Source organism: Sus scrofa, chromosome 7 (genome assembly GCF_054392235.1).
Source record: "Sus scrofa isolate SSC_HxYL_T2T_F1_AM1 chromosome 7, Sscrofa_HxYL_maternal_Yorkshire_Landrace_v2.0, whole genome shotgun sequence".
Lineage (NCBI taxonomy): Eukaryota > Metazoa > Chordata > Mammalia > Artiodactyla > Suidae > Sus > Sus scrofa.
Window position 1 is genome coordinate 28,465,627 of NC_139389.1, and position 576,390 is coordinate 29,042,016.

A 576,390-nucleotide genomic window follows, 5' to 3' on the forward strand; every position below is an offset into this window, starting at 1 on the left:
AAAGTTCCTGCTTTTGAACTGTCTGGGTTGCTGACGGGGGTGGGAGGTGGATTTAGTGTTCACAAGAAGTGAAAGGAAAAGAGGACGACATCAAGCTTCTGGTGGAACCCTGAAGAGACCGAGTGGGGAGAACTAAACTCTCCGTTGATGCCTTGTTCCTGACCTCACGCTTTTTGTGGGAAAGTAGGCGGGGGGGCATGAGACTGGGACTTGAGAAAAAGAAGAGGAAATGAAAACAGAGTCTGAGGAGTGGTGAGGTAGAAGGGGAACCAAGAGTGTGGTGGGGCAGAGGCTAAGTTTAAAGACAATGTCAGGAAGGTGTACAGCCCACTTCTCGACTTATCTCTGCCCTTGGGACCTGCTCAGGCCCACAGAACCGCAAAGAGTATTCACGCTTCTCTAAAAGCTTGTTCCTCCTTCTCAGGGGCTTCCCAATGCGTGATGCTGCTGATGGTGGTACCAGCATCATCATAGTTGCCCGTGGAGAGCCAGGGACATAGAAAGTTCTCTCTGGTATGAACTGACCTCTTTGCTTCCAACAGCACATCAGAGAGAGGCTTTCTTTATGCCCCTTGACTTTCCTTTCATTTTATATCCTCTCAGAAGGATAAATCCGTCAATCATTCACACTTCAGTCACGGGGACTTTTGACCTTACGAGGATCCATCTCTGAGCTGAGCCCTGGTGATGTGACCAAACGAGAAGGAGATGATAGCCCATTGTAGATGTAGAAATACACAAGAGTGGCCCCCTTGGAGAGGTTGTTTGTGAACTGGTTACTCCTCACCTCCCCAAGTTCTTACCATTGTGGTGGCCATAGCTCATCTCTGGACCACTCCTCTTTTTTATTTGTCCCTCTGTAACCTCATCGATTCTCATGGTTCACATCAGATTTAAATATCACCCGTGAGGACTATGTTTTCCTGGTGACTCCCAAATTTGTGCTCTAAATGGCACTCCAAGAAAGTGAAAAGACAAGCAATGGAATGGGAGAAAATATTTGAAAATCATATATCAGATGAAGGACTTGTATCCAGAATATATAAAGAATTCTTATAACTCAATAACAACCATTTAAAAACAGGCAAAATATTTGAACAGATGTTTCATGAAAGATACATGAATAGCCAATAAACACATGAGAATAGGCTGTTTGGGAGTCACTGAGCTTCTTGAATCCTTAGGTTTACATCTTTTTCAAACCTGGGAAGTTCTCAGTCGTCATTTCTTTGAGTACATTTTCCTGTCCCTCCTTCTTTCCTCTCTCCTGCTGGGACTCTGAAGACATGAATGCCGGAGCTTTTGTTAGAGTCCCATAAATCTCTGAACCTCTGTTCACTTTTTAGTCTATTTTTTTCTCAGTTGCCAGGCTTGAGTAATTTCTATTCATCTACCTTTAAATTGACGGAATCTTTCCACTGTCGTCTCCAATTTGCTGTTAAGCCTATCCACTGAGTTTTAAATTTTGACTATTTTGTTTTTAAGTTCTAAAGTTTCCCACCCTCCACCCTAGATTATTTTAGAACAAATCCTAGACATTATATCATTTCTGTCATAATACTATAGTATCTCTAAAGGAGAAGGACTCAAAAAACAAAATCACAATGTCATTACATTGTCTAAAAATTCATAGTAACTCCTTAATATCCCAAGATATGCAGCCAATGTTAAAATTTCCCAAATTTTCTAATAAGTATAACACAGTTTGTTTGAATTAGGGTCAAAATAAGATCCACTCATTGCATTTGGTTGATATTTCTCTTTAGTCTGTCTTCTAAGAACTGTTTTTTTTTTTTTTTTTTGCCATGTCCACAGTATGTGGAAGTTTGGAAGTCCTAAGCCAGGGATGGAACCCATACCACAGCAGTGACCCAAGCCACTGCAGTGGCAATGCTGGATTCTTAACCTGCTGTGCCACAAGAGAACTCCTAAGAAGGACTGTTTTTAAGAAGAATTTTAGTTTTACAGAAAAATCGAGACGATAGTGTAGAGCCATGGATCCTATACCCAGTATTCCCTATTATTATTATTATTATCATTTTTGTCTTTTTGTCTTTTCTAGGGCTGCACCTGTAGCATATGGAGATTCCCAGGCTAGGTGTCTAATCGGAGCTGTAGCCGCTGGCCTACACCACAGCCACAGCAACACGGGATCCGAACCTCGTCTTCGACCTACACCACAGGTCATGGCAACGTTGGATCCTTAACTCACTGAACAAGGCCAGGGATCAAACCTGCAACCTCATGGTTCCTAATCATATTTGTTAACCACTGAGCCACAACGGGAACTCCCAGTATTCCCTACTATTAACATCTTATGAGTATAGTGCATTTGTTGTAATTAATAAATCAATATTGATAAAATTATCATTAAAGTTCACATTTTATTCAGATTTTCTTTGTTTGTACTTACTGCTCTTTATCTGTGAGAGGGTCTTATCCAAGATACCACATCACATGTAATTATTGTGTATCCTTGGGCCCTCGGTTGTGAGAGTTTCTCAGAATTTTCTTGTTTTTGATGACCTTGAGAGTTTTGAGGAGTACTGGTTAGGTATTTTGTAGGGTACCTCTCTTTTAAAATTTGTTTGGTGTTTTTCTCATGGTTAGACTGGGAGCTTAAGTCTCTTTTAGTCTTTCTTTCCTTGGCATTTATTTGTTGGAGAAATGGCTTGTGTCCTATAGAATTTTCCATTTTCTAAAGTTTGCTAATTACAACCCTGTGTCATTTACCACATTCTTCTGCCTCCCTTACTTTTTTTTAACCTGTAAATTGGTAGTTAGATTTAAAGACTTGATATGATTGAGAATCTATTTTTTTGGCAAGGGTACATCATAGATAGTGTTATGCTGTGTTTTTCCATCGTGTAGGTAGAAAAATTGCAGGCGAGAGGGTAACTTGCAAAGACAGGAGGTGTTGAGCACAGGGTGGGATGCTTTAAGTTGAGATTATGCAGCGATTATAATAAGTCCAGGTAAAGACAAGACCAAAGTATGACTGTGGAGCGGGGGCTGCAGTACAGAGAGGACATCACTGGCGATGAGATCAAGTGTCAGGGTGTGCGACCGGGGTGATGGGTGGATTGCCTTTGTTGATGATGAGTGGGATGAAGAGAAGATGGTGACCCAAGGGCTGAACTCTTCAATGACTCGGGGAGGAAAGAGGGTGACTGGAAGGCTAGTAAATGCTGGCAACGGGAGCAGCTGAAGGTGGTACAGGATGGCTGCAGCAGAGGGTCCTGAGATGTGCAGTGTGGGCAGAGGGAGGTCAGGCTGCAGTATGTGACGACAAAGGTAGTTGGCTGGAGGTGGTGAGACCACACAGCTGCCCTGGTCTGCTCACAATCCACCCTCCTTGGGTGTTTGGTGTAGTAGGTAATGTTAGGTTTGCCAAGGGAGGAACACGCAAGGCCAAGTTAATAAAGCAAAGGAGATTTATTAAGGCATCAGGGGGACATGGGCTGAGCTCAGGATGGCACCAGCTCTGACTCTGAGGGGGTGCTAGGCTTACAAAAGAGCTGTGGAGGGAATCTGTGGCTGGAGTTCATGGCAGGAACGATGAAGAAGAAGGCAAGGAAGGTCAAGGGAGAGGTAGGGGGTGGAGTCCCATGACAGAGGGCAGCTAATCCTTGTAGGAGGTTCATCTATGCAGGCAGTTGTTTTCCGCAGGCCATTGCTTCTTGCTGCCAAACTTGAGCCTCCACATTCTGGGAGAGGGTGTCCCCATCAGGTCTCCAAGATGAACATACACATTTGGGGGTTGGGGAGGTCTGGCTACATCCTCCTGGGAACCTATCAGGTAAATTCTCCAGTCCCAGCTCTGTACTGATGGTGGCGAGGCTGGGACTGACACCCTGGGCCCTAGCCTGGCACAGTCGTGGGTCAAGTGGTGAAGTGATGCCCATCCATGGCCCGACCTCCTCATGGGGTCTGACCTGGCTCTGGGTGTTAGGAGAACTGTCTGCATTAAAGGATCTCTGGTCTCCTATGCGCTACTGTCCAGAGCTTCCCAGTCTAGGTGGGAGACCCTGACAGGCGTAAGTAGAACCATAAACCTGATGGGAGGTGTCGTGAACAGTCCCCGTGGAAGCCCTGGGAAGAAGCCTGGCAGTTCTCTATTCCCACGGCTCCGACCATCACCTGGTCCTGTCCCCACACAACCATGTCTCCAGCCCAGACCTCAAGACCAACACGTCCACCTGTGTCTTCCACTCCCCACCGGCACGTCTAACAGGAAAGTCAATAGAAATGTGTCTAAACCCAAACTCTTGCTCCCTTGCTCCAGCCGCCCCTTCCTCTCTACCCCCAATTCCTGACAAAGCTGTTACCCGTCGCTTAGTCTAGGTATCTGGCAAGCATTCCTTTTTTTCTCACGCTTAATACCCATTTCGCCAGCCAATCCAGGCACACCTGCCTTCCAAGCAAAGTCCCCACCGACCCCTTTTGCTCTTCACTTTGAACATCCCATGTCAGGTCTAAGCCCTGGGCCCAGAGAGGACGGAGAGCGGCTCTGTCCCTCCCTGGTCTAAATGGGTGTGGCCCCCGGGCTGGTCTCCTGCTTCCATCCTCTGAGTTTCTTCTCCAAATGGTGACTGAGTGATGGTATCAAAGAGGAAGGCTTGTTGTTCCTGTGGTAAGAAATGCCAGGAAACAAACGCGTTGATAGATGAAATGATAAGAGATCTGAGATTTGTTTCACAATAATCCAGTAGGGGGGGAAGTGTGTGTGGCGAGGGAGTAAATATGGTTGAAGCCGGGGGATGGGTAAGTGCATATTTATTTTTAATTTTTAATTTTAATTTTTGTTCTTTTTAGGGCCGCACTTGTGACCTATGGAGGTTCCCAAGCTAGGGGTCAAATTGGAGCTACAGCTGCTGGCCTACACTACAGCCACAGCAACCGGGCTCCGAGCCATGCCTGCGACCTACACCCACAGCTCATAGCAACACAGGGGGTGAACCTGCGTCCTCATGGATACTGATCGGATTCGTTTCCTCAGAGCCACGATGGGAACTCCATGTGGGTATTTATTGTACAGTCATTCATTACACTATTCTGTCCACTTTTTTGGGTAATTTTTCCCAGTTTTGACTGCCCTGTGGCATATGGAGCTCCCAGCCCAGGGATCAGATTTGAGCGGCATTTGCGACCTAAGCCGCAGCAAGGCAGCACCAGATCCTCAACTGGCTGTGCCAGGCTGGGGCTCCAACCTGCATCCCTGCCCTCCCAAGAGGCCACCAGTCCCCCTGTGCCACAGCAGGAGCTCCACTATTCAGTCTACTTTTTATATGCTTAAAACATTTTATAATAAAGGTAAAATAAAGCAGTCCAATGCAATGATATAAATCTGGTTAAGAACTTCGAAAGGCTCTCCATCTCTCTGAGAAGAGAAACCCAAAGCCGTGAAATGTAGAAGTAATAGCTGGGTTACCTGGGAAGGTGTTTGTGGTAGAGACGCTCAGGGTGGGAATTCTCCCATTAAGCTCTCTCTCCGGGTCCTTTTGTCCTTTGCTGCGTTACTCTTTGCCCTGTCTTCTTCGTCCTTTCTCTCTTTCCCCTGCCCTGCTTTGTACCCTGGGAGACTGACCTCCTGGGATGGATCAAGGTGGGGGCGGGAGTGGGGTGGGGAGAACCTGCTGGCGGCTTCTTATTGGGTTTGGCCACTAGGGGGAGACCTGCTGTAAGGAGAGAGAGGATGGGGTGTTTCACATTCCCTCTCCTTCAGAGTCTGGGCTCCTCCCCTTGTCCCTTCTGGGTGTGTGTGTGTGTGTGTGTGTGTTGGTGTGGAGATGGGGGTACAGGCTCCGACAGTCTCAGAATCCCCTGCTCTTCCCTTCATCCAGTTCTCACCCATATAAATGCCCCTTCTTTACAGCTCTGTCCTTGAACAACCTCATTGGAATTCTGGGAGCTCCTGGGACCCTCCATCCCTCATCCCTCCTTCTTCTCTTTTCCTGGTCTTCACAGGGGCTGGCCCAGGACTGAGCTTCATCCGGGGGCGTAGTGGGAGTGCATTCCCTCCTCACTCAGGACTGTGCTCTTTCTCAGCAGAACGAGAGGGTCGAGTCCTCAGCCTGCTCCTCCCTTCCTGGGATGCAGCCTTTAACTCCTCTCTCCACCTTTGAACCCCTGGTCCAAGGACTCTGAGTCAATGCCTCCTTAACCCCGAAAGATGTCTCCTCGGAGAGGTCAGGCTCTGACCAGCCATTTGCAGCTTCGTTCAGGGGTGCAGAATTTCCCTGGGAAGCCAGAGCTGAAACGGAGGGCGCTTCTCTGCCCAGGGCCTCCCTTGGGTGTATTTCATCTTCCATGTACCTGAGGGTTCTCTCGTTTTGTGATTTTCTCCATTTCGCCGTTTGTCCTGTCAGGTGGCCGGGTTGTGAGGCTGCCTGGGGCAAGAGGCTTTTTTTGTCTTCCCCAGATGCTTGCAGCCCTCTGGCAATAAACACCCAGTGAACCTGTGAGAGTAGGGGGTGTGTCCTATAACCTTTTCCTAGGGAGCCCGGGAGGGGTGAAGTGGGAGGGGCAGGTGGAGAAACAAAGCTTCTGATTTGGGGGAAATGGCAGAGCCAAGGCTGGGCCTTTTCCAAAGACAAGTGTGTGTGTGTGTGTGTGTGTGTGTGTGTTTGTGTGTGTGTGTTTGGGATGGGTTGGGAGGTGAGATGGGTCCATGAAGTGGGAGATCTTCACATTCTTGGGCTTCAGGGGAGCAGTGTCGTTGGGGAGCATTGTGAGATAGACCAGTGAGTGGGGACTTAGCTGACATTGTTCCAACACTCTCTTGTGGAAACTCAATTTTATTCTTAAACCGAATATTACTTAATTTAAATAAATAAATAAATAAATAAATAAAGTGATAACTAAAATGAATAAGAGCTAATTCTTCAGTAAGTCAGTAAGTGCTGAAGTCGCACCACCCTGGGACATTCCCCAGGTGCCCTTTCCTGGCCCAACAGCCCTCTCAGCCTTCCAGGGTCTTCTCATCTGACTCTGCCGTCGCAGATGCAGCTTGTCTGCTCTTCAACTTCAAGTCTCAGGGATCCTTTAGCGTGTGATCCTTTGTGTCTGGTTTCTACTCCGTCCCCTTTTCTAAGATTCCTTGTCCTTATCTCCCTTCCCTCCCTGGCTGTCTCCACCAGGCAAGAGCAATTTCAGGCCACCGCGATGGCCACGAGGGGGCAGCAGAAGCCAATGGAACTCAGGCTGACGCAGTGGAGCCGCTGCTCCCTTGGCCCTGGGGTTACTCTTCCCACTGAGGTAGCACCTTCTTTCGAGGGGGTGCCAGGCAGCTGGCACAGTGTGGTCCTACTGCTTCGTCCTCTGAGATTTGCTGCTTCAGAGAGGATTTCTAGAGTGGAAGTTTGGAGCTGAGTTCTCCAAACTCTTTGGGTCATGCACTCTTTTCTGGTAGTTTATTGTGAACATGCAGCAATCAATTATGCACAAAGAAACACAAATAACACATTAAAATAGATAAGATTAAAGCTTTTAAAATATTTTTTCTGCCTCCCCTCCTGCCCCCAGATCCCTGGAGCACCCCTGGATCTGGTTCACACCTAACTGGTGGCCCCTGTTTAGAGCTTGGGTGAGCTTTAAGGGGTAGGGTGGGGGACTGGTGCTTGTGGGTTTGACAGGTGAAGGCATCCCTGCAGCAGGTGCCCTCATGTTATTATCGCCCAGCTGTACAGTGAAGAAAGTAAGACTTTCCTGTGAGGGCTCTAATAAAGCAGGTCCTGTTCAGAGTGAGATGGCACTGAGTGAAGGGGGTTCCTGTCGTGGCTCAGTGGGTTAAGAACCCGGCATAGTGTCTCTGAGGATGCAGGGTTCAATCCCTGGCCTCCCTCCCTGGGTTAAGGATCCGATGTTGCCATGAGCTGCAGTGTAGTTTGCAGATGTGGCTCGGATCCGGTGTGGTGTTTCTGTGGATGTGATGCAGGCTGGTAGCTGCAGCTCTCATTTGACCCCCAGCCTAGGACCTTCCACATGTGTGGCCTTAAAAAAAAAAGGCATTGTGAGGAAGACTAGAATTAGATAGGTTAAAAAAAAAAAAAAAAAGACACTGTGTGAAGGTGGGCATGAGTATTTGGGGACAGTGTTTAGAGAGCAGGGCTCAGCCTCAAGGCTTCAGGCTGGAGCTCTGCCTGTGGACACACGTCTCCCTGACAGGAAGGAACAGGGTGGGCCTCCTGGGCCCTGTTAGAATCGGCCTCTCAGGGCTGGTCAGGGCCTTTCCTGCCTTTTCCTGCCCAGGCCTCTGTCCTCTGATTCTCTCAGGGACAGAGGCCAAAGTGCCAGAACTCCAGGACTCCAGGCCTTTCCCATGCCCTGGCACTCAAAGCCCTCTCGCTAGAAGGACTTCCTGCTTAACCCTCGAGCATGGGTGGGCCTGACCTACCTGGGATTGGGAGATGAGGCAATTCTTCCCGGGTTGCTGTCTGGGTCACCCATGGGGGCAGAACGAATACTTACTGCAAATCTGACACGGACGTCTCGGTGACTGAGGAAGGTGCCCGAGACACGCAGGGCAGGTGTGTCCATTCTGGGGTCCTGTCCCTTATATGCCAGGGGAGTGCCGGGAGGGTCCCACGCCTTCCACCCTCCCTCCCTTCCTTCCTTCTCTTCCCTTTCTTCCAGTATCTTCTTTTGTTTCCTTTCCTTTTAATCTTATTGTCTTCTGTTTATTTATCGGTGTAATAAAATTTATTACATTTTCCGTAGGAATGGCCTTCTCCCTGGTCTCACTCCCTTATCTTTTTTTTTTTTTTTTTTTGCTATTTCTTTCGGCAGCTCCCATGACATATGGAGGTTCCCAGGCTAGGGGTCCAATCGGAACTGTAGCCAGTGGCCTACACCAGAGCCACAGCAACGCGGGATCCAAGCCGCGTCTGCAACCAACACCACAGCTCATGGCAACACTGGATCCTTAACCCACTGAGCAAGGCCAGGGATCGAACCCGCAACCTCGTGGTTCCTAGTTGGATTTGTTAACCACTGAGCCACAACAGGAACTCCTCACTCCCTTATCTTGGTCCGTCTCAGGGCCTGGGTGGGAGTGATGCCCCCTCCCGTCCCCTGGAATCTCAGACTTTGGAAGCAGAGTGCATTGGCTACTTGGGGGGTGGTGGGGTAGGTGCCGTGTGCTCTGCAGCTGACCTCTGGGTGGGCCTGTGAGCACTGACTCCTGGGATTGAGTGAGGGTCCTGAGGGAGTGCCAGAGCCACCTTTGGTTGGATGTTTTAGTTTTGAAAATGAGAGCCTATTCTGGGAGGGACATAAGTGAGGTTCAGAGGAAGGGCATGGCCCCAACCGTGCCCTTGGGGTCCCACCCAGCACATTCCAGTGCAGGGCTTTACCCACCAGCCAAGGTCACTGTGGTGAGAGAAGGAAGAAAAAAAATTTTTTTCTTTTCTTTCTTTCTTTCTTTTTTTCCAGGGCTGCACCTGTGGCATATGGAGGTTCCCAGGCTAGGGGTCAAATTGGAGCTACAGCTGCCGGCCTACACCGTAGCCACAGCCACACAGGGTCTGAGCTGCCTCTGAGACCTACACCTCAGCTCACAGCAACGCCAGATCCTTAACCCACTGAGTGAGGCCGGGAATTGAACCTGCATCCTCATGGATACTAGTGGGATTCATTTCTGCTGTGCCACAACAGAAACCCCAAGAAAAAAAATTTTTTTTTTTTTTGCTTTTTTTAAGGCTGCACCCACCACATATGGAGGTTCCCAGGCTCGGGGTCAAATCAGAGCTATAGCTACAGGCCTACACCACAGCCACAGCAACGCAGGATCTGAGCCACGTCTGTGACCTGCACTACAGCTCATGGGAACACCAGATCCTTAACCCACTGAGTGAGGCTGAGGATCAAACCGGCAACCTCATGGTTCCTAGTTGGATTCATTTCCACTGTGCCTCAGTGGGAGCTCCCCAAGAAAAAAATTTTAAGTCAAAACCAAACCCATCAGTGTGTGTGTGTGTGTGTGTGTGTGTGTGTGTATTTAAGTAAGCAAGAAGAAAACACTTTTTAGATTTTTTTTCTTTCTAGGGTCGCACCTGTAGCATATGGATGTTCCCAGGCTAGAGGTTGAATCAGAGCTGCAGCTGCTGGTCTACACCACAGCCACAGCAATGCCAGATCTGAGCTGCCTCTGGGACCTTCACTGCAGCTTTCGGCATAGGATCCTTAACCCACTGAGTGAGGCCAGGGATTGAACCAGAATCCTCATGGATACTAGCCAGGTTCTTAACCCGCTGAGCCACAGTAGTACCTCGTCTTTTAATTTTTCCTGCAGTGGAAGAGAACCCAGAGAACCCTTCACCTTAACAGTGTCAGGATAACAGTGTCAGGTTGGCCCTTTTAAGAAAAAGGGTTTAATCCTTTCTATCGACTGTCACGTTTTAAAAATTATAACTCACTCTACTCTCACATTTGTTTTCTGACTTAAGTATTTATCTGAAATTGTTTCAAAATGTGGTGGAGTTCCTGTTGTGATCCTTGTTTCAACGGGATCGGTGGCATCTTGGGAGCACTGGGACACAGGCTTGATCCCCGGGCCAGGCACAGTGGATGAATGATCCAGAGGTGCTGCAGGTGGGGCTTAGGTTGCAACTGCGGCTGGGGTCTGAGCCCTGGCCCAGGCACTCCATACGCCTCAGGGCGGCCAATAATAAGTAAATGAAAAAGTAACTAATAAATAAATAAACAAACAGGACATGACATAACTAAAAGATGAAAGATATTATATGTGTGGTAAAGAGCAAAGTAAACTATTAACCCCATTAGCATTAGGATGACTTATACTTTGGCGAGTGAACAGTCTTTGTTGTTAAAGCAGCCTGAACACGGCCCTGCCTCCGGGGGAGGGCGGTGAAGTTTGCCGTTTCTGTCCATCTTGCCAGTGTGCTCCTGTCCCCTGGAAAGTAATAACCCTGTCCTTTGTCACTGCCAGCCCTCTCTCCCTCCCAGTATGGACTCTAAGGGCGGGTACTCGGGGTGAGATAAGCTTTCTGGCCAGACCTTCTCAGGGCATTTCAGAGTCCAAGGTCCCTTGTTGCTGGTCCTGGAAGCTCCTGCGGCCTGGGCTGGGGCTCTGTCCCTGTGCCATCCCCCAACCCCCATGGGATCATTTCCGTAGTGAGCCCCTGGTGCCGACAGACCCAGGCACCGGGCCGAGTATCAGTCTTGGCTGTGCCACACAGGCCCCACTTCCAAGGTTAGAAAGGAGCCAGCCTGGAGTTCCCACTGTGGCTCAGCTGGTTAAGAACCTGACTAGTATCCATGAAGTTGTGGGTTTGATCCCTGGTCCCGCTCAGTGGGTTGAGGATCTGGCATTGCCACGAGCTGTGGTGTTGGTCTGGGACATGGCTCAGATCTGGCATTGCTGTAGCTGTGGTGAAGGCAGGCAGCTGCAGCTCCAGTTTGACCCCTAGCCTGGGAACCTCCATATGCTGCAGGTGCGGTCTTAAAAAGAAACAACCAAAAGACACAGAGAACAAAAGACAGCCAGCCTGGAGAGTAGCACTTGTTCCAATTGTGGCTATTGAGTCCCTGCCTCTCTCTGCCCCCTCAGGGTTGTGTCAGCATTCCCAGACCTACCCTCCTTTTGCTGCTCTGATCAGACTGGTTCCTTCTTGATAACGGGGGTGAGTGTCCAGAGGGCAGGGCAGAGTGTGCTTTGTATGCCTTTTGCAAGTTTCAGTTTCAAAGAGCAGAAGGGGCCAGAGAAGGCGGATTCAACCGTTGGGGATCGTTTTGATGGGGGTGCCCATGGTCTGGCCTCTGCAGACCCCCCTGTAACCTGTGCCAGGCTCTGCCACTCTGCTGGGAGCTGCCTGCTTCTCAGCCACGAGGGACTCAGATCTGGAGCTGGAATTAGAGTTTGGGGCTCAGGCAATTAGCTTCAAGTGCAAAGTCTGAGGGCAGATCTGGGGCCTGCTGGGCTCCCTGAACCTTTTCCTGCTGCTGAGTTGAGAGACGCTTCAGAAGTCCCAGGCTTTCAAAGCAGGTGAGTTGGTTTTGAAGACGCGTGTGGGCCAAGAAGGGAAAGCAGGGAGCAGCTGGCCGGGAGGAGGAGGCTGAGCGAGTGGTGGGGCTGTGGGCCGGGCTGAGTGGGACTGGATAAGCTCTAAGAAGCCCAGGACAACCACAGCGAGGGTCGCACCTTCACTCGTTTATTTTAATGTTGTATCTGCAGCACCGACAGGCCCTGTTCCAAGTACAGGTAGTGACTCTACAAATTTATATTCAAGTGATTCTTGGTTAAAACCTTGGGGCACAGGAATTCCCTTTGTGGCTCTGTGGTTAACAAACCCGACTAGGATCCATGAGGATGGCGGGTTCAATCCCTGGCCTCACTCGGTGGGTTAATGATCCGGCATTGCTGTGAGCTGTGGTGTAGGTCACAGATACAGCTCGAATCTGGCATTGCTATGGCTGTGGTATAGACGGGCAGCTGCAGCTTCGATTGGAACCTTAGCCTGGGAACTGCCGTATACCTCAGGTGCAACCAAAAAATTAAAAACAACAACAACTAAAAAACCCCAAACAACCTTGAGGTGGAAGTGCCTTTCATATCTTTATTTTGCAGATGAGGAAACACACAGAGAAGGCCAAGGAACCTGACTAAGGTCATCACACAGAGAGTGGGCCAGCCCTGGGGAGAGGTCAGCAGTCAGCCCCCAGAATCTGGCCTTCCCAGGACCCTAAGCTGTGTCCTTCTCAACCCTGAACAGTAAGTGTTTGGGGATATTTTGTCTCTAAGCGCCAAGCTCTAATTCATTTTAGGAGTTCCCGTCATGGCGCAGTGGTTAATGAATCCGACTAGGAACCATGAGGTTGCGGGTTCGGTCCCTGTCCTTGTTCAGTGGGTTAACGATCCGGTGTTGCCTTGAGCTGTGGTGTAGGTTGCAGACGCGGCTCGGATCCTGCATTGCTGTGGCTCTGGCGTAGGCTGGTAGCTGCAGCTCCGATTAGACCCCTAGCCTGGGAAACTCCATATGCCGCGGGAGTGGCCCAAGAAATGGCAAAAAGACAAAAACAAACAAACAAACAAACCAAAAAACCTCTAATTCATTTTATCTCCTTGGCTGCTGTTTCCACTGGGCATTTCTGCTCCAGTGCAATCTTCTCCAAAGACAGTGAGGATGAGGGTTCGCCTGTTGGTGGGGATTGACCGGACACCTGGGTACCGGGCCACATCCCTGGTCCCTCGCAGGCAGGGCTGGGTGGGATTAAAATTCAGGGGAACCGAACAAGCAACTCGGGCAGCACAGCTGTGCCTGTGATGGGACCCAGGTTCTCCTTGAGGAGGATGTGCTTGGTCTCAGGCTTCTCAGTGATTCTTGGTCCCCTGGGGGCCACAGAACCACAGCAAGTAGGAGCGGACCTGCCCTTCATGGTGAGGGGCCTGAGTCTGGGCCGGTTGTCCTGGGGGGTCACTGGCAGTTGTGCCTAATGCAGAGATGGGGGATGGTTTCCTCCCGGGGCCCGGGGTGCTGAGGAAGGAAGTGCCTGGTTTTCTGGGCAGAGCGGGCTGTGCGGCAGGTGGGCTGGGCTGGGAAGGGAAGGAGTGTGCTTTTCCCCAGCCAACCTAGTGGTTGTCTAGCCCCACAGAGGCTTCCCCGGGGTGGGAGGAGCCCAGCTCGGTGCTTTCTTGGGGTCAGGGTGGTGGGGGCCTCACCCCGCAGTGGGGAGGCTGTGGTCCTGCTGGGGACAGTCGCCAGCCCTGGGCCCCGAGCTCCGGGTGGCCCTGCCTCCTGCCTTGTCTCTCTCTCAGCTCGGAGGAAATGGAGGATCTGTCCTGCTGCCCTGTGCTCTGCCGGCTCACCCCGCTGCTGCTCCTCATCCAGCTGCTCACTGGGGGCTCCCTAGGTGAGTGGTCCCCATCCCTCTTGCTGTGTCCTCTGGGGTGGGTGGCTCCCTGGGGGCTGGAGCCGGGCTGGTTCTCTCCATCGCCAGGGGGTGACCATTTTTCTCTGGAAAAATGACGATGCTCCCCAACTATTCATTATAATTAGACATTTAGGAAGAGTCTCTAAGCCATGATATGAGGGTAAGGACCCTGACAGTTGTCACATGAGGGATTTATGCAAGTTAACTGTCAGAAATGTGACAATACCTCTTCCCCCTAGTTTTTACTTCTCAGCTTTAGTGGTATTGAAGCTCTTACTCCTGCATTAATTCATTTCGTTCCCCATATATTTACAGGGTGTGGACTATGTGTCAGGTGCTCTTCTTGAATTCAGCAGACAGAATCCCTGGCTTTATAGACCTTCCAGTCTCACGGGAGGCACCGAGTAGTAAATGTGAGAGCAGGTGTAGGGGACAGTTTGCTGTAAGAGATGGGAGGTGGGGCAGTGAGGCAGGGCAGGCGGGCAGGCAGGGCTGTGGAGGTGGGACGCGGGCAGGCCGCGGTGTTCAGGGAGGCGGTCAGTGAAGACAGTGTGATGGGAACCAAGTCCTGGAGGGGCGGGGTTGGTGAGGCCGTGAGGCTCCCCTTGGGAGGATGGTTTCTTTTTTCCTTTTCTTTTGGCTTTTTAGGGCTGCACCGGCAGCATATGGAGGTTCCCAGGCTAGGGGTCAAATCGGATCTATAGCTGCCGGCCTACACCACGGCCACAGCCATGCAGGATCTGAGCCATGTGTGCAACCTACACCACTGCTCATGGCAACACCAGATCCTTAACCCACTGAGCGAGGCCAGGAATGGAACCCGCAACGTCATGGTTCCTAGTCGGATTTTGTTTCCCCTGAGCCACGACAGGAACTCCCAGGATGATGGTTTCTGCAGGAGAGAGCAGCCAGTGCGAAGCTGCCCGTGTGCCCGGGATGGTCGAGGAACCGTGGAGGCACATGTGGGCTGCCGCAGAGTGATCGAGAGGGAGAGAAGGAGGAGCTGGGGTCAGAGAGGCCCTGGGGTCACCCCGTCCCCAGAGTGGGCCTGTGGTCCACGGGGCAACCGAGGGGCCATGGCGAGGCTTTGAGCAGAGTAGGGACAAGATTGACAGGTGAGAAGAGCCTGCAGTTGTGGGAGTGGGGAGACCCAGGGGAGACTCCAGGGGAGAGAGGATGGCGGCTCAGGCCACATTTGAGCAGCTGGGGAGGGGAGAAGTTGGTCTTTAGAGTCCGGTGGGGCTGTCCTGCAGAAGTCATGTCGTGTGCCATCCACCAGGCCTGAGAAAGTCACAGGCTCTGAGAAGGTAGTGTTGGGGTCAATCCTCTTTTTTTTTTTTTTTTTTAAAAGAAGCGGAGATATGGGCAGTTGTAGGCCATCAGAGTGAAGGCCGGTTTTTAATGGAAATAGTACTTGGGTCTAGTTTTAACTTTTTTCTTTTTTCTTTTTTCGGGCCACACCTGTGGCACATGGACGTTCCCAGGCTAGGGGTCAGATTGGTACAGCAGCTGCCGGCCTACCTCACAGCCACAGCAAAGTAGCATCTGAGCCATGTCTGTGTACACCACAGCTCATGGCAACTCCAGATCCTTAACCCACTGAGCGAGATCAGGGATTGAACACCCATCCTCATGGATACTAGTCGGGTTAGGAACCCGCTGAGCCACAAGGGGAACTGTGGATCTAGTTTTTAGTCCACACATAATTTAGCCAAGGAGATAGATATGAGCACAGACAATAAAGTTGAGGGTGGCAGTGGGGAGTCCCTGGATGTGGCTGAATGATCAGGGAGTTCTGATCCGGGCCCCAGGTGTGCTCTTTGGTCAGGGTTCAGTCTTGTCCAAGAAGGACCAGGATAGAGCTGCGGTTCTCAACGTGTGGTTTCCGGAGCATCAGTATCAGCCTTTCAGGGACCTCTTTAAAAACGCACATCCTTTGGTCCGCCCAGACCACGAGAATCGGAAGTTCTGAGGCTTGGGCCCAGCAGCATGTGTTTCATAAGCCCCCTTGCTGATTCTGCTGCACGCTGACGGTTGCAGCCCCCCGAGTTAGAGTCCTCTGTGAAAAGATGTGACGAAGGAGCACAGATAGATGAGGGATTCTCTTTGTGGTCATCTGTGGGTGACAGCATTGCAGTCAGAAGATCTTGCTCAGATTCAGAATCATCACAGCTCCACCCATCAGGTCAGAGTTCATCTCGTCCAACACCTGTCGCCCGCCTGCCTGGGCCTTCCCACCAGATGGCGTGTGCTCCCTTCGCTCAGTCTGTGTTTCTGTTTCTCACTCCCATGTCTGTGTCCACAGAGGAGTTCTCGGTGCTTGGGCCCTCGGGTCCCATCGTGGCAGTTCTCGGTGGGGATGCCGTGCTGTCCTGTCGTGTGTTCCCGGCCATGAATGCCGAGGACATGGAGCTGAGGTGGTTCCGTTCCAAGTTTTCGGAAGCCGTGTTCATCTATCAAAACCGACAGGAACAGAAGGAAGAGCAGTTGGCTGGTTATGCAGGGCGGGCCTCGCTGGTGAGGGACTTCCTCTCCCAGGGGGAGGCTGCTGTGCGCATCGGCCAGGTCCAGGTTTCTGACAATGGGCTGTACACCTGCTTCTTCAGAAAGGGAGTCTTCTATGAAGAGGCCAGTTTGGAGCTGAAGGTGGCAGGTTGGTGACTTGATTTATATTTTTGAGTCCTGGTTTATTGGGCTTGGGAGGAACCTGAGGGACTATGTAAATCAGCCCCTTATGTTATAGATGAGGAGCAGGAGGCCCATCCATTCATTTCATTATTCGATAGAAATTTTGTAGAAATCGTACTCTATGCCACATCCTATTCTGGGCACGAATGATATATCAGCGATCCAAACAAAATTTCCTGCTCTGTGGAGTTTATATTCCTTTTTCGGTCTTTTTAGGACCTCAGCCACGGCATATGGAGGCTCCCAGGCTGGGGGTGGAATTGGAGCTGTAGCTGCAGGCCTACGCCACAGCCACAGCCATGCGGGATCCGAGCCATGTCTGCGACCTACACCACAGCTTACGGCAACGCTGAATCCTTAACCCACCTGCGAGGCCAGGGATGGAACCTGCGTCCTCATGGATACTGGTCAGATTTGTTTCCTCTGACCCGAGGACAGGTACTCCAGAGTTTATATTCTAGGGGCAATACAAAAATACATAGACACATAGGTTATAGAGGATGTTAGGAGGTCACAAGTACTTAGGATGAAAGTCCAAGTAAAACAGTGAGAGGGGACCAGGATGGAGGTGGGGAGGGCTCCACTCTTACATGTTATATGTCAGTAAGGTTGGGCCTCACTGACAATTTGAGCAGAAGCTCCAAGGAAGTAGGGCTTTAGCCCAATGGATGTTTGTGGGACCAGAGTTCCCAGATGATGAAACACCTGGTGTGAAAGCCTGAGGTAGGAATGTGGCCGGTATGTTCTGAGCACACGAGGAGGCCATCAAGATGAATGAAGGGGAGGGTGGTGACAATAGCGGAATAAAAAGATGTTCCTAGTACAGGGTGAGCAGCGGAGCGGTTGATTAACGCTGCCCGTGGCGATCAGGAAAAGTGCATAAGTAATACGCACTCAAGTGGGTACTGGAGTTCCTCAGACAAGGTTCCAAAGCGCCCTTGAGGTTGATGGACCAGGATGTGAGAAGGCAAGGGTGACATAGAACATGATGAATGTGGTTCTTAGCGGTTAACCAAATAGTCCTTGGGGTCCGAGTGTGCAGGTAGTGGAAGTTGGGGGGAGGCGGAGAGAGGGGGACGGCAGATGCCAGATCCTAGACAGCTTTGCGTGCTGTGCTATGGACTGTTGCTGCAGTGCTGAGGACAGTTTAAGCAGGGCAGTGCCTTGAACATTTTCCCATGCCAGTCCTGGGAGGATGGATGGGAGGTGAGCCAGGGTGGAGGCATGGGGGCAGTTATGAGGTGGATGGAAAGAGGAGTGAGGGTTTGGGGCTATTTTCATGTCAATCCATCGGAGACGGGGCAGAATCAAGTATTCAGTTCTTGAAGGTTGACTTTGCCGTGTATGTGAGGAATCCTGGTGGGGGTGAACCTGTGGATCAGAGGAAGGGGGTTCCGGGGTCGGGCTGTCCATTGATCCACTGTTGGTGGTGATTTAGAAAGAGGGCCAGTGGGTGTGGAAGCAGATGCCCTTGGAGAGTGTGTGAAGAGAGCAGAGTCAAGGCTCAATAGATCTTGGGACCACCTTCCTCCTCCTGTCTACCCTGGGTGGCAGCCTTTCCACCTGCACTACTGGGGAGAAGGGCCCCAGCCCAGGAACTCCTGTAGTTCCCGCTGCTCCTTCCTTCTGTTCCCCGAGGCAGGGCCGCTGTCTTGCTCCCTGCAGGGAGGAGCCTGGCCCCACACCCGAGCTCCCTGATGCAAGGAGAATGACCCCCCAGTGGTGTGTACATGCAGCTACTGCTGGGGTCCCCAGGACTCAGGCGGCTGCCCTGGGCTCCACATCTTCCCTCCTGCAGGTGTGGGCTCTGCCCCTGAGGTGCGCATCACAGGGCCCGAGGAGGACGGGATCCGCGTGCTGTGCACGGCCTCGGGGTGGTTCCCGAAGCCCCAGGTGCAGTGGAGGGACGGGAGCGGAGAGAAGTTCCTGGCGTTCTCCGAGGCCCACACCCAGGACGCGGAGGGGCTGTTCAGCGTGGAGGCCGCCCTGGTGGTGCAAGACCGCTCCGTGGGCAACGTGACCTGCTCTGTCCTCAACCCTGTCCTGGGCCAGGAGAAGGCCATGGCCATTTTCATTCCAGGTCAGTGCTGCTGCCCGCTCCCAGCAAGGCCACAGGAGGGGCCGGGCCTTCCTGAGTGTACCGGGCTGGGCTGCCCTGGGCCGTGGCCCTGATGGGGTCTCTGGCTGGGCTGTAGAGCCCTTCTTCCCCCAGGCCTCTCCCTGGAAGGTGGCTTTCTTGGTGAGCCTGACTGTGCTGATGCTCCTCGTCCTTGGGGCTGGATGTTACATCAGGAGAGAACATTCCATCAAGTTGCGGGAGATGGAAGAAAAGAGGCATCTGTGGCAGGCTAAGGAGGAGGCCCGGCAGACAAAGGAGAAGGCGCTACAGGACAGAGGTGAGGCTGGACAGCAGCCAAGGCTGGCGAGGGTGGCAGCCTGTGCTAGAGGGACAGGAAGACCACAGGGCCGAGTCCAGGGCTCCAGGGAAATCCAGGGCCCTTGGCCCAGGGCAGGTGTCTGGGGAGATCCGGGGAGCCGTGGAGGCTCGGATGGGTGGAGTTGGAACTTCACCCAGGTTACATACCGAGTGGTGTTTTGTTGTTGCTGTTGTTTTGGCCATGCCTGTGGCATGCAGACGTTTCCAGGCCAGGGACTGCACCCGCACCTCAGCAGCAACTCGAGCTGCTGCAGTGACAGCACTGGATCCTTAACTTGCTGAGCTACCAGGGAACTCCCAGAGAGGTTGTTTTTTTGTGGATTCGTTTCTTAGGGATGGGAACTCATTTTTTTTTTTTTTCACTTTCTTTCAGCTGAACTCCAGGCACAGCTCAGTAAGTTCTGCTTTTCCTTCTGCGCTCTGTGCATCCCCTTTGAAGGAGACTTTCTGGTTCTTAGCTCACCTGTTTCCTGTGTGTTCCTTTCAGACTGGAGGAAAGACGTGTACCTGGCTGGTGAGTGAGTCTCCAGATGGCCCTGGGTTTCCTGTCCTACCTGTGCCAAGGCGTCCCCCTCTTTGTGTCTGTCTAGACACCCACACACTTCCCTGGGGTGGAAGTGGAGGCTGGGGGAGGCAGAACCCAGCACCACGGGCTCTCCTGGATCTGGGCTGCTGTTTCCCACCCAGTGCTTGGGAGCCTGGATGTGACGGTGACTCCCGGGTCCGCATGCATGTTGGGTCTTGTTCCAACTCTGACGGACCCACCTTCTTGATAGTTTTCTAGCCTTGTGTGCATCTGGTTTTCAGCCAGCACCTGGAAGCCAGAAGCCAGCTTCTCTGAGACTTCAGTCTTCAAGGGGCTCTCTACATAAAGAGGGCGATTACGTTTAGGAGCGCCCCCTCCTGCCCGTAGCCCAAAAGCCCATCCAGGGAGAGTCTGTTTTCTCCCGTTCCTGAGGGTGAGGATTGAAGAGTGCTGGAGGGGCTGACCGGGCTGACCATACATGGGGAGGCCGTGGGATGGGCGTCGATTCCCCAGAATAGTCTCTTCTTTCTCCCACGAAATCGAATGAGCCACTTTTAGCCCAGAGCTCACCTCACCTCTCTGTCCTTACGTAATTCCCAGTTCAAGTTATTTCCCAAATGTATCTTTGCCAGAACAAGGCTAGATAAGAGAATTCTTTCTTAAAAGAATGGAGTCATTTATGTTTTCTCCCTTTGGATCCTTTGTGGCAAAAGCGAATGCAGATAGCATCAGAATTTTTGAGGTTTATGAGGCACAGAGCAGCTAAGTGACTTGCCAAGTGTCCCACGGGGCAGTGGGACAGTGGTGGCCCTCAGTCTGTAATGCTGGCCTCCCGATTGTGGTCTAGGGAAGTTCCCAGAACACCTGGTGTCTGTACGTGGCAGGAGTCCCCTCCCCTCTGGCCTCTTCCCCACTGGCATAGCCTCCCCTGCAGAGCAGGCTGCTGTGGCTGAGGTCTCACCAGGGTGTGTTCCCTTTCAGGCTGGAAGAAGGCCCAGCTGTATGCAGGTAAGTGGCTGTGAGTTCCTGGGGCCTCCACTCCCCAGGCTGGACTCTGCCCCCTTCTCCACCAGGGTGGGGTGGGTGTTCCTGGTCTCCCTGCCACTTTTGTAGCCTCCATCTGGAGACTGCAGGGCCTCCTCCTTGGGAACCCACCTCTGCCTCCATTCTGGCCCATCCTCCACTGTTAGGGTGAGCGACCGCCTCCCGAAGCACCTGATCCAGTGGGGCTTCTCGCTGGTGCAGTGACAGTGGGGAGGGGCATTGTGAGGAGGGCAGGCAGCAGGGAACGACTGTGTGGATCAGGACTCACTGACCTCCAGAAGATTTCGGGGATGGTGCTCGCCTGCTTAGGACTCGGGTCTTCCCAAGGGGACCCTGGGCTCTTGATCCCTCTTGCTCTCAAGTTCCTCCACTTTTTGGGTCTGGTTTTGGTGTTCCCATTTCTTCTTGGTCCTCTGGGATATTGGCCCTCTCTCTGCTTCCTCATGTCCAGGCTGAGTTTCTTCCTGCAAGCCTCCTGGGTTGCTGAGAAAGTAAGTTTCTCTAGAGCAGGTATCCTGAGTGTGTGGTCCAGAACCTCTGGGATGTTTATGGACTCCTGGGGTGAGGGTCTGTGAAAGATTGGAAATTATATGTCATCTCCTGTGTATATGTTTGTGTGACAGGAGCAAAGACAGAACAACCGTCATCTCTCCATTTCAGAGAATTCTGTGTTTGCTAATGGGCTTCTTAGGGGCAGCGTGTGAAGACTGGGCAAAAAGAAACGTAGAGGAGTCAACATTGTTTTCCCCAGAAAGGGTGAGGCGCAAACCAGGGAAGACAGACCAGGAGGAGGAAGAGAGGAGGCGATGAGGAGGAAGTCAGGGGTCTGAGATGTGTCTTACAGAGATTCGGGGTGGCTTGAAGTGGTGGAAGAGAAACCGCAAGAAACAGCCATGGTGGATGGAGTTAGGGAGCACCCAGAGGGTGTGCAAGTTATCTGGATGCGGGAAGTGTAATCAACTCCTTGATATCTCTTTGAGAAATTTCAGTTCAGACACAGCTATTTTTAAACCATTTTGCAGTAACCCTTTTTTTTTTTGGTCTTTTTATAATGATTTTAATTTTTTCCATTATAGCTGATTTACTGTGTTCTGCCAAATTTCTACTGCACAGCAAGGTGACCCAGGCACACATACATGTATACATTCTTTTTCCTGCATTATCATGCTGCATCACAAGTGACCAGACGTAGTTCCCAGGGCTGTACAGCAGGATCTCATTTCTTACGCATTCCAAAGGCAATAGTTTGCATCTATTAACCTCATAATCCCAGTCCCTCCCAGTCCCTCCCAGTCCCTCCCCTCTCCCTCTTGGCAACCCCAAGTCTGTTGTCCATGTCCATAGTTTTCTTTTCTGTGGAAAGATTCATTTGTGCCATATATGAGATTCCAGATATAAGTGAAATCATGTGGTAGTTGTCTTTCTCTTTCTGGTTTACTTCCCTGAGTATGAGAGTCTCTATTTCCATCACGTTGTTGCAAATGGCATTATTTTGTTCTTTTTTATGGCTGAGTAGTATTCCATTGTGTATATATACACTATATCTTTTTAGTCCCGTCATCGGTGGATGGTCATTTAAGGTGTTTCCACGCCTTGGCTATTGTGACTAGTGCTGCAGTGAACATGCAGGTGCATGTGTCTTTTTCAAGGCAAGTTTTGTCTGGATATATAGCCAAGAGTGGGATTGCTGGGTCATGTGGTAGTTCTATGTATAGTTTTCCAAGGTCCCTCCGTACTGTTTTTGGTAGTGGTTGTACCAATTTACATCCCCACCAACAGGGCAGGAGGGTTGCAATAACCATTTAACTGATTTTGCCTCTGATAATGAGACCATCCCCACCTTCGTGTAGTGGTTGGGGCAGGAGTGTGGTCTGGTGTGTCCCAGGGCAGTGTAGGCTTGTCCAGAGGACCTTCCGCTGTGGGGTGAGTTAAAACTCTGTACCCTTTGAGCCTGTGTCACATACCCTCTTCCTGCTTAGAATGTTATTGTTTAATAATATAGACTGTGAGAGACAGAGAGGGATAAACCAAGGGGTGAAAAGCCTGGTAGTGGATTTGAGAGGAGGTGAGGGTCGCACCTTAGGGACTCTTACTGATGATCTTGAGGATTTCCATATTAAGCATGAGGATCAGATAGTTTTCTTTTACCATCTCCCCATATCTGCTACATTACAGAGCATATGCTTTCATATATACCTTGTCTGCCCTTGTATTTTGTAAGGAGAAACCCCAGTACGCTAGAATCAACTCTTTCCTATTGACAGGTTCATAGAATGAGGGGGACAAATATCTCATCTCTTTTTACTCATAATATTGGAAAGGCAGGAATTCCCTTGTGGTGCAGTGGGTTAGGGATCCAGCATTGTCCCTGCAGCGGCTCAGGTCCCTGCTGTGGCAGGGATTTAATCCTTGGCCCAGGTGAGGGCAAAAAACATGGAGAAACCGTTTGTCCTTTAGAGATTTGCTGTGGAAATTAAGTGAAGAATTGTATCCCACTCAAGATATTGTGGAATCTCACAATTAAATGCCCACTCTCTTTTCTCCTCCTTCCCCTTCTACTTCTTTCATAATCTCTCTCATTTGTGATAGAGAAATTTATAGCTGGGTATTAAGTAGCGTCTTTGTGAAGAACGAGTAAATTAAAGTTAATTTTTTCCTCAAAGGGTCTCATGGTCCATGTTATGTGATCTTATTTCCATCAAGCAAATCAGCAGCAATGGAAAGGCCAGCTTCTGCATGACCTTTCATTAAGTGGGAATGGTCGTAACAAATTTACACCCTAATGTGCAAGACAATACCATTTACGTATTTCTATAAATGTTCTAATTTTATTCCCAATTGTCCACTCTGGTGGAGGCAACAGCGCTATAAGTGCGGGCCTTTCAGGGTGCCATGACTTATATAAGCCTTGCTTTGCTTCCTTTCTTCTTCCCAAAAGCGAGTATGGAGGTTGGAAGAGATTCTGCGGCCTTGGGTCAGTGAGGGAAAAGGGTGCTGTGCTCTCCTCCTAGTCGTATCGGGTCATCACCCTGGGGAGACTAACCTGATCTGATTCTCTTTTTTAATTGAATTTTTCTTTTATTTTAGCTTTGCATGCTTTAGTGACGAATCCTTCAGAAAAAAGAACCACTCTTTAGGAGTTAGAATTACTACTATTTTTATTATTGTGCATTTCCTAAGGAGATGGGCAAGCTACTTTTGTTTCTGACTGTCAGAATTTTATGAATTGCCAGTTTGAAATATTCTGGGGAAAATAATGTCCCAAATTCAGCAATGTGCCTCATATATATATGCATATGTATGTGTATATATATGTATTTTTTTTGTAATTTTATTTGTTTATTTATTTATGTTTTTATTAAAGTATAGTTGATTTACAATTTTTCTCCAATCTCTGTTACATGGTGAAGTGACCCAGTCCCACTCATTTCCCTGTGCTGTACAGTAGGATCTCATTGCCCATCCATTCCAAATATAACAGTTTGCATCCAATCCCCCACCGCAAATGTCCAACCATTCCATTCCCTCCCACTTCCCACCTGTGAACCCCAACTCTGCTCTCCTTGGCCATGATCTGCTTCTGGTGTTTTTTTTTTTTTTTTTTTTAGTAGGATATCAGTTCCATATTTTAGATCCCACAAATAAGTGGTATCATATGGTATCTGTCTTTTTCTTTCTTGCTTTGGAACTAGAGATTCTGAAGTAAGCCAGGAAGAAAAAGACTGATGTGGTTCTTAAGATCCCTGGTTTGGGGTCTGCTGAGGAGCGGCAGGTCCTGTGTAGCTATTTGGGCACTGTTGTTTCCTCTCTACCCTTGACCCCATCTCAGAGTCCTTAATCACACCTGTAAAGTTCCCTTTGACACAACATATGCACATGTTCTGTGGTTTGGGACACGGACATCTTTAGGGGCCTCCACAGGGAGGGTCTCCTGGAAGCTTACAATCTTTCTGGGCAATTATAAGGGGATGCAGATGACCAGATTGAATATTTGGGGTTCTCCCTTACATTTAGGGATGTTTTTGCTCCACTGCCCTGTGAAAAGGGGAAGAGAATTCACTGGTGCCTTTCCTCTCACCGAATGTATGTCTTCCCTTGAAAAATCTCTCTCCTTTCCTTGAAATCTCTCCGTTGCTTCCTAACTGGGTAGGTTTTCACTGATGTTGCATCTTGAATTCTCTGCACTAATGGTTCATAGTCATCCTCTGAGTTAAATCAGTCAAGTTGTGTTCTCTCAACTGCTGGCCTAATGGTAACCTGCACATTTGGCTCAATTAGTTTTTAATCATTCAATGGAAGCCTTGGAAATTTTGACCTCTTCAGTTCTTTAAAATCCTGGCTTTCAGGATGGATCTGTGGCTAGGGACTTGAGAAAGCACTATTTTGCAGTGAAATCTGGGCAATAACCTTTATGTTCAAACTGATATCAAGCCTCTTAATTGTTCAGTATTAAAGTCTAAAAGCTAAAGGCTTAGCTTTCATGAGAGGCAGCAGTATGACGGGTGTGTGTGTGTGTGTGTGTGTGTGTGTGTGTGTGTGTGTGAGAAAAGAAATCTGCATCAGTTGAATGTTTCCAAAATCTTTTCCCCCATAACTCTCCTGTTTGTATGTTTCAGAAGACTAAGCAGAAGACTGATATGTGTAGTCTCTGCAAATCTCTGAGGTGAAACCTGTGGTTCTCTTGTAGATTGGAGGACGGAGAAGTTCCAGCCCCGTGAGTGACTTTGTGCTCATTCTGGGTGTTCCTGCTGCAGCCCCCCCGTGGCCTCTCCTTCAGTTCTCAGTGGTGATATGGAGGCTGGCACCATCAACGGTGGTGGGGTGGGGTGTGGGGTCATAGTCACACAATTGGGGCTGGAGGGTGTGGCTGATGTTGACTGCTATAGACATTCTTCAGCTTTTGGAGACTGGGCTGGTCCTCACGGGTCTTGTGACATATTTAAACCTAAAATTGGTTTTGTGGTTCCTTTTATTTTGGCCTTTTAGGGCCACATTTGTGGCATCTGGAAGTTCCCAGGGTGGGGGTTAAATTGGAGCCTCAGCTGCTGGCCTAAGCCACAGCCAAGCCATGTCTGGAACCTACATCACAGCTCACGGCAATGCCATCCTTATTCCACTGAGCAAGTCCAGGGATTGAACCTGCATCCTCATGGATACTAGTCAGGTTTGTAACCTGCTGAGCCACAACAGGTACTCATTTTTTTTGGTCCTTTTTGCTTGGAGGCCATGGGGTTGAATCACATGTTTCTAATCTCGGGGGGCTTAGCCTTCCCCCCACGCAGCTGAGAGTCAGGGTTGGGGGTGGTTGTGTGTTCTTGTTATGGGGCAGGGGAGGGCCTTGCATGATGCAGCTTTCTCTGCAGGGCCTGTCACTCTGGATCCAGGATCTGCCGCTTCAAGCCTTGTAGTCACCCATGAAAAGACGAGTGTGACCAGGAAGAACACTGGTGTGAACCCAGGAGACATGGACAGTGTGTTGGGCTTTGAGGACATCTCATCAGGGCGCTGGTACTGGGAGGTGGAGATCAAGGATGGAGATGGATGCGAGTGGGCTCTGGGGGTCTGTAGGAAAGATGTGAAACGGGAAGGTTGGTGTAGAGAATGCCCAGAAAAGGGGTTCTGGCTTGTGGGGAAGTTTAGTGATAAATATTTTGTCTATACTGCACAAGACACTGAGCTATCCCTTCGCCAGGTTCTCCACAGGGTGGGGGTGTTCCTAGACCACGAGGAAGGGGATGTCTCCTTCTATAACATGACTGATGGCTCCCACATCTTCTCCTTCACTGGGGTTTCCTTCTCTGGGGCTCTCTGTCCCTACTTCAAACTTAGGGCAGGAGATGTGTCTATGACCACCTGCTCCAAGGTGGGAGGGTCTGAGGGGCTCCCTGTGCCCCTTAACAATTCTTACCTGGAGGGGTCTGTGAGCCTCCCAGGGGAGGAGATCAGCTCAGGCTCTGGTGCTGATGCTCCCCCAGGGGCTGAGTCTCCATTACTCCCCTGCAACCCCGAGGCTGTGTCCCCATAGGTCCCATCACTGTCCCAGACCCCTTGCTGTGGCTCTTCCTGGAGCTGCAGACTCCAGGTGACAAAGGCCTCTGAGGTGAGTTCTGGATGGCTGGAGTCTTGGCTTCTTGATCTGGAAGCAGATTCCTGGGTGTGTGTTTATGAGAATAGTCAGTTCGTGCTTTATGCTCAGCCAGCAGATTATAAAAGTTGACTCTTTGTGCTGGTTTGGGGATAGGCTACATCTGACTGTGGGAAGTTGTATTTCCTTTGGTAATGAAAAATATGTCATTTGGACATGAAAGGTGATGAGGGCTTGAACCACTCAGCAGAAGAAAATGGAGTTCACTTGTTCTAATTTGAGTTTTTGCAGAAGAACCCAGAGGATACTGGTTGGTCCCCAGCTCTATGCTGAGGGATCTGAACTGTCACATCAGGAAAGCCGGCCATCCAGAATTTTCCAGGGAAATGTGTGGCTGATGGACTTTCAAGGCGTCTAATATTTTATGTATTTCTTATTCTGAGATGGAGAAAACACCCACATGTCCCAAAGAACAGTAAATTTCTGTAACCTGTGAAGAATTTGTGTTGTGCTCATTTCAGGAAGTAAGGAAAAGGATCTGGGTTTTAAATATCTGTCAACAGCAGGTGCAAAAAAGAGAATTGCTATCTGAATTAAGAGTAAATGAAGAAGAGACTTTGCAGAGGCAGTGTGAATTGCAGAAACCTTGAAGCACAGCACAGAGCCAGTTATCAATGTGTCGCCTCTCAGTTCTTCTAAGTCCAGTGGTAAAGGTTAGTGGAAAACCTTAGCAAACCAAAGGAAGCAGGACTACTGAGGACTCAGACTTTTGGGAATGAGGACGTGGTCACTGCACCAGGTGGAGAACTCTGACCTGTGGGTCTGGGTGCGAAGACAGGGAATGGGAAGTGGAGGAGGCAGTCATGGACGTTGACTCTGATTTGCGATCCATTCCAGAAAGAGGATGTTGATAGCTTTGCTTATTTTCTCTGTCTTAATGTGTGTGTGTTGTTTGTATTTATTATCCATTTTCTCCCTCTTTCTTCTTCTTTTGGAAGAAAGATGACTTTCTTTCAAGTTGTTAGACTTTTATTCAAGTTGCTGGAGGTTATGTGTATTATGCTATAGTCTTCAGGTCACAGAATAGTCAAGGACATTGGGACTGCATTTGAGGAGTAAATAGGAGAGTGGCATTGGATGCATTGTCTGGGACTGTCTGTCTCCTCATTTTGGGCAAGGGGCAAGAACTTCATTTGTATGGGTAGCTCTGTCTTGGTGGGTGAGAAGGCAGGGTTGTGGTGTGGTGTTAGTGGAAGTGCAAATGTGTGTAAAATGGTGTGTGTGGAAGCTGAGTGACCCAAGGTGTGGACTGTGCTTATTATCGGGTGTCTTGCCTCTTGGTCCCAAAGTCACCCTGTATTTGCCCTGCTTTGTGATACCGGAGCTGAACCCCAAACCTCTTGGTTCTGCCTGGCATGGTGTCAGTCTCTGGAAGGGACCCTGTACCCCATAGCAGAGGATGGGCTTCTCTTGCCGGTCTGGAGCTTTTCTTTTGATCCTATGATGTGATAGTGTCCTGCAGTTCACTATCTGTCACTTTTGCTGAATGTGCCTGGCATTGCAGCAGGCTGTCCCAGAGGCTTGCTTTCCATGGAATCTTTTTGTTTCTTCTTTCTTCTTTCCTTTCTCCCTTCCCTTCCCTTCTTTCCTTCTTTCCTTCTTCCCTTCTTCCCTTCTTCCCTTCTTTCTTTTTCTTTCTTTCTTTCTTTCTTTCTTTCTTTCTTTCTTTCTTTCTTTCTTTCTTTCTTTCTTTCTTTCTTTCTTTCTTTCTTTCTTTCTTTCTTTCTTTCTTTCTTTCCTTTTTAGGGCCACATTAGGGGCACATGGAGCTTTCCAGGCTAGGGGTCCAATCAGAGCTGTAGCTGCTGCCCTACACCACAGCCACAGCAACTCAGAGCCGCATCTGCAACCCACACCACAGCTTACGCCAGTGCCAGATCCTTGGCCCACTGAGCAAGGCCAGGGATCAAACCTGCATCCTCATGGATGCTCGTCAGATTTGTTAATGGCTGAGCCATGACAGGACCTCCCTTCCCAGGGAATCTTTCAGAGCTCCATTGGGACGTTTCCTGCCCATCAGCTTGGCCTGTGGCTCGTTGGTGACCTTCTTCACCTGCCAGGAGATCACAGTCCCCCTTTCCCCATAAGCTCTGAATGAAGTTTCTTTCCCAAATGTCTGTCTTCCTTGGGTTTCTGCCTGTGCCCTAGAGGGAGTCTGCTCTCCATAGCTGCTATTTCTGGCTTTCTTTTCTGCTTTGTGAGTTAACTTTTGCTAGTTTATAGTTCTTTATCTCAGTTTATCTCGTTCAGCTGACTGATGTGCTTTCTGTCTCCTGACTGGACTCTGACTGATGCAAACATCTGAACTGCAGTGTGGCTTGGAGGATGACACTGCACGGCCCCCACTGCACATTTATTTTTTCTTGAAAATGTGTATCAACTTTTATTTTTATTTTTTCTTACTCAATGAATTTATTACATTTGTAGCTGTACAATGATCATCACAATCCAATTTTATAGGATTTCCATCCCACAACCCCAGAGCATCCCCCTACCCCCAGACTGTCTCCTTTGGAGACCAGAAGTTTTTCAAAGTCTGTGAGTCAGTATCTGTTCTGCAAAGAAGTTCATTCTGTCCTTTTTTCAGATTCCACAGAGGCATTGACAAATTTATCAAAATTGTTCCTCCCGGAATAAGTCAAACGAATATACTCTTGGGGTCCTTGTGTGGATGTAAGCATTCTGTATGTTAATATAGTTTCAGTTATATTTATCCCTCCTTCCATTTATTTTGAACCTTCCTGACACTATACTACTTTTGGACAAGCTATGGGCATATTTCCTTTGATGCAGTGCAAAAAGGAAGATATTCATATGCTGTGAATTATCCACACAACAGGGGAGTAGTCTTTAGACACGTGGACCAGCTGTCTAAGTAATTCCAGAAGGAATGATTAAAGTCTTCAGTGTGGTAGAGCTTTGTCGGAATTGACTGACGTTAAGTGTTGTGGCTGTGTACGTTTCGTGCTGTTTCCTTGAAGTTTTATTGGTCAAAGTTGCAGATGCTTTTCTGTACCTTTTATTATTGTTTAGGAAAACATTCAATTATACAGAAAGTACTACTCACTCTCTGGTTGTATTTGCTATTTAAAAAAAACCCACGTCTTTATTTATTTGTTCTTATTCTCATTATTATTTTTTGGGCTGTGCCCGCAGCATGCGGAAGTTCCTGGGTAGGGATCTAACCCGTGCTACAGCTATAACCAGAGCCACAGCAGTGAGAATGCTGGATCCTCAACTGCTGGAGCCACGAGCGAACTCCAAAAAAATGCGTCTTTTAGTACCTCCTCAACTATTATCCAAGCAGTTGTTTCCTGTATTGCTAAGAAACATCGTTCAAGGCCCGGGAATAGGTGAAACGTTGGGAGTCATTTCTTTTTTGTGTCATCCTAGGGCATTAAGACTCATACAAACCTTTGTTATTATCTAGGGGAGAACATCAGTGTTGCCTTTGGCTTTCAAGTTTAACCATTGGCTCCTTTCCTGTGATGTATAGTTGTCTGTTCAGCAGAGAAGATCACTCTAAATGTTACAGTGTAATTGTCCATTAACCACTTGCCCCTCCTCAACTTGGAATACTTATTTCAAACTGCCTTTTCTGGTGGATGATCAATGCCACGTTTTCAAAATGCTGTCTGAACCTAACTTTACATTGTACCAATGCCATGATTGATTAATTCATTGAATAAATTCGTAGATTTATACATGGTCGAGAGACATGTTTATGACTTTGTGGAAATTTTACAATACCTTTTACTTTAAAAAACATGGGTTTTATTAAAAAAACTATTAAATTTAAGTATAGAATTTTTTATACTTGGTAAAAGATGAATACATTATGAAAATCCCATGTGGGGCGTTCTCGTCATGGCTCGGCAGTAATGAACACAACTAGTATCCATTAGGACTCAGGTTTGATCCCTCGTCTCGCTCAAGCTGGTTAAAAATCTGGTATTGCCTTGGGCTGTGGAGTAGGTCGCAGACGTGGCAGCTACAGCTTCAACTGGATCCCTAGCCTGGAGACTTCCATATGCTGCACCTTTGGCCTTAAAAAGAAAAAAAAAAAAAAAACCCGATGTGATAAGTGTAGAAAATAGGAGGTAATGAAATGAAATATGAGTTATAACTTAGTAACTTCCCCCCGCAGATTGGAAGAGAAGCCTGCAGAGAGGATAATACTTTTCCTGGATTACCCAAAAGTGTTGGGGTTTAGATCTTTATCTGAAATAGAAAGCTGCTTATACTCGTGGATCCCTTTCTCATTTTATTAGCTTGCTCATCCATACAGCTGAGTACCCTCCACCATCCATTTAATCAACAAGTCCTTGGCCAGCATTTCCACTGCCTCGATCTGTGAAATTTGACAGTTGTCCCTCACCTTCTACACTCATCTTTCTTTTTTTCTTTTTTCTTTTTGTGGTTTGTCTTTTGAGGTCCACACCCACGGCATATGGAGGGTGCCAGGCTAGGGGTCTCATCAGAGCTGTAGCTGCTGGCCTACACCACAGCCACAGGAATGCCAGATCCTTAACCCACTGAGGGAGGCCAGGGATCGAACCTGCAACCTCATGGTTACTTGTTGGGTTTGTTAACCACTGAGCCACAACGGGAACTCCCTACACTCATCTTTCTGACTGGTCTCGGGAGGGTGTCTGTGATGGAGTGTGGAATTTAGCCAGGGGGACAGGAGCCCCCAGAAGGAAGGTCAGGGGAGGTTTGGGAGAGTCAGGGTGTTTCCTCCTGAGGCCTCCTCCCCAAATGGCTTTTGTTTCCCCTCATTGGGACCCCCGTGTCCTCCCACCACACAAAATTTTGTGGAGAAGATTCCATGTCGCTTGGGTTAGTCCTAGACGAGACATCTTTCCCTGGGCACTGGGGGAGTTCTCTGGCTTAGCTTTCACTTCCACTGGTTCCATCTTCTTGATTCTCTTCTTTCTTTCTTTTCCTTCCCCTAATTTCCAACCCCTCTTGTACCACATGGCCTTTCCAATGAGGGTGGAGTGATGCTGTACTAATCCTGGGGTGATCAAGGTGATCACCCATGTTCCAGCTAAAACCATCGTCTCAGGTACCACCAGAGGTGTGAATCCCACATTTGGGAATGACCGGGAATGCTGCCACTCAGCACTTTACAAAGCTCCTCTGAGAGGAGCACTGTGATAAAGGGCACACGACCCATCTGATCCTCTGTGCACCTAAGCCTGATTAGGCCAGGCTAGCAGAAAGCTAGGGCCCCTGCCACTTCCTCTCATTCTGTCTGAAGACTGCTCCTGCAGTGTGCATCAGGCACAAAGGATGACCTGACTGAGCTTGCTGCTGGGCTTAGTGTAGGGATTTCCAAAGGTACCTTTCTCGATCTGTTAAGTGGTGTGTCTCTTTCTGAGGAGCCACTAGGGTAGGGTCTCTTTGGCCTCAGTGTTAGGAAGAAGTGGTATAATACGATAGGAATTTAAAGAAGTTCAACTATAAATTTTCTGCAGAAGAACAAAGAACCAAGCCAAACAAGGCGGCAATGTAAATAGAAAACAATTTCACTTGACTGAGAAGCTGACAGTATTGAATATAGTTCCCCGTGCTCCACAGTAGGTCCCTGTTTATTTTATACACGGTACTGTGTATATGTTAATCCCAAACTCCTAATTTACCCTCCCCCCATCCCGTCTGGTAACCGTAAATTGTTTTCTATGTCAGTGAGTCAGTTTCTGTTTTGTAAGTTCACTTGTATCATATTTTTAAGAGTCCACAGATAAAGGACACCATATGATTATTTCACATTTTCATTATTTTTAATTTTCCTGATTTCCTCTCTTCAGTTTAATTTTATATTGTTTTGAAAACACTTTTTTTTTTTCTTTTTAGGGCTGAATCTGCGGCATACGGGAAGTTCCTGGGCTAGAGGTTGAATTGGAGCTGTATCTGCTGGCCTAAGCCACAGCCACAGCAATGCCAGATCAGAGTTGCATCTGTGACCTATGCTGCAGCTCACGGCAACACCGGATCTTTAACCCACTGAGCAAGGCCAGGATTGAATCCACATCCTCATGGACACTATGTCAAGTTCTTAACCTGCTGAGCCTCAGCGGGAACTCCAGCCACAATGGGAATTCCTGAAAACATTTTTAATGAGCTATTCATAATTGTTATTTAGAATAAGGTAGCAATAAATCAATGTGTAGACATACAACCAACCACATGTGAGTGAAATATCTCATCTAGCTGAGGAATCAGGCTTTGCTGATCAGGCCCTTCTCCTTGTCATGGTCTCCTTTTTGGCTTCTGCAGTGTCAACCCTTCCACTCACCTGTCTCAATCATTTCTTTTTCCTTGCAGTCTCTCCTTATACTGGCTTTTAATATGTTTCTGTTTCTTAGGATTAAGTCTTAGATTCTCTTTTCTTTTCTTCCTAGATATTATTTCCCATCCATATCCTAGAAGCCAGCTCTCACCCACATACTCATAACTTCCACCTTTATACCTCCTGTTCACTTCCTTTCTTGAACTGTAGAACTCAATTTTCGTTTAACTTCTAGACACCCAAGGCATCACGTGGCCCAAGGTATTGTTTTTGTTTTTTCATTAGAAGAGGAGGTAAGTTAACTGGTAAATAACTTCCAAGTTACATTTTATTTATTTAATTAATTAATTATTTTTTTTTTGTCTTTTTTTTTGCCATTTCTTGGGCAGCTCTCACGGCACATGGAGGTTCACAGGCTAGGGGTCGAATCGGAGCTGTAGCCACCGGCCTACACCAGAGCCACAGCAAGGCGGATGCTTAACCCACTGAGCAAGGCCAGGGATTGAACCCACAACCTCATGGTTCCTAGTCGGATTCGTTAACCACTGTGCCCTGACGGGAACTCCCCTCCAAGTTACATTTTAAAATTTAATATTGCCTTTTCATCCCACAAGTAGTTTGCACTCGACTTGTTCAAAACATAGCATATTACTCTCTCTCCTGATTCCAGAATACTACTCCCCCACCCCAGAATTTCCCCTGAATTCTCTTTTGATTCACATCCTAAACCAGCACCTCAGGTGTCCATGTCAGAAACCTGGAAAACATCCTTATCCTGAATAGCCACAGTCTTGAGAATGAACAAATTTGGAAGTATCACCCTCTTATTTCAACCCATACTACAATGCTACCATCATCAAAACTGTATGATACCAGCATAAAAACAGACTCATAGATCAATGGAGCAGAATAGAGAGCCCAGAAATGATTCTACACTCATATGTTTGGCTCCCTCTAAACCTTATTTTCCCCATCTGTAAAATGGTGATAAGAATACCAGCCTTATAGGGGTGAGGGAATGACACTGGTTGGCAAAGGTCCTGGCACCATGCTTCACACATGGAAGGCAGACAATTGCCCGTAGGAGGTTGTGCCTGGTGAGCTAGATGAAGAAGGGAGGGATATTTGAGGTGAAGTAAATGGAACATGAAACGAAACAGAGGCACGAGAGAGCAAGGCCTGCTTAGTAAACATTACATGTTTTGCAGGGATGGGACTGTTGGGTGCTGGGATGGAGTTAACGAAAGATGAGGCTAATGTAATGCAGTGCCAGGTCATATAGGGCTTGTGTGCTGGCCCAAAGAGCTCTGACTTTATGCGTAAGGGGAGCTACTTGGAGGCTTTGAGTAGCTTAATAACACTACATTTTAGGGTACTGTGGGTGCAGCCCTAAAAAGAAAAAAAAAATTGCTAAACTAGATATTTGAGAGACAATAAGGCTGGAACTTTTCCTTAGCTCTCTCACAGCTTTTCAGAGATTCTATATTAAAAGTGATTTAGAGATGGTAGCATTACCTAAAGTAGAAAAACAGCTGGGTCTTGTACCTATGCTGAGAAAAGGAATGTTTATTGCTGTGTGATGCATAACAAGCTAAAATGAATATTTTTATAAATACAAAAAGCATGACTGGAGTTCCCATCGTGGCTCAGTGGTTAATGAATCTGACTAGGAACCATGAGGTTGCAAGTTCAATCCCTGGCCTTGCTCAATGGGTTAATGATCTGGTGTTGCCGTGAACTGTGGTGTAGGTTACAGATGCAGCTCAGATCTGGCATTGCTGTGGCTCTGGTGTAGGCCGGCATCTACAGCTCTGATTAGACCCCTGGCCTGTGAACCTCCGTACCTGTGGGAGCGGCCCTAGAAAAGGCAAAAAAAAAAAAAAAAAAAAAAGGACAAAAAAACCCCCCAAAAGAGCATGATTACTTATTTCATTGAAATCCAAATTCTCATTTTTTTCTTTTTGTCTGTGCCTGTGGCATGTGGAGTTTCCCAGGCCAGGGATCGAACCTGCACCACAGCAATGACCTGAGCCACTACAGTAACAATGCTGGATCCTTAACCCACTGAGACACCAGGGAACTCCCCAAGTTCTTACAGTTATATTTTATTGTTCATCTTTTAATTGATCTTGAGTGTTTGCTTCTATCATGTTTCAATGCCCCTTTTCTTATTTAATACAGAAGAAATGGGACCGTTAGTTACTGAAATTGGATAGAAAATATAATTTAAGTTAGTAATGAGAGTTAAGGGTTTCCCCAAATTGAGAATGGGCCAAAAGTTTAATGAGGTTTCCACATGTAAGTGATACCAAATGATGTTGGTGTCTCACTGTTTGACTGACTTTGCTTAGCATGCTAATATCTAGGGAACTCCCCTATGTCGGATTCTTGACATGCTGAGCTCCCTGTTCTGACAGAAACTCGAAGAAGAGTATCTTTTCCAAGTGAAAACAAGCATTTTAGTGGGCTTTGGTCAGAAGCCACTGAATATGGTTGTTAATGTTATGCTTCTTGGGAGGAAGGCATCTTTATATTTGTATCAGTGGTATTACAGGCGTCTATAGATGAGAGATTTTTGAGGGAGGTAAACCTATTTCATTTATTCTTTTCTCTCAGCCTCTAAAGGATTTGTAATCTTTAAAAATCTGTTAAGGGGTTCCAATTGTGGCTCATCAGTAATGAACCCGACTAGTATTCATGAGGACTTGGGTTCGATCCCTGGCCTTGCTCAGTGGGTTACGGATCCAGTGTTGCCGTGAGCTGTGGTGTAGGTCACAGATGTAGCTTGGATATGTGGCGTAGGCTGACAGCTGTAGCTCCGATTGCACCCCTAGCCTGGGAACTTCCATATGCCACAGGGGTGGCCCTAAAATAAAAAGTAAATCTGTTAAAATCTATTTTTAAAGTTTGCCTTCTTAACTTTAATATATCCTCTCTGTTCTAAATGCCTTCTACTTTCTCTTATTCTTTTTCTGTTCTGTCCTTGGGAGCTGCTCAGGCCCACACAGCCACAAAGAGTATTCACACTTCTCTAAAAGCTTGTTCCTCCTTCTCAGGAGCTTCCCAATGCATGATGCTGCTGATGGTGGTACCAGCATCATCATAGTTGCCCGCGGAGAGTCAGGGACATAGAAAGTTCTCTCTGGTATGAACTGACCTCTTTGCTTCCAACAGCACATCAGAGAGAGGCTTTCTTTATGCCCCTTGACTTTCCTTTCAATTTATATCCTCTCAGAAGGATAAACCCGTCAATCATTCACACTTCAGTCATGGGGACTTTTGACCTTATGAGGATCCATCTCTGAGCTGAGCCCTGGTGATGTGACCAAACACACAGGAGATGATAGCCCATTGTAGACGTAGAAATACACAAGAGTGGCCCCCTTGGAGAGGTTGTTTGTGAACTGGTTACTCCTCACCTCCCCAAGTTCTTACCATTGTGGTGGCCATGGCTCATCTCTGGACCACTCCTCTTTTTTATTTGTCCCTCTGTAACCTCATCCAGTCTCACGGTTCACATCAGATTTAAATATCACCCGTGAGGACTATCTTTTCCTGGTGACTCCCAAATTTGTGCTCTAAATGGCACTCCAAGAAAGTGAAAACACAAGCAACGGAATGGGAGAAAATATTTGAAAATCATATATCAGATGAAGGACTTGTATCCAGAATATATAAAGAATTCTTATAACTCAATAACAACCATTTAAAAACAGGCAAAATATTTGAACAGATGTTTTACAAAAGATACACGAATAGCTGGGACTGACTGCCTGGGCTTCAACCTGGCACAGTCGTCGGTCAAGTGATGCCCATCCATGGCCCGCCTTCCTCATGGGGTCTGACCTGGCTCTGGGTGTTAGGAGAATTGTCTGCATTAAAGGATCTCTGGTCTCCTATGCGCTACTGTCCAGAGCTTCCCAGTCTAGGTGGGAGATCCTGACAGGCGTAAGTAGAACCATAAACCTGATGGGAGCTGTCGTGAACAGTCCCCGTGGAAGCCCTGGGAAGAAGCCCGGCAGTTCTCTATTCCCACGGCTCCGACCATCACCTGGTCCTGTCCCCACACAACCATGTCTCCAGCCCAGACCTCAAGACCAACACGTCCACCTGCGTCTTCCACTCCCCACTGGCACGTCTAACAGGAAAGTCAACAGAAATGTGTCTAAACCCAAACTCTTGCTCCCTTGCTCCAGCCGCCTCTCCCTCTCTACCCCCAATTCCTGACAAAGCTGTTATCCGTCGCTTAGTCTAGATATCTGGCAAGCATTCCTTTTTTTCTCACGCTTAATACCCATTTCGCCAGCCAATCCAGGCACACCTGCCTTCCAAGCAAAGTCCCCACCGACCCCTTTTGTTCTTCACTTTGAACATCCCATGTCAGGTCTAAGCCCTGGGCCCAGAGAGGACGGAGAGCGGCTGTGTCCCTCCCTGGTCTAAATGGGTGTGGCCTCCGGGCTGGTCTCTTGCTTCCATCCTCTGAGTTTCTTCTCCAAATGGTGACTGAGTGATGGTATCAAAGAGGAAGGCTTGTTGTTCCTGTGGTAAGAAATGCCAGGAAACAAACGCGTTGATAGATGAAATGATAAGAGATCTGAGATTTGTTTCACAATAATCCAGTAGGGGGGGAAGTGTGTGTGGCGAGGGAGTAAATATGGTTGAAGCCGGGGGATGGGTAAGTGCATATTTATTTTTAATTTTTAATTTTTTAATTTTAATTTTTGTTCTTTTTAGGGCCGCACTTGTGACCTATGGAGGTTCCCAGGCTAGGGGTCAAATTGGAGCTACAGCTGCTGGCCTACACTACAGCCACAGCAACCCGGGCTCCGAGCCATGCCTGCGACCTACACCCACAGCTCATAGCAACACAGGGGGTGAACCTGCGTCCTCATGGATACTGATCGGATTCGTTTCCTCAGAGCCACGATGGGAACTCCATGTGGGTATTTATTGTACAGTCATTCATTACACTATTCTGTCCACTTTTTTGGGTAATTTTTCCCAGTTTTGACTGCCCTGTGGCATATGGAGCTCCCAGCCCAGGGATCAGATTTGAGCGGCATTTGCAACCTAAGCTGCAGCAAGGCAGCGCCAGATCCTCAACTGGCTGTGCCAGGCTGGGGCTCCAACCTGCATCCCTGCCCTCCCAAGAGGCCACCAGTCCCCCTGTGCCACAGCAGGAGCTCCACTATTCAGTCTACTTTTTATATGCTTAAAACATTTTATAATAAAGGTAAAATAAAGCAGTCCAATGCAATGATATAAATCTGGTTAAGAACTTCGAAAGGCTCTCCATCTCTCTGAGAAGAGAAACCCAAAGCCGTGAAATGTAGAAGTAATAGCTGGGTTACCTGGGAAGGTGTTTGTGGTAGAGACGCTCAGGGTGGGAATTCTCCCATTAAGCTCTCTCTCCGGGTCCTTTTGTCCTTTGCTGCGTTACTCTTTGCCCTGTCTTCTTCGTCCTTTCTCTCTTTCCCCTGCCCTGCTTTGTACCCTGGGAGACTGACCTCCTGGGATGGATCAAGGTGGGGGCGGGAGTGGGGTGGGGAGAACCTGCTGGCGGCTTCTTATTAGGTTTGGCCACTAGGGGGAGACCTGCTGTAAGGAGAGAGAGGATGGGGTGTTTCACATTCCCTCCCCTTCAGAGTCTGGGCTCCTCCTTTTGTCCCTTCTGGGATATGTGTGTGTGTGTGTGTGTGTGTGTGTGTGTGTGTGTGTGTGTGTGTGTGTGTGTGTGTGTGTGTTGGTGTGGAGATGGGGGTACAGGCTGCCACAGCCTCAGAATTCCTTCATCCAGTTCTCACCCATATAAATGCCCCTTCTTTATAGCTCTGTCCTTGAATCACCTCATTGGAATTCTGCTTCCTCCTGGGACCCTCCATCCCTCATCCCTCCTTCTTCTCTTTTCCTGGTCCTCACAGGGGCTGGCCCAGGACTGAGCTTCAGCTGGGACGTTGGGGGGTGCATTCCCTCCTCACTCAGGACTGTGTGGTCTTTCTCAGTAGAACAGGAGGGCCGAGTCCTCAGCCTGCTCCCCCCTTCCTGGGATGCAGCCTTTAACTCCTCCCTCCACCTTTGAACCCCTGGTCCAAGGTCTCTGAGTCAATGCCTCCTCAGCCCGAAAGATGTCTCCTCGGAGAAGTCAGGCTCTGACCAGCCATTTGCAGCTTCGTTCATGGGGTACAGAATTTCCCTGGGAAGCCAGAGCTGAAACAGAGGGCAATTCTCTGCCCAGGGCCTCCCTTGGGTGTATCTCATCTTCCATGTACCTGAGGGTTCTCTCGTTTTGTGATTTTCTCCATTTCGCCGTTTGTCCTGTCAGGTGGCCGGGTTGTGAGGCTGCCTGGGGCAAGAGGCTTTTTTTGTCTTCCCCAGATGCTTGCAGCCCTCTGGCAATAAACCCCCAGTCAACCAGTGAGTGTATGGGGTGTGTCCTATAACCTTTTCCTAGGGAGCCCGGGAGGGGTGAAATGGTAGGGGCAGGTGGAGGAACAAAGCTTCTGATTTGGGGGAAAAGGCAGAGCCAAGGCTGGGCCTTTTGCAAAGACAGGTGTATGTGGGTGTGGGTGTGTGTGTGTGTGTTTGGGATGGGTTGGGAGGTGAGATGGGTCCATGAAGTGGGAGATCCCCACTTTCTTCAGCTTCAGGGGCGCGATGACATTGGGGACCATTGTGAGACCAATAAGTGGGGACTTACTATTTATGTATGTATGTAAGTATGTATTTATTTATTTTTGCTTTTTTTTTTTGCCTTTTCTAGGGCTGCTCCCACAGCATATGGAGGTTCCCAGGCTAGGGGTTGAATCAGAGCTGTAGCCGCCGGCCTATGCCACAGCCACAGCAACACCAGATCTGAGCTGTGTCTGCAACCTATACCACAGCTCTCGGCAACGCTGGATCCTCAACCCACTGAGCAAGGGCAGGATTAAACCCTCAACCTCATGGTCCTTAATTGGATTTGTTAACCACTGCACCACGACGAGAACTCCTGTATTTATTTATTTTTAATGAGTGGGGACTTCGCTGACATTGTCCCAACACTCTCTTGTGGAAACACAATTTTGTCCTTAAAATGAATACTATTTTATTTAAATAAACAAATAAATAAAGTGATAATTAAAATGAATAAGAGCTAATTCTTCAGCAAGTCAGTAAGTGCTGAAGTCGCACCACCCTGGGACATTCCCCAGGTGCCCTTTCCTGGCCCAACAGCCCCCTCAGCCTTCCAGGGTCTTCTCATCTGACTGCCGTCTCAGATGCAGCTTGTCTGCTCTTCAACTTCAAGTCTCAGGGATCCTTTAGCGTGTGATCCTTTGTGTCTGGTTTCTGCTCCGTCCCCTTTTCTAAGATTCCTTGTCCTTATCTCCCTTCCCTCCCTGGCTGTCTCCACCAGGCAAGAGCACTTTCAGGCCACCGTGCTGGCCACGAGGGGGCAGCAGAAGCCAATGGAACCCAGGCTGACGCAGTGGAGCCGCTGCTCCCTTGGCCCTGGGGTTACTCTTCCCACTGAGGTAGCACCTTCTTTCGAGGGGGTGCCAGGCAGCTGGCACAGGCTGGTCCTAGTGCTTCGTCCTCTGAGATCTGCTGCTTCAGAGAGGATTTCTAGAGTGGAAGTTTGGAGCTGAGTTCTCCAAACTCTTTGGGTCATGCACTCTTTTCTGGTAGTTTATTGTGAACATGCAGCAATCAATTATGCACAAAGAAACACAAATAACACATTAAAATAGATAAGATTAAAGCTTTTAAAATATTTTTTCTGCCTCCCCTCCTGCCTCCAGATCCCTGGAGCACCCCTGGATCTGGTTCACACCTAGCTGGTGGCCCCTGTTTAGAGCTTGGGTGAGCTTTAAGGGGTGGGGTGGGGGACTGGTGCTTGTGGGTTTGACAGGTGAAGGCATCCCTGCAGCAGGTGCCCTCATGTTATTATCGCCCAGCTGTACAGTGAAGAAAGTAAGACTTTCCTGTGAGGGCTCTAATAAAGCAGGTCCTGTTCAGAGTGAGATGGCTGAGTGAAGGGGGTTCCTGTCGTGGCTCAGTGGGTTAAGAACCCGGCATAGTGTCTCTGAGGATGCAGGGTTCAATCCCTGGCCTCCCTCCCTGGGTTAAGGATCCGATGTTGCTGTGAGCTGCAGTGTAGTTTGCAGATGTGGCTCGGATCCGGTGTGGTGTTTCTGTGGATGTGATGCAGGCTGGTAGCTGCAGCTCTCATTTGACCCCCAGCCCAGGACCTTCCACATGTGTGGCCTTAAAAAAAAAAGGCATTGTGAGGAAGACTAGAATTAGATAGGTTAAAAAAAAAAAAAAAAGACACTGTGTGAAGGTGGGCATGAGTATTTGGGGACAGTGTTTAGAGAGCAGGGCTCAGCCTCAAGGCTTCAGGCTGGAGCTCTGCCTGTGGACACACGTCTCCCTGACAGGAAGGAACAGGGTGGGCCTCCTGGGCCCTGTTAGAATCAGCCTCTCAGGGCTGGTCAGGGCCTTTCCTGCCTTTTCCTGCCCAGGCCTCTGTCCTCTGATTCTCTCAGGGACAGAGGCCAAAGTGCCAGAACTCCAGGACTCCAGGCCTTTCCCATGCCCTGGCACTCAAAGCCCTCTCGCTAGAAGGACTTCCTGCTTAACCCTCGAGCATGGGTGGGCCTGACCTACCTGGGATTGGGAGATGAGGCAATTCTTCCCGGGTTGCTGTCTGGGTCACCCATGGGGGCAGAACGAATACTTACTGCAAATCTGACACGGACGTCTCGGTGACTGAGGAAGGTGCCCGAGACACGCAGGGCAGGTGTGTCCATTCTGGGGTCCTGTCCCTTATATGCCAGGGGAGTGCCGGGAAGGTCCCACGCCTTCCACCCTCCCTCCCTTCCTTCCTTCTCTTTCCTTTCTTCCAGTATCTTCTTTTGTTTCCTTTCCTTTTAATCTTATTGTCTTCTGTTTATTTATCGGTGTAATAAAATTTATTACATTTTCCGTAGGAATGGCCTTCTCCCTGCTCTCACTCCATTAACTTCTTTTTTTTCTTTCTTTCTTTTTTTTTTGCCTTTTCTAGGGCCGATCCCATGACATATGGAAGTTCCCAGGCTCGGGGTCCAATCAGAACTGTAGCCACTGGCCTACACCAGAGCCACAGCAATGCCAGATCCGAGCCACGTCAGCAACCTACACCACAGCTCACGGCAACACCGGATCCTTAACCCACTGAGCAAGGCCAGGGATCGAACCCGCAACCTTGTGGTTCCTAGTTGGATTTGTTAACCACTGAGCCACAACAGGAACTCCTCACTCCCTTATCTTGGTCCGTCTCAGGGCCTGGGTGGGAGTGATGCCCCCTCCCGTCCCCTGGAATCTCAGACTTTGGAAGCAGAGTACATTGGCTACTTGGGGGGTGGTGGGGTAGGTGCCGTGTGCTCTGCAGCTGACCTCTGGGTGGGCCTGGGAGCACTGACTCCTGGGATTGAGTGAGGGTCCTGAGGGAGTGCCAGAGCCACCTTTGGTTGGATGTTTTAGTTTTGAAAATGAGAGCCTATTCTGGGAGGGACATAAGTGAGGTTCAGAGGAAGGGCATGGCCCCAACCGTGCCCTTGGGGTCCCACCCAGCACATTCCAGTGCAGGGCTTTACCCACCAGCCAAAGTCACTGTGGTGAGAAGGAAGAAATTTTCTTCCTGTCTTTCTTTTTTTTTTGGGGGGGGGGCTGCACCTGTGGCATATGGAGGTTCCCAGGCTAGGGGTCAAATCGGAGGTACAGCTGCTGGCCTACACCACAGCCACAGCTATGCAGGATCTGAGCCGAGTCTTCCACCTACACCTCAGCTCACAGCAACGCCAGATCCTTAGCCCATTGAGTGAGGCCGGGAATTGAACCTGCATCCTCATGGATACTGGTGGGATATATTTCTGCTGTGCCACAACAGAAACCCCAAGAAAAAAAAATTTTTTTTTTTTTGGTTTCTTTTAGGGCTGCACCCACCCGAAATGGTGGTTCCCAGGCTCGGGGTCAAATCAGAGCTACAGCTGCCGACCTACACCACAGCCACAGCAACGCAGGATTTGAGCCACGTCTGTGACCTGCACTACAGCTCACAACAACACCAGATCCTTAACCCACTGAGTGAGGCTGAGGATCGAACCCACAACCTCATGGTTCCTAGTTGGATTCCTTTCCACTGTGCCTCAGTGGGAACTCCCCAAGAAAAAAATTTTAAGTCAAAACCAATCCTATCACAGTGTGTGTGTGTGTGTGTGTGTGTGTGTGTGTGTGTGTGTGTATTTAAGTAAGCAAGAAGAAAACACTTTTTAGATTTTTTTTCTTTCTAGGGTCGCACCTGTAGCATATGGATGTTCCCAGGCTAGAGGTTGAATCAGAGCTGCAGCTGCTGGTCTACACCACAGCCACAGCAATGCCAGATCTGAGCTGCCTCTGGGACCTTCACTGCAGCTTTCGGCATAGGATCCTTAACCCACTGAGTGAGGCCAGGGATTGAACCAGAATCCTCATGGATACTAGCCAGGTTCTTAACCCGCTGAGCCACAGTAGTACCTCGTCTTTTAATTTTTCCTGCAGTGGAAGAGAACCCAGAGAACCCTTCACCTTAACAGTGTCAGGATAACAGTGTCAGGTTGGCCCTTTTAAGAAAAAGGGTTTAATCCTTTCTATCGACTGTCACGTTTTAAAAATTATAACTCACTCTACTCTCACATTTGTTTTCTGACTTAAGTATTTATCTGAAATTGTTTCAAAATGTGGTGGAGTTCCTGTTGTGATCCTTGTTTCAACGGGATCGGTGGCATCTTGGGAGCACTGGGACACAGGCTTGATCCCCGGGCCAGGCACAGTGGATGAATGATCCAGAGGTGCTGCAGGTGGGGCTTAGGTTGCAACTGCGGCTGGGGTCTGAGCCCTGGCCCAGGCACTCCATAAGCCTCAGGGCGGCCAATAATAAGTAAATGAAAAAGTAACTAATAAATAAATAAACAAACAGGACTTGACATAACTAAAAGATGAAAGATATTATATATGTGTGGTAAAGAGCAAAGTAAACTATTAACCCCATTAGCATTAGGATGACTTATACTTTGGCGAGTGAACAGTCTTTGTTGTTAAAGCAGCCTGAACACGGCCCTGCCTCCGGGGGAGGGCGGTGAAGTTTGCCGTTTCTGTCCATCTTGCCAGTGTGCTCCTGTCCCCTGGAAAGTAATAACCCTGTCCTTTGTCACTGCCAGCCCTCTCTCCCTCCCAGTATGGACTCTAAGGGCGGGTACTCGGGGTGAGATAAGCTTTCTGGCCAGACCTTCTCAGGGCATTTCAGAGTCCAAGGTCCCTTGTTGCTGGTCCTGGAAGCTCCTGCGGCCTGGGCTGGGGCTCTGTCCCTGTGCCATCCCCCAACCCCCATGGGATCATTTCCGTAGTGAGCCCCTGGTGCCGACAGACCCAGGCACCGGGCCGAGTATCAGTCTTGGGTGTGCCACACAGGCCCCACTTCCAAGGTTAGAAAGGAGCCAGCCTGGAGTTCCCACTGTGGCTCAGCTGGTTAAGAACCTGACTAGTATCCATGAAGTTGTGGGTTTGATCCCTGGTCCCGCTCAGTGGGTTGAGGATCTGGCATTGCCACGAGCTGTGGTGTTGGTCTGGGACATGGCTCAGATCTGGCGTTGCTGTAGCTGTGGTGAAGGCAGGCAGCTGCAGCTCCAGTTTGACCCCTAGCCTGGGAACCTCCATATGCTGCAGGTGCGGTCTTAAAAAGAAACAACCAAAAGACACAGAGAACAAAAGACAGCCAGCCTGGAGAGTAGCACTTGTTCCAATTGTGGCTATTGAGTCCCTGCCTCTCTCTGCCCCCTCAGGGTTGTGTCAGCATTCCCAGACCTACCCTCCTTTTGCTGCTCTGATCAGACTGGTTCCTTCTTGATAACGGGGGTGAGTGTCCAGAGGGCAGGGCAGAGTGTGCTTTGTATGCCTTTTGCAAGTTTCAGTTTCAAAGAGCAGAAGGGGCCAGAGAAGGCGGATTCAACCGTTGGGGATCGTTTTGATGGGGGTGCCCATGGTCTGGCCTCTGCAGACCCCCCTGTAACCTGTGCCAGGCTCTGCCACTCTGCTGGGAGCTGCCTGCTTCTCAGCCACGAGGGACTCAGATCTGGAGCTGGAATTAGAGTTTGGGGCTCAGGCAATTAGCTTCAAGTGCAAAGTCTGAGGGCAGATCTGGGGCCTGCTGGGCTCCCTGAACCTTTTCCTGCTGCTGAGTTGAGAGACGCTTCAGAAGTCCCAGGCTTTCAAAGCAGGTGAGTTGGTTTTGAAGACGCGTGTGGGCCAAGAAGGGAAAGCAGGGAGCAGCTGGCCGGGAGGAGGAGGCTGAGCGAGTGGTGGGGCTGTGGGCCGGGCTGAGTGGGACTGGATAAGCTCTAAGAAGCCCAGGACAACCACAGCGAGGGTCGCACCTTCACTCGTTTATTTTAATGTTGTATCTGCAGCACCGACAGGCCCTGTTCCAAGTACAGGTAGTGACTCTACAAATTTATATTCAAGTGATTCTTGGTTAAAACCTTGGGGCACAGGAATTCCCTTTGTGGCTCTGTGGTTAACAAACCCGACTAGGATCCATGAGGATGGCGGGTTCAATCCCTGGCCTCACTCGGTGGGTTAATGATCCGGCATTGCTGTGAGCTGTGGTGTAGGTCACAGATACAGCTCGAATCTGGCATTGCTATGGCTGTGGTATAGACGGGCAGCTGCAGCTTCGATTGGAACCTTAGCCTGGGAACTGCCGTATACCTCAGGTGCAACCAAAAAATTAAAAACAACAACAACTAAAAAACCCCAAACAACCTTGAGGTGGAAGTGCCTTTCATATCTTTATTTTGCAGATGAGGAAACACACAGAGAAGGCCAAGGAACCTGACTAAGGTCATCACACAGAGAGTGGGCCAGCCCTGGGGAGAGGTCAGCAGTCAGCCCCCAGAATCTGGCCTTCCCAGGACCCTAAGCTGTGTCCTTCTCAACCCTGAACAGTAAGTGTTTGGGGATATTTTGTCTCTAAGCGCCAAGCTCTAATTCATTTTAGGAGTTCCCGTCATGGCGCAGTGGTTAATGAATCCGACTAGGAACCATGAGGTTGCGGGTTCGGTCCCTGTCCTTGTTCAGTGGGTTAACGATCCGGTGTTGCCTTGAGCTGTGGTGTAGGTTGCAGACGCGGCTCGGATCCTGCATTGCTGTGGCTCTGGCGTAGGCTGGTAGCTGCAGCTCCGATTAGACCCCTAGCCTGGGAAACTCCATATGCCGCGGGAGTGGCCCAAGAAATGGCAAAAAGACAAAAACAAACAAACAAACAAACCAAAAAACCTCTAATTCATTTTATCTCCTTGGCTGCTGTTTCCACTGGGCATTTCTGCTCCAGTGCAATCTTCTCCAAAGACAGTGAGGATGAGGGTTCGCCTGTTGGTGGGGATTGACCGGACACCTGGGTACCGGGCCACATCCCTGGTCCCTCGCAGGCAGGGCTGGGTGGGATTAAAATTCAGGGGAACCGAACAAGCAACTCGGGCAGCACAGCTGTGCCTGTGATGGGACCCAGGTTCTCCTTGAGGAGGATGTGCTTGGTCTCAGGCTTCTCAGTGATTCTTGGTCCCCTGGGGGCCACAGAACCACAGCAAGTAGGAGCGGACCTGCCCTTCATGGTGAGGGGCCTGAGTCTGGGCCGGTTGTCCTGGGGGGTCACTGGCAGTTGTGCCTAATGCAGAGATGGGGGATGGTTTCCTCCCGGGGCCCGGGGTGCTGAGGAAGGAAGTGCCTGGTTTTCTGGGCAGAGCGGGCTGTGCGGCAGGTGGGCTGGGCTGGGAAGGGAAGGAGTGTGCTTTTCCCCAGCCAACCTAGTGGTTGTCTAGCCCCACAGAGGCTTCCCCGGGGTGGGAGGAGCCCAGCTCGGTGCTTTCTTGGGGTCAGGGTGGTGGGGGCCTCACCCCGCAGTGGGGAGGCTGTGGTCCTGCTGGGGACAGTCGCCAGCCCTGGGCCCCGAGCTCCGGGTGGCCCTGCCTCCTGCCTTGTCTCTCTCTCAGCTCGGAGGAAATGGAGGATCTGTCCTGCTGCCCTGTGCTCTGCCGGCTCACCCCGCTGCTGCTCCTCATCCAGCTGCTCACTGGGGGCTCCCTAGGTGAGTGGTCCCCATCCCTCTTGCTGTGTCCTCTGGGGTGGGTGGCTCCCTGGGGGCTGGAGCCGGGCTGGTTCTCTCCATCGCCAGGGGGTGACCATTTTTCTCTGGAAAAATGACGATGCTCCCCAACTATTCATTATAATTAGACATTTAGGAAGAGTCTCTAAGCCATGATATGAGGGTAAGGACCCTGACAGTTGTCACATGAGGGATTTATGCAAGTTAACTGTCAGAAATGTGACAATACCTCTTCCCCCTAGTTTTTACTTCTCAGCTTTAGTGGTATTGAAGCTCTTACTCCTGCATTAATTCATTTCGTTCCCCATATATTTACAGGGTGTGGACTATGTGTCAGGTGCTCTTCTTGAATTCAGCAGACAGAATCCCTGGCTTTATAGACCTTCCAGTCTCACGGGAGGCACCGAGTAGTAAATGTGAGAGCAGGTGTAGGGGACAGTTTGCTGTAAGAGATGGGAGGTGGGGCAGTGAGGCAGGGCAGGCGGGCAGGCAGGGCTGTGGAGGTGGGACGCGGGCAGGCTGCAGTGTTCAGGGAGGCAGTCAGTGAAGACAGTGTGATGGGAACCAAGTCCTGGAGGGGCAGGGTTGGTGAGGCCGTGAGGCTCCCCTTGGGAGGATGGTTTCTTTTTTCCTTTTCTTTTGGCTTTTTAGGGCTGCACCGGCAGCATATGGAGGTTCCCAGGCTAGGGGTCAAATCGGATCTATAGCTGCCGGCCTACACCACGGCCACAGCCACGCAGGATCTGAGCCATGTGTGCAACCTACACCACTGCTCATGGCAACACCAGATCCTTAACCCACTGAGCGAGGCCAGGGATGGAACCCGCAACGTCATGGTTCCTAGTCGGATTTTGTTTCCCCTGAGCCACGACAGGAACTCCCAGGATGATGGTTTCTGCAGGAGAGAGCAGCCAGTGCGAAGCTGCCCGTGTGCCCGGGATGGCCGAGGAACCGTGGAGGCACATGTGGGCTGCCGCAGAGTGATCGAGAGGGAGAGAAGGAGGAGCTGGGGTCAGAGAGGCCCTGGGGTCACCCCGTCCCCAGAGTGGGCCTGTGGTCCACTGGGCAACCGAGGGGCCATGGCGAGGCTTTGAGCAGAGTAGGGACAAGATTGACAGGTGAGAAGAGCCTGCAGTTGTGGGAGTGGGGAGACCCAGGGGAGACTCCAGGGGAGAGAGGCTGGCGGCTCAGGCCACATTTGAGCAGCTGGGGAGGGGAGAAGTTGGTCTTTAGAGTCCGGTGGGGCTGTCCTGCAGAAGTCATGTCGTGTGCCATCCACCAGGCCTGAGAAAGTCACAGGCTCTGAGAAGGTAGTGTTGGGGTCAATCCTCTTTTTTTTTTTTTTTTTTTAAAAGAAGCGGAGATATGGGCAGTTGTAGGCCATCAGAGTGAAGGCCAGTTTTTAATGGAAATAGTACTTGGGTCTAGTTTTAACTTTTTTCTTTTTTCTTTTTTCAGGCCACACCTGTGGCACATGGACGTTCCCAGGCTAGGGGTCAGATTGGTACAGCAGCTGCCGGCCTACCTCACAGCCACAGCAAAGTAGCATCTGAGCCATGTCTGTGTACACCACAGCTCATGGCAACTCCAGATCCTTAACCCACTGAGTGAGACCAGGGATTGAACACGCATACTAGTCGGGTTAGGAACCCGCTGAGCCACAAGGGGAACTGTGGATCTAGTTTTTAGTCCACACATAATTTAGCCAAGGAGATAGATATGAGCACAGACAATAAAGTTGAGGGTGGCAGTGGGGAGTCCCTGGATGTGGCTGAATGATCAGGGAGTTCTGATCCGGGCCCCAGGTGTGCTCTTTGGTCAGGGTTCAGTCTTGTCCAAGAAGGACCAGGATAGAGCTGCGGTTCTCAACGTGTGGTTTCCGGAGCATCAGTATCAGCCTTTCAGGGACCTCTTTAAAAATGCACATCCTTTGGTCTTCCCAGACCATGAGAATCGGAAGTTCTGAGGCTTGGGCCCAGCAGCATGTGTTTCATAAGCCCCCTTGCTGATTCTGCTGCACGCTGACGGTTGCAGCCCCCCGAGTTAGAGTCCTCTGTGAAAAGATGTGACGAAGGAGCACAGATAGATGAGGGATTCTCTTTGTGATCATCTGTGGGTGACAGCATTGCAGTCAGAAGATCTTGCTCAGATTCAGAATCATCACAGCTCCACCCATCAGGTCAGGGTTCATCTCGTCCAACACCTGTCGCCCGCCTGCCTGGGCCTTCCCACCAGATGGCGTGTGCTCCCTTCGCTCAGTCTGTGTTTCTGTTTCTCACTCCCATGTCTGTGTCCACAGAGGAGTTCTCGGTGCTTGGGCCCTCGGGTCCCATCGTGGCAGTTCTCGGTGGGGATGCCGTGCTGTCCTGTCGTGTGTTCCCGGCCATGAATGCCGAGGACATGGAGCTGAGGTGGTTCCGTTCCAAGTTTTCAGAAGCCGTGTTCATCTATCAAAACCGAGAGGAACAGAGTGAACAACAGATGGGTTGTTACGCCGGGCGGGCCTCGCTGGTGAGGGACCTCCTCTCCCAGGGAGAGGCTGCCATACTCATCCGCCAGGTCCAGGTTTCTGACAATGGGCTGTACACCTGCTTCTTCCGAAAGGGGGACTTCCATAAAGAGGCCAGTTTGGAGCTGAAGCTGGCAGGTTGGTGACATGGAAACTAGGTCAGAGTCCTGGAGTGTGGGGGTGGGAGGCACCTAAAGGTGGAACTCAGCCCTTCATTTATTACAAGAGGAATGGAGGCTCTTTGGTCCATTCCTTCATAAAATGCAAATATATGGGGCCCCTACTACGTGTCTGTTCCTTTTCAAAACACCTGGGATACATCAGAAACCTAACAAAGATACTGTTCTCATGAATTTATCGTCCCTCCTGCAGGTGTGGGTTCTGCCCCTGAGGTGCGCATCACAGGGCCCGAGGAGGACGGGGTCCGCGTGCTGTGCACGGTCTCGGGGTGGTTCCCGAAGCCCCAGGTGCAGTGGAGGGGGGTGAGCGGAGAGAAGTTCCTGGCGTTCTCCGAGGCCCACACCCAGGACGCGGAGGGGCTGTTCAGCGTGGAGGCCGCCCTAGTGGTGCGAGACCGCTCCGTGGGCAACGTGACCTGCTCCGTCCTCAACCCTGTCCTGGGCCAGGAGAAGGCCATGGCCATTTTCATCCCAGGTCAGTGCTGCTGCCCGCTTCCAGTGGGCCTTCCTGAGTGTACTGGGCTGGGCAGCCCTGGGCCGTGGCTCTGACGGGGTCTCTGGCTGGGCTGTAGAGCCCTTCTTCCCCCAGGCCTCTCCCTGGAAGGTGGCTTTCTTGGTGAGCCTGACTGTGCTGATGCTCCTCGTCCTTGGGGCTGGATGTTACATCAGGAGAGAACATTCCATCAAGTTGCGGGAGATGGAAGAAAAGAGGCATCTGTGGCAGGCTAAGGAGGAGGCCCGGCAGACAAAGGAGAAGGCGCTACAGGACAGAGGTGAGGCTGGACAGCAGCCAAGGCTGGCGAGGGTGGCAGCCTGTGCTAGAGGGACAGGAAGACCACAGGGCCGAGTCCAGGGCTCCAGGGAAATCCAGGGCCCTTGGCCCAGGGCAGGTGTCTGGGGAGATCCGGGGAGCCGTGGAGGCTCGGATGGGTGGAGTTGGAACTTCACCCAGGTTACATACCGAGCGGTGTTTTGTTGTTGCTGTTGTTGTTTTGTCTTTTTGGCCATGCCTGTGGCATGCAGACGTTTCCAGGCCAGGGACTGCACCCACACCACAGCAGCAACTCGAGCTGCTGCAGTGACAGCACTGGATCCTTAACTTGCTGAGCTACCAGGGAACTCCCAGAGAGGTTGTTTTTTTGTGGATTCGTTTCTTAGGGATGGGAACTCATTTTTTTTTTTTTTTCACTTTCTTTCAGCTGAACTCCAGGCACAGCTCAGTAAGTTCTGCTTTTCCTTCTGTGCTCTGTGCATCCCCTTTGAAGGAGACTTTCTGGTTCTTAGCTCACCTGTTTCCTGTGTGTTCCTTTCAGACTGGAGGAAAGACGTGTACCTGGCTGGTGAGTGAGTCTCCAGATGGCCCTGGGTTTCCTGTCCTACCTGCGCCAAGGCGTCCCCCTCTTTGTGTCTGTCTAGACACCCACACACTTCCCTGGGGTGGAAGTGGAGGCTGGGGAAGGCAGAACCCAGCACCACGGGCTCTCCTGGATCTGGGCTGCTGTTTCCCACCCAGTGCTTGGGAGCCTGGATGTGACGGTGACTCCCGGGTCCGCATGCATGTTGGGTCTTGTTCCAACTCTGACGGACCCACCTTCTTGATAGTTTTCTAGCCTTGTGTGCATCTGGTTTTCAGCCAGCACCTGGAAGCCAGAAGCCAGCTTCTCTGAGACTTCAGTCTTCAAGGGGCTCTCTACATAAAGAGGGCGATTACGTTTAGGAGCGCCCCCTCCTGCCCGTAGCCCAAAAGCCCATCCAGGGAGAGTCTGTTTTCTCTCGTTCCTGAGGGTGAGGATTGAAGAGTGCTGGAGGGGCTGACCGGGCTGACCATACATGGGGAGGCCATGGGATGGGCGTTGATTCCCCAGAATAGTCTCTTCTTTCTCCCACGAAATCGAATGAGCCACTTTTAGCCCAGAGCTCACCTCACCTCTCTGTCCTTACGTAATTCCCAGTTCAAGTTATTTCCCAAATGTATCTTTGCCAGAACAAGGCTAGATAAGAGAATTCTTTCTTAAAAGAATGGAGTCATTTATGTTTTCTCCCTTTGGATCCTTTGTGGCAAAAGCGAATGCAGATAGCATCAGAATTTTTGAGGTTTATGAGGCACAGAGCAGCTAAGTGACTTGCCAAGTGTCCCACGGGGCAGTGGGACAGTGGTGGCCCTCAGTCTGTAATGCTGGCCTCCCGATTGTGGTCTAGGGAAGTTCCCAGAACACCTGGTGTCTGTACGTGGCAGGAGTCCCCTCCCCTCTGGCCTCTTCCCCACTGGCATAGCCTCCCCTGCAGAGCAGGCTGCTGTGGCTGAGGTCTCACCAGGGTGTGTTCCCTTTCAGGCTGGAAGAAGGCCCAGCTGTATGCAGGTAAGTGGCTGTGAGTTCCTGGGGCCTCCACTCCCCAGGCTGGACTCTGCCCCCTTCTCCACCAGGGTGGGGTGGGTGTTCCTGGTCTCCCTGCCACTTTTGTAGCCTCCATCTGGAGACTGCAGGGCCTCCTCCTTGGGAACCCACCTCTGCCTCCATTCTGGCCCATCCTCCACTGTTAGGGTGAGCGACCGCCTCCCGAAGCACCTGATCCAGTGGGGCTTCTCGCTGGTGCAGTGACAGTGGGGAGGGGCATTGTGAGGAGGGCAGGCAGCAGGGAACGACTGTGTGGATCAGGACTCACTGACCTCCAGAAGATTTCGGGGATGGTGCTCGCCTGCTTAGGACTCGGGTCTTCCCAAGGGGACCCTGGGCTCTTGATCCCTCTTGCTCTCAAGTTCCTCCACTTTTTGGGTCTGGTTTTGGTGTTCCCATTTCTTCTTGGTCCTCTGGGATATTGGCCCTCTCTCTGCTTCCTCATGTCCAGGCTGAGTTTCTTCCTGCAAGCCTCCTGGGTTGCTGAGAAAGTAAGTTTCTCTAGAGCAGGTATCCTGAGTGTGTGGTCCAGAACCTCTGGGATGTTTATGGACTCCTGGGGTGAGGGTCTGTGAAAGATTGGAAATTATATGTCATCTCCTGTGTATATGTTTGTGTGACAGGAGCAAAGACAGAACAACCGTCATCTCTCCATTTCAGAGAATTCTGTGTTTGCTAATGGGCTTCTTAGGGGCAGCGTGTGAAGACTGGGCAAAAAGAAACGTAGAGGAGTCAACATTGTTTTCCCCAGAAAGGGTGAGGCGCAAACCAGGGAAGACAGACCAGGAGGAGGAAGAGAGGAGGCGATGAGGAGGAAGTCAGGGGTCTGAGATGTGTCTTACAGAGATTCGGGGTGGCTTGAAGTGGTGGAAGAGAAACCGCAAGAAACAGCCATGGTGGATGGAGTTAGGGAGCACCCAGAGGGTGTGCAAGTTATCTGGATGCGGGAAGTGTAATCAACTCCTTGATATCTCTTTGAGAAATTTCAGTTCAGACACAGCTATTTTTAAACCATTTTGCAGTAACCCTTTTTTTTTTTGGTCTTTTTATAATGATTTTAATTTTTTCCATTATAGCTGATTTACTGTGTTCTGCCAAATTTCTACTGCACAGCAAGGTGACCCAGGCACACATACATGTATACATTCTTTTTCCTGCATTATCATGCTGCATCACAAGTGACCAGACGTAGTTCCCAGGGCTGTACAGCAGGATCTCATTTCTTACGCATTCCAAAGGCAATAGTTTGCATCTATTAACCTCATAATCCCAGTCCCTCCCAGTCCCTCCCAGTCCCTCCCCTCTCCCTCTTGGCAACCCCAAGTCTGTTGTCCATGTCCATAGTTTTCTTTTCTGTGGAAAGATTCATTTGTGCCATATATGAGATTCCAGATATAAGTGAAATCATGTGGTAGTTGTCTTTCTCTTTCTGGTTTACTTCCCTGAGTATGAGAGTCTCTATTTCCATCATGTTGCTGCAAATGGCATTATTTTGTTCTTTTTTATGGCTGAGTAGTATTCCATTGTGTATATATACACTATATCTTCTTAGTCCCGTCATCGGTGGATGGTCATTTAAGGTGTTTCCACGCCTTGGCTATTGTGACTAGTGCTGCAGTGAACATGCAGGTGCATGTGTCTTTTTCAAGGCAAGTTTTGTCTGGATATATGCCCAAGAGTGGGATTGCTGGGTCATGTGGTAGTTCTATGTATAGTTTTCCAAGGTCCCTCCGTACTGTTTTTGGTAGTGGTTGTACCAATTTACATCCCCACCAACAGGGCAGGAGGGTTGCAATAACCATTTAACTGATTTTGCCTCTGATAATGAGACCATCCCCACCTTCGTGTAGTGGTCGGGGCAGGAGTGTGGTCTGGTGTGTCCCAGGGCAGTGTAGGCTTGTCCAGAGGACCTTCCGCTGTGGGGTGAGTTAAAACTCTGTACCTTTTGAGCCTGTGTCACATGCCCTCTTCCTACTTAGAATGTTATTGTCTAAGAATTTAGACTGAGCGACGGGGATAAACCAAGGGGTGAAAAGCCTGGTACTGGATTTGAGAGGGGGTGAGGATTGCACCTTAGGGCTTCTTACTGATGCTCCTGAGGATTTCCATATTAAGCATGAGGATCAGATAGTTTTCTTTTACCATCTCCCCTTACCTGTTACATTACAGAGCATATGCTTTCATGTATACCTTGTCTGCCCTTGTATTTTGTAAGGAGAAACCCCAGTATGCTAGAATCAACTCTTTCCCATTGACAGGTTCATAGAATGAGGGGGACAAATATCTCATCTCTTTTTACTCATAATATTGGAAAGGCAGGAATTCCCTTGTGGTGCAGTGGGTCAGGGATCCAGCATTGTCCCTGCAGCGGCTCAGGTCCCTGCTGTGGCAGGGATTTGATCCTTGGCCCAGGTGAGGGCAAAAAACATGGAGAAACCGTTTGTCCTTTAGTGATTTGCTGTGGAAATTAAGTGAAGAATTGTATCCCACTCAAGATATTGTGGAATCTCACAATTAAATGCCCACTCTCTTTTCTCCTCCTCCCCCTTCTTCTTCTTTCATAATCTCTCTCATTTGTGATAGAGAAATTTATAGCTGGGTATTAAGTAGCGTCTTTGTGAAGAACAAGTAAATTAAAGTTAATTTTTTCCTCAAAGGGTCTCATGGTCCATGTTATGTGATCTTATTTCCATCAAGCAAATCAGCAGCGATGGAAAGGCCAGCTTCTGCATGACCTTTCATTAAGTGGGAATGGTCGTAACAAATTTACACCCTAATGTGCAAGACAATACCATTTACGTATTTCTATAAATGTTCTAATTTTATTCCCAACTGTGCACTCTGGTGGAGGCAACAGCGCTATAAGTGCGGGCCTTTCAGGGTGCCATGACTTATATAAGCCTTGCTTTGCTTCCTTTCTTCTTCCCAAAAGCGAGTATGGAGGTTGGAAGAGATTCTGCGGCCTTGGGTCAGTGAGGGAAAAGGGTGCTCTGCTCTCCTCCTAGTCGTATCGGGTCATCACCCTGGGGAGACTAACCTGATCTGATTCTCTTTTTTAATTGAATTTTTCTTTTATTTTAGCTTTGCATGCTTTAGTGATGAATCCTTCAGAAGAAAGAACCACTCTTTAGGAGTTAGAATTACTACTATTTTTATTATTGTGCATTTCCTAAGGAGATGGGCAAGCTACTTTTGTTTCTGACTGTCAGAATTTTATGAATTGCCAGTTTGAAATATTCCGGGGAAAATAACATCTCACATTCTGCAATGGGCCTCATATATATATGTATATGTATGTGTATATATATGTATTTTTTTGTAATTTTGTTTATTTATTTATGTTTTTATTAAAGTATAGTTGATTTACAATTTTTCTTCAATCTCTGTTACATGGTGAAGTGACCCAGTCCCACTCATTTCCCTGTGCTGTACAGTAGGATCTCATTGCCCATCCATTCCAAATATAACAGTTTGCATCCAATCCCCCACCGCAAATGTCCAACCATTCCACTCCCTCCCACTTCCCACCTGTGAACCCCAAGTCTTCTCTCCTTGGCCATGATCTGCTTCTGGTGTTTTTTTTTTTTTTTTTTTTCAGTAGGATATCAGTTCCATATTTTAGATCCCACAAATAAGCGGTATCATATGGTATTTGTCTTTTTCTTTCTTGCTTTGGAACTAGAGATTCTGAAGTAAGCCAGGAAGAAAAAGACCCATGTGGTTCTTAAGATCCCTGGTTTGGGGTCTGCTGAGGAGCGGCAGGTCCTGTGTAGCTATTTGGGCACTGTTGTTTCCTCTCTACCCTTGACCCCATCTCAGAGTCCTTAATCACACCTGTAAAGTTCCCTTTGACACAACATATGCACATGTTCTGTGGTTTGGAACACGGACATCTTTAGGGGCCTCCACAGGGAGGTTCTCCTGGAAGCTTACAATCTTTCTGGGCAATTATAAGGGGATGCAGATGACCAGATTGAATATTTGGGGTTCTCCCTTACATTTAGGGATGTTTTTGCTCCACTGCCCTGTGAAAAGGGGGAAGAGAATTCACTGGTGCCTTTCCCCTCACCGAATGTATGTCTTCCCTTGAAAAATCTCTCTCCTTTCCTTGAAATCTCTCTGTTGCTTCCTAACTGGGTAGGTTTTCACTGATGTTGCATCTTGAATTCTCTGCACTAATGGTTCATAGTCATCCTCTGAGTTAAATCAGTCAAGTTGTGTTCTCTCAACTGCTGGCCTAGTGGTAACCTGCACATTTAGCTCAATTAGTTTTTGATCATTCAATGGAAGCCTTGGAAATTTTGACCTCTTCAGTTCTTTAAAATTCTGGCTTTCAGGATGGGTCTGTGGCTAGGGACTTGAGAAAGCACTATTTTGCAGTGAAATCTGGGCAGTAACCTTTATGTTCAAACTGATATCAAGCCTCTTAATTGTTCAGTATTAAAGTCTAAAGCTAAAGGCTTAGCTTTCATGAGAAGCAGCAGTATGATGGTTGTGTGTGTGTGTGTGTGTGTGTGTGTGTGTGTGTGTGTGTATGTGTGTGAGAAAAGAAATCTGCATCAGTTGAATGTTTCCAAAATCTTTTCCCCCATAACTCTCTTGTTTGTATGTTTCAGAAGACTAAGCAGAAGACTGATATGTGTAGTCTCTGCAAATCTCTGAGGTGAAACCTGTGGTTCTCTTGTAGATTGGAGGACGGAGAAGTTCCAGCCCCGTGAGTGACTTTGTGCTCATTCTGGGTGTTCCTGCTGCAGCCCCCGTGGCCTCTCCTTTAGTTCTCAGTGGTGATATGGAGGCTGGCACCATCAACGGTGGTGGGGTGGGGTGTGGGGTCATAGTCACACAATTGGGGCTGGAGGGTGTGGCTGATGTTGGCTGCTAAAGACATTCTTCAGCTTTTGGAGACTGGGCTGGTCCTCACGGGTCTTGTGACATATTTAAACCTAAAATTGGTTTTGTGGTTCCTTTTATTTTGGCCTTTTAGGGCCACATTTGTGGCATCTGGAAGTTCCCAGGGTGGGGGTTAAATTGGAGCCTCAGCTGCTGGCCTAAGCCACAGCCAAGCCATGTCTGGAACCTACATCACAGCTCACGGCAATGCCATCCTTATTCCACTGAGCAAGTCCAGGGATTGAACCTGCATCCTCATGGATACTAGTCAGGTTTGTAACCTGCTGAGCCACAACAGGTACTCATTTTTTTTGGTCCTTTTTGCTTGGAGGCCATGGGGTTGAATCACATGTTTCTAATCTCGGGGGGCTTAGCCTTCCCCCCACGCAGCTGAGAGTCAGGGATGGGCGTGGTTGTGTGTTCTTGTTATGGGGCAGGGGAGGGCCTTGCATGATGCAGCTTTCTCTGCAGAGCCTGTCACTCTGGATCCAGGATCTGCCGCTTCAAGCCTTGTAGTCACCCATGAAAAGACGAGTGTGACCAGGAAGAACACTGGTGTGAACCCAGGAGACATGGACAGTGTGTTGGGCTTTGAGGACATCTCATCAGGGCGCTGGTACTGGGAGGTGGAGATCAAGGATGGAGATGGATGCGAGTGGGCTCTGGGGGTCTGTAGGAAAGATGTGAAACGGGAAGGTTGGTGTAAAGAATGCCCAGAAAAGGGGTTCTGGCTTGTGGGGAAGTTTAGTGATAAATATTTTGTCCATACTGCACAATACACTGAGCTATCCCTTCGCCAGGTTCTCCACAGGGTGGGGGTGTTCCTAGACCATGAGGAAGGGGATGTCTCCTTCTATAACATGACTGATGGCTCCCACATCTTCTCCTTCACTGGGGTTTCCTTCTCTGGGGCTCTCTGTCCCTACTTCAAACTTAGGGCAGGAGATGTGTCTCTGACCATCTGCTCCAAGGTGGGAGGGTCTGAGGGGCTCCCTGTGCCCCTTAATGATTCTTGCCTGGAGGGGCCTGTGAGCCTCCCAGGGGAGGAGATCAGCTCAGGCTCTGGTGCTGATGCTCCCCCAGGGGCTGAGTCTCCATTACTCCCCTGCAACCCCGAGGCTGTGTCCCCATAGGTCCCATCACTGTCCCAGACCCCTCGCTGTGGCTCTTCCTGGAGCTGCAGACTCCAGGTGACAAAGGCCTCTGAGGTGATTTCTGGATGGCTGGAGTCTTGGCTTCTTGATCTGGAAGCAGATTCCTGGGTGTGTGTTTATGAGAATAGTCAGTTCGTGCTTTATGCTCAGCCAGCAGATTATAAAAGTTGACTCTTTGAGCTGGTTTGGGGATAGGCAACATCTGACTGTGGGAAGTTGTATTTCCTTTGGTAATGAAAAATATGTCATTTGGACATGAAAGGTGATGAGGGCTTGAACCACTCAGCAGAAGAAAATGGAGTTCACTTGTTCTAATTTGAGTTTTTGCAGAAGAACCCAGAGGATACTGGTTGGTCCCCAGCTCTATGCTGAGGGATCTGAACTGTCACATCAGGAAAGCCGGCCATCCAGAATTTTCCAGGGAAATGTGTGGCTGATGGACTTTCAAGGCGTCTAATATTTTATGTATTTCTTATTCTGAGATGGAGAAAACACCCACACATCCCAAAGAACAGTGAATTTCGGTAACCTGTGAAGAACTTGTGTTGTGCTCATTTCAGGAAGTAAGGAAAAGGATCTGGGTTTTAAATATCTGTCAACAGCAGGTGCAAAAAAGAGAATTGCTATCTGAATTAAGAGTAAATGAAGAAGAGACTTTGCAGAGGCAGTGTGAATTGCAGAAACCTTGAAGCACAGCACAGAGCCAGTTATCAATGTGTCGCCTCTCAGTTCTTCTAAGTCCAGTGGTAAAGGTTAGTGGAAAACCTTAGCAAACCAAAGGAAGCAGGACTACTGAGGACTCAGACCTTTGGGAATGAAGACGTGGTCACTGCACCAGGTGGAGAACTCTGACCTGTGGGTCTGGGTGCGAAGACAGGGAATGGGAAGTGGAGGAGGCAGTCATGGACGTTGACTCTGATTTGCGATCCATTCCAGAAAGAGGATGTTGATAGCTTTGCTTATTTTCTCTGTCTTAATGTGTGTGTGTTGTTTGTATTTACTATCCATTTTCTCCCTCTTTCTTCTTCTTTTAGAAGAAAGAAGACTTTCCTTCAAGTTGTTAGACTTTTATTCAAGTTGTTGGAGGTTATGTGTATTATGCTACAGTCTTCAGGTCACAGAATAGTCAAGGACATTGGGACTGCATTTGAGGAGTAAATAGGAGAGTGGCATTGGATGCATTGTCTGGGACTGTCTGTCTCCTCATTTTGGGCAAGGGGCAAGAACTTCATTTGTATGGGTAGCTCTGTCTTGGTGGGTGAGAAGGCAGGGTTGTGGTGTGGTGTTAGTGGAAGTGCAAATGTGTGTAAAATGGTGTGTGTGGAAGCTGAGTGACCCAAGGTGTGGACTGTGCTTATTATCGGGTGTCTTGCCTCTTGGTCCCAAAGTCACCCTGTATTTGCCCTGCTTTGTGATACCGGAGCTGAACCCCATAACCTCTTGGTTCTGCCTGGCACGGTGTCAGTCTCTGGAAGGGACCCTGTACCCCATAGCAGAGGATGGGCTTCTCTTGCCGGTCTGGAGCTTTTCTTTTGATCCTATGATGTGATAGTGTCCTGCAGTTCACTATCTGTCACTTTTGCTGAATGTGCCTGGCATTGCAGCAGGCTGTCCCAGAGGCTTGCTTCCCATGGAATCTTTTTGTTTCTTCTTTCTTCTTTCCTTTCTCCCTTTCCTTCTTTCCTTCTTTCCTTCTTTTCTTCTTTCCTTCCTTCCTTCCTTCCTTCCTTCCTTCCTTCCTTCCTTCCTTCCTTCCTTCCTTCCCTCTTTCTTTCTTTCTTTCTTTCTTTCTTTCTTTCTTTCTTTCTTTCTTTCTTTCTTTCTTTCTTTCTTTCTTTCTTTCTTTCTTTCTTTCTTTCCTTTTTAGGGCCACATTAGGGGCACATGGAGCTTTCCAGGCTAGGGGTCCAATCAGAGCTGTAGCTGCTGCCCTACACCACAGCCACAGCAACTCAGAGCCGCATCTGCAACCCACACCACAGCTTACGCCAGTGCCAGATCCTTGGCCCACTGAGCAAGGCCAGGGATCAAACCTGCATCCTCATGGATGCTCGTCAGATTTGTTAATGGCTGAGCCGTGACAGGACCTCCCTTCCCAGGGAATCTTTCAGAGCTCCAGTGGGACGTTTCCTGCCCATCAGCTTGGCCTGTGGCTCGTTGGTGACCTTCTTTGCCTGCCAGGAGACCACAGTCCCCCTTTCCCCATAAGCTCTGAATGAAGTTTCTTTCCCAAATGTCTGTCTTCCTTGGGTTTCTGCCTGTGCCCTAGAGGGAGTCTGCTCCCCATAGCTGCTATTTCTGGCTTTCTTTTCTGCTTTGTGAGTTAACTTTTGCTAGTTTATAGTTCTTTATCTCAGTTTATCTCGTTCAGCTGACTGATGTGCTTTCTGTCTCCTGACTGGACTCTGACTGATGCAAACATCTGAACTGCAGTGTGGCTTGGAGGATGACACTGCACGGCCCCCACTGCACATTTATTTTTTCTTGAAAATGTGTATCAACTTTTATTTTTATTTTTTCTTACTCAATGAATTTATTACATTTGTAGCTGTACAATGATCATCACAATCCAATTTTATAGGATTTCCATCCCACAACCCCAGAGCATCCCCCCACCCCCAGACTGTCTCCTTTGGAGACCAGAAGCTTTTCAAAGTCTGTGAGTCAGTATCTGTTCTGCAAAGAAGTTCATTCTGTCCTTTTTTCAGATTCCACAGAGGCATTGACAAATTTATTGAAATTGTTCCCCCCGGAATAAGTCAAACGAATATACTCTTGGAGTCCTTGTGTGGATGTAAGCATTCTGTATGTTAATATAGTTTCAGTTATATTTATCCCTCCTTCCATTTATTTTGAACCTTCCTGACACTATACTACTTTTGGACAAGCTATGGGCATATTTCCTTTGATGCAGTGCGAAAAGGAAGATATTCATATGCTGTGAATTATCCACACAACAGGGAAGTAATCTTTAGACACGTGGACCAGCTGTCTAAGTAATTCCAGAAGGAATGATTAAAGTCTTCAGTGTGGTAGAGCTTTGTCGGAATTGCCTGACGTAAGTGTCATGGCTGTGTACGTTTTGTGCTGTTTCCTTGAAATTTTATTGGTCAAAGTTGCAGATGCTTTTCTGTGCCTTTTATTATTGTTTAGGAAAACATTGAATTATACAGAAAGTACTACTCACTCTCTGGTTGTATTTGCTATTCAAAAAAACCCCACATCTTTTATTTATTTGTTCTTATTCTCATTATTATTTTTTGGGCTGTGCCCGCAGCATGCGGAAGTTCCTGGGTAGGGATCTAACCCGTGCTACAGCTATAACCAGAGCCACAGCAGTGAGAATGCTGGATCCTCAACTGCTGGAGCCACGAGCGAACTCCAAAAAAATGCGTCTTTTAGTACCTCCTCAACTATTATCCAAGCAGTTGTTTCCTGTATTGCTAAGAAACATTGTTCAAGGCCCGGGAATAGGTGAAACGTTGGGAGTCATTTCTTTTTTGTGTCATCCTAGGGCATTAAGACTCATACAAACCTTTGTTATTATCTAGGGGAGAACATCAGTGTTGCCTTTGGCTTTCAAGTTTAACCATTGGCTCCTTTCCTGTGATGTATAGTTGTCTGTTCAGCAGAGAAGATCACTCTAAATGTTACAGTGTAATTGTCCATTAACCACTTGCCCCTCCTCAACTTGGAATACTTATTTCAAACTGCCTTTTCTGGTGGATGATCAATGCCACGTTTTCAAAATGCTGTCTGAACCTAACTTTACATTGTACCAATGCCATGATTGATTAATTCATTGAATAAATTCGTAGATTTATACATGGTCGAGAGACATGTTTATGACTTTGTGGAAATTTTACAATACCTTTTACTTTAAAAAACATGGGTTTTATTAAAAAAACTATTAAATTTAAGTATAGAATTTTTTATACTTGGTAAAAGATGAATACATTATGAAAATCCCATGTGGGGCGTTCTCGTCATGGCTCGGCAGTAATGAACACAACTAGTATCCATTAGGACTCAGGTTTGATCCCTCGTCTCGCTCAAGCTGGTTAAAAATCTGGTATTGCCTTGGGCTGTGGAGTAGGTCGCAGACGTGGCAGCTACAGCTTCAACTGGATCCCTAGCCTGGAGACTTCCATATGCTGCACCTTTGGCCTTAAAAAGAAAAAAAAAAAAAACCCGATGTGATAAGTGTAGAAAATAGGAGGTAATGAAATGAAATATGAGTTATAACTTAGTAACTTCCCCCCGCAGATTGGAAGAGAAGCCTGCAGAGAGGATAATACTTTTCCTGGATTACCCAAAAGTGTTGGGGTTTGGATCTTTATCTGAAATAGAAAGCTGCTTATACTCGTGGATCCCTTTCTCATTTTATTAGCTTGCTCATCCATACAGCTGAGTACCCTCCACCATCCATTTAATCAACAAGTCCTTGGCCAGCATTTCCACTGCCTCGATCTGTGAAATTTGACAGTTGTCCCTCACCTTCTACACTCATCTTTCGTTTTTTCTTTTTTCTTTTTGTGGTTTGTCTTTTGAGGGCCACACCCACGGCATATGGAGGGTGCCAGGCTAGGGGTCTCATCAGAGCTGTAGCTGCTGGCCTACACCACAGCCACAGGAATGCCAGATCCTTAACCCACTGAGGGAGGCCAGGGATCGAACCTGCAACCTCATGGTTACTTGTCGGGTTTGTTAACCACTGAGCCACAACGGGAACTCCCTACACTCATCTTTCTGACTCTGGTCTCGGGAGGGTGTCTGTGATGGAGTGTGGAATTTAGCCAGGGGGACAGGAGCCCCCAGAAGGAAGGTCAGGGGAGGTTTGGGAGAGTCAGGGTGTTTCCTCCTGAGGCCTCCTCCCCAAATGGCTTTTGTTTCCCCTCATTGGGACCCCCGTGTCCTCCCACCACACAAAATTTTGTGGAGAAGATTCCATGTCGCTTGGGTTAGTCCTAGACGAGACATCTTTCCCTGGGCACTGGGGGAGTTCTCTGGCTTAGCTTTCACTTCCACTGGTTCCATCTTCTTGATTCTCTTCTTTCTTTCTTTTCCTTCCCCTAATTTCCAACCCCTCTTGTACCACATGGCCTTTCCAATGAGGGTGGGGTGATGCTGTACTAATCCTGGGGTGATCAAGGTGATCACCCATGTTCCAGCTAAAACCATTGTCTCAGGTACCACCAGAGGTGTGAATCCCACATTTGGGAATGACGGGGAATACTGCCACTCAGCACTTTACAAAGCTCCTCTGAGAGGAGCACTGTGATAAAGGGCACACGACCCATCTGATCCTCTGTGCACCTAAGCCTGATTAGGCCAGGCTAGCAGAAAGCTAGGGCCCCTGCCACTTCCTCTCATTCTGTCTGAAGACTGCTCCTGCAGTGTGCATCAGGCACAAAGGATGACCTGACTGAGCTTGCTGCTGGGCTTAGTGTAGGGGTTTCCAAGTTACCTTTCTCGATCTGTTAAGTGGTGTGTCTCTTTTTGAGGAGCCACTAGGGTAGGGTCTCTTTGGCCTCAGTGTTAGGAAGAAGTGGTATAATACGATAGGAATTTAAAGAAGTTCAACTATAAATTTTCTGCAGAAGAACAAAGAACCAAGCCAAACAAGGCGGCAATGTAAATAGAAAACAATTTCACTTGACTGAGAAGCTGACAGTATTGAATATAGTTCCCCGTGCTCCACAGTAGGTCCCTGTTTATTTTATACACGGTACTGTGTATATGTTAATCCCAAACTCCTAATTTACCCTCCCCCCATCCCGTCTGGTAACCGTAAATTGTTTTCTATGTCAGTGAGTCAGTTTCTGTTTTGTAAGTTCACTTGTATCATATTTTTGAGAGTCCACAGATAAAGGACACCATATGATTATTTCACATTTTCATTATTTTTAATTTTCCTGATTTCCTCTCTTCAGTTTAATTTTATATTGTTTTGAAAACACTTTTTTTTTTTCTTTTTAGGGCTGAATCTGCGGCATACGGGAAGTTCCTGGGCTAGAGGTTGAATTGGAGCTGTATCTGCTGGCCTAAGCCACAGCCACAGCAATGCCAGATCAGAGTTGCATCTGTGACCTATGCTGCAGCTCACGGCAACACCGGATCTTTAACCCACTGAGCAAGGCCAGGATTGAATCCACATCCTCATGGACACTATGTCAAGTTCTTAACCTGCTGAGCCTCAGCGGGAACTCCAGCCACAATGGGAATTCCTGAAAACATTTTTAATGAGCTATTCATAATTGTTATTTAGAATAAGGTAGCAATAAATCAATGTGTAGACATACAACCAACCACATGTGAGTGAAATATCTCATCTAGCTGAGGAATCAGGCTTTGCTGATCAGGCCCTTCTCCTTGTCATGGTCTCCTTTTTGGCTTCTGCAGTGTCAACCCTTCCACTCACCTGTCTCAATCATTTCTTTTTCCTTGCAGTCTCTCCTTATACTGGCTTTTAATATGTTTCTGTTTCTTAGGATTAAGTCTTAGATTCTCTTTTCTTTTCTTCCTAGATATTATTTCCCATCCATATCCTAGAAGCCAGCTCTCACCCACATACTCATAACTTCCACCTTTATACCTCCTGTTCACTTCCTTTCTTGAACTGTAGAACTCGATTTTCGTTTAACTTCTAGACACCCAAGGCATCACGTGGCCCAAGGTATTGTTTTTGTTTTTTCATTAGAAGAGGAGGTAAGTTAACTGGTAAATAACTTCCAAGTTACATTTTATTTATTTAATTAATTAATTATTTTTTTTTTGTCTTTTTTTTTGCCATTTCTTGGGCAGCTCTCACGGCACATGGAGGTTCACAGGCTAGGGGTCGAATCGGAGCTGTAGCCACCGGCCTACACCAGAGCCACAGCAAGGCGGATGCTTAACCCACTGAGCAAGGCCAGGGATTGAACCCACAACCTCATGGTTCCTAGTCGGATTCGTTAACCACTGTGCCATGACGGGAACTCCCCTCCAAGTTACATTTTAAAATTTAATATTGCCTTTTCATTCCACAAGTAGTTTGCACTCGACTTGTTCAAAACATAGCATATTACTCTCTCTCCTGATTCCAGAATACTACTCCCCCACCCCAGAATTTCCCCTGAATTCTCTTTTGATTCACTTCCTAAACCAGCACCTCAGGTGTCCATGTCAGAAACCTGGAAAACATCCTTATCCTGAATAGCCACAGTCTTGAGAATGAACAAATTTGGAAGTATCACCCTCTTATTTCAACCCATACTACAATGCTACCATCATCAAAACTGTATGATACCAGCATAAAAACAGACTCATAGATCAATGGAGCAGAATAGAGAGCCCAGAAATGATTCTACACTCATATGTTTGGCTCCCTCTAAACCTTATTTTCCCCATCTGTAAAATGGTGATAAGAATACCAGCCTTATAGGGGTGAGGGAATGACACTGGTTGGCAAAGGTCCTGGCACCATGCTTCACACATGGAAGGCAGACAATTGCCCGTAGGAGGTTGTGCCTGGTGAGCTAGATGAAGAAGGGAGGGATATTTGAGGTGAAGTAAATGGAACATGAAACGAAACAGAGGCACGAGAGAGCAAGGCCTGCTTAGTAAACATTACATGTTTTGCAGGGATGGGACTGTTGGGTGCTGGGATGGAGTTAACGAAAGATGAGGCTAATGTAATGCAGTGCCAGGTCATAAAGGGCTTGTGTGCTGGCCCAAAGAGCTCTGACTTTATGCGTAAGGGGAGCTACTTGGAGGCTTTGAGTAGCTTAATAACACTACATTTTAGGTTTTAGGTTACTCTACCATGTGGAAGTTGAAGATAGAGGCCAATAAGAGACTAAGTCATCCAGTTGAAAACTCTAGAAATCCTGTTCTCAGGCAAGGGTAGAATGAATGGGTTGTGGATGAGGGATAGAAATTACAGGGCTTGGGGCCTGTAGAATGCTAGTGGACATGTAGAAGGAATCTGGGGTACTTCCCAGTCACACGGCAGGGGGCATATGGTAGGGAGACACAGAGTTCAGGGAAAGGAGTTCACTTTTTTTGCAGCTTAGACCGAATCAGTTAATGAGTCAAAGGTTTTGCAAGGCTAGTTGTCAAGTTGTATTAAAGGGCCTAAGCCATGGGTGGAGGACATGGCTCAGGCAGAACTTTCACTCTCTGCTGATCCTTTGTTCTGCCTGATCTAGTCTGTTGAACCTTTGTAATTAATTTTTCAGTTTGATTACTGTGTTTTCTGGCTCATTAATTCTGTTTAGTATCTGAAAATATTTCCACATTTTGATTGAAAGTGTGAGGAAATAAGGCAGGGAGGGGAGAAGGCAGTGAGGGAAAACTGTAGGAGAGACGTTGGTGAGGGGGAGAGGGAGAGGAGAACAGAGTGAGTTAGAAACCGAGTGTCTAAGATACTGAGGGCTAGTGGTGAGGGGAGTAGCTGGAGAGAGGGACAATGAAGGGAGAGGAATTGAGGAGGAAACTGAGAAAAGAAGATGATGAGTGGAACTGATGGGAGAAGATGTTGAGGGGGAAAGTGAGGGGAGAAGACAGTGAGGGAGAAATTCTGTCAAAGGCAGGCAGGGAGTGGGAAACTGAGGATAGAAGACAATGATGGGGAAGTTGTGAGGCGAGAAGGTGGTGAGAAAGTGGTTGTGAGAGGAAAAGTCGTTCGGAGGAAAATGAAAAGAGAAGGTGAGGGAAAAATGTGAGGGGGAAACTGTGAGAGGAAAACCCAGTGGCTATGAGGGAGGAATTGTGAGAGGAGAAGGCAGAGAGGGGTAAACTGAGGGGAGAAGGTGGTGAGGGGAATATGTGAGGAGGACACTGAGGGAATACTGCAGTAAGGGGGAAAGAGTGAGGAATGAAAGGCCTGAGGGGAAAGGGTGAGGAGGGAAGGGGCTAGGGGAGGAATTGTGAGAAGAGAAGGCAGTGAGGGAGAAAATGAGGAAAGAAGGTCGTGAGTGGAAATGGTGAGGGGAGAAGGTAGTTGGAGGAAACTGAGGGGAGAAAGTGGTCTGGGGGGAAAATGTGGAGAGAGAAAGTAGTACAAGGAAAAAAAGTAGGTGTTGTGGGGGACGACAGGCGGAGAGCCTTTGAGGGGGAAACTGGATAAAAGGTGGTGAAGGGAAACTAGGAAGGGTGAGGTGGTGAGGGGGAAATCAAGTAGAGACGGTGGTGAGGGGAAACTGTTAGGGACCTGTCGTCGGATGGGGGTGGGGGGCAGTAAAGCCAGTCTGCTGACTCTACCCTGTTGTAGTGAAGGGAAGTGCAGCGTTCACTGTAAGGCGCAGTGCAAGGATTCCAGGACAGCTAGTGGTCAAAGAGGGCCAGCTCTGGAGTTCCCAGGCGGCCTAGCGGTTGAGGATCCCTGCCTTGTCACTGCTCTAGCTGGGGCTGCAGAACTCTCAGAAGGGTTTCTTGAGCAAACCGCTTTATTTTTGGTCTCTTTTTGCCATTTTCTTGGGCCGCTCCTGCGGCATATGGAGGTTCCCAGGCTAGGGGTCTAATCGGAACTGTAGCCCGCCTGCCTAAGCCAGAGCCATAGCAACGCGGGAACCGAGCCGCGTCTGCGACCTACACCACAGCTCACGGCAACGCTGGATCCTTAACCCACTGAGCAAGGCCAGGGATCGAACCCTCAACCTAGTCAGATTCCTTGGCCACTGAGCCAGGACAGGAACTCGTTGAGCACTGAGCCAGGACAGGAACTCCTAGAGCAAAGCACTTTTAAAGGCAAACGGAGGGCGGGGACGTGCGACGGCGGCTGCCCGAGTCTCTGATTGGTTGATGGTGAGGTGAGGGGGCGGGGTCAGAGGAGTTGAGCCTTATCAATCCTTAGGAGCCAGGAGCTCAGGGGGCTGCCAGCCCTGGTCCATGTGAAGTAGTTAATGTCTTCCTTTTGGTGGGGCCTTAGCCTCTGTTGGACAAACAACTAAAGAATATCCGACAGGGACGCCTGAGGGCAGTGGGCAGGGATGGAGAGATCTGTCAGGGAGCGAGAGCCCCACAGTGTCCCATTCGTTTTGAAACTGAGGCAGAAGTCTGTGAGGGAGAAACTGAGGAGAGAAGGTGGTGAAGGGAAACCTTGAGGCGGAACTGAGGGGAGGGGCAAACTGTGTGAAATGAAGGGGCTTGAGGAGAAATGGTGAGGCGAGAAGGCTGTGATGCGAAACTGCGAGCGGAGCCTGCCCTGAGCCCGAGGCTGTGAGGGGAGAAGGCGTTCCGGCGCGAACTGAGGGGATGAAATTGCGAGGAGAGGGTGGTGTCGGGAAGGGACACTGTGCGGAGACAGGCCGGGGAGAGCGTGAGGAGACGGGCGTGAACGTCGGAAACCGAGAGGACCTAGCGAGGTCGGCGGCGAGCGGGAGCACCGGCCGCGGGGAACCCGGCCTGAGCGCTGCCGGGAGCTGCCTCAGCCTGAGGTGCAAGGGCGGAGCCGCCGGCCCCCGCGCTGCTCGCGGCTCCGCCTTGAGGTGAGGAGGAGGCCGTCCGCGTCTTGAAGATTAGATTTGCCACAGAAAGGAGCCTTGGCTTGGCAAAGGAATTAATTCTCTGAAGGATCCGCTTCCGGAAAAGGGATTTCTCTCCCTCTTCCAAAGCAGTAAGTTCGTTTCCCACCGCTTTCCACCTCTTGTATAAAGCGGTATGTCGCAGTTGGCTGAAACCTGAGCGGATGCAACGCGCTTTGCCCTTTGCTTCTCCAGCAGGAGGAAGAGGATCCGTTTGGGGGGTTTTCCTTCTTCCCTTCCTTTCTTCTTAAAACCTGTTTATTTTGCATTAAGACCCACAAGTAGTGGCAAAAATAGTGTAGCCAGAACAAAGAGGCAGCCAACGAAAGGCAAGCAAGCAAGCAAGCAAGCAAGCAAGCAATCAAGTCCCCAGCCCCCCCCACCCCCAAAGTGTTCTTCACCCATCTTTCCCCAATGATAACATTTTACATAATCATACATTTTTCAAAACCAGGAAACTCACGTTGGTGTAATATTATTATTAACCTTATTTAGATTTCACCAGTTTTTACATAGTTTTTTTCGGGAATCTGTAGTACTATGAAATTTCATATCACGTATGCAGTTTCCACCGATGTCAGAATACAAAATGGTTTTATCACCAAAAAGAATCTCACTCATGCTGTGTCTTTTTAGTTAGGCTTCCCCCCAGCTTTAACCCTCGCCAGCCACCGACCGTTCTCCATCACTATAGTTATGGCATTTCAAGAGTGTTACAAATATGTAACCATATGAGAGTCAAAGATCCTAACACCCTGGAGGTCCATCTAAGTTATTGTGTGGGTCAGGATTTTGTTCCTTTTTGATGGCTTATGATATTTCATGATACGGATATGGATATGCCACATTTTGTTACCCATTTGCTCCCTGAAAGACATTTGGAGTGTTTCTTGCTTTAGTCTGTTACAAAAGAAATTTATGAATAGTCCAGTACAGTTTTTTCTCTGTGCATGTGGACGTGTTTTATTTCTCTAGGATAAAATTCCAGGAGTATGAGGATAGCTAGGTTATATGGTCAGTGCATGTTTTACTTCATAAGAAATTGACAGACTCTTTCCCAGAGTTGCTGTGTTATTTTAGATTCCCCTAGCCATGTATATATAAAAGATTCACTTGCTAATGGTTGTAACCCTTGGTATTATCAGTACTTTTACATTGTAGTTGGCTTGTAGATCTCTATAGTGTTACCTAATTATATTTAGAATTGCGTGTTTTTAGTGTCTGATGGTGATATATATCTTTTCATCTCTTTCCTCTTTGGTGAAATGTTGGTTCAGGTCTCCTGCCCATTTTCTATTTGGATTGTTTTGTTTTCTTGATGCTGAGTTTAGGGAGTTCCTGATTACATTCTGGAGAAAAGCCGTTTGTTGAATATGTGTTTCACAGATGTTTCTTCCCGTCTATTGGGTGTACGTTCATCCTCTACAGGGAGTTTTGAAAATCAAAGTCTTAAATTTTGATAGAGTCCCGTTTATCTAATTTTCCTTTTGTGGATTGTGCTTTTCGTATTACATTGACGTCACAATACTTCTCTCCTATTTTTGTCTTAAAAGTTTTGAGTTTATATTTTATGTTTAGATTTATGATTAATTTTGACTTCATGTTTAAAAATATAGTGTGAGATTTAGGTTGAGGTTAAAGTGCTTTTTGTTTGTTGGGTGGAAGTCCAGTTGTTTGTCATACTCTTTATTGAAAATGCTGTTTTCAAAGGATACCAAAATCGCCGCTGAATTGGTCTTGCACCTTTGTGAAAAATCAGTTGGGAATACTTGTGTGGGTCTTTTTCCGTATGGTCACAGTCCATTGATAGATGAATCTATTTCTCTTCCTATATATGAGTCTTAACACAGTAGTTATACAATAAATCTTAACATTTCATTATTATTATTTTTCACTTTTGTTTTAGTTATTCCATTTTAGGACCAGCTTGTCTGTATCTACAAAAGAAAGCTTTTTTTTTTTTTTTTTCTTTTTGCCATTTCTTGGGCCGTTCCCACGGCATATGGAGGTTCCCAGGCTTGGGGTCCAATTGGAGCTGTAGCCACCGGCCTACACCAGAGCCACAGCAATGCGGGATCCGAGCCGAGTCTGCAACCTACACCACAGCTCATGGCAAAGCCGGATCGTTAACCCACTGAGCAAGGGCAGGGACCAAACCCATAACCTCATGGTTCCTAGTCGGATTCGTCAACCACTGCGCCACGACGGGAACTCCAAAAGAAAGCTTTGATAGGAATATGTTAAAACTCTGGATCAATTTGGGGAGAATCGGTATCTTTATTGAGTCTTCCAGTTAACTAAGACTGCATGTATCTCTTTTTTTATATTTAGATCTTTTTTTCTTATATTTCATCAACATTTTGTAATTTTCAGCATGCAGATTCTGTATGTATTGTTTTTTTCATTTTTAAAAGTTTTATTGATGTATGGTTGATTATTTTGTTTGATAATATGTGTTAATTGTCTTTGCAAGTGGTTGCAAATAGTATTGTTCTTTAATTTTTGTTTCCTATTATTTATTGCTAGCATACATAAATATGATTGAGTTGTATTGTGACCTTGCTAAACTCACTTTAATAGTTCCAGAAATGTTTTTGTAGTTTCTTGGGATATTTTCTCTGGATATAAACTTTTGACTTGGTAGTTCTTGTCTTTTGGCACTTGAGAAATACTATGCCATTGTTTTCCAGCCTAATGGTTTTTTTTGTTGAGAAATCTGCTGTCATTTGAATAGTTGTTCTATTTTTTTCTTTTTTAATTTCATTTTTTATTATTTTTATTTTTTATTGCTTGTTCTTTTAAAAATGTTTGTTTTTCTCTGTCTGGATGTTTTCAGTCTTTTTTCTTTATCTTTAGTGCTCAGAAATTTGATTATGATATGACTGGGTATGAGTTTCTTTGGGTTTATTGTGTTAGAGGTTGCCTTAGTTTCTTGAATTGTAGGTTTTTCTGTTTTTCACTACATTTGGGAAGCCTTAAGTCATCATTTCTTCCATTTTTTTTCAGCACTGTTTGTCCTGTTCTTTTTGAGATTCTGATGACAAGAATGTTAGTTGTTTTGTTATTTCCCACAGGTGTCCGTGGGTCTGTTCATTTGTTTCTTTGAATCTGTTTTCTCTCAGTTTGGATTGGAGAATTTACAGATTCTTGTGTGATCTCAGTTCTGTTGGTAACCCCATCCAGTGATTTTTCATTTTGGTTATTTTTTTTTAGTTATAAAATTTCCATTTTCTTCTTCAGTTCCCAACCCCACAGATGACTTAATTTTGCATCTACAGCTCAGACATCTTTGAGGTTCTTACCTCTTTATCAATTGCCTGTTTGATGTTTTCTTTTGAATACTGCAAAGACACATCAAACTCAATATATATAAAATGGAAAGACCTCCTAAATGTCTCCATTTCTACCTCCATTTTGCTCTCTCACCACCAGGATACCTTCACCTTTCAATGATTGCAGTACCATCTGACTTGGTCTTCTCCTACCACCTTGGCTCTTCTTCAAACTCTCCTCCACTTGCAGCTAGAGTGATTTTTGGTTCAAAATGTAAATCTAATCATGTCTCATGAAGAACCTTTTGGTGGTTTTCAATTGGCCAAAGACAAAATTTAACATGTCTTAAAATGTTCTACATAGTGTGACTTCTGGCCTGCTTCTCCAACTTTGTTTTGAACTATGTTTCCTATTGCTCTTTGCTTTTCTTTTTGGTTTTGTTTGTTTTTTTTTTTGATTTTGTTTTTGTCTGTCTTTTAAGGGCCGCACCTGGGGCATATGGAAGTTCCCAGGCTAGGGGTCAAATTGGAGCTGCCGGCCTACCAACAGTCATAGCAACTGGGGATCTGAGCAGCATCTGCGACCTACACCACAGCTCATGGCAATGCCGGCTCCTTAATCCAGTGATCAAGGCCATGGATCGAACCTGTTTCCTCTTAGATACTAGTTGGGTTCATTACCGCCGAGCCACAACAGGAACTCCCTCAATTCAAGCAATATTTTCTTTCCTTTTTTTCTTTTAAATAAGTCTCTTAAAAATTTCTTTTATTGAAGTGTAGTTGATTTACAATGTTATGTTAGTTTCTGGTGTACAGCAAAGTGATTCAGTTATATTATATATATATATATATACATACACACACACACACACACACACACATACTTTTTCATATTCTTTTCCATTACAGTTAATTACAAGATAATGGATATATAGTTCTCTGTGCTATACAGTAGGACTTTGTTGTTTATTTTATATATAGTAGTTTGTGTCCACTAATCCCGAACTCCTAATTTATCCTTCTCCTCCCCCAGCCCCTTCCCCTTTTGATAATCATAAATTTGTTTTCTATCTGTAAGTCTGTTTCTAGTTTGTAAATAAATTCATTTGTATCATATTGTAGATTCCACAGGTAAGTGATATCATGTGCTATTTGTCTTTTTCTGTCAAGCAGTACTTTCTTTCTTTTTAAGTTTTATTGAAGCATAGTTTAGTTGATTTATAAGGTTGTGATTATGCCTGCTGTACAACAAAGTGATTCCGTCATACATATTCACATATCCATTCTCTTTCAGATTCTTTTCCCACATGGATTATCACAGAATAAAGTAGTATGTTCTTAATATTAAGCTGTCCCTGACTTGGTTGATTAGGTAGAAATCTTCCTATTACAGGTCATTTTAGAATGAAACTAGTTGGAGTTCCTGTCGTCATGGCTCACGAATCTGACCAGGAACCATGAGGTTTTGGGTTTGATCCCTGGTCTCGCTCAGTGGGTTAAGGATCCAGTGTTGCCGTGAGCTGTGGTGTAGGTTGCAGATGTGGCTGGGATCTGATGCTGCTGTGGCTCTGGTGTAGGCTGGCGGCTACAGCTGCGATTAGACCCCTAGCCTGGGAACCTCCATAGGCTGTGGGTGTGGCCCTAGAAAAGAAAAAAAAAAAAAAAGAATGAAACTTGTTATATTTGCAATTTTATGTGTTTATTATTGGATTAACATCTTTCCTTTTGAATAAGTTCCATTAGGCATGGACTGTATTTAATTGTGCTTACCATTGCATTTTCAGCACCTAAGGCATTGCCTGGCATATAACCCTAGGCTCTTGATAAATATTTGGCCAATGACTCAGTCAAAAGGAGGAGTAAAGTCTGCAGTTGGAAATATTGGCCTGGATCACACAGAAGCTAAAAAAAAAATGAACTCTATGAGTTGCCGTCATGGCTCAGCAGAAACGAATCTGACAAGAATCCATGAGCATGCAGGTCTGATCCCTGGCCTCACTCACTCGGTTAAGGATCTGGCGTTGATGTGAGCTGTGGTGTAGGTCTCAGATGCGGCTCGGATCCCAAGTTGCTGTGACTGTGGCATAGGCCGGCAGCTACAGCTCTGATTTGACCTCTAGCCCGGGAACCTGCATATGCCGTGGGTGTGGTCTCAAAATACACACACACACACACACACAGAGCTCTAATTTGGTGCTATGGTTATTATAAAAATTGTCTCAAATATAAGTATTGTAGGGATAGTGTGAAGCCATTATTGATTACATTCCCAAAGTTAGCGTATAGCTTGTCTTTCTCCCTCTGGATTGCTCTTCTATGGATGATGCCTTCATCTTATCAGCTAGCCAGTGGCAAAACTTTGGGGTCATCTTTGAGTTTCTCCATATCATATGCATTCAGTTAGTGGTCAAAGTAGGTTCATTTCTCTTTCAAGATGATTGTCACATCTGTTTCTTTCATTTTGGTCTCATCGCCTCCAAATTAATTTAGGCTCTTGTCTTTTTGTGGCTGTATCACTGATCTCTCTGCCTCCTTTCTCTTTCTGAAAGACATCTCAGCTTATATTTCTATTGCCTATGAAACAAATTAAATAAAAGCTCAAGTCCTTCCACAACCCTGTCTTTTTTTTTTTTTTGACCACCCCTGTGGCATGCAGAAGTTCCTTGGCTAGAGACTGACCTCGAGCCACAGCAGGAACAATGCCAAATCCTTAACCGCCAGGCCACCGGGGAACTCCCAGAACCCTGTTTTGAAATTTCAACCTTATTTTCTTCTAATACCCTCAGTGCTTGCCAAATTTCAATTATTCAGATCCCACTATTTTTCATAATTTTTGCCATATCTAAGACAACCTGTATTATTTTTTATGCAATATTTTTCTTTAAATCTTCAAACTTTTTAACTTAGTCTCATTCTAATTTACAATTTCTTCAAAATCATGGGCTTGATGAGGCTGAATATACTTCTTTTATAATTCATTTAATAACAAATATTACATGTTACTGTTAAAATATTTACCCGAGTATCACCTGATATCATCTTATACATTAGTGGTGGTTTGTGGACTATACTTTGGGGAACTTTGCTGTACCCAAATTTCCTGCTCTACTCCCTGCCTATAGAATATATTTTTCATGTCTGATTTTTGTCCCCTCTCTTCTTTTCCCAGTCAATTTAGTAAACATTGTTGTAGGCACTGAGGATTAAGATAATGGTAAGATACAGATTTTTCCTTCAAGGAGTTTATACTCTGTTAGAGGAATCCACAGCCTCAAAGAATATGCAAGTCCTGGAGGATGGGATTAATATGGTGGAATAGAAGGACTGGAGCTCAACTTCTCTCCTAAAAACAACAAAATTTGGAGTTCCTGTCGTGGCGCAGTGGTTAACGAATCTGACTAGGAACCATGAGGTTGCGGGTTCGATCCCTGGCCTTGCTCAGTGGGTTGGGCAGCCAGTGTTGCTGTGAGCTGTGGTGTAGGTCTCAGATGCGGCTCGGATCTCAAGTTGCTGTGGCTGTGGCTGTGGCCTATGGCTACAGCTCCAATTAGACCCCCTAGCCTGGGAATCTCCATGTGCTGCAGAAGCGGCTCTAGAAAAGGCAAAAAGACAAAACAACAAAAAAATTTACAACTAAGTGCTGAGCAGTCTTCAACCAAATGGACCAGAAACCTTCAAAAAGATATCCTACTGCAGAAGACAAAGAGGAGGTCACATCAAGAGGTAGGAGGGGCGTTTCGTGATATAACCAACCCCATACCTCCCGCGTGGGAAGCCCCACAGATTGGAAAGTCATGTTCACAGAGTGAGCGTTCTGAGCCCCACATGGAACTCCCACGTGTGGGGATCTGGCACTGGGAGAAAGAGCCCCTGGAGTATTGGCATTGAAGGTGAGTGGGGCTTGTGTGGAGGAGCTCCATGGGACTGGGAGAAATGGAGACCCCATTCTTAAAAGGCACACACGGACTTTCATGTGCACTGGGTCCCAGTGCAAAGCAAAATCTCCATAGGAATCTGGGTCAATCCTGAATGCAGTTCTTGGGGGACCACCTGGGAAAGCAGGGGTGAATGTGGCTTCTTGTGGGGAAAGGACATTGGCAGCAAAGCCTTGGGAATATTCATCAGTGTGCCTTTCTCTGGAGGTGGCCATTTTGGGAAAATCTGCCCCCCCCCCCAGCACTGAGAAGCCCCAAGCCAAACAACAATCCAGGTGGGATGACAGCCCTGCCCCTCAGTAAACAGGCTGCCCAAAGACTCCCCAGGCACACACCCACTTCTAATCTCATCCAGAGACAAAGCCCCACCCACCAGAGGGATAGGAATCAGCTCCACCTACCAGTGGGCAAACATTGGTCCCTGCCACAAGGAAGCATACAGCAAGCCACCCCCCCAATACTAACTTCAGCTATAAGGGTGGTGGACAACAGAATTAAGAGAGGCTACATCTCTATTATCTGTAAAAAAAGGTCACCTCACCAAAAAATTACAAAAATGAAAAGGCAGAGAACTATAACTCAGATGAGGGAGAAAGGAAAAACCCCCAGAAAATCAGCTAAGTGATGAGGAGATTCTCAGCCTCCAGGAAAAAGCCTTTAGACTGTTGATGCTGAAGATGATGCAAGATATTTGAAATAAACTGGAGGCAAAGATGGATAACTTACAGGAAACACTGAGCAAAGAGATACAAGATATAAAACTTAAACAAGAGGAGATGCAAAATACAATAGCTGAAATAAAAGATTCATTAGAAGCCACCACCAGCAGAACACAGGAGGCAGAAGAACGAATAAGTGAGGTGGAGGACAGATTAGTGGAAATCATGGATGCGGAACAGAAAAGAGAAAAAAGATTGAAAACAAATGAAGAGAGTCTCAGAGAACCCTGGGACAATGTTAAATGCACCAACATCCATATTAGAGGGGTGCCAGAAGGAGAAGGGGACAGAAAAAACATTCCAAGAGATAATAGCTGAAAACTTCCCTAACATGGGAAAGGAACCACTCATTCAAATCCAGGAAACACAACGAGTACCATATAAAATACACCCAAGGAGGAATACACGGAGACACATATTAATCAAACTGACCAAAATTAAAGACAAAGAGAAAATCTTGAAAGCAGCTAGGGAAAAGAAACACATAACATACAAGGGAACCCCAATAAGGTTATCTGCAGATTTTTCAGCAGAAACTCTGCAGGACAGAAGGGAGTGGCATGATATACTTCACGTGATGAAAGGAAAAAGCCTACTGTATGCAACTGTATGCCAGTAAAACGGAAAACCCTGAACAAATGGACAAATTCTTAGAAAAGTGCAATCTTCCAAGACTAAACCAAGATGAAATAGAAGAGATGAATGGACCAATCAAAAGAACTGAAATTAAAACAGTGATTTAAAAACTTCCAACAAACAAAAGTCCAGGACCAGATGGCTTCACAGGCAAATTCTGTCAAGCATTTAGAGAAGAGCTAACACCTCTCCTTCTGAAACTATTTCAAAAAATTGCAGAGGAAGGGATACTCCCAAACTCATTCTATGAGACCACCATCACCCTGATACGAAAACCAGACAAAGATACCACAAAAAAAGAAAACTACAGGGAATTTCACTGATGAGCATAGATGCAAACATTCTCAACAAAATACTAGCAAACTGCCTCCAACAATACATTCAAAGGATTATACATCATGATCCAGTGGGATTTATTCCAGGGATGCAAGGGTTCTTCAATATCTGCAAATCCATCAGTGTGATACACCACATTAACAAACTGAAGAATAAAAACCATATGATCCTCTCGATAGATGCAGAAAAAGCCTTTGACAAAATCCAACACCCATTTCTGATAAAAAACGCTGCAGAAAGTGGGTACGGAGGGAACCTACCTCACCATAATAAAGGCCATATGTGACAAACCACAGCGAACATCATTCTCAATGGTGAAAAGGTGAAAGAATTCCCGCTGAGGTCAGGAACAAGACAAAGATGTCTGCTCTTGCCAGTACTATTCAACATAGTTTTGGAAGTCCTAGCCACAGTGATATGAGAAGTAAAAGAGATACAAGGAATCCACATTGGAAAGGAAGAAGTAAAACTATCCCTATTTGCAGATGACATGATACTATACCTAGAGAATCCTAAAGACGCTACCAGAAAACTGTTAGAGCTCATCCATGAATGTGGCAAGGTCTCAGGACACAAAATTAATGTACAGAAATTGACTGTGTTTCTATACACTAACAATGAAAGATCAGAAAGAGAAATTAGGGAAGCAATCTCGTTTACCATCGCATCCATAGGAATAAAATACCTAGGAGAAAACCTACCTAAAGAGACAAAAGACCTGTTCTCTGAAAAGTGTAAGACACTGATGAAAGAAATCAAAGACGACACAAATAGATGGAAAGATATACCGTGCATGTGGATTGGAAGAGTTAATATTATCAAAATGACTCTACGACCCAAGGCAATCTACAGATTCAATGCAATCCCTATGCAATGACCAAGGACATTTTTCACAGAACTCGAACCAAATGTTTTAAAGTTTGTTTGGAAGCACAAAAGACCCAGAATAGCCAAAGACATGCTGAAAAAAGACAAATGAAGCTGGAGGCCTCAGGCTCCCTGACTTCAGACTATACTACAAAGCAACAATTCTCAAAACCGTATGGTATTGGCACAAAGACAGAACTATAGATCAGTGGAACAGGATAGAAAGCCCAGAGTTAAACCCATGCACCTATGCAACTACAGCCAACTCATCTATGACTAAGGAGGCAAGAATATTCAATGGGGAAAAGACAGCCCATTCAATAAGTGGTGCTTGGAAAACTGGACAGCCACATGGAAAAGAATGGAATCAGAACACTCCCTAACACCATACACAAAAATCAACTCCAAATGGATTAAAGACCTAGATAATCTAAGACCAGACACTATAAAACTCACAGAGGAAAACAGGGCAAACACTCTCTGACATAAATGACAGCACCATCTTCTCAGATCCACCTCATAAAGTGATGACAGTAAAAATAAAAATAAACAAATGGGACCTAATTAAACTTCAAAGTTTCTGCACAGCAAAGGAAACCCTAAACAAAACGAAAAGACAGCCCACAGAATGGGAGAAAATCTTTGCAAATGAAGCGACTGACAAGAGATTCATCTCCAAAATTTATAAACACCTTCTGCAGCTCCATACCAAAAAAACAAACACCCCCATCAAAAAATGGGCAGAAGATCTAAACAGACAATCCTCCAAAGAAGACATACAGATGGCCAAAAAACACATGAAAAGATGTTCAGCATCACTCATTATTAGAGAAATACAAACCAACACCACCATGAGGTACCATCTTACACCAGCCAGAATGGCCACCATCAAAAAGTCTACAAACAGTAAGTGCGGTAGAGGGTGTGGAGAAAAAGGAACCCTATTCCACTGTTGATGGGATTGTAACTTGGCGGGACCACTGTGGAAAGCAGTATGGAGATTCCTCAGAAAACCAAAAATAGAACTACCGTTTGATCCAGCAATCCCACTCCTGGGCATCTATCCAGAGAAAACCATGACTCTCCAAGACACATGTACTCCGATGTTCATTGCAGCACTCTTTTCAATAGCCAAGACATGGAAACAACGTAAATGTCCATCGACTGAGGAGTGGATCAAGAAGGCATGGTACATATACACAATGGACTATTACTCATCCATCAAAAGGAACGAAATACCAGCATTTTTAGCAACATGGGTGGACCTAGAAATGACCATGCTAAGTGAAATCAGTCATATAGTGAGACACCAACATCAAATGCTTTCACTGACACGTGGAATCTGAAAAAAGGACAGAATGAACTTCTTTGCTGAACAGATACTGACTCACAGACTTTGAAAAACTTATGGTTTCTGAAAGGAGATGGTTTGGAGGGGGTGGGGGTATGCACTAGGGTTGTGGGATGGAAATGCTATAAAATTGGGTTGTGATGATCATTGTACAAGTATAAATGTAGTAAATTCATTGAGTAATAAAAATAATAATAAAAAAGAATATACAAGTCCTTTTTTTTTTGATGCCCAGGTCAAATTCTACTGCCTGTGAACGTCCTTCATGTATTATCCGTATCCAAAGAGATTTTTCTGTTGAATTTATCCTATTGCATTTACTGCTCTGAATCATTTTTTGATATTTATATTTTTAACATTGTTTTAGTGTTCTCATTTACATTTATCTTCTTGATGCAGATATTCTTGCATTCCTCTATGGATACTGCACTTAGTAGGGACTAAATAAATAATTGGTGGGTAGGAAGATATCACACTTCCTTGAGAAAAAAACGTGCATTTCTTTAGTCAGAGTTTTATTTCAGAAAAATTATGTCTTCCTGGCCATGATTCATCATGGACATACATTTTGAAAAATTTACATTTGGAAGGTGAAGGTTGAGACTGAGAGATCTAAAAAGTTGAACTTTCTGAAGGATCTTTTGCCAGGTTGCAAGCACAGGAGCAGAAGCTTTGTGGCTAAAGGAAAAGTAAGGAGTCCATTATTTTAATCGATACTGGAGAAGGCTGGGAGATAGTTTTGAAATTGATGTGTTGGAGTGAAACTTGTTTCTTTTTGTCAGTTTATAAAATCTGGTGCTGTTTTCCTTCAAAGTGATCTTTTTTTGCTGTCCTTCCTGACATCTTCTTTTTGGTTTATACCCTTGTTCTCTTTACTCCTTTTTATTTTATTCCCTTTTGCAATAGAATCTTCTTTGATATCCTTGCTCTCTTTTTTGTCCTCATCTCCCTTCATGTCCTTGTCCTCTGTCTTGTCCTCATCTCCTTTTATGTCCTTGTCCTCTGTCTTGTCCTCATCTCCTTTTATGTGTTTGTCCTCTGTCTTGTCCTCATCATCCTTCTTGTCCTGGTCCTCTTTTATATCTTCATCTTCCTTCTTGTCCTGGTCCTCTTTTTTGTCCTCATCTTCCTTTAGGTCTTTGTCTTCTGTCTTGTCCTCATCTCCTTTCATGTCCTTGTCCTCTGTCTTCTCCTCATCTTCCTTCATGTCCTTGTTCTTGTTTTCATCTTTATTGCCCTTCTTGTCCTGGTCCTGCTCCTTATCTTCATCTCCCTTCTTTTCTTTATTCTCCCTGTCTTCATCTCCCTCCTTTTTCCTGTTCCCCCTTTGCTCCTCATTTTCACCTTCCTTTTTGTCACCGTCTTCTTTCTTTGATTGGCCCTTTTCTGTTTTCTTTTCCTTGTCCATGTCCTCCCTAGTACCTTGCCTTTTGCCATGTTTTTCTCTCTTCTCTTTTTTACTCTGAGTTTTCTCAGGGAGCTCTTCAACTTTCACTCCAGTTTTCTGTTTTTGTCCCATTTCATAGACCTCCTCAGGGCCACTTACTGTTCCTTTAGACTGGTACTTAAGACTGTATTGGCTATTTTGTGGTGGGTCTGCCTGAATTCTCAGTTGAAGATCCTGTTTTAGGGTGGTTTTTCTTGTTTCTCTAGTGCCATGTTTTATCTCTGTTTTTGAACCTTCTCTCAAATTACCTGAAAATAAAACAGAGCATATAATAACAGTTCATATCCTCAGTAATTTTTATCTATTTTCATTTTTTTTTGTTGCAGACACTTTTACTTTGCATTAAGCTTGAATCAATAAGTGTGTCTTCCCAATAATGTAAAATTTGTGAAGCTGTACGTGCACAAAGAATTAGATAAGGGGTCCTTTGAAACACAGACTCTTCAGGAATTGAATTGAGAAAAAGGAAAAATATAACACAAAGGAATTGTTAATTGATCGGTAGAGTATGGCTAGAGAGTACGATTAAAGTGAATAGAGAAAAGTTCCCGTTGTGGCTCAGGGGTAATGAACCCGACCATGTCCATGAGGATGCAGGTTTGAACCCTGGGTTTGCCCAATCAGCTTTGCCATGAGTTGGCGTGTAGGGTGCAGATGTGGCTCAGATTCTGAGTTACTGTGGTTGTGGCATAGGCCGGCAGCTACAGCTCTGATTTGACCCCTAGCCTGGGAACTTCCATATGCCGTGGGTACAGCCCTACAAAGACAACAACAACAAAAAATTAAAATTAATAGAGATATGAACTGAAAAGAAGAACTTTTTTTCTGAGAAAATTATATTATTATATAATGGTTATGATTCCATAAGGAAGCTCCATCTCCCTTTGAGTGATAAAAATTGCTAAACTAGGAGTTCCTGTTGTGGTGCAGTCGAAACGAATCCGATTAGAAACCATGAGGTCGTGTGTTTGATCCCTGGCTTTGCTCAGTGGGTTAAGGATCCTGTGTTGCCGTGAACTGTGGTTTAGGTCACAGATGTGGCTTGGATCCTGTGTTGCTGTGACTGTGGTGTAGGCCAGCAGTTTCAGCTCCAATTTGACCCCTAGCCTGGGAACCCCCATATACTGTGGGTGCAGCCCTAAAAAGCTAAAAAAAAATTGCTAAACTAGATATTTGAGAGACAATGAGGCTGGAACTTTTCCTTAGCTCTCTCACAGCTTTTCAGAGATTCTGCATTAATAGCGATTTAGAGATGGTAGCATTAGTTAAAGTAGAAAACCAGCTGGTTCTTGTAGTACCTATGCTAAAAAAGGAATATTTTTTGCTGTGTGATGCATAACAAGCTAAAATTAATATTTTTATAAATACATAAAGCATGATTACTTATTTCATTGAAATCCAAAATTTTTTTTCTTTTTGGCTGTGCCTGTGGCATGTGGAATTTCCCAGGCCAGGGATCGAACCTGCACCACAGCAGTGACCTGAGCCACTACAGTAACAATGCTGGATCCTTAACCCACTGAGATACCAGGGAACTCCCCAAGTTCTTAGAGTTATATTTTATTGTTCATCTTTTAATTGAGCTTGAGTGTTTGCTTCTACCATGTTTAAATGCCCCTTTTCTTATTTAATACAGAAGAAATGGGACCGTTAGTTACTGAAATTGGATAGAAAATATAATTTAAGTTAGTAATGAGAGTTAGGGGTCTCCCCAAATTGAGAATGGGCCAAAAGTTTAATGAGGTTTCCACATGTAAGTGATACCAAATGATGTTGGTGTCTCACTGTTTGACTGACTTTGCTTAGCATGCTAATATCTAGGGAACTCCCCTATGTCAGATTCTTGACATGCTGAGCCACAACAGGAACTCGATGAAGAGTATCTTTTCCAAGTGAAAACAAGCATTTTAGTGGGCCTTGGTCAGAAGCCACTGAATATGGTTGCTAATGTTATGCTTCTTGGGAGGAAGGCACCTTTATATTTGTATCAGTGGTATTACAGGCGTCTATAGATGAGAGATTTTTGAGGGAGGTAAACCTATTTCATTTATTCTTTTCTCTCAGCCTCTAAAGGATTTGTAATCTTTAAAAATCTGTTAAGGAGTTCCCATTGTGGCTCATCAGTAATGAACCTGACTAGTATTCATGAGGACTTGGGTTCGATCCCTGGCCTTGCTCAGTGGGTTACGGATCCAGTGTTGCCGTGAGCTGTGGTGTAGGTCACAGATGTAGCTTGGATTTGGCATTGCTGTATATGTGGCGTAGGCTGACAGCTGTAGCTCCGATTGCACCCCTAGCCTGGGAACTTCCATATGCCACAGGGGTGGCCCTAAAATAAAAAGTAAATCTGTTAAAATCTATTTTTAAAGTTTGCCTTCTTAACTTTAATATATCCTCTCTGTTCTAAATGCCTTCTACTTTCTCTTATTCTTTTTCTGTTCTCCTGGAGTCATTATTAGTATTTTTCATCGTTTTTGGTGATCACTTCAGATAACCAGTTCCAGGATATCATTTCTCTAATCGTCTCTCTTTCAGTAAACTGACTTCCCTCAATGTAGAAATCAACAGTGAGCTATGATTTATGTTGAATAAGTACATTAGCTCATATCCATGCCTGGGTAGAGTTGGAAATAGCATGAAAAGTATTTCCCACATCACTTAGGATATCTGTGGATACTAGAATTGTTAGAAACAGAAGGAACTTAGCAGTGGGCATGAAAGGTACTGCTAGAAAATAAGCCCACACCATAGGTTAGATTGCTTTTTACTTTGTGTGGTTCCTACTCATAGAGTTTGCAGAGGATTATCAAAAAAGAGACCTTCAGAGAAGACCAAACCCTCCATTTTTTCCAGGAGCAATAAAACAAGACAGAGATTAGTTTCCCATTCTTTCTTGTCAGGTTCACAAGTGTGGTGGATAGAGTATGCAATGCTCATTTCAGAGCCTTTTAAAAAAATGTTATTAGCCTACAGCATTGAAACCTTTAAGAAAATTATTATAATGTCACATATTCTATATACTAATAATATAATGTCATAGAATAATATATACTAGTTCTTTTGTTTTCTCTTATTTGTCCTCACCTTAAAAAGTATGGACTGCTTTTTTTTTTTTTTGAAATTTTCTTTTTTTTACAGAATAAAACACATACATTTAAACACAATTACATTCACACAGATTATTATATCATGGATCTTAAGAAACAGATTAAGTGACTCCCTCTGGAGAAGTGGAATGGAAAATATGCTGAGACAGATAGGAAATTTATTCTATACTTTATTCCATTTTGTATGGCTTTCATCCTTACTATTTAGTATTATCTATTACATTTCAATTTTTCTTTAAAAATTAGCATTATATTAAAATTGTTATATTATGCAACTAAAATTTATAAAGAAGAATGTTTTATATAGCATAATAAAAAATAACTGGTAAGAATAACAAAAATAATACACCCTCTGAAAATAAGTAAAATATAAAATGCATAAATTGGTTAAAAAACAGTGTAACTATATAAATATGTCCTCACAATTTGTTACATCTTATTGATTCTTCAATATAGGCATTACACCATTCTAGGTAATGTGATAAGCAAGATATTATAGACCTTACATTGTACCGTGGAGAGAAATGGTTATTAGTAATACAATTGTAGAACTGTATTATTTAATTGTACAGTTGCATTATTTAATTATAATTGTCATAAATTCATTGATGGAGAGAAAATCAGAATCAGATCTAAGAAGACTTCAGCATTCCAAGGATGTTAAATGACCCCCTTCATGGTGGATTATGCACTTTTTTACTATGAGATATATTTCTTCTCCAGAGATTCCTTGTTTGTGTATCAATTGTAGATTTTTGGTTTGCAGTTATTCTGAAGTTTTGATATGAGTCTATATGTCTATGAGATTGTTTTAAGTTGTTGTTCTCTTAATTGCAAGTTCATTTCCAGTGTCCCGCATTTGTACCCACCTTTTCTCATGGTTTCTGATTTTGGTGGTATAATTGTGCATGGATGATTTCGTATCTTTACTGTATATATAACTTCACTGGTGAGCCTTGTCATTTGTGGAATTGTTATTTCCTGTTGCTGTCTTTTCTGCCTAGAGAAGTTCCTTTAGTATTTGTTGTAAGGCTGGTTTAGTGTTGCTGAATCCTCTCAACTTTTGCTTATCTGTGAAGGTTTTGATTTCTCCTTCAAATCTGAATGAGAGCCTTGCTGGATACAGCAATCTTGGTTGGAGGTTTTTTCCTTTCATCACGTGAAGTATATCATGCCACTCCCTTCTGGCCTGCAGAGTTTCTGCTGAAAAATCTGCAGATAACCTTATTGGGGTTCCCTTGTATGTTATGTGTTTCTTTTCCCTAGCTGCTTTCAAGATTTTCTCTTTGTCTTTAATTTTGGTCAGTTTGATTAATATGTGTCTCCGTGTATTCCTCCTTGGGTGTATTTTATATGGTACTCGTTGTGTTTCCTGGATTTGAATGAGTGGTTCCTTTCCCACGTTAGGGAAGTTTTCAGCTATTATCTCTTGGAATGTTTTTTCTGCCCCCGTCTCTCTCTCTCTTCTCCTTCTGGCACCCCTCTAATATGGATGTTGGTGCATTTAACATTGTCCCAGGGTTCTCTGAGACTCTCTTCATTTGTTTTCAATCTTTTTTCTCTTTTCTGTTCTGCATCCATGATTTCCACTAATCTTTCCTCCACCTCACTTATTCGTTCTTCTGCCTCCTGTGTTCTGCTGGTGGTGGCTTCTAATGAATCTTTTATTTCAGCTATTGTATTTTGCATCTCCTCTTGTTTAAGTTTTATATCTTGTATCTCTTTGCTCAGTGTTTCCTGTAAGTTATCCATCTTTGCCTCCAGTTTATTTCAAATATCTTGCATCATCTTCAGCATCAACAGTCTAAAGGCTTTTTCCTGGAGGCTGAGAATCTCCTCATCACTTAGCTGATTTTCTGGGGGTTTTTCCTTTCTCCCTCATCTGAGTTATAGTTCTCTGCCTTTTCATTTTTATAGGTTTTTGGTGTGGTGACCTTTTTTTACAGATAATAGAGTTGTAACCTCTCTTACTTCTGGTGTCCACCCCCCTTGTGGCTGAATTCGGTATGGGGCTTGCTGTATGCTTCCTTATGGCAGAGAATGATGCCTGCCCACTGGTAGGTGGAGCTGATTCCTATCCCTCTGGTGGGTGGGGCTTTGTCTCTGGATGAGATTAGAGGTGGCTGTGTGCCTGGGGGGTCTTTGGGCAGCCTATTTACTGATGGGTGGGGCTATCATCCCACCTGGATTTTTGTTTGGCCTGGGGCTTCTCAGTGCTGACTGATGGGTGGGGCCAGATTTTCCCAAAATGGTCACCTCCAGAGAAAGGCACACTGATGAATATTCTCAAGAGCTTTGCCTTCAACGTCCTTCCCTCACAACAAGGCACATTCACCCCTGTTTTCCTAGGATGTCCTCCAAGAACTGCAGTCAGGTTTGACCCAGAGTCCTATGGAGACTTTGCTTTGCACTGGGACCCAGTGCACATGAAAGTCCGTGTGTGCCTTTTAAGAATGGGGTCTCCGTTTCTCCCAGTCATGTGGATCTCCTGCACACAAGCCCCACTGGCCTTCAATGCCAGATGGTCCAGGGGCTCTTTCTCCCAGTGCCAGATCCCCGCCCGTGAGGGTTTGATGTGGGGCTCAGAACTCTCATTCCTGTAGGTGAGTCTGTGAACCAGTTAGTTTTCAGTCTGTGGGGCTTCCCACCTGGGAGGTATGGGGTTGGTTATATCACGAAATCGCCCCTCCTACCTCTTGATGTGTCCTCCTCTTTTTCTTCTGGAGTAGGGTATCTTTTTTAAAGTTTCCAGTCTATTTGGGTGGAGATTGCTCAGGCTTTAGTTATGAATTTTGTTGTTTTTAGGAGAGAAGTTGAACTCCAGTCCTTCTATTCCACCATTTTAATCCTGTCTATCTCGGATTGCTTCCTTGTTGATAAACATTTAGGTATTTACCAGAAGAGTTTTCCTCTTTTTCTTGTTTCAGTTAATCAAGGGGGTTTGTTTTTCCTGGGACACCACTCACAACTTGACAATGAACAAAGGGTGGGAAGTATAGTATCAATTATTTTTAGTTTCTTCTAGGAGCTATGAAAGCATAACAAAATTGTAGTTTAGGGAAAAATAATGTGTATATGGATATGATTTTACTACAGTTTTTTGTAAAATAAAACATAAGCATGACTTGGTCATAGGCTATTGAATATAGTTCTAAAGAAGTACTTCTTAGGAAAGATGCTCTAGCCCTCTTTGTCTGTGTCTGTGGAGCAATAGCCCTGATCAAGGTAGAGTTTTAGGAGGAGGTGGAGGGCATAAGAGGTTTTTGTCATCCTATTTTTTCTCAGCCCCTATGAGAAAAGGAAACCTATTAAAAACTGTTAAAAAATCTCTCCTTTTGAAAAATCTGCTGCAATGAATTTTATGCACCCTCTTTAGTTTCTAATACTTTTACTCTCCTCTGTTCCTCATTAAACTCAAGAGGTAAAGTTTTTAGTTTTTGCCTAAAACTCACTAGAAGCAGTTCTAGATTATTTACTTACCTTTTACTCTTAGGTAGATGAATTATGTTTTCAGACTTAATCAAGAATTTAAGGGGTAATTTGGGTAAGTAGCTAAAAGTGAAAATAGTGAGTGCAGAAAATATTCCTAGTTCTCCTGAGAAATAAGTTTTTATAGATCCTGGAACTGAGAATTAAAGAACTTACCAGTGGGCACTGGAGGTTCTGTGGAAGGAAAACCCAAAACAATAGATTACTTTTTTTTGTTGAACAATCTAGTTTATTCAGAGTGTTTGCTGTCAGCTTCAGATGTATGACTTTTAGGGAGATCTGACCTTTCCAAATCACTGAGTTGTGCTGCACTGTGATGGGGAATTAAGAAAGCCTCTGTGTGGTGTTTCTATAACCTTGTTGCGGACAACCAACTAAAAGAGTGTGAGGTAAAGTCCTTCTAGTGTGTTCTTTTCCCCCTGAGTGTAGAGGTAAAACTCTTTGGAAGTTGTTTTGGGGTCATCCCTTTAAGTATCCTCTTCCTCTAGTTTCTGTTATCTGTCTTTCCTTTTCCCTTTCCTCCATCTTTTCTTCCTGACAATTGTGTCCTTTAAAAACATTATCATTAACTTAACTGGATGGTAAATGAAGAGAGAGAGGGATAAGTAGGAGCATCAGTCTTTTTCATTATTAGAAATGATATTTTCTTGCAGGAATTGGGAAGTGCAAATAATTTATGTGTGTAGTTACTACTAGATCTCACTAAAAATGGATCTAAGATACTAAGATACTATCTTAGTATGCCATGGTCAGAAACAGTGAATATGGTCTTAGTACTATCCTTGTCAAGAGGGAAATTCCATTCCTTCCATGTCTGTGTCTTTTGGTGCCACAGTCCCTTTCCATACAGCACTTTAGGAAGAGGAAATAAAAGAGGATGTGCTCCTTCTTGCTACTAGAATTGGGAACCTATCAGAAACTGTTAAAAACTCTAAATTTGCTGCCTTAAATTTCATGAATCCTCTTTCATTTTTAAATTTCTTTACCTCTCTCCCCCTACACCTCTTTTTACTATAAATTCTGGTGCTAAATTTATTCATTTCTGCTAATGACTTATTTTAACAAACCACAAGTGATCGCTTCTCTACTCTTTTTTTTTTTTTTTTTTTTGTCTTTTTGCCTTTTCTAGGCCCGCTTCTGCAGCATATGGAGGTTCCCAGGCTAGGGGTCGAATCGGAGCTGTAGCCGCTGGCCTACACCAGGGCCACAGCAACGTGGGATCCGAGCCGTGTCTGCAACCTACACCACAGCTCACGGCAACACCGGATCCTTAACCCACTAAGCAAGGCCAGGGATCGAACCTGCAACCTCATGGTTCTTAGATTCATTAACCACTGCGCCACGATGGGAACTCCTGCTTCCCTACTCTTTAGGGAATGTCTCTCCTAGTAGAATTCATTAGTAATACTAAGGAGTTGGGGGGGAAAGGCAATAAACCTCACGATCCAACAGAGTTGGAGGTGAAAACAATGAGTGTAGAAGAATGGCTGGGAGAGCTATGGACAATGAAATTGAAAACAGGCAATTAACTTACCAGAGGACACCAAGGACATTAGGGGAGAAACAAAAATATAGACCAAAATGACTTAAATAATTTCTCGGGTCAAGTATCTAGTTTGTTCTCATAGAGCAGTATCAGAAATGAGACTGTTAGGCAGCACCTATGCCTTTATTTCTTTTCAGTCACAGTAGGATGGTACAATGGATTGAGTGTTTGTGACCTCTCTAATTCATTGAAACCTAATCCCCAGTGTGATGGTATTTGGAAGTGGGGCCTTTGGGAAATTAATTATTAGGTCATGAAGATGAAGTCCTCATGAATGATATTAGTGCCCTTATAAAAAGGGACCCCAGGGAACTCTCTTGTCCTCTTTTCTCATGCGGCAAGGAGGCCCTGGAAGAGGGCCCTCATTGGAACCTGACCATGCTAATACCCTGATACTGGACTTCTAGGATTTAGAACTGTGAGAATAAATTTCTATTGTTTGTAAGTGGCGTAGTCTGTGGTACTTTTGTTGTGGCAGATAGAATGTGAGAGCAGGATTCCTTTGTCTGTTCTCACATCCCCTTCTGTGTGGTGGAGAAGGAGGCCCATTTTTTTTCCTTTTATTCTTTTTTTTAAATTCTTTCTTTTTATTCTTTATTTTTTCTTTTATTCACTCAATTCACAGGGCTAAAATTGCTCAGAGATATTTAACATGTCTTTTCTACTTTCTCTTATCTTTCTCCTTGTTCCTTTCCCCCTATTTCCTTGCCATTTCTATCTCTCCTTTTTTTTTTGTTTTATTAGTATAATCTGATTTACTGCTGTTGACAAGCCATTTAAACTTTCACTGTCTCAGACACCAACATTTATTCTTTCTGTTAATCTGTGAGGTTTGCCTTTTATATAATATTGTTAAATAACTTAACCATATATTGATAAGGAGATAAAATGTAAGCTTAACATTATTTAGTGTTAGAAATGGTGGTTCTTGGGAGTTCTTGTGGCTCAGTGGTAACAAACTTGACTAGTATCCACAAGGATGCCAGTTTGATTCTCTGGCCTTGCTCAGTGGGTTAAGGATCTGGTGTTGCCATGAGCTGTGATGTAGGTCACAGATGTGCCTCATATCCCAATTTGCCATGGCTGTGGCATAGGCTGGCAGCTGCAGCTCTGATTCAACCCCTAGCCTGGGAACTTCCATATGCTGCAAGGACTGCCCTAAAAGAAAGAAAAAAAAAAAAAAAAAAAAGAAGAAGAAGAAGAAAAAAAAAGAAATGATGATTCTCTCAGGAACTTTTAAAGGCAACAATAATATAATAGTTTAGGAGAAAAAGAAATTCAGTCTGCGTGTTTTATATATGCTATGAGAATTTAAAACCATTTGATCAACTTGTCTCTTATGCATCTTCTTTGTGTTTTTTTTGTCTTTTTTTTTTTAGGGCCCCACTCTTGGCATATGGAGGTTCCCAGGCTAGGGGTGGAATTGGAGCTGTAGCTGCCAGCCTACACCACAGCCACAGCAATGCTAGATCTGAGCTGAATCTGCGACCTACACCACAACTCATGGCGATGCTGGATCTTTAACCCACTGAGCGAGGCCAGGGATTGAACTCGCAACCTCATGGTTTGTTCCCTTGCGCCAGGATGGGAACTCTGTCTTCTCTGTTTTCTTAACTCCTCCATTTTCCCCTCATCCTATTCCAATTTTCCTGTTTCTCTTATAAGTTCTGGTGCAAATATGTTAGTTTCTACTGATAGGAGATAATTTACCTTTTATTTACTCTTTTGGATAAGTGAGGGATTTTCTTTTAGAAAACATGAACAAACTAAGGGAATGTTGGATAAATATGCCAGTCTCAAGGTAAAAGTGAATCATATAGGAAAAGTTTCCTAGGAGTTCCCATTGTGGCACAGCAGAAATGAATCTGACTAGGAACCATGAAGTTGCAGGTTCGATCCCTAGCCTCGCTCAGCAGGTCAAGGATCTGGCATTGCTGTGAGCTGTTGTGTAGGTCGCAGACATGGCTCAGATCTGATGGTGTTGCTTTGGCTGTGGTGTAGGCCGGTGGCTACAGCTCCGATTAGACCCATAGCCTGGGAACCTCCATATGCCACGGATGTGGCCCTGAAAAGACCAAAAAAAAAAAAAAAAAAAAAAAAAAACTTTCCCAGAACCTGCAGAGTATCTTTTGGTAGTGGTGCTGACAATTAGGAAGAAAGGATACCAGTGGATATTACAAATACTGAAAAAGGAGTCTAGAACAATATTAAAGAATTTCCCCTTAGAAATAAGTAGTTCCAACTCTAATGACTTTGAGAGAAAGCATTAAAAATGAGATTTTTAGAGGATACCAAACACTTCTATATTTTTAGTCATAGATGTGATATGATGAAAGATTAGTATCCCTTTTGTATGAATCATATCCTCTCACTGTAGCTCTGGTGAGATGTGGGAGGCCCATTCAATATGGAGCATTGATATCCTTCAGTGTATTGATTTGCTGTGATGTCATTGTACTTAAAAAATAATTTTCTCCATTTTCAGCAACATGGATGGAACTAGAGATTCTCATACTAAGTGAAGTTAAGTCAGAAAGAAAAAGACAAATACCATGATATCACTTATATGGGGGATCTAAAATATGGCACAAATATACCTATCTACAGAACAGAAACAAACTCATGGACATAGGGAACAGACTTGTGGTTGCCGAGGGGGAGGGAGTGGGATGGGCTTGGGAGTTTGGGGATAGTGGTTGCATTTGGAGTGGATAAGCAATGAGGTCCTGCTGTATATAGCTGAGGGAACTATATCCAATCACTTGTAATGGAACATGATGGAAAATATTATAAGAAAAAGAATGTGTGTGTGTGTATAAATAAATAACTGGGTCATTGTGCTGTACAGCAGAAATTGACAAAAGATTGTAAATCAATCATAATTAAAAAATTAAAAAAAAATCGAAACAAATTAACTTGTGTGGAAGGAATGTAAAGAAAACATCAGGTAGTTTGGCCAGAGCATTATTAGAGCAGCCCATTGAATTTAGTAAAATTTTTGATGTGCTATTTCAAGCAGTTCCTTTTTTTAAATTTGCATTTTAGGGCACACCTGCCACATATGGAAGTTTCCAGGCTTAGAGTTGAATCTGGGCTGTAGCTGCTGGCCTATGCCAGATCTGAGCCTATGTCTGCAACCTATACCACAGCTCATAGCAACACCAGATCCCCGGCTGAATGAGGTCAGGGATTGAACCTGAATCCTCATGGATACTAGTTGGATTTCTTTCCGCTGCACCACAACTGGAACTCCCTCAAGCAGTTTTTAAAATTAAAATATATTTGTAGTAGGAGTTCCCACTGTGGTGCAGTGAGATTGGTGGCATTTGTGCAGTGCCAGGAGGCTGGTTCATTCCCTGGCTTGGCACAGTGGGGTTAAAGGATGTGCCATTGCTGCAGCTGCGACATAGGTCGAAACTGCAGCTGGATCTGATCCCTGGCCTGGGAACTTCATATGCCCTGATGGCTAAAAAAGAACAACAACAACAAAAAAAACAACCTGGAGAAAATACATCAAAATTTTGATATTTTAAAATTCTGGGTTGACTGTATGAATGCCTGTTATAGTTCTCTCTCTACTTTATTATATACTTGAATTATTAAAGACAACCCTAAAGCTTTTGAGTTAAAAAATTAAACTTTTTTTCTGTTTTTCTTCCTGTATACAAGCACACTTGTTTTAGAATTTCTGCATGTTTTTTGTTTAGTTTGTTTTAGAGAACAATTTTAGAATTCACCAGGAGTTTGTAAATATTTGGCTGAAATAAACCAAAGAAATAATTTAGATTATATTTCTGTATCCATTACTGAGTCACTATTTAGATCATAAATTATTTTCCTAAGAAACAACAAACTTCTTAGTTATATTGAAATGTCATAGGATCAGTATTCCCATTTTAAGAATGGCTTTTTTTTTTTGATTTTATAAATTTTATGAATTGGGTCTGTCGTCAGGGGCACATTCTAGTTTTTTCACTTCTTCGTTCAGTCCAGAATAAATATTTATAAATTTAAGTCCTTCCTTTCCTTTCTTTGCTCTGATACATTTGTCTCTCTTATTTTATTCTTCGCTATATCCTCATTCTTATTTAAATCACTGAATACTGTTTTTCAAGATGAATACCATTTTTTTGGTGATGAACAAATAATTTTATCTGAATGTTTCCCCTTCATATTTAAAGGACTAATTAAAAAAAAAAGTGGTGCTAATTTCACAGCAAGAGAAAGGAAGAACTATGAACTCTTCTCTTCTGCATAAGTGATAATACTAATCTCTTATGTTGTTCAAGACCAAGGTATTTTTACACTGTGACAACAGAAAGGGAAATTATTAGTTGTTACTATGAACTTTTCTGAAATTAAGTTTCATTTTAATCTTTTATTCTTATATATGGTATATATTTAATGTTGATAATCTTCTTAAGAATGTCAGTGGTCTGGATCCAGGGCCACCAAATTCTCTGTGATGTGTGCACAGGGGTTTTAGTTCCAATATATTCGTAGAACATAGGTCTCAGAAGGAGACTACTGCTCCTCCTCACTCCTCAGTATTGCCTTTCTCCTCTCATCATCTTTCTGGAAATTACAACCCTGAAAGCATTGTAACAGTTGTCTTACTTTAAACCAAAGTTCCCTAAATTCATCAGTTAATTTTTTTCAGTTATCTTACTTTCAAGTTAATTTCTTTCCTTACTTCCTTTCTTTTTTTTTTTACATGTAATTAAAACATATTAAATAACAGGAGATATTCTTTTATTTCTTATACTTTCATTTAGTGATTTATACATCCCTCCCCCCCACCCCCACCCCAGTTCCTCAGTGAACTGTGGGACTTCTGGGTAAAATGAAGGGAAGAGAGACTGAGGTATATGAGTCTGAATTGAAATAGAGAGGTGGAATTGAAAATAGGTATTTTGTGAAAAGTTCCCTAGATTCTGCAGAAGTTTGCCATATGCTAGAATTAGGAAATGCAAAGAAACTTACTTGTGGGTATTGAAGTTGCTCCTAAAACACAAAACCAAAAATTATATAAACAAAATCCAAAATATACTTAAAAATATATAGTTTCTATTCATAATCTTCCAAAGATAATGTTAAAAAATGAGACATTTGCAGAGCACTACACTAACTCTGCTTGTATTTCTTCCTTTTTTGGGGTCTTTTTTGTCTTTTAACGGCCACACCCACGGCATTTGGAGGTTCCCAGGCTAGGGGTCACATTGGAGCTGTAGCCGCTGGCCTATGCCACAGCCACAGCAACGTGGGATCTCGAGCCACATCTGCAACCTACACCATCGCTCATGGCGATGCCGGATTCTTAACCCACTGAGTGAGGCCAGGGACCGAACCCACGTCCTCATGGATGCTTCGTGTTGGCTAACCCCTGAGCCACGACTGGAACTCCACCCTGCTTGTATTTCTAAAGCAATCTGGCAACTTTATGTGTCTGGAGGAAGATAAGAAAGATAGTGCCTACTCCACATTTCTTCATGTATTTTCACTGTTTTTCAACATTTGAACTTTCTTACTGCCTTTTAATTCTTTCAGTTTTCCTCATGTAATCTGCTCCTGCACTCTTTCTTATCCTCAGGAATTTTTTTGTCCTTTATTATTAAATTTTTGTTTTTGTATTTGTGTCACAGAGTGGTAAGTCAGTATATTGCTGAAAAATTGGCTTAACATTTTTTTTCTGACAATATTTTCCACATACCATATGGAATGTCTTTTTTTCCCTATTAACAAAGAATGTATACTTAAAAAATTAACAGTACTCTATCATGTTTCAGAGCAATTAGCTTTGTAAAGGCTAGAAATGGCAGCCCTTATATATTATGGAAGACAGAAAAATACCATGGGAAGAAAACAGCAAAGGAGCCAGTGAATAACATTGCTTCTCCCCAAAGAAAAACACTACTGCCAGAGGTCACTTTGGCACATGTTGAATATAATTTATATTGATACTCTTCTGTTCTTCCTTCCTTCATTCCATCAATGGTTTATTCAACAAACATTTATTAACCATCAATTGTGTTCAGAAATCATGCCTGGCACAAGAGAGTAACAGATTCTCATTCCAATTGAGAATAACAGATTTTGACTTCCAGGAGCTTCTAGATAGAGGCATCAGGCATAAATTTTAGGATGTGCAGAGATGTTTTACTTCTATTTAGAATAAAATTAAAATTCAAAATGAAATGTTTCATTGAATCTGTAAATGCACATTTTCATACCTTTACTATTCAGTTGAATAGAAAAACATCAATAGGAAAACTAGAAGTATTTCAAAGGCATGAAAATGATAGAAGTCTGGTCTTAGTTTAGAAATGGCCGTACACAGGCAGCTAAATTTCCATTATGAAATCAGATCCAAAATTATCTCATAAAACAAAATCGAATTTGCCTAGCACTCCTCAGTAGGGAGTTGAAATTCAGGCCCTCCTAAATTTAAGCATCATTTAAATTTTCTTCCATCTATTTGTTTTTTCATTAATTCATCTTTTCCTTTATTCTTTAAAAAACTTATTTAAGTGGGAAATGTGCTTTGTTTATTATTTTCAGACTATTATAGATAACAATGGGAGAATTAAAATCTTAAATTATATATTCAGTTTTCTTTTCACACAGAAAACTAGAACTTATAACCTGAAAATAACTTTTTTCAACTCTTGTTATACTTACAAAGAAAAAAGTTTACTGTTCTTTTTCCCCCTGGCACTTGGAGAATGGTTTCTTATGATAGTCTTCCAAGGGGAGTTTTTGCATACCTCTGCTGAACTTGTTAAAATATTTGGCTTATGTTTGCTAGGATATCTCAGTTTAATTTTACCCCTTACCTGCAAACACCAAAACCTGGTTCTATGTCAAAACCCACCCCCTTGGAGTTCCCTTGTGGTAGAGAGGGTTAAGGATCCAGTGTTGTCACTGCAGTGGCTTAAGTTGCTGCTGTGGCTCTGGTTTGGTCCCTGGCTGGAGCCAAAACAAAGCAAAAACACCCCACGCTCTTTCTAATGAGAGAGGCTTTAAATGTGGTCATCCAGTCACACAAGTGGCTGCCCTTACTTGAGTCTGAGCCCTGGTTAAAGTGATTGCCTGTGGAGTTTAACTGGATTAGGAGGGAAGGGAGTAAAGAACTGATAGTGGGAAATGAAAGAGGAGAAATTAGACAAGTCAAGAAATTAAGAGTGTCAGTGAGGTCAGTTAACATGTGCTGTGGGATGAAGCCTGTGGCAAAGCTCTTGGTGGGAGATAATGAGACTGTAAATCAGTGGGAGATGATTTTGTCAGTTTGATTATTTAAACTTTGTTGTTTCCATTTTCTTATCCAATGTATTTTTTTCTACTTTTTCCCTTCCCATTGAATTTATTTAAAAGAAGTCTCATTTCTTTCCAATCGTGTCCTGTCAATTTGTAAAAACCTGGGGTTTCTTCAAGTATTGTACATTTATTCACTTGTTTCTCTGTTGTCCAGCCTTGCAGGTACACTTATGGGTACTAAGTTATTTAACAAATTATTTTCTCATTTTATATGCTTTTATTTCTCTATTTTCGTCTTTCTGCTTCAGTTCATTTAACTTAAAACTTTAGTGTGTTCCCTCCCATTTGATATGGAATTTATGATAATATCCTTTTCAGAGTATTTTTTAACAGTTAGGTGGCATTTATGGAGTTCCTGTCGTGGTGCAGTGGTTAATGAATCCAAGTAGGAACCATGAGGTTGCGGGTTTGATCCCTGGCCTTGCTCAGTGGGTTAAGGATCCCGTTGCTGCGAGCTGTGGTGTAGGTTGCAGACGTGGCTCAGATCCCGTGTGGCGGTGGCTCTGGATAATAGGCTGGCAGCTACAGCTCCGATTAGACCCCTAGCCTGGGAATCTCCTTGTGCCGCGGGAGCAGCCCAAGAAATGGCAGAAAGACAAACACACAAACAAACAAAAAACCAGTTAAGTTAAATGCTTAAGGAAATTAAGCATTTAATTTCCAGGAATTCAGTAAAATTCTTAGCTTGTCCCCCTGAAAATGACAACCAGCAAAGTTAAAAATATTACCATGTACATGGTAACAATCTGTTATATATTTGATGTAATTTTATTTTAATTACAGATGTGACAGTATTACTTACTAGGAAGTGGCGTAGCTTTTGCTGAAATACAAGAAATATATGTTTTTTAGTATGGGTGTGGCACATTTTCCCCTGTTAATATTCCACTGGGGAATCTTATAAACAATGACTAAGAAGCACAAGAACTTCTGTTACAGTTATTTTGATGCTAGAATCCTTGGAAGCATGATCACTTATGAAGTATGTCAGATCTTCAGTTCTGATATTTTCAGAGCCTAGCAAATACCTGCTTCATTCCATTCTCTTCTTTTATAGTTTTCCCATTTTTCACTCTAATTTTTCTTACCTATGGTCTTCTTTGTCAGTTGCTATCCACTTATTTGAAAAAGAAAATTGTGATTTAACTATGATTTTTTGGTTCCGCTTTTTATTCTATTTGTTACTCAGTGGGGTTTTTGGTTTACAAGTTCATTGGCAAATGTTTCTTTCTCTCTCTCTCTCTCTCTCTCTTTTTTTTTTTTTTGCTTTTTAGGGCCGCACCTGCAGCAGATGGAAGTTCCCAGGTTAGGGGTCCAATTGGGGCTGTAGCCGCCAGCCTACGCCACAGCCACAGCAACGTGGGATCTGAGCCATGCCTGTGACCTACACCACAGCTCACGGCAACGCCAGATCCTTAACCCACTGAGCGAGGCTAGGGATCGAACCCTCAATCCTCATGGATACTAGTTGGGTTTGTTAACCACTGAGCCACGATGGGGAACTCCTGGCAAATGTTTCTTAATTAGCATGAAGACTTAACTTAAAAAGGTTAGGAACTTCATGAAAAATTGAAAATAAATTACCACCAAAGGATCAATTACAGAATTTTATTTAGCCTAATAAATTTAATAATTTAAAAATAGAGGAATTGCCCTTGTGGCTTAGTGGTAACGAATCTGACTAGTATCAATAAGGATGCAGGTTTGATCCCTGGCCCTGCACAGTGGATTAAGGATCTGGCATTGCTGTGAGCTGTGGTATAGGTCTCAGATGGGGTACAGGTGGGGCTTTGCTGTAGCTGTGGCTGTGGTGTAGGCTGGCAGCTGCAGCTCTGATTCAGCCCCTAAACTGAGAACTTCCATATACCGTGGGGGAGGCCCTAAAAAAAAAAGGCAAAAAAAAAAAGAAAATCAACTTATTAATTTATTTAGCAAATATTAATGTAGAGAAAAATTTATCGTGAATAACGTTAGTGTATTACATTAATGTATTAACACACTATCAAATTTAGGCTTCTAGACTTTTCCTAAATATTAGTTAACTATAATATGCAACTTAGTTGTAAATAAATTACTATGAATTCTATATTTCCTTTGATACATATTATTCCTTTTTTTTTTGGCCATACCTGTGGCATGTGGAAGTTCCTGGGCCAGGGATCCAACCTGTACCACAGCAGTGACCCCAGCTGCTGCGTGACAGTGCTGGATCCTTAACCCACTTCTCCACAAGGGAACTCCAAGATACATATTCTACTTGTAGTTTAAAAAAATTTAAAACAATTTTGTAATGATTTTTATTTTTTCCATTATAGCTGGCTTACAGTGTTCTGTCAATTTTCTACTGTACAGCAAGGTGACCCAGTTACACATACATGTATACTTGTAATTTAAAATTTTTGTCAATACTAACCTCCCCCCATCCTGTCCCTCCCTACCCTATACCTGGCATATAGCTCCCCAAACCCTTCCTGAGCCTTAAGAGCTATGGGAACATCTGTTGTTATAATGTTTGGTCTCTTATTCTCAGTTCTTGAAAATGCTTTGGAGGCATAAAGGTGAAATGAGTGTCTTGTTATTCATAACAAACCCCTTTCCCCCATATCTGGGTTTCTCTCAATGAGGTAACTTTTGGAGATCATCTAAGGATGAGGGCTGGTTGCTGGAGGAACCAACCTTGAATAGAAGGTTGGAACTTTCAGTCCCACACCTTGATTCAGGGGAGGGGAGTAGGGCTAGAGGTTGAATCATTCACCAGTACCCTTTCAATTTTGATATCCTGAGGGAAATATATAGATATGGACAATTCTTTCATTCGCTTTCTGTATTGTCTAGGATTCTGACTTACTTTGGGGAGCTAGGCATAAGGTTTTTAAATTTCCTCATGATTTTTCTCCTTATTCTCACCCATTTCTTTTATTTCTCTGTTTTCCTTTCCCAGCTTCAAAAATTCTTTTAATGTTTCTTTCTTTCTTTCTTCTTCTTCTTTTTTTTTTTTTGTCCTTTTGCCTCTTCTAGGGACGCTTCCCTTGGCATATGGAGGTTCCCAGGCTAGGGGTCTAATTGGAGCTGTAGCCACAGGCCTAAGCCAGAGCCACAGCAACGCTGGATGAAAGCTGTGTCTGTGACCTATCCCACAGCTCGCAGCAATGGGATCCTTAACCCACTGAGCAAGGCCAGGGATTGAACCTGCAACCTCATGGTTTCTAGTCGGATTCGTTAACCACTGCGCCACGAGGGAACTCCATAATGTTTCTTCATCCCTCTTTCCGAGAACATTATTTTGTATTTTGGCAAGTCAGCTGACTTGATACAACTGAAGTTCTTAGCTCTTCTTTCTACAAATCAGTGAGTCTTAAATTCGAAGTGATTATCAGGAACTTAGTAAAAGTCTTATTAACTGGTGCTCAATTGACAATGACAACCTTCCAAGTTAGTAGGAGTCCTCCATGCTATAATAGTCATTAAGTAGTAGAGTTAGAAATTAAATAATGTGGTTACCAATACGTGGTGCAGTTTTTGTTGAAATATAAGTACGAACAAATAATTACTTGTTAACCTGTTATTGAACAACACATTTTCCTTTTTTAAATCTTCCAATGAAAATCTTATAAAATGACACCCAAACAGCACAAACACTTCTGCAGTGGTTATTGTATTGCTGTAATTCCTGATCAAAAGATCCTTCATTAGTGTGTGTCAATCTTAGTGTCAAAATTGGAGAGAACTGTGATGAGATTTTAGTCTCATCACCCATCTGCTGTGGTAGCTCCTCTGTACTATCCCTTTTAAGTGAGAAACTTATGACTGGGCTTTTTTTTAATTGAAGGTGAACCCATTACTTTCCCTAATCATTTATATTTATCTTTGAACAACTCACATTCATTCTTTCTTAATAGCTTCTCATGTGTTCTTTCTCTTTTTTTTCTTTTTTTTTTTTTTTTTTTTTTTTTTTTATTAATTTTATTTTTTTTATTTTCCCACTGTACAGCAAGGGGGTCAGGTTATCCTTACATGTATACATTACAATTACAGTTTTTCCCCCACCATTTCTTCTGTTGCAACATGAGTATCAAGACATAGTTCTCAATGCTATTCAGCGGGATCTCCTTGTAAATCTATTCTAGGTTGTGACTGATAAGCCCAAGCTCCCGATCCCTCCCACTCCCTCCCCCTCCCATCAGGCAACCACAAGTCTCTTCTCCAAGTCCATGATTTTCTTTTCTGAGGAGATGTTCATTTGTGCTGGATATTAGATTCCAGTTATAAGTGATATCATATGGTATTTGTCTTTGTCTTTCTGGCTCATTTCACTCAGTATGAGATTCTCTAGTTCCATCCATGTTGCTGCAAATGGCATGATGTCATCCTTTTTTATGGCTGAGTAGTATTCCATCGTGTATATATACCACATCTTCCGAATCCAATCCTCTGTCGATGGACATTTGGATTGTTTCCATGTCCTGGCTATTGTGAATAGTGCTGCAATGAACATGCGGGTGCATGTGTCTCTTTTAAGTAGAGCTTTGTCCGGATAGATGCCCAGGAGTGGGATTGCAGGGTCATATGGAAGGTCTATGTATAGATTTCTAAGGTATCTCCAAACTGTTCTCCATAGTGGCTGTACCAGTTTACATTCCCACCAACAGTGCAGGAGGGTTCCCTTTTCTCCACAGCCCCTCCAGCACTTGTTATTTGTGGATTTATTAATGGTGGCCATTCTGACTGGTGTGAGGTGGTATCTCATGGTAGTTTTGATTTGCATTTCTCTTATAATCAGCGATGTGGAGCATTTTTTCATGTGTTTGTTGGCCATCTGTATATCTTCCTTGGAGAAATGTCTATTCAGGTCTTTTGCCCATTTTTCCATTGATTTATTGGTTTTTTTGCTGTTGAGTTGTATAAGTTGCTTATATATTCTAGAGATTAAGCCCTTGTCAGTTGCATCATTTGAAACTATTTTCTCCCATTCTGTAAGTTGTCTTTTTGTTTTCTTTTGGGTTTCCTTTGCTGTGCAAAAGCTTTTCAGTTTGATGAGGTCCCATGGGTTTATTTTTGCTCTAATTTCTATTGCTTTGGGAGACTGACCTGAGAAAATATTCATGATGTTGATGTCAGAGAGTGTTTTGCCTATGTTTTCTTCTAGGAGTTTGATGGTGTCCTGTCGTATATTTAAGTCTTTCAGCCATTTGGAGTTTATTTTTGTGCATGGTGTGAGGGTGTGTTCTAGTTTCATTGCTTTGCATGCAGCTGTCCAGGTTTCCCAGCAATGCTTGCTGAATAGACTTTCTTTTTCCCATTTTATGTTCTTGCCTCCCTTGTCAAAGATTAATTGACCATAGGTGTCAGGGTTAATTTCCGGATTCTCTATTCTGTTCCATTGGTCTGTCTGTCTGTTTTGATACCAGTACCACACTGTTTTGATGACTGTGGCTTTGTAGTATTTCTTGAAGTCTGGGAGAGTTATGCCTCCTGCTTGGTTTTTGTTTCTCAGGATTGCTTTGGCGATTCTGGGTCTTTTGTTGTTCCATATAAATGTTTGGATTGTTTGTTCTAGTTCTGTGAACAATGTCATGGGTAATTTGATAGGGATTGCATTGAATCTGTAGATTGCTTTGGGTAGGATGGCCATTTTCACAATATTGATTTTTCCAATCCAGGAACATGGAATATCTTTCCATTTCTTTACATCTTCTTTGGTTTCTTTGATTAAGGTTTTATAGTTCTCGGCATATAGGTCCTTTACCTCTTTGGTCAGGTGTATTCCGAGGTATTTGATTTTGTGAGGTACAATTTTAAAAGGTATCGTATTTTTGTATTCCTTTTCTAATGTTTCATTGCTGGTATACAGAAATGCAACTGACTTCTGAATGTTAATCTTATATCCTGCCACTTTGCTGAATTTATTAATCAGTTCAAGGAGTTTTGGGGTTGAGTCCTTAGGGTTTTCTAGGTATAGAATCATGTCATCTGCATACAGTGACAGTTTGATCTCTTCTCTTCCTATATGGATGCCTTTGATTTCTTTTGTTTGTCTAATTGCTGTGGCTAAGACTTCCAAAACGATGTTGAAGAGCAGTGGTGAGAGTGGGCATCCCTGTCTTGTTCCAGATTTGAGTGAGAAGGCTTTCAGTTTTTCCCCATTGAGGATTATATTTGCTGTGGGTTTATCATAAATGGCTTTGATTATATTCAGGAATGTTCCCTCTATACCCACTTTGGCGAGGGTCTTGATCATGAATGGATGTTGAACTTTGTCAAATGCTTTTTCTGCATCTATTGAGATGATCATATGATTTTTGACTTTTTTTTTGTTAATGTGGTGTATGATGTTGATTGATTTGCGTATGTTGAACCATCCTTGTGAACCTGGGATGAACCCAACCTGGTCATGGTGTATAATTTTTTTGATATGTTGTTGGATTCGGTTGGTTAAGATTTTGTTGAGAAGTTTTGCATCTATATTCATCAATGATATTGGGCGATAGTTTTCTTTTTTGGTGGTATCTCTGCCTGGTTTTGGAATGAGGGTGATGGTGGCCTCATAGAATGTCTTTGGGAGTATTCCTTCTTCTTCAACCTTTTGAAAGAGTTTAAGGAGGATGGGCACCAATTCCTCTTTATATGTTTGATAGAATTCACCTGTGAAGCCATCTGGTCCTGGGCTTTTATTTGTAGGGAGTGATTTTATGACCTCTTCAATTTCATTTCTAGTGATCGGTCTGTTCAGTTGGTCTGTTTCTGCTTGATTCAGTTTTGGCAGGCTGTAAGATTCTAGAAAATTGTCCATTTCTTCCAGATTGTCAAACTTATTGCCATATAGTTGTTCATAGTATTCTCTTATGGTTTTTTGTATTTCTGCTGTATCCGTTGTGATTTCTCCTTTTTCATTTATAATTTTGGTGATTTGGGTTCTTTCTCTCCTCTTTTTAGTGAGTCTGGCCAGGGGTTTATCAATTTTGTTCACCTTTTCAAAGAACCAGCTCTTGGTTTTATTAATTTTCTCTATTGTTTTTTGAGTCTCTATTTTATTGATTTCTTCTTTGATCTTTATAATTTCCTTCCTTCTGCTGACTTTAGGACTTTTTTGTTCTTCTTTTTCTAATTCATTTAGGTGGAGGGTTAAGTTGTCAATTTGGGATCTTTCTTCTTTTTTGAGAAAGGCCTGGATTGCTATAAATTTCCCTCTGAGCACTGTTTTCGCAGCATCCCATAGATTTTGAGAGGTTGTGTCTTCATTATCATTTGTTTCAAGGTAGTTTTTAATTTCCTTCTTGATTTCCTCATTGACCCATTGGTTTTTTAGTAGCATGTTGTTTAGTCTCCATGGAGTAGGTTTTTTCTCTTTGCTTTTCCCATGGTTGATTTCTAATTTCATGGCATTGTGGTCAGAGAAGATACTTGAGATAATTTCTATGCTCCTAAATTTATTGAGATTCGCTTTGTGTCCCAATATGTGGTCGATTCTTGAGAATGTTCCATGAGCATTTGAGAAGAATGTGTATTCTGCTTTTTTTGGATGTAGTGTCCTGAAGATATCAATTAAGTCTAACTTTTCTATTGTTTCCTTTAGGATCTCTGTTGCTTTATTGGTTTTCTGTCTGGAGGATCTGTCCATTGATGTGAGGGGGGTATTTAGGTCTCCTACTATGATTGTATTCTCATCAATATCTCCCTTTATGTCTGTTAATATTTGTTGTATATATCTGGGTGCTCCTATGTTTGGGGCATATATGTTGATGATAGTAACATCCTCTCCTTGGATGGATCCCTTAATCATTAAATAGTGTCCTTCTTTGTCTTTCTTTATGTCTTTTGTTTTAAAGTCTATTTTGTCTGATATGAGCATTGCAACTCCTGCTTTTCTGTCATGTCTATTGGCATGAAATACTTTTCCCCAGCCTTTCACTTTCAATCTATATGTATCTTTTGTCCTAAGGTGAGTTTCTTGTAGGCAGCATATTGAAGGTTTTTGCCTTTTTATCCACTCAGCCACTCTGTGTCTTTTGATTGGGGCATTCAGTCCATTGACATTTAAGGTGATAATTGATAGATGATTATTTATTGCCATTTGATCCTCGTGTTCCAGTTGATTCTATGGTTCTCCATTCTTCTTTTTTTTTTTTTTTTGGTTGGATGGTCTCCTGTTATTATCTGCTTGAGTGTATTTTTTTTTTTCATTTTTTGCAAATGCATTATTTGGTTTTGGCTTGTGGTTGCCCTGTTTTTTAAGTATGCTAACTCCTTCCCATAATTGTGTGTTTTAGCCTGATGGTCCTGTAAGTTCAAACACTTCATTATTATATTAAAATTAAGAAGAGAGACATACATACAAACAAAAAGGATTATTTACCTCCTAACATCCCTTGCCCACATTTTATGGTTTTGATGACTCTTTTATTTTTTTCTTTTTAATTTTATTTTGTTTGAAGCATGTTCATGATTAAATCTGTATGCTGGCTTATTTGAGTGACTGCTCTCTGATTACGGTTTCCTCAGTCCTAGTTCTTCCTCTTCTTCTTCTTCTTTTTTTTTTTTCTTTTCTTTTTTCTTCCCTTTCCTTCCTTTCTTTTTGGTTTAGAGAAGCCCTTTCAATATTTCCTTTAACCTGGGTTTTGTGTTGCTGTATTCTTTAAGTTTTTGTTTGTTGGGAAAAATTTTTATTTCCCCTTCTATTTTAAATGATATTCTTGCTGGATAAAGTATTCTAGGTTGCATATTTTTTCCTTTTAGCACTTTAAATATCTCTTGCCATTCCCTCCTGGCCTGTAGTGTTTCTGTAGAGAAATCAGCTGATATTCTTATGGGGGTTCCCTTGTAGGTAACATTCTGTTTTTCTCTTGCTGCCTTTAGGATCCTCTCTTTATCACTAACTTTTGCCATTTTTATTATGATGTGTCTTGGTGTGGGTCTGTTTGGGTTCAGTTTGTTTGGGGCCCTCTGTGCTTCTTGTATCTTGAACCCAGTATCCTTTAGATTTGGGAAGTTTCCAGCGATAATTTCTTCAAATATATTTTCCATTCCCTTATCTTTTTCTACTCCTTCTGGAATTCCTATTATGCGTAGATTGGCCCGCTTTATATTATCCCATAGGTCTCTTATATTGCTTTCCAGTTTTTTGATTCGGTTTTCTGTCTGTTGACCAGATTGAGTGATTTCCATTATTCTATCTTCCACATCACTGATTCGTTCTTCTGAATTATTCATTCTGGTTTTTACTGCCCCTAGTTCAGTTTGCATCTCTGCAAATGAATGTTCTAGTTTTTCTTGGCTCCTCCTTATATTTTCTAGCTCCTTTCTGAGGGTATCTGCATTACTGTTCATATCTTCTCTTAATTCCTTCAGTATTTTCAGTATTTCTCTTTTGAATTCTAGGTCTGTCAGACTGCCGAGATCTGTTTCATTGTTGACTGTTTTAGGTGAGTTCTCCTGTTGGTTTGACTGGGGGTGGTTTCTCAGCTTCTTCATCTTGCTTGTTGTCTTCTTTCTCCTGAGGGAGTTGTACTCTTCGTTATCGGGTAGTGTTTGCCTTGTCACTGCCGTGGAATATTTCCTGAGGGCTGTCGTTGTTGGTCAATCTTTTTTGAGGCAGTGTGGCTTTTCTGGAGTGTTGATGGAACTAACAGTGTTTCTTTGAAGCAAAGGAGAGCTTCCTGAGGGCAGACAGGACTGGGAGGTCCACCCCACGATGGTAGCAGATTTCACTTGGTTCTCAGCACCCCCTGGGGTCTTGGGCAGGTAGCAGGGCCCTTGGAGACTCAAGAGGCTCCTCCCCAGGGCAGCCCGACTCAGAAAGACCGTCGGAGATCTTTTCCCGACTCGGCCAGGCTTGTTGCAGCTTTTCTGGGCTGCAGGGGGTCCTGCCTGGAGCTGGCAGTCCTATGCAGCTGGTCCACTAGGTCTCAGCACCCCTTGGGGTCTTGGGCGGGTAGCAGGGCCCTTGGAGACTCAAGAGGCTCCTCCCCAGGGCAGCCCGACTCAGAAAGACCGTCTGAGATCTTTTCCCAAGTCGGCCAGGCTTGTTGCAGCTTTTCTGGGCTGCAGGGGGTCCTGCCTGGAGCTGGCAGTCCTATGCAGCTGGTCCACTAGGTCTCAGCATTCCCTGGGGGCTTGGGCAGGTAGCAGGGCCCTTGGAGACTCAAGAGGCTCCTCCCCAGGGCAGCCCGACTCAGAAAGACCGTCTGAGATCTTTTCCCAAGTCGGCCAGGCTTGTTGCAGCTTTTCTGGGCTGCAGGGGGTCCTGCCTGGAGCTGGCAGTCCTATGCAGCTGGTCCACTAGGTCTCAGCACCCCTTGGGGTCTTGGGCGGGTAGCAGGGCCCTTGGAGACTCAAGAGGCTCCTCCCCAGGGCAGCCCGACTCAGAAAGACCGTCGGAGATCTTTTCCTAAGTCGGCCAGGCTTGTTGCAGCTTTTCTGGGCTGCAGGGGGTCCTGCCTGGAGCTGGCAGTCCTATGCAGCTGGTCCACTAGGTCTCAGCACCCCTTGGGGTCTTGGGCGGGTAGCAGGGCCCTTGGAGACTCAAGAGGCTCCTCCCCAGGGCAGCCCGACTCAGAAAGACCGTCGGAGATCTTTTCCTAAGTCGGCCAGGCTTGTTGCAGCTTTTCTGGGCTGCAGGGGGTCCTGCCTGGAGCTGGCAGTCCTATGCAGCTGGTCCACTAGGTCTTAGCACCCCCTGGGGTCTTGGGCGGGTAGCAAGGCCCTTGGAGACCCAAGAGGCTCCTCCCCGGGGCAGTCCGTCTCAGAAAAACCGTCGGAGAATTAGGTCGATCTATTCACGGCCTGGCTAGGCTTGTTCTAGCTTTTCTGGGCTGCAGGCCTTTTCTAGGGGGCTGGTGGTGTTTGGTGCTGCTCTGTGGAAGTGTAGCCCCTCCAAAGGGCAAGCAGGCCTGTGCAGGGAGAGCCCCTGCGGTGGTAGGCTTCAGGCAATTGTTGAGGCCAGCCCTCCTGGATGGCAGGCAGCCCCAGGTTCCGCGAGAGCTTAGGGGGTGGCGGGGGTGGGGGGAGGGAATGCACTGGGAAGCACAGCTTTCTGCTAGCTAGCGGGCCTGTAAGCTTGCTGTGGCGTGGGGGGTATTCTATGGGGACCCACCCCTTCTTTTCTCCGCTCCCCAGCACGGGCGCAGACCAGGCTCTTCTCCCAGGTTCCCTCTGAGGCGGCTTTCCACTTCCCCGCCCCTAGAGTATTGCTCCCTTCCTCTGCGACAGCTTTGTTTTCTAGTCTCCCAGGCAGTCTCTGCCCATCAAATGGTTTAGAGACCTCCCAAGCAGTTTCCGCTCTTCCCCGCCCCCCTAGCCCGGGGACTAATCTCTGGAGCCGAGGTCTCGGTGCCCAGCCCCCACCCAGGCGTCCCCCGGCCCTTTCTTGGGGACTAACCTTCGGAGGTGAGGTCTCGGTGCCCAGCCCCCACCCAGGCGTCCCCCGGCCCCCTCTCGGGGACCAACCTTCAGAGGCGAGGTCTCGGTGCCCAGCCCCCACCCAGGCGTCCCCCGGCCCTTTCCCGGGGACTAACCTCTGGAGCCGAGGATTCGGTGCCCAGCCCCCACCCAGGCGTCTCAATTTTTGGTGACTGTGCCCGTAGTTCAGATGGTCCGTTGGGTTCTTGATCGGCTTTTCCGTACTCCGACTTACTGCTACACTCTTCTCTGCATCTGGGGATTCCTCCGGTTCATTTGATCTTTCGCCCGGTAGGAGACTTTCCAGGGTGCAGGATCTCTTTCTCCTCCGCAGTTCCCTTTCGGGAGCGCCCGTCCCGCTCGGATTCACCTTCTCTCACTCTCCTCTTTTCTCCCGTTCTGCCCAATAATGTCACGAACTTCTTGCCATTATTGGAGTTTAGGTTCCTCTGCCAGCGATTGGTTGCTGTTCTGTGCGAGTCATTTCTTCTGTAGATGTGCTTTTTTTGTTGTGTTTGTGGGAGAGGGCGAGCGTGTCCCCCTACTCCTCCGCCATCTTGTCCTCTCTCTCTCTTTTTTTTCAATGTTGACTCTCTCCTATGTAGATTCCAGTCTTCTGAGGAACATGCCCTCTTAGTTATTCAATGCATTTAAATTTTTTAGCAAATTGTTAGTAATCCTAAAAAATTTCACCAGTGTTGGGTGAATACACAGAAATAATATGAGGTTTTCAAATTTGGGTGTTAATTGCCAGAGTAATAAAAAATTCTTAAAATTTTTTTTTTTTAATTTTTGGCTTTTTGTCTTTATAGGGCTACACTGGCGGCATATGGAGGTTCTCAGGCTAGGGGTCTAATTGGAGCTGTAGCTGCTGGCCTATGCCACAGCCACAGCAACGCCAGATCTGAGCTGAGTCTGCAACCTACACCACAGCTCCTTAACCCACTGAGTGAGGCCAGGGATCAAACCCATGACTTTATGGTTCCCAGTTGGATTCGTTTCCGCTGCGCCACGACTGGAACTCAAATAAAAAATTCTTGATGAATTTATCCCCAAACCACTTATATTGAGAAATAGAAAAAAACTTAAGGGTGAGTTTTTCAGCTCTCCCTAACCTGTAAACAAACATAAATGAGTGCAGTTTAACTTGCAGTTTGCCCTAATATGCTTCTTTGAGTTGTTTCAACATCTAATTTTCTTAGAGCACAAAAACTTCCATAGCAGTACGAAGGCCCATTTAAGAATCATATACTGTTTTGTAGTTTGTACAGTTTTAAAATCCAAATTTTCTACTAATTAGAAAACTTTTGGGTATGGAGGGAAAAGGCAAAAGGAGATTTAATAACATTAATTTTAGCAAAGTTGGTCATAGAAGCAACCACATTGAGCTAGAGTGAAATCACCTTGGACTGGAGACATGGAAAAGGAACTTACCTCTGGTTCTCCCACCTCTTTCTATAATAAAAGAGAAATAACTGAAGACTAAAATTCTTGGATATAATTTTTTCTTGAGTACTAAATAATTACAATAGCTAGTGACATCTGACTGATTTACATGTGCCCAGGCACTGTTTCAAATGATTTAACTATTTTAATTCCCACTGAAATCCCATGAGGTGGCTGTAGTTGTTATCTTCTACCATTTTCATTTTACCAGTGGAAGAACAGGGTAGAGATAGGTTAAGTAAAAAGCCCAAGATCAGACATCCCTTAAATGGTGGAGTCTGGATTTACAGTTAAGTATTAAAACCTCAGAGTTCATACTCTGTGGTCTTTAATGTACACATCATTTTGGGTCTTTAAAGTTGCATGTTGGCTGCTTTGGCACTATAATCCAAGATGGCAAAATCTCTTTAAACATTAATTCCCTCACTTTTTCATACATGATCTTCTTATCTTTTTCTTTATTTTCTGTTAACTTTCTGAGGCAGAAAAGATTTATTAACTTAGGTGCAATCACTGATCAAATAGTGGTGATCTGGAATCCATGTTTGTTTAACTTCACATTATAGCTTTCATATGCCCTGTAGAAGTGAGATAAGATTTCCTCTTCCAGTTATAAAATAAGTGCTCTGTAAGTGTCTACCATATTTTAGGCCTCCCTTGAAGACTGAATAAGTGTAGTGAAGGTTAACATGACTATTGTTCATGTACTGAAGTAGGAAGTACTCACTAGGAGGCTACAGGATATTGAGGAGGAAGCGCTTCTTCCTTTACACCCACACCTATTTCTCTCAGACTCCCTAAGAAGTTAAGACCTTCTAGGAAGTGTGAAGGAGCATGAACAGATAAGTTAAATACCTAATTGTGAAAGTTAAAACTACCAGGTTAATGGAAGAAAATGGCAGAACATCTTCAAGACCTTGCATGTGGGAAAGGGCTACTTTTCATCTCCAAAGCACAAACCATAATGTAAAAAAACTGCCATATATGAGCACACATAAATTAACTATTTCTTTCCAACAAGAGCACCATAGAATATCATACTTAACGGATTTGGAGAACATTGTTTCAAAATCTAAAAGTCACAAAGAATAAGTATTGGAATATAAAACATGTTATAGGCTGATGTTTGTGCCCCCTCCCCTCAAATTCATATTTTGAAGCCCAGGCCATTAAGGTGATAATTAGGATGTAGGGAGGTAATTAGGTTTAGATTAAGTCAAGAGCGTGGAGCTCTCATGAGAGGACTAGTGCCCTTATAAGAAGAGACACCAGAGAGTGAGTGAGTGCCATCTCTCTCTCTTCCACATAAGGACACAGCAAGAAGGTGGCTATCTGCAAACCAGGAAGAGGACCTTATCCAAAAACTTCACCATGCTGGCACCCTAATCTTAGACTTTCAGCCTCCAGAACAATGAGAAATAAACATTTGTTGTTTAAGCCACCCGGTCTGTGGTATTCCATTATAGTAGCCTGCAGGGATAGTAAAATATAAAAATTAAGAGCTATGTATTTGTGGAGTTTTCCTGAGGTGCAGTGGGTTAAGGATCTGATGTTATCACTGCAGTGGTTTGGGTTGCTGCTGTGACTGTGGTGCAGGTTTGATCCCTGGCCCATGAACGTCTACAGCAATGGGTATGCAAAAAGTGCTGTATATTTACATTATTTTTACTCTTTTATCTGTTATTTTTATTTCCTCTTTCCTTCAGTCTTTTTATAGTACCTCTATAAGAAGGTTTTTTTTTTAAAATTTATTTTCCTTTTCCTTTTAGGGCTACACCTGCGGCATATAGAAGTTCCAAGCTAGGGGTCGAATTGGAGCTACAGCAACGCCAGATCTGAGCCTACACCTCAGCTTGCGGCAACACTGGATCCTTTAACCCACTGAGCAAGGCCAGGGATCACATCTGCATCTTCGTGGATACTAGTTGGATTCTTAACCTGCTGAGCCACAGCAGGAACTTCTGTAAGAAGGTACTGAATGGAGAAGTGAAGAACCTCTGAGAAATGAAACCTTGAAATTTGTAATTTTCAGCATAGGGCAAGAGATGCAAGTGATCTAGTCACTGTCTGGTTTGAGTAGCCTCAACTGCCACAAGGCCTTTGGATAGGATGGAAATAGGAATTTCTCATTCTTCCCCACATGGTGATCAGAGGGAGATGGCACTGGGAAGACATTTCGTTTATATGATTTTGTGAATGTTTCTTTGTCCCTGCCAGACCTTGAACCAGTATTGTCTAATCTTTTCATGTGTATGATGCCTATTGTCAATAAATCTGATGTGCTTTTGGCCAAATGGTCTAAACCTCCTTCAGTATTTTGTTTCTTTTTTACTGAGGGGAATCATAATTTCTCATAGCTATGGCAGTCCTCTAGGTTTATAAATGGAACTTCTGAAATTGGCTTTCTTGAGTTTAGAATAACTGACAATTTTTAGCTGTTTATCATCAATTATTACAAAATCTAAGCTCATGTGATCCATTACTAAATTTTAAAAAATACCTTTTCCTATTAGTACAACTCCTTTTGTTGGTATGAATTAGGTCAATGCTAATTCTATTTACTGCTTCCATTCATTAAGATACAATATGGTGAGTTTACTATTTTTTTTTTTTCAGGGCTGCAGGTGCAGCTTATGGAAGTTCCCATGCTAGGGGTAGAATAGGAGCTGCAGCTGCTGGCCTTTGCCACATCCACAGTAATGCCAGGTCAGAGCTGTGTCTGTGATTTAGACCACAGCTCACAGCAACGCTGGATCCTTAACCCACTGAGCAGGGCCAGGGATCAGACTCACATCTTCATGGATCTTAGTGGGATTCATTACTGCTGAGCCACAATGGGAACTCCTAGTCAGTTTGATTCTTTTGCACTTTGCTGTTTCTGTTTCCCCACCTAACTTTTATTTTTTAGGATTCCTCTTTTCATCCTATTGTAATATTAATCTTACTCAATTCTATTCTATTAATTTTTATACCTTAGGAGAAAATATAGTCCATTCTTTTATTCCCTTTACTTGCTCAGACTATCAACTAAATTTTTTGATCCTGTGTGTAAGATTTAGAAGATTTATGAAGGTATTAAAAAATTATCCTTCTCCCTTATACCTTTCTATTTTTTTCTCAGCTTCAACTTATTTTATCCTTAGTAAAAACCTTCTTTTTTGGTCATTGCTAAGTTAGTTGACTTCACTGAATGATAATGGAATTCTGTGTTTACTCTTTTTATAAATCATTTGGATTTAAGATAATTGTCAGTAATATTAGAAAATTCTTGACTTTTTCTCCACTGAAAATAACAACCATAGAACTTAATAATAGTTCTGTGCATGCAGCAATGTATTATGTCAGTAGAATTATAAGATATTGTACTTTCTAGGAGATAGTAAGGCCTTTGCTAAAATAAAAACAATTATTATGATTACTTTTTCTATTAAATATACAACATATTTACCTTGTAAATATTCCTTGGGGGAGTCTTATAAAATAATATTCCAAAAGCACAAACAGTTTTGCATCAATTAACTTGATGCTGTGATTCCTAGCAAGGTGGTCCTTTATGAGACATAAGAAACACAGCCTCAGGTCTGGAGGGTACCTTAATTCTTATTTTTTTTGTCTTTTTAAAATTGAAATACAGTTGATTTACAATATTATATTGGTTTTAGGTGTACAACATAGTGATTCAGTATTTTTAGAGATTATACTCCATTTAAAGTTATCGCAAAGTAATGGCTCCATTTCCCTGTGCTGTACAATATATGATTGTAGCTTATTTTATACATAGTAGTTTGTGTCTCTTTAATCTCCTATCTTACCCTTTCCCCCTCCCCATGATAACCACTGGTTTGTTCTCTGTATCTATGAGTCTGTTTCTGTTTTGTCATATTCATTCGTTTTATTTTTTAGATTCAATATATGGGTGATAACATAGAGTATTTGGGAGTTCCCTGGTGGTTTTGCAGGTTAAGGATCTGGTGATACCATTGCTGTGGCACAGATTTAGTCCTCGGCCTGGAAACTTTGCATGCTGTGGCATAGCCACAAAAACCGTAGAGTGTTTGTCTTTCTCTGTCGGACTTAGTTTACTAAGCACAATACTGTCTAGGTCCATCTATGTTGTTACAAAAGGCAGAATTTCACTCTTTTTTTAATAGATGAGTAATATTCCATTGTACATATATACCACATATTTACCCATTCATTCTCCCCCCTTTTTTCTTTTTTAGGGCCATACCTGCGGCATATGGAAGTTCCTAGGCTAGGGGTTGAATAGGACCCCTGCTAGCCTTCACCACAGCCACAGCAATGCAGTTGAATAGGAGGTGTGGCTGCAACCTACACCACAGCTCATGACAGTGCCCAATCCTTAACCCACTGAGTGAGGCCAGGGATTGAACCTGCATCCTCGTGGATGCTAGAATGGTTTGTTACTGCTGAGCCATGATGGGAACTCCCATCCATTCATCTCTTGATGAGCACTTAAGTAACTGCTGTATCTTGTCTACTGTAAATAATGCTGTGTACATTGGGGTACATGTATCTTTTCACTTAATTCTTCGTTTTTAGACAAAGGGGACCATAGTCTATTTGCCCACCTGCTGTGGGTCTATAAAATCCGTAACAACTAAGAAATTTATGCTTGAGGCTTTTCATTAAAGAGTAGCTCATTCCCTTGTGCATTCTTTATATATTTAAAACTTTATATAGCTCGGAATATATGCAGTTTATATACATACATGTAATAAAAGAGTACTTTTTTTTACAAAGGAGTTAATCCTTTTCCTTCAGTCTCCCCATGTGCCCTGAGAGCTTGCAAGCCTCAAAAACTCTGCTCTTTTTTATTTCTTTTGATTTTTTTTCATTTCCCACTTTCTTCCTCATCTTCTTTTTCAGATACCTTCCATTTATTTGATTAACAATGTATTATTAATCTTAGAGTCTTTTGCAATGCTTTCTAAATAATTATTTTTGTTCCTCAGTTAATTTTTCTGGTTCAAAAATTCAGCAGGAGGAGATGGAATCAAGGTAGCAGAGGAGTAAGATATGGTGCTCACATTCTCCCACAAACACATCAAAAAAACCCATTTACATTTAGAATGATTTGCACAGAACATCTGCTGAAAGCTGGAAGGAGACCTTAAACCTTCAAAAAGGGCAAGAAATCCTCCACATAACTGGGTAGAACAAATGGGGAAAAAAAGAGAGAGTGAGAAAAGGCATCAGGATGGGATTAGCACTCCTGACAGGGAACTGAGAAAGAGAAAGGGAAGCCACATGCTGGTAACTGATGGGGAGATCAACTGAGATGGAGAGACATCAAAGCTGCAGAGAAAAGTGCAGCAGCTGGACTGAGGAGGGCAAAGCAGAGAGAGAGAGATGCAAAGACCATCGGTACCATTGCCCCCAGATACCACAGCCTGAGATGCTTGGGCAGGGACTGGGTACTGAGACTCGGGCTCCAGAGGTCAGTTCCAGGGAGAGGAATAGGGCTGGTGGTGTGCAGAGCGCCTGAGAGACCGAAGGAGCAATGCCACAAGGGCTGGGTAGTGGAGTGCTACAGCCCAGAGAACTCATAAGGAGGTCTGGGCTCCCAGGAGAAGCAAGGCACCATTGTTGGGGAGGGTAAGAGGAAGAGGGATTGTTTACCATAGGGATATCTTTCTTTGTCCACGTGTGTACTGTGGGGCAGTGCTGCTGGTGGTGAGGTGCCCCTTGTATGGCCTATGGGTGACAGCACCTCTTTTGTGGCTGTGGGTGGCGGTGCCTCCTGTGCAGACTAAGCATGACATGGTGCTTCTTGCTTGGTCTACAGGTGGCGGGGGGGGGGAGAACCACCACAGTTATGTCTATCTCCAGAGGTGGGCATGGCCTGTCTGTGAATAGGCACTACCTGCACCCCCAGTCACCTCAGAGGTCCACACAGAGGAGGGCACTGTAACCTACCACCACTCATTGTTGCTCTCTCTCCCCTAGGAATGCACATACCCTGTTGCTGCCACTCCAAATGCTTCAGACACCACATATCTGCCTGAGTCTCACTGCCACTTCCCAGGGCCCTGTAACTAGGAGCAGCCTGTGCCACCTTCCCACGGGTATTTGCTACTGTCATGGGTCCAGCAACCAGGTACTGGCTACTAGCCTTGTTCATTGCCTCCATCTCCTTGGAAGCACGTGCAGCACCCTATCAAGGGGATACAAGCCTGCGGAGGAAAGAGACAGCAAATATCCAAACTCCCATGGCAAAAATAAATAGTAAGCCCTCACAAAATAGCCAGGGGTGCTCTTACATATAAATATCCCTTCAAGACTATAGTAGTTGTTTTTCCTAAATTCACATAATAAGAAAAATATAAGCAAAATGAAGAAGCTCAGGAACCATTCCTAGTTAAAGAACAGGAGAATTCCCCTGAAGGAACACACAATGAAACAGACCTCTGCAGTCTAACAGACACCAAGTTCAAAAAGGATATAGTGAAAATACCGAAAGAATTAAGGGTAAATATGAAGGAATTAAAAGGGAATATGAACTCTAATGCAGCTTACTTTAGAAAGGAACTAGAAAATATAAGGAGGAGTCAAGAAAAATTAGAAAATTCATTTGCAGAGATGCAGGCTGAGTTAAAAGCACTATAGAGCAGAATGAATAATGCAGAGGAATAGGATAGAAGGTAGAATAATGGAAATCACCCAATCAGGATAGCAGACAGAAAACCGAATGATGAGTTCCCGTCATGGCGCAGTGGTTAACGAATCCGACTAGGAACCATGAGGTTGTGGGTTTGGTCCCTGCCCTTGCTCAGTGGGTTAACGATCCGGCATTGCCGTGAGCTGTGGTGTAGGTTGCGGACGCGGCTTGGATCCCGCGTTGCTGTGGCTCTGGTGTAGGCCGGTGGCTACAGCTCCGATTCAACCCCTAGCCTGGGAACCTCCATATGCCGTGGGAGCGGCCCAAGAAATAGCAACAACAACAACAAAAAAAAAAAAAAAAAAAAGACGAAAAAAAAGACAAAAAAAAAAAAAAAAGAAAACCGAATGAAACATGAAAGCAATATAAGAGATCTATGGGATAATATAAAGCAGGCTAGTCTACACATAATAGGAATTCCAGAAGAAGAAAAAGAAAAGGGGATTGAAAATATATTTGAAGAAATTATGGCTGAAAACTATCCAAATCTAAAGGAAACGATATCAAGATACAGGAAGCACAGAGGGCCCCAAATTTGTTGAACTGAAACAGGCCTACACCAAACAAATTATAATAAAAATGGGGGATTCCAAAGGCAGCAAGAGAAAAAGATACTTAATTATAAGGAACCCTCATAAGGCTATCTGCTGATTTCTCTATAGAAACACGACAGGCCAGAAGAGAGTGGCAAGATACAGTCAAAATTCTAAAAGGGAAAAATTTGCAGCCTATAGCACTCTACCCAGTTAAAATATCATTTAAAATAGGAGAAATAAAGAATTTCTCCATCAAACAAAAACTAAAAGAGTACAGCAATACTAAACTTATTCTAAAAGAAATACTGAAAGGGCTTCTCTAAATAAAAAAGAAAAAATAGGATGGAGAAACTCACAATCAGAAAATAATCAAATAAGCCAGTATACAGAACTAAAAGGAGGTAAAAAAACCTTTTGTAAAAGTGACAATAAACACAAGGAATAGCAAAAGGATAAACATGAAGATGTTAAAAAGAACTTCAAAATCATAAAATTTGGGGAAAGAAAATAAAATCTAGGCTCCTTTTTTTTCTGGAATGTGTTTGAGCCAATGTAACTATCAGGCTAAAGCAAGCAGATATAGGAAGGGGTTAACTTACTCGAAAAACAGGGCAACCACAAATCAAAACCAAAAAATATATCCGCAAAACCTAAAAACAAGAGGACACAAGCATAAAATAAAAGGAAATTACCCAACCAAAAAAGAAAGGAACAAAAGAGAAACAGAATCAACTGGAAAACAAAGTTTAAAATGGCAATAGATACATATTTATCAGTAATTACCTTAAATGTCAGTAGATTGAATGACCCAATCAGAAGACACAGAGTGGCAGCCTGGATAAAAAAACAAGAGCCTACAATATGTTCTCTGTAAGAGACTCGCCTTAGGGCAAAGGACACATATAAATTGAGAGTGACAGGCTGGAAAAAATATTTCATGTGAATGGAAAAGACAGAAAGCAGGAGTTGCAATACTCATATCAGACAAAATAGACTTTAAAATGAAGGCCATAAAGACAGACAAAGAAGGACACTATTTAATGATAAAAGGATTGATTCAAGAAAAGGATATTATACATGTAAATATATATGTCCCTAATATAGGAGCATCCAGATACATACAACAAATACTAACAGACATAAAAGGAAAGCTGATGGGAATACAATAATGGACAGATCCTCTAGACAGGAAATCAATAAGGCAACAGAGATCCTAAATGATACAATAGAAAAGTTAGACTTCATTGATATTTTTAGGACATTACATCCAAAAAAATCAGAATATACTTTTCAAGTGCACATGGAATATTCTCAAGGATTGACCACATACTGGGCACAAAACTAATCTCAACAAATATGAGTATAGAAATTATTTCAAGTATTTTCTCTGACCACAATGGCATGAAACTAGAAATCAACCACAGGCAAATAAATGAGAAAAAACTGACTAACATGGAGACTAACCAATGTGCTGCTAAAAAACCAATGGGTCAATGAGGAAATCAAGAAGGAAATTAAAAAATACCTCAAGACGCATGATAATGAAGACACAACCATTCAAAATCTATGGGATACTGCAAAAGCGGTTCTTATAGGAAAGTTCATAGTGATACAGGCCTTCCTCAGAAAGGAAGAAAAATCTCAAATCAACACTTTAACCCACCACCTAAAAGAATTTGAAAAAGAAAACAAACACCTAAATTCAGCAGAAGGATGGAAATCATAAAGATCAGAAGGGAAATCAATCAAATAGAGATTCGAAAAACAATAGAAAAAAATCAATAAAACCAAGAGCTGGTTCTTTGAGAGGGTAAACAAAATTGACAAACCTCTGGCCAGACTCACCAATAAGATCAAAGAACTCAAACAAAATAAGAAATGAAAAAGGAGAAATCTTAACAGATACTGCAGAAATACAAAAAACTGAAAGAATACTTTGAGCAATTATATGCCAACAAATTTGACAACCCAGAAGAAATGGGTAACTTTCTAGAGACTTATAGCCTGCCAAAACTGAATAAAAAAGAAATAGGTCAATTGAACAATCACTAGAAATGAAATTGAATATGTAATAAAAACACTGCCTACAAACAAAAGTCCAGGACAAGATGGTTTCATAGGTGAATTCTACCAAACATACAAAGAAGAACTTATACCTATCGTTAAACTTTTCCAAAAGTTTGAGGAAGGAACACTCCCAAAGATATTCTATGAAGCCACCATCACCTGATACCAAAACCAGCAAAGATACTACCAAAAAAGAAAATTCTGGGCAAATATCTTTGATGAATATAGACACAAAAATTCTCAACCAAATTTTAGCCAACCAAATCCAACAATGTGTAAAAAAGATCATACACCATGGGCAAGTGGGATTCATCCCAAGTTCACAAGGAAGTTTCAAAATATGCAAATCAATGTTATATACCACATTAATAAAAGAAAAGTCAAAAACCACATGATCATCTCAATAGATGCAGAAAAAGCATTTGACAAAATCCAACATCCATTCATGATAAAAACTCTTACCAAAGTGGGTATAGAGGGAACATACCTTAACATAATAGAAGCCCTTTATAACAAACCCACAGCCAATACAATACACAACAGAGAAAAGCTGAAAGCCTTCCTGCTAAAATCTGGAATAAGATAAGGATGCCCACTCTCACCACTTTTATTCAATGTAGTATTGGAAGTCCTAGCCACAGCAAGCAGACAAACAAAAGAAAAGGTATCCAAATTGGAAGAGAAGAAGTAAAATTGTTACTCTATGCAGGGGACATGATACTATATATAGAAAACCCAAAGGACCCCAAACAAAACTACTTGAACTAATCAATGAATTCAACAAAGTGGCAAGATACAAGATTAATATTTAGAAATTGGCTGCATTTCTGTATACTAACAATGAAATATTAGAAAAGGAATATAAAAATACAAATACCTTTTAAAATCACCCCCCAAAAATTAAATGCTTAGGAATAACCCCGATGAAGGAGGTGAAAGACTTATGTGCTGAGAAATCCAAAACAGTAATCAAAGAAATTAAAGAGGATCCAAAGAAATGGAAAGATATTCCATGCTCCTGGATTGGAAGAATTAATATTGTTAAAATGGCCATACTACCCAATGCAGTCTAAAGATTCATTGTGATCTTTATCAAATTCCCCATGATGCTTTCATAGAACTAGAACAAACAATCTAAAAAATTATATGGACCCATAAAAGACCCAGAATTGCAAAAGCAATTATGAGGAACAAAAACCAAGCAGGAGGCATAACTCTCCCAGACTTCAGACAATATTACAGAGCCACAGTAATCAAGACAGTGTGGTACTGGTACCAGAACAGACCTACAGACCAATGGAACCGAATAGAGAACCCAGAAATAAACCCACACACCCATGGTCAATTAATCTTCAACAAAGGAGGCAAGAATAAAAAAAATGGGAAAAAGACAGTCTTTTTGGCAGGTGGTGCTGGCAAAATCGGACAGCTGCATGTAAATCAGTGAAAGTAGAACACACTCTCAAACTATGAAGAAAAATACACTCAAAATGGCTTAAAAACTTAAACATAAGAGAAGACACCATCAAACTCCCAGAAGAGAACACAGGCAAAACATTCTCTGACATCAACCTTGACAAATGTTTTTTTTGGGCCAGTCTCCCAAGGCAACAGATATAAAAACAAAAATAAACCATGGGACCTAATCAAATTTACAAGCTTTTGCATGGCAAAGGAAACCATTTAAAAAAAAGGCAACCTACAGAATGGGATAAAATAATTTCAAATGATGTAACCACCAAGGGTTTAATCTCTAAAATATACAAAAAAATTATACAACTCAACAGCAAAAAAACCAGCAACCCAATTGAAAAATGGGCAGAAGACCTGAATAGACATTTCTCCAAAGAAGATATTCAGATGGCCAACAGGCACACGAATAAATGCTCACATCTCTAATTATTAGAGAAATGCAAATCAAAACTATTATGAGGTACCATCTCCTACCTGTCACAGTAGCCATCATTAAGTCAACAAATAACAAATGCCAGAGCGGATGTGGAGAAAAGGGAACCCTCCTACACTGTTGGTAGGGATGTAAATAGGTACAGCCACTATGGAAAATAGTATGGAGCTTCCTTAGAAAACTAAATATAGAACTATCATATGACCTAGCCATCCCACTTCTGGGTATATATCCATACAAAACTTTCACTGAAAAGGTTACATTCACCCCTATGTTCATTGCAGCACAATTCACAATATCCAAGACTTGGAAACAACCTAAATGTCCATTGACAGAATGGATTAAGAAGGTATGGTACATGTACATAATGGAACACTACTCAGCCACAAAAAATAGCAAAATAAGGCCTTTTGCAGCAACATGGATGGAACTAGAGACTCTCATACTAAGTGAAGTAAGTCATAAAGAGAAAGACAAATACCATATGATATCACCTACATCTGGAATATAATGTATGGTACAAACAAACCTATCTACAGAACAGAAACAAACTCATGGACTTGGAGAACAGACTTGTGGTTGCCATGGGAGATGGGATGGGAGTGGGATGGACTGATTGAGGTTATTAGATGCAAACTATAATATTTGGAGTGGATAAGCAATGAGTTCCTGCTGTATAGCATAGGGAATGATATCTAATCACTTGTGCTGGAACATAATGGAGGATAATGTGAGAAAAAGAGTGTACATATAACTGGGTCACTTTACATCAGAAATTGACAGAACATTGTAAATCAACTATAATAAAAAATAAAAAAATTAGCCATTTCTAAACCTGCTTAGTTTAGAAACCATAATAAAGCCTCTTGACTGTGTATTCCCTTCATTCCCTCTACCTTGTGACTCACCCTTGCGATTACCCATGTGGCCCTGCCTAATATGACATATCTTGGGACCTGTAACAAACTATGTTTTCAATGTAGTTGTAAACTTATCTGTTGGCCTTACCCTACATAAATAACAATAAAACAGCTTAAAACACTGTTTCTGCATGCTTATATTGGTTCTTTAGCCTAACCATTTGAGATCAGATTTGCTTTCCAAAATTATGTACACTTTTTACCTAAATGTAGGCTTTTCCTTTTGGAAATAGCTTTCTGAAAATATGATTTCTTTATTTTGTTTTACATAGCATCTACTAACTTTCTATTCTCTAAGATGAAGTCTTCCTGTTCATCCATTAGGTACCTCACTTTTTTTACATTCATGTAATAGGCAAAATTCTGTGATGACCCCTAATCAGTCACCCCTCATTAAATGCCCTCCCCTCACGTGAGGGAAGAACTTTAATTTGCTGCCAGATAAAGAATATGGCCAAGGTCATAGGATAGTAACTCCTACGAAAATGTTACACTGTACAAGCCTCAGTTTTAGCAGACAGGAATGCGAGTTTCTGTTACTGGCTTTGAAGAAGGAAGCGTCCTAGTTGAGAGACTACCTGTTGAGAGACCACTGCAGGGGCAATGGGGCAAGCAACTTAAGGGTCTCTGGGATCTGAGTGTTCCCAGGTGACATCCATTAAGACATAAGGACCTCAGAAAATAGTATAGGGGATATATAGGATATGATGAAATAATATAACAAACAAAGTTTTAGTCATAGGAGGGTGGAGGAGACAATGGTGCAAAAATATTAAAGGAAATTTTGAAGAGAATAAAAAGAAAAAATATTTTTGAAGAAAACATAGAAATGCAGGAAGGGATCAAGACAAAAGGGAATATGTGGGTAAACATAAGTAAACATTTACTGAGGTAAAATTTCACATTCTTTTATATTTATATAATATTTTGTAAGTTTGTGACTTTTGTTATTTTTCTGTCACTTTTGTGAACTTCAGGAGGGAAGAGAATAAAGAACACCATTTCAGTGTATCTAATATGGATTCTTATACTCTCTACATGGGAATTTTTACAATCAGAAATAGTAATATCTACAAAGTTCAAAACCTTCATAATTAGCTGACCAAACCACCATAGATTAGACACAGAAAGAGAGCACTGCAAAAGAACCAACTTACTGGGTTGTCGTGAGATGGGTCCTACAAAAAAAAAAAAAAAAAAAGACACAAACATATTAGCTTAACTTCATAATAATAAAACTATTTTCTCTAAATCTGTGAAAAAAATTAACAAAGCTAGGAATGAGGATGACCAGAGAATGCAAAAGTCCCATTAAATGGTTATGAGAAAACATATGATTTGAGCTTCAAAAGAGAATTGAAGTCACAATTGAAAGAGAAAAAAAAAAGATTTGAAAGCCTTTTGAAGATTACTTTTATTACAAAATATCTTTCTAAAACCAAGATATATAATGCAAAGTTTATATAAATTATTTTAGTTTAATTTTTATCATGTTGAAGTACATTTTTATTTTATTAAAATTTTTAAAATTTATTTTTATTTTTTGTCTTTTAGGGCTGCACCTGCCATATATGGGAGTTCCTCGGAGCCATGGCAGCCAGCCTCCATCAAGCCTCAGCAATGCCAGATATGAGCTGCATCCATGACCTACACTGCAGGTTGCAGCAATGCCAGGTTGTAAATCAACTGAGTGAGGCCAGGGATTAAACCCAAATCTTCATGGTACTAGTTGGGTTCTTATCCTTTTTTCCCCCTGAAACTCTTGCTAGTTGGATCTCCTGGATTGTTCCTCCAATTCACCTCATTATTTTTCTTTTACTTTCTTGAAGAGTCTTCCTAATTTATGTTCCAGCCCTTTAATAAAAACTCTATAATTTTGGCTATCTTGTTTTTATTTCCTTTCATTCTTTTTAATTATTTTATTTTTATTTAAAAATGTATGTATGTATGTATGTATGTATGTATGTATGTATGTATTTTGCTGCATCTATGGCATGTGGAAGTTCCTGGGCCAGGGTCTGAATTCACACCACAATTGTAACCAGAGCCACAGAAGTGACAATACTGGAGGATCCTTAACCTGCTGAGCCACAAGGGAACACCCCAAATTTTTACATATTTTTTTTGGTGCAGTATAGTTGATTTACAATGTTGTGTTAATTTCTACTATACAGCAAAATGATTCAGTTACATATATATATATTCTTTTCCATTATTGTCTATCTCAAGATATTGAGAATATAATTCTCTGTGCTATACAGTAGGACCTTGTTGTTGGTCCAATCTATATGTAATAGTTTGCATCTGATAATCCCAAACTCCTAGTCATCCTTCTCTCATCCCCTGTCCCTTGGTAACCACAAGTCTGTTCTCTATGTTATTTTTAATTTCTGAAAGTATTTTTTATTCTTTGAGATTTTTTTTACTATTGTAGAACATTTTTATTTCATAGGTATTTCTTCTTTATTCTCTTATCTATGAATATTTACTATAAAATTCTTCTATTCTTGCATTATCTCTGTTTCTTCAGAGTTCTTTCTACTGCCATTTGTCTGTTTTGTCAGTGCCTCATATTGGGAATTTTCTCAAATGTCAGGTCACCAATGACTTTCACTTAAACTAAGCATGTAGAATACAAATGTTCATTGGAAGTGTATACTGGGAGGAATGGACATCATTGGTGGCTTTTGTCATAAGGGAGATTTGTGAGCAAGTTTTTTTTTGGGATTAATTTTTTTTATTAAAGTGTAGTTGATTTACAATGAAGTGCCAGTTTCTGCTGTACAGCAAAGTGACTCAACCATATGTATATATACATTGCCTTTCTTTTTTTTGTTTTGTTTTCTTTCCTTCTTTCTTTCTTTCTTTCTTTTTTTTTTTTCTTTTTTTTTTTTTTTGTCTTTTTGCCTTTTCTTGAGCTGCTCCTGCAGCATATGGAGGTTCCCAGGGTAGGGGTCCAGTCGGAGTTATAGCCACCGGCCTACACCAGAGCCACAGCAAAGCGGGATCCGAGCCGCATCTGCGACCCACGCCACAGCTCACGGCAACGCCAGATCCTTAACCCACTGAGCAGGGCCAGGGATCGAACTTGCAACCTCATGGTTCCTGGTCGGATTTGTTAACCACTGCGCCACGACGGGAACTCCTACATTACCTTTCTTATATTATTTTCCATTGTGGTATGAGGGTTCCATTTAAATATTTTAAAAGATAAAAATGCTTAAAAATAAAACTATTTTAAGGTATATGTAGGCTTTTTCTTCGAGGAGTTTGGTTTTTCTGTAAAATTTTCTCTGAATTTCTTCCTGGTAAGCAAGTATGTGCCTGTTTGCCATTATACCAAGAACTATGTAGAATGAGTCTAGGAGTTTTTGTGTTTATTACATAGCCTTTTATTTAATTGCATGATTTCAGTACCATTTCCTCTGACTTCACTATGTATTGTGTCCAGCAGTTTAGACCTTCTCTTTCAGCCTCTCTAGCCATTAAACCCTTAGGCTTCTTCTACGGTGGCATATTTGATTGGCTATGAGGGTTGCAGTAGGCCATTCCAGGTTCAGATAAAAGCTTTTAATTGGTCATCCTTTTTTTGGTCTCACTGTTCACATCTGCCTTCAATTCTTGAATCTCTCTAGAATTCTCCATTTGAATTGATATTCTTCTTTCCTTTCTCCATTCTTTGCCTCGGGCTTCCTCTCTCTGGTAAGTTAGTCATCTGCTTTCAAAATTTTCTCAGCACAAAAATTGCTCTCATTTCTTTTCTTTCTTTTCTTTGTCTTTTGTATGTATGCTTTTTCCTTTTCTTTATTTTCATTTCAGTGAAATTTTAGCAAGGAGTTGAGATAAATGCCTTGTAAAATTGAACTCACTCTCTTACCCAAGGTGAACTCATTTTGAGGCTCATTTTTAAACATGAGAGACATGGAACTGGAAACAGCCAGAAGGGTAAAAAACTTCCATACCATTAACACTAAATCAATCACAAATAAGAAACAAACAAAAGAGAAACTTACTGCTGGGGTCTGATACCTCTTCTGATATATAAACACAGATAAACATATGTGTCATTTGCTTAAGGGAAAGAAACTCTAGTTTTCTTTAGTATTACTTTGTTGTGTGGCGTATAGAAGTGAATATATTATTAGATAGATCAAAAACTTATAAAGAATTAATAAACTGAAGTCCATCAGGATTAAGGAACAGTTGAGGAACTTGCTAAAGATTCTGAGCCTTTCATAGAATACAAACTGAAATATCTTACTATGGTTTCTTTCATAGAAGCAGCCCAATGTTACATTTTCCTCTGGTATTCATTTTGGTGGGGATTAATCTTAAAGGTAGACTATTTTGGGACTCTTAAGTTATCTCTGTCTGCTGTTCTTAGTCTCTATGGTGGAAATAGCATAGGTTTGGGAAATCTTTGCAGCCATTCTGTCTTCCTTTTCTTCTCTTTTCACTTCAGGGACAATTGAGATTTATGTAAATTTGCTGAGAAATAAGAAAATAACTTCTATTTTTGATGAGGTTTTGCCTCAAAAGTCCCAAAGCTTTTTATTTGTTTATATTTTCAATTAAGAACAAGGCTTCTATTTACTAAAAAAGTAGGAAACATCAGAAAAATGTACTATCAGTATTGCATCAGAAAAGTCAATCTCAGAAGAACTTTTTTTTTTTTTGTCTTTTTGCTATTTTTTGGGCCGCTCCTGCGGCATATGGAGGTTCCCAGGCTAGGGGTTGAATCAGAGCTGCAGCCACCAGCCTATGCCAGAGCCACAGCAACGCCGGATCGTTAACCCACTGAGCAAGGGCAGGGATCGAACCCGCAACCTCATGGTTCCTAGTCGGATTTGTTAACCACTGAGCCACGACGGGAACTCCAATCTCAGAAGAATTAATCGGTTTGTGCATCTTCTGTTGCTGTGGGATATGGAGGTTCCCAGGCTAGGAGTCTAATCGGAGCTACAGCTGCCAGCTTGCACCAGAGCTACAGCAATGTCAGATCTGAGCCATGTCTGCGATCTACACCACAGATCATGGCAACATCGTTAACCCACCGAGCAAGGCCAGGGATCGAACCTGCAACCTCATGGTTCCTAGTTGGATTCGTTAACCACTGAGCCATGATGGGAACTCCAAGACTTCTTGAGTTTTTTAGATTGAAGACAATAACATCCATAAATACTTTTCTAGACTCTGATTGAAAATTTTCATTGTAGGTATGAGGTATCTTGCTGTATTCACATTTCATCATAGTCTTACCTTCCCCCTATTTGTTAGGCAGCCCACATCAGAGCATCTCAACCACATATGGATGGTAGAAAAATAGATGTTGTTAACCAGTCTACTTAAATGCTCCTTCCCATTGTTAGTAAGCTAGTGGCATGTTAACTCCTGGGCAAGGGAAAGAGGGAATGAGATATTGAAATGCCAAGATTTTAGTAATATCCACAGTTATTAATACTATTGTCTGTCCCTATCATGGACAAAGAAAACTAGAGAGGTTAAGTAGATAAAGAATTGCTAATAATTTGTGTATTTTTAAAATCCTCTTTCTAAACCACCTACCTAAAATAAATAAATGAATATGGTTTGCCTTGGATAAGAAGTTTTTTTTATTGCCTATGCTTTTGTTTTCTAAGCCCATAATTCTCCTTAAGAGTCAACTGGGGAGCTGCCTGGTGGCCTAGTGGTTAAGGATTTAGCATCGTTAGCACAGGTTCAGTCCCTGGACTGGGAACTTCTAAATGCCACAGGTGTGGCCAAAAGACAAAAAATGAAACAAAAAAACACCCCAAAACAAAACAAAACAAAAACAAAACAAAAACCAAAGAGTGAACTGGGATTTGAATCCAGCCTCTGAGATGTTCAAACCCTACACTATATTGTTTTTCCACTTCTCTCTCTCTCTTCTAATTTTGTCTCATACTCTCCTTGCCTATTCACCACCCCACCTTCACTCCATCCAGACTGAATATGTTGTTGAAAAGGTAGTATAAGTAATCCTGAGAAATAGTCTTAGTATGCTCATTGTTCCCTAGGCATGATACCTGCTTAGTGCTAAGGGACTCCATGTGCTGAATTTTAATTAGCGCACTCTTTTCTATGGCTCTTCAACAATCTTTAGCAAATGTTTGTTGTATTTGAGTATAAAAGTATCATATAATGCATTGTGATTCCCTGTCCTTATCTTTGTTGCTGCTGGGTCTATAGAGATCTTCAGGGAGAAAGAGTAGGAACACCACTTTCCTATGACAGAGGTGACATATTAGTACTAGGGGTGAGAACTTTTCTCTCCTGAGGCCTGGGGAAACTATCAGGATTTCCTGGTTCTTTGCAGGAACTCAGAATGTGAAAACTTGTGAAGCCCATTGGGAAAGGCTGTTCTTTTATAATCATTTGTGTTGCTAGAGAGTGTACTTGATCCTGCCTATCTTACTGGGCCAAATTGGACTCAGTTTTTGTAGTTAGGAAAGATCTGGTTAGGGAGAGATATGAAAGCAAAGATCCTTCTTTCCTGTGTCAAAGTATAAGAACAAGAATTTTCCACTTTTTGCTAAGACTTATGAGTGGGCCCTCCCATGACTTCTGTGGCATAGTGATTACCAATTTTGAGAAATCCTGAGTCTAAGAGTTAATCTTATGGCTTAGGGCAAATTAGCCTGAATGAACAGATATTTCACTTAAAAGCCTGAAGGAGGAAAACCAAATTGAATATCTAAAACATGTCTTCTAGTGAAGTAGATCTCATAAAAAGCTCAAGTAAGAACATTAAGAAAAAAATTAGAGGACTCAAAATCAACCTAACAAGAACAAAAAAAGAGGATATTTGAATTTATCTTGGGTTTGGCGATGACTTTTTGGTTCAACATGCCAAAGATACAACTATGAAAAAAATAATTGATAAGCCTGACTTAATTAAAATAAAAAATTTCTGTTCTGTGAAAGACACTGTTAAAAAACTGAGAGGCAATCCATAGATTGGGAGAAAATATTTGCAGAAGTTATCTGATAAAGTTATGTTAGCCAAAATATGCAAAGAATTCTTGAAACTCAAAAATAAAAAAATGAACAACCCAATTAGAAAATGGGCAAAAGAACTGAAATTACCTCTCACCAAAGAAGATAAAGAAGTGGCAAATAAGCATATCAAAGATGCTCCATACCACATGCCATCAGGGAGATGCAAGTTGAATTAACAATAAGATACCACTATATACCTTTTAGAATGGCCCAGAACTCCTACATCATCAAATGCTGGCAAGGATGTGAAGCAACAGGAACACTCATTCTTGTAGGAATGTAAAGGGTACAACCACTTTGGAAGACAGATTGGAGGTTTCTTACAAAGCTAAACATGCCCTTACTGTATGGTTCAGCAGTCATGCTCCTTGGTATTTATCCATAGGGGTTGAAAACTTGTGTCCACACAAAAATATACACATGGATGTTTATAACAGCTTTATTCATATTTGCCAAAACTTGGAAGCAAACAAGATGTCCTTCAATAGGAGTTCCTGTCATGGCTCAGTGGTTAATGAATCCAACTAGTATCCATTGAGGATGCAGGTTCGATCCCTGGCAATACTCAGTGGGTTAGGAATCCTGCGTTGCCGTGAGCTGTGGTGTGGGTTGCAGATGTGGCTCGGATCCTTTGTTGCTGTGGCTATGGTGTAGGTCAGCAGCTGCAGCTCCAATTTGACCCCTGGCCTGGGACCCTCTATGTGCTGTGGGTGCAGAGCTAAAAAGACAAAAAAAAAAAAAAGATGTCCTTCAGTAGGTGAATGGATAAATAAACTAGTACATTCAAACAATGGAATATTATTCAGCACTAAAAAGATATGAGCTATGACCTCAATTCTCTCTCTCTCTCTCTTTTTTTTTTGTCTTTTTGCCTTTTCTAGGGCCGCTTCTGTGGCATATGGAGGTTCCCAGGCTAGGGGTCTAATTGGAGCTGTAGCCACCAGCCTATGCCACAGCCACAGCAACTCAGGATCCAAGCCGTGTCTGTGACCTACACCACAGCTCATGGCAACACTGGATCCTTATCCCATTGAGCAAGGTCAGGGATCGAACCTGCAACCTCATAGTTCCTAGTCAGATTCGTTAACCACTGAGCCACAACGGGAACTCCCTGACCTCAATTCTCTAATGGATAAAGAGAAGAGCAGTTTGGGCCCAGAGTTAGCAGAAGAAAGGATATAACAAAGATTGGAGCAGAAATAAGTGAACTATAAAACAAAACACAATGGAAAAGGTGAATAAAACTAAATGTTGGTTTTTTGAAAACATAAACAAAACTGATAAACCTTTAGCTAGTCTATCCAAGGAAAAAGAGAGAGGGCCCAAATCAACAAAGTTATAAACCAAAAAGAAAACAGTAGATCTAATATCACAGAAGTATAGTGGATTATAAGAGAAAGACAAATACCATATGATACAACTTATAAGTGTAATTTAAAATATGGCACAAATGAACATATTTAGGAAACAGAAATAGACTGGCAGATATAGAGAAGAGGCTGTGGTTGCCAAGTCTGAATTATGTAAATAATTCAGCCATATAAAGAATAAAATCTTGCCATTTGCACAATCATGGATGGACATATGGATATTGAGTGCATTGTGCTGAGTGAAATAAGTCAAATGGAGAAAGACAAATATGTATGATCTCATTTATATTTGAAATCTAAAAAAAAAAAATCCCCAAACTCATTGACAGTACATTAGATTTGTGTAATGGAGGGGTGGGGGAATTGGATAAAGATGCTCAAAAGATATAAACTTCTAGTTATAAGATAAATAACTACTGAGAATATAATCACATATGACATGATGGCTGTAATTGACACTGCAGTGTGGTATATTTGAAAGTTATTAAGAAATATCTATATTTTTATCACAAAGAAAAGACATTTTTTTTTGGTATTTGTATGAGACAAAAGATGTTAAGTAAACTTACCGTGGTTTCCATTTCACTCATGCATACTGAGTCAAGTCGTTATGTTGCACACCTTAAAGGATTTTATACTGTATGCCAATTATATCTCAATAAAAGTGGAAAAACTTGGGCTGTCAAGTCATGAAAAGACAGGTAGGAAAATTTAAATGCAGGAATAAGTAAAAGAAAGAAGCCAATTTGAAAAGACTATATACTATGTGATTCCAAGCACATGATATTCTTGAAAAGGAGACAGTAAAAATATTAGTGGTTGTCAAGGGTTGTGGGGAGGGATGAATAGGTAGAGTACAGAGGATTTCTAGGACAGTGAAATTATTTTATGTGATTCTATAGTGGTTGATATATGCCACGGATTTGTCAAAACCCTTGGAACATACAACACCAAGAGTGAACCTTAATGTAAACTATGGACTATGGGTGATAATAATAAGTCAGTGTAGGTTCACTATAACACATGTACCATTATGATGTGGGATGTCAATAGGTGGGAGGCTTCGCAATTGTGAGAGCAGGGGATACATTGGAACCCTATACTTTTCAATTTTTCTATAAACTTAAAATTGCTCTAAAATATGTCTATTTTGAAAAGATTCAGTGGGAAAGCTGAAAAAGAGAATGATTATTATAAATGAATTAATGCTATGGAAGAGTGAATGGAAGAAATAGCTCTCAATAGAGAGATAAAACACTAAGAAACACAAGGCAAAAGAAATTTGGAGGTTAAATCCAGGTTATCTAACAAGAGACTACTAGGAAACCTAGCAATATGTTAATGGAATAGATTAAGTAGTAAATTAATGTTTCCTTAGTTGAGGACAAACCCAAGATTATAGATTGAAAGGGCTGACTGAATGCCAGACATTTCTTGGTAAAATTCTTGAATCCCAGAGATAAAAGCATAACTTTAAATGGTCCTAATGAAAATGAATAGGGTATGTGTGATATTCAGAAAGTCAAAGCAGCATCTGATTTTCATCAGCAACACCAGAATAATGTAATACAATGTAAAAATTCATTTGTCAGATTGAATAAAATCATGTTCCAACAGACACTATTCCAAAGGGTATATAAATTTTATATACTCTTTAAGGAAAATGTTGAAAACTGACAATTTTAATAAAGTTCTCATGATAAGGGAAGAGGAAAGAACAAAGACTAAATGAATCAAATGCTCTCTTCATCAACCTTATTTAATTGACAGATTTCTATTCTTTGGTATAATATACTGAGTGATGCTCATAAGACTAGTAGGCTACTATATGGTTTGTCCATTAACTGCAACTCTGACCACTCTGACCACTTAAGTTACAAGCTTACCATAAGAGCTGTGTTGTTCTCAGAACATTTTGTGCCAGTTGTCCTTGTTTTGAAATTATGAAATTTAAGAAAACCAAAATAATATAATGCAAAAGGTATTTCTATAAAAATGAACTTGGAGGGAGTTCCCGTCGTGGCTCAGTGGTTAACAAATCCAACTAGGAACCATGAGGTTGCGGGTTTGATCCCTGGCCTTGCTCAGGGGTTTAAAGATCCGGCATTGCCATGAGTTGTGGTGTAGGTTGCAGATGTGGCTCGGATCCAGTGTTGCTGTGGCTCTGGTGTAGGCCAGTCAGTGGCTACAGCTCCCATTGGACCCCTAGCCTGGGAACCTCCATGTGCTGTGGTAGCGGCCCTAGAAACTAAGGCAAAAAGACAAACAAACAAACAAACAAACAAAAAACCTAGGAAAATAATTGCCTATTAAGAATTTTATACCTAGTAAAAATGCTCTACAAAAATGGAGGTGAAATAAAGAATTTTTCAGGGAGCTCCCTGATAGTTTAGTGGTTAGGATTCAGAGCTTTTACTACTGTGGCCTGAGTTCAATCCCTGGTCTGAGAACTGAGATCCCACTTCAAGCCACTGCATGCCACAGCCAGAAAAAAAAAAAAGAACTTTTCAGATTGAGAAAAAAAGGAGAAAGAGAATTTGTTTCCAACAGTCTGAACTAAGGAAAATACTTAAAGGTATTCTTTAGACAAAAAGAAAATTATTATTCTGTATAGATGTTGAGAAATTCAGGGAAGAATGAAAAACAATGGAAGGGTAAATACGTAGGTAAATCTAAATAACAATGCAGTTAAAGCAGCATTGAGTGGGACATTTATAACCTTAAACACTTATATTAAAAAAGAATAAAGTAAAAAAATGATTTGCTTCCAATTTATAAAACTAGCAAATAAACCCAAAGTAATCAGAAAGAGTAACAAAAGAGCAGCAATTAATGAAACAGAAAACCATTGTAATCAAAACCTATTTAAAAATATTAAATTGATAAATCTGTAAAATTAGATTATTAAGAAAAAGAGAAGAGGGAGTTCCTGCTGTGGTGCAGTGGGTCAAGGGTCTGACATTGCCACAGCCGTGGTGTAGGTTGTGGTTTGGATTTGTTCCCTGCAACTCTGACCACTTCCATATGCTGCGGGTACGGCCAAAAACAAACGAACAACAACAACAACAAAAAAAAAAAAAAAAAAAAAAAGACAGAAGAGAAGAGGGACACAAGGAAATCAGGATTGAGAAAGGAGTAGTCACTACAGATTGTACAAACTGGAGGGAAGTATTATGAACAATTTTAGGCCAATAAACTGGACAACTAAAACAAAATGGACATATTCCTTGAAAGACACAAATTCTTAAAACTGAATCAAACAAATATAAAAAAACCTAAAAACTTATTTCATACCATAAGCAAATGGAATAAATAAATTTGAAAGAGAAATAAAAAACTGAATTTATGTTCCATAGTAGTAGGGGAGTTCCTTTAGAAAGCCCAGAAGCTATCAAGGATAAGGTAGACACATTTGTTTAAATGCAATAAAATTTTGCAAAATACCTTTATTTCATTTCATTTAATACATTTTATTTGTTGAGCATCTACTACATGTTAAACATTTTTCTAAGCACTAGAGATTCAGCAGTGGAAAAAAAACAAAACAGTCTCTGTCTTCTTAGATCTTACATTGTAATGGGGGCAGAAACTCAGTAAACAAATGTATCATGTGAGGTAGTGGTAGATGCTAGGGAGAAAAATTAGAACAAAGGGATAGACTATGGGGAGTACTGTTTTAGTTAAGGTAGTGAATTTTACCAACATCTTAAGGAATTGAGGAAGTAAATTGTGAGATATTGGAGGGAGATTGTTCCAGACAAGTAGGTATGTACATGGCTGGTGTGAAGAAAAACAAGGCCACCAGTGTGGCTACAGTAACAAGAAAGAGAGTGGGAGACGAGGGTGGAAGGGAAGCTGGAGCATGAATATTGTAAGGTCTCGAAGTCTGTAGGGATTTTAGATTTTTGCACTGAGGAGATTGGGAAGCCTTTGGAGGATCTTGAACAGAGAAGTAACAAGATCTAATTTACGTTTTAAAAGTATGATTTTGACCACAGTAGAGTAAATAGGCTAGGAGTTGGGAGTGGGCTCAAGAAGCTTCATTTGGAGCGTATCATAGTGCAAATGAGATGTGGTGAAGGCTTAGATTACCTGATGAAGGAGGTGAGAAATAGTCAGATTTGGGATATAACTTCAGAGGACAGGTTGAATGAATTGGATATAGAGAAAGAACAAGTAGAGTGGGAAAACTTTTTTCAGCACAAATGGCAGATAAAACATTAAATATTAATATACAAAAAGCACCTACAAATCGAATAAGAAAAGAACAAACCACAATTTTAAAAATGAGTAATTTACAGAGGAGGAAGTACAAAAGATAAGCCTATGAAAAACGCTCAATCTCACTAAAAGTCAGGAAAATGCATTAAAGCAAGAGATACCACTTTTCTCACTAGACAAAATTTAAAGTTAGCTACTGTTTCCAACACTGGTTAGAGAGTTTGGGGAAAACAGAACTCTCACACATTCCTGAACAGAATGTGTATTATTGTAAATTTGAGGGAAAGTGATGAGGTAATATCTAAATCCACTTTGGGAAATCTATCCTAGAGAAATAAAATCTTCATCATGTACAAAAATACTTACTGCAGCCCCATTTGGCCAAAGGCAAAAAGCTAGAAACAAGCCAAATATCCATCTTTAAGGTAATGAGTAAGTGGTAATTCATCCACAATGCTGTATGCTATAGTCCTTTAGAATGATGTCAGTTGATCTGGAGTTATGTACAAAGCACTGTTAGGTACAGAAATCAAGCTGCAGAAGAATACATATAGTTTGACTCCATTTGCATATATGTTTATATGAGCCTGGATTAAGGTATGGAGAGATTCATAGGAGGTTAACACTGATAACATTGTGAGTTTTTAATTTTTGAAGATAAATTTAAAAATATTTACATAAAATATTTTTGAGGCTTGGGTTAGAGTGTGTATAATCTGCAGTGTAGTTTGACCTCTCAGTCTTGGCAGATGCTCAGGCTTCTGGATGATGATAGGTAAGAATATCTTTACTCCTTAAATACTAGAAAAATAGGCTTCTATTTTTTCAAAACTTAGATGGAACCTCCCAGGTAGACAATTGGGACAATGTTTGTTTGTCCTTCTCTTAACTGCTTTAAAGGGCGAGAGTAATAGAATTTGATCAAATATAAAATTAAATATTTGGATTAATTTTTCAGTTCATCCATTTATCCCTTTGGATTCTGTTTTAAAATTCTATACTTTCCCTGTCTCATCAGCTCCCTATATTTACTCCCTTGATATGCCAGTTAGATTTCAGAACAATGGGAAATTATATATATATAATATATATACACACACACACACATATATACATGTAATTATATAAATTATATATATGCACATACACACATACATGCATATATATATGTATTTTGCTTTTTAGGGCTGCACCAGCAGCATATGGAAGTTCCCAGGCTATAGGCTGAATCAGAGCTACAGCTACCTTCCTATACAGCCACAGCAACTCAGGATCCAAGCCGCATCTGTGACTTACACCTAAGCTCATGGAAACACTGGATCCCTGACTCACTGAGCAAGGCCAGGGATACTAGTTGGATTCGTTTCTTCTGTGCCACAACAGGAGCTCCTGGGGAATTATATTTTTAATGCAGTTCTAAACCAGGAAATCTTTAATTGGGATTTCTTATTCAGCTTAGTTATTTCTAAACTCACTTTCCTGCTTTTCTTTGCTTATGTTCTTCTCCTAACTATAAAATGACTAAAGGTAAGGCTTCCCTATTTTTTTTCTTTCCATCTTTATTGAGGTATAACTGACAAATAAAAATTATATATTGAAGGTATATACTTGATTTCATCCCAATTTTATTGAGATATAATTGACATATAATATTGTGTAAGTTTAAGGTATAAAACATTGTGTAAGTTTAATTTGTATGTATTATGAATTGATTGCCACAATAAATTTAGTTAACATTCATCATCTCACACAGTTAAAATTTTTCTTTTTCCTTTTGATAAGAACTTCTAAGATGAGAACTCTTAGCAACCGACTTGTTTTGATGTATGTTTCTGCTTGTTCTTGTGAATAGGGCACTTGACATTTGTGTTAGCTTGTTTGTAAAGTAAAATTTAGTACTATTTTCTAAGTCCTACATTACCACTTTTATATCTAAATGATCTTGGAGGCACATATATTTATTTCACTAATACTTGCATAGTTTTGCTAAACATTCTGCTATTTCGATAGCTTACTCTTTCCCCTTTTTCTGAGGTACATTAAGACTTCCATACCTGTATCTTTAAGAGAGGATTAACAGTTGTTTTAACTGGCCTGTTTTTTTTGGTGGCCTTTACAGAGTAGTTTACACACTTTTCAAAGTTGGAATTTCCTATTGTTTGCCTTATTTGCCTTCAGAGAAACCCAATGGGGATTAAAAAATGTTTTGACTGCAAGTTAGAAGTTATGGAGAAGATACAGGGAGGCTTCTATGAATTCATCTCTTCTGAATCCTTCCTTCAGAGGGATATACTCTTAGATAATGGAGTCAGCTGAGCTAGATTGTTAAGGTCTGTCTACTGTTTTTTCAGTTGTTGCCTCGGCAGGGTCACTGCTTCTTAAATCCTAGAGAAGCTACATTTGTTGGAGCCTTCTAAATCCTTCTAGCTAGCTGCTAGATGAACCAGAGAGAACTATAGAAAAATGACATAGGATCATGAAAACCTAAATATTTCTACCTATATGAAAAGTCTTCCTGTCACATTTCCCCATAATAATAAGCATAATATATGCAAGAGACATCAACTAAGGTTGGTAAAAATCTCTAAATGTTTATATTCCAGAGACATATATTTAACTTACAATATAAAAATTTCATGTTCAATATTTTCCCTCACTCCTCCCTTCCATTTGTTTTCAATTCAGTCTTGCAAATAAATCCATGTGGTTTATCAAAGGTCTTAGAGTTTTGAAACTTCTTTTTTTTTTTTAATTTTCCCACTGTACAGCAAGGGGGTCAGGTTATCCTTACATGTATACATTACAATTACATTTTTCCCCCACCCTTTCTTCTGTTGCAACATGAGTATCTAGACATAGTTCTCAATGCTATTCAGCAGGATCTCCTTGTAAATCTATTCTAAGTTGTGTCTGATAAGCCCAAGCTCCCAATCCCTCCCACTCCCTCCCCCTCCCATCAGGCAAAATTAGGCTTCTACACCTGTTGCAGGGCCCTGAGCACATGGTAGAGATCCACACAGTGGTTTGGGTTGTGCTAGAAGCTGTGGAGCTTCTCTCTTTAGCTTGTGGTTAAATAGCATGAACCATTTATGAAGTATTTTATACTTTAGATAGGGACTAAAGGGTGATTGCTCTCTCTCTCTCTTTGGTCAAACCTCTTTAAAGAATCCTAGCATGTTAGTTTGAAGAGTTTCCTTGGAAGACATCTAGTTAGTCCAAAATAATTATATACTCTTAATTATAGACTCATATTTGGAAGAAACCATAGATAATCCATTCCAACCATTCAGCTGATTCCTTAGCATCTCCTCTGCTTCATTCCCACTGAATGATTATGCACTTTTCAACTCTTGCTCAGACTCTTTTAGGCATCTCATTTCTTCATATTTTTTCTTAAAAATCTGTTAACTTGAACTTCCATTCACTGGTCTTATTTCTTTGGGGTTATACAAAATATTCTAATCCATGATGAACCTATATATTTGAAAATAATTCTCCTTGTCTCCTTGTGTGTCCCTTCTACCACCCCAGGTGAAGCGGTGAAACTTTCTGCTCATTTGAAATTGAGTCCCCTTACCATCATAGTCTTTCTCTTCTGAAGGCACTCTAGTTAATCCACATCCTGCGACAGAGCTGAATGTAATATTCAGAGTATAGGCTAAGCACAGACCATGGTAGTATGAAAATAAAATTCCTAAAAACCATATTTTTAGATCAGACTAAAATTGACTTTATTGTAAAGCATATCCTGCAGCTAATTATTTGTGTCTCTCTATTCTGTTTTCATAAGTTCCTTCTCCTAGCTATCTTTTTTTTTTTGAAAGTTCCTTTTACAGAGTTTATCAGCTATGACCAAAATAGCAACTACAATGGTCTCTTTCAGTCCTTATTCTCCTTGAAGTCTCAGCTTTCCTTTAATCATCCTTTCTTAATTATCATAACATTCATTATACAGATTCTCCTTGTATCTTTCCATACTTCAGTTAACTTCCTTCTTTACCATGTTACATGTAATGGACTCAGTTCTTAGACCTCTGCTTTTGCTAGCTTTGTACTTTTTTTCTTTGGAGAGGTCATTTACTCTTATGGATTCAATTGCGACCTCTATTGGACTGACTCCAGACTCCTCAAATGACAAGTATTATTGTTTGTCCCCTTGAACACAATCATTTATTACTCCCTTTCTGTTCTAAAGATTAGCTCATTTGTCATTGATAAGTCTGTCACCCTGTTTCAATAGTTATGGAGTCATGGATTATTTTTTCTTTACTCATATGTAGTCAATCTTTATGAAGTAGTGATTCTTTTTTGAGAAAATATACCTCTTCTCTTTATTCTCTTTCCATCACCTAACTACTCTTAAGCACCTCGTAACTAGATTTACTATGTATAATGTTTCTCCTCTTCAATATATTTTTCACAATCATAACATCAACATTTAAAAAATGCAAACTTAGTCACTTCATTCTCCTTCTCAACCACCTCGAAAGGCTTCCAGTTGCCTGACGAGTAAAATATAAATTTCTGATTTGTTTTTAAAATCCCTTCATAATCTTCTTGTAATCCTCCTTTTCAAATTATACCACCAAATGCTTCTCATGAGCTTGCTGCAACAATAAAATTGCCTGCTTTCCCTGGAACATGACATGATAATCTTTAATTCTTTTGCTTTTCTTCTACTCTTTCTACTTAGCATATGGACATCTCATCTATCTTTTGAGACACATCATAAGCCACTGCACCCTTCCCCATGAAGGTCTCCCCTTTACTTTCTTATCCTAAGAAATTGCTAACTTGTATTATATTGCCCATCTAAACTACATTTTGATGCTTAAATTTTACTTTTAAAAAACTGTCATGTTTATACATATTATATCACTATATGTGTTACAAGCTATTTGATTTATAGGGACTCATATTTTTCTGTATACGCCTTATCACTAGAGCAGTGCCTTGCAAACATTAAACCCTCAAGGAGGAGTTATTGGTTGGTTGATTGTTTGGGCTGTCACAAAGATAAAATACTCGTAAAGGGAATTATTATACTTTTAAAAATCAGCATGTTTTATTTCAGAAAGTATCCAGTCTTTCTTGATCAAGTAATGTAAGTACCAAATTATAAAACAGTTGGAAGCTGAGGTTTGTGGCCAAAAGGTCTAAAGATGGTGAAACTTCCATAGAGCAGAAACTCTTTATGGAGATTAAAGGGATTCTACAATTATGATACAATTAGGTAATGGCTAGGTTATGACATATTTGGAGAATGGAATCATAATAATCAGTTGTCTTATAGGCTTTCTTTTTATTTACCTTTATCTTTTTTTGTTGTACTTTACAAGTAAAGGAAGATTTACTTGCTTTTGTGCCTTAATAAACTTTCTGCTCTTTTACCCTTGATTTTTGATTCATTCTTTCTTTTGACTTTGTTCTCTCCTCCATCATCTTCCTTGTTTTCAGCATCATTTTCTTCTGTATCTTTATTCTTTCCTACATCTCCCTTTTCATTGTCTTGCTTTTCTTGATCCTTAGAATTCTTCTTTACTTGGGACCCCTGTCCTTGTGGTATTCCAGTCTCACTCTTCTTTACCTGGGATCCCTGTCCTTGCGGTGTTCCAGTCTGTCTCTTCTTTTTCTGGGACCCCTGTCCTTGTGGTGTTCCAGTCTCACTCTTTTTTACCTGGGACGCCTGTCCTTGTGGTATTCCAGTCTCACTCTTTTTTACCTGGGACCCCTGTCCTTGTGGTGTTCCAGTCTCACTCTTCTTTACCTGGGACCCCTGTCCTTGTGGTGTTCCAGTCTCACTCTTCTTTTTCTGGGACCTCTGTCCTTGTGGTATTCCAGTCTCACTCTTCTTTTCCTTGGACCCCTGTCCTTGTGGTATTCCAGTCTCACTCTTCTTTACCTGGGACCCCTGTCCTTGTGGTGTTCCAGTCTCACTCTTCTTTACCTGGGACCCCTGTCCTTGTGGTGTTCCAGTCTCACTCTTCTTTACCTGGGACCCCTGTCCTTGTGGTGTTCCAGTCTTACTCTTCTTTACTTGGGATCCCTGTCTTTGTGGTAATTTAACCTCACTCTTCTTTCCTTGGGCTTCCTGCCCTTGTGGTATTTCAACCTCACTCTCTTCTTTTTGGGCTTCCTGCCCTTGTGGTATTTCAACCTCTATCTTCTCTACTTGGGCTTCCTCTTCTTTTGGCATGCTCGTGACACTTACATTTACTTGGGATTTCTGTTTTTTCATTATCCCAGCATCACTGTCCTCTACCTTGACCTCCATTTTTATCTTACCTTTCTCCAAGTCAGTGTCTTCTGATTTGCTTTTTGATTCTATTTTTTGCATTGATGGCAAAGAATTGTCAGTATCCAATGGTGCTCTCTTGTTTTCTTCTTGGCTACTCCGAAACTTTGTAGTGCCTTCACTTTTTAGAATCTGGTATTTGGGATCTGATTTTTTTGCAAGTTCTCCATCCATGTAACCTGGAAATATAACTGAGCACACAACAAAAGTGCATGATTTAGATAGCAAGTAATTTCTCTTTATTCTTACTTTTTCCCCCCTGATACTGGTTTCTCTTTTTTTTGTCTTAAAAACTGAAAAATTGGAGATAACTTGAGATTTTCCTGAAAATATAAAATGGTGGAACTCTACATATAAACTTGTATAAGTATTGATAACATTCCAGGCTTCTTTCAATAAATTAAAAGATTGATGAAAGAAAAGGTAAAATGAACTGCCATTTGTTCAGTATATTATGACTAATGAAGAATGCTTAATAGCTAAAAGAGGATGTATTCTGAAAAGAAATAGAATTCAATTTCAGAAAAATTATGGAAATAATGGTTTCTTAAAATAGAAAAAACTAAAATTATGTTTTCCTAATTGAATAAAAGCATAACTTATTGTGGAAAAGTAATACTAGTATTAGCTGATAATTATTACATGCTTACCATAAACGAGGCAGTAACTGTTCTGAGCACTTTATGTCTTAACTCATTTAATTCTCACAAAAATCATATAGGGTAGGTACTATTATTTATTTTATAGATAAATAAACTGAGGCACAAAAAGGTTAGTAGCCTGTTGCTTAGACTCTATGCAGTCAATTTTTTTTAAAAACTTCTTTTCCAGTGATTGATTTCTAGTTTCATGGCATTGTGGTCAGAGAAGATGCTTGAAGTAATTTCTATATTCTTAAATTTGTTTAGGTTATTTTTGTGTCCCAGTACACAAAAAGTTTAAATGAATGTGAATATGATCATGAGCTGTAATTTGAACATGAGTAGTCAGCTCAGTTTTAACCAGTACCCTGGACTGCTTCTTGTGATATCTGCTAACACACTATGCAGAAATTTCAGGTTCCTTTTGTCATGTATAGATAAATTAACTCTGCTGTATCTCAACTTCTGTGTGATTGAATAAACTAGAATTTGTTAGCTTCTGCTATTTTTTTAAAAAATGATTTGATCTTCTCAATTAAGAAAAAATGACATCTATGCTACCAAGGGAAATTGTGTGAAGTAATTGCTTCTATAGCTCTATGCAGAGATATGCCTTACTTTGAGAAAACCTAATATTTAATATTTACTGGAGTAGAAAGAACACTGAATTTAAAAGTTAAATCAGAACACATGGATTTAGTATCTCTGTTAGCTGGGTTTATTTGGGTAAATCAGTCAATTCCCAAAGACTCAACTTTCTTCATTTTTAGTCTGCTCTGCCCACTTGTAGAGTTATTTAAGGATTCTAGACAATGTTTAAGGTGCATAGCCTTTAGAGGCAGACTGGTTTAAATCTAGCTCCATACCTAGCTTGCTGGGTGATCTTGGGCAAGCTTCACTTTTTTATCTGCAAAATGGGAGCAATAGCAATAGCTACTTCACAGAAATATAAGGGCGATTAAATAATATCTAAGGGCATGGAACACAGTATGTAGTCAATAAATGTTGGCTGTTGTTACTATCAAATGATATAGTATAGGCAAAAACTCTCTCTGATCTATCAAGACAAGACATTCTTAGTTCCAACCAAATAATTTAGGGAAATGGTTACTTGCATTACAGAAAGATTTATTGCTTAAAATATAATTATTTATCTTTTTATTTTAACATAGAAAGCTTTTTAGGGTTTGCTGTTTGAAAAATTGACATATACATAACTGAATTTTACTAATTGTAAAAAGTGAGACACATCTGTAAATCAAAAGAGATGTTAAAAAAAAAAAGAAATGTTGTAGTCCAGTTTTTCTGTTTGGTATTTTAAACTTTTAACCAAAATAAAAATTACATTAGGAACTTTGCAGTACCACTTTCTGAACCCTTTCATATATTTTTTCTCCCTAGTGCTGTTCAATAAGATATGGGTACTGATATTTTATTCTAGACAAACCTATTTCCAGTTTTCTAGTGAAAATCAGTGGTAATGCATCCAGGCATTTTTGCATTGACAAATTCCAGAATATTTTGATGTTTGACTGTATTACCAGTAGACACTTATTGACTGTATTACCAGTAGACACTTATGTTTGGGGACGTGATATGGTAAAGAGCATGTTTTTTCCACTTAAGCTTCTAATCTAAAATACCTCCAGTCACTTCCAATAATATTTCCATACTCTGGATTGTTTCACTTGCCTTGCTAAATGTTTTCTATTTTAAACTTAATTATCAGAAATTAGGTTTTCTAGGGTCTATTTTTTAGAAAACTAGTATCCCATAAAGTGAGATTCACATCTTTCATTGCAGAAATAAGCCACAAGTCATTATTCTACCACATTCTAAGTTCTTCTCTCCCTTCTCTCAAATTTCTAGATAATGCATAAATCTTTTCTTTCCCTTGAACGTTATAATCTCCATAATATAAAATTTTTTATAAGCCCTAGTTGAAAGTCCATTTATTGCAGGCAGTAGTCTGTGTAACAAAATTATAATACAATCAAAATTTAATTAAGGCCTTGGTGATCACTGTATTCAGGCTGATTAAAAAATTTAAATTGGATTACTTTTTACTAAAGCAAAAATATATCATGAAATAACTATCACATTAATAATTCTAAATATATTATATTAAAAATAATGTACAAAATAGACCATGGCTTGATTAATCTTATTAGGTTCTCAATCCCATGACTGTCAGAGAGTACACAATCAGATGTAGACTCTAAAAGACCTGTTAAAAGGTCTGTTAAGCATTAGAGATATGAATCATTATAGTTCTTGGGCTTTGAGTTAACATTTTAAAAGGTCATATATTTATTTGCTGAATGTGGAGGTGAGAAAACAAGAAACTTGGTTTGAGATGATGAGGTTTGATGAGCTGATCTGTTTTAAATCTTTTTTTGAACAATGAATTAAACTTTAACTTCCTATATATTTGAAATATTGTCAATAAGATCATATCTTTCACAAGAAAAAAATTTAAAAGATTAAGCTGATTTTTTTCCTGGAAGCTAAGAAAAATTCATTAAAAATGAATTCATCTGTAATCCCTTCCCATAGACTTTATTTTTATAACACACATGGTCTTATCACCTTCCTCATGTGGGGAGGGCGTTTGAGGGAGGCAGACACATCATGACTGCTCTGAATGCATATAGTTTCTTGTTTTCTGGATCAAAAGAAAATAATTGTCCCTTTCAATTCTACCTCCTCCCCCACTCACAAACCCATCCTCTTAAGTGTTAACTGAGAGATAACAGTGAGGCTTATTATATGATCAGTGACATATTTTATGTTTGTCAGTGTTTATAATGTTTGAGATGCTTGAAATGTATCTTATTACATTTAAGTATTGCTTTTTATGATTATATATTTACAGCTTAAGAATATTCTATTTTGTTTTATATGATTTCCTTGAAGAACTGAAGCATTAACTAAATAATTCTGATACAGAGAAATCTGAAATAAAAAAGTTAAAAGCCAAGCCGATTTAAATGATGTCTTCTCTTTTTAAAAGGATTCTTTATATACATTTAATTATATAGCTTTTTAAGCAGATGTATATTTGTATTTACAAACTTTTGATTTATAGATAAAGTTTCAGGTCTAATCACAAAAAGATGTCATTTGTATAGGAGCAATGTGTTGACGTGGAAAGGGGTGTACTTTTTTTTTTAAGGGACATACCTGTGGCATATGGCGGTTCCCATTGAATTGGAGCTGCAGCTGCTGGCCTGTGCCACAGCCACAGCCACAGCAACTCGTTGCATCTGTGACCTATACCACAGCTCACAGCAACGTGGGATCTTTAATCCACTGAGCAAGGCCAGGAATCAAACCCTTGTTCTCAGGAATACTAGTCAGGTTTGTTACTGCTGAGCCACAACGGGAACTCCAGGGTGTGTACTTTGGAGACAGAAGTCCTGACACTGCTGTTTACCAACTCTTTAAATTTGGGCATGTTTGGACCAGTTTCCTGATTCATAAAGTGAGGGATAATAATAGCTACCAGGCAGGGCTATAGTCAGAAAAGAGAACTGTTTTTGAAAATGCCTAGCACAGTGTACAATGTATAGAAGGTGCTCAGTGCCTAATAATCCCTCCAAGGTAAATTATTTAGAAGGCAACAGGATGTGTGTAAGTTTTTTTTCTTAGCTAGTTTTCTTTTTACTATTAGTGAGATTCACTTGACCTTCACTTATAACTAAGAAAAAGTTCTAAATTACCAGCAAAGAACTAACAGAATTCAGAAATCAATCTTTCTTTCATTATGTTTTGCTGGGAGTCAGTAAGGAAATTCTTTTTCAGAGCCTAGAAGATAGCCAGAGAATATGATACTCTTTAGTACGAACTTGATCTCTTCTATAGCAATCTCTACAAAAAATAGTTTAAAAAATCGGAGGATTCTGGAGAACAGGACGTTTAAAATCTTCTTGGAAGCACAGATTATTTTGGGAGTAGAAGCAACCATACCAGAAAATAACTATACATAAAATATTAGAGTTGAGAATAGATAATGAACTTACCCATAGGACATAGTGCTAAAAAGAAAACACAAAAGAATGATCAATGGGAATTTTGTAACTCAGGAATGCAATTCCTAATGATACCCTTTGTTGGTAAATGCAGAAATAGGACCTCCAGGGAGTATAAAACCCTAGAGAAAAAAAATGTATGTATGACTGGGTCACTATGCTGTAGAGCAGAAATTGGCACAACACTGTAAATCAACTAACCTTTAATAATAAAAAAATAACCCTCTGTTTCATCCTCAGGAGTGCTACTGGGAAAGCTCCGTATCTGACTCCACAGAGAAGCTTATCTTTAGGAAGCCATTTAGTGAATGGGATTGAATCATTGGGTAAGTAATATTTATTTTACCAAAATGCAAACTATTACATTTTCTATCTTACATTGTTCTCTCCCAAGTCATTTTTTTTACCCATTCGGCTTCAGTTCAGTTTGAAAAATGTGATTTGTTGGTTAGTTATCAAAATCACCATCTTGTTCTGACATCTATTCTTTATGTCAATCATAGGGGATTTTCCTTTTTAGTAAAAATTATCTATTGCCAGAACTTGGCACAAGGAAAATGGCTCTTTTGTGATAGACTATCTAGGAATATATGCTGCCAATAATATTTGGTAATAAATAACAAGAACCAAATACAAGACCATTTTATTTAGTTACAAACAGAAAATAGAGAAAAGGAAACAGAAATATGAGAAATACTTATTTAAGAAATATTGACTACTTATTTAAGAAATATTGACTACTCCAAGGTAGGAGATGTTGAAATACAAAAATATTTGCAAACAAAAACTTGAAGGATCTAGACACAGAAATGGGTAAGGTACAGAAATGATCCAAACTTACTGATTTTTCCAGAACTGTCCACTGAAAGAGACAAAGATAAACACAACAGTAGGTATTGGGTTTTCCCTTTTTATCCAAACTTCAGGCCTCTGCACTGGTTGAATCTGTGTCATAAACAATTTTTAAGTTCCACTCATTTAAATACGGGCAATCTCCATTCCTTTTCCTTTTCTCTTGTTCTGTTGTGATTAGCTACTTTATTTAAAAAAATTCTTAACTGAAATATAACATTATGTAAATTTTCAATATACATGTTAATTTGATACATTTATATATTGTAATATGACATTGTAGTGATTATTAACACCTCTATCACATTACATAGTGATCCTTTCTTTTTAGTAGTTAGAATTCTGAATTATGTTCTAGTCTCAGCAAATTTGACAATTATATTTTTGTCTATATTATACTGTGTATCAGATCTCCGAGGCTTATTTACTGCTTGTTACAAGTTTGTACCCTTAAACATCTGTCCTATACCCACACCCCCAATTCCCTAGTAACCACCATTTTATTTCTGTTTTTACCAGTTTGGCTTTTTAGATTCCATGTATAGATGACATCATACAATAGTTTTATTCCTCTGTCTTATTTATCCACATAGCATAATATGCTATGGTCCATTCATGTTGTTGCAAACGGTGAGATGTCCTTCTTTCTCATGGCTGTGAATAATATTTCATTGTATACATACAGTCATCCCTCAGTATCTGCAGGGGATACTTCATTCCCCTTCTGCATCCCCCTCCCCCAAATCTACAGAGCTCAAATTTCTTATATAAAATGATGTAGTATTTGTGTATAACTTACAAATATCCTCCTAGATACTTTAAACCATCTGTAGATTACTTACAATACCTAATACTATGTAAATGCTATGTAAGTAGTTGCTGGTGTGCAGCAAATTCAAGTCTTTTGGGAAGTTGCTTTTTTTTTTTTTTCTGAATATTTTCTATTCATAGTTAGTTGAATCCATAAATGCTGTACTCATGGATTCAAAGAGATGACTGTATACCACATCTTCTTTATCCACTTATCATGATGGACACTTAGGTTTCTTGCACATCTTGGATACTGTGAATGATGCTCAGTAAACCTGAGAGAACATTTATCTCTTTGCCGTCCTGTTTCATTATCTTTGGGTACATACCAGAAGAAGAGGAATTGCTGGATCATATGGTAGATTTATCTTTAACTTTTTGAGGAATCTCCTTGTTGTTTTCCATAGTAGTTGAACCAGTTTACATTCCCATCAACAGTGCACAACGGCTCCCTTTTCTCCATATCCTTGCCAACACTTGTTAACTCACATTCTTGATTATAGCCATTCTATCTCGTGTGAGGTGATATACATTGCTGAAGAGACTTTTTCCCATTGGCTATTCTTGGCTCACTTGTCAAATATTAATTGACTGTGGAGGGGTTTAGTTTCTGGGCTCTCTATTTCTGTTTCATTGGTCTATGTGTCTGCTTTTATGCCACTACCATACTATTTTAATTACTATAGCTTTGTAGTATAGTTTGAAATCAGGAAGTGTGAAATCTCTGGCTTGTTTTTTTTTTCCCCTCAGGACTGCTTTGGCTATTTGAGGCCTTTATACTTCTGTACCAATTTTAAGATTGTTTTTTCCTATTTCTGTGGAGAATGTGAAGTATGCCAGTTTAATGAGTATTGTGTTGAATCCTCATGTATAGAAGGCTTTGGGTAGTATGAACTTTCAGCAGTATTCATTCTTCTGATCCATGAACACAGGATATGTTTCCATTTCTATCTTCGATTTCTTTCAGCTAAGTCTTATAGTTTCTGTTGTACAGATCTTTCACTTCCTTGGCTACATTTATTCCTAGGTATTTTATTGTTTTTGATGCTATTGTGAATGGAAAGTTTTCCTATTCTTTTTCAGATATTTCATTGTTAGTGTGTAGAAATGCAATTGATTCCTGTATTTTTTATCCTGTATTTTATATCCTGCAGTTTTACTAATATTGTCCATTAGTTCCAAAAGTTTTTTTTTGTTGACAAACTGAAAAGCTTTTGCACAGCAAAGGAAACCAAAAAGAAAACAAAAAGACAACTTACAGAATGGGAGAAAATAGTTTCAAATGATGCAACTGACAAGGGCTTAATCTCTAGAATATATAAACAACTTATACAACCCAACAGCAAAAAAACCAATCAATCAATGGAAAAATGGGCAAAAGACCTGAATAGACATTTCTCCAAAGAAGATATACAGATGGCCAACAAACACATGAAAAAATGCTCAACATTGCTGATTATAAGAGAATGCAAATCAAAACTACCATGAGATACCACCTCACACCAGTCAGAATGGCCATCATTAATAAATCCACAAATAACAAGTGCTAGAGGGGCTGTGGAGAAAAGGGAACCCTCCTGCACTGCTGGTGGGAATGTAAACTGGTACAGCCACTATGGAGAACAGTTTGGAGATACCTTAGAAATCTATACATAGAACTTCCATATGACCCTGCAATCCCACTCTTGGGCATCTATCCGGACAAAGCTCTACTTAAAAGAGACACTTGCACCCGCATGTTCATTGCAGCACTATTCACAATAGCCAGGACATGGAAACAATCCAAATGTCCATCGACAGATGATTGGATTCGGAAGAGGTGGTATATATACACAATGGAATACTACTCAGCCATAAAAAAGGATGACATAATGCCATTTGCAGCAACATGGATGGAACTAGAGAATCTCATACTGAGTGAAATGAGCCAGAAAGACAAAGGCAAATACCATATGATATCACTTATAACTGGAATCTAATATCCAGCACAAATGAACATCTCCTCAGAAAAGAAAATCATGGACTTGGAGAAGAGACTTGTGGTTGCCTGATGGGAGGGGGAGGGAGTGGGAGGGATCGGGAGCTTGGGCTTATCAGACACAACCTAGAATAGATTTTTCAGGAGATCCCGCTGAATAGCATTGAGAACTATGTCTAGATACTCATGTTGCAACAGAAGAAAGGCTGGGGGAAAAACTGTAATTGCAATGTATACATGTAAGGATAACCTGACCCCCTTGCTGTACAGTGGGAAAATGAAAAAAAGAAAAAAAAAAGTTTTTTTGTTGAGTCTTTGGGATTTTCTATATACAAAATCACATCGGCTGCAAATAGTGACAATTTTACATCGTTCTTTCTGATTTGGATGTCTTTTATTTCTTTGTCTTGCCTAATTGCTCTATCCAGGACTTCCAATGCTATATTGAGTAAGAGTGATCTGAGAGGGCATCTTCATCTGGTTTCTGATCCTAGAGGAAAAGCTTCCAATTTTTCTCCTTGAGTATAGTCTTACCTGTGGGTTTGTTATATATACATTTTATTATGCTGAGGTATACTCCTTCTATACTCAATCTGTCCAGGATTTTTATCATGAAAGGATGATGTATTTTGTCAAATGTTTTCCCTAGATTTATTGAAATGATCAAATGATTTTTGTTTTTCATTGTATTAACGTTATGTGTTACCTTTATTGATTTACATATGTTGAACTGCCATGATGCTAATGTCACTGTGATTAGATACTTTAAATTGCCTTTACTTTTTATTAATCATTAACAATTTTGTCTAGAGTTTCAAGATTACAGTTCATGAGATGGGGATGTATAATGGTCTTACTTAGAAGATGTGGGCTAACTTTATTCACAGACACTGTTTTATAAAATACTTAAGAACTATTTTCTGCTAGGTACTGAAATGTGGGTTATCTCTTATATTGATGTTTCTTGGTACACCTAACTTTAAAATGCACAAAATAATAAGAAAGCATGAAATTTTTAGAAACATGATACTTGGTAAAGTTAATGGTTACCCCAGATTAAAATGGGTATTTAAATTCTGGAGCAGAGCAGGTGCTAGCAAAGTACAGCCCAGGGAATAAATAAAGGATGGATCATGCATTTTTAAATGGTTAAAAAAATAAGAATAATATTTTGTAATATGTGAGATTATATGAAATTCAAATTTCAGTGTCTACAAATAATGTCTTATCAGGACACACCAATCTGTTTCTTTTACATGTTAGGTGTGATTGCTTTTGTGTTACAACAGCAGATCTGAGTAGTTGTGACAGAGACCTTATGGCTTGCAAAACTTAAAATATTTATTATCTGTCCTCTACAGAAAAGTTTGCCCACCTCTACCCTAGAGGAAACTAAAATACTCAAAATAGATTATAAACTTACTAGTAGGTACTTGATGTATTTCTGAAAATCAAAACAAGAAGATATATATATATATATATATATATATATATATATATATATATATATATACACATACACACACACACACACACACACACACATATATATATATTTTGGTCTTTTCTAGGGCCACACCTCCTGCATATGGAGGTTCCCAGGCTAGGGGTCTAATTGGAGCTGTAGCTGCCGGCTATGCCAGAGCCACAGCAATGCAGGATCTGAGCCGTGTCTGTGATCTGCACCACAGCTCATGGCAATGTCGGATCCTTAACCCACTGAGTGAGGCCAGGGATCAAACCTGCTACCTTATGGTTCCTAGTCGGATTCATTAATCACTGAGCCATGATAGGAACCCCCAAGAAATTATATTAATGGTAGTATTTTTGGATCAAAACCACAGTTCTTTCCTACTTCCATTTCTCTAATTCTTTCTTTTGTGGTACCATCAAGACCCCAAAAGAATACAGTGCTATAGTGGGACAGCAGATCCCTCAGTGTTTTATAAGAACCTGATACTTCTCACTACTTTTATGACTCACTGTGACCCAAGTTACTGTCAACGCTTTCTTTGATCTGGCTGCTTTAACCCTTGTCTTTCACTAAGTTCCCAATATAGTAGCCACAGGGTTCCTTCTAAGTTTCAGTCAGAACAGGTCATGGTGGTTAAGATCCACCAGTGACTCCCCATCTGTGTTTAAGCCAAAGTAATAGTCATTACAGTTCCTTTCAAAGGACGGATCTAGAACATCTGTCCCCTCTTAGCTCTCTGATAGCTTCTCTTTATCTCATTCTGCTCCAACTGCACTTGCTTTCTTGCTTTTCTTCAAATAGTATGGAAAAGTTCCTACCCCCAGAATGGTTTGCTCATTGTCTTCTCTGCCTGAAGTACTCCCTTTAGATATCTGCATGGCTAATTCTCTCACCTCTTTCATATTCTATCAAGTAGTTCTATCAATTGCTGAGAATAGGGTGTTGAATTTCCCAGCGCTAATTGTGAGTTTACTATTTCTCTTTTCATTCCTATCAGCTTACTTCCCTATAGTTTTCAAAACTCTGTTTGATGCATGCACTTCTGGGATTTCTATGTCTTCTTGGTATATTCATATTTAAAAAATCATTATTTAATGTCTCTCTTTGTCCCTGGTAAATTTTTGCTTTAAAGTCTACTTTGTGTGATATTAATTTAGCCACTCCTGTTTTTAAAAAATTAATATTTTCATGGTATATACTTGATATTTCTTTTATTTTTATTGTTAAATTTGAAGTAAGTTTTTTATAAACAACACATGGTTGGGTTATTTTAAAAAAATTTACCCTGTTAATTTTTTTAAAAGATATATTTTTTAGAGCAGTTTTAGGTTCATAGCAATACTAAGAAGTGGGTAAAAGATTTCCCACATACCCTCTGCCTCCACATATGCACAACTTTCCTCAATAATCCCCCACAAGCATGGTACATTTGTTAAAATGATGAACTTAGTTTAACACATCATACTCATCCAAAGTCCATGATTTACATAATGATTCACTCTTGGTATTATACTTTCTGTGGGTTTGGTAAAATGTTTAATGACATATATCTATCATTATAGTATCATGCACATTATTTCACTGTCCTTAAAAATTAGCCAATCCTGCTTTTTTCAGCATTTATAAAATATCTTGCTGGGATTTTGATTGGAATTTCATTGCATTTAAAGATTAATTTGGGAAGAACCGGCATCTTGACTATATTGGGTCTTTCCATCTGTGAGTGTGGACTATCTTTCCATTTATTTAGTTCTTTGATTTTGTTCATCAGAGTTTTGTAGTCTTTGCTTTTTAATTGATGCATTTAGGCCAACTTTTTTTTTGAAAATGAAAACAAGTACATTTTTTAAAATTTTGCTTGAGTGTTATGAAAGGTGAGTCCCAATTCTATTCTCTCAAGGAGGGAATGTCGGAAAAGGTTTCCAGAGTAAACCTCCTAACTTACTCTCTGAGCAGCAATGGTGGTTCAAGTTTAGAGATAATAACCTTTATGAAGGAGAGGACAAAGATCAATTTCTCCTTTTATATTCAACTCTAGTTCCTTTTCTTTGTTTAACATTGTGCAGTCTGTCCCTCCTTATACTTTCACCTATATTCATTTATTTATTTTTCCACCTTTTATCTTTTGAAATTTTGTTTTGTGAGTTTATAGCCTCAGATTAAAGTATAAATTTCTTAGTGTTTTACTTCCATGGTCTTTCCAGTGATGTAATTTGTCATTACTGTTTCCCTCTGTTTCTCTTCTGTTACTTAATTCTCTAACCAAATGAACAACTTTTTTTCTTTGTCCTTGACATGTGGTCTCCTGTTTCTATGGGCCTTTAATTTATTAAAAACAAAACCGAAAAAAAAAAAAAACCCAAAGCAAAAACCCCAATCTCCCCAAAAGCCCAACAACCCCCTCCTGCCACATACACGAATCCCAAAACTATTTCTAACTTAAAATAATACCAGGAAATGTAGAAGAAAAGAGGGGGAAAATACTATGGCTTTCAGGGTTCAGACTGGTCAGATGTCAAAATTATGAGTGCAAATAAAGGAACCCAGATGTTGCAGATGATTATAAGAAACCAAGAAAGAAAGACAATTGGAACTTACCGGCTGCTACTGGACTAATAACTGAAAAAGAAAATAAAGCATATTATTATTTTTAAAAATTATGTACACGGATCCCATTGAAAAATCCACTTGAAACATCAGAAAACAGACTTTTGGGGAACATTATGTCCTATATGAATATGCTCTCCCTTATGGATTCAATATTAACACCACTTAAATAACTCAATATCAAGGCCATTTTGGAAGCCCTACTTAATAGATATGAGTGAAATTCACTTTCTAATGAAATAATTTTTGTTTGGTTTTGTTTTTTGGTTTTTTTTTTTTTTTTTTTTTTTTGCTATTTTTTTAGGGCTGCACCCATGGCATATGGAGATTCCCAGGTTAGGGTCGAATCAGAGCTGTAGCTGCTGGCCTATACCACAGCCACAGCAATGCAGGATCTGAGCTGGGTCTGCAACCTACAACCATAGCTCACGGCAGTGCTGGATCCTCAACCCACTGAGCAAGGAGGCCAGGGATCAAACTTCCGTCCTCATGGATGATAGTCAGACTTGTTAACTGCTGAGCCACGATGAGAACTCCTAATTTTTGTTTTTAACATTCTTAACCAGGGCAAAGATCACAATATTTCAGGAGACTGGTTACCAGTTTGATTTTACTGCTTTAAATTCCCTCTTGATTTTTTTTCTGTCTTTTAGCATTCTCTCTCCCTTTCAAACCACCATGTTAACTCTCATCATACTCCTTTTGCAGTACTGAAAGTTTATTTACAATTTTCAATTAAAAAACTTGTGTCATGATAATTTTTCAATGTTTATTTCTTTCTAATAATCCCTGGGGTTTAATCAGAATTTTAAATCAGCTTTAAGAAATAACATATATAAAACATGTAATCATATAAGACAAGGATTCTTACTTGCATGTCTCTCAGGAGTATTAGAATAGGGCAAAGCAAGGATCAGTTATAATGACAAGTGAGAAATCTCAAGAGCTTCAGTTTTCTGATCTTTTATAGTCCTAAATCTTTCATATCTTTAGAGTGGGCAAAATGGAGATGAGTTTAGCCCCTCTTCCTGCTCAGTATTTATGAAAATTTAAAAACTTCAAGAGCTTGCTGTATTTATTTAAATTTTGCTCCTTTTATGTCTCTCCCTATTTCAGTCTATAATCTCGTAATGTGTATCTTCTGTTCTTCACTTTCCCTTATATAATTCTTCTAGGTCTGTCACTTAGTTTACTTATTCCTTGACATATTTTAAAAACATCTGAGCTAAAGTCTTTATTACTTTAGGACATTTGTTCTATCAAAAATAAGGCGACATTATGTTCATTCTCTCTCTTTTTTTTTTTGGCCACACCTGTGGCATATGAAAGTTCCCAGGCCAGAGATCAAATCTGAGCTGCAGTTGACCTGTGCGACAGCTGCAGGCAATGCCGGATCCTTAACCCACTGCACCACAGTGGGAACTCCTGTGTGCTCTCTTTATTCTTTGCATCAATAGATTTTTCATTTAACATCAATAATTTTGAGAAATGCATAAAAATTTAAAAGCAAAAGAGATGGGGAAATATGCCACTTAAATTTGCATTGGCAGAAGTGATTACAGCCAGTCAAAGCATGGGACTGGAACCTTGTGGGAGGCCAAAGCACAATAGGGTTGCCAACTAGACAGCATGTTGGTGGGTTTGGAAAAGAACTAATTAATCAACCTAACTAGAATTAAAGTTTCCAAAAACTCAGTTACTAATCATATTCTCTATAGTGGAAGAGGAAAAGAATTCCAGAGATCACTCTCCCTCCTAAGAAGGAGACTGTAATGAAACATCATAGTCAACCCCTCTGCTGTTTTTGCCCAGTAATCTAAGGTTGAAGGACAAAGGTGGAAGCATCACCATACCCACAACTTCATATAAACTGCAAGTAATAGGAGTGCTTGGGGGATAGCATGCAGTAATTATTATTACTATGATACAGAATTTGTTAATATTTAGATATTAGTTCCCAGTTAGTATAAAGTATTAATTTCACACAATTATTATATATAAGCATTATTAATGAGTTATAAGTTAATGGTGACTATAAAGACATTACAATAAATTAAAGATTTATTCTTTGCTCATAGGTCATTTAGAAAAGAGTTGAAATATAGTCATTAGATAAAAATGACTGGCCTTGTATATGGAGTGACTATGAAAAGCATCTGAAAAATGGGCAGCTGGTGAATTTATACATAAAATCTCATCCCAAAGTCATACTTCCATCTAGTGAAGGTTTGTCTTAATGCTGTTGTTCTGGGAAATAGTAAAAATAGACAAACATTTTTATCATTGGATAAAAATATGCAGCTTTCTCACAACACCTGAAGTGACTGCACTTGGCTAATGTCAGCCTAGAAGATGTGCTGTATGACTGCCAAATAAAGAACTAAACACTAGAGATGCTTCAGAATCCTGTATCAAAAATGTAAAAATAGATCACTCTGAGGGTGTTACATTGAAATAATAACACAGTCTCTGACTAAAATAGTGAGGATATTGTCCTATAGTAATTGGAACATGAAAATTTTAAGTCTATTTTAAGAGACATAGGTAAGGATGGGGAGCATATCATACATACACATGTTTCTTAGAAAATTGGAAAAAAAGAATTTCACATTCATTGGTAATTTTTGAAAAAAATGTTTCTCTTGAAAATCTCACTGAAAAGCATGTTAAAAAGACTCTTGATTTATAGGAGGAGAAAGGTAACAGATATTGCCAGATTTGAACTAAGCTCTCATGACTTTTCTTGCCTTCTCTCTTTTGGCTGAGAGAACTGATTTCCTGCTGTCCCTCTCCATCCTCAGATTTACCCCATGGCTTGATTTTTGTTGATAAAATGTTTAAACTTTCACAAGCACTTGTTTCCTCTTGTCTATTTTTTTCTTTAAGTAGGGGTTTATACTTTCCATTAATTTATAAATAAATTACTTGTTCCAGTAATGTGGAATAAGGAGAATGAGAACACCATATTTGCAAGGAAATGACTAATTACAATATCAAATAAAGATAATACAACTTAAATTTTAAGGTACATTAAATAATTTACCCACAGCCACATGTCTGGTAAGTGTTTTAATTGAGATTTGAACCTAGGTCTGTCTGATTCCTTTCTTAACCACTGCAGAATATTACCTTAATGTTTCGTTTTACCAGTTAACATCATGAAAATGGTTTTATTCCATATATAGACTCATTCCTTGGAGTATACGTATGGAAACAGAATTGTGAGTTTAAAGGATACTATATTCTATGTATCTTGCAACACACTGCACATTTGCTTTCTAAAAGGTTTATATTAATTAAGTGGAATCAATGATATATCAATGTATAATTTTTACCAAAGCATTGCCAACATAGCTTATTATATTTATAGTTTTGAAAAATACTATTTCAGCATCTTTATTTTCTATACTTTATTTCATTTTTACCAGTCACCGGGCATACTATAGTTTCTAAATTCATCAGTAACTTAAGGGTACTAGATAATGGGGAGACAAAAGGGGTTGGAAAATGTGAATGTTAAATCCTTTAAAATTTTCTAAAAGACATTGGAATTAAGAAATAGATGAATATCAGGAGTCCCGTCATGGCACAGTGGTTAAGAAATCCGACTAGCAACCATGAGGTTGCAGGTTCGATCCCTGGCCTTGCCCAGTGGGTTAAAGATCTAGCATTGTTGGAGTTCCTGTCATGGCGCAGTGGTTAACGAATCCGACGAGGAACCATGAGGTTGCGGGTTTGGTCCCTGTGCTTGCTCAGTGGGTTAACGATCCGGTGTTGCCGTGAGCTGTGGTGTAGGTTGCAGATGCGGCTCGGATCCCGCATTGCTGTGGCTCTGGCGTAGGCCAGTGGCTACAGCTCTGATTCGACCCCTAGCCTGGGAACCTCCATATGCGGGAGCGGCCCGAAGAAATAGCAAAAAGACAAAAAAAAAAAAAAAAAAAAAAGATCTAGCATTGCTGTGAGCTGTAGTGTAGGTCGCAGATGTGGCTCAGATCCCACGTTGCTGTGGCTCTGGTGTAGGCTGGCGGCTACAGCTCTGATTAGACCCCTAGCCTGGGAACCTCCATATGCTGTGAGAAGTGGCCCTAGAAAAGGAAAAAAAAAAAAAAGAGAAAAGAAATAGATGAATATCAACTTACCAATAGGTACTGGAGTAACTGGCAAAACAACATGAAATAAAAATATATTAGCACGATTTTAGAATCAAGAATATTGTTTCCTTCCTTGCTCTTTCTAAGGCAACAGACATGTTTAGAAAACACCAAACCTCCCCCAGAAAGACATACATAATGGAATAAGAGGAATTAGCATTCCTTTGGTGGTAAAGGGATGGTCCTTGTCTGATGCAACTGGCTTCATTGTATTTCAATGTAGAAGAAAGGCAGAGTAGGCTGGTACATATGTGCTTATGTCATGTTTTTCTTTCTCATGTAGTTTAGAAGATTTAAATCATGCAGAGAACTTTCAAAAATTTCAATGCTAATTGCAGTTATTCCTTTTCCTTTTCCCACACTGAACATATCATACTGATTTTTCCTCTACTCCTTATTGGTATCTCCATATTTATTATGTCCCACCCTATGTATCTTTCCTTTTTATATTATGAAAAGTTTTATTTGTTAGTAAAATATGTTTGAGATTTTTTAGGAAACAAAATGTTTTTTATACTTAGTCTCTTAGTCAAATATTTATTCTTTTCATTGAGAAATTAATAATGCAGCAGGTTGCCAAGTAAGAGGAAGAAGGAATATTTATAAATAGAAGCATTAAATGCAATTGGTTAGATTTGGAAAAAATTTTTAGTCTGGGATCCCAATTTGTACCATATTTATGAAAAGAAAAGGAACTTACTGATGGGTACTGCTACATGTGCTAAAATCCAAACACAAATTATTAGTATGGGTTGATGATAACGGACTTGACATTGAAATAGAATAGAATTCTAGATATTGTTTCCAGACAGGAATTTCTGGAATGAAAAAGGAAGAGCAAGCTCCAAGTCTTTTGCTTGAGTTACTTTAGTCTCCCTTCTACAGTAACACAGTCATTTTGAAAGGGTAGGAAGGGGTGAGTTATTTTCCTTTTATCATCTGGTATCTCTTGGAAATTAAAATACCACAGAGCTGTAAAAGCCTCATTTCCTTGAAATGTTGCTCCCATTTTCCTTCTATTCCTTTCTCCTATTGTTTACTCTTTCATGAGTTTTCCCACATTCCTCTGTCATTTCTGATTTATATTTAGTTGAAAACGTATTGTTTTCTTGAAAAGTCAGTAGAGCTAATCCCAAGATTTTCATGACAGTCTTAATTATTTCTGTTTACTAGTTTCATTTTCCAGATATTATTCAGTGATCCAAGTGGGAAGAAGCTGGTCTTTGCTATGCAAAGATCAATGAACATGAGCATTTCCAGCTGTCAGAAATGAAGATAGACTTCATTTTTCCTGCCTCCCTCCTCAGGCAAAAATATATGATTTCTATCACATCCTTGTCATAAGTTTTTTAAGTATGCAAAGTCTAGTTTGCTTTTAGTAGGACATTTCAACTTACTAGGAAAAAATTAACCATGTTTATTTTTTCCACCTATCTTTGTAATCTGTGCTTTGTATAAAATCATAAATATTCTGGCAGGATTCTGAGGTGAAGGTATGAGAAATATAAATATCATTTTTTCCTTTGAAATGGAAACAACCACATTTAGGAATAAGCCCACCCTGAATGCATAAGAAATATCAGATAGAAAGGGAAGTTCTTACAATTGCAGGTGTCTGTCATTAATGTGGATGCAGAAAACATAGATGTCATTGCCACTGTTCAGTAAATAAAGATGAAAATATACTCTATTTCTAAATACTACTAAAACATATTTGTCAGATGCAGCAGCTCCATTTCTAGAAGAATAACAAAAATGAATTGTTCTTTTTTCTTCCTATTTTCCTCAACTTTTCTGGGTGAGGAACGTGTTAAGAATGTTCATGTTTATATATAAACTCGGAGGGCGGTATCATCTGTTTTTGGGTCCCTGCTGTATTCTCAGTGCCAGGCACATGGTAGACCCTCAATAATTATATATTTTTTGGAATGAGTAAGATCTCAATGAATTTAACTTTGCCAATTCAGTTTTATTTCTGTCATCTTCTACTTTTAAATTTCCTATTAAAAGAATTTATAAACTCTAATAATAAAAACATTAACAGGTGACAATTTATAAAAAATACTCAAAATCATTATTTCTAATTCCAGGTCACCTTTAACCAGTTAATTATTTAATTTGTCATCTGTGGGTTTTTTACTTTCAAAATATTCATAAGTAACTTTAGAGGAAGTTAATCAGTAGAAATAGAGAAATTGAAAAACCTGAATATCAAGGTCTTACATATACAGAAAAGGATATACTCAATATAGGAATCAACCCCAGAATTGATAAATAGATATATAACTTACTTGGTTCTTCTTGCCTTACTGTCAAAAAGAAATAAGATAAGTAAATGAATAAGAGGTGAAGAACAGAGTTACTTTTCAAACTTTTTATGCTGAAAATTAAAAAAAAAAACAAGGCTTCGAGAGACTACCAAACTATCTAGAATCAGTTAAATATAGTGGGAAAATAAATATCTTCAAATTATTCTGCTCAAGTCCCTTTTAATTTGGTTGGCTTTTGGAAAGAAGGGATAAGAGTGGAATCATTGAAAGAAGCTATTTCTTCTAATTTCTCTCTGCTAATTCAACATTTCAAAAAGCATCAACTGGTAAGCTTCTTATGTCAGTTACACTTTATTGCCACCTTCTTTTTATTCCTCTTTTTTTCCCATCACTTCTTTTGAATGATTGTATTGATTTGTTATGATAATTACTATAATTCCTATTTGCTAATTACTGTTTTTTAGAAAAGTTTCTCTTTTCCCATAACACAAATTATCCTGGGGCTGGTGATCATACTTCTCACCGTTTGAATGGGGTGGAGGCACTACTTGACTTTAGATTCAGATAAATCAATCTAAATTTGTACTCTAGCCTCTGATGCTTATAATTGTGGAATCATGGGCAAGTTACTTAGTCTCACTAGTTCCTTCTTTATAACAGGAATAGTAATACTTATCTGATATAATGAATATGCATATATAAAGCCCTGAGTACAGTGCCTGATAAACTGTAAGTACTTAATAAATACTGTTTATTATTATAGTACCACATTAAATACCAGTTAGTTTCAATTATAGCCTCCAAATGGATATTGATAGTTGAAAAGAGAGTAAGCTACTGAAAATAAGAATAGAGTAACAAGCTGAAAGGAGAGAAATGCTGATAAAAAAATAAACTATAGGGGCAGAAGTAGAAACCTTAAGCCTCGGCACATTCACACTAAAAAATAGTCACAAAAAACCAATGATAACAATAGAATTGAGAGAAACATGGGACTTACTTTTAGGTTTCTCAGGTCTTGCTTTAATAGAAAGGTAAAGGAATAAGTTAGTGTGATTGTCTGATGGAATAGAAACACATTTTCACTGATGTCGTTTCAAGGATGAACATCACAGACTGAATAGTTGTGAAAAGAAGGGAGATTAAACAAGGACCACTTTGCCTTGGGAATGTTATGGAAGAAATGGTCCACAGCCGGTGATGGAATTCACTCTTTCTTTTCCCATCTAAGTCTCTGATTGTGTGAAATCAGGAAATGTGTCACATCCCTGCCTATTTCAGTTGAGCTACTTTCTTAGTCTTCCTTTGCTGTTTTTCTCTCCCAGTCCGCACTCACATCCTTGATCTCTGTAATCCTCACCACTGTTCCTCATTTGGTTTGCCCTCCTTGTCGCTTCCTTCTCTGAGAGCAGGTTCTATGTTCTCTTCACCAATCCCTACACTTAGCATGGTCTCTGTGAGAGTAGGCATTTAACAAATGCCTGCTGAATCAATGAAGAAATTCTCCCTACTACGAGCAGCATCAGAATAATTCTTTCTCTCTATTCTCCTCATGCACCCAATCTCCCCATTGCTTCGGCCCCAAACCTAGAAATAACCCTTGAGCCTTATTTCCCCCTTAAACTCATATTTCATCCAACAGTGGGCCCTGCCCTAAACTTAAATGGAATCTGAAAACTTCTCCCCATCTCTAGTCTGACCACTTCTTGCCACGTTTACCTGTGACTGGTATTTCTACAATTCTAGTCCTCCTAACTGGTCTTCCTGCTTTTTCTCTTGAGTCCGCTACTCTTGTTATTCCAGGGAATCCTCCATATCACAGCCAGAGTGATCTTTTAACATTATAAAGCAGAGCTTATGACTCTAGAAGTTTTTTATTCTAGAATAAAATCTGCCATTTTTCAAGGACTTGCAAGGCCCCACATACTCTGGGACCTGTCCCTCTGACCTCATCATCTACATTCTGCCTCCTTTTCATTCTAGCTGGGCTACAATGTGCACCCTGCACCACCACCCTCATGCCCACAGGTAGGTGCTTTGTACTTGTTCCTTGTGCTTGGAACACTCTTTCTTCCTTTTCCATACTACATTTCTCTAGCCTAATCTGTTCCCTTACTTTATCTTTCTTTATGGTATTTATCTACCTGATATCTATTATATGTTTATTTGCTATTATTTTACTGATTTAACCTAAAATGTAAACTCCTTGAGTGTAAGGGCTTTATCTTTTTCACTGCTATATTCTCAGTGCCTAGGATAATACCTGGCCTGAAACAAGCACCCAGTATATATTTAAAGAAGTGCATTAATATCTTTGAAGATTTAAAATACTTATTTTGGTCCTCAGACTGCTGTGGTTATATTTCTCTGGGTTGGAATTCTCCAGGTGGTGGGGGCTTACAAAGTCTCACCCACATGTTACTGGACTTCCTCATATATTTCATATTTTGAAGGTAGTCACTTATTCCATGGGAATTATCTTTGTGGATGTTTTATCCTGCAAATACTTTGTATTGTGGATCCCTTCCTGTGGGCAGTTTTGTGGTTGCTCTTGCCCATAGCTACCTGGGTATACCATCACCAAACCGAATTCAGTCATTTGGGCTTAGGATTCCTACACTGCATGGATAGCACACTTTTAGCTGGGTTATGTACCCTGGGTAGTTTTAAGTCCAGACCTGTGCAGGTGGCTTGTTTTCATGTCTATGACAGATGGGTAAAGTTATCTGGCTCTTTCCCTTGGATAAACAGTGTTTTCTACTTCCCTCTTCATTCAGGGAGGCCCAATTCAAGTTCTCACCATGTTGGGTCCTGCGGTTTTGGCTGCCAATACTAGCAGGTGTTGAAACTCTATCTCTGTTTCTACTATGCTATCTGCGTTCCTCAATCCCCTCACCTTTCCTGCTGAGGGCTTCACCTTACCTTCTCTTCATGATGTATTCCTATTCAGTTTCCACTCCGTGGAAGTTATTCCAACACCCTCCCTCTGTTTTTATGCTTAAGCTTGGCTGTATATTTTTATCTAAAAAATTAGCTGCCAAGACCAAGTCAGCCAAAAAGAAGGTGGCATATTCCTTATTTCCTTTGGCATAACTTTTCTTCTTCCAAATCCCTTAGGCCTTGGATATTGACATCTCTTTCCTGCCCATCCTTGATCTCCACTGAAAAGGACATTATTCATTCCATTTAGTTTGTGGATTATATTTTCTGGATGCACGACCACTAATCCCTTCTGCTGACCTCAGGTGGGCATTGGTCCCTGTTTCCAATTACGATGCCTGTGCCTGAACATGGGTATATGAGGTTTCCAACCTCATTCTTGGGCCTGTACTATTGACTCTGTACAGTCTATAGTATCGTCTGCATGGTAAGAATTTTTAACTAATCAACCTCCTTGCACAGGATTTGAAAAGGATTTGTAGATGGGAACTTCAGAAGGACACTAGCTCATTCTCTGTTAACAGTTCTAATTCTCCCTCCTCAAATACCAATCCTTGTGTTTTAACCTTATTAAAATTGTTATTATAATAAAAATACATTCAGAATGTGTTTAGATGGAGCTGTATGTGTGTGTGTTGGGGGGGGTATAAAAGCCTGTTTATAATCTGTCAAAATGGTCTAGATGTCTACAGTGTTTTAAAAATTGAGAGATTTTACCTAAAATATGGATTAAGTGAGTTGCTTTGACAGCTATAGATCTTCAGTTTTTCATGGTAAAACTGGCTGGAGCTGAGTAGCAGCTACATTCTTTAGACTGTTATGTGACCTTCCCATTCTCCACGATTCCTCACTTATTAACATTACTTGCCTGGGCTTCGTTGGCATCTGAATTTTTAACCTTGGCAGGAACTTGGGTTTTAACATTAGTGTGATTTAATTTCAATCTGAGGAACCCCAGGGGATATTGGGATTGCATAAAGATCACTTACAATATAGATTTGAGAACCAAATTTGAATTATGGAATATTAGAATGTAGTGTACAGTGTGGCTTCATGAATTCTACATTAAATATCACCATTATCAGTGCTTGATCTGATTTAAATATTGAATCACTGTTGGTGTCTGTTACCTGAGAAACTGAGCTAAGAACTGAAATAATGGGAACTCCTATAATTATGAATAAAAAATATTGTTTTTCAGTCCTGATCTGGAGGACTTTGGGTAATGTGGAAGCAAATGAGTATGAGAAAAATGATTCTCAATCTTTTTTGCTGTTAAAATAGAAACATCTAAGCTCAGAAAAAGGTCTCACATATGAGAGGTTGAGAAGTAAACAACTTACTTGAGGTTCTTTGTGAAATCACTAAAAAAAAAAAAAAGAAATTCATGTAATTTTTCTTAAGTAGGAAAAACATTGTATTAGGTAATATATTCTGCCTGTCTGAGAGGGAAGAACTTGCTTGGGACTAGAAAGAAAGCATCCCAAATGGCCCTAAAGTGAGGTTGCAATGCAAACATAGATATAAGAAGTGATGGTGTAATGAAGAAGTCCAAGCAGGGTTTCCTTAAAAGCCTTTTTCATTTATTGGACTTGAACAACTTTGGGTATAGTAGCAGGTAAAGACCACTAGATTTTTCTGTTTCCTTTGAATAGCAATGTATTTTTTGAGGAAACACTCAAGTCTGTCTCCATTTAAACATCATTTTGGACTTCCTTTCTCTCTCAGCAATTCTGCCTACTTCTGTTTTTTCATAATATTCAGTTTTTTTGTTGACAAATGCTTTTTTTACTCCTTCTCATCAGTATTGTCTTAAATTATTTATAATGTAGAGGAAGCTGAGTAATAAGGAAGCAAGAGAGCAAAGAGAAAGTTAAATCACTTTAACAGAACAAAGTCTCTCAGACTTTGAAAAAGACCAGGGAGAACCAAAGTAGAGAAACAGATGTAATACTTACTTATGGGTGCCAGAGGCAGACCTACAAAAAACAAATTAGATATCAGTGTATATTTATTTGAAAAGAACACGTTTCTTTTTAAGGAGGTATATTTGTGTAGGGGAGAAGTTTGCCACATAGCTCTGTGTTTAAATGAAGATTTTATGGCTTTGTATTCTTTTTTTTTTGTATTTTATTTTTTTTGAAATTTTATTTTTATTTTTTTTTACGGAATAAAATACACATATTTAAACACAGTTACATTCACACAGATTATTATATCATGGATCTTAAGAAACAGATTAAGTGACTCCCTCTGGAGAAGTGGAATGGAAAATATGCTGAGACAAATAGGAAATTTATTCTATACTTTATCCCATTTTGTATGGCTTTCATCTTTACTATTTAGTATTATCTATTACATTTCAATTTTTCTTTAAAAATTAGCATTATATTAAAATTGTATATACTATGCAAGTAAAATTTATAAAGAAGGAAGCCTTATATACCATTAAATGTTTTATATAGCATAATAAAAAGAATAACTTAACTGGTAAGAATAACAAAAATAATACACCCTCTGAAAATAAGTAAAATATAAAATGCATAAGTTGGTTAAAAAACAGTGTAACTATATAAATATGTCCTCACAATTTGTTACATCTTATTGATTCCTTCAATATAGGCATTACACCATTCTAGGTAATGTGATAAGCAAGACATTATAGACCTTACATTGTACCATGGAGAGAAATGGTTATTAATAATACAATTGTAGAACTGTATTATTTAATTGTACAGTTGCATTATTTAATTATAATTGTCATAAATTCTTTGATGGAGAGGAAATCAGAATCAGATCTAAGAAGACTTCAGCATTCCAAGGATGTTAAATGACCCCCTTCATGGTGGATTATGCACTTTTTTACTATGAGATATATTTCTTCTCCAGAGATTCCTTGTTTGTGTATCAATTGTAGATTTTTGGTTTGCAGTTATTCTGAAGTTTTGATATGAGTCTATATGTCTATGAGATTGTTTTAAGTTGTTGTTCTCTTAATTGCAAGTTCATCTCCAGTGTCCCGCATTTGTACCCACCTTTTCTCATGGTTTCTGATTTTGGTGGTATAATTGTGCATGGATGATTTCGTATCTTTACTGTATATATAACTTCACTGGTGAGCCTTGTCATTTGTGGAATTGTTATTTCCTGTTGCTGTCTTTTCTGCCTAGAGAAGTTCCTTTAGTATTTGTTGTAAGGCTGGTTTAGTGTTGCTGAATCCTCTCAACTTTTGCTTATCTGTGAAGGTTTTGATTTCTCCTTCAAATCTGAATGAGAGCCTTGCTGGATACAGCAATCTTGGTTGGAGGTTTTTTCCTTTCATCACGTGAAGTATATCATGCCACTCCCTTCTGGCCTGCAGAGTTTCTGCTGAAAAATCTGCAGATAACCTTATTGGGGTTCCCTTGTATGTTATGTGTTTCTTTTCCCTAGCTGCTTTCAAGATTTTCTCTTTGTCTTTAATTTTGGTCAGTTTGATTAATATGTGTCTCAGTGTATTCCTCCTTGGGTTTATTTTATATGGTACTCGTTGTGTTTCCTGGATTTGAATGAGCAGTTCCTTTCCCATGTTAGGGAAGTTTTCAGCTATTATCTCTTGGAATGTTTTTTCTGTCCCCTTCTCTCTCTTTCCTCCTTCTGGCACCCCTCTAATATGGATGTTGGTGCATTTAACATTGTCCCAGGGTTCTCTGAGACTCTCTTCATTTGCTTTCAATCTTTTTTCTCTTTTCTGTTCCACATCCGTAATTTCCACTAATCTGTTCTTCACCTAACTTATTCGTTCTGCCTCCTGTATTCTGCTGGTGGTGGCTTCTAATGAATCTTTTATTTCAGTTATTGTATTTTGCATCTCTTCTTGCTTAAGTTTTATATCTTGTATCTCTTTGCTCAGTGTTTCCTGTAAGTTATCCATCTTTGCCTTCAGTTTATTTCCAATGTCTTGAATCATCTTCAGCATCAACAGTCTAAAGTCTTTTTCCTGGAGGCTGAGAATCTCCTGATCACTTAGCTGATTTTCTGTTTTTTTTTCCTTTCTCCCTCATCTGAGTTATAGTTCTCTGCCTTTTCATTTTTATAGGTTTTTGGTGTGGTGACCTTTTTATAGATAATAGAGTTGTAGCCTCTTTTACTTCTGGTGTCCGCTGATTCCTATCCCTCTGGTGGGTGGGGCTTTGTCTCTGGATGAGATTAGAGGTGGCTGTGTGCCTGGGGGGTCTTTGGGCAGCCTGTTTACTGATGGGTGGGGCTGTCATCCCACATAGATTGTTGTTTGGCCTGGGGCTTCTCAGTATTGACTGATGGGCAGGGCCAGATTTTCCCAAAATGGCCACCTCCAGAGAAAGGCACACTGATGAATATTCCCAAGAGCTTTGCTTCCAATGTCCTTTCCCCACAAGAAGCCACATTCACCCTTGCTTTCCCAGGAGGTCCTCCAAGAACTGCAGTCAGGTTTGACCCAGATTCCTATGGAGACTTTGCTTTGCACTGGGACCCAGTGCACGTAAAAGTCTGTGTGCACCTTTTAAGAATGGGGGTCTCCGTTTCCCCCAGTCCTGTGGATCTCCTGCACACAAGCCCCACTGGCCTTCAATGCCAGATGCTCCAGGGGCTCTTTCTACCAGTGCCAGATCCCCACATTCGAGGGTTTGATGTGGGGCTCACTCCTGTAGGTGAGTTTCTGTGAACCAGTTAGTTTTCAGTCTGTGGAGCTTCCCACTCTGGAGGTATGGGGTTGTTTATATCATGAAATCGCCCCTTCTACCTCTTGATGTGTCCTCCTCTTTTTCTTCAGGAGTAGGATATCTTTTTTAAGGTTTCCGGTCCATTTGGGTGGAGATTGCTCAGGCTTTAGTTTTGAATATTGTTGTTTTTAGGAGAGAAGTTGAGCTCCAGTCCTTCTATTCTGCCATCTTAATCCTCTCTGCTCATGACTTTGTATTCTTGGGCAAGGATGTGGTCTCAGTTTCTTATCCTTTACCAAAAAGTCAGTGAAGTCATACTGGGGATTAAATGGCATAACTTAAAACATTTATATAGTTCTTATCACATAGGAGATGCAACGTAAATATATGTTTGCAATTAAGTAAATGTAAGTTGGCTTCACAGGGAGAAAAGCTTGGTGACCGGAAGGCAAAGGGATTTGAGAGCTGTGAGTCTCAGGTTGCTACACAAGAGTTAGAAATGAGAATAGCAGGGACAGTTCCCTTGGCTTTGCAGAGAACAGTAACAACAACAACAGAAAACAGTTGAAAAACAGGCTAAACTTACCTTTGGGCATTGAAGGTGGAGCATCTGAAAGACAGAAAAATATCTTCACAACCCTTTTCTCTGCCACTATATTTCCCTCTGCTTTTTAGAAAGTTCCTTCTTGGTAGGCCATTATAACAATAAGAAAAAAATGTTACCTTTGGACTTTATTTTTAAGTCAGTGGGATTTGAACCTTCCAAAAAAAAAATTGAATTTTGACCACGGGAAGGTAAAGTGGTTAAGGAAGCATGTACTCCATGCCCAGAAATCCCAGTACAGCTGAGGAAAAGAGAGGTAATAGGACCCCACAGTAGAAGAAACATGAAATGACTTACTGAGGGCTTGTGGAACTGATCCAGCTGGAAAACAGAACAGAGGAAGTTGTTATTTTTCTTCTCTTTGCCTCCATTCACTTTGTTTTCCAGTTTGAGAAGTCCTTTGTAATATGTCATCTTTAACTGCTGGGAAACTTCCCTCTCTGCTCTTTTTTATGTAAATCAGTAGAATTTGTTTTTTTTTTCCCATAAAATTATTAAAAAGCTGAAAGGATTATTGGCAATGTGAATGCAAGGAAATAGGAACTTCTAGCCCCTAAAATCCTTATATACTCAGGGGAATTTTTCTCCAAAGGTATCTTGGAGTTCAAATGTGGAGAAACAGATTAGGTAGGGCAGGAGGTCTAAATGAAAATTGTGTTAGAAACTTCTTATCCTCTCCTTTTTCTCCCATCACTTTTTCCTTTTCTGTAGATAGTCTCTTGCTGGTCTAAGCAAAACTTTTTTCTCCCCTCTTCATATTTATGTAATTAGTAGTGTCAGAACTTTCCAATACATCATTAATAACCTGGAGGGATTTTGATAATTTGGTAGCAAGAGGTAGAGCTGTATCTCAGGCCCTCTGTATCCCAATATGGGCAAATAAAGAATTTTGGACCTCACAGAAATCAGCTAAATCCTATGGCAGACAATCAAATGAATACACAGACTTACTGATTGCGTGAGGAGTTGATCCCACTGAAAAGCAAACAGGAATTTTTTTATTCTCCTCTTCATGTTTACTCTTCTATTCATTTTTTCTATTGGTAAATTTCCTAGTAATATAGCTGCTTGAAAAGCTTTTCTGGGAGTTCCCGTCGTGGCGCAGTGGTTAACGAATCCGACTAGGAACCATGAGGTTGCGGGTTCGATCCCTGGCCTTGCTCAGTGGGTTAACGATCCGGCGTTGCCGTGAGCTGTGCTGGCTGTGCTGTAGGTTGCAGATGCGGCTCGGATCCTGCGTTGCTGTGGCTCTGGCGTAGGCCGGTGGCTACAGCTCCGATTCGACCCCAGGCCTGGGAACCTCCATGTGCCGCGGGAGTGGCCCAAAGAAATAGCAAAAAGACAAAAAAAAAAAAAAAAAGTTTTTTTGCTCATAGATATTTGAACTTTCCAGAAAACTTATAATCAACTGGTGGGACACTGGTTAATAGAGAAGCAAAAGGGAAAAATGAGTTTCAAATTCCTGTACTAGAACTCAAGTTCCAGTAGACATTGCTGCTGGATTTTGTTAAGTGTACAGTAGAAAGACAAATAGCTTACTACTTTTAATTTGTATAGATGGCCCTGGTGGGAAACAGCAATTTTATTTATATCTTTTTCTCCTGTTCATTTTTCCCTTTTGTACAGAAAGTCCCTAATTGACAATCTTTAGATCCATGGAGAACCTTTTTTCTTTGCTCTTTAATTTTCACGTGACTCACTGAAGATTTTAGAAACTTATATAACCCAGTGGAATTCTAGTGGAAAGTAATGGAAAAATAAGGGGTCAAGGAAATAGGAGCTTTCAGCTATTGCAATCCCAATAGAGATGGATAAATTTTGGTTCAAGTAGATCTGTTAGATACTGCTGGAGACAATTGAGTGCCACTGCAAAGTGAGATAGGCAAACTTACTGGATGATCCTGTAGCTGAAAAACAAAGAGAAATCAGTGTGGAAAGTCTGGTGAAATAAGAACTAGTTTTCCAGCTACTGTTCTGAGAGAGATTATCTGAAATATCCATGGAGAAGAATCAAACCCTTGTAGGTGTTCTAGTGCACTGTGGTGGGGAATACAATTGCCATGTCATGTCTTGTGGGATTCTGCCTCCTGCTTGGTCTGGGAGGCTGCAGGAAAAAGATGATCTATCGCTTCCCTTTTTGCAGTGGCTGGTCAACTGCTTAAAATCCTACTGGGAGTTGGTAATTTAAACTGTGATGCCTTCACTTTTCTCCTCCTTATTTCTACTATCTGGCATAAGGTCTCATTCACTCACATAAATATACTCCCTCCTTTGCTGACAAGTCACAATAAACTTCAGATAGTTTCTTCTGATTTAAAATATAATGTAATATATGTATATCTTATATATATTTATATATAATATACAGTACATTATATATTTTGGATTATAAAGTGGGGTTTGTATTCCCTTCATTTATTCATTTATTCTTGGGGGGAGGTGCAACTAAATAGTGGAATAAGCAAAAGCCGGGGAAGCATAAATTTCTCTACCCAGACCTTGCAGGAAGCTGAAGGTAGCTATTGTGTAAGAATAGGCATGGAACTTACTGATCATTTCTGAAGTTTCAGCTAGTGGAAAAATGGAAGGAAAAAAAGGAGGAATCAGTGTTACAGAACCAAGAGGGCTTAAAAAGAGTAACAGTAGAGAGGATGAAGGGGCCTCTGAAACCTTCCTGTTAGCTCAGTGCACTGTCTGGGCTTAAGCACCCACCCCCGTGCTTTGTATCCTCAGGGCTGCATCCTCTGTTTGGGGCAGAAGAGAGGCCATCCTTTCCATTCCTGTCAGGTCTAGTAAATGTTTGAAACATTTCTAGAAGTTTGTAAGGTCTTAAATTTGTACTCTATGCACTTTTGCAATATTTGTTTTCACTAGTCTCTTTTCTACCTATCATTTTAATTGATTTAAAAAGTTTTCTTCCCACTCCTCTTTAGTAGTCCCATTTGGAGCACTTATTTTTGTTAATTAAAAAATTAATCAGTGAATTTTATAATTTTTTTCAAATCACCTGTAATTTAGGGGAAAGTTAGGAAGGAATAAATATATCAATATAATTCATTTATATATTACTATATATTTAAAGGTGTTTACACATAGGGGAGAGGGAATTAAGCAGGGAAGAAAAGAAGGGGAAGGGAACCCACGTGTCTATATAGATTCTCTGGCACATGGTGACTATTATGGGAGTTTAGGCCAGATGGACCCCTTCCTTCAGCCACAGTGAGATCCTCCGAGGTGAATTAATTTACGGCTTTTCCCTTATAAGAATAATGAGAACTTTTAAGTCTTGGTGATAATCAAAAGTACTTAGAAAGGCAGACGATTTAGGGGAATAGTTACTAACTGATGGCTCATATCCATCCACAAGAAGAAGCATATTTAGAATCAGCATTTAGGGCAGGCACCATCCAGTTTCAGGGGGCATAGTATGATTGTGTGGGAGACTGCCTGCCATCTCCACATTTTGAGTTACTTTTTCTAAGCTATCTTACAGGCCTATAAACTCCACAGCACCAGAGATCAACCACATCTTTCTCTCTCTTATTCATAACTTTATACCCATTGCTCAGCTCGGTTTCTGTTACGTGGTAGGAGCTCAGCTAGTTGAAGGAATGTCTGAGTACTCCTGGCTTGCCTTCTGATTTCCTCTTATTTGGCTTAAACTTTGGGATGCTATTGCTTAATTTGTAGACTCAATTTTCAACATGGGATTGGTTTTGACACTCTAGACTTTTTTTTTTTTTTTTTCTTTTTAGGGCCATACCTGCAGCATATGGAGATTCCCAGGCTAGGGGTTGAATTGGAGCTACAGCTGCCAGCCTACACCACAGCCACAGCAACACAGGATCCGGGCTGAGTCTGCGACTTACGCCACAACTCACGGCAATGCTGGATCCTTAACCCACTGAGCAAGGTCAGGGTCAAACCCATAATCTCATGGTTACTAATCAGATTCGTTTCCATTGCACCACAAGGGGAACTCCACACTCCAGATTTTTTTTTTTTTAAAATTCAGCTTTCATTTTATTAATAATTCCAACACACGGTTTGAGCACTTTACAACTTAGGAAGTGCCTTCACACACATTCTGCATCTGTTTACCCCAAGCTCCCAGTCCCTCCCAGTCCCTCCCCTTCCCCTTTGGCAACCACAAGTCTATTCTCCAAGTCCATGATTTTCTTTTCTGTGGAAAAAGGTTCCTTTGTGTCATAGGTTAGATTCCAGATATAAGTGATATCATATGGTATTTTTCTTTCTCTTTCTGACTTACTTCATTCAGGATGAGAGTCTCTAGTTCCATCCATGTCGCTGCAAATGGTGGCATTATTTTGTTCTTTTTTATGGCTGAGTAGTATTACATTGTGTGTATATACCACATCTTCCTGATCCAATCTGTCAGTGGACATTTGGGTTGATTCCATGTCTTGGCTATAGATTTTGACATTGGCCTTGCCCTCCCTAGTCACAGTTCAAACCTACCTTCCACTTTCTTCTACTCATGGTTGTAGTTGCCTGATAAGTCTGTCAGTTTCTGTAACTGCAGCCCAACTACTGTCATATCCTGTTCCCTAAAGCATATGTGTGTTTGTAGTTGTTTGAGGTGAGAGGGCAGGTTGGGATGTGAAGAAAGAACTTGGGAAAAAAGACTGGGGGACTCAGGCAGACTAGATCTTGAGAGTATTCCTTGGTAGACTTCCCCCAGGAAACTGGAAGAAACCTGGTAAAACTTTGGAATATTTAAATTTGTCTTTTTCCCTTCTTTTATATTTATTTTAAAATTTTGCCTTCCTTTTCTCATTTTCCCTGCATTGTCCCCATTACCTTTGAGTAGGGCCTTTATTAACTACAAAGCACTTCAGAACTGGAAAGTTAGCCTTATTTTTCTTTCTCTGTTACATTAGAAAATTTTATATATTTTCATATAAGTCATTATGAACATTAGTGAGGAAATTTTCATACTGTTTTTCTATATAAAATAACCCTGGAAAAATTCTCAGCAGGTAGAAACTGAGAAGTATGACTACATGTCTAAAACTACCATCCTGGAGTTCCTGTTGTGGCTCGGTGGTTAACAAATCTGACTAGGAACCATGAGGTCGTGGATTTGATCCCTGGCCTTGCTCAGTGGGTTAAGGACCCGGTGTTGCCATGAGCTGTGCTGTAGGTCGCAGACGTGGCTTGGATCTGGTGTTGCTGTGGCTCTGGCAACACCAGAGCTGGCAGCTATAGCTCCAATTAGACCCCTAGCCTGGGAAACTCCATAAGCCGTGGGTGTGGCCCTAAAGGACAAAAAACAAAAAACAAAAAACTGCAACCATCCTTATGGCAATAGATACATTTAAGACAGGGAATAGGCCCTCTAGACATTATAGGCAATCAAAGAACACCAGAGGAAAGAAACAGATAAGGGACTTACCACTGGATCCAGGATATTGTACTAAAAATAGAAATAAAGTTAAATTACTCTGGTTGTTGAACATGAAAAGAACATGTACTATTGATTTTTTTTTTTTTCTCAAAGGAGAGCAGTGAAAATGTTTCCCAGGAATTACTGAATCCCAACCTCAGAATTAGATATTTTTAACTGCATTACTCCTGGACTCTAAGGATCAGATCTTCCTCTAGGAGACTTGTAACCCTGTTTTAGTTGGAAAGATAACCATTTCATTGTTGTAGTCCACTACACGTGTTCAAGGCGAAATCTTAAATGTATTCTTTTCCCTCCATTTTCCCTTATCTTCTTTCTTTCACATCATTTTTTGTTTCACTCTCTCAGACATCTTTCCCTTATCTTCTTACACATTTGTTGTATCCTCCCCCACATTTTTTCTGTTGCATCTTTGCTTTGGAACAGTCTTCCAATGATTATTGACAAACCACAATCATCACTATTAGAATTATCACTATTACCACTGTTATAAATTTGTGTAATATAAAAGAGTTGATAAACACACAGATGACTTACCAATAGGTCCTGGAGTTTGTACTAAAAAGAAATCCAAATTGATATATTAGTATGGGTGTTCAGATGAAGAATTTTTACTAATTTTATTCTAGAGATGGGACTTTGGGAGGTAGAGTAAGAGAGAAGTTATATCAGTAATGAGAACATCAGGGAGCTATGTTAACTATAGAGCAAAAAGGATATTAAAATATACTGTAATACTTCAGCTTGAGTGAGAATCTCTCTAGGATCATTGTTATCCTAGGAGATATCAGAGAACAGTGAAACTTTGTACTTGTCTTTCCTGTCAGTAACAGGAAGATGCTACTTTTTAAAGGGATCATCCTGTACTAAAATACTTCTGACCAAACAGTATGGTCTAAGGGTAGCTATAAGGGTAGGAAGGTATGGATCTAGTCTCCTCACAGCTTCCAGTTTATTGAGGACTGAGAGAGTCAAATACTGTGTGATTAGTTTTAGTGTCTGTGGGCAAAGGGTCAAGAAAGCCCTCAGTTTTTAATGAGAATTTGATCTCCAGTTGATTTTCTAGCTCTGATCCTTTAGTGACCTGATAAATATTGTAAATTTTTATATTACTTGGCAACGTTCTTTTTACATAAGGATGGTCCTTGAACAGTAAACTGCACTTGAACTGGGAGAACTATATTTATTTGTTTATTTAATTGGCTGCACTCACAGCATACAAGAATTCCTGGGCCAGGGACTGAACCCAAGCCACATTAATAACCTGAGCCACTGCAGTGACAACACTGGATTCTTAACTGCTAGGCCACTAAAGAACTCCTGGGAGAATGATAAATATCTATTAGAAAGCCATAGCTTTGGGCTTCCTTGAATGTAGTGACCATGTATTTGGGCATGTCCTTATGGGATCCATTTAGGTTATATGTAGAGAGTTCTTAGGGGGGATTTTGGCTCCTGGGGTTTCTAAGTCAGGGTAGCTTCCATACTCAGCCTATGGGAGGCCAAAGGGAACAGTTCCTGGATGGGTCTATCGACACCTGCATAGACCACTGTCAGGACTACTGCCTCAGAAGAGGGATGGCTGATGCTGCCCTGCTGGCAAACTGTGCTTTCTGCTTCAGGTCCTACTGGTGCCAGGTGAAGACTGTGGTAATATTGTGAGTCTGCATAATGGAATCTGAAAAGACCATTCCTCCTCCCAGTGGGTATTGCAATATCTCTCTTCTCCATAACCCCTCCCTTCATGGCACTAATGATGGGAGATATTCCAGTTCTGACCCATAAGCCCTAAACCTATAGCTTTGATTTTTTTTCCTTCTGTGTAAAAAAGCTGGGAAGAGGCTTACCAGTTCTGGATATCCTGGGCTATGAGCTATAGACAAGCTAAACATTCAGGTATTTTGCAAAAGTAATTTAATATTTGCTTTGACTGACCTAGAAAAAAGAGCCCTTGATCCTGGAGTAGGACTCCTAGGACACCTGCCTTCCTGGTATAAGGCACTAAATCCTTGGACAGATGATCATTTCAATTTTATTTGGTTTCTTTACTTTTCCCATGTTTTCTCCCCACTTTTCCACTTTTAAATTTGTGGTTTGTTGTACCCTTCCTTTTCTTCTCTTTACCAGCTTTATTCATTTATACTTTCTTCTCCAGTCTGCCAATTTACTTAATCTTTCTTCTTCCACTTTTCTTCCTACATTTTTCCCCTCTTTTTGATTCATATCTTCGTTCTCTCTCTTTTACTGTTTACAATTATTGTACTTTCACCTTCTTTCCTAGAGGCCTTTTTGTCAACCCTGAATTATAACATTAGAAGTTCATTTTATTCATTGTTAATAACCCATTTAAACACCCAATATGGTAGTGGAAAGAAATCAATTAAATCACTGAGCCATACAAAGTAATAAAATAATGCCATTTGCAGCAACATGGATGGACCTAGAGATTATCATACTAGGTGAAGTAAGTCAGACAGAGAAAGACAAACATCATATGATATCACTTATACATGGAATCTAAAAAAAGGATACAGGAGTTCCTGTCGTGATGCAGGGAAAACGAATCCGACTAGGAACCATGAGGTTGTGGGTTCGATCCCTGACCTTGCTCAGTGGGTTAAAGATGTGGCATTGCCTTGAGCTGGGGTGTAGGTCGTAGATGCAGCTTGGATCCTGCGTTGCTGTGGCTGTGCTGTAGGCCAGCAGCTGTGGCTCCGATTAGACCCCTAGCCTGGGAACCTCCATGTGCCATGGGTGTGGCCCTAAAAAAAAGCAAAAAAAAAAAAAAAAGATAAAAAAAGGACACAAATGAACTTATTTGCAGAACCCAAAACAGACTAACAAACATTGAGAAACAACTTATGGTTACCAAAGAGGACAGGTTGAGGGAGGGGATGGATTGGGGGTTTGGGATTGGTATATGGACTCGGTGGTGTATAGAATGGTTGGCTAACAGGGGACCTGCTGTATAGCACAGGCAACTCTACCCAATAGTCTCTGATAATCTATATGGGAAAAGAATCTGAAAAATAATGGATGTGTGTATATATATATAAATAACTGAATCACTTTGTTGTATAGCAAAAATTATTACACTGTAAATAAACTATATTTCAATATAACTTTTTATTTTTTATTTATTTATTTTTTTGTCTTTTTAGCATTGCACCCATGGCATATGGAGGTTCCCAGGCTAGGGGTTTAATTGGAGCTGTAGTTGCTGGCTTATGCCACAGCCATGGATCTGAGCTGCATCTGCAACCTACACCACAGCTCACAGCGATGCCGGATCCTTAACCCACTGAGTGAGACTAGGGATCAAACCCGCAACTTCATGGTTCCTAGTTGGGTTTGTTAACAACTGAGCCACGATGGGAACTCCCCAGTAGAACTTTTTAAAAAAGTTGACTAAAAGTCAGAAAAACTTCAGTTCTAACTTCATTATTAACTAAGCACTTCTCTTATTTTTTTTTTGGAAATGACTCTTTGAGCCTCAGTTTCCTCATCCCTAAAGATGGCTATATAATATCTGCTTTACTTACTGCTATTGGAATGTTCTGTATATCCAAAAAAATAATGCATGTGAGATTTAGAAAAACTGTAAAGAATTATAGTAATCATTCAATGAATGTGACTAGGTACAAATATAGGACTCATATTCATTCTGTCAGATGTATATAGGGAAATTTCAAATCATATTTCTTTAGTTTTATAATTTAAAAAAAATTCTCAGTTTTTGCTAGGAACACTATAATCCACTGTATGAAGCTATGACTGTTTGTTCTTAGTTTTATAAACATGAAATTATGGACAAAGGTATCTTGGAACCTAACCATTATTCATAATGTTTCTATGGAAAAGTACAATAGGGCAAGTTTCTAAAAGTTGGTGAAAATAGAACCTAATTTGTCCTGGAGAGTACTTTTCAAAACAATGAGAAATTAAAAGAAACTTAAATTTTGCATTATTTTACAAAATGAAGATAATCTAATATTGAAAATTTATTTGCACAGAAAATTTCTAATACATATTGGGCCTTTGAAACTAGATTATATATTTGAGTGGGAAGAGCTCAGAAGGAACCCACTCTAGGAGAGTATTTTTTTCACTTTTTATTTCAGCTTCATAGTTAATATCTTTTTATTGCAGAACCTGGGTGAATCCAACCTCTAGGAATTCTGAGTGGGATTATGAGGCAGCAGAAACATTTGATACTGGAGTCTATGGGCATGAGTCATTGAAATAAAGACAGACTGATGTTGTAAGCATTGTAAAGGACCAAAAGGCACTATAATTTGAGACTTAGTGACTTACCAATGGTTTTTTGAGAGAGCTCTAAAAAAATAAAAGAGAAATCAGTAAAAGAATAAAAAAAAAAAAAAGAGAAATCAGTGAAAGAAATCATTAGGTGCTTTCAGGTTCTAGAGACTATAGTTCTCATTTATTTGCTTTTCCTAGTAAGACTATGCACCACTAAACTTCGAGTCAACTGAAGTTGGGTAGTGGGGATGTTGACTTTCTTGCTGGGATATTAAGACAATATGATACATATAAGGGTCTCCTTATCTAATGGATCCACTGAGAGGGTAATTAGCAAAGGTACTAAGTAGAGATTACCCTGTTGGTTCATTAAAACCCCTGTAGAGGATTAGAAAAATCCTTTTCCTAAATTTAAACTTAATTTTCTTCCTTTCTCCTATATTTTCACTTCTTTCCATCTTACTCTGGTTTTAAAAGTCATTTGTGTGATGTTGGAAGCAATGGAAACCTTCTATAAGTGTTTGTCCTCTATAGTTTCTATTTAGCAATGGAATGTACATTCACAGGATCATTGATGACTTGTGGAATGCTAGGTAGAAAAAAACTGAAAGGTCAAGAAAATCTGGACCCCCAATCCCTGAAATCCCAAGATGGAGTCCTGGGAAGGATTCTTAATATACTGCAGGAAATTAAAATCCTCCACAGTGGAAAATTAGACACCAAACTTACTGATAGGTCCCGTAGCTCCAGCTGAGAAGGAGAGAGAGAGACAGAGAGAGAGGGAGAGAGAGAGATGTAATTGTTTCACCACTGTAAAGGAAATACTCATTCTCCAACACTCTAGAGGCAGTGTCATAAATGAAAACCTTAGGAAGATCAAAGGTTGCTTTAAGGGAAATCCTTGGACAGACTTCCTATTGCTTATATTTTCTTCTTATATTTTTCTTTTTTTCCTTCATTCCACTAGGGACGTATTGTTATTTGAAAAGCGAGCCTTCTCTTGTTGATAGCATCAAGACTGTTTCTAGAAAGACCATTTTCTTTTCTTTTCTTTTCTTTCTCTTTTTTTGTCTTGAGGGCCGCCTCTGCGGCATATGGAGATTCCCAGGCTAGGGGTCTAATCGGAGCTGTAGCCACTGGCCTACACCCAGCCACAGCAACGCTGGATCTGAGCCACGTCTGCAGCCTACACCACAGCTCACAGCAACACCAGATCCTTAACCTACCGAGCAAGGCCAGGGATCAAACCTGCAACCTCATGGTTACTAATCAGGTTTGTTAACCACTGAGCCACAATGGGAATTCCCATTTTCTTTTCTATTTTCTTAAGTTATCCCATAGAGTTTACTTTATGCAGAGCTTCTTTGAAAAGTGTGTAGTAGAAATGCCTGGGGAGTTGAGAAACATGGCGTTAAGAAGACAGGGCAGATTGGTCCTTAAGACCCATAGGTCAGAAATAAAAGGAGCCAGAGTAGAAAAACAAATTCAATACTTACGAATAGGTGCTGTGAATTGCACTGAAATACAAAGAGGAGGAAAAACAGTGTGGTTTGCTATTAACTGTGTTCTTATGCCATCAGTATTCTTTTTAAAGAATCTATGAAGCAACTCAACCAGAGGGAAGACTATTACTGCAGCTCTATAGGTAATTTTAACATGGAAGACTCATAACCCACCCACCACATCAAGTCATTCAGCATTTATCTTAAGTGAGAAATCTATGGCAGAAGAGGACATAGAGAACATAGACTGAAGATTTGTAGCTCTTCTCCTTTGCTTTCATCCCTCCTCTCTTTCCCTTTCTCTGTCCACCCATGAAACTCTTTAGGAATAGGTAGATGTCAGTTCCCTTATTTTTTTTTCATTGCCACTTCCTCATTTTTCTTGATCATGTTTATTCTTTTGCCTTCTCCTAAAACTACCTGTTTTTCTTGTAGCTCTTCCCTCAATTTAGGGAAAATCCATAAATAGCTGTTTTGATTATTTTTATCATAGCTTAGAGAATTTTTCCTGGCCATTATTTTAAATATGAATTATTTTGATTTTCCTTGTCTTAAACTCAGTGACAGTTCTGGGTATCTATTTCTGATGGCTTGGGCATCGGGAGGTGTCAGGAGATTCAAATTAAGTCAAGAAGCATGATTGGGAAGGCCTAGAGTTGTAGAAATGGAAATGGCCAGAGGGAGGAGAGGGTTCTCTATTGCATAGAAGACCAAAGAGTGTCAGAATTAGGAAACAGAAAAGGAACTCACTTATTGGTCCAATAGCTCCAGCTAAAATATGGGAAAAATAAGATAGAACTAATTAGAATAGTTCTTTGGCATAGGAGAATACAGTTTGCATTGAAATTATTTCTGTATCACAAATACAGACATCAGGACTAAAATTTCTACTTCACTGGAAAAGCAAATAAAGTTTATTATTCATTCCCCATCTTGAGGACCCCAGTATTACTGAGATCTGATAGCCGAAGCTGCAGGGATGCAGCAGTCAGTTTTCCTTCCCCAATGGGTGTCCTGTTTGAAACTCAGTATATTGCACAGGCTATTTAATTATAAATTGCCTTTCTTCGAAGTGGGCTAATTTGAACTTGTTTATCTAGAATCCTTTGCCTCATCTTCTGAAGGAGACAGTGGGAATTTCTGTCTCTTGTAGGTGACTTTTGTTCCCTTATTCAGTAGAATAACTTGGCCTGAAGTATCTTAGTATCTAAGAGGGAATAGAAACTTCTAGATAGACTCAAGCCATTCATAGGTATGGTTAGTGGGTAAAGGGATTGATGCACTAGATATGCATGCTTAGCAATTCTAGCCTTCTCTTTGTTTCTCTTTCTCTCTCTCTCTCTCTCACACAACCTTTATACCTCTTAGGCTACATGTACTTTTGTGACACCTCCCCAATATTTATCCTTGAAGTTTGACTTTTGATTATTTTAATCTTGTTTCATGTGTATAAATGCTCCAGGAGGAGTAGACACAGGGTATGATTTGCCATGAGCCCTAACCTTCAAATCATTCTTCTTCCTCTTCCCTTCAGGGTTGGCCCTGCACCAGGTGCTCAAGCTCTGAGTATCCTCAGGAGTGATGGATAGAAATGTGTTAAGAAATGAATTAAATCTCATTGTGTTTTATCTTTCTTGTCATTGGCTGTAAGGCTACTTTTTGTGTGGAGAATCTTTAGGGATAGTGGAGCTAGTTAAATTCAGATCAAGTACACTTAACTTTTTATTTCCTTTCTAAGTGCAAAGGGGTCGAAATTCTGTAAAGCAATGGTTCTAAACTTTAATGTGCATACAGATCACTTAAGGATCTTGTGAAAGGCAGATTCTGATTTAGTAGCTCTGAAAATGGGTGTTAGGCTGAGATTCTGCATTTCTCACAAACTCCAAGGTGATGCCAAATGCAGGTCCTCAGAGCCATTTTAAACAGCAAAGTCATAAGGAGCATTTATGTATCACTGTTTCTATTTACATTTTTTTTCATTTTAAAATAAATTGCCTCTTATTTATCCCTCACTCTTTATTCCTTCCCAGTGCTTTTGACAGAAATGTTTGTGGTCATGTCATTTAAAATGCTACCTGGGAGTGCCTGCTGTGGTGCAGTGGAAACAAATCTGACTAGTAGCCATGGGTTTGCAGGTTCAATCTCTGGTCTCGCTCAGTGGGTTAAAGATCTGGCGTTGCTGTGAGCTGTGGTGTAGGTCACAGGCCACTCAGATCCTGCGTTGTTGTGGCTCTGGCGTAGGCCAGCAGCTGTAGCTCTTATTAGATCCCTAGCCTGGGAACCTCCATATGCTGCGAGTATGGTCCTAAAAGAAAAAAAAAATGCTACTTGAATACTTCCAGATTTATTCTGTGTTAATAGTAGGGCATATAAATTCCACACAAACACCAATGAAATTGTGGAGATCTTAGATCAGCCAATTGGGGACTCACTACCCTCTTCTTCTGTGTGTTACTGGGATTTCTAGAAAGAGAACTTCCAACATTTCTAGCACTTGCCTCTACCATTGAATCTCAAGATTTTGATAAAATTAAAAATATTACTTCCTCACAGAAGCACTTAACTTGTTAAGATATTAGAAGGAGAAAAGAATTGAAAGTTTGTGCAGGAGGAATTAAAAACATCCAGATCTGGGGGAAAAATGTAATGTATACATGTAAGGATAACCTGACCCCCTTGCTGTACAGTGGGAAAAAACAAAAAACAAAAAACAAAAAAACATCCAGAGATAGGAGTGTCTTACATATTCTAACAGTGTAGTCATGCAAAACACAGAAGAATTAAAGCACAGAAAAAGGTAACTTACTTATGGGTCCTGCAGTGCCTGCTAAAATATAAATACAAACAAGTATGTTTGGAGAGACCATGACTGAAGAATATACATTTCATGGAGTTTCAGATCAAGCATTTACTACGCAATAGATTTACATGGAAGACAGTGATAAAGCATCCAGTCCCCCCATCTTTTTGTAGGGGACCAATAAGATTATACTCTCTGCAGTTATTTTTCTTGTTCTCAATTTTTACAGTCTTCTTGGTATAAATCCTTCTAATTTGTTTGTTTTTGACAAATGACGCCATCCGATCCCAGAATTTTATTTTACTTGTAATTCATACTTTTTTAATTAACAGAGTTTCTACTTTGCAAAATAAGAAAATCATCATCAATTACTTAGAGGAATTTTGAAATCAGCCTCAAATTCTTCACAGTGGTGAAGAAAAAGGGGAGCAGTAAAATAATGAGTAGTTTTTCTGTTGTTCTCATTTCTTCCATCTTTATATGTCTCCTCAACCCTCTCACTCCAGCTCCCCCATAGTAGACAGTTTATAACAAATAGAAAGGAACTGAGTTGAAAAATAAGGGAAACTTACATAAAAGTTCTGGAGTTGCTTTTAAGCCTTTTATATCACCTATAATGAAAATTGATAAGAACTGTAAGAAACAAATGTTCTTTGTTTAAAGCCAAAAGAGGAGAAAAAAAGGGAGAAATAGAAAACTGACAAATATAATCTCACTTAGATTTAGGCTTTCAGAGAGTATGGACTGTAAGCAACCCCATTCCTTCTTCCCCAGGTGTAAGGTACAATACTCTTGAGGTTAAAGACCCAAGACTAGAGAGTCCTAGCTTTGCTACTTTCTAGCTCTATGGCTGGGTAAGTCTCTAAATCTTTGAAACATTAATTTTTAAGTCTTTGAAATGGAAATTGTATCTCCCATTTTATACTGAAAGGCTACAGTGAAAATTCAAGAATAATGATGGCTAGGAAAGCTAACAGTTCTATTAGAAATGTTATGGAAAGATATATTCAGTGACTGCAAAAGAATGAAATTCTTCTGCAAAGTAGTTAGTTTTCATGCATTTAAGTATTCTCTATTTTACGGTTATTCTACCTTTTCTATTTTCCCCTTTTGTTCCTTATTGTGATCTGGAAAGTTCTGAATGCTGTGACAGGACATAATTATGGGCACTTCACTGTGTTTTTCTGGTTTATTAATCTGTATGATTTTACTCTTAAAAACTCTTCTTTTTGTATTAGTTACTTTATTCCCTTAGTTATATACCCTTTGACGTTTTAGTGAGATTGTCAGCAGTCCCTAACCACTGTTTCTGCCTTGAGAAATAACCAGTCTTACTCTAAGATGTTAAAAGTCTCTTTACTGTACCAAGTGTATGCATGAAATAAATTAATTTCCCCCATAGATTCCAAAGGTTTTGTGTATATTTGAAATTATGACTTGGACTTAGAGCTTATTTTGGTCTTTCATTTTCACGTTCTAGAGATTTACATTGAAATTCTTCCTTCCTGTTCCTTTCCTCTCCACTTTTTCCTCTTTCACCTGTTCAACTCTTTGTTCCTTATGTAATTTTATTTTTCCTTGTTGAACAATGTTTAAGTGCTGAAATCTTACTTTAAAAAATATATTTCGTAGGAAAGTTGAAAAATTTGCAGTTTCTTTTTTAAATTGAAGTACAGTTGATTTACAATATTATATTAGTTTCAGGTATAGGGCATAGTGATTCAGTATTTTTACAGATTATATCCATTAAAAGTTATTGCAAGATAATGGCTATAATTCCTTGTGCTTGTCAATATATTCTGTTTTTTACTTGTATATTTATAACTTTTTTTTTTTGTCTTTTTAGGGCCATACCTATGGCATATGGAGGTTCCCAGGCTAGGGGTCTAATTGGAGCTGCAGTTGCTGGCTTATGCCACAGCCATGGATCTGAGCTGCATCTGCAACCTACACCACAGCTCATGGCGATGCCAGATCCTTAACCCACTGAGTGAGGCCAGGGATTGAACCTGCATCCTCATGGATACTAGTCAGATTCGTTTCCACTGAGCCACAATGGGAACTCCTATAACTGTTTTTATTGTTTGTTTTTTCCTGTTTGGGTTGGGAATAGTAGCTTTTCAGATAAATGATAAGGTCTACTTTAGCACTTTGGAAGGGATGTCAGTTTTTCTAAATGATATAAACTGAAAGTAACATACTGTCATGCTCACTACTAAATAAAGAATTTGAAAAGACAGTTCCTATATATTTAAGATAGATAAGATTTATGAATATTAGCCTACATTAAGAATGACAAATATATTTGAGTTGTAAGATTTACGAATATTAGCCTATATTGAGCATGACAAGTATATTTGAGTTGTATGCTAATTCTGATCAATTAGTAGCAACTCCCTGGAGATGAGAAGAATTTTAGTTTGCATGTGGGCTGAGCAGGAAAGAGAAATATAATCAATTACTAATGTATCTGTGTGAACAGAGGTGGCATATACATATTTTCTATTCCTGACCTAAAGTAATATAGAATAATGAGGACAAAGGAAATGTTTGAACTAAGAGTTTTATGGCCTTGTCCAGGTGAAGACAAATAAGCAGGATAGTGAAAGATATTCACTTATTGACTTTCAGAATGGAGAAGTAGATAACAATTATATATAAGACTTGAGTATCTTGCCAAAACACTAAGTATTGTGTGCTTTTTGATTAAGAATGCAGTTTTGGTGGTTATTCTTTCTAATGAAAATGTCAGAATTAGTTTTCTTAGAGAGAACCAAATTTTCCATACTGGATAGAAATAGAAGTACTGATCATCTTTGTGGGGTCACAGACTTAGTAGCCTTTAGGGGCATAGCAGTTGTCATGAATTGTGAATCTGTTAGTTATAGGGGGTAATGAGGATGCTGGCCATTTGAAAAATGTGCACCCTATCTAAAAACATTCAAGTATGAAATTTAGCAAAACAGTATGGAGGTGCCTCAGAAAACTAAATATGGAACTAACATATGATCCAGCAATCCCACTCTTGGGCATATATCCGAATAAAACTTTCACTGAAAAAGATACATGGATGGAACTAGAGACTCTAGTGATAGGGTTTTACAGTCCTCTTTTCAGCTCAACTTTTAATGATTCATTTAGTCTAAATTCACAAACTGAAGTCCTGTATACCCGAGCCTTTCAGCCTCAACTGATAAAATAAAATATATGATAATGGGAAAGCAAAAAGGCTTAGAATCTTCCTAGAAAAGGGCAGATAAAGGGGACAAGATCTCCAGACACCAAGGGTTCATGGTGGGAAAACAACCAGGAACGTGCTCAGCCAGATCTGGGGACATCTCTGGAAAGGCTTCCCTTTCCCCTCAGCCACACAAGCTGTGAAATTCTCAAGAGCTAACACCATTTATGTCCAATACTGTATTATCTCCATTACAGTCTCATCTTCCTTACTAACTCCTTGCTGTTTACCTTCTTTTACTCTGTTTTTCCAGCAATTCAAGTTTGAAAATGGTTTCTTTTTCCTGCTGACATGTCTTTATGATTAGCCACTTCCTATACCTCTATACTCCTAGTACTTCCTATATATCTGGTTGTTAGGTATTTGGGTTATGTGGCAAAAATAAATTAGAGAAATGTGAAGCTCAAGCTTCCACTGAAGCTTGATTAAATGGGGCTAATGTAACCTTGATTACATGGGACTAAATGTCAGCAGAATTAAAGTAAATGGACTTACCAAAACTTGATTGAGGCAGTGCTAAAAGAAAAAGAAACAAGAATGAGATCTGTGTGTCTCAGGGAAAACTTACATTTCCATTGTTATTATATTAGAAGAAGTTATGGGAAAGAGGGCCACAGTGGGTCACATTCCATTTTCTGTTATCAGTTGCAATGCATTATGGTAGGAAGATGGATACCCGTCTATAGATTGCTTTTTGGGTATAAATGTCAGACTTTGTTTATTCCATCAGTAATACTCTTATGGTAGGGTAAGATTATAAGATCTGTGCAATTGTCCTTTAATTTCTTTTAGAAGAAGAATAGCACTGTTTGGGGCATTGCTAATTTCTTAGTCCATAGAACCTTTTTCTGCCTCCATGTCTTCTTTTATCTCTGATCCCGCTACTTCTGTTCTTTTCCTTTTCCCCTCTGTCTCTCCTCTTTCCCCCCTTTAATTTTCTTTCTCTTTTTTCTCTTTGTCTGAATGATCCTTTGTTGCACCAAATTATTACTACATAACTGCTTCAACAGAAAGTTTCCACTTTCAAAATCATTTGTGTCATATGGGGATGCTGAATAACAAGAAAAATCAGGATGTAACTGAATATTAGAAGATAAAGAGTCAAGGTAGGGAAAGGGGCTTGCTGTCAAAATGAATATTCTACCTTCTTTTCTGGTCACTTGGAAAAGTTGGGCACAGTATTTTTTAAAGATTTAAAACATAAAGCTGATCTTGAAAACTAGAAAGAAAAGTCTCCAAGAATCGTATATCAAGAGGGAACCCACACTTTTGATGGTGAATGAGGCTGGGTTGTCAACACCCAATCAGGAGCAAAATCAAGGCCACAGGCCTTATATGTTGTAAATACCTGGAACTAATGTTCTTATAAGTCTCACAAAAACTCTGTCTGTGAAAATGGCATCATTAATCCCTACCTGTTGATCAGGCAATTTTATGCCAGGAAGCAACTTTTTACATCCAGCCATGGTTGAAAACTGAGTCTTCAGCAATGGTAGAACCCTCAGTGTAAGCTGAGTACAGGTATAGACCCATATTTTAATTCCTCTTGTAGAGAAGAAACTATGCAAGTAGAAAGTATTATGAAGACTATCCAATCTATAAAATCTGTGCAATAATGGGATTATTGCACAACAGAGAGTTTATGAGAAACATTCAAATGATAACTAATGAGCTCACAGACTAAAGTCAAAATACACTTGAGGAAACCTGCTGATGTAAAAGTAGGCCCGACAAATGGGACAACATGTGTAAGAAAGCAATTCAAAAGGAATTTTCAAACAAATGTGTTTCAAATATTCAAATATACTAATGAATAGATAGAATCGATAAAGCAAGGAATAGACTCCATTAATCAGAAGCAGCTATATTTGATAAAGGACAAAATAGAAATAGCAAATGTATGAAATATAGTCATTAAATTATATAAAGTATAAAAATTTAGTTCAGAATAGACTCAACTAAAGAATTAGTGAATGATAAATCTGAGAAAACTCATCAAAAGATCTATCGTAGAGAAATAAAGAGATACTATAGAACTCCTCCTCTCCCCTCCCCCACACGATCACACTCTAATCCCTAGACTCTGTGAGCAGGTTAGGATACATGACAAAAGGGAATTGAGATTGCAAATGGAGTTAATGTTGCTAATCAGTTGATCTTGAAATAGGATGACTGTCCTAGGTGATCTGTGTGGGCCCAGTGTAATCTTACCAGCCTTTCAAAGAGGAAATAGGAGTTTGAAAGGAGTTAGAGAAAGAGGTGTGATGAGGGGAGAAGGCCACAGTGAGGTGAGAGCTTAGCTTACTTTTACTAGCTTTGAAAATGGAGGAAGGGGACCATGAGCCAAGGAATGTGGGTAGTGGCCTCTAGAGGCTGAAAAGCAAGGAAACAGTTTTGCTCCTAGAACTTCCAAAAGGAATGCACCCAAGGTGACACCCTGATTTTAGCCCAGCAAGGCATAAGTCAGATTTCTGACGTACAGAACTATAAAATACTAAATTTGTTTTGTTTTAAGCCATTAAGGCAATTTGTTACAGTAGTGATAGAAAATGAATACAGGAGTTCCCCAGTCGTGGCGCAGTGGTTAACGAATCCGACTAGGAACCATGACGTTGCGAGTTGGGTCCCTGCCCTTGCTCAGTGGGTTAACGATCCGGTGTTGCCGTGAGCTGTGGTGTAGGTTGCAGCCGCGGCTCGGATCCCGCGTTGCTGTGGCTCTGGCATAGGCTGGTGGCTACAGCTCGGATTCGACCCCAGGCCTGGGAACCTCCATATGCCGCAGGGGCGGCCCAAGAAATAGCAAAAAAAAAAAAAAAAAAAAGAAAAAAAAAAAAAAAGAAAATGAATACAACATGATGGTTAGACTATTTCCTCCAAATTCCCTTGTGGTAAGACGTAGCCCATATGATTGTGTTCTAGCTAATCTAATTGAAAGTGATGTGTGAGACAACATCCAGTCTTATTTGTAAAAGACTACCTCTTGGGATCTTTAAGCTTCTCCCCTCCACTCATTTGAGGCAGGCATGATGAACTCAGAAGCCATTAGTTGAAGATGGCAGAGATATAAGATGTACTTGAATGTCTAAGTCATTGCTGAGAGAAGAGTTAACCATTAATCAGGCATATCTGATATTACATAATAACAGAATTTTATGAATAGAATCACTGAAATTTTAGGATTTATTTATTACAAAATCTGGAGTGACTTAATGCAAATAGGAAATACAAAAGAGAAGTCACCTAACCTTAAATTGTGAGGAGAATCTTTATAAATATTTGAAAGTAATTTTAGAAGGAGAGACTTTACTTTTCAGATAGGTGGTTATAAGTATGGGGCTTATTCATAGCAGTTAAGGTTAAGAATTTTCTATAATTAACTTCATTTATCCTGCTTTGGACTCAAGAATTTTCATTTTGTGGACTCATATATTTAATTATAGAAAAGTATAGGAGAATTTAACACTCAGATATATTATAGTTAAAATGTAGACTACCAGGATAAAGAGAAAATCATCAAACTAATAGCATATTCTTATCTTATGGTAAATACCAGAAGAAAATGGAATAAATTTTCAAAGTGTGAGAGAAAATAATTGTTAATTATATACCCAGAAAAACCTCATTAAAGCTTTTTCAGTCATACGAAGGCTTAGAAAAATTTTCACACACACAAAGGGCTTAAAGAACCTTTAAAGGATTGTCTTTGGGCAAGAAGTAAAAGAGGAAAGTTACATGATGAAGCAAACAATCATAAACGGAAAACATGCTAAAACGTTTTTATAAGTCTATGACTATAAAAAGTAAATAAATTTTGTTAAAAATTGTATTATAAAACAACATGGAGGATGTTGAAAGGGAAGTGATCAAATAAAAGGTATTGTCTAGTCTTGAGGAAGAAAAAGATACTGATTAGAGTTTTAAACTAAAATTAAGCAGTATGCATGTTCTGAATGTAAGGATAAATAAAATAAAAGGCACCAAAACAGGTAATGCAAAACAAAAGGAACGAGGAAATTTAACAGTCCAAAAGAAGGTAAGAAAGAAAATTGAAGAGTTCCCGTTGTGGCACAGAGGAAATAAATCTGACTAGTATCCATGAGGATGTGGGTTTGATCCCTGCCCTTGCTCAGTGGATTAAGGACCTGGTGTTTCTGTGAGCTGTGGTGTAATTTTCAGACACTGCTTGGATCCTGTGTTGTTGTGGCTGTAATATAGGCTGGCACCTGTAGCTCTGATTCCACCTCAGCCTGGGAACTTCCACGTACTGCAGGTGTGGCCCTCAAAAGCAAAAAAAAAAAAAAAAAAAAAAAAAGGGAAAGAAAGAAGATTAAAAATGAAAACACAAAACATGCTAAGTAGAAAACACAATATAAATTGGCAAAAGTTAATAAAATATATCAGCAATTTGTAAAATAGACTAAATTTATTTGTTAAGAGACAAAGTTTTACAGTGGATAACCAGAACAAAGTCGAGCAGTATGCTTTTTAAAAAAAGACAGAACTGAGACAAAAACAAGCTCTAAGTTTCAAAATAAAAGAATAAAAAACATATAGCAGGTAAAAACATATTACAACAAAAGTTTTAGAGCAATATTAATATGAGATAATACAGAATTTAGCCAAAAATATTCATGAGGCTATGAATGCACATTGTATTATTATACAACATAGTATTTTAAAAAAGAAGATAGAACAATAATAAACTTATAAATATGTAACGACTATCAAAATATGCAAAGGAAAGGAACAGTATTAAAAAGAAAAATGAGGAGGAGCAAGATGGGGGAGGAGTAAGAGGTTGCACTCACCTTCTCCCACAAACACATCAAAAAACACATCTACATATAAAACTGCTCGCACAGAACATCAACTGAATGCTGGCAGAAGAACTTAAACCTCCAAAAAGGGTAAGAAACTCTTGACATAACTGGGTAGAACAAAAGAAAAAAAGAGAGAGAGAGAAAAGGAATTGGGATGGGACTAGCATTCCCAGGAGGGAGCTGTGAAGGAGAAGAGGAACCTACATCCTGGGAAACCACCTAACGGACTGGGAGATCAGTGGAGACAGAGGGACCTCAAAGTCAGCGAGAAAAGTGTAGCAGCTGGACTGAGAACAGCAAAACAGAGTGAGAGCCACACAGATCATCTGAACCACCCGCCAGGACACCACAGCCTGAGATGCTCTGGTGGGTGCTGAGACTTAGGCTCTGGAGGTCAGTCCCTGGGAGAGGACAGGGTTTGGCGGTGTGGGACAGCCTAAGGGGCTAAGGAGCAGTGTGCCATGGGCGGGGGAATGGTACACAACAGGCTGGGGAGGGGAACACCACAGCAGAGGGAACCCAGGAGACGGTCCAGACCTGCAGGAGAAGCAAGGTGCCATTGTTGGGGAGGGGAGAGGAGGAGGGGCAGATGCTATAGGAAACTCCCTGCACATGTGCATGCCCACAGGCTCTCAGAGGGAGGGGCAGTTCTGGCATAGGCTATGGTCAGTGAGAAGCCTCTTGCTCGTTTAGGGGAGACTGGGCGCTTCTTGTGCAGGCTAGTGGTGGCCAGGCACCTCTTGTGTGGGCTAAGGGCATCAGGGCCTATGTGTGACGTGGTGCCTCTTGCATGATCTATAGGTGTCAGGGACAGACTGCAGCGGTCATCTCAGAGGCCACAGGGAGGTGTGGCTTGCGATCACTGGAGGCCTGTGAGTGGGCTCCACCTGCAACCCCAGTCACCTCAGGGGTTGGCAAAAAATAAAAAAAAAGGGCACTGCAACCAAGACCATACACTATTGCTTTCAGTCCCCTGGGAACATACCTGCCCTGCAGCTGCTACTGCCAAACGTTCTGGGCAATGCCCAGACACTTGGTCACTGTCCCTTCCCAAGACCCTACAACTAGGAGCAGCTGGTGCAGCACCTCCTGCGTGGGCTAAGTGGGACAGGGTGCTTCTTGCATGGTCTGCAGATGGTGGAGGCAAACTGCTGCAGTTATCCCTGATTCCAGAGGTGGGCATGGGGATACTCACTGGGGATAACTGAACAAAAATCACTCGCAGCCCCAACCACCTCAAGGGCACCACAGAGGAGGGCATTGTGACCAAACATCAGCTGTTGGTGCTCTCACACCACTGGGAATACACCCGCCCTGCTACTGCTAAATATTCTAGGCAGTACCCACACGCCTGATCTCTGTCACTTCCCAGGATCCTGCGACTAGGAACAGCCTGTGCAGCACCTCCTATGTGGGCTAAGTGAGACAGGTTGCTTCATGCATGGTCTACAGGTGGTGGGGGTAAACCACTGCAGTTATCACTGACTCTAGAGATGGTCATGGCCTGCTCCCACTAGGGGTCCCTGAACAGGCACCATCTGCAGTTCCAGTTACCTCAGAGGAGGGCATTGCAATTGGATACAAGCTGTTGTTGCTCTCACTTCCCTTGGAACTCATGCACCCTGCTGCTGCTATTGCTAAATGCTCTGGTCACCTTGAAGATCTGCCTAGAGCTTATTACCACTTCCCAGGGCCCTGCAACTAGGAGTAGCCTGTGCCACCTTCCTGCAAGTCCTTGCTGCTGTTGACAGCCCAATGACCACACACTGACTGCTGGGTCTACCCATTGCCTCCTTCTCCCTGAAAACACACTGAGCATCCTGGGGATAACAGCCTGCTCACACCAAAGAAATAGAAGAAAATATTCAAACTCCTACACCAAAAATAAATAGTAACCCCCTCAAAATACAAAGGGGTGTTCTTGCATAAAAGTAGCCTTACAAGATTACAGTTTGGCTTCCCCAAACTCACAGAAAAAGAAAAACACAAGCAGGATGAAGAGGCTCAGAAACCATTCCCAGTTAAAGGAACAGGAGAATTCACCTAAAGCAGTCAAAAATGAAACAGACCTCTGCAGTCTGACATACTTTTAGTTCAAAAGGGAGATAGTGAAAATACTGAAGGAATTAAGTGGGGATATGAACAGTAATGCAGATTCCTTTAGAAAGGAACTAGATAATATAAGGTGCCAAGAAAAATTAGAAAATTCATTTGCAGTGATACAAACTGAGCTATAGGCAATAAAGAGCAGAATGAATGATGCAGAGGAACGAATTAGTGACGTGGAAGATAGAATAATGGAAATCACCCAATCAGGACAGCAGACAGAAAACCAAATGAAAAAACATGAAAACAATATAAGATATGGGATATCTTATGGGGTAAGATAAAGTGGGCCAATCTACACATAATAGGAATGCCAGAAGGAGAAGAAAAAGAAAAGGGGATTTAAAATATATTTGAAGAAATTATGGCTGAAAACTTTCCAAATATAAAGGATACTGATATCAAGATACAGGAAGCACAGAGGGCCCCAAACAAGTTGAACCCAAACAGGCCCACACCAAGACATATTATAATAAAAATGGCAAAAGTTAAAGAGAGGATTCTAAAGGCAGCAAGAGAAAAGCAAAGCATTAATTATAAGGGAAACCCCATAAGGCTATCAGCTGATTTCTCTACAGAAACACTACAGGCTAGAAGGGAGTGGCAAGATATATTTAAAGTGCTGAAAGGAAAAAATATGCAGCCTAGAATAGTCAACCCAGCAAGAATATAATTTAAAATAAAAGGGGAAATAAAGAATTTCTCCAACAAACAAAAGCAAAAAGAGTACAGCAATACTAAACCCATTCTAAAAGAAATACTGAAACAGATTCTCTAAATTAAAAAAAAGAGAAAAAAGAATTAGGATGGAGGAAACCACAATTGGAAAGCAGTCACTTAAATAAGCCAGCACACAGATTTAAACATGAAGATTTTTTTTTTAAAAAGACATCAAAATCATATAATATGGGGAAGGAAAATAAGAAAATATAGATTTTAAAAAATTTTAATGTTGTGTTTGAGCCTATATGACTATCAGTCAAAAGCAAGCAGATATAGGAAGGGGTTAACGTACTAAAAACACACAGCAACCACAAATCAAAACCGAATATTACATTCACAAAAAAACTGAAAAGTACTCAAACATAAAATGAATGGAAACCATCCAATCAAAAAAAAAAAAAAAAGAAAAGAAGAAAAGAGAAACATAGAATAAACTGGAAAACAAGATTTAAAATGGCAATTACTACGTATCTATCAATAATCACCTTAAATGTCAATGGACTGAATGCTCCAGTCAAAAGACACAGAGTGACAGATTGGATAAAAAAGCAAAAACAGTCAATCTGCTGTCTACAAGAAACTCACCTCAGGGAAAAGGACACATATAGATTGAAAGTGAAGGAATGGGAAAAGATATTTCATGTCAATGGACAAGACAGGAAAGCAGGAGTTGCAATACTCATATCAGACAAAATATACTTTAAAATGAAGGCCATAAAGAAAGACAAAGAAGGACACTATTTAATGGTTAAAGGATCCGTTCAAGAGGAGGATATTACAATCGTCAATATATATGCCCCTAATATAGGAGCACCTAGATACCTATGACAAATACTAACAGACATAAAAGGAAAAATTGATGGGAATACAATCATAGCAGGAGACTTTAACACTCCACTCACATCAATGGATAAATCCTCTAGACAGAAAATCAATAAGGCAACAGAGATCCTAAATGACACAAAGAAAAGTTAGACTTAAATCAATATTTTCAGGACATTATATCCAAAAAAATCAGAATATACATTCTTCTCAAGTGCACATGGAACATTCTCAAGGATTGACCACATCCTAGGGCACAAAGCTAACCTCAACAAATTTAAGAGTATAGAAATTATTTCAAGTATCTTCTCTGACCACAATGGCATGGAACTAGAAATCAACCACAGGAAAAGAAATGAGAAAAAACTTACTACGTGGAGACTAAACAACATGCTACTAAAAAACCCGTGGGTCAATGAGGAAATCAAGAAGGAAATTAAAAAATACCTCAAGACAAATGATAATGAAGACACAACCATTCAAAAATCTATGGGATGCTGCAAAAGCAGTGTTCAGAGGAAATTCATAGCAATACAGGCCTTCCTCAAAAAAGAAGAAAAATCTCAAATCGACAGCTTAACCCACCACCTAAATGAATTAGAAAAAGAACAACCAAAAAACTCTAAAGTCAGCAGAAGGAAGGAAATCCTAAAGATCGAAGAGGAAATCAATAAAATAGAGATTCAAAAAACAATAGAAAAAAAATCAATCAAACCTAGAGCTGGTTCTTTGAGAAAGTCAGCAAAATTGACAAACCTCTGGCTAGACTCACCAAGAAGAGGAGAGAAAAAACCCAAATAAACAAAACCAGAAATGAAAAAGGAGAAGTCACAACAGATACTACAGAAATACAAAAAACCATGAGAGAATGCTATGAACAACTGAATGCCAACAAAATTGACAACCTAGAAGAAATGGACAACTTCCTAGAAACTTACACCCTGCCAAACAGAATCAAGAAGAAATAGATCAACTGAACAGACTGATCACTAGAAATGAAATTGAATATGTCATAAAAACACTCCCTATAAATAAAAGCCCAGGACCAGATGGCTTCACAGGTAAATTGTACCAAACATACGAAGAGGAACTCATACCCATCCTCCTTAAACTTTTTCAAAAGGTCAAAGAAGAAGGAACACTCCCAAAGACATTCTATGAAGCCACCATCACTCTAATTCCAAAACCAGAAAAAGATACCACCAAAAAAGAAAACCAATATCTTTGATGAATATATATGCAAAAATTCTCAACAAAATTTTAGCCAACCGAATCTGACAACATATAAAAAAGATCATAACACCATAACCAGGTGGTATTCATCCCAGGTTCACAAGGATGGTTCAACATACACAAATCAATCAACATCATACACCCCATTAACAAAAGAAAAGTCAAAAACCACATGATCATTTCAATAGATGCAGAAAGAGGATTTGACAAAGTCCAACATCCATTCATGATAAAAACTCTTACCAAGGTGGGTAGAGAGGGAACATACCTTAATATAGTCAAAGCCATTTATGATAGACCCATAGCAAATATAATACTCAACGGAGAAAGCTGAAAGCCTTCTCATTAAAATCTGGAATAAGACAAGGATGCCCACTCTCATCACTGTTATTCAACACAGTATTGGAAGTCCTAGCCCCCGCAATCAGACAAAATAAAAGGCATCCAAACAGGAAGAGAAGAGGTAAAACTGTCACTGTATGCAGATGACATGACACTATATATAGAAAATACCAAGGACTCAACCCAAAAATTACTTGAACTGATCAACAAATTCAGCAAAGTAGCAGGATATAAGATTAACATTCAGAAATCAGTCACATTTCTATATACTAACAATGAAATATTAGAAAAGGAATACAAAAATACAATACCTTTTAAAATTGCACCCCCAAAAAATCAAATACCTGGGAATAAACCTGACCAAGGAGGTAAAGGACTTATATGCCGAGAACAATAAAGTATTAATCAAGGAAATTAAAGAAGCTGTAACGAAATGGAAAGATATTCCATGCTTCTAGGTTGGAAAAATTAATATTGTAAAAGTGGCCATGCTACCCAAAGCAATATACAGATTCAGTGCAATCCCTATCAAATTACCCATGACATTTTCCATAGAACTAGACCAAACAATCCAAAAATTTATATGGAACCACAAAAGACCCAGAATTGCCAAAGCAATTCTGAGGAACAAAAACCAAGCAGGAGGCACAACTCTCCCAGACTTCAGGCAATGTTACAAAGCCACAGTCATCAAGACAGTTTGGGGGAGTTCCTGTCGTGGCGCAGTGGTTAATGAATCCGACTAGGAACCATGAGGTTGCGGGTTCGATCCCTGGCCTTGCTCAGTGGGTTAACGATCCGGCGTTGCTGTGAGCTGTGGTGTAGGTTGCAGATGCAGCTCCAATCCTGCGTTGCTGTGGCTCTGGCGTGGGCCAGTGGCTACAGCTCCGATTCAACCCCTAGCCTGGGAACCTCCATATGCCGGAGGAGCGGCCCAAGAAATAGCAAAAAAAAAAGACAAAAAAAAAAAAAAAAAGACAGTTTGGTACTGGTACCAAAATAGACATACAGACCAATGGAACAGAATAGACAACCCAGAAATAAAGCCAGACACCTATGGTCAATTAATCTTTGACAAAAGAGGCAAGAACATACAATGGGAAAAAGACAGTCTTTTTGGCAATTATTGTTGGGAAAACTGTACATCTGCATGTAAATCAATGAAACTGGAACATACCCTCACACCATGCACGAAAATAAACTCAAAATGGCTGAAAGACTCAAATATAAGACAAGACACCATCAAACTCCTGGAGGAGAACATAGGCAAAACATTCTCTGACATCAAGCTTACAAATGCTTTCTCAGGTCAGTCTCCCAAAGCAACAGAAATAGAAGCAAAAATAAACCAATGGGAACTAATCAAACTGACAAGCTTTTGCACAGCAAAGGAAACCAAAAAGCAAACAAAAAGACAACTTACAGAATGGGAGAAAATACTTTCAATTGATGCAACTGACAAGGGCTTCATCTCTAAAATATACAAGCGACTTATACAACTCAACAGCAAAAAAGCCAATCACCCAATGGAAAAATGGGCAAAAGGCCTGAATAGACATTTCTCCAAGGAAGATGTACAGATGCCCAACAAGCACATGAAAAAATGCTCAACATCCCTGATTATTAGAGAAATGCACATCGAAACTACCATGAGATACCACCTCACACCAGTCAAAATAGCCATCATTAATAAGTGGCTCAGTGGTTAACGAATCCAACTAAGAACCATGATGTTGTGGGTTTGATCCCTGGCCTTACTCAGTGGGTCAAGGACCTGGCATTGCTGTGAGGTGTGGTGTAGGTTGCAGATGTGGCTGGGATCCCCACATGCTGTGGCTCTGGCATAGGCCTTACTCAGTGGGTCAAGGACCTGGCATTGCTGTGAGCTGTGGTGTAGGTTGCAGATGTGGCTGGGATCCCCACATGCTGTGGCTCTGGCATAGGCTGGTGGCTACAGCTCCCATTAGACCCCTAGCCTGGGAACCTCCATATGCCTGGGAACCTCCATATGCCATGGGTGTGGCCCTAGAAAAGACAAAAAGACAAAAAAAAAAAGTCAACAAATAACAAATGCTGGAGGGTGTGTGGAGAAAAAGGAACCCTCCTGCACTATTGGTGGGAATGTAAGCTGGTACAGCCCCTATGGAGAACAGTATGCAGGTACCTTAGAAAACTATGCATAGAACTACCATATGACCCAGCAATCCCACTCTTGGGTATATATCCAGACAAAACTTTCCTTGAAAAAGACACATGCACCTGCATGCTCATTGCAGCACTATTCACAGTAGCCAAGACATGGAAACAACCTAAATGTCCATCAACAGGTGATTGGATTAGGAAGATGTGGTATATATACACAATGGAATACTATTCAGCCATAAAAAGAACAAAACAATGCCATTTGCAGCAACATGGATGGAACTAGAGATTCTCATACTGAGTGCAGAAAGTCAGAAGGAGAAAGACAAAAACCATATGATATCACCTTTATCTGGAATCTAACATACAGCACAATTGAACGTTTGCACAGAAAAGAAAATGATGGACATGGAGAATAGACTTGTGATTGCCAAGAGGGAGGGGGACGGAGTGGGATGGATTGGGAATGTGGGATTAATAGATGTAAACTGTTGCCTTTGGAATGGATAAGCAATGGGATCCTGCTGTATAGCTCTGGGAACTGTCTGGTCACTTGTGATTGGAGAATGATAATGTGAGAGAAAAGAATGTATATATTTATGTGTGACTGGGTCACCTCGCTGTGCAGTAGAAAATTGACAGAACACTGTAAATCAGCTGTAGTGTAAAAAATAAAAATCATTATTAAAAAAAGAGAAAAAATAGAATGATGCCATTTTAGTAAAATTTAAAAAAGAATGCATGCAAAATAATACTATACATTGTTAAGATTACAGAGACATTATATAAATATATGAAAATAAAGTTTATAATACACATATAATACACATATATATAACTTTCTGGGAAGAGGGGAGAGTAGAATAGATCTAGGAATGGGGACAAAAGATTTCTGTATTATTATTATTATTATTATTATTTCTAAGGACTGCACCCATGGCATTTGGAAGTTCCCAGGCTAGGGTTTGAATCAGAGCTGTGGCTGCTGGCCTATACCACAGCCACGGCAGTGCCAGATCCACGCTGCGTCTGCAGCCTACACCACAGCTCAGGGCAATGTTGCATCCTTAACCCACTAACTGGGACCAGAGATCTAACCCATGTCAGCATGGATACTAGTTGGGTTCATTACTGCTGAGCCACAACAGGAACTCCTGGATTTCTATATTATTTGTAAGTTGAGAATTATGACAGAATATCAGTTAATCAAATCTAAGGTGTGGATTTACAAGTATTAATTATTTTTGTACTTTATTTTTAAAACTTCTTTAAGAGGAAGAATAAAACAAATATAGGAACTATAGGACTTACAAACCAGATTGAAAGAAACCACAAAAAACTTACCGAAGGAGTTGGCTGATGGTGCTAAAGCACAAACACACAGACAGACTCATGAGGTTTGAAAGAAACCACAAAAAACTTACCGAGGGAATTGGCTGATGGTGCTAAAACACAGACACACAGACACAACCATTAGAATTTGGATCCTTACCTTTGCATATTAACTTCTTGAACTTGTCTGAGGAGATGAAGCCCAGGCCCAGGGAGATGATTGATCTGGTGGTAGTGTTAGAGGTCACGCCCACCAGATCTCTCATCCTTTCGATCTCTATAAAGGTTTCATGTTTGAGAGATGGATGCTATTCCTGTGAAACTTTGTGGCTTACAGTTTTCTCTGTTCTTATCCCTTCCTCCCTCCTTCCTTTCCATCTCTTTTTCTCTTTTCCCCTTTTATGACCTCCCTTTTCTCCACTCACCATTTTCTGTTTTTTTTCTTTTCTCTCAGTCAATTTGGAAACTTGTTATTGACAAATCATCCTAAACCAACACTAGGAGACTTTGTCTATTGCTTAGTAGTCATATAAACTGATAGGATTCTCTTTCCTTAAAGCATTTTCAATCTTGGGAAATGTTAGTAATGGGAAGGAAATTTTTGTTGAGAAACGAGAATACTTACTATAATTTCCTTTGTATCCCTCTGAAAACACAAAACAAAGTCAGTTTGTATTTTCTTTTTCTGTAGTTTTGATATCATTAGAGAGGATTACCTAATCAATACCCTCAAATATCCAGGCTGGCAAGAGACCTGAGGCAAAATCTCATGCCTTAGTTTATGATCAAATGACATAAAAAAGCAGACAAAATTAACTGAGGTAACTAAGTGTAGTGAGAAGAAATAATAAACTATACACGGAAACACTAACATAGACTAATATATTAGTTATAAAATAACTTGAGACCAAATAAAAGAAGAAATGGCAAAATATTTACTTAGCTGATTGAAAATTCAAGTTCAGTGGCAAATTATAATGAGTCCATATGCATATACTTATTGTGATTGGATATATATCCTATCATTTAAAACTTGCTCCTTAGTGATGTCATGGAAATAGACTTTCTAAAAACTCTGGACATAGACAAAGCAAGTTACACAAAAACTTATCATGTTATCACTATTATTTTCATGAAAATGTAAAAATAAATAATCTTGACACTGGAAGGGACAAATTATGTTGCACAATGGTATCATTTGATAGTTTACTAAAGTACAATTAGTTAAAAATTCACTCAGAACTGTAAAGACAATATGTATTTTTTCCCCTCAACTCCTTTTCTGAAAATGAATGATTCCCTTCCATACTTTGTCATTGTGATGAGAATTAAGCCCAAAGCACACAAAATCATCTTTGTTTTACACTAATTGTTACTTGTTTCTCATGATTCTGTAGGTATTTTAAAAAATATAAAATGCTGAACACTTTCATGTACTGTGCTTACATTTGCTGTAAAAGCTAATACCATTAAAAATAAATTCAATGCATTCAATGCACAGGTCATACCATAATGTGATGAATTTTCAGGGATTTATTCCTCCATTCTTAGCGTCTATATTAAGAAAGGCTCACTGACTGGTTTGCATTTCTGAACTCCGGGATACTGAATTCCTCTTGAGTATTTAGATTACTTTTGTTAATTGATTAGGAGGTGAATATGAGAGGAATTGAGTAGCACTGGGTAAAAAGGTGCCTCACATTGTGAAAGAACATTTCTGAATGTCACAATCTTCTATATGCTACTTTGTTTCTTGCTTTTTACCTGGATAAGTTTTACAGCCCCTCATGTTGTAATAGGACACAAATATCGATTTTTTAAAAAATTTTACCATAATCTCTAAATATACTTACCTTGACCATCATATGAAATGTCTAGAGGATTGAGGAAAAAAAATGAGATTCTTAGTTTCCATAAACAATTTCTGTATTAATTTCTTAGAAATTCAGGATCTAATTTAATTACCACTTTCTGTTGAATATGTATGCCAGAATCCTAAAAGATAAGATGAAAATATAATGAGGTTTTACCCTGGCAACTATGTCTATGTTATTTTTTTATTAGACGAAAATCTATTTACCTCTTCCTCTTTTAGATCTTGTAGAGGAAAAATCTTTTGAGGAAAAAAATCAGATTAAGTTAATTAATATTCCATCAAGAAATGTTTCATCATTTGTTTAAATCCAACAACAAAGAGATTTTTCCAGTTTCTCAGATGTTCTCATTTTCTTTGGATTTCATTTTAGAAGAGATGTAGGGAATGCCATGGGCCTTTGCTCCTTGGTCTTGTTGACGGATGAATCACGGAGGTAAGAAGAGAGGAAATGGGCTAAAGAGTTCATCAAGTGCAGGGCATGGGCAACAAGCGGAGTAACCAAGTTACCTCCTCTTTTCTTTCCTCTTAGGTTTACGAATCTATATGCTTGTAGTATGTCTGTAAGAGTGTGTGTGTATACGTGTGTGTGTGTGTGTATCTGTTGTGTGTCCCTACAAAAAAGTAAGAGTGTGCCTTAGAATCTCCTAGAACCATCAGATTTCTAGATGCCTTATTTCAAATAAGCATTATCATTATTCCTCAGTCATGTCAGATGACATGCTCTGATTTGTGGGATAGAGTGTAACTCTATAATAAATGCTCAGTATAAAATAAGCCTTTCTGGTCTTGTACCAAGTGGGGATAGTATGGTGTAAGAATATGAGTGGTGGATTCAGGGCCACAAGTTGGGTTCACTATCCAACTCCTTCCTTTGCTAGGTGAATTCGAGTAAGTCTCTTAAACCTTGGAGCATCAATTTTATCTTCTAAAATGGAGATAATAAGTTATGCTCATCTATTATACTTTATAGCTTACAAACTGTCTTTTCAAGTATGCTTTTCAATCATCATGACACCCCATGAATAACGTATATTTTATCCGCATTTTACACATCCAGGAAATTGTTTCAGAGAGGTTCCTTAACCTTTCCAAGATCTTGGAATTAACAGGAACTGGAAAGAATTATTTTACTGGTCTTAGAAAGGGAACATATTTGCCTTTTTTTCAGAAAAAAATGCAAATCTTTCATGTGTTTATATATGCAGAGAGAGATGGATTGGCAGTTGGATATTATAACATCAAAAGATGTGCCGACCTAATGAATCATGCTCAAAGGGAGATGGATCTCTAAAGAACACTGTCCTACATTAATTCTCTAGTAGTTCTTTATCTGTTTACCTCTACTATCCTCATAGTCCAGAAGACCAGCACCTAGAGGAAAAAGGAGAGAGAGCTCCATGATTTTGCTTCTCGAAAATTACTGGGGGCTTTAAGACTCTGATGTCTACTCTAATGTAAACATGAAACTGATAGTAATGATGGGAATTAATTTACTTTTTAAGAACTAGGGATGGTACATGAGTAGTAGAAGTAGATACTGCTAAGTGACCATCCTAGTCACCACTTTCATAATATTACACAGGCTACGTAATAATCAGAAGGGTCCTCAAAGTTGCTTTTCCCTCTTGTTACCCCAGCACCTGGCTCCTGTTTTTCTTTTCTTAGTAATCCTGGGATTTTTGCAACTTTGGCATCTCACTGGAGATATCCATGGATCCATTTTCCATGGATATTGCCATGGAAAATCTGCTTCATCTCTTCAATCTTTAATGCTGTGCTCTTCTTCTCAATCATAATTATCTTAATTATGTATGCTCTTATTGTTCTTAGCTATGTTATATTCTTCTCTCTGGCTATCTTGCTGATTAGGTCTTTTGCTCTATTGCCTGAGGAGTCTGCTATTTCAATGGTTTGATATCTCTGTTGCTACTCCTCAGACCATAGGAGGCTGAAGAGAGCTTCAGAATCATGCAGATCTACCTTACTATTTAATTCTGTCCAACTCTAGTTTGGCACTTATTGATGCACAGAAATCTTTGGTGGATTTCTCCTAGTAACCTAGAAGGTTACTTTATGGAATGATGCACTCTGTAAAGTTCTAGAAATGCAATGGTGAACAAGACAGATTTGGCCCCTGATTTATGGAAATTCCATAAATGCTTACTATCTTTTTCTCATGGGTATAAGTACTTACTTTGTTCAGAACTGTATCTGGAGACATCAATTTCTGTGGAAGAATTAAGCAAAAATACTTCTATTAACTACTTGGGAGAGGTGTTCTTCCCCCTATTCTAACTCTCCTTATTCCGAACTATGCTTCTTTTCTCCCCAAATGGTCTTGGCATGATGCATTACTGTTTCCCACCTCTTTTTAATGCTTCCAGCCAGCCCTGTTTTATCTGTCCTTCTATACTACTTACTATTCTCTGAGAGCTCACAGGCATTGAGGATAAGAAAAAAGGAGGGGATGCAGCTGACTAGAAGGGAGTAGGAAATGTGCTAAGAGAAATCTTGGAGCAATCTCAAGGCATAGAAATAGGTCATTGCCTTTGTGAGCCCCATCTCTGTTTCACTGATAAGTACTACTCTATTTTTGTTTCTTCTTACCATCTCCCCAATACTAAATCACTAAAATTATTGAATGCTTTCCATGTTGTACTGGCTAGTAGTATCTACTAATGTAGTATCTTCTTGCTTCTTTTTTCTTTTCCTCAGGTAATTTCCCTTAGAGCTCAGATTTTCTTTTCAAAATGTTCTTGTTATTACTATTGTTAAACTCAGTGTGATTTTTTTTTTGGTTGGCATTATTGGTAGCATGAGCTTTGGGATTTTAAAAGTGCAGAAAGAATTACTAATAGGTAAGAGGTTCTTTGATTTATGCATTGAAATGGATTCCCAGAATACTGGCAAAGTTTCTAGATATCTGATAAATAAGAATGAGTGCAGACTGAATCGTGGCATCCTTTCCTCTGTGACCTTCACAGGGAATCTCCATTTGACTCATTGTTACTCACCATTTTGCTTGTGTCGTGTCCATCTTGTTAACAAAATAGCCAGAATGGCAAATCCCAGTAGAGTCAGGATGATAGCCAAAATTATTTCTGAAACAAAAACTCACCTGTTTATTTAGACCCAGTCATAATCAGAGACAACTTCTGGCCGCCTCTTAGGTATAGATGGACATTTTCCCTTCACTTGCTTTTCTGCTATCTCAACTCCTTTCTTCCTTTTTCTTCATTGTCCTACTGTCCCCACACTTTTTTCCCTGTCAATTTTCTTGGCTTTTCTGTTGGTCCTTTTGGTCATATACTAAGTGACTCAGATGATATGAACCCTAGATTTAGGGTGGAAAATCTGACAGATCTCCTTCTCACTGAACCCCCTACTCTGTGGGCAAGAGAAGGTTAGAGGGAACCAGTGGTATGCACAGCAACCCACTGGGATATGAGGAAAAAATAATTTTATTTTTATGAATTTTATCTTATAGCTTTAAATTTTATACATTTTCTGTTTTAAAACATATATATTAGGAGTTCCTGTCGTGGCGCAGTGGTTAATGAATCCGACTAGGAACCATGAGGTTGCAGGTTTGATCCCTGGCCTTGCTCAGTGGGTTAATGATCCGGCGTTGCTGTGAGCTGTGGTGTAGGTTGCAGACGCGGCTCAGATTCCGCGTTGCTGTGGCTCTGGCGTAGGCGGGCAGCTACAGCTCTGATTAGACCCCCAGCCTGGGAACCTCCATGTACCGCGGGAGCGGCCCAAGAAATAGCAAAAAGACAAAACAACAACAACAACAACAAAAAACCCCCCATCATATATATTAGTAGAATAGCATAACATAAATATACACATATAAGAAATGAATGCTCAAAATTTTTGCATGAATCAGTGATCAAAAAATTTTACAGGCCCCTGACTGAAGGTCATTCATTTCATATTAATGAAAACCAAAGCAGAGGACCAAAATGTTTTATCATTGGAAAAGACATTTTAGTTATCACATACTAAGCCCTCATAATAATATATTTATGAGGGTTGTTACTGTGGTTAATAGGAGAAACCACAGTGGGACATTCTAATTAGTGTTTGTTAATGTGTCATTGGAGTGAAAAATCTTAATTAAATATACTGCTATGGTTATGAAGAACAGAGACCGTGGTGGCTTTGGGAGCAGACTGAAAAGGAAAAAGATAGAAAACAGACAGAGGAAAGAGGAAAGAAAAAAGAGAGGAGGGAGAGAAAGGAGGTAGGAAGAGAGGAAGGATGGGAGAAAGAATGGAAGGAAGGAATGAAAGCTCTAACCATAAATCTGCCTGTTACAGTGAAAAATGCTGAAGAAAACTGAACTCTGAGGGGCCAAGAAAATGAATTAGATGAAGATTAAGACTACTGCATAAAAGCAACACACAAATTCACTTTAAGATGTAATGATATGCCTCCAACTGGGGCAGATTAGGCAAATGTCTACTGAGTCTTTTGGGTGTTAGGTCATGCGAGAAAATTTTCTTACCAAATTAGCCTTCAGAGATTTGCCTGAATGGACCACCACAATGAATAGTAAATAGATTGGCCTCTATGTCAAGGTAAGGATTTCATATCTGATATAAAATAATCCTTAGGGGAGGAAGGGATAAACACATGGAGCACTTGAATCAAGCTTTGGAAAATAGTATTCCCCTTGAATCGTGTCCGAAATGTTTTTGCTTTAAGCCATTTAGAAAATGATCCTTTCCATTTATGAGGAAAATAAAGGGAATAGTTGAGGAAGATTATAGAGTGAGCAGTATTACAGGAAGTGAGATAACAGGCTAAGGAGTTTTCCTATTGCTCTGGAAGATAGCTATTTTTTTTTTTTCTTTTTAGGGTCACACCTACAGCATATGGAAGTTCCCAGGCTAGTGGTCAAATCAGAGCTAAGGCTGCTGGCCTACACCATAGCCACAGCAATGCAGGATCTGAGCCACGTCTGTGAACTATACCACAGCTCATGGCAACTCCAGATCCTTAACCCACTGAGCACGGCCAAGGATCAAACCTGCATCCTGGTGGATAGTAGTCGAGTTCGTTACCTCTGATCCACAATGGGAACTCCAATAGCTATTTTCTTTGACCAGTTCAAACTCCAGAAACTGAAGGAGAAATCAGTACTCTCACTCTAGAGCTGAGCTGAATGTGGGTCTTTTTCCTCAGGCGTCCAGAGGAATCAATGAAAGTGAAAGAAAGGATATTGAATTTGAAATACAGCAGGAAAAGAAGGTAAAGCAGTTATATTAAAGTTCCCAAAGATAAGACCCCTGAGCCAACAGGGTCAAGAAGGCCTCAGAGAAGGAGTCAGTCCATACCCAAGACTGCCATTTTCCATGTATTATCTTCAGTGGGTTCAGGGTCATCTGGATTTCTTTGTCAGAGGAAGATCACAATAAAATGAACAGCCCAAGCTCACTGTTTCTGAGCAGCGTGAACTCGGATGTGGGGCAGGGGGGCGCCCTTGTAGGCAAGGATGCAAAGGGTCGCAGAGGAATTGTTTGGCTCAGGTTGATCAGACCTAAGCAGACTACAGGAGTATGGCCTATGAAAGTTCTGGAATCTGTGTCATAACAAAGAACTAGAACTTAGAGGAACATAAGAGGAGTGGAAGAGGAGGACCAAAAGGCTGTAAAAATTTCAGAATACTTTACAGTATGTAAAGTACTGAAGATGAGGACCTTAAATGAAAAGGAGGACCTTAAACTCAGGAAGGGAACTTAGGCCATCTGGGCTCTGGAATAATTTCTAATTTCCAGAGATTTTGAGACCAGAGATTGTATTTCCTTCATTTTTGAAACCCTTGAGACAGAGAATTTCCTATAGATTAGGCATTTAATAAATATTTGATGATTAAAAATGAAAGACATTTCTGTTTTTAAAAAGAGGGACCTTGAAAATGAAGGGTGAACCACAAAGCTGAGATCTTAGAGTTAGACAATAAGGGAAAGGCAAGAGGTCTGTGGTGCTAAGAAGAATGAGCCAGTGAATGGGATTTCATAAACCATTGTGGAGAACAAGGAGAGCAATAAAACTCCCTTTTATTTAGTGGCTAGGAACTATAAGACTCTGTAGTGGATACTGTCTTAAGTACAAACTCATTTAATCTCAGTAACCTTCTCAGTGTAGTCCTTTTAAGACTGAGACATATGAAGTTGCCCACCAACAAATGGCAGATTTTCTGACTCATCTGCTAGTCCAGTCTTATTATTGTATCTATGATAGTTAACAAATTATCCCAAAGTTTACCAGCTCAAGACAACAAGCATTTATTATCTCACACATTTTCTGAGGATCAGGAATCTAAGAGTACCTTAGCTGGGTGGTTCTTGTTTAAGGTCTCCTGAAATTGCAGTCAAACTGTTGACGGGGGTTTTGGTTGTTTGAAGGCTTGACCAGGGCTGAAAGATGTGTTTCTAAGATATCTTACTCTCATGGTTGTTGTCACAAGACTTCAATTCCTAGCCATGTGGACTTCCTCAGGGGCGCTGCTCATGATATGATGGCTGGTTTCCTGCAGTGAGTGATCCAAAAGAGAGACTGAGAGAGCAATACAACAGAAGCCCCAATGTCTTATAATCTAATCTTAGAAGTGACAGATCAATCTTGTTAAATGTGGGAGGGGACTACACAAAAATGTGAATACCAGAAGTTGGGGATTATTAAATGCATTTTAGATGCTGGCTACTTAAATTACTACCTATATTATTTACCCATGTTTATTTGATTCATCTTTAACCTTGAAGCCTTTAAAGAATTACAGTATTATTCCTGGGCATAGTTTATCGCAAATCTAGGTTGTATTTTGCCAGTTCAGTACTTATAATCAATATTGCACTATGTATGTCAACAAAACATTCTCCTTGCCACATTCAAATTTTCTTTTTTGAAGACTAAGCTAAATCTACTTTCTTTTTTAGAACTGCAGGATATAAAATGTATCTTACTGAGAAACACACCCAGTGCAAAGGTCTTGAACTGCCAGGATCTCACCTAGTATAGGCTTAGGTCTGCTTCACTCTCTCATTTGAGTCTTACTATTAACAAGTAGAAAACTGCAATCATGCCACTCTGGAATCAAGATTTGCTCTCAAATGAGTCTTTAATGACTTCGAAACAAATTGGATTCTTCACCAAAAATGTGAGTAGTAGATTGGTTGTAATTTAGAATGGATTGAATCAGAGGAGAAGGAGAAAAAAATTATAGCATGGCAAATAGAGAATATGTAAGCTTCTTGATCACATGAGCAAATGAAACATTTATTAGCTGAAAGGTGGAGGATTTTCTTTTTAAGTGTGTGAAGGTTTTTCTTAGAAATATTTCTGCTTTTGAAATTAATTATATGTATGGTAAGTCTATGGGTATATTTTCTTTTTTAAACAGATTTTTATTTTTTAAATTTATTTTTTTTGGCCATGGCATGCAGAAGTTCCCAGGCTAGGGACTGAACCTGAGCCATAGTAGTAACCTGAGCTGTACGTTATGAGACCAAATTCTTAGCCATCAGGGAACTCCTTGGTCTGTTTTCACCTACAGGGAAGAACTAATTGTAATGACTAGGAAAAGAAGAAAGGAGTGTTATTAAACTATGCTTATCTTCTTTATTGTCCAAGACCTGCAGTAGTTTTCACTTTGTTAGTAATTTAGTACTTCTCATCTACCAGATTTAGAACTTCTGAACTTCTAAAGTTAAAAAGTATAGAAAATATGCAAGCAGTACAGTTGCTTGAACTGTAAATGACTTGCATTTTTTCTCTCTTTGTGCCCAGTGATAGAGTTTTTCTAGTTTCCTGTGTCTCTTGTGTACTTCATTTGCCTGGCATTGATTTTTAAAACTTTGGTAACTCAGTACTATATTTGATGAACTCATATGGCAATAAATGATTGAACCCTCCAAAATTAATTCATAAAAAAAGTTTCAGCAAGTTAAAATTGTTTGAATAAGATATATTTGGACCGATTGTTACCAAGTAAGTCCAAGATCATACTGCCTGCTGTACAGTAGGTCAATAAATTGAGAGAAGAGATGTTGGGGCAAGAAATAGCAACTTTATTCAGAGAGCCAGCAGACCAAGAAAATGGTGGACTAATGTCCCAAAGAACCACCTTACTCAAATTAGAATTCAGGTTTCTTTTATATTAAAAGGGGAGGGGGTGTGGCTGGTTGTTGCAGACTTCTTAGAGGGGATTTGATAATCCTTTGTTTTTATAGCTGTCTATGTAGATACGGTCGCAATGTTCCTACAAACCTCTAACAGAACAAATGTTATTTTCTGTTCAGCAACTTTTTATCTCTATTTGAATGAAAAGTGATATGGCTTTAAAGGTCAAGCCTGGGAGGCAGAGCTTTGAGAAAGGCTGTTATATATACTTTGGGCTATTGTCAAAATTCTTTTATGAAAAGTGCAGAGCCAATAGGACTAATCACAGACAACAGAAGACAAAGGTTAGAGCTAAAGGAGTAGATTCAATATGGAATCAGGTTTGTTCTTTTTTGTTACATGATGCCTAGAGTTGCCTTCCAAAGGATGTTTTTTTCTGGCAAACAGAACCAATCAAGAAATAGAAATGCAGTTTAGGAATTGATTAGTGAGCCAAGAATTCATATCATAATGTCTCAAATGTTTTCAAAGGATGAGATTATAAGGCAGTTACAATAACTAGGTCTGATAAGTCGCTCAGAATTAGAATGCCCCATACATAACAACATGATGAAAAGCTGATACATATTTAATTTTTAATCTTTAAACAATAGATGATACATTGTATTATAATACATTCATTTGGCTACAATTAGGCTATTATTTAATATATTTCAACATCTGAGCTATTGAGGTTTCTTTCTTTCTTCAAGGAAGAACTTAGGGAATAAGAACAGTCATTAAACATACATTTATTGAAATCTTATAATTTGCCAGACACTGTTGTAGGTCTTACAAATATCGCAGCAAATGGGGTGTATAAAATTCTTGTCTTCTTGGATATCTTACTTTCTAGAGGTATGGAGGGCAATATTACAAACAAGGTAACAAATAAATCATTATTTTAGACACCCTTAAGTACTGTGGAGAAAATAAAACAGACTAATGGGATAGAAGTAAATGGTGGTTGGTTACTTCAAATAGGGTGTTCAGGGGTGATTTCCTTTAGGTATTTACATTTAAACAGAGAGCTGAGTATTCAGAAGAGATCCTGAAAAGACAGAGGTCTGTGTGGAATAATCAGCAAATACAATCATAAGTTTATTGACACATCATAAATAATGAGATGTATAAATGCTCTGCAGTTATTACTGAACTGAGAAAATGGGATTATGCTTGTGGCCAATGTTTGGATGGAAACAATAATATTAACTCTTTGGGGTTTTATGTCTCAGGTACTTATGCACATTATTTGCCATTTAACTAGTTAAGTTACTCATTCAATCTACAAAATTGTTCGTAGCACCTACTGGGTGCTATGCTCATTGTAGAATGATCACTTTGAACAATGATTAGGTAGTTGACATAACCTCAACTTCATGGAACTTAAACTTTAGTGGTGGAAAGAGTTCCCATTGTGGCTCAGCAGTAACGAACCCAACTAGTATCCATGAGGATGCAGGTTTGATTCCTGTCCTTGCTTAGTGGGTTAAGGATCCAGCGTTGCTGTGAGCTGTGGTGTAGGCCACAGACATGGCTTGGATCTGGAATTGCTATGATTTTGGTGTAGGCTGGCAGCTGCAGCTCTGATTTGACCCCTAGTCTTGGAACTTCTATATGCTGTGGGGGCAGCCCTAAAAAGCAAAAAAAAAAAAGAAAGGAAAAAAAAGAAAAAGAAATACACACCCTAACCACTGGAGTGGGTAGGCATGGGTGACTGAGAGAGAGAGAGAGAACTGAATAGCTAAGCTATCCAGGCTTGAGGCTGTGTGAGGCTAAGTACCACTTAGGATGGCAATGTAATGGATACACTGGGACACACCAGCATGAAGCAGCACCGCCAGGCTCCCCACAACTCAGCCGTAGGTTTGACACTGCCACATCAAGCCAGCTGTTTGAGGGTCTGCTTCGGAGAGGGCAGACCCTTAAAAAGAAAATTTAGTGGTGGAAGCCAGCAAGTATACCAGAATTTTCATACACTGCTAGGTGTTATGAACCATGTAAAACAAAGAAATAGGTCACAGAATGACTGAGGAAGAAATGACTTGGTTTGAATGGTCAAAAATGTTTCTCTGGCAAAGAGACATTTGAGATGAGACCTGCATGACATTAAAGAGTCAGCCTATAGTTGATTTACAGTATTTACCACCATACTTCTGTGGCAGTGCAGCTTCTTAAGTGTCCAGTTTGGGGGGGTCGTGCATAGAAATAAGATGAAAATGGTAGGACATGAAGTTGGAAATTTAGGTAAGGCCACATATCAGCTAGGGCCTTATATGTCATGCTAAAGAGTTATGGATTTTGTTCCTTTTGTACCAGGAAACTAAAAGAGGGCTTCAAGTGAGGACCAATATATATTTTATATAGTTAAAAAATTTTTGTTATAGTTGATTTACAGTATTGTACCAATTTCTCTTTTTGACTTTTGAAAAATTAAAGTGTTGTTGATTTACAATGTTGTGCCAATTTCTGCTGTACAGTAATGTGACCTAGTCATACTACTATTTAGTCCATCCAGTCAGTTAAAAATTTTCGGTTTCAAATGATGCAACTGACAAGGGCCTAATCTCTAAAATACACAAACAACTTTTACAGCTCAACAGCAAAAAAGCCAACGACCCAATTGAAAGATGGGCAAAAGACCTGAATAGACATTTCTCCAAGGAAGATATACAGATGGCCAACAAGCACTTGAAACAATGCTCAACATCACTGATTATTAGAGAAATGCAAATGAAAACTACCATGAGATACCACCTCACACCAGTCAGAATAGCCATCATTAATAAGTCCAGGGGGTGTGGAGGAAAGGGAACCCTCTTGCACTGTTGGTGGGAATGTAAGCTGGTATAACCACTATGTAGAACAGTACGGAGGTACCTTAGAAAATTATACATAGAACTACCATATGACCCAGCAATCCCACTCTTGGGCATACATCGGGACAAAACCTTCCTTTAAAAAGACACATGCACCCACATGTTCACTGCAGCACTATTTGCAATAACCAAAACATGGAATGAACCCAAATATCCACTGATAGATGATTTGATCAGGAAGATGTGATATATATATATACAATGGAATACTACTCAGCCATAAAAAAGAACAAAATAATGCCATTTGCAGCAGCATGGATGGAACTAGAGACTCTCATGCTGAGTCAAGTTGTCAGAAAGAGAAAGAAAAATACTATATATCACATATATGGAATCTAATATATGGCACAAAGGAACCTTTTGACAGAAAATCATGGACTTGGAGAATAGACTTGTGGTTGCCAAGGGGGAAGGGGAGGGAATAGGATGGACTGGGAGCTTGGGGTAAATAAATGCAGAATGTTGCCTTCAGGATGTATTAGCAATGGGATCCTGCTGTGTAGCTCTGGGAACTCTGTCTAGTCACTTATAATGGAGCATGATAATGTGAGAAAAAAGAATGTATACATGTATGTGTAACTGGGTCACCATGCTGTACAGTAGAAAAAATATATATATAAAGAAATAAAAAATATATATAAAAAAACAAAAACAAACAAAAATTTTCAGGTATTATTTTGTTTTAGTTCTAATTTTTCATTTGTTTCCTTCTTTATAATTAAAATTTTTCTTCTTAGTTCTATGTTTTCACTCATCTTAAGAGTATTCACATTACTTCATGGAATCTTTCAGTCTGTGACACTCTTCCACTTGACTGGGGGTTACCCTTGGCGTGAAGCAACAAAGAGAGGACATAGAAAAAATTAGAATTTCCCTCACATTCCTTGGACCCTTTTTCCTGGTTTCTCTGGCCAGAGAGAAGATTTTCTTTGGGGATTTTACATGGTTGCACTACCAACATACGTCTGTGCCTGTGCAGGTCCTTGAGTGATTGTGACTGCCTTCAGGGTAGAGTTGTGGGGGGAGAGAGAAAAATAATGGCAAATTCTCCTCTCCTTGCCCCAACACACTCTCTGAGTCAGAGCAGCCCTTTTCCCTGGTCCTCTGGCCAGAAAAATGTAGTTTGCTAAACAATTTGAAAAATCAAAACCTTAAAAAAAATTCATTGGAGAAGTGAGATTATAGGGCAAACCACTACCCCCAAATTAGAGAGACCAGTAGGTTAATACAGAGGATCACAGCTTGATGAAGCAGAAACCTTTCAGTACAAATAACCGCAGGAACCATGGCTGAGGTAGGGAAACCTCAAGTGAATTGATGAATTGCTTAGAGGCCAGTCATGAATAAGTTGAGAGAGAACTCCAAGGGGACCCAGATATTGGGTGCCCACATACTTTTGTGAATTTTACCTCAGAGCTTAATTAGGTTCCCACAGTGATTATAGGAGAAAAATCCTCTTATGCTTCTGGCAGGAAGAGAAGGAAATGAACCATTTTGAAATATACCAGAGCATTCAAATCTTAACAAGGCCTGCCTTCAGGAGAAACTAGCTGATCTGGAGGAAGGGAAATACCTAATTCCAACCCACTAAAGTCATTCTGCCCCTCCAAAGGGGTGGGGAGAACTATGAGGCATGTGTGAAATTTATTTATTTATTTATTTTTCACGTTTTGGGGCCGCACCTGTAGCATGTGGAAGTTCTCAGTCAAGGGATCAAATTGGAGCTGTAGCTGCTGGCCTACACAACAGTCACAGCCACAGCAACACAGGATCTGAGCTGCGTCTCCAACCTACAGTACAGCTCACAGCATCGGGTCCTTAACCCACTGAGGGAGGCCAGGGATCAAACCAGCAACCTCATAGATACTAATCAGGTTCATTACTGCTGAGCCACGATGGGAACTTCCCATGTGTGAAATTTATAGTCTAGAGTATAGGCTCAGCAGAAACTGAGACCTAGTTATAGGCCTATAGAACACTTCCCCTGCCCCCACACATTATCAACATATTACAATATTCTATTTGTAAAATAGAAGTTCTTTTTATCCATGCATGGCTATCAAGCAAAAATGACAAGATATACTAAATGGTGAAAAACAGTTTGTAGAGACAGAGTAAGCATCAGAAACTAAGGATGTTGGAATTATCAAACCAGGAATTTAACACATTAAAAGTAAGATGCTAAGAAATCTAATAAATAAAGTATACAGCATGCAAGAAAAGATTGATAATATAAGCAGAGATATATAAATTCTAATAACCAAGAAACAAAAGCTAGAGGATCAGAAACACTAACAGAAATGAAGAATGACTTTGATGGGATTATTAGACCGGACAAGACTGAGGAAAAAAATCTATGGCTTTGAGGATGTCTCAATAGGAACTTTTAAAATTGAAAAGCAAACAGAAAAAAGGCTAAAAACCTCCCTCAGAATAGAATACTCAAGAACTGTGAGACAATTACGAGGAGTGTAACATATGCATAATAGAAAGTCCAAGTGAAGAAAGAGAAGGGAACAGAAGAGATATTTGAAACAATAATGACTATGAAAATCCCCAAATTAATGTCAGACACCAAACCACAGATCCAGGAAGCTCAGAAACCACTTATCAGGGTAAATGCCTCAAACTCTACACCTAGGCACACCATTTTCACAGGACAGAAAATCAAATGTAGAGAAAAAATCCTGAAAGAATTCAGAGGAAAAAACACTTTACTTCTCCTTAGAAACCATGCAAGCAAGAAGAGAAAAAGAGTGTAATATTTAGAGTCTTGAGAGAAAAAATGTTAACTTGGAATTCTATACTCTGAGAAATTACCTTTTACAAGTGAAAGAGGAGTTCCCGTCGTGGCACAGTGGTTAACGAATCTGACTAGGAACCATGAGGTTGCGGGTTCGGTCCCTGCCCTTGCTCAGTGGGTTAACGATCCAGCGTTGCCGTGAGCTGTGGTGTAGGTTGCAGACGCGGCTCGGATCCCGCGTTGCTGTGGCTCTGGTGTAGGCCGGTGGCTACAGCTCCGATTCAACCCCTAGCCTGGGAACCTCCATATGCCGCGGGAGCGGCCCAAGAAATAGCAGCAACAACAACAACAACAAAAGACAAAAAGACAAAAAAAAAAAAAATTTAAAAGTGAAAGAAAAATAAAAACTTTCTAAGACAAGAGTTGATAAAATTTGTTGCCTGTAGATATGCCTAGCAAGAAATGTTAAAAGCAGTTCTTTAGAGAGAAGGAAAATGATATAGGTCAAAAACTTGAATTTACATAAAGAAAGGAAGAACATTGGAGAAGGAATAAGTGAAGGTAAAAGAAAAACTTTTATTTTTCTTATTCTTAATTGATCTAATGACAATAGTGTTTTCAAATTTATAATAACAGCATTGCATTTAATAGAGATTGTCAGAGTGGATAAAAAAACAATACCCAACTGTATGTTGGCTATAAGAAATCCACTTTAAATATGAAGAAACATAGATTAAAAATACATTAGAGGAGTTCCCGTCGTGGCGCAGTGGTTAACGAATCTGACTAGGAACCATGAGGTTGCGGGTTCGGTCCCTGCCCTTGCTCAGTGGGTTAACGATCCAGCGTTGCCGTGAGCTGTGGTGTAGATTGCAGACGCGGCTCAGATCCCGAGTTGCTGTGGCTCTGGCGTAGGCCGGTGGCTACAGCTCCGATTCAACCCCTAGCCTGGGAACCTCCATATGCCGCGGGAGCGGCCCAAGAAATATCAACAACAACAAAACACAAAAGACAAAAAAAAATAAAAAAATAAAAAAAAAATTAGAAATTGACAGAACAGTGTAAACCAACTATAATGGAAAAATAAAAATCATTCATCTCTAATTAAAAGAGAGAGTAGCTATACTAATTTCAGACAGAGCAGACTTCAGACCAAGGAAAGTTATCAGGAATAAAGATGAGAATAAGTAATGATAAAGGGGCAAATAATACTCCAAGAAGATGCAATGATCCTCAGTATGATGTGCCTAACAAGACTGTCAAAATATTCAAATCAAAACTTGGGGTTAATAGATGCAGACTATTGCCTTTGGAATGGATTAGCAATGAGATCCTGCTGTGTAGCACTGGGAACTATGTCTAGTCACTTACGATGGAGCATGATAATATGAGAAAAAAAGAATGTATACATGTATGTGTAACTGGGTCACCATGTTGTACAGTAAAAAAAAATAATGTATTGGGGAAATAAAAAACTGATAGAACTGCAAAGAAAAAATAAACTCATTATTAAAATTTGCAATGTCAATACCTCTCTATTAGAGATAGACAGATCCAGCAGGCAGAAAATCACTAAGGATATAGTTCAACTCAGCAATACCATCAATCAACTGGATATAATGAACACCTACAGACTACTTTATCCAACTGCATCCAAAAACACATTCTTCTCAAGGTCATGTGGAACAGTCACTAAGGTAGACCACCTTCTGGAATATAAGATACATCTGAATAAATTTGAAAAAACAGAAATCATAAATATCTGCTCTTAGACCACCATGGAATTTAATTGGAAGCCAATAACAGAAAGATGGCTGGAAAAGCCCTAAATACTTGGAGATTAAACAGCACATTTTATTTTATTTTATTTTTTTGTCTTTTCGTCTTTTCTAGGGCTGCTCCCGTGGCATATGGAAGTTCCCAGGCTAGGGGTCTAATCTGAGCTGTAGAGGCCGGCCTATGCCAGAGCCATAGCAACGCAGGATCTGAGCCGTGTCCGCAACCTACACCACAGCTCACAGCAACACCGGATCGTTAACCCACTGAGCAAGGCCAGGGGTCGAACCTGCAACCTCATGGTTCCTAGTTGGATTCATTAACCACTGAGCCACGACGGGAACTCCAAAACAACACATTTTAAATAGCACATAGTTCAAAGAAAAAACTCTCAAGAGAAATTAAGCAATGTTTTGAATTAATTAAAAATGAAAACAAAATTTGAGTGTTCAGTGAAAGCAGTGCTTAAAGGAAAATTTGTAGCATTGAATGCATGTATTAGAAAAGAAAGATCTAAAGCCAACCATCTAAACTTCTATTAGGGAACTGAAAAAGAAGAGCAAATTAAATCCAGTGTAAGCAGAGAAGAAGAATGATGTTAGTATAAAGTAGATCTAAATGAAGGTACCTGTGGGATTTTCTTTCAGATAACTTTATGGATCCAAGTTGCAATTAAAGCTAACCTTTGCATTTTGGGAACTGCCCTGGGACCTTTTTTGCTCTACAAAATCTGGAGAAAGCACAAAAAGAAAGGTAAGAAATCATAGGGAAAATGCAATGCATTCTGAGGTTAAAAATACAGAGTTAAAAATAGTGCAGGACTTTTGTATATGGAATGGATGATCAATGAAGACTTGCTGTATAGCACAGGGACATATACTTAATGTTCTGTAATAACCTATATAGAAATGGATATGTGTATATGTATATGTAAAGCTGAATCACTTTGCTGTATAGTGATTGCAGAAATTAACACTGTAAATCAACTGTACTTCAATAAAATTAAATTAAACAGTGGTACAGGGAGTGGACTTTGTAAGTGCCTCAAGATCTAAGTTTTAAGGAAAAATGCGATGATCTGCAAAATAGTATTAGTTTTAAATTTTGTTTATATAGCATAATCCTTTGAATACAATTTCATATCCAGTCTTTCATGAAAATTTTATGACACTATTTCGAGTGACAGTATTTATATAAATAAGATAGTCACCTTCTCTTTTCTCATTTCTCTTTCTTTCTTGTTACATACATCTCTTTATCACTCTCAGCACTTTCTAGTAGTAAGAAACTCGAATCTGAAATCCAACCAGGATCCAATCCATGCAATCTGACGTCCTTGCCCATCTTCTATATTCCACCTTCAACTATAGGCTCTCATTTATTGAGGCACTTATGACATTATTTTTGACCTTGTCCTATTAACCTTGTTACTTTCTTGAGTTCTGTGAGTTTTTTCAGATAGTAAGAACATTGTAAGAAAGGGAGTTCTGTGAAAAAAAATGGTATCCTGAGAACTATCCTGATACAATCTCATTCAGTCTCCATGCCTATGATAACTATTATACTATACTATTGTGCACTCTATTAATATATATGCCATTATACTTTTTAAAAATTTTTTACAGGGTCAAGTAAAAGAAATGTATCTGAGATCTTTCTTTTGAGTTGTTAATATCATCGGAGAATATTCTGTTAGAAAGGACAATTGTTCGTAACTATAGAAAAAAAATCATTGTCTACATAGACTATGTCCATTTTGGTAGAATTGTTCACAGAGATATTTGGTGGGATGACTCCTGTGTGGCAAACCTGATATGTGGGATTTGCTGCCAGTTCATAGGTTTAGATTTGCAAGATGTACAGTCCTGAGTCATTTTAGGTTCTTTGTTATTAATTTTGGTTGTATAAAAGTTTTATGTATAGCGCAAAGTATTCAAATAAACTGAACCTCAATAGTAAAAAACAAAAATCTTCCCATGGCTTCTAATTCTTAATCACACTCTTTAGACAGTAATTCTTGTTAAGTTTATTGTGTAATCTTCAGACGTTCCTATACAAAAATACATGTTTGTTGATAATTATATATAGAGAGATTTATTTTTATCCTTATGAAATTGAGATAATTTTTTTCTCAATGTTTTGATACTTTTCTTTATTAATTCAGCAAAAATCATATTAAAAGAATATCAAAGTATTACTTTAGAATTTAGAGGAGTTCCCGTCGTGGCGCAGTGGTTAACGAATCCGACTAGGAAGCATGAGGTTGAGGGTTTGATCCCTGGCTTTGCTCCGTGGGTTAAGGTTCTGGCGTTGCCATGAGCTGTGGTGTAGGTTGCAGATGCGGCTTGGATCCTGCGTTGCTGTGGCTCTGGCGTAGGCTGGTAGCTACAGCTCTGATTAGACCCCTAGCCTGGGAACCTCCATATGCCGCAGGAGCGGCCCAAGAAATGGCAAAAAGACAAAAAAAAAAAAAGAATTTAGAATATTTTAGAATTTAAGGTAGTATTTACTTCTGAGGTTATGGAGGGATTGGTGATTGGAGAGGTAATTAAGGAGGTGCTGAGGGTCTGACCATACTATACTTCTCAACCTGGTGCAATGTTACATTAGTCTTTAAAATTGTATACTTACATCTAACTATCTAACCATCTATCATCTATATGATATCCTTCTCAGTATGTATATTATGTTTCACTATAAATAAATACATAGAGCCATGATGTTATTCAGAGAACAAAAAATATGCTAGAGTATATCTTTTGATTTTTTTGATGTGAGTGACATGAGAAGCTATTGTCTAGAATGTTTCCATAAGATCCTAACATAATCATAAAGTTTAATATCCTTCCTTACCTGGACAGTATTTTTTCAATTTTACTTATGTTTTCATATAGACTAAAATTTAGGAATATATCACCTTAATTTATTTAGAACACACAATATGAGTAATGTTAAAGATATAATTATTGGTGAATGAGTGCCATTACTGCATGTTTATTCATCACTTTTGAATGATCTGTTTGTATTTTTTTCTCAAAATGGTTAAAGACTCAATGCAAGATGAATGATTGGCATTGGCTATTCTGGAGAAAGTTTTATTCCACCTCTATTGGTTTAGTTTTCTTAAAATAAGGACTAAAATGTGCTTTTCACAGCAAGCAAGAGATAGAAGTCAAAATAATTTATGGTTGGTGAAGAAACTTTTAGAACTTTATGGTTCTAGTTCTCAGAAATGTAGGTCATTTTGCACCAGAGATAAAACTGTAGTTTTCAAGTTTTTTCTTCCTCTCCAATGTTGTTCTTCCTTTCTTTTTCAGATGGGTATATTAAAAAGCAAATATTACTAATTTATTGCAATCTGGGCACATAATCTTTGTTTCATCTGATTCTTCTACATTTTTCAACTGTTGATGAGCATCTTTCTCAAATCCAAGATACGTATACTTTATATAATTTTGCCTTGTTTTCTCTTTACAACTAAAGTTTGTAGTTTTATTTCATAATTCAGTTTCTCTTATTGTTAATTCTATAGCTTTTACTGTCCTTTGAATCTTATGTAGAGAACTCACTTCCATCAGGCAAATCTTATTACTAGTAGACTTATGATTTATGGTATTTTTAATAGCTATATGAATAAATGTTGATAAATGTCTTTTTTTTTTCCTCATCTTTTCTAGGGCCACAGCTGTGGCATAGGGAGGTTCCCAGGCTAAGGGTCTAATAGGAGCTGTAGCTGCTGGTTTATGCCAGAGCCATAGCAATGCAGGATCCAAGCTGTGTCTGCGATCTACAACACAGCTTATGGTAATGCCAGATCCTTAACCCACTGAGGAGGCCAGGAATCGAACCCGCAACCTCATAGTTCCTAGTTGGATTTATTAACCACTGAGCCACGAAGGAAACTCCGATAAATGTTGTCTTAAGGTCATTTGATTCAGCAACAAATTCACATGTCAGGTAGTGCTTTATTTTTCTTTCTTTTGTGATGTTTAGTTTAGAAATAATAAGGTTTTCCTTCCTGGAATGGGTACAGGTAATAAGAACCTAATTATTCCTATGAGGAAAATTAAACCAGAGGATATGTAATTGAAAGATGGATGGCTAAAACTTGAAAGAAAGAGATGAAGACTAGGTGAGTGAGGTGTTAAAAATGCAAGAAAGAGGGGAAAAGTGCCATGCAGAAGTATAAACACCAAGAAATATTTTTTAAAAATTATGTTTTATTTAAAAAATTTTTATTACGGTTGATTTATAGTGTTCTGTCAATTTCTGCTGTATAGCAAAGTGGCCCAGTTGTACACATATATGTACATTCTTATATATATATATAATATATAATGTGTATATATATTCTTTGTCACGTATATGATGTATATATATTCTTTTTCACATATTATCTTCTATCATGTTCTATCACATGAGATTGGATATAGTTTCCTGTGCTATACAGCGGGACCTCATTTTTTATCCATTCTAAATGTAATAGTTTGCATCTACTAACCCCAAACTCTCAGTACATCCCACTCCATCCCCCTCCCCTCTGGCAACCACAAGTCTGTTCTTCATGTCTGTGGATCTGTTTCTGTTTGTTAGATAGGTTCATCTGTACCAAATTTTAGATTCCATATATAAGTGATATTGTATGGTATTTGTCTTTCTCCTTCTGGGGAAGACTTCACTTAGTATGAGAATCTCCAGTTGCACCCATGTTGCTGCAAATGGCATTATTTTGTTCTTTTTTATTGCCGAGAGTATTCCATTGTGTATATGTACCATATCTTCTTAATCCATCATCTGTTGATGGACATTTAGATTGTTTCCATGTCTTGGCTATTGTGTATAGTGCTGCATTGAACATACAGGTGCATGTATATTTTGAATGATAGTTTTTTTCTGGATATATGCCCAGGAGTGAGATTGCTGGATCATGTGATAGTTCTATATTTAGTTTTCTGAAGTACCTCCATACTGTTTTCCATAGTGGTTGTACCAACTTCCATTCCCTCCAGCAGTGTAGGAGGGTTCCCTTTTCTCCATGCCCTCTCCAGCATTTGTTATTTGTTGACTTATTAATGATAGCCAAAGAAATACTATTCTTCAGTAAAGTAAGACAGTGCAGATATACATATTATATCTGATTACATCATTATATCATATTACATCACATATTGTATCAAATGTAAAAAGCTTCAGAAAACTCCCCTTGCAACTTTTTGCCTTAAAAAAGTCTGTGAACTCAAGAATATGAACTAACCTGCATATTTAGTAAAAACTTTGAAGGGATGTAAATGAAGCCTAAAGTCACTTTTATGAAAAAGGATAAAAAAATTAAGGCAATATCTGTAAAAAATTTTGCTTTTGTTACCTTTAAAACAGTTTTGGAGAGTTCCAGTTGTGGCTCAGCGAAATGAACCCATGAGGATGAGGGTTCCATCCCTGGCCCCGCTCAGAGGGTTAGGGATCTGGCATTGCCATGAGCTATAGTGTAGGTCGCAGATGTGGCTCCGATCTGGCATTGCTGTGGTTATGTTATAGGCTGGCAGCTGTAGCTCCAATTCGAGCCCTAGCCTGAGAATGTCCATATGCTGAAACTGCGGCCCTAAAAACAAAAACAAAAGCAAAAACAAAACAATCCCCAAAAAACAGTTGTGGAAAACAGTATGTCTTCCATAAAGAAACATTTATGGGATAAAATTGGTCTCTCTGATACTTCTTCAACATTCTCCTCTTATTCAGTAATTTGAGAAAATTCACTTATTTTTCTCCCTTTTTCATGACCATGTGCACTTTTCCAAACTCTCTATTTTTGTCTTTTATTAACTTCCTCTCATTGTATTTATCCTACCAATTTATGCTATATTGGCAGTTTTCAACTCTTTACCTACCCTTACATTTGCTCTTTGTTTTCATGAATTTCAAATTGCTCTGTGCCTTTCCTTTTTGCTTCCTGGAATTCTCCCATATTAATATCCCTTCTCATCCTCTTCCTCCATCTTTTTTTCTCCCTTTCCCTTCATTTGCTATATATTTTCAGAATTCTTCTATCTTCCAGGTACTTACTGTACTTTAATATTAAGGTTGTTGAGATGAAGATGATGATGACTTCTAGAACACTTCCCTCTACTTAATTCTTCAGTACATGCTTTGAATCAGAGAGCTCATTGCTGTGCACATGATAATATACTAATTCTCTCTTTTTTTTGGTCTTTTTGTCTTTTTAAGGCCTCACCCACAGCATATGGATGTTCCCAGGCTAGGGGTCTAATCGGAGCTACAGCCCCTGGCCTACACCACAGCCACAGCAATGCCAGATCTGAGCCTTGTCTGCGACTTACAGTACAGCTCATAGCAACGCTGTATCCTTAACCCACTGAGTGAGGCCAGGGATTGAACTCACAACCGCATGGTTCCTAGTCGGATTCATTTCTGTTGTGCCACGACAGGAACCCCAACATACTAATTCTTAAGAAAGCAGATCAAACTTCAGTGTTGAAGTTCCTTCTTTTACTGGCTTTTAAACACTCTGAACATACTGTAGCAAAGTATAATCTTAAGACTTGTTATTCTGTTTCCCTTGACTATATTCTCAAGTGATTCATTGTATGTAAATATTTTTGCCTGATTTTGCCTGGTTATTTTCAATTTCTGACCATAGTTATAACCCATTTTTCATTTTCATTTTTACGTATTCAATTATTAATTCATCAAATTGCTCTACCTATTGAATTTTTAAAATTAGAGTATAGTTGAATTATAGTGCTGTGTAAATTTCTGCTGTACAGTATAGTGACCCAATCATATATATGTTCTTTTTCACATACCATCTTACATCATGTTCTGCCCCAAGAGACTGGACATTCCTCCCTGTGCTGTATAGTAGGACCCCATTTCTTATCCATTCCAAATGTAAAAGTTTGCATCTACTAACCTTTTTGGATCTTTAACATACTTTTTTTCAATGAGGTAAATTGCATTGAAAGTAAATAACTAAATTCTAAAGTTATCCTCTGAAATGATACTTTAATACCCTAACACAAGAATTAATTCAAATTTTATGTTCTTTCCTATGACACTTACATTTACCTTTCCTTTTTTTATTTTCAGAAGAACTTCGGGAAAAAATTGGTAAATATTTCTGATATCCCATTACTCTTGATCCCCTTTAAAATAACTGTTTCAACATTTAGCATTGTCTGACTTTTCATCTGTTTAGCTTGTGTTAGCGTGCCTTTCTCCTGCATGTCTACTATTTCTACCTCAATATTTTGGCATTGGACCTGTCCCATGTTAATTCTGTTCAATTTCTGTTTGCCCACCTCCTCTGCATTTCCATTCCTTTTCTCTTCACTTCATACCATGCTTTTCCTATAAGGACTGGCTTCTTCTGTCACTTGCCACAATTTCATGAAGAAGTTGGTGAGATAAAAGTCATTAAGCTGATAGGGAGATGGTTTCTATTCTAGAGATATATTTCTAGAAAACATCCAAACATAGTGGTTCTGTCATGTATTCCAAGTCAGAGGGACCATTACTACACAATTGATACCTCTTCAAAGACCTAAGTGATAAGAGAAAGCACCAAAACTGCTGAGTTAAGTTTTTAAAAAAATTTTATTATTATTATTATTATTATTATTATTATTTTTGGTCTTTCTGCCTTTTCTAGGGCTGCTCCCGTGGCATATGGAGGTCCCAGGCTAGGGGTCCAGTTGCAGCTGTAGCTGCCAGCCTATACCAGAGCCACAGCACCGCGGGATCCGGGCCACGTCTGCGACCTACACCACAGCTCACGGCAATGCTGGAACCTTAACCCACTGAGCAAGGCTGGGGATCAAACCTGCAACCTCAAAGTTCCTAGTCAGGTTCGTTAACCACTGCACCACAACGGGAATTCCTCAGTTAGGTTTTTTCAAGGCCTAAGTAGTACATGATATTATTCATTAGTCAAGAGTGAACTTGGATGTCACTCTTCCACTGTTCTTGATCATGTGAACCAAATATTCCAGGTTATCTAAAATATGTTACTTAAGTTTGCCTGTTTTCTAAACAAAATCCAACCCTATGGTTGTTCTGTATTCTTTTACATTTTTATTTACACAATTACCCAAACAGCAAAGAGCAAATCCCATTAAAAGTTTTTAGAAGAATTATATGTCTTAAAGAAAGTTGAAGTATATCTCTCAGTACTGAAAACTTTATGTGAAATGTGCTTCCTCATCACTTTCTAAGGACCTGTCATGTGCATGTGTGTACATTTGAATTTTATTATGAACAAGGATGGCCCAGTGACAGAGGAATGGTTGACATTGGGCCTCCCTCCAAATTCCTGGCTTACATTCTCTTAGAGTTTCACTTCCTAATTTAGTTCCTCTTGCACAGAGGAGTGGGAGGAGGGGGATGGAAAACCACACTGTCTTTGATTGGTAAGATGTCCTTTGGAACCTTGTGGTTACAGTTTTCACAACCATGGGTCACGCTGCACCACAGAGCAAACTATGAAAATGGCTCCAAATTTTGTTCTCCTTCCTTTCTGACATTATGCTTTTATATGGAATGAATTCCTCATCTCTATTTTTCTTTTCTTCTTCTTTTTTTTTTTTTTACTTTTCCGAGGAGAGAGCACGGGCAAACGGCAAGTAACATAATGAATTCCACTGTGTACCTTGTTATTCTCTCATCTATTTCTCATACCCTTGAAACTCTTAATGATCATCTGCCTTAACTCAGGCAGAGACATGTTTTTACATGATTTTATGTCAGTATCTTATCCTTCCAATTCAGGTTCACTTAATTTATGCAGTTATTGCCTCTTTCTTATTTCTAGTCATTGCAATCAAGGAGACAGGGTCTTTCCGTGAATAGAATTTTATCACTAAGAGATGTGTCACGTTTGGGGTATTTTAAGGTTCAGATATGTCGGTTTTCTCCAACATAGGCCCTTTAAATTTAGATCAATCTTCACTTTCACACAACACGTCTTCCCATTTATACCTTTTGTGTTATTCAATTTAGAATGATGAGTTTTTACTCAAGAGGAATGTATGTGAGATTGCATTATTCTCCCCCCCCGCCTTTTTTAAGTGAGGAAATATGTACTAAAGGCATCTAAATTTAAGAAGGTTATAACTTGGAAGACAAAGATCAGCATTAATTGATGCTTTAGTCTAGTGAACACAGGGAGAGATGTAAAAAAGACCACACAGTGGCTATAACACTGCCAGAGAGTTTTCCTCCAAGAGTGTTATAGGACAAGGAAAAGTGTGTGCAGTATGTAAAAGCATGAATTCTTAAATCATAAGGATGTCCAATTACTGTCCTTTAAAAAACAATGTCAGTTCTATAGATGAACTCATCTCTTGAAATTTGCACAAAAGGTCTGTAAGGGACATCAAGAAAGCCTTCTGTCACATTATAGAAAAGATTAAGAACAAGTGCACAGCTTTCTAATGTTTTGCTTATATAATCGTCCTGTTCATTTCCCTCCACTGACTCATTTTTTAAATTTGTTTCCTCCAAATACATGGGTCAGTCTCAACATCAATTTTATTCCATTTCTTTGCTCTTTGATTTTAAAAGATTTGTTTGCTGAGAAATTCTTTACCACCATGTAAGTTAATAGGAATGGAAAGAGAATGTGATTGGAGCCATGTTGCTTAGTTCTTTGACTTTCTGCAGTAGATGATCACATCATAGTGTTCAGTAGATGACAATATCAGAGCTAATTTTGAAAGCCCAAATGACAGCTAAATTAATGTTTATCACAGTTTTGTTAAATGCAAAGGATTAGAATCTATTACACTTGCAAAAACCTTTACCTGGACATGAGTTATCCATTTTCTCAGTGGCTGAGGCATCTTCTAAAAGACATTTTCAGGATTGATACATGTGTTTCACACTAATTATAAAAGTAATGCTTCGACTGAAAGACAGCTTGTTCAATATGACATAGTCAGAAACATCTGCAAAACTAAAAAATCAATTTCAATCCATTACTACCAGGATAAGATTTGTTAGAAAATTATTTTGTTTTATTAAATATGTTATTTTGGTGTCGCTTTTGAATTAGGAATTCCATGGCTGAAAAATTTCCTCTTCTTTCTGCTTTCTGCGATGGTTTCCCTGACATTGACATGAATATTTTTTACTTACTTTTCAGGACAACTTCAGGATGAAATTGGTAATTTTTTGACCTGTTTTTGTTTTTTTGTTTTTTGTTTTTGGAGATGTATTTCCTAGGAATCAATATTTCTTTGTTTCCTTTCCTTCTTTTGATATTGCCTTGTTACTGTCTTCCAGATGGTTACCATAATTTCATTATAAGGTTTGTTAAATGAAGAGAATTGGGTTAAGAAGAATGTTGTTTTCTCCATGAGATAGAAAACTTTCTTTAACCTGGGTTCTCCAACATGTCCTCTGAGATGGAGTGCCCACTGTTTTGTACATGCTATTGTTCCCAATTTTTTTGTTTGTTTGTTTTGGTTCCCAATTTGTAATGGAAAGGTTCAGACTCCAAACCTGGTTAGAGAGGTAAGTTTTTCCTTTTGATTTACACACTTTGTTTATTACTGGTGTCAGGGGTAGCCTTAAGACTTGCTAGTTCACTCCTGTTGACCATAGTCTGAAGTGACGCAGTGCATGTAAATATTGTTACGGGATTTTTTCTTGGGTTGTTTTCAATTTACAACCATAGTGATTACTCTTCTTTATCTTTATATTACTCATTTGCTTATTAATTCACCAAACTGCTCTCTTTAAAATGATTTTTATTTTTTCTGTTATAGTTGGTTTAGAGTGTTCTGTCAGTTTTCTACTGTACAACAAAGTGACCCAGTCACACATAGATATATACATTATTTTTCTCACGTTGTACTCCATCATGCTCCATCAAAAGTGACTAGATATAGTTCCCTGTGCTATACAGCAGGATCTCATTGCTAATCCATTCCAAAGGCAATAGCCTGCATCTATTAACCCTAAGAACCCCATCCTTTCCTTCCCCCTCCCCCTTGGCAACCACAAGTCTATTCTCCAAGTCCATGAGTTTCTTTTCTGTTGAAAGGGTCATTTGTGCCATATATTAGATTCCAGATATGTGATACCAAATGGTATTTGTCTTTCTCTTTCTGACTTACTTCACTCAGTATGAGAGTCTCTAGTTCCATCCATGTTGCTGCAAATGGCATTATTTCATTCTTTTCTATGGCTGAGAAGCATGCACCACATCTTTCTAATCCAATCATCTGTCGATGGACAGTTAGGTTATTTCCATATCTTCGCTATTGTGAATAGTGCTACAATGAACATGCAGGTGCATGTGTCTTTTTCAAGGGAAGTTTTGTCCAGATATATGCCCAAGAGTGGGACTGCTGGGTGATATGGTAGTTGTATGGTATGTATAGTTTTCTAAGGTACCTGCATACTGTTCTCTGTAGTGGTTGTGCCAGCTTAGGGGTATGATTTTAAAAGGTATTGTATTTTTGTATTACATTTCTAATATCTCATTGTTAGTATACAGAAATGCAACTGATTTCTGAATATTAATTTTGTATCCTGGTACAATTCATTGATCAGTTCGAGTAGTTTTGGGTGGAGTCCTTAGTGTTTTCTATATATAGTATCATGTCATCTCCATACAGTGATGGTTTTACCTCTTCTCTTCCATATTGGATACCTTTTATTTCTTTTGTTTGTCTGATTGCTATGACTAGGACTTCCAATACTCCATTGAATAAAAGTGGTGAGAGTGGGCATCCTTGTCTTGTTCCAGATTTTAGAAGGAAGGCTTTCAGCTTTTCTCCATTGAGTTTTATATTGGCTGTGGGTTTGTCATAAAGGGCTTTTATTATGTTAAGGTATGTTCCCTGTATACCCACTTTGGTATACCCATATGTTTTTATGATGAATGGATGTTGGATTTTGTCAAATACTTTTTCTACATCTATTGAGATGATCATGTGGTTTTTGACTTTTCTTTTGTTAATGTGGTTTATGACATTGATTGATTTGCCATGTCAAACCATCCTTGTAAACCTGGGATGAATCCCACTTGGTTGTGGTATATGATCTTTTTTATATGTTATTGGATTCAGTTGGCTAAATTTTGTTGATAATTTTTGTGTCTATATTCATCAAAGATATTTGCCTAGAATTTTCTTTTTTGGTAGTATCTTTGGTTTTGGTATTAGGGTGATGGTGGCTTCATAGAATGTCTTTGGGAGTGTTCCTTCTTCTTTTGGAGAAGTTTAAGAAGGATGGGTATAAGTTCCTCTTTGTATGTTTGGTAGAATTTGCCTGTGAAGCCATCTGGTCCTGGACTTTTGTTTGTAGGGAATGTTTTTAATGCATATTCGATTTCATTTTTAGTGATCAGTTTGTTCTGTTGATCTATTTCTTCTTGATTCAGTTTTGGCATGCTGTAAGTCTTTAGAAAGTTGTCCACTTCTTCTAGGTTGTCATATTTGTTGGCATATAATTGTTCATAGTATTATCTTACGGATTTTTGTATCTGTAGTATCCTTTGAGACTTCTTTTTCATTTCCTATTTTGTTTATTTGGTTTTCTTCTCTCCTCTTCTTGGTGAGTCTGGCCAGAGGTTTGTCAATTTTGTTTACATATTCAAGGAACCAGCTCTTGGATTTATTGATTTTTTTCTATTTTTTTTTCTGAATCTCTATTTGATTGATTTCCTCTGATCTTTATGATTTCCTTTTTATGCAGATTTTAGGGTTTGTTTGTTCCTTCTCTAATTCATTGAGGTGGTGGGTTAGGTTGTTGATTTGAGATTTTTTTCTTTGTTTTTTTGAGGAAGGCCTGTATCACTATGAACTTTCCTCTAAGCACTCCTTTTGTGTCATCCCATAAATTTTGAATGTTTGTGTTTTCATTATCATTTGTCTTGAGACATTTTTAAATTTCCCATCTAATTTCCTCATTGATCCATTGGTTGTTTTTTTTTTTTTTTTTTTTTTTTTTTGGCATATGGAGGTTCCCAGACTAGGGGTCTAATTGGAGCTACAGCTGCCAACCTACCCCACAGCCATAGCAGTGCCAGATCCAAGCCACGTCTATGAACTACACCACAGCTCGTGGCAATGCTGGCTCCTTAACGCACTGAGCAAGGCCAGGGTTCGAACCCATAACCTCATGGTTCACAGTCAGATTTGCTTTCTCTGTGCCACAACGGGAATTCCTGATCCATTGGTTTTCTTTAGTAGCATGTTGTTTAGTCTCCATGTAGTCAGTTTTTTTCTCATTTCTTTTCCTATGGTTGATTACTAGTTTCATGACTAGTAATGAAGCTAGTAAACTTCTCTTGGGGTCAGAGAAGATGCTTGAAATAATTTCAATGCTCTTGGAGTTCTTGTTGTGGCTCAGCAGAAACAAACCCAAGTGATATCTGTGAGGAGGCAGGTTTGATATCTGGCCCTGCTCAGTAGATTAAAGGATCTCGCATTGCTGTGAGATGTGGTGTAAGTTGCAGATGCGGCTCAGATCTGGCATTGCTGTGACTGTGGGGCAGGCCAGCAGCTGTAGCTCTGATTCAACCCCTAGCCTGGGAACTTCCATTAGGTACAAATGCAGCCATAAAAAGAAAAAAAATTCTACTCTCTTAAATTTTTTGAAGTTAGTTTTGTGCCCCATTATGTGGTCAATCCTTGAGAATGTTCCATGTGCCCTTGAAAAGAAGGCTTATTCTGATTTTGTGTCAGTAATGTCCTAAAAATATCAATTAAGTCTAACTTCTCTATTGCGTCATTTAGGATTTCTGTAGCCTTATTGATTTTCTTCTCGAAGATCTGTCCATTGATGTGAGTGGGGTGATAACGTCTCCTACGATTAGTGTAGCCCCATCCATTTCTCCTTTTATGTCTGCTAGTATTTGTTGTATGTTTCTGGGTGCTCCTATATTAGGGGCATATATATTGACGAATGTAACATCCTCTTCTTGAAAGGATCCATTTTCCACTAAATAGCGTCCTTCTTTGTCTTTCTTTATGGCCTTCGTTTTAAAGTCTATTTTGCCTGATATGAGTATTGCACCTCCTGCTTTCCTGTCTTGTCCGTTGGCATGAAATATCTTTTTCCATCCCATCGTATTCAAGTTATATGTGTACTTTGCCCTAAAATGAGCCTCTTGTAGGCAGCATATTGTAGGATTTTGTTTTTTTATCCAATCTGCCACTCTATGATTTTGACTGGAGCATTCAGTCCCTTGACATTTAAGGTAATTATTGATAGATATGTATTTATTGACATTTTAAAGCTTGTTTTCCAGTTGATTTTGTTTCTTCTTTGTTGTTTTTGCTTTTTTGGCTTGATGATTTCCTTTTATTTTATGTTCGTGTCCTCTTCCTTTATTTGTTGTGAATGTATTGCTTGGTTTGGATGTGGTCGCCCTGTTTTTCATGTACGTTAATTCTATCTTGTATCCGCTTGCTTTAGCCTGACAGTCATATAGGCTCAAACGTATTCTATAAAAAAGAGTCTAGATTTAATTATTTTCCTTCCCCACATTTTACGATTTTGATGTCCTTTTTAAGATCATGTTTATCCTTTATTTATTTACTTATTTATTTTATTTTTTTGCTTTTTTAGGGCTGCACCCCTGGTATATGGAAGTTCTCAAGGTAGAGGTTGAATCAGAGTTATACCTGCCAGCCTATGCCACAGCCACAGCAATGCCAGATCCTAGCCTTGTCTGCTACCTACGTACAGTCCACGGCAACACTAGACCCTTGATCCACTGAGTGAGGCCAGGGATTGAACCTGCATCCTCGTGGATACTAGTCGTGTTTGTCTTTACTGATCTAAAACAAGTAATCCCCTGTTTACCCCTTTGCTGTTCCTTGTGGTTTTACAATAGGTCTCCCCCCAACCCCCACCCCGCCTTTTAGATCTGTGTACTGGCTTTTTTAAGTGATTGCTTTGCAATTGTGAGTTCCTCCATCCCGTATCTTTTTACTGCTTTCCTATTACAGGGGCCCTTCAGGTTTTTAAGAATGAGTTTAGCATTGCTGTATTCTTTTAGTGTTTGTTTGTTAGAGAAATTCCTTATTTTTCCTTCTAGTTTTAATGATAGTCATTGCAATCAAGAAGACAGAGACCTTCTGTGTCTAGTATTTTATCACTTAGCTATGTCTGATGGTGGGTATTTTAAGGTTCTGTTATGTCAGTTTTCTCCAACACAGGCTCTTTTAAATTTAGATCAATCTTCACTTCCATGTAACACCTCTTCCTATTCCTTTTCTGTTATTCAATTTGGAATGATGAGTTTTTCATCATAGAAATTTATGGGAGATTACATTACTCTGACTTTTTCTTTAAGTGCAGAAATAAGGAGTTCCCGTTGTGGCTCAGCAGTAACAATTATGGCTGGTATGAGGATGTGGGTTCAAACATGGCCCTGCTCAGTGGGTTAAGTATCTGGCATTGAGGTGAGCTGAAGTGTTGGTGGCAGACACTGCTTGGATCACACATTGCTGTGCTGTGGTGTAGGCCAGTAGCTGCATCTCTGATTTGACCTCTACCCTAGGAACTTCGATATGCCGTGGGTACAGACCTAAAAAGTAAATATAAAAAATAAATAAATAAGGGGAGAAAATATGTACTAAACACACCAAAATTTAGGAGAGTTGTAACTGGGAGAAGGAGATAAGCATTAATAGATGCTTTAGCATGGAGAATATAGGGAGAAAGGGAAGAAAGACGACAGAGTAGACATAAAACTGGCAGAGAGGTTTCATCCAAGAATGTTGTACAACAGGGAAAATTATGCAGAGTACATAAAAGCATTAATATCACAAAACAAAAAAAGGATGCCCAAGAACTAACCTTAAAAAATAAAGTCACTTCTATTGATGAGCTAAATCCTTAAATTTGAAAAAAAGGTCTATTAGGGACATCAAGAAAGCCTTTTTTATATTCCTTTTTATTTTTTTTTTTTCATTTTTTTGGTTTTACAGCCAAATCAATGGAATAGAGATGTTCTCAGGCTAGGGTTCGAATCGGAGCTGTAGCCACCTGAAAACAAAACAGAAGCAGCAAGGCCAGGTACCAGCCACATCTGCGAACCACACCACAGCTCATGGCCACGCCAGACCCTTAACCCCCTGAGCGAGGGCCGAGGGCCGGGATGGAACCTGCGTCCTCCTGGATACTAGTCAGATTCACTTCCACTGAGCCATGACGGGAACTCCCAAGAAAGCCTCGAGTCACATAAAAGAAAAGAGATAAAACAAGAGCATGGCTTTCTGGCACTTTGCTCATTCAATCGTGCCATTCGTTTCCCTCCACCAACGCATTTTTGAAAATTGTATTTCCCTGAAATGCACAAGTCAGTCTCAACATCGATTTGATTCCATTTCTTTGTGCTTGGAGTATTAAAAAAGATCTGTCGCTGAGAATATCCTTGCGACTATGTCAGTTGACAAGAATGGAAAGCATAGGATTAGAGCCTTGTTGCTCAGGTCTTTGCCTTTCTGCAGGAGATGACACCTTCAGAGGTAATTTTGAAAGCCCTCTTGACAACTACATTAAGTTTAGCATTGTTTTGTTACATGCAAAGCATTAGACACCATCACACTTGCAAAAGCCAGTACCCAGACATACGTCATCCACTTGCTCAGGCACTGTGGCATCTTCTAAAATGAGGTTTTCGGGAGTGACATGTGTGTTTCACACGAACTACAAAAGTAATGCTTTCACTGGAAGACAGCTTGTTTAACCTGGCATCGTCAGAAGCATTTGCCAAACTGAGAGATTTAACTTTGATCCATGACCAAGATAGCAATTGTTGTCATTTTTTTTTTCTTTATGGTGGCACCCACGGCATGTGGAAGTTCCAGGTCCAGTGACTGAATCTGATCCACAGCTGCAACCGATGCTACTGCTGGGGCAACGCCACATCCTTTAACTCACTGTGTCCAGCCAGAGCTCGAACCCACACCTCCACTGCAACACGAGCCACTGAGGTGAGGTTCCTAACCCACCGTACCACAGTGGGAACTCCAGATATAACATGACTTCATTTTATTAGATATGTCTTTTGAGTCAGAAATTCCAAGGCTGGCAATTGTCCTCTTCTTTTTACTATCTGTCGTGGTTTCCTTAACATTTACATGACTATTTGTAAATTTACTTTTCAGGAGAACTTCGGGATGAAAACGGTAACTTATTTCTGACGTTCTCTTTTCTTTTTTCTCTGTTTTGGAGGGGTGGATGTATTTCTTAGAAATGGTTTTTCTTTCTTTCCTTTCCTTCCTTTGATATTGCTTTAAGTCACCGTCTTCCAGGCACTTACCACCCTCTCATGATGAGGTTTGTTACATGAAGAGAATCAGGCTGAGAAGAATGCTATTTCCTCCATTCCACAGAAAGCTTCCTTTTACCTGGGTCCTCCACCACGACATCTAGATGCAGTGCCCACTGTGTCGTATTTGACATTGTCCCAGTTTTTAATGGAATGGTTCCGCTTCCAACCCTGGTTGCAGAGATGAGTTTTTTCCTTTGATTGCTCACACTCTGTCGACTGCCGATGCCCTGCAGAAGTTGTCTTAAGACAGGCCAGTTCACGTCTGCCGATCACACTCTCAAGGGACCCAGTGTATATCAATATTGTTTCCTGACTTGTCCTGGTTATTTTCAATTTACAACCACAGTTTTACTCTTCTTTCGTTTTTATTTTACCTGTTTGTTTATTACCTCACCAAGTTGACCGCCCTTTGGCATCTTTATGTGCACTTTTTCCCCCTCAAGAAATCACGCTGGTAATACATAACTAAAGTCTAAAGTTGTGTTCTGAGATGATTCCACACCTCTCTTTAATAGCCTAACTCAAGAATTATTTTCAATTTTCATAAGCCTGTATGTGACAAAGTATTCTGAAACGGGTGGTGGTGCTTTCAATGGAACAGAGTTTAGGGATCTGCCTCTTTAACTCAGGAGTGGACGTGACTTGAAAATGCTCCAGAAGCACTCATTCGGAGATGTAGCGCTCTGGTCACGCCTTCTTCATAAAGTTCGGAAAACCTGTCTCATACATGCACGTTCAGATATTTTCTCTCAGATGGGAGGATGCACAGTAAACATGGGGTGAGAAACAGCCTCTCTCAGGGAACCTTTCTCTCTCCTGGATTCAGCACCCATGTGATTTGGTTCAGAAAAGCTGCACTTATGCATGAGGTAAAACACACACTCAAATACAGTAAGGTCGCCATTTAATCAGTAGCAGTCACGTTGTGAAAAGAGGCACCCGGAAACCTGACCGTGGATCACCTACACCAACAGGGTCTTAGCATAGCCTCGCACAGGGTTTGTGGCAGCTTCACACAGGGTAGCGCCCCCGACCACCAGCATGAGAACTGACTTCCACATGCACAGCCAGCCCGTGGCCATGCTAAAGCGCACAAGCAGAACAACAGGACCCTAAATATGGTCAAAGGGATCAAGACTGCTTTTGCGAACTAAACCCCAGAACGAGTCGTTCTCGTTTTCTTCAGCTCATCGAAATTAAGTCCATTTCCCCTCTATTCATTTACTGCAGACGATCTATGAGTCGATGTGTGTGCGGGTGGCTGTGTGGGTGGCTGTGGTTGTCACTTGAAACTGCAGAGGGTTAACTTTAAATATGAAATTTTCAACAAATCTGAATTCTCCCTCTAGTTCTTCCCCATGATATTTGCATTTACCTTTTTCTTTTTCTTTTCTTTTTTGTTTTTTGCAGACAATCTTCGGAAAATAAATGGTAACATTTCTGATATCCCATTATCCCATCGCTCTTGACCCCCTTTAAAGCGACTGGTTCAGCCTTTCATCTTGTCTGCCGTTTCATCTATGTAGCTTGTGTCAGCATGCCTTTCTCCTGCGTGTCATGTCTACAGGCTCAACCTCAATGTTTGCGTTGGACTTGTCCCACGTTCCTTCTGTCCATTTCTGTTTGCCTACCTCCTCTGCTGTGCCATTCCTTCTCTTTGCAATGCATACCATGCCCTCTCGATAAGGACTGGCTTCTTGGGTCTTTCAGGCACTTGCCACAGTTTCATGAAGAACTTGGTGAGATGCAAACAAAGCATTACGCTGCTAGGGAGATGGTTTCTCTTCCACATGTATTTCTAGAAAACATCCAAACACAGTGGCTCTGTCAGGAATTCCAAGTCAGAGGGGCCATTCCTACACAAGTGATAGCTCTTCAAAGACTTAAGGGATGGGAGATGGCCCCAAAACGGCTCAGTTAATGCCCTCTGCTCCTTACCCTTTCAAAGCCTAAGTAGTATATTGGTCAAGAGTGTACCAGGGCAGCCCTCTTCCACGGTCCTTACCCATGTGAACCAAGTATCCCCAGGTATAAAATGTTACTTAGGTTTGCCTGTTGTTCTAAACAAAACCAAGCCTTCTGCTTGTGTCATTTTGTGTATTTTAAAGTTCTGTCCAACATAGTCAGTTCTCTCCAATGCAGGCTTTTTAATATTTAGAGCAATCTTCACTTCCAAACAATACATCTTTTCTATTCCTTTTGTGTTATTCAATTTTAGAATGATTAATTCCCCCCCCCCCCAAGTTGTTCAAGCTTACATTATTATCCTTTCTGTTTGTTTTTTAGGGTTGCGCCCAAGGCATATGTATGTTCCCAGGCTGGGTGTCGAATTGGAGCTGTAGCTGCCAGCCTACCCCAGAGCCACAGCAAGGCCAGGTCTCAGCCGTGTCTGCGACCTACACCACAGTCACGGCAACGCCGGACCCTTAACCCACTGAGCGAGGTCAGTGATGGAACCTGAGTCCTCACAGATACTGGTCAGATTTGTATCACTGAGCCATGATAGGAACTCCTGCCTTTCTTTTTTAGAGTGAGCAAGTATTACTAAAAGCATCTATATTTAGGAAAGTTATAACTTGGAAGACAGAGATCAGCATTAATAGATGCTTTAGTCTAGCGAACACAGCAGAAATGGAAAAAAGTCCACAAAATTGCTATAACACTGCCAGAGAGGTTTCCTCCAACAGTGCTGTAGGACAAGGAAGAGTGTATATAGTTCCTAAAATCTGGAATCCTTAAATCATAAGGACTCCTAAATACTGTGTTTTAATAAAATGTCAGTTCTATAGAGGAGCTACTCTCTTGAAAGTTGAACAAAGCTTCTATAAAGGACATCAATAAAGCCTTGACTCCTATTATAGAAAAGACACAAAACAAGTGCACAGTTTTCTAACTTTTAGCTTTTATATGTGTACCATTTATTTTCCTTCACTAACTCATTTGTGAAAATTATAGTTGCCCCCAATACATAAGTCATTCTCAACACAAATTTTATTCCATTTCTTTACTCTTGGATTATGAAAGATTTGCTTGCTGAGAAATTCTTCACTCCCAATATAAGTGAACAGGAATGGAAAGAATGTGGTTAGAACCATGCTCTTTATTTAGTTCTTTGACTTTCTTCATTAGAGGATAAAATCAGAGGTAATTTTGAAAGCACTATTGAAAACTAAATTAATTTTTCTCACAGTTTAGTTAGATGAAGAGGATTAGAAACCATCAGACTTGCAAAAGCCATTACCCAGACATCAGTCATCCATGTTCTCAGTTGCTGCAGCATGTTCTAAAAAGACCTTTTCAGGACCGATACATACGTTTCACACTAATTATGAAAATAGTACTTTCACCGAAAGGCATCTTGTTCAATCTGGCATAGTCAGAAATATTTGCAAAACTAAAAATCAACTTCGGTCCACTCTGCCAAAATAACATTTGTTATAAAATTATTTTTTAAATATGCATTTTGTTGTCAATTTTGAATTATTAATTCCACACCTCGAAATTTTCTTCTTCTTTCCCTTTTCTTTGATGATATCCTTACATTTACTTGAGTCTTTTTAAATTTATTTTTCAGGAGCACTTCAGGATGAGATTGGTAACTATTTCTGACCTTTTTTTGGTGGGGGAGTTATATTTCCTAGAAATACTTTTTTCATCATTTCCTTGCCTTCCTTTGCTATTACCTTAAGTTACTCTCCTCCAGATGATTACCATAATTTCATTGTAAGGTTTGTTAACTGAAGGGAGTTGGGCAAGAAGAATGATGTTTTCTCTATGAGATAGAAAACTTTCAACTGGGTTCTCCAACATGTCCTCTAAGACAGAGTGCCCACAGTTTTATAAAAACTTCAGACTCCAAACTTGGTTAAAGAGATAAGTTTTTCCTTTTGATTTACACACTTTTTCTATTATGAGTTTCTCCTCTTGTCGACCTTTTATATATTTGTCCATTATCGATGCCACATGTAAGTCTGAGACTGACCAGTACACTTTCCTGGAACATACCCTCAAGTGAGCAACTGCCTATAAATGTGTTTTCCTGATTTTGCCTGCTTAGTTTCTCTTCCCAAATTTAGTTATTTTTCTTCTCTTGTTGTTATTTTATTCCATTCAAACATGTATTCAACAAATTTCTCTTCCTTCATGATATTTTTATATTGATTTTTCTATCCCACTTCTTTGGTAATGTAACTGTATAGTTTAAGGCTATCTTATGAAGAATTCTTAAAATAATTTTTAGTACTCTATACAAATATTTTATATTCTCATGACCCTACATATCATATAGTACTCTTCAAATTGAAGTGAACTTTTTATTTAGAAATTTCTCATTATTTTAAAAATATGCATTACTTGAGCAATATGCAGATATAACTGTTAGCAGATGTATGGCTTTAATTGCATCTTCCTCATGAAGTCAAGAAATCCTCTCATATCTGTGGGTGTTTTGTGTTTTCTCTCAGCTAGGAGGAAGGCTCAATTCAAGAAAGGTAAGTAAATGGTTGTCTCTCAGAAAGCTTCCTTCTTCCATCTCTCTTGGGTCCTGTCCCTGTAGCAGTATGAGAGAATGCAGGCATAAAAATTAAAATGTCTATATTGGGCAAAGAAGCCTTTGCTTTTCTTTCTCTAAATTTCTGTAATGAATTCTCTCTGAAGTGTAAATGAGGAGTGATTCAGCATGTTCTGCCCCCCACCCCGTCCTCTTTCCTTTCTTCTTGTCTTTATCTTATGCTCCCTGCTTTGTGTTCCACCTCTGTCCCTCCCACCTTTTGTTGCTTCTGTATTTCTACCTATGTCTTAAACCTGACCATTTTAACTTATTATCTGTATCTTAAACCTGACCGTTTTTATTTATCATGTTTCTTAAAATGCAATACGGAGGTAATACAGGATAGAAAGAGGAAGTCTGAGGGATTCAAGAGAGGAAAAGGGATAATGACAGGGAGCAATGGAAAAGATAACAGGAGTAAATGGAGAAGGAAAAAAGCTAAAGGGTTTCCTATGTTTTCTTTTGCAGCCTGGAGGGATGCTCCATTATATCCTGGTGAGTAACATGGACTCTGATGAAAACAATCCTACTCTCTAGGATATTTGCAATGAACACCTACCACGTGCAAAATAATATACTGAAGATCAAAGAAAATCCAAAGCATACATAACAGGAACCACATAGGTTACTCAATATTTTAACAGATAATGCTGTATTTAAAACATTACATTGTAGCAAGTTTTTCATTTTTCAACTGCACCTTACATTGTGTTTTGAGCATATGTAGAGTGATTTTCATTGGCGAAAATCTGAGGACACTAACATGAAATATATTTTATTAGGTCAGATACACCATGTTCCCTATTTTCTTGGAAACATCCTCAATAGATGATAGATACTTATCCTTCAGGAACGTTGACTTAGAAGACACAGAAGATGGGTCAGGTCTCAAGTCAGACATAATTTAATAGATTGTAAAAAGAAGTTCAAGTTATGAAAGGGTATATTCCTTGGTTGCTCTTATTCTTGACATAATCCTAGGGAATTTATACGCATGGTCTTCTGGACAGACAGGAGCTTTATTTATTCAGATGGTGGGGTCTCATGTTTATTTTTTCCTTATAGATTGGAGGAAAGAAGAATTCAAAGCTGGTGAGCCTATCAAGATCCAGCAGGGAACTTGCATTTTGTGGGGTGGCTGGAGGATTCCTGGGTAAAAGTGAGCTGGATCTACCCAGGGCCAGAGGAGTCCTGACAGAACGGGAGCCCTCTGGCCCATGACCACAACCATTGCCAGAAACTTGATAGTCCACTTGTCTTTGCAGCAAATGTGACCCTGGATGAAGCCACTGCCCATCCTGCCCTCCTCGTGTCTGAAAGAGGGAGGCGGGTTACCTGGCAAGAAACTTGTCAAGATCTTCCCAGCTCCACACAGAGATTCAACTCCATTCCCTGTGTGCTGGGTCAGCTGCGCATCAACTCAGGGAGGGCCTGCTGGGAGGTGGAGGTTGGGGACATGCAATCTTGGGACTTGGGAATTTGTAGAGATAATGTGACCAGAGAGGGGGTATTCACTATGTCCCCAAAGAATGGTTTCTGGGCCATTAGGCTCTATGACGGGGACTACTGGGCCCTCACCTCCCCGGAAACTTCTCTTCCTCTAAGAGAAAGACCCCTTAAGGTAGGAATATTCCTGGATTATGAGGCTGGAGATGTATCTTTCTACAACATGACGGATGGATCTCACATTTTCACCTTTCCCCAGAACACATTCTGTGGTGTCCTAAGACCACTTTTCAGACTTTGGTTCTCTGACTCGGGCTCCCTAACCATCTGTTCAGCTGAAGGAGAATGTACTGATGTTGTAATTCATATGCCTACCCTCCAGGAGAAATGATCACTTTGCCCCATAGAAGATGGCATTTCTCCCCCAGCAAGATATATAAATAGATTTTTTCCTAGTCCCTACTGGTTCATTGTCAATGTGAAGCTCTGTGACACAGACTTGATGATTGTCCCTCATATCAGTTCTTCCTCTTTTTGTCATATATTCCTTCTCATTATTACCTTTTCCTATGACAACCTCCTATAAGTATTAGATTTCCTAGACCCCCCTGGTGCATGTGACCAAAGGATGGTGGTGTATTAAAAGGTGAATTACAAGGATGTGTCCTTAAAGGAAAATTGTGTCTTTCTTTTCTTCTTTACTTTTCTTCTGGCTATAAAGTGTCATGATTAATGGAACTCAAAACACATATATGACCATGTAATATGACGCAGATGGTAGAGAAATTGAAATGAACTTGGGAGTCTGACAACTCCATGGAGCCCCTCTATTGCCCAATTCTAGGATTCTTTTCTGTGAAACATAAACATGTATGTCTTTAATCAATTTATGTGTTGGATATTTGTCCCTTGTGATTGATTCTTACCCTTACCAGTGCCCTCTGCCTTTAAGTTGGGCAGCAGATGACATCCACATTGAATATGCAAGTGAAACTGGAGGTATAAGTCCTGTACTTGGTTACATAGCTACTCCTACTCCTGCACTGTGTCAGTCTCATCAGGCCCCTTTATGTCTCCTAATTCATTCGTCACTCCTGACTTCACTTCCTACCCTTTTCCCTACTTGGTGTCATGGCTAATAATTTCAAGTATTCTCTTCCTCAGAAATGGAAATCCTGGTGTCATTGTTTTTCTGCCACAAGAACTTGGCAAAATACAAATACAAATTAATCTAATTATACATTTGTATACTGGCAGCCTAAAATGCTATAACAGTCTACCCAAATGAGTAGATGTTTCTTTCATATATGTTTAACAATCTTTCAACTCGTGCACACCACTACTATCCCGTAATCCTCTCCAGCCATTTGCATTCCCTTACTTTTGGCAGGCAGTTTTCTTAAACGTTTCTCTTTCTCTAAACTTGCAACTACTGACTCCTTATTCTCAGTTTATGACTGTATTCCTTCTTTGAATTTAATAATAAGAAGAAACTGAAGAAAAATCCATCATGAGGGAACTATCTGAACTTTTAATAACAAAAAGAACAAACCTATTCAATTCTGTATTTCTCTATTATTCCTTCATCACTGTTATATTAGGGAAGAATCTCTCCTCCTTTACTTGAGATGCTGATCCTTCTTCTCTCCATCCATCCTGTACTGACCTCTCTGGTTCTGGGGTCCCTCAGTTATTCCTCTCAGCCTTTGTACTAACTTCTCCCTATGAACCTTCGGGAGCTTGGGCTTATCAGACACAACCTAGAATAGATTTACAAGGAGATCCCGCTGAATAGCATTGAGAACTATGTCTAGATACTCATGTTGCAACAGAAGAAATGGTGGGGGAAAAACTGTAATTGTAATGTATACATGTAAGGATAACCTGACCCCCTTGCTGTACAGTGGGAAAATAAAATAAAATTAAAAAAAAAATGAACCTTAAAATTTTGAAAATCTTTCTCATTTAAAACCAAAGCAATACAATATTCTATCAACCCCCATGTCTTGTCATAATCAACATTCTCAGAATAGTTATCATATAATCTATTCATATTGCCTGTTTCCTTTTCATCCTCAGCATATTGTATCATATGGGTTTTGTGTCCTCCCTTCCCAACTCCTCAAAATTAACATATTGAATTACTAGTCTCTAGTATTCAGCATGTGACCTTATTTGGAATTAGGGTAATTCAAGGTGTAATTAGCTAGGATGGGGTCATGTTGGAGTAGGGTGGTTCCCTACTCCAACATGACTGGTGTCCTCATAAAAAGGTGAAATGTGGACACAGATGTGAACACAGAGATTGGAATGTTGTTGCCACATGCCAAGAAATATCCAAGATTGCTGGCAAAACATCAGATATTAGAGAGAGGCATGGAAGTGACCATTTTTTAGTGCCTTCAAGGGAGTATGACCCTGCTGATACCTTGGTTTCAGATTTCTAGCATCTGCTAATTGTGAGATGATAATCTTCTGTTGTTTAATCTACTCGGTTTATCAGCCCTTGCAAACTAATACACTCTATTTTTATCCGGAGAATTTTCCTGAACTTTTACACTAAAGCTATCATTTTCACATTAAGTAGGTACAATTCCAGTTGTGTTAACTACATTTGTCTTTGGTTTTATACCAAGGTTTCTCTGGAGGGTCAGCCTTAGAACTCCAGTATTTTCTGGGACCCACTGAGTACAGTCCTCAGTTATTAAGTGCTAGGCAGTAAGAAGACAACCTATAGACCCAAGAAGAACCATCAATTCTTCTGAATTAATTTCCTGTAATTCAATCACAATTTTTCTCTTTAAAATTTAAGCAGAATTTGAACCTAACACACTAGTCAAGCTTCATCTCCCTATTTTATGGTTCATCTCCTGTAGGTTTTATACAGATTAAAATATAGCCATATTCTAAGGAGATTCTAAGTGTCTTTGTCCTGCAAATTCCTTACAACTTTATTGTTTCTTTGTGTGAAAAATAAAACTGCGGTTCTGGCCTCTCTTCTCTATACCTTCATGCACACGAAAAGAAATTTGTTCTCTTTCCCCCTGTTAATCTGATTTATGTCAATTTTATTATTAGTTCAGCCGCAAGAACTCAAGAGAGATAGAGGAGGAAATTCCCCCTTCCTCAGCACTGCTTCTTGCATGATGGAAATGTTATCAACCTACCCTCAGGTAACTGACTGATCACTCTGAAGAATGGTGTGAGACCCGGGACTCACATTATTGGTTGGTTTCTGATTGTAGCCAGGTTGGTCTTGGTGAGTGGAAGTTGATGTTGCTGAGCCAGATGCATAGGTTTCATCCCTGCAGATGTGGCTGCTTCTTTCACAAGTACATTGGGCCGTGAGAGGGGTGACTAGGGAGAGAGACCGACTGGTATCCACAGATCAGGTCATTCTATTTATGTTACCATTAAAATATCCACCACTGTGGTTACCCTTTGCGGAGCATTCACATAGGACACAGATATCTTCATGGTTTCCTCTTTAGAGAGGTCTATACACATCCCTCTTCCCTTGTCACCAATTTTTCATCATGTTCTTTCCAAATTCCTGGCCGTGCAGCCAAACCTTGGACACAGGCCATGAATTTGTTTATAATAACATATCTGGCCAGTTCTCTTTCCAAGCAAAATTAACAATCAAGTGCACTGCTACAGTTCTGCCTACTTGGAGGATTTTCCTTGGCCACTGTCCTTCAGGGATGTCCCAGAAAGGAGCTATAGTGCGAGAAGTGTCCACTTTTGGATGGTGCCTGTCTGTCACACAGAACCATCTATAAACCTGACTCAACTTTTCTCCTTCTCTGAGGGCTAGTTGTAGGGAACTCACCATGGGTCCATAGGCACAGACTGGGAAAGATAAGACAGTATAGCAAGACTGGGGACCATGGGCATTAGAACCAATTTTTTATGGAACTTATTTGTATCCTCAGGGCCTGCCCAAGCCTGATCTCATATACCCCTTCCGCTGCATGTGGTGCTGCACAGGCTCAACTTTATGGCTTGGTGGGTGTGATGTTTTGATTTAGAATAAATATATGTTTGGTCTTTGTCTCTATTCCTGGATTAGAGTGCCTAAAACCCTGGGAATTTCCTAAGAGATGAGAACAATAAAGGCGTCTTTTGTTATGTTAATAAGGAGGTTTTTTAGAAAGCCAGGTAACCTAAGAAAGTGTTCTTATTTGGCAAGTGATTAGAGGGTTAAAATTTTGAGCCATTTGGTGGGGCGGGGGAGAGGAGCTGGAGTTTGAATTAAACCTGAAAAGAACTAGACTCTGAGAGTCAGGGTTGGTGAACACACGGAGATTTGGGGAGAGTGGTGTGCTCCTTCCCGCATACCTTGCCCTGTGCATTGCTTCCATCTGGCTGTTCCTGAGTTATATCCTTTTATAATGAACTGGTGACCTAGTAAGTAAAATTTTGCTCTGAGTTCTATGAGCTGCTCTTGCAAATTTGTCAGATTAGAGGCTGGGTCCTGGAAACTTCCAGTCTAAAGGAGAACAAGTAACAACCTGGACTTGTGATTGGTCTCTGAAGTAGGGGGCAGTGTTGTAGGACTGAGACCTTACCCTGTGTGATGTGATGCTATCTCCAGGTGGATAGTGTCAGAATGGAGATGAATCGTAGGACACATACCTCATGTTGGAGAATTGCTTTGTGGTGTGAGGAAAAAACCAGTATCAAAATCGGTGTTGGAACGGTAGTGTATCAGATAACACCCAGTTTCTAATTGGAAGCTCAGGTCACATGCTAATTTGTGACTCATGGTCATGTGTTCAGTCTCTGCTAAGATCCAGGGGCAAACCAAAAACTGTTTCTGCAAAAGAGAGAAGTTGTGTGCGGAGGATGACAGAAATGTCCCCCCAACAATCTAAGGGACTGCTTTGTGACTCACCTATATGGGCCTATCAAAGTCTCAAACAGCATCTCTAAAACTACCACTTTAGGCACCACTGAATTTGTTGCAACCTGTAGCCCAAGTGGCAGAACAGCTTGCATGGCAGCCCATACTCGATGCAGAACCTTCTTTGTTCTGTATCCCACTCAAAACAAAGAGCTTCCAGTCACATAAATGGGAAGGAGTGGCACACCTAGATGAAGAATATGATGCCACCCCAAATCCGAAGAGGCCCACTAGGCATTATGACTCTTTTTTGGTGGAGAGAGAGGCCAGATGCCACAAAATTATCTTTAACCTTAGAAAGAATATCTCTATATGCCATACATCACTAAACCTCTAGAAATTTCACTAGTGTAGAAGTTCCCCGAATCTTTGTTGGACTTATTTCCCATCTTCTGAATGTCAATAACTTTCTTACCAATAAATTCAGAGTAGTTGCTACATTGTGTTCACTAGGTCTAGTCAGCACAATGTCATCAATGTGACTGAACAGTGTAATGTCCATGGAAGGGAAAGGTGACCAAGGTCCCTGGAGACTAAATTGCAACATAGGGCTAGAGAGTAGATATGCCCCTGAAGTAGGACAGAGAAGTTATATCGGTGGCCTTGCTTATTGAAAGCATTACTGCTTCTGGTGGTCTCTAATAACGAGTATCAAGGAAAAGCACTTGCAAGATTAATAGCTACTTATCAGAGGGTATGTTAATTTGCTCAAGCAATAAAATCACATCTAATACAGCAGATACAATTGAGGTCACCACCTGGTTAAGTTTGTGATAATCCATGATCATTCTCCAAGATCCACCTGTTTTCTGTATAAGCCAAATCGGTGCGTTGAAGGAAGATGTGGGAAATCACTACTTCTGAGTCCTTCAAGTCACTGACGATGGCACTAATCTCTGCAGTCACTCCAGGAAAATGGTATTTGTGTATTATTTTGACAGAAGTCTTCCACTTGGCCTTTTTTTTTTTTAACCATAATAGTTTCATCCCACTTGTTGGGAACAAATGTGGATATTCTGCCATTTTCTGAGTGAGTCTATTCCAATTATGCATTCTGAAACTGGGTAAATGACCACAGGATGGGTTTGGGGGCCTATTCTACCCAGTGTAAAATGAACCCAAGCTAAAACTCCTTGGATCACCTACCCTTCATGAGCTTCTACTCTTGACTTGTGGACTTCAGTAAAGTTCGAGGTCTCCTGGAATTAGTGTCAACTCAGAGTCAGTGTCCAGAAATCCGTGAAAGGTCTGATTATTTCCTTTTACCCAGTACATAGTCACCCTGGTCACCACAGGTCCCTCTGAGGAGGGTTAGGAGAAAGAGTAACTGTATGAATTTTTGACACTTGAGTGGGGCCCTTCTTCAATGGGACCCAACCTCTCTTTCATTAATTTTTGCCCTTAAGACCTTCAAACTGACTAGATGAGGCCGTCTTTATTACAGAGGTTAATATGCTTAAAGTCAGTTGATTTTAGATGCTAACCATACCTGCAACGTATCTTCACAGTAGCATCTCGATCATCGGTTGATTAAATAACTGAGTACGATAGCCTAGCCAGGCTGACAAATAAAATGATGAGCATAGGCTCAACCTCTATCCTTCTAATCAGTATAACCAAGTTAGCTAAGGAAGGCATCCATAATACCTTATGAGATTCTTGGTACTTCTCTGCCCAGCTGTCAGGCTTAGATAAACTGAAGGTACATTTACTCTGGCCTAGGATGTTAATTCCAAACAGGTATTCCCAAACCAATGGACACATTCTGAAGTTATTTGTAAAGTTTAAACCTCCCAACGCACTGGATGATGGTCCAAGGAAGGATCTCACAGGCTTATGATTCATGCGTTGACCCTAAACACTACCGTTTGAATCAGCTTCCCTTTGGTTTCTATACCAATTGATACTGTGACATTGAAATAATGTTTTGTATTAATTATGCTTTGGCTAAGGAAATAGGACAACCATGAACAATATGGAATGAAGGATTTGCAATAGGTATTTGACTATAGAATTGTTGGAGCTGGTCAAGATGTCTACAAAAATCCACTGCAAGGGTTTACTAATTTTTTAATGTTAGTGACAGCTTGTCAATTTAATGGTGAAAAAAGGTCACCTGTTTTGATTTAAATACATGTATTTGGAAACTCTTTTCCTTCCATAAGAATGGATAAGTGATTTTGGTTTATCAGTGCGAAGCATGTCAGCAAAAACAGGGATCATGTTTGAAAACCATATGCTTGGAGCATCTTAAAAAAAGAGTATTGCTGGATTAGGAAGATGTGATATATATATACACACATACACACACACATACACAGTGGAAAACTACTCAGCCATAAAAAAGAACAAAATAATGCCATTTGGAGCAACATGGATGGAACTAGAGACTCTCATACTGAGTGAAATAAGTCAGAAGGAGAATGACAAATACCATATGACATCACTTATATGTGGAATCTAATATAAGGCACAAATGAACCTTTCTATAGAAAAGAGAATCATGGACATGGAGAATAGACTTGTGGTTGCCAAAGGGGAGGGAGAGGGAGTGAGATAGATGGAGTGCTTAGGGTTAATAGATGCAGACTATTGCCTTTGGAATGGATTAGCAATGAAATCTTGCTGTGTAGCACTGGAAACTATGTCTGGTCACTTATGATGGAGCATGGTAATGTGACAAAAAAGAATGTATACATGTATGTGTAACTGGGTCACCATGCTGTGCAGTAGAAAGTTGAAAGAACACTGTAAACCAGCTATAATGGGAAAAAATAAAAATCATAAATAATAGAATACTGGGAATTTGTGATGCCAGAATTTGAGGCAGCCCACTGCCTAGGTCGTAAATACATGAATTCAGTATTCTTTTTACTGAACTACTTTAAAGGGAATTTTAACTACCAGAAAAAATACCATAAGGAGTTGCCCATTGAGGAACTTTTCTGTGTGGGTGAGCTGGTAGTTTGGAGCAGTTGGTTTGAGGGGGCCTATCCATTCACATGATGACTACAGTTGTGGGAATTAGTCCTGCCAGAGGTCCCCCATATGCCCTTTCTTAGGCCCAGACCAGGTGGCAGAGAGAGCAGTTGAGTTCCCTGATCTCTTACATGGAGAAAGGACTATAGTGAATGGTGGTCTGAAAGTCTTCATCTCTGGTACTTGATATGGCAGCAGCCACTTCCTAGGGCTTTGGAGTAAATAAACTAGACTCTTTCATTGAAAACTGACTGTAAGAGAATGTAGAAGAAATAAATCACTTGGAGAGAAAGTGCTGAAAAAGAACATTAAACTTTATACTTGAGAATTCAGGGAAAAGAGATAAGAGATGTGGAGGAAGAGATAAGGCCCTGAGGATGTAAGAGATAACTTGTAAAGGAAGAAGAGTGAAATGCCAAGAGCAGGAAGCTAAGCCCCTCCCTTACCCCTGGAAGGGATGCCTTCCCAAGCTTGCTATTTCTGCTCCCACAGACTTTCCCAGTCCCTTTCTTTTGACTTCCCAGTAGCCAGTGCTCTGTAATCCTCCAGGTCCTAGACCTCAGTTTTTACTCCCTTGGGTGGGGCTCTCTGCTGCTAGGGGTGAGCCCTAATTAATGTCGTCTATGTTCAGCTGCCACTTGGACCTCATCACACACTCTTGTGCTAAAGTAAAGTTTCTCAAAAAGGATAAACGCAGTTATTATTACATGTTGATGCTCTTTGTAGCTCTGTCTTTGGCCTCCGGGCTTGGTGGTTTTAATCAATCTCCTAAGAGTGGGCCCATAGTTATTCTGAAAGAATTTTATGTTAAGTGAGAGAGCAGAATCCCCTTGCTCCATAAGTCAGTTTTGTGAATGGAGAGAGTACTCTGTGGAGTACAGAATCCCACGCCTTAACTGTGCCATCAAAGCAACATAAACATTTTAGAACGTTCTTAATGTGACACACAGCAAGAGTTTATTAATTTGGAAAATTCGTGACTTAAACATGCCAAGGAGAATATACTCTATATATTCATAACACAAATTTTTTTTTTTAACCTACTCTGCTGAACAAAACAGTTCAATTCCTGGCTGTCATGGACTTCATTCCTACACCATTTACCTCTCTCTGACAACTTGTTTGAGCTTGAACTCTTTTGGTCTTTTTGTCTTATTGAGTAATAGATAATTGGTTGTCCTCAGAAGAACCATTCATATAAAATTGGACAAAAAATATAAGATACAGATTCAGCTGTCCATTACATGATAGAGAGTTTGCAGTGCATCTAGGGAACATACTGAATATATCACCTATGCCTTATATTTTTGAAGTCCCCCTGGGGTCTTTGGTTTCATGTGACCAATGGGGAAACAAATTTGGCCCTTATATGTCCCTTGCTCTACTTCTGGTGTCTCTTCCACTTCTAGACTCCATGCTATAGAAGTCCAAGGACAGAAGCTCTCTCATCCATCATTTTTTCTTTCTATGGCTCTGATCATTGTGCCTTCCTTCTGATCACACATTAAGAAAGAATATCTGTGGATCTGACATTTTTAGAACAGTTTTAGATTTACAGAAAAACTGTGAAGAGAGTAAGTACAGTGTTCCCCTATTCCCAGAACTAGTTTTCTTCTTATTAATTAACATCCTACATTAGTAAGATGAACTTGTTGCTATTAATTAATCAATACTGATACATTATTGTTAACTAAAATTTAGTGTTTGTTTAGATTTCCTTACTTTTTCTCTAATGTCATTTTCTGCTACAAACCCCATAATACATTTATTGTTTTAGTTTTTATTTTTTTCATTTATAATGATTTTTATTTTTTCCATTATAGCTGGTTTAGATGTTATATCTCTTTAATCTCCTCTTGGCTATGGAAATGTCTCAGATTTTCCTTGTTTTGAAAATGTCCTTGACAATTTTCAGGAGTCCTTGTCAGGAATTTTATATGTCATCAAACTGAGAGTTGTCAGATGTTTTTCTCATGGACAGACAAGAGGAAGAGCGCAGAGGTAAACTGCCATTTTCATCACGGCATATCAAGAGTACATACTATCAACACGATTTATGTTGGACTCATTGACCTCACTGAGGTAAGGTTTATGAGCTTTCTCCACTGCACAATTATTCCTTTCCACCTCCCATTTCCGTACCGTACACTGTGGAAAGCGTCACTGTGTGTAACCCCCACATCTAAGGAGTGAAAAGTTATGCTTCCCCTCCTTGAGAACAAAGTAACTACAACCTATGTATATTACTTGGAATTCATTTACATGAAATGTTTGTCTCTTTTTCTCCTGATTAATTAATTTAATCATTTATTTTTTTTTTATCAAGGTGGACTCATGGATATTTATTTTATACTTTAGGTTAAGGCAATATTATTTAATCTTGTTATTTAAATTGTTCCAGCTTTGGCCATTGGGAGCCCTTTCATTTGGCTTCTGCACCTCTTTGATATGCCCTCATCAACTTTTTTAGCCCTTTATACCTTCTGATACTACAAAATGCTTCGGAGCCAGTCGTAGAATCAACCATTTCTCCATGGAGCCCTATATGGTTCTTTTTATTGGAGAATGGTATTAAAAATTACATCTGGGAGTTCCTGCTCTGGCTCAACAGGCTGGGCATTGTTTTGGGAGTACTGGGACGCAGGTTTGATCCCCAGCCTAGCACAGTGGGTTAAGGATCTGGTGTTGCTGCTGCTGTGGCTTCAGTTGCGACTTTGGCTCAGATGTGATCCCTGGCCTGGGAACTCCATATGCTTCTGGGAGGCCCAAAAAAACAAACAAATAAAAAGTAGTATCTGGATGCTAGGTTTGCGGAGCTAGTTTTTTTTTTTTTTTTCTTTCCTTACTTTCATTGATCAAACAAAGGAGATAGGGTAGACTTTAAAGATTTGTCTTCTTTTGAGGTGATCCTGTCTTTACTTTTGGTTCTGGATCAAGGTTGTTTCCTGTTGTTGCTACTGACCTTTCCTAAGTGCACATTCTAGTAAATTTGGAAAATTTAGCACGAATCTTCTGTTAATATCATCTGTGGATCTACTTGTAAATCAGGAAATCCCTCTACCTCCAGAAAGAGTTCACTGAGATAAATAACTAATCCTATGGCTGGGATTTTGGTGACAAGTAGTTCAAATCTGAGGGGAGGGATACCGATTCTTAGCAAATCATGAACCCTTAAAAAGGAGCTTATTTATACCTCTCAGAGTGCCAGAATCTCCTCAATACCATCTCCAATGCTATTGTGATCCCATAACAATCTCCATTGTGTGACCGTTTGCTCTTAATGGATTACCTCTCTGAAGCAGGTGACATTTTAATCTTCAGCAGCTGTTATCATTTCTCTCTTATACAGGTTGCAAATTTGACTTTAAGAAATTTCCACAAAATAGTCCTAATCCTGCTTGATGACTTCTCAGGATGACCACTGTTCCAAATGCTTAGTCCTTTAGATGTTTGAAAATTATTACCTTAATCTCCCAAAGGTTTTTCCTTTTCAGATTGTATTATTTTCTTAAGGCTACTCTAACAAATTACCAAAAACTTGGTGGTTTAAAAGATCAGAAATTTATTCTCTCTCAGTTCCGAAAGCCAGAGGTCTGAAATCAAGGTCTTAGTAGCACCGCACCCTCTCTGAAACCTCTAGGAGAAAGTACTTTCTGTTTCTTCCAGCTTCTGGTGGTGACACAGACATTCCTTGGCTTGTGGTTATATAATTTCTATCTGTGCTTCCATTTTCCACAGGCCTTCTTCTTTGCGTGTGTCTCTTATAAGGACATTTATTTTTGAATTTAGAGCCTACTTGGAACATTGAGGAAGGTTTTCTCCCAATATCCTTAATTTAATTACATTTACAATTGCTCTTTTTCCAGATAAGGTTGAGTTCATAGGTTCTGGGGATTAAGACATGGATCTATCTTTCGGGAAGCCACCATTCAACCCACTCCACAGGCTCAACATCTTCAATCATTTTAACCATTTATTCTTCTTTGGGGGGTGTCCAAATTATTCTCAGTTAGAGTTGTCATATTCTTTTCATGATCAAATTTGTCAATTTCTTATCAAACTATGCCTCTAAGAACATGGTAGGTCCTGATGTAATCAGTGACTACCAGAATGAGACTACTATATTTTTCTGTATTGAGCAGTCAAATCAGTCCAATGACACTCATCAGAGCACCAATGACAACTTTCAGAGAAGAGGGAAGTTTCTTCTAGAACTTGGACTTTACCATTTTCATTGCTTTCTTTTAATTGCTTGTCCATGAGAGAGACTGTGAAGGGAAACAGGAACCACAGGAGAAGGAGTGGTAGCTAGCAGGATCATGTCTAAGATGAGGTAGGTACTGAGTGTGGATCTATCCCCTACCAGCACTTGCCTGGGAGATTGAAGGATGCCCTAGAGGATTTCATGTCCTTTCTCATCCTTATGCTCCTCCTTGTAGAGAACTTGTAATGTCACAGAGTTCTTTGGGAATTCAGAAGGAAGAGAAAATTTGAAACGGTTATCCATTCAATAACCAGAGATATTATTCCTGCTATATTGCTAGATGAAACATTCCTTTTCTCTCTCTCTTTGCTCACTATGCTTGATGCTTAGAGATGCTGATTGAAGGGGAAAAAATCCCCCAAAGAGAAAGAGAATCCTTTTATACCCTTGTTGAATATCTATTCTGCACAGGGGACTCTGCTAGGCATAAGGGGGTGTTGGCTTCCCTCAGAGAATGCATGAGTAATGAAATGGCATAAATATAGAAGTAACAATAATTCAAGAGGTATGCCTTAATTTAGGTATTTGAGAATACACTTTTTTTTTAGTTGTCCATATAGAAGAGGGAAGAAATGATGTAAACTTTAAGTTTAACAGCATTATGGTTTCTTATTTCCATGTGCTAATTCAGACTCTCCTTCCCTCACTTTTAGTTCATTAATTCAAAAGGAAAATACAAACTTCCAAAATTACATCTGGAATGACCCTAATTAAAAATAAGTTCACATTTTGAATACTGGCAGTTATAACTTCAACAAACGAATTTTGAGGGGCTGGGGTGAGGGAACCACAATTCAATCCATAATATAGACTATACTGAGGAGGCAGTGAGAAACAGGGAAATATGAATATACTGTATAAGTAACTATTCTGAGAAGTTTGATTATGAAAAGAGAGTATATAAGACACAGCGTTGATGGAAAATTGCATTGTTTTGATGTTCACAAGGGAAACATTTTGAAAATCTTAAGGTTTGTGGGGAAAAGCTAGTACAAAAGCTGAGAGGAATAACTGATGGATCCCAGTACCAGAGAGGATAGAGGATGGATAGAGAGAAGAAGGATTGGGTGTTTCCTGTAAAGGAAGATGAATCATTCCTTTAATGTAACAGAGAAGGGGGGATTAAAGGAGAGGTATAGAATTAAACAGGTTTGTTATTTTATTATTACAAAGTTCATATAGTATTCTTCTGATGAGTTCTTATCTTTCTCCTCTCCTCCTCTTCCTTCCCCTTCTTCTTCTTATTATTCAAAGAGGAAATACCGTTAGAAACCGAGAATAAGGAGGGTGGTAGTGTTGGAAGTTTAGAGAAAGTGGAATTTTTAATAAAAATAACTGCAAAATAATGGAATGCAAATGGCTAGAGATGCATAGGGTGATTATCAGATAGTACTAGTGTCCACAAATTGGTAAGTGACTACACGTGTATAAAGAAAAAAAATCTACTCATTTGTATGAATTTTTATAGCATGTCAAACTGCCAGTATCCTAAGTAGAGGAGTTCCCACTGTGATGCAGAGGGTTAGGAATCTGATTGCAGAGGCTCAGGCCACTGTAGAATTGCAGGTTCCATCTCCAGTCCAGTTCAGTGAGTTAAAGGATCTGGCATTGCCCTAGTTGTGGCACAGGTTTCAGCTGCAGCTTGGATTCAGTCACTGGCCTGGGAATTTCCATATGCCAAGGGTGTGGCCATCAAAAAGAAAAAAAAACAGATAATTAGATTAATTTGTATTTGTATTTTGCCAAGTTCATGGGGCAGAAAAACCATGACACCAGGATTTCCATTTCTGAGGAAGAGAATACTTGAAATTATTAGCCATGACACCAAGTAGGGAAAAGGGTAGGAAGTGAAGTCAGGAGTGACGAATGAATTAGGAGACATAAAGGGGCCTGATGAGACTGACACAGTGCAGGAGTAGGAGTAGCTATGTAACCAAGTACAGGACTTATACCTCCAGTTTCACTTGCATATTCAATGTGGATGTCATCTGCTGCCCAACTTAAAGGCAGAGGGCACTGGTAAGGGTAAGAATCAATCACAAGGGACAAATATCCAACACATAAATTGATTAAAGACATACATGTTTATGTTTCACAGAAAAGAATCCTAGAATTGGGCAATAGAGGGGCTCCATGGAGTTGTCAGACTCCCAAGTTCATTTCAATTTCTCTACCATCTGCGTCATATTACATGGTCATATATGTGTTTTGAGTTCCATTAATCATGACACTTTATAGCCAGAAGAAAAGTAAAGAAGAAAAGAAAGACACAATTTTCCTTTAAGGACACATCCTTGTAATTCACCTTTTAATACAACACCATCCTTTGGTCTCATGCACCAGGGGGGTCTAGGAAATCTAATACTTATAGGAGGTTGTCATAGGAAAAGGTAATAATGAGAAGGAATAAATGACAAAAAGAGGAAGAACTGATAAGAGGGACAATCATCAAGTCTGTGTCACAGAGCTTCATATTGACAATGAACCAGTAGGGACTAGGAAAAAATCTATTTATATATCTTGCTGGGGGAGAAATGCCATCTTCTATGGGGCAAAGTGATCATTTCGCCTGGAGGGTAGGCATATGAATTACAACATCAGTACATTCTCCTTCAGCTGAACAGATGGTTAGGGAGCCCGAGTCAGAGGACCAAAGTCTGAAAAGTGGTCTTAGGACACCATAGAATGTGTTCTGGGGAAAGCTGAAAATGTGGGATCCATCCGTCATGTTGTAGAAAGATACATCTCCAGCCTCATAATCCAGGAATATTCCTACCTTAAGGGGTCTTTCTCTTAGAGGAAGAGAAGTTTCCGGGGAGGTGAGGGCCCAGTAGTCCCCGTCATAGAGCCTAATGGCCCAGAAACCATTCTTTGGGGACATAGTGAATACCCCCTCTCTGGTCACATTATCTCTACAAATTCCCAAGTCCCAAGATTGCATGTCCCCAACCTCCACCTCCCAGCAGGCCCTCCCTGAGTTGATGCGCAGCTGACCCAGCACACAGGGAATGGAGTTGAATCTCTGTGTGGAGCTGGGAAGATCTTGACAAGTTTCTTGCCAGGTAACCCGCCTCCCTCTTTCAGACACGAGGAGGGCAGGATGGGCAGTGGCTTCATCCAGGGTCACATTTGCTGCAAAGACAAGTGGACTATCAAGTTTCTGGCAATGGTTGTGGTCATGGGCCAGAGGGCTCCCGTTCTGTCAGGACTCCTCTGGCCCTGGGTAGATCCAGCTCACTTTTACCCAGGAATCCTCCAGCCACCCCACAAAATGCAAGTTCCCTGCTGGATCTTGATAGGCTCACCAGCTTTGAATTCTTCTTTCCTCCAATCTATAAGGAAAAAATAAACATGAGACCCCACCATCTGAATAAATAAAGCTCCTGTCTGTCCAGAAGACCATGCGTATAAATTCCCTAGGATTATGTCAAGAATAAGAGCAACCAAGGAATATACCCTTTCATAACTTGAACTTCTTTTTACAATCTATTAAATTATGTCTGACTTGAGACCTGACCCATCTTCTGTGTCTTCTAAGTCAACGTTCCTGAAGGATAAGTATCTATCATCTATTGAGGATGTTTCCAAGAAAATAGGGAACATGGTGTATCTGACCTAATAAAATATATTTCATGTTAGTGTCCTCAGATTTTCGCCAATGAAAATCACTCTACATATGCTCAAAACACAATGTAAGGTGCAGTTGAAAAATGAAAAACTTGCTACAATGTAATGTTTTAAATACAGCATTATCTGTTAAAATATTGAGTAACCTATGTGGTTCCTGTTATGTATGCTTTGGATTTTCTTTGATCTTCAGTATATTATTTTGCACGTGGTAGGTGTTCATTGCAAATATCCTAGAGAGTAGGATTGTTTTCATCAGAGTCCATGTTACTCACCAGGATATAATGGAGCATCCCTCCAGGCTGCAAAAGAAAACATAGGAAACCCTTTAGCTTTTTTCCTTCTCCATTTACTCCTGTTATCTTTTCCATTGCTCCCTGTCATTATCCCTTTTCCTCTCTTGAATCCCTCAGACTTCCTCTTTCTATCCTGTATTACCTCCGTATTGCATTTTAAGAAACATGATAAATAAAAACGGTCAGGTTTAAGATACAGATAATAAGTTAAAATGGTCAGGTTTAAGACATAGGTAGAAATACAGAAGCAACAAAAGGTGGGAGGGACAGAGGTGGAACACAAAGCAGGGAGCATAAGATAAAGACAAGAAGAAAGGAAAGAGGACGGGGTGGGGGGCAGAACATGCTGAATCACTCCTCATTTACACTTCAGAGAGAATTCATTACAGAAATTTAGAGAAAGAAAAGCAAAGGCTTCTTTGCCCAATATAGACATTTTAATTTTTATGCCTGCATTCTCTCATACTGCTACAGGGACAGGACCCAAGAGAGATGGAAGAAGGAAGCTTTCTGAGAGACAACCATTTACTTACCTTTCTTGAATTGAGCCTTCCTCCTAGCTGAGAGAAAACACAAAACACCCACAGATATGAGAGGATTTCTTGACTTCATGAGGAAGATGCAATTAAAGCCATACATCTGCTAACAGTTATATCTGCATATTGCTCAAGTAATGCATATTTTTAAAATAATGAGAAATTTCTAAATAAAAAGTTCACTTCAATTTGAAGAGTACTATATGATATGTAGGGTCATGAGAATATAAAATATTTGTATAGAGTACTAAAAATTATTTTAAGAATTCTTCATAAGATAGCCTTAAACTATACAGTTACATTACCAAAGAAGTGGGATAGAAAAATCAATATAAAAATATCATGAAGGAAGAGAAATTTGTTGAATACATGTTTGAATGGAATAAAATAACAACAAGAGAAGAAAAATAACTAAATTTGGGAAGAGAAACTAAGCAGGCAAAATCAGGAAAACACATTTATAGGCAGTTGCTCACTTGAGGGTATGTTCCAGGAAAGTGTACTGGTCAGTCTCAGACTTACATGTGGCATCGATAATGGACAAATATATAAAAGGTCGACAAGAGGAGAAACTCATAATAGAAAAAGTGTGTAAATCAAAAGGAAAAACTTATCTCTTTAACCAAGTTTGGAGTCTGAAGTTTTTATAAAACTGTGGGCACTCTGTCTTAGAGGACATGTTGGAGAACCCAGTTGAAAGTTTTCTATCTCATAGAGAAAACATCATTCTTCTTGCCCAACTCCCTTCAGTTAACAAACCTTACAATGAAATTATGGTAATCATCTGGAGGAGAGTAACTTAAGGTAATAGCAAAGGAAGGCAAGGAAATGATGAAAAAAGTATTTCTAGGAAATATAACTCCCCCACCAAAAAAAGGTCAGAAATAGTTACCAATCTCATCCTGAAGTGCTCCTGAAAAATAAATTTAAAAAGACTCAAGTAAATGTAAGGATATCATCAAAGAAAAGGGAAAGAAGAAGAAAATTTCGAGGTGTGGAATTAATAATTCAAAATTGACAACAAAATGCATATTTAAAAAATAATTTTATAACAAATGTTATTTTGGCAGAGTGGACCGAAGTTGATTTTTAGTTTTGCAAATATTTCTGACTATGCCAGATTGAACAAGATGCCTTTCGGTGAAAGTACTATTTTCATAATTAGTGTGAAACGTATGTATCGGTCCTGAAAAGGTCTTTTTAGAACATGCTGCAGCAACTGAGAACATGGATGACTGATGTCTGGGTAATGGCTTTTGCAAGTCTGATGGTTTCTAATCCTCTTCATCTAACTAAACTGTGAGAAAAATTAATTTAGTTTTCAATAGTGCTTTCAAAATTACCTCTGATTTTATCCTCTAATGAAGAAAGTCAAAGAACTAAATAAAGAGCATGGTTCTAACCACATTCTTTCCATTCCTGTTCACTTATATTGGGAGTGAAGAATTTCTCAGCAAGCAAATCTTTCATAATCCAAGAGTAAAGAAATGGAATAAAATTTGTGTTGAGAATGACTTATGTATTGGGGGCAACTATAATTTTCACAAATGAGTTAGTGAAGGAAAATAAATGGTACACATATAAAAGCTAAAAGTTAGAAAACTGTGCACTTGTTTTGTGTCTTTTCTATAATAGGAGTCAAGGCTTTATTGATGTCCTTTATAGAAGCTTTGTTCAACTTTCAAGAGAGTAGCTCCTCTATAGAACTGACATTTTATTAAAACACAGTATTTAGGAGTCCTTATGATTTAAGGATTCCAGATTTTAGGAACTATATACACTCTTCCTTGTCCTACAGCACTGTTGGAGGAAACCTCTCTGGCAGTGTTATAGCAATTTTGTGGACTTTTTTCCATTTCTGCTGTGTTCGCTAGACTAAAGCATCTATTAATGCTGATCTCTGTCTTCCAAGTTATAACTTTCCTAAATATAGATGCTTTTAGTAATACTTGCTCACTCTAAAAAAGAAAGGCAGGAGTTCCTATCATGGCTCAGTGATACAAATCTGACCAGTATCTGTGAGGACTCAGGTTCCATCACTGACCTCGCTCAGTGGGTTAAGGGTCCGGCGTTGCCGTGACTGTGGTGTAGGTCGCAGACACGGCTGAGACCTGGCCTTGCTGTGGCTCTGGGGTAGGCTGGCAGCTACAGCTCCAATTCGACACCCAGCCTGGGAACATACATATGCCTTGGGCGCAACCCTAAAAAACAAACAGAAAGGATAATAATGTAAGCTTGAACAACTTGGGGGGGGGAATTAATCATTCTAAAATTGAATAACACAAAAGGAATAGAAAAGATGTATTGTTTGGAAGTGAAGATTGCTCTAAATATTAAAAAGCCTGCATTGGAGAGAACTGACTATGTTGGACAGAACTTTAAAATACACAAAATGACACAAGCAGAAGGCTTGGTTTTGTTTAGAACAACAGGCAAACCTAAGTAACATTTTATACCTGGGGATACTTGGTTCACATGGGTAAGGACCGTGGAAGAGGGCTGCCCTGGTACACTCTTGACCAATATACTACTTAGGCTTTGAAAGGGTAAGGAGCAGAGGGCATTAACTGAGCCGTTTTGGGGCCATCTCCCATCCCTTAAGTCTTTGAAGAGCTATCACTTGTGTAGGAATGGCCCCTCTGACTTGGAATTCCTGACAGAGCCACTGTGTTTGGATGTTTTCTAGAAATACATGTGGAAGAGAAACCATCTCCCTAGCAGCGTAATGCTTTGTTTGCATCTCACCAAGTTCTTCATGAAACTGTGGCAAGTGCCTGAAAGACCCAAGAAGCCAGTCCTTATCGAGAGGGCATGGTATGCATTGCAAAGAGAAGGAATGGCACAGCAGAGGAGGTAGGCAAACAGAAATGGACAGAAGGAACGTGGGACAAGTCCAACGCAAACATTGAGGTTGAGCCTGTAGACATGACACGCAGGAGAAAGGCATGCTGACACAAGCTACATAGATGAAACGGCAGACAAGATGAAAGGCTGAACCAGTCGCTTTAAAGGGGGTCAAGAGCGATGGGATAATGGGATATCAGAAATGTTACCATTTATTTTCCGAAGATTGTCTGCAAAAAACAAAAAAGAAAAGAAAAAGAAAAAGGTAAATGCAAATATCATGGGGAAGAACTAGAGGGAGAATTCAGATTTGTTGAAAATTTCATATTTAAAGTTAACCCTCTGCAGTTTCAAGTGACAACCACAGCCACCCACACAGCCACCCGCACACACATCGACTCATAGATCGTCTGCAGTAAATGAATAGAGGGGAAATGGACTTAATTTCGATGAGCTGAAGAAAACGAGAACGACTCGTTCTGGGGTTTAGTTCGCAAAAGCAGTCTTGATCCCTTTGACCATATTTAGGGTCCTGTTGTTCTGCTTGTGCGCTTTAGCATGGCCACGGGCTGGCTGTGCATGTGGAAGTCAGTTCTCATGCTGGTGGTCGGGGGCGCTACCCTGTGTGAAGCTGCCACAAACCCTGTGCGAGGCTATGCTAAGACCCTGTTGGTGTAGGTGATCCACGGTCAGGTTTCCGGGTGCCTCTTTTCACAACGTGACTGCTACTGATTAAATGGCGACCTTACTGTATTTGAGTGTGTGTTTTACCTCATGCATAAGTGCAGCTTTTCTGAACCAAATCACATGGGTGCTGAATCCAGGAGAGAGAAAGGTTCCCTGAGAGAGGCCGTTTCTCACCCCATGTTTACTGTGCATCCTCCCATCTGAGAGAAAATATCTGAACGTGCATGTATGAGACAGGTTTTCCGAACTTTATGAAGAAGGTGTGACCAGAGCGCTGCATCTCCGAATGAGTGCTTCTGGAGCATTTTCAAGTCACGTCCACTCCTGAGTTAAAGAGGCAGATCCCTAAACTCTGTTCCATTGAAAGCACCACCACCCGTTTCAGAATACTTTGTCACATACAGGCTTATGAAAATTGAAAATAATTCTTGAGTTAGGCTATTAAAGAGAGGTGTGGAATCATCTCAGAACACAACTTTAGACTTTAGTTATGTATTACCAGCGTGATTTCTTGAGGGGGAAAAAGTATACATAAAGATGCCAAAGGGCGGTCAACTTGGTGAGATAATAAACAAACAGGTAAAATAAAAACGAAAGAAGAGTAAAACTGTGGTTCTAAATTGAAAATAACCAGGACAAGTCAGGAAACAATATTGATATACACTGGGTCCCTTGAGAGTGTGATCGGCAGACGTGAACTGGCCTGTCTTAAGACAACTTCTGCAGGGCATCGGCAGTCGACAGAGTGTGAGCAATCAAAGGAAAAAACTCATCTCTGCAACCAGGGTTGGAAGCGGAACCATTCCATTAAAAACTGGGACAATGTCAAATACGACACAGTGGGCACTGCATCTAGATGTCGTGGTGGAGGACCCAGGTAAAAGGAAGCTTTCTGTGGAATGGAGGAAATAGCATTCTTCTCAGCCTGATTCTCTTCATGTAACAAACCTCGTCATGAGAGGGTGGTAAGTGCCTGGAAGACGGTGACTTAAAGCAATATCAAAGGAAGGAAAGGAAAGAAAGAAGAACCATTTCTAAGAAATACATCCACCCCTCCAAAACAGAGAAAAAAGAAAGAGAACGTCAGAAATAAGTTACCGTTTTCATCCCGAAGTTCTCCTGAAAAGTAAATTTACAAATAGTCATGTAAATGTTAAGGAAACCACGACAGATAGTAAAAAGAAGAGGACAATTGCCAGCCTTGGAATTTCTGACTCAAAAGACATATCTAATAAAATGAAGTCATGTTATATCTGGAGTTCCCACTGTGGTACGGTGGGTTAGGAACCTCACCTCAGTGGCTCGTGTTGCAGTGGAGGTGTGGGTTCGAGCTCTGGCTGGACACAGTGAGTTAAAGGATGTGGCGTTGCCCCAGCAGTAGCATCGGTTGCAGCTGTGGATCAGATTCAGTCACTGGACCTGGAACTTCCACATGCCGTGGGTGCCACCATAAAGAAAAAAAAAAAAAGACAACAATTGCTATCTTGGTCATGGATCAAAGTTAAATCTCTCAGTTTGGCAAATGCTTCTGACGATGCCAGGTTAAACAAGCTGTCTTCCAGTGAAAGCATTACTTTTGTAGTTTGTGTGAAACACACGTATCACTCCCGAAAACGTCATTTTAGAAGATGCCACAGTGCCTGAGCAAGTGGATGACGTATGTCTGGGTACTGGCTTTTGCAAGTGTGATGGTGTCTAATGCTTTGCATGTAACAAAACAATGCTAAACTTAATGTAGTTGTCAAGAGGGCTTTCAAAATTACCTCTGAAGGTGTCATCTCCTGCAGAAAGGCAAAGACCTGAGCAACAAGGCTCTAATCCTATGCTTTCCATTCTTGTCAACTGTCATGGTCGCAAGGATATTCTCAGCGACAGATCTTTTTTTAATACTCCAAGCACAAAGAAATGGAATCAAATCGATGTTGAGACTGACTTGTGCATTTCAGGGAAATACAATTTTCAAAAATGCGTTGGTGGAGGGAAACGAATGGCACGATTGAATGAGCAAAGTGCCAGAAAGCCATGCTCTTGTTTTATCTCTTTTCTTTTATGTGACTCGAGGCTTTCTTGGGAGTTCCCGTCATGGCTCAGTGGAAGTGAATCTGACTAGTATCCAGGAGGACGCAGGTTTCATCCCGGCCCTCGCTCAGGGGGTTAAGGGTCTGGCGTGGCCATGAGCTGTGGTGTGGTTCGCAGATGTGGCTGGCTCCTGGCCTTCCTCCTTTTGTCTTGTGTTTTGGCAGGTACACCTCCGATTCGACCCCTAGCCTGGGAACATCTCTATTCCATTGTTTTGTTTGTAAAAGGAAAAAAAATGAAAAAAAAATAATGGTATAAATGTGTCCTTGATCTCCCTTGCATACCTCTTTTTCAGATTTACTGAATTATGTCTTCAATAACCTTTTCTTTGTAATGTATAGCTCTTGGGCATCCTTTTTTTTGTTTTGTGATATTAATGCTTTTATGTACTCTGCACTGTTCTCCCTGTTGTACAACATTCTTGGATGAAACCTCTCTGGCTATTTTTTGTATTTTGTGGTCTTTCTTCCCTTTCTCCCTATGTTCTCCATGCTAAAGCATCTATTAATGCTTATCTCCTTCTCCCAGTTACAACTCTCCTAAATTTTGGTGTGTTTAGTACATATTTTCTCCCCTTATTTATTTATTTTTTATATTTACTTTTTAGGTCTGTACCCACGGCATATCGAAGTTCCTAGGGTAGAGGTCAAATCAGAGATGCAGCTACTGGCCTACACCACAGCACAGCAATGTGTGATCCAAGCAGTGTCTGCCACCAACACTTCAGCTCACCTCAATGCCAGATACTTAACCCACTGAGCAGGGCCATGTTTGAACCCACATCCTCATACCAGCCATAATTGTTACTGCTGAGCCACAACGGGAACTCCTTATTTCTGCACTTAAAGAAAAAGTCAGAGTAATGTAATCTCCCATAAATTTCTATGATGAAAAACTCATCATTCCAAATTGAATAACAGAAAAGGAATAGGAAGAGGTGTTACATGGAAGTGAAGATTGATCTAAATTTAAAAGAGCCTGTGTTGGAGAAAACTGACATAACAGAACCTTAAAATACCCACCATCAGACATAGCTAAGTGATAAAATACTAGACACAGAAGGTCTCTGTCTCCTTGATTATTAGCAATGAGTACAGTATGAAAGAGGCAATAACCACCTAAACTGAATAGTACATGAAGGTAGGTAACCTGAATTGGAAGGATAAGATGAAGACATAAAATCATGTAAAAACATATCTCTGTGTGAGTTAAGGCAGATGATCATTAAGAGTTTCGACATGAGATTTTCAGGGTACGAGAAACAGATGAGAGAATAACAGTGGAGTACATTATGGTTACTTGCCATTTAGCAGTGCAGTCTCCCCTGAACAGGAAAGAAAAAAATAAATAAGACTTCAAGCAACATTATAACATTGGAAAGGAAGGAGAACAAATATTGGGACCCTTTTCATGATTTGCTCTGTGGTGCATCTTGACCCATGTTTGTAAAAACTGGAACCATAAGGTTCCAAGGGACATCTTACCAATCAAAGTGTAGTTTTCCATCCCCACATCCCTATGTGCAAGGGAACTAAGTTAGGAAGTGAAACTCTAAGAGAAGATAGTGCAGAAATTTGGAGGTAGACCCAATGCCACTCATTCCTCTTTCATTGGGGCATCCTTTTTCATACTAAAATACAAATGTACACACCTGCACATGACAGGTCCTTAGAAAGTGATGAGGAAGCGTTCTTCACTTAACGTTTTCAGTATTGAGAGATGTATTTCAACTTTATTAACATGTATAATTCTTCTAAATATATTTAATGGGATTTGCTGTTTGCTTTGGTTAATTGTGCAAATAAAAATGCAAATGAATAAAGAATAATCAATCATAGGGTTAGATTTTGTTTAGAAAAATGTAAACATCAGTAACATATTTAGATAACTGGGAATACTTGGTTCACATGTTCAAAGACAGTGGAAAAGTGGCATCCAAGTGTACTCTTGACCGAGTGAATATGAAGGAATTAAGAGCAGCTAGGAACAGTAATGCACAGTACTTTAGAAAGGAATGAGAAAGCCTGAGGAGGAGCCAAGAAAAAAATAGAAAATTCATTTGCAGAGGCACAAGCTGAGTTAAAGCCCATGAAGAGAATAGTGAACAATGCAGAGGAACAAATTAGTGACTTGTGAGATAGAATGTTGTAAATCACCCAATCAGGACAGCAGGCAGAATCAAAGTGAAAACACATAAAAACAATATAAGAGGTCTATGGGATATTATAAAGCAGCCCAATATGCACATAATAGGGATTCAGAAGGAGAAGACAAAGAAGAGGGGATTGAAAATACATTTGAAGAAATTATGGCTGAAAACTTTCAAAATATAAAGGAAACAGATATCAAGATAGAGGATTCAAAGAGTGCCTCAGCAAGTTGAACCCAAACAGGCCCACTCCAAGACATATTATAATAAAAATGGCAACAATTAAAGAGAAGGAGAGGATGCCAAATTCAGCAGGTGAAAAGTAAAGACTTAATTACAAGGGAACCTCCCATAAGTCTATCAGCTGATTTCTCCACAGAAACACTAGAGATCAGAAGAGAGTGCTACGATATATTTAAAGGTCTAAAATGGAGAAATTTGCAGCCCAAAATATTCTATCCAGCAAGAATATCATTAAAACTAGAAGGAAAAATAAAGAATTTCTCTAACAAACAAACACTAAAAGAATACAGCAATGCTAAACCCATTCTTAAAAGCTAAAAGGCCCCTGTAATAGGAAAGCAGTAAAAAGATACGGGATGGAGGAACTCACAATTGCAAAGCAATCACTTAAAAAAGCCAGTACACAGATCTAAAAGGCGGGGTGGGGGTTGGGGGGAGACCTATTGTAAAACCACAATAAACACAAGGAACAGCAAAGGGGTAAACAGGGGATTACTTGTTTTAGATCAGTAAAGACAAACACGACTAGTATCCACGAGGATGCAGGTTCAATCCCTGGCCTCACTCAGTGGATCAAGGGTCTAGTGTTGCCGTGGACTGTACGTAGGTAGCAGACAAGGCTAGGATCTGGCATTGCTGTGGCTGTGGCATAGGCTGGCAGGTATAACTCTGATTCAACCTCTACCTTGAGAACTTCCATATACCAGGGGTGCAGCCCTAAAAAAGCAAAAAAATAAAATAAATAAGTAAATAAATAAAGGATAAACATGATCTTAAAAAGGACATCAAAATCGTAAAATGTGGGGAAGGAAAATAATTAAATCTAGACTCTTTTTTATAGAATACGTTTGAGCCTATATGACTGTCAGGCTAAAGCAAGCGGATACAAGATAGAATTAACGTACATGAAAAACAGGGCGACCACATCCAAACCAAGCAATACATTCACAACAAATAAAGGAAGAGGACACGAACATAAAATAAAAGGAAATCATCAAGCCAAAAAAGCAAAAACAACAAAGAAGAAACAAAATCAACTGGAAAACAAGCTTTAAAATGTCAATAAATACATATCTATCAATAATTACCTTAAATGTCAAGGGACTGAATGCTCCAGTCAAAATCATAGAGTGGCAGATTGGATAAAAAAACAAAATCCTACAATATGCTGCCTACAAGAGGCTCATTTTAGGGCAAAGTACACATATAACTTGAATACGATGGGATGGAAAAAGATATTTCATGCCAACGGACAAGACAGGAAAGCAGGAGGTGCAATACTCATATCAGGCAAAATAGACTTTAAAACGAAGGCCATAAAGAAAGACAAAGAAGGACGCTATTTAGTGGAAAATGGATCCTTTCAAGAAGAGGATGTTACAATCGTCAGTATATATGCCCCCAATATAGGAGCACCCAGAAACATACAACAAATACTAGCAGACATAAAAGGAGCAATGGATGGGGCTACACTAATCGTAGGAGACGTTATCACCCCACTCACATCAATGGACAGATCTTCAAGAAGAAAATCAATAAGGCTACAGAAATGACTAGTAATGAAGCTAGTAAACTTCTCTTGGGGTCAGAGAAGATGCTTGAAATAATTTCAATGCTCTTGGAGTTCTTGTTGTGGCTCAGCAGAAACAAACCCAAGTGATATCTGTGAGGAGGCAGGTTTGATATCTGGCCCTGCTCAGTAGATTAAAGGATCTCGCATTGCTGTGAGATGTGGTGTAAGTTGCAGATGCGGCTCAGATCTGGCATTGCTGTGACTGTGGGGCAGGCCAGCAGCTGTAGCTCTGATTCAACCCCTAGCCTGGGAACTTCCATTAGGTACAAATGCAGCCATAAAAAGAAAAAAAATTCTACTCTCTTAAATTTTTTGAAGTTAGTTTTGTGCCCCATTATGTGGTCAATCCTTGAGAATGTTCCATGTGCCCTTGAAAAGAAGGCTTATTCTGATTTTGTGTCAGTAATGTCCTAAAAATATCAATTAAGTCTAACTTCTCTATTGTGTCATTTAGGATTTCTGTAGCCTTACTGCTTGCACCATGACCAGGTGGGTTTCATCCCAGGTGCACAAGGATGGTTCAACATATGCAAATCAATCAATGTCATACACCACATTAAAGAGGAAAAGTCGAAGATCATATGATCATCTCAATAGATGGAGAAAAAGAATTTGACAAAGGCCAATATCCACTCATGATAAAAAGTCTTACCAAAGTGGTTATAGAGGGGCCCAGACTCCAGGAGCTATGCCTGAGCCAGCATCTGTCCTCCAGGCTGCTAGGCAGCCCTGCCCATGCAGTCCAAGACCCAGGCACTTCTGTAATCTGTTCCTCGTGCAGTGTGGACCTGGAGACAAGACCACCCACTTGTGGCCTGACCTGGGGCTGCCAGAACCATCTGAGCAGTTACACCTGAGGCCCAGCCACCTGTACACAGACCTCAGGTGCAACCTTGATGGCCACCTGAAGAAAGCTTTTCCCAGAGATGGGATTGAGATGGCAGAATAGAAGGACTGGAGCTCAACTTCTCTCCTAAAAACAACAAAATTCACAACTAAAGGCTGAGCATTCTTCACCCAAATGGACTGCAACCCTTAAAAAAGATATCCTACTCCAGAATACAAAGAGAAGGACACATCAAGAGGTAAGAGGGGGTGATTTTGCAATATAAACAACCCCATACCTCCTGGGTGGGAAGCCCCATAGACTGGAAACTAACTGGTTCACAGAGACTCACCTATAGGAGTGAGAGTTCTGAGCCCCACATCAAACTCTCATGTGTGGGGATCTGGCACTGGGAGAAAGAGCCCCTGGAGCATCTGGCATTGACGGTGAGAGTGGATTGTGTGCAGGAGCTCCAAGGGACTTGGGGAAACAGAGGCCCCATTCTTAAAAGGCACACACAGACTTTCACATGCACTGGGTCCCAGGGCAAAGCAAAGTCTCCATAGGAATCTGGGTCAAACCTGACTGCAGTTCTTGGAGAACATCCTGGGAAAACAGAGGTGAATGTGGCTTGTTGTGAGGGAAGGACAAAGCTCTCTGGAATATTCAGCAGCAGTGTGCCTTTCTCTGGAGGTGGCCATTTTGAGAAAATCTGGCCCGACATATCAGTCAATGCTGAGAAGCCCCAGGGCAAACAACAATCCAGGTGGGATCACAGCCCTGCCCCTCAGTAAACAGGCTATCTAAAGACCCCTCAGGCACCCAGCTGCCTCTAATCCCATCCAGAGACTAAGCCCCACCCACCAGAGGGATAGGAATCAGCTCCTCCTACCAGTGAGCAGGCATCAGCCCCTCCCATCAGGAAGCCTACAGCAAGCCCCCCATACCGACTTCAGCCACAGGGGGGCAGGCACCAGATGTAAGAGAGGCTACAACTCTATTATCTGTAAAAAAGTCACCATACCAAAAACCTATAAGAATGAAAAGGCAGAGAACTATAACTCAGATGAGGGAGAAAGAAAAAACCCCAGAAAAACAGCTAAGCCATGAGGAGATTCTCAGCCTCCAGGAAAAAGACTTTAGACTGTTGATGCTGAAGATGATGCAAGACATTGGAAATAAACTGGAGGCAAAGATGGATAACTTACAGGAAACACTGAGCAAAGAGATACAAGATATAAAACTTAAGCAAGAAGAGATGCAAAATACAGTAACTGAAATAAAAGATTCATTAGAACCCACCAACAGCAGAATACAGGAGGCAGAAGAACGAATAAGCGAGGTTGAGGACAGATTAGTAGAAATCATGGATGCAGAACAGAAAAGAGAAAAAAGATTGAAAACAAATGAAGAGAGTCTCAGAGAACTCTGGGACAATGTGAAACGCACCAACATCCGTATTATAGGGGTGCCAGAAGGAGAAGAGATAGAGAAGGGGACAGAAAAAATATTCCAAGAGATAATAGCCGAAAACTTCCCTAACACAGGAAAGGAATCACTCAGTCAAATCCTGGAAGCACAACGAGTACCATATAAAATACACCAAGGAGGAATACTCCAAGACACATACTAATCAAACTGACCAAAATTAAATACAAAGAGAAAATCTTGAAAGCAGCTAGGGAAAAGAAACAAATAACATACAAGGGAACCCCAATAAGGCTATCAGCAGATTTTTCAACAGCAACTCTGCAGGCCAGAAGGGAGTGGCATGATATACTTGACATGATGAAAGGAAAAAACCTCCAACCAAGATTACTCTACCCAGCAAGGTTCTCCTTCAGATTTGAAGGACAAGTCAAAACCTTCTCAGATCAGCAAAAGCTGAGAGAATTCAGCAACACTAAACCAGCCTTACAACAAATACTAAAGGAACTTCTGTAGGCAGAAAAGAACAAGAGAAGAAGGAAAGAAAAAAAGAGCAACAAAAACAAATCCAAAGCAATCAAGAAAATGGCAATAAAAACATACACATCAATAATTACCTTAAATGTGAATGGACTAAATGCCCCATCAAAAGACATAGACTGGCAGAATGGATACAAAAACAAGACCCATATATATGCTGTCTTCAAGAGACCCACTTCACTTCTAGGGACACATACAAATTGAAAGTGAGAGGATGGAAGAAAATATTTCATGCAAATGGGGATCAAAAGAAAGCTGGAGTAGCAATACTCATATCAGACAAAATAGACTTTAAAATGAAGAATATTTTAAGGGACAAGGAACATCACTACCTAATGATCAAAAGATCCATCCAAGAAGAAGAACTATAACTCATTTTAAATATCTATGCACCCAACATAGGTTCACCTCAATATATAAGGCAACTGCTAACAACCTTAAAAGGACAAATCAACAATAACACAGTCATGGTGGGGGATTTTAACTCCCCACTTACAGCAATGGACAGATCAACCAGACAGAAAATCAATAAGGAAACACAGGCCCTGAATGAAGCATTAGACCAGATGGACTTAATATATATTTATAGGACAATCCATCCAAAAGCAACAGAATTACACATTCTTCTCAAGTGCACATGGAACATTCTCTAAGATTGATCACATCCTGGGCTACACATCCAACCTTGGTAACTTTAAAAAAATTGAAATCATATTAAGCATCTTTTCTGACTACAACGCTATATGACTGGAAATCAACAAAAAGAAAAAAAAACTGCAAAAAACACAAACACTTGGAGACTCAACAACATCCTACTAAACAACCAATGGATCACAGAAGAAATCAAAGAGGAAATTAAAAAATACCCAGAAGCAAATGTCAACAAAGATATGACACTCCAAAACCTATGGGATGCAACAAAAACCGTTCTAAGAGGAAAGTTTATAGCAATACAAGCCCACCTCAGGAAACAAGAAAAAGCCCAAATAAACAAGCTAACGTTACATCTAAAGCAGCTTGAGAGAGAACAGACAAGACCTAAAATTAGTAGAAGGAAAGAAATCATAAAAATCAGAGCAGAAATCGATGAAATAGAAATGAAGAAAACCATAGAAAAGATCAATGAAATGAAAAGCTGGTTCTTTGAAAACATCAACAAAATTGATAAACCCTTAGTCAGACTTATCAAGGAAAAAAGAGAGAGGACTCAAATCAATGAAATTAGAAATGAAATAGGAGAAGTAACAAGGGACATCACAGAAATACAAAGGATCATAAGAGACTGCTATATACAACTGTATGCCAATAAAATGGAAAACCTAGAAGAAATGGACAAATTTTTAGAAAAGTACAATCTTCCAAGACTAAACCAGAATGGACCAGTCACAAGAACTGAAATTGAAACTGTGATTAAAACCTTCCAACAGACAAAAGTCCAGGACCAGATGGCTTCACAGGCAAATTCTGTCAAGCATTTAGAGAAGAGCTAACACCTCTCCTTCTGAAACTATTCCAAAAAACTGCAGAGGAAGGGATACTCCTAAACTCATTCTATGAGGGCACCATCACCCTGATACCAAAATCAAAGATACCACAAAAAAAGAAAACTACAGGCCAACTTCACTGATGAGCATAGATGCAAACATTCTCAACAAAATACTAGCAAACTGCCTCCAACAGTACACTAAAAGGATTGTACATCATGATAAAGTGGGATTTATCCCAGGGATGCAAGATTTCATCAGTATATGCAAATCCATCAGTGTGATACACCACATTAACAAACTGAAGAAGAAAAACCATATGAGAGAAGGAGGCAAGATGGCGGAAGAGTAGGGGGACACACTCGCCCTCTCCCACAAACACACACAAAAAACACATCTACAGGATAAACGACTCGCACAGAACAGCAACCAATCGCTGGCAGAAGAACCTTAACTCCAATAATGGCAAGAATCTCGTGACATTACCAGGTAAAACAAGAGAAAAGAGGAGAGTGAGAGAAGGTGAATCTGAGCTGGACAGGTGCTCCCGAAAGGGAACTGTGGAGGAGAAAGGGGTCCCACACCCTGGAAAGTCACCTACTCCACGGAAAGATCAACTGAACTGAAGGAATCTCCAGATACAGAGAAGAGTGTAGCAGTAAGTCTGAGTTCTGAAAAACAGAGCAAGAACCGAACAGATCATCTGAACTACTGGCACAGTCACCAAAAATTGAGACGCTTGGGTGGGGGCTCGGCACCAAGACCTTGGCTCCAGAGCTTAGTTCCCAGGAAAGGGCTGGGGGCGGGGTGGAGCAGAGGCTGCATGGGAGGTCTGGGAACCGGTCTGTCAAGACAGCCTGGCAGAGACAGCCTGGGAGACTAGAAAGCGGAGCTTCACAGGGGGAGGGAGAAATATGCTAAGGGCAGGGAAGTTGAAAGCCACTTCAGAGGGAACCTGGGAGAAGAGCTGGGTCTGTGCCAGTGTTGGGGAGGGGAGAGAAGGGGTGGGCCCCCATAGAATACTCCCAACACCCCAGTGAGCTTACTGGCCCGCCAGCTATAAGAAAGATGTGCTTCCCAGTGCATCCCCCCTGCCACCCCTTATGCACACGCTGGACCTGGGGCTGCCTGCCATCCGGGAGGGCTGGCCTCAACAATTGCTGGAAGCCTACTACTGCAAGGGCTGTCCCTGTGATGGCCTGCTTGCCCTTTGGAGGGGCTACACCCCTGTGGAGCAGCAGCAAATGCCGCCAGCCCCCGGGAAAAGGCCTGCAGCCCAGGAAAGCTAGAACAAGCTTGGCTGGGCCATGAAAATATCTGCCTACATTCTCGGACAGTCCTTCAGAGTTGGGCTGCCCTGAGGAAGAGTCTCTTGGGTTCACAGTGGCCCAGCTAGCCGCTCCACCCCTCAGGGGTTGCCGTGCTCCCACAGAACAGCTGCCCAGCACTGCCAGCCCCCTGCAAGAGCCCCCACTGCCCAGAAAAGCTAGAACAAGTTTGGCCAGGCCGTAAAAAGATCTGCCTACATTCTCAGACAGTCCTTCTGATTCGGGCTGCCCTGGGGAAGAGCCTCTTGGGTCCACAGTGGCCCAGCTAGCTGCTTCAGCCCTTGAGGGAGGCCACACTCCTACAGAACAGCTGCCCAGCACCGCCAGCCCCCTGCAAGAGCCCCTGCTGCCCAGAAAATCTAGAACAAGCTTGACCAGGCCATGAAAAGATCTGCCTACATTCTCAGACAGTCCTTCCGAGTTGGGCTGCCCTGGGGAAGAGCCTCTTGGTTTCTCAGAGACCCAGATAGCTGCTATAGCCCTTGGGGGGGCACTGCACTCCTGCAGAACAGCTGCCCAGCACCACCAGCCTCCTGCAAGAGCAATACAGCCCAAAAACACCACAGCAAGCTCTGTTTGGCCGAATGAAATCTGCTCCCATCGTGGTGTGGACCTCCCAGTCCTGTCTGCCCTCAGGAAGTCCTCCTTTGCTTCAGAGAGACCCTATCAACCCTGCACACCCTCCAGAAAAGCCATACTGCCTCAAGGAAGCCTGACCAACAGGAAGCATTGCATGGCAGTGACAAGGCAAACACTGCCCGGCCATGGAGAGTACAACTCCACCAGGAAAAAGAAAACAACAAGCAAGATGAAGAAGCTGAGAAACCGCCCCCAGTTAAACCAACAGGAGAACTCACCTAAAACAGTCAACAATGAAACAGATCTCTGCAGTCAGACAGACCTGGAGTTCAAAAGAGAAATAGTGAAAATACTGAAGGAATTAAGAGAGGATATGAGCAATAATGCAGACACCCTCAGAAAGGAACTAGAAAATATAAGGAGGAGCCAAGAAAAGCTAGAACATTCATTTGCAGGGATACGAACTGAACTAAGGGCAGTAAAAACCAGAATGAATAATGCAGAAGAATGAATCAGTGATGTGGAAGATAGAATAATGGAAATCACCCAATCAGGTCAGCAGACAGAAAACCAAATGAAAAAACATGAAAGCAATATAAGAGACCTATGGGATAATATAAAATGGGCCAATCTGTGCATAAGAGGAATTCCAGAAGGAGTAGAAAAAGATAAGGGAATGGAAAATATATTTGAAGAAATTATCGCTGGAAACTTCCCAAATCAAAAGGATACTGAGTTCAGGATATAGGAAGCACAGAGGGCCCCAAACAAGTTGAACCCAAATAGACCCCACACCAAGACACATTATAATAAAAATGGCCAAAGTTAGTGATAAAGAGAGGATTCTAAAGGCAGCAAGAGAAAAGCAGAATGTTACTTACCTACAAGGGAACCCCCATAAGAATATCAGCTGATTTCTCTATAGAAACACTACAGGCCAGGAGGGAATGGCAAGAGATATTTAAAGTGCTAAAAGGAAAAAATATGCAACCTAGAATACTTTATCCAGCAAGAATATCATTTAAAATAGAAGGAGAAATAAAAATGTTTTCCAACAAACAAAAGCTAAAAGAATACAGCAATACAAAACCCAGGCTAAAAGAAATACTGAAAGGGCTTCTCTAAACCAAAAAGAAAGGAAGGAAAGAAAGGGAGGAAAAAGAAAAAAAAAAAGAAGAGGAAGAACTAGGATTGAGGAAACCACAATCAGAGAGCAGTCACTCAAATAAGCCAGCATACAGATTTAATCATGAACATGTTTCAAACAAAATAAAATTAAAAAGAAAAAAAAAGAGTCATCAAAATCATAAAATGTGGGCAAGGGATGTTAGGAAATAAATAGACCCTTTTTTTGCTTGTTCGTTTGTTTCTCATCTTTATTTTAATATAGTAATGAAGTGTTTGAACCTATGGGACCATCAGGCTAAAACACACAATTGTAGGAAGGGGTTAGCACACTAAAAAAACAGGGCAACCACAAGCCAAAACCAAATATTACATTCACAAAAAAATGGAAAAAAAAACCCACTCAAACAGATAATAACCGGAGACCATCCAACTGAAAAAAGGAAAGGAAGAACGGAGAACCATAGAATCAACTGGAACATGAGGTTTAAAATGGCAATAAATAATCATCTATCAATTATCACCTTAAATGTCAGTGGACTGAATGCTCCAATCAAAAGACACAGAGTGGCTGAGTGGATAAAAAGGCAAAAACCTTCAATATGCTGCCTACAAGAAACTCACCTCAGGACAAAGAATACATATAGATTGAAAGTGAAGGGGTGGGAAAAAATTTTCACACCAATAGACATGACAGGAAAGCAGGAGTTGTAATACTCATATCAGACAAAATAGACTTTAAAACAAGACATAAGGACAAAGACATAAAGACAAAGAAGGACACTACTTAATGATTAAGGGATCCATCCAAGGAGAGGATGTTACTATCGTCAACATATATGCCCCAAATACAGGAGCACCCAGATACATACAACAAATACTAACAGACATAAAGGGAGAAATTGATGGGAATACAATCATAGTAGGAGACTTTAATACCCCCCTCACACCAATGGACAGATCCTCTAGACAGAAAACCAATAAAGCAACAGAGATCCTAAAGGAAACATTAGAAAAGATAGACTTAATTGATATCTTCAGGACACTACATCCAAAAAAATCAGACTACACATTCGTCTCAAATGCACATGGAACATTTTCAAGAATTGACCACATATTGGGACACAAAGCTAACCTCAACAAATTTAGGAGCATAGAAATTATCTCAAGTATCTTCTCTGACCACAATCCCATGAAATTAGAAATCAACCGCAGGAAAAGAAATGAGAAAAAACCTACTACATGGAGACTAAACAACATGCTACTAAGAAACCAATGGGTCAATGAGGAAATCAAGAAGGAAATTAAAAACTACCTTGAAACAAATGATAATGAAGACACAACCTCTCAAAATCTATGGGATGCTGCGAAAGCAGTGCTCAGAGGGAAATTTATAGCAATACAGGCCTTTCTCAAAAAAGTCCAGGACCAGATGGCTTCACAGGTGAATTCTATCAAACATATAAAGAGGAACTGGTGCCCATCCTCCTTAAACTCTTTCAAAAGGTTGAAGAAGGAATACTCCCAAAGACATTCTATGATGCCACCATCACCCTAATTCCAAAACCAGAAAAAGATACCACCAAAAAAGAAAACTATCGCCCAATATCTTTGATGAATATAGATGCAAAAATTCTCAACAAAATCTTAGCCAACAGAATCCAACAACATATCAAAAAATTATACATTATGACCAGGTAGGGTTCATCCCAGGTTCACAAGGATGGTTCAACGTATGCAAATCAATCAACGTCATACACCACATTAACAAAAGAAATGTCAAAAATCATATGATCCTCTCAATAGACGCAGAAAAAGCATTTGACAAAGTTCAACATCCATTCATGATCAAGACCCTCGCCAAAGTGGGTATAGAGGGAACATTCCTGAACATAATCAAAGCCATTTATGATAAACCCACATCAAATATAATCCTCAGTGGGGAAAAACTGAAAGCCTTCTCACTCAAATCGGGAACAAGGAAGGGATGCCCACTCTCACCACTGCTCTTCAACATAGTTTTGGAAGTCCTAGCCACAGCAATTAGACAAACAAAAGAAATAAAAGGCATCCATATAGGAAGAGAAGAGATCAAACTGTCACTGTATGCAGATGACATGATACTCTACATAGAAAACCCTAAGGACTCAACCCCAAAACTCCTTGAACTGATTAATAAATTCAGCAAAGTAGCAGGATATAAGATTAACATTCAGAAGTCAGTTGCATTTCTGTATACCAGCAATGAAATATTAGAAAAGGAATACAAAAATACAATACCTTTTAAAATTGCACTCCAAAAAAATCAAATACCTTGGAATAAACCTGACCAAGGAGGTAAAGGACCTATATGCCAAGAACTATAAAACTTTAATCAAAGAAATCAAAGAAGATATAAAGAAATGGAAAGATATTCCATGTTCCTGGATTGGAAAAATCAATACTGTAAAAATGGCCATACTACCCAAAGCAATCTACAGATTCAATGCAATCCCTATCAAATTACCCAGGACATTTTTCACAGAATTACAACAAACAATCCAAAAATTTATATGGAACCACAAAAGACCCAGAATCACCAAAGCAATCCTGAGAAACAAAAACCAAGCAGGAGGCATAACTCTCCCAGACTTCAAGAAATACTACAAAGCCACAGTCATCAAAACAGTGTGGTACTGGTATCAAAACAGACAGACAGCCCAATGGAACAGAATAGAGGACCCAGAAGTAAACCCAGACACCTTTGGTCAATTAATCTTTGACAAGGGAGACAAGAACATAAAATGGGAAAAAGAAAGTCTATTCAGCAAGCATTGCTGGGAAACCTGGACAGCTGCATGCAAAGCAATGAAACTAGAACACACCCTCACACCATGCACAAAAATAAACTCCAAATGGCTGAAAGACTTCAATATACGACAGGACACCATCAAACTCCTAGAAGAAAACATAGGCAAAACACTCTCTGACATCAACGTCATGAATATTTTCTCAGGTCAGTCTCCCAAAGCAATAGAAATTAGAGCAAAAATAAACCCATGGGACCTAATCAAACTGAAAAGGTTTTGCACAGCAAAGGAAACCCAAAAGAAAACAAAAAGACAACTTTCAGAATGGGAGAAAATACTTTCAAATGATGCAATGGACAAGGGCTTAATCTCTAGAATGTATAAGCAACTTATACAACTCAACAGCAAAAAAACCAATCAATCAATGGAAAAATGGGCAAAAGACCTGAATAGACTGTTCTCCAAGGAAGATATACAGATGGCCAACAAGCACATGAAAAAATGCTCAACATCGTTGATTATTAGAGAAATGCAAATCAAAACTACCATGAGATACCACCTCACACCAGTCAGAATGGCCATCATTAATAAATCCACAAATAACAAGTGCTGAAGGGGTTGTGGAGAAAAAGGAACCCTCCTACACTGTTGGTGGAAATGTAAACTGGTACAGCCACTATGGAGAACAGTTTGGAGATACCTTAGAAATCTATACATAGAACTTCCATATGACCCCGCAATCCCACTCTTGGGCATCTATCCGGACAAAGCTCTACATAAAAGAGACACATGCATGGACATGGGAACAACTCAATGTCCATCAACAGATGATTGGATTAGGAAGATGTGGTATATATACACAATGGAATACAACTCACCCATAAAAAAAGAACAAAATAATGCCATTTGCAGCAACATGGATGGACCTAGAGAATTTCATACTGAGTGAAATGAGCCAGAAAGACAAAGATAAATATCATACTATATCACTTATAAGTGGAATCTAATATCCAGCACAAATGAACATCTCCACAGAAAAGAAAATCATGGACTTGGTGAATAGACTGTGGCTGCCTGATGGGAGAGGGAGGGAGTGGGATGGATCGGGAGCTTGGGCTTATCAGACACAACTTAGAATAGATTTACAAGGAGATCCCGCTGAGTAGCATTGAGAACTATGTTTAGATACTCATAATGCAACAGAACAAAGGGTGGGGGAAAAATGTATACATGTAAGAATAATTTGATCCCCATGCTGTACAGTGGGAAAAAATTAAAAAAAAAACAAACAAAAACAAACAAACAAAAAACCATATGATCCTCTCTATAGATGCAGAATAAGCCTTTGACAAAATCCAACACCCATTTCTGATAAAACCCTTCAGAAAGTGGGCATAGTGGGAACCTCCCTCAACATGATAAAGGCCATATATGACAAACACACAGCGAACATCATTCTCAGTGGTGAAAAGCTGAAAGAATTCCCACTGAGATCAGGAACAAGACAAGGATATCCGCTCTCGCCACTACTCTTCAACATAATTTTGGAAGTCCTAGCCATAGCAATCAGAGAAGTGGGAGAAATAAAAGGAATCCACATCGGAAAGGAAGAAGTAAAACTATCCCTATTTGCAGATGACATTATACTATACCTAGAGAATCCTAAAGACTCGACCAGAAAACTATTAGAGCTCATCCATGAATTTGGCAAAGTCGCAGGATACAAAGTTAATATACAGAAATCAATGGCATTTCTATACACTAACAATGAAAGATCAGAAAGAGAAATTAGGGAAGCAATCCCAGTTAGCATCACATCCCAAAGAATAAAGTACCTAGGAGTAAACCTACCTAAAGAGACAAAAGACCTGTACTCTGAAAACTATAAGACACTGATGAAAGAAATCAAAGATGATACAAATAGATGGAAAGATATACCATGCTCGTGGATTGGAAGAGTTAATATTATCAAAATAACTCTACAACCCAAGGCAATCTACAGATTCAATGCAATCCCTATCAAATTACCAAGGACATTTTTCACAGAACTTGAACAAAATATTTTAAAGTTTGTTTGGAAGCACAAATGACCCAGAATAGCCAAAGACATCCTGAAAAAGAAAAATGGAGCTGGAGGAATCAGGCTCCCAGCCTTCAGACTATACTACAAAGCAACAATCATCAAAACTGTATGGTACTGGCAGAAAGACAGAACTATAGATCAGTGGAACAGGATAGAAAGCCCAGAATTAAACCCATGCACCTATAGCCAACTAATCTATGACAAAGGAGGCAAGATATACAATGGAGAAAGGACAGCCCCTTCAATAAGTGGTGCTGGGAAAACAGGACAGCCACATGGAAAAGAAAGAAATTAGAACACTCCCTAACACCATTCAAAAAAATAAACTCCAAATGGATTAAAGACCTAGATAGAAGACCAGACACTCTCAAAATCTTAGAGGAAAACATAGGCCAAACATTCTCTGATATAAACAACAGCAACATCTTCTCAGATCCACCTCTTAGAGTATTGACAGTAAAAACAAAAATAAACACATGGTACCTAATCAAACTTAAAAGTTTCTGCACAGCAAAGGAAACCCTAAACAAAACAAAGAGACAACCCACAGAATGGGAGAAAATCTTTGCAAATGAAGCAACTAACTAGGGATTCATCTCCAAAATCTATAAACACCTTCTACAGCTCCATACCAAAAAAAAAAAAAAAAAAAAAACCAAAAAAAAACCAAAACCAAACAAACACCCCCGTCAAAAAATGGGCTAAAGAGCTAAACAGACAGTTCTCCAAAGAAGACATACAGATGGCCAAAAAACACATAAAAAGATATTCAGCATCACTCATTTTTAGAGAAATGCCAATCAAAACTACTATGAGGTACCATCTTACACCAGCCAGAATGGCCATCATCCAAAAGTCTACAAACAATAAATGCTGGAGTGGGTGGGGAGAAAAAGGAACCCTATTCCACTGTTGGTGGGATTGTAAATTGGTGCAACCACTGTGGAAAACAGTATGGAGATTCCTCAGAAAACTAAACATAGAAACTACCATTTGATCCAGCAATCCCACTCCTGGGCATCTATCCAGAGAAAACCATGACTCACAAAGACACATGTACTCTGATGTTCATTGCAGCGCTATTTAAAATGGACAAGACATGGAAACAACCTAAATGCCCATCGACAGAGGAATGGCCAAGAAGATGTGGTACATATACACAATGGAATATTACTCAGCCATTAAAAGGAATGAAATAACAGTATTGTTAGCAACATGGATGGACCTAGAAATTATCATGCTAAGTGAAGTCAGACATACAATGAGACACCAACATCAAATGCTTTCATTGACATGTGGAATCTGAAAAAAGTACAGACTGAACTTCTTTGCAGAACAGATGCTGACTCACAGACATTGAAAAACTTATGGTCTCTGGAGGAGACAGTTTGTGGGGTGGGGTGATATGCTTGGGCTGTGGGATGGAAATCCTGTGAAATCAGATTGTTATGATCATTATACAAGTAAAAAAAATTGTTCAAAGTGGTTATAGAGGGAATATATCTTAACACAACGCTTAACTCCTAGAAGGGAACATAGGCAAAACATTTTCTGACATCAACCATACAAATGTTTTCTTAGGTCAGTCTCCCAAGGCAACAGAAATAATAACAAAAATAAACCAGTGGGACCTAATCAAACTGACAAGTTTTGCACAGTGAAAGAAGCCATAAAACAACAACAACAAAAACACAGAGACAACCTACAGAATAGGAGAAAATAGTTTCAAATGATGCAACTGACAAGGGCTTAATCTCTAAAGTATGCAAGCAACTTGTACAACTCGACACCAGAAAAGCCAACAACCCAGTGGAAAAATGGGCAAAAGACCTGAAGAGACATTTCTCCAACGAAGATATACAAAGAAGATATGGCCAACAGGCACATGAGAAAATTATTAACATCACAAATTATTAAAGAAATACAAATCAAACTACAAAGTACCACCTCACACCTGTCAGAATGGCCATCATTAACAAGTCAACAAATAACAAATGCTGGAATGGGTGTGGAGAAAAGGGTACCCTCCTTCACTGTTGTTGGACGTGTAAGTTGGTACAACCACTATGGAAAACAGTATGGAGGTATCTCAGAAAACTATATATAGAACTACAATATGCCCCAGAAATCCCACTCCTGAGCACATATATGGACAAAACTTTCCTTGAAAAAGATACATGCACCTGTATGTTCATTGCAACATATGCATAATGACCAAGACCAGCCTAAATGTCCATTGACAGATGAATGCATTAAGAAAAAATGGTATATATGTGCAATGTAATACTACTCAGCCATAAAAAAGAACCAAATAATGCCATTTGTAGCAACATGGATAAAACTAGAGACTCTCATACTAAATGAAGGAAGTCAGAAAGAGAAAGACAAATACCATATGATATCACTTATATCTGGAACCTAATATATGGCATAAATGAACCTATCTATAAAAAAGAAAGAAACTCATGGACTTGTAGTACAGACCTGTGGTTGCCTAGGGGGAGGGGGAGGGAGCAGAGTGGACTGGTAGTTTGGGGTCAGTAGACGCAAACTATTACATTCGTAGTGGATAAGCAATGAGATCTTGCTGTATAGCACAGGAAACTATATCCAGTCTCTTGTGATGGAACATGATGTAGGATAATGAGAGCAAAAGAATGTGTATACACACACACACACACACACACACACACACACACATATATGTATAGCTGGGTCAATTTGCTGTATAGCAGATATTGACAGAACATTGTAAATCAACTATAATTAATTTTTTTTAAAGTACCAAAAAAAAAGTTCACTCTTGACCAATGAATGATATCATGTATTACTTAGGCTTTGAAAGGACAATGGAAAAAGTAACTCAGCAGTTATGGTGCCTTCTCCTATCACTTAAGTCTTTGAAGAGGTATCAGTTATGTAGTAATGGCTCCTCTAACTTGGAATAACTGACAGAGCCACTATATTTTGGATGTTTTCTAGAAACATATATATAAAATAGAAACTGTCTCCCTATTAGCTAAATGCCTTTCATCTCACCATCTTCTTCACGAAATTGTGGCAAGTGCCTGAAAGACAGAAGAAGTCAGTCCTTATTGGGAAGACATGGAATGCACTGAAAAGAGAATGAATGGAAAAGTAGAGGAGGTAGACAAACAGAAATGGACAGAATTAACGTGGGACAAGTCCAACACAAAATATTGAGGTGGAGATACCAGGCATGACATGCAGGAGAAAGGCATGCTGACACAAACTAAATAGATGAAAAGTCAGGCAATATTAAATGTTGAACCAGTCATTTTAAAGGGGATCAAGAGTAATGGGATAGCAGTAACTTCACCATTTTTTTTTTCTGACATTCTTCTGAGAAGAAAAAGTCAGGTAAATGTAAATATCATGGGGGAGAACTAGATGGAGAATTCAAATTTATTGAAAATTTCATATTTAAAATTAATCCTACCCAGTTTCAAGTGAACACATACACACAGATTTAGTATTCAATGAATAGTGCTGACTACAGTAAGTTAAGAGTGTTCAAAAGGCCAATAGAATAATGAAGTTAACTCAGATACTTTGACATTGATCTGTTCCCTTAAGAATTAGGATATAATCATGTGCGCATCAATGAGCACTCCAGTTCAGAGTATGTGCTGGAGAATGCAAGTAAAGGGAAGTGTTTTATAAGATATCATGAATATAAAAGCACATTCTTCTTAACCTCATCATTTTATCTTAACAACCTTAAAATGAAATTATGATAAATATCTGTGAGATAGAAGAAGCCTAAGAATATATAGCAAATGAAAGGAAGGGGAGAAAAAGAGGTGGAGGGAGAGGACGAGAAGGGTTATTACTATGGGGGAGTTCCAGGAAGCAAAAAAAAATTGCATAACTTGAAATTCATGAGAACAAAGAGCAATGGTAAGAGTAGGTTAAGAGGTAATGGATCAGGCAATGACAAGAAAAATCTCATTTGTTTGAAACTCATCGCTAAAGAAAAGTCAGTCTTAGAAATTTGGCAATGTCTTACTAAAGTTCTTCTGAAACAAAAAAAGGTAATAGGCTGTGTACATATAGAGGGACATAAAAACAAAAAAATAATATAAATTAAAATTGTCAATGCAGTATAAATTGGTATGATAAAGACAATGGGAAAAATGTAAGACAAACAAAAATTGAAAATTTGCAATGTTTGTTATGAAAGCAGAGAAAAACAAGTGAATTTTCACAAATTTTTGAATAATAGGAGGTTGTTGAAGAAGAGCGTATAGAGAAAAGGGAACCCTCCTACACAGTTGGTGGGAAGGTAAATTGCTGCCACCACAATGGAGAACAGTATGGAAGTTCCTTAAAATACTTAATATGGAACTACCACATGACCCAGCAATCCTGTTCCTGGGCATATATCTAGAGAAAAGTATAATTTGAAAAGATACATGCACTCCAGTGTTCATTGCAGCACTATTTACAATAGCCAAGACATGGAAACAACATAAATGTCCATTGACAGAGGACTGAATAAAGAAGATGTGGTACATATATTCGTGAAATATTACTCAGTCATAAAAAATGAAATAGTGCCATTTACAGCAACATGGATGCAACTGGAGATTATCATACTGAGTGAAATAAGTCAGACAAGGACAAATGTCGTATGATATCACTTATATGTAGAATCTAACAAGAATGATACAAAAGGACAGATACAGACTCTAAGATGTCCAGATCAAACTTAGGGCTGCCAAAGGGGAAACTGAGGGGGCAGGAATAAATTTGGAGGAGGGGATCAGCACATGAACACTACTATATATAGGAAAGATTACTAATAGGGACCTACTATATAGCACAGGGAGGTCTACTCAGTGATCTGTAATAATCTGTATGGGAAAAAGAATATATATATATATATATATATGTACAACTGATTCACTTTGCTCTAAACCTAAAGCTACTACAATATTGTAAATCAAGTATACCTCCCAAAAATTTAAAAAAAAAGAAGCGTCAGAGAGACCAACTACAAACTTATCTCATGCATGATATATTTTTCTTATATATTTAGAAAATTCAAAGTTTGGACCAAATATATATTTAATAAAATAATTTTGTTACAAATAGTATCTCATTAGTAGTACATAAAGTTGATATTTTAATTTCCCCAATTTTTATAGGTATGCTAGATTAAGCATGGTGTCTTTAAGTGAAAATGCAATTTGCACAAGTAGTAGTCAATCTATAAACCTTGCCAAAGACTTTCTAGACAATGTTAAATCATTGAGAAAGAGAATGACTGTAATGTGTCAGCACACGTCTTTGTGCAGGTTTGGTGGTTTTTAATTCTTTGCCTTTATCAAAACTGCAATGAATTGAACTGACAGTAGGTAGAACTTTTAAAATTACCTTTGGTAAACACTCTTTGAATTTTAGCTTTTACCTCAAAAGAAATTCAAAGAATTGAGTGACATCATTTTAACCCCAAATCTTTTAATAAACAAAAAAGAAAATAAAATTGAGGCTGAATTTGATTTGGGAAAAATAAAATATGAGTTGATTGTGGTAAAAAATTTTTTTAAAATGTCTGAGTAGGATGGAAATGCATATTCATGTACTTTTGAATTGATCACACTATATATAAAATAAAGCAGTGAATGTTGGGAAAGGTAGTCCTTTAGTAGTTTATCAACCCTGGCTAGTCATAGAAGAATTATCCTTGGCATTAGAAAACCTGCTTGACAAGAGCCCACACAGCCTGCATTGGGTTTACCATCTTGTGTTGAATATCTTTCCCTGTTTCAGGCTCAATGAACTCTTTTTTATCTCTACTTAAAGCATGTGCATTATATAGTACTTGGCCAACCCCACGTTTATATCTGTCATCTGAGGGGAGGGTGTGGGTCTTTCCACTACAGCACAAGAGGGGTGCATGTAAGCAAATTACACTTGAGTCAGCCACCAGGAGAGACCTGCTGGCTGTCAGGGACCAACAAACACTGCTGAAGATGATTTTTTTTTTGGTCTTTTTTAGGGCTGCACCTGCAGCACATGGGGGTTCCCAGGCTAGGGGTCGAATTGGAGCTGCAGCTGCTGACCTACACCACAGCCACAGCAACACAGGATCCAAGCCATGCCTGTGACCTACACCACAGCTCACGGCAATGCTGGATCCTTAACCCACTGAGCAAGGCCAGGGATCGAACCCACAACCTCGTGGTTCCTAGTCAGATTTGTTTCTGCTGCGCCACAGTGGGAACTCCCTGAAGATGATCTTTGTCTATTTTCTGTGTAACTTCCATTGTTCCATGCAGTGCTTTGTGCTCTTCCTGGTGACTCTGATACCAAAATGCAGTGGGCAGAAGTATTTAGAATTCTTTCCTGGGACTGACATCCAGTGTATGCCCTGCTCCTTTGGCTTTGCTAACTGGTGCCCTGTACTCTGCTGGATAGTGACAGTTTTATCTTATAATATCTACAAGAAAATGCAATGAAATCCTTAAAATGCTAACTTGTTGAGGTTTAGTTTAAGTTGTACGTAAAACAGTTTACAAAATATTTTTCCAAATTTGTTTTAAAGGCAACAAAAGCAAAATATTTGACAGATGTTGCCTTGCCTTAATTTTTTTTATTTTGTTTGTTTCATAAATGTGACTTTAGGTTTCATTTAAATCCCTTCAACATTTCCACTTAGTTTTCAGAAGGTTAGTACATATTCTTGAATTCACAGATTTTTTTTTTCAGGGCCACACCTGAGGCATGTGGAAGTTCCCAGGCTAGGGGTCAAATCAGAGCTACAGCTGCTGGCCTATGCTACAGCCAGAGCCATAGCAACATGGGATCCAAGCCGCATCTGTGACCTACACCACAGCTTACTGGGCAAGGCCAGGGATTGAACCTGCATCTTCATGGATACCAGTTGGATTCATTTCCACTGCACCACAATGGGAACTCCCACAGGCTTTTTTTTTTTTTTAAGGCAGAAAGTTGCAAGGGGAGTTTTTTGAAGTTTATTAAGGAAGATGTTCATAAACAGTTGAATAAAAATGTAGAACAATCAGATGAAACAAAGGCTATGTGCACAGATTGCAATGAGTTAATAATACTTACTTCTTAATGCACCTATTTGAAAAAGAAAAGAAGAACCAATTCATTCAAAATGAAGGACTAGGAGTTCCAGTTGTGGCTCAGCAGGTTAAGAATCTGACTAACTAGTATCCTTGAGGATGTGGGTTTGATCCTTGGCCTTGCTCAGTGGGTTAAAGGATCCAGCATTGCTGTACACTGCCATGTAGGTTGGAGATAGGGCCCAGATCCTGCATTGCTGTGGCTGTGGCATGGGTTGGCAGCTGCAGCTCTGTTTTGACCCCTAGCCTGGGAACTTCCTTATGCTGCAGGTATAGCCCTAACAAAGAAAAAATGAAAGGAAGGAAGGAAGGAAGAAAGAAAGAAAAGACAGACAGGCCAATATTAGGAAGAGAGGAGGAAAAAGTTGAAACACGTCTGCATTTTTCTCTCTGGAGCAAAATTACCTATATTCTGAGCCCTGGAAAGAAAATTCCAAAAGCCTCTTCACCAACTGTAATAATTCTGATTTTATCTCCTGCTTTCTGTGAAAAATACGTTGTCTTATTCCAAGACAAATGGAATAAGATTTTTTTTTAGGAAAGCTGTTTTTTTTTAATATTACTCAATGAATTTATTACATTTATAGCTGTAGTGATATAGCATTTCCATCCTAAACCCCCAGCATCCCCTCACTCGCCCAATCTCTCTCCTTGGGAAACCATAAGTTTTTCAAAGTCTGTGAGTCAGTATCTGTTCTGCAAAGAAGTTCATTGTGTCCTTTTTTCAGTGGAATAAGATTTTATCTGGAATATCCAATGCCAATTACTCATCTTGCTTGGACTTGCTACCATTATGAAAATAAAATGCAAATCTACATATTTATATCTATATATGTATATGAATGACAGATCATTCAAAAGTTAATAAGCATGCGGTAGTGGCAGTTATCCACCAATAATTATACATTAGCATTATTCATATCACATGTGCTATATAAATTAATGTGATATATTCATAAATTCTAATCCCTGTAAAAACATAAGTAAAATTAAATGTCCCTTTTATACTCACTTTCTTGAGCATTATCTAAGGGATGTGGAATTTTGTCAAAAGCCTTTTACGCAACTATTGAGATTATCATAAAATTTTCCTTCATTTTGTTAATATGATGTATCATATTGATTGTCTTGTAGATGTTGAACCATCCTTGCATCACTGGGATAATCCTATTTGATCATAATATATAATTCTTTGATGTATTATTTAATTTGGTTTGCTAATATATTGTTGTGGATTTTTGTGTCTATGATCATTAGGAATATTGCCCTCTAATTTTTTTTTCCTAGTGGTGTCCTTGTCTGGTTTTGGTACCTCTGTTTTGCTAACCTCATAAAATGAATTTGGAAGTGTTCCCTTCCTCTTCTCCTTTTTGGATAATCCTTTTTATCTCTATGGTATCAGTTGTAATAATATCTTCTCTTTTTTATTTCTAATTTTATTTCTTTCAGTCTTCTCCTGCTCTCTGTCTCTTTGTCTCTCTCTCTCTCTTTTTTTTTTTTTGGTTAGTCCAGTCTAGTCTAGTCAAAGTTTTATCTATTTTGCTAATCTTTTCAAAAAAAGCTCTTAGTTTTATTGATCATTATTATTGTCTTTTGGTATCTATTTATTTCGGCTCTAATCTTTGTTATTTCCTTCCATTATTTGGCCTTTGTTTTTTCTTCTTTTTCAGGTTTCTTGAGGTACAAAGACACACATTTCACTTGAGAGTTTTTGTTCTTGTTTCTTGAGGTAAGAATCTCTATGAACTTATTTCTTAGAACTACAATTTCTGGAGTTCCCTGGGGCCTAGTGGTTAAGGATCCAGTGTTGTCACTGCTGTGACTTGGGTCACCACTGTGGCTTGGGTTCAATCCATGGCCTGGGAACTTATGCATGCTGCAGGTGCAGCCCCTCCCCCCAAAAAAACCCTGCAATTGCTGCATCCCATGTATTTTGGTATGTTGTATTTCCATTTTCATTTACCTAAAAGTGATTTTTATTTTTCTTTTGATTTCTGCTTTGATCCATTGGTTGTTCAGCAAATGTTAATCTTCACCTATTTGTAGTTTTTCTGGTTTCCTTTATGTGATTGATTGATTTCTAGTTTTGTATCATTGTGGTCAGAAAATATGCTTGATGTTATTTTACTCTTCTTAAAATTAAGACTTGTTTGTGGCTGTGATATAGCCTATATAATGTTCCATATGCACTTGAAAACAAGGTATATTCTGCTGCCTTTGGATGGAATGGTCTGTATATGTCTGTTAAGTCCATTAAGTCTAATATGTCATCTAAATTCACTATTTTCTTATTGATTTTTCTGTTTGGATGATCTATCTATGTATGAAAGTGGATGTTGACGTGGCCTACTATAATTGCATTGCTGTGTCTTTCATCCTTTCAGGTTTTTATTTTTTTATTTTTTATTTTCATTTTTTGCTTTTTAGGGCTGTTCCTGTGGCACACGGGAGTTCCCAGGGTAGGAGTCTAATTGGCCATAGCGATGCAGGACCTGAGCCACATCTGTGACCTACACCACAGCTCACAGCAACGCTGGATCCCCTACCCACTGAGCTAGGCTGGGGATCTAACCCATATCCTCATGGATTCTAGTCAGATTCATTTTCACTGTGCCACAATGGCAACTCCCAAGACTTTTATTACTTGCTTTACATATGTAGGTGTCCTAATGTTGGATGTACAAATAAATTATTCTAAGCACTTTGCATATGTAAACTAATTTAATTCTCACAAAGGACACTATTAGTTATTTCCATTTTGCAGATGAGGAAACGGAGGCACTCTGACATTGCTCAATGTTGTGCAGTAGGTAGTGAGCTGGTATGTGCACTAAAGAATTGAGTTCCCAAGTCCATGCGCTAAACCTCCATGCTTGGCTGTAACTCAGTTGAGTTCTTTTAGAAAGGGAGAATCTGTGAGTAGCATATACCCTGTTAGTCCTCTTATAACTGAAAATGTCTTTATTGTACCATCATCTATGAATGATAGTTTGACCATGTATAAAATTCAAGTTGACAGTTACTTCCTTTCATTTTCTCCTAGATCTTATTGTTGACATTGAGGAGTGGGCTCTTAGCTAAGTCATCCCTTTGCAGGTCTCCTGAAAGCTGTTTATAGTGGCTACTTTTCCCTGAAATTCCTCAGCTTTACTATGGTATGTCTAAGGTCGATTTATTTTTATATATCCTGCACAATATTCTGAGTGCATCTTCAACCCAAGAGTGTCTGTCTTCCTTCAGTACTGGGATATCACAACTGCAATTCCTTCAAATATTGCTTCTTCACCAACCCCTCCATCCCCTTCTTACAGAAGTCTTATTAGGCAAATATTGAAATCTCTCAGTCTTTAAAATATGTCCAGTTGGAGTTTATGCCCTTATTCCCTCTGTTGTTTGTTTTTCAATGATTCAATTCCTAACTGTCCATATTTAAGATGCACAACATTGTTTTGACATATACACTTCAAAATGGTTACCACTATCAGTCTAATTAAGATATCTATCAACTGTCATAGTTATCTTTCTTTTCGTAGTGAAAATACTTAAGTTCTTTAGCATAAGTCAAGTATGCAATATAGTATTACTACCTATACTCACCATATGGTATATTACATCTCTAGAATTTATTTGTTGGGACAGTCTTACGTGTATAGTCTTTTGGCCCCCACTCATTTGCATAAGAATGGACCATGGGCTGGGAACACTTCCTCATCAAGAAATAACCTATACTACCTGTGCAGGGCTTATCGCCTTAACTGGAGTATCTTTCCATGTTTCAAGCTACATGAATGTTCTTTTGATGTGCTTAAGTGTGAATATCAATGGTCCTCAGGCACCCACCTAACTTTCAGTATTTCAAACTCACAGAGGAGTTGGGAGGTCCTCATGTTATAGCACAATTGCCCTGCATTGGCTGAATAGTCATGAAAGACTAATTAATACACACAGTTGGAGCTGATAATGCTCTATCTCTTCGCAGTGTGAGTAAATCATTGTTGAACACAGTGCATGACTGTGTTTTGTTTTCCTTTGCAAATTTGTTACCAAGGTGAAATAGAGCATTTGGAGTCCTTCTCTGGGATTGGTACCCAATGTATGGTACTCTGCTCAACACCATTCATCCTGCATAAATAAAACTATTTATTTTTATTGACCAACATCTCCTGATTTGTCCTACCCTTCAGCCTCCTGGAAAATACCATTCTAGTCTCTGCTCACATGAATATTATTTTTTAGATTCTCTCTCCCAAAAAAACCACGAAAAAACTTAATGACAGGTTTGACAGTGAGTTAAGCTCAGCCGTTTTCAAGGCAGAGCAGGAGCCACCAGTGAAAAATAAATGATTAGTCATTAGTTGTAATATTAAAGCAACTTGATCTTAACATTTTATATTATTACTTTTTAATCTCCTTTGGGATTGGGGAGACGTGAAAATAATTTTTAAAACTGCTTGTGTCATATTTGGGTTGTAAGTTCATAAGATTTGGTACAACAAAGCAGGATATGCCATTCTGATTTAAATTAAAAAGTATAAATGAGATCATGTAGCATTATTTTTGCATGTCTGGCTTATTTCACTTAGCATAATGTTCTCTAGGTTTAATACATGTTGTTATAAATGACAATTATCTTTCCTTTACAAGGACAAATAATTTCTACTGGATATATACATGCTGTATTTTCTTTATGTGTTCACCTACTGATGAACATATAGTTGTTTCCATATCTTGGCTTTTGTGATTAATGCTATAATGAACATGGGAGTGCAAATATCTCTTTGAGATACTGATTTATTTCCTTTGGATTTATATCCAGAGGTATATCATATGTTAATTTTAGTTTTAATTTTTGGAAGAACCTATATACTATTTTCCATAGTGGCTGTACCAATTTACATTCCTACCAACAGTGTACAAGGGTCCCCTTTTCTCCATATCATTGTCGAACTTGTCCCTTTTATTTTTATTTATTTATTTAATTAATTTATTTTTTTCTACTGTACAGCATGGTTACCCATTTGCACATATATGTATACATTCTTTTTTTCTCACATTATCATGCTCCATCGTAAGTGACTAGACATAGTTCCCAGTACTACACAGCAGGATCTCATTGCTAATCCATTCCAAAGGCAGGAGTCTGCATCTATTAACCCCAAGCCTACCAATCCACCCCACTCCCTTCCCCTCCCCCTTGGCAACCACATGTTTATTCTCAAAGTCCATGATTTTCTTTTCTGTGGAAAGTTTCATTTGTGCCATATATTAGACTCCGGATATAAGTGCTACCATATGGTATTTGTCTTTGTCTTTCTGACTTATTTCACTCAGGATGAGAGTCTCTAGTTCCATCTATGTTGCTGGAAATGGCATTATGTCATTCTTTTTTTATGTCTGAGTAGTATTCCATTGTGTATATACACCACATCTTCCTAATCCAATCATCTGTCAATGGACATTTGGGTTGTTTCCACATCCTGGCTATTGTGAATAGTGCTGCAATGAACATGTGGGTGCATGTGTCTTTTTAAAGGAAGGTTTTATCTGGATATATACCCAAGAGTGGGATTTCTGGATCATATGGTAGTTCTATGTATAGTTTTTTAAGGTAAATTTTTCCCTTTTAGATCTTCTTTTTTTGATAAAGCTATTCAGCAGCTATGAAGTGATAGCTTATTATGGTTTTCCTTTGTGTTTCACTGATTATTAGTGATTTTGAGCACCTTTTCATACACCTATTAACTATTTGTATTTCTTTTTGGAGAAATGTCTATTCAAGTCCTTTGTCCACTTTTTAATTGAGTAATTTTGTTTTCGCCATTGAATTGCATACCTTAGATATTTTGGATATTAACGTCTTCAGATGTATGGTTTGTAAATATTTTCTTCTGTAGGTTGTCTCTTTACTCTGTTGATCACTTCCTTTGATGTGAGAAGGTTTCATTTTGATGAAATCCCACTTGTCCATTTATAAAATTTTTTTTATTCCCTGTGCCATTGGAGTCACATCCAAAAATATTGTTGCCCAGACTAATGTCAAAAATATTTTTCCCTATGTTTTCTTATAATAGATTTATAGTTTTAGATTTTATGTTTTTTATTCCAGTCTCAGTTGTTTTTTTAATATGTTTGAAATAAATTTCCAATTTAACTCTTCTGCATGTAGATTTTCAGTTTTTGCAATACCATTTATTGAACACACCTTGTTGTTTGTTCTTTGCACTCTCAAAGAAGATCAGTCAATAGTAAATGTATGAATTTTGTTCTGGAATTGCTATTATGTTCTTTTGGTATGTATGTATGTCCATTTTTTTTGTCTTTTTGTCTTTTTCTAGGGCCACACTCGCGGCATATGGAGGGTCGCAGGCTAGGGGTCTTATCAGAGCTGTAGCCACCAGCCTATGCCAGAGCCATAGCAAGCAAGATCTGAGACACCTCTGCAACCTACACCACAGCTCACAGCAATGCCAGATCCTTAACTCACTGAGCAAGGCCAGGGATTGAACCCATAACCTCATGGTTCCTAGTCGAATTTGTTAACCACTGTGCCCCGACGTGAACTCTGTATGTCCATTTTTATACAAGGGAAGTATGGTTTTGATTAATGTAGCTTTATAATATATTTTAAAACCAGGAAGTGTGATACCCCAGATTTTATCTTTTTGCTCAAATTGCTTTGGTTATCCAGAGATTTTTTTAGTTCCATATAAATTTCAGGATTTAAAAATTTTTGTAAAAAAATAAAAGAATTTAGAATTTTGATAGAAATTACATTGAATCTGCAGATCGCTTTGGGTAGTATAGACATTTTAACACTATGCATTCTTCAATCTGTGAACATATGTATATATCTTTTCATTATTTGTATTCTATTTCTTTCTTTCTTTCTTTCTTTCTTTCTTTCTTTCTTTCTTTCTTTCTTTCTTTCTTTCTTTCTTTCTTTCTTTCTTTCTTTTTCTTTTCTTTTTTTTTTTGCTTTTTAGGGCTGCACCTGTGGCATATGGAGGTTCCCAGGCTAGGGGTTGAATTAGAGCTACAGCTGCCTGCCTATGCCACAGCCACAGCAACACCAGATCTGAGCCGTGTCTGTGATCTACACCAGAGCTTACAGCAACACCAGGTCCCCAACCCACTGAATGAGGCCAGGAATTGAACATACATCCTCATGGATACTAGGAAGATTTGTTTACACTGCACCATGATGGGAACTCCTATTTTATTTCTTTCATCAATGTTTTATGCTATTCAGTGTACAGATCTTTCTCCTCCTTGGTTAAATTTATTCCTAAATATTGTATTATTTTGAATGCTATTGCAAGAGGGGTTACTTTTTAAACTTCTCTTTTGTATAGGTTATTAGTGTATAGAAACAAAGCTGACTTTTGAATATTGATTTAATATCTTTCAACTTTGCTAAATTTGTTGTTTTTCTAACTTTTTTTTTTTAGTGTGGGAATTCTAAAGGGTTTTCACCTATGAGATCATGTCATCAACAAGCACAATTTTACTTCTACTTTTCTATTTTGGATGGCTTTTGTTTTCTTTTCTTGTTTAATAGTTCTGGATAGGATTCCTATATTGGCTAGCACTACACTGAAGAAAAGAAGCAATTGTTGGAGGTCCTACTGTACAGCAAGGGAACTATATCCAGTCTCTTGGGGTGCAACATGATGGAAAATAGCATGAGAAAAAGAATGTATATATAAGTATGCCTGGGTCACTGTGCCATATGGCAGAAATTGACACAACACTATAAATCAACTATATTCTAATAATAATAACATTAATGCATGCAGACCATTGCCTTTGGAATGGATTAGCAACAAGATCCTGCTGTGTAGCTCTGGGAACTATGACTAGTCACTTATGATGGAGCATGATAATGTGAGAAAAAAGAATGTACACATGTATGTGTAGCTGGGTCACCATGCTGTACAGTAGAGAAGAAAAAACGCATTGGGGAAATAGCAACTGATTACAATAAAAAAATAAATAAAATAGTTAAAAAATTTTTTTAAATGGGAAATAGTTGGCACCCTTGTCTTATTCCTTATTTTATAGGGCTTTTGGCTTTTGATTATTGAGTATGATATTAGCAGTAGCTCATTATATATACCCTTTATTAAGTTATGATATATTCCTTTCATAACTAATTTGTTGTAACTTTTCAATGAAACAATGCCAAATTTGTCACATCTCTTTTTACATCTATTGAGATAATGATTTTTTCCTTCATTCTGTTAATATGTTGTTATCATCACAATTACATGTACAATTACAATTACATGTAAAGAAACATCCTTGCATCGCAGAGATAATTCCCACTTGCTAATGTTATGTAATCATATTAATGTGTTGAATTTTATTTGCTAACACTTTGTTGAGAATTTTTGCATCATTTTTTCTTTCTGTAAAGAAATTTTCTTTTTTTCTTTTCTTTTTTCTTTCTTTCTTTTTTTTTTGTCTTTTTAGGGCTGCATCTGCAGCATATGGAAGTTCTCAGGCTAGGGGTTAAATCGGAGCTGTAGCTTCTGGCCTATGCCACAGCCACACCAATGCCAGATCTGAGCAATATCTGCAACCTGCACAGCAGCTCACAGCAACTCCAGATCCTTAACCTACTGATCAAGGCCAGGGATTAAACCCATGTCCTTATGGTTACTAGATAGGTTCATTACTGCTGAGCCACAATATGAATTCAGTGTATTGTTATTTTCTTATATTGTCCTTGTCCATCTTTGGTATCAGGTTAATGATGGTCTTATAAAATGAGTTTGGCATTTCCCTTCCTGTTGTTTTGGATGTTTGAGAAGAATTGGCATTAGATCTTTCAAAAATATTTGGTAATATTGCTTGTGAAAACATCTGGTCTTGGGCCTTCCTTTGTAGGGGGATTTTTGATTGCTGAATCAATCTTATTCATTGTTGGTTTGTTCAGATTTTTGTTTCTTCATAATTCAGTGTTAGTAAGATGCATGTTTGTAAAAATGTATCCATTTCTTCTAGGTGATCCAATTTGTTGATGTACAACTGTTTATAGTAATCTCTGTGGAGTATAGTATACTATGCAATAGTATAGTATTTCTGCGGTTTCAGTTACAATATTTCCTTTTTTTGTTTATGATTTTATTTATTTGAGTTGTCTGTCTTTTATTTTGGTTATTCTATGTACAAGTTGGTCAATTTCATTTATATTCTCCAATAGACCACTCAGTTTTGTTTATATTTTCTATTGTTTTTCTAGTTAGTATTTCATTTATTATTGTTCTAATTTTTAGTATTGTCTTGCTTCTGTAAACCTTAAGCTTAGTTTATTTTTCTTTTCTTAGTTACTTGAAATATAAATTTAGCTTGCTTATTTGAGATATCTTTTCTTAAGGCAGATTTTTATTAAAATAAATTTCTCTCTTAGAACTGTTTTGTTTTTATTTTTATTCATCTAAGGTGTTTATTGATTTCTATTTTGATTTTTTTCTTTACCTACTGGTTGTCTAAGAGTGTGTTGCTTAATTTCCACACATTTGTGAATTTTCTAGTTATCCTTCTGTTATTGATTTCTAGTTTCATAGCATTTTGGTTAGAAAGGTACTTGATGAAAATTTCAAGCTTCTTAATTTGTTGTGGCCCTATCTCTTCTGGAGAATGTTTCATGTGCACTTGAGAAGAATATGTATTCTGCTGCTGTTAGCATTTGTATCTGTTTTGTCCATTTGGTCTATAGTATAATTGAATATAATTTTTCTTGTTTATTATTTTTATTTTCCGTCTAGATATAGGAAATCCAAAGTCTAGGTGTACTTTCCATTGCTGAGGGTAAGTATTAAATCCCTTACTTTTGTCTTTTTTGTTGTTATGGTTGTCTTTCTTTTTGGCTGTGCCTGTGGTATGTAGAAGTTCCCAGGCCAGGGATCAATGTGCCAATGACCCAAGCCAATGCAGTGACAATGCTGGATCCTTAACCCACTGTGCCACAAGGGAACTCTCTTTCTCTCTCTCTCTTTTTTTCTTTTCAATTCTGTTAATATTTAGGTGCTTCAATGTTGGACGTATATATTTACAATTGTTACAGCCTCTTGATGAATCGACTCCTTTATTATTTTATAATGACCTACTTTGTCTCTTTGATAGTGTTTGATTTAAAGTTTATTTTGTATAAGTATAGGCACTGGTTCTCTCTTGGGGGTTACCATTTGCATAAAATATCTTTTTCTATCCCTTGACTTTTTTTTTGCTTTTTTTGCTTTTTAAGGCTGCACCCATGGCATATGGAGGTTCTCAGGCTAGGGGTCAAATTAGAGCTACAGCTGCCAGCTTACACCACAGCCACAGCCACAGCAATGTGGGATCCAAGCCTCGTCTGTGACCTACACCACAGCTCACAGCAATGCCAGATTCTTAACCCACTGAGCAATGCCAGGGATTGAATCTGCAACCTCATGGTTCCTAGTCAGATTCGTTTCTGCTGCTCCATGATGGGAACTCCCATCCCTTCACTTTCAACTTATGTGTGTCCTTAAACTAAAATGAAGGCAGCATATTAGTAGATTTTTTTTCTTTTGTACATTCAGCCAGTCTGTCTTTTGATTGGGGATTTAATCCATTAATATTTAAAGTAACTATTACAGATAAGAACCTACTATTGTGATTTAAAAATTATTTTTTTTAATGTTTGTAGTTCTTTTCTTCCTCTCTCGATGTCTTCCTTTGTGATTTGATAGTTTCCTGTAGTGGTATGTTTTGATTATATTCTTATTATGTGGTTTGTATCTACCATAAGATTTTTGTTTTGTGGTTACAAAGAAGCTTACCTAAAACACCTTATAGTTAAAACAGTCAATTTTAAGCTATAACAACTTAACTTCAATTGCATTAAAAACTGCACTTTTACTTCTATTTTATATTGCTTTACAATTTACCCCTTTTTGTATTGTGTATCCATTAACAAATTATTATATCCTTGGTTACTTTTAATAGTTTTGTTTTTAGATTTTTTCCCCTAAAGTTAAAAGTAGTTTATGAACTACCATTACAGTGTTAAGGTATTTTGAATTTGACTATCTATATGCATTTACCAGTGAATTTAATATTTTCAAATGTTGTTATGTTACTAACAACATCCTTTCATTTCAACTTGAAAAACTTCATTTAATTTTTCTTGTAAAGCAGGTTTAGTGGTGACGAGTATTTCAGCTTTTTTTTTTTTTTTTTTGGTATACAAATTATTTCTTTTTCCTTCATTTTTAAGTATAGTTTTGCCAAATATAGTATTCTTGGTTGGCTGTTATTTTTCTTTCAGTACTATATCATCCTAGTCTCTCTTTAGCTGTAAGATTTCTTCCAGTAAATCCACTGATACCCTTATGAGGGTGCTCTTGTATGTGATGAATCTCTCTTCTCTTACTTCTTTCTATTTTTTTGTATTTGTCTATGAAACATTTAAGAAAAGTTAATGGCAAACTTTTTCAAAAAATAAGAGGAGAAGACACTTTCAAAATCACCTTATGAGGCCAGAATTACCTTGATTCCAAAACAGACAAAAGCACAAAAGAATAAATCACTAGGTCAATATCCTTGATAAATATATATGCAAAACTCAACAAAATACTTGAAAGTTAAATCCAACAACACATTGAAAACATTAAAATGATCACAGGCCATGGGGAAAAAAAAACAAGGGGAATTTATCCCCAGCATACAAGGATGGTTCAACATACCAAAATCAATTAATATAACAGACCACATTAACAAAATAAAGTATGACCATCATATGGTTATCTCAATAGATGCAGATAAAGCATTGGACAAAACTGAATACCTTTTCACCCTCTTAACAAACTGGTTATTGAAGGGAATTTACCTCAACATTATAAAAGCCATATATGAAAAGCCCACAACTAACATCATCTCAATGATAAAAAAGCCAAAAGGCTTTTTCTGAAGATCAGGAACAAGGCAAGCATGCCTACTCTCACCACCTCTGTTCTACATAATACTGCAAGTCCTAGCTAAAGCAGTCAGTCAAAGTAAAGAAATAAATAAAAAGAAAACATCCAACTGGAAAGGAAGAAGTAATATTATCTCTGTTCACAGAAGACATGATCTTAAATATATAAAGCTCTAAAGATTTCACACAAAAAATTTAGAACAAACAAATGATTTCAGTCAAGTAGCAGGATATAAAGTCAACATTGATATCCTTTGAAAAGGAAATTAGAAAAGTAATTTCTCATACAATAATACTGAAAAGACTATAATATTTAGGAATAAACCTAAGAGTGAAAGACTTGCATACCGACAACTACAAAACATTGATGACAAAAATTAAGGAAGACAAGCAAATGGAATGTTATCCCATGTTCATCGATTTAAAAACTCAGTATTGTTAAAATGTCTATGTTATGCACAGCAATCTGCCTATTCAATACATTCCCTACCTAACTCCCAACAGTATTTCTTCACAGAAATAGAAAAAAAACTAACATTTATATGGAATTTCAGAAGACCATAAATGGCTAATCAATTTTGAGAAAGAATGCAGCTGGAAACATCACCTTTTCTGATTCCAAAATATAATATAAATGCACACTAATCAAACAGTACTGCACTGGCATAAAGATAGACATGTAAACTTATGGAACAGAATAGAGATTCCCCCTTTCAAAATATACACATATGTAATCAACTGATCTTTGTTAAGGGTGTCAAGAATGCACAATGAAGAAAGAATACTCTTTTCAACAAATTTTGTCTGGAAAACTGAATATTCACATTCAAAAGAATGAAATTGACCCTTATCTTATACCATACAGTCAGATATACCCAAAATGGAAGAAAGACTCAAAAATAAGACCCCAAAGTATAAAAGTCCTAGAAAAACACTTAAGGCCAAAGCTTCATGATATTAATTTTGAGAATACTTTCTTGGGTAATAATTTCTTAACAGCCAAAGCACTGGCAAAAATAAAGAGCAAAGAAAAAAAACAAATTTAAGGGTTACATAAAACTAAAAATCTTCTGCATAGCAAGGGAAACAATCCAAAATGAAAAGGTCACCTATGGAATTTGAATGAATATTTTCAAATCATATATCTAATAATATATTAATCTCAAGGATATATAAGGAACTTGTCTAATTCATTGACAAAAAAAGAGAAAAACCCTCATAACCCAATTAAAAATGGTCTATGGACTTGAATAGACATTTCTCCAAAGAAAATATGCAAATGGCAAAAAGTATATGAAAATGTGCTCAACATCACTGACCATCAGCGAAATGTGAATGAAAAGCGCCATGAAATATTATTTCACAATTGTCAGGATAAGTATATTGAATAAAGATAACAGGTGTTACTAAAGGTATACAGAAATTTAATTCTTTTACACCATTGGTGAGAATACCAAATGGTGCCTCCTTTATCAAATGGAGGTTTCTCAAGAAATAAAAAGAGACTACCATATGATCCAACAGTCTCACTTGTGATGTTTATCCAAAAGAATTGAAAGCAGGATTATAAATAGGTATTACTACTCTCATGTTCACTGCAACATTATTCACATTACCTGAGATGTGGAAACAACCTAAATGCCCACTAAAGATGAAAGAATAAAGAGGTTTATACATACCATATAATATTGTTCAGCATTAAGAAGAAGGAAATTCTGCAATATGTGACAATGTGAATAAACCTTGAGGATATTATGTCAAGTGACTTGTCAGCTACAAAAAGGCAATTACTGCATGATTGACATATAGCATCTAAAAGAGTCAAATTAATAGAATTAAAGAGTGAAATAATGGTTGTCAGGGGCCATGCTGAGGGTCAAATGGGAAATTACTAACGAAGGGACATACATCCTAGAGATTTGCTGTGCAACATTGTACCTATAGTTAACAAAATTGTATTGTACACTTAAACATTTGTTAAGAGGGTAGAGCTCACATTGTGTTCTTACCACAATAAAATGAAATTTAAAAAATTATGCCATGAATTTGAAATATATTCAAACTTACAATAAGAATTTTCTTTGTATGGGAAACCTTCACTTAAACTATTGCATTTGGAGTGGATAAGCAATGAGATCCTGCTATATAGCACAGAGAACTATATCTTGTCACTTGTGATGCAACATGATGGAGGATAATATGCGAAAAAGAATGTATATATATTTGTGACTGAGTCACTATGCTGTACAGTAAAAATTGACAGAACACTGTAAACCAACTCTAATGGAAAAAATAAAAATCATTAAAAAATTAAAAAAAAATCGCACCTTAAAAAAATCAGCTCAATAACATTGCTACTATTAACTTGTGTCTTTAAAAGAATTGAAACATGAGAGTTCAGTTCTGCAATATGCCAATTATTATTTTTTTTTGTTTCCTCAGTTTATTTACTTTTTACTAATGTTACTTACTGAGAACTAAAGATTGTTTATTATCTAATATCTATTGTAATAGAGGGTAATTAATTCTAAACATCTCAATAAGAATAAAAATAAACTTTGCCCAATTTGTATAGTGGTTTAAAAAGAAAATGATCTGAGTATGTTTTAGAGAAAGTGTACATTTCCTCCACCTAAATATTCATAAATTCAGAAGTAAATATAATTAGCAGAATCCATTGTCAAAAACATTTCATATACATAGATTCTTTATAGAGAATACCTTGCATCTTGGAAAACCGATAAAGTTTAAGTGCAAATGAAAGTAATTTTGGTGACTTCAGTTGGAATGAGAAAAAAATAAGACATACTAATGTAAATTTAAAGAATCTGAAAAGGAATGGATATATTTATATGTATAACTGTATTACTTTGTTATACACCTGAAACACACCATTGTAAGTCAACTATACTGTGATAAAATTTTTTAAAAATAGGAGTTCCTACTGTGGTGCAATGAGATTGGAGGCATCTTGGGAGCTTTGAGACACAGGTTTGAGCCCCAGCCCAGCACAGTGGGCTAAGGATCCAGCATTGCTGCAGCTGTGGTGTAAGTAGCAAATGAGGCTCAGATCCGATCCCTGGCATGGGAACTCCATATTCTTTCTGCAGGGTGGCAAATAAAATAAAATAAAATAATATAAATTTAGGACATACAACATGTGAGGAACATGTTTGTTTCAAGGACAATAAAAGAACAAGGAACAAGGCAATACTTGACAAAAGTTCCAAAAGGCTATGTGTACAATGTAAAAATGACTAATGGAACTCAGTATTGTCTATTACAACAATATATGAAAAACAAAGAGAGATAGAAATATTATTAATTTATTCAGTTGATTATTCAATAAAAATAATCATAGGTTGTCATGGTAACTGCAAACCAAAAATCTACAGTAGATAGACAAATAAGAAACAATACTCCAAACCTAACACTAAAGATAATCATTAAACCATAGGAGAATAAGAGAATGGAAGAAAAAAGACTAACAAAAATAAATCCAAAACAATTAACAAAGTGGCAATAAGAACATACATGTCAATAATTGTCTTAAATGTAAGTGGACTAAATGCTCCAACCAATAGCCATAGACTTGCTGAATGGATACAAAAATAAGACCCATATATATGCTGTCTACAAGAGGCTCACTTCAGTTTTAGGGACACATACAAACTGAAAGTAAGAGAATGGAAGAAGATATGCCAGGCAAATGGAAATCAAAAGAAAGCTGGAATAGCAATACTCATATCAGAAAAAAATAGACCTTAAAATAAAGAATGTTATAAGAGACAAAGAAGGTAATTACATAATGATCAAAGGATAAATCCAAGTAATATAACAATTGTAAATATGTATGCACACAACATAGGAGCACCTCAATATATAAAGCAACTGCTAACAGCCTTAAAAAGAGAAATTGACAATAAATAGTGGGGGACTTTAATACCCCACTTACGGAGTTGGATGGATTATCCAGACAGAAAATCAATGAGGAGACATAGGCCTTAAATGCTGCACTAGACCAGATGAACTTTATAGATATTTATAGACTATTCCATCCAAGAGCAGCAGAATACACATCCTTCTCAAGCACACGGGGAACATTCTTTAGATTAGATCACATTCTGGGCCACAAATCAAAGTAATGAATTGTTATAGGCTGAATTGTGTTACCTAGAAATTCACATGCTGGTCTTATCACATGGTACCTCAAAATGTGACCTTACTTGAAATAACATCATTGCAGATGTAATTAGTTAAAATGAGGTCATTAGGGTATGCCCTAATCCAATATGACTGCTATCCTTATGAAAATGGAAAATTTGGGCATAGAGACAGACATGCATTAAGAAGGACAGTGTGAAGAGACACAGAAAGAATGTCATGTGAAGATAAAGTCAGAAATCTACAAGCCAAGAAATGCAACAGATTTCCAACAAACCACAAGTAGTGATGGAAGGCATGGGACAGACTCTCTCTCATCACTTCAAAGGAACCAACCCTGCTGATATCTTGATCTCAAACTTATATTCTCCAGAACTATAAGACAATAAATTTTGTTACTTACACAATCTAGTTTGTGGTATTTTGTTATGGAAGCCCTGGCAAACTAATAAACAAATACTTATAAATGAACTCCAATTATAATTAATAACATTATCTTATTTTTATGCTTAAGTGATTTAATTGATAATTTCTATTAGGGGGGAGTGTTAATATTTCAATCCTACCTGAATGTCCATGGAGAGAACCTGAAAGGGAAAAGAATCTTTTATTAGGCCTCTTAGGCTTATAGGAAACAGAGTAGAAGCATAATATTAAATTAATATTTTATATTATAAACATGACATTTTTTATATGATTATATAATTATTTTTATTAATTTTCAGAAAAAAGCTATAGTTTTAGGCATTATCAGGTGTGTCAAGCTTTTAAACAATACTGTTTTCTATTCCACAATAATTCAAAAATATATTAATTAGCAGTTATGTTATGGAAGGCTTAAATATTTTAAGGGTCTTGGCTGATTTTACATGACAGTTAATTGGAAGATACTCTAAACCTAAGGAAAGAATTATCATGGGATCATTCCACTCAAGCCCTCAAGAAATGAGGCTTGATGAGAAGGAGCAAATGAGATTTATGAATATAAATGCAAAGTTCTCAACAAAAAATTTAGTTAACTTTATATAGCTATAATTAAGAGATTATACATCTTGAACAAGAAAGTTTTTATCAGAATTATAAGAACTAAAGAAAATCACTAGATTCCCTGCACATGAATTATAATTATTTCATGTCTCATTTTGCTTGACCTATTCTGAGCTAATGATTGTTTTCTAAGGATAATTATTAATACAGCTTGTATTCGTTATCTGTTGTTAAATAGTAAATGACCACAAATTTAGTGGCTTAAAAATACAAATTTATTATCTCATATTTTGTGTAGACCAAGCATAAGATATAGTTTTGCTGGGTTCTCTACCTCAGGATTTTTCATGAGGGTGAAATGAAGGTGTTGGTCACCACTGGGGTCTTGGCTAGAGAAGGATGTGTTTTCAAGCTCATTTGTATGGCTGCAGGCGGACTTCCAACAGAATGGCTGTTGGTTTGAGGATCTTAGTTCTTAGCTGGCTATTTGCTTAGAGCTGCCATCAGATCCTTGCCATGTGGTTTTCCTTAACCTGACAACTTGCTTTGTTGGAATAAAAGGAAGAGAGTCTGGTAGTGAGACAGAATCAGAATCTTTTGTAACATAATAATTGATGTGATAGCCCTTCAAACTTCAGATAAGGAAACAATTATTCAAAAGGAGAAGATTATACAGGCCATAAATACCTAGAGGCAGAGATCATTGATGACCAGGTGACATTTTTTGAGTTTAGGATAATATTTGCATCACATCATCACAGCTTCCTGGTTTCTGTCTTCTCAGCAGTAACAACTTTAGCCACAAAAATATACCTATTGTTTTTACTTCAGAATAAGTCCATAAATAGACTGATTATAAACAAATGTTCAGTTTAAACATGCTGTGAAAGGAAAACTTTCTATTATTATTTTGATCTTAAGGAGGTATATTGTAGGCCACCCTAAAATATGCCAAAGTGGCATATTGAGTATTTTGAATTAAAGGTACTTGTAAGACAGTCAATGCAAAGACACTCTGACCCTCCTTTCTGACTGCCCTGAAAATAGAAAATCAATCTCCTATGTGAAAGATACCCTTACTGCACCAGGAGTTAGAGATACATCTTTATGACCAGAGATAAAAATCTGAGAATGCTGTGTAAACAAACTCTGCTTAGTTTATTCACCAATTAGTACTTAGTACCAAAGTCTAAGTTTCTTTGCCAGGTCAGTTCTTCACAAATAAATTTATTTATTTATTCATTTATTTATCTAAAAAATACATAAGCACCCTACTTTAATTACTTCTTGGGTCTCACATCTATGAGACCTCTGTATGGACAAAGTTATTTTTTTCTCTTGTTACACTGCCTTGTGTCAATTTAATTATTAGAACAGCCAAAGAAATAAAGGTAGGTAGGGGGATTTTTTTTCTTCCCTGATAATCTTGTTTTTTCGTTTTTTATGGCCACATCTGTGGCATGTGGAAGTTCCTGGGCTAGGGGTCTGACTGAAGCTGCAACTGCAGTCTTATACCACAGCCATGGCAACACTGGATCCAGGCTGCATCTGTGACCTATGCAACAACTTGCTGCAAAACACTGGATCCTTAACCTAGTTAGTGAGGCCAGGGTTTGAACTTACATCTTCATGGACAAAAGTTGGGTTCTTAACCTGCTGAGCCACAACAGCAACTCCAGTCTTGTTTTTTTCAATATAGGTAATGTATCAAGACAAAATTGATGTCTTTTCCTAATTTTCACCACTCACTATATTGGCTTTATTATAATTGATTGCATTATATTTTTATATCTTACCTCTTGTTTTGAAATAAAGTATGCAAAAAACGAAAAATAAAAGTGTCATTATTGCAGCAATGATTCCAAGCACTATTATTATTATATTTTTGTCAGAGCAATTTTCTGAAAAACAAAAAATATGATGTATGCAATTAGAATTAGTATTCATTCTTAGTCCCCTTTCACCCCAAAGAACACATTCTCCAGAAAAGATCATATGTTAGGCCACAAAACCAATGATGATAAATTTAAGCAAATTAAGATCATATCAAACATCTTTTCCAACCACAGTTTTATAAAACTAGAAATTAACTACAAGAAGAAAAATGAAAAACAAATAAACACATGGTGATTAACTAAGGAATGAATGGGTCATTGATGCTCTCAAAAAGGAAATAAATAAGTAGTTGGAATCAAATGAAAATGGACATTTGTCCAAAATCTATAAGATGCAGGGGAAACAGTTCTAAGAGGAAAGTTCATTGTGATAGAGGCCTATTTCATGAAACAAACAAACCAAAAAAAATCAAACAATCTAAATGCACAAATAAAGGAATTAGAAAAAGAAAATTCACAGGTAAATTCTACCAAACATTTACAGAGGCAAACACTTATGATTTTCATAATTATTTCAAAAAATTGAAGAAGAAAGGGCACTTTCAAACTCATTTTACAAGACATTAGCCTGATCCCCAAATAAGACACAACAAATATAAAGCCAGAAAATTACATCAACATCCCTGATACACTTAGTTGCAAAAATCTAAATTTGGCACAACCTTGTAAATCAACTGTACTTTTATAAAAAATAGGTGCAAAAATCCTCAACAAACTCCAGCAAACTGAAGGCCAGAATACATTAAAAGGATCATATATCATGATCAGTTGGGATTCATTCCAGGGGTGCAAGGATAGTTTAACATTTGTAAATAAATGTGATACAACACATTAATAAAATAAAGAATAGTCATACGATCATCTTACTAGATGCAGAAAAAGCATTTGACACAACTCAACATCCATTTTTGATAAAAAACTCTGAACGATGTGGGTATAGAGGGAAATTACCTCAGTGTGATAAAAGGCTATATATGACAAGTCGACAGCTAACATCATACTTAATTGTAAAAAGCTGAAAATATTTCTTCTAAATCAGGAACAAGACAAAGATGCCCACTATCACCACTTTTATAAACATAATATTGGAATTCCTAGCCTCAGCAATCATACAAGTCAAATAAATAAAAGACATCCAAATTGAAAAGGCAGAAGTGAATTGTCACCTGATACTGTACATAGACAATCCCAAACACACTATCAAAAAACTACTAGAGTTCATTAATGAATTTGGTAAAGTTGCAGGATGCCAAATTATTTACAAAAATCTGTTGCATTTTTATACACTAACAGTGAACCATCAGAAAGAGAAAGTAAGGTAACAATCCCATTTATCATTGCATCAAAAAGAATAAAATACCTGTGAATACATCTAATTAAGGGGATGAAAGTCTTGTTCTCAGAAAACTATAAGACACTGAAGAAAGAAATGGAAATAACTCAAACAGATGGAAAGATACATTCAGGATTGAAGGAATTAATATGCTAAAACACCCATACTACCCAAGACAATCTACAGATTCAGTGCAATCCCTATCACAATACCAATGGCATTTTTTCACAGAACTAAAACAAATAATTTTAAAATTTGTAAGGAACACAAATAATCCAAATAGCTAAAACAATCTTGAGAAAGAAGGAAAGAGCTGAAGGAATCAGATTCCTTGACTTCAGACTATGTTACAAAGCTATGGTAATCAAAACAATATAGTACTGTCACAAAAATAGACACATAGCTCAATGGAACAGGATAGAGAACCTAGAAATAAACTCACTCACTCACGGTTGGTTGTTTTATGATAAAGCAGGAAGAATATACAATGGATAAAAGATAGTGCCTTCAATAAGTGGTGTTGGGAAAGCTGGATGGCCACATGTAAATCAATGAATTTAGAACACTCCCTCATATCATTTGGAAAAAAACCCTCAAAATGGAATAAAGACAAATTTAAGACTGGCTACTATAAAACTCCTAGAGGGAAACAGAGGTAGAACACTTTGATATAAATCACAGCAATATTTTTTTTTTGGATAGTCTCCTAACATAAAGGAGAGAAAGCCAAAAATAAACAAAATGGACCTAATTAAATTTAAAAGCTTTTGCACAGCTATGGAAAATCATTGATGAAATGAAAAGACAACCTACTGAATGGGAGAAAATATGTGCAAATATTTTTGCCAATATGGGATTAATATCCAACACATATACACAACTCATACAACTCAACATCAAAAAACATACAACCCAATTAAAAATGGGCAGAAGAACTAAATAGACATTTTCCAAAGATGAAATGCGGATGGCCAACAAGCACATGAAAAAGATGCTCAACATCACTGATCGTTGGGAAATGCAAATCAAAGCCACGGTGAGATATCACCTCATACCTATCAGAATGGGTATCATCAAAAAGACACAAATAACAAATGTTGGCAAGGATGTGAAGAAAGGGAAACCTCGTACACTGTTGGTGGGAATATAAATTGGTACAGCCATTGTGGAAAGTGGTATGGAGATTTCTCAAAAAACTAAAAATAAAACTACCATATGATCCAGCAATTCCACTTTTAGGTATTTATCTCAACAAACCAAAACACTAATTTGAAAAGATACATGCATTTGAGTGTTTATTATTTACACTTGCCAAGAAATAGAAATAACCTAAATGTTCAACAAGAGATGAATGCATAAAGAAGTAGTACACACTCACACAATGGACTACTACTCAGTTATAAGAAAGAACAAAATGTTGCCACTTGCAGCCACACTGATGGACTTGGAGGGCATTATGCTAAGTGAAATAAGTCAGAGAAAGACAAATACTGTATGACATTACTTCTATGTGGAATTTAAAAAATACAACAACTAGTGAATATAGCAAAAATAAGCAAATTCACAGATACAGAGAACAAACTAGAGGTTTCCAGTGGGGAGGATGGAGAGAGACAATATAGGGGATGGGGAGTGGAAGGTACAAATTATTGGGTGTTTGATAGACTTAGTGGTTTATTGTACAACATGGGAAATTTAGCAAATGTTTTGTAATAATTGTAAATGGAAAGTAAGTTTTAAAATTATAAAAACTTAAAAAAAATCAAAGCCTCCCCTTAACAGCTGATAAAAATAAAGGCAAATTAAATCCACGAAAAGTAGGAGTAAAATAATTGTGCTTAGAATGTAACTAAATTAACTAGAAAATATATGATTCTGCCATTTTACCTTCAAGTGAAGTAAAGTCACATGCCTAACACAAATACTTTTCCAGAAAGTACACAGCAGTTTTATTTAATATTTAGAAAATGAAAACAAACCTAATGTTCATGAACAAGTTAATAGATGAATCAATCATGGTATATCCATACAATAGAATACTATTTGGTAACAGATGAGTAAACAATTTTCTCATGCTACAACATGCTTATATACTATTTCTTAGATTCAGTGAGTATGTTACCTTACAGAGCAGAAAAAAAAGAAAAAGAAAAAAAAAAACCCCCAAAACCCTTCTGTAAATGTGATTAAGTTAAAGACACTGAGATGAGACAGTTAAAGATAACTGAGATGGGAAATTATCTTTGATTATCTAGGTGAGTCAAATGCAGTTGTAGGGGTCCTTACAAGTGAAAGAAGGAAGTGGGAATGTCAGAATCGGAGGAGATGTGATGACAAAAGAAGGCAATGTGTGGAAGAAAAGGTGCATTTAAAAATTGTATAAAATTCTATTTGAGAAACAGGTTTTCAGAAACATTTGTGTACTGAGGACCATTAAAAAGATGCCATGTTTAATGCATTTTGGAATATGAAAACCCAAAGGGAAAATAACAGCAGTGAGTAAGTAGAGGTAAAAGGGGCAATGAAACTCACAGCCTGTTTCTTCTGAGGATTTTTCTGACAAACCTATGTAAGAAAAACTAAATTCAACCTATAAAACTGGGAAACAGATAGCTATTCAGTTAGGTGTCATTGCGTTCAGCAATCATGGAATGACAAAGGAGAAATTATACCCTTGACTTTTAGAGATGTTAGCAATAAGGATTTCTTTTTAAAAAAGTTTTATTGAAGTATAGTTAATTTACAAGGTCGTGATAATTTCTGCTGTACAACAAAGTAACCCAGTCATACATACAACCATATCCACTCTTTCTCATTTTCTTCTCCCACATACATTATCGCAGAATAATGGGAAGAGTTCTCTGTGCTATACAGCAGGTCCCCATTGGCCAACCATTCCATTTACCTCAGTGTTCATATGCCAATCTCAAGCCCCCAGTCCATCCCTCCCAACCTCCCACCCATCCCCTTTGGTAACCATAAGTTTTTCACAGTCTGCCAGTCTGTTTTTGTTCTGCAAATTTCGTATCCATTTTTTTTTTTTAGATTCCACATATAGGTGATAGCATATTATGTTTGTCTTTCACTATCTAACTTCATTTAGTGTGATAGTTTCTAGGTTCATCCATGTTGCTGCAAACGGCATTATTTCATTCTTTTTTATGGCTGAGTAATATTCAATTGTACATATGTACCACATCTTCTTTATTCATTCCTCTGTTGATGGACATTTAGGTTGCTTCTATGTCTTGGCTATTGTAAAAGTGCTGCAATGAAAATTGTAGTGCATGTATCTTTTTTAATTATGGTTTTCTCTGAATAGATGCCCAGGAGTAGGATTTCTGGATCATATGGTAGTTCTTTTTTTTTTTTTTTTTTTTTTTGTCTTTTTGCTATTTCTTGGGCCGCTCCCGCGTCATATGGAGGTTCCCAGGCTAGGGCTCTAATTCGAGCTGTAGAGGCCAGCCTAGCCAGAGCCATAGCAACGTGGGATCCGAGCCGCGTCTGCAAACTACACCACAGCTTATGGCAATGACCGATCCTTAACCCACTGAGCAAGGCCAGGGGTTGAATCTGCAACGTCATGGTTCCTAGTCGGATTCATTAACCACTGAGCCACTACGGGAACTCCTGGTAGTTCTGTTTTTAGTTTTTTGAGGACCTCCATACTGGTTTCCATTGGGGTGGCACTGATGTACATTCCTACCAGAAGTGTAAGAGGGTTCCCTTTTCTCCACTCCCTCTCCAGCATTTACTATTTATAAATTTATTATTTTATTTTTGACGAAGGCCATTATGGGGGTTTAAGGTGGTACCTCATTGTAGTTTTAATTTGCATATCTCTAATAATTAGTGATATTGAGCAGCTTTTCATGTGTTTTTTGCTCATCCTTTATGTCTTCTTTGGAGAAATATCAGTTTAGATCTCCTACCCATTTTTTGATTGAGTTGTTTGTTTTTTGATATTGAGTTGCAGGAGGTGTTTGTATATTTTGGAGAGTAATCCATTGTCTGTTGCTTCACTTGCAAATATTTTTTCCCATTCTGTGGTTGTCTTTTTGTTTTGCTTATGGTTTTCTTTGCCATGCAAAAATGTTAATTAGACCCCATTTTTGTTCACAATAAAGATTTATTGAGTATGTTTGTTAAAAAGAATTTCTTTAGGAGTTCCCATTGTGGCTCAGCAGTAACAAACCTGACTAGTATACATGAGGACTGTGGGTTCCATTTCTGGTTAAGGATCTGGCACTGCCAGTGACCTGTGGTGTAGGTCACAGACACAGCTTGGATCCTGCATTCTGTGGCTGTGGCTGTGGCATAGGCTGGCAGCTTCAGTTCTGATTGGACCCCCTAGCCTGGGAACTTCCATATGATGAGGGTGTGGTCCTAAAAAGACAAAAAAGGATTTCTCTAAAATCATCAAAAATGAATCTATTAGTCACTTTAATTACAGTTTGGCACCTAGAAGATTTGAGTAAATTAAAATGAGCACATCAAGGGAATGCAAAATCAGAAATTATAATAGGTAGTCAAAGTTAAAATACTTTGCAAAAAAATTCTACAAATAATAACTTTAGGCTTTATTCACCAGCATCTCTCATCTAAACATATTTTTAAAAATTATAGTTGATTTACAATGTTCTGTCAATTTCTGCTGTACAGTGAATTGTCCCAGTCATACATATATACATTTGTGAATACACATATACACACATATATACATTCTTTATCTCATATTATCCTCTGTCATGTTCCATCACAAGTCAGTAGATATAGTTCCCTGTGCTATACAGCAGGATCTCATTGCTTATCCACTTCCAGTGCAATAGTTTGCATCTACTAACTGCAAACTCCCAGTACATCCCATGCCTTTCCCCTCCCCCTCCACAACCACAAGTCTGTTCTCCATGTCCATGAGTTTGTTTCTTTTCTGTAGATAGGTTCATTTTTGTCATATATTAGATTCCACATATAAGTGATATCATATGGTATGTGTCTTTCTCTGTCTGACTTACTTAGCGTGAGTCTCTAGTTCCAAGCATGTTGCTGCAAATGGCATTATTTTGTTCCTTTTTATGGCTGAGTAGTAGTCCATTGTGTACATGTACTGCATCTTAATGCATTCATCTGTCAATGGACATTTAGGTTGATTCCATGTCTTGGCTATTGTGAATAGTGCTGCAATGAACATAGGGGTGCATGTATCTTTTTAAATGGAAGTTTTGTCCAGATATATGCCCAGGAGTGGGATTGCTGGGTCATATGTTAATTCTATATTGAGTTTTCTGAGGTACCTCCATAATGTTTTCTATAGTGGTGGCATCAATGTACATTCCCACAAACAGTGTAAGAGGATACCCTTTTCTACACACTCGCTCCAGCATTTATTATTTGTAGACTTTTTGGTGATGGCCATTCTGGAGTTCCCTTCGTGGCTCAACAGTAACAAACCTGGCTAGTATCTATGAGAATGTAGGTTTAATCCCTGGCCTCATTCAGTAGGTTAGGGATCTGGCATTGCTGTGAGCTGTGGCATAGATTGCAGATGCGGCTAAGATCCTGTGTTGCTATGGTTGTGGCATAGGCTTGTAGTGCAGGGCCAGTTCAACTCTAGCCTTGGAACTTGCATATGATGCAGATGCTGCCTTAAAAAGCAAATAAGTAAATAAATAAATAAAATAAAATAAAAAAGATGGTCATTCTGACTAGTGTGAGATGGCATTTCATTGTAGTTTTGATTTGCATTTCTTTAAGAGTGATGTTGAGCATATTTTCATGTGCCTATTGGCCATCCATATATATCTTCTCTGAAGAAATGTCTATTTAGGTCCTCTGCTCATTTTTCAAATAGGTTGTGTTTTTTTGTTTTTTGTTTTTTTCTGTTGCATTGTATAATTTGCTTGTATATTTTAGAGATTAAGCCTTTCTTTGTCGGTTGCATTGTTTGAAAATATTTTCTTGCATTTCATAGGTTGTCTTTTTTTTTTTTAGTGATTTCCTGTGCTGTGCAAAAGTTTGTAAGTTTTATTAGGTCCTATTTATTTATTTATTTATTTATCTGTTGCCTTGGGAGACTGACCTAAGAAAACATTTGTATGATTTATGAAAGAGAATGTTTTGCTTATGTTCTCTTTTAGGAGTTTGATGGTGTCTTGTTTTACATTTAAGTCTTTAAGCCATTTTGAGTTTAATTTTGTACATGGTGTGAGGGTGAGTTCTAGTATCATTGATTTACATGCATCAGGTTTGGTGGACTGCACGTCTCTAAAAAGTTGTCCATTTCTTTTAGGTTGTCAAATGTATTGGCATGTAATTGTTCATTTTTTTATGGTTTTTTATATTTCTGCAGTATCTGTTGAGATTTCTCCTTTTTCATGCCATATTTGTTTATTTCTCTCCTGTTCTTGGGGAGTCTAGCCAGAGGTTTGTCAATATTTTTTACCCTTTCATAGAATCAGCTCTTGGTTTTATTTATTTTTTTCTATTTGTTTTTTGAACCTCTTTTTTATTGATTTACCCTCTGATATTTACAATTTCCTTCCTTCTGCTTTCTTTAGGTTTTGTTTGTTTTCTTATTCTAATTACTTTAGGTGATGGGTTAAGTTGTTGATTTGAGATATTTTCTTCTTTTCTGAGGATGGCCTCTATAGCTATGAAATTGCCTCTAAGAACTGCTTTTGCAGCATTCCATAGATTTCGAATGGCTGTGTTTAAGTATCATTTGTCTGGAGGTATTTTTAATTTCCCTTTTGATTTCCTCACTGGTTTTTTAGTAGCATGTTTTCTAATCTGCATGTAGTCAGTTTTTTCTCATTTATTTTCCAGTGGTTGATTTCTAGTTTCATGAAATTGTGGTCAGAGAAGACACTTGAAATAATTTCTATACTCTTAAATTTGTTTAGGTTCTTGTGCCTCAGTATATGGTCAGTCCTTGAGGATGTTCCATGTGCACTTGAAAAGAAAGTATATTCTGATTTTTTGGATGTAATGTCCTAAAAATTTCAATTAAGTCTAATTGAAATGGCATCATTTAGAGTCATTTAGGGTTTCTGTTGCCTTATTGATTTTCTGTCTAGAGGATATGTCCATTGATGTGAGTGGGGTGTTAAAGTCCTCTCCTATTATTGTAGTCTCATAAATTTTTCCTTTTATGTCTCTTAGTATTTGTTGTATGTATCTGGGTTCTCCTATATTAGGGGCATATATATTGACAATTGTAATATCTTCTTCTTGACTGGACCCATTTATCATTAGTGTTTTTCTTTGTCTTTCTTTACGACCTTCATTTTAAAGTCTATTTTGTCTGATATGAGTATTTCAACTCCTGCTTTCTGGTCTTTTTCATTTGCATGAAATATCTTTTTCTATCTCCTCACTTTCAATTTATATGTATCCTTTACTGTAAGGTGAGTTTCTTGTATTGTGGCTCTTGTTTTTTCTTATTTCTTTTTTATCCAATCTACCACTCTGTATCTTTTGGCTGCATCATTCAGTCCATTGACATTTAAGGTAATTGTTGACAAATATGTATTTATTGCCATTTCAAACCTTGTTTTCCACTTGGTTCTGTGTTTCTCCTTTGTTCCTTTCCTTTTTTGGTTTGATGATTTCCTTTTCATTTATGCTTGTGTTCTCTTCTTTTTAGTTTTTGTGAATGTAATGTTTGGTTTGATTTGTGGTTGCCCTGTTTTTTAAGTATGTTAACCCCTTCCTATATATGTTTGCTTTAGCCTGATAGCCATATAGACTCAACCACATTCTTAAAAAAAAGAATCTAGATTTTCTTTCTTTCTTTCCCCACATTTTATGATTTTGAAGTCATTTTTAAAACATCTTCATGTTTATCATTTTGCTGGTCCTTGCATTTATCATCACTTTTACAATAGATTTTTTTTCTTTTAGATCTGTGTACTGGCTTATTTAGGTGATTGCTTTCCAATTGTGATTTCCTCCATCCTATTTCTTCTTACTTCATTTGTATTTAGAGGAGCCCTTTCAGTGTTTCTTTTAGAATGGGTTAGTATTGGTGAACTCTTTTAGTTTTTGTTTGTTTGAGAAAGTCTTTATTTCTCCTTCTTGTTTAAATGAAATTCTTGCTGGGAAGTGTGTTCTAGGCTGCAAATTTTTTCCTTTTAGAACTTTGAATATATCTTGCCATTCTTTTTTGGCCTGTAGTGTTTCTGTAGAAAAATCAGCTGATAACCTTATGGGGATTCCCTTATAATTAATTCTTTGTTTTTCTCTTGCTGCCTTTAGAATCCTCTCTTTGTGTTTAACTTTTGTCATTTTTATTATAATAAGTCTTGGTGTGCGCCTGTTTGGGTTCAACTTGTTTGGGGCCCTTTGTTTTCCCAGTATCTTGGTATATGTTTCCTTTATTTGTGGAAAGTTTTCAGCCATAATTTCTTCAAATGTATTTTCAACCCCCTTTTCTTTTTCTTCTCCTTCTGAAATCCCTATTATGTGCAGGTTGGCCTGCTTTATATTATCCCATAGATTCCTTATATTGCTTTCATGTTTTTTTCATTTGGTTTTCTGTCTGCTATCCTGAAGGGGTGATTTCCATTATTCTCTCTTCCAAGTCACCAATTCATTCCTCAGCATTATTCATTCTGCTTTTCAGTGCCTTTAACTCAGCTTACATTTCTGTGAATGCATTTTCTAATTGTTATTGGCTCCTCCTTACGTTTTCCAGTTCCTTTCTAAAGTAGTCTGCATCACTGTTCATATCCACTCTTAATTCCTTTATATGCACCCTTAATTCCTTCAGTACTTTCACTATCTCCTTCTTGAACTCAGTAGCTGTTAGACTGCAGAGGTCTGTTTCATTTTTGGCTCCTTCAGATTAATTCTCCTGTTCTTTTAACTGGGAATGATTCCTGAGATTTTTCATTTTGCTTATATTTTTCTTATTCTGTGTGTTTAGTTAAAACAACTACTATAGTCTTGGAGGGCTATTTATATGTGCTAGTACCCCTGGGTATTTTGGAAGGTCTTACTATTTATTTTTTGTGTGCTGCATGAGCTTCCAAAGAGATTCAGGCAATGGGCAGGGCTAGTAGCCAATGCCTGGTTGCTGGGCCCTTGGCAGTTGCAAGGACCTGTGTGAAGGTGGCACAGGCCTCTTCTAGTTGCAGGGCCCTGGGAAGTGACAGTTATCTTCAGGCATGTGTGGGAAGTGCCCGGAGTGTTTGACAGTGGTAGCAGCAGGGTGTGGGCATTCTCAGGGGAGCAAAAGCAACAACAGGTGGTGCTCAGTTGCAGTCTCCTTCTCTGTGCCAACCTCTGTGGTGACTGGGGCCACAGGTGGTACCTGTTCTCTGACCCCCTAGTGGTGGTGGCCATGCCCACATCTGGTGTTTGAGATCTCTGCTGTAGTTTGCCTCTGCCACCTGGAGACCATGCAAGAGGCCCTGCATTACTCTTTGTGTACCTTTCCACTTCCCTACTGCCCTTATCCTGCACAAGATGTGCCCAGCCACCCAAAGCCCACACAGGAGGCATCCCATTCCCCATAGCCCCTGCAGGTGGCACCTCACCACCTGTAGCCTGTGTCAGATGCAGTCCACCCTCTGAGAGTCTGCAGTCCACAGGGACCAATATCCCTATGGTGCCTTCCCTAACAGTGGCACCTTGCTTCTCCTGAGGGCCCAGACCTCCTCCTGGGTTTCCTTGGCTGTGGCACTCTGCTTCCCTGCCTGTGGCAACCACTCTCTAACCACACAGGCTATCTCCACACAGCCAACCCTAGTCCTCTCCCCAGAACTGACCTTTGGATCCTGAGTCTCAGCACCCAGTCCCTGCCCAAGTATCTCTACAGTGATGTCCGGGGATGGTGGTACTGATGGTCTGTGGGGCTCTCACTCTGCTTTGTCCTCCCAGTCCAGTCACTGCACTTTTCTCTGAGGCTTTGAGGTCCCTTTGTCTCAGCTGATCTACCTGTCGGTTATGTGGCTTGCCAGAGTGTGGGTTCCTTTCCTCTTTCACAGCTTCCTCTCAGGAGTGCTAGTCCCATCCTGATTCCTTTTCTCACTCTCCCTCTTTCTCCCTTCGTTTTCCCCCTTTTGCTCTGCCCAGTTATGTGGATGGGTTCTTGCCCTTTTTGGAGATTTAGAGTCTTCTGCCAGTGTTCAGTAGATGATCTGTGTGAATCATTCTACATGTAGATGGGGTTTGTTCTGTGTGTTTGTGGGAGAAGGTGAGCACCACATCTTACTCCTCCACCATCTAGATCCTCTCATCTAAACATTTTAATACCTCAGAATGTCTCATATCAACATCTCAAAGGATCTGGTAATCACTGAGGCTCAAAAAAGACAAGTGTAGAGAAAGACTGTGGATCGTGAGCGAAGTGAAAGTAAGATGAAAAAAGCAATGGGATAGATAGAAGGATAACAGCTAGAAGAAAATAAGATAGAATAATGTCTGGTTATCAACAGGCTATATAAAATTACCATTTTCTTATAGGCACAGACAAAAAAGATGAAATTTATAACTTCATATACAGCAGTTCCCATTGTGGCTTAGTGGTAATGAACCTAACTGGTATCCATGAGGAATGCAGGTTTGATCCCCAGCCTCACTCATTGGGTTAAGGACCTGGCATTGCCATGAGCTGTGGAGGAGTTTGCAGACACAGCTTGGATCCCACATTGCTGTAGCTGTGGCGTAGGCTGGCAGCTGCAGCTTGGATTGGAGCCCTAGCCTGGGAACTTCCATATGCCACAGTTGCAGCCCAAAAAAGACAACAACAACAGCAACAACGACAAATACATATACAAATGCAAATGGGGGACAAAGAATAAATGAAAATATACTGAAAAACTTCCCACAGATAGGACAAACACTAGAATGATGCCAAAGAAAAAAATTACTTATCTTTTTTGTACTGATCACTAAAAAAGAAACATGTATTTATCTAAATATCAGAATAATTAAGAAAATTTGTGTTTTTGTTCTAGAGGTGCGACTAGGCTATCTTTCAGTTTGTGTCTCACAGATTATTTCACAGTTTATTTCTGCCTCTTATCCCCAGCATATATACTACTGTCATCTTGAATGACTACATGACTCATGAGGACAAATGTTGGTGACTCTCTTGCCATTGGCATTTCCATAGAGATTGTATTATATTTCACTTCTTCCCTGAAATAAACTTACACATGGCTGCCTATTATGTGATTTGCCAGGGCCAACTGACAGTAAACAGCGCTGTCAATTTGGGGTGGGCCTTGGATATACGATATTCTTCTTCCAATAGAGAATATTATTTGTCACATGTTGGACAAGAGGGCAAAGAAGGACATTTCGTAATGGTAAAAGACTAATTCCTAGAGCAGATACACAATTCTAAATGTTTATGCTTAATAACAGTTTCAAAATACTAACTGAAGAAGAGACTGACCAAACTAATAGAAGAATCAGACAAATCTCTAACTGAAATTTCACTGTTTTTTCTGTCTGCAATTGCTAGGAGAAGTACAATGAAAAGCAGTAAGGATATAAAAGATCTTAACATTATCAACCAGTGGACATCTGTAAGGCACTATCTAGCCACAACAAGGAAAACTTCACTGAAAACATTAATTAAAGTAGACCATAAATTGGTATATAATGAAGTCCAAATAGGTTTTACAGGATTGAAGTACTGTGTTGTCTGACCACAACATAGTTAAATTTGGGATTGATAATATTTTTTGATAATCCCCATATGTGTGAAAACCAAATAAAATGTGTCTTACAAAACCCACGATCTAATGAGGAAATTATAAATGATATTAAATGTAATTTTAATGAATGAAAATTAAAATATAATTTGTGGGATACAGCTGAGGTAGCATTTTGAAGTAAAATTATAGCATTAAAATACATATATTAAAAAAGAAGAAAAGTCTGAAGTTAATGATCTCAGCTTTCATATTTAAAAAATTGAAAGTAAGAGTTAAACTCTCCAAGAGTAAAAGAAAGTAAATAATGATTAAACTAGAACTCAATGAACTAGAAAACAGATAAGCAATAGAGAAAATAAAAAGATCAAAGCTGGTTGTTTGGAGTAGATCAATACTATGTCAATAATAACAATAGATTTCTTTTTTTGATCAAAAAAAGAAAGCACAAATTACAAATATGAAAATTTGGTATTCCTTATTTGATATTTGACATCATACAAATTCTATACATATTAAAATTATAATAAATGTGTTGCAGATATTTATGCCAATAAATAAACTTGTCAGCACCTTTCTTACTATTTGATTTTATGTCACTTGTTGGCAATTCTGATTTCCAAATATACTGTACTATTTTGCTTTCCCATAAACAGTGAATGGGAATTCCTATCGTTCTATATCCTTACCAGTACTTAATATACCCAGGTTTAAAATTTTTATTTTAGACATTCTAATAGGGGTGCAGTGATGTCTCATTTTTGCCTTTGCTTTTGTTTTTTGTTTTCAAGTTTATTGAGGTATAATTGACAAGTAAAATTGTATATATTTAAAGTGTATGATGTGATGATTGACATATGTGGAATGTTGTGAAATGATTACCACAATCGAAGTAATGAATGTTTCCATCACTTACCTGGTTAACAGTATTATTATTGTTATATTTTTGGTGACGGTGCTTAACATCTGTTCTCATAACAAATTTCAAGTATAAAATAGAGTATTATTAACTACACTCTCACGCTGTACATTGGATTCTCAGAACTTATAAATGAAAACTTGGGAGTTCCCTGGCATTTCCCACTAAAAGGAACCAGAATTCGTCAGAGAAATAGCTAGACACAGGACTGAGGGAGGGGGAGAAAAAAAGGTGAACCTTCTAGCTGGGCCAGAAATTTTTAAAGTGCTCAAGGGTTTCAGTGAAATGTCAAAAGGATACAGATGTCAGGTTGCAGGGGTTCCAAATAGGGAAGATTTTGAGTTTCCAAACAACTAATGATATTAATACATGACGACCCATTGAATAAAACAGAAATTGGAGCCTACACTGATATTAAACAAATGAACAAAAAAAAGAAAGAAAATTTGTACCCTTTGACTAATCTCTCCACATTTTCCCCAACCACTGGCCCCTGGAAACCACCATTTTATTTTGTTTCTATACATTTGCCTTTTAAAAAACTTTTTGATTATGCATGTAAGTGATACAATAGAATTCTTATCTTTCTTTGTCTGGCTTGTTTCATTTAACATAAAGCCCTCCAGATTCAAACATGTTGCAAATGGGAAGATTTCCTTCTTTTTAAATACATAATATTATTCGTACACATATATATTTTAAATAGTTATATATATAAATTATATACATATGTGTATATATATATATATGTCACATTTTCTTTATCCATTCATCCATCAATAGACATTTGGGCTGATTTCATAGTCTAGCTAATGTGAATAATGCTGTGATGTATATGAAAGTGCAAGCATCTCTTTGACATACTGATTCTTTCCTTTTGCATATATATCCAGATGTAGGATTGCTAGATCATATGGTAGTTCTATTTTTAATGTTCGGAGGAACTTCCATTCAGTTTTCCATAATGGCTGAACTAATTACATTTGACCAACAGTGCATAATAGTTCTTTTTTCTCCACATCCTTTCCAACATTTATCTTTTTTCTTTTTGATAATTCCTTTTCACACAGATGTAAAGCAATATCTCATTGAAATTTTGATTTGCATTTCCATGCTGGTTAGTGATATTGAGCACCTTTTCATGTACCTATTTTTTTTTTCTGTTTTAGGGCAGCACCTGTGGCATAAGGAATTTCCTAGGCTAGGGGTTGAATTGGAGATGAAGCTGCCAGCTTATGCCACAGCCACAGCAACGTGGGATCTGAGCCGTATCTGTGACCTAGACACAGCTTGCAGCAACACCAGATCCTTAACCCACTGAGCAAGGGCAGGGATTGAACCCACATCCTCATGGACTCTAGTTGGTTTCTTAACCCACTGAGCCACTACAGAACTCCTCATGTTCTGTATAAGGCTATCTGTATGTCTTTGGAAAAATATCAGTTCAAATCCTCTCCCTGGTTTTTAATGTTGCTTTGTTTTCTTGTTATTGAGTTTGAGTTCTGTATATGTTTTAGATATTAACTCCTTAACAATATATACTTTGGAAATATTTCTCCCATTTTATAGATTGTCTCTATTCTTTTGATTTTTTCCTTTGCTCTCTGAAGCTTTTAGTTTGACACAGTCCCACTAATTTATGTTTGCTTTGCTTTTGTTGTTTGCCCTTTTGGTATCAAATCCAAAAAATTGTTCTAAGACCATTTTCTTGGAGATTTTTTCCCTAAGCTTTCTTCTAAGAGTTTTATAGTTCAGATTTTCCCTTTAACTCTGCTTTGCATTTAATTTAATTTGATTTGATTTTTGCATATGGTATAAAATAAGGGTTCAATTTTAATCTTTTCCATGTGAATGTATGGTTTTCTGACACTACTGAAAAGACTGTTCTTTCCACATTGTGTTTGCTTGTCACCCTTGCTGAAAATTAGTTGACCCTATATACATGTGTGCATCTCTGGGCTCTCTATTCTGTTGCATTGGTCTATGTGTTTGTTTGTATGCCAGTTCCTTACTGTTTGGATTAGTATGGTTTGAAATTAAGAAAGCGTAATGCCTCTAGTTTATTCTTGCTCAAGATTGCTTTGGCTCTTTTGTGTCTTTTGTAGTTCCATACAAATTTTAGCGTTGATTTTTCTGTTTCTGTGCAAAAGCCATTGAGATTCTGATAGGAATTTCATTGAAGCTGTGGATTACAGTAGGTAGTATGGCCATTTTAACACTATTAATTCTTCCAATCCATGAACATAAGATATCTGTCCATTTATTTGGGTCTTAAATTTCTTTCATCAATATTTTATAGTTTTCAGTTTATAAATCTTTTACCTCCTTTGTTGAATTTATTCCTAAGTATTTTATTCCTTTTGATGATTTTGTAAGTGAGATTGTTTTCTTGATGTCCTTTTTGTTTTGCTGATTTTATTTTATTTTATTTTATTTTGTGTATGTGTGTCTTTCTTTCTTTCTTTCTTTCTTTCTTTCTTTCTTTCTTTCTTTCTTTCTTTCTTTCTTTCTTTCTTTCTTTCTTTCTTTCTTTCTTTCTTTCTTTCTTTCCTTCTTTCCAGTCTTCTGTGCACCAATGCAGAATTTTCTTTGGCTGCATTCATGCCAAGTGGAAGTTCCTGGGTCAGGGATTGAACCTGTGCTGCAGCAGTGATGATGCCAAATCCTTAATTAGTAGGTCACCAGGAAACACTCTTGATTTCCTTTTTGGATATTTTGTTGTTAGTGTAAAGAAATGTTACTGATTTTTGTGTTTTTTTTTTTTTTAATCTTGAAACTTTATGTAATTTGTTTATTAGTTCTTGAAGATTTTTGGGGGGGTTTAATGGTTTTATATGTAGAAGCTTGTCATCTGGGAAGAGACACAATTTTACCTTTCCTTTGTGATTTGGCTATCTTTAACTTTTTCATGTCTAAGTGCTTTTGTTAGTACTTCCATTACTATGTTGAATAAAAAGGAGAGAGTGGGCATGCTTGCTTTGTACAGGATCTTAAAAGAAAGGCTTTCTGTATTAATTAGGACATTAGTTGTGGGCTATTCATATATGGCCTTTATTGTGTTAAGTTTCTTCTATATCTCTTCCATTTGAAATTTTTTTTTTTTTTTTTTTTTTTTTTTTTTTTTGCCATGCCTATGGCATGTGTAAGTTCCCAGGCCAGGGATGAAACCTAAGCCAAAGTAATGACCTAAGCTACAGCACTGACAATGCCAGGTCCTTTAACTGCTAGGCCACATGGAATTCCTGGAGGTTATTTTTTAAATCCTGAATGGATGTCAAATTTTGTTAAGTGCTTTTTCTGCATCAATTGAGATGATCATCTTGTTTTTAATATTACATTCTGTTAATACCTTGTATCACATTGATTGATCTGTGTATGTTGAACCAACCGTATATCTCAGAGATAAATCCCACTTGGTCATGACATATAATTTTTTGATGTGCTACTGAATTCAGTTTGCTCATATTTTATTGAGGATTGTTGCATCTATGTCCAAGCATTACTAAGAGGGAAATTTATAGATATAAAATCATAAGCTAAAAAGAAGAAGGATCTCAGATAAACAATTTAATGAACTATAAAAAGAACAAACTCGACTCAAAGTTAGCAGGAGGAAGGAAATAATAAGGATCAGAGCCGAGATAATTCAAATGGATAATACAAAAACAATAGAAGAAATTAACAAAACAATGAATAGGTTTTTTAAAAAGATAAAATTTGCACTTAGCTGCATTAGATTATTTGTGAAAAAAGAGAAAAGACTACAATAAATAAAATAAAAAGTAGGAGTTCCCATTTTGGCTCAGTTGTAACAAACCTGACTAGTATCCATGAGGATGCAGTGGGTTAAAGATCTGGCATTGCTGTGAGCCGTGGTGTAGGTCACAGATGTGGCTTGGATCCTGCATTGCTGTGGCTGTGGAGTAAGTTGGCAGCTGCAGCTCCAATTTGATCCCTGGCCTGGGAACTTCCATGTGCCACACATGCAGGCCTAAAAACCATAAATAAATAAATAAATAAAACCAAATAAAATAAAAAATAAATGAGGAGACATTATGACAGATGCCTGAGACAAAACGTTTAAAAACATCAGAAGACCTGTTGGTATTCTGTATGTCTTTGGGGTAAATGTCTATTCAGTCCTTTTGCCCATTTATAAATCAGGTGGTTTGTTTTCATATTGGGTTGTATGAACTGCTTATATATTTTGAATATCAACCCTTTATTGGTCATATCATTTGCAAATGTTTTCTTCCATTCAGTATGGTGTCTTTTGTTTTTATAAAAACTTTTGCATTTAATTAGGTCTATTTGTTGATTTCTGATTTTGTTTCCCTTGCTTGAGGAGAAAGTTCTAAAAAATACTGCCAAGACTTAAATCAATGTGTGTATTGCCTATGTTTTCTTCTAGGAGTTTTATGGTTTCTGGTCTTACATTTAAGTCTTTTTTTTTTTTTTTTTTTTTTTTTTTTTTTGTCTTTTGTTGTTGTTGTTGTTGCTATTTCTTGGGCCGCTCCCTCGGCATATGGAGGTTCCCAGGCTAGGGGTCGAATTGGAGCTGTAGCCACCGGCCTACGCCAGAGCCACAGCAACTTGGGATCCGAGCCGCGTCTGCAACCTACACCACAGCTCACGGCAACGCCGGATCATTAACCCACTGAGCAAGGGCAGGGACCAAACCCACAACCTCATGGTTCCTAGTCGGATTCGTTAACCACTGCGCCACGACGGGAACTCCACATTTAAGTCTTAATACATTTCAAGTTAATTTTTTTGTGAATGGAGTGAGAAAATATTATAATTTCATTCCTTTATATAGAGCTGTCCAGTTTTCCCAGCACCACTTACTGAAGAGACTTTCTTTTGCCCATTGTATATTCTTGCCTCCTTCATTGTTGATGAACTGACCAGAGGTGTTTTGGCTTTCCATTCTATTCCATTGATTTAAGTGTCTGTTTGGGACCAGAATCATGATGTTTTGATCACTGTAGCTTTGTAGTATAGCCTCAAGTCAGAGATCAAGATAAATCTGGCTTCATGGATGGATGCTCAACATCACTACTCACAACCACAATGAGATCTCACCTCGCATCTGTTAGAATGGCTATCACCAAAAACAAACAACAGCAACAACAACAACAAAAAAACAATAAATAAAAAGTGTTGGTGAGGATGTAGAAAAAAGGCTTCCCTTGGCCACAGCTGATGGGAATGTAGATTGATGTAGCCACTATGGAACACAGTATGGAGATTCTTCAAAAGAGTAATAATAGAACTACCACATGATCCAGCAATTCTACTCCTGGATTCATTTATTTGAAGAAAACAAAAACACTCATTGGAAAAGATACATGCACCCAATGTTCACTGAAGTATTATTTACAGATTTACAGTAGCTGAGATATGAAAACAACCTAAGTGCCTATCAATTAATGAGTGAAAAATAATATAATGGAATACTACTAGCTATAAAAGGATGAAATCTTGCTATGTGTGACAACATGGATGACCTAGAGGGTATTATGCTAAGTGAAATAAATAAGACAGAGAAAGAAAATACTGAATGATTTCACTTATATGTGGAATCAAAGAGACATCAAACAAACAAACTAAAACAACAAAATAGAAATAGAATCATACATCTAGAGAGCAAACAGGTATTTGTCAGAGAGGAGGGGTTGGGATGAGTAGGGATGTAGATGAGGGAGACTAAGAGGTACGACCTTACAGTTACAAAATAATTGAGTCACAAATAGGAAATGTACAGGGTGGGAAGTATAGTAAATAATTATGTAATATCTTTCTATGGTGACAAAGAGTAACTAGACTTATCCTGGTAATGATTTTGAAACATAAAAGTATTTAGTCACTCTGTTGTGTACCAGAACTTTAATAGTATTTTAGGTCAATTATACTTCAACAACATACAAATAAACAAACTCATAGGAAAAAAAAAGATCCAATTTGTGGTTACTAGAAAAGGGGAGTGGAGGAAGGGGAATTTGAAAAGGGTAGTCAAGAGTTTTCAGTTACAAGATAAAGAAATGCTAGGGACATAATGTACAAAATGAAAGAGGTAATTCACATTGCTGTATGTTATGTACGAAAGTTCTTAAGAGAGTAAATCTTAAGAGATATCATCACAGGAAAATTTTTGTTCTATTTTAAATATGTATTTATATGAGATGATGGATGTTCACTAAAATTATAAAACTAATCATTTCATGATAAATGTAAGGCAAATGATTCTGCTCTCTACTTTAAACTTATACAGTACAGTGTGTCAGTTATATCTTAAACTGGAAGAAAAAAATTGAAAAAGTAAAACCTTACTGTGAACTTAAAAAAAATTCATACAGATTAGTCCTAATTCTTCCTGAATAATCTCCTCATTCTCATTATTCCTCCACTAGAATTTGTGAACCCTCCAGATTCTGGAGTCTGCAATCTTATGTCTTTAGCAGTGTTGATTCCCAGGGTCAGTACAAGTTTAATGTGACCACTGAGTGATAAAATGATAGAATGAGTATACCCGATAATATCTGTGGAAATTACTTTCTTCAGGTACTCAAAAAAACTGCAAAACTTTTCTTGACACCATAAGTCCAGTACAATAACTATTCAGATCTATTACTTCACTCATTCTTAAACTTACCATTTTCTCCGGGCTTCTCAGAGGCAACTTGATAAAACAAACTTAGCATGGTGATTAGAAGGGCAGCTGACATGATCTTGGATAATTTATTCATTATGATGTAAGGTGTGAAAAATGGAATCCCAGAAACTTCTCTGTTGCCTCCTATATAGATTAAAATTGTTTTTCTTGCCTTTTCCCCTATAAACAAACAGAAAAATCACAATCCAGGTCAATTTTCCTCAGGAAAAGCTGACCTCCATCACTTCCAAGGGATACAGGGTTGGGCCATGTTGGAAAATCAGGGACAGGGATGGAGTAGGGAGGAGCTTCTCTCCTGGGTCCTGTGCTTTGAGTGAAGTAACCTCATCTGACAGCACCAGCACAGGGGAGTGAAAAAAGCCCTGTCTGATCACACTTCTTCTATCATTCTCCTCTTCCTTCCTAAAGAAGGTATGAGAAGCTAGAAGAGATTTGGAAAGATTCCAGACCTTTAGAAGTAGATTTGCCTGAATGAATTCTTGCATGGGTTTTGGATGAATGATTGAGTTCAGGGGAGAAGGTGAGACAAAAGGAGACTCCTAATATTCTCTTCTGGCATGAAATAAATGCCCTGGCTGGATAGACAGTGATAGAAGGAAAACTAAGGGGGATAGAGATAATATAAGGATCATAGTATGGATTCAAAATCAATAGGGATAGAGCTAGATAAATTCTAAGGATGAGAGGGTATAAGATAAAACCTGGTCTCTAGGGTTGGAGAGGTTTACAGCTTTCTGGATGAGTCTTTAAGGTTTTCTAACCAGGGAAAGGAATAAATAAGAACAAAGACAGAAAAACCATGGGGATTAAAGATACTAAGGTCTTTCCCCCTAGATTCTCTGCTGGGTCTGTTGACCTTTCTCAGACTGTTTACACACACACCTCCACACCCAACATTGCCCTTCTTCCCCAAGGTAAAAATTTCTTTTTACACTTACCTGAATTAATCTCCAACAGACAATTCTAAGTTTCTTAGCATACACAGGACATCTCTCTTCTCTTATGCCTCCTCTAAAATAATTAAGCCCATCATCTGGAAGCATCAGTCAAACCACTCAGTTGTTTTCTTTCTGTGAACTGCATCCAAAAGGGAAATAAGAGTAGCACAAGGACGCAAGATAGCAAGGAAGGGACTTTGCTCTTCTCTAATGATGTGATAGCAAAAAGACCTCACCTAGCCATAAAGTCCAATATTTAATCTAGATATATACATGAAAACACACACACAATCCTCTGAAAAATTACAGTCTTTCTTCCTGCTTTTATTATTTTAAAAATAGAGCAAAGATTTAAACAATGCATTCTCACAGCAACTGCCCAGATTTATGTATTTACCTTGATTAGAGGAAGGATTGTGTATACAAGCTACCTCTACAAGTTTTTGCAATCTAGCTTTCTTAATCCTACAGTTAATGGAAAATCTACCCAGGAGGTCAAGAGGAGCTGACTTCTACAATTACATCTGCTGCATAAATGTTTGTAGCCTGTCCATGCAAAAAGCTACTGCACGTATTTATATCATCAAGAGTTTGTTTTCTCCAGGATACTCCCGTGATTTAAATACTGTCAGCCAGGCAAATTAAATTAGAACTCTGATGGTTGTTCTAGGCAAGAATACAGGAACCATCCACTTTTCATGTGTTCTTAGAACATTTGCACTCTGTTTAATCTCTTAGGGCAAAAACCCTAAATCTTAGGGATCATAAACTGAATTTACTAGATATCTCCTGATTTCTTGCATTTGATCCCTGGTAGACAACTGTCACTGACCCTCACGGCTCTCAGGCCCCCAGATGATGTCAACATCATGCACTTCTTTGGCCTTAGGGCCTTTTGTTCCTTGTCTCAGAATGCTCTACGTGGCCCTGCCTCTCAGATGGTAGTGCAACACGTTCCCAAATCTACCCCCTCCTCCTATCCAACAAGAGAAAAATATGTATACAGAAAACTTTGCAGATGAGAAATGCAGAAATGTGCTACTTGGAAGGTGTTCTTTTGGATTAATGGACAAAATTAAGAACAGATTTTGATGGTCCTGCACACACAAGGGACATCAGAAAGGCAAACTCCTCCAAAACTTCTCTCCTGCTTTGTGGAACTTGAAGGACATTATGGCCTGCAACCTTGCAAGTGCCAGGATGCCCAGATGCTCTTTTCCACATCTCTCTGTGTATATGAGTTGGGTAATTGCTAATAACTCTTTTACTACTGGACAAATTATCTTTATAGTTAAAGCAAAAAGAAAAAAAAAAGTAACGAATAGGGAAACTTTAAGCCAAAATGTAACACCCAAGCCCTACCATAAAAATTTCTTTAGAAGTATCAGGAATTTCTACCAAGTAAACGAACTGTTATTCTAAGCTGCTCAGGTGAGAGCCTTTGGCCACTGCTGATGGAGGAGGTGGAGTTGGTTTCTCTACCATTAACCTTCACAGAGGCCCCTCAAAAGTAAAAATGATAAAGACATTGTTGCAGCTCCTTCGCTTTAGATCCTGACTTCCCTTGGTAGAGACCACTGCTTCTGCTTCCCTAATTTAAGACTATGTCTCACGCTGATATATTGATTTTCTGTGTAATTTTCCTTGTATTTGAGTTTGGGGCACCTCTGCTGAATTATATATATATTTCACACTTTAGGATTTGTTCCTTTGTTGCCTTAAGTGTCGACTACGTTGTTCAGCGTTTTGGCGCCAGACCTCTGGTTGATCCATCAACATTTCTCACTGGGTTAGATTGGGAAGCACCATGGCATGCTGTTGTTAAGGTGCATAGTAGTTCCTGAAAATTTATTTCCAATAATAGAATTCAATCACTCTCAAATCAAGGGATTAAAAACGTGTCTCTCTTAATGCTCAGAAAACAATTTCCTTAATTGCAAGCTTGTTTTAATTTTGTTGATTTACACTCACACGCACAATGTGAAAGAGGGTAAAAACCTAGTAAATGCATTCGGGACAAATGAGCAATTGAATGATTTTCATGTTTCCTTCTATTTATTGTCTTTACCACTCTTGTCATCTGTATTTTCAAAGTAATTCATATAGAATGATCTATACATCTCCCCCCTCATAGTTTGCTGATTTTCCCATATCCATTTGCTTTCCATGAATTCTCTGCTGAGTGTAATAAGGTGCTTGTCTCTCTGTCTCTTTTTTCCTCTCTTTTTGGAATATTGTTGATCTTTAAACATCTTACATTAGATAATGAGAAAAAGTCATGTGAAGTTTTATTGCCTATGTAAGAAATCAGCCACAACTGCTGACTTAGCAAAGATATCTGGGCTATAAACCGGTTGACCTTTGTTATTTAGTCCACAGAATTGGGGAGGGGGAGATATGGATTTATTGCTATGAAAGTAATTGGATGAAATTTTTTTGTCTTTTGCCTTTTAGGACCATACCTGCTGCATATGGAGGTTCCCAGGCTAGGGGTCTAATCAGAGCTGTTGCTGCTGGCCTATGCCAGAGCCACAGCAACACGAGATCTGAGCCATGTCTGCCACCTACACCACAGTTCACAGCAATGCCGGATCCTTAACCCACTGAGCAAGACCAGGGATCAAACCCAAAACCTCATGGTTCCTAGTCAGATTCGTTAACCACTGAGCCATGATAGGAATTCTGGATGAAAATGTTTTAATATTTCATTGTTAAAAACCAAGAGAATCTTCTAGGTTCATAGCATATTGGGACATTTCAGAGAAAATCATGACAAAAATGGTGTACAAGAGCAATTAGAGAAAAGGAAATTAGAAAAGAACAAAGGAATATAATACAGGTCAGAGGAGCTTTGAGAAAGACTGAAGAGCAGCTACCTAGAGGAAACTGACAGATGTTGGAAGATTATTTCTTCATAGAGACAGAATGTTGGCTATGGAGGTTATTAGTCACTGCATATATAGTGGTGAGACTCTGGGCTCAGTCTGGAGTTGTGAGAATTAGGTACAAACTTTATGGGACATGGCAGTTTATGACTCTCCTCTTAAAAGGCTAAATGGTGACAAACCAAAAACAACTAAATAAGAGGCAAAATGCAGCTGGAACCATTTCTGATTTACCTGCACCAAAAAACTCCACAGTTTCCCGAACTCTGTCATCATCCTAGACACTCCCCTCTTCTCCAAAGCCTTCTTTTCCCTCTGCTCTTATGATGTTTCCCCATTTTTATGGTCTTGACACCTAGGAGCATCTATTTCCCATGAGATTTAAGCTTGTGTAGATTAATTTAGTCAACTCATAATTGTGGCTCAGTTGACTGCTTTAACCCTGATTTGGTGGTAATGTTCTTCTGCCTTGAGGGTCTTTGCCACCATGTATCCTCTTTTGCAATCTTTAGTAGTGGGTGAAATGTCACCTAATCTTTCCCAGGCATAATCATTTCAGGTAATTCTTGCTTCCCAGTCACTTTCATCTTTCACTTTCTGGTTTCCTTTCTACATAAACATGTTTTTGTATCTCCCATTTAAAAACAAAATAAAGTAAAGAAAGCTAGTCAAAATTAGCACAAAATTCCTTCCTCTAACCTGCTTTATGTTGTAGATTTGCCACATCTTTCTTCCTCTTATAGTCAATGATTCTTCAAAAGAGTGGTCCATACTCAGCCTTTTCACTTCCCTAACATCCATTCACGCTTCAAACCCCATCAGTCTGCTGAAGGTGCCTTAGGCAGATCACATGAGCTCTGCTTGAGCTTTTTTCAGCTTTGAGCTAACTTGACCTTCTATAGCATTTGGTCATATAGTGTTGTTAAGTCTGTGACATTCTTGTCTTGTTTGATTTCCATGAAATAGCACTCTTTTTGGTTTCTATGAGTCTCCGTGGCCCAATTATGGGGTCTTAACCTCTTCTCACACCCCAATTTTTCATACTGAGGTTTTTAAGCTTTTGCTTTACTTTTCTCAATCTGTATGATTTCTAGTCCTAATTTTATCTAGTCAAATGAATTTAGTAATCAACTGTATAAGTGTATTTTAGACATTCCTTCTGAGCTTTTGACAGACATTTTTTAAATTTTATTTTTTATGTATAACGATTTTTATTTTTTTCTATTAAAGTTGGTTTAAAGTGTTCTGTCAATTTTCTACTGTACAGCATGGTGACCCAGTTACACATGCATGTATACATTCTGTTTTAACACATTATCATGCTCCATCATTTGACAGATATTTTATTTTTTATTTATTTTATTTTTAATGAATTGTTTTTTATTTTTTTTCATTATAGCTGGTTTACAGAGTTATGTCATTTTCTACTGCACAGCATAGTGACCCAGCTACACATACATGTATAGATTCCTTTTTCTCACATTATCATGCTTCATCATAAGTGACCAGACATAGTTCCCAGTGCTACACAGCAGGATCTCATTGCTTATCCTGTTCAAAGGCAATGGTCTGCGTCTATTATCACCAAGTTCCCAATCCATCCCACTCCCTTACCCTCCTCCTTGGCAACCAAAGTCTATTCTCCAAGTCCATGATTCTCTTTTCTGTGGAAAGGTTCCTTTGTGCCATATATTAGGTTCCAGATATAAGTGATATCATATGGTTTTTGTCTTTCTCTTTCTGACTTACTTCACTCAGTATGAGAGTTTCTATTTCCATTCATGCTGCTGCAAATGGCTTTATTTTGTTCTTTTTAATGGCTGAGTAGTATTCCATTGTGTATATACACCACATCTTCCTAATCCAATCTTCTGTTGATGGACATTTGGATTGTTTCCATGTCTTGGCTACTGTGAAGAATGCTGCAATGACATGCAGGTGTATGTGTCTTTTTTAGGCAGAATTTTGTCTAGATATATGCCCGAGAGTGGGGTTGCTGGATCATATGGTAGTTCTATGTATAGATTTCTAAGGAGCCTCCATGCTGTTCTCCATAGTGGTTGTATGAACTTACATTCCCTCCAACAGTGCAGGAGAGTTCCCTTTTCTTCACACCCCCTCCAGCACTTGTTATTTGTGGACTTAGTAATGATGGCTGTTCTGACTTGTGTGAGGTGGTATCTCATGGTAGTTTTGATGTGCATTTCTCTAATTATCAGTGAGGTTGAGCATTTTTCATGTGCTTGTTGGCCATCTGTATCTCTTCCTTGGAGAAATGTCTATTCATGTCTTTTGCCCATTTTTCCATTGGATTGTTGGCTATTTGACTGTTGAGTTGTGTAAGTTGTTTGTATATTTTAGAGATGAAGCCCTTGTCAGTTGCATCAATTGAAAGTATTTTCTCCCATTCTGTAAGTTGTCTTCTTGTTTTATTTTTGGTTTCCTTTGCTGTGCAATAGCTTGTCAGTTTGAGTAGGTCCCACTTGTTTATTTTTGCTTTTATTTCTGTTGTTTTTGGCAATTGACCTGAGAAAGCATTTGTAAAGTTGATGTCAGAGAATGTTTTGCCTATGTTCTCTTCCAGAAGTTTGATGGTGTCTTATCTTGTATTTGAGTCTTTCAGCCATTTTGAATTTATTTTTGTGCGTGGTGTGATGGTGTGTTCTAGTTTCATTGACTTGCAATATTTGCTGAAAAGACTGTCTTTTCCCCATTTTATGTTCTTGCCTCCTTTGTTGAAGTTTAGTTGACCGTAGGTGTCTGGGTTTATTTCTGTGTTCTCTGTTCTGTTCCATTGGTCTGTCTGTCTCTTTTGGTATCAGTACCACACTGTCTTGATGACTGTGGCTTTGTAATATTGCCTGAAGTCTGGGAGAGTTATACCTCCTGCTTGGCTTTTGTTCCTCAGAATTTCTTTGGCAATTCTGGGTCTTTTGTGGTTCCATATAAATGTTTGGATTGTTTGTTCCAGTTCTGTGGAAAATGTCATGGGTAATTTGATAGGGATTGCACTGAATCTATAGATTGCTTTGGGTAGTATGGCCATTTTTACAATATTAATTTTTCCAACCCAGGAGCATGGAATATCTTTCCATTTCTTTACATCTTCTTTAATTTCCTTCATTAATGTTTTATAGTTCTCAGCATACAAGTCCTTTACCTCCTTGGTCAGGTGTATTCCTAGGTATTTGAGTTTTTGAGGTGCAATTTTAAAAGGTATTGTATTTTTGTATTCCTTTTCTAATATTTCATTGTAGTATATAGAAATGCGACTGATTTCTGAATGTTAATCTTTTTTTTTTCTTTTTCTTTTTATTTTCCCACTGTACAGCAAGGGGGTCAGGTTATCCTTAGACGTATACATTGCAGTTACAGTATTTTCCCCCACCCTTTCTTCTGTTGTGACATGAGTATCTAGACATAGTTCTCAATGCTATTCAGCAGGATCTCCTTGTAAATCTATTCTAGGTTGTGCCTGATAAGCCCAAGCTCCCGAACCCTCCCACTCCCTCCTCCTCCCCCCCTCCCATCAGGCAACCACAAGTCTCTTCTCCAAGTCCATGATTTTCTTTTCTGAGGAGATGTTCATTTGTGCTGGATATTAGATTCCAGTTATAAGTGATAGCATATGGTATTTGTCTTTGTCTTTCTGGCTCATTTCACTCAGGATGAGAGTCTCTAGTTCCATCCATGTTGCTGCAAATGGCATTATGTCATCCTTTTTTATGGCTGAGTAGTATTCCATTGTGTATATATATCACATCTTCCGAATCCAATCCTCTGTCAATGGACATTTAGGTTGTTTCCATGTCCTGGCTATTGTGAATAGTGCTACTATGAACATGCGGGTGCATGTGTCTCTTTTAAGTAGAGCTTTGTCCGGATAGATGCCCAAGAGTGGGATTGCAGGGTCATATGGAAGTTCTATGTATAGATTTCTAAGGTATCTCCAAACTGTTCTCCATAGTGGCTGTACCAGTTGACATTCCCACCAGCAGTGCAGGAGGGTTCCCTTTTCCCCACAGCCCCTCCAGCACTTGTTATTTGTGGACTTCTTAATGATGGCCATTCTGACTGGTGTGAGGTGGTATCTCATGGTAGTTTTGATTTGCATTTCTCTTATAATCAGCGATGTTGAGCATTTTTTCATGTGTTTGTTGGCCATCTGTATGTCTTCTTTGGAGAATTGTCTATTCAGGTCTTTTGCCCATTTTTCCATTGATTGATTGGTTTTTTTGCTGTTGAGTTGTATAAGTTGTTTATATATTCTAGAGATTAAGCCCTTGTCAGTTGCATCATTTGAAACTGTTTTCTCCGATTCTGTAAGTTGTCTTTTTGTTTTCTTTTGGGTTTCCTTTGCTGTGCAAAAGCTTTTCAGTTTGATGAGGTCCCATGGGTTTATTTTTGCTCTAATTTCTATTGCTTTGGGAGACTGACCTGAGAAAATATTCATGAGGTTGATGTCAGAGAGTGTTTTGCCTATGTTCTCTTCTAGGAGTTTGATGGTGTCCTGTCGTATATTGAAGTCTTTCAGCCATTTGGAGTTTATTTTTGTGCATGGTGTGAGGGTGTGTTCTAGTTTCATTGCTTTGCATGCAGCTGTCCAGGTTTCCCAGCAATGATTGCTGAATAGACTTTCCTTTTCCCATTTGATGTTCCTGCCTCCCTTGTCAAAGATTAATTGACCATAGGTGTCAGGGTTTATTTCCGGATTCTCTATTCTGTTCCATTGGTCTGTCTGTCTGTTTTGATACCAGTACCACACTGTTTTGATGACTGTGGCTTTGTAGTATTTCTTGAAGTCTGGGAGAGTTATGCCTCCTGCTTGGTTTTTGTTTCTCAGGATTGCTTTGGCAATTCTGGTTCTTTTGTTGTTCCATATAAATGTTTGGATTGTTTGTTCTAGTTCTGTGAACAACGTCATGGGTAATTTGATAGGGATTGCATTGAATCTGTAGATTGCTTTGGGTAGGATGGCCATTTTCACAATATTGATTTTTCCAATCCAGGAACATGGAATATCTTTCCATTTCTTTACATCTTCTTTGATTTCTTTGATTAAGGTTTTATAGTTCTCGGCATATAGGTCCTTTACCTCTTTGGTCAGGTGTATTCCGAGGTATTTGATTTTGTGAGGTACAATTTTAAAAGGTATCGTGTTTTTGTATTCCTTTTCTAATGTTTCATTGCTGGTATACAGAAATGCAACTGACTTCTGAATGTTAATCTTATATCCTGCTACTTTGCTGAATTTATTAATCAGTTCAAGGAGTTTTGGGGTTGAGTCCTTAGGGTTTTCTAGGTATAGTATCATGTCATCTGCATACAGTGACAGTTTGATCTCTTCTCTTCCTATATGGATGCCTTTGATTTCTTTTGTTTGTCTAATTGCTGTGGCTAGGACTTCCAAAACTATGTTGAAGAGCAGTGGTGAGAGTGGGCATCCCTGTCTTGTTCCAGATTTGAGGGAGAAGGCTTTCAGTTTTTCCCCATTGAGGATTATATTTGCTGTGGGTTTATCATAAATGGCTTTGATTATGTTCAGGAATGTTCCCTCTATACCCACTTTGGCGAGGGTCTTGATCATGAATGGATGTTGAACTTTGTCAAATGCTTTTTCTGCGTCTATTGAGATGATCATATGATTTTTGACTTTTTTTTTGTTAATGTGGTGTATGATGCTGATTGATTTGCATATGTTGAACCATCCTTGTGAACCTGGGATGAACCCAACCTGGTCATGGTGTATAATTTTTTTGATATGTTGTTGGATTCGGTTGGCTAAGATTTTGTTGAGAATTTTTGCATCTATATTCATCAATGATATTGGCCGATAGTTTTCTTTTTTGGTGGTATCTCTGTCTGGTTTTGGAATGAGGGTGATGGTGGCCTCATAGAATGTCTTTGGGAGTATTCCTTCTTCTTCAACCTTTTGAAAGAGTTTAAGGAGGATGGGCACCAATTCCTCTTTATATGTTTGATAGAATTCACCTGTGAAGCCATCTGGTCCTGGACTTTTATTTGTAGGGAGTGATTTTATGACCTCTTCAATTTCATTTCTAGTGATGGGTCTGTTCAGTTGGTCTGTTTCTGCTTGATTCAGTTTTGGCAAGCTGTAAGATTCTAGAAAATTGTCCATTTCTTCCAGATTGTCAAACTTGTTGCCATACAGTTGTTCATAGTATTCTCTTATGGTTTTTTGTATTTCTGCTGTATCCGTTGTGATTTCTCCTTTTTCATTTATAATTTTGGTGATTTGGGTTCTTTCTCTCCTCTTTTTAGTGAGTCTGGCCAGGGGTTTGTCAATTTTGTTCACCTTTTCAAAGAACCAGCTCTTGGTTTTATTAATTTTCTCTGTTGTTTTTTGAGTCTCTATTTTATTGATTTCTTCTTTGATCTTTATAATTTCCTTCCTTCTGCTGACTTTAGGACTTTTTTGTTCTTCTTTTTCTAATTCGTTTAGGTGGAGGGTTAAGTTGTCAATTTGGGATCTTTCTTCTTTTTTGAGAAAGGCCTGGATTGCTATAAATTTCCCTCTGAGCACTGCTTTCGCAGTATCCCATAGATTTTGAGAGGTTGTGTCTTCATTATCATTTGTTTCAAGGTAGTTTTTAATTTCCTTCTTGATTTCCTCATTGACCCATTGGTTTTTTAGTAGCATGTTGTTTAGTCTCCATGGAGTAGGTTTTTTCTCTTTGCTTTTCCCATGGTTGATTTCTAATTTCATGGCATTGTGGTCAGAGAAGATATTTGAGATAATTTCTACGCTCCTAAATTTATTGAGATTCGCTTTGTGTCCCAATATGTGGTCGATTCTTGAGAATGTTCCATGAGCATTTGAGAAGAATGTGTATTCTGATTTTTTTGGATGTAGTGTCCTGAAGATATCAATTAAGTCTAACTTTTCTATTGTTTCCTTTAGGACCTCTGTTGCTTTATTGGTTTTCTGTCTAGAGGATCTGTCCATTGATGTGAGGGGGGTATTAAAGTCTCCTACTATGATTGCATTCTCATCAATATCTCCCTTTATGTCTGTTAATATTTGTTGTATGTATCTGGGTGCTCCTGTATTTGGGGCATATATGTTGACGATAGTAACATCCTCTCCTTGGATGGATCCCTTAATCATTAAATAGTGTCCTTCTTTGTCTTTCTTTATGTCTTTTGTTTTAAAGTCCATTTTGTCTGATATGAGCGTTGCGACTCCTGCTTTTCTGTCATGTCTATTGGCGTGAAATATTTTTCCCCACCCTTTCACTTTCAATCTATATGTATCTTTTGTCCTAAGGTGAGTTTCTTGTAGGCAGCATATTGAAGGTTTTTGCCTTTTTATCCACTCAGCCATTCTGTGTCTTTTGATTGGGGCATTCAGTCCATTGACATTTAAGGTGATAATTGATAGATGATTATTTATTGCCATTTGAACCTCGTGTTCCAGTTGATTCTATGGTTCTCCATTCTTCCTTTCTTTTTTTTTTTGGTTGGATGGTCTCCTCTTATTATCTGTTTGAGTGTTTTTTTTTTCATTTTTTGCAAATGCAATATTTGGTTGCCCTGTTTTTTAAGTATGCTAACCCCTTCCCATAAATGTGTGTTTTAGCCTGATGGTCCTGTAAGTTCAAACACTTCATTACTATATTAAAATTAAGAAGAGAGACATACATATAAACAAAAAGGGTTATTTACCTCCTGACATCCCTTGCCCACATTTTATGGTTTTGATGACTCTTTTTTATTTTTTTCTTTTTAATTTTATTTTGTTTGAAGCATGTTCATGATTAGATCTGTATGCTGGCTTATTTGAGTGACTGCTCTCTGATTGCAGTTTCCTCAGTCCTAGTTCTTCCTCTTCTTCTTTTTTTTTTCATTTCTTTTTTCTTCTCTTTCCTTCCTTTCTTTTTGGTTTAGAGAAGCCCTTTCAATATTTCCTTTAACCTGCGTTTTGTGTTGCTGTATTCTTTAAGTTTTTGTTTGTTGGGAAAAATTTTTATTTCCCCTTCTATTTTAAATGATATTCTTGCTGGATAGAGTATTCTAGGTTGCATATTTTTTCCTTTTAGCACTTTAAATATCTCTTGCCATTCCCTCCTGGCCTGTAGTGTTTCTACAGAGAAATCAGCTGATATTCTTATGGGGGTTCCCTTGTAGGGAACATTCTGTTTTTCTCTTGCTGCCTTGAGGATCCTCTCTTTGTCACTAACTTTTGCCATTTTTATTATAATGTGTCTTGGTGTGGGTCTGTTTGGGTTCAGTTTGTTTGGGGCCCTCTGTGCTTCTTGTATCTTGAATCCAGTATCCTTTAGATTTGGGAAGTTTCCAGCGATAATTTCTTCAAATATATTTTCCATTCCCTTATCTTTTTCTACTCCTTCTGGAATTCCTATTATGCGTAGATTGGCCCGTTTTATATTATCCCATAGGTCTCTTATATTGCTTTCCAGTTTTTTGATTCGGTTTTCTGTCTGTTGACCAGATTGAGTGATTTCCATTATTCTATCTTCCATATCACTGATTCATTCTTCTGCATTATTCATTCTGGTTTTTACTGCCCCTAGTTCAGTTTGCATCTCTGCAAATGAATGTTCTAGTTTTTCTTGGCTCCTCCTTATATTTTCTAGTTCCTTTCTGAGGGTATCTGCATTACTGTTCATATCTTCTCTTAATTCCTTCAGTATTTTCACTATTTCTCTTTTGAACTCCAGTTCTGTCAGACTGCCGAGATCTGTTTCATTGTTGACTGTTTTAGGTGAGTTCTCCTGTTGGTTTGACTGGGGGTGGTTTCTCAGCTTCTTCATCTTGCTTGTTGTTTTCTTTCTCCTGAGGGAGTTGTACTCTCCGTGATCGGGCAGTGTTTGCCTTGTCACTGCCCTGGAATATTTCCTGAGGGCTGGCGTTGTTGGTCAATCTTTTTTGAGGCAGTGTGGCTTTTCTGGAGTGTTGATGGGACTAACAATGTTTCTTTGAAGCAAAGGAGGACTTCCTGAGGGCAGACAGGACTGAGAGGTCCACACCGCGATGGTAGCAGATTTCACTTGGTCATGCAGAGCTTGCTCTGGTGTTTTTAGGCTGTGGACTTCTTGCAGGGGGTTGGAGGTGTTGGGCAGCTGCTCTTTAGGGGTGCATCACCCCCTGGGGGCTGGAGCAGCTATCTGGGTCACTGAGAACCTGAGAGGCTCTTCCCTAGGGCAGCCCAACTCAGAAGGACAGCCTGAGAATGTAGGTGGATCTTTTCACAGTCTGGCTGAGCTTGTTGCAGCTTTTCTGGGCTGCAGGGGGTCCTGCCTAGAGTTGGCACTCCTATGCAGCTGGTCCACTAGAACATCCCCTGGGGGCTTGGGCGGGTAGCAGGGCCGTCGGAAACCAAAGAGGCTCCTCCCCGGGGCAACCTTCGGAGGCGAGGACTCGTGCCCAGCCCCCACCCAGGCGTCTCAAGTTTTGGTAACTGTGCCCGTAGTTCAGATGGTCCGTTGGGTTCTTGATCGGCTTTTCCGTACTCCAACTTACTGCTACACTCTTCTCTGCATCTGGAGATTCCTCCGGTTCATTTGATCTTTCGCCCGGTAGGTGACTTTCCAGGGTGCGGGATCCCTTTCTCCTCCGCAGTTCCCTTTGGGGAGCCCCCGTCCTGCTCGGATTCACCTTCTCTCACTCTCATCTTTTCTCCTGTTCTGCCCAATAATGTCACGAATTTCTTGCAGTTATTGGAGTTTAGGTTCCTCTGCCAGCGATTGGTTGCTGTTCTGTGCGAGTCATTTATTCTGTAGATGTGCTTTTTTTGTTGTGTTTGTGGGAGAGGGCGAGCGTGTCTTCCTACTGCTCCGCCATCTTGTCCTCTCTCCTGAATGTTAATCTTATATCCTGCTACTTTGCTGAATTTGTTGATCAGTTCAAATCGATTTGGGGTTGAGTCCATGGTGTTTTCCATATATAGTGTCATGTCATCTGCATACAGTGACAGTTTTCCTCTTTTTTTCCTATTTATATGCCTTTTATTTCTTTTGTTTGTCTGATTGCTGGGGCTAGGACTTCCAATACTGTGTTGAATAACGGTGGTGAGAGTGGGCATCCTTGTCTTGTTCCAGATTTTAGTGGGAAGGCTTTCAGCTTTTCTCCATTGGGTATTATATTGGCTGTGGGCTTGTCATAAATGGCTTTTATTATGTTCCCTCTCTACCCACTTTGGCGAGGGTCTTGATCATGAATGGATGTTGCACTTTGTCAAATGCTTTTTCTGCATCTATTGAGGTGATCATGTGGATTTTGACTTTTCTTTTGCTAATGTGGTGGAATGACACTGATTAATTTGCATACGTTGAACCATCATTATGCACCTGGGATGAAATCCCACGTGGTCATGGTGTATGATCTTTTTTATATGTTGTTGGATTCGGTTGGCTAAAATTTTGTTGAGAATTTTTGCATCTATATTTATCAAAGATATTGGCCTATAGTTTTCTTTTTTGGTGATATCTTTGTCTGGTTTTGGTATTAGGGTGATAGTGGCTTCACAGAATGTCTTTGGGAGTGTGCCTTCTTCTTCAACCTTTTGAAAAGTTTAAGGAAGATGGGTGTAAGTTCCTCTTTGTATGCTTGGTAGAATTCATCTGGTCCTGGGCTTTTATTTGTAGGAAGTGTTTTTATGACATATTCAATTTCATTTCTAGTGATCAGCCTGTTCAGTTGATCTATTTCTTCTTGATTCAGTTTTGGCAGGCTGTAAGTCTCTAGAAAGTTTTCTCTCATGGTTTTTTGTATTTCTGCCATATCCATTGTGACTTCTCCTTTTTCATTTCTGATTTTGTTTATTTGGGTTTTTTCTCTCCTCTTCTTGGTGAGTCTAGCCAGAGGTTTGTCAATTTTCTTGATCTTTTCAAAGAACCAGCTCTTGGTTTGATTGATTTTTTCTATTGTTTTTTGAATCTCTATTTCATGGATTTCTTCTCTGATCTTTGTGATTTCCTTCCTTCTGCTGACTTTAGGTTTTGTTTGTTTTTCTTTTTCTTTCTTTCTTTCTTTCTTTCTTTTTTTTTTTTTTTTTTGTCTTTTCTAGGCCCGCATATGGAGGTTCCTGGGCTAGGGGTCTAATTGGAGCTGTAGCAGCTGGCCTCCACCAGAGCCACAGCAACACAGGAACTGAGCCACATCTGTGACCTACACCACAGCTCATAGCAGTGCCAGACCCTTATCCCACTGAGCAAGCCCAGGGATTGAACCTGCTACCTCATGGTTTCTAGTCAGATTCATTAACCACTGGGCCTTGATGGGAACTCCTGTTCTTCTTTTTCTAATTCAGTTTGGTGGTGGGTTAATTTGTTGATTTGAGATTTTTCCTCTGTTTTTGAGGAAGGCCTGTATTGCTATGAACTTCCCTCTGAGGAATGCCTTTGCCATATCCCATAGATACTGAGTGGTTGTGTTTTCATTATCATTTGTCTCAAGGTATTTTTTAATTTCCTTCTTGATTTCCTCATTGACCCATGGGTTTTTTAGTAGCATGTTGTTTAGTCACCATGTCCTCAGTTTTTTCTCCTTTCTTTTCCTGTGGTTGATTTCTAGTTCCATGCCATTGTGGTCAGAGAAGATACTTGAAATAATTTCTATGCTCTTAAATTTGTTGAGGTTAGCTTTGTGCCCCAGGATGTGATCCATCTTTGAGAATGTTCCTTGTGTCCTTGAGAAGAAGGCTTATTCTGATTTTTTTGGATGCAGTGTTCTGAAAATATTAAGTCTAACTTTCCTATTGTGACCTTTAGGATCTCTGTAGCCTTATTGATTTTTTCGTCTAGTGGATCTGTCCATTCATTTCAGTGGGGTGTTAAAGTCTCCTACTATGAATGTAGTCCCATCAATTTCTCCTTTTATGTCTGTTAGTATTTGTTGTAGGAATCTGGGTGCTCCTATATTAGGGGCATATATATGGATGATTGTAATATTCTCCTCTTGAATGGATTTTTTAACCATTAAATAGTGTCCTTCTTTGTCTTTCTTTAAGGCCTTCATTTTAAAGTCTATTTTGTCTGATATGAGTATTGCAACTCCTGCTTTCCTGTCTTGTCCATTGGCATAAAATACCTTTTCCCATTCCCCCACTTTCAATCTATATGTGTCCTTTGCCCTAAGGTGAGTTTGTTGTACACATCGGATTTAATCTTATCCAATCTGCCACTCTGAGTCTTTTGATTGGAGCATTCAGTCCATAGACATTTAAGGTGATTCTTGATAGATATGTATTTATTGCTATTTTAAAACTTGTTTTCCAGTTGATTCCATGTTTCTCTATTCTTCATTTCTTTTTTTGGTTGGATGATTTCCATTTATTTTATGCTTAAGTACTTTTCTTTTCAGTTTCTGTGAATGTAATGTTTGGTTTTGATTTGTGGTTGCATTGTTTTTTAAGTATGTAAACCCCTTCCTACATCTGCTTGCTTTAGCCTGACAGTCATATAGGTTCAAACACATCATTAAAATAAAAAACAAGAATTTATATTTTCTTACTTACCTTCCCCACATTGTATGATTTTGATGTCTTTTTTTTTTAACTACTTCATGTTTAGATTTGTGTGCTAGTTTATTTAAGTGATTGCTTTCCAATTGTGGTTTCCTCCATCTTAGTTCTTCTTACTTCTTTTTTTTTCTTAATTTAAAGAAGCCCTTTAAATATTTCTTTTAGAATGGGTTTAGTATTGCTGTACTTTTTCAGCTTTTGTTTGTTGGAAAATTCTTTATTTCTCCTTCTATTTTAAATAATATTCTTGCTGTATAGAGTATTCTAGGTTGCAACTTTTTTCCTTTCATCACTTTATATATATCTTTCCACTCCCTTCTGGCCTGTAGTGTTTCTGTAGAGAAATCAGCTGATAGCATTATGGGGGTTCCCTTATAATTAATGCTTTGCTTTTGTCTTGCTGCCTTCAGAATCCTCTCTTTATCTTTAACTGCCATTTTTATTATAATATGTCTTGGTGTGGTCCTATTTGGGTTCAGCTTGTTTGGGGCTCTCTGTGATTCCTGTATCTTGGTATCAGCTTCCTTTAGATTTAGTTTTCCAATAAATTTCTTCAAATATATTTTAAATTCCCTTTTCATTTTCTTCTCCTTCTGGAATTCCTATTATTCATATTGGCCTGCTTTATTTATTTACTTTTTCCACTGTACACCATGAGGACCCAGTTACACATACATGTATACACAAATTATTCTCCCATTGCCGTGCTCCATTGTAAGTATCTAGACATAGTTCTCAGTGCTACACAGCAGGATCTCATTGTAAATCCATTCCAAGAGCAATAGTTTGCATCCGTTAACCCCAAGCTCCCAACCCCTCCCCCTCCCTCCCCCTCCCCCTGGGTAACCACAAGTCTATTCTCCAAGTCCATGATTCTCTTTTCTGTGGAAAGTTACCTTTGTAACTTATATTAGATTCCAGATATAAGTGATATCATATGGTATTTATCTTTCTCTTTCTGACTTACTTCACTCACTATGAGAGTCTCTAGTTCCATCCATGTTGCTGCAAATGGCATCATTTCATTCTTTTCATGGCTGAGTAGTATTCCATTGTGGATATATACACCACCTCTTCCTAATCCAATCATCTGTTGATGGACATTTGGGTTGTTTCCATGTCTTGGCTACTGTGAATAATGCTGCAATGACATGCAGGTGCATGTGTCTTTTTCAAGGAAAGTTTTGTCTGGGTATATGTCCAGGAGTGGGATTGCTGGATCATATGGTAGTTCTATGTATAGATTTCTACGATACCTCCATACTGTTCTCTATAGTGGCTGTATCAGCTTATCTTACCACCAAGGATACAGGATGGTTCCCTTTTCTCCACATCCCCTCCAAAATTTGTTCTGTGGACTTATTAATGATGACCAATCTGACTGGTGTGAGGTGGTATCTCACGGTAGTTTTTTCTTTTGGTTTTGGGTCTGGTGTTCTGCCTGGGCGATTTCCATTTTTCTATCTTGCAAGTCACTAATTCATTCCTCTGCATTATTCATCATTCTCTTTAGTGACTTTAACTCAGTTTGCATCTCTGCAAATGAGTTTTCTAATTTTTCTTGGCTCCTTATGTTTTCTAGCTCCCCTCCCAAGTAATCCGCATTACTGTTCATATCCTCTACTAATTCCTTCAGTATTTTCATTATCTATCTTTTGAGCTAAATGTCTGCCAGGTGGCAAAATTCTGTTTCATTGTTGACTGCTTTAGGTGACTTCTTCTGTTCCTTTAACTGGGAATGGTTTCTGAGCTTCTTCGTCTTGCTTATGTTTGTCTTTTCCCCTGAGTTTAGGGAAGCCAAACTGTAGTCTTGTGGAGGCCACTTCTATGCAAGAGCACCCCTTTGTATTTTTTAAGGGGGGTTAGTATTTATTTTTGGTGTGGGAGTCTGAATATTTGCTGTCTCTTTCTTTGATGTGAGCAGGCTGTTATTCCCAGGATGCTCAGTGTGTTTTCAGGGAGAAGGAGGCAAAGGGTAAGGCCAGCAGTCAGTGCCTGGTTGTTGGGCTCTCAGCTGCAGCAAGGACCTGCAGGAAGGTGGCACGAGCTACTCCTAGTTTCAGGGCCCTGGGAAGTGGTAATGAGCTCTAGGCAGATCTACAAAGTGTCTGGAGCATTTGGCAGTAGCAGCAGCTGGGTGTGTGAGTTCCTAGGGGAGGGAGTGAGAGCAACAACAGCTAGTATTCAATTATAATGCCCTCCTCTGAGGTGATTGGAATTGCAGGTGGTGCCTGTCCAGGGACACCTAGTGGTAGCAGGCCATGACCACTTCTGGAGTTAGTGATAACTGCGGTGGTTTGCCCCTGCCACCTGTAGACCATGCATGAAGCACCCCATCTCACTTAGCCCACACAGGAGGTGCTGCACAGGCTGCTCCTAGTTGCAGGATCCTGGGAAGTGACAGGGATCAGGTATGTGGGTACTGCCAGGAGCATTCAGCAGTGGCAGCAACAGGGCCGGTTTGTGCCCAGGGGTACAAGAGCACCAACAGGTGGTGTTTGGTCACAATGCCCTCCTCTCTGTTGCCCCTGAGGTGACTGGGGCTGCAAGTGGTGCCTGTTCATGGACCCCTAGTGGTAGCAGGCCACTCCCATATCTGGAGCCAGAGAAAACTGCGGTGGTTTGCCCCCACCTTCTGTAGACCATGCAAGAAGCACCTCGTCCTGCTTAGCCCCCACAGGAGGTGCTGCACAAGCTGCTCCTAGTTGCAGTTTCCTGGGATGGGACAGTGATCAAGCGTCTGGGCACTGCCCAGGGTTTTTGGCAGTGGTAGCAGCAGAGCAGGTGTGTTCCCAGTGGAGTGAGAACAACAACAGGTGGTGTTCCATCACAATGTCCTTCTCTATGGTGCCCTCTGAGGTGGTTGGGGCTGCAAGTTATTTTTTGTCTTTCTGCTATTTTTTTGGGCCACTTCCGTGGCATATGGAGGTTCCCAGGCTAGGGGTCTAATCAGAGCTGTAGCCGCTGGCCTACGCCAGAGCCACAGCAACGCGGGATCCGAGCCGCGTCTGCAACCTACACCACAGCTCACGGCAACGCCGGATCGTTAACCCACTGAGCAGGGGCAGGGATCGAGCCCGCAACCTCATGGTTCCTAGTCAGATTCATTAACCGCTGCGCCACGACGGGAACTCCTGCAAGTTATTTTTGTTCAGTTATCCCCAGTGGCTGTGGGCCACATCCACCTTTGGAGTTAGAGATAACTGCAGTGGTTTGCCCCCACCACGTCCAGACCACACAAGAAGCACCCTGTCCCACTTAGTGCATGCAGCAGGTGCTGTACCAGCTGTTCCTAGTTGCAGGGTCTTGGGAAGGGACATTGACCAAGTGTCTAGGCATTACCCAGAATGTTTGTCAGTGGCAGGTGCAGGGCGAGTGTGTTCCCAGGGGAGTGGCAGCAACAGCATACGTGCTTGGTTGCATGCACTTTTTTTGGCCAACACCCGAGGTGACTGAGGCCACAGGTGGAGCCCACTCACAGACCCCCAGTGGTGGCAAGCCATGCCTCCCTCTGGCCTCAGAGATGACTGCCCTGGTCTGACCCTGATGCTAGGGAGGAAGAAGGATGGCAGTTGCAGCCAGACCACAATAGTGAATGTTGTCCTTTCAAAACTGCAGTCATTACCTCATTCTTTCTCCATGGAAAGAGCTTCTCAATATTTTTTTGCCAGAGGCACCATGCTGCACTTAGCCCCCTGATGCCCTTAGCCCACACAAGAGGTGACTGGCTACTGGTAGTCTTTTACAAGAAGGTCCCAGTCTCCTGTAAAGGAGCAAGAGGCTTCTCACACAGAGTGTGCTCCAGAGCCGCCCTGCCCTCTGAAAGAGCCCACAGGCACACATGCATGCTCAGGAGGAAAGTGTGCAGGGAGTTTCCTATGGCGGTCCACCCCTTCTCCTCTCCCCTCCCCAATAATGGTGACTTGCCTCTCCTGTGGCCAGGACCTTTCCCCGGGTTCCCTCTGCTGTGGCATTCCACTCCCCAGCCTGTAGCACACCGATCCCCCACCCATGGCCCACTGCTCCTTAGCCCCTCAGGCTGTCCCCACACAACCAGCCCCTGTCCTCTTCCTAGGACTGATCTCCACAGCTTAAGTCACATCACTCAGCCCCCGCCCAAGCATCTCAGGCTGTGGTGTCCTGGCTGGTGGTTCAGATGATCTGGCTGGCTGTCTCTCTGCTTTGCCCTCCTCAGTCCAGCTGCTGTGCTTTTCTTGGTGACTTTGAGGTCCCTCTGTCTTGGCTGATCTTTCCATCAGTTAGGTGGCTTTCCAGGGTGTGGGTTCCTTTTCCTTCACTGTTCCCTCTTAGGAATCCTAGTCCCATCCTGGTTCCTTTTGTCTCTCTCTTTTTTTCTCTTTTCTTCTACCCAGTTATGTCAAGAGTTTCTTGCCCTTTTTGGAGTTTTGAGTTCTTTTGCCAGCATTCAGTTGCTGTTCTGTGCGAGTTGTTTTACATGTAGATGTGTTTTTTTGTGTTTGTGGGAGAAGGTGAGCAAGACCTCTTTCTCCTCCACCATCTTGCTCTGCCCCCTTGACAGATATTTTAATTGCCTCCAAAACACTTCCTCTTGATTGTCTTACTTATATTTCAAATTTAACATACATAACAATGAACTCACCATTTGCTCAGGACGCATTCTCCTGTGGCTGTAATCTCATTCTCAGGGAATGCCAAATCATCTACTCATTATATTTAGCACTTTCAATATTTTCTGATTATAATTATTTAGAGAATTTTGTTTGTTGGTTTTTTTGCTGCACCTATGGCATATGGAAATTCCTGGGCTAGGGGTCAAATTGGAGCTGCAGCTGCCAGGCTACACCACAGCCACAGCAACAGCAACATAGGATCTGAGCCATGTCTGTGACCTACACCACAGCTTATGGCAATGCCAGATCCCTAAACCACCGAGCGAGGCTGGGGATTGAAACTGCGTCGTCTTGAATACTTGTATTTGTTACCTCTCAGCCGCCATAGGAACTCCCAAGGAAATATTTTTCTGAAGCAGGTACTTTTTCTGTTTATTTTTTTGTGAGTATTAATCGGCTTTTCATATTTTTGCTCTAATATAAGAAGATTACTGCTGGAAATATGGGTAGCTCTGTTTGGTATGTCAACCCAACCTGATATTTAAACAGTCATAAAAGTGGAAATGGTCATGTTCCTTCAGATTTAAAATCCTGCTGCCTTGGAAAACATGGTTCAAAATCTGGCAAATGTACATTCGTTTGAGGCCCTTTTCTTCAAGGGAGAAGAGTTTTTCTTCAAAGAATTCCAAAATTTCAGGAAATTTTGCACTGTCCCCTTCTTCTCTCCTGCCCCTGAAAACCTCCTGCACTGCCCAAGCACCTAAGAATGTCCAGTGGGAAAATGCAGCCCTTGGTGTTGGAGCCTTCAATTTCTAAGTAATTACCCCAGATACACCTAACTATCAGAGACTCTGATTTTCCTCTCTCCTCCACCCATGTCCCTTTGCTTGAGCCAAGCCCCTTGCTTGAGTCAGCAAATTCCCCCAGGAGATAAAATGGCCAGTGACTCAGAAGCTGTGTTATATATGCAATGGAATACTACTCAATCATAAAGAGAAAGAAGTAACACCATTTTCCACAACATAGATGGACCTAGAGATTATCATACTAAGTGAAGTAAGTCATAATGAGAAAGAAAAATACAATATGAGGAGTTCCTGTCATGGCTCAGGGGTTAACGAATCTGACCAGAAACCATGAGGTTGTAGGTTCAATCCCTGGCCTTGCTCAGTGGGTTAAGGATACGGTATTGCTGTGAGATGTGGTGTAGGTCACAGATGCAGCTTGGATCCCATGTTGCTGTGGCTCTGGCATAGGCTGGAAGCTACAGCACCAATTAGACCCTTAGCCTGGGAACTTCCATATGCCACGTGTGCGACCCTAGAAAAAAGAAAAGATTATCATTCAGGATTTCCTGACGTGGTGCAGTGGTTAATGAATCTGACTAGGAACCATGAGGTTGCAGGTTTGATCCCTGGTTTTGCTCAGTAGGTTAAAGATCCAGTGTTGCCATGAGCTGTGGTGTAGGTCACAGATGCAGCTTGGATCTGGTGTTGCTGTGGCTTTGGCATAGGCTGGCAGCTCTGATTAGACCCCTAGCCTGGGAACCTCCATATGCCATGAGTGTGGCCCTGAAAAGACAAAAGACAAAAAAAAAAAGATTATCATTTATATTTGAAGGCAAGAGTAAAAGTTTTACAGCCAAGCATAAGCATCACCATGAAACCATCCTTATAAGATCATTTCTAAGTAGAAAAGAAATACAACTAGAAATATGAAATTTATGAAAGGAAAAATCTCATCTTAAAAAGCAAACATACAGTAACGGTAGTAGATAAACACATTACAAAGCTAGTAGATAGGTTAAAAGGCAAAAATACTAAAAACATCTATATCTATAATAAGTAGTTAAGGGATACACAAAACAATAAGATATATGATGTATGATGTCAAAAACATTAAATGTGGTTGGAAGGGGTAAAAATATATTGCAGTTAGAGTGCATTTACACTTACGAGATTGGAGTTCTTGTAGCTCAGCAACAATGAACCTGACTAGTATCTGTGAGAATGGGTGTTCAATCCCTGGTCTTACTCAGTGGTTAAGAATCTGGTGTTGCTGTGAGCTGTGGTGTAGGCCAGCAGCTATAGCTCTGATTTGACCCCTAGCCTGGGAACTTCCCTATGCTGCAAATTCACCCCTCCCCAGTAAATAAACTTAGGAGATCATCAGCTATATAGAGGTTGTGTTATTTGAACCTCATGGTAACCAAATACCAATCACTTACATATACACCCAAAAATATTCAAACATAACACTTAAGTCATCAAATCACAAGGGAAGAGAGCAAAAGAGGAAAGAAACAAAAAAGAACTACTAAAACAGGAAACAATGAACAAGATGTCAAAAAGTATATCCCAGTCAATAATTGCTTCAATTATAAATGCTTCAATCAAAAGACATAGAAGAGCTGAAGATTCTATCCCAAAACAGCAGATTAAGATTTCTTTCCCAAATATGCATGGAACAGTCTTTAGGATAGATCACATTCTAGGCTACAATGCAAGTCTCAATGAACTTGAAAGATTAAAACTATATCAAGCATCTTTTCTACTCAAGAGTATGAGACCAGAAGTCAACTATAAAAAATTAAGAACATGTGGAAGAAAAACAATATATTACTAAACAACTAATGGGTCACCGAAAAAACCAATGAGGAGGTAAAACATACCTGGATCAAATGAAAATGGAAACACATTGATCTAAAATCTGTGAGACACAGCAAAAGCAGTACTGAGAGGGAAATTTATAGCAACATAAGCCCATCTCAGTAAACAAGAAAAATTTCAAATAAAGAATCTAACCTTACACATCAAGGAACTAGATAAAGGAAAATAATCAAAACCAAAGTAAGTAGAAGGAAAGAAATATTAAAGATCAGAGCAGAAATAAATGAAGTAGAGACTTAGAAAAGATCAAAGAAACTAAGAATTGCTTCTTTAGAGATAAGATTGATGTAATTTTAGCTGGGCTCATCAAGAAAAAAGAAGCCCAAATAAATAACATTATAAATGAAAGAGAAGTTACACTGATACTACAGAATTACAAAGGAATTACAAAGGAATTACAAAGGCATTGCTACAAACAGTTATGTTACAATAAAATGGACAGCCTAGAACAAATGAATAAATTCTTGGAAACATAATCTTCCAAGACTGAATCAAAAGAAATAGAAAATAAGAACAGACTGATGATCATTAATGATATTGAATCAGTAATAATAATTTTAAAAAACCTCCCAAAAAACAAAAGTCTAAGAACAAATGGCCTCACATGTGAATTCTACCAAACATTTAAAGAAGAGTCGATACTTATCTGCTTAAACTATTCCAAAAAAACTGAAGAGGAAGGGATGCTTCTGAATTCCTTCTGTGGGGCTAATATCATCCTGATACCAAAATCAGACAAAGGCCATACACAGAAAAAGAACATTTCAGGCCAATATAACTGATGAACATAGACGCAAACAATCCTCTGCAAATATTTGCAAGCTGAATTTAACAGTGCATTACATGAATCATACATCATAATCCAAGGGGATTTTCCTAAGGATGCAAGAATGATGTTTTAGTCTAGTGAACACAGGAGAGATGGAGAAAAAGACCACACAATTGATAAAATAGCACCAGAGAGATTTCATCCAAGAACATAAGACAAGTAAAGTGCACATAGTACATAAAAACTCGATTCCTATAAATTATAAGACCTCGCATTTTTATAAGACCCGTCTTTTTACAAATGCCAGTTCTATAAATGCATTAGTCCCTTGAAATTTGCATTTGTTTTTTAAAGGGACATCAATACAGACTATAAAATTAGTGTTTAAAGTAGAGTCTTCTAACAGTTTGCTCATGTAATTATAGCATTTATTTTCCTCTTAACTCATTTCTGAAAATTGTATTTCCCCCAATACATGAATCAGTCATTAACATCATCTTTATTCCATTTATTTTCTGTTTGTTTACAAAAGATTTGTTTGCTGAGAAATTCTCTACTATTATGTAAGTTAATAGGAATGAGAAGTATTTAGAGCTATGTCACTAAATTCTTTGACTTTCTGCAGTATGTAATAAAATCGGAGAGTACAAGCTTTCAAAGCTAATTTTGAAAGTTCTTCAATTGACAACTATATTAATTTTTATTACAATTTTGTTAAATGCCAAGAATTAGAAACCATTAGCATTGCAAACAGACATATAGTCATTCACTATCTCAACGGTTGTGATATCTTCTAAAAAGACTTTTGGGGACTTATACATATGTTTACTCTAACTATGCAAATAATGTTTTCATATAAAGCTATCTTGCTTAAACTGATATAGTTGAAAGAATTTTCAAAATTAAAAAAATTAATTTCAGTACACTACTACCAATATAAAAATTTTTATAAAATTATTTTATTAAATATATGTCTTCATATAAATTTTGAATTACTTATATCCTTAAAACTATTCATAAAAGAAATATGTACAGGATAAAATCCTAGTTATTTTCTGTTCATATCTTCACCATTCTTCTTTTATTCCATCAATTATGAAACTCATTCCCTGTTTTCACTTTTCTAAGACAGAAAAGTGATTCCTTGCTATTTTTCCATTCTTGTTTATTTTTGTTCTTTTTTTCTGGTTATGATTCATCCCACTAACTTTCTGTGAACTGGAAATTTTCAGCTCATTATCATTTTCTGTGTTGTCTTTCCTGGACATTTACTTGAGCTTTTTATCCATTTTACTTTTCAGGAGTACTTCAGAATGAAATTGGTAACTTTTTTTCCTGATAATCTTTTAGTGATGTAATTTCTAGATACACATTTTCTTTGTTTCCTTTCCTTCTTTTGATATATTCTTAGGCTTCTGTCTTCCAGATAATTACCATAATTTCAAAATAAGGTTGTTGAGATGAAGGGGCTTAGTCTAAGAAGAATGTGTTTTTTTCTATTAAATAGAAATTTTCTTTCAACTGGGTTCTCCAATATGTCCTTTGAGATGGATTGCCCATCATTTATCATGTCTTTCCTCCTTCCTTCCTCCCTCCCTTCCTTCCTTCCTTCCTCCCTCCCTCCCTTCCTTCCTTCTTGTCTTTATTTCATCTATGCAACCACTCCTCCACTGTCTCTAGCATATTTTATTGCTTCTATATTTCTACCTTTCTTTCACCTGACTACTTTTATTATCATGCTTTTTAAAAAAAATAATATAAAGATAACACATAATAGAAAGAGGAAGTTCAAGGGATTCAAAGAAGAAGCACGGTAAAGATGGAGAAATGGACAAAATAACGAGAGAAAACAGGGAAGGAAAACCAAGTAAGGAATTACTTATTTTGTTCCTTTGCAGCCTGGAGGAATTCACAGTTATATCCTGGTGAGCAACATGGACACTGATGAAAAAAATCTATTTGCAAAGATATTTTATTATTTTATTTTATTTATTTATATTTTTTATTACTCAGATGAATTTATCACATCTGTAGTTGTATAATGATCATAACAATCTGATTTCACAGGATTTCCATCCAACAGCCAAAGCACATCCCCCACCCCCCAAACGGTCTCACTCGGAGACCATAAGTATTTCAATGTCTGTGAGTCAGCATCTGTTCTGCAAAGAAGTTCCGTCTGTCCTTTTTTCAGATTCCACATGTCAATGAAAGCATTTGATGTTGGTGTCTCATTGTATGGCTGACTTCACTTAGCATGATAGTTTCTAGGTCCATCCATGTTGCAAAAAAATGCAGTTATCTCGTTCTTTTTAATGGCCGAGTAATATTCCATTGTGTATATGTACCACATCTTCTTGATCCACTCCTCTGTCGATGGACATTTAGGTTGTTTCCATGTCTTGGCTATTGTAAAGAGTGCTGCAATGAACATTGGAGTACATGTGTCTTTGCAAGTCGTGGTTTTCTCTGGATAGATGCCCAGGAGTGGGATTGCTGGATCAAATGGTAGTTTCTATGTTTAGTTTTCTGAGGAATCTCCATACTGCTTTCCACAGTAGTTGCACCAATTTACAATCCCACCAACAGTGGAATAGGGTTCCCTTTTCTCCCCACCCACTCCAGCACTTATTGGTTGTAGACTTTTGGAAGATGATCATTCTGGCTGGTGTAAGGTGGTACCTCATCGTGGTTTTGATTGGCATTTCTCTAATAATGAGTGATGTTGAATCCTTTTCATGTGTTTCTCGGCCATCTGTATGTCTTTGGAGAATTGTCTGTTTAGATCTTCTGCCCATTTTTTGATGGGGGTGTTTGTTTTTTTGGTATGGAGCTGCAGAAGTTGTTTATAAATTTTGGAGATGAATCCCTTGTCAGTCACTTCATTTGCAAAGATTTTCTCCCATTCTGTGGGTTGTCTTTTGATTTTGTTTAGGGTTTCCTTTGCTGTGCAGAAACTTTGAAGTTTGATTAGGTACCATTTGTTTATTTTTCTTTTTATTGTCAATACTTTGATAGGAGGATCTGAGAAGATGTTGCTGTTGTTTATGTCAGAGAGTGTTTGGCCTATGTTATCCTCTAGGAGTTTGAGAGTGTCTGGTCTTCTATCTAGGTCTTTAATCCATTTGGAGTTGATTTTTGTGTATGGTGTTATGGACTGTTCTAATTTCATTCTTTTCCGTGTGGTGGTCCAGTTTTCCCAGCACCACTTATTGAACAGGCTGTCTTTTCTGCATTGTATAGTCTTGCCTCCTTTGTCATAGATTAGTTGGCTATAAGTGCATGGGTTGAATTCTGGGCTTTCTATCCTGTTCCACTGATGTATATGTCTGTCTTTGTGTCAGTACCATGCAGTTTGACCACTGTAGCTTTGTAGTATAGCCTGAAGTCCGGGAGCCTGATGCCTCCAGCTCCATTTTTCTTTTTCAGGATGTCTTTGGCTATTCTGGGTCTTTTGTGCTTCCAAACAAACTTTAAAATATTTTGTTTGAGTTCTGTGAAAAATGTCCTTGGTGATTTGATAGGGATTGCATTGAATTTGTAGATTGCCTTGGGTAGTATAGTCATTTTGATAATATTGACTCTTCCAATCCAAGAGTATGGTATGTCTTTCTATCTATTTGTGTCATCTTTGATTTCTTTCATCAGTGTCTTCTAGTTTTCAGAGTACAGGTCTTTTGTCTCTTTAGGTAGGTTTACTCCTAGGTATTTTATTCTTTTGGATGCGGTGGTAAACGGGATTGCTTTCCTAATTTCCTTTTCTGCTTTTTCATTGTTAGTATATAGAAACGCTATTGATTTCTGTGTATTGATTTTGTATCCTGCGACTTTGCCAAATTCGTGGATAAGCTCTAACAGTTTTCTGGTAGAGTCTTTAGGATTCTCTAGGTATAGTATCATGTCATTTGCAAATAGCGATAGTTTTACTTCTTCCTTTCCAATTTGGATTCCTTTTATTTCTTTTACTTCTCTGATTGCTGTGGCTAGGACTTCCAAAACTATGTTGAAGAGTACTGACAAGAGCAGACATCCTTGTCTTGTTCCTGATTTCAGCGGGAATTCTTTCAGCTTTTCACCATTGAGAATGATGTTCACTGTGGGTTTTTCATATATGGCCTTTATCATGTTGAGGTAGGTTCCCGTTATGCCCACTTTCTGAAGGGTTTTTATCAGAAATGGGTGTTGGATTTTGTCAAAGGCTTTTTCTGCATCTATTGAGAGGATCATATGGTTTTTATTCTTCAGTTTGTTGATGTGGTGTATCACATTGATGGATTTGTGGATATTGAAGAACTCTTGCATCCCTGGGATAAATCCCACTGGATCATGATGTACAATCCTTTGAATGTATTGTTGGATGTTAAAGTCCCCCACTATGATTGTGTTATTATCAATTTCTCCTTTTAAGGTTGTTAGCAGTTGCCTTATATATTGTGGTGAACCTGTGTTGGTTGCATAGATATTTAAAAATGTTATAACACCTTGGAGTGATCCTTTGATCATTATGTAATGTCCTTCGTTGTCCTGAAAATATTCTTCATTTTAAAGTCTATTTTGTTTGATATGAGTATTAGCTACTGCAGCTTTCTTTTGATCCCCATTTGCATGGAATATTTTCTTCCATCCTCTCACTTTCAATTTGTATGTGTCCCTAGAAGTGAAGTGGGTCTCTTGAAGACAGCATATATATGGGTCTTGTTTTTGTATCTGTTCTGCCAGTCTATGTCTTTTGGTTGGGGATTTAGTCCATTCACATTTAAGGTAATTATTGATATGTATGTTTTTATTGCCATTTTCTTGATTGCTTTGGATTTGTTTTTGTTGCTCTTTTTTTCTTTCCTTTTTCTCTTGTTCTTTTCTGCCTACAGAAGTTCTTTTAGTATTTGTTGTAAGGCTGATTTAGTGTTGCTGAATTCTCTCAGCTTTTGCTGATCTGAGAAGGTTTTGACTTCTCCTTCAAATCTGAGTGAGAGCTTTGCTGGGTAAAGTATTCTTGGTTGGAGGTTTTTTCCTTTCATCGCATTGAGTATATCATGCCACTCCCTTCTGGCCTACAGAGTTTCTGTTGAAAAATCTGCTGATAGCCTTATCGGGGTTCCCTTGTATGTTATTTGTTTCTTTTCCCTAGCTGCTTTCAAGATTTTCTCTTTGTCTTTAATTTTGGTCAGTTTGATTAGTATGTGTCTCGGGGTGGTCCTCCTTGGGTTTATTTTGTATGGTACTCGTTGTGCTTCCTGGATTTGAGCGAGTGATTCCTTCCCCATGTTAGGGAATTTTTTGGCTATTATCTCTTGGAATATTTTTTCTGTTTCCTTCTCTCTCTCTTCTCCTTCTGGCACCCCTATAATAAGGATGTTGGTGCGTTTCACATTGTCCCAGAGTTCTCTGAGACTCTCTTCATTTGTTTTCAATCTTTTTTCTCTTTTCTGTTCTGCATCCATAATGTCCACTAATCTGTCCTCCACCTCGCTTATTTGTTCTTCTGCCTCCTGTATTCTGCTGTTGGTGGCTTCAAATGAATCTTTTATTTCAGTTATTGTATTTTGCATCTCTTCTTGCTTAAGTTTTATATCTTGTATCTCTTTGATCAGTGTTTCCTGTAAGTTATCCATCTTTGCCTCCAGTTTATTTCCAATGTCTTGCATCATCTTCAGCATCAACAGCCTAAAGTCTTTTTCCTGGAGGCTGAGAATCTTCTCATGGCTTAGCTGTTTTTCTGCATTTTTTTCTTTCTCCCTCATCTGAGTTATAGTTCTCTGTCTTTTCATTTTTATAGGTTTTTGGTATGGTGACTTTTTATAGATAATAGAGTTGAAGCCTCTCTTACTTCTGATGTCTGCCCCCCTGTGGCTGAAGTCAGTATAGGGGCTTGGTGTAGGCTTCCTGATGGGAGGGGCTGATGCCTGCCCCCTGGTAGGAGGAGCTGATTCCTATCCCTCTTGTGGGTGGGGCTTAGTCTCTGGATGGGATTAGAGGCAGCTGTGTGCCTGAGGGGTCTTTAGATAGCCTGTTTACTGAGGGGCAGGGCTGTGATCCCACCTGGATTGTTATTTGCCCTGGGGCTTCTCAGCGGCTGGCTGATGGGTGGGGCCAGATTTTCCCAAAATGGCCACCTCCAGAGAAAGGCGCTGCTGCTGAATATACTAGAGAGCTTTGCTTCCAATGTCCTTCCCTCACAACAAGCTACATTCACCCCTGTTTTCCCAGGATGTCCTCCAAGAACTGCAGTCAGGTTTGACCCAGATTCCCTTGGAGACTTTGCTTTGCCCTGGGACTCAGTGCACGTGAAAGTCTGTGTGCCCCTTTTAAGAATGGGGTCTCCGTTTCCCCCAGTCCCGTGGAGCTCTTGCGCACAAGTCCCAATGGCCTTCAATGCCAGATGCTCTGGGGCTCTTTCTCCCTGTGCCAGATCCCCAAACGTGAGAGTTTGATGTGTGGCTCAGAACTCTCACTCCTGTAGGTGAGTCTCTGTGAACCAGTTAGTTTCCAGTCTATGGAGCTTCCCACCCAGGAGGTATGGAGTTGTTTATATCATGAAATAGCCCCTCCTACCTCTTGATGTGGCCTCCTCTTTTTCTTCTGGAGTAGGGTATAATTTTTAAGGTTTCCGGTCCATTTTGGTGAAGTGTGCTCAGCCTTTAGTTGTGAATTTTTTTGTTTTTAGGAGAGAAATTGAGCTCCAGTCCTTCTATTCTGCCATCTTAATCCTGTCTCCACAAAGATATTTTAAATAAATATCTATGTGTGTACAACAAATACTGAAAATCAAAGAAACTCAAAGCACCCCCTAGATTACTCAATATTTTAACAGATAATAATGTGTTTGAAACATTAAATTGTAGCCACTTTTAAACTGCAACTTTATGTTTTGAGCATATGTACACTGGTATTCATGGGCTGAAATCTGAGGACACTAACATGAAAAATACTTTCTTTGGTCAGATACACCATGTTCCCTATTTTCTTAGAAACATCCTCAATAGATTATAGATATTTATCCTACAGGAATGTTGACATAGAAGACACAGAAGATGGGTCAGGTCTCAAGTCAGACATAATTTAATAGATTGTAAAAAGAAGTTCAAGTTATGAAAGGGTATATTCCTTGGTTGCTATTATTCCTGACATAATCCTAGGGAATTTATACTCATGGTCTTCTGGACAGACAGGTAGATTTATTTTTCAGACAGTGGGGTCTCATGATTATTTTTTCCTTATAGATTGGAGGAAAGAAGAATTCAAAGCTGGTGAGTCTATCAAGATCCAGCAGGGAACTTGCTTTGTGTGGGGTGGCTGGAGGATTCCTGGGTAAAAGTGAGCTGGATCTACCCAGGGCCAGAGGAGTCCTGACAGAACAGGAGCCCTCTGGCCCATGCCTACGACCATTGCCAGAAACCTGATAGTCCACTTGTCTTTGCAGCAAATGTGACCCTGGATGAAGCCATGCCCATCCTGCCCTCCTCGTGTCTGAAAGAGGGAGGCGGGTTACCTGGCAAGAAACTTGTCAAGATCTACCCAGCTCCACACAGAGATTCAACTCCATTCCCTGTGTGCTGGGTCAGCTGCGCATCAACTCAGGGAGGGCCTACTGGGAGGTGGAGGTTGGGGACATGCAATCTTGGGACTTGGGAATTTGTAGAGATAATGTGACCAGGGAGGGGATGTTCACTATGTCCCCACAGAATGGTTTCTGGGCCATTAGGCTCTATGACGGGGACTACTGGGCCCTCACCTCCCCGGAAACTTCTCTTCCTCTAAGAGAAAGACCCCTTAAGGTAGGAATATTCCTGGATTATGCGGCTGGAGATGTATCTTTCTACAACATGACGGATGGATCCCACATTTTCAGCTTTCCCCAGAACACATTCTATGGTGTCCTGAGACCCCTTTTCAGACTTTGGTCCTCTGACTCGGGCTCCCTAAACATCTGTTCAGCTGAAGGAGAATGTACTGATGTAATTCATAAGCCTACCCTCCAGGCAAAATGATAGCTTTGCCCCAAAGAAGATTGCATTTCTCCCCTAGCAAGATTTAAATAGATTTTTTCCTAGTCCCTACTGGTTCATTGTCAATATGAAGCTCTGTGACACAGACTTGATGATTGTCCCTCATATCAGTTCTTCCTCTTTTTGTCATATATTCCTTCTCATTATTACCTTTTCCTATGACAACCTCCTGTAAGTATTAGATTTCCTAGACTCCCCTGGTGCATGTGACCAAAGGATGGTGTTGTATTAAAAGGTGAATTACAAGGATGTGTCCTTAAAGGAAAATTGTGTCTTTCTTTTCTTCTTTACTTTTCTTCTGGTTATAAAGTATCATGATTAATGGAATTCAAAAAACATATACGACCGTGTAAGATAATGCAGATGGTAGAGAAATTAAAATGAACTTGGGAATCCGACAACTCCATGGAGCCCCTCTATTGCCCAATTCTAGGATTCTTTTCTGTGAAACATAAACATTTATATCTTTAATCAATTTATGTGTTGGATATTTGTCCCTTGTGATTGATTCTTACCCTTACCAGTGCCCTCTGCCTTTAAGTTGGGCAGCAGATGACATCCACATTGAATATGCAAGTGAAACTGGAGGTATAAGTCCTGTACTTGGTTACATAGCTACTCCTACTCCTGCACTGTGTCAGTCTCATCAGGCCCCTTTATGTCTCCTAATTCATTCATCACTCCTGACTTCACTTCCTACCCTTTTCCCTACTTGGTGTCATGGCTAATAATTTCAAGTATTCTCTTCCTAAGAAATGGACATCCTGGTGTCATTGTTTTTCTGCCACAAGAACTTGGCAGAATACAAATACAAATTAATCTAATTATACATTTGTATACTGGCAGCTTAAAATGCTATAACAGTCTACCCAAATGAGTAGATGTTTCTTTCATATGTGTTTAACAATCTTTCAACTTGTGCACACCACTACTATCCCGTAATCCTCTCCAGCCATTTGCATTCCCTTACTTTTGGTAGGCAGTTTTCTTAAACATTTCTCTTTCTTTAAACTTGCAACTACTGACTCCTTATTCTCAGTTTATGACTGTATTCCTTCTTTGAATTTAATAATAGTAAGAAACAGAAGAAAAACCCATCACGAGGGAACTATCTGAACTTTTTAGTAACAAATAGAACAAACCTATTCAAATCTGTATTTCTCTATTATTCCTTCCTCACTGTTATATTAGGGAAGAATCTCTCTTCCTTTACTTGAGATGCTGATCCTTCTTCTCTCCATCCATCCTGTACCGCCCTCTCTGGTACTGGGATCCCCCAGTTATTCCTCCTCAGCCTTTGTACTAGCTTCTTCCTATGTACCTTAAAATTTTGAAAATCTTTCTCTTTTAAAACCAAAGCAATACAATATTCTATCAACCCCCATGTTTTTTCATAATCAACATCCTCAGAATAGTTATCGTATAATCTATTCATATTGCCTGTTTCCTTTTCAACCTCAGCATATTGTATAATATGGGTTTTGTGTCCTCCCTTCCCAACTCCTCAAAATTAACATATTGAATTACTAATCTCTAGTATTCAGCATGTGACCTTATTTGGAATTAGGGTCATTCAAGGTGTAATTAGCTAGGATGGGGTCATGTTGGAGTAGGGTGGTTCCTTAATCTAACATGACTGGTGTCCTCATAAAAAGGTGAAATGTGGACACAGATTGCTGGCAAAGCATCAGATGTTAGGAGAGAGACATGGAAGTGACCATTTTTTAGTGCCTTCAAGAGAGTATGACCCTGCTGATACCTTGGTTTCAGATTTCTAGCATCTGCAATTGTGAGATGATAATCTTCTGTTGTTCAATCTACTCGGTTTTAGCAGCCCTTGCAAACTAATACACTCTATTTTTATCCAGAGAATTTCCCTGAACTTTTTACACTAAAGCTATCATTCTCACATTAGGTAGGTACAATTCCAGTTGTGTTAACTACATGTGTCTTTGGATTTATACCAAGGTTTCTCTGGAGGATCAACCTTAGAACTCCAGTATTTTCTGGGACCCACTGAGTACAGTCTCAGTTATTAAGTGCTAGGCATTAAGAAGACAACCTACAGACCCAAGAAGAGCCATCAATTCTTCTGAATTAATTTCCTGTAATTCAATCACAATTTTTCTCTTTAAAATTTAAGCAGAATTTGAACCTAACACACTAGTCAAGCTTCATCTGCCTATTTTATGGTTCATCTCCTGTAGGTTTTATACAGATTAAAATATAGCCATATTCTAAGGAGATTCTAAATGTCTTTGTCCTGTCAATTCCTTACAACTTTATTGTTTCTTTGTGTGAAAAATTATAAAAGCTTCCGGTTCTGGCCTCTCTTCTCTATACCTTCATGCACACGAAAAGAAATTTGTTCTCTTTCCCCCTGTTAATCTGATTTATGGCAATTTTATTATTAGTTCAGTCACAAGAACTCAAGAGAGATAGAGGAGGAAATTCCCCCTTCCTCAGCACTGCTTCTTGCACGATGGAAATGTTATCAACCTACCCTCAGGTAACTGACTGATCACTCTGAAGAATGGTGTGAGACCCGGGACTCACATTATTGGTTGGTTTCTGATTGTAGCCAGGTTGGTCTTGGTGAGTGGAAGTTGATGTTGCTGAGCCAGATGCATAGGTTTCATCCCTGCAGATGTGGCTGCTTCTTTCACAAGCACAGTGGGCCGTGAGAGGGGTGACTAGGGAGAGAGGCCGACTGGTATCCACAGATCAGGTCATTCTATTTATGCTACTATTAAAATATCCACCACTGTGGTTACCTTTTGGGGAACATTCACATAGGACACAGATATCTTCATGTTTTCCTCTTTAGAGAGGTCTATACACATCCCTCTTCCCTTGTCACCAATTTTTCATCATGTTCTTTCCAAATTCCTGGCCGTGCAGTCAAACCTTGGACACAGGCCATGAATTTGTTTATAATAACACATCTGGCCAGTTCTCTTTCTAAGCAAAATTAACAATCAAGTGCACTGCTACAGTTCTGCCTACTTGGAGGATTTTCCTTGGCCACTGTCCTTCAGGGATGTCCCAGAAAGGAGCTATAGTGCGAGAAGTGTCCACTTTTGGATGGTGCCTGTCTGTCACACAGAACCATCTATAAACCTGGCTCAACTTTTCTCCTTCTCTGAGGGCTAGTTGTAGGGAACTCACCATGGGTCCATAGGCACAGACTGGGAAAGATAAGAGAGTATAGCAAGACTGGGGACCATGGGCATTAGAACCAATTTTTTATGGAAGTTATTTGTATCCTCAGGGCCTGCCCAAGCCTGATCTCATATACCCCTTCTGCTGGATGTGGTGTTGCACAGGCTCAATTTTATGGCTTGGTGGGTGTGATGTTTTGATTTAGAATAAATATATGTTTGGTCTTTGTCTCTATTCATGGCTTAGAGTGCCTAAAACCCTGGGAATTTCCTAAGAGATGAGAACAATAAAGGCGTCTTTTGTTATATTAATAAGGAGGTTTTTTAGAAAGCCAGGTAACCCAAGAAAGTGTTCTTATTTGGCAAGTGATTAGAGGGTTAAAATTTTGAGCCATCTGGTGGGGCGGGGGAGAGGAGCTGGAGTTTGAATTAAACCTTAAAAAGACTAGGCTCTGAGAGTCAGGGTTGGTGAACACTCGGAGATTTGGGGAGAGTGGTGTGCCCCTTCCCACATACCTTGCCCTGTGCATTGCTTCCATCTGGCTGTTCCTGAGTTATATCCTTTTATAATGAACTGGTGACCTAGTAAGTAAAATTTTGCTCTGAGTTCTGTGAGCTGCTCTTTCAAATTTGTCAGATTAGAGGCTGGGTCCTGGAAACTTCCAGTCTAAAGGAGAACAAGTAACAACCTGGACTTGTGATTGGTCTCTGAAGTAGGGGGCAGTGTTGTAGGACTGAGACCTTACCCTGTGTGATGTGATGCTATCTCCAGGTGCATAGTGTCAGAATGGAGATGAATCGTAGGACACATACCTCATGTTGGAGAATTGTTTTGTGGTGTGAGGAAAACACCAGTATCAAAATCGGTGTTGGAACGGTAGTGTATCAGATAACACCCAGTTTCTAACTGGAAGCTCAGGTCACATGCTAATTTGTGACTCATGGTCATGTGTTCAGTCTCTGCTAAGATCCAGGGGCAAGCCCAAAACTGTTTCTGCAAAAGAGAGAAGTTGTGTGCGGAGGATGACAGAAATGTTCCCCCAACAATCTAAGGGACTGCTTTGTGACTCACCTATATGGGCCTGTGAATGTCTCAAACAGCATCTCTAAAACTACCACTTTAGGCACCACTGAATTTGTTGCAACCTGTAGCCCAAGTGGCAGAACGGCTTGCATGGCAGTCCATACTCGATGCAGAGCCGTCTTTTGTTCTGTATCCCACTCAAAACAAAGAGCTTCCAGTCACAATAAATGGGAAGGAGTGGCACACCTAGATGAAGAATATGATGCCACCCCAAATCCGAAGAGGCCCACTAGGCATTATGACTCTTTTTTGGTGGAGAGAGAGGCCAGATGCCACAAACTTATCTTTAACTTAGAAAGAATATCTCTATATGCCGTACAGCACTAAACCTCTAGAAATTTCACTAGTGTAGAAGTTCCCCAAATCTTTGTTGGACTTATTTCCCATCTTCTGAATGTCAATATCTTTCTTACCAATAAATTCAGAGTAGTTGCTACATTGTGTTCACTAGGTCTAGTCAGCACAATGTCATCAATGTGACTGAACAGTGTAGTGTCCATGGAAGGGAAAGGTGACCAAAGTCCCTGGAGACTAAATTGCAACATAGGGCTAGAGAGTAGATATGCCCCTGAAGTAGGACAGAGAATTTATATTGGTGGTCTTGCTCATTGAAAGCATTACTGCTTCTGGTGGTCTCTAATAACGAGAATCAAGGAAAAGCACTTGCAAGATTAATAGCTACTTATCAGAGGGTGTGTTAATTTGCTCAAGCAATGAAATCACATCTAATATAGAAGATACAATTGAGGTCAGCACCTGGTTAAGTTTGTGATAATCCATGATCATTCTCCAAGATCCACCTGTTTTCTGTATAAGCCAAATCGGTGCGTTGAAGGAAGATGTGGGAAATCACTACCTCTGTGTCCTTCAAGTCACTGATATGGCACTAATCTCTGCAGTCACTCCAGGAAAATGGTATTTGTGTATTATTTTCACAGAAGTCTTCCACTTGGCCTTTTTTTTTTTTGCCATAATAGCTTTCATCCCACTTGTCGGGAACAAATGTGGATATTCTGCCGTATTCTGAGTGAGTCTATTCCAATTATGCATTCTGAAACTGGGTAAATGACCACAGGATGGGTTTGGGGGCCTATTCTACCCAGTGTAAAATGAACCCAAGCTAGAACTCCTTGGATCACCTACCCTTCATGAGCTTGTACTCTTGACTTGTGGACTTCAGTTAAGTTCGAGGTCTCCTGGAATTAGTGTCAGCTCAGAGTCAGTGTCCAGAAATCCGGGAAAGGTCTGATTATTTCCTTTTGCCCAGTACATAGTTACCCTGATCACCACAGGTCCCTCTGAGGAGGGTTAGGAGAAAGAGTAACTGTATAAATTTTTGACACTCTCTTTCATTATTTTTTGCCCTAAAGACCTTCAACTGACTAGATGAGGCCGTCTTTATTACAGAGGTTAATATGCTTAAAGTCAGTTGATTTTAGATGCTAACCATACCTGCAACATATCTTCAGAGTAGTGTCTATATCATTGGTTGATTACATAACTAAGTACGATAGCCTAGCCAGGCTGACAAATAAAACGATGAGCATAGGCTCAACCTCTATCCTTCTAATCAGTATAATCAAGTTAGCTAAGGAAGGCATCCATAATACCTTATGAGATTCTTGGTACCTCTCTGCCCAGCTGTCGGGCTTAGATAAACTGAAGGTATCATTTACTCTGCCCTAGGAGGTTAATTCCAAACAGGTATTCCCAAACCAATGGACACATTCTGAAGTTATTTGTTAAGTTTAAACCTCCCAACGCACTGGATGATGGTCCAAGGGAGGATCTCACCGGCTTATGATTCATGCGTTGACCCTAAACACTACCGTTTGAATTAGCTTCCCTTTGGTTTCTATACCAATTGATACTGTGACATTGAAATAATGATTTGAATTAATTATGCTTTGGCTAAGGAAATAGAACAATTATAAACAATATGGAATGAAGGGTTTGCAATAGGTATTTGATTATAGAATTGTTGGAGCTGGTCAAGATGTCTACAAAAATCCACTGAAGGGTTTACTAATTTTTTAATGTTAGTGACAGCTTGTCAATTTAATGGTGAAAAAAGGTCACCTGTTTTGATTTAAATACATGTATTTGGAAACTCTTTTCCTTCCATAAGAATGGATAAGTGATTTTGGTTTATCAGTGCAAAGCATGTCAGAAAAATCAGGGATCATGTTTCTAAAAACTATATGGCGAGAGCATCTTAAAAATAGGATATTGCTGGATTAGGTAGATGTGAGATATACATATCTAAATATATAATGGAATACTACTTAGCCATTAAATAGAACAAAAGAATGCCTTTGCAGCAACATGGATGGAACTAGAGACTCTCATACTGAGTGATGTAAGTGAGAACATGAAAGACAAAAACCATATGACATCACTTATATCTGGAATCTAATATAGGGCACAAATGAACCTTTCCACAGAAAAGAGACTCATGGAGATGTAGAATAGACGTGTGGTTGCCAAAGGGGAGGGGGAGGGTGTGAGATAGATGGCATGCTTAGGGTTAATAGATGCAGACTATTGCCTTTGGAATGGATTAGCAATGAAATCTTGCTGTGCAGCAGTGGAAACTATGTCTGGTCACTTATGATGGGGCATGATAATGTGAGAAAAAAAATGTATACATGTATGTGTAACTGGGTCACCATGCTGTGCAGTAGAAAATTGACAGAACACTGTAAACCAGCTATAATGGAAAAAATTAAAAATCATAAATAATAGAATACAGGGAATTTGTGACGCCAGAATTTGAGGCAGCTCACTGCCTCGGTCATAAATACATGAATTCAATATCCTTTTTATTGAACGACTTTAAAGGACATTTTAATTTTCAGGAGAAAATACCATAAGGAGTTGCCCATTGAGGAACTTTTCTGTGTGGGTGAGCTGGTAGTTTGGAGCAGTTGGTTTGAGGGGGCCTATCCATTCACATGATGACTATAGTTGTGGGAATTAGTCCTGCCAGGAGGTCCCCCATATGCCCTTTCTTAGGCCCAGACAAGGTGACAGAGTGCAGTTGAGTTCCCTGATCTCTTACATGGAGAAAGGACTATAGTGAATGGTGGTCTGAGAGTCTTCATCTCTGGTACTTGATATGGCAGCAGCCACTTCCTAGGGCTTTGGAGTAAATAAACTAGAATCTTTCACTGAAAACTGACTGCAAGAGAATGTAGAAGAAATAAATCACTTGGAGGGAAAGTGCTGAAAAAGAACATTAAACTTTATACTCAAGAATTCAGGGAAAAGAGATAAGAGATGTGGAGGAAGAGATAAGGCCCTGAGGATGTAAGAGATAACTTGTAAAGGAAGAAGAGTGAAATGCCAAGAGCAGGAAGCTAAGCCCCTCCCTTACCCCTGGAAGGGATGCCTTCCCAAGCTTGCTATTTCTGCTCCCACAGACTTTCCCAGTCCCTTTCTTTTGACTTCCCAGTAGCCAGTGCTCTGTAATCCTCCAGGTCCTAGACCTCAGTTTTTACTCCCTTGGGTGGGGCTCTCTGCTGCTAGGGATGAGCCCTAATTAATGTCGTCTATGTTCAGCTGCCACTCGGACCTCATCACACACTCTTGTGCTAAAGGAAAGTTTCTCAAAAAGGATAAACGCAGTTATTATTACATGTTGATGCTCTTTGTAGCTCTGCCTTTGGCCTCTGGGCATGGTGGTTTTAACCAATCTCCTAAGAGTGGGCCCATAGGTATTCTTAAAGAATTTTATGTTATGTGAGAGAGCAGAATCCCCTTGCTCCATAAGTCATTTTTGTGAATGGAGAGAGTACTCTGTGGAGCACAGAATCCCACGCCTCAACTGTGCCATCAAAGCAACATAAACATTTTAGAACGTTCTTGATGTGACACACAGCAAGAGTTTATTAATTTGGAAAATTCGTGACTTAAACATGCCAAGGAGAATATACTCTATATATTCTTAAATCAAATTTTTTTTTAACAAACTCTGCTGAACAAAACAGATCAATTCCTGGCTGTCATGGACTTCATTCCTACACCATTTACCTCTCTCTGACAACTTGCTTGAGCTTGAACTCTTTTGGTCTTTTTGTCTTATTGAGGAATAGATAATTGGTTATCCTCAGAAGATATTGATACATTATTGTTAACTAAAATTTAGTGTTTGTTTAAATGTCCTTACTTTTTATTTACTGTCCTTTTCTGCTACAAACCCCATATTACATTTTTTATTTTTTATTTTTTTCATTTATAACAATTTTTATTTTTTGCATTATAGCTGGTTTAGATCTTTCTCATCTTGGCTATGGCAATATCTCGGATTTTCCTTGTTTTGAAAATGACCTTGACAATTTACAGGAATCCTTGTCAGGAATTTTATATGTCATCAAACTGAGAGTTGTCAGATGTTTTTCTCATGGAAAGACAAGAGGAAGATTGCAGAGGTAAAATTCCATTTTCATCATGTCATATCAAGAGTATATACTATCAACAAGATTTATGTTAGACTCATTGACCTCACTGAAGTAAGGTTTATGAGCTTTCTCCACTGCACAATTATTCCGTTCCACCTCCCATTTCCGTACCGTACACTGTGGAAAGTGTCACTGTGTGTAAACCCCACATCTAAGGAGTGAAAAGTTATGCTTCCCCTCCTTGAGAACAAAGTAACTACAACCAACGTTTATTACTTGTAATTCATTTACATGAAATGTTTGTCTCTTTTTCTCCTGGTTAATTAATTTAATCATTAGTTTTTTTTATCAAGATGGATGGACTTGTGGATATTTACTTTATACTTTAGGTTAAGGCAATATTATTTAATCTTGTTATTTAAACTGTTCCAGCTTTGGCCCTTGGGATCACTTTCATTGGGTTTCTGCACCTCTTTAACATGCCCTCATCAATTTTTTTTTTTATTTTCCCACTGTACAGTAAGGGGATCAAGTTATCCTTACATGTATACATTACAATTACAGTTTTTCCCCACCCTTTCTTCTGTTGCAACATGAGAATCTAGACAAAGTTCTCAATGCTATTCAGCAGGATCTCCTTGTAAATCTATTCTAAGTTGTGTCTGATAAGCCCAAGCTCCCGATCCCTCCCACTCCCTCCCCCTCCCATCAGGCAGCCACAAGTCTCTTCTCCAAGTCCATGATTTTCTTTTCTGAGGAGATGTTCATTTGTGCTGGATATTAGATTCCAGTTATAAGTGATATCATATGGTATTTGTCTTTGTCTTTCTGGCTCATTTCACTCAGGATGAGATTCTCTAGTTCCATCCATGTTGCTGCAAATGGCATTATGTCATCCTTTTTTATGGCTGAGTAGTATTCCATTGTGTATATATACCACATCTTGCGAATCCAATCCTCTGTCGATGGACATTTGGATTGTTTCCATGTCCTGGCTATTGTGAATAGTGCTGCAATGAACATGCGGGTGCATGTGTCTCTTTTATGTAGAGCTTTGTCCGGATAGATGCCCAAGAGTGGGATTGCAGGGTCATATGGAAGTTCTATGTATAGATTTCTAAGGTATCTCCAAACTGTTCTCCATAGTGGCTGTACCAGTTGACATTCCCACCAGCAGTGCAGGAGGGTTCCCTTTTCTCCACAGCCCCTCCAGCACCTGTTATTTGTGGACTTCTTAATGATGGCCATTCTGACTGGTGTGAGGTGGTATCTCATGGTAGTTTTGATTTGCATTTCTCTTATAATCAGCGATGTTGAGCATTTCTTCATGTGTTTGCTGGCCATCTGTATATCTCCTTTGGGGAAATGTCTATTCAGGTCTTTTGCCCATTTTTCCATTGATTGATTGGTTTTTTTTGCTGTTGGGTTGTATAAGTTGTTTATATATTCTAGAGATTAAGCCCTTGTCAGTTGCATCATTTGAAACTATTTTCTCCCATTCTGTATGTTGTCTTTTTGTTTTCTTTTTGGTTTTCTTGGCTGTGCAAAAGCTTTTCAGTTTGATGAGGTTTTTTAGTAGCATGTTGTTTAGTCTCCATGGAGTAGGTTTTTTCTCTTTGCTTTTCCCATGGTTGATTTCTCATTTCATGGCATTGTGGTCAGAGAAGATACTTGAGATAATTTCTATGCTCCTAAATTTGTTGAGATTAGCTTTGTGTCCCAATATGTTGTCGATTCTTGAGAATGTTCCATGAGCATTTGAGTCGAATGTGTAGTCTGATTTTTTTGGATGTAGTGTCCTGAAGATATCAATTAAGTCTACCTTTTCTATTGTTTCCTTTAGGATCTCTGTTGCTTTATTGGTTTTCTGTCTAGAGGATCTGTCCATTGATGTGAGGGGGGTATTAAGGTCTCCTACAATGATTGTATTCTCATCAATATCTCCCTTTATGTCTGTTAATATTTGTTGTATGTATCTGGGTGCTCCTATATTTGGGGCATATATGTTGACGATAGTAACATCCTCTCCTTGGATGGATCCCTTAATCATTAAATAGTGTCCTTCTTTTCTTTCTTTATGTCTTTTGTTTTAAAGTCCATTTTGTCTGATATGAGCGTTGCAACTCCTGCTTTTCTGTCATGTCTATTGGCGTGAAATATTTTTCCCCACCCCTTCACTTTCAATCTATATGTATCCTTTGTTCTAAGGTGAGTTTCTTGTAGGCAGCATATTGAAGGTTTTTGCCTTTTTATCCACTCAGCCACCCTGTGTCGTTTATTGGAGCATTCAGTCCATTTACATTTAAGGTGATAATTGATAGATGATTATTTATTGCCATTTGAATCTCGTGTTCCAGTTGATTCTATGGTTCTCCATTCTTCCTATCTTCCTTTCTTTTTTTTTGGTTGGATGGTCTCCTGTTATTATCTTCTTGAGGGTTTTTTTTTTTAACTTTTTGCAAATGCAATATTTGCTTTTGTCTTGTGGTTGCCTTGTTTTTTTAAATATCCTAACCCCTTCCTATAATTGTGTGTTTTAGTCTGATGGTGCTGTAAGTTCAAACACTTCATTACTATATTAAAATTAAGAAGAGAAACATACAAACAAACAAACAAAACCGGTTATTTATTTCCTAACATCCCTTGCCCATATTTTATGGTTTTGATAATTCTTTTTTATTTTTTTCTTTTAAATTTTATTTTGTTTGAAGCATGTTCATGATTAAATCGGTACGCTGGCTTATTTGCGTGACTGCTCTCTGATTGTGGTTTCCTCAGTCCTAGTTCTTTTCTTTTATCTTTTTCCTCCCTTTCATTCCTTCGTTTCTTTTTGGTTTAGAGAAGCCCTTTCTGTATTTCTTTTAACCTGTGTTGCTGTATACTTTTAGTTTTTGTTTGTTGGAAAACATTTTTATTTCCCCTTCTATTTTAAATGATATTCTTGCTGGATAGAGTATTCTAGGTTGCATATTTTTTCCTTTGAACACTTTAAATATCTCTTGCCATTCCCTCCTGGCCTGTAGTGTTTCTACAGAGAAATCAGCTGATAACCTTATGGGGGTTCCCTTGTAGGTAAGTAACATTCTGCTTTTCTCTTGCTGCCTTTAGAATCCTCTCTTTATCACTAACTTTGGCCATTTTTATTATGATGTGTCTTGGTGTGGGTCTATTTGGGTTCAATTTGTTTGGGGCCCTCTGTGCTTCCTGTATCTTGAACCCAGTATCTTTTAGATTTGGGAAGTTTCCAGCGATAATTTCTTCAAATATATTTTCCATCCCCTTATCTTTTTCTACTCCTTCTGGAATTCCTCTTATGCATAGATAGGCCCATTTTATATTATCCCATAGGTCTCTTATATTGCTTTCATGTTTTTTGATTTGGTTTTCTGTCTGCTGACCTGATTGGGTGGTTTCCATTATTCTATCTTCCATATCACTGATTCGTTCTTCTGCATTATTCATTCTGGTTTTTACTGCCCCTAGTTCAGTTTGCATCTCTGCAAATGAATGTTCTAGTTTTTCTTGGCTCCTCCTTATATTTTCTAGTTCCTTTCTGAGGGTGTCTGCATTACTGCTCATATCCTCTCTTAATTCCTTCAGTATTTTCAGTATTTCTCTTTTCAACTCCAGGTCTGTCAGACTGCAGAGATCTGTTTCATTGTTGACTGTTTTAGGTGAGTTCTCCTGTTGGTTTGACTGGGGGTGGTTTCTCAGCTTCTTCATCTTGCTTGTTGTTTTCTTTCTCCTGAGGGAGTTGTACTCTCTGTGATCAGGCAGTGTTTGCCTTGTCACTGCCGTGGAATATTTCCTGAGGGCTGGTGTTGTTGGTCAGTCTTTTTTGAGGCAGTGTGGCTTTTCTAGAGTGTTTATGGGGCTAACAGGGTCTCTTTGAAGCAAAAGAGGACTTCCTGAGGGCAGACAGGACTGGGAGGTCCACACCATGATGGTAGCAGATATCACTTGGTCATGCAGAGCTTGCTCTGGTGTCTTTAGGCTGTGGACTTCTTGCAGGATGTTGGTGGTGTTCGGCAGCTGTTCCTCAGAAGTGCAGCACCCCCTGGGGGCTGGAGAAGCTATCTGGGTCACTGAGAACCTACGAGGCTCTTCCCTAGGGCAGCCCAATTCAGAAGGATGGCCTGAGAATGTAGGCAGATCTTTTCACAGTCTGGCCAAGCTTGTTGCAGCTTTTCTCGGCTGCAGGGGCTCCTCCAGGGGGCTGGTGGTGCTGAGCAGCTATTCTGTGGGAGTGGGGCACCCCTTTGGGCTTGGGCAGCTAGCAGGGCTGCTGAAAACCCAAGAGGCTCCTCCCCAGGGAAGCCCAACTCAGAAAGACCATCTGAGATATTTTCATGGCTTGGCCAGGCTTGTTGCAGCTTTTCTGGGCTGCAGGGGTTACTGCCTGGATCTGGCAGTCCCATGCAGCTGATCCGCCAGAGCTCAGCACCCCCTGGGGGCTTGGGTGGGTAGCAGGGCTGCTGAAAACCCAAGAGGCTCCTCCCCATGGCAGCCCAACTCAGAAAGACCGTCGGAGAATTAGGCAGATCTTTTCACGGCCTGGCTAGACTTGTTCTAGCTTTTCTGGGCTGCAGGCCTTTTCTCGGGGGCTGGGGCTGGTGGTTTGGTGCTGCTCTGTGGAGGTGTAGCCCCTCCTAAGGGCAAGCAGGCCTGTGCAGGGAAAGCCCCTGTGGTGGTAGGCTTCAGGCAATTGTTGAGGCCAGCCCTCCCAGATGGCAGGCAACCCCAGGTTCGGCGAGAGCGTAGGGGGTGGTGGGGGTGGGGGGAGGGAATGCACTGGGAAGTACAGCTTTCTGCTAGCTAGCAGGCCTGTAAGCTTGCTGTGGCATGGGGAGTATTCTATGGGAACCCACACCTTCTTCCCTCCCCTCCCCAGCATGGGCGCAGACCAGGCTCTTCTCCCAGGTTCCTTCTGATGTGGCTTTCCACTTCCCCGCTCCTAGAGTATTGCTCCCTTCCTCTGTGACAGCTTTGTTTTCTAGTCTCCCAGGCAGTCTCTGCCCCCTCAAACTTGACAGACCGGTTTCTAGACTTCCCAAGCAGTCTCTGCTCCACCCCGCCCCCCAGCCCTTTCCGGGGACTAACTGCAGAGTGGAGGACACGCTGCCTAGCCCCCACCCAGGCATCTCAATTTTTGGTGACTGTGCCACTAGTTCAGATGGTCTGTTCGGTTCTTGATCGGCTTTTCAGTACTCCAACTTACTGCTACACTCTTCTCTGCATCTGGAGATTCCTCTGGTTCGTTTGATCTTTCCCCCGAGTAGGTGACTTTCCAGGGTGTGGGATCCCTTTCTCCTCCTCAGTTCCCTTGTGGGAGTGCCAGTCCAGCTTGGATTCACCTTCTCTCACTCTCCTCTTTTCTCTTGTTTTGCCTAGTAATGTCACGAACTTCTTGCCGTTATTGGAGTTTAGGTTCTTCTGCCAGCGATTGGTTGCTGTTCTGTGTGAGTCATTTATTCTGTAGATGTGCTTTTTTTTGTTGTGTTTGTGGGAGAGGGTGAGCATGTCCCCCTACTCTTCCGCCATCTTGTCTCCTCCCTCCCCTCATCAACTTTTTTAGCCCTTTTTAATTTCTGACACTACAAAATGCTTCTGAGCCAGTCCTAGAATCAACCATTTCTCCGTGGAGCCCCGCATGGTTCTTTTTATTGGAAAATGGTATTAAAAATTACATCTGGGAGTTCCTGCTCTGGCTCAACAGGCTGGGCAGTGTTTTGGGAGCACTGGGACACAGGTTCGATCCCCAGCCTGGCACAGTGGGTTAAGGATCTAGTGCTGCCGCTGCTGTGGCTTCAGTTGCGACTTTGGCTCAGATGTGATCCCTGACCTGGGAACTCCATATGCTGCTGGGAGGCTAAAAAAACAAACAAACAAAAAGCAGTATCGGGATGCTAGGTTTGTGGAGCTACTTTCTTTTAATCTTTCATTACTTTCATTGATCAAACAAAGGAGATATATTAGACTATAAGATTTGTCTTCTTCTGAGGTGATCCTGTCTTTACTTTTGGTTCAGGATCAAGGTTGTTTCCTGTTGTTGCTACTGACCTTTCCTAAGTGCACCTTCTAGTAAATTTGGAAAATTTAGCACGAATCTTCTGTTAATATCATCTGTGGATCTACTTGTAAATCAGGAAATCCCTCTACCTCCAGAAAGAGTTCACTGAGATAAATAACTAATCCTATGGCTGGGATTTTTGGTGACAAGTAGTTCAAATCTGAGGGAAGGGATACCGATTCTTAGCAAATCATGAACCCTTAAAAAGGAGCTTATTTATACCTCTCAGAGTGCCAGAATCTCCTCAATACCATCTCCAATGCTATTGTGATCCCATAACAATCTCCATTGTGTGACCATTTGCTCTTAATGGATTACCTCTATGAAGCAGGTGACATTTTTATCTTCAGCAGCTGTTATCATTTCTTTCTTATATAGATTGCAAATTTGCCTTTAGAAAATTTCCACAAAATAGTCCTAATCCTGCTTGATGACCTCTCAGGATGACCACTGTTCCAAATGCTTAGTCCTTCAGGTGTTTGAAAATTATTACCTTAATCTCCCAAAGGTTTTTCCTTTTCAGATTGTATTATTTTCTTAAGGCTACTCTAACAAATTACCAAAAACTTGGTGGTTTACAAGATCAGAAATTTATCCTCTCCCAGTTCCAAAAGACAGAAGTCTGAAATCAAGGTCTTAGTAGCAGTGCACCCTCTCTGAAACCTCTAGGTGAAAGTACTTTCTGTTTCTTCCAGCTTCTGGTGGTGACACAGACATTCCTTGGCTTGTGGTTATATAACTTCTATCTGTGCATCCATTTTCCCAAGGCCACCTTCTCTGCATGTATCTCTTATAAGGACATTTATTTTTGAATTTAGAACCTACCTGGAACATTGAGGAAGGTTTTCTCTCAATATTATTAATTTAAATACATTTACAATTGCTCTTTTTCCAGATAAGGTTGAGTTCATAGGTTCTGGGGATTAAGACATGGATCGATCTTTTGGGAAGCCACCATTCAACCCACTCCACAGGCTCAACATCTTCAATCATTTTAACCATTTATTTTTCTTTGGGGGGTGTCCAAATTATCCTCAGTTAGAGTTGTCATATTCTTTTCATGATCAAATTTGTCAATTTCTTATCAAACTATGCCTCTAAGAACATGGTAGGTCCTGATGTAATCAGTGCATACTAGAATGAGACTACTACAGTTTTCTTTTTTTTTTTTGTCTTTTTTCCATTTCTTGGGCCGCTCCCTCAGCATATGGAGGTTCCCAGGCTAAGGGTCGAATTGGTGCTGTAGCCACCCGCCTACGCCGGAGCCACAGCAACGCGGGATCCGAGCCGCATCTGCAACCTTCACCACAGCTCACAGCAACTCTGGATCCTTAACCCACTGAGCAAGGCCAGGGACCGAACCCGAAACCTCATGGTTCCTAGTCAGATTCGTTATCCACTGCACCACGACGGCAACTCTGACTACAATTTTCTGTATAGAGCAGTCAAATGAGTCCAATGACACTCATCAGAGTACCAATGACAACTTTCAGAGAAGGGGAAGTTTCTTCTTGAACTTGGACTCTATCATTTTCATTGCTTTCTTTTAATTGCTTGTCCATGAGAGAGACTGTGAAGGGAAACAGGAACCACAGGAGAAGGAGTGGTAGCTAGAAGGATCATGTCTTAGATGAGGTAGGTACTGAGTATGGTTCTATCCCTACCAGCACTTGCCTGGGAGATTGAAGGATGCCCTAGAGGATTTCATGTCCTTTCTCATCCGTATGCTCCTCCTTGTGGAGAACTTGTAATGTCACAGAGTTCTTTGGAATTCAGAAGGAAGCAAAAATTTGAAAAGGTTATCCATTCAATAACCAGAGATGGTTTTCCTGTGATACTGGTAAATGAAACATTTCTTTATTCTCTCTCTGCTCATTCATTATGCTTAATGCTTAGAGATGCTGATTGAAGGGGAAAAAAAATCCCCCAAAGAGAAAGAGAATCCTTTTATACCCTTGTTGAATATCTATTCTGCACAGGGGACTCTGCTAGGCATAAGGGGGTGTTGGCTTCCCTCAGAGAATGCATGAGTAATGAAATGGCATAAATATAGAAGTAACAATAATTCAAGAGGTATGCCTTAATTTAGGTATTTGAGAATACACTTTTCTTTAGTTGTCATATAGAAGAGGGAAGAAATGATGTAAGCTTTAAGTTTAACAGCATTATGGTTTCTTATTTCCCTGTGCTAATTCAGACTTTCCTTCCCTCACTTTTAGTTCATTAATTCAAAAGGAAAATACAAACTTCCAAATTGAACCACATAGGGTATATATTCCCAAATGACTGTTCAGTAGTATGTGCACAGAATAATGATTGGACACTATTCACAATACAATCATTTTCAGAATTTAATTTTTATTTTATTTTTTGGTCTCTCTTTTTTTTTTTTTGCCTTTTCCATGGCTGCACTGGTGGCATATGGAGGTTCCCAGGCTAGGGGTCTAATCAGAGCTGTAGCTGCCGGCCTACACCACAGCCACAGCAACGGGGGATCTGAGCTGTGTCTGCGACCTACACCACATCTCATGGCACTGCCGGATCCTTAACCCACTGAGTGAGGCCAGTGATTGAACCCGCAACCTCATGGTTCCTAGTTGGATTCGTTAACCACTGAGCCACATTGGTAACTCCCATGTCAGACATTTTAAAAGAGGTCATATGGGATCAATTTCCATCAAAAAATGCTATTATTTTGTTCCTTTTAATGTCTGAGTAATATTCCATCATGTATAGGTACCACATCTTCTTTAGCCATTCCTCTGTCGATGGGCATTTAGGTTGTTTCCATGTCTTGGCTATTGAAAATAGTGCTGCAATGAACATCGGAGTACATGTGTCTTTGCGAGTCATGGTTTTCTCTGGATAGATGCCCAGGAGTGGGATTGCTGGATGAAAGGGTAGTTCTATTTTTGGTTTTCTGAGGAATCTCTACATTGTCTTCCACAGTGGTTGCACCAATTTAAAATCCCACCAACATTTTTCTCCACACCCTCTCCAGCACTTATCATTTGTAGACTTTTTGATGATGGCCATTCTGGCTGGTGTAAGGTGATACCTGATTGTGGTTTTGATTTGCATTTCTCAAATAATGAGTGATGCTGAATACCTTTTCATGTGTTTTTTGGCCATCTGTATGTCTTTGGAGAATTGTCTGTTTAGCTCTTCTGCCCATTATTTGATGGGGGTGTTTGTTTTTTTGTTTTTTGGTATTGAGCGGTAGGAGGCGTTTATAAATTTTGGAGATGAATCCCTTGTCAGTCGCCTCATTTGCAAAGATTTTCTCCCATTCTGTGGGTTGTCTTTTCATTTTGTTTAGGGTTTCCTTTGCTGTGCAGAAACTCTTAAGTTTGATTAGGTCCCATTTGTTTATTTTTGTTTTTACTTTTACTTTATGAGGTGGATCTGAGAAGATGTTGCTGTCATTTATGTTGGAGCATATTTGGCCTATGTTATCCTCTAGGACTTTTATAGTGTCTGGTTTTCTATTTTAGTCTTTAATCCATTTTGAGTTTATTTTTGTGTATGGTGTTATGGACTGTTCTAATTTCATTCTTTTGCATGTGGCGGTCCAGTTTTCCCAGCACCACTTATTGAACAGGCTGTCTTTTCTGCATTGTATATTCTTGCCTCCTTTGTCATAGCTTAGATGGCTGTATATGCATGGGTTGAATTCTGGGCTTTCTATCCTGTTCCACTGATGTATATTTCTGTCTTTGGGCCGGTACGTTACTGTTTTGAGGATTGTTGCTTTGTAGTATAGTCTGAAGGCTGGGCGCCTGATTCCTCCAGCTCCATTTTTCTTTTTCAGGATGTCTTTGGCTATTCTGGGTCTTTTGTGCTTCCAAACAAACTTTAAAATATTTTGTTCAAGTTCTGTGAAAAATGTCCTTGGTGATTTGAAAGGAATTGCATTGAATCTGTACATTACTTTGGGTCATAGTGTCACTTTGATAATATTGACTCTTCCAATCCAAGAGCATGGTATGTCTTTCCATCTATTTGTGTCATCTTTGATTTCTTCCATCAGTGTCTTCTAGTTTTCAGCATACAGGTCTTTTGTCTCTTTAGGTAGGTTTACTCCTAGGTATTTTATTCTGTTGGATGCTATGGCAACGGGATTGCTTCCCTAATTTCTCTTTCTTTCATTGTTAGTGTATAGAAATGCAGTCAATTTCCGTGGATTAATTAAGTATCCTGAGTACTTGCCAAATTCATGGATGAGCTCTAAGAGTTTTCTGGTAGCGTCTTTAGGATTCTCTAGGTATAGTATCATGTCATTTGCAAATAGCGATAGTTTTACTTCTTCCTTTCCAGTTTGGATTCCTTGTATCTCTTTTACTTCTCATATCACTGTGGCTAGGACTTCCAAAACTATGTTGAAGAGTACTGACAAGAGCAGACATCCTTGTCTTGTTCCTGATCTCAGCGGGAATTCTTTCAGCTTTTCACCATTAAGAATGATGTTTGCTGTGGGTTTGTCAAATATGGCCTTTATTATGGTGAGGTAGGTTCCCGTTATGCCCACTTTCTGAAGGGTTTTTATCAGAAATGGGTGTTGGATTTTGTCAAAGGCATTTCTGCATCTATTGAGAGGATCATATGGTTTTTATTCTTCAGTTTGTTAATGTGGTGTATCACACTGATGGATTTGCAGATGTTGAAGAACCCTTGCATCCCTGGGATAAATCCCACTGGATCATGATGTACAATCCTTTGAATGTATTGTTGGGTGTGCTTTGCTAGTATTTTGTGGAGGATTTTTGCATCGATGCTCATCATTGAAATTGGCCTGTAGTTTTCTTTTTTTGTGGTATCTTTGTCTGGTTTTGGTATCAGGGTGATGGCAGTCTCATAAAATGAGTTTGGGATTATCCCTTCCTCTGCAGTTTTTTGAAATAGTTTCAGAAGGAGAGGTGTTAACTCTTCTCTAAATGTTTGACAGAATTCACCTGTGGAGCCATCTGGTCCAGGACTTTTGTTTGTTGGAAGTTTTTAAATCACAGTTTCAATTTCAGTACTTGTGATTTGTCCATTCGTCTTTTCTATTTCATCTTGGTTTAGTCTTGGAAGGTTGTACGTTTCTAAAAATTTGTCCATTTCTTCTAGGCTTCCGTTTTATTGGCATATAGTTGCATACGACAGAATCTTATGGTCCTTTGTATTTCTGTGATGTCTATTATGTCTCCTTTTTCATTTCTAATTTTATTGATTTGAGTCCTCTCTCTTTTTTTCTTGATAAGTCTGGCTAAGTGTTTATTTTAATGAACCAGCATTTCATTTCATTGATCTTTTCTGTGCTTTTCTTTGTTTCTATTTCATTGATTTCTGCTCTGATGCTTATGATTTCTTTCCCTCTACTAACTTTAGGTCTTGTTGGTTCTTCTCTCTCTAGCTGCTTTAGATGTAAAGTTAGGTTGTTTATTTGAGCTTTTTCCTAGTTTCCTGAGGTGGGCTTGTATCACTACAAAGTTTCCTCTTGAATGGCTTTTGCTGCATCCCATAGGTTTTGGAGTGTCCTATCTTTGTTGTCATTTGCTTCTACATATTTTTGAATTTCCTCTTTCATTTCTTCAGTGATCTATTGGTTGTTTAGTAGCATGTTGTTGAGTCTCCATGTGTTTTTCTTGTTGTTGATTTCTAGTCATAAAACATTGTAGTCAGAAAAGAAGCTTGTCATGAGTTTTATTTTCTTAAAGTTTCTGAGGTTTGATTTGTAGCCGAGGATGTGATCATTCTTAGAGAATGTTCCATGTGCACTTGAGAAGAAGGTGTAATTCTGTTGCTTTTGGATGGAATGTCCTATAAATATCTATTAAGCCCATCTGGTCTAATGCTTCATTCAGGATGTGTATTTCCTTATTGATTTTTGTTCTGGATGATTTGTCCATTGCTTTAAGTGATGTGTTAAAGTCCCCCACTATAATTGTGTTATTGTTGATTTGTCCTTTTAAGGTTTAGCAGTTGCCTTATATATTGTGGTGAACCTATGTTGGGTGCATAGTTACTTAAAATTGTTATATCTTCATCTTGGATTGATCCTTTGATCATTAGGTAGTGACCTTCCTTGTCCCTCAAAATATTCTTCATTTTAAAGTTTATTTTGTCTGATATGAGTCCTGCTACTCAAGCTTTCTTTTGATCCCCGTTTGCATGGAATATTTTCTTCCAACCTCTCACTTTCAATTTGTTATATGTCCCTAGAAGTGAAGTGGGTCTCTTGAGGACAGCATATATATGGGTCTTGTTTTTTTTTGTTTTAATTTAATTTTATTTTTTTTGTCTTTTTGCTATTTCTTGGACCGCTCCCATGGCATATGGAGGTTCCCAGGCTAGGGGTCAAATCGGAGCTGTAGCCACCGGCCTATGCCAGAGACAGCAACTCGGGATCTGAGCCGCGTCTGCGACCTACACCACAGATCACGGCAACGCTGGGTCCTTAACCCACTGAGCAAGGCCAGGGACTGAACCCGCAACCTCATGGTTCCTAGTTGGATTCGTTAACCACTGCGCCAGGACGGGAACTCCTGGGTTCTTGTTTTTGTATCCATTCAGCCAGTCTATGTCTCTTGGTTGGGGCATTTAGTCCATTTACATTTAAGGTAATTATTGATATGTATGTTCTTATTGCCATTTTCTTGATTGCTTTGGATTTGTTTTTGATGCCCTTTTTTCTTCCCCTCTTCTCTTGTTCTCTCCTCTTCTGGTTTGATGACTATCTTTAGTGTTGTATTTGAGTTGCTTTTTCTTATTTGTTTGTGAATCAATTGTAGATTTTTGGTTTGCAGTTGTTCTGAAGTTTTGGTATAAGAATCTGTATATATACGAGGTTGTTTTAAGTTATTGATCTGTTAATTGAAAGTGCATTTCCAGTGTCCTGCATTTGTACCCCCCTCTTCTCATGATTTCGGATTTTGGTGGCATAATTGTGCATAGATGATTTCGCATCTTTACTGTATATATACCTTTACCGGTAAGCCTTGTCATTTGTGGTATTTTTGTTTCTGGTTGTGGCCTTTTCTTTTCTGCCTAGAGAAGTCCCTTTAGTATTTGTTGTAGAGCTGCTTTAGTGTTGCTGAATTCTCTTAGCTTTTGCTGATCTGTGAAGCTTTTGATTTCTCCTTCAAATCTGAATGAGAGCCTTGCTGGGTAAAGTAATCTTGGTTGGAGGTTTTTTCCTTTCATCATGTTAAGTATATCATGCCACTCCCTTCTGGCCTGCAGAGTTTCTGCTGAAAAATCTGCTGATAACCTTATCAGGATTCCCTTGTATATTATGTGTTTCTTTTCCCTAGCTGCCTTCAATATTTTCTCTTTGCCTTCAGTTTTGGTCAGTTTGATTAATCTGTGTCTCAGGGTGTTCCTCCTTGGGTTTATTTTGTATGGTACTCGTTGTGCTTCCTGGATTTGAGTGAGTGGTTCCTTTCCCATGTTAGGAAATTTTTCGGCTATTATCTCTTGGAATATTTATTCTGTCTCTTTCCCTCTCTCTTCTCCTTCTGGCACCCCTATAATAAGGATGTTGGTGCGTTTCACATTGTCCCAGAGTTCTCTGAGACTCTCTTCATTTGTTTTCAATCCTTTTTCTCTTTTCTGTTCTGCATCCATAATTTCCACTAATCTGTCCTCCACCTCGCTTATTTGTTCTTCTGCCTCCTGTATTCTGCTGTTAGCTGTTCGGATGAATTTTTATTTCAGTTATTGTATTTTGCATCTCTTATTGTTTAAATTTTATATCTTCTCTTTCCTCAGTGTTTCCTTTAAGTTATCCATCTTTGCCTCCAGGTTATTTTCAATGTCTTGCATTATCTTTAGCAAGAGAAAGTAGAATTTTTAATAAAATTAACTGCAAAATAAGGGAATGCAAATGGCTGGAGATGAATAGGGTGATTATCACATAGTACTGGTGTCAACAAGTTGATAGGTGACTACACGTGTATAAAGAACACACTCTACTACTTTTTATTAATTTTTATAGCATGCCAAGCTGCCAGTATAATAAGTAGAGAAGTTCCCACTGTGAGGCAGAGTGTTAGGTATCTGACTGAAGAGGCTCAGGTCACTGTAAAAGTGTGGGTAACATCCCAGGTCCTGTTCAGTGAAGTAAAGGATCTGGCATTGCCACAGCTGTGGCATAGGTTTCAGCTGCAGCTTGGATTTAGTCACTGGCCTGGGAATTTCCATATGCCAAAGGTATGGCAGTCAACAAAATTAAGCAGATGACTAGATCAATTTGTATTTGTATTTTGCAAAGTTTATGGGGCAGAAAAACAATGACACCAGGATGTCCATTTCTTAGGAAGAGAATACTTGAAATTATTAGCCATGACACCAAGTAGGGAAAAGGGTAGGAAGTGAAGTCAGGAGTGATGAATGAATTAGGAGACATAAAGGGGCCTGATGAGACTGACACAGTGCAGGAGTAGGAGTAGCTATGTAACCAAGTACAGGACTTATACCTCCAGTTTCACTTGCATATTCAATGTGGATGTCATCTGCTGCCCAACTTAAAGGCAGAGGGCACTGGTAAGGGTAAGAATCAATCACAAGGGACAAATATCCAACACATAAATTGATTAAAGATATAAATGTTTATGTTTCACAGAAAAGAATCCTAGAATTGGGCAATAGAGGGGCTCCATGGAGTTGTCGGATTCCCAAGTTCATTTTAATTTCTCTACCATCTGCATTATCTTACACGGTCGTATATGTTTTTTGAATTCCATTAATCATGATACTTTATAACCAGAAGAAAAGTAAAGAAGAAAAGAAAGACACAATTTTCCTTTAAGGACACATCCTTGTAATTCACCTTTTAATACAACACCATCCTTTGGTCACATGCACCAGGGGAGTCTAGGAAATCTAATACTTACAGGAGGTTGTCATAGGAAAAGGTAATAATGAGAAGGAATATATGACAAAAAGAGGAAGAACTGATATGAGGGACAATCATCAAGTCTGTGTCACAGAGCTTCATATTGACAATGAACCAGTAGGGACTAGGAAAAAATCTATTTAAATCTTGCTAGGGGAGAAATGCAATCTTCTTTGGGGCAAAGCTATCATTTTGCCTGGAGGGTAGGCTTATGAATTACATCAGTACATTCTCCTTCAGCTGAACAGATGGTTAGGGAGCCCGAGTCAGAGGACCAAAGTCTGAAAAGGGGTCTCAGGACACCATAGAATGTGTTCTGGGGAAAGCTGAAAATGTGGGATCCATCCGTCATGTTGTAGAAAGATACATCTCCAGCCGCATAATCCAGGAATATTCCTACCTTAAGGGGTCTTTCTCTTAGAGGAAGAGAAGTTTCCGGGGAGGTGAGGGCCCAGTAGTCCCCGTCATAGAGCCTAATGGCCCAGAAACCATTCTGTGGGGACATAATGAATGCCCCCTTCCTGGTCACATTATCTCTACAAATTCCCAAGTCCCAAGATTGCATGTCCCCAACCTCCACCTCCCAGTAGGCCCTCCCTGAGTTGATGCGCAGCTGACCCAGCACACAGGGAATGGAGTTGAATCTCTGTGTGGAGCTGGGTAGATCTTGACAAGTTTCTTGCCAGGTAACCCGCCTCCCTCTTTCAGACACGAGGAGGGAAGGATGGGCAGTGGCTTCATCCAGGGTCACATTTGCTGCAAAGACAAGTGGACTATCAGGTTTCTGGCAATGGTCGTAGGCATGGGCCAGAGGGCTCCTGTTCTGTCAGGACTCCTCTGGCCCTGGGTAGATCCAGCTCACTTTTACCCAGGAATCCTCCAGCCACCCCATACAAAGCAAGTTCCCTGCTGGATCTTGATAGACTCACCAGCTTCGAATTCTTCTTTCCTCCAATCTATAAGGTAAAAAATAATCATGAGACACCCCACTGTCTGAAAAATAAATCTACCTGTCTGTCCAGAAGACCATGCGTATAAATTCCCTAGGATTATGTCAGGAATAATAGCAACCAAGGAATATACCCTTTCATAACTTGAACTTCTTTTTACAGTCCATTAAATTATGTCTGACTTGAGACCTGACCCATCTTCTGTGTCTTCTAAGTCAACGTTCCTGAAGGATAAATATCTATAATCTATTGAGGATGTTTCTAAGAAAATAGGGAACATGGTGTATCTGACCAAAGAATGTATTTTTCATGTTAGTGTCCTCAGATTTTAGCCAATGAAAATCACTCTGCATATGTTCAAAACACAATGTAAGGTGCAGTTGAAAAATGAAAAACCTTCTACAACTTAACATTTCAAACAAATTGTTATTTGTTTATAATATTGCATAATCTATGTGGTTCCTGTTATGTATGCTTTGGATTTTCTTTGATCTTCAGTATATTATTTTGCACGTGGTAGGTGTTCATTGCAAATATCCTAGAGAGTAGGATTGTCTTCATCAGAGTCCATGTTACTCACCAGGATATAATGGAGCATCCCTCCAGGCTGCAAAAGAAAACATAGGAAACCCTTTAGCTTTTTTCCTTCTCCATTTACTCCTGTTATCTTTTCCATTGCTCCCTGTCATTATCCCTTTTCCTCTCTTGAATCCCTCAGACTTCCTCTTTCTATCCTGTATTACCTCCGTATTGCATTTTAAGAAACATGATAAATAAAAATGGTCAGGTTTAAGATACAGATAATAAGTTAAAATGGTCAGGTTTAAGATATAGGTAGAAATACAGAAGCAACAAAATGTGGGAGGGACAGAGGTGGAACACAAAGCAGGGAGCATAAGATAAAGACAAGAAGAAAGGAAAGAGGACGGGGTGGGGGGCAGAACATGCTGAATCACTCCTCATTTACACTTCAGAGAGAATTCATTACAGAAATTTAGAGAAAGAAAAGCAAAGGCTTCTTTGCCCAATATAGACATTTTAATTTTTATGCCTGCATTCTCTCATACTGCTACAGGGACAGGACCCAAGAGAGATGGAAGAAGGAAGCTTTCTGAGAGACAACCATTTACTTACCTTTCTTGAATTGAGCCTTCCTCCTAGCTGAGAGAAAACACAAAACACCCATAGATATGAGAGGATTTCTTGACTTCATGAGGAAGATGCACTTAAAGCCATACATCTGCTAATGGTCATATCTGCATGTTGGTCAAGTAATTCACATTTTAAAAATGTGAAATTTCTAAATAAATAAATAAATAAATAAATAAAAGTTTCCGTTCAATTTTAGGAGTACTACATGATATGTAGGGACATGAGAACATAAAATATTCATGTAGAGTACTAAAAAAGAGTTTAAGAATTCTTCATAAGTTAGCCTTAGACTATAAGGATACATTACCAAGGAAGTCGGATAGAAAAATCAATATAAAAATATCATGGAGGAACAGAAGTTTGTTGAATATATGTTTGAGTGGATTAGAATAAAAACGAATAAGTAGAGCTAAGGTTGGAAAGAGAAATTAAGCAGGCAGAATCAGTACAGCATATTTACAGACAGTAGATCACTTGGGATATTCAAGGAAAGTGGACTCGTCAGTCAACTACAAGAGAAAAAGTGTGTAAATCAAAAGGAAAAACTTATCTGTCTAACCAAGTGTGGAGTCTGAATGTTTACATTAAAAATCAGGACAATATCAGGTACAAAGCAGTGGGGACTCCATCTCAGAGGACACGTTAGAGAACCCAGTTTAAAGAATGTTTTTTATTTCAGAGAAAACAACAGTCTTCTTGCCCAACTCCTTTCATTTAACAAACCTTACAATGAAATCATGGTAATCATCTGGAAGACAGTAAATGAAAGTAATAGCAAAGGAAGGCAAGAAACAAAGAGAATATTTCTAGGAAATATATCTCCCCCACCAAAGAAAGACCAGAAAAAGTTACCAATCTCATCCTGAAGTGCTCCTGAAAGATAAAGTAAAAAAAGACATGTAAATGTGAGGAAATCATCAAAAAAAAAAAAAAAAAAAACCAGGGAAAGTGGAAGAAAACTTCTAGGTGTGGGATTAATAATTCAAAATTGACAACAGAATGCATATTTAATAAATTAATTATACAACAAATGTTATTTTGGCAGAATGGATTGAAATTGATTTTTCATTTTGAGAGTGTTTCCGACTATGCCACATTGAACAAGATGCTTTTCAGGGAAAGCACTCTTTTTACAATAGTGTGAAACACATGCATTAGTCCTGAAAAGGTCTTTTTGGAAGATGCCACAGCAGCTGAGAAAGTGGATGACTGACATCAGGGTCATGGCTTTTGAAGACTTATGGTTTCTATTTCTCTTTATTTAACACAACTGTAAGAAAAACTAATTTAGTTTTCAATAGTGCTTTCAAAATTACCTCATGTTTATCATCTAATGAAGAAAGTCAAAGAGCTAAGAAGCATGGCTCTAATCACATTCTTTCCATTCCTGTTAACTTACACGGGAGTGAGGAATGTCCCAGCACACCAATCTTTCATAATCCAAGAGTGAAGAAATGGAATAAAATGGATGTTGAGGCTGACTCATGTATTTGGGGCAAATATAATTTTCGGCAATGAGTTAGTAAAGAAAAACAAATGGTACAAGTATAAGAGCAAAGTGTTAGAAAACTGTGCACTTGTTTCATCTCTTTTCTATATGACTCAAGGCTTTACTGATGTCCCTTACAGAACTTGTGTGCAAATTTCAAGAGATTAGCTCATCTATAGAACTGACATTTAATTAAAAGAGAGTACTTAGGAGTCCTTATGATTTAAGGATTCCAGCTTTTAGGTACTATACACACTTTCTCTTGTCCTATGACATTGTTGGAGGAAATCTCTCTGGCATTGGTAGAATCATTGTGTGGTCACACTTAAATATCTGCTCTGTTCAATACATGAAAGCATTTATTAATGCAGAAATCTGTTTACCAAGTTATAACTTTACTATACGTGCATGCTTTAAGCAATACTTCCTCACTTTAAAAAAAAGAAGGGAGGAATTCTTGTGGTTAGTGGGAAGAATGTGAGTAGCATCCAGGAGGACACAGGTTCCATCAGGGTCCGGCGTGGCCATGAGCTGTGGTGTGGTTCGCAGATGTGGCTGGTACCTGGCCTTGCTGCGTCTGTGGTATAGGCTGGCGGCTACAGCTCTGACTCAGCCCCTAGCCTGGGAAAGTCCGTGTGCCGTGAGTGTGGCCCACAAAACAAAAAAGGCTAATAATGGCATCTCACGTAACTTCCGGGGAGGAAAACTAATCATTCTAAAATTTAGTAACACAAAAGGAATAGAAAAGATGTATTTTGTGGAACTGAAGATTGCTCTAAATTTTCAACAGCCTCCGTCAGGGAGAACTGACATTTTAGAACTTTAAGATACACAAAATGACACAATCAGTAGGCTTGGCTTTGATTAGAACAACAGGCAACCTGAAGTAACATGTTTTACCTGGGGACACTTGGTTCTCATGGGTAAGGATGGAAAAAATGACATGATGACGAGGTAGACAGGGAAGGGCATTACTGGGTTGGAGGCTTTTCTCTTCATCATTACTGCTACCATAAAAGGGAAAATACTCAAAAACCACTGAAAATGAGGACCTAAGGGAGGATGAGACAAGGACAAAAAATTTGCAAACCATCCAGGCTTTTTTCAGTGCTTCGAACTGACCCAACGTTCTTGAAGGCTTGAAGCCTTTGCAGAAATCAGAACAAGCTTGTTTTACCTCCCCTCACCCCTTGGTGAGTCAGAGGAACCAAGACTGGAAGTGACAGCATGGGAGGAGGTAGGAAAGGACTTCCCCTGGGATGAACGGGATCCATCACTGGTTCTGCACTGGACTTTCTACCTTCTCAGAATAAACTGCAAACACACAGTCACACACAAGAGAGGTACTTACCAGAGAGAGAGAGAGAGAGAGAGAGAGAGAGAGAGAGAGAGAGAGAGATGGATGAGAAAGCAAGGGGAAAAAACATCCATTTGTCCAAACTATGTATAGGAGACATCCTATGAAACCTGCTACAGACATCTAAAAAATGTTCCTCAATACTATCCATTTGAAAACAGAATCATAAATGGAATATTTCCTTATGGAAAAGACTGTTACTTTATTTTATTTTATTTTTGCCTTTTCCATTTCTTGAACCACTCCCATGGCTCTCAGAAATGATGTAGGGTTATCTTAGAAAACAGCCATTGACGCCGGAAATATATTGTCAGTCACGTTTATTTGATTGACGGAAAAGTGTATGTGTAAGAGAAATGTGTTGGAGTAATTATTAAACGAATTAAAATAAAAAAGAAAGGAGAGTAATCATGATTGTTTAAAAGGAAAAATCCCACATTGTCACGCAAAACTATTACCAATATCCCTTGGGAATAGGGTCAAGCAAAGCAGACTGGCTCGTTTCAAGAATACGCTTGACATCAGTGTACACAGTGTTTACACAGTCAACAAAGAAGGAACTCATCTCATGCAACAGCTTTGGAGTCTGAATGCTTCCCCTAAAAGCCAGAACACGATCATCTGTAAAGCAAGAGGCACTCCACCTCAGAGCACTTGGAGAACCCAAGGGAAAGGAAGCCTTCTCTCGAATGGCAATGACCACACTCAGCTTAAGCGAATCGCCTTCATCTCACCAACCTTATCATGAAATTAGGGTAATCACCAGGGAGGTAGAACACCACCTGGGTGTATAGCAAGGAAGAAACTGGAAGGAATAACAGCCAGAGAGATGGTGAGAAGGGAACGTCATGTGGGAGGACCTCAGGACGTCAAAGAGAAAATAGGGTAACGTGGAACCCACAAGAAGCTAAAGGGCGGACAGGAGCAGGGAGGAGGGAATGTTGAGAAATGGTGGGAAAAGATGTTTTAAAGAAATACATCTGTTAAAAAATGTCAAAAAATTTACCCATTTCTTTCTGGACTTGATCTGGAAAATATAATGGAAAACTCATGAAAGTATCAAGGAAAACCAATACAGAAAATTAAAATAAAGTTAAAAATTCCACTTCAGAGTAAATACGTAAGATGAATGTAATCAGAAATCAAACAAATAAAAAGTATCCCTCCCCGAAACATGCCAAGGAAATACATGAGAGGAGAAAGCAAGGAGAAAAAAAAAAACATCCATTTGTCCAAACAATGTATAGCAGACATCCTATGAAACCTGCTACAGACATCTAAAAAATGTTCCTCAATACTATCCATTTGAAAACAGAATCATAATTGGAACATTTCCTTAGAGGCAAAGACTTATGTTGTTAACGACTCTACCAGTGTGGTAGAAAACAAACAAAACACCACCACCACCCAAAGAACCCTTTGGCTCTCTCTGCTGGGCGGCTGACAGAACTGGGAAGTGCTTTCTGAGCTTAGGCCACGTCTCAAAGGGACCAATGTTTTTAGAAATGGAAGCACAGATGTTCACAGGACATGGTGTGAATCGGTGGCAGTGTTGTCTTACCTCCCCCACCCCCTCACTGCTTGAGGCAAAGCCACAAAGACAGAAAATGATGGTGCGAGGGAAAGTGGAATAGGACTTCTTCTGGGATAAACAGTAGCAATCATTTGTCTCTCACTTGGCCTTCTCCTTTTTCCAGAATACAGTGTAAACATGGACACATACGGGAGTCCCGTACCTATGAGGAAGTCCATAGTAAGAGCATCCACCTAGCCAAAACCCTGTCCGTAGCCGTGTTATCTTAGTTTATATCAGTGTTTCATTAAAAACACCGAGGAGTATCCTAGGGCGATAGCCTCTCATGACAGTCATAGAAAATTGCAGGTTGGAGAACTAGAGTATAAATTAATTCTCCCTAGTGTACACAGTGCGTCTACATACACTTAAAGCTTGTCTCAATGTGATAAATTAAGAACTATGTCAATATCATGCAAGAAGAAGACAGAGGAAGTGCTCTGACATAAAAGAAAAGAAATCCGTGAAATGGTGTGTAAAATCTCTGTGCACCTGCAAAAAGACTGCAGGAAACGACCGGGAGCATTGGAAGTAAGAGCCCAAAGCCCACCTGGATCAATGGATTAGAACTGAGTCTACACACTCTTTAGAAGACAAGCTTTGGGAAACCATCACTCAGCAAATTTGCAGTCTTGTTTTATTTCATAAGCTTTGGGGAGGCATCAATGGCATGAGAATGGCCCCTTGAACTTTGCTGTATGACAGAGAGTCTAAGTTAATGGAAGTGTTCCAGAAGCTAAACGTGGAACAGAAGCCACATGTCCATCAGTCTCTCCCCTTCTTCTCACAAAATCAAAACGAACCTGCCAAGACTCTGGATGCCAGAGTTAAGACCATGTTTACAGGAAGGACCCTGTGAAATGAAGTGGGAAGCAGCGAGAAGGAATCAGGTCTCGGGTAAAAGAAACGGAGAGAACTTAGGATGGGAGATGTCCATAAACAGAAACCTTGAGGGAGGAGAGGGAAGACATGGAGATGACATGTGAGCCAAAAGATGGCATATAGGTAAGAAGAGAGGGGATGCCGAAAGAACCAAAAACCTGAATGTTTAATACAGGCTGTGGAAACAAAGAGGTCGTCAGAGATACTTACCGAATTTCTTTTGAAGATCATCTGAAAAAATAAAAAGGAAACACCCAGATAATTATAATGGATTCCAACCACAGGGAAATTGAAATTTAGAGACAAGTTCTCCTACAACGTTAAATGCATCGGGATTTAGACAAACCCGCACACATACACAGGCACACAACTATGTAGCAGCGTGCCTGAGAGCTGCTTTTGTCCTGAGATTACCGGTCCAAAATTAAAGCCGAAAAAAATGAGGTTACTGACTGGTGGAAAATTTCAGGATCATTAGTGATGGTGGTTACCTTTGTACAAAGCTCTTAAATTATCTGGACAACGCTCGGGCCCTTACTCTTTGGTTGGATACCTTTAAGGCATTCTTCGTCACTGCCAAATACAAATCACCACTTCTCTTCCTTGTCGTAACTTTGTTTAATAAGGTATCCATGAACAATGGATTAGAGGATACTCAAGAACTGCTGCTAGAGAAGATGCAGGGTTTGGCTCTTGGGAACCTGTCTGTGTTCACATTTCATTCAGTAATGATTACATAACTTTGTTTCTGGCAAATATCTATTTTCACTCATGGCAAAATAAAGCTCATCTTATTTCGGTCCCCTTTTGAGTCTAACATGGAGATACACACTCGCACAAGGCAGAGTTACTTGAAAAGAGAGGAGGAAGCAGAGAGGAAAAAACTTCCATTGGTTCCAAGCAAGGCCTGTGGCAGGGGCTACATGAAGCCAGCTACACGCATTGAGAGGTGAATTTGATTCCCTCTGAAAACTAAAGTGCACTGACAAAAATGTCACTAGAAAAACAGGATATTAAACTTCTAAAGACTACATTTGCGTTTTATGAAAAGCCTTCTGGGAACATTGTAGGACAGTAGTTCCTTGTGTCATTCGCATGAAAACTTAGAAATCAAAAATGTATTATGATTATTATTATTGATCTTTCCTTAAGCTATGAAATCCTTCTACAAATATTTGAAGTAGTTGGAGTTTGCAAAATTGACAGCTGTGTCAATGAAGTAAAAAGGAAAGAATGAAAATTACTCTCATTGGTTCTAAATAAAAAATTCCTAGGTAAAACAATGGGAAGTCTTTGAATACCTGGGGACACTTGGGTCACGTGCTCAGAGGCAGTGCAGGGATGCCCCTCGAGTTTACACTTGACCCACAGACTATATTGGAACATACAGGCTTTGCAAGAGCAGAGAAGGGAGGAATATGGGAGAGTCCCTAACTGCAATATTGTGCCAGAATAGCAGAGATCTGGCAGAGGGCAAGCCAGTGGTGACACGTTGGCTAAAAGCTGGGATATCTTTACAACACCACGAACGCAGGTGTTCTACAGTGTTTGGGGGGTGAGGGGATATAAAAGAGGCTTTACCATATTTTTCCTGAAGTCCTTCTGTAAAACAAAATGAAAAGGCGATGTAAATTTCGTTGGAAAGAAACACAAATGAAATTCAGATTGATTGAAACATTTTTTAGTAAAATTACATTATCCAGATGCAAGAAAAAACAGAACACAGACACACTGACAGAAATAAACACATGCACGCACACATACAGTGTCTGAAAGCTCCCTTTTGAGAAATGGATCATATTCCATAAGTGGATACATGTTTTCAATTGAGAAAAGGAGAACTTTATTGCTGGTAATGAACCTGATAAATCTCTTCATGATTCCTTTTGAAAATATTTGGTCTGTCCTTCCTCACGTTTCTATGGGTATAAGTTGTGTGACTTGTGCTTAGTAAATAGCCTCAATGTCCCTACCGTGGTGGCTTTGCTCTATAAAGCCACGAGACCCTGAATTAAAGAATCCTGAACTAGGGCTTTTACAGGACACGCAGGTCAGGTCAGGTCAGGTCAGGGTGACGGGGCCTCCGGTCACAGCATTCTGTCCGCCGACTACTGCGTAACTGTATCTTATGGGAGTTTGATTATTAACATTACCTCGATGACGTTTACTTTCACAACGTCAGATGACAGGAAAAGACATAAAATTAATTCGCAGTGAATGGGCTTCTCAGTCAAATGACAGAAAATATTTTGGACAAAGAAACTTGAAAAACAGCAAAATTTTACAAGTTAATTGTTATTAGGCTATATTTGGTGAAAAGGAATTTTCTGCTTGAGAAGCAAGGATACGGAAAATCCAAGGAATAACCTGCGAAGACGATAAATGTCAGTTGAAATAACAATGAAATGAAAACCTTAAGATGTCACGTTATACATGTAGGTGGGCGTTTACACATAAGTTTATATGTGTAGGTTGGTGTTGAGAAGGTTGATCACTGAGCATCAAAGACACGTGGTAAAGAAACAGATGGAGCATGCCAGAAATACAATGATGTGAAAACTATCAATGGGACTTGCCGTCATATCTGGCTGCGTCCAGAGCCAGAGTTAGTGCAAAGAAAAGTGGTCATCACGTTTCTGGGAAAGGTCAGTAGGCTTGGGCCAGAGGGTCTCCCTTTTGTGCAGCTCCCCTGCACCCGTCTTCCCCTGAGACTCCCCCACAATGAGCAGGGCCTCTGTTGGACCACCACAGACTCACCATTCAGCAACTGTTCTCTCCTCCAATCTGCAAGGAACAAGTGAACGTGAGAACCTACCATCTGACAGACAAAGCGGCCTGGCTGTCCAGAATTCTGTGGTGATACATACATTCCTAAGGTTTAACTCAAGAATAACAGCAACCAAAGAAAATACTCTTTCATATACCTAAGCCTCTATTTCTGATCTGCTAAAGTATGTCTGAAGAAGGCCTGCCCCATCCCCATGTCCTACTTATCCAACATTCACCCAGGATAACTATTTATAATGTCTTCAGGATGGAGAGGCAATAGGGGAGATGATAAATTTGATCGAATAACATATTTTTCCCTTTCGTTTCCTCAGATCTTAGCAGACAGTAACCATTTTGCCTACACTCAAAAAACAATGTCAGGTGTAATTGAAAGTAATGAAACGATTAAGATTTACTATCCCATACACACCACTTGTGAAAATAAGGAGTAATGTGTTGAGTTGATGAAATGAATGCTTGGAGTTTCTGTCTTTTTCAGCATATGATTTTGCACACGGCAGGGGTTCATTTAAAACATCTTTGGTCATAGGAGATTCTTTATCAGAGTCCGTGTCCCTCCCCAGGGTATAATGGTGCATTTTTCCAGGTTGGAAAAGAACAAAATCGGAAACCCTTTTCCGTTTTTTCCTTCCATCTTTTCTCTCCCAGTGTTTTCCCTTTCTCCCTGTCTCTGTCACATTTCCTTTCGGGAGCTCTTTGGACTTTTTTTTTTTTTTTTTTTTTTTTTTTCCTCTCTGTCTTCTAGCTTCATAGTCAATTTGTTCCACACATGATGGAGGACAGAAATGTAGAAACCTCAAAGGTTGGGGGTGTGGAGGAGGAGTGGGAAGGGGGGCGGGTAAAAGGAAGAAAGGGAGGGAGGATGGAAGGATAGAAGGGGGGGAGGAGGAAACCCATGCTGAATTGCTAGTGGTTTGTTTGCACTTCAGAGGGAATTTATTCCAAGTGCTGGACTCTACAGAGGCAATGGTTCCAATGCTGCTTTGCCTACTATAAACATATTTGTTATATTTCTGCATCCCTTTGCTTGTGGGGGGCAGAATCTCAGAGAGAGAAAAGAATGACAACTTCTGAGAGATAAGCATTACTCACCATCCTTGAACTGAGCCATCATCCTAGCTGAGAGAAAACACACAATCATGCATGTATTTCTAAACAAGATTTCTTAGCATCATAAGGGAAATGCAGGTAATATCTTAGTTTGCCAGTATTTGTGTCTAAAAGCTACCTAAGTAACGTCCATTTCCAAAGAAATGCAATTGCTCAAGTTAATGAATGCCACCTGAAAACCTCACTACAGTTTCAGGGTTGTAACGTGATACGTTGGGACATGAGGATTTTGTAGTTCTTGCACTAGGCTCTCAGAAATGATGTAGGGTTATCTTAGAAAACAGCCATTGACGCCGGAAATATATTGTCAGTCACGTTTATTTGATTGACGGAAAAGTGTATGTGTAAGAGAAATGTGTTGGAGTAATTATTAAACGAATTAAAATAAAAAAGAAAGGAGAGTAATCATGATTGTTTAAAAGGAAAAATCCCACATTGTCACGCAAAACTATTACCAATATCCCTTGGGAATAGGGTCAAGCAAAGCAGACTGGCTCGTTTCAAGAATACGCTTGACATCAGTGTACACAGTGTTTACACAGTCAACAAAGAAGGAACTCATCTCATGCAACAGCTTTGGAGTCTGAATGCTTCCCCTAAAAGCCAGAACACGATCATCTGTAAAGCAAGAGGCACTCCACCTCAGAGCACTTGGAGAACCCAAGGGAAAGGAAGCCTTCTCTCGAATGGCAATGACCACACTCAGCTTAAGCGAATCGCCTTCATCTCACCAACCTTATCATGAAATTAGGGTAATCACCAGGGAGGTAGAACACCACCTGGGTGTATAGCAAGGAAGAAACTGGAAGGAATAACAGCCAGAGAGATGGTGAGAAGGGAACGTCATGTGGGAGGACCTCAGGACGTCAAAGAGAAGATAGGGTAACGTGGAACCCACAAGAAGCTAAAGGGCGGACAGGAGCAGGGAGGAGGGAATGTTGAGAAATGGTGGGAAAAGATGTTTTAAAGAAATACATCTGTTAAAAATTGTCAAAAAAATTTACCCATTTCTTTCTGGACTTGATCTGGAAAATATAATGGAAAACTCATGAAAGTATCAAGGAAAACCAATACAGAAAATTAAAATAAAGTTAAAACTTCCACTTCAGAGTAAATACGTAAGATGAATGTAATCAGAAATCAAACAAATAAAAAGTACCCCCCCCGAAACATGCCAAAGAAATACATTTTTATTTTAGAAAAGAGAAAGTGAATTTTATGATTGACTGAAGAAAAGAAAAGAGGGGAATATTTGGATTTGAAGAAAAAAAATATTGCCTGCCTTTCAGTAAAAGGAAAAAAAAAAAAACAAAGAATATGGCCTGCTTTTCCAGTAAACAACAAATGCTGCCCATATTCAAACCATCAGCCACTGCAGCACCCCATGGTGGAGCAGCCCGAGGGAAATCTAGATGGAGAAATCAAAGACACTGGTGCTACCAGTTGTGGCAAAATGGGTCTGTCTACATGGATTCCACAAACAAGACAGATGGAAGAGATCATAAGCGGGGAATACGAACAACACCCAGGGAGAGGGTGAGCCAAGAAATGACACATAGATCAAAAGGCAGAGAAAGTTAAAGACACCAAGAAAGGAGTCATCCTGAGGACATGTGGGAGGAAGGCATGGTCAGAAAATTTACCTAAGTTCTGTGGTCCTTCTGAAAGATAAAATGGAAAAGTCAGCGTAAATATGTTGGGAAATATCATGCAGAAAACTCAAGTGCCTTTAAACATATCAGGATGCTGATAAACACACACACACACACACACACACACACACACACACACAGACTGCTTGCAAACACACACACCAACACACCAATACACCAACACACCAACACTGGCTGAGAACTCATGTTTATTCGGGGAATAGTCCACAACAGTGAAGAGAGGCAGAAAGGGAGATGATTTAGTGAATGAGTAAAAATCAGAAACAGTAGACATGATGATGACGGGCTTCTAAAAGACTGATTGATCCCTTTTTATGTGATTTAGACTTTCATGCTTTGACTGGCCAGCTTTAATAAGATATTTGGCTAACTTGAGTGGAAAGGAAGAGAATTGTGATATCAAATGGCAGAAGGGAAGGTTGTAAAGCAAATGGCCTGCCTTTGTCTTGGAAGAAAATGCATACATCACAACCTTCAAAAATACCCAGCCCATCAATTATATTGGCAATAATCTATTTGACCAAGTTGATTATGAGGACAAGACAGATGAAAGAGGTCATAAAGGGGGAAACTGAACAACACGTGGTGACGGCAAACACTGTCTGGTGAACGAAGAGAATAAGAGAAAATCAGGTCATAGTATGTGCGTTTTAGAGCTGAGGAAGATGGTTACCGGGAGGTAAGGAGCTGCAGGAAGCAGATTAAACAGTGTCCAGGTATAGATAGAAACACATTGCATTTTTGATTGATAAGCTACCCAAAGAAGCCAGAAACAAATGAAACCACAAGCAGGAAAAGTTGAAAGCCTATTATTGACCTGCCCTTTTTTGGTTCAATCTCATCTGCAGAAAAAGGAGAAGAACACACCAATTCATTGAAAATGAGAGCGCAACGCTTAAAAAGAGGACACACATTTGAAACCCTTTCATAGTCTGCTTCTTAGTTCCAACTGACGAGTGCTTTAGGAACTAGAAACGTAATATTCCACAGGACGTCTTGCAGTCAGAGGCAGGTAGTTGTATTACATGGGCCTCTCCCCGCAACTCCTCGAAGTAAAGGAGCAAAGAGAGCCAATGACTCAATGAGAGGAAGCAGAACAGGACTCCAAGGATAAGCAGCATCAGTCATTTGCCTTTCAGTGGAACCTCTTCTTTTTTGAGAATACAATCCAGACTTGCAGACACATTTGAGATGTGTACTAACTAGTCATGAAGAAGCCTACAGTAGAAGGACCCATCTGTCTAATACAGTATCTAGACCTCTAGTCGTACGAGGACTGCTCCGTATACAGAATATATATATTCCTAAATTCCTTAGAACTGCAAAGAAAAATATAGCTGAATTCTTATTGGGAAAAGAAGGATGGTAAGCTTTTAATGGTCATATTATTGCTTTGTGAAAAAGTCTCTTAGGTGTCTCGTAGGACTATAGCTTCTCATGTCATTCACATAAAATTCCAAAATTGAGAAATACGTTATATGTGACTTTCCTTTAGTGTATAAAGTCGTTCTCCCAAAATCAAAAAACTAATTGCAGTTTGCTAAATTAACAACTATGTCCATTAAAAATGCAAGAAGGAGTTGGAACAGTTACTGTGGTATGAGGAAAATAAAACTCAGGAAATATTACGTAAAATAATATCATTTCAGGGTTCAAAAAGTAAAAATAAGAAAATGAATGACTTTACCGATGTAGGCAAAATTTCAGGGACCACAGTAATTGAGATTACTTTTTAAAAGTGTTCTAGACCTAGTTGGATGTTACTTCAACCTTTATTGATCTGTCTCATGGACTTCAAGCGTTCCTCGGCTGCTGCTACGTAAAACTCCTCAACCCTCATGATTGCTGTAGGTGTGCTGTATCCAGCACCCAGAGGCAGGGAGTTAGAGAGCACTGAACCCACTGCTTCCAGAGATTATGCAGTGTTCCGAAGAAATGCTTAGGTAACCTTGCTTTTTAAATTTCTAATTTAACTCACGTCAAATCTAGCTCATTTGATGTCAGTGATTTGCAAAGTGCAAACACCCAACCGCATGTGACCATCACTTAAAAAAGAGAAGAGAATCTAGCAAAGCAAAGAGAAAGAAAGCACCCATTTGTCCAAAATGATGTTGGTGTCACAGCAGTTGCATGAAGGCTGCTACAGGCATGAAGGGATATTCCTAAATGCCATTCCTTCTGAAATCAAAAACATAACTGGGAAGTGTCATAACCAAAGGCGATATTAATATGAACTATTTGATAAAAACTTTTGAAATTTGAAAAAGTGCCAAGTTTTGAAAACGTTTCAGGGCATAAGCCTCTCCTGTCATTCACCTTAAAAAGTCAGAACAGGGAGGTGTGTCACCACTGAACTTCTTTAAGATGTAAGATCATTCTACAAATACTGAAACAATCGCAGGTTGCCAAATTGATAACTGCGTCAGTAAAAACGAAAAGCATAAAGCAACAATCCTATCACTGGAAATTTCAAACATCGTTTAAAACATCTGCAGGCCTGGAAATACTTGGGTGATAGTTTCAAAGCAGCAAAAGAATGGCCTGTGTCATTTACACTTGACAAATGGATGATATAAAAATTTACATAGGCTGTGAAACAGCAATGGTGAAAGAAATATGGGAGAAATCCACAAGCAGCGATTCAGGTTAGAATGATGGACCTTCAGCAGAAATGTGAGTCAATGCATGACAAATCAGCCAAAAGGCAGGAAATGTTCGACATTTGGAAAGCAGTTATTTTAAAGGTTTTTGGGGGGACCAAAGGAATGTCAGGGAAAGCTTACCAATTTTTTCCTGAAGTTCTTCTGGAAAATAAAATAGAAAATCCATGTAAATTTCATTGGAGAAAACACAACGAAAATGCAAATTTATTGAAAACTGTGTAAGATTAATCTTGTCAGGATACTGATAAACAATCACACATCTACACACATGCATGCATGCACACAAACAGCGGCTGAAAGCACTTTTACTGCAAAGACTTTCTTTATAAAATGAAAAGCAGAAAAATGAGTGAACTTTCTGGACTGAAGAAACATTATTTCTCCCAGTTGCCACCTTAAAAAAATTATGTTGGTCGCATTCAGATTGTTTACATATCTGTCACTTGAGTTGTTAGCCTTGATGAGGTTGCTTGACTGGTGCTAAGTATGTCGTCTATGCGTTATTGTGACTGCTCTTGCTGTGCACGGCAGCCACGCTCACTGAGTTAAAGAACACGGAATCACCCTACGAGCTGAAAGAGAAGTCGAGGGTCCTGCATGCCTCATTCCAAAACTTTCTTCAACCAGTTAATGTATGACTTTGTTTTATATGCGTTTCTGTTTCAGGTCACTTCTAAGTGAAGCTCATCTTAACGAAAATACATGAAAGAAAGGAAATGACACGGTAAACCTAAGGTAAGGGGGTCAGAATCAAGTAACTTGGTTATCTATCCGACAAAATGTTCACACTAGTTCCTAAAGAGGCCAGTTCTTCACAAATATGTGATTGATGAAATTTACATGGCAGAAGAGGTCTGTTTACATCAGTTGAGACAAAGGGACAAAAATGAAAGAAAACATAATGGGGGAACTTGCATGAGAAATAAAGACATGGTGAATGATGGTTGGAAAAACAAGGTCATGAGTCAAAACCACAGAGCAGTATGATGTGCCGGTGTTGAAGAACACTGTCCCAGAGATTAGAAGCCAAAGGTACCGGAAAAGGATGAAACGATGACGAGATAGACAGGGAAGGGCATTCCTGGGGCTGGAGCCTTTTCTCTTCATCATTACTGCTATCATCAAAGGGAAAACACTCAAAAACCACTGAAAATGAGGACCAAAAGGGAGGACAAGACAAGGACAAAACATTTGCAAACCATCCAGGCTTTTCTCTGTGGTTCGACCTGACCCAACTTTCTTGAAGGCTGGAAGTCTTTTCAGAAATCCCAACAAGCTTGTTTTACCTCCCCTCACCCCTTGGTGAGTCAGAGGAACCAAGACTGGAAGTGACAGCATGGGAGGAAGTAGGAAAGGACTTCCCCTGGGATGAACGGGATCCATCACTGGTTCTGCACTGGACTTTCTACCTTCTCAGAATAAACTGCAAACACACAGTCACACACAAGAGAGGTACTTACCAGAGAGAGAGAGAGAGAGAGAGAGAGAGAGAGAGAGAGAGAGAGAGAGAGAGAGAGGGAGAGATGGATGAGAAAGCAAGGAGAAAAAGCATCCATTTGTCCAAACAATGTATAGCAGACATCCTATGAAACCTGCTACAGACATCTAAAAAATGTTCCTCAATACTATCCATTTGAAAACAGAATCATAATTGGAACATTTCCTTAGAGGCAAAGACTTATGTTGTTAACGACTCTACCAGTGTGGTAGAAAACAAACAAAACACCACCACCACCCAAAGAACCCTTTGGCTCTCTCTGCTGGGCGGCTGACAGAACTGGGAAGTGCTTTCTGAGCTTAGGCCACGTCTCAAAGGGACCAATGTTTTTAGAAATGGAAGCACAGATGTTCACAGGACATGGTGTGAATCGGTGGCAGTGTTGTCTTACCTCCCCCACCCCCTCACTGCTTGAGGCAAAGCCACAAAGACAGAAAATGATGGTGCGAGGGAAAGTGGAATAGGACTTCTTCTGGGATAAACAGTAGCAATCATTTGTCTCTCACTTGGCCTTCTCCTTTTTCCAGAATACAGTGTAAACATGGACACATACGGGAGTCCCGTACCTATGAGGAAGTCCATAGTAAGAGCATCCACCTAGCCAAAACCCTGTCCGTAGCCGTGTTATCTTAGTTTATATCAGTGTTTCATTAAAAACACCGAGGAGTATCCTAGGGCGATAGCCTCTCATGACAGTCATAGAAAATTGCAGGTTGGAGAACTAGAGTATAAATTAATTCTCCCTAGTGTACACAGTGCTTCTACATACACTTAAAGCTTGTCTCAATGTGATAAATTAAGAACTATGTCAATATCATGCAAGAAGAAGACAGAGGAAGTGCTCTGACATAAAAGAAAAGAAATCCGTGAAATGGTGTGTAAAATCTCTGTGCACCTGCAAAAAGACTGCAGGAAACGACCGGGAGCATTGGAAGTAAGAGCCCAAAGCCCACCTGGATCAATGGATTAGAACTGAGTCTACACACTCTTTAGAAGACAAGCTTTGGGAAACCATCACTCAGCAAATTTGCAGTCTTGTTTTATTTCATAAGCTTTGGGGAGGCATCAATGGCATGAGAATGGCCCCTTGAACTTTGCTGTATGACAGAGAGTCTAAGTTAATGGAAGTGTTCCAGAAGCTAAACGTGGAACAGAAGCCACATGTCCATCAGTCTCTCCCCTTCTTCTCACAAAATCAAAACGAACCTGCCAAGACTCTGGATGCCAGAGTTAAGACCATGTTTACAGGAAGGACCCTGTGAAATGAAGTGGGAAGCAGCGAGAAGGAATCAGGTCTCGGGTAAAAGAAACGGAGAGAACTTAGGATGGGAGATGTCCATAAACAGAAACCTTGAGGGAGGAGAGGGAAGACATGGAGATGACATGTGAGCCAAAAGATGGCATATAGGTAAGAAGAGAGGGGATGCCGAAAGAACCAAAAACCTGAATGTTTAATACAGGCTGTGGAAACAAAGAGGTCGTCAGAGATACTTACCGAATTTCTTTTGAAGATCATCTGAAAAAATAAAAAGGAAACACCCAGATAATTATAATGGATTCCAACCACAGGGAAATTGAAATTTAGAGACAAGTTCTCCTACAACGTTAAATGCATCGGGATTTAGACAAACCCGCACACATACACAGGCACACAACTATGTAGCAGCGTGCCTGAGAGCTGCTTTTGTCCTGAGATTACCGGTCCAAAATTAAAGCCGAAAAAAATGAGGTTACTGACTGGTGGAAAATTTCAGGATCATTAGTGATGGTGGTTACCTTTGTACAAAGCTCTTAAATTATCTGGACAACGCTCGGGCCCTTACTCTTTGGTTGGATACCTTTAAGGCATTCTTCGTCACTGCCAAATACAAATCACCACTTCTCTTCCTTGTCGTAACTTTGTTTAATAAGGTATCCATGAACAATGGATTAGAGGATACTCAAGAACTGCTGCTAGAGAAGATGCAGGGTTTGGCTCTTGGGAACCTGTCTGTGTTCACATTTCATTCAGTAATGATTACATAACTTTGTTTCTGGCAAATATCTATTTTCACTCATGGCAAAATAAAGCTCATCTTATTTCGGTCCCCTTTTGAGTCTAACATGGAGATACACACTCGCACAAGGCAGAGTTACTTGAAAAGAGAGGAGGAAGCAGAGAGGAAAAAACTTCCATTGGTTCCAAGCAAGGCCTGTGGCAGGGGCTACATGAAGCCAGCTACACGCATTGAGAGGTGAATTTGATTCCCTCTGAAAACTAAAGTGCACTGACAAAAATGTCACTAGAAAAACAGGATATTAAACTTCTAAAGACTACATTTGCGTTTTATGAAAAGCCTTCTGGGAACATTGTAGGACAGTAGTTCCTTGTGTCATTCGCATGAAAACTTAGAAATCAAAAATGTATTATGATTATTATTATTGATCTTTCCTTAAGCTATGAAATCCTTCTACAAATATTTGAAGTAGTTGGAGTTTGCAAAATTGACAGCTGTGTCAATGAAGTAAAAAGGAAAGAATGAAAATTACTCTCATTGGTTCTAAATAAAAAATTCCTAGGTAAAACAATGGGAAGTCTTTGAATACCTGGGGACACTTGGGTCACGTGCTCAGAGGCAGTGCAGGGATGCCCCTCGAGTTTACACTTGACCCACAGACTATATTGGAACATACAGGCTTTGCAAGAGCAGAGAAGGGAGGAATATGGGAGAGTCCCTAACTGCAATATTGTGCCAGAATAGCAGAGATCTGGCAGAGGGCAAGCCAGTGGTGACACGTTGGCTAAAAGCTGGGATATCTTTACAACACCACGAACGCAGGTGTTCTACAGTGTTTGGGGGGTGAGGGGATATAAAAGAGGCTTTACCATATTTTTCCTGAAGTCCTTCTGTAAAACAAAATGAAAAGGCGATGTAAATTTCGTTGGAAAGAAACACAAATGAAATTCAGATTGATTGAAACATTTTTTAGTAAAATTACATTATCCAGATGCAAGAAAAAACAGAACACAGACACACTGACAGAAATAAACACATGCACGCACACATACAGTGTCTGAAAGCTCCCTTTTGAGAAATGGATCATATTCCATAAGTGGATACATGTTTTCAATTGAGAAAAGGAGAACTTTATTGCTGGTAATGAACCTGATAAATCTCTTCATGATTCCTTTTGAAAATATTTGGTCTGTCCTTCCTCACGTTTCTATGGGTATAAGTTGTGTGACTTGTGCTTAGTAAATAGCCTCAATGTCCCTACCGTGGTGGCTTTGCTCTATAAAGCCACGAGACCCTGAATTAAAGAATCCTGAACTAGGGCTTTTACAGGACACGCAGGTCAGGTCAGGTCAGGTCAGGGTGACGGGGCCTCCGGTCACAGCATTCTGTCCGCCGACTACTGCGTAACTGTATCTTATGGGAGTTTGATTATTAACATTACCTCGATGACGTTTACTTTCACAACGTCAGATGACAGGAAAAGACATAAAATTAATTCGCAGTGAATGGGCTTCTCAGTCAAATGACAGAAAATATTTTGGACAAAGAAACTTGAAAAACAGCAAAATTTTACAAGTTAATTGTTATTAGGCTATATTTGGTGAAAAGGAATTTTCTGCTTGAGAAGCAAGGATACGGAAAATCCAAGGAATAACCTGCGAAGACGATAAATGTCAGTTGAAATAACAATGAAATGAAAACCTTAAGATGTCACGTTATACATGTAGGTGGGCGTTTACACATAAGTTTATATGTGTAGGTTGGTGTTGAGAAGGTTGATCACTGAGCATCAAAGACACGTGGTAAAGAAACAGATGGAGCATGCCAGAAATACAATGATGTGAAAACTATCAATGGGACTTGCCGTCATATCTGGCTGCGTCCAGAGCCAGAGTTAGTGCAAAGAAAAGTGGTCATCACGTTTCTGGGAAAGGTCAGTAGGCTTGGGCCAGAGGGTCTCCCTTTTGTGCAGCTCCCCTGCACCCGTCTTCCCCTGAGACTCCCCCACAATGAGCAGGGCCTCTGTTGGACCACCACAGACTCACCATTCAGCAACTGTTCTCTCCTCCAATCTGCAAGGAACAAGTGAACGTGAGAACCTACCATCTGACAGACAAAGCGGCCTGGCTGTCCAGAATTCTGTGGTGATACATACATTCCTAAGGTTTAACTCAAGAATAACAGCAACCAAAGAAAATACTCTTTCATATACCTAAGCCTCTATTTCTGATCTGCTAAAGTATGTCTGAAGAAGGCCTGCCCCATCCCCATGTCCTACTTATCCAACATTCACCCAGGATAACTATTTATAATGTCTTCAGGATGGAGAGGCTATAGGGGAGATGATAAATTTGATCGAATAACATATTTTTCCCTTTCGTTTCCTCAGATCTTAGCAGACAGTAACCATTTTGCCTACACTCAAAAAACAATGTCAGGTGTAATTGAAAGTAATGAAACGATTAAGATTTACTATCCCATACACACCACTTGTGAAAATAAGGAGTAATGTGTTGAGTTGATGAAATGAATGCTTGGAGTTTCTGTCTTTTTCAGCATATGATTTTGCACACGGCAGGGGTTCATTTAAAACATCTTTGGTCATAGGAGATTCTTTATCAGAGTCCGTGTCCCTCCCCAGGGTATAATGGTGCATTTTTCCAGGTTGGAAAAGAACAAAATCGGAAACCCTTTTCCGTTTTTTCCTTCCATCTTTTCTCTCCCAGTGTTTTCCCTTTCTCCCTGTCTCTGTCACATTTCCTTTCGGGAGCTCTTTGGACTTTTTTTTTTTTTTTTTCCTCTCTGTCTTCTAGCTTCATAGTCAATTTGTTCCACACATGATGGAGGACAGAAATGTAGAAACCTCAAAGGTTGGGGGTGTGGAGGAGGAGTGGGAAGGGGGGCGGGTAAAAGGAAGAAAGGGAGGGAGGATGGAAGGATAGAAGGGGGGGAGGAGGAAACCCATGCTGAATTGCTAGTGGTTTGTTTGCACTTCAGAGGGAATTTATTCCAAGTGCTGGACTCTACAGAGGCAATGGTTCCAATGCTGCTTTGCCTACTATAAACATATTTGTTATATTTCTGCATCCCTTTGCTTGTGGGGGGCAGAATCTCAGAGAGAGAAAAGAATGACAACTTCTGAGAGATAAGCATTACTCACCATCCTTGAACTGAGCCATCATCCTAGCTGAGAGAAAACACACAATCATGCATGTATTTCTAAACAAGATTTCTTAGCATCATAAGGGAAATGCAGGTAATATCTTAGTTTGCCAGTATTTGTGTCTAAAAGCTACCTAAGTAACGTCCATTTCCAAAGAAATGCAATTGCTCAAGTTAATGAATGCCACCTGAAAACCTCACTACAGTTTCAGGGTTGTAACGTGATACGTTGGGACATGAGGATTTTGTAGTTCTTGCACTAGGCTCTCAGAAATGATGTAGGGTTATCTTAGAAAACAGCCATTGACGCCGGAAATATATTGTCAGTCACGTTTATTTGATTGACGGAAAAGTGTATGTGTAAGAGAAATGTGTTGGAGTAATTATTAAACGAATTAAAATAAAAAAGAAAGGAGAGTAATCATGATTGTTTAAAAGGAAAAATCCCACATTGTCACGCAAAACTATTACCAATATCCCTTGGGAATAGGGTCAAGCAAAGCAGACTGGCTCGTTTCAAGAATACGCTTGACATCAGTGTACACAGTGTTTACACAGTCAACAAAGAAGGAACTCATCTCATGCAACAGCTTTGGAGTCTGAATGCTTCCCCTAAAAGCCAGAACACGATCATCTGTAAAGCAAGAGGCACTCCACCTCAGAGCACTTGGAGAACCCAAGGGAAAGGAAGCCTTCTCTCGAATGGCAATGACCACACTCAGCTTAAGCGAATCGCCTTCATCTCACCAACCTTATCATGAAATTAGGGTAATCACCAGGGAGGTAGAACACCACCTGGGTGTATAGCAAGGAAGAAACTGGAAGGAATAACAGCCAGAGAGATGGTGAGAAGGGAACGTCATGTGGGAGGACCTCAGGACGTCAAAGAGAAGATAGGGTAACGTGGAACCCACAAGAAGCTAAAGGGCGGACAGGAGCAGGGAGGAGGGAATGTTGAGAAATGGTGGGAAAAGATGTTTTAAAGAAATACATCTGTTAAAAATTGTCAAAAAAATTTACCCATTTCTTTCTGGACTTGATCTGGAAAATATAATGGAAAACTCATGAAAGTATCAAGGAAAACCAATACAGAAAATTAAAATAAAGTTAAAACTTCCACTTCAGAGTAAATACGTAAGATGAATGTAATCAGAAATCAAACAAATAAAAAGTACCCCCCCCGAAACATGCCAAAGAAATACATTTTTATTTTAGAAAAGAGAAAGTGAATTTTATGATTGACTGAAGAAAAGAAAAGAGGGGAATATTTGGATTTGAAGAAAAAAAATATTGCCTGCCTTTCAGTAAAAGGAAAAAAAAAAAAAAAACAAAGAATATGGCCTGCTTTTCCAGTAAACAACAAATGCTGCCCATATTCAAACCATCAGCCACTGCAGCACCCCATGGTGGAGCAGCCCGAGGGAAATCTAGATGGAGAAATCAAAGACACTGGTGCTACCAGTTGTGGCAAAATGGGTCTGTCTACATGGATTCCACAAACAAGACAGATGGAAGAGATCATAAGCGGGGAATACGAACAACACCCAGGGAGAGGGTGAGCCAAGAAATGACACATAGATCAAAAGGCAGAGAAAGTTAAAGACACCAAGAAAGGAGTCATCCTGAGGACATGTGGGAGGAAGGCATGGTCAGAAAATTTACCTAAGTTCTGTGGTCCTTCTGAAAGATAAAATGGAAAAGTCAGCGTAAATATGTTGGGAAATATCATGCAGAAAACTCAAGTGCCTTTAAACATATCAGGATGCTGATAAACACACACACACACACACACACACACACACACACACAGACTGCTTGCAAACACACACACCAACACACCAATACACCAACACACCAACACTGGCTGAGAACTCATGTTTATTCGGGGAATAGTCCACAACAGTGAAGAGAGGCAGAAAGGGAGATGATTTAGTGAATGAGTAAAAATCAGAAACAGTAGACATGATGATGACGGGCTTCTAAAAGACTGATTGATCCCTTTTTATGTGATTTAGACTTTCATGCTTTGACTGGCCAGCTTTAATAAGATATTTGGCTAACTTGAGTGGAAAGGAAGAGAATTGTGATATCAAATGGCAGAAGGGAAGGTTGTAAAGCAAATGGCCTGCCTTTGTCTTGGAAGAAAATGCATACATCACAACCTTCAAAAATACCCAGCCCATCAATTATATTGGCAATAATCTATTTGACCAAGTTGATTATGAGGACAAGACAGATGAAAGAGGTCATAAAGGGGGAAACTGAACAACACGTGGTGACGGCAAACACTGTCTGGTGAACGAAGAGAATAAGAGAAAATCAGGTCATAGTATGTGCGTTTTAGAGCTGAGGAAGATGGTTACCGGGAGGTAAGGAGCTGCAGGAAGCAGATTAAACAGTGTCCAGGTATAGATAGAAACACATTGCATTTTTGATTGATAAGCTACCCAAAGAAGCCAGAAACAAATGAAACCACAAGCAGGAAAAGTTGAAAGCCTATTATTGACCTGCCCTTTTTTGGTTCAATCTCATCTGCAGAAAAAGGAGAAGAACACACCAATTCATTGAAAATGAGAGCGCAACGCTTAAAAAGAGGACACACATTTGAAACCCTTTCATAGTCTGCTTCTTAGTTCCAACTGACGAGTGCTTTAGGAACTAGAAACGTAATATTCCACAGGACGTCTTGCAGTCAGAGGCAGGTAGTTGTATTACATGGGCCTCTCCCCGCAACTCCTCGAAGTAAAGGAGCAAAGAGAGCCAATGACTCAATGAGAGGAAGCAGAACAGGACTCCAAGGATAAGCAGCATCAGTCATTTGCCTTTCAGTGGAACCTCTTCTTTTTTGAGAATACAATCCAGACTTGCAGACACATTTGAGATGTGTACTAACTAGTCATGAAGAAGCCTACAGTAGAAGGACCCATCTGTCTAATACAGTATCTAGACCTCTAGTCGTACGAGGACTGCTCCGTATACAGAATATATATATTCCTAAATTCCTTAGAACTGCAAAGAAAAATATAGCTGAATTCTTATTGGGAAAAGAAGGATGGTAAGCTTTTAATGGTCATATTATTGCTTTGTGAAAAAGTCTCTTAGGTGTCTCGTAGGACTATAGCTTCTCATGTCATTCACATAAAATTCCAAAATTGAGAAATACGTTATATGTGACTTTCCTTTAGTGTATAAAGTCGTTCTCCCAAAATCAAAAAACTAATTGCAGTTTGCTAAATTAACAACTATGTCCATTAAAAATGCAAGAAGGAGTTGGAACAGTTACTGTGGTATGAGGAAAATAAAACTCAGGAAATATTACGTAAAATAATATCATTTCAGGGTTCAAAAAGTAAAAATAAGAAAATGAATGACTTTACCGATGTAGGCAAAATTTCAGGGACCACAGTAATTGAGATTACTTTTTAAAAGTGTTCTAGACCTAGTTGGATGTTACTTCAACCTTTATTGATCTGTCTCATGGACTTCAAGCGTTCCTCGGCTGCTGCTACGTAAAACTCCTCAACCCTCATGATTGCTGTAGGTGTGCTGTATCCAGCACCCAGAGGCAGGGAGTTAGAGAGCACTGAACCCACTGCTTCCAGAGATTATGCAGTGTTCCGAAGAAATGCTTAGGTAACCTTGCTTTTTAAATTTCTAATTTAACTCACGTCAAATCTAGCTCATTTGATGTCAGTGATTTGCAAAGTGCAAACACCCAACCGCATGTGACCATCACTTAAAAAAGAGAAGAGAATCTAGCAAAGCAAAGAGAAAGAAAGCACCCATTTGTCCAAAATGATGTTGGTGTCACAGCAGTTGCATGAAGGCTGCTACAGGCATGAAGGGATATTCCTAAATGCCATTCCTTCTGAAATCAAAAACATAACTGGGAAGTGTCATAACCAAAGGCGATATTAATATGAACTATTTGATAAAAACTTTTGAAATTTGAAAAAGTGCCAAGTTTTGAAAACGTTTCAGGGCATAAGCCTCTCCTGTCATTCACCTTAAAAAGTCAGAACAGGGAGGTGTGTCACCACTGAACTTCTTTAAGATGTAAGATCATTCTACAAATACTGAAACAATCGCAGGTTGCCAAATTGATAACTGCGTCAGTAAAAACGAAAAGCATAAAGCAACAATCCTATCACTGGAAATTTCAAACATCGTTTAAAACATCTGCAGGCCTGGAAATACTTGGGTGATAGTTTCAAAGCAGCAAAAGAATGGCCTGTGTCATTTACACTTGACAAATGGATGATATAAAAATTTACATAGGCTGTGAAACAGCAATGGTGAAAGAAATATGGGAGAAATCCACAAGCAGCGATTCAGGTTAGAATGATGGACCTTCAGCAGAAATGTGAGTCAATGCATGACAAATCAGCCAAAAGGCAGGAAATGTTCGACATTTGGAAAGCAGTTATTTTAAAGGTTTTTGGGGGGACCAAAGGAATGTCAGGGAAAGCTTACCAATTTTTTCCTGAAGTTCTTCTGGAAAATAAAATAGAAAATCCATGTAAATTTCATTGGAGAAAACACAACGAAAATGCAAATTTATTGAAAACTGTGTAAGATTAATCTTGTCAGGATACTGATAAACAATCACACATCTACACACATGCATGCATGCACACAAACAGCGGCTGAAAGCACTTTTACTGCAAAGACTTTCTTTATAAAATGAAAAGCAGAAAAATGAGTGAACTTTCTGGACTGAAGAAACATTATTTCTCCCAGTTGCCACCTTAAAAAAATTATGTTGGTCGCATTCAGATTGTTTACATATCTGTCACTTGAGTTGTTAGCCTTGATGAGGTTGCTTGACTGGTGCTAAGTATGTCGTCTATGCGTTATTGTGACTGCTCTTGCTGTGCACGGCAGCCACGCTCACTGAGTTAAAGAACACGGAATCACCCTACGAGCTGAAAGAGAAGTCGAGGGTCCTGCATGCCTCATTCCAAAACTTTCTTCAACCAGTTAATGTATGACTTTGTTTTATATGCGTTTCTGTTTCAGGTCACTTCTAAGTGAAGCTCATCTTAACGAAAATACATGAAAGAAAGGAAATGACACGGTAAACCTAAGGTAAGGGGGTCAGAATCAAGTAACTTGGTTATCTATCCGACAAAATGTTCACACTAGTTCCTAAAGAGGCCAGTTCTTCACAAATATGTGATTGATGAAATTTACATGGCAGAAGAGGTCTGTTTACATCAGTTGAGACAAAGGGACAAAAATGAAAGAAAACATAATGGGGGAACTTGCATGAGAAATAAAGACATGGTGAATGATGGTTGGAAAAACAAGGTCATGAGTCAAAACCACAGAGCAGTATGATGTGCCGGTGTTGAAGAACACTGTCCCAGAGATTAGAAGCCAAAGGTACCGGAAAAGGATGAAACGATGACGAGATAGACAGGGAAGGGCATTCCTGGGGCTGGAGCCTTTTCTCTTCATCATTACTGCTATCATCAAAGGGAAAACACTCAAAAACCACTGAAAATGAGGACCAAAAGGGAGGACAAGACAAGGACAAAACATTTGCAAACCATCCAGGCTTTTCTCTGTGGTTCGACCTGACCCAACTTTCTTGAAGGCTGGAAGTCTTTTCAGAAATCCCAACAAGCTTGTTTTACCTCCCCTCACCCCTTGGTGAGTCAGAGGAACCAAGACTGGAAGTGACAGCATGGGAGGAAGTAGGAAAGGACTTCCCCTGGGATGAACAGGATCCATCACTGGTTCTGCACTAGACTTTCTACCTTCTCAGAATAAACTGCAAACACACAGTCACACACAAGAGAGGTACTTACCAGAGAGAGAGAGAGAGAGAGAGAGAGAGAGAGAGAGAGAGAGAGAGAGAGAGAGGGAGAGATGGATGAGAAAGCAAGGAGAAAAAGCATCCATTTGTCCAAACAATGTATAGAAGACATCCTATGAAACCTGCTACAGACATCTAAAAAATGTTCCTCAATACTATCCATTTGAAAACAGAATCATAATTGGAACATTTCCTTAGAGGCAAAGACTTATGTTGTTAACGACTCTACCAGTGTGGTAGAAAACAAACAAAACACCACCACCACCCAAAGAACCCTTTGGCTCTCTCTGCTGGGCGGCTGACAGAACTGGGAAGTGCTTTCTGAGCTTAGGCCACGTCTCAAAGGGACCAATGTTTTTAGAAATGGAAGCACAGATGTTCACAGGACATGGTGTGAATCGGTGGCAGTGTTGTCTTACCTCCCCCACCCCCTCACTGCTTGAGGCAAAGCCACAAAGACAGAAAATGATGGTGCGAGGGAAAGTGGAATAGGACTTCTTCTGGGATAAACAGTAGCAATCATTTGTCTCTCACTTGGCCTTCTCCTTTTTCCAGAATACAGTGTAAACATGGACACATACGGGAGTCCCGTACCTATGAGGAAGTCCATAGTAAGAGCATCCACCTAGCCAAAACCCTGTCCGTAGCCGTGTTATCTTAGTTTATATCAGTGTTTCATTAAAAACACCGAGGAGTATCCTAGGGCGATAGCCTCTCATGACAGTCATAGAAAATTGCAGGTTGGAGAACTAGAGTATAAATTAATTCTCCCCAGTGTACACAGTGCGTCTACAAACACTTAAAGCTTGTCTCAATGTGATAAATTAAGAACTATGTCAATATCATGCAAGAAGAAGACAGAGGAAGTGCTCTGACATAAAAGAAAAGAAATCCGTGAAATGGTGTGTAAAATCTCTGTGCACCTGCGAAAAGACTGCAGGAAACGACCGGGAGCATTGGAAGTAAGAGCCCAAAGCCCACCTGGATCAATGGATTAGAACTGAGTCTACACACTCTTTAGAAGACAAGCTTTGGGAAACCATCACTCAGCAAATTTGCAGTCTTGTTTTATTTCATAAGCTTTGGGGAGGCATCAATGGCATGAGAATGGCCCCTTGAACTTTGCTGTATGACAGAGAGTCTAAGTTAATGGAAGTGTTCCAGAAACTAAACGTGGAACAGAAGCCACATGTCCATCAGTCTCTCCCCTTCTTCTCACAAAATCAAAACGAACCTGCCAAGACTCTGGATGCCAGAGTTAAGACCATGTTTACAGGAAGGACCCTGTGAAATGAAGTGGGAAGCAGCGAGAAGGAATCAGGTCTCGGGTAAAAGAAACGGAGAGAACTTAGGATGGGAGATGTCCATAAACAGAAACCTTGAGGGAGGAGAGGGAAGACATGGAGATGACATGTGAGCCAAAAGATGGCATATAGGTAAGAAGAGAGGGGATGCCGAAAGAACCAAAAACCTGAATGTTTAATACAGGCTGTGGAAACAAAGAGGTCGTCAGAGATACTTACCGAATTTCTTTTGAAGATCATCTGAAAAAATAAAAAGGAAACACCCAGATAATTATAATGGATTCCAACCACAGGGAAATTGAAATTTAGAGACAAGTTCTCCTACAACGTTAAATGCATCGGGATTTAGACAAACCCGCACACATACACAGGCACACAACTATGTAGCAGCGTGCCTGAGAGCTGCTTTTGTCCTGAGATTACCGGTCCAAAATTAAAGCCGAAAAAAATGAGGTTACTGACTGGTGGAAAATTTCAGGATCATTAGTGATGGTGGTTACCTTTGTACAAAGCTCTTAAATTATCTGGACAACGCTCGGGCCCTTACTCTTTGGTTGGATACCTTTAAGGCATTCTTCGTCACTGCCAAATACAAATCACCACTTCTCTTCCTTGTCGTAACTTTGTTTAATAAGGTATCCATGAACAATGGATTAGAGGATACTCAAGAACTGCTGCTAGAGAAGATGCAGGGTTTGGCTCTTGGGAACCTGTCTGTGTTCACATTTCATTCAGTAATGATTACATAACTTTGTTTCTGGCAAATATCTATTTTCACTCATGGCAAAATAAAGCTCATCTTATTTCGGTCCCCTTTTGAGTCTAACATGGAGATACACACTCGCACAAGGCAGAGTTACTTGAAAAGAGAGGAGGAAGCAGAGAGGAAAAAACTTCCATTGGTTCCAAGCAAGGCCTGTGGCAGGGGCTACATGAAGCCAGCTACACGCATTGAGAGGTGAATTTGATTCCCTCTGAAAACTAAAGGACACTGACAAAAATGTCACTAGAAAAACAGGATATTAAACTTCTAAAGACTACGTTTGCGTTTTATGAAAAGCCTTCTGGGAACATTGTAGGACAGTAGTTCCTTGTGTCATTCGCATGAAAACTTAGAAATCAAAAATGTATTATGATTATTATTATTGATCTTTCCTTAAGCTATGAAATCCTTCTACAAATATTTGAAGTAGTTGGAGTTTGCAAAATTGACAGCTGTGTCAATGAAGTAAAAAGGAAAGAATGAAAATTACTCTCATTGGTTCTAAATAAAAAATTCCTAGGTAAAACAATGGGAAGTCTTTGAATACCTGGGGACACTTGGGTCACGTGCTCAGAGGCAGTGCAGGGATGCCCCTCGAGTTTACACTTGACCCACAGACTATATTGGAACATACAGGCTTTGCAAGAGCAGAGAAGGGAGGAATATGGGAGAGTCCCTAACTGCAATATTGTGCCAGAATAGCAGAGATCTGGCAGAGGGCAAGCCAGTGGTGACACGTTGGCTAAAAGCTGGGATATCTTTACAACACCACGAACGCAGGTGTTCTACAGTGTTTGGGGGGTGAGGGGATATAAAAGAGGCTTTACCATATTTTTCCTGAAGTCCTTCTGTAAAACAAAATGAAAAGGCGATGTAAATTTCATTGGAAAGAAGCACAAATGAAATTCAGATTGGTTGAAACATTTTTTAGTAAAATTACATTATCCAGATGCAAGAAAAAACAGAACACAGACACACTGACAGAAATAAACACATGCACGCACACATACAGTGTCTGAAAGCTCCCTTTTGAGAAATGGATCATATTCCATAAGTGGATACATGTTTTCAATTGAGAAAAGGAGAACTTTATTGCTGGTAATGAACCTGATAAATCTCTTCATGATTCCTTTTGAAAATATTTGGTCTGTCCTTCCTCACGTTTCTATGGGTATAAGTTGTGTGACTTGTGCTTAGTAAATAGCCTCAATGTCCCTACCGTGGTGGCTTTGCTCTATAAAGCCACGAGACCCTGAATTAAAGAATCCTGAACTAGGGCTTTTACAGGACACGCAGGTCAGGTCAGGTCAGGTCAGGGTGATGGGGGCCTCTGGTCACAGCATTCTGTCCGCCGACTACTGCGTAACTGTATCTTATGGGAGTTTGATTATTAACATTACCTCGATGACGTTTACTTTCACAACGTCAGATGACAGGAAAAGACATAAAATTAATTCGCAGTGAATGGGCTTCTCAGTCAAATGACAGAAAATATTTTGGACAAAGAAACTTGAAAAACAGCAAAATTTTACAAGTTAATTGTTATTAGGCTATATTTGGTGAAAAGGAATTTTCTGCTTGAGAAGCAAGGATACGGAAAATCCAAGGAATAACCTGCGAAGACGATAAATGTCAGTTGAAATAACAATGAAATGAAAACCTTAAGATGTCACGTTATACATGTAGGTGGGCGTTTACACATAAGTTTATATGTGTAGGTTGGTGTTGAGAAGGTTGATCACTGAGCATCAAAGACACGTGGTAAAGAAACAGATGGAGCATGCCAGAAATACAATGATGTGAAAACTATCAATGGGACTTGCCGTCATATCTGGCTGCGTCCAGAGCCAGAGTTAGTGCAAAGAAAAGTGGTCATCACGTTTCTGGGAAAGGTCAGTAGGCTTGGGCCAGAGGGTCTCCCTTTTGTGCAGCTCCCCTGCACCCGTCTTCCCCTGAGACTCCCCCACAATGAGCAGGGCCTCTGTTGGACCACCACAGACTCACCATTCAGCAACTGTTCTCTCCTCCAATCTGCAAGGAACAAGTGAACGTGAGAACCTACCATCTGACAGACAAAGCGGCCTGGCTGTCCAGAATTCTGTGGTGATACATACATTCCTAAGGTTTAACTCAAGAATAACAGCAACCAAAGAAAATACTCTTTCATATACCTAAGCCTCTATTTCTGATCTGCTAAAGTATGTCTGAAGAAGGCCTGCCCCATCCCCATGTCCTACTTATCCAACATTCACCCAGGATAACTATTTATAATGTCTTCAGGATGGAGAGGCAATAGGGGAGATGATAAATTTGATCGAATAACATATTTTTCCCTTTCGTTTCCTCAGATCTTAGCAGACAGTAACCATTTTGCCTACACTCAAAAAACAATGTCAGGTGTAATTGAAAGTAATGAAACGATTAAGATTTACTATCCCATACACACCACTTGTGAAAATAAGGAGTAATGTGTTGAGTTGATGAAATGAATGCTTGGAGTTTCTGTCTTTTTCAGCATATGATTTTGCACACGGCAGGGGTTCATTTAAAACATCTTTGGTCGTAGGAGATTCTTTATCAGAGTCCGTGTCCCTCCCCAGGGTATAATGGTGCATTTTTCCAGGTTGGAAAAGAACAAAATCGGAAACCCTTTTCCGTTTTTTCCTTCCATCTTTTCTCTCCCAGTGTTTTCCCTTTCTCCCTGTCTCTGTCACATTTCCTTTCGGGAGCTCTTTGGACTTTTTTTTTTTTTTTTTCCTCTCTGTCTTCTAGCTTCATAGTCAATTTGTTCCACACATGATGGAGGACAGAAATGTAGAAACCTCAAAGGTTGGGGGTGTGGAGGAGGAGTGGGAAGGGGGGCGGGTAAAAGGAAGAAAGGGAGGGAGGATGGAAGGATAGAAGGGGGGGAGGAGGAAACCCATGCTGAATTGCTAGTGGTTTGTTTGCACTTCAGAGGGAATTTATTCCAAGTGCTGGACTCTACAGAGGCAATGGTTCCAATGCTGCTTTGCCTACTATAAACATATTTGTTATATTTCTGCATCCCTTTGCTTGTGGGGGGCAGAATCTCAGAGAGAGAAAAGAATGACAACTTCTGAGAGATAAGCATTACTCACCATCCTTGAACTGAGCCATCATCCTAGCTGAGAGAAAACACACAATCATGCATGTATTTCTAAACAAGATTTCTTAGCATCATAAGGGAAATGCAGGTAATATCTTAGTTTGCCAGTATTTGTGTCTAAAAGCTACCTAAGTAACGTCCATTTCCAAAGAAATGCAATTGCTCAAGTTAATGAATGCCACCTGAAAACCTCACTACAGTTTCAGGGTTGTAACGTGATACGTTGGGACATGAGGATTTTGTAGTTCTTGCACTAGGCTCTCAGAAATGATGTAGGGTTATCTTAGAAAACAGCCATTGACGCCGGAAATATATTGTCAGTCACGTTTATTTGATTGACGGAAAAGTGTATGTGTAAGAGAAATGTGTTGGAGTAATTATTAAACGAATTAAAATAAAAAAGAAAGGAGAGTAATCATGATTGTTTAAAAGGAAAAATCCCACATTGTCACGCAAAACTATTACCAATATCCCTTGGGAATAGGGTCAAGCAAAGCAGACTGGCTCGTTTCAAGAATACGCTTGACATCAGTGTACACAGTGTTTACACAGTCAACAAAGAAGGAACTCATCTCATGCAACAGCTTTGGAGTCTGAATGCTTCCCCTAAAAGCCAGAACACGATCATCTGTAAAGCAAGAGGCACTCCACCTCAGAGCACTTGGAGAACCCAAGGGAAAGGAAGCCTTCTCTCGAATGGCAATGACCACACTCAGCTTAAGCGAATCGCCTTCATCTCACCAACCTTATCATGAAATTAGGGTAATCACCAGGGAGGTAGAACACCACCTGGGTGTATAGCAAGGAAGAAACTGGAAGGAATAACAGCCAGAGAGATGGTGAGAAGGGAACGTCATGTGGGAGGACCTCAGGACGTCAAAGAGAAGATAGGGTAACGTGAAACCCACAAGAAGCTAAAGGGCGGACAGGAGCAGGGAGGAGGGAATGTTGAGAAATGGTGGGAAAAGATGTTTTAAAGAAATACATCTGTTAAAAATTGTCAAAAAAATTTACCCATTTCTTTCTGGACTTGATCTGGAAAATATAATGGAAAACTCATGAAAGTATCAAGGAAAACCAATACAGAAAATTAAAATAAAGTTAAAACTTCCACTTCAGAGTAAATACGTAAGATGAATGTAATCAGAAATCAAACAAATAAAAAGTACCCCCCCCGAAACATGCCAAAGAAATACATTTTTATTTTAGAAAAGAGAAAGTGAATTTTATGATTGACTGAAGAAAAGAAAAGAGGGGAATATTTGGATTTGAAGAAAAAAAATATTGCCTGCCTTTCAGTAAAAGGAAAAAAAAAAAAAAAAAACAAAGAATATGGCCTGCTTTTCCAGTAAACAACAAATGCTGCCCATATTCAAACCATCAGCCACTGCAGCACCCCATGGTGGAGCAGCCCGAGGGAAATCTAGATGGAGAAATCAAAGACACTGGTGCTACCAGTTGTGGCAAAATGGGTCTGTCTACATGGATTCCACAAACAAGACAGATGGAAGAGATCATAAGCGGGGAATACGAACAACACCCAGGGAGAGGGTGAGCCAAGAAATGACACATAGATCAAAAGGCAGAGAAAGTTAAAGACACCAAGAAAGGAGTCATCCTGAGGACATGTGGGAGGAAGGCATGGTCAGAAAATTTACCTAAGTTCTGTGGTCCTTCTGAAAGATAAAATGGAAAAGTCAGCGTAAATATGTTGGGAAATATCATGCAGAAAACTCAAGTGCCTTTAAACATATCAGGATGCTGATAAACACACACACACACACACACACACACACACACAGACTGCTTGCAAACACACACACCAACACACCAATACACCAACACACCAACACTGGCTGAGAACTCATGTTTATTCAGGGAATAGTCCACAACAGTGAAGAGAGGCAGAAAGGGAGATGATTTAGTGAATGAGTAAAAATCAGAAACAGTAGACATGATGATGACGGGCTTCTAAAAGACTGATTGATCCCTTTTTATGTGATTTAGACTTTCATGCTTTGACTGGCCAGCTTTAATAAGATATTTGGCTAACTTGAGTGGAAAGGAAGAGAATTGTGATATCAAATGGCAGAAGGGAAGGTTGTAAAGCAAATGGCCTGCCTTTGTCTTGGAAGAAAATGCATACATCACAACCTTCAAAAATACCCAGCCCATCAATTATATTGGCAATAATCTATTTGACCAAGTTGATTATGAGGACAAGACAGATGAAAGAGGTCATAAAGGGGGAAACTGAACAACACGTGGTGACGGCAAACACTGTCTGGTGAACGAAGAGAATAAGAGAAAATCAGGTCATAGTATGTGCGTTTTAGAGCTGAGGAAGATGGTTACCGGGAGGTAAGGAGCTGCAGGAAGCAGATTAAACAGTGTCCAGGTATAGATAGAAACACATTGCATTTTTGATTGATAAGCTACCCAAAGAAGCCAGAAACAAATGAAACCACAAGCAGGAAAAGTTGAAAGCCTATTATTGACCTGCCCTTTTTTGGTTCAATCTCATCTGCAGAAAAAGGAGAAGAACACACCAATTCATTGAAAATGAGAGCGCAACGCTTAAAAAGAGGACACACATTTGAAACCCTTTCATAGTCTGCTTCTTAGTTCCAACTGACGAGTGCTTTAGGAACTAGAAACGTAATATTCCACAGGACGTCTTGCAGTCAGAGGCAGGTAGTTGTATTACATGGGCCTCTCCCCGCAACTCCTCGAAGTAAAGGAGCAAAGAGAGCCAATGACTCAATGAGAGGAAGCAGAACAGGACTCCAAGGATAAGCAGCATCAGTCATTTGCCTTTCAGTGGAACCTCTTCTTTTTTGAGAATACAATCCAGACTTGCAGACACATTTGAGATGTGTACTAACTAGTCATGAAGAAGCCTACAGTAGAAGGACCCATCTGTCTAATACAGTATCTAGACCTCTAGTCGTACGAGGACTGCTCCGTATACAGAATATATATATTCCTAAATTCCTTAGAACTGCAGAGAAAAATATAGCTGAATTCTTATTGGGAAAAGAAGGATGGTAAGCTTTTAATGGTCATATTATTGCTTTGTGAAAAAGTCTCTTAGGTGTCTCGTAGGACTATAGCTTCTCATGTCATTCACATAAAATTCCAAAATTGAGAAATACGTTATATGTGACTTTCCTTTAGTGTATAAAGTCGTTCTCCCAAAATCAAAAAACTAATTGCAGTTTGCTAAATTAACAACTATGTCCATTAAAAATGCAAGAAGGAGTTGGAACAGTTACTGTGGTATGAGGAAAATAAAACTCAGGAAATATTACGTAAAATAATATCATTTCAGGGTTCAAAAAGTAAAAATAAGAAAATGAATGACTTTACCGATGTAGGCAAAATTTCAGGGACCACAGTAATTGAGATTACTTTTTAAAAGTGTTCTAGACCTAGTTGGATGTTACTTCAACCTTTATTGATCTGTCTCATGGACTTCAAGCGTTCCTCGGCTGCTGCTACGTAAAACTCCTCAACCCTCATGATTGCTGTAGGTGTGCTGTATCCAGCACCCAGAGGCAGGGAGTTAGAGAGCACTGAACCCACTGCTTCCAGAGATTATGCAGTGTTCCGAAGAAATGCTTAGGTAACCTTGCTTTTTAAATTTCTAATTTAACTCACGTCAAATCTAGCTCATTTGATGTCAGTGATTTGCAAAGTGCAAACACCCAACCGCATGTGACCATCACTTAAAAAAGAGAAGAGAATCTAGCAAAGCAAAGAGAAAGAAAGCACCCATTTGTCCAAAATGATGTTGGTGTCACAGCAGTTGCATGAAGGCTGCTACAGGCATGAAGGGATATTCCTAAATGCCATTCCTTCTGAAATCAAAAACATAACTGGGAAGTGTCATAACCAAAGGCGATATTAATATGAACTATTTGATAAAAACTTTTGAAATTTGAAAAAGTGCCAAGTTTTGAAAACGTTTCAGGGCATAAGCCTCTCCTGTCATTCACCTTAAAAAGTCAGAACAGGGAGGTGTGTCACCACTGAACTTCTTTAAGATGTAAGATCATTCTACAAATACTGAAACAATCGCAGGTTGCCAAATTGATAACTGCGTCAGTAAAAACGAAAAGCATAAAGCAACAATCCTATCACTGGAAATTTCAAACATCGTTTAAAACATCTGCAGGCCTGGAAATACTTGGGTGATAGTTTCAAAGCAGCAAAAGAATGGCCTGTGTCATTTACACTTGACAAATGGATGATATAAAAATTTACATAGGCTGTGAAACAGCAATGGTGAAAGAAATATGGGAGAAATCCACAAGCAGCGATTCAGGTTAGAATGATGGACCTTCAGCAGAAATGTGAGTCAATGCATGACAAATCAGCCAAAAGGCAGGAAATGTTCGACATTTGGAAAGCAGTTATTTTAAAGGTTTTTGGGGGGACCAAAGGAATGTCAGGGAAAGCTTACCAATTTTTTCCTGAAGTTCTTCTGGAAAATAAAATAGAAAATCCATGTAAATTTCATTGGACAAAACACAACGAAAATGCAAATTTATTGAAAACTGTGTAAGATTAATCTTGTCAGGATACTGATAAACAATCACACATCTACACACATGCATGCATGCACACAAACAGCGGCTGAAAGCACTTTTACTGCGAAGACTTTCTTTATAAAATGAAAAGCAGAAAAATGAGTGAACTTTCTGGACTGAAGAAACATTATTTCTCCCAGTTGCCACCTTAAAAAAATTATGTTGGTCGCATTCAGATTGTTTACATATCTGTCACTTGAGTTGTTAGCCTTGATGAGGTTGCTTGACTGGTGCTAAGTATGTCGTCTATGCGTTATTGTGACTGCTCTTGCTGTGCACGGCAGCCACGCTCACTGAGTTAAAGAACACGGAATCACCCTACGAGCTGAAAGAGAAGTCGAGGGTCCTGCATGCCTCATTCCAAAACTTTCTTCAACCAGTTAATGTATGACTTTGTTTTATATGCGTTTCTGTTTCAGGTCACTTCTAAGTGAAGCTCATCTTAACGAAAATACATGAAAGAAAGGAAATGACACGGTAAACCTAAGGTAAGGGGGTCAGAATCAAGTAACTTGGTTATCTATCCGACAAAATGTTCACACTAGTTCCTAAAGAGGCCAGTTCTTCACAAATATGTGATTGACGAAATTTACATGGCAGAAGAGGTCTGTTTACATCAGTTGAGACAAAGGGACAAAAATGAAAGAAAACATAATGGGGGAACTTGCATGAGAAATAAAGACATGGTGAATGATGGTTGGAAAAACAAGGTCATGAGTCAAAACCACAGAGCAGTATGATGTGCCGGTGTTGAAGAACACTGTCCCAGAGATTAGAAGCCAAAGGTACCGGAAAAGGATGAAACGATGACGAGATAGACAGGGAAGGGCATTCCTGGGGCTGGAGCCTTTTCTCTTCATCATTACTGCTATCATCAAAGGGAAAACACTCAAAAACCACTGAAAATGAGGACCAAAAGGGAGGACAAGACAAGGACAAAACATTTGCAAACCATCCAGGCTTTTCTCTGTGGTTCGACCTGACCCAACTTTCTTGAAGGCTGGAAGTCTTTTCAGAAATCCCAACAAGCTTGTTTTACCTCCCCTCACCCCTTGGTGAGTCAGAGGAACCAAGACTGGAAGTGACAGCATGGGAGGAAGTAGGAAAGGACTTCCCCTGGGATGAACAGGATCCATCACTGGTTCTGCACTAGACTTTCTACCTTCTCAGAATAAACTGCAAACACACAGTCACACACAAGAGAGGTACTTACCAGAGAGAGAGAGAGAGAGAGAGAGAGAGAGAGAGAGAGAGAGAGAGAGAGAGAGAGATGGATGAGAAAGCAAGGAGAAAAAGCATCCATTTGTCCAAACAATGTATAGAAGACATCCTATGAAACCTGCTACAGACATCTAAAAAATGTTCCTCAATACTATCCATTTGAAAACAGAATCATAATTGGAACATTTCCTTAGAGGCAAAGACTTATGTTGTTAACGACTCTACCAGTGTGGTAGAAAACAAACAAAACACCACCACCACCCAAAGAACCCTTTGGCTCTCTCTGCTGGGCGGCTGACAGAACTGGGAAGTGCTTTCTGAGCTTAGGCCACGTCTCAAAGGGACCAATGTTTTTAGAAATGGAAGCACAGATGTTCACAGGACATGGTGTGAATCGGTGGCAGTGTTGTCTTACCTCCCCCACCCCCTCACTGCTTGAGGCAAAGCCACAAAGACAGAAAATGATGGTGCGAGGGAAAGTGGAATAGGACTTCTTCTGGGATAAACAGTAGCAATCATTTGTCTCTCACTTGGCCTTCTCCTTTTTCCAGAATACAGTGTAAACATGGACACATACGGGAGTCCCGTACCTATGAGGAAGTCCATAGTAAGAGCATCCACCTAGCCAAAACCCTGTCCGTAGCCGTGTTATCTTAGTTTATATCAGTGTTTCATTAAAAACACCGAGGAGTATCCTAGGGCGATAGCCTCTCATGACAGTCATAGAAAATTGCAGGTTGGAGAACTAGAGTATAAATTAATTCTCCCCAGTGTACACAGTGCGTCTACAAACACTTAAAGCTTGTCTCAATGTGATAAATTAATAACTATGTCAATATCATGCAAGAAGAAGACAGAGGAAGTGCTCTGACATAAAAGAAAAGAAATCCGTGAAATGGTGTGTAAAATCTCTGTGCACCTGCGAAAAGACTGCAGGAAACGACCGGGAGCATTGGAAGTAAGAGCCCAAAGCCCACCTGGATCAATGGATTAGAACTGAGTCTACACACTCTTTAGAAGACAAGCTTTGGGAAACCATCACTCAGCAAATTTGCAGTCTTGTTTTATTTCATAAGCTTTGGGGAGGCATCAATGGCATGAGAATGGCCCCTTGAACTTTGCTGTATGACAGAGAGTCTAAGTTAATGGAAGTGTTCCAGAAACTAAACGTGGAACAGAAGCCACATGTCCATCAGTCTCTCCCCTTCTTCTCACAAAATCAAAACGAACCTGCCAAGACTCTGGATGCCAGAGTTAAGACCATGTTTACAGGAAGGACCCTGTGAAGTGAAGTGGGAAGCAGCGAGAAGGAATCAGGTCTCGGGTAAAAGAAACGGAGAGAACTTAGGATGGGAGATGTCCATAAACAGAAACCTTGAGGGAGGAGAGGGAAGACATGGAGATGACATGTGAGCCAAAAGATGGCATATAGGTAAGAAGAGAGGGGATGCCGAAAGAACCAAAAACCTGAATGTTTAATACAGGCTGTGGAAACAAAGAGGTCGTCAGAGATACTTACCGAATTTCTTTTGAGGATCATCTGAAAAATAAAACGGAAAGGCCAGATAATTACTATGGGATTCACAGCTCGAGGGGAATTTATTTATTTATTCAGTCATTTTGGCTTTTTAGGGCTGCACCTGCGGCACATGAAGGTTCCTTGGCTAGAGGTCTAATGAGTTGCCCGCCTATGCCACAGCCACAGCAATGTGGGTTCCGAGCCACGTCTGCAACCTACGCTACAGCTCAGGGCAATGCAGGATCATTAACCTACTGAGCATGGCCAGGGACCGAAGTCGCAACCTCATGGTTCCTAGTTGTATTTGTTTTCGCTGTGCTCTGATGGGAACAAGTTCACATACAATATTAATTGCATCCAGATTTAGACAAATCCACACACACACATAGGCACACACCTATGTACCAGTGTGCCTGGAAACTTCCTTTTGTCCTGAGAATACTGGTCAAAACTAAAGCAGGAAACATGAGGTTACTGACTGGTGGGAAAATTTCAGTATCATTAGTGATGGTAGTTACCTTTGTACAAAGTTCTCAAATTATCTGGACAACGCTCGGGCCCTTACTCTTTGGTTGGATACCTTTAAGACATTCTTTGTCACTGCCAGATATAAATCATCGCTTCTCTTCGTGGTTGTAACTTTGTTTTTAAGGTATCCATGGACAATGGATTAGAGGATACTCAAGAGCTGCTGCTAGAGAAAGTGCAGGGTTTGGCTCTTGGGAACCTGTCTGCGTTCACATTTCATTCAGCAATGATTACATCACTTTGTTTTTGGCGAATTTCTATTTTCACTCATGGCAAAATAAAGCTCATCTTATTCAATCCCCTTTTGAGACTAAAATGCAAATACACACTCACACAAGACAGAGTTACTTGAAAAGAGAGGAGGAAGCAGAGAGGAAAAAACTTCCATTGGTTCCAAGCAAGGCCTGTGGCAGGGGCTACATGAAGCCAGCTACATGCATTGAGAGGTGAATTTGATTCCCTCTGAAAACGAAAGGACACTGACAAAAATGTCATTAGAAAAACAGGATATTAAACTTCTAAAGACTACGTTTGCGTTTTATGAAAAGCCTTCTGGGAACATTGTAGGACAGTAGTTCCTTGTGTCATTCGCATGAAAACTTAGAAATCAAAAATGTATTATGATTATTATTATTGATCTTTCCTTAAGCTATGAAATCCTTCTACAAATATTTGAAGTAGTTGGAGTTTGCAAAATTGACAGCTGTGTCAATGAAGTAAAAAAGAATGAATTAAAACTGCTTTCATTGGCTTTTAAAAAAATTCTAGGAGAAGCCATGGGAGGTTTTTGAGTACCCAGGGACCTTTGGGTAATGTGCTCAGAGGCAGTGCAGGGATGCCCCTCAAGTTTACACTTGACCCACAGACTATATTGGAACATACAGGCTTTGCAAGAGCAGAGAAGGGAGGAATATGGGAGAGTCCCTAACTGCAATATTGTGCCAGAATAGCAGAGATCTGGCAGAGGGCAAGCCAGTGGTGACACGTTGGCTAAAAGCTGGGATATCTTTACAACACCACGAACGCAGGTGTTCTACAGTGTTTGGGGGGTGAAGGGGTATAAAAGAGGTTTTACCATATTTTTTCTGAAGTACATCTGTAAAATAAAAACAAAATACAATGTAAATATCATTGGAATGAAACGAATGAAATTCAGATTCACTGAAAAATTTGTATGCAAAATTAAATTGTCAAGATGCAGACAAGTAGAAAACACAGACACAGACAAATAAACATATGCAAGCCAACATGCAAACTGTTTCTGAAAGCTCACTTTTAAGAAATGAATGGTATTAAATGAATGAAGAGGGGAAAATGAATACATATTTTCCATTGAGACAGTGAGAAATATTATTTCTGGTAATGAAACTGATAAAAGTTTTCATGATTCCTTTTGAAAGTATTTACTCTTTTATTACTCAGTTTTTCATGTTTATAAGTCATCTGATTTCTGCTAAATAAATACACTCACTGTTCCTACAGTGCTAGTAGCATTGGTATATAAACTCACCAAACACTGGATTACAGAATCCTGAACTACTGCTTTTATAGGACATTCAGGTCAGGTCAGGTTGATGGGTGCTTCTCTTCATGTCATTTTTCAGGAGATTAATGTTTAGCTGTGTTTTATGGGAGTTTGATTTCTAACTTTTCTTCAAGGATGCTTACTTTCAGGAAGTCAGAGAAAAGGAAAAGAAGTGAACTGTTAATTGGCAGTGAATGGGCTTCTCAATCAAATGAGTCAACCATTTTGGACAAAGAACTTTAAAAATAGCAAAGTTTTTACAAGTTAATTTGTATCAATATATTTGACAAAAAGGAAATTTCCACATGAATAGGAAGGATAGGGGAAGTCAAAGGAAAATGGGGCATTGAATAACCTATGAACATGATAAATTTCAGTAGAAATAACAATGAAATGAAAATATTATGAGGTAGCGTTATATAGGTCGGTTGGAGTTGAGAAAGAATACCGCGGAGCATCAAAGACACATGGTGAAGAAACAGACAAAACATAACAAAATACAAGGTGTAAAATATTTAAAGGGACTTGCCGTTATTCTGTTCACTCTTAGCTGAAAGATAAAAAGAAGAAATAGCCATTTAAACTACAAATGAAAGCACAACATCAGGAAAAGGAAAGGGCAATGATTTGAAATCTTTTCGTTGTTCATTTTCCCTTAAACGTGACCCACATTCCTAAGAATTGGAATCAAAGGTTTCCAAATGCCATGTAACCCATGAAAGGCGATGCTGTTTTTTTATATGGCTTCATATTTTGCGCCAAAGGATTTAAGAGAAGAAAGGAAATAATGAGAGAACATAGAGTAGAACTTCCTCTGGTATAAGTTATGACCATCATTGATCTTGCCTTGGGCCTTCCTGCATTTTCACCATGAAAAACCAAGTTGCTCACATATATGGGACAAGTATCCAAAATGTAATGGAAAAGTGTGCAGAAAAGTACCCCTCTGACAAAAACTGTTATCTGTTGCCATAGTCCTATGAAGTCTGCTTGATGCATTGACTAAATGTCTTCCTAAATTCCACTCAATCTGTCAACCAAAATGTAATTGAAAATATGATTATAAAAAGGGATGGTAAACTTTGAATAGTTAATCCAACTATATTAGTGCCTTATTAACATATTTTGGATTTATCCTAGGGTAATACCATCTCTTTTCATTCATATTCATATAAAAAATTCTGAACTGAGATATGTATTGTACACAAACTTTCCTTAAATGGTACTGTTCTTCTTGTTCAAACACTGAAACAGCATAGCAGTTTTTAGTATTAACAATTGTTTGAATAAAAAATGAAAAAGAATAAAAAATATTTAATGTAGATGAGAAAAAATCCAGGAACATATGATGAAGTACTTGTAAAATTAGCAACACTTGGTTAATACGATAAAGAACACTTAAACAGTGAGACCAGTGTCATCTTTCACCAGTGGATGACATCCGAATTTATACATTCTTTGACAGTGAGATGGAGGGAGAAACTTTATTCCACAAACTTGGAATCCTCTTTTCTTTTCAGGTTTGGGGAGGTATCAATAGCATAGTAATGGCCCCTTCAACCTGGATACTTGAAAATGCCCTAAGGTCATGGGCAGTTTCCAGAAAAATATACAGAATGTGAAAATCCTGTTCCTATTAGTTCAAACCCATTTAGTCGACAAATTCACAATACAAATGTGGCAAGTCTCTGGAAGGTAAAGAAAGCCAATGTTGTAGGGAAGGAAAGGTATGGATTTAAAAAGATGCAATGGGAGTTCCTGTCATGCCTCAGCAGTTAAGGAACCCAGCTAGTATCCATGAGGACACAGGTTCAATCCCTGACCTCTCTCAGTGGGTTAAGGATCTGGCGTTGCCATGAACTGTGGTGTAGGTCGCAGAAATGACTCAGATCTGCTGTTGCTATGGCTGTGGCATAGGCTGGCACCTGTAGCTCTGATTTGATCCCTAGCCTGGAAACCGCGATATGCCACGGGTGTGGCCCTAAAAACCTAAAAGGAAAAAAAAAAAAAGATGCAATGGGAATTGATGGGACACTGGGGAAAAGAGTGGAAATAAGAGAATAAGGAGGACATTCATATCCAAAAATTGGGTAGAGAAGAACGGACATGAAGGAGAGGAGGAACCAATAGGTAGCATAATGATAAAAAAAGCACATAATGTTAAAGATATCATAGAAGCAGTCACTGGAAGAGTTATTGGAGTGGACACTTCTCAGAAATTTACCATTTTTTCCCTGGAGATCATCTGAAAGATAACATGGAAAGATTAAGTTAAATACCTCTGAAAACAAGCATGAATAAAAATCTAATTTTTTGAAAAACATGAAAGCAAAATATAATATATTGGCAGCAGACAAAGACATTTACACATTTAATGAACCTACCAACAATGGCTGAAGACTGCTCTCTTCTATTCAGAGAATATTCTACAAATAAGAGGGGAGGGAGGACAATCAGGAGAGAAATATGAGTTAATTCTGTAACCAAAAATTTGAGTTACAATAGTAGATATCTCAAGGAAGTGTAAGCTAATGAATACCATATTGATAAAAGGCTGGGAATATTAAAGACAACAGAAGAACCATCATTACAAAGTATTTTGAGGCTAAAGAATATAAGAAATAATTCACCAATGTTTTTTCTGAAATATTTCTGAAAACTGAAGAGAAATACAACAAAAAATCATTGCAATGCAAAATTTATACATAAATTAAACCCATCAGGAAGCAGATAAGTATAAACACAAACATGCAATGCAAACACATATCTTATCATCACACAAACACTCACAAACATACACAAATACAGTGCTCGAGAGCTCAATTTTGTCCAAAGAAGTGTTCTCCTCAAATGGAAAATGGGCATAAAATGAATGATTTCACTGAGAAAAAATTTAGGAAGAGCAGTTTTCTTAATCACCTTTTAAAAATGTTCTTGATCCCTTGGAGTAGAGGCATTTATTATCTTTTGAAAGATTTAAACAATTGATGGCATTTAATTAATATGTATAGTTAAATCGAGTTTTGTGATAGCCAAAGGGTATAAAGTAGCAATAGTAACTAAATTAGAGCATCCTGAGCACTGCTTCCAGAGGTGCACAGGGACATGTTTTCTGGGCTCTTCTATCTGCAATATTTTCATCCATTGACAATACATAACCTCGTGTTTTGTGAATTTCTATTTCAGCTAATGCCCAAGTGAAGGTCTTCTCAGTTAAACCCCATGAAAGGAAAGGAAAATAAGCTTAGCTTGTAGGGAAGCAGGTCTAAGTCAAATGATTTTAATCTTGGACAAAACCTTCACACAGGCTACAGAGAAAATGCCAATACCCAGAGGTGTATGATTAACAGAATTTACTTGAGTCTGACAAAATATATACATAGACTGCACCACTGGACAAATCAAAGAAGCAATTTTGAGAAATAAATAAATGACAAAGATGGCAATTCTGTTGGAAGAGTAAGATTCCAAGAAACTCATGTAAAAATATGCATTTATTGGTGTTGAAAAAGGTGATTGAATGGGATTTAAAGGAGAAAGTGCAGTAAGAAAGGAAACATCTTAAACAGGGAAAAACGTTCATGTGACTTAACTTCTTCTTCCCTATTATCATTAACAAGCAAGCAAGCAAGAAAGAGAATTCACAAAGAAGATACAATGTCAGGGAGGGAGAAAGACACAAATTTCAGTGCTGCCGTAGTTTTCTGGGTGGTCAAAACTGACGCACACTTCTGAGAAGTGGACCACCAGGTTCAAATGCAATCTCACCAATCAGACAAAAAACAGAACTTCCCACTTGTCCACAAATCCTGGTGAGAAAAGAACTGAGATTATAAATGACTTCGTGTAAAGTCACAAGCAGCTTCTATAAAGGTAGTATAACACCTCTGTGATAAAGGAAGAATTGATTCAGGGCAGAAACTGTGCTGTAGAGGAAGGGCAGGGTTTGTTTCCTGGATGATTCTGCTCACACTTTTCTCCTGGGATGGGCAAACTCCTGTGATGTGAGTTTCTATGTAAGCTAATGCCTAAGTGAGCGCATCTGAATGAAATCACATGAAAAGAAGGGACTTCAGTACTAAAAGTGAGTGGAAGTGGTGGTAAATAAAACAACTGAACATGTCATAGAGAAAACTCATACTTCAGAAGCTTGAAAGTGGCAAAAATAGTGTTCCCATTGTGGACCAGGGGGTTAAGAACCTGACTCTCCATGAGGATGATGCAGGTTTGATCCCTGAAATGCAAATTTATTATCCCTGAAATACAAATTGCTATGTTAGATAATGCCTAAGGGAAGCCCTTCTTAATGAAATCACGTTCATGTGAAAGAAGGGATTTCAGTCCTAAATGAGAGTGAAAGTGGTTGTAACTCAAACAGCTGAGCATATTTGGAAAAAACCTCGTACTGCAGAAGCTTGAAAGTGGCAGAACTTTGCAATGTGTAATTATTAATGTTAGTGACATTTAGCTGACACAAAATGTCTGCCTAGATTGTATCAAGAAGAGAAATCACAGAAGCAGGAATGGAAGTAAACTGAATAACCAATGCAGAAGGCAACTTTGATCTGCAATGACTAAATAACAAGAAAAATCATGTAAGTTTTATGTCTGCAGGTGTTGGGGTAGATGGGAACTGCGTGTTGAAGACAAAGTTATGGGAATCGTATGAAACCTGCTTAGGTACAAAGTGATATAAGTTGTGAGATATACCTTTTGGCTTTAACTAATCAGTCAAATAAAATGAAGGAAACACCTATCCACTAAAAACAAGAGGTCAATGGCAGCAAGAGGAGAGGTCAAAAATTTCAAGTTCAAGTGGCCCTCCACTTAGGAGAATCTAAATCATGAGGTTCAATGTCCAAGTAAGTAATGGGAAGTAGTGCAGGTTTAAGTCCATACTTTCTGGTTCCCACATGAATGTAAGATTGGAAATGGCCTCATCAGAGGAAGCAGAATAGGAGTTCCTCTCGATTAAGCATTTTCAGTCATTGGGCTTGTGTTGGGCTGCCTACCTTTTTCAGAATAAAAATGTTCCATGAGCAGATATACTAGAGATGTATTTAATAAGGGATGATGGAGTTCCCTGGTGGCTCTGCAGGTTAAGGACCTGGTGTTGTCACAGCTGTGGCCCAGGTCCTAGCGTGGCTTGGGTTTGATCCCAGGCCCTGAAACTTCTGCATGCTGTGGGTGTGGCCAGAAAAAGAGTGATGAGGAAACATACAGTAAAGAGTCAATCCTCCTCTACACATGGGTTAATGGAGACTTAGGCACTCTTAGCTTCCTATAAAGTGTAAAGAGATAGATGGCTAAATGCAATTTCTCCAAAACAAAAATGTAAGTGAAAACATATCAAGAGTATAGAGGTTGGAAAATCTTAGTGTTTGACTTAGCGTTTTCTGTAAAAACTCATTACAGTTTGCCAAGCAATATCACTCTTCATTTCACTAACATAACATTTCATTAATGAGAGATCTGTTATCACGTGACCTTCCCTGGACAGATGATATCCTTCTAAACACAGTAAGAACATTTGCAGGTTGCGGAACGAGTAATTTTGAAAGCTAAGATGCCACACTATTTTAGGTAAACTATTTATATACCTGGGAACAACTGATTAATAAGATCAAGGTTTGTGGGAGAGTTAACTTAGAGCTCACTCCATTCTTGGCCAGTGGATGACAGGAGAAAATGAGCCTTTGACTGAGCAGAAGGTAGAGAAACTTCATTCAGCAAATGTGGAGTTTGCTTTCCACTTCAAGTTTGGGCCAGTATCAGTTGCATGGTTATTGTCCCTTGAACTTGAAAAGTGACAATGATTCTACCTCAGTGGTCATTTATCAGAAAACGTACACAGGATGGAAGAGGTGTGCTCATCAGCCTAATACCTCTTGTTTTTTACATTACATTTAAAATTACAGTCAAATCAACAAGTCTCTGGAGATGTATAAACTAGGGAAATAAATCTAATGTTTATAGGAAAGAAAAGATACTCCATGAAAATCAAGGCGTGGGAAGGCATAGAATGGGGAAAACCAAACAGAAGATATTAAAATGGGAGTAGTCTAATTCAAAAAATTGGAGGGCAAAGAAGGGAAAGAGAAGCAGTGGGTGTCATGCAGATAGAAATGCAGGGAACATTAGCATCATTTCAAGGTTATGAGGCAAAGAATGTCAGAAAACTTTACCAAATACTTTCCGAAGTTCCGCTGAAAAATAAAATGAGAAGATCAATGCAAACCTCAAAAAACAAAGATAATTCACTCTTACTAAAAATTTGCATTTAAAGTGCATCTCATTCATAGTCTGGTACACACAAACACAAAACAGTAACACACATATGGAACCATTTATATACGGGAGCACCCAGACCCATGGAGACACACACACATGCTAACACATTCAGAGTGACCAAATAGTCACTTTTGCTAAGAACCATTTCCAGAAATGGAGAGGGGCATAACCTGAGTCATTTTACTATATTGAGAGAGGATTTTAGAAATGTTAGTTCTGGGGGTAATTTTTTTTTTATAAAGTTAGTAATCACTTTTTGTCAGTAGTTAGGCTTTCACTCTTCAGTTTGTATGATTAAGTGAGGTATTTGGCTTTCAGTGGGGAAACGAAAATCTACAAACTAGAAATGCTGGATAGGATGTGGAGGAAGGGGAACCCTCTTACACTGTTGGTGGGAATGTAAATTGGTACAACCATTATGGAGAACCGTATGGAGGTACCTTAGAGAACTATGCATAGAACTACCATATGACCCAGCAATCCCACTCTTGGGCATGTATCCGGACAGAACTTTCCTTGAAAAAGACACATGCACCTGCATGTTCACTGCACCACTATTCACAACAGCCAAGACATGAAAACAACCTAAATGTATATTGATGGATGATTGGATTAAGAAGAAGTGGTGTATATATACACACCGGAATACTACTGAGCCATAAAAAAGAACACAAGAATGCCATTTGCAGCAACGTGGATAGACCTAGTGGTTACCATACTAGTGAAGCAAGCCATACAGGGAAAGACAAGTATTAAATAACATATATATGGAATCTAAAAAAGTAATACAAATGAATTAATTTTCAAAACAGATACAGACACACAGACATGGAAAACAAACTTAAGGCCACGAAAGGGGAAAAAAGATGGGAGAGGGATCATTAGAAATATGGAATTAGCAGATACACTGTGCTATGTATAAAATAGATATAAGCAATGAGGATTTCCTGTATAACATGGGGAAGTATATTCAATGTCTTGAAATAACCTATAATGGAAAGTAATCTGAAAAAAGATTATGTGCATGTATATCTGAATCACGTTGCTCTACACTTGAATCTAACACAATATTGTACATTGAGAATAGTTCAATAAACAAAAAGTTTATTCCTGTAGTGTGAAAAATATTTGATATCATATTAGGTAATGGCATGTCATGAAATTTTAATGAAAAGTGGTATTTTAGAGGTATGTTATAATGGACCAATTCCTGAGGTATAAGTCCTATAATTATTTATCAGGAATTTCAAATTGGCAAAATTAATATTGCATTACTGAAAGTGCAATTGATTTTTCGTTAAAATTTTTCTATGAGAATCAAGTAAAATTTTTTTTAACCTGGAAATCCTTGGATAACATGTTAAAGAGCAGTGGATAAATGAGCCTCAAGTTCCCATTAACTAATAATTGATATTTATAAAGGAGAGGACAGTGGATGGACAGATGTCACTCACATGATAGACATCTTCTCTCATCTCTACATGTTTGAGGCAGTGTCTTTGGCAGGGAAATGGTCTCTTGGACTTGGCATATGTGACAGAGTTCCTATCTTTGGATTGTGTTTCAGGAAGACAAACAATGTGCCTGTCAACTTAGTGCCCTTCATCCCAGCAACTTCTCAGTGAAACAACTGCATGGCTCTAGAAAACAGAAAAAGCCAGTGTCCATCGAGAAAGAAAGGTAAGGAATGAAAAGAGGAGGAATGGGAAATTATGGATGGTTGGGAGATGACGTTCCATTGAGGTAATTAAGAATGAAATGCATACACGTATAATTGGGGAGGGAAGGGCCGGCATCCAGGAGAAGAGCAAGGCAGAGGACGGATGTAGATTCAAAGGCAGGAAATGATAATGCCAGGAGAAAACTGTCATTTTAATGGGTTTGGAAGCAATGGGATTTTTGAAAACTTACCTACACTTTTCTCACGTCCCTCTGAAAAGGAAAATGGAGCTATCAATGTAAATATAATGTAGAAAAGGGAAGGTAATACAAATTTAAGGCACTATTCATATTTCATATTACACCCACGTGGATGCACCCACAAATAAACACATGTACATGAAAGCACTAGCACACTCACACACGTATACGCATATCCAGTGGCTGAGGACTCAGTGTTATCTGAAGAGCGTTCTTCATAAATGAAAATGGGCATAAAATGAGTGAGTATCCTGATTTGAGTGAACGTTTTAGAACTGGAACTTCTCATGCTAACCTTTAAAATGTTCCTCATCCCTTTGGATACAGTTAGGCTTTTATCATTCAGTTTATAGGATGTCATAAGTACTTTGCCTTTTAATTAAAGTGTGTATTCAATCCGTTTATTATGCTATCTACATGACACATACAGCCACATACGCTGAATTGGAGGATCTTACATCATTGCTTCTACAGGTGCTATAGGGTATATCACCTGGGCTCCATTACTAAGAATACTTTCATTATCCAATGAATACATAATATTGTGTATGTTTCTCTTTTAACCATACTTAAATACAATTTTATTATGTTCCGTGAAAAGACGTGTTAATGGATGTGAAGTAGGTCTAAATCATGTGACTTGAGCATGTCTTGGACAAAATTTTCACTTTGGCCACTTTGACAAACCATTACTTCAGAGGCATACGATTAGTAAAAAATGCTCGACTTAAAAGGAATGGCTGTGAATACACTGCAATAACAGGACAAATCAAATAGCAGTATTGAGGGATGATTGAATAGCAAATATATGGGGAAAGCTTCAGGTGCAAAGGTAAGATCCCAGGAAAAATCATGTAAAATATGCACGTGTTGGATTTGAGAAAGATGATCTTTGGAAGTTGAAGGGAAAGGCACAGTTAACTGATAAAATCATGCTTAAGCACACAGGGAAATGCATTCATGGGACTTACCAGTTTCCTCTTCATATTGGTCAATAAATGAAAAAAAGAAAGAAAGAATTCATTCAAGATGAGGGCACAATACCAGGAAGTAGGAAAACAAAACTTTCAAACACCTCCAAAGTTATTTCTGATCGTTGTCTTCTGAGAATTGGAACTGCAAAATTCAAAGACTATCTCAGCAATCAAAGGAAGCATCATTTCATTTCCATGCACCTTCTGATGACAAAGGGACTGAGCTGGAAATCACAGAATGGAAGGCAGTAAATAGCCCTCCCTCTGGTTTAAAAGATATAGAATTATTTCAATCGTTGGTTTGTACTCGGCCTTGTATCTTTTTCAGAGTAAAAGGAAAACACGCACTCATAACACAAAACACGTGCTTGTAAAGAGAGAGGAAAAATAGACTCAAGTCACCATTGCACAATACTTTGTGTGTAGACGTACCTATATACGGCTTCGTACAAACATTAAGTCTATATGTACTTGAATTGGTTTCCCTTTGAAATAGAAATTATCATTAAAAATACCATTCCATGCAGCATGTTAAATTTCTAATTGCATTTGTATTGTAAGATACCATCTTGGGCAAAATTCCAAAGTAAGAGTTTGCATGTCTTGCACATGAAAAATTGAAAATTGAGAGGTACGTAGCAATTGAAAATTCCCTGTGAGGAGTTCCCATTGTGACTCAGAGGGTTAAGGATCATCATAGTCTCTTGAGGATTCAGGTTCGATCCCTGGCCTCAATGAGTGGGTTAAAGATCTAGTTTTGCCATGGCTGTGGCATAGGCTGGCAGCTACAGCTCTGAGTCAACCCCCAACCCAGGAACTTCCATATGTCACAGGTGCAGCTCTGGAAAAAAAAAATGGTAAAGATAAGAAAAAAAAGAAAAATTCCCTGTGGACTAAATTCCTTCTGCAAATATATAACAGGAAGTGAAGTTTAATAAAATTAAATAATTTCACTGAAAAAGTTAAAGAGAAAGAAATGTTAGTATAATTGTCTATATTAAAATTTCAACGAGAACCATAAAAAAATTTTTTTATACTTTGGAATGCTTGGGTAATATAGTTCCAAAGCAGTGGAAAATGAGCCTCAAACTCATACTTGACCAATGGCCAATATCAGAACTTGCACATGCCTTGAAAGGACAATGGATGGACAAACTGAGCTCAGCAAGTGAGAGTCCTCTCTCATCTCTTAGATCATGAAAATATCACTGGTATCAAAATTGGCCAATGAATATGAAATGTGTCCAGGAGTCCTAACACTGGATATGGTCCAGGAAAATATACAAAATGGAAAGGGTGTTCCTATCAACCTAGTGCCCCTTATCCCACCACCTTCTAAGTGACATTATAGCACATGCCTGGAAAACAGAAAAAGCCAATGTCAGTAGGGAAAGACTGCTATGGAGTGGGAAAAGAAGGAATTGGAAATCATGGAAGGTGGGAAATACAAAGAAAGAGAACTTCATCTGGGAAACATCCAGAAGCTATCAGTTGAGGAAGTAGAAGCAGATGTTCAGGAGACGTGTGAGCCAATGAATGGTATCAGATTACAAGGCAGGGAATGTTAAGGCAACAGGAGAGCAGTCACTTTGATTGGGGGCGATTTACAGATTTTCAGAAAATTTACCGTATTCCCTCTGATGTTGTTCTGAAATTAAAATGGAGAGATCAATGTAAATATCATGGGAAATGAGAAGAACATTCAAATTGAATGCAAGATTTATACATGAGAATAAACCTATGAGGGCACAAATACACACCCACACAACCCCACACATACACACTCTAAATACACACACATAAATGCAGTGGTACTGAGCCAGTTCTGTCCAGAGAGGATTCTCCCTGACGTGAAAATGGTGTTACATTAGTGAACTTAGTGGTCCATTTCTTTTCCTTTTAGACATTCGTTATGGTTTTATTATTCAGTTTGTATGATTTTATAAATACAATGCCTTTTAATTTATATGTATTATTGAATATATATTCTACAGTAAGTACAAATGGGAGGATCTTGAAGCACTGCTTCTAGGGATACTATAGGGAAACTTACTTGGGCTCCCTCTAGTCACAATATTTTCACCAACAGAGAAAGGCACAACTTTCTGGTTTTTGTTTTTAATTTCTATTTTGATCAATGCCTAACTAATGTTCTTCTTAATCAAATTCCATGAAAAGAAGGGCCGGAAGTGTCACATGGCAGTGAAATTGTCTAAATCAAATCACCTGACATACCTTGAACAAAACGTTCACATCATTAGTGAAAATGCCAATATTTCAGATGTGTGTGTTTAATAAAGCTTATGTGGCTCAAAAGGAATATCTGCATAGATTGCAATCAAAAGACAAATCCAAGAAGCAACAATGTGAGATAACTGAATAGCAAAGGAAGATGCCAACATTCAGAGCAACGACAAGGTAGAAATTGGGTAAACAATCAGAAATATGTGAGTTTTTTTAACTTCCATACACCCTTTGTTGAAAGAGAACAAGACTGGCAATACACCGATGCAAGGAAGTAGAATGGAGTGCTAACTATCCCTCTGGGATACAAAATATATCAATCACTGATTCTGCTTTTGCATTTTATCTCCGACATTTTTCATTATAAAATGAAAACACGCACTTATTCACAAGAGAGATATTTGAAAAGAGATGAAAAGGACAAAATAAAGTTACCTATCTGTCCACAACTCTTCTGTAGCAGTAATCATATATTCTATATATATTAAATCAGTATGTTTGTAAGATGAATTCTCTGAATTAAAAATTGTCATTGCAAAAAGATGACTAAGAGGTTATTGACTTGCTATGAATTATATTTGTGTGTAAGAAATGTATTTGACAAAACCCATGGTTATTGTTGCCCATGTATTTCACCTGAAAAATTGAGAATTGAGAGATATACAATAATTGAACATTCCCTGTGATATAAAGTCCTTCCACACATATTTAATAGGAATTGCAGTTTATGTAGACAATAAATGTGATATTGAAAATGACAAAAACACAGAATAATTTCTGCAGTGAGAAAATATTCTGAGAATATTCATGGGACATATTTTCATACCTGGGATTCTTTGGGCAATAAAAATTCTGTCACAGTTGGAGAATAAGCCTTGAATTTGCATTGACTGGTCAATGAGAGCATAAATTTCATAGGCTTTGAAATTAGTTTTGGAAATCTCTATTAGTTTGGGAAAGTTTCACTGGCATCAGAATGAGCCCTTGAACTTGAAATATGTGATAGAGTTCCCATCTTGCGGTGTCCTGGAAAAATATACAGAGTGGAAACAGTGTGCCTTTCAAGTGAGTGCTGTTCCTCTCAACAACTTCCTAGTGAAACCAGAACAGGTCACAGAAAGACAAAATGTTAGTGTTTACAGGAAGAAAATGATACAGAGCAGAAAAAGTAAGAATTGAAAAGGATTCAAGAGAGAGAAACCAAGGGATACTAAGTACATGATATGAAACTCTATATGCTAAAAATTAGAGAAAGTTAGCGATTCAGGAGTACAAAACAAGGAAAGGTGTATGAATTAGCAACAGGGAATCTCAAGGCCTCAGAAATCGGTAGTGTAAAAGGGATTTGTGAGTTAACATATTTCCAAAAAATTTACCTTTTTTTCCCTGAGGATTTCCTGAAACATAAAAAGTAAGGAGATCAAAGAAAATATAATGGGTAAATACAAATAAAATATGAAATGAGTACAAAATTGATGTTTAAAATAAAATTAAACTTTCCAGAATGCAGATGAACATACACTCACACACACACACACAAATACTTTGCATTTTGGCACATGTACACACGCACACATAAGTACAGTGTTTAAGGTCTCACTTTTGTCCATAGTGTGTATTCCTCCCAAAATGAAAATTGGCACAAAATGAGTGAATTTACTGTTGAGAAAAAGTTTCAGGAATATTACTTCTCATGTTCAACTTTTTTGTTTGTCTGTTTCTTTTTAGGGGGGGCGGCACATCCATGGCATATGGAGGTTCCCAGGCTAGGGGTTGAACTGGATCTGCAGCTGCCTGCCTACACCACAGCCATAGCAATGTCACATGTGCGCCTTGTCTATGACCTGCACACACAGCTCACAGCAATGCCAGATCCTTAACCCACTGAGCAGGGCCAGGGATTGAACACACATCCTCATGGACACTAGTTGGGTTCATTACTGCTGAGCGACAATGGGAACTCCCTCATGTTCACCTTTTAAAAATGATCCTGATCCCTTTTGTCATTAGTTAGGCTTTTTAAATTCAGTTTGTGATATTTAATAAGGTTTTTTTTAACCAATATGAATATACAATTCTGTATTGCAAAGGCTATGTGGTATAGAATTTCTACAAAACTAAATTAGAACATATTGAACCACTGCTTTTAGTAGTATTACAGGGTAATTTTCTTGTGCTACCCTATTTAGAAAATTTTCGTCAACTGATGGATATATAAAATTGTGTTGTATAAATTTATTTTTTAACTAATGCCTAAATTCAGTTCTTTATAATAAAATTCCATGAAAGGAAAGGAAACAAAGTCTTCAATGGCAGTAGATCAGATCTAAGTCAAATGTTGTGAATATATTTTGGACAAAACATTCACGTCAGCCACTCTGAAAAGGCTGGTACTTGTATGAGTTGTATGAGTAATATAATTTACTTGACTCAAAATTAGTATCTGGGAGTTCCCATTTTGTACAACGGAAAAGAATCTGACTAGTATCCATGAGGACATGGGTTCGATCCCTGGCCTCCTTCAGTGAGTTGAGGATTCAGCATTGCCATGAGCTGTAGTGTAGGTCACAGATGTGGCTCAGATCTGGCATTGCTGTGGCTGTGGTGCAAGCTGGCCCCTGCAGCTCTGATTCGATCCCTAGCCTGGGAAATTCCACATGCTGCAAGTGTGGCCCTAAAAAGAAAAAAACAGTAGTATCTGCATAAATTGTAGCAACATAACAAATCAAAGAATCAATAACTTGAGATAATAAATATATCAACTATTGATCTTGCATTGAGTCTTCTACCTTTTTCAGAATAAAAGGAAAACCTCTGCTCATACACAGGAAAGGTGCTTAAAAAGTGATGACGAAGAACAGAGTAAAGGCACTCATGTGTCCAAAACTATTTGAGCAGTATTAGTCAGGTAAAGCCCCCTATATACGTTGATTTGATTTATTCCTTAGTTGACTCCCCTTGAAATTAAACAAAATTGTTGAAAAAAATGCCTCCTTGACATTTTCTTCAAGGAGGATACTATAGGTCTAAGGATTGTATTCTTGTAAGAAAAAAAAATGGCAGCATTCTAGAGTAATTGCTTCATGCATCTTGCTGGTACTTGCAGGAAAATTTAGTCACAGGACACCCAACGTACTTGGCTCCTGCTTCTTTTGACCCACAACTGATAAAGGGAGAGATGCATTAGATCACCGTCCTGGCCAGAGCATATTATCTATCTCCATTGCAACATTATTTGGTGATATAATTAGCTCTTGCCAATGGAATGTGAGTAAAAGTTATTGAGGAGGTTATTTCTTGCCTGAAACAGGAATCCCCTGTGACTTTCTCATGATCTCTTCTCTTTCTGCAGTAAAAGTGAAAAAAAAAGAGTTATTTACTTCATGACTTTTGTTGAATTTATTCGATTTCCCCAGTTTTTATTGTGATGAAATATACACAACAAAATTTACTATCTTCACCATTTTTCATGTGTAGAGCTTGGTTGTATTCAGCACATTCCTATTGCACAAACATCATCAACAACCATTTCCAAACTCTTTTTACCTTGCAACCCTGAAACTCTGTACCCATTAAATAATAAACTTCCCATGGTTCCCTCTCCCCACCTCCTGCAAACAGTCACTCTCCTTTCTTTTTTCTTTTTCTTTCCTTTTAAAAGACATGTCTCCATTTTCCCCATGCTCCAGTTTCTGGTAGCCACCATTCTACTCTGTTTCTATGGGTTTGACTTTTTTCTTTCTTTCTCATTTTTTGTGTAAGAGTCCACATATAAATCAGATCGTGCAATATTTGTCTTTATATGTCTGGCTTATTTCCATGAGCAAAATGTCTTCCATGTTCATCTACCTTGTCACAAAAGCTAGGATTTTATTCCTTCTTTTTCTTTTTCTTTTGGTCATTTTGCCATTTCTTGGGCCGCTCCCACGGCATATGGAAGTTCCCAGGCTAGGGGTCGAATCAGAGCTGTAGCCACCGGCCTACACCAGAGCCACAGCAACGCAGGACCCGAGTCGCGTCTGCAACCTACACCACAGCTCATGGCTATGCCGGATCCTCAACCCACTGAGCAAGGCCAGGGATGGAACCTGCTACCTCATGGTTCCTAGTCGGATTCGTTAACCACTGCACCATGACGGGAACTCCGGATTTTATTCCTTCTTAAGGCTGAATAATATATCATGGTATACCTATCCACATTTTCTTTGTACATTCATCTGTTGTACACTTAGGTTTTGCAGTATCTTGGTTATTGTGCATAATGCAGCAGTGAACATAAGAGTGCAAATATTACTTTGAGATTCTGATTTTTAATTCCTTTAAGTGCATATACAGAATAGGGATTGGTGGATCATAGGATAGGGGGTTGTTGTTTTGTTTGTTTTTTGCTTTTTAGGCCTGTACCCATGGCATATGGAAGTTCCCAGGATAGGGATCCAATTAAAACTGCAGCTTCTGGCTTATGTCACAACCACAACAATGCCAGATCCAAGCTGCGTCTGTGACCTACAACAGAGCTCGTGCAAAGCCTGAACCCATTGAGCGAGGCCAGGGGTCAAACCCACATCCTCATGGATGCTAGTTGGGCTCCTTACCACTGAGCCATGATGAGAAGTCCTGATACCTGACTTTTAATTTTTGAGGTACTTCCATACTGTTTTCCACAAGAACTGTACCACTTTACATTCCCTCTAGCACACAACGGTTTCCTCACCCACATTTGTTACCCTTACCCACATTTGTTATTGTTTGTCTTTGTGATGATAGCCATTACAGCAGGTGTGAGGTGATCTCTTATTGTGCTTCATTTTCTGGATGATCAAGGATGTTGAGTACCATTTCATATAATCCTTGCACATTTCATATCTTTCTTGGAGAAATGTTTATTCAGGGACTTTGTCCAATTTAAGTATAAAGTGTTTTTTGTTTGGTTGGTTTTTGTTTATTGTTTTCCCTTTTGGATGTTTGGTTTGCTATGGAGTTGTTTGAGCTCTTTATATGTATTCACTATACTAATCCCTTATCGGATATGAGTTGCAATTTTGTATCCCAGTTTCTCAGATGCCTTTTCATTGTGCTGATTGTTTCCTTTGATGTACAGAAACTTTTTAGTTTGATGTAATCCCATTACGTATTTTTGCTTTTGGTGTCAAATTCAAAAAATTACCACCAAGACCAATGTCAAAGAGCTTTTCCTCTGTCTTTTTCTAGTGGTTTTGTGATGCCAAATCTTATTTTTTAGTCTTTAATCCATTTGGGGTTGATTTGTAAGATAGATTTCCAATGTTGTTTTTCTGCATGTGGTTATCCCATTTCCCCGATGCCATTTATTGAAGAGCCCCTTGTGTATTTTTCACATCTTTATCAAAAATAATTTAACTTCTTTATGGATTTATTTCTGGGTTCTAGATTATGCGCTTTTGGTCTACGCTTTTGTTTATATGCCAGTATCATACGGTTTTGATTACTATAGTTTTAGAATGTAGTGTTAAATCAGGAAGCATGATGTTTCTTGCTTTATTCTTCTTTCTTGAGATTGCTTTGACTATTCAAGGTCCTTTGTGGTTCCATACAAATGTTAAGACTATGATTTCTCTTTATGTAAAAAATCCCATTGGAATTAAGATAGATACTCCCTTGAATCTGTAGATTACTTTAGGTTATATGGACATTTTAACAAATTAATTCTTCCAACCCATGAATATGGGCTATATATTTTATGTGTGTCTTTTTCAAATGCTTTCATCAGTGTCATTATAGTCTTTAGTGTACAAATATTTCACATTCTTGGTTCATTTTATTCCTAAGTATTTTATTCTATTTGAGGCTATTTTAAATGGCAGTGCTTTCTTAATTTCTCTTTTAGATAGTTTGTCGATAGGATACAGAAATGCCGCTTATTTTATATGCTGATTTTGTTTCCTATAACTACTGAATTTATTTATTTTTTAGCTCTAACAATGTTCTTATGAAAGCCCCATGGATTTCTACATATATTTTTATGTCATCTGAAAACAGACACAATTTTAAGCCTTCCTTTTTGATGGGATACCTTTCATTTTTTTTATTGCCTTAATGCCCTGGCTAGGATTTTGAGTACAAACATACCTTGGCGATATTGCAGCTTCAGTTCCAGACCACCATAATATAGGAAATATTCAATAACATATGTCACATGAATGTTTGATTCCCTAGTGCATATAAAAGTTATGTTTCCACTATTCTACTGTCTATTAAGTGAACAATAGAATTATGTCTAAAAATGTGCATATCTCAATTAAAAAATACTTTACTGCTGAAAAGTGCTAACCATCATCTGACAAGGCAGGGTTGCCACAGATGTTCGGTTTGTACAAAATGTGATATCTGCAAAACACAGTAGAATGAAATGCAGTAAAAAGAGGTATACCTGAACTATGTTGAGTGGAAGTTGCAAGAGTGGACACACATCCTTTCTGATCTTAGAGGAAAGCCTTTCAGCTTTTCTCTATTGAGATGCTATCTGCGCTTGTTTGTAAGACCAATATTATATTTATATTAGCCTATTGAGGTACATTCCTTCTTCACTGAATTTGCTGAGTTTTTTTTTACTATAAAATATGTATTTTTACACTAAATCCATATTTGCAAATATTCTCAACTCCATCATCCATCGGAAGAATGCAAATTAAACATGTGATAATGCTATGCATTCTCTAGAATATCTAAAGTCAGATGCTGATAATGCCAAGTTTTGGTGAACATGTGGAGTAACTGGAATTTTCATATCCTGCCAACAGTGTAAATCACTGTGAACATTTAGGAAATAAATTTGACAGATATTAAATGGGCTGGTATGTTTTTAAGCCCTAAGAGTTTGCCTCTATAGGGAGAAATTAGCCTGCTAACAAATTGACCCTCCTCGTAGAAGGTAACCATAAACTTTGGATGAAATATACGAAGCAACTACTTGAAGCCCTGGAGAGTGAACAAATGCAGACCAAATTTGTTGGCGAGTCAAACCGTGAAGCAAGTGACCAGCATAAATCAGGCTTCCTAATTGTTGTGCCTTTACCCTGAGGGCACCCAGTTAACAATGTTGCATATAGTCTAATAGAAAGTCTCTTATTTTTGTATCTAGGGACCAGAGAAAGAACTAAGAACACAGGAGAATGAAAGAGGAATGCAGGAGAGGAGAACCAAAAAAGAGAACCCCAGAGTGACATACGAACTTGTCCTAAATCCCTTTGAATTGCAGCCATGAGCTTATGGGGATGACTTATAATAAAACCCAAACTGAGACCCAGTTGTCAACCACCACAGGCATTGTAGTGCTTGCAGTTTGAGTTTAAACAAGTTAAGTGTCCGCTAAAGCAAATAATTCCACACTGTTTAAGAATATACAAAAGATTTCATGGAGTTCCCGTAGTGGCTCAGTTAACGAATCTGACTAGGAACCATGAGGTTGCAGATTCAATCCCTGGCCTCACTCAGTGGGTTAAGGATCCTTCGTTGCCATAAACTGTGGTGTAGGTTGCAGACGAGGCTCAGATCCCGCATTGCTGTGGCTCTGGCGTAGGCCAGCAGCTGTAGCTCCAATTGGACCCCTAGCCTGGGAACCTCCATATGCCGTGGGTGCTGTGCTAGAAAAGACGAAAAGATCAAAAAAAAAAAAAAAAAAAAAAGAGAGAGAGAGAATATATAAAAGATTTCAGTGTTTCTGTGACATATAACATTCAAACAGTCCAGGTTACAGTCCAATATTATGTGATAAATGAAGCACCAGTAAAGCACCTTGACTGAGAAGGAATGTCTGCATATATTGCAAATATAAGACTAGTCAAAGAGCAGTATTTTGGGATAATTCAATAGCGAATAAAAGTGGAAACCTACGGTTGTAAAGATAAGATTCAGATTTGACAGAAGAGCATGTAAAATATGCAGATGTTGGAGTTGAGAACGATAATCTTTGCAAGTGAAGGGAAAGGCACAAGTAACAGATGAAACCATGTTTAGGTATACAAGGAAATGCAATCATGGGACTCACCCTTTTCTTCTTCACGTTTTTTAGTAACTAAAAGAAAGAAAGAAACAGTTCATTGAAAGGGAGGGCACAGTGTCAGAAAGGAGAAGGTCAAATCTTTCAAACACTTCCAAAGTTGTTTCTGAGAACTGTCTTCTGAGAATTAAAACTGCCAAGTTCAAAGACCACCTCACTTCAAAGGAAATGAGATTTCACTTTCGTGTCCTTCCTAATGGCAAGGAGGCTAAGCTGCACATCGCAGAGTGCAAGGCAGTAGAATTGGCACTCCCTCTGGTTTAAAGGATATGGAATGTGCCAATCACTGGTGTGTACTGGGTCTCAAACCTTTCCCAGAATAAGAGGAAAAGACACACTCATACACAAAAAGAGGTACTTCAAAAGAGAGAGAGAAAGCATAGATTGACTAAAGCCACCATTGTACAATACTCTGTGTGCAGATGGACTTATATACAGCTTCAAACAAACATTAAATCCAAATATACTTAAAATGTATTCTCTTGAAATAAAAATTATCGTTTAAAAATAACATTACTTGGAATAAACACAGACACCCAGGAGAAAGACAAGACAAAGAAAAGCATACAGATTAAGCTATTTAGAATGTTAAGCCTGCGAGAAATCAGTCATATGAATGAGGTTTGAGTAACGAGATTTTAGAATACTTACCATTTCTTTCCTGAGGTACTTTAGAGAAATAAAATGGAAAGTTTAAGGTCAATGTCATAGAAATGAAACATCAAGAAAAACGTTTTCACAAAATTCATCTTTTAAATTAATAACTAACTCAACACACACACACACACACGCACACACGACTCAATGTGGTTGAGAGCTCATTTTGTTAGGGGACTATTCTCCCAAAGGGAAATAGGATAAAAAGATAAATGTATTGTCTTGATTGAGAAAAATGACTACAATAATAGTTCTTAAATTTAAATTTAAAATATGTTCCTTACCTTTTTAGACATTTAGGGTGAATATTATTTTTATTAGCTCCAATAAGTTCTTCAGCAGTTACTAACTAGGTGGAGTCAACTTCATTATTGTAAAACGTTAAACGTACTAAGAAGACATGAACAATGAAATAACATCATGAAGCACTGTGTTACAGAAAACGCAGGGTTCATTTCCTGGATAATTCAATTTACACTTTTGTCAGCTGATGAATATATAAACCCCTGTAATGTGACTTCTTATGTTTAGCAAAAAACCTAAGTGACTCATGTCTTAACAAAACCACATGGAAAAAGGATTTAATTACTACATGATAGTGGAATTGGTTTTAAAACAAACAACTGAGCACACATAAATGTCACACTTCAGAAGCTTGAAAATGGCAAAACTTTGAAATATATCATTAGTAAGCTTTAGACACAAAAGTAATGCCTGCCTGTATTGTATCAAGAAGAGAAATCATGGAAGAACTAATGCAGGACATTGAATGACAAATGCAAAAGGCAAACTTCTAATACTCACTTTAGTACCCCTCCTCTGAACAAAAATCCTAACAAAATCAGGGCACATCACTGGAGACATTAAAAAAAATGAAACAAACCCTAGTGTTTACAGAGAAGAAAATGTATGCACTGACAAAGAAGAGCCGGAAAGGGATGGAATTTGGAAGAAGGGATGGGGGAAATTAATATGGTGTAGACCATAGCCAAAACACTGGGGAGGGGAGAGGGGAAGGGTGAGCCAATGGGTGGCATTCACATAGAAAGACAGGAAATGTTAGCATTCCTTTAAAAGGTTGTGGGCCAAAGGCTGTCAGAAAAATTTACCAATTTTCCCCCCAAAATATGAGAAATAAAATGAAAACATCCATGTTAACACTTGTTAATATCAAAAGAAACAAAGAAAAAGGTAGTTCAATTTTACTGAATGTTTTGCATTTATAATAAATTTGCTAATGGTCAGATACAAACCCTAAATAGGAACACAATTATAAACCATGCAGATATACAAACACACACACACACACACATGCTCACACATCCACATTGTTCAAACCTTACTCCTGTTCAAGGCTCTTATCCAGAAATGGAGAGGAGCATTAACTGAGAAATTTATTGTATTTGTAGAGATATTTAGACTCTTAGTCCTAGAGTTTACTTTTAAAAATTTCTCAACTGACTTGTCATTAGTTTGGTTGTCATTTTCAGTTTGTATGATCCAATAAGCTCTTTGGCTGCTGGTACACATGATCGGGGTTTGGGGAAGCTGTGGTCAGTAAACTGGACACAAACACTGAATCAGAAGATTAGAGACCATGTCTAGAGGTTACTCTTGGTTATGTACTGGATGTCTCTGTTCACATTTATATCAACTGAGGAATACTTGATCTTGTTTTTGTATTTCAACCCAAGCCTAAATGAAGATGTCCGAATTAAATCTCATGAAAAAGAGGGAAATAAAACATTCGATGCCACTAATGCGTGTTTAAATAGCAGGACAGGAACTTTTCTTGGACAGACACATTGCACACCATCCACACTGAAAATGACAGCGCTTCAGAGGGATGTGATGACTAGCATTACTGTACAGGAAGAAAATGCCTGCAGATGTTGCAGCAGCAGCACAAATCACAGAAATACCAATGCGGGAAAGTGAATGACAAAGGAAAGTGCAGTATACCTTGAAAAGACAAAGAGCTGAGAAAGGAGTCATGTAAGAATGTTAGGATATAGTTTTTGAAAAAGATGGTGATGAGTGTTCCTATTGAGGCACAGTGGAAAGGAACCCATCTAGTGTTCATCAGGATATAGGTTTGATCCCTGGCCTTGCTCTCTGGGATAAGAATCCGGCATTAGGGTGAGCTGTGGTAATATTAACATTAATAATATGTAAATAAATAAATTTATAATAAATAAATAAAAAAACAGAAAAAAGAAAAAGATGGAGATTTTGACTAATGACCAAAATACTGTATCAGATGGAACCATGGCTAGGGACACAAGAATACACATTAACGGGATTTGCTTGTTTTCTTTTCACATTTACTCATAAAAGTCAAAGGAGCAAATAAGTTCATGGCCAAGCAAGGAAAAATAACAGAATACACACAGCTTTGAAGGGTCAATGAATTGGCCAACTTCACTCAGCCCACTGGACATGCTATCTGATTTCTGTGGGTTTGGGGACATCTCATTGGCATAAATGTGGGCCCTAGAGATGGGCATATGATGGAAGTCCTAACTGGGCATGTGTCCTGGAAGAGAAACAGAATGGAACCCTCTGCCTTTTAACATAATGTCTTTATCTCTATGTGTGCCTATAACTTGTATCTGGAAAGCAGAAAAAAAATGGTAATTTTTATGGGAAAGAATGATCTAGAATGGGAAAAGGAAGAATTGAAACGGACTTTAGATGGGGAGATGAGATGGCAAGAACTTTCCATCAGGAAGTTTATAATTAAATTTGTAGACATAAAGGTATACATTCAAGGGAAGGGAAATACCAGCAAAAGCACAGAAATTAAGAATCTGGGAATGTTAAGACATCAAGAAGTCTGTTACATTAAAGAGGTTGGTGAATAATGATTTTTAGAGTACGTACCATTTCTTTCTTGAATTTCTAAACAGAAATAAAAATAAAATGGGAAGTTTAAGATTAATATGGAAATGGAACACCAGAACAAAATTTATTGCAAAATTCATGTCTAAATTTATAACTATCTGAATGCCAGAACACACACAGACACACAGAGACACACAGACATAGACACACACACACACACACACACACACACACACAGTGGATAAGAGCTCATTTTGTTAAGAAAAAAATAAGACAAGATACCATCAAACTCCTCGAAGAGAACATAGGCAAAACATTCCCTGACATCAGTCTTACAAATGTTTTCTCAGGTCAGTGTCCCAAAGCAACAGAAATAAAAGCAAAAATAACCAATGGGACCTAATCAAACCGACAGGCTTTTGCACAGCAAAGGAAACAAAAAGACAACTTACAGAATGGGAGAAAATAGTTTCAAATGATGCAACTGATAAGGGCTTCATCTCTAAAATATACGAGCAACTTATACAACTCAACAGCCAAAAAAGCCAACAACCCAGTGGAAAAATGGGCCAAAGACCTGACTAGACATTTCTCCAAGGAAGATGTACAGATGGCCAACAAGCATATGAAAAAATGCTCAACATCCCTGATTATTAGAGAAATGCAAATCAAAACTACCATGAGATACCACCTCACACCAGTCAGAATGGCCATTATTAAAAAGTTCACAGAGAGTTCCCGTCATGGCACAGTGGTTAACGAATCCTAGGAACCATGACGTTGCAGGTTCGGTCCCTGCCCTTGCTCAGTGGGTTAATGATCCGGCGTTGCCCTGAGCTGAGGTGTAGGTTGCAGACGCGGCTCAGATTCTGCGTTGCTGTGGCTCTGGCGTAGGCGGGCAGCTACAGCTCCAATTCAACCCCTAGCCTGGGAACCTCCATGTGCCGCAGGAGTGGCCCAAGAAATGGCAAAAAAAAAAAAAAAAAAATCCACAAATTACAAGTGCTGGAGGGGGTGTGGAGAATAGGGAACCCTCCTGTACTCTTGGTGGGAATGTGAGCTGATGCAACCACTATGGAGAACAGTATGGAGGTACCTTAGAAAACTATACATAGGACTACCATATGACCCAGCAACCCCACTCTTGGGCATATATCCGGGCAAAACTTTCCTTCAAAAAGACACATGCACCTGCATGTTCATTGCAGCTCTATTCACAATAGCCAAGACATGGAAACAACCCAAATGTCCATTGACAGATGATTGGATTAGGAAGATGTGGTGTGTATATATACACAATGGAATACTACTCAGCCATAAAAAAGAACGAAATAATGCCATTTGCAGCAATATGGATGGAACTAAAGACTCTCATACTGAGTGAAGTATGTCAGAAAGAGAAAGACAAAAACCATATTATATCACTTATATCTGGAATCTAATATATGGCACGAATGAACGTTTCCACAGAAAAGAAAATCATGGACTTGCAGAATAGACTTGTGGTTGCCAAGTGGGAGGGGGAGGGAGTGGGATGGATGGGGAGCTTGGGGTTAATAGATACAGACATTGCCTTTGGAATGGATTAGCAATGAGATCCTGCTATGTAGCACTGGGAACTCTGTCTAGTCCCTTATGATGGAGCATGATGATGTGAGAAAAAAGAATGTATACATGTATGTGTAACGGGTCACCATGCTGTACAGTAGAAAAAAAAAATAAAAGGTAAAAACTAAAAAAAAAAAAAAAGATTGTACTCCCAAAAGATTATAGGGGTAAGATATAAAAATATTCCCTTATTGGGGAAAAGTCTTAAAATAATAGCTCCAAGTTTACTTTAAAAAAATATTCTTTCCTATTTTGGCAATGGTAGTGCCATAATTATTCCATTTCTTAGTTCTAATAAGTTCCTTGGCTGTTACTTAATGGTCGAGGTCAACTTCATTATTTTTTTAAAACCCAAAATTTCTTAAGAAGCCATTACAACAATTAACATCTTGAAACAGTGCTGTAGAGAAAATGCAGGGTTTGTTTCCTGGATGAATCTGTTCACATTTTGTTAAATGATGAATGCCTAAAATCCTACAATGCAAATTTCTATCTTAAGCCAAGCCTAAGTGGAGCAGGTCTTGTTGAAATCATATGACAAGAAGGTATTACAGTCCTAAAAGCCTGGGAGAGTGTCTGTAAATCAAACAACTCAGCCCACATTGAAGAAAACTCACACCTCAGAAGGTTGGAAATGTATTATTACTCACATTTAATGGACACAAAAACTAAGTCTGCCTAGATGGACCAAAAAGAGAAACCACAGAAGTGCTAATAGTGAGGAGTTTCCACTGCAGCACAGTGGGATCAGTGGCATCTCTAGAGTGTTGAGATATGAGGTTCATTCCTGGGCCAGGCACAGGGGTTTAAGGATCTGGCCTTGCCACCACTGTGGTGTAGGTTGCAATGGCAGCTTGGAGCTGATCTTTGCACCAGGAACTCCATATACCATGGGGTGGAGAAAAAAAGAAAAAAAAGAAAAAGAAGTACAAATGGTGGAAGTTGAATAACCATGCTGGGTTCACAGTGAAATACCTTATGAGACATATCATTTTCCTTTTCACACCAATCACTCAACGGAAGGAAGAAAACTCCAATTCATTCCAGGTAATAAGAGGACCATGTTAGGACGGGAGGAGGTCAAAACACTTCCTTTGCTTTCTCTTGAGTTCAAACTGACTGACTGTTATGAGAATTTAAAACATAAGCATCAAAGTCCATCTCACTGAGGAGAATGAGTGTAGTTTTAAGAGTCTGAGACTGGAAACAGCCCCCCAAGAGGAGGTAGAATGGGAGTTCCTCTGGGTTAGTGAATATCAATCACTGGGCTTGTGCTGGCCCAGGATGTGCCTTTTTTTGCCTCACATTTACCAATAAGGCAAAAGAACTAAGAAACAATTCACTCAAAAATGTGGGTAACATGTCAGGAAGGGAGGAGGATGAAATTTTCAAACCCTGACATAGTTTTCTCTTCTGGGTTCAAACTGACACACATTTCTGAGAACTGGAATCATGAGATTCAAAGTCCATCTCACCAATTAGAGGGTGATATTATTGTACTTCCATGTATGCCTGGGTGCAAAAGGGAGTAAGAGACTGAGAATGACACCATGCAAAATTTAGTATAACACTACCTCTGGAAGAAAAGACTTAATCATTGGTCTTCCTTTGGGTCTATGACTTTTTCAGAAGAGAAAACTTACATGAACATATATGATATACAAGAGATATATTTTAAAATAGTATAGTATTTAATAATTACTTAAATGATAATATAAAATAATGGGGAAACCTACAGTAAAGGGGCCCTGCTCTGCATATGGGTTACTATAGCAGTAGCCACTTTAGCCTCTTGCAAACTTCAAAGCAATATATTGCTAAACTCCCTTTCCCCTGAGACAAAAGTGTCAATGAAAATATCAAGAGGATAGATGAGGTAAAACTTTTGGTTTTGAATTAGTGCTTTCTGAACAAATCTTTTAAATTTCCAAGGAAAATCACTTCTCATTTCACTAACATAACATTTTCTTAATGAGAGATATGTTATCAGACAACCCTCTGTTAGCAGGTGAACATACTGCGGAGAAAGTCTGCAGTTTGCAGAACTAATGATTTTGAAATCAAAAAAAGAAAAGGCCACACCATAGTAGGTAAAAAGAAAAAACAAAACAAAAAACAAAATACATTGATAACTAGCACTATTGGGTCGTATGATCAATGTGAATGTGAGAAGTTTGACTTAGAGCTCACACTTGACCGGGGAATGACATCTGAAATTTTAGTCTTTGAAAGAGCAGAAGATGGAAGACATTTATTTAGCAGATTTGGAGCTTTCCACCCAAAGAGGTTGTGGGTCAGTGTCAGTTGCTTAATTACTGTCCCTTGAATTTGAAATGTCACAGACATTCTACATCTATGGTGATTTGCAAGAAAATATATAGAGAATTGAAGGGAGGTAGTGATCAGCCTAACACTTCTATCCCTCCAAAAGTCATAATTAAAGCAGGGCAATTCTCTGGAGACATAAAAGTTGTTTTTTGTTGTTCGTTATTACACCTATGTTTAAAGAGAAGAAAAGGCATGTAAAGGAAAACAAGTATTAGGAAGGGATGGAATTAGGCAAAAGAGAGGGAAGAAATTAATATGGGAGTAGTCGTATTCAAAATCTTTCTTCCTTCCTTCCCTCCCCCCCTTCTTTCTTTCCTTCTTTCTTTCTCTTTCTTTCTTTCTTTCTTTCTTTCTTTCTTTCTTTCTTTCTTTCTTTCTTTCTTTCTTTCTTTCTTTCTTTCTTTCTTTCTTTTTTTCTTTCTTTCTTGTCCTTTGTCCTTTTTAGGGCTGTGCCTGTGGCATATGAAGGTCCCCAGGCTAGGGGGTCGAATAGGAGCTGTTGCTGCTGGCCTATGCCAGAGCCAAAGCAACCACCAGATCCCAGCCACGTCTGTGACCTACAGCACAGCTCACGGCAACCCTGGATCCTTAACCCACTGAGAAAGGCCAGGGATCGAACCTGCAACCTCATGGTTCTGAGTCGGACTCGTTTCGGCTCAGATGGGAACTTTTATTTTTTTCTTCATATTCAAAGTCTTAAATATGGAAGAAAGGAAGGATGAGCTAATGGATGGCATAGAGAAAGAAAGGCAGGGAATGTTAGCAGTTGTTTAAAAGGTTATGGGGCAAAGTCTTTGTAAGAAAGACTTACCAAATATTTTTTCAGGAACATCTGAAAAATAAAAAAAGAGGTCCATGTAAATAACATATCAGGGTGTTAGGAGGACACAGTTTTCAAACCCTTCCATAGGTTATTTTGAGGAGTCCTAACTGACGAATATTTCTGAGCATCAGAACCATGAGATTCAAGGGACATCTCAGCAATCAGAGGATAATATTGTTGTACTTTCATGGATGCCTGGTTGCCAAAGAATGAAAATGAACCAGGCAAAGTGGAAAACAAACACAAACTAACTCACAAGAGAGGTACTTGACAATTGAAAATTTCCCAGGAGATAAAATTCATCTACAAGCATTAAAGAAAATTTAGGCTTCCAAGATGATTAATGTGTCATGCAAAATCCAAAAAAAAAAAAAAAGAAAGAAAGAAAGAAAGAAAGAAAGAAAGAAAGAAAGGTGATTACTATTGTTGGAAGAAACAATTCCAAGAAAAATACAGGAACTATAATTATACCTGGGAATTACCCCCCAAAGAAGTAATATGTCAGGAAAGAAGTAAGGTAAAACTTTCAAACACTGCCATAGTTTGGACCCCATGGGTCCCAATCAACACACATTTCTGAGTACTGGAACCGTGTGATTCAAAGGCCATTTCACCAATTAGAGGGAAAAGTGTTGTATTTCTGCATGTCTGTGTTCTAAAAGAATGACTTTGAAAATGATGTCATGCAAAGAGGTATTATAGCCTATCTTTAGCCATGAAAGTCACATCAATCACTGGTCTTGCCTTAGGCCATTGTCCTTTTTGAGAATACACAGACAACGAGCAGAGACTCATTCACAAGGGAGGTACAAGAAAGGACGTAAAGAAGGACAGAGTAAAGACGCTCATCTCTCCACAGATCTGCTTCTAACAGTAGTCATTTCAATCCTGCCAAATACATTAATGTGATATATGTCCGAAATGAATTATCTTTTATTATATTGGAATATGTAAGCTTTGAAAGAGCAGAAAAGGGAATAATATGGGAGAAGTCCGTAAGCAAAATATCTCGCTAGAATAGTAGAGATCTGGAAGAGGGCGAGCCAATGATGACCTGCTCACTAAAAGCTGGGATGTATTTACGACATCAGGAAAGCTGACATTTTACAGTGTTTGGGGAGTAAAGGGATATAAAAGAGCCTTTACCATCCTTTTTCTGATGTTCATCTGTAAAATAAAATGAAAAGCCAAGGTAAATTTCATTGGAAAGAAACATAAATGAAATTCAGATTTATTGTAAAATCTGCCCATAAAATTAAATTATCAAGATGCAGACAGATACAAACACACACACACTTACACACATAAACAAATACGTGCACACATTCCATGTCTGAAAGCTCCCTTTTGAGAACTGAATAGTGTGCGATAAATGAAGAGGGGAAAACAAATACATGTTCTTAATGAGAAAACGAGAAATACTATTTCTGGTCATGGACCTGATAAATTTCTTCATGATTTCTTTTGAAAGTATGTAGTCTTTTACTCCTCAGTTTTTTATGGTTATAACTCATCTGACTTCTCCTAAATACATTCTTTGTTCCTAGAGTGGTAGCGTTGGTATATTAACTCACCAGACACTGAATTACAGAATCCTGAACTACTGCTTTTATAGGACATTCAAGTCAGTTCAGGTCAGGTTGATGGGTGCCTCTATTCACATCATTTTCTTGGTTAATTAATGTGTATTCGTATTTTATGGAAGTTTAATTAACTTTACCTCAATGACGCTTACTTTCACAAAGTCAGATGAAAAGAAAAGAAGTGAACTATTAATTGGCAGTTTATGGGCTTCTCGGTCAAATGAGTGCAACCGTCTTGGACAAAGAACTTAAAAATAGCAAAATTTTACAAGTTAGTTATCATTAGAATATATTTGAGAAAAAGGAAATTTCTATATGCGTAGCAAGGCTAGAATAAATCAAAGGAAAATAGGGCATTGAATAACATATGAAGATGATAAATTTTAGCTAAAATAACAATGAAGAAATGAAAAAATTATGATGTGACGTTATATGTGTAGGTTGGAGTTGAGAAAGATGATCACGGAGCATCAAAGACAAATGGTATAGAAACAGAAGAAACATGACAAAATACAAGGTGTAAAGTATTAAAGGGACTTGTCATTATTCTGTTCACCCTTAGCTGAAAAATAAAAAGAAGAAATAGCCATTTAAAATAGAAATGAAGGCACAATATCCGGAAGAGAAGAGGCCAATAATTTGAAACCCTTCCATTGTTCACTTTTTCCTTAAACTTGAACCACATTCCTAAGACTTGGAATCAAAGGTTGCAAATGCCAGGTAGCCCATGAAAGGCAATGTTGTTTTATACTCCCATACTTTTGTGCACAAGGAGTTAAGATAGGAAAGGAAATAATGACAGAACATAGAGCAGACCTTCCTCTGATATAAGCCATGACAATCATTGATCTTGCATTGGGCCTTCCTGCTCTTTCACCATAAAAGACCAAGTTGCTCACATATATGGGACAAGCATCTAAAATGTAATGGAAAAGTGTACAGAAAAGTACCCCTCTGTCACAAACTGTATCTGCTGCCATAGTCCTATGAAGTCTATTTCATGCGTTGACAAAATGTGTTCCTAAATTCCATTCAATCTGTAAACCAAAATGTGATTGAAAATATAATTACAAAAAACGGAGGTTAAACAAGAATGTATGTACGTTGACCTTGAAGAAGATGGTGATCGAGCACCGAAGACTAAGATACAAAGCAGATGAAACTGTGAAATTACACAGAAAAAATGACCACATAATTTGCCCTTTTGCCTAACATTTGCTGATAAAGTCAGAGGAAGAAATGAAAAATTCACCCCCAAAGAAGTAAGATGTCAGGAATGGAGGAAGGTAAAGTTTTCAAACTCTGCCATAGTTTTCTGTGAGGTCCTAACTGAGGCACGTTTCTGAGTATTGGAACCATGAGACCTAAAGTCCTTTTCACCAAGTGGAGGGAAACGTGTTACTTCCATACATGCCTGTGTTCCAAAAAGAATAATGTCAAAATGATACCATACAAAGAGGTAATACAGCCTCCCTTCAGCCATAAAAGTTACGTCAATCATTGGTCTTGCCTTAGGCCATGTCCTTTTAGAGAATAAATAAACAATGAACAAAAACTCATTCAGGAGAGAGGTACATTAAAAAAACTGAGAAGAACAAAGACTCATCTCTCACAAATATACCTCCTACAGAAGTAATTTAAATCCTGCCAATTTGATACCTTTCTGAATTGAATTATCCTTGAAACAGAAATTTTCACTGATAGAATTCCTGGCATGGCTCAGTGGTTATCAAGCCTGCTAGCATCCATGAGGACACGGGTTTGATCCCTGGCCTCGCTCAGTGGGTTAAGGATCTGGTGTTGCAGTGAGCTGTATAGGTCCCAGACACGGCTTGGATCATGTGCTGCTGTGGCTGTGGCATAGGCTGGCGGCTTCAGCTCCAATTCAGCCCCTAGCCTGGAACCTCCATATTTCGCAGGTGAGGCCCTAAAAAAAAAAAAGACCAAAGACAAAAAAAAAAAAAACGATCACTGAAAATTATGATTAAAAGACATTAACATTATGAAAATTTTATGCTGTCTTAGGAAAAAAATTCTCGATAACTTCTTAGGGCAATGGTTTCTTTAGGTTTCACATCAAAAGCTGAGAATTGAAAGAACAATTGAACAGTTCTTGAGATTTAAAATTCTTCTACAATTGTTAAACAGAATTCAGGCCACCAAGGTGATTATTCTGTCATTCACAATATAAAACAAAAGACAACAACAACAGCAAATTTCCATAGTTAGAAATAAAATTCCAAAATTAATATTGGAAATATTCTTCTAGCTTGGAGTGCTTGAATTTGGTTTTCAGGCACAGCTGGAAAAATGCTCCTCAAGTTTCTGGATGAAAGAAAAAGCAGGATTTATAAAGGCTTTGAAGGGACAATGAAGAGTCATACTTCAGGTAGGCTGCTGGGCATTTTCTCTCACCTCTGCAGATTTCAGCAAGTCCCACTGGCATAAATGTGGACCCTTGAAATTGGAATGTCACAGGGTCCTAACTAGGGGTGTGTCCTGGATGGTAAACAGGATGGAACCTACTGCCTTTCAACTTAAGGTCCTTCAACTCATGGACTTTTTAATGAGCCTGAAACCATTCTCTAAAAAAACATAAAAGTGCTATTATTGATAGTGAAGAAATAATAGAAAGAGCAGAGTTGGATGTGGATTTGAGGCTGGAAAGCGTCATGGAAAGAACTTTCAATGGGGAATTCTATAACAAAAAATTTCAAGTGGAAAGATACACATTCCAGAAAAGGACAAGACAAAGAAAAGCATGATGATTAAGAGATTTGGAATGTCGAGACCTCAAGAAATCAGTTGTGTAAAAAGGATTAATGAGTAACAACTTTTTAGAACACTTACCATTTTTTCCCTGAGGTTCTGAAAAATAAAGTGAAAAGTTTAAGGTCAATATCATGGAAATGGAACAACAGGAAACACAAGTTATTAGACAATTCATATATAAACTTATAACTAGCTGAATAATGATACACACACACACACACACAGAGTGGATGACATCTTATTTTGTCAAGAGAGCATTCTCCTGAAGGAGAATAAGAGTAAAAAATAAACGTCATCTTAACTAGGGACAAACTATTCAAGTAATAGTTCCAAATGTTACATTTTAAAAATGTTCTTTACCTATTTTGCCATAACTACGGCTTTATTACTAGGATTATGAGCTCTAATAATAGATGGAGTCAACATCACTACTGTAATAGCTAAGATGTCTCAAGATGCTCTAACTATTGCATTGACAACTTTGGCCAGTGTTGCAGAGGAAATGCAGGAGTTGTTTCCTAGATAGTTCTATTCACACTTTTGTCTACTGGTGAACACATAAACTTTTGTGATGCAAATTGCTATGTTAGATAATGCCTAAGGGAAGCCCTTCTTAATGAAATCACGTTCACGTGAAAGAAGGGATTTCAGTCCTAAATGAGAGTGAAAGTGGTTGTAACTCAAACAGCTGAGCATATTTGGAAAAAACCTCGTACTGCAGAAGCTTGAAAGTGGCAGAACTTTGCAATGTGTAATTATTAATGTTAGTGACATTTAGCTGACACAAAGAAATGTCTGCCTAGATTGTATCAAGAAGAGAAATCACAGAAGCAGGAATGGAAGTAAACTGAATAACCAATGCAGAAGGCAACTTTGATCTGCAATGACTAAATAACAAGAAAAATCATGTAAGTTTTATGTCTGCAGGTGTTGGGGTAGATGGGAACTGCGTGTTGAAGACAAAGTTATGGGAATCGTATGAAACCTGCTTAGGTACAAAGTGATATAAGTTGTGAGATATACCTTTTGGCTTTAACTAATCAGTCAAATAAAATGAAGGAAACACCTATCCACTAAAAACAAGAGGTCAATGGCAGCAAGAGGAGAGGTCAAAAATTTCAAGTTCAAGTGGCCCTCCACTTAGGAGAATCTAAATCATGAGGTTCAATGTCCAAGTAAGTAATGGGAAGTAGTGCAGGTTTAAGTCCATACTTTCTGGTTCCCACATGAATGTAAGATTGGAAATGGCCTCATCAGAGGAAGCAGAATAGGAGTTCCTCTCGATTAAGCATTTTCAGTCATTGGGCTTGTGTTGGGCTGCCTACCTTTTTCAGAATAAAAATGTTCCATGAGCAGATATACTAGAGATGTATTTAATAAGGGATGATGGAGTTCCCTGGTGGCTCTGCAGGTTAAGGACCTGGTGTTGTCACAGCTGTGGCCCAGGTCCTAGCGTGGCTTGGGTTTGATCCCAGGCCCTGAAACTTCTGCATGCTGTGGGTGTGGCCAGAAAAAGAGTGATGAGGAAACATACAGTAAAGAGTCAATCCTCCTCTACACATGGGTTAATGGAGACTTAGGCACTCTTACCTTCCTACAAAGTGTAAAGAGATAGATGGCTAAATGCAATTTCTCCAAAACAAAAATGTAAGTGAAAACATATCAAGAGTATAGAGGTTGGAAAATCTTAGTGTTTGACTTAGCGTTTTCTGTAAAAACTCATTACAGTTTGCCAAGCAATATCACTCTTCATTTCACTAACATAACATTTCATTAATGAGAGATCTGTTATCACATGACCTTCCCTGGACAGATGATATCCTTCTAAACACAGTAAGAACATTTGCAGGTTGCGGAACGAGTAATTTTGAAAGCTAAGATGCCACACTATTTTAGGTAAACTATTTATATACCTGGGAACAACTGATTAATAAGATCAAGGTTTGTGGGAGAGTTAACTTAGAGCTCACTCCATTCTTGGCCAGTGGATGACAGGAGAAAATGAGCCTTTGACTGAGCAGAAGGTAGAGAAACTTCATTCAGCAAATGTGGAGTTTGCTTTCCACTTCAAGTTTGGGCCAGTATCAGTTGCATGGTTATTGTCCCTTGAACTTGAAAAGTGACAATGATTCTACCTCAGTGGTCATTTATCAGAAAACGTACACAGGATGGAAGAGGTGTGCTCATCAGCCTAATACCTCTTGTTTTTTACATTACATTTAAAATTACAGTCAAATCAACAAGTCTCTGGAGATGTATAAACTAGGGAAATAAATCTAATGTTTATAGGAAAGAAAAGATACTCCATGAAAATCAAGGCGTGGGAAGGCATAGAATGGGGAAAACCAAACAGAAGATATTAAAATGGGAGTAGTCTAATTCAAAAAATTGGAGGGCAAAGAAGGGAAAGAGAAGCAGTGGGTGTCATGCAGATAGAAATGCAGGGAACATTAGCATCATTTCAAGGTTATGAGGCAAAGAATGTCAGAAAACTTTACCAAATACTTTCCGAAGTTCCGCTGAAAAATAAAATGAGAAGATCAATGCAAACCTCAAAAAACAAAGATAATTCACTCTTACTAAAAATTTGCATTTAAAGTGCATCTCATTCATAGTCTGGTACACACAAACACAAAACAGTAACACACATATGGAACCATTTATATACGGGAGCACCCAGACCCATGGAGACACACACACATGCTAACACATTCAGAGTGACCAAATAGTCACTTTTGCTAAGAACCATTTCCAGAAATGGAGAGGGGCATAACCTGAGTCATTTTACTATATTGAGAGAGGATTTTAGAAATGTTAGTTCTGGGGGTAATTTTTTTTTTATAAAGTTAGTAATCACTTTTTGTCAGTAGTTAGGCTTTCACTCTTCAGTTTGTATGATTAAGTGAGGTATTTGGCTTTCAGTGGGGAAACGAAAATCTACAAACTAGAAATGCTGGATAGGATGTGGAGGAAGGGGAACCCTCTTACACTGTTGGTGGGAATGTAAATTGGTACAACCATTATGGAGAACCGTATGGAGGTACCTTAGAGAACTATGCATAGAACTACCATATGACCCAGCAATCCCACTCTTGGGCATGTATCCGGACAGAACTTTCCTTGAAAAAGACACATGCACCTGCATGTTCACTGCACCACTATTCACAACAGCCAAGACATGAAAACAACCTAAATGTATATTGATGGATGATTGGATTAAGAAGAAGTGGTGTATATATACACACCGGAATACTACTGAGCCATAAAAAAGAACACAAGAATGCCATTTGCAGCAACGTGGATAGACCTAGTGGTTACCATACTAGTGAAGCAAGCCATACAGGGAAAGACAAGTATTAAATAACATATATATGGAATCTAAAAAAGTAATACAAATGAATTAATTTTCAAAACAGATACAGACACACAGACATGGAAAACAAACTTAAGGCCACGAAAGGGGAAAAAAGATGGGAGAGGGATCATTAGAAATATGGAATTAGCAGATACACTGTGCTATGTATAAAATAGATATAAGCAATGAGGATTTCCTGTATAACATGGGGAAGTATATTCAATGTCTTGAAATAACCTATAATGGAAAGTAATCTGAAAAAAGATTATGTGCATGTATATCTGAATCACGTTGCTCTACACTTGAATCTAACACAATATTGTACATTGAGAATAGTTCAATAAACAAAAAGTTTATTCCTGTAGTGTGAAAAATATTTGATATCATATTAGGTAATGGCATGTCATGAAATTTTAATGAAAAGTGGTATTTTAGAGGTATGTTATAATGGACCAATTCCTGAGGTATAAGTCCTATAATTATTTATCAGGAATTTCAAATTGGCAAAATTAATATTGCATTACTGAAAGTGCAATTGATTTTTCGTTAAAATTTTTCTATGAGAATCAAGTAAAATTTTTTTTAACCTGGAAATCCTTGGATAACATGTTAAAGAGCAGTGGATAAATGAGCCTCAAGTTCCCATTAACTAATAATTGATATTTATAAAGGAGAGGACAGTGGATGGACAGATGTCACTCACATGATAGACATCTTCTCTCATCTCTACATGTTTGAGGCAGTGTCTTTGGCAGGGAAATGGTCTCTTGGACTTGGCATATGTGACAGAGTTCCTATCTTTGGATTGTGTTTCAGGAAGACAAACAATGTGCCTGTCAACTTAGTGCCCTTCATCCCAGCAACTTCTCAGTGAAACAACTGCATGGCTCTAGAAAACAGAAAAAGCCAGTGTCCATCGAGAAAGAAAGGTAAGGAATGAAAAGAGGAGGAATGGGAAATTATGGATGGTTGGGAGATGACGTTCCATTGAGGTAATTAAGAATGAAATGCATACACGTATAATTGGGGAGGGAAGGGCCGGCATCCAGGAGAAGAGCAAGGCAGAGGACGGATGTAGATTCAAAGGCAGGAAATGATAATGCCAGGAGAAAACTGTCATTTTAATGGGTTTGGAAGCAATGGGATTTTTGAAAACTTACCTACACTTTTCTCACGTCCCTCTGAAAAGGAAAATGGAGCTATCAATGTAAATATAATGTAGAAAAGGGAAGGTAATACAAATTTAAGGCACTATTCATATTTCATATTACACCCACGTGGATGCACCCACAAATAAACACATGTACATGAAAGCACTAGCACACTCACACACGTATACGCATATCCAGTGGCTGAGGACTCAGTGTTATCTGAAGAGCGTTCTTCATAAATGAAAATGGGCATAAAATGAGTGAGTATCCTGATTTGAGTGAACGTTTTAGAACTGGAACTTCTCATGCTAACCTTTAAAATGTTCCTCATCCCTTTGGATACAGTTAGGCTTTTATCATTCAGTTTATAGGATGTCATAAGTACTTTGCCTTTTAATTAAAGTGTGTATTCAATCCGTTTATTATGCTATCTACATGACACATACAGCCACATACGCTGAATTGGAGGATCTTACATCATTGCTTCTACAGGTGCTATAGGGTATATCACCTGGGCTCCATTACTAAGAATACTTTCATTATCCAATGAATACATAATATTGTGTATGTTTCTCTTTTAACCATACTTAAATACAATTTTATTATGTTCCGTGAAAAGACGTGTTAATGGATGTGAAGTAGGTCTAAATCATGTGACTTGAGCATGTCTTGGACAAAATTTTCACTTTGGCCACTTTGACAAACCATTACTTCAGAGGCATACGATTAGTAAAAAATGCTCGACTTAAAAGGAATGGCTGTGAATACACTGCAATAACAGGACAAATCAAATAGCAGTATTGAGGGATGATTGAATAGCAAATATATGGGGAAAGCTTCAGGTGCAAAGGTAAGATCCCAGGAAAAATCATGTAAAATATGCACGTGTTGGATTTGAGAAAGATGATCTTTGGAAGTTGAAGGGAAAGGCACAGTTAACTGATAAAATCATGCTTAAGCACACAGGGAAATGCATTCATGGGACTTACCAGTTTCCTCTTCATATTGGTCAATAAATGAAAAAAAGAAAGAAAGAATTCATTCAAGATGAGGGCACAATACCAGGAAGTAGGAAAACAAAACTTTCAAACACCTCCAAAGTTATTTCTGATCGTTGTCTTCTGAGAATTGGAACTGCAAAATTCAAAGACTATCTCAGCAATCAAAGGAAGCATCATTTCATTTCCATGCACCTTCTGATGACAAAGGGACTGAGCTGGAAATCACAGAATGGAAGGCAGTAAATAGCCCTCCCTCTGGTTTAAAAGATATAGAATTATTTCAATCGTTGGTTTGTACTCGGCCTTGTATCTTTTTCAGAGTAAAAGGAAAACACGCACTCATAACACAAAACACGTGCTTGTAAAGAGAGAGGAAAAATAGACTCAAGTCACCATTGCACAATACTTTGTGTGTAGACGTACCTATATACGGCTTCGTACAAACATTAAGTCTATATGTACTTGAATTGGTTTCCCTTTGAAATAGAAATTATCATTAAAAATACCATTCCATGCAGCATGTTAAATTTCTAATTGCATTTGTATTGTAAGATACCATCTTGGGCAAAATTCCAAAGTAAGAGTTTGCATGTCTTGCACATGAAAAATTGAAAATTGAGAGGTACGTAGCAATTGAAAATTCCCTGTGAGGAGTTCCCATTGTGACTCAGAGGGTTAAGGATCATCATAGTCTCTTGAGGATTCAGGTTCGATCCCTGGCCTCAATGAGTGGGTTAAAGATCTAGTTTTGCCATGGCTGTGGCATAGGCTGGCAGCTACAGCTCTGAGTCAACCCCCAACCCAGGAACTTCCATATGTCACAGGTGCAGCTCTGGAAAAAAAAAATGGTAAAGATAAGAAAAAAAAGAAAAATTCCCTGTGGACTAAATTCCTTCTGCAAATATATAACAGGAAGTGAAGTTTAATAAAATTAAATAATTTCACTGAAAAAGTTAAAGAGAAAGAAATGTTAGTATAATTGTCTATATTAAAATTTCAACGAGAACCATAAAAAAATTTTTTTATACTTTGGAATGCTTGGGTAATATAGTTCCAAAGCAGTGGAAAATGAGCCTCAAACTCATACTTGACCAATGGCCAATATCAGAACTTGCACATGCCTTGAAAGGACAATGGATGGACAAACTGAGCTCAGCAAGTGAGAGTCCTCTCTCATCTCTTAGATCATGAAAATATCACTGGTATCAAAATTGGCCAATGAATATGAAATGTGTCCAGGAGTCCTAACACTGGATATGGTCCAGGAAAATATACAAAATGGAAAGGGTGTTCCTATCAACCTAGTGCCCCTTATCCCACCACCTTCTAAGTGACATTATAGCACATGCCTGGAAAACAGAAAAAGCCAATGTCAGTAGGGAAAGACTGCTATGGAGTGGGAAAAGAAGGAATTGGAAATCATGGAAGGTGGGAAATACAAAGAAAGAGAACTTCATCTGGGAAACATCCAGAAGCTATCAGTTGAGGAAGTAGAAGCAGATGTTCAGGAGACGTGTGAGCCAATGAATGGTATCAGATTACAAGGCAGGGAATGTTAAGGCAACAGGAGAGCAGTCACTTTGATTGGGGGCGATTTACAGATTTTCAGAAAATTTACCGTATTCCCTCTGATGTTGTTCTGAAATTAAAATGGAGAGATCAATGTAAATATCATGGGAAATGAGAAGAACATTCAAATTGAATGCAAGATTTATACATGAGAATAAACCTATGAGGGCACAAATACACACCCACACAACCCCACACATACACACTCTAAATACACACACATAAATGCAGTGGTACTGAGCCAGTTCTGTCCAGAGAGGATTCTCCCTGACGTGAAAATGGTGTTACATTAGTGAACTTAGTGGTCCATTTCTTTTCCTTTTAGACATTCGTTATGGTTTTATTATTCAGTTTGTATGATTTTATAAATACAATGCCTTTTAATTTATATGTATTATTGAATATATATTCTACAGTAAGTACAAATGGGAGGATCTTGAAGCACTGCTTCTAGGGATACTATAGGGAAACTTACTTGGGCTCCCTCTAGTCACAATATTTTCACCAACAGAGAAAGGCACAACTTTCTGGTTTTTGTTTTTAATTTCTATTTTGATCAATGCCTAACTAATGTTCTTCTTAATCAAATTCCATGAAAAGAAGGGCCGGAAGTGTCACATGGCAGTGAAATTGTCTAAATCAAATCACCTGACATACCTTGAACAAAACGTTCACATCATTAGTGAAAATGCCAATATTTCAGATGTGTGTGTTTAATAAAGCTTATGTGGCTCAAAAGGAATATCTGCATAGATTGCAATCAAAAGACAAATCCAAGAAGCAACAATGTGAGATAACTGAATAGCAAAGGAAGATGCCAACATTCAGAGCAACGACAAGGTAGAAATTGGGTAAACAATCAGAAATATGTGAGTTTTTTTAACTTCCATACACCCTTTGTTGAAAGAGAACAAGACTGGCAATACACCGATGCAAGGAAGTAGAATGGAGTGCTAACTATCCCTCTGGGATACAAAATATATCAATCACTGATTCTGCTTTTGCATTTTATCTCCGACATTTTTCATTATAAAATGAAAACACGCACTTATTCACAAGAGAGATATTTGAAAAGAGATGAAAAGGACAAAATAAAGTTACCTATCTGTCCACAACTCTTCTGTAGCAGTAATCATATATTCTATATATATTAAATCAGTATGTTTGTAAGATGAATTCTCTGAATTAAAAATTGTCATTGCAAAAAGATGACTAAGAGGTTATTGACTTGCTATGAATTATATTTGTGTGTAAGAAATGTATTTGACAAAACCCATGGTTATTGTTGCCCATGTATTTCACCTGAAAAATTGAGAATTGAGAGATATACAATAATTGAACATTCCCTGTGATATAAAGTCCTTCCACACATATTTAATAGGAATTGCAGTTTATGTAGACAATAAATGTGATATTGAAAATGACAAAAACACAGAATAATTTCTGCAGTGAGAAAATATTCTGAGAATATTCATGGGACATATTTTCATACCTGGGATTCTTTGGGCAATAAAAATTCTGTCACAGTTGGAGAATAAGCCTTGAATTTGCATTGACTGGTCAATGAGAGCATAAATTTCATAGGCTTTGAAATTAGTTTTGGAAATCTCTATTAGTTTGGGAAAGTTTCACTGGCATCAGAATGAGCCCTTGAACTTGAAATATGTGATAGAGTTCCCATCTTGCGGTGTCCTGGAAAAATATACAGAGTGGAAACAGTGTGCCTTTCAAGTGAGTGCTGTTCCTCTCAACAACTTCCTAGTGAAACCAGAACAGGTCACAGAAAGACAAAATGTTAGTGTTTACAGGAAGAAAATGATACAGAGCAGAAAAAGTAAGAATTGAAAAGGATTCAAGAGAGAGAAACCAAGGGATACTAAGTACATGATATGAAACTCTATATGCTAAAAATTAGAGAAAGTTAGCGATTCAGGAGTACAAAACAAGGAAAGGTGTATGAATTAGCAACAGGGAATCTCAAGGCCTCAGAAATCGGTAGTGTAAAAGGGATTTGTGAGTTAACATATTTCCAAAAAATTTACCTTTTTTTCCCTGAGGATTTCCTGAAACATAAAAAGTAAGGAGATCAAAGAAAATATAATGGGTAAATACAAATAAAATATGAAATGAGTACAAAATTGATGTTTAAAATAAAATTAAACTTTCCAGAATGCAGATGAACATACACTCACACACACACACACAAATACTTTGCATTTTGGCACATGTACACACGCACACATAAGTACAGTGTTTAAGGTCTCACTTTTGTCCATAGTGTGTATTCCTCCCAAAATGAAAATTGGCACAAAATGAGTGAATTTACTGTTGAGAAAAAGTTTCAGGAATATTACTTCTCATGTTCAACTTTTTTGTTTGTCTGTTTCTTTTTAGGGGGGGCGGCACATCCATGGCATATGGAGGTTCCCAGGCTAGGGGTTGAACTGGATCTGCAGCTGCCTGCCTACACCACAGCCATAGCAATGTCACATGTGCGCCTTGTCTATGACCTGCACACACAGCTCACAGCAATGCCAGATCCTTAACCCACTGAGCAGGGCCAGGGATTGAACACACATCCTCATGGACACTAGTTGGGTTCATTACTGCTGAGCGACAATGGGAACTCCCTCATGTTCACCTTTTAAAAATGATCCTGATCCCTTTTGTCATTAGTTAGGCTTTTTAAATTCAGTTTGTGATATTTAATAAGGTTTTTTTTAACCAATATGAATATACAATTCTGTATTGCAAAGGCTATGTGGTATAGAATTTCTACAAAACTAAATTAGAACATATTGAACCACTGCTTTTAGTAGTATTACAGGGTAATTTTCTTGTGCTACCCTATTTAGAAAATTTTCGTCAACTGATGGATATATAAAATTGTGTTGTATAAATTTATTTTTTAACTAATGCCTAAATTCAGTTCTTTATAATAAAATTCCATGAAAGGAAAGGAAACAAAGTCTTCAATGGCAGTAGATCAGATCTAAGTCAAATGTTGTGAATATATTTTGGACAAAACATTCACGTCAGCCACTCTGAAAAGGCTGGTACTTGTATGAGTTGTATGAGTAATATAATTTACTTGACTCAAAATTAGTATCTGGGAGTTCCCATTTTGTACAACGGAAAAGAATCTGACTAGTATCCATGAGGACATGGGTTCGATCCCTGGCCTCCTTCAGTGAGTTGAGGATTCAGCATTGCCATGAGCTGTAGTGTAGGTCACAGATGTGGCTCAGATCTGGCATTGCTGTGGCTGTGGTGCAAGCTGGCCCCTGCAGCTCTGATTCGATCCCTAGCCTGGGAAATTCCACATGCTGCAAGTGTGGCCCTAAAAAGAAAAAAACAGTAGTATCTGCATAAATTGTAGCAACATAACAAATCAAAGAATCAATAACTTGAGATAATAAATATATCAACTATTGATCTTGCATTGAGTCTTCTACCTTTTTCAGAATAAAAGGAAAACCTCTGCTCATACACAGGAAAGGTGCTTAAAAAGTGATGACGAAGAACAGAGTAAAGGCACTCATGTGTCCAAAACTATTTGAGCAGTATTAGTCAGGTAAAGCCCCCTATATACGTTGATTTGATTTATTCCTTAGTTGACTCCCCTTGAAATTAAACAAAATTGTTGAAAAAAATGCCTCCTTGACATTTTCTTCAAGGAGGATACTATAGGTCTAAGGATTGTATTCTTGTAAGAAAAAAAAATGGCAGCATTCTAGAGTAATTGCTTCATGCATCTTGCTGGTACTTGCAGGAAAATTTAGTCACAGGACACCCAACGTACTTGGCTCCTGCTTCTTTTGACCCACAACTGATAAAGGGAGAGATGCATTAGATCACCGTCCTGGCCAGAGCATATTATCTATCTCCATTGCAACATTATTTGGTGATATAATTAGCTCTTGCCAATGGAATGTGAGTAAAAGTTATTGAGGAGGTTATTTCTTGCCTGAAACAGGAATCCCCTGTGACTTTCTCATGATCTCTTCTCTTTCTGCAGTAAAAGTGAAAAAAAAAGAGTTATTTACTTCATGACTTTTGTTGAATTTATTCGATTTCCCCAGTTTTTATTGTGATGAAATATACACAACAAAATTTACTATCTTCACCATTTTTCATGTGTAGAGCTTGGTTGTATTCAGCACATTCCTATTGCACAAACATCATCAACAACCATTTCCAAACTCTTTTTACCTTGCAACCCTGAAACTCTGTACCCATTAAATAATAAACTTCCCATGGTTCCCTCTCCCCACCTCCTGCAAACAGTCACTCTCCTTTCTTTTTTCTTTTTCTTTCCTTTTAAAAGACATGTCTCCATTTTCCCCATGCTCCAGTTTCTGGTAGCCACCATTCTACTCTGTTTCTATGGGTTTGACTTTTTTCTTTCTTTCTCATTTTTTGTGTAAGAGTCCACATATAAATCAGATCGTGCAATATTTGTCTTTATATGTCTGGCTTATTTCCATGAGCAAAATGTCTTCCATGTTCATCTACCTTGTCACAAAAGCTAGGATTTTATTCCTTCTTTTTCTTTTTCTTTTGGTCATTTTGCCATTTCTTGGGCCGCTCCCACGGCATATGGAAGTTCCCAGGCTAGGGGTCGAATCAGAGCTGTAGCCACCGGCCTACACCAGAGCCACAGCAACGCAGGACCCGAGTCGCGTCTGCAACCTACACCACAGCTCATGGCTATGCCGGATCCTCAACCCACTGAGCAAGGCCAGGGATGGAACCTGCTACCTCATGGTTCCTAGTCGGATTCGTTAACCACTGCACCATGACGGGAACTCCGGATTTTATTCCTTCTTAAGGCTGAATAATATATCATGGTATACCTATCCACATTTTCTTTGTACATTCATCTGTTGTACACTTAGGTTTTGCAGTATCTTGGTTATTGTGCATAATGCAGCAGTGAACATAAGAGTGCAAATATTACTTTGAGATTCTGATTTTTAATTCCTTTAAGTGCATATACAGAATAGGGATTGGTGGATCATAGGATAGGGGGTTGTTGTTTTGTTTGTTTTTTGCTTTTTAGGCCTGTACCCATGGCATATGGAAGTTCCCAGGATAGGGATCCAATTAAAACTGCAGCTTCTGGCTTATGTCACAACCACAACAATGCCAGATCCAAGCTGCGTCTGTGACCTACAACAGAGCTCGTGCAAAGCCTGAACCCATTGAGCGAGGCCAGGGGTCAAACCCACATCCTCATGGATGCTAGTTGGGCTCCTTACCACTGAGCCATGATGAGAAGTCCTGATACCTGACTTTTAATTTTTGAGGTACTTCCATACTGTTTTCCACAAGAACTGTACCACTTTACATTCCCTCTAGCACACAACGGTTTCCTCACCCACATTTGTTACCCTTACCCACATTTGTTATTGTTTGTCTTTGTGATGATAGCCATTACAGCAGGTGTGAGGTGATCTCTTATTGTGCTTCATTTTCTGGATGATCAAGGATGTTGAGTACCATTTCATATAATCCTTGCACATTTCATATCTTTCTTGGAGAAATGTTTATTCAGGGACTTTGTCCAATTTAAGTATAAAGTGTTTTTTGTTTGGTTGGTTTTTGTTTATTGTTTTCCCTTTTGGATGTTTGGTTTGCTATGGAGTTGTTTGAGCTCTTTATATGTATTCACTATACTAATCCCTTATCGGATATGAGTTGCAATTTTGTATCCCAGTTTCTCAGATGCCTTTTCATTGTGCTGATTGTTTCCTTTGATGTACAGAAACTTTTTAGTTTGATGTAATCCCATTACGTATTTTTGCTTTTGGTGTCAAATTCAAAAAATTACCACCAAGACCAATGTCAAAGAGCTTTTCCTCTGTCTTTTTCTAGTGGTTTTGTGATGCCAAATCTTATTTTTTAGTCTTTAATCCATTTGGGGTTGATTTGTAAGATAGATTTCCAATGTTGTTTTTCTGCATGTGGTTATCCCATTTCCCCGATGCCATTTATTGAAGAGCCCCTTGTGTATTTTTCACATCTTTATCAAAAATAATTTAACTTCTTTATGGATTTATTTCTGGGTTCTAGATTATGCGCTTTTGGTCTACGCTTTTGTTTATATGCCAGTATCATACGGTTTTGATTACTATAGTTTTAGAATGTAGTGTTAAATCAGGAAGCATGATGTTTCTTGCTTTATTCTTCTTTCTTGAGATTGCTTTGACTATTCAAGGTCCTTTGTGGTTCCATACAAATGTTAAGACTATGATTTCTCTTTATGTAAAAAATCCCATTGGAATTAAGATAGATACTCCCTTGAATCTGTAGATTACTTTAGGTTATATGGACATTTTAACAAATTAATTCTTCCAACCCATGAATATGGGCTATATATTTTATGTGTGTCTTTTTCAAATGCTTTCATCAGTGTCATTATAGTCTTTAGTGTACAAATATTTCACATTCTTGGTTCATTTTATTCCTAAGTATTTTATTCTATTTGAGGCTATTTTAAATGGCAGTGCTTTCTTAATTTCTCTTTTAGATAGTTTGTCGATAGGATACAGAAATGCCGCTTATTTTATATGCTGATTTTGTTTCCTATAACTACTGAATTTATTTATTTTTTAGCTCTAACAATGTTCTTATGAAAGCCCCATGGATTTCTACATATATTTTTATGTCATCTGAAAACAGACACAATTTTAAGCCTTCCTTTTTGATGGGATACCTTTCATTTTTTTTATTGCCTTAATGCCCTGGCTAGGATTTTGAGTACAAACATACCTTGGCGATATTGCAGCTTCAGTTCCAGACCACCATAATATAGGAAATATTCAATAACATATGTCACATGAATGTTTGATTCCCTAGTGCATATAAAAGTTATGTTTCCACTATTCTACTGTCTATTAAGTGAACAATAGAATTATGTCTAAAAATGTGCATATCTCAATTAAAAAATACTTTACTGCTGAAAAGTGCTAACCATCATCTGACAAGGCAGGGTTGCCACAGATGTTCGGTTTGTACAAAATGTGATATCTGCAAAACACAGTAGAATGAAATGCAGTAAAAAGAGGTATACCTGAACTATGTTGAGTGGAAGTTGCAAGAGTGGACACACATCCTTTCTGATCTTAGAGGAAAGCCTTTCAGCTTTTCTCTATTGAGATGCTATCTGCGCTTGTTTGTAAGACCAATATTATATTTATATTAGCCTATTGAGGTACATTCCTTCTTCACTGAATTTGCTGAGTTTTTTTTTACTATAAAATATGTATTTTTACACTAAATCCATATTTGCAAATATTCTCAACTCCATCATCCATCGGAAGAATGCAAATTAAACATGTGATAATGCTATGCATTCTCTAGAATATCTAAAGTCAGATGCTGATAATGCCAAGTTTTGGTGAACATGTGGAGTAACTGGAATTTTCATATCCTGCCAACAGTGTAAATCACTGTGAACATTTAGGAAATAAATTTGACAGATATTAAATGGGCTGGTATGTTTTTAAGCCCTAAGAGTTTGCCTCTATAGGGAGAAATTAGCCTGCTAACAAATTGACCCTCCTCGTAGAAGGTAACCATAAACTTTGGATGAAATATACGAAGCAACTACTTGAAGCCCTGGAGAGTGAACAAATGCAGACCAAATTTGTTGGCGAGTCAAACCGTGAAGCAAGTGACCAGCATAAATCAGGCTTCCTAATTGTTGTGCCTTTACCCTGAGGGCACCCAGTTAACAATGTTGCATATAGTCTAATAGAAAGTCTCTTATTTTTGTATCTAGGGACCAGAGAAAGAACTAAGAACACAGGAGAATGAAAGAGGAATGCAGGAGAGGAGAACCAAAAAAGAGAACCCCAGAGTGACATACGAACTTGTCCTAAATCCCTTTGAATTGCAGCCATGAGCTTATGGGGATGACTTATAATAAAACCCAAACTGAGACCCAGTTGTCAACCACCACAGGCATTGTAGTGCTTGCAGTTTGAGTTTAAACAAGTTAAGTGTCCGCTAAAGCAAATAATTCCACACTGTTTAAGAATATACAAAAGATTTCATGGAGTTCCCGTAGTGGCTCAGTTAACGAATCTGACTAGGAACCATGAGGTTGCAGATTCAATCCCTGGCCTCACTCAGTGGGTTAAGGATCCTTCGTTGCCATAAACTGTGGTGTAGGTTGCAGACGAGGCTCAGATCCCGCATTGCTGTGGCTCTGGCGTAGGCCAGCAGCTGTAGCTCCAATTGGACCCCTAGCCTGGGAACCTCCATATGCCGTGGGTGCTGTGCTAGAAAAGACGAAAAGATCAAAAAAAAAAAAAAAAAAAAAAGAGAGAGAGAGAATATATAAAAGATTTCAGTGTTTCTGTGACATATAACATTCAAACAGTCCAGGTTACAGTCCAATATTATGTGATAAATGAAGCACCAGTAAAGCACCTTGACTGAGAAGGAATGTCTGCATATATTGCAAATATAAGACTAGTCAAAGAGCAGTATTTTGGGATAATTCAATAGCGAATAAAAGTGGAAACCTACGGTTGTAAAGATAAGATTCAGATTTGACAGAAGAGCATGTAAAATATGCAGATGTTGGAGTTGAGAACGATAATCTTTGCAAGTGAAGGGAAAGGCACAAGTAACAGATGAAACCATGTTTAGGTATACAAGGAAATGCAATCATGGGACTCACCCTTTTCTTCTTCACGTTTTTTAGTAACTAAAAGAAAGAAAGAAACAGTTCATTGAAAGGGAGGGCACAGTGTCAGAAAGGAGAAGGTCAAATCTTTCAAACACTTCCAAAGTTGTTTCTGAGAACTGTCTTCTGAGAATTAAAACTGCCAAGTTCAAAGACCACCTCACTTCAAAGGAAATGAGATTTCACTTTCGTGTCCTTCCTAATGGCAAGGAGGCTAAGCTGCACATCGCAGAGTGCAAGGCAGTAGAATTGGCACTCCCTCTGGTTTAAAGGATATGGAATGTGCCAATCACTGGTGTGTACTGGGTCTCAAACCTTTCCCAGAATAAGAGGAAAAGACACACTCATACACAAAAAGAGGTACTTCAAAAGAGAGAGAGAAAGCATAGATTGACTAAAGCCACCATTGTACAATACTCTGTGTGCAGATGGACTTATATACAGCTTCAAACAAACATTAAATCCAAATATACTTAAAATGTATTCTCTTGAAATAAAAATTATCGTTTAAAAATAACATTACTTGGAATAAACACAGACACCCAGGAGAAAGACAAGACAAAGAAAAGCATACAGATTAAGCTATTTAGAATGTTAAGCCTGCGAGAAATCAGTCATATGAATGAGGTTTGAGTAACGAGATTTTAGAATACTTACCATTTCTTTCCTGAGGTACTTTAGAGAAATAAAATGGAAAGTTTAAGGTCAATGTCATAGAAATGAAACATCAAGAAAAACGTTTTCACAAAATTCATCTTTTAAATTAATAACTAACTCAACACACACACACACACACGCACACACGACTCAATGTGGTTGAGAGCTCATTTTGTTAGGGGACTATTCTCCCAAAGGGAAATAGGATAAAAAGATAAATGTATTGTCTTGATTGAGAAAAATGACTACAATAATAGTTCTTAAATTTAAATTTAAAATATGTTCCTTACCTTTTTAGACATTTAGGGTGAATATTATTTTTATTAGCTCCAATAAGTTCTTCAGCAGTTACTAACTAGGTGGAGTCAACTTCATTATTGTAAAACGTTAAACGTACTAAGAAGACATGAACAATGAAATAACATCATGAAGCACTGTGTTACAGAAAACGCAGGGTTCATTTCCTGGATAATTCAATTTACACTTTTGTCAGCTGATGAATATATAAACCCCTGTAATGTGACTTCTTATGTTTAGCAAAAAACCTAAGTGACTCATGTCTTAACAAAACCACATGGAAAAAGGATTTAATTACTACATGATAGTGGAATTGGTTTTAAAACAAACAACTGAGCACACATAAATGTCACACTTCAGAAGCTTGAAAATGGCAAAACTTTGAAATATATCATTAGTAAGCTTTAGACACAAAAGTAATGCCTGCCTGTATTGTATCAAGAAGAGAAATCATGGAAGAACTAATGCAGGACATTGAATGACAAATGCAAAAGGCAAACTTCTAATACTCACTTTAGTACCCCTCCTCTGAACAAAAATCCTAACAAAATCAGGGCACATCACTGGAGACATTAAAAAAAATGAAACAAACCCTAGTGTTTACAGAGAAGAAAATGTATGCACTGACAAAGAGCCGGAAAGGGATGGAATTTGGAAGAAGGGATGGGGGAAATTAATATGGTGTAGACCATAGCCAAAACACTGGGGAGGGGAGAGGGGAAGGGTGAGCCAATGGGTGGCATTCACATAGAAAGACAGGAAATGTTAGCATTCCTTTAAAAGGTTGTGGGCCAAAGGCTGTCAGAAAAATTTACCAATTTTCCCCCCAAAATATGAGAAATAAAATGAAAACATCCATGTTAACACTTGTTAATATCAAAAGAAACAAAGAAAAAGGTAGTTCAATTTTACTGAATGTTTTGCATTTATAATAAATTTGCTAATGGTCAGATACAAACCCTAAATAGGAACACAATTATAAACCATGCAGATATACAAACACACACACACACACACATGCTCACACATCCACATTGTTCAAACCTTACTCCTGTTCAAGGCTCTTATCCAGAAATGGAGAGGAGCATTAACTGAGAAATTTATTGTATTTGTAGAGATATTTAGACTCTTAGTCCTAGAGTTTACTTTTAAAAATTTCTCAACTGACTTGTCATTAGTTTGGTTGTCATTTTCAGTTTGTATGATCCAATAAGCTCTTTGGCTGCTGGTACACATGATCGGGGTTTGGGGAAGCTGTGGTCAGTAAACTGGACACAAACACTGAATCAGAAGATTAGAGACCATGTCTAGAGGTTACTCTTGGTTATGTACTGGATGTCTCTGTTCACATTTATATCAACTGAGGAATACTTGATCTTGTTTTTGTATTTCAACCCAAGCCTAAATGAAGATGTCCGAATTAAATCTCATGAAAAAGAGGGAAATAAAACATTCGATGCCACTAATGCGTGTTTAAATAGCAGGACAGGAACTTTTCTTGGACAGACACATTGCACACCATCCACACTGAAAATGACAGCGCTTCAGAGGGATGTGATGACTAGCATTACTGTACAGGAAGAAAATGCCTGCAGATGTTGCAGCAGCAGCACAAATCACAGAAATACCAATGCGGGAAAGTGAATGACAAAGGAAAGTGCAGTATACCTTGAAAAGACAAAGAGCTGAGAAAGGAGTCATGTAAGAATGTTAGGATATAGTTTTTGAAAAAGATGGTGATGAGTGTTCCTATTGAGGCACAGTGGAAAGGAACCCATCTAGTGTTCATCAGGATATAGGTTTGATCCCTGGCCTTGCTCTCTGGGATAAGAATCCGGCATTAGGGTGAGCTGTGGTAATATTAACATTAATAATATGTAAATAAATAAATTTATAATAAATAAATAAAAAAACAGAAAAAAGAAAAAGATGGAGATTTTGACTAATGACCAAAATACTGTATCAGATGGAACCATGGCTAGGGACACAAGAATACACATTAACGGGATTTGCTTGTTTTCTTTTCACATTTACTCATAAAAGTCAAAGGAGCAAATAAGTTCATGGCCAAGCAAGGAAAAATAACAGAATACACACAGCTTTGAAGGGTCAATGAATTGGCCAACTTCACTCAGCCCACTGGACATGCTATCTGATTTCTGTGGGTTTGGGGACATCTCATTGGCATAAATGTGGGCCCTAGAGATGGGCATATGATGGAAGTCCTAACTGGGCATGTGTCCTGGAAGAGAAACAGAATGGAACCCTCTGCCTTTTAACATAATGTCTTTATCTCTATGTGTGCCTATAACTTGTATCTGGAAAGCAGAAAAAAAATGGTAATTTTTATGGGAAAGAATGATCTAGAATGGGAAAAGGAAGAATTGAAACGGACTTTAGATGGGGAGATGAGATGGCAAGAACTTTCCATCAGGAAGTTTATAATTAAATTTGTAGACATAAAGGTATACATTCAAGGGAAGGGAAATACCAGCAAAAGCACAGAAATTAAGAATCTGGGAATGTTAAGACATCAAGAAGTCTGTTACATTAAAGAGGTTGGTGAATAATGATTTTTAGAGTACGTACCATTTCTTTCTTGAATTTCTAAACAGAAATAAAAATAAAATGGGAAGTTTAAGATTAATATGGAAATGGAACACCAGAACAAAATTTATTGCAAAATTCATGTCTAAATTTATAACTATCTGAATGCCAGAACACACACAGACACACAGAGACACACAGACATAGACACACACACACACACACACACACACACACACAGTGGATAAGAGCTCATTTTGTTAAGAAAAAAATAAGACAAGATACCATCAAACTCCTCGAAGAGAACATAGGCAAAACATTCCCTGACATCAGTCTTACAAATGTTTTCTCAGGTCAGTGTCCCAAAGCAACAGAAATAAAAGCAAAAATAACCAATGGGACCTAATCAAACCGACAGGCTTTTGCACAGCAAAGGAAACAAAAAGACAACTTACAGAATGGGAGAAAATAGTTTCAAATGATGCAACTGATAAGGGCTTCATCTCTAAAATATACGAGCAACTTATACAACTCAACAGCCAAAAAAGCCAACAACCCAGTGGAAAAATGGGCCAAAGACCTGACTAGACATTTCTCCAAGGAAGATGTACAGATGGCCAACAAGCATATGAAAAAATGCTCAACATCCCTGATTATTAGAGAAATGCAAATCAAAACTACCATGAGATACCACCTCACACCAGTCAGAATGGCCATTATTAAAAAGTTCACAGAGAGTTCCCGTCATGGCACAGTGGTTAACGAATCCTAGGAACCATGACGTTGCAGGTTCGGTCCCTGCCCTTGCTCAGTGGGTTAATGATCCGGCGTTGCCCTGAGCTGAGGTGTAGGTTGCAGACGCGGCTCAGATTCTGCGTTGCTGTGGCTCTGGCGTAGGCGGGCAGCTACAGCTCCAATTCAACCCCTAGCCTGGGAACCTCCATGTGCCGCAGGAGTGGCCCAAGAAATGGCAAAAAAAAAAAAAAAAAAATCCACAAATTACAAGTGCTGGAGGGGGTGTGGAGAATAGGGAACCCTCCTGTACTCTTGGTGGGAATGTGAGCTGATGCAACCACTATGGAGAACAGTATGGAGGTACCTTAGAAAACTATACATAGGACTACCATATGACCCAGCAACCCCACTCTTGGGCATATATCCGGGCAAAACTTTCCTTCAAAAAGACACATGCACCTGCATGTTCATTGCAGCTCTATTCACAATAGCCAAGACATGGAAACAACCCAAATGTCCATTGACAGATGATTGGATTAGGAAGATGTGGTGTGTATATATACACAATGGAATACTACTCAGCCATAAAAAAGAACGAAATAATGCCATTTGCAGCAATATGGATGGAACTAAAGACTCTCATACTGAGTGAAGTATGTCAGAAAGAGAAAGACAAAAACCGTATTATATCACTTATATCTGGAATCTAATATATGGCACGAATGAACGTTTCCACAGAAAAGAAAATCATGGACTTGCAGAATAGACTTGTGGTTGCCAAGTGGGAGGGGGAGGGAGTGGGATGGATGGGGAGCTTGGGGTTAATAGATACAGACATTGCCTTTGGAATGGATTAGCAATGAGATCCTGCTATGTAGCACTGGGAACTCTGTCTAGTCCCTTATGATGGAGCATGATGATGTGAGAAAAAAGAATGTATACATGTATGTGTAACGGGTCACCATGCTGTACAGTAGAAAAAAAAAATAAAAGGTAAAAACTAAAAAAAAAAAAAAAAAGATTGTACTCCCAAAAGATTATAGGGGTAAGATATAAAAATATTCCCTTATTGGGGAAAAGTCTTAAAATAATAGCTCCAAGTTTACTTTAAAAAAATATTCTTTCCTATTTTGGCAATGGTAGTGCCATAATTATTCCATTTCTTAGTTCTAATAAGTTCCTTGGCTGTTACTTAATGGTCGAGGTCAACTTCATTATTTTTTTAAAACCCAAAATTTCTTAAGAAGCCATTACAACAATTAACATCTTGAAACAGTGCTGTAGAGAAAATGCAGGGTTTGTTTCCTGGATGAATCTGTTCACATTTTGTTAAATGATGAATGCCTAAAATCCTACAATGCAAATTTCTATCTTAAGCCAAGCCTAAGTGGAGCAGGTCTTGTTGAAATCATATGACAAGAAGGTATTACAGTCCTAAAAGCCTGGGAGAGTGTCTGTAAATCAAACAACTCAGCCCACATTGAAGAAAACTCACACCTCAGAAGGTTGGAAATGTATTATTACTCACATTTAATGGACACAAAAACTAAGTCTGCCTAGATGGACCAAAAAGAGAAACCACAGAAGTGCTAATAGTGAGGAGTTTCCACTGCAGCACAGTGGGATCAGTGGCATCTCTAGAGTGTTGAGATATGAGGTTCATTCCTGGGCCAGGCACAGGGGTTTAAGGATCTGGCCTTGCCACCACTGTGGTGTAGGTTGCAATGGCAGCTTGGAGCTGATCTTTGCACCAGGAACTCCATATACCATGGGGTGGAGAAAAAAAGAAAAAAAAAGAAAAAGAAGTACAAATGGTGGAAGTTGAATAACCATGCTGGGTTCACAGTGAAATACCTTATGAGACATATCATTTTCCTTTTCACACCAATCACTCAACGGAAGGAAGAAAACTCCAATTCATTCCAGGTAATAAGAGGACCATGTTAGGACGGGAGGAGGTCAAAACACTTCCTTTGCTTTCTCTTGAGTTCAAACTGACTGACTGTTATGAGAATTTAAAACATAAGCATCAAAGTCCATCTCACTGAGGAGAATGAGTGTAGTTTTAAGAGTCTGAGACTGGAAACAGCCCCCCAAGAGGAGGTAGAATGGGAGTTCCTCTGGGTTAGTGAATATCAATCACTGGGCTTGTGCTGGCCCAGGATGTGCCTTTTTTTGCCTCACATTTACCAATAAGGCAAAAGAACTAAGAAACAATTCACTCAAAAATGTGGGTAACATGTCAGGAAGGGAGGAGGATGAAATTTTCAAACCCTGACATAGTTTTCTCTTCTGGGTTCAAACTGACACACATTTCTGAGAACTGGAATCATGAGATTCAAAGTCCATCTCACCAATTAGAGGGTGATATTATTGTACTTCCATGTATGCCTGGGTGCAAAAGGGAGTAAGAGACTGAGAATGACACCATGCAAAATTTAGTATAACACTACCTCTGGAAGAAAAGACTTAATCATTGGTCTTCCTTTGGGTCTATGACTTTTTCAGAAGAGAAAACTTACATGAACATATATGATATACAAGAGATATATTTTAAAATAGTATAGTATTTAATAATTACTTAAATGATAATATAAAATAATGGGGAAACCTACAGTAAAGGGGCCCTGCTCTGCATATGGGTTACTATAGCAGTAGCCACTTTAGCCTCTTGCAAACTTCAAAGCAATATATTGCTAAACTCCCTTTCCCCTGAGACAAAAGTGTCAATGAAAATATCAAGAGGATAGATGAGGTAAAACTTTTGGTTTTGAATTAGTGCTTTCTGAACAAATCTTTTAAATTTCCAAGGAAAATCACTTCTCATTTCACTAACATAACATTTTCTTAATGAGAGATATGTTATCAGACAACCCTCTGTTAGCAGGTGAACATACTGCGGAGAAAGTCTGCAGTTTGCAGAACTAATGATTTTGAAATCAAAAAAAGAAAAGGCCACACCATAGTAGGTAAAAAGAAAAAACAAAACAAAAAACAAAATACATTGATAACTAGCACTATTGGGTCGTATGATCAATGTGAATGTGAGAAGTTTGACTTAGAGCTCACACTTGACCGGGGAATGACATCTGAAATTTTAGTCTTTGAAAGAGCAGAAGATGGAAGACATTTATTTAGCAGATTTGGAGCTTTCCACCCAAAGAGGTTGTGGGTCAGTGTCAGTTGCTTAATTACTGTCCCTTGAATTTGAAATGTCACAGACATTCTACATCTATGGTGATTTGCAAGAAAATATATAGAGAATTGAAGGGAGGTAGTGATCAGCCTAACACTTCTATCCCTCCAAAAGTCATAATTAAAGCAGGGCAATTCTCTGGAGACATAAAAGTTGTTTTTTGTTGTTTGTTATTACACCTATGTTTAAAGAGAAGAAAAGGCATGTAAAGGAAAACAAGTATTAGGAAGGGATGGAATTAGGCAAAAGAGAGGGAAGAAATTAATATGGGAGTAGTCGTATTCAAAATCTTTCTTCCTTCCTTCCCTCCCCCCCTTCTTTCTTTCCTTCTTTCTTTCTCTTTCTTTCTTTCTTTCTTTCTTTCTTTCTTTCTTTCTTTCTTTCTTTCTTTCTTTCTTTCTTTCTTTCTTTCTTTCTTTCTTTCTTTCTTTCTTTTTTTCTTTCTTTCTTGTCCTTTGTCCTTTTTAGGGCTGTGCCTGTGGCATATGAAGGTCCCCAGGCTAGGGGGTCGAATAGGAGCTGTTGCTGCTGGCCTATGCCAGAGCCAAAGCAACCACCAGATCCCAGCCACGTCTGTGACCTACAGCACAGCTCACGGCAACCCTGGATCCTTAACCCACTGAGAAAGGCCAGGGATCGAACCTGCAACCTCATGGTTCTGAGTCGGACTCGTTTCGGCTCAGATGGGAACTTTTATTTTTTTCTTCATATTCAAAGTCTTAAATATGGAAGAAAGGAAGGATGAGCTAATGGATGGCATAGAGAAAGAAAGGCAGGGAATGTTAGCAGTTGTTTAAAAGGTTATGGGGCAAAGTCTTTGTAAGAAAGACTTACCAAATATTTTTTCAGGAACATCTGAAAAATAAAAAAAGAGGTCCATGTAAATAACATATCAGGGTGTTAGGAGGACACAGTTTTCAAACCCTTCCATAGGTTATTTTGAGGAGTCCTAACTGACGAATATTTCTGAGCATCAGAACCATGAGATTCAAGGGACATCTCAGCAATCAGAGGATAATATTGTTGTACTTTCATGGATGCCTGGTTGCCAAAGAATGAAAATGAACCAGGCAAAGTGGAAAACAAACACAAACTAACTCACAAGAGAGGTACTTGACAATTGAAAATTTCCCAGGAGATAAAATTCATCTACAAGCATTAAAGAAAATTTAGGCTTCCAAGATGATTAATGTGTCATGCAAAATCCAAAAAAAAAAAAAAAGAAAGAAAGAAAGAAAGAAAGAAAGAAAGAAAGAAAGGTGATTACTATTGTTGGAAGAAACAATTCCAAGAAAAATACAGGAACTATAATTATACCTGGGAATTACCCCCCAAAGAAGTAATATGTCAGGAAAGAAGTAAGGTAAAACTTTCAAACACTGCCATAGTTTGGACCCCATGGGTCCCAATCAACACACATTTCTGAGTACTGGAACCGTGTGATTCAAAGGCCATTTCACCAATTAGAGGGAAAAGTGTTGTATTTCTGCATGTCTGTGTTCTAAAAGAATGACTTTGAAAATGATGTCATGCAAAGAGGTATTATAGCCTATCTTTAGCCATGAAAGTCACATCAATCACTGGTCTTGCCTTAGGCCATTGTCCTTTTTGAGAATACACAGACAACGAGCAGAGACTCATTCACAAGGGAGGTACAAGAAAGGACGTAAAGAAGGACAGAGTAAAGACGCTCATCTCTCCACAGATCTGCTTCTAACAGTAGTCATTTCAATCCTGCCAAATACATTAATGTGATATATGTCCGAAATGAATTATCTTTTATTATATTGGAATATGTAAGCTTTGAAAGAGCAGAAAAGGGAATAATATGGGAGAAGTCCGTAAGCAAAATATCTCGCTAGAATAGTAGAGATCTGGAAGAGGGCGAGCCAATGATGACCTGCTCACTAAAAGCTGGGATGTATTTACGACATCAGGAAAGCTGACATTTTACAGTGTTTGGGGAGTAAAGGGATATAAAAGAGCCTTTACCATCCTTTTTCTGATGTTCATCTGTAAAATAAAATGAAAAGCCAAGGTAAATTTCATTGGAAAGAAACATAAATGAAATTCAGATTTATTGTAAAATCTGCCCATAAAATTAAATTATCAAGATGCAGACAGATACAAACACACACACACTTACACACATAAACAAATACGTGCACACATTCCATGTCTGAAAGCTCCCTTTTGAGAACTGAATAGTGTGCGATAAATGAAGAGGGGAAAACAAATACATGTTCTTAATGAGAAAACGAGAAATACTATTTCTGGTCATGGACCTGATAAATTTCTTCATGATTTCTTTTGAAAGTATGTAGTCTTTTACTCCTCAGTTTTTTATGGTTATAACTCATCTGACTTCTCCTAAATACATTCTTTGTTCCTAGAGTGGTAGCGTTGGTATATTAACTCACCAGACACTGAATTACAGAATCCTGAACTACTGCTTTTATAGGACATTCAAGTCAGTTCAGGTCAGGTTGATGGGTGCCTCTATTCACATCATTTTCTTGGTTAATTAATGTGTATTCGTATTTTATGGAAGTTTAATTAACTTTACCTCAATGACGCTTACTTTCACAAAGTCAGATGAAAAGAAAAGAAGTGAACTATTAATTGGCAGTTTATGGGCTTCTCGGTCAAATGAGTGCAACCGTCTTGGACAAAGAACTTAAAAATAGCAAAATTTTACAAGTTAGTTATCATTAGAATATATTTGAGAAAAAGGAAATTTCTATATGCGTAGCAAGGCTAGAATAAATCAAAGGAAAATAGGGCATTGAATAACATATGAAGATGATAAATTTTAGCTAAAATAACAATGAAGAAATGAAAAAATTATGATGTGACGTTATATGTGTAGGTTGGAGTTGAGAAAGATGATCACGGAGCATCAAAGACAAATGGTATAGAAACAGAAGAAACATGACAAAATACAAGGTGTAAAGTATTAAAGGGACTTGTCATTATTCTGTTCACCCTTAGCTGAAAAATAAAAAGAAGAAATAGCCATTTAAAATAGAAATGAAGGCACAATATCCGGAAGAGAAGAGGCCAATAATTTGAAACCCTTCCATTGTTCACTTTTTCCTTAAACTTGAACCACATTCCTAAGACTTGGAATCAAAGGTTGCAAATGCCAGGTAGCCCATGAAAGGCAATGTTGTTTTATACTCCCATACTTTTGTGCACAAGGAGTTAAGATAGGAAAGGAAATAATGACAGAACATAGAGCAGACCTTCCTCTGATATAAGCCATGACAATCATTGATCTTGCATTGGGCCTTCCTGCTCTTTCACCATAAAAGACCAAGTTGCTCACATATATGGGACAAGCATCTAAAATGTAATGGAAAAGTGTACAGAAAAGTACCCCTCTGTCACAAACTGTATCTGCTGCCATAGTCCTATGAAGTCTATTTCATGCGTTGACAAAATGTGTTCCTAAATTCCATTCAATCTGTAAACCAAAATGTGATTGAAAATATAATTACAAAAAACGGAGGTTAAACAAGAATGTATGTACGTTGACCTTGAAGAAGATGGTGATCGAGCACCGAAGACTAAGATACAAAGCAGATGAAACTGTGAAATTACACAGAAAAAATGACCACATAATTTGCCCTTTTGCCTAACATTTGCTGATAAAGTCAGAGGAAGAAATGAAAAATTCACCCCCAAAGAAGTAAGATGTCAGGAATGGAGGAAGGTAAAGTTTTCAAACTCTGCCATAGTTTTCTGTGAGGTCCTAACTGAGGCACGTTTCTGAGTATTGGAACCATGAGACCTAAAGTCCTTTTCACCAAGTGGAGGGAAACGTGTTACTTCCATACATGCCTGTGTTCCAAAAAGAATAATGTCAAAATGATACCATACAAAGAGGTAATACAGCCTCCCTTCAGCCATAAAAGTTACGTCAATCATTGGTCTTGCCTTAGGCCATGTCCTTTTAGAGAATAAATAAACAATGAACAAAAACTCATTCAGGAGAGAGGTACATTAAAAAAACTGAGAAGAACAAAGACTCATCTCTCACAAATATACCTCCTACAGAAGTAATTTAAATCCTGCCAATTTGATACCTTTCTGAATTGAATTATCCTTGAAACAGAAATTTTCACTAATAGAATTCCTGGCATGGCTCAGTGGTTATCAAGCCTGCTAGCATCCATGAGGACACGGGTTTGATCCCTGGCCTCGCTCAGTGGGTTAAGGATCTGGTGTTGCAGTGAGCTGTATAGGTCCCAGACACGGCTTGGATCATGTGCTGCTGTGGCTGTGGCATAGGCTGGCGGCTTCAGCTCCAATTCAGCCCCTAGCCTGGAACCTCCATATTTCGCAGGTGAGGCCCTAAAAAAAAAAAAGACCAAAGACAAAAAAAAAAAAACGATCACTGAAAATTATGATTAAAAGACATTAACATTATGAAAATTTTATGCTGTCTTAGGAAAAAAATTCTCGATAACTTCTTAGGGCAATGGTTTCTTTAGGTTTCACATCAAAAGCTGAGAATTGAAAGAACAATTGAACAGTTCTTGAGATTTAAAATTCTTCTACAATTGTTAAACAGAATTCAGGCCACCAAGGTGATTATTCTGTCATTCACAATATAAAACAAAAGACAACAACAACAGCAAATTTCCATAGTTAGAAATAAAATTCCAAAATTAATATTGGAAATATTCTTCTAGCTTGGAGTGCTTGAATTTGGTTTTCAGGCACAGCTGGAAAAATGCTCCTCAAGTTTCTGGATGAAAGAAAAAGCAGGATTTATAAAGGCTTTGAAGGGACAATGAAGAGTCATACTTCAGGTAGGCTGCTGGGCATTTTCTCTCACCTCTGCAGATTTCAGCAAGTCCCACTGGCATAAATGTGGACCCTTGAAATTGGAATGTCACAGGGTCCTAACTAGGGGTGTGTCCTGGATGGTAAACAGGATGGAACCTACTGCCTTTCAACTTAAGGTCCTTCAACTCATGGACTTTTTAATGAGCCTGAAACCATTCTCTAAAAAAACATAAAAGTGCTATTATTGATAGTGAAGAAATAATAGAAAGAGCAGAGTTGGATGTGGATTTGAGGCTGGAAAGCGTCATGGAAAGAACTTTCAATGGGGAATTCTATAACAAAAAATTTCAAGTGGAAAGATACACATTCCAGAAAAGGACAAGACAAAGAAAAGCATGATGATTAAGAGATTTGGAATGTCGAGACCTCAAGAAATCAGTTGTGTAAAAAGGATTAATGAGTAACAACTTTTTAGAACACTTACCATTTTTTCCCTGAGGTTCTGAAAAATAAAGTGAAAAGTTTAAGGTCAATATCATGGAAATGGAACAACAGGAAACACAAGTTATTAGACAATTCATATATAAACTTATAACTAGCTGAATAATGATACACACACACACACACACAGAGTGGATGACATCTTATTTTGTCAAGAGAGCATTCTCCTGAAGGAGAATAAGAGTAAAAAATAAACGTCATCTTAACTAGGGACAAACTATTCAAGTAATAGTTCCAAATGTTACATTTTAAAAATGTTCTTTACCTATTTTGCCATAACTACGGCTTTATTACTAGGATTATGAGCTCTAATAATAGATGGAGTCAACATCACTACTGTAATAGCTAAGATGTCTCAAGATGCTCTAACTATTGCATTGACAACTTTGGCCAGTGTTGCAGAGGAAATGCAGGAGTTGTTTCCTAGATAGTTCTATTCACACTTTTGTCTACTGGTGAACACATAAACTTTTGTGATGCAAATTGCTATGTTAGATAATGCCTAAGGGAAGCCCTTCTTAATGAAATCACGTTCACGTGAAAGAAGGGATTTCAGTCCTAAATGAGAGTGAAAGTGGTTGTAACTCAAACAGCTGAGCATATTTGGAAAAAACCTCGTACTGCAGAAGCTTGAAAGTGGCAGAACTTTGCAATGTGTAATTATTAATGTTAGTGACATTTAGCTGACACAAAGAAATGTCTGCCTAGATTGTATCAAGAAGAGAAATCACAGAAGCAGGAATGGAAGTAAACTGAATAACCAATGCAGAAGGCAACTTTGATCTGCAATGACTAAATAACAAGAAAAATCATGTAAGTTTTATGTCTGCAGGTGTTGGGGTAGATGGGAACTGCGTGTTGAAGACAAAGTTATGGGAATCGTATGAAACCTGCTTAGGTACAAAGTGATATAAGTTGTGAGATATACCTTTTGGCTTTAACTAATCAGTCAAATAAAATGAAGGAAACACCTATCCACTAAAAACAAGAGGTCAATGGCAGCAAGAGGAGAGGTCAAAAATTTCAAGTTCAAGTGGCCCTCCACTTAGGAGAATCTAAATCATGAGGTTCAATGTCCAAGTAAGTAATGGGAAGTAGTGCAGGTTTAAGTCCATACTTTCTGGTTCCCACATGAATGTAAGATTGGAAATGGCCTCATCAGAGGAAGCAGAATAGGAGTTCCTCTCGATTAAGCATTTTCAGTCATTGGGCTTGTGTTGGGCTGCCTACCTTTTTCAGAATAAAAATGTTCCATGAGCAGATATACTAGAGATGTATTTAATAAGGGATGATGGAGTTCCCTGGTGGCTCTGCAGGTTAAGGACCTGGTGTTGTCACAGCTGTGGCCCAGGTCCTAGCGTGGCTTGGGTTTGATCCCAGGCCCTGAAACTTCTGCATGCTGTGGGTGTGGCCAGAAAAAGAGTGATGAGGAAACATACAGTAAAGAGTCAATCCTCCTCTACACATGGGTTAATGGAGACTTAGGCACTCTTAGCTTCCTATAAAGTGTAAAGAGATAGATGGCTAAATGCAATTTCTCCAAAACAAAAATGTAAGTGAAAACATATCAAGAGTATAGAGGTTGGAAAATCTTAGTGTTTGACTTAGCGTTTTCTGTAAAAACTCATTACAGTTTGCCAAGCAATATCACTCTTCATTTCACTAACATAACATTTCATTAATGAGAGATCTGTTATCACATGACCTTCCCTGGACAGATGATATCCTTCTAAACACAGTAAGAACATTTGCAGGTTGCGGAACGAGTAATTTTGAAAGCTAAGATGCCACACTATTTTAGGTAAACTATTTATATACCTGGGAACAACTGATTAATAAGATCAAGGTTTGTGGGAGAGTTAACTTAGAGCTCACTCCATTCTTGGCCAGTGGATGACAGGAGAAAATGAGCCTTTGACTGAGCAGAAGGTAGAGAAACTTCATTCAGCAAATGTGGAGTTTGCTTTCCACTTCAAGTTTGGGCCAGTATCAGTTGCATGGTTATTGTCCCTTGAACTTGAAAAGTGACAATGATTCTACCTCAGTGGTCATTTATCAGAAAACGTACACAGGATGGAAGAGGTGTGCTCATCAGCCTAATACCTCTTGTTTTTTACATTACATTTAAAATTACAGTCAAATCAACAAGTCTCTGGAGATGTATAAACTAGGGAAATAAATCTAATGTTTATAGGAAAGAAAAGATACTCCATGAAAATCAAGGCGTGGGAAGGCATAGAATGGGGAAAACCAAACAGAAGATATTAAAATGGGAGTAGTCTAATTCAAAAAATTGGAGGGCAAAGAAGGGAAAGAGAAGCAGTGGGTGTCATGCAGATAGAAATGCAGGGAACATTAGCATCATTTCAAGGTTATGAGGCAAAGAATGTCAGAAAACTTTACCAAATACTTTCCGAAGTTCCGCTGAAAAATAAAATGAGAAGATCAATGCAAACCTCAAAAAACAAAGATAATTCACTCTTACTAAAAATTTGCATTTAAAGTGCATCTCATTCATAGTCTGGTACACACAAACACAAAACAGTAACACACATATGGAACCATTTATATACGGGAGCACCCAGACCCATGGAGACACACACACATGCTAACACATTCAGAGTGACCAAATAGTCACTTTTGCTAAGAACCATTTCCAGAAATGGAGAGGGGCATAACCTGAGTCATTTTACTATATTGAGAGAGGATTTTAGAAATGTTAGTTCTGGGGGTAATTTTTTTTTTATAAAGTTAGTAATCACTTTTTGTCAGTAGTTAGGCTTTCACTCTTCAGTTTGTATGATTAAGTGAGGTATTTGGCTTTCAGTGGGGAAACGAAAATCTACAAACTAGAAATGCTGGATAGGATGTGGAGGAAGGGGAACCCTCTTACACTGTTGGTGGGAATGTAAATTGGTACAACCATTATGGAGAACCGTATGGAGGTACCTTAGAGAACTATGCATAGAACTACCATATGACCCAGCAATCCCACTCTTGGGCATGTATCCGGACAGAACTTTCCTTGAAAAAGACACATGCACCTGCATGTTCACTGCACCACTATTCACAACAGCCAAGACATGAAAACAACCTAAATGTATATTGATGGATGATTGGATTAAGAAGAAGTGGTGTATATATACACACCGGAATACTACTGAGCCATAAAAAAGAACACAAGAATGCCATTTGCAGCAACGTGGATAGACCTAGTGGTTACCATACTAGTGAAGCAAGCCATACAGGGAAAGACAAGTATTAAATAACATATATATGGAATCTAAAAAAGTAATACAAATGAATTAATTTTCAAAACAGATACAGACACACAGACATGGAAAACAAACTTAAGGCCACGAAAGGGGAAAAAAGATGGGAGAGGGATCATTAGAAATATGGAATTAGCAGATACACTGTGCTATGTATAAAATAGATATAAGCAATGAGGATTTCCTGTATAACATGGGGAAGTATATTCAATGTCTTGAAATAACCTATAATGGAAAGTAATCTGAAAAAAGATTATGTGCATGTATATCTGAATCACGTTGCTCTACACTTGAATCTAACACAATATTGTACATTGAGAATAGTTCAATAAACAAAAAGTTTATTCCTGTAGTGTGAAAAATATTTGATATCATATTAGGTAATGGCATGTCATGAAATTTTAATGAAAAGTGGTATTTTAGAGGTATGTTATAATGGACCAATTCCTGAGGTATAAGTCCTATAATTATTTATCAGGAATTTCAAATTGGCAAAATTAATATTGCATTACTGAAAGTGCAATTGATTTTTCGTTAAAATTTTTCTATGAGAATCAAGTAAAATTTTTTTTAACCTGGAAATCCTTGGATAACATGTTAAAGAGCAGTGGATAAATGAGCCTCAAGTTCCCATTAACTAATAATTGATATTTATAAAGGAGAGGACAGTGGATGGACAGATGTCACTCACATGATAGACATCTTCTCTCATCTCTACATGTTTGAGGCAGTGTCTTTGGCAGGGAAATGGTCTCTTGGACTTGGCATATGTGACAGGGTTCCTATCTTTGGATTGTGTTTCAGGAAGACAAACAATGTGCCTGTCAACTTAGTGCCCTTCATCCCAGCAACTTCTCAGTGAAACAACTGCATGGCTCTAGAAAACAGAAAAAGCCAGTGTCCATCGAGAAAGAAAGGTAAGGAATGAAAAGAGGAGGAATGGGAAATTATGGATGGTTGGGAGATGACGTTCCATTGAGGTAATTAAGAATGAAATGCATACACGTATAATTGGGGAGGGAAGGGCCGGCATCCAGGAGAAGAGCAAGGCAGAGGACGGATGTAGATTCAAAGGCAGGAAATGATAATGCCAGGAGAAAACTGTCATTTTAATGGGTTTGGAAGCAATGGGATTTTTGAAAACTTACCTACACTTTTCTCACGTCCCTCTGAAAAGGAAAATGGAGCTATCAATGTAAATATAATGTAGAAAAGGGAAGGTAATACAAATTTAAGGCACTATTCATATTTCATATTACACCCACGTGGATGCACCCACAAATAAACACATGTACATGAAAGCACTAGCACACTCACACACGTATACGCATATCCAGTGGCTGAGGACTCAGTGTTATCTGAAGAGCGTTCTTCATAAATGAAAATGGGCATAAAATGAGTGAGTATCCTGATTTGAGTGAACGTTTTAGAACTGGAACTTCTCATGCTAACCTTTAAAATGTTCCTCATCCCTTTGGATACAGTTAGGCTTTTATCATTCAGTTTATAGGATGTCATAAGTACTTTGCCTTTTAATTAAAGTGTGTATTCAATCCGTTTATTATGCTATCTACATGACACATACAGCCACATACGCTGAATTGGAGGATCTTACATCATTGCTTCTACAGGTGCTATAGGGTATATCACCTGGGCTCCATTACTAAGAATACTTTCATTATCCAATGAATACATAATATTGTGTATGTTTCTCTTTTAACCATACTTAAATACAATTTTATTATGTTCCGTGAAAAGACGTGTTAATGGATGTGAAGTAGGTCTAAATCATGTGACTTGAGCATGTCTTGGACAAAATTTTCACTTTGGCCACTTTGACAAACCATTACTTCAGAGGCATACGATTAGTAAAAAATGCTCGACTTAAAAGGAATGGCTGTGAATACACTGCAATAACAGGACAAATCAAATAGCAGTATTGAGGGATGATTGAATAGCAAATATATGGGGAAAGCTTCAGGTGCAAAGGTAAGATCCCAGGAAAAATCATGTAAAATATGCACGTGTTGGATTTGAGAAAGATGATCTTTGGAAGTTGAAGGGAAAGGCACAGTTAACTGATAAAATCATGCTTAAGCACACAGGGAAATGCATTCATGGGACTTACCAGTTTCCTCTTCATATTGGTCAATAAATGAAAAAAAGAAAGAAAGAATTCATTCAAGATGAGGGCACAATACCAGGAAGTAGGAAAACAAAACTTTCAAACACCTCCAAAGTTATTTCTGATCGTTGTCTTCTGAGAATTGGAACTGCAAAATTCAAAGACTATCTCAGCAATCAAAGGAAGCATCATTTCATTTCCATGCACCTTCTGATGACAAAGGGACTGAGCTGGAAATCACAGAATGGAAGGCAGTAAATAGCCCTCCCTCTGGTTTAAAAGATATAGAATTATTTCAATCGTTGGTTTGTACTCGGCCTTGTATCTTTTTCAGAGTAAAAGGAAAACACGCACTCATAACACAAAACACGTGCTTGTAAAGAGAGAGGAAAAATAGACTCAAGTCACCATTGCACAATACTTTGTGTGTAGACGTACCTATATACGGCTTCGTACAAACATTAAGTCTATATGTACTTGAATTGGTTTCCCTTTGAAATAGAAATTATCATTAAAAATACCATTCCATGCAGCATGTTAAATTTCTAATTGCATTTGTATTGTAAGATACCATCTTGGGCAAAATTCCAAAGTAAGAGTTTGCATGTCTTGCACATGAAAAATTGAAAATTGAGAGGTACGTAGCAATTGAAAATTCCCTGTGAGGAGTTCCCATTGTGACTCAGAGGGTTAAGGATCATCATAGTCTCTTGAGGATTCAGGTTCGATCCCTGGCCTCAATGAGTGGGTTAAAGATCTAGTTTTGCCATGGCTGTGGCATAGGCTGGTAGCTACAGCTCTGAGTCAACCCCCAACCCAGGAACTTCCATATGTCACAGGTGCAGCTCTGGAAAAAAAAAATGGTAAAGATAAGAAAAAAAAGAAAAATTCCCTGTGGACTAAATTCCTTCTGCAAATATATAACAGGAAGTGAAGTTTAATAAAATTAAATAATTTCACTGAAAAAGTTAAAGAGAAAGAAATGTTAGTATAATTGTCTATATTAAAATTTCAACGAGAACCATAAAAAAATTTTTTTATACTTTGGAATGCTTGGGTAATATGTTCCAAAGCAGTGGAAAATGAGCCTCAAACTCATACTTGACCAATGGCCAATATCAGAACTTGCACATGCCTTGAAAGGACAATGGATGGACAAACTGAGCTCAGCAAGTGAGAGTCCTCTCTCATCTCTTAGATCATGAAAATATCACTGGTATCAAAATTGGCCAATGAATATGAAATGTGTCCAGGAGTCCTAACACTGGATATGGTCCAGGAAAATATACAAAATGGAAAGGGTGTTCCTATCAACCTAGTGCCCCTTATCCCACCACCTTCTAAGTGACATTATAGCACATGCCTGGAAAACAGAAAAAGCCAATGTCAGTAGGGAAAGACTGCTATGGAGTGGGAAAAGAAGGAATTGGAAATCATGGAAGGTGGGAAATACAAAGAAAGAGAACTTCATCTGGGAAACATCCAGAAGCTATCAGTTGAGGAAGTAGAAGCAGATGTTCAGGAGACGTGTGAGCCAATGAATGGTATCAGATTACAAGGCAGGGAATGTTAAGGCAACAGGAGAGCAGTCACTTTGATTGGGGGCGATTTACAGATTTTCAGAAAATTTACCGTATTCCCTCTGATGTTGTTCTGAAATTAAAATGGAGAGATCAATGTAAATATCATGGGAAATGAGAAGAACATTCAAATTGAATGCAAGATTTATACATGAGAATAAACCTATGAGGGCACAAATACACACCCACACAACCCCACACATACACACTCTAAATACACACACATAAATGCAGTGGTACTGAGCCAGTTCTGTCCAGAGAGGATTCTCCCTGACGTGAAAATGGTGTTACATTAGTGAACTTAGTGGTCCATTTCTTTTCCTTTTAGACATTCGTTATGGTTTTATTATTCAGTTTGTATGATTTTATAAATACAATGCCTTTTAATTTATATGTATTATTGAATATATATTCTACAGTAAGTACAAATGGGAGGATCTTGAAGCACTGCTTCTAGGGATACTATAGGGAAACTTACTTGGGCTCCCTCTAGTCACAATATTTTCACCAACAGAGAAAGGCACAACTTTCTGGTTTTTGTTTTTAATTTCTATTTTGATCAATGCCTAACTAATGTTCTTCTTAATCAAATTCCATGAAAAGAAGGGCCGGAAGTGTCACATGGCAGTGAAATTGTCTAAATCAAATCACCTGACATACCTTGGACAAAACGTTCACATCATTAGTGAAAATGCCAATATTTCAGATGTGTATGTTTAATAAAGCTTATGTGGCTCAAAAGGAATATCTGTATAGATCGCAATCAAAGGACAAATCAAAGAAGCAACAATGTGAGATAACTGAATAGCAAAGGAAGATGACAGCATTCAGAGCAAAGACAAGATAGGAGAGAAAATCAGGTAAACATATAAGGAAGTCCAGTGAGAGAGATGTCTACATACTTTAGGGAAAGTGCAAAAACAGATGAAACTTTGACTATGTATGTACACAGACAAATACATTAATGAGAATTACCATTTTTTTCTTCATATTTGTTGAGAAAATAAAAGGAGGAAAGAAGTAGTTAACTTGAAGTGAGGGCGCAATGTCAGGAAAAAAGGAAGACATACATTTCAGACGCTGCTATGGTTTTCACTGGAATCCTAATTGACACATGTTCCAGGGAATTGGAACCACAGAATTGAAGACAACCTCACCAATCAGAAATATGTGAGTTTTTTTTTTTTTAACTTCCATACACCCTTTGATGAAAGACAATAATTGAACATTCCCTGTGATTTAAAGTCCTCCCACACACATTTAATAGGCATTGCAGTTTATGTAAACAGTAAATGTCATATTGAAAATGACAAAAACACAGAATAATTTCTGCAGTGAGAAAATATTCTGAGAATATTCATGGGACATATTTTCATACCTGGGATTCTTTGGGCAATAAAAATTCTGTCACAGTTGGAGAATAAGCCTTGAATTTGCATTGACTGGTCAATGAGAGCATAAATTTCATAGGCTTTGAAATTAGTTTTGGAAATCTCTATTAGTTTGGGAAAGTTTCATTGGCATCAGAATGAGCCCTTGAACTTGAAATATGTGATAGAGTTCCCATCTCGTGGTGTCCTGGAAAAATATACAGAGTGGAAACAGTGTGCCTTCCAACTGAGTGATCTTTTCTCAGCAACTTCCTAGTGAAACCAGAACAGGTCACAGAAAGACAAAATATTAGTGTTTACAGGAAGAAAATGATACGGAACAGGAAAAGTAAGAATTGAAAAGGATTCAAGAGAGAGAAACCAAGGGAAACTAAGTACATGATATGAGAATCTATATGTTAAAAATTAGAGAAAGTTAGCGATTCAGGAGTACAAAACAAGGAAAGGTGTATGAATTAGCAACAGGGAATCTCGAGGCCTCAAGAAATCAATTGTGTAAAAGAGATCTGTGAGTTAACATGTTTCCAAAAGATTTAGCTTTTTTCCCCTGAGGATTTCCTGAAACATAAAATGAGGAGATCAAAGAAAATATAATGCGTAAATACAAATAAAATGTGAAATGAATACAAAATTGATGTTTAAAATAAAATTAAACTTTTCAGAATGCAGATGAACATACACTCACACACACACACACAAATACTTTGCATTTTGGCACATACATAAGTATGCACGCATTAAGTATAGTCTTTGAAGTCTCACTTTTGTCCATAGTGTGTATTCTTCCAAAATGAAAATTAGCACAAAATGAGTGAATTTACTGTTGAGAAAAAGTTTCAGGAATATTACTTCTCATGTTCAACTTTTTTGTTTGTCTGTCTCTTTTTTTTGGGGGGGGAGCCACACCCATGGCATGTGGGGGTTCCTAGGCTAGGGGTTGAATTGGATCTGCAGCTGCCAGCCTATACCACAGACACAGCAACGCCAGATCCTTCACCCACTGAGCAGGGCCAGGGATTGAACACACATCCTCATGGATACTAGTCAGGTTCATTACCACTGAACCACAATGGGAACTCCCTCGTGTTCATCTTTTAAAAATGGTCCTAAAACCTTTTGTCATTAGTTAGGCTTTTTTTTAAATTCAGTTTGTGATATTTAATAAGGTTTTTTTTAACCAATATGAATATACAATTCTGTATTGCAAAGGCTATGTGGTATAGAATTTCTACAAAACTAAATTAGAACATATTGAACCACTGCTTTTAGTAGTATTACAGAGTAATTTTCTTGTGCTACCCTATTTAGAAAATTTTCATCAACTGATGGATATATAAAAGTGTGTTTTATAAATTTATTTTTTAACTAATGCCTAAATTCAGTTCTTCATAATAAAATTCCATGTAGGGAAGGGAAACAGTGTCTTCAATGGCAGTAGATCAGATCTAAGTCAGAAGTCATGAATATATTTTGGACAAAACATTCACGTCAGCCACTCTGAAAAGGCTGGTACTTCGGAGGTGTATGAGTTATATAATTCACTTGATTCGAAAATGATTCTGGGAGTTCCCATTTTGTACAACGGAAAAGAATCTGACTAGTATCCATGAGGACATGGGTTCGATCCCTGGCCTCCTTCAGTGAGTTAAGGATCCAGCATTGCCATGAGCTGTAGTGTAGGTCACAGATGTGGCTCAGATCTGGCATTGCTGTGGCTGTGGTGTAGGCTGGCCCCTGCAGCTCTGATTCGATCCCTAGCCTGGGAAATTCCACATGCTGCAGGTGTGGCTCTAAGAAGAAAAAAAAAAAAAAACCAGTAGTATCTGCATAAATTGTAGCAACATAACAAATCAAAGAATCAATAACTTGAGATAATAAATATATCAACTATTGATCTTGCATTGAGTCTTCTACCTTTTTCAGAATAAAAGGAAAACCTCTGCTCATACACTGGAGAGGTGCTTAAAAAGTGATGACGAAGAACAGAGTAAAGGCACTCATGTGTCCAAAACTATTTGAGCAGTATTCGTCAGGTAAATTCCCCTATATACATTGATTTGATTTATTCCTTAATTGACTCCCCTTGAAATTAAAACAAAATTGTTGAAAAAAATGCCTCCTTGACATTTTCTTCAAGGAGGATACTATAGGTCTAAGGATTGTATTCTTGTAAGAAAAAAAAAAAGGCAGCATTCTAGAGTAATTGCTTCATGCATCTTGCTGGTACTTGCAGGAAAATTTAGTCACAGGACACCCAACGTACTTGGCTCCTGCTTCTTTTGACCCACAACTGATAAAAGGACAGATGCATTAGATCACCGTCCTGGCCAGAGCATATTGTCTATCTCCATTGCAACATTATTTGGTGATATAATTAGCTCTTGCCAATGGAATGTGAGTAAAAGTTATTGAGGAGGTTATTTCTTGCCTGAAACAGGAATCCCCTGTGACTTTCTCATGATCTCTTCTCTTTCTGCAGTAAAAGTAAAAAAGGAAAAGAAAAGAATTATTTACTTCATGACTTTTGTTGAATTTATTCGATTTCCCCAGTTTTTATTGTGATGAAATATACACAACAAAATTTACTATCTTCACCATTTTTCATGTGTAGAGCTTGGTTGTATTCAGCACATTCCTATTGCACAAACATCATCAACAACCATTTCCAAACTCTTTTTACCTTGCAACCCTGAAACTCTGTACCCATTAAATAATAAACTTCCCATGGTTCCCTCTCCCCACCTCCTGCAAACAGTCACTCTCCTTTCTTTTTTCTTTTTCTTTCCTTTTAAAAGACATGTCTCCATTTTCCCCATGCTCCAGTTTCTGGTAGCCACCATTCTACTCTGTTTCTATGAGTTTGGCTTTTTTCTCATTTTTTTAAAAGTCCACATATAAATTAGATCATGCAACATTTGTCTCTATATGTCTCGCTTATTTCCGTGAGCAGCATGTCTTCTATGTTCATCTATCTCGTAGCAAAAGCTAGGATTTTATTCCTTCTTAAAGCTGAATAATATATCATTGTACACCTATCCACATTTTCTTTGTACACTCATCTTTTGTACACTTAGGTTTTGCAATATCTTAGGTATTGTGTATAATGCAGAAATGGACATAAGAGTGCAAATATTACTTTGAGATTCTGATTTTAATTCCTTTAAATGTATATACAGAAATGGGATTGGTGGATCATATGATAGGGTTTTTTTTTGTTGTTGTTGTTGTTTTTGTTTGTTTGTTGCTTTTTAGTCTTGCACCCATGGCATATGGAAGTTCCTAGGATAGGAGATCAGTTGAAAATGCAGCTTCTGGCCTATGTAACAACCACAGCAATTCCAGATCCAAGCTGTATCTGTGACCTACAACACAACTCATGGCAAAGCCTTAACCCTCTGAGCGAGGCTAGGGATTGAACCCATGTCCTCATGCATACTAGTTGGGTTCCTTACCGCTGAGCCATGATGGGAAGTCCTGATACTTGACTTTTAACTTTTGAGGTACTTTCATACTGTTTTCCATAGGAACTATACCAATTTTCATTCCCACCAGCAGTGCGCGTGAGGGTCCACTTTTCTTCACATCCTCACCAGCATTTGTTATTGTTTGCCTTAGTGATGATAGCCATTTCAACATGTGTGAGATGATATCTTATTGGGGTTCATTATCTGGATGATTAAGGATGTTAAGTACCTTTTCATATATTCTTTGCATATTTGCATATCTTTGGAGAAATTTTTATTCAGGTCCTTTGTCCATATTTAAGTAAAGTTTTTGTTTTTGTTTTTTTCCCTTTTGGATGTTTGTTTGCTATGGAGTTGTTTGAGCTCCCTATATGTATTCACTATACTAATCCCTTATCTGATATGATTTGCAGTTTTGTATCCCACTTTCTCAGATGCCTTTTCATTGTGCTGATTATTTCCTTTGATGTACAGAAAGTTTTTAGTTTAATGTAATCCCATTACTTATTTTTGCTTCTGGTACCTGTCCTTTCTGTGTCAAATTCAAAAAATTACTACCTAGACTGATGTTAAAGAGCTTTTCCTCCATGTCTTCTTCTAGTGGTTTTATGATACCAAATCTTATTTTTTAGTCTTTAATCCATTTGGGGTTAATTTGTAAGATAGATTTCCAATGCCATTTTTCTGCATGTGGCTTTCCCATTTTCCTGATGTCATTTATTGAAGAGACCACACTATACCCCTTGAGTATTATTCATAACTTAATCAAAAATAATTTAACTTCTTTATGGGTTTATTTCTGGATTCTCGATTATGTGTCGTTGATCTATGCTTTTGTTTATATGACAGTATCATACAGTTTTGATTACTATAGTTTTAGAATGGAGTTTGAAATCAGGAAATATGAAGCTTCCTGCTTTATTCTTCTTTCTTGAGATTGCTTTGACTATTCAACCACTATCCCTTGTGGTTCCATACAAATGTTAAGACTACTTTTTCTCTTTATGTAAAAAATGCCATTGGAATTAAGATACATACTACCTTGAATCTGTAGATTACTTTGGGTTGTATGGACATTTTAACAAAATTAATTCTTCCAACTCAGGAATATGGGATATATTTTTTATGTATTTGGGTCTTTTTCAATTTCCTTCAACAGTGTCATTACAGTCTTTGGTGTACAGATATTTCATGTTCTCGGTTCATTTTATTCCTCATTTTTATTCTATTTGAAGCTATTTTAAATGGAGCTGCTTTCTGAATTTCTCTTTTAGTTAGTTTGTTATTACATAGAAATACCTCTGATTCCTATAACCACTGAATTTATTTTTCAGTTCTAATGATGTTCTTATGAAAGCCTCATGGTTTCCTACATATATTTTTCTGTCATCTGAAAACAGACAATTTTACATCTTTCTGATGGGATTCCTTTTACTTCTTTTATTGCCTTAATGATCTGGCTAGGATTTTGAGTACAGACATACCTTGGAGATATTGCAGCTTCAGTTCCAATATTCAATAACATAAGTCACATAAGTTTTTGGTTCCCTAGTGCATATAAAAGTTATGTTTCCTTTATACTACTGTGTATTACGTGTGCAATCAAATTATGTCAGAAAAAGTGCATGTCTCAATGAAAAATACTTTACTGCTAAAAATGCTAACCATCATCTGACAAAGCAGGATTGCCACAATATTCAGTTTGTAAAAAATGCAATATCTGCAAAGCACAGTAGAATGAAATGCAATAAAAAGAGGAATGCCTGAACTATGCTGAATAGAAGTTGCAAGAGTGGACACACATCCTTTCTGATCTTAGAGGAAAAGCTTTCAGCTTTTCACCATTCAGTAAGATGTTAGCTGTGCTTGTTTGTATGAACAATATTATATTTATGTTAGCCTGTTGTGGTACCTTCCTCTTCATTGAGTTTGCTGAGATTTTGGATTATAGAAAGTTGTATTTTGTCAATAAATCTATATTTGCAAATATTCTCAGCTCCATCCACCATCAAGGAAATGCAAATTAAACACAATAGGTGATAATGTTATGCATTCTCTAAAATACCTAAAATGAAATGCTGATAATGCCAAGTTTGGTGAACATGTGGAGTAACTGGAGTTTTCATATCCTGCCAACAGTGTAAATCATTTTGGAATAAATTTGACAGATATAAAATGCGCTGGTATATTTTTTAAATTTTTATTATAGTTGATTTACAATGTTTTGTCAATTTCTGCTGTACAGCAATGTAACCCAGCTATACATATATTGGCCTGATATATTTTTAAGGTAAAAAAATGTTTGCCTCTCTTTAGAGAATTAGCCTAGTAACAAACTGACCCTCCTCACAGAAAGGAACCTTAAACTTTGGATGAAAACTAAGAAGCAACTACTCAAGAGCCTTGGAGAGTGAACAAAAACAGACAGGATTTGTTGGTGAGTAAAAACTTGAAGCAAGTGACCAGCATAAATCAGGTTTCCTAACTGCTGTGCCTTTACCCTGAGGGCACCCAGTCAGCAATGTTGCTTATATTCTAATAGAAAGTCTCATATTTTTGTATATAGCAACCAGAGAAAGAACTAAGAACACAGAAGAATGAAAGAGGAATACAGGAGAGGAGAACCAAAAAAGAGAAACCCAGAGTCACATACAGACTTGTCCTAAATCCCTTTGAGTTGTCATCCATGTCCTTTTGGGGATGACTTCTTATAAAATCTGAACTGAGATCTAAGTGTCACCCACCACAGGCATCATAGTGCTTACAGTTTGAATTTCAACAGGTGTCCGCTAAAGCAAATAATTCTATACCAATTAAGACTATGTAAAAGATTTCAGAGTTTCTGTGACATAACATTGAAATAGTCCAGGCTACAGTCCAAATTAAGTGATATATGAAGTGCCAGTTAAATGTGACACATTCTCCAGGTAAAAGATGAACAATGAGCAATAAATTGCATCCTGCTAATGAACTAGGTGTTGGAAATATCTAACAATGACTCTAAACCTGCTGTAACTATGACTGGTGAGATAAAGAAAAACTTGTTCATTATGAATAAAAACAGGAAATTCACAGAAAACAAGTAAATATAAAAAAGAATCACATGGGAATTTTTAAACTTAAAAAGTACAATATCTAAAAAAAATATATGAACGTAACAATGACCCAATCCGATAAGAGAGACACAGAATGAGGAAAAGAACAACAGAGACTGAGGGACCAGTAGGACCACAGCAGAGGGCACTATGTATAGATATGTGCAATCAGAGAAAGTAGAAAGAGAATGTGTCAGAAAAATATTTGAAGAAGTAATGGTTCTTCTTCAACTTCTCCTCCAAAATTTAGTCAAAAACAACAAATTTAAAGTTCCAATCGGTTCAGTGGAGCCCCCAAAAGAATAAATATTAAGAACACCATGCATAGGCATATGAAATTAAAGCTGAAAAATCCAAAGATAAGAAGACTGTTAAAGTACCCAGAAAAGTGACATATTCCATAAGGGAAACAAAGATTTGATGGTATAGAGTCTTATCAGAAACTCTGAGAGGCCAAAGGCAGTGAAACAGTATCTTCGTAGCATGAAAGAAAGTTAAAAAAAAATAATTTCCAACCCCAGATTCTAATGTAAGCCAAAAATATCCTTCAAAGTTAATGACAAATAAAGATATTTTGTGGTAATTAAAAGCTATGAGTCATCAGCAAACTCCCTCTTTAAGAAATGCTAAAGGAAATTCTTCACTCTGAAGGTACATTGCCAGAAGAAAAATCAGAGCTTCAGAAAAGAATGAAGGGTATCAACAGTGTTAAATATTTAGATGTATGAAATAATCCACTTTTCCCTTCTTTTCTTTTAGAGACATACATACCTGTTTAAAAAATATATAAGAATGATGCAAAGAGTTGAAGCTAAAAAGTCAAAAGACAAGTGAAAATCGTATCCTAACCTAAAAATATTCAAGTAATCCAAGGAATACTGAGAAGGGAGTATAGAGCACAAAAATCAGAGGAGACAAGTAATATTATGTGTGTGTGTGTGTATTTATGTATATATATGTAAACATAAATGCAATCATATCAATAATTACACCAATCTACTGCAGAATATATTCCAGAAGCAAAGTTATTGCAAAGTGTAAGAAAGAAGGTACTTACATTATTTTGAGTTCTTTGGTATCAGCTTGTCAATTTCACAAACAGAAATCTACAAAAGCAAAGAGGTGAATGATTGAGAAAAAATTTTAAAAGCCACAAATTGGTTCTTTGCAAAGACAGCAAAATTGATAAACTATTCATTTATCAGATCAAGAATTGAAAAGAGTTAACACAAATCACCAATATTAGGAATAAAAGAAGATCTGTAACTATAAAATCTACATATATTAAAAGGATAATGGAAGAATATCTTTATCAATTTATAGGAACGAATTGGGCAAGCGTGATTAAATTTGTTAAAAATTCTTGGAGTTCCCGTCGTGGCGCAGTGGTTAATGAATCCGACTAGGAACCATGAGGTTGTGGGTTCGGTCCCTGCCCTTGCTCAGTGGGTTAACGATCTGGCGTTGCCGTGAGCTGTGGTGTAGATTGCAGACGCGGCTCGGATCCCGCGTTGCTGTGGCTCTGGCGTAGGCCGGTGGCTACAGCTCCGATTCAACCCCTAGCCTGGGAACCTCCATATGCCGCGGGAGCGGCCCAAGAAATAGCAACAACAACAACAACAAAAAAGACAAAAAAAAAAAAATAAAAAAAAAAAATTCTTTGAAAATACAATTTACTATGGGTGGTACAAGAGAAACATAAAATGACATTTTCCCTAAGTCTCTTAAAGAAATGGAATTTGTCAGAAAAACCTTTCCACACACACAAAAGTTCAGAACAGTAATTTCACTTGTGAATTCTTTTGACCATTAGGAGAAAAAATAACACCAATCATTCAGAAACTCTTGAAGAAACCGTGAAGGAGGGAACATTTATCAACTTGTTTCATGAGATCAGTACAAAACTAAAAACAAAACCTGGCAAAGATGTTACACAAAAAGTAAGTTCCACACCCAACAGCACGCATAAACAAAGACAAAGAAAGCCTTTACAAAGAAATTGCAATTTTGAATCCAAAATATATAAGATTGGAGTCAACAGAATGTATCCCAACAATGCGAGACCAGTCAATATTCTCAAGCAATTAATGCAATGCATCATATTAAGAAAATAAAGGAAAAAACAGATAATCATTCCAAAGGACAAAAAAAAAATGGACAAAATACTCCATCTGCTCACGTTTTAAAAATTAAAGTGTCACTAAAATAGTAATAAAGGGGAATTTCCTTAATCTGATCAGTGAAATCTGTGAAAAACCCTAAAGTTTATATCAATCGTACTTAATGGTGAAATATGGAATATTTTCCTTAAAGATTAAAATACAGAAAAATGGAGCCCATCCTCATGACTTCTCATCAATAATTTACTTGAAGTATTAGCAGTAAAAAGAAAAAAAGCATAAAATCAGAAAGAAAAAAAGTAAAACTGTCTCTATTTGCAGATAATGTGCAAAAAAATAATCAATGCAAAAAAAAAAATCTAAGGAATCCACAAAGCAAACTAACAACAACTAATAAGTCTACATGGCAAGGTTATAGAATAAAAGTTAATATGCAATTATTGATTTAAGTGTATGCACTAGCAATAACCATGATAAATACAGAAGACTCCATTTGTATTAGCAGAAGTGTAAAATACTTTAAAATATACATAACAAAGGACATATAGGATCTCGTCTATGAAAACTACAGATTATTTTTAGGAAAAATTAAAGAAAGTGTGAAGGGAGAGAACTTCCATAGTTTATGTGTTGTAAGACTCACTATTGTTAAAAATCAGTTGTCCCCCAAATCACCTATTGCACCAACACAGCCCCCATCAAAACTGAGCTGCCTTTTAGTTCTTTGGAAATTCACAAAATGATGCCAAAAGCCCTAGACCAGTCAAAGAAATATTAAAATGAAGAAAAAACCCAGAGGGCTTATATATTTTTTTAAATTTCAGTAAGCTACACTAACTGAAGTATGTTGTTAGCATTAGCAGAGATATATAGACTAGTGTACCTGAAGGAGTAATAGAGAAATCCATCTGTACATATTTGCTTCAACGATTTGCAACAAAAGTGCCAAAGGCATTCAGTAGGAGAAAGGATAATTTTTCAATGAATAGCATTGGAACAATATGGAAAAAAGTAATCATGAACTCTTATCTCACAATATTGAAAACTTTTCAAAAAGGCTCATAGAGCTTCATATAAAACAAAAGTTATAAATCATCTAAGAAAACACGTAGGAGGAATTTTTTTGAGACTTTGGATTAGGCAAGAATTTCTTAGGACATGTAAACCATGAGTCATAAATAATCTATAAATTGGACCTTAACAAAACTTTAAATGTTTTTCCTTCTGAAGACATGATCAAGAAAACAAAAGGAGGAAATATAACACATAGCTGGCAAATGCATATGGTATAATATAGACAGTTCTGCAGGAAATGTATTCCCTTTACAGAATGACAGAACATAGTGCTGGGAAATAGGCAGCAAAAGTCTAATTGTTGCAATTCTTTTTACAAAAGATAATGCTTTTACTAAGGCATTTGTAGGAGAGGAAGAGAAGAGGGTTATGCTTCTATATCTTAGTGAACTCTTTTTACATGCATTTTAATAGTACCTGTTTTTCATATTCTGCTTTAGATACTATTATAGTAAGTAATTAATTAAGATTACAAGGATGAAGTCCCATTTCCCTCATCTGTTTAGGAGAGACTGAGTTTAGGGAAGGAGGTACAGGGAAGGAGCAGGACTCAGAGAATGTTCTCACCTGACAAAAAAAAAAAAAAAAAAAAAAAAAAAAAGCCTGTTGGACAGACAGTGATGAAAGGGGAACTGAAATAGGAAGGAAGAGACAGAGGCCATGGGATGGGTACAGGCCCAATCGGGACAGAGCCAGACAAGTTCTGAAGACCAGAGAGAGCAGGGTGAAAGCCTAGTACCCAGCACTGGAGAGCATACAGCTGTTCTAGATGAGCTCTTCAAGTTTTCTAACCAGGGAATGAAAAAAAAAAAGAAAAAGAAAGATGGACAAATTATGAGAGTCAAAGACACTAAATTTGGGCCTTTTAATCTAAATTTGTCATGTCTCCATTGACCTTTCTCAGGCTCTTCTCTTTCTAATTCCCCAAGGGAACACCCTTTACTTTTAACTCACCTGGCTTAATCATCAACAAAATAGGTCCGTTTCTTCGCTTCTCTTGAGCCCCCTCTGAAATACTGAAGCCTGCCACCTGCAAGTGTCAGTCACAACACCCAGTTGTCTTCCTCCCTGTTCTGTAACCAGCATGGGTATGAGAGGGGCACAAGGACAGGAAGCCCCAGAGAAGGGGACTCTGGACTGTACTTTACTCTCCTTTGCTCACATGATGGCAATAAATTTGACTTCACATAAATGTAAAGCTGATATATATGCTCACATGAAGACACACACACATGTTAATATCCTCTGATGAATGGCTGTCCTTCTTCCTGCTTTTATTATTATTATTATTTTCAAGAGAATAGCATAGACGTTTAAGTGAAATATCAGTATACCAACTTGTTATTTCCTTTTTTTTTTCTTTTCTTTTTATGGCCACACCTGTGGCATATGGAAATTCCTGGGCCAGGGATCACATTGGAGCTGCAACTGAGGCTTTTGCCACAGCCAGGACAACACTGGATCCAAGCTGCATCTGCAACATATGCCAAAGCTTAGAGAAATGCCTGGTTCTCAACCCACTGTGGGAGGCCAGGGATTGAACCCACATCTTCACAGAGACAATAATGGGTCCTTACCACTGAGCCACGATGGGAATTCCAGTATACCAAATTTCTAGTTTTATGTTCTTACATTTTTTCAGAGTTGAGGATTGTGTGTGTATATATATATATATATATATTGCCACTATAGTTTTTGCAATCTAGCCTTACTGATATTACAGTTTATGGAAAATCTACCTGGGCCATTGAGGGTAGCTGATTCTTAATTTTACGTCTCCAGCCCCATAAATGTTTATAGCTGGTCTGTGCAAAAATCTCCAATAGATACTTACATTTGTCAAGAGTTTGCTTTCTCCAGGATACTCCCATACCTTAAATGACGTCAGCCCATAAAACTAAATTAGAAATTCTAATGCTTGTTGTACAGAAGAACTCAGAAATAACCCACCATTCATTTATTGTTGGATCACTTGCATTCAGTTTAAACTCATAAGATATATACAAAATTCTAGGGATGATTGTCTAAATATCCTAGACATGTCTTAATTCCTCAGATTTGATCTCTGGACTGAAAACCTTATTTGGCCCTCATGACTGTCAGTCCCCACAATGATGCCAGCATCATACATTTCTTTGGCCTTGGAGCCATTCACTCCATGTCTGCGAATGCTCTGTGTGATCTCTCTTCTCAGATGGACAATTTGTTTTTTTGTTTTTTGAGGTTTTTTATATTTTAATTTTTTGTTTATTTCTTTATAATTCAGTGAATTTTTATTATATTTATAGTTGTGTAACCATCATCACAACTTAATTTTTTTTTTTTTTTTTGTCTTTTTAGGGCTGTACCCACAGCATATGGAAGTTCCCAGCTAGGGGTGGAATCGGAGTTGTAGCCACTGGCCTACACTGCAGCCAGCAATGCCAAATCCAAGCTGTGTTTGCAACCTACACCACAGCTCACGGTAATGCACAATCCTTAACCCGCTGAGCGAGGCCAGGGATTGAATCTGCCTCCTCATGGATGCTGGTCAGATTTGTTTCTGCTGAGCCAGGCCAGAACTCTGCAACCTAATTTTAGAACATTTCCATCCCAAATCCCCAGTCCACCCGTCCCTCCCACCGCAGATGGGCGATTTGGATGACTCAGTGCAACAAGTTCTCAAACCCACCTGCTCTTCCAGTCAGGCAGACTAGTGAAAATATGTACACAGAACACTTTGCAGATGAGAAATGCAGAACTGTGCTATTTGGAGGATGTATTTTGATAATGGAAAAGATTTAAAACAGATTTTAATGGTCTTGTGTGCTCAAGGAACATCAGATGAGCCAGCTCCTCCGAAAACTCTCCCTCACTTTGAAGAACTGTAGGAACTTAAAGCAAACTGTGACCTTGTGCCAATGCCAGGATGTCCAAGGTGGTGATGTTCACATTCCTTTCCCTCTAGGAGCCTAATGTTTGCTATGTACTCTCTCACTACTGGTGAAACTGTTGTTGCTTATGAATATTTATTTTATTTTATTTTTTTTCTTTTTGTTGTTGTTGTTGTTGCTATTTCTTGGGCCGCTCCCGCGGCATATGGAGGTTCCCAGGCTAGGGGTTGAATCGGAGCTGTAGCCACCGGCCTACGCCAGAGCCACAGCAACGCGGGATCCGAGCCACGTCTGCAACCTACACCACAGCTCACGGCAACGCCGGATCGTTAACCCACTGAGCAAGGGCAGGGACCGAACCCTCAACCTCATGGTTCCTAGTCGGATTCGTTAACCACTGCGCCACGACGGGAACTCCGCTTATGAATATTTAAAAAAAGTAAAATAGGAAAAAAAATAAAGCCAAAAATATCATCCATGCCCTACCATAAAAATTCCATTGAAAGTAAAATAGGGAAAAAACTAAGCCAAAAATAACATCCATGCCCTACCATGAAAATTCCATTGAAAGTATCAGGAGTTTCTACCAAGTAAACCTAATGTAATTCTAGCTACTGAAGTGAGATACCTTGGCCTATCGCTAACCAGAGGAGTGGGGGATGGTTTCTCTCCTAACTCATTATGGAGGCCAGAAAAAAAGTTAATGATGATAAAGGCATTTCTGGAAAATCACTCAGATCTTTGCTTTAGATTCTGCCTTTATTGGTAAAAAGAACTGGTTCAGCTTCCCTACTTTAGACCAGCCCATGTCACCTTCAGGTATGTCAATACTTTGTGTACCATTCGTTCAAGTTCAGTTTTTGGCAGTTCTTCCAAGTTTTGCTTTTCTTTTTTTCTCTCTCTCCCCCTTTTTTTCCCCAATGTTTTGCTTTTGAGCTGTATTGCCCTTATAGTGAATGCCATGGCCCAAGCTTCTGGTTTCAGCCAGGTGCACCTGTCACAGAGGCAGATGAGGAAGAACCATGATGTACACTCTTCCAAGTGCACATGTTGCTCTCAAAATATATTTCCAAAAACATATTAAATCACATACCAAATGAAAGGACAACCATTTTTTTCCCTTCTAATGCTCAGAAACCGGTTTCCTTGATATCCAGCTTCTTTTAGTTTTGTTCGTTTATACGTGCTTGCGTAGTGTGAAAGAGAGTAAAAACCTACTAAACGAAATGCACTTTTAAACTCTCTTGTCACTTATGTTTGCAAAGTGACTCAGATAAAATAATCCATATATCTTCCTTTCCCAGAGTTCACTGATTTTCCCATCTCCATTCTCTTTCCATGAATGTTCTACCTAGTGTAATAAGGAACTTGTGTTTCTGTGTTTCTCTTTCTCTTTCATCCCTTCGTGGTTTGTTGCTGATCTTTGAACATATCACCTTAGAAAAAACAAGAAAGTTATTCAGAAGCTTTTATTGCCCAGATAAGAATGATTGTAGAAATAAATCAGCCACAACTAATGACTTACTGATACATCGGTTCACCTTTGTCATTTAGTCCATGAGGCTGAGGAGGGGTAGGTATTGTTTTTACTGCTGGAAGAGTATTTTGGTGCAGAAACTTTTTGTGTTTTGTTGATGAAAATTTAGAGAATCTTCTAGGGTTCATAAAAATAAAGTAAAATATTGGTTCATTTCAGAGGCAAAGTCATGACAAAAATGGTACGCAAGAGCATTAGAGGAAGGATTTGAAAAGGACCTAATGAACAAATATTCAGGTCACAGGGACTTTCAGAAAGATTAAAGAGAAACTCTATGCAAGGACCCCACATAATGTTGCGTGATTGTTTCTGTATAACATTGGCTGTGGAGATTGTTAGTAACTGGTGGTTAGTAATGGAGCATGAATCAGGGCTAAGTCTGGGGTTGTGATAATTAGATACAAACCTGTGGGACATAGTAATGTGCGAGCTCCCCTCTCGAAAAGACCAAAGGTGACAAATCCAGACCATAATTAACTGATAAGCAAAAATCACTGGAAGAATTTTTATGATTTAACTGCACGAACAATTCCGTGGTTCCTGTAATTTCTCATCATCTCAGGCACTCAGAGGTGTCCCTCTTCTCCAGAGCCTGCTGTTCCCTTTGCTTTCATAATACCTCCCCCAGTTTTGTAGGGTCTTGGCCTCCAGTGGCATTAACTCTCCACTGGATCCATCACTTATGCTGGTTATTTTAGTCAACGCCTAAATGCAGCCTGAGTGAATATTTTAAACCATGATTTGGCAATGCTGTTCTTTTCCCTTAAAGACCTTTTACACCTTGTGTTCTCTTATGCAGTCTTCATTTGTGGGCTTGAATATCACCACCTCCATTCTTTCCAGGCATAATCATTTCATGTGGTAGCTTCTCTCTAATCACTTCCATCTCTCACTCTCCAATCTCCTTTCTGCATAAACATACTTTTTGGTGCTTCTCATTTTAAAACAAAACAAAAGTAAGCAAAGCAATCAAAACAAGCACAAACTAAATTCCTTCTTTCTAACCTGCATTCTGTCACAGATTCTGCTGTCTTTTGTCTTCCCTTGACAGCCAGTTTCCTTTGAAAGAGTGGTCTACACTCAGCCCTTTCACTTACCTAATATATCCATTCACTTTTCAAAGCCAGCAGTCTGCTGAAGAACATTAGCCAGATCCATCGTGCTCTGCTTGGACATTTTTCAGCCTTCACCTAATTTGACCCTCCACGGCATTGGACACGTGTCGTCACTAAGCCTATGACATTCAAGTCTTGTTTGAGCGCCATGAAATAGCACTCTTTTTCATTTCCGTGGGTCTTTGTGGGCCAATTACAGGGTCTTTCTCTTCATCCCAGCCCTTATCCTCTTTCCTATATCCCAATTATCTATGTTAGGCATTCATCTTGAGCACCTGACAGTTCTTTTAACAACCTCCAGAACATTTCCTTTTGGTCATCTTTCTTGTACTTCTTTAAAAAAAATTTTTCTTTTTGGTTGAGCCTGGGGTATCCAAAACTTCCTGAGCCAGGGATCAAACTTGTGCCATAGCAGTGACAAAGTCGAATCCTTGACCGCCAGGCCACCAGTGAACACTTAGCTGTACTTCAAACTCAGCATATGCAGACATGAATTCACTATTTGCTCCTCAAATTTTGTCTTGTAGCTTGTAATCTCATTCTCAGAGAATTCCAAATCATCCAAGGAATATTTAGCATGTTCATTATTTTCTGATCATTGTTCTTTAGAGAAAATACATTTTTAAGATATAATATTTTCTATTTTTACTTTTCAGTGTTTCAATAGAATTTCAATAATTTTGCCCTAATTTCAGAGGATTATTGCTGACAATGTGGATATCTCTGTTGGGTGTCTCCATGCTGTCTACCCAACCTGATATTGAAACAATCATAAGAGTGCAAGTGGTTATGTTCTTTAAAGTAGCAGGGTTCAAGTCCTGCTATCTTGGGAGACATGATCCAGTTCCTGACACTTGCTGAAGTCTTTTGCTACCAGGAAGAACACCTCAGAGTAGCAGGAAATTTTTACACTGCCCTCCTCTTTACCCCTTCTGCCCCTGCCAACCTCTTGTACTGACCCAACACTTAATAAAATGTTCTGTTGGAAAAAAAATTAACCTTCAGTCTCTGGTTTCTAATTCATTGCTCCAGATTCACCTAACTGTAAAAGGCCCTGTGGTTTTTCTCCACTAGTATCCCTCTGCTCAGGCAAGCCCTTCTCTGAATCAGGAAATACCCCCTGGGAACTAAAATGTTCAGAGAATCAGCTCATTAGTTCAAGTCAATGTTTCTTCCTCAGCTTTTGACTTCTTTACCTACATGACTCAACTTTCAATTTTTTCCTTTTTCAATTTACTCATTGCATTCATTCTCATTTTGTTGGGTTAGGAGTATTATCCTGCTGATACCCACCACAGTCTGCCTAGAATCACGAGTCACTAATTAATTATGTTTTTAAGTGGAATAAATTTTAATCTGAATCCCCCTGCTCAACTAGATTTAATTTCATGTGAAAGAGACGGCAATCTTCATCATTCTTCCTATACGACATTGGAATAGAAAGAACTAGAGAAACCTACTTTCAAAGTTTGTGATTTTAATATATACCATTCATTTAAATGCCAAATAGAGAAAATAGATTTCTTTGTTAAGAACAAACACACAGAAACCTTCCTTGCTATAATTACTTTAAAATGAGGGGAGCTAGGATTTGCGAATTGTTAAGTATTTACAGTAGAACATGTAGGTCAGAGAGAAGTTCAGCCCTCCAAGTCTCTTTTGAGGATTGCTTTTTTGGTTTCCTGGTATTAATTCTCCTTTCTACTCCCTTGTAGGTAGCTTTGTTTTCCTTTGCCTGCCTTTCCTTCAAGTAATCCCTGTGCAGACCATTTTCAAACCCGAATGCCCTTTGCACTTTCCTCTGCATTGATTCATATAAATTTCAAAGAGACCTGTAAATTTTTAAATAGGGGATCAGTTTTGCATGTAAAATTAATAAGTATCAGCAGTATAAAAGGTAATATATCAAAGAATATTGGAAGAAGAGTCTGAAAGGAAATCTAATACCAAAATACCTGTGTATTTTTATATAGGTATAGAGACAAATATATAGATAGGGTACATAACTGGATGCCACTGTAAAGGAACCACAAAAGATTGAAAGCCATAAAGTGTCTGATCATGACCTGTATCATGAGGCCCTGGGAAGTGTACATCCCAAAAGCTTTCTGTAAACCCCCTGCTACCAGCAGGGATAAGGTAAAAGATGAATCCTCAGTGGAGAAGAGCATCCCCACCACCTCCCCAGACCTGCCCTCATGGGCACACTACACCCACTACATCTGGGACATGGAGCCCATACACATGTAACTAGGAAATCAAGCCGATGGCTTCCCTCTTTAGAAAGTGAGGTACTGTCCTGACTTGCTCCAGGTAACTGGCAGTTCCTAGGTGCTGGCTCCACATTCAGGAGGTAAAGCCACTGCCAAATAATTTGACTTGAGCTATGGAAAGGAATTTCTAATATCATTATTACAGCCTAAGAAACAAAAGAAGGTCTTCGTAACAATTTCACAGCCCCCATTTGACACATTAAGCTTTACATAGACACTGGAAGAGAAATATCCTCCACATAAATTAGAGGCAGATCCATTCATATATCTTGTACACCAACACTGCTTATAAATCTGGGAGAAAAAATAGTGTTGTGGACTCACTGTCTGTGTTCCCACTATCACATGTTGGCAAGGGTGTAGAATGACAGAAACTCCCTTTCATTGTCAGTAGTCTTATAAAATGATCCAGTTATTTATCCAAATGTGTTGGAAAAAAAATTTTTGTCTTTTTATGGCTGCACCCATGGCATATGGAGGATCCCAGGCTAGGAGTCGAATCAGAGCTGTAGCCACTGGCCTACGCCACAGCCACAGCAACGTCAGATTAGAACCCCATCTGCAACCCACACCACAGCTCACAGTAATGCCAGGTCCTTAACCCACGGAGCGAAGTCAGGGATTAAGTCTGTGGCCTCATGGTTACAAGTCGGGTTCATTAACCACTGAGCCACAACGGGAACTCCGAAAATTCATGTTCACACAGTGACCTGCCCATGAGTGTTTAAAGCAGCTTTATTCATAATTGCCCAACATCAAAAGGAACAAAGATATCCTTTACCAGGAGAATGGATAAACAAACTGTGGAACATTGGTATGATGGAATGTTATTCAGCAATTAAAAGAAATGGACTATCAAGCCACAAAACACCAAGGAGGACACTTAAATGCATTTCTCCAAGTGTAATATGCCTGTCTGAAAAAAGCTCCCATGCTATATAATTTCAAGTATATGACATAGAGGAAAAGACAGAACTATAGACCCTGTAAAAAGATCAGTGGTTGCCAGGGGTTCAGAGGAGAGGCGTTGAAATGGACAAGTGGAGCACAGGACCTTGCTTCATCAATTTCAGTGAATGTACTACTTAATACAAGCTGTTACTCCGTGGAACTGTGTGCAGGGAATAGGGGCCATAGGTCAACTTTCTCTATTTTTTGCACATTTTTTTCTCTAAGCCTAAAGTGCTCTTAAAGTCTTTTATAGTGTTTATAAAATGGACTAAAGATTTGAACCGACACTTCCTCCAGAAGACACTCAAATGGTAAATAAGCACAGGAAAAGATGTTCAAAGTTATAAGCATTAGATAGATCCAAATGGAAACCACCACATCCTTATTATAGTGGATAAAATTAAATAATAAAAGAAAAGTGAAACATAAAAGCAAAACTGACAATGCCAGGTACTGGTAAGGATGTGGAACAGCTGGAACTCCCCATCATTTCTAGCGGGAATGCAGAATGGTACAGCCATTCTGGGAAGAGTTTGGCAGTTTCTTATAAAGTTGTAACCGCTCTAACCCTATGACCCAGTAATTTCACTTTTAGATATTTACCGTAGAAAAGTGAGAACTGATGTTTACCCACAAAATGTTTACATGAGTGGTTATAGCACCTGAATTCATAATCACCTCAACAGGAAACAACATAAACACTCTTTAGTGACTGAACGATCAAACTGCTGTACATTCAGTGGGATACTACTCAGCAAACAGTAGAAATATAAAGTATTAATGCCTCCATTACCTTGGTTGACTATCAAAAGCCTTATTCTGAGGGAAAGAAGCCAATCTCAAAACACAACCTATAATATAATTCTACTTATAAAAGCTTCTGGTAAAATACAAAAATACGGAAACACCAATGTGATCAATTGTTGACAGTTAGGCATTAATGAAAGGTTTTTGACTACAAAAACCTAGCATAAAACAGTCTATTGAAATAATGGAACAGTCGTGTATTCTGAATGTAGTAGTGGCTATACAAGTATTAAAATCCATAGGACTGTACCAAAAAAAATCATTTTTAATGCTTGTATGTTAAGAAAATGTGGAGCTATGAATTCATTCCCAAGCAATGAATAGTAGTAAGAAAAGGCAGGAATGAACCAGTATCTCCTAAGGAAATAAAGGTCAAAAGGGTAAAAATATAAATAGATGAGGTTCATACAGAGGAAGCTGAAGGATAAACTTGGAAATATGTTTCCCTCTGAATGTCACTAAGTTGTACAACTGAGAACAATTCAATTATTTATTTGAAAGTTTTATTTTTCTGCATATCCCTTTATAAATGTAGTACAAAACCCAAAGTTACAAAATTGTATAAAATAAAAAGGTTTTCTCCCCTCATTCCTACCTTTGCCATTTTAAAGTTGGAATCTTAAGAAATTACAATACTGTATGGGCAATCACATGCACTAGTTCCTTGTATATCCTTACAATGATAGTATGATCATATTATATGAGTCTATTTATGTGTTTTTATATATATATATATTTTTTTTTTCTTGAAACATGCCACGAGCAACACAGTTTTTTACCCTGCACCATGCTTTGGGGGAACTATTTATGAAGAAGACAAAATGATAGGGAGAACCACTATATGGGATAAGAAAAAATAATTTGCTTCTGGTATAGGAGAATGTATGTCATGATCAGATGCTTCCATCCACACTGACCTGCAGCTTTATGATACTCCTAGCACAGGGGATTCTGTGCTGCTTCAAGCACTGGACAGATGGTCAAACATGCTGAATCACTGGGCCAAAGCCTGAAAAAAGGCTTTAAGGGCCCCTCAAAGGAGCCTTGAGAAAAGGTGTGAATGTGGGATTTATCTGTCATATTATAAAATGAGATATGTCCCTCCTCATATTCTAGGAAAATACATACTCTGGCAGGATGCTCCTTTGGAATAAGTTGTGTTTCTGGAGAGGTAAGTGCCCAGTACTCATCATTATAAGACCTGATGGCCCAGAAACCATCTTCAGGTTTGATGGAAATCCCTCCCTTCCTCATTACATGAGGCCTACAGATTCCCAGGTCCCAGGCTTGACTGTCTCCAACTTCCACTTCCCAGTAGCACCTCCCTGAGGTGATGACCTGAAGACCCAGCACACAAGGAAAGGAATAAAATCTCTGTGGGTTCTCAGGTAGATCTTGAGACTTCTCTCCCCAGGTTACACGTCTGTTCCCTTCTGACAAGACGAGGCTAGGATGGGCTGTGTCTGGATCCAGAGTAATAGTCACTGCAAAGACAGTAAGCTTTTTAATCTCTGAAAAAGAGGGATCCTAGAAACAGAGACACTATTTGGATTAGCCTGAGGTATCTTTGAGCTTGTGGGACATGCATGTAGTCCCACGTGGACTTTTTCAACTGCCCTCTTCCAATAATTCCTGAGGCTGATCCTGAGAATAAGTAGAGTCCCTCTTCGGCCATCAGGGTATGACTCACCAGCCTGGAAAAATTCTTTCCTCCAGTCTGAAAAGAAAATAAATATGCATGATCAGACCTAGTATCTGAATTGTCTGGTACAAAGAGGTAATTTCTTCTTTCTAACACTTCTTTTGATAATGATCCAAATATATTCTAGAACTTTTGCTTGAACTGAAGTTTCCACTGCTTTTCTTTTTTTTTATGTATGCTATTTTTTACGTATGCTATTTTATTTTATTTTTTTATCTTATTCTATTTTGACTTTTTTTTTTTTTTTTTTTTTTTTTTTTTTTTTTTTTTTTTTTTTTTTTTTTGCTATTTCTTGGGCCACTCCTATGGCACATGGAGGTTCCCAGGCTAGGGGTCGAATTGGAGCTGCAGCCACCGGCCTACGCCAGAGCCACAGCAACGCAGGATCCGAGCTGCGTCTGCAACCTACACCACAGCTCACAGCAACGCTGGATCGTTAACCCACTGAGCAAGGGCAGGGACCGAACCTGCAACCTCATGGTTCCTAGTCGGATTCGTTAACCACTGCACCACAACGGGAACTCCTCCACTGCTTTTCTTATTAAATGCTCTCATAAGAACTAATCCCTCTAACTTATATATTATGTAGTGCAGACTACAAGCAGTTATACTCTTCTTAAAAAAGAGTAGAATTACATACCAACCCTCACCACCTTCATCGTCTTTAGGTGAGATGATACAACTGAGTTATGGTCATTACAATGTGCTCAGCAGGCAACCACATCATTTCTAGGTTGGACAATAAAGTAGTTCACTTGATTTTTTTTTCATTCCCATTCTAACACTTTCCCACCCAATGCCAGAATTATAAGGCCCTAGAAATGGAGAAGACAGAAGACTGGAAAAAAACTAGTTCTCAGAGCTACTATTTTGAATAGAGTTGCCCAGGAGAACCACAGACCTAGATATACTCATATTAATTTGTATGCAAGAGGTTAAACCAGAGAGATATGAGTTGATTTTTATAAAAATTAAAGTTCATTACACTGCTCAATGCAGATAGTGCCATAATAAATGAAAGTGCAAAACTGCAACCAACAATTAAAAAGTGCAGTCTTAGTTCAATGCTTAGGTGGTAAGAGTGACGAAACAGATAAACCTGACTGCATATAGAGACAGCCATGATAAGAAGAGACAAAACAGTTCTAAAACTTTTTTTCTATAATCATTTAGACAATATATCTTGTGCCCTAAACAGGATCTATAGGAATGAACTTGAAAAGAGAGTATCCACTGGATCTGTTATTACCATTTATTTTAAGAACTATTTGTCTTTTAAATACATATTTAATATAAAACATAATCAAAATAAATGAAAAACTCCAGAAATGGGTGGATTTTTCAGGGTTCTAAAAGTGACTTTTTCTAGATCCAGAGTCAGTTCCTGTGTTAGTCCAGAAGACAAATCCAGCCCATCTGTCAGTGTAAATAGTTTTATTGTAACACAACCATGCTATCTCTTTATGCATTGTCTATGGTTGCTTTTGTGCTAAAAAGGCACAGTTGAGTAATTGTGACAGAGACCATATGGCCCATAAACTTTAAAATATTTACAATCTTGGCCTTTTTAGAACAAGTATGACAATGGCTTTCGTAGGTCACCTAAAATAAGAAATGAAATTAAATGTGCAATTTTAGCATAAGGCACTAGTGCAATTTCTTTATTGAACAAAATGACTTAAGAAAGTCAAGAATAAGCAAAGATCAAGATGATGGAATTTTTACAGTTATACTGGGTAGCTCCAAGTGAGCAACCATACAGAAGACATATAGGGAAAAACGCTAGACAAATATATCTAGAGTTCTACTTAGGAAATAGTTATTGATGCATGAAACTAACTGGAAGGGAATGAATGAGAAGCCTAAATCCTATCCCCAAAAGCAACAATTAAAACTGGAAAAATTATTAAAAAAATGATCACTTTGCAATGGTGGAAACTGACAAAGGCACACATCAAACTGAGAAACACTCATTCATGAAAAAATATTTAAAGCGATTAATAAAAAGACAGCTGTAAAAAAGATGATCTCTGGTTACAATAAAATTAAATTAGGAATCAAAAAAGAAGAAAATTTCTGATTTAGCAACATTTGGATATTGATATATTTATAAACAATCTGTGGATAAAAAAATCAAAAGAAAATTTTAAAAATATTTTGAATTGAATTAAAATGAGAACACTATCTACCAAACTTTATTGGATGCAGCTAAAAGTAATACCTACAGGGAAATTTGGAGCTTGAATTGTCCAAAGTAGAGAAAAAGTATTATCTTAAACCAATAGCCTAAGTTTCTCCATGAAAAGACTGAAAAGAGAAGAGTGAACTAAGCTTAGAGCAATCAAATAATGAAATAATAAAGATTAGGTTAGAAATCAATGAAAGAAAACAAAATTTTTAGGAAAAAAATCACTGAAACAGATTTTGCTTTTTTAGGAAATCAGCAAATTTTACTAGATTGCTCAATAAGAATGAGAAACCACATATTAATGAGATCACTATTGAATCTACAGAATTTAGAAAGCTCAAATGAAACTTCTATTAAAATCCATAGCTGACAAATTAAACTTAGATGAACTACACAAATTCTCCAAGATACGCAAATTACTAAAAATGGCTTAAGAAATAGAAAATCTGGAAAGACTTATAACAAGTAAAATAATTGAATTATTAATTGAAAGTTTATGCAAATTCATTCCCAGGCCCAGATGATTTTACTGGTGAGTTTTATCAAACCTTTAAAGGACAGAAAATACCAGCTTCAACAAAATCTTCTAGAAAATAGAAGTGGGTAGAATATTTCCCTTATCATCCTGAGGCTAGTATCACCCTGGTACTAAAAGCAAAGACATCACAAATATCCTTCATGAATACAGATGCAAAACTCTCAATAAAATACTAGTAAATTTAATATAACAGCCATGCAAAAATGATTATACACACCACCAAGTGGGATTAGTTCCCAGAATGCAAGATCAGCTTAACATGTAAAAATCAATTCATATAATAAACCATACTAATAAAATAAAGGACAGCATAGCATAATCATCTCAATAGTCACAGAAAAATCATTTGATAAAATCCAATACCGGTGGAAAAAATTAGAGAAAAAAATGTATGTTTTTGAGTTAGGCAAGGAACTGAAGTTGTAATATAGTGAGAATGAATAAAAATCACAAAAGAGAAAATTATACTTTTTTCATTTCTTAATATCTGGTTTAATTAACTTCTGTCTTGTGAGAGGCAGGTGAGAAAAGACAAAAAGAAAAATACTAAAAAATTATCTTTCTTGCTGTGTTTGCTATGGACCAGAAGTTTCAAGCACATATATATACATACGCTTCTCTCTCTCTCTCTCTCTCTCTCTCTATATATATATATATATATATATATATATATATATATATATGTATGTATTTCTCTGTCATGTGGTAGTTAGTAGCCCAATGTTTTATAGAATTTACAAGCTTAATTGTCTATCTTAGACTCATCTTCAGTGCAACATACTCACCAGGATACAACGATGACTTCTGCCAGCCTGCAATTGAACAACATGAGAACATGTGATTACCCTTTCCTGGTCCTTCTTGTATCTTTTCCTCTCTCCTCATCACCAGTATTCTCTAAGTATTCAGTTATTTCTCTCTCCATCCCTTTCCTTCCTCACAATACTGTGACCATTCCTTTAACATTAAAATTGTTGGGTTTGTATATATATGTGAAAAAGTATAAAGTCAAAAGAAAAATCAAGCTATAAGCAAGAGAAGTAATAATAAAAAGAAAAATAAGGACAAAGAAAATAAAGAAATGATGGAAATAAAAGTGGATAGTTTGAGAAATGAAGATGGAAAGAAAGCATAACGGATAAAATGGAAGGAGTGAGGGGGGAAGGAGGAAAGGAGGAAGGAGAGAGGTAAGGATTTGGAAAGAACAGAGGTGAAGGAAGAAAGAATTGACAAGAGTGAAACAAAGAGTGAAAAGGGAAAGAAAAGGGTGGTTAAGGAAGTGAAGACAAAGGAAGGAGCGCTTGGGAAATATCCATTAAACAATTAAATTTTTCCCCATCTCAATAAAAGGATATTCTAAGTTAGGAAAGAAAATGAGTTAACTCACTTTCACGGATTCTCTTCCATTTATGCTTCTACACAGTGAGCACATGCCATGGTATACCATGCCTGACTCTTTCTGGGAAGGAGGTTTAGAGAAGGGCTAGATGGCTTATTATTTGTGGAATCTGATCCCACGAAAGAACTTCCAAGTTACTTACCATTCCTAAATTGAGTTTTCCTCTCATCTGAAAGGAGATACACACATAAGACATGGACTCTCAATGAGAGGACGATGCAGAAAAAAGACAGGCATTCTTCTGAGGGATTTACCGTAGTCATTACTATCATTAGTCAAGCCATTGCTCCCTTTGGAAATTGTTTTTCATGCATAAAATAAAGTTGAGTCACATGATTTTCAGGACTTAATCAAGGTAAGCAGAAAATTATTCCTAACATGATAGCTGCAATATACAGAGGCAATGGGGAAATGCAAACGATACCTAAAATGAAGAGCTAAGGGGAAAGAATGAAAGGAAGCAGGGGATCATCAGAGGAGGACATCCTCTTGAGAATATTTTAACTATTAGAATACCATTACCAATTTCCTTTTGCAATTTTCCTGGGGGGAAAAAAGTGAAAACTCCATTTTAATGTCACAGAAAAAAGAAAAATTAAACTTGCTTGGAAGGATTATATACAAAGACATAAATTAACTCATCAAGGTTTTTAAAATCCTCAGTTTTCTCCAGCACATGTTTCCCCAAAAAAGAAGGAAAATAAGAAAACATATTACGTGCTAATATAGACAAATAATTTTACAGGTAAAATTCAAGAGGGAAATTATCAAATCCCCCATGACGTATTGTTTTTAATCTAATTTGGAATGCTGATATTCATGGTTATCATCCTCTGCAATGCTGTCATGCTCTATATCATCTGTGCAAAAGAAGCTACAATTCATTTGGTGTTTCCAATGACTTAAATATTTGCTAAGGGCTTTATGTAATTACTTGATTAATATTAACAAAATAATTGTAAATTAGTGCTTCTCTGTTCACAAAAGAAAGATCTGAGAATAAAAGGGGTCAATAACATGGAGAAGTTTCTGCTGGTCAATGAACAGATCAGTGATTTGAACCCAGGTCTGTTAAAATGCAAAGCAAAGTCTCCATATCACTATGCCATAAATCTCCACTCCTGGTCCAGCCAGGTGAGGCTTCAATCTCAAGGTAGAGAACAATGGTGTGCTCTACAAGGAACAATCGACTGTACTTCTTAAAAAGTGTCTTGCATAGAAGAGCTTTTGAATTTTTCTTAAAATCAGCTTGTGGACACAAAAGCACTATGAGAGCACTTTCAAATATCTTTTCGTATTAGAACTTCATTCATCTAGAGCCATGAGAAGGAGTTATTATTGTTAGCATCAGGGAGACAGTAAGAAAAATAATGCATTAGATAAAGAGAAGGGTCAGTAGGAAAAGTGAGTTAACTGATGAAGAAGAACAAACAGAGAAAGAAGCAATGGAAGATGTAATATAGTAAGAATGAATAAAAATCACAAAAGCGAAAATGATACAGAGGGGGGAATGGAAAAGCAAGGAAGCAGGAAAAATCGCTATAGAAAAATCACATAAATGGTCATTAAAGTTTACCATTTATTTCCTTAAGTTGATCCGAAAAACAAAAAGAGTATTATAAGACTTCTTATGAAACAGTTAATAGGGAGATCATATTTTGTAAAGAGTCATAAAAGTTTACCATTTTCCTTCCTAAGTTGATCTGAAAAATAAAAAGAGTAATATAAGACTTCTTATGAAACGGTTAATAGGGAGATCGTGTTTTGTAAAGAGTCATAAAAGTTTACCATTTTCCTTCAGTTGATCTGAAAAATAAAAAGAGTACTATAAGACTTATGAAATGGTTAATAGGGATATCATATTTTGTAAAGAATCATAAATGTTTACCATTTTCCTTAAGTTGATCTGACAAATAAAAAGAGTAATATAAGAATTCTTATGAAACAGAAACAAACACAACAGTCCCCCAAATTTCTTCACCTAGGTGATATATAATGTTAGCAATTTCAGAGAGGAAAAACATTATTGTCTAGGTGTTTTCCTGTAAAATATATAGGGGGCATCACTGCTTTTTGCCAAATGGTGAAGTAGATAAAGAGTTTTAAATTTCTCATGACTAAACTTAAGAATCCCACAAAATGTTTTCCTAAAGCCCCTTTTAAGACATAATAACGTCGTCATCGTCATTATCATCACCATCACCACCACTGCGATAATTACCATCGACATTCATTGCGTATTTTCTCTGTACTAGACTCCGTGATACATGTTTTAGAAGTAGCATTATATTTGATCATCGAAGTGCTCCAGGTAAGTTACTATACTTGTGCAGGGGAGTAAACAGGTTAGAGCAAGCATACGTTCCTTGCTGAGTTCCCTGCAGTTGCTTATTTCAGAGTCAGAACTTTATCCAAAGTCTGTCTGACATCAAAATTAATGACGTTATCCAGTGAAATAATCTGTTCTGTTTTCTGTATTATCTCTGGGCATTTCAGCATCATTAAAAAAATAGCTTTTCATCTGTGTTGAACAACATGTCAAATGATGGATAAGGCTAAGTAATGAATTCATTTTTAAAAGCAAACTGGACATCCTCTGTTCTCGGAAATAGCTTGATGAGAGGTGAGCTCCATCTTAGGATGATAAGAGGAAGAGCTAGCCATTATTTTGGAGCCCATTTAAGTACCAGATAATTAAAAAGTTTTTTCTTTAGAGCAATTCAATTATTTTTATAAAGATGAAGTATTAGCTGTCTTTCATTTGTGTGATGTGCAAGTTCCTAGATTATTGTATGTGGCAGTAAACTTCATACTGAGAAAAGTCATATAACTTGCTTCCATTTTCACCCTATTTCAACTCTACAGTGCTCTTTAATTCTTCACTGCTTTTGACATTGATATGTCTAGAGCCCGTTAAAGGTTTATATGGAAGCGTAGATTTCCTCTTTTGTTTTATGATCCTAGTTGCTCTGCTTATGTGATAATAATATCCACTTTCTGTTTTCTATAAAATTTTAAGTGGTTTTGTCTGCATATACTCCTCTTTCATTCTCTTTGCTAATGTCTGTTTTGACCATCATTATAATATACTTCTCCCATTATTAGACCTCTCTGGTAGAAAAGTATTAAGCATGTAGTTGTTAGTTATTTTAGACTAGTTACTCCAATGATTTGTAAATATTGTAATTCATTTCTTTCATTTTAACTTAATATGTGATAAAATAGAAAAAAACAGGGAACACATTTGCCTGTGTATTTTCTTATTAGGGAAAGATACTTTCAGTAGAAGAAAAAAGCATTAGGGTAAAGTCGGCACTCTCAAATACTATGTAATAAATAGTATATAATATTGTGTAATATATAGCAAGACTACATTAAAAGCTTGGCAGATCCTCAGAAAGTTAAACAATAATATATCATGTGTTTTTTTCTTATTTCAACTACCTTATTTGAAAATCCAATTAGTGATTTAACATCACGGGTTTTTTTTCCTACTAGGACACTTTAAAGTGCTTTTAAAAAGGTCAGCAAAAGCCTCCAATGATTGACTAATGTATATAGGTCTTTCTTACTCACTTTTTAATGTTCTTACTGTATTATGTACTCAAAATGAATGTGTTATGTACTCAAAATGAATCTGACCTAAATCCAAGAGCTTAAATCTATAAAACTCTTAAAATAAAACAAAAAAGTACATTTTTATGACCTTGGATTTGAAAATTGATTCTTAAATATGACACCAGTGCACAAGTAACAAAAGGGGAAAAAAGATAAATTGGACTTAATAAAAATTGAAAACTTCCATACATGAAAAGATAAGAAAGTGAAGAGGCAAGGTGCAGAATAGGAGAAAATATTGCAAAGTATATACTCTAAGGGCCTAGTTTCAAGAATATATATAGAGAAAGAAAACTTACTGCTCCATAACAAAAAGAAAAGGAACCCAGTGTAAAAATGAGCTAAGGGAGAATTCCCACTGTGGCAGAGTATGTTAATGATATGGCTTGTTTCTGTTCAGATGCCAGTTTGATCCCTGGCCTAATGCAGTGGATTGCTGCAGCTATGGCATAGGTTCAGCTCCAGCTGGGATTTGATAGCTGACTGAGGAATTTTCATATGCCACAGGGGTATAGAAAATTTTTTAATTTTTAAATTAAAATTTTGGGAGTTCCTGTTGTGGCTCAGTGGTTAACAAATCTGACTAGCATTCATGCAGATTAGGGTTTGATCCCAGGCCTTGCTCAGTGGGTTAAAGATCTGGTGTTGCTGTGAGCTGTGTTGTAGGTCACAGATGCAGTTCGGATCCTGCATTGCTGTGGCTGTGGTGTAGGCTGGCGGCTATAGCTCAGACTCAACCCTTAGCCTGGGAACTTCCGTATGCCACAGGTGTGGCCCCCAAAAGACCAAAAAATAAATTAAATTAAATTAAAATTTTTTAATTAAATTTTTTTTTTTTTTGCTTTTTAGGGCTGCACCCATGGCATATGGAGGTTTCCAGGCTAGGCCCAATCAGAGCTACAGCTGCCAGCCTATGCCACAGCCATAGCAAACATCAGATCCCAGCCACATCTGCAACCTACACCACAGCTCATGGCAAGGCCAGGAATCAAACAAGCAACCTCATGGTTCCTAGTCAGATTCATTTCTGCTGCGCCATTATGGGAACTCCTAAAATTAAAAAATTAAATTAAAAAAAATCAGCAAAGTGGAGTTCCCTGGTGTCCTCGCAGTTAAGGACTTGGCATTGTCACTGCTGTGGCTTGGATTCAATCCCTGACCCAGGAACTTCTGCATGGCATGGACAGAGAAAAAAAAAAAAGAGCAAAGGACTTGAATAGACATTTTTCAAAAGAAGATACACAAATGGCCAACTAGCACATGGAAAGATGATCATCTTTTGTCATGAAGGGATAGAAATTAAAATCACAATGAAATACCATTTTAAAGGCACTAGTATGGCTTATTTTTTTAAAAAAAGGAAAAATAATGTGTTGTTGAGATTGCAGAGAAACTGGAACTCTAATACTTTGCTGGCTGTAATGTAAAATGGTTCCATCTCTCTGGGAAATAGTTTGGTAGATCCTCAAAATGTTAAACAAAGTAGACCATAAGACCAAGCAATATCCCCCCAAATTGAAAACAGACATTTAAACACATACATGAATACAAATATCCAAAGGAACACCATTCATAGTAATGAAAAGGTATAAAAAGCCTAAATGCTCATCAACGATTTATGGATAAATAAAATGTGGTATGTCCATACAATGAAGCACTACTCAGCCTTAAAAAAAAAAAATGAAACACTGAGAGTTCCCTTCGTGGCACAGCAGAATTGATTCTGACTAGAATCCATGAGGATGTGGGTTTGATCCCTGGCCTTGCTCAGTGGGTTGGGGATCTGGCGTTTCTGTGAGCTGTGCTGTAGGTTGCAGATGCAGCTCAGATCTTGCCATTGTTGTGGTTGTAGTGTAGGTTGATAGCTGTAGCTCTGATTAGACCCCTAGTCTGGGAACTTCCATATGTTGCCAGTGAAGCCCTGAGGGAAAAAAAAAAAAAGAAAGAAAGAAAGAAAGAAAGAAAGAAAGAAAGAAAGAAAGAAAGAAAGAAAGAAAGAAAGAAAGAGAAAGAAAGAAAGAAAGGAAAGAAAGAAAAAATGAAATACTGATACATGCTACAACATGAACAAACCTTAAAAACTTTGTACAAGGGGAAAAAAGCAGACAGAAAAGTTGGCATATTGTATAATCCCATGCATGTGCAATCATACCTGGATAGGCAAATTCACAGAGACAGAAAGCAGACCAGCAGATGCTAGAGACTAAGAGGTGAGGGAATGAGAAGTGACTCATTAATGAGTAGGAGTTTACTTTTAAGGTAATAAAATTATTTTGGAACTAGATGAAAGTGATGTTACTCAATTGTGAATGTACCAAATGCCACTGAATTTCACACTTCAAAATGGCTAACTTAATGTTATATGAATTTTAGCCCAATAGAAGCAAAACATAAATCTCTAGAAGCAATCTACAAACGAAATAGCAGAGGGTTGAATCGATTAAGTTTACTCATGGGCAAAGCCCTTGTTTTTACAAAATGCCAAAATACCCATTGTGTTGCTCTTATAGACACAAGGGCTGACATTGCTTTGGTTACATAATTTATATTTATGTGACGATAAAAGGCTTGCTTTGCTCTGGCTTATTTTCTTCCTGAATTGTCTCTGAAAAAATTATTAGACAAAAATTTGGACAGTTTTGAAAAACAGATATAAACAAATGTATTACAGATTAAATTGAAGAAAATTGCAAACAAAATAAGATTTTCAAATAGATTTGTATACTGGGGGAATGCTTTATTTTATATAATGTGAAGATGCTGGAACTCTTTCCTTGCTATTGCCTAAAGCTGGGTTGGCTGCAATGATGTCTCTATAAGTGGATCAAAGTCTGAAACTCACCATTTCCTTTTCTTTTCTCTGCAAAACAAATAAGATAAATATTAATTAAAATAATTCAGGAGTTCCCGTCGTGGTGCGGTGGTTAACGAATCCGACTAGGAACCATGAGGTTGCGGGTTTGGTCCCTACACTTGCTTAACTTGAGTTAAGGATATGGCGTTGCCGTGAGCTGTGGTGTACGTCGCAGACGAAGCTCAGATCCTGCGTTGCTGTGGCTCTGGAGTAGGCCGGTGGCTACAACTCCGAATCGACCCCTAGCCTGGGAACCTCCATATGCCGCGGGAGCGGCCCAAGAAATAGAAAAAAGACAATAAATAAATAAATAAATAATTCAAATAATTCACAAATAAACTTACAGAGGATCAAATATTAATTCTTTATGGATAAAGTTCTATTTTACATAATGACAAGGTACCAAGAATGTGGCTTTTATATAATCCAGGTCTGATTTTTATTTAATTATATATTTTCTAATTGGGGGAGATAGTTCTTTTACTTCCTTTCTTTCTCTGATTAAATAGATTAAATTCATTTGTGTCCATTAAATTGGTACAACATACAAATGAGTAAAGAGGTTCAAATTAATTAGATTATTAATTAAACCCTTTGTGTACTGATGAAGATAAAATATGTTTCACCTTCATGTTTTCTAAAAAAAAGGAAATTAAAATTTTCAGAATTGACACACCCTTCATTTTATTTCTATCCATCATATCCTTCTCTTCCTCTCTATTATTCCCTCTGTGTCATTTCCCTTAAGTTTAGAGAACTTCCTTTAGAGTTTCTTATTAAACAAATATTTCGATAAATTCCTTGACTTTCCTTTCTTCCATGCATGGTTGTATGATTTTCCCGTTATCACTGAAGTCTCTTTTCACTGGATATATAGAAGATTTTACTAGAGTGACAGTCTTTTCATTCAGTATTTAACACTCTTGATTCACCGTATTCTTACTCTTATGATGTCTGATGTGAAACCACCTGATCTTAAATAATTGATCTTCTTGTTTTCCTTTAGAGATTTTCAGGAGTTATTTCTTTATCTTGGGGTTTTAAGTATTATGATTGTGATATATCTAGGTATGTGGTTATTCTTGGAGTTTATTCTGCTTGTATATTGCCCAGTATTTTGCAACCTTAAATTTAAATCTTCATCAAGTTTGAGAAATTTTGACAGTTTTCGTCAAATATGTCTTATGCCTCAGTCGTGCTGTGCCCTCTGGGAATCTCGTGATTTTGTGTTAGAACGTCTGATATTATCTTGTAGTTTCTTCACAGCTCTGTTCATGGTTTAAATATATTTTCCTTTCTATTCTTCAGATAAAATAAATCCCATGGATTTGTTCTCCATTTCTGGTCTTTTTACTTTGCCATCCGCATTTTGCTATTGTGCCAATACAGTAAAATACTTAAATTTCAAATTTTAAAATTTCTAAAATTTTGATTTGGCTGTTTTTTTTCCCTAGTTTCTATTTCTCTGCTGTGGATTTCTGTTTCTTTCATTTCTAGTCTCTTTTGCTTTACCTGATGAAGCTTAGCAATTATAGTTTTCTTTTCCTCCTTTTTTAAAAAAAAAAACGTATAAATCCCCGTGTGCCTTTTACACATATTCCTCTAATGATAGATAAATATCTTTGTAACTGTAGCAAAACATCAAAGCGAATAAATTGACACGGTACAATACTATTGACTATACAATATATATCATTCAGGTTTCACCATTTTGCCATGCATTGATGAATGTGTGTGTGTGTTTCTGTTGAGTGTGTCTCTGTTTGTGTTTATGCAGTTTTCCCCCATATATCATGTCAAGCAATTACCACCACAATCAAGACACAGAAATATTCCATAACCACAGATAAAATATTTTGTACAATCTCTTTATATTCCTACTCCACATCTCTGCTCAGCCCTTGTCCCCTGTCAACCACTAATCTATACTCCATTTCTATGGTTAAATAATTTTTCAAGTGTTATACAAATAGGATGATACAGTATATAATCTTTTGAATGGACTTTTTTTTTTTTTTCACAAAATGCAGTGCCATTGAAGTCCATCAAATTTGCTGTAGGAATCAATAGTCTGTTCCACTTTACTGCTGAATAGTATTCCACTGTACGGATGTACATCGGATTATTTAACCATTCAGCTATTGAAAAGTATTTGCTTTGTGACCATTTTCTGCTAATATAAATAAAGTTACCATGAATATTTGTTTCTCTTCCAACACTCAGAACAGAGAGTTTAATATTTGTGCAAATGCCACAGGAATAGGCTCTGGGACAGGTGAGCAAGCTGGTCTCCACTGCAGGTGCTCTCACTACACACATGAGAATTTCCTCTTCTTTCCCACAGCCACAGCCTCTGACATCACTTCTGTTGCTGTTGCCACTGTTGTTGTCACAAATTTGGACACAGGCCAAAATCCTATTAAACCTAGGTCCCATGATGTTCTGGCCCACCACAAGTATTTGCATGTGCCAACTATGGTTTGTACACTGCTCCTTGTCCATAGGCCTGAGCCCACTGTGTTTGGACTGCTGCTGGATCACAACTGCTTCCATGCAGTGCCGATAAGTATATTTCCTCCACTCATATGCATGGTCTGTTGTCTCACTGGACTCCACTTAGGAAACATATTCAGATATAAAGTTATTGAAAATGTAAATATAATGACACGAGAGCATTATACCAATCATGGGACATTCTTAGCACTGGACCCTGAGCAATTGCATAAGTCGCATACCCATGAAGCCAGCCCTGCATATGTCCACTGCATGGAGAATGTCACTGGAGGATTTTAGGGGTTCCATATCCATTGGATATGTAATCATGGTGAGGACCAGCATAAGAACACGTGGGTATGACTGGTCGAGTGTTACATCTGAGTTTGGCAGTGCAGAATCTATGGGATTCTGTAGCTCTGTTTATTCTCCCATTAAAATTATAATTATCCACGTATGCAAGAGAAACACAAAATCAAATCTATCTCTTTTAGCAGCCTAAGAGAACAGAATAATAGCTTTTCTTGTTGCCTGTCCTATAATAGTTCTTCAGTGAAATATTTGCAATTAGTCCTTACATAGTTATGATGTTTGCGTTCATTGAATTGAATACTTATATCGATGGTTTTAATGTATTATTAGGAGTTTTTAAAGATATTTGTTTAAATTTGGCTTCCTATATTGTATCTATATCCATTTTTGTGTTAGGTTGATTATATATTAATTTAAATTGTTTTAAATTTTTTTTTTTGTCTTTTTGCCATTTCTTGGGCCGCTCCCGCGGCATGTGGAGGTTCCCAGGCTAGGGGTCTAATCGGAGCTGTAGTGGCCGGCCTACGCCAGAGCCACAGCAACGCGGGATCCAAGCTGCGTCTGCAACCTACACCACAGCTCATGGCAACGCCGGATCATCAACCCACTAAGCAAGGCCAGGGATCAAACCTGCAACCTCATGGTTCCTAGTCAGATTCGCTAATCACTGAGCCACGACAGGAACACCTGTTTAAAAATTTTTTGGCCTTGATTTTACTTGAGTATTTATTTAAATCCAGTGTGGGTTTTTTTTAGAATAAAATGTTTGTATAGGATTTCATTTGTTAATACTCATTGATTCCTAATGCTATTAAGAATCTACTGAAAAAAAAAATCCCAGTGTATTTCTTTGAATATTTCTGCATATTCAGGATTTCTAAATTTGCAAAATATTGCATATTTAATTTTTCTAAGGAGATAATTTTTTTTTCTAAAAGCAACTTTAAAAAATTGTGAAAACGGTGGTAAAAAATTTTTTTAACATCACCCCACAAATCTTGCTTGAAAATTAGGATTTATTCTTTACACTTATACATTTTTATGATAAAATATAATTAGACCCTTCAATATATTTAGAAATTTATTTTCTAATGTGAGGAAAAACAATTCCTATATATGACCATTAAGATTTCAGTTAAATGATCTCAGTGGTAGGCAACTCATGACCTTTTTTTACAGGAATATTCAATAATGGAAAAGGTCTTACCATTAAAATATTTCCTTATATAGAGCTCAAATATGATGCTTTACAACTTCAATCGTTATTTCTTTCTAATGCTAACAGTTGAAATAACGCTGGAGAGGGAGAAACTGAGAGACTGAGAGAATCTACTCTCAATGAAGATTTATCAAAATAGTTGAGAAATTTCAACTATTTTTGATTGATTCTGTTAATTTAAAAGAAGTGTTTTCAGAAACTTTGCAATTTGGGGAAATGGTACACTTGATGAATTTCTTGTCAAAATCTTTCTTAAACCGTGTTTCCAGAACTAAAAGAATGAGTTTCCCAGAGTTCCCATCGTGGCTCAGTGGTTAATGAATCCGACTAGGAACCATGAGGTTGCAGGTTTGATCCCTGGCCTTGCTCAGTGGGTTTAAGGATCCAGTGTGGCTGTGAGCTGTGATGTAGGTCACAGAGACGGCTCGGATCCTGAGTTGCTGTGGCTGTGGCATAGCCTGGTGGCTACAGCTCCAATTAGATCCCTAGCCTGGGACCCTCGATATGCCGTGGGTGCAGTCCTAGAATGGACAAAATAATAATAATAATAATAATAATAATAATAATAGAATGTGTTCCCTCCAAAAATGAAAAGTAAACAGTGAAGCGAGACTGCCACATCTCTTGCCTCCAGTTCTGCTTTTGTGGGAAGGTTAGAGGCCGCTCATCTCTGTTATCATCACCGTTCAGGAACAATGTCAAAGCCTGTCAGAGTAGTGGACAGTTTCCTTAAGATAGCATGACTTTAGTTATTTAAATATTTAGTAACTTACTATTTCCAAAACATTCCTCCCGGAATACATAAAAAATAAGAACCATCACTAAGAGCTTGAGAAGGCAAGTTGCAAAGTTGTCGTCCACGTGGTCTACTTTGGGTTGAGATTCTGAAAAAGGCATGACAGAGAAATTTCTTGTTAACATCCAGACCAATCCTATTGCTGTTTCTACAATAGAAATTTTATTCTATACTCAAGTAACCTGTAGGTCTATGACCAAGTTTCAGTCTTCATAGTAGAGGGGTTGCTCTGCTTCTAAGTATCTCAAGGGGCTTGCAGCAGCCCCTCAGAAGACAATGTGGGACTGAATATCTCAGAGTAGACCAGGGATTAGGGAGATGTTTCTTCTATGGGTTATGAAGGATTGCTGAGGGTGGCCACTGAAAAGTAAATGACAGAATCTCTGCCAAATTCTGGATGTGCCACGTCTTCGACCTATACCACAGCTCACAGGCAATGCCGGATCCTCAACCCACTGAGTGAGGCCAGGGATCAAACCCGCATCCTCATGGTTCCTAGTCGGATTCGTTAACCACTGAGCCACAATGGGAACTCCCTACATCATCTGTTTTGTCAAGCCTCAGATGGTACCACATGTATGGGGTCTTATGTCGTATGTCCTGTGAAGCTAAACATGATCCAGGGCAGGTTGCAGAATGACCCTACCCAGCAACTCAAAATGCCTCTCTCCTTCCATAGCGTTAATCAATGCTGAGTGGAGAACCTGTACTTTTACCTGCACTTAGCAAAATGAGGTGCTATATGAGATCCCCCAAATGTCCAGTATACAATAGAAAATCACACTTCACACGTGGGAGAACCAAGAAAATATCCACTCAAATGAAAAAAAAAAAAAAAAAAGACCATCAATGTACATCAGCACCAAAAGGACAAAGATTTTTGAATGATCTGTCAAGAATGGTAGGGTGGTTATCACAAAATTAAGCAATTCTGAACATACTTTTAACAAATGAAAAAAGATAGAAAGTTTTAGTAAATAGATAGAAGATACAAAAGAGGACAAAACAGAAATTTAAGAACTGGAAAATAAAATGCTCACTGAATAGCTTAGCAGAGAAAAGAGATGACAGAAGAGTCAGTGACTTGAATACAGAACAAAACTATCCAATCTCAACAACAAAGAGGAAATAGACTAAAATAAATGTCCTGTGGGGCTATCACAGAAGATCTAATGTACATGTCACTGAGGAGGGGGAGAGGCCGTGGGGCTGAAAAACTGTTTGAATAATTGATGGCTGAAAATTTTCCAAATTTGGCATAGGGCATCAATCTACATATTCAATAAGCTGAGCAACCACAAGTAGGATAAACCTGACTAAATTCATGCCAAGATACATAATAATCCAACATCTGAAAATGAATATCATTCATTGACTATGGTGTCCTTAATTACTGTTAATTCTGTTAATTTCTGTCAGAAATAGAATCAGAATATCCTAATTTACCTTACCACAGAGGATGCTGATGGCTTAGCAGTGATAAAATTTTATTTTATATAATTTTATTTCTTTAATTCAGGGTGAGATTGAAATTTTCTGAAAAATAAGATCAATCTCAGTCATTCATACTGAACACCACGTAACTCTGAAAATAGCTCTTACTTCAGACATCATAATGCTTCTCCACACATTCAACCTAAAATTACAAGGTAAAATAGAACTTGCATATGAAATTTACACTGTGATGAGGCCATTTTAACTACAATTGTATCACATAAAGTGTCAAGCTCCTTCGCATATGCCTCTTGTGGTGTCAGAAAGTAAACAAACAAAAGGAAAGATCTTCCTCCTCACACGAATTTGCACCAGATATGTTTTCAAAGTTTAAATTGGATTTCCAGCAGCATCCATTTTACCTCAATAACACTGCAAAGGAAATTTCCATATGTTAAAATGTATGTCTCTGTGCAGTTGAGCAGCTTCCAAATAATCTTCAAATGGAAGTGGCAGATCTACAGTGTAATGACATTCTAAAGGCGACTAATAAGAGAAGAACAAAATAGAACTCAAATATTGTCTTTGAAGTGATTCAAGCTCAGTTAAACTCATATGCCTCTGGACTAGTATCAGCATTTGGTGGTAGTTCGCTGGGTGAAAAGACATTTTCAAAGATGAAATAAGTAACTCTTATAACAGACCATTATTAACAGATAAGCACTGTTTCTAAAGATCAGGAAGGCTAACTTAAATCCACAATTAAGCAAGACCCTATTTCCTCCAAAACTTCTATTCTTCTCATTATTAGATCTGCATCACACAAATTGTACTCAATAGCTATTAATACTTAATAAATCTCGGAGTTCCCGTCGTGGCTCAGTGGTTGGCGAATCAGACTAGGAACCATGAGGTTGTGGGTTCTATCCCTGGCCTTGCTCAGTGGGTTAAGGATCCGGTGTTGCTGTGAGCTGTGGTGTAGGTTGCAGATGTGGCTTGGATCCTGCATTGCTGTGGCTCTGGTGTAAGCCGGCCGCTACAGCTCCAATTAGATCCCTAGCCTGGAAACCTTCATATGCCACGGGAGTGGCCCTAGAAGAGTCAAAAAGACAAAAAAGACAAAAAAAAAAAAAAAAAAAAAAACTTAATAAATCTCACCAATAAAATGTCTATGGAAATGTTTTCTCTCTTATTATGTAAGTACATACTATTTTTTGCCTCTTAGTCTTCAAAGCCTGGAGTATTTATCACCTTTTCCTTTACATATAATGTTTCCTGATCCCTGGTTTGGGGAAAGAAACTGGAGGGACTCTACCTGAGTGAAAACAGCGTAACTCTTCTGAAGTGCTACTCAAGTTGGAATCTGAAGATGCAGCTAACTGATCAGGCTTCTAGTAGGATATGTTTTTACTGTACACACTGATTATGAACATCCAATCATATATACATGATTCACACCTCTCTAGAACTGTGCGGTTTTATTGGAAATGTAGACAAATTTTATGAATAGAAGTGAATGAGTTTGTTTCAGATCTTATATATACATATTTTTAAGAAGACTTAATTTAATAGAAGTAGAGCAGATAAATGTAAAGTTTTATTTATTGCCAAATGAAAATATTGCTTTTATGAGCAATAAACAGGAAAAATCCTTTTTCATCTTTTTTCTTTTTTTCCATTTTAGGGCAGTGCCTGAGGCATATGGAAGTTCCCAGGCTAGGGGTCAAATTAGAGCTGCAGCTGCAAGCCTACCCCACAGTCACAGTACTCGGGATCTGAGCTGCACCCGTGACCTACACCACAGCTTATGGGCAACGCCAGCTCCTTAACCCATTGAGCAAGACTAGGGATCATTCCCATATCCTCATGATACTAGTCAGGCTCGTTACTGCTGACCTGGGATAGAAAATCCCCTTTTCATCTTTGAATCTGATCTTTGCCTTGAAATGTAAAGTGAAAAAACTCATTCTTTTTTTTTATATACAATTTTTAAAGGGGGGCGAAATAGGGGTGGGGAGTGGGAGGTACAAACTATTGAGTTTAAGGTGGGCTACAAGGATGTACTTAAGACACGGGAAATACAGCGAATATTTTGTAATAACCATAAATGGGGTGTAACCTTTAAATATCTGTATGAATTTCCCTGGTGCAGCAGCAGGTTAAGGATCTGGCATAGTCACTGTAGTGGCTCAAGTCACTTCTGTGGCTTGGGTTTGATCCCTGGCCAGGATTGGATGAAAAACTTACTCTTTCTAAATGTAAATTCTACACCTTTAAATTTTTTTGTTCAGAAAATGCATTTGAAGGTAATAACACGGTCTTATATGTCATTCAGATTATTTACTTGTTGGTTTTTAAAAATAATTAAATAATTGAGATAAATTCCAAGAATTTAAGTAAATGAGATGTAGCCACCTTTACTTAATTGAACTGGCTGTAATATGATTTAGTTATATTCTTACTTCTTTTTCTTTGTATTATCATCTTTCTTCTTGCTACAGACCAACAGTTCTATGCTTATTTCTTAGCCAAATGTCTGAGGGAATTGGATGTATTTACACCATTACTGTTAGTACTGTTTGAACAGGAAGCTTTGGTGAAGCTCTCCTTCTAGGTAAATGGTCATATCATCTATGGGTTCCTCTGTTCTTGTATCTAGTCTTCTTCCTCAAACATTAAATATTTCATTAAATATTGCCAAGTAATAAAATGTTTAAAGTTAATATCAAAATAGTCCAAAGCCATACTCTTACATAAAACATTTTTAGGGAGTTCCTGTCATGGCGCAGTGGTTAACGAATCCGACTAGGAACCATGAGGTTGCAGGTTCCATCCCTGCCCTTGCTCAGTGGGTTAAGGACCCAGCATTGCTATGAGCTGTGGTGTAGGTCGCAGACGTGGCTCCGATCCCGCATTGCATTGCTGTGGCTCTGGTGTAGGCCGGTGGTTACAGCTCCGATTCAACCCCTAGCCTGGAACCTCCATATGCCACACATGCGGCCCTAGAAAAGGCAAAAAGACAAAAAAAAAAATTTAGAACAAAGTATAAAACTCTTATGTTAGGATAATTTGAATGATACCCAACAATGACCAGAAATAACTTTTTCTAATCTCTACACATCTATGAGTTGTTTCACAGGTTATTTTTCCAAGCAGAGAAGCTTACCTATGGCCTCATTATACATCAATTTTTTTAGAACTTACTATGAACCAGAATATTAGCCACTATAGCTTAGTTCTCCACTCTTAAAATGCCCAATTAGTGCACATTAAAATATATTCACCAAGAATATTAAAAGCATCTTGGAATTCCACAGCATCATGTGCCTTAAAAGAAGCTTTTGGAGTTCCTGTCATGGCTCAGTGGTTAACGAATCTGACTAGGAACCATGAGGTTGCGGGTTTGATCCCTGGCCTGGCTCAGTGGTTTAAGGATCTGGAGTTGCCATGAGCTGTGGTGTAGGTTGTAGACGCAGCTTGGATCCCACGTTGTTGTGGCTCTGGTGTGGGCGGGTGGCTACAGCTCTGATTCGACCCCTAGCTTGGGAGCCTCCATATGCTGCAGGAGCGGCCCAAGAAATGGCAAAAAGACAAAGAAAAAAAAAAGAAGCTTTTAATTCATTATTACATAAAGTCACTAGTATAAGACTGTTAGTTTTTAATCCTATAAGGTACTTTTTCATAACTTTAGAATGCACACTTAAAATATCACACTTATTAATTGCTAATTTCTGGTTATATTTTTGAAATAAGTGATACTCTAATGACATAGAGAAAAGAACGCATGGAAGTCAGGTTGGCCAGACTTGGGAGAGTAGAATATCCAAGTCTTATACCTTGTACACTGAGGTTTGCTCTATCTTTGTGACTCAGATGTTTTTTTCAGAAGCACTAGACACATGTGTGCTCTTGAACACATGCTCTCGCTCTACACACACACACACACATGAACAATAACTGCAGTATCAAAAAATAAAACTCACCTTTATGATTTTCATTCATTATAGGTAATTTTCTACAGCAATCTCTTGGGTAGGTCATCATCTCAGGAAAGAAATTGTTTCACGTCTTTCACTCGTGGCCCAAAGAAAATCCTTAACTTGGTTTCAAGTTGCGTTGGCAGGATTTTTAAATCCTTTGTGTTTTTGAAACACAAAGATTTTGAAAGTCTTTGTATTCACTGTGTTAACACAGGGGCAAGATACCACCCAAGGCAATATCGCTGGATCAGAGAGAAGTTTTACTCATGTGAATCAGGTTTCTTGCTCTTGAGCTCTCTAGCTAGATTGGAGTATAGAATTAATCAGAAGCAGGAACAGAAACTCTGGACTCTGGACTTTATAGCTCATAAAACCATATTTTAGTTGCATTTAGTTCATTTGCTCATCTGAACACATGCACAAATAATTGCACATACACAGAAAATCAATTGATACGTGGGAGATTTCTCTTTTTTTCTCTTCAGTGCAAATCAACCTCAGAGTGTCTAGTGCTAAAAGAGAAAAAAATTTTGTGTTCACTTGATAATTGATAAAGACCAGTAAAAACTAAGGATTGTTGCAAAGTAGGTTCCTCTTCTTTTTTCTTAAAATCTTAGCCACTGATTTCAGTCTCCTTGTCTCAAGAGTTTTCTTCAGCAGCCCAAGTTGAGCACTGGACACTATCCTCAGACTCTGTGAACTTCTGAACCATTTCTGCTATGATGGACCTAGACTCTGCTGTAGGTTCTCCTTGTATCTCTCATCCTTACATAGGCTCTTTGGTGGAGTCCCAGGGCTGTATCTTTGACCCCATCTCACACCCTTTTGATGACCTGCTCTAACCAGACCAATTCCCTTGCTGTTCCATGAATATTCCAATCAGGTTTTGTTTCTTCGTACTCTTTCCTCTAAATGGAATGCTCTTCCTCCAGATATGCCCACGACTCTCCCTCCACCCTCTCAGGTCTTTGTTCACCTTTCTAGGGAGACTTTCCTTGGCAAACTGTCTCATGTTGCCAGGCTTCTTCAATCCTTATACGCCTTTGCTACTCTATCTTCTTCTGAGTATTTATTACCATTTAAGACACTCCATATGTAACGTCTGTAAATGTGCATTGTCTCTCTCAACAAGAATGAAAACTCCTTGAGGGTAGGGATTTGTGTCTACTTTCTTTCCTGTTCTATACTCACTGTGTTTGTGGAGGACATGAATCAATACCATTTTAAAATTAATTAATTTAAAATGTTACTAGTCTTTCCTGGTTTACTGCTTTTGGGAGAACCTCCAATAAATTAGATTTGATGAACCAGTATTTTACATTCTTATTCTGTTTGTTTTTCATAGCTGGCTGACTCTGTCACCTTGAAGCTCCAGAATTCAAGTCCTTTCTTTCCTTTCAGATCAATGACCATCTTGTTTGAGGGATAGATTAGCATAAAGGGCACTGAACACATAGTGATGTCACATAGTAATATCTCACAATGTACTTGTATTTTTAATAGAATTATATGTTTATAATACCTGATATAATAGTTTATTAGTATTTCCAGTGGTGTTCTTGACACTGTAGGCATATCTTGGAGATACTGTGAGTTCAATTCCAGACCACTTCAATAAAGCGAATATTCCAATAAAGCTAGTCATGCTAGTTTTTTGGTTTCCCAGTGCATTAAAAGTTATATTTACACTGTGTTGTAGTCTGTTAAGTATTAAATAGGATTATATCTAAATATATATATATATATATATATCTTAAGTTAAAAATACTTCATTGCTAAAATATACTTATCTGAGCCTTCAGCACATCTTAGTCTTTTTGCAATAGCGGTAACATTAACGATCGCTGATGACAAATCACCTTAATATGATTTGTTATGAATATGATCACAATGAAAACCTTTGAAATATTGCAAGAATTACCAAAATGTGACACAGAGACATGAAATGAGAAATGCTCTTGGAAAATGGCACTGATAGACTGACTCTGTGCAGGATTGCCACAAACCTTTAATTTGCAAAAAACAAACCAGCAAACAAACAAACAAACTGTGTCTATGAAGCACAATAAAGCAAAGCACAATAAAACCAGGTATGTGTGTACTTTAACTTCAGCGAATTTTACGGTCCTGCTTTAATAAAGTCGTTTGAAAATACTCTTTTTCAGTAAAGATTTTCTAATTAAAGAAATATGAATTAAAAATGATCATTTGCTGTTGTTATTCTGCTTCTTTCTATTCTCTGCCTTATTGTAACCCATGCCTACTTCTATCTGTTTTCAAGGCAGTTAAAAATGAGTAGTTGTGATCATGGTTAATGAACTTTTTTTGGAGTTCCCTGGTGGCTCAGTAGGTTAAGGACAGAGCATCATCTCTGCTCTGGCTCTGGTTACTGCTGTGGCATGGGTTTGACCTCTGGCCCAGGAACTTCCATATGTCTTGGGTGCATCAAAAAGATAAAAATAGGGAGTTCCCATTGTGGCTCAATGGTAATTAATCTGACTAGTATCCATGAGGATACAGGTTCTATCCCTGGCCTTGCTCAGTGGGTTAAGGATCCAGCATTGCTGTGAGCTGTGGTGTAGGCTGACAGCTGCAGCTCTGATTCGACGCCTAGCTTGGGAACTTCCATATGCCTCTAGTGTGGCCATAAAAAGCAAAAAGAAGTTACAACCTCTCTTTTCTCCCTCTCTCACTCTATTTCTCTTGCCTTTTCTTGCTTTCTTCCTGAAAAACATGAATGCTACTTTATATTTACAAAATAAAACATGTCAAGGCCATAATGAGTTTTCAGAGGAAAGAGATTGGTTTTTTTTAAATGCTGTTCTTCTCTTTTTTAAAAAATAAATTTCATTGGAGTATAGTTGACTTACACAGTTGTGTTAGGTTATTTTCTTTACATAATTCTGTTAGATAGAAATAGTTGGCTGGTTGGATAAAAGGTCCTTGAACAATGCACTCCCTTTGTCCTCACCCAGTCTTGAGGCTCAGTAGGAGCTAACAGACAAAGGCCAGGAGGCATGGAGATGGCAGCCTAGTACTGTGCTTCTTAATCCTGGGTGCACTGCATAGTCACTTGAGACTGTCATTAAATTACTGATTCATAGCCCTGCCTTCTTTCCCTCCTCTCCCCCTCCCCATTCCCAAGGGGAAAAAAAAATCTTTTTAGGGCCACACCCGAGGCATACGGAGGTTCCCAGGCTAGGGGTCCAATTGCAGCTGTAGCCACTGGCCTATGCCACAGCCACAGCAAGGCCAGATCTGAGACATGTCTGGGATCTTATCCAGCTCACGACAACGCCGGATCCTTAACCTACTGCATGGGACTAGAGATCTAAGCTGTGTCCTCTTGGATACCAGTCAGATTTGTTTCTGCTGAGCCACAACAGGATGTCCCCTCCCAAGAAATTTTTATCTCATCCAAGACAGGACCTGGATGAAGTCACTTTTTATAAACACTTAGGGTAATTTGGGGCAGGACTAGCCTGTGCTCCATTCACACATATTACATGTGAATGAATAATCAAAAGGATGGGAAGTGTTTTAAGTTTTTTGACAATACTTGAAAAAAAAGGGAATTAGTCCTCTTTTCTCTGAAGGTCTTCATAATCTGTTGATATAGAGGAAAAACTTGACCCAAAAGATTGTCTTCATTGGTGTTAATTGCCAAGAGTGTTCACCCAAAGACTAACACATAACTTATCTGTGTGCCTGTCCCAATTCTCCTTAGGAAATGGCTACTGGAGAATAACCCTTTTTGAAAATTCTTACCTTTGCAGCTTTATGGAAGAAGGTTGTGTATTCTCCTTGTCTTCTCAACTTTGTAGAAAAATGAGAAGTAATACTAAGGCAGTCCCTATTATTTCCATGATTTTTTTATTGAAGTATAGTTAATTTACAATAATACGTTAGTTTCGGGTGTTTGGTATAGTGATTCAATATGAAACTGAGCAGGGCCCTGTGGAGCTTCTGGACACAACAGCCTTTCTCTGTCCCCCATTTCCTGTCTGTAGGCAATAGGCCTTATTCAGCCTCCATGACCTCCCCTGAGTTCCAAAGGGCAGGTTCAAGCAGCTGTTAATTAGGGAAGGGAGGGGATGCAGAGACCAGGGAGGAAGAGTCAAGTGCCGCTTTGGGGCCGGGGTTCTGTTTCCTCTATCAAGGAATACACGGAACAATATCTTTGCGCTCTTCTGTAGAACTAAAACCCCCAACGCATGAATGATGCTAACTACTTGGTGAAGCATTCTTCATTCCAGAAAGGGGGACCCCAGGAACCAGCCCCAGGGCCACTAAACACCAGCTTTGAAGAAGGATGAAAACTTGCATCTACCCTGATCCTTATCTCCAGCCCTATTTTCTACTCTCCAATTGTAAAACCACTTCCTAATTTCTCCCAAGGGAGGGCATAGTCTTTAGGGCATTCGCCTGCTGTGCGCTCCTTTGCCTGGCAAAGCAATATTTTCTCCTAGGCCCCAAACTCTGTCTCTGAGTTTCTATTCAGCCCTGGTGGACAGAGGCCAAGTTTGAGTAACATGACTTCCACCTTCCCTCTCCCTGTTGGTAACCACTGGTTTGTTTTCTATATCTGTGAGTCTGTTTCTGTTCTGTTATATACATTTGTTTTACTTTTAGACTTCCGCATGTAAGTGTTAATGTATTTTCTTTCTCTCTCTGAATTTTGTCACTAACCATAATACTCTCTAGGTCTATCCATGTTGTTGCAAATGACAGAATTTCATTATTTTATGGCTGAGTAATACTTCACTTTATACCCACACACTCACATTGATACACATACACACATTTATATGCCATATGTATTCCAAATCTTCTCTTTTATTCATTTGTTGATAGACACTTAAGTTGCCTCCATATCTTGGCTATTGTAAATAATGTTGCTATGAATATTGGGGTACATTTTTTTTTCAAATCAGTGTTTTTGTTCTCTTCAGATATATACCCAGAGTGGAATTGCTGGATCATATTGTAGTTGTTTTTTGTGTTTTGGCTGCCCCACAGCATATGGATTTCCCTGGCCAGGGATCAGATCCGAGGCACAGTCGCAACCTAAGCTACAGCTGTGGCAATGCCAGATCATTAACCCACTCTACCTGCTCAGGGATCAAACCTGTGTCCTGGGGCTCCCAAGATGCCACAAGTCCCATTGTGCCACAGGGGGAAAATCCTATCTTTAAGTTGCTGAGGAACGTCCATGCCGTTTCACACAGAGACTGCACCAATTTACATTCCTGCCAATAGTGTGTAAGGGTTCCCTTTTCTCCATAGCCTCACCAATATTTGACTTGTAATAATCGCCATTCTATCAGGTATGAGGTGATATCCCACTGTGTTTTGATTTGCATTTCTCTAATAATTAGTGATGCTGAGCCTGTATTCATGAGCCTGTAAGCCCTCTACCGAGGGTGTCTTGAATTGAGCCATTTCATAGCATCTCTTACCCATCTTGGATGGAATGAAAAGACAGGGAATGAGGTTAGGAAAAGAACCACACAATTCTTCCATTTCATAGCCACCAAAAAGTATATAATTAATTTTAAACCATGCTTTGCAGGGATATAAAAATCTCATTTTTGGCCAGCCAACCAGCCTTATGTCAGTCTTTATTGTTATTGCTGAGAACTGCATATTCTGACTGGGCAGTCAGTGTGTGTCAAGGCCCCTTTGGCTACTTGAATTGTTTAAAATATTAACCCTATTTCTAGATCAACTGATCTCAACCCCAGGTACCATTAGAACCAGCTAAGAGCTTTTAAAAAGAACCATTGCCCGGTTCCCACTTCAGACTAATTAAATAGAAATTTCTTGGGGATGGGAGGAAGAAAGAGAAGGTAGGGCTATCAACCAGTAACTTAAAATACATTCTCAAGGGATTATACTGTGCAACCAGAGTTAAGAAGCACAGTTCTACCTGTCATCCCATTCCTCCTATCCCTTATCTGAGAGCTCCTGCTGAGCCCTCAAGTCAGGGTGAAATGGAAGGGATTGTATTGTGCAAGGACCCTCTTATCAAACCAGCCACTTCTTATCAAAAGAAATATTTTGAACTCCGTTTCAACCACAATTAATCTAGTGTTTTTGACCCATGGGTATAAAGATATTGTGGTGCCTCACCCAAAAGTGTTATGTGCCACTAAAACTCATGAGGGTAGTTAATGTTACTGAAACTCAACCTCTGCCTACTGTTGCCAAATAGAAACAGCACCTTTGGGTGAAGGAGAAAAAGATAGCTTTATTGCTTTGTCAGAAAAAGGGTGCCACACCAGGCTAATGCCTTAAAGACTGTGCCTCCTTTGGAAGTGATTAGGAGGTGGTTTTATGGTTTGAGAAGTGGAAAATAGGGCCACAGATAAAGATCAGGGTAGAGGCAAGCTTGCATTGTCTTTCAAAGCTGGTGTTTTGTGGCCCCAGGACAGATTCTAGTGGTCCTTCTTCTTCCAGGAATGAAGAATGCTTCATCAAGTCCTTCTTCCATTTGCTGGAGGTTTCACTTCTTCAGAAAGCCTCAAGGAGATTATTATCCATAGTCTTTGAGGAGGAACCAGGACCTGCCCTAAGGCTGCACCACCTTGACTGTTCCTCCCTGGTCTCTACATGCCCTCCCTTCCCTGATTAGCAGCTGCCCTTTGGAACTCACAGAAGGTCATAGTGGCTGAGGCTTATTCCCTAAATACAATAGATGGAGGACACAGAAAGTCTTGTGTGCCAAACAGGGTACTGGCTCGGTTACATTAATGTATAATTGACCTTTGATTAAAGGTATGGCTGAGTTCTTTTGAGGCAGAATATTAACTCAGGGAGTCAGGGTAGGAGCATGGGTTCCCATGCATTCTTTGCTATGGCTATTGATTAACATTTGTAGCTTAAGGGCTCTAGGGAGTAACATCCCCACAGGCCTTGTTTACTATAGGCAGTGTACCTATGCCCAGGTGGTCATTAATCTCTAACCCCCTGTAACTCAGTTTACAGGAAGAAAAGAGCAAAGAAACCTTGAGACATATGGGACATTTCCACCTCTAGACCCCTACTGGACAGGAACTGATATAGGTAATTGGGCAAGGCCAATGGGAGAAAACCACATCTTTCTGGACCCCACGTTGGTACCCCCCCATCTTTAAGAGATAAAAACTCCTATAGGATGATAGAGAAGGGGACACTTCTCCCCCCTCCCAGCTGTCCTGGGAGCTATTTGCTTTCCTGTAATAACGACTTTGCTTGCTTGCTGCCTGTGTGTTCACGAAGTTCATTCTTCAGCTGTGTGAACAAGAACCCGATCCCGGGTTCCAGCATCAGTTTGACTTCATCTCGGATGTAGTATTTCATTTTCCTTATTTTCTAAATACTCTGACTTCAAAGAATATATAAAGCAAGGGTGATCTTTGAAATAAGATTACAAGAATAAGAGCTCTCTTGTGAAGAAATTGAACGTCATTACTCTGTGATCACACCAAGTAAGATTTAATCATTTTATAAATATAAAGAAACCAGTCCAGAGTTCCCTGTATCTGTTATATTAACTAGTCTACTTCATTTCATATTAAAAATTCATCAAATAATTTAATATGTCCTAATTGGAATTTAATCTAATTTTTATTTTAATGGTTGCCAATCCCAAACATAAAACTTACTCTTTTGCAATTCGCAGAATAAAACAAGGCAAATCTATAAATGAGTGGAATATAAAAATGTATGCACTGTCCTGGCTCGTGAGGATTTTGAATATTATCTTTGGCTGTGGTTCAAACCAATTTCTTTTGTCTCATAGCTCTCAGTTATTTATGTAGTTCTATATTATATTTAGGCTCCATCTAGATACTTGGCAGTTCAGGCCTGAAGTGCTTCAATAATTCTCTTTTAGGAGTTCCCGTCATGGCACAGTAGTTAATGAATCCGACTAGGAACCATGGGGTTGCAGGTTCGGTCCCTGTCCTTGCTCAGTGGGTTGACGATCTGGCATTTTCCTGAGCTGTGGTGTAGGTTACAGATGCCGCTCGGATCCCTCATTGCTGTGGCTCTGGTGTAGGCCAGTGGCTACAGCTCCGATTGGATCCCTAGTCTGGGAACCTCCATATGCTGCGGGGGCAGCCCAGGAAAGCAAAAAGACCAAATAATAATAATAATAATAATAATAATAATAATAATAATTCTCTTTTAGAAAATATTATTCTTTAAAATTATTTTAGTCATCCTAATCTGATGTATCTTTCTTATGTTGTCAGGAGTCATATATATATACACTTCGCAACTCTGGTCTCACATCTAGTATCCCCAAATTAAAAAAATAATGTGCGCTCACACATGCACACACACACATCACCTTTTAAAGTGTGCTTCATTAATGTGCTTTCATTTATGTACAACCCATTATAGTCTGAAAAATTTTTAGGTACAGTTTTTAATCCTTGAATAGAACTTTTTGCCACATGAGAGAGAGAGAAAAAAGAGATCATGTTAAAGAAAATGAATAAATAGGAATGTTGTAGGTTAGGTTTTCTTATTAAAAATAATCCATATTATTTTAAAAGAGAAATATGGTGGCAAGAGTATGAAATATAAACAGGAGCTGGAAAGAAAAAACTATAGAAAGTAACAATTTTTGGCAAAATATAAAGTGTAAACATCTTGGAAACCTAGTAGAGTTGCACAGGAGGTACACTGCGCAACCATATAGCTATCAATACTGTAGCCTAGAAGTCAGCATGTTTATTCTATAAAGAGTCAGAAAGTAAATTGTTTTAGGGCTTTGTTGTCTACATATAGTCTGTGTCATATATTTGTTCCCTACATCCCTTTAAAAATGTGAAAAATCTTCTTGGTTGTATCTTATGCAAAAACAGACTATGGGCCAGGATAGGATCAGGGACTGTGATTTGCAAAACTCTTCTATGGACTATGACATCTGGACTGGAGAGGTGGAACATGGTGACCCTTTAACATTAATAACATCACAAGGTTAAGATTAGGAGAATATAAGTTTATTTTTTTTCCCCAAAAGCAGGCAAGCATTTATATCCATGTCAGACTTCTGCCTGTTTGGAAAATGCAAACCCAAATCTCGAATGAGATTATTAACACTTAAGCAAGTTTCAAAGGAATATCAGACTGAACATAAACTTGGGGATCTATTTATAGAGACACAACTAGGAAAGACTTGACATTCCAAACACAGCAAAAGTTCTTGGTATAAAAGTGTACGTTATGTGTATAGAGGTCTGATTCTTCAGGGTACACTCAAAAGATTATTACTCACTTCTTCCCATAGGCATGAATATATATATTTTTAATCATAAAGGTATAATAAAATAGATTGGAAAATATATCTAGCAATCTGGAGCTTCTTCACCTCTTTTCCAATCAAAAAGGCTTTGAGTCTATAAACAATGTAGTCTTCAGAGAAGTTATATTTGTGGCCTTGCTCGTTGAAAGCATTACTGCTTCTGGTGGTCTCTAATAGCAAGAATCAAGGAAAAGCACTTGCAAGATCAATAGCTACTTATCATAGGGTATGTTAATTTGCTCAAGTGATAAAAATCACATCTAATACAGCAGATACAATTGAGGTCACCACCTGGTTAGGTTTGTGATAATCCATGATCATTCTCCAAGATCCATCTGTTTTCTGTATAAGCCAAGTCGGTGCATTGAAGGAAGATGTGGGAAATCACTACCTCTGTGTCCTTCAAGTCACTGACGATGGCACTAATCTCTGCAGTCACTCCAGGAAAATGGTATTTGTGTATTATTTTCACAGAAGTCTTCCACTTGGCCTTTTTTTTTTTTTTTGCCATAATAGCTTTCATCCCACTTGTTGGGAACAAAGGTGGATATTCTGCCGTATTCTGAGTGAGTCTATTCCAATTATGCATTCTGAAACTGGGTAAATGACCACAGGATGGGTTTGGGGGCCTATTCTACCCAGTGTAAAATGAACCCAAGGTAGAACTCCTTGGATCACCTACCCTTCATAAGCTTGTACACTTGACTTGTGGACTTCAGTAAAGTTTGAGGTCTCCTGGAATTAGTGTCAGCTCAGAGTCAGTGTCCAGAAATCTGTGAAAGGTCTGATTATTTCCTTTTACCCAGTACATAGTCACCCTGGTCACCACAGGACCCTCTGAGGAGAGTTAGGAGGAAGAGTAACTGTATAAAGTTTTGACACTCTCTTTCATTAATTTTTGCCCTTAAGACCTTCAACTGACTAGATGAGGCCATCTTTATTACAGAGGTTAATATGCTTAAAGTCAGTTGATTTTAGATGCTAACCATACCTGCAACATATCTTCACAGTAGCATCTCAATCATCGGTTGATTAAATAACTGAGTATGATAGCCTAGCCAGGCTGACAAATAAAGTGATGAGCATAGGCTCAACCTCTATCCTTCTAATCAGTATAATCAAGTTAGCTAAGGAAGGCATCCATAATACCTTATGAGATTATTGGTACCTCTCTGCCCAGCTGTCGGGCTTAGATAAACTGAAGTTATCATTTACTCTGCCCTAGGAAGTTAATTCCAAACAGGTATTCCCAAACCAACAGACACATTCTGAAGTTATTTGTTAAGTTTCAAGCTCCCAATACACTGGATGATGTTCTAAGAGAGGATCTCACATGCTTATGATTCATGCATTGACCCTAAACACTACCGTTTGAATCAGCTTCCCTTTGGTTTCTATACCAATTGACACTGTGACATTGAAATAATGATTTGTATTAATTATGCTTTGGCTATGGACATAGGATAATTATGAACAATATGGAATGAAGGGTTTGCAATAGGTCCTATAGAATAGGACAATAGAATTGTTGGAGCTGGTCAAGATGTCTACAAAAATCCACTGCAGGGTTTACTAATTTTTTAATATTAGTGACAGCTTGTCAACTTAATGGTAAAAAATGGTCACCTGTTTTGATTTAAATACATGTTTTCCTTCCATAAGCATAGATAAGTGATTTTGGTTTATCGGTGCAAAGCATGTCACAAAAAACAGGGATCGTGTTTCTGAAAACTATATGCTGAGAGCATCTTAAAAATAAAATATTGCTGGATTAGGAAGATGTGGTACACACACACACACTCACACACACACACACACTGGAATAATACTCGGCCATAAAAATGAACAAAATAATGCCTTTGCAGCAACATGGATGGAACTAGAGACTCTCATACTGAGTGAAGTAAGTCAGAAGGAGAAAAGTAGATACCATATGACATTACTTATATCTGGAATCTAATATAGGGCACATATGGAACTTTCCACAGAAAAGAGAATCATGGACATGGAGAATAGACATGTGGTTGCCAAAAGGGAGGAGCAGGGTGAGATAGATGGCATGCTTGGGGTTAATAGATGCAGACTATTGCCTTTGGAATGGATTAGCAATGAGATCCTGCTGTGTAGCACTGGAAACTGTCTGGTCACTTATGATGGAGCATGATAATGTGAGAAAAAAGAATGTATACATGTATGTGTAACTGGGTCACCATGCTGTGCAGTAGAAAATTGACAGAACACTGTAAACCAGCTATAATGGGAAAAAATAAAAATCATAAATAATAGAATACTGGGAATTTGTGGTGCCAGAATTTGAGGCAGCCCACTGCCTAGGTCATAAATACATGAATTCAATGTCCTTTTTACTGAACTACTTTAAAGGACATTTTAATTTTCAGGAAAAAATACCATAAGGAGGTACCCATTGAGGAACTTTTCTGTGTGGGTGAGCTGGTAGTTTGGAGCAGCTGGTTTGAGGGGGCCTATCCATTCACATGATGACTACAGTTGTGGGAATTAGTCCTGCCAGGAGGTCCCCCATATGCCCTTTCTTAGGCCCAGACCAGGTGGCAGAGAGAGAGTTGAGTTCCCTGATCTCTTACATGGAGAAAGGACCATAGTGAATGGTGGTCTGAGAGTCTTCATCTCTGGTACTTGATATGGCAGCAGCCACTTCCTAGGGCTTTGGAGTAAATAAACTAGAATCTTTCATTGAAAACTGACTGCAAGAGAATGTAGAAGAAATAAATCACTTGGAGAGAAAGTGCTGAAAAAGAACATTAAACTTTTTACTCAAGAATTCAGGGAAAAGAGATAAGAGATGTGGAGGAAGAGAGAAGGCCCTGAGGATGTAAGAGATAACTTGTAAAGGAAGAAGAGTGAAATGCCAAGAGCAGGAAGCTAAGCCCCTCCCTTACCCCTGGAAGGGATGCCTTCCCAAGCTTGCTATTTCTGCTCCCACAGACTTTCCCAGTCCCTTTCTTTTGATTTCCCAGCAGCCAGTGCTCTGTAATCCTCCAGGTCCTAGACCTCAGTTTTTACTCCCTTGGGTGGGGCTCTCTGCTGCTAGGGGTGAGCCCTAATTAATGTCGTCTATGTTCAGCTGCCACTCGGACCTCATCACACACTCTTGTGCTAAAGGAAAGTTTCTCAAAAAGGATAAACGCAGTTATTATTACATGTTGATGCTCTTTGTAGCTCTGCCTTTGGCCTCTGGGCTTGGTGGCTTTAATCAATCTCCTAAGAGTGGGCCCATAGGTATTCTTAAAGAATTTTTATGTTAGGTGAGAGAGCAGAATCCCCTTGCTCCATAAGTCATTTTTGTGAATGGAGAGAGTACTCTGTGGAGCACAGAATCCCACGCCTCAACTGTGCCATCAAAGCAACATAAATATTTTAGAACATTCTTGATGTGACACACAGCAAGAGTTTATTACTTTGGAAAATTTGTGACTAAAAACATGCCAAGGAGAATATACTCTTTATATTCATAACACAAATATTTTTTTTTACCAACTCTGCTGAACAAAACAGATCAATTCCTGGCTGTCATGGACTTCATTCCTACACCGTTTACCTCTCTCTGACAACTTGTTTGAGCTTGAACTCTTTCAGTCTTTTTATCTTATTGAGTAATAGATAATTGGTTATCCTCAGAAGATATTGATACATTATTGTTAACTAAAGTTTTGTGTTTGTTTAGATGTCCTTACTTTTTATTTACTATCATTTTCTGCTACAAACCCCATATTACATTTTTTTTCATTTATACCAATTTTTATTTTTTGCATTATAGCTGGTTTAGATGTTTCTCCTCTTGGCTATGGCAATTTCTCGGATTTTCCTTGGTTTGAAAGTGACCATGACAATTTTCAGGAGTCCTTGTCAGGAATTTTATATGTCATCAAACTGAGAGTTGTCTGGTGTTTTTCTCATGGAAAGACAAGAGGAAGATTGCAGAGGTAAACTGCCATTTTCATCACATCATATCAAGTGTATATGCTATCAACAAGATTTATGTTGGACTCATTGACCTCACTGAAGTAAGGTTTATGAGCTTTCTCCACTGCACAATTATTCCTTTCCACCTCCCATTTCCATACCGTACACTGTGGAAAACATCACTATGTGTGAACCCCCACATCTAAGGAGTGAAAAGTTATGCTTTCCCTCCTTGAGAACAAAGTAATACAACCTAGGTTTACTACTTGGAATTCATTTACATGAAATGTTTGTCTCTTTTTCTCCCGATTAAATAATTTAATCATTTGTTTTTTATCAAATGGACTAACAGATATTTATTTTATACTTTAGGTTAAGGCAATATTATTTAATCTTGTTATTTAAACTGTTCCAGCTTTGGCCATTGGGAGCACTTTCATTTGCCTTCTGCACCTCTTTGATATGCACTCATCAACTTTTTTAGCCCTTTTTACTTTCTGACACTACAAAATGCTTCGGAGCCAATCCTAGAATCAACTATTTCTCCATGGAGCCCCGCATGGTTCTTTTTATTGCAGAATGGTATTAAAAATTACATCTGGGAGTTCCTGCTCTGGCTCAATGGGATGGGCAGTGTTTTGGGAGTACTGGAATGCAGGTTTGATCCCCAGCCTAGCACAGTGGGTTAAGGATCTGCTGCTGTGGCTTCAGTTGCGACTTTGGCTCAGATGTGATCCCTGGCCTGGGAACTCCATATGCTTCTGGGAGGCCCAAAAAAACAAACAAATAAAAAGTAGTATCTGGATGCTAGGTTTGTGGAGCTAGTTTTTTTTTTTTTTCCCTTACTTTCATTGATCAAACAAAGGAGATAGGGTAGACTTTAAAGATTTGTCTTCTTTTGAGGTGATCCTGTCTTTACCTTTGGTTCTGGATCAAGGTTGTTTCCTGTTGTTGCTACTGACATTTCCTAAGTGCACATTCTAGTAAATTTGGAAAATTTAGCACGAATCTTCTGTTAATATCATCTGTGGATCTACTTGTAAATCAGGAAATCCCTCTACCTCCAGAAAGAGTTCACTGAGATAAATAACTAATCCTATGGCTGGGATTTTTGGTGACAAGTAGTTCAAATCTGAGGGGAGGGATACTGATTCTTAGCAAACATGAACCCTTAAAAAGGAGCTTATTTATACCTCTCAGAGTGCCAGAATCTCCTCAATACCATCTCCAATGCTATTGTGATCCCATAACAATCTCCATTGTGTGACCATTTGCTCTTGATGGATTACCTCTTTGAAGCAGGTGACATTTTTATCTTCAGCAGCTGTTATCATTTCTCTCTTATACAGGTTGCAAATTTGACTTTAGAAAATTTCCACAAAATAGTCCTAATCCTGCTTGATGACCTCTCAGGATGACCACTGTTCCAAATGCTTTGTCCTTTAGGTGTTTGAAAATTATTACCTTAATCTCCCAAAGGTTTTTCCTTTTCAGATTGTATTATTTTCTTAAGGCTACTCTAACAAATTACCAAAAACTTGGTGGTTTAAAAGATCAGAAATTTATCCTCTCCCAGTTCTGAAAGCCAGTAGTCTGAAATCAAGGTTTCAGTAGCACCGCACCCTCTCTGAAACCTCTAGGTGAAAGTACTTTCTGTTTCTTCCAGCTTCTGGTGGTGACACAGACATTCCTTGGCATGTGGTTACATAACTTCTATCTGTGCATCCATTTTCCCAAGGCCACCTTCTCTGCATGCATCTGTTATAAGGACATTTATTTTTGAATTTAGAACCTACCTGGAACATTGAGGAAGGTTTCTCTCAATATTATTAATTTAATTACATTTACAATTGCTCTTTTTCCAGATAAAGTTGAGTTCATAGGTTCTGGGGATTAAGACATGGATCGATCTTTCGGGAAGCCACCATTCAACCCACTCCACAGGCTCAACATCTTCAATCATTTTAACCATTTATTCTTCTTTGGGGGGTGTCCAAATTATCCTCAGTTAGAGTTGTCATATTCTTTTCATGATCAAATTTGTCAATTCCTTATCAAACTATGCCTCTAAGAACATGGTAGGTCCTGATGTAAGCAGTGACTACTAGAATGAGACTACTATATTTTTCTGTATTGAGCAGTCAGATGAGTCCAATGACACTCATCAGAGCACCAATGACAACTTTCAGAGAAGAGGGAAGTTTCTTCTAGAACTTGGACTCTATCATTTTCATTGCTTTCTTTTAATTGCTTGTCCATGAGAGAGACTGTGAAGGGAAACAGGAACCACAGGAGAAGGAGTGGTAGCTAGCAGGATCATGTCTAAAATGAGGTAGGTACTGAGTGTGGTTCTATCACCTACCAGCACTTGCCTGGGAGATTGAAGGATGCCCTGGAGGATTTCATGTCCTTTCTCATCCGTATGCTCCTCCTTGTGGAGAACTTGTAATGTCACAGAGTTCTTTGGGAATTCAGAAGGAAGAGAAAATTTGAAAAGGTTATCCATTCAATAACCAGAGATGGTTTCCCTGTGATATTGTTAAATGAAACATTTTCTCTTCTCTCTCTCTGCTCATTATGCTTAATGCTTAGAGATGCTGATTGAAGGGGAAAAAAATCCCCCAAAGAGAAAGAGAATCCTTTTATACACTTGTTGACCATCTCTTCTGCACAGGGGACTCTGCTAGGCATAAGAGGATGTTGGCTCCCCTCAGAGAATGCATGAGTAATGAAATGGTGTAAATATAGAAGTAACAATAATTCAATAGGTATACCTTAATTTACATTTTTGAGAGTAAGCTTTAGTTGTCATATAGAAAAGGGAAGAAATGATGTAAGCTTTATGTTTAACAGCATTATGGTTTCTTATTTCCCTGTGCTAATTCAGATTCTCCTTCCCTCACTTTTAGTTCAGTAATTCAAAAGGAAATTACAACGTCCAAGGTAAACCACATAGGGTATATATTCCCAAATGACTGTTCAGTAGTATGTGCACAGGAATAATGATTGGGCACTATTCACAATACAAACATGTCAGATAATTAATTTTTATTTTATTTTATTTTATTTTTTGGTCTTTTTTTTTTTTTGCCTTTTCTATGGCCACACCTGTGGCATATGGATGTTCCCAGGCTAGGGGTCAAATCGGATCTATAGCTGCCAGCTTACACCACAGTCACATCATGGTTCCCAGTCGGATTCATTAAACACTGCCGCATGAGGGGAACACTGAATTTTTTATTTCAGTTATTGTATTTTGCATCTCTGCTTGCTGAAGTTTTATATCTTGTATTTCTTTCCTCAGTGTTTCCTGTAAATTATCCATCTTTGCCTATAGGTTATTTTCAATGACTTGCATCATCTTTAGCATCAACAATCTAAAGTCTTTTTCCCAGAGGCAGAGACTCTCATCTCTTAGCTGATTTTCTGTTTTTATTTTTTCTTCTTTCTCCCTTATCTGAGTTATAGTTCTCTCTTTTCATTTTTATAAGTTTTTGGTGTGGTGACCTTTTTACAGATAATGGAGTTGTAGCCTCTCCCACTTCTGGTGGCTGCCCCCCTTGTGCCAGAAGTTGGTATGGGGGCTTGCTGTAGGCTTCCTGATGGGAGGAACAGATGCCTGTCCACTGGTAGGTGGAGCTGATTCCTATCCCTCTATTGGGTGAGGCTTTGTCTCTGGGTGAGATTAGAGTTGGCTATGTGCCTGGGGGGTCTTTAGGCAGCCTGTTTACTGATGGATGGGGCTGTGATCCCACCTAGATTGTTGTTTGCCATGGGGCTTCTCAGTGCTAATGGGTGGGGCCAGATTTTCCCAAAATGGCCACCTCCAGAGGAATGCATGTTGATGGATATTCCCAAAAGCTTTGCTTCTAATGCCCTTCCCCCACAAGAAGCCACATTCACCCCTACTTTCCCAGGAGGTCCTCCAAGAACTGCAGTCAGGTTTGACCCAGATTCCTATGGAGACTTTGCTTTGCCCTGGGACCGAGTGCACCTGAAAGTCTGTGTGTGTCTTTTAGGAATGGGGTCTCCATTTCCCTCAGTCCTGTGGAGCTCCTGCACACAAGCCGCACTGTCCTTCAATGCCAGTTGCTCCGGGGGCTCATTCTCCCAATGCCAGATCTGCAGGCATGGGGACTTGACATGGGGCTCACAACTCTCACTCCTGTAGGTAAATCTTTGTGATACCCTTAATTTCCATGGATTTTTTTAAAGAGTAAAAAAAAATGAGTGAAGTGCCAGAGACACTATCTACTGGATATTTTGAGTTATCTAATCCCTTAGCAAGATTAATAATTAGCGTGCAAGAGCCTTTTCAGGAAGATCAAATGCTAGAGACTGGATGTAATCACCTCAAGTTCAGGCAGAAGTTGGTGTCATTTTCTGAAAACTACATTGCAAACACTAGGAGGTTTACCAAATGGAATTTATGAAATGTCCTTATTTTTTCCCCCTGCATTGCTTCACAGTCCATCATGCTTCTTCTAGACTTAATGTTTCTTGACGTTGTAAGGGGGACGGTTGGGCCTTTTATAGCCCCCCATGATCTTAACCCTCAGCACTTGTACCAAAATAAGCAATGAGATGGTATTTGTATAAACCAGACTATTAAGTCAACTAATCAAGCTGACATACTGCCATCATACACAAATGTGAACCAGTGGATCCATTGGTATGTAAACAAGGGAACTTATGTCATGGGACCCGTGATGCCAGTCCCAGGATCATTGCTTGTGTGTTTTGTTGTTCAATATGAACACATGGTTGCTTTCTCATTAGTATATACTTCAGGTCTCTACACCATCAAATTACTGTAGAACTGCGAACAATATTTGTGATATAAGATGAATTAGTGGTTTTGTATGACAAAACAGAGAAAGAACAATATCACTCTTTATGTGGAAGGTTATTTCTCTTTCTGAAATACTGTTCAGCCAAGGAGTAAATGTGAAGGATGAATTTTTTGAAAGGAGTTGCAGGGAAAATTATGTTTGAGGCTTTAGGCCTTCACTTGTTATCTATCACTTTATAAGGAGATTACTCTCCTAAGAATCTGGCTATCTCTTATGCTGTATCAAACCTAGATTAATCATAAAACCAGCTGATGAGGTTCATCTGGTGTGTTGACTCTTGAAAAAAAAAGTGATAGAATTATTGGAAACTGTTATCTTCCTCCTCTCCTCCTCTTCCTTCCTCTTCTTCTTCTTCTTCATATTCAAAAATGAAATAGAGTTAGAAACTGAGAATAAGGGGGTGGTAGAGTTGGACGTTTAGAGAAACTAGAATTTTTAATAAAATTAACTGCAAAATATGGGAATGCAAATTGCTAGAAATGCATAGGGTGATTATCAGATAGTACTAGTGTCCACAAATTGGTAAGTGACTACAGGTGTATAAAGAAAATAATCTACTCATTTGTATGAGTTTTTATAGCATATCAGGCTGCCAGTATCATAAGTAGAGGAATTCCCACTGTGAGGCAGAGAGTTAGGAATCTTACTGCAGAGGCTCAGCTCAGGTCACTTTAGAAGTATGGGTACCATCCCTGGTCCTGTTCAGTGAAGTAAAGGATCTGGCATTGCTACAGCTGTGGCATAGGTTTCAGCTGTGGCTTGGATTTAGTCACTGGCCTAGGAATTTCCATATGCCAAGGGTGTGGCCATCCAAAAAAATAAGTAGATGACTACATTAATTTGTATTTCTATTTTGCCAAGTTATTGTGGCAGAAAAACAATGACACCAGGATTTCCATTTCTGAGGAAGAGAATACTTGAAATTATTAGCCATGACACCAAGTAGGGAAAAGGGTAGGAAGTGAAGTCAGGAGTGACGAATGAATTAGGAGACATAAAGGGGCCTGATGAGACTGACAGTGTAGGGGTAGGAGTAGCTATGTAATCAAGTACAGGACTTATACCTCCAGTTTCACTTGCATGTTCAATGTGGATGTCATCTACTGTCAAACTTAAAGGGAGAGGGCACTGGTAAGGTTAGAATCAATCACAAAGGACAAATATCTAACACAAAAATTGATTAAAGACATACATACATGTTTGCGTTTCATGCAAAGAATTCTAGAATTGAATTGAGGGCAATAGAGGGGCTCCATAGAGTTGTCAGACTCCCAAGTTCACTTCAATTTCTCTACCATCTGCATCATATTACATGGTCATATATGTTTTTTGAGTTCCATTAATCATGACACTTTATAGCCAGAAGAAAAGTAAAGAAGAAAAGAAAGACACAATTTTCCTTTAAGGACACATCCTTGTAATTCACCTTTTAATACAACACCATCCTTTGATCACATGCACCAGGGGAGTCTAGGAGATCTAGTACTTACAGGAGGCTGTCATAGGAAAAGGTAATAATGAGAAAGAATACACAATGAAAAGAGGGAGAATTGATATGAGGGACAATCATTAAGTCTGAGTCCCAGAGCTTTATATTGACAATGAACCAGTAGAGAGTAGGGAAAAAATCTATTTATATATCTTGTTGGGGGAGAAGTGCCATCTTCTATGGGGCAAAGTGATCATTTCACCTGGAGGGTAGGTTTATGAATTACATCAGTACATTCTCCTTCAGCTGAACAGATGTTTAGGGAGCCCGAGTCAGAGGACCAAAATCTGAAAAGTGGTCTTAGGACACCATAGAATGTGTTCTGGGGAAAGGTGAAAATGTGGGATCCATCTGTCATGTTGTAGAAAGATACATCTCCAGCCTCATAATCCAGGAATATCCCCACCTTAAGGGGTCTTTCTCTTAGAGGAAGAGAAGTTTCCGGGGAGGTGAGGGCCCAGTAGTCCCCGTCATAGAGCCTAATGGCCCAGAAACCATTCTGTGGGGACATAATGAATGCCCCCTTCCTGGTCACATTATCTCTACAAATTCCCAGGTCCCAAGATTGCATGTCCCCAACCTCCACCTCCCAGTAGGCCCTCCCTGAGTTGATGCGCAGCTGACCCAGCACACAGGGAATGGAGTTGAATCTCTGTGTGGAGCTGGGTAGATCTTGACAAGTTTCTTGCCAGGTAACTCGCCTCCCTCTTTCAGACACGAGGAGGGCAGGATGGGCAGTGGCTTCATCCAGGGTCACATTTGCTGCAAAGACAAGTGTACTATCATGCTTCTGGCAATGGTCATAGGCATGGGCCAGAGGGCTCCCGTTCTGTCAGGACTCCTCTGGCCCTGGGTAGATCCAGCTCACTTTTACCCAGGAATCCTCCAGCCACCCCACAAAATGCAAGTTCCCTGCTGGATCTTGATAGACTCACCAGCTTCAAATTCTTCTTTCCTCCAATCTATAAGGTAAAAAATAATCATGAGACCCCACTGTCTGAAAAATAAATCTGCCTGTCTGTCCAGAAAACCATGAGTATAAATTCCCTAGGATTATGTCAAGAATAATATCAACCAGGAGTTCCTGTCATGCCGCAGTGGTTAACGAATCCGACTAGGAACCATGAGGCTGCGGGTTCGATCCCTGCTCTTGCTCAGTGGGTTAACGATCCAGCGTTGCTGTGAGCTGTGGTGTAGGTTGCAGACGCGGCTCAGATCCTGAGTTTCTGTGGCTCTGGCATAGGCTGGCGGCTACAGCTCTGATTAGACCCCTAGCCTAGGAAACTCCATATGCCGCGGGAGCAGCCCAAGAAATAGCAAAAAACAAAACAAAAAAAAAGAATAATAGCAACCAAGAAAAATATTCTTTCATAACTTGAACTTCTTTTTACAATCTATTAAATTATGTCTGACTTGAGACCTGACCCATTTTCTGTGTCTTCTAAGTCAACATCCCTGTAGGATAAATATCTATAAACTTGTTAGGATGTTTTAGAGAAAATAGGGAACATGGTGTATCTGACCAAGTAAAGTATTTTTCATGTTAGTGTCCTCAGATTTTAGCTGATGAAAATCACTCTGCATATGCTCAAAACACAATGTAAAGTGCAATTAAAAAATGAAAAACCTGCTATAATTTAATGTTTCCAACAAATTATTATCTGTTTAAAACATTGAGTAATCTATGGAGTTCATGTTGTCTATGGTTTGGATTTTCTTTGATTTTCAGCATATTATTTTTGGACATGGTAGGTGTTCATTGCAAATATCCTAGAGAGTAGGGTTGTCTTCATCAGAGTCCATGTTACTCACCAGGATATATTGGAGCATCCCTCCAGGCTGCAAAAGAAAACATAGGAAATCCTTTGGCTTTTTTCCTTCTCCATTTCCTCCTGTTATCTTTTCCATTGCTCCCTGTCATTATCCCTTTTCTTGTTTTGAATCCCTCAGACTTCCTCTTTCTATCCTGTATTACCTCTGTATTGCATTTTAAGAAACATGATAAATAAAAACGGTCAGGTTTAAGATACAGATAATAAGTTAAAATGGTCAGGTTTAAGATATAGGTAGAAATACAGAAGCAACAAAATGTGGGAGGGACAGAGGTGGAACACAAAGCAGGGAGCATAAGATAAAGACAAGAAGAAAGGAAAGAGGACAGGGTGGGGGGCAGAACATGCTGAATCACTTCTCATTTACACTTCAGAGAGAATTCATTACAGAAATTTAGAGAAAGAAAAGCAAAGGCTTCTTTGCCCAATATAGACATTTTAAGTTTTATGCCTGCATTCTCTCATACTGCTAGAGGGACAGGACCCAAGAGAGATGGAAGAAGGAAGCTTTCTGAGAGACAACCATTTGCTTACCTTTCTTGAATTGAGCCTTCCTCCTAGCTGAGAGAAAACACAAAACACCCATAGATATGAGAGGATTTCTTGACTTCATGAGGAAGATGCACTTAAAGCCATACATCTGCTAATGGTTATATCTGCATGTTGGTCAAGTAATTCACATTTTAAAAATAATGAGAAATCTTTCTGGTCCATTCTAAATAAAAAGTTCCCTTCAATTTTAGGAGTACTACATGATACGTAGGGACATGAGAACATAAAATATTCATGTAGAGTACTAAAAAATAGTTTAAGAATTCTTCATAAGATAGCCTTAGACTATAAGGATACATTACCAAGGAAGTGGGATAGAAAAATCAACATAAAAATATCATGAAGGAAGAGAAATTTTCAAATACATGTTAGAGTGGATAAAATAACCACAAAAGAAGAAGAAGAACTAAAGTTGGAAAGAGAAATTAAGCAGGCAGATCAGGAAAATATATTTACAGACAGATCACTTGAGGGTATGTTCAAGGAAAGTGGACTCATCAGTCAACTACAAGAGGAACTTATAATAGAAAAAGTGTGTAAATCAAAAGGAAAAACTTCTCTCTCTAACCAAGTTTGGAGTCTGAATGTTTACACTCAAAATCAGGACAATATCAGGTACAAAACAGTGGGCACTCCATCTCAGAGGACACATTAGAGAACCCAGTCTAAAGAAAGTTTTTTATTTCAGAGAAAACAATATTCTTCAAAACACATTTTTCTTGCCCAACTCCTTTCATTTAACAAACCTTACAATGAAATCACGGTAATCATCTGGAAGACAGTAAATGAAAGTAATAGCAAAGGAAGGCAAGAAACAAAGAGAATATTTCTAGGAAATATACCTTCCCCACCAAAAAAAGACCAGAAAAAGTTACCAATCTCATCCTGAAGTGCTCCTGAAAGATAAATTAAAAAAAGACTCATGTAAATATGAGGAAATCATCAAAACAACAGGGAAGGAAGAAGAAAATATCTAGGTGTGGGATTAATAATTCAAAATTGACAACAGAATGCATATTCAATAAAATAATGATATAACAAATGTTTTTTAGTAGATATTTTTATGCTTTCTGTTTTCTTTTTTTATGATTTTTTTATTTTCCCACTGTACAGCAAGGGGGTCAGGTTATCCTTACAAGTATACATTACAATTACATTTTTTCCCCCACCATTTCTTCTGTTGCAACATGAGTATCTAGAAAAAGTTCTCAATGCTATTCAGCAGGATCTCCTTGTAAATCTATTCTAAGTTGTGTCTGATAAGCCCAAGCCCCCGATCCCTCCCCCTCCCATCAGGCAGCCACAAGTCTCTTCTCCAAGTCCATGATTTTCTTTATTTTGGTAGAGTGGATTGATATTGATTTTTCATTTTGAAAGTGTTTCTGACTATGCCACATTGAACAAGATGCTTTTCAGGTAAAGCACTCTTTTTATAATAGTGTGAAACACATGTATCAGTCCTGAAAAGGTCTTTTTGGAAGATGCCACAGCAGCTGAGAAAGTGGATGACTGACATCAGGGTCATAGCTTTCGAGGACTTATGGTTTCTATTTCTCTTTATTTAACACAACTGTAAGAAAAACTAATTTAGTTTTCAATAGTGCTTTCAAAATTACCTCATGTTTATCACCTAATGAAGAAAGTCAAAGAGCTAAGGAGCATGGATCTAATCATATTCTTTCCATTCCTGTTAACTTAACACGGGAGTGAAGAATGTCTCAGAAAACCAATCTTTCATAATCCAAGAGTAAAGAAATGGAATAAAATGGATGTTGAGGCTGACTCATGTATTTGGGGCAAATACAATTTTCAGCAATAAGTTAGTAAAAAAAAATGGTACAAGTATAAGAGCAAAGTGTTAGAAAACTGAGCACTTATTTCATCTCTTTTCTATAATATGACTCAAGGTTTTACTGATGTCCCTTAGAGAACTTGTGTGCACATTTCAATAGATTAGCTCATCTATAGAACTGAGATTTTATTAAAAGAGAGTACTTAGGAGTCCTTATGATATAAGGAATCAAGCCTTTAGGTCATATACACTTTCTCTTATCCAAACACTGTTGACGGAAATATCTCTGGCATTGTTAGAAACATTCTGTGGGCACAATTAAATATCTGCTCTGTTCAATAGAGGAAAGCATGTATTAATGCAGAAATATGTTTAACAAGTTATATATTGACTATATATGTATGCCTTAAGCAATACTACACCACTTAAAAAAAAAAGGAGGAATAATTTTTGTGCTTCAGTGGGAAAAAATGTGAGTAGTATCCAGGAGGACACAGGTTCCATCCCGGCCCTCGCTCAGGAGGTTAAGGCTCTGGCGTGGCCATGGGCTGTGGTGTGTGGTTCCCAGGGGTGGCTGGTACCCAGTCTTGCTGCTTCTGTGGTGTAGGCCAGCGGCTACAGCTCCCATTCAGCCCCTAGCCTGGGAACGTCCCTGTGCCGGTGGGTGTGGCCCTTACAAAACAAAACAGGCTAGTAATGCCATCTCACCTAACTTCTGGGGAGGAAAAGTAAGCATTCTAAAAGCGAGTAACACAAAAGGAACTGAAAAGATGTGTTACGTGGAACTGAAGATTGCTCTAAATTTTCAACAGCCTCCGTCAGGGAGAACTGACATTTCAGAACTCTGAGACACACAAAATGACACAACCGGTAGGCCTGGCTTTTGTTTAGAACAGCAGGCAAACTGAAGTAACATGTTCATACCTGGGAATACTTGGTTCCCAGGGGGAAGGCCAGTGGAAGAGGGGCGCCCTGGCACACTCTGGACCGATGGATGATAGCATATACTACTTAGGCTTTGAAAGGGCAATGGGCAGAGGGCATTAACTGAGCCATTTTGGGGCCATCTCCCATCCTTTAAGTCTTTGAAGAACTATCACTTGTGCAGGAGTGGCCCCTCTGACTTGGAAGTCCCGACAAAGCCCCTGTGTTTGGATGTTTTCTAGAAACACACGTGGAAGAGAAACCATCTCCCTATTGCTAACGTCTTCATGAAACTGTGGCAAGTGCCTGAAAGACCGAAGCAAAGCCAGTCCTTACCGGGAGGGCATGGCATGCATTGCAAAGAGAAGGAATGGCAGAGCAGACAAGGTAGGCAAACAGAAGAGGACAGAAGTAACGTGGGACAAGTCCCACGCAAAACATGGAGGTGGAGCCCGTAGACATGACGTGCAAGAGAAAGGCATGCCGACAGAAGCGAAATAGATGAAATGGCAGACAAGATGAAAGGTTGAACCAGTCTCTTCGGAGGGGCTCAAGAGCAATGGTATATCAGAAATCTTACCACTTATTTTCTGAAGTTTTTCTGAAAAAAAAAAAAAGGTAAATGTAAATATCATGAGGGAGAACTAGAGGGAGAATTCAGATTTATTGAAAACTTCCTATTTAAAATGAACCCTCTGCAGTTTCAAGGGACAACCACAGCCACCCCCACAGCCACCCGCACACACATCGGCTCAGAGGACTGCAGTGTTCAGAGATCGTCCACAGTAAAGGAACAGAGGGGAAATGGAGTTAATTTCGATGAGCTGAAGAAAACGAGAATGATTCAATCTGGGGTTGAGTTCGCAAAAGCAGTTTGGATCCCTTTGACCATATTTAGGGTCCTGTGTTCTGCTGTGCATTTTAACATGGCCATGGGCTGGCTGTGCATGTGGAAGTCAGTTCTCATGCTGGTGGTCAGGGGCGCTACCTTGTGTCAAGTTGCCACAAACCCTGTGTGAGGTTATACGAAGACACTGTTGGTGTATGGGATACACTGTCAGGTTTCCAGGTGCCTCTTTTCACAACCAGACTGCTACTGATTAAATGGCGACCTCACTGAATTTGAGTGTGTGTTTTACCTCAAGCTTAAGGGCAGCTTTTCTGAACCAAAGCACATGGGTGCTGAATCCAGGAGAGAGAAAGTTTCCCTGAGAGAGGCTGTTTCTCACCCCGTGTTTACTGTGCATCCTCCTATCTCAGAGGAAACACCTAAACATGCATGTGTGAGACAGGTTTTCCGAACATCATGGAGAAGACGTAGCCAGAGCTCTGCACCTCCGAATGAGTGCTTCCGGAGCGTTTTCAAGTCACGTCCACTCCTGAGTTCAAGAGGCAGATCTCTAAACTCCATTCCATGGAAAGCACCACCACCCTTTTCAGAATGCTTTGTCACATACAGGCTTATGAAGATTGAAAATAATTCTTGTGTTAGGGTATTAAGGAGAGGTGTGGAATCATCTCAGAACACAACTTTGGACTTTCGTTATGTATGATCAGTGTGATTTCTTGAAGGGTAACAGTGCACATAAACATACCAAAGGACGGTCATCTTGGTGAGATGATAAAGAGATAGGTAAAAATAAAAATGAGCGAAGAGTAAGAACTGTGGTTGTAAACTGAAAATAACCAGGACAAGTCAGGCAACAATATTTCTATACACTGGGTCCCTTGAGAGTGTGATCGGCAGACGTGAACTGGCCTGTCTTAAGATAACTTATGCAGGGCATCGGCCGTCGACAGAGGGCAAAAATATCCAAGGAAAAACTCATCCCTGTAACCAGGGTTGGAATCGGAACCATTCCAGTAACAACTGGGACAATGTCAAATACAACACAGCGGGCACTGCATCTAGTTGTGGTGGTGGAGGACCCAGGTAAAAGGAAGCTTTCTGTGGAATGGAAGAAAGAGCATTCTTCTCAGCCTGGTTCTCTTCATTTAACAAACCTCATAATGAGAGGGTGTTAAGTGCCTGGAAGACAGTGACTTGAAGCAATATCAAAGGAAGGAGAGGCAAGAGAGATTAAATATTTCTAGGAAATATATCCACCCCTCCAAAACAGAAAAAAAAAAGAAAGAAAAGAAGAAGGAAAAGTAAGAAACAAGTTGCCTGATGTTCTCCTGAAAAGGAAATTTACAAATAGTCATGTAACTGTTAAGGAAACGATGACAGATAGTAACAAGATGAGGACAATTGCCAGGCATGGTGTTTCTGACACAGAAGACCTATCTAATAAAATGAAGTCATGTTATTTCAGGAGTTCCCCCTGTGGAACGGTGGGTTAGGAACCTCACTTCAGTGGCTCGTGTTGCAGTGGAGGTGCGAGTTCTTGCTCAGGCTGGACACAGTGAGTTGAAGGACGTGGCATTGCCCCAGCAATGGTCTTGGTTGCAGCTGTGGCTCAGATTCAGCGACTGGCCCTGGAACTTCCACATGCCATGGGTGCAAACATAAAAAAACAAACACACAAAAAAAACCAACGAAAAATGATAGCAATGGCTATCTTGGCCGTGGATCGAAGTTAAATCTCGCAGTTTGGAGACACTTCTGACAATGGCACATTAGACAAGTTGTGTTCCAGTGAAAGCATGGTTTCGTAGTTCATGTGAAACACAAGAGTCACTCCCGAAAAAGTCTTTTCGGAAGATGCCACAGTGCCTGAGCAAGGGGATGACGTATGTCTGGGTACTGGCTTTTGCAAGTGTGATGGTGTCTAATGCTTTGCATGTCACAAAGCGATGCTACACTTAATGTAGTTGTTAAGAGAGCTTTCAAAATAGCCTCTGAAGGTCTCATCTCCTGCGGAAAGGCAAAGAACTGGGCGACAAGGCTCTAATCCTATGCTTTCCATTCTTGTCAACTGACATGGTCGTAAGGACGTTCTCAGCAACAGATCATTTTTATACTCGAAGCGCAGAGAAATGGAATCAAATCGATGTTGAGACGGGCTCGTGCATTTTGGGGAAATGCAGGTTTCGAAAATGCGTTGGTGGAGGGAAACGAAGGGCACGATTGAATGAGCAAGGTGCCAGAAAGCCATGCTCTTGTTCTCTCTCTTTTCTTTGATGTGACTCGAGGCTTTCCTGGGAGTTCCCGTCATGGCTCAGTGGAAGTGAATCGGGCGAGCATCCAGGAGGACACGGGTTCCATCCCGGCCCTCGCTCAGAGGTTAAGGCTCTGGCGTGGCCACGGGCTGTGGTGTGTGGTTCGCAGGGGTGGCCGGTACCCGGCCTTGCTGCTTCTGTGGTGTACGCCGGCGGCTACAGCTCCCATTCAGCCCCTAGCCTGGGAACGTCCCTGTGCGGGTGGTGGGTGTGGCCCTTACAAAACAAAACAGGCTAGTAATGCCATCTCACCTAACTTCTGGGGAGGAAAAGTAAGCATTCTAAAAGCGAGTAACACAAAAGGAACTGAAAAGATGTGTTACGTGGAACTGAAAAGATGTGTTACGTGGAACTGAAGATTGCTCTAAATTTTCAACAGCCTCCGTCAGGGAGAACTGACATTTCAGAACTCTGAGACACACAAAATGACACAACCGGTAGGCCTGGCTTTTGTTTAGAACAGCAGGCAAACTGAAGTAACATGTTCATACCTGGGAATACTTGGTTCCCAGGGGGAAGGCCAGTGGAAGAGGGGCGCCCTGGCACACTCTGGACCGATGGATGATAGCATATGCTACTTAGGCTTTGAAAGGGCAATGGGCAGAGGGCGTTATCGGAGCCATTTGGGGGCCATCTCCCATCCCTTAAGTCTTTGAAGAGCTATCACTTGTGTAGGAATGGCCCCTCTGACTTGGAAGTCCCGACAGAGCCCCTGTGTTTGGATGTTTTCTAGAAACACACGTGGAAGAGAAACCATCTCCCTCTCAGCGTAATGCTTTGCATCTCACCAACTTCTTCATGAAACTGTGGCAAGTGCCTGAAAGACCGAAGCAAAGCCAGTCCTTACCGGGAGGGCATGGCATGCATTGCAAAGAGAAGGAATGGCAGAGCAGAGGAGGTAGGCAAACAGAAATGGACAGAAGGAACGTGGGACACGTCCAACGCAAAACATTGAGGTGGAGCCCGTAGACAGGACGTGCAAGAGAAAGGCATGCCGACAGAAGCGAAATAGATGAAACGGCACACAAGATGAAAGGCTGAACCAGTCTCTTCGGAGGGGCTCAAGAGCAATGGGATATCAGAAAATTTACCGTTTTTTTTCCGAAGAGTGTCTGAAAAAAAAAAAGAAAAGGCAAAGGTAAATGTAAATATCATGGGGGAGAACTAGAGGGAGAATTCAGATTTATTGAAAATTTCATATTTAAAATGAACCCTCTCCAGTTTCAAGTGACAACCAAACCCCCCTGCCCCCCCGCCACACACACACACATCGACTCCGCGGGCTGTAGTGTTCAGAGATGGTCTACAGTAAATGAGTAGAGGGGAAATGGAGTTAATCCCAATTAATTGAAGAAAACAAGAACTATCAGTTCTGGGGCTTAGTTTGTAAAAGTAGTCTGGATCCCTTTGACAATATTTAGGTTCCTCCTGTTCTGTTGGTGCGCTTTAGCATGGCCATGGGCTGGTTGTGCATGTGGAAGTTACTCCTCATCCTTGTGGTTGGGGGGCGCTACCTCATGTAAAGTTGCCGCAAACCCTGTGTAGGGTGATACTCAGACCCTTTTGGTATCTCCGTGTGCCTCTTTTCACAATGTGACTGCTACTGATTAAACGGGCAGCCTTGTTGCTACTGATTAAATGGCAACCTTGTTGTATTTGAGTGTGCGTTTTACTTCATGCATAAGCGCAGCTTTTCTGAACCAAAGCACATGGGTGCTGAATCCAGGAGAGAGAAAGTTTCCCTGAGAGAGGCTGTTTCTCACCCCGTGTTTACTGTGCATCCTCCTATCTCAGAGGAAACACCTAAACATGCATGTGTGAGACAGGTTTTCCGAACATCATGGAGAAGACGTAGCCAGAGCTCTGCACCTCCGAATGAGTGCTTCCGGAGCGTTTTCAAGTCACGTCCACTCCTGAGTTCAAGAGGCAGATCTCTAAACTCCATTCCATGGAAAGCACCACCACCCTTTTCAGAATGCTTTGTCACATACAGGCTTATGAAGATTGAAAATAATTCTTGTGTTAGGGTATTAAGGAGAGGTGTGGAATCATCTCAGAACACAACTTTGGACTTTCGTTATGTATGATCAGTGTGATTTCTTGAAGGGTAACAGTGCACATAAACATACCAAAGGACGGTCATCTTGGTGAGATGATAAAGAAATAGGTAAAAATAAAAATGAGCGAAGAGTAAGAACTGTGGTTGTAAACTGAAAATAACCAGGACAAGTCAGGCAACGCTATTCATATACACTGGGTCCCTTGAGAGTGTGATCGGCAGAAGTGAACTGGCCTATCTTAAGATAACTTATGCAGGGCATCGGCCGTCGACAGAGGGCAAAACTATCCAAGGAAAAACTCATCCCTGTAACCAGGGTTGGAATCGGAACCATTCCAGTAACAACTGGGACAATGTCAAATACAACACAGCGGGCACTGCATCTAGTTGTGGTGGTGGAGGACCCAGGTAAAAGGAAGCTTTCTGTGGAATGGAAGAAAGAGCATTCTTCTCAGCCTGGTTCTCTTCATTTAACAAACCTCATAATGAGAGGGTGTTAAGTGCCTGGAAGACAGTGACTTAAAGCAATATCAAAGGAAGGAAAGGAAAGAAGGAAAAGCTGTTTTGAGGAAATGCATCCACCCCTCCAAAAAAAGAGAAAACGTCAGAAATAAGTTACCTGTTTCATCCTGAAGTTCTCCTGGAAAGTAAATTTACAAAGAGTCACGTAAATAAATGTGAAGGAAACCACGACAGATAGTAACAAGAAGATGACAGTTGCCAGGCATGGAATTTCTGACTCAAGAGACATGTCTAATAAAATGAAGTCATGTTATTTCAGGAGTTCCCACTGTGGTACAGTGGTTAGGAATCTCACTTCAGTGACTCGTGTTGCAGTGGAAGTGTGGGTTCATGCTCTGGCTGGACACAGTGCCTTGAAGGATGTGGCATTGCCCCAGCAGTAGTGTCGGTTGCAGCTGTGGCTCAGATACAGTCACCGGCCCTGGAACTTCCACATGCCGTGGGCACGACCACAAACGAAAAAAACAATTGCTATCTTGGTAATGGGTCACAGTTACATCTCTTGGTTTGGCAAACGCTTCTGACGATGCCAGATTAAACAAGTGGTCTTCCAGGGAAAGCATTACTTTCGAAGTTTGTGTGAAACACATGCATCGCTCCCGAAAAAGCCTTTTCAGAAGATGCCACAGTGCCTGAGCAAGTGGATGACGTACGTCTGGGTACTGGCTTTTGCAAGTGTGATGGTGTCTAATGCTTTGCATGTCACAAAGCGATGCTAAACTTAATGTAGTTGTCAAGAGGGCTTTCCAAATTGCCTCTGAAGGTGTCGTCTCCTGCAGAAAGGCAAAGACCTGGGCGACAAGGCTCTAATCCTATGCTTTCCATTCTTGTCAACTGACATGGTCGTAAGGACGTTCTCAGCAACAGATCATTTTTATACTCGAAGCGCAGAGAAATGGAATCAAATCGATGTTGAGACGGGCTCGTGCATTTTGGGGAAATGCAGGTTTCGAAAATGCGTTGGTGGAGGGAAACGAAGGGCACGATTGAATGAGCAAGGTGCCAGAAAGCCATGCTCTTGTTCTCTCTCTTTTCTTTGATGTGACTCGAGGCTTTTTGGGAGTTCCCGTCATGGCTCAGTGGAAGTGAATCGGGCGAGCATCCAGGAGGACACAGGTTCCATCCCGGCCCTCGCTCAGGAGGTTAAGGCTCTGGCGTGGCCACGGGCTGTGGTGTGTGGTTCGCAGGGGTGGCCGGTACCCGGCCTTGCTGCTTCTGTGGTGTACGCCGGCGGCTACAGCTCCCATTCAGCCCCTAGCCTGGGAACGTCCCTGTGCCGGTGGGTGTGGCCCTTACAAAACAAAACAGGCTAGTAATGCCATCTCACCTAACTTCTGGGGAGGAAAAGTAAGCATTCTAAAAGCGAGTAACACAAAAGGAACTGAAAAGATGTGTTACATGGAACTGAAAAGATGTGTTACGTGGAACTGAAGATTGCTCTAAATTTTCAACAGCCTCCGTCAGGGAGAACTGACATTTCAGAACTCTGAGACACACAAAATGACACAACCGGTAGGCCTGGCTTTTGTTTAGAACAGCAGGCAAACTGAAGTAACATGTTCATACCTGGGAATACTTGGTTCCCAGGGGGAAGGCCAGTGGAAGAGGGGCGCCCTGGCACACTCTGGACCGATGGATGATAGCATATGCTACTTAGGCTTTGAAAGGGCAATGGGCAGAGGGCGTTATCGGAGCCGTTTGGGGGCCATCTCCCATCCCTTAAGTCTTTGAAGAGCTATCACTTGTGTAGGAATGGCCCCTCTGATTTGGAAGTCCCGACAGAGCCCCTGTGTTTGGATGTTTTCTAGAAACACACGTGGAAGAGAAACCATCTCCCTCTCAGCGTAATGCTTTGCATCTCACCAACTTCTTCATGAAACTGTGGCAAGTGCCTGAAAGACCGAAGCAAAGCCAGTCCTTACCGGGAGGGCATGGCATGCATTGCAAAGAGAAGGAATGGCAGAGCAGAGGAGGTAGGCAAACAGAAATGGACAGAAGGAACGTGGGACACGTCCAACGCAAAACATTGAGGTGGAGCCCGTAGACAGGACGTGCAAGAGAAAGGCATGCCGACAGAAGCGAAATAGATGAAACGGCACACAAGATGAAAGGCTGAACCAGTCTCTTCGGAGGGGCTCAAGAGCAATGGGATATCAGAAAATTTACCGTTTTTTTTCCGAAGAGTGTCTGAAAAAAAAAAGAAAAGGCAAAGGTAAATGTAAATATCATGGGGGAGAACTAGAGGGAGAATTCAGATTTATTGAAAATTTCATATTTAAAATGAACCCTCTCCAGTTTCAAGTGACAACCAAACCCCCCTGCCCCCCCGCCACACACACACACATCGACTCCGCGGGCTGTAGTGTTCAGAGATGGTCTACAGTAAATGAGTAGAGGGGAAATGGAGTTAATCCCAATTAATTGAAGAAAACAAGAACTATCAGTTCTGGGGCTTAGTTTGTAAAAGTAGTCTGGATCCCTTTGACAATATTTAGGTTCCTCCTGTTCTGTTGGTGCGCTTTAGCATGGCCATGGGCTGGTTGTGCATGTGGAAGTTACTCCTCATCCTTGTGGTTGGGGGGCGCTACCTCATGTAAAGTTGCCGCAAACCCTGTGTAGGGTGATACTCAGACCCTTTTGGTATCTCCGTGTGCCTCTTTTCACAATGTGACTGCTACTGATTAAACGGGCAGCCTTGTTGCTACTGATTAAATGGCAACCTTGTTGTATTTGAGTGTGCGTTTTACTTCATGCATAAGCGCAGCTTTTCTGAACCAAAGCACATGGGTGCTGAATCCAGGAGAGAGAAAGTTTCCCTGAGAGAGGCTGTTTCTCACCCCGTGTTTACTGTGCATCCTCCTATCTCAGAGGAAACACCTAAACATGCATGTGTGAGACAGGTTTTCCGAACATCATGGAGAAGACGTAGCCAGAGCTCTGCACCTCCGAATGAGTGCTTCCGGAGCGTTTTCAAGTCACGTCCACTCCTGAGTTCAAGAGGCAGATCTCTAAACTCCATTCCATGGAAAGCACCACCACCCTTTTCAGAATGCTTTGTCACATTATTTTCAATCTTATGAAGATTGAAAATAATTCTTGTGTTAGGGTATTAAGGAGAGGTGTGGAATCATCTCAGAACACAACTTTGGACTTTCGTTATGTATGATCAGTGTGATTTCTTGAAGGGTAACAGTGCACATAAACATACCAAAGGACGGTCATCTTGGTGAGATGATAAAGAAATAGGTAAAAATAAAAATGAGCGAAGAGTAAGAACTGTGGTTGTAAACTGAAAATAACCAGGACAAGTCAGGCAACGCTATTCATATACACTGGGTCCCTTGAGAGTGTGATCGGCAGACGTGAACTGGCCTATCTTAAGATAACTTATGCAGGGCATCGGCCGTCGACAGAGGGCAAAACTATCCAAGGAAAAACTCATCCCTGTAACCAGGGTTGGAATCGGAACCATTCCAGTAACAACTGGGACAATGTCAAATACAACACAGCGGGCACTGCATCTAGTTGTGGTGGTGGAGGACCCAGGTAAAAGGAAGCTTTCTGTGGAATGGAAGAAAGAGCATTCTTCTCAGCCTGGTTCTCTTCATTTAACAAACCTCATAATGAGAGGGTGTTAAGTGCCTGGAAGACAGTGACTTAAAGCAATATCAAAGGAAGGAAAGGAAAGAAGGAAAAGCTGTTTTGAGGAAATGCATCCACCCCTCCAAAAAAAGAGAAAACGTCAGAAATAAGTTACCTGTTTCATCCTGAAGTTCTCCTGGAAAGTAAATTTACAAAGAGTCACGTAAATAAATGTGAAGGAAACCACGACAGATAGTAACAAGAAGATGACAGTTGCCAGGCATGGAATTTCTGACTCAAGAGACATGTCTAATAAAATGAAGTCATGTTATTTCAGGAGTTCCCACTGTGGTACAGTGGTTAGGAATCTCACTTCAGTGACTCGTGTTGCAGTGGAAGTGTGGGTTCATGCTCTGGCTGGACACAGTGCCTTGAAGGATGTGGCATTGCCCCAGCAGTAGTGTCGGTTGCAGCTGTGGCTCAGATACAGTCACCGGCCCTGGAACTTCCACATGCCGTGGGCACGACCACAAACGAAAAAAACAATTGCTATCTTGGTAATGGGTCACAGTTACATCTCTCGGTTTGGCAAACGCTTCTGACGATGCCAGATTAAACAAGTGGTCTTCCAGGGAAAGCATTACTTTCGAAGTTTGTGTGAAACACATGCATCGCTCCCGAAAAAGCCTTTTCAGAAGATGCCACAGTGCCTGAGCAAGTGGATGACGTACGTCTGGGTACTGGCTTTTGCAAGTGTGATGGTGTCTAATGCTTTGCATGTCACAAAGCGATGCTAAACTTAATGTAGTTGTCAAGAGGGCTTTCCAAATTGCCTCTGAAGGTGTCGTCTCCTGCAGAAAGGCAAAGACCTGGGCGACAAGGCTCTAATCCTATGCTTTCCATTCTTGTCAACTGACATGGTCGTAAGGACGTTCTCAGCAACAGATCATTTTTATACTCGAAGCGCAGAGAAATGGAATCAAATCGATGTTGAGACGGGCTCGTGCATTTTGGGGAAATGCAGGTTTCGAAAATGCGTTGGTGGAGGGAAACGAAGGGCACGATTGAATGAGCAAGGTGCCAGAAAGCCATGCTCTTGTTCTCTCTCTTTTCTTTGATGTGACTCGAGGCTTTTTGGGAGTTCCCGTCATGGCTCAGTGGAAGTGAATCGGGCGAGCATCCAGGAGGACACAGGTTCCATCCCGGCCCTCGCTCAGGAGGTTAAGGCTCTGGCGTGGCCACGGGCTGTGGTGTGTGGTTCGCAGGGGTGGCCGGTACCCGGCCTTGCTGCTTCTGTGGTGTACGCCGGCGGCTACAGCTCCCATTCAGCCCCTAGCCTGGGAACGTCCCTGTGCCGGTGGGTGTGGCCCTTACAAAACAAAACAGGCTAGTAATGCCATCTCACCTAACTTCTGGGGAGGAAAAGTAAGCATTCTAAAAGCGAGTAACACAAAAGGAACTGAAAAGATGTGTTACATGGAACTGAAAAGATGTGTTACGTGGAACTGAAGATTGCTCTAAATTTTCAACAGCCTCCGTCAGGGAGAACTGACATTTCAGAACTCTGAGACACACAAAATGACACAACCGGTAGGCCTGGCTTTTGTTTAGAACAGCAGGCAAACTGAAGTAACATGTTCATACCTGGGAATACTTGGTTCCCAGGGGGAAGGCCAGTGGAAGAGGGGCGCCCTGGCACACTCTGGACCGATGGATGATAGCATATGCTACTTAGGCTTTGAAAGGGCAATGGGCAGAGGGCGTTATCGGAGCCGTTTGGGGGCCATCTCCCATCCCTTAAGTCTTTGAAGAGCTATCACTTGTGTAGGAATGGCCCCTCTGATTTGGAAGTCCCGACAGAGCCCCTGTGTTTGGATGTTTTCTAGAAACACACGTGGAAGAGAAACCATCTCCCTCTCAGCGTAATGCTTTGCATCTCACCAACTTCTTCATGAAACTGTGGCAAGTGCCTGAAAGACCGAAGCAAAGCCAGTCCTTACCGGGAGGGCATGGCATGCATTGCAAAGAGAAGGAATGGCAGAGCAGAGGAGGTAGGCAAACAGAAATGGACAGAAGGAACGTGGGACACGTCCAACGCAAAACATTGAGGTGGAGCCCGTAGACAGGACGTGCAAGAGAAAGGCATGCCGACAGAAGCGAAATAGATGAAACGGCACACAAGATGAAAGGCTGAACCAGTCTCTTCGGAGGGGCTCAAGAGCAATGGGATATCAGAAAATTTACCGTTTTTTTTCCGAAGAGTGTCTGAAAAAAAAAAGAAAAGGCAAAGGTAAATGTAAATATCATGGGGGAGAACTAGAGGGAGAATTCAGATTTATTGAAAATTTCATATTTAAAATGAACCCTCTCCAGTTTCAAGTGACAACCAAACCCCCCTGCCCCCCCGCCACACACACACACATCGACTCCGCGGGCTGTAGTGTTCAGAGATGGTCTACAGTAAATGAGTAGAGGGGAAATGGAGTTAATCCCAATTAATTGAAGAAAACAAGAACTATCAGTTCTGGGGCTTAGTTTGTAAAAGTAGTCTGGATCCCTTTGACAATATTTAGGTTCCTCTTGTTCTGTTGGTGCGCTTTAGCATGGCCATGGGCTGGTTGTGCATGTGGAAGTTACTCCTCATCCTTGTGGTTGGGGGGCGCTACCTCATGTAAAGTTGCCGCAAACCCTGTGTAGGGTGATACTCAGACCCTTTTGGTATCTCCGTGTGCCTCTTTTCACAATGTGACTGCTACTGATTAAACGGGCAGCCTTGTTGCTACTGATTAAATGGCAACCTTGTTGTATTTGAGTGTGCGTTTTACTTCATGCATAAGCGCAGCTTTTCTGAACCAAAGCACATGGGTGCTGAATCCAGGAGAGAGAAAGTTTCCCTGAGAGAGGCTGTTTCTCACCCCGTGTTTACTGTGCATCCTCCTATCTCAGAGGAAACACCTAAACATGCATGTGTGAGACAGGTTTTCCGAACATCATGGAGAAGACGTAGCCAGAGCTCTGCACCTCCGAATGAGTGCTTCCGGAGCGTTTTCAAGTCACGTCCACTCCTGAGTTCAAGAGGCAGATCTCTAAACTCCATTCCATGGAAAGCACCACCACCCTTTTCAGAATGCTTTGTCACATACAGGCTTATGAAGATTGAAAATAATTCTTGTGTTAGGGTATTAAGGAGAGGTGTGGAATCATCTCAGAACACAACTTTGGACTTTCGTTATGTATGATCAGTGTGATTTCTTGAAGGGTAACAGTGCACATAAACATACCAAAGGACGGTCATCTTGGTGAGATGATAAAGAAATAGGTAAAAATAAAAATGAGCGAAGAGTAAGAACTGTGGTTGTAAACTGAAAATAACCAGGACAAGTCAGGCAACGCTATTCATATACACTGGGTCCCTTGAGAGTGTGATCGGCAGACGTGAACTGGCCTATCTTAAGATAACTTATGCAGGGCATCGGCCGTCGACAGAGGGCAAAACTATCCAAGGAAAAACTCATCCCTGTAACCAGGGTTGGAATCGGAACCATTCCAGTAACAACTGGGACAATGTCAAATACAACACAGCGGGCACTGCATCTAGTTGTGGTGGTGGAGGACCCAGGTAAAAGGAAGCTTTCTGTGGAATGGAAGAAAGAGCATTCTTCTCAGCCTGGTTCTCTTCATTTAACAAACCTCATAATGAGAGGGTGTTAAGTGCCTGGAAGACAGTGACTTAAAGCAATATCAAAGGAAGGAAAGGAAAGAAGGAAAAGCTGTTTTGAGGAAATGCATCCACCCCTCCAAAAAAAGAGAAAACGTCAGAAATAAGTTACCTGTTTCATCCTGAAGTTCTCCTGGAAAGTAAATTTACAAAGAGTCACGTAAATAAATGTGAAGGAAACCACGACAGATAGTAACAAGAAGATGACAGTTGCCAGGCATGGAATTTCTGACTCAAGAGACATGTCTAATAAAATGAAGTCATGTTATTTCAGGAGTTCCCACTGTGGTACAGTGGTTAGGAATCTCACTTCAGTGACTCGTGTTGCAGTGGAAGTGTGGGTTCATGCTCTGGCTGGACACAGTGCCTTGAAGGATGTGGCATTGCCCCAGCAGTAGTGTCGGTTGCAGCTGTGGCTCAGATACAGTCACCGGCCCTGGAACTTCCACATGCCGTGGGCACGACCACAAACGAAAAAAACAATTGCTATCTTGGTAATGGGTCACAGTTACATCTCTCGGTTTGGCAAACGCTTCTGACGATGCCAGATTAAACAAGTGGTCTTCCAGGGAAAGCATTACTTTCGAAGTTTGTGTGAAACACATGCATCGCTCCCGAAAAAGCCTTTTCAGAAGATGCCACAGTGCCTGAGCAAGTGGATGACGTACGTCTGGGTACTGGCTTTTGCAAGTGTGATGGTGTCTAATGCTTTGCATGTCACAAAGCGATGCTAAACTTAATGTAGTTGTCAAGAGGGCTTTCCAAATTGCCTCTGAAGGTGTCGTCTCCTGCAGAAAGGCAAAGACCTGGGCGACAAGGCTCTAATCCTATGCTTTCCATTCTTGTCAACTGACATGGTCGTAAGGACGTTCTCAGCAACAGATCATTTTTATACTCGAAGCGCAGAGAAATGGAATCAAATCGATGTTGAGACGGGCTCGTGCATTTTGGGGAAATGCAGGTTTCGAAAATGCGTTGGTGGAGGGAAACGAAGGGCACGATTGAATGAGCAAGGTGCCAGAAAGCCATGCTCTTGTTCTCTCTCTTTTCTTTGATGTGACTCGAGGCTTTTTGGGAGTTCCCGTCATGGCTCAGTGGAAGTGAATCGGGCGAGCATCCAGGAGGACACAGGTTCCATCCCGGCCCTCGCTCAGGAGGTTAAGGCTCTGGCGTGGCCACGGGCTGTGGTGTGTGGTTCGCAGGGGTGGCCGGTACCCGGCCTTGCTGCTTCTGTGGTGTACGCCGGCGGCTACAGCTCCCATTCAGCCCCTAGCCTGGGAACGTCCCTGTGCCGGTGGGTGTGGCCCTTACAAAACAAAACAGGCTAGTAATGCCATCTCACCTAACTTCTGGGGAGGAAAAGTAAGCATTCTAAAAGCGAGTAACACAAAAGGAACTGAAAAGATGTGTTACATGGAACTGAAAAGATGTGTTACGTGGAACTGAAGATTGCTCTAAATTTTCAACAGCCTCCGTCAGGGAGAACTGACATTTCAGAACTCTGAGACACACAAAATGACACAACCGGTAGGCCTGGCTTTTGTTTAGAACAGCAGGCAAACTGAAGTAACATGTTCATACCTGGGAATACTTGGTTCCCAGGGGGAAGGCCAGTGGAAGAGGGGCGCCCTGGCACACTCTGGACCGATGGATGATAGCATATGCTACTTAGGCTTTGAAAGGGCAATGGGCAGAGGGCGTTATCGGAGCCGTTTGGGGGCCATCTCCCATCCCTTAAGTCTTTGAAGAGCTATCACTTGTGTAGGAATGGCCCCTCTGATTTGGAAGTCCCGACAGAGCCCCTGTGTTTGGATGTTTTCTAGAAACACACGTGGAAGAGAAACCATCTCCCTCTCAGCGTAATGCTTTGCATCTCACCAACTTCTTCATGAAACTGTGGCAAGTGCCTGAAAGACCGAAGCAAAGCCAGTCCTTACCGGGAGGGCATGGCATGCATTGCAAAGAGAAGGAATGGCAGAGCAGAGGAGGTAGGCAAACAGAAATGGACAGAAGGAACGTGGGACACGTCCAACGCAAAACATTGAGGTGGAGCCCGTAGACAGGACGTGCAAGAGAAAGGCATGCCGACAGAAGCGAAATAGATGAAACGGCACACAAGATGAAAGGCTGAACCAGTCTCTTCGGAGGGGCTCAAGAGCAATGGGATATCAGAAAATTTACCGTTTTTTTTCCGAAGAGTGTCTGAAAAAAAAAAGAAAAGGCAAAGGTAAATGTAAATATCATGGGGGAGAACTAGAGGGAGAATTCAGATTTATTGAAAATTTCATATTTAAAATGAACCCTCTCCAGTTTCAAGTGACAACCAAACCCCCCTGCCCCCCCGCCACACACACACACACATCGACTCCGCGGGCTGTAGTGTTCAGAGATGGTCTACAGTAAATGAGTAGAGGGGAAATGGAGTTAATCCCAATTAATTGAAGAAAACAAGAACTATCAGTTCTGGGGCTTAGTTTGTAAAAGTAGTCTGGATCCCTTTGACAATATTTAGGTTCCTCCTGTTCTGTTGGTGCGCTTTAGCATGGCCATGGGCTGGTTGTGCATGTGGAAGTTACTCCTCATCCTTGTGGTTGGGGGGCGCTACCTCATGTAAAGTTGCCGCAAACCCTGTGTAGGGTGATACTCAGACCCTTTTGGTATCTCCGTGTGCCTCTTTTCACAATGTGACTGCTACTGATTAAACGGGCAGCCTTGTTGCTACTGATTAAATGGCAACCTTGTTGTATTTGAGTGTGCGTTTTACTTCATGCATAAGCGCAGCTTTTCTGAACCAAAGCACATGGGTGCTGAATCCAGGAGAGAGAAAGTTTCCCTGAGAGAGGCTGTTTCTCACCCCGTGTTTACTGTGCATCCTCCTATCTCAGAGGAAACACCTAAACATGCATGTGTGAGACAGGTTTTCCGAACATCATGGAGAAGACGTAGCCAGAGCTCTGCACCTCCGAATGAGTGCTTCCGGAGCGTTTTCAAGTCACGTCCACTCCTGAGTTCAAGAGGCAGATCTCTAAACTCCATTCCATGGAAAGCACCACCACCCTTTTCAGAATGCTTTGTCACATACAGGCTTATGAAGATTGAAAATAATTCTTGTGTTAGGGTATTAAGGAGAGGTGTGGAATCATCTCAGAACACAACTTTGGACTTTCGTTATGTATGATCAGTGTGATTTCTTGAAGGGTAACAGTGCACATAAACATACCAAAGGACGGTCATCTTGGTGAGATGATAAAGAAATAGGTAAAAATAAAAATGAGCGAAGAGTAAGAACTGTGGTTGTAAACTGAAAATAACCAGGACAAGTCAGGCAACGCTATTCATATACACTGGGTCCCTTGAGAGTGTGATCGGCAGACGTGAACTGGCCTATCTTAAGATAACTTATGCAGGGCATCGGCCGTCGACAGAGGGCAAAACTATCCAAGGAAAAACTCATCCCTGTAACCAGGGTTGGAATCGGAACCATTCCAGTAACAACTGGGACAATGTCAAATACAACACAGCGGGCACTGCATCTAGTTGTGGTGGTGGAGGACCCAGGTAAAAGGAAGCTTTCTGTGGAATGGAAGAAAGAGCATTCTTCTCAGCCTGGTTCTCTTCATTTAACAAACCTCATAATGAGAGGGTGTTAAGTGCCTGGAAGACAGTGACTTAAAGCAATATCAAAGGAAGGAAAGGAAAGAAGGAAAAGCTGTTTTGAGGAAATGCATCCACCCCTCCAAAAAAAGAGAAAACGTCAGAAATAAGTTACCTGTTTCATCCTGAAGTTCTCCTGGAAAGTAAATTTACAAAGAGTCACGTAAATAAATGTGAAGGAAACCACGACAGATAGTAACAAGAAGATGACAGTTGCCAGGCATGGAATTTCTGACTCAAGAGACATGTCTAATAAAATGAAGTCATGTTATTTCAGGAGTTCCCACTGTGGTACAGTGGTTAGGAATCTCACTTCAGTGACTCGTGTTGCAGTGGAAGTGTGGGTTCATGCTCTGGCTGGACACAGTGCCTTGAAGGATGTGGCATTGCCCCAGCAGTAGTGTCGGTTGCAGCTGTGGCTCAGATACAGTCACCGGCCCTGGAACTTCCACATGCCGTGGGCACGACCACAAACGAAAAAAACAATTGCTATCTTGGTAATGGGTCACAGTTACATCTCTCGGTTTGGCAAACGCTTCTGACGATGCCAGATTAAACAAGTGGTCTTCCAGGGAAAGCATTACTTTCGAAGTTTGTGTGAAACACATGCATCGCTCCCGAAAAAGCCTTTTCAGAAGATGCCACAGTGCCTGAGCAAGTGGATGACGTACGTCTGGGTACTGGCTTTTGCAAGTGTGATGGTGTCTAATGCTTTGCATGTCACAAAGCGATGCTAAACTTAATGTAGTTGTCAAGAGGGCTTTCCAAATTGCCTCTGAAGGTGTCGTCTCCTGCAGAAAGGCAAAGACCTGGGCGACAAGGCTCTAATCCTATGCTTTCCATTCTTGTCAACTGACATGGTCGTAAGGACGTTCTCAGCAACAGATCATTTTTATACTCGAAGCGCAGAGAAATGGAATCAAATCGATGTTGAGACGGGCTCGTGCATTTTGGGGAAATGCAGGTTTCGAAAATGCGTTGGTGGAGGGAAACGAAGGGCACGATTGAATGAGCAAGGTGCCAGAAAGCCATGCTCTTGTTCTCTCTCTTTTCTTTGATGTGACTCGAGGCTTTTTGGGAGTTCCCGTCATGGCTCAGTGGAAGTGAATCGGGCGAGCATCCAGGAGGACACAGGTTCCATCCCGGCCCTCGCTCAGGAGGTTAAGGCTCTGGCGTGGCCACGGGCTGTGGTGTGTGGTTCGCAGGGGTGGCCGGTACCCGGCCTTGCTGCTTCTGTGGTGTACGCCGGCGGCTACAGCTCCCATTCAGCCCCTAGCC

General features: G+C 39.5%; 9 protein-coding genes, 1 long non-coding RNA gene and 1 pseudogene across 43 annotated transcripts; 5 read left to right on the forward strand and 6 right to left on the reverse strand.

The window, feature by feature from the left end:
• The first annotated feature begins 11,696 nt into the window (after positions 1–11,696).
• On the forward strand, positions 11,697–30,434 carry LOC100512174 (butyrophilin-like protein 1). 4 transcript variants are annotated; one of them, XM_084967759.1, is made up of 11 exons: positions 11,697–12,004; positions 12,587–12,730; positions 13,775–13,869; positions 16,196–16,543; positions 16,795–18,658; positions 18,774–18,974; positions 19,389–19,409; positions 19,503–19,529; positions 20,523–20,549; positions 25,273–25,299; positions 25,949–30,434. In XM_084967759.1, exons 5-11 carry the CDS (start codon positions 18,640–18,642, stop codon positions 26,608–26,610), a joined length of 984 nt encoding a protein of 327 aa, XP_084823885.1. In that variant the 5' UTR covers positions 11,697–12,004; positions 12,587–12,730; positions 13,775–13,869; positions 16,196–16,543; positions 16,795–18,639; the 3' UTR covers positions 26,611–30,434. The 4 variants fall into 4 exon arrangements, with proteins under 4 accessions (XP_084823885.1, XP_013833127.3, XP_084823884.1 ...); XM_013977673.3 differs by having other exon boundaries at positions 18,377–18,658; XM_084967758.1 differs by lacking the exons at positions 25,273–25,299; positions 25,949–30,434 and adding exons at positions 21,037–21,076; positions 21,209–23,965 and having other exon boundaries at positions 18,377–18,658.
• A 14,555-nt stretch (positions 30,435–44,989) lies between these two features.
• On the forward strand, positions 44,990–62,133 carry LOC100155579 (butyrophilin-like protein 1). 2 transcript variants are annotated; one of them, XR_014809162.1, is made up of 13 exons: positions 44,990–45,297; positions 45,880–46,023; positions 47,068–47,162; positions 49,480–49,827; positions 50,062–50,343; positions 50,441–50,641; positions 51,068–51,088; positions 51,182–51,208; positions 52,202–52,228; positions 52,716–52,755; positions 52,888–53,020; positions 56,881–56,978; positions 57,626–62,133. XR_014809162.1 is itself a non-coding variant. In XM_021098468.2 (11 exons), the coding sequence occupies exons 3-11, from the start codon at positions 47,078–47,080 to the stop codon at positions 58,285–58,287; spliced, it is 1,680 nt and encodes a 559-aa protein (XP_020954127.2). In that variant the 5' UTR covers positions 44,990–45,297; positions 45,880–46,023; positions 47,068–47,077; the 3' UTR covers positions 58,288–62,133. The 2 variants fall into 2 exon arrangements, 1 of the variants encoding a protein (XP_020954127.2); XM_021098468.2 differs by lacking the exons at positions 52,716–52,755; positions 52,888–53,020 and having other exon boundaries at positions 56,952–56,978.
• Positions 62,134–68,157: 6,024 nt separating this feature from the next.
• Positions 68,158–434,913, forward strand: LOC146401481 (uncharacterized). Of its 5 annotated transcripts, XR_014809173.1 has the most exons (11): positions 68,420–68,905; positions 145,602–145,687; positions 223,022–223,042; positions 286,377–286,435; positions 294,477–294,519; positions 396,553–396,621; positions 407,563–407,631; positions 418,570–418,638; positions 427,434–427,538; positions 430,802–430,914; positions 432,103–434,913. It is a non-coding gene; the product is annotated as an uncharacterized LOC146401481 (long non-coding RNA). The 5 variants fall into 5 exon arrangements; XR_014809171.1 differs by lacking the exons at positions 223,022–223,042; positions 396,553–396,621; positions 407,563–407,631; ... (2 more) ...; positions 430,802–430,914; positions 432,103–434,913 and adding exons at positions 216,565–216,696; positions 287,750–287,861 and having other exon boundaries at positions 294,477–296,753; XR_014809172.1 differs by lacking the exons at positions 223,022–223,042; positions 294,477–294,519; positions 396,553–396,621; ... (3 more) ...; positions 430,802–430,914; positions 432,103–434,913 and adding exons at positions 216,565–216,670; positions 287,750–289,433.
• On the reverse strand, positions 80,251–122,955 carry LOC146401482 (uncharacterized). The gene is made up of 3 exons (XM_084966898.1): positions 122,941–122,955; positions 109,630–109,681; positions 80,251–81,624 (listed from the first exon to the last, which is right to left on the reverse strand). The coding sequence occupies exons 2-3, from the start codon at positions 109,643–109,645 to the stop codon at positions 80,738–80,740; spliced, it is 903 nt and encodes a 300-aa protein (XP_084823024.1). The 5' UTR covers positions 109,646–109,681; positions 122,941–122,955; the 3' UTR covers positions 80,251–80,737.
• TSBP1 (testis expressed basic protein 1) lies at positions 139,677–205,935 on the reverse strand. Of its 24 annotated transcripts, none has more exons than XR_014809163.1 (28): positions 205,696–205,919; positions 203,368–203,454; positions 202,548–202,580; positions 201,692–201,724; positions 200,558–200,590; positions 200,443–200,472; positions 200,331–200,351; positions 199,103–199,123; positions 198,570–198,590; positions 185,453–185,473; positions 182,292–182,330; positions 181,726–181,746; positions 179,670–179,690; positions 178,914–178,934; positions 178,147–178,167; positions 177,472–177,492; positions 173,695–173,715; positions 173,146–173,166; positions 170,279–170,299; positions 168,681–168,704; positions 168,027–168,050; positions 167,712–167,735; positions 164,402–164,422; positions 163,787–163,807; positions 160,465–160,524; positions 146,184–146,223; positions 140,259–140,880; positions 139,806–140,080 (listed from the first exon to the last, which is right to left on the reverse strand). XR_014809163.1 is itself a non-coding variant. In XM_084966887.1 (28 exons), the coding sequence occupies exons 1-28, from the start codon at positions 205,706–205,708 to the stop codon at positions 140,808–140,810; spliced, it is 843 nt and encodes a 280-aa protein (XP_084823013.1). In that variant the 5' UTR covers positions 205,709–205,919; the 3' UTR covers positions 140,334–140,807. The 24 variants fall into 24 exon arrangements, 16 of the variants coding, with proteins under 16 accessions (XP_084823008.1, XP_084823009.1, XP_084823010.1 ...); XM_084966887.1 differs by lacking the exon at positions 139,806–140,080 and adding an exon at positions 167,849–167,884 and having other exon boundaries at positions 140,334–140,880; XM_084966891.1 differs by lacking the exons at positions 139,806–140,080; positions 140,259–140,880; positions 146,184–146,223 and adding exons at positions 158,837–158,890; positions 167,849–167,884 and having other exon boundaries at positions 160,493–160,524.
• LOC100512544 (butyrophilin subfamily 1 member A1) lies at positions 224,460–241,157 on the forward strand. Of its 3 annotated transcripts, XM_084966899.1 has the most exons (9): positions 224,460–224,549; positions 226,074–226,094; positions 233,062–233,082; positions 234,639–234,659; positions 236,803–236,823; positions 237,692–237,718; positions 238,246–238,272; positions 238,843–238,869; positions 239,043–241,157. In XM_084966899.1, exons 1-9 carry the CDS (start codon positions 224,471–224,473, stop codon positions 239,612–239,614), a joined length of 816 nt encoding a protein of 271 aa, XP_084823025.1. In that variant the 5' UTR covers positions 224,460–224,470; the 3' UTR covers positions 239,615–241,157. The 3 variants fall into 3 exon arrangements, with proteins under 3 accessions (XP_084823025.1, XP_084823026.1, XP_084823028.1); XM_084966900.1 differs by lacking the exons at positions 226,074–226,094; positions 233,062–233,082; positions 234,639–234,659; positions 236,803–236,823; positions 237,692–237,718 and adding an exon at positions 226,418–226,444 and having other exon boundaries at positions 224,531–224,575; positions 238,171–238,272; XM_084966902.1 differs by lacking the exons at positions 224,460–224,549; positions 226,074–226,094; positions 233,062–233,082; ... (1 more) ...; positions 236,803–236,823; positions 237,692–237,718 and adding an exon at positions 231,880–232,887 and having other exon boundaries at positions 238,171–238,272.
• LOC100736850 (butyrophilin subfamily 1 member A1-like) lies at positions 253,678–256,362 on the reverse strand. Its single transcript, XM_084970537.1, has 5 exons — positions 256,308–256,362; positions 255,829–255,855; positions 255,275–255,301; positions 254,678–254,704; positions 253,678–254,504 (listed from the first exon to the last, which is right to left on the reverse strand). Exons 1-5 carry the CDS (start codon positions 256,360–256,362, stop codon positions 253,933–253,935), a joined length of 708 nt encoding a protein of 235 aa, XP_084826663.1. The 3' UTR covers positions 253,678–253,932.
• Positions 325,090–356,636, forward strand: LOC146401483 (butyrophilin subfamily 1 member A1-like; annotated as a pseudogene).
• Positions 380,435–384,783, reverse strand: LOC106507398 (butyrophilin subfamily 1 member A1-like). The gene is made up of 6 exons (XM_084970539.1): positions 384,739–384,783; positions 382,824–382,858; positions 382,332–382,354; positions 381,778–381,804; positions 381,177–381,203; positions 380,435–381,003 (listed from the first exon to the last, which is right to left on the reverse strand). The coding sequence occupies exons 1-6, from the start codon at positions 384,781–384,783 to the stop codon at positions 380,435–380,437; spliced, it is 726 nt and encodes a 241-aa protein (XP_084826665.1).
• Positions 434,914–511,949: 77,036 nt separating the features above from the next.
• On the reverse strand, positions 511,950–534,063 carry LOC100519072 (butyrophilin subfamily 1 member A1). Its single transcript, XM_084970400.1, has 9 exons — positions 533,740–534,063; positions 528,300–528,410; positions 518,819–518,836; positions 518,713–518,733; positions 517,553–517,573; positions 517,173–517,199; positions 516,417–516,443; positions 512,894–512,920; positions 511,950–512,687 (listed from the first exon to the last, which is right to left on the reverse strand). The coding sequence occupies exons 1-9, from the start codon at positions 533,798–533,800 to the stop codon at positions 512,140–512,142; spliced, it is 861 nt and encodes a 286-aa protein (XP_084826526.1). The 5' UTR covers positions 533,801–534,063; the 3' UTR covers positions 511,950–512,139.
• Positions 534,064–553,313: 19,250 nt separating this feature from the next.
• LOC100517524 (butyrophilin subfamily 1 member A1-like) lies at positions 553,314–560,024 on the reverse strand. Its single transcript, XM_084970540.1, has 5 exons — positions 560,011–560,024; positions 559,751–559,875; positions 558,752–559,016; positions 555,682–555,704; positions 553,314–554,077 (listed from the first exon to the last, which is right to left on the reverse strand). The coding sequence occupies exons 1-5, from the start codon at positions 560,022–560,024 to the stop codon at positions 553,509–553,511; spliced, it is 996 nt and encodes a 331-aa protein (XP_084826666.1). The 3' UTR covers positions 553,314–553,508.
• Positions 560,025–576,390: the final 16,366 nt, after the last annotated feature.

What these genes read in the sequence shown, in the direction of transcription:
- LOC100519072 (XM_084970400.1), bottom strand. Translation starts at nt 533,800, where the DNA reads ATGATGACCTACCCAAGAGATTGCTGTAGAAAATTACCTATAATGAAT. An exon ending in GAAGTCATCGTTGTATCCTG is followed by an intron (nt 512,921 to 516,416) that starts GTGAGTATGTTG and finishes TTTTCTTTTCAG; the next exon opens with ACTGGAGGAAAGAATTTTTC. An exon ending in GAAAGAATTTTTCCAGGCTG is followed by an intron (nt 512,688 to 512,893) that starts GTGAGTCATACC and finishes CTGTCTTTGCAG; the next exon opens with TGACTATTACTCTGGATCCA.
- LOC100512174 (XM_013977673.3), top strand. Translation starts at nt 13,785, where the DNA reads ATGGAGGATCTGTCCTGCTGCCCTGTGCTCTGCCGGCTCACCCCGCTG. An exon ending in TTTGGAGCTGAAGGTGGCAG is followed by an intron (nt 16,544 to 18,376) that starts GTTGGTGACTTG and finishes TCCCTCCTGCAG; the next exon opens with GTGTGGGCTCTGCCCCTGAG. An exon ending in TGAACTCCAGGCACAGCTCA is followed by an intron (nt 19,410 to 19,502) that starts GTAAGTTCTGCT and finishes TGTTCCTTTCAG; the next exon opens with ACTGGAGGAAAGACGTGTAC.
- LOC100517524 (XM_084970540.1), bottom strand. An exon ending in CCGGAAGCACTCATTCGGAG is followed by an intron (nt 559,017 to 559,750) that starts GTGCAGAGCTCT and finishes TTTTTTTTTCAG; the next exon opens with AAAAACTTCAGAAAATAAGT. An exon ending in ATGCATGCCATGCCCTCCCG is followed by an intron (nt 555,705 to 558,751) that starts GTAAGGACTGGC and finishes TCTCTCAGCTAG; the next exon opens with GAGGAAGGCTCAATTCAAGA.
- LOC100155579 (XM_021098468.2), top strand. Translation starts at nt 47,078, where the DNA reads ATGGAGGATCTGTCCTGCTGCCCTGTGCTCTGCCGGCTCACCCCGCTG. An exon ending in CATGGCCATTTTCATCCCAG is followed by an intron (nt 50,344 to 50,440) that starts GTCAGTGCTGCT and finishes GCTGGGCTGTAG; the next exon opens with AGCCCTTCTTCCCCCAGGCC. An exon ending in GAAGGCGCTACAGGACAGAG is followed by an intron (nt 50,642 to 51,067) that starts GTGAGGCTGGAC and finishes ACTTTCTTTCAG; the next exon opens with CTGAACTCCAGGCACAGCTC.
- LOC100512544 (XM_084966899.1), top strand. Translation starts at nt 224,471, where the DNA reads ATGAATTCCTCATCTCTATTTTTCTTTTCTTCTTCTTTTTTTTTTTTT. An exon ending in AGAACTTCGGGATGAAAACG is followed by an intron (nt 233,083 to 234,638) that starts GTAACTTATTTC and finishes TGTTTTTTGCAG; the next exon opens with ACAATCTTCGGAAAATAAAT. An exon ending in GGATGCTCCATTATATCCTG is followed by an intron (nt 238,273 to 238,842) that starts GTGAGTAACATG and finishes TTTTCCTTATAG; the next exon opens with ATTGGAGGAAAGAAGAATTC.
- LOC106507398 (XM_084970539.1), bottom strand. Translation starts at nt 384,783, where the DNA reads ATGTCATTTTTTCCATCCTTACCCATGAGAACCAAGTGTCCCCAG. An exon ending in GGATGCTCCATTATATCCTG is followed by an intron (nt 381,204 to 381,777) that starts GTGAGTAACATG and finishes TTTACCTTATAG; the next exon opens with ATTGGAGGAAAGAAGAATTC. An exon ending in GAAAGAAGAATTCGAAGCTG is followed by an intron (nt 381,004 to 381,176) that starts GTGAGTCTATCA and finishes TTGTCTTTGCAG; the next exon opens with CAAATGTGACCCTGGATGAA.
- TSBP1 (XM_084966881.1), bottom strand. Translation starts at nt 160,494, where the DNA reads ATGTTTCTCTCAATTCTATTGTTATCATTG. An exon ending in CAATTCTATTGTTATCATTG is followed by an intron (nt 146,224 to 160,464) that starts GTTTTTTGTGAC and finishes TGTCTCTTTCAG; the next exon opens with TGGACAGTTCTGGAAAAATC. An exon ending in AGTAAGTTTGGATCATTTCT is followed by an intron (nt 140,881 to 146,183) that starts GTACCTTACCCA and finishes TTGTGTGCTCAG; the next exon opens with TTATATTTCCAGGTTACATG.
- LOC100736850 (XM_084970537.1), bottom strand. Translation starts at nt 256,362, where the DNA reads ATGCCACATGTAAGTCTGAGACTGACCAGTACACTTTCCTGGAACATA. An exon ending in GAAGGCTCAATTCAAGAAAG is followed by an intron (nt 255,302 to 255,828) that starts GTAAGTAAATGG and finishes TTTCTTTTGCAG; the next exon opens with CCTGGAGGGATGCTCCATTA. An exon ending in GAAAGAAGAATTCAAAGCTG is followed by an intron (nt 254,505 to 254,677) that starts GTGAGCCTATCA and finishes TTGTCTTTGCAG; the next exon opens with CAAATGTGACCCTGGATGAA.